At 43.7% G+C, this 576,716-nt stretch overlaps 3 protein-coding genes across 4 annotated transcripts in view; all 3 read left to right on the top strand.

The window, feature by feature from the left end:
* The window catches only part of LOC309556293 (ATP-dependent translocase ABCB1-like), a 94,685-nt gene extending 86,026 nt beyond the window's left edge, over positions 1-8,659 (top strand). Inside the window, exons 20-24 of the mRNA XM_082258731.1 lie at positions 1-153; positions 1,186-1,383; positions 4,286-4,492; positions 6,172-6,318; positions 8,130-8,659. The exon at positions 1-153 is cut by the window's left edge and continues 4 nt beyond it. Of these exons, the coding sequence (XP_082114857.1) occupies positions 1-153; positions 1,186-1,383; positions 4,286-4,492; positions 6,172-6,318; positions 8,130-8,330 (906 nt within the window). The 3' untranslated portion in view covers positions 8,331-8,659. The remainder of the gene's footprint in view (positions 154-1,185; positions 1,384-4,285; positions 4,493-6,171; positions 6,319-8,129) is intronic.
* A 49,008-nt stretch (positions 8,660-57,667) lies between these two features.
* Positions 57,668-138,064, top strand: LOC309556300 (ATP-dependent translocase ABCB1-like). The gene is made up of 28 exons (XM_082258741.1): positions 57,668-57,747; positions 66,136-66,250; positions 68,264-68,333; positions 70,100-70,241; positions 73,305-73,365; positions 74,937-75,128; positions 78,217-78,388; positions 79,523-79,647; positions 80,000-80,171; positions 82,859-82,972; positions 86,975-87,085; positions 87,168-87,293; positions 89,561-89,764; positions 91,769-91,939; positions 102,200-102,361; positions 108,523-108,699; positions 111,898-112,044; positions 114,000-114,101; positions 115,393-115,470; positions 118,129-118,212; positions 121,334-121,537; positions 123,848-123,948; positions 124,838-124,978; positions 129,753-129,909; positions 134,040-134,237; positions 135,345-135,551; positions 136,586-136,732; positions 137,840-138,064. The coding sequence occupies exons 2-28, from the start codon at positions 66,147-66,149 to the stop codon at positions 138,038-138,040; spliced, it is 3,870 nt and encodes a 1,289-aa protein (XP_082114867.1). The 5' UTR covers positions 57,668-57,747; positions 66,136-66,146; the 3' UTR covers positions 138,041-138,064.
* A 72,459-nt stretch (positions 138,065-210,523) lies between these two features.
* RUNDC3B (RUN domain containing 3B) lies at positions 210,524-566,966 on the top strand. Of its 2 annotated transcripts, XM_082258734.1 has the most exons (11): positions 210,524-210,731; positions 379,301-379,416; positions 459,823-459,956; positions 470,725-470,810; positions 478,881-478,970; positions 482,206-482,286; positions 484,886-485,054; positions 499,651-499,808; positions 525,284-525,430; positions 560,700-560,818; positions 566,670-566,966. In XM_082258734.1, exons 1-11 carry the CDS (start codon positions 210,649-210,651, stop codon positions 566,813-566,815), a joined length of 1,329 nt encoding a protein of 442 aa, XP_082114860.1. In that variant the 5' UTR covers positions 210,524-210,648; the 3' UTR covers positions 566,816-566,966. The 2 variants fall into 2 exon arrangements, with proteins under 2 accessions (XP_082114860.1, XP_082114861.1); XM_082258735.1 differs by lacking the exon at positions 525,284-525,430.
* Positions 566,967-576,716: the final 9,750 nt, after the last annotated feature.

Below are 576,716 nucleotides of genomic sequence, written 5' to 3'. Positions count from 1 at the left end.
TTCTCTGCCATTGTGTTTGGAGCCATGGCTTTGGGTCAGACCAGTTCCTTCGCTCCAGACTATGCCAAAGCCAAGATATCAGCTGCTCATATATTCAGCATGGTGGAGAGACAGCCTCTCATAGACAGCTATAGTGATGCTGGACACGCTCCTGTATGTGGTATTTTTTTTTTTTTTTTTAGTTAACAGTTTAATTTTATAATTGTATTAAACATGAAAGCCATGGTGATTTATATCCTAAAGCTTGTAGGATGGCAATAAACCAGTAATCAATGTGTATTGTGCAATAGCAGTTGCATATTTTATCATTGTCCATTGAGGGACACAAGAATTCCGAAACTATTGGATTATACTGCTGTTTACAGCAGATTGGGACACTGGCTAACCGAAAAGTGAACTGAATGCATAACTGGATTAAATCAGAGTCTCTTATATATTCCTATAGTTCTAATTTACTGTCAGAAAGGTAAAGAACATTAAGAATAACAGAAATGGTGAACTACTTTTTCCAACATTATTGGTTGAGCCAGATGGACTTTACAACCTGACTAAAGCCTAGTACACACGCAACGAACTTCCGCCGACCGGTCGTCCATCTTTTGTTCAGAGTGGTGTTTTGTTGGTTGGAATGTGCTCTAGACTGCACACGAATTTTGTCGACCGACAGAATTCTACTTCAGAAGTGATGTCACGTGTTGGTTTGCTTTCTTTGTGTTCTTTCTTCTCTGAGCATGCCCAGTCTTGCTCATAGGATTTTTCCCTGTCGAAATCTGTACTGACTGCACGAAAATCGGACGTGTTTTGACGGAGGACAAAAATTTTATAGCCTGCACACCAGAATTTTTTCGGCCGAAAAGTCGGAGTCGGTTGTCGGAAGCATCATACTAACAAGCCGAAAATCGGCAGATCGGTCGTCGGACGAAAATTTCCGGCCGAATTTCGACGCGTGTGTACGGGGCTTAACTATGTAACATTGAACAATAGCAATGTTTAGAGAATTGTACATTATAGAAATAGGAAACTCTAGCAATCTATTGTGCTTGCTGTAGGATGCAGCTAGTGATAAATACCAGTGTTAAAAAGGAGATAGGAGTATCACTCATATCATTTGTATGCAATTACTTGCCCCATGTTATATACACAATTTGTTTTGTCTTTTTTCAAAAACATTATTTTTGATTACAGTCAGACTGTGATGGAAATATTACATTCCGGGGAGTCCAGTTCAATTATCCAACTCGACCAGACGTGCCCGTACTCCAAGGACTGGACGTCAATGTGACGAAAGGGCAAACCTTGGCACTAGTGGGCAGCAGTGGCTGTGGGAAGAGTACCACTGTCCAACTCTTGGAAAGATTCTACGATCCACTCGATGGAGATGTGGTAAATATATCTGTTAAGGAATAGATTACTTTAAGCATGTGATGTGTAGCCATAAATAGAAAATAAAGAGACATTAGAGAGCATATTGGATAATTTAAAATTGATACTTAGTACTTATAAGTCAGGGGTCTCCAAACTTTCTAAAAAAAATAAAATAAAAGGGGCAGTTTACTGTCCCTCATACTTTGGGGGGCCAAACTGTGGTCAGTGGGAGTAGAAAATGCCCTAGTATCAGTACGAATAGACAGTGGCGTACCAATAGGGGGGGCGGTCCGCCCCGGGTGCCACACATTAGGGGGGTGTCAGGGAAGATCAGGGTGACACCCGGGGTCGGCCGCCAGACTGCTTCCACCGCGGAGGAGGAGGAACTGTTTAAAGCAGAGAGGATGTGAGAGACTCACTGTCACTCCCGAGCCCTGAATACACAGCGATCGGCGCTGCCGCAGTTTACTGTGCTGGTTAATGAGAAGGTGATTGGTTGCTAGGACCGCCTATCAACCAATCACCTCACCTGCTCATTAACCAGCACAGTAACTTCTGCAGTTCCCGCCGAGGTGCCGATCGCTGTGTATTCAGGGCTCAGAGTGACAGTGAGTCTCTCTCACATCCTCTCTGCTTTAAACAGTTCCTCCTCCTCCACTCTCCTCCTAAAAAGGTAGGTGGGGGGGGGGCTTTGTATTGTAAAGGGGTTATTTTGAGGGGGCGGGGGGGCTTTGTATTGTAAAGGGGTTATTTTGAGGGGGCGGGGGGGGGGGGGCTTTGTATTGTAAAGGGGTTATTTTGAGGGGGGGTGACTTTGTATTGTAAAGGGGTTATTTTGAGGGGGGGTGACTTTGTATTGTAAAGGGGTTCTTTGGAGGGGGGGGTGACTTTGTATTGTAAAGGGGCTCTTTGGAGGGGGGGGGGTGACTTTGTATTGTAAAGGGGTTCTTTGGAGGGGGGGTGACTTTGTATTGTAAAGGGGTTCTTTGGAGGGGGGGGGTGACTTTGTATTGTAAAGGGGTTCTTTGGAGGGGGGGCTTTGTATTGTAAAGGGGTTCTTCTGGGGAGGGTGGCTTTGTATTGTAAAGGGGTTCTTTTTTTGGGGGGTGGCTTTGTATTGTATAGGGGTTCTATGGGGGGGGGCTTTGTATTGTATAGGGGTTCTATGGGGGGATTTATTGTAGAGGGGTTCTATTGGTGGGGGCTTTGTATTGTAAACGGGTTATATTGGGGGGCTGTGTAATGTAAAGGGTTGTATGGGGGATGGGGCTGTGTAATGTAAAGGGTTCCAATGGGGGGCTGTGTAATGTAAAGTGGTCCAGGGGTACGGGGGCTGTGTAATGTAAAGGGGTCCAGGGGTAAGGGGGCTGTGTAATGTAAAGGGGTCCAGGGGTACAGGGGCTGTGTAATGTAAAGGGGTCCAGGGGTACGGGGCTGTGTAATGTAAAGGGGTCCAGGGGTACGGGGGCTGTGTAATGTAAAGGGGTCCAGGGGTCCAGGGGCTGTGTAATGTAAAGGGGTCCAGGGGTAAGGGGGCTGTGTAATGTAAAAGGTGGTCTCCATACATTTTACACGTGACACGTCAATGTTCGTCGCCTGGGGGGGGGGGGTTGCCAGATATAGGATCCGCCCCGGGTGCCAAATGCTCTAGGTACGCCCCTGCGAATAGACACGTCTCAGTCCTGGTGGTCAGTGTGAGTAAAAACATTTTTGTAACGCCTGTGGTCAGTAGAATTGGGAATAGTGCCCCATTATTGGTATTAGTGGGGAGAATAGTGCCCCTTTGTTGGCATCAGTAGAAGGAATAGTGCTCTATTATTGGTGTCAGTGGGAGAAATAGAGCCCCATCGTTAATGTCAGTGGGAGAAATGGTGCCCCATCATTGGCATCAGTTGGAGGAATAGTGCCTCATTGTTGGGGTCAGTGGGAGGAATGACGCCTCATCGTTGGTGTCAGTGTTAGGAATGACGCCTCATCATTGGTGTCAGTAGGAGGAATAATGCCCCACTGTTGGCATTAGCGAAATAAATAATGTGCCATTATTTGTGTCAATGGCAAGAATAATGCCTCATATCATTGGGAATATTCCCCCGAGGGCAGAATAAAAGCAAGCAAAGGGTGGCATCTGACCTGCAGGCCACAGTTTGGAGACCACTGCCTTAAGCCAATAACTACTTATCTAATAGTTAGTGTACCTGTGGGTAACATTCCTAGTTTTCTACAAAATCTCTGAATTCATTGCATCCCCTTGCATCTAAAGGTTAATTACAAGTTTTTTACCCTAAATATCACCCTACTTACCTTTAAACATACAGTACATTTAAATTCCTTATACTGACCTTTTCACAAAATGTATAATTTTTCCTTGTGTTGTTTAACTTTTCTTTTTGTCATACCAGTATTATTTTGGTTATAGCATGCCCTTGATGATTATAGCTTTGTTGTATGTATATTGGCTCATCTTAAGCAAAAAATGTATGGGAGGTGAGGCTCACTTGACCTCAGTGAATTGGTCCCCTCTTCTTAAGTCACCGACAGGGATTCAAAGTAGAGAATGATAAACAGTTATCAGGGCTCCATAATACTCATTGTTTCGGGGTTGATTAGAATTGAGATCAGTTGGCACCAGATTAACGAAAAATTGACCAATAAGGTACCAAGACAATTGAATAATGATAATTGAGGCCTAAAGTTTGGCACCTCTTGTGTTAGTCTTGTGTTTTCGAATGTGCATTTACAAAGCAAAATGCAATAATAAGGATTTCTGTTGTGGAGATAAAAAGTCTCTTCAATCCTAATACTGTATTGCATGTATGTGATAGATATTTCAGCAGCATGAACTGTTTGAAATCTGAGAGATATCTTACATTGTAAAACCGTGATCCAGTGTGTAACAGCTATCATTGTGTGTCTCTTGCAGTGCATAGATGGTTCTGATGTGAAGGCTTTGAACATCCAGTGGCTGCGGGCACAGATGGGTATTGTATCCCAGGAGCCCATGCTGTTTGACTGCAGCATAGCAGAGAACATTGCATATGGTGACAACAGCCGAAATGTGACGCAAGAAGAGATTGAACAGGCGGCCAAGGAGGCCAATATCCAGAGTTTCATTGAGTCTCTCCCTGATGTAAGTCTCAGCTCTGTAGTGTCTTATTGTCTGATAATCATGACCACAATATTACATAACATTGTAAACTTTAAAAGGGAATGTAGTTTTTGTTAATTTTTTAATATTATCCAGTTCCTTTTTAGGCTACGTTCACATCTGTGTGAGTGGTTTCCGCTGTGGTCCGCACCTGTTTCCACAGCTACAACCACCCAGACAGAAAAATGTGCTGTAATCCTAATGGCACGCCGCATACACTGGAAATTGCATCCTTTTACCTGTATTTCAGGAGGCACGGCAGCCCGTTCAAATGAAATGGCTGCCACGCCAGTGCAAAGTGTGGCTCACAGAGCCGCATATGTATTGTATATGAATACAGGCAGGAGGTCAGGTTCTATGCAAGTTGAACCATAGAGAATAACGCACACATACACAAAAAAAAGTTGCTTTCAAATCTTGCAAGGCTAGCTCTTAATAAGTCAAAATGGGGATTTAGTCATACCATATGGTCATATTGTGCTTAAGCCCACCACTGTACTGTGTCAAAGTACTCCATTTTCAGTGGGTTCTACACTATTCATAGAAAATATAAATCCCACTTCTCAGAACCATGGGGCATACTCACTCTTTAATGGGAGACGTTTGCTAGCTGCAGATTCCTCTGCTAAAACTGCAATAAAAAGGGACCCCTCCTATAACTACTCACAGGTGGACAATGATAATGAGGTACTGCTGTGGGAGATTGGGGTGCTCCACCCAGAAGTCTGGTCAGGACTAAACATGTAGCAAACAAGATATTGGGGGGCACACCCTAAACACACATTTCTAAGGCCCCTTTCACACGAGCAATCCGATCAGATCCGCCTGTCAGTTTTTTAGGCGGATCTGATCGGATCCCCCATGCATCCCTATAGGGCAGCTGATGTCAGCGGAGACATGTCCGTTAACACCCGCTGCCATCCGCATCCGATCCTGTCCGTGAAATCCAGATGGATGGAAACCCTATTTTCCATCCGTCCAGGGGATCGGATCGGATGGGATCGGATGAGAGCGGACAGGCGGTCCACTCTCATCCGATTCCCCCATAGAGATGCATGTGGCTCTGACATCTCCCTCTCCTCACACAGAGCGGAGAGGGAGCTGTCACCTGCCTGCTCAGTGGGGGATCTGTGTTTACGATCCCCTGCTGAGCAGCACGGATCCGCCTATGGAGGCAGACTGTGTGAAAGAGCCCTTAGGCTGGTGCTGCTATAAAGACCAATATACAAATTGAACCATAGAGAATAGCGCACACATACACAAAAAAAGTTGCTTTCAAATCTTGCAAGGCTACTTAAAAACACCTGCTCTTAATAAGTAAATATGGGGAATTTTTAGGCAAGGTCTCTTTTTTTTTTTTTTTTTTTAGGTAGCTGCTGTGGCTAAAAATAGATTTGAATAAGTGAGAAAAGGGACACCCCCCTCCATAACCATAAATGGCAGCTCTTGATTTTCTGCCAGAAATCATAGCATTAGTACTGGGCTTTCTAATTTGAAAGCCTAGCATGATTTTCAGAGAGTCATGGATTCCTCCTATAATAAGAAATACATTGAAAAATAAAGATATTTTATGAAGTAGCAAAAGTGTGTGAATTCACATGTGTGTTTGTTATGTGCATCATTACAGTCTGCATCTCTAATAGTGTGTTGCCTTTCTACAGAAATACAATACTCGTGTTGGAGACAAGGGCACACAGCTATCTGGAGGTCAGAAGCAGAGGATCGCCATAGCACGAGCCCTTATTCGAAGACCTAAAATCCTGCTGCTGGATGAGGCCACATCTGCTCTGGACACTGAGAGCGAAAAGGTAAAGCAGTAGATTTGTGCAGTACTCTTGATTGGTCTCGAAAAATGTTGGTCAGTATTGATTGAAGAGCTACGAGGTTGATTTACTAAAACTGGAGAGTGCAAAATCTGGTGCAGCTGTATATGGTAGCCAATCAGCTTCTAACTTCAGCTTGTTCAATTAAGCTTTGACAAAAAAACCTAGAAAGTGATTGGTTTCTATGAGGAACTACACCAGATTTTGCACTACCCAGTTTAATAAATCACCCCCTATGTGTATAACTTAGTAGCACTTTAAAGATCAGTTTAACTTGGCATTCCATGCTTACACATTTTCAGTTACTGAAAAGGCTTCTTTGTACTCTGTAGCTACAATTATATTTCATGCTGAGCTAAAGGTCCACATGAAAAGATAACTGTGCAGCTATTCTCTAGAAGTCCACCTTCCCCTTATCAACTGTCCCCTCTCCTCCAATATATTTGTGTGTTTGACCCACTGGGAGCTGCACAGCTCGCTCTGCTTTCCCCTTCAGGATGACTTCAGGGACGGTCACCTGGGGTACTCATTCCTTTTGGGGATGTCATGTTGTGAGGGCTCCTACAACCTTGGTATATTTCTACAAGATTATTTGCCTGGCTAGGCAGCCCTTTCCTCATCACGGAACCTCTATCGCTGCATCTAGAGTTAAGAGTACAAGTCTTGGGCCTCTTATGCAGTCTCTATGATTAAGCCCTTTTGGGGTGAAACATGTCAGAATGAGGCTTGATCTAGTCCTGGAATAATAAAACAGCCAGCGAGCCCTGAGTGCATAACTGTCACACCCATGACAGCTACAGAACTCATCTAGGCCTTAAGAGCAGTTGCTATGCCACTGCCATACACTTTGGGAAAAAGTTGTGTTTTTGTTGACTTCTTTACCACTGCCCACCCTCCCAGTTTAAAGCAGCCCTAAATTTTGAGGGGTGCTTTAATTATTGTGCTAGCATTATAGGAGGAGGTGACAGAGAGCGACATACAATATATAAACTACACTAAAAAGAAGTGGCATACAAAATAAAATCTAGGTTGTTCTCTTCACCATGTCCCCTTTGTTTACATTTGCCCGTTAGCTGGGGAATCTTATGGTCAGCAGTTGACTGGGGTCAGGGATGAACCATTGGTTACTAGGATGTCAGCATCCTAGCAAACAGCAAGCCTTGAGTAGGAAGCTGTCACACCTCCCTGTGCAAATATGCATTTCTTGCTCTTTACTACATTGGAAGCCCGCACTGAGCACTGGCCTGTATCTGTACACCTGAATCTGTTGCACATGTCAGAACAAAATAATTGCAAACCTTTCATTAATTAGGCACAAGGGACCATAAAAGTGTTGCAAAGGCTCTATTGAATTGGCCCCAAAATTGTTCATGGCACCAGATTGTGGGCAGGGTTTTTAGCTGTTGTTTCCTTGTAAAGGGAGAAGGAAAAAGGGTTTATTGGATGCATTTAGCAATTTTAGCAACTCTTAATAATAACACTGACCTACTGTCAAATATAAAAACCAAGATTGTAGGTTTTTTGAACTTTCTTGACTGTACACTCCCCTTAGTGGTGAAGCTACAGGATGAAGATGCTGGTGGATAAGAATGGCAGGCCAGAGATTTGAACATTTTAAGTCCCCTGTGTTTTTTTTATTTAGTATTATGCATATGAAAGTTTAGTTTCCATCACAGATGGAACCATTACATGGAACCATCACAGATTTTAAACCAAAGCCTGCTTTCCCATTAGGGTATGGTTCTGTACTATGTGTCTTTTGCTGAGTACTCAGTGCATGTGCTCTTCTCCTCCAGGTGGTACAGGAAGCTCTGGATAAAGCTCGAGAGGGTCGCACCTGTATAGTGATCGCCCACCGACTCTCCACCATTCAGAACGCAGACAAAATCGCTGTTATCCAAAACGGGAAGGTCGTAGAACTAGGAACACATCAACAACTGCTGCAGATAAAAGGATTCTACCATTCTTTGGTCAGTATACAGCTGGGGTCCACATGAGTGGAGATAGCGTTACCCTGCCTGACATGTCAGGAATACTGTAGATCGAAGTTTACTGACTTGGATTGTATTACGAAGCCAAAGATCTCATGGGGACCAACTCTATGGACAATGTTCCTGCCAACCTACTGTACCAATTCAAAAACAGAGCTCTCTCTTTGCTGCTCCAACACTGAACACACCTGTTGTTGCGAACATTATTTTGAATTTTGACATTTATTAAAAGTGAATTCCGTTTCCAGAAAAAATGTATATCTATGCATACCTTGTAGCTTTTTTTGTATCTGCATTGAAATGTAAAAATCACTTCTTAGAAACTGTATAAATTTGCACTGGATAATACACAGATTCTCCACTGTAAAAATGTAATTTTCTGCAGTGGTTAGGAGACATGGACAATTCATTCTTAAGCCTCGTACACACGCACCGATTGTTGGCCGAACGATCGGCCGTCTTTTGTCCAGTGTTGTTGTGTTGGTTGAAATGTGCTCTAGACTGCACACGAATTTTGTCGGCCAACCACAACCAACTGCAGAAGTGATGTCATGTTCTGGTCTACTTTTCGCGTTTTTTCTTCTCTGAGCATGCCCAGTCTTGATCATCACATTTTTGTCTGCCGAAATCTGTACTGACTGAGGAACAATCGGCCGTTCTGCTGAAGGCCAACAAAAATTTTATAGCAATGCACACCAGATTTTGTTCGGCCGAAAAGTCGCAGTCGGTTGTCGGAAGCATCATACTAACAAGCCGACAATCGGCCGATCGGACGCTGGCCAAAAATTTACGGCCAACAATCGGTGTGTGTGTACGAGGCTTTACTCTTAAAGGATAAGTGCACATTAGCTTTTGTAATATATCAGGAGACACCTAGTAACTTATACAATTGCTTTTGACCTAATAGCTATCATCACAGACAGATCAGTAAAAAGGTTCTTTTGTTTACAGTCAGGTGTCTGCATTCTACACTGAAGTGGACTGCAGTCCACACAGCAACAGAAAAACAGCACTGAGAATTACAAATGAATATGTCATTTGCTTTTTACTACAATCATACACTTATCCATTAACAGTACACCTTGTCGCAGTGACTCACTGTGTTCATGCTTCATAGAAAGAAAGTAGCTGTCACTAAGGCTGCATTCACATGTCAGCGTAACATCGCGCAAAAAAAATCACGGGACGCAATACGCTCCAAAGAAGCTCTTGTACTTTTTTGGGCGTAATGCGTCCCGCGATTTTTTTTTTTTGCGCGATGTTACTGCGATTCAGCAGACGGAAATCGCGGCAACATCGCTCAGCGTTTGGGGGGCTATTGCAAATCACGGGCAACGCACAGGCGTCCCGCGATTTGCAATAACCTCCGGATCGCGGGCGGAATCGCGCCCGCGATCCATACGCTGGCATGTGAACGGAGCCTTAGAGGCTTCTGGAGTTGTTATGGGCAAAATAATGACATTACTTTCCTGCCAATGACAATACTTTGTTGCCAAACAGTGCAAACTAAAATGAAAACGGGTTATGGTTATTTATGCTGTATATTTATCATTGAGTGCTGTGGTTGTCTCAAGGTCTCCTTTAGCATTGCAGATTTGCTCATATAGTATATAGGCTGGAGAAAAGTTTCCCTAGAGATTAATAAATGAGAGATGTGTTCTGTATGACGATTTTCCACTCCTGATGGCAAAAATGTTTTGATAAAATTTTTGTTGTCTGTATTTTTTTCCTCTAACAAAAGGAATATGTTAACCCTGATACCATTTTTTGACAAAATATTTTGTACACTGAGAACATCATATACCTCTTATTTAATAAATGTTTTTGATTACTTGATAATTTGATTCCAGAAGAAAGATTATTTTGCTGCTACATCCTTTGTTTTTTATGTCATTTCAGTTCTGGAACTAAATTGTATTGATGGCAGTAAAATAAAGAAATATTTTTTCTTTCCTTGCATTAAAGACTGGTTTAATGTTTTAAGGGGTCACCAAGGCAGTGCACACAATCACTACCAGCCCCTCTGCTAGTATAACCTTTAGTATATTCTGCATGCCGTTTTTTTTTTTTTTTTTTTTAATTCATCTTCTAAATACCTTATTTATTCTCCCCGATCAGCAGTCATGTGACCGCCCTTCACTCTCTCCCTCCGATGTATACACTACAGAGGGAGGGGCCGAGAACTCCCTCTGACGTCTGCGGGGTGGTCACTCTACCTCCCTATGTAGTGTATACATCGGAGGGAGTGAGCAACGGGTGGTCACATGACCACTGATTGGGGTGAATAAATAAGGTATTTAGAAGATGAATTTAAAAAAACGGCATGCAGTATATACTACAGGTTATACTAGCAGAGGAGCTGGCAGTGGTTGTGAGCAGTAATGTTTGCACTGCTCAGGACGGTGCTACGAGGGGAGGGTGGCTCACACACAAAGCTGATAGGCAGGGAGGGGAGGCGGGAGAGGACTGGGCAGAGGAGGACAGAGGAGAGACAGGAGGGCTGCGGATGACGGAGGCACGTAAACTGACCAGGGTGTCAGGGCTCAGCAGCCATGATTAACCGTGGTCTTGTTTACAGAGGGGAGGGCAGAAACTGGCTGGATCAGCCAGGTTTTTTATATGATACAGTGAGCCAAATTACACAGCACAAGCACTGTGCTCTTATGGTTTAAGGGAAAAGGATCCTTTGTTACTCTAAAAAAAAAACAAAAAAAAAACGCATTAACTCCAACTATGTCTTTATACTGTGGCCTGGGAACACCTAATCCTGAGCCTCTGATTCTGCTGGCTAGGAATTCCCAGCTTCTTCATGCTACATTCACACGAGCCGTTTTCATTATTGTGTAGAGGCAAATTAAAGGGGGCAGCAAAAATGTGTTCTACATGATGCATTTTTGCTTATGGGTGTAAATATAGTGCTGTACAAATAAAGTGACCCAACATGGACATACAAGTCATTTAACTATTATTATTATTATACAGGATTTATATAGCGCCAACAGTTTGTGCAGCACTTTACAATATGAGGGAAGACAATACAGTTACAATACAATTCAATACAGGAGGAATTAGAGGGCCCTGGTCGTTAGAGCTTACAATCTAGAAGGGAGGGTCAAGTGAAACAAAAGGCAATGACTGTGGGGGATGAGCTGATGGAGAAAATGGAAGTACAGTTGTTAGGTGTGGGTAGCATAGGCTTCTCTGAAGAGGAGGGTTTTCAGGGATCATCTAAAAGCTAATAGAGTAGGAGATAATCAGACAGATTGGGGTAAGGAGTTCCATAGAATTGGAGAGGCTCTGGAAAAGTCCTGGAGGCGAGTATGGGAGGAGGTGACTACAGAGCTAGACAGCAGGAGATTTTGAGAGGAACAAAAAAAGCGATTAGGTTGGTATTCTGAGACTAGGCTAGTGATGTAGCTGGGGCCTAAATTGTGTATGGCTTTGTGAGATGTTGTTAGTATTTTGAATTTAATTCATTGGTTGGGCCGAAGCCAGTGGAGGGATTGACACATAGGAGTAGCGGACACTGAGCGATTGGTAAGATGGATGAGTCTGGCAGCAGCATTCATGATGGATTGAAGGGGGGATAGCCTATTTAGAGGTAAGCCAATGAGAAGGGAATTGCAGTAGTGGAGATAACCAGGGAGTGAACTAGGAGTTTTGTTGTGACATTGGTTAGAAAGGGGCATATTTTGAAGATGTTGCGGAGGTTGAGGTGGCATGATTTGGACAGTGATTGGATGTGGGCTTCAAGGAGAGTTCAGAGTCCAGGACTACACCTAGGACCTTGGCATGTGGGGAAGGGCTGATAGTTGTGCCATCGATTTTGACAGAGAGATCAGGGGAAGGGGCATGTGGTGGGGGAAAAATTTGTTCGGTTTTGGATAGATTGAGTTTGAGGAAGTGGTGTGACATCCAGACTGATATATCTGCTAGTAAATTAGTGATACGTGAGGAGACTGAGGGAGAGAGCTGAGGGGTGGATAAATAGATTTGGGTATCGTCAGCGTAGAGATGGTATTGGAAGCCATGGAAGGCTATCAGCTGACCCAGAGAGGAGGTGTAGATTGAAAATAGGAGAGGTCCAAGAACAGAACCTTGGGGGCCCCAACAAAGAAAGGAAGAGGAGAGGAGGAAGTAAAATTGTGAGTAATGCTAAAGGTGCGGTTGGATAAGTAGGAAGAGAACCAGTGAAGAGTACAGTCATGGAGACCAAAGGCGTGGAGTTTTTTGAGGAGGAGGGGGTGGTCAACCGTATCAGAGGCAGCAGAAAGGTCAAGGAGTAGGAGTACAGAATAGTATGGGGCTGACTAGTGCATGTTAGAGATTTGGGGAAGATGCCAGAAGAGAGGGAGAGATTGAAGATGTGGGTTAGAAAGTGTAGAATAGAGCCAGAGGGTGAACGTATCATTTGCGAGGGGACAGGATTCAGAAGGCAGGTGGTCAAGTGGACGTTAGCAAGTAGTTTAGCAACCTCGTCCTTAGTGGTCGGGTTGAATGAGGGAAGTAGTGATTGTATCTGTGGGCATGAAGTGTAAAGTGTGGAAGGTATCTGAACAAATTGTATCAATCTTCTGTTTGAAATGATTGGCGATCTCCTGGGCAGTGAGTGAGCTAGTGGGTGGAGGCAGTGGAGGACGAAGTAGAGAATTGAAGGTAGAGAAGGGTTGCTGGGGATGGGATGATAAGTTGTTAATGAGAGTGATAAAATAGGTCTGCTTGGCAGTGTGGAGACTGGAATTGTATTTTTGGTTTATATTGATTTATATTGGTTGAAATCTTTCTGAGATCTAGTCTTACGCCATAGGCGCTCAAGAGCACGGCTATACTTTTCAGACTTCCAGTGTTATCTGTTTGCCAAGGTTGAAGGGGTCGGCGCCTGATTTGAGGGGGGTATTAGTAGTGAGGGGGGCTAAAAATGAAGCTGTTGACAGAAGTGGCTAGGTTGGTGCAAGACAGGGGTGCGATTTTGTCATAGAGGTGGTCGGTAGCAAAGTAGAGAAGAGAAGGGATGACATGGCCTAAGTTTCTATGGGTAACTAAGACAGTTGGAGGTAGAGGAGGTGGAGGAGAGGGAGAGAGTGAAACTAATAAAGTAGTGATCAGAAAAGTCTTGGTCGGACAAACCATGAGCAGATGCTGCCAGACCTGCGGACAAAAATTCCTATGCATGAAGGGGCGCCCTCACCCGTATCTGGTGTGGGGGGACGTCTTCGCTGCTTTCTGGATCTGATCCAGGACAAGTGGGTCCACAAAGTCATTCGCTCCAGCTAAAAGATCGAGTTTCGATCATATCCTCCGGAGAGGTTCTACCCTTTCAACCTGCACTTATCCACAGATTTCTTAAATTATCTCTGTGGGGAGGTTCAAGATTTGTTACTTCAAGGGGTGATTGCTCTGGCTCCAAAGTCGGAAGGTTTTCAAGTTTTTTACTCAAACCTGTTTACAGTTCTCAGTTCTCAGGAGGGCAAGGTGTGACCGATACTGGAACTCAAGGCGCTAAACTGCTTTGTGCTGGTAGAGAAGTTCCGCATGGAGTCCATGTGCACGGTGGTGGCGTCCCTATATCAGAGGAATTTCCTCGCCTCCATCGACATCAAGGATGCCTACCTTCACATCCCAATATGGATTGCCCATCAGTATTTCCTCTGCTTTGCCTTTGGCGAAGAGCATTATCAATTCGTGGAATTACCCTTTGGTCTTGCTTCCACTCCTTGGGTCTTCACCAAAGTGTTGGCCCCAGTTTTAGCATCACTGCGTCAGCGGGGGATCACGGTACTGGGATACCTGGACAATCTGCTTTTACGAGAAGAGTTTTCGTCTGCCTTGTTGGACAACTTGTAGATTACTCTGCAAACGCTGAGGAAGTTCGATTTGATTCTGAATCTTCAGAAGTCTGCCCTGAAGGACACTAGGCAACAATGACTGCATGCGTCCTAGCAACCAATAAACTGCATTAACACTGTACACTTGTACAAAAGAAAACATTCAAACATTTCATGCATGCAGCATATAGAGAACTATTACTATTACATATAGAGACCCGGCAGACAAACTGATTAGCCTGAGTCTGTGGGAAGATTTGTAGAATTTGAAGATCTGCACATAACAGAAAGTGCCTAACAAAGACCTTATATGAGATTTCAGTAATTATGTGTAGATAAATAGACAGTGGAAAAAAGATAAATTCTATGCTATTGTGAAAATTTCCAAGTACAAACCATTGCATGGACAAAGCCATATAACCACTTTTTCTCAATGAGAGAGACAGCTGATAAATATTGACAGGTGCCAATATTGTCATCACTAGTGATAAGAAAATGTGCTTGGGTTCAATTCATGGAAAGATTTGCAAACTCACAGAAAAATTTTTAAAATTGGGAACTTTAATGCTGACCCCACTGACGTCAATGGAACACGAAGCTTGAAAATCAGTTCTGTCCATTCTTGAAGTTAATAGTCATGGGCTTGACAAACAAAGAGGATGGGGAGCTGAGCATTGACAGAGGGGACATATACCAATGCACACAAACAAAATTCGAAATACCATTTGGAAGGGAAAGGATCTCCATTTTGTACAACTTTTGTGGGTGGCATGGTAAAAACACCAATTCATAGTGCTTCAGAGATACCTTAAATTATATATGAGTTACAGGACAGTTCAGTAATGTTTTTATTTATTGGTCAAGAGATAGGAGCCTTGGGTGTCACATCATCTCAAGGCCATCTTGCTATTGAGCCAAGAGTTGGCATACTGAATGTGCTAGATATGTGCAATTGAGCAAGCATAGGCAGCAGTGCTCTATTTTGTAAGAGCAATATTCTTCTTTTATTAATTAAACATTTTAAATGAAGAATGTTAGATCTTGTGTGCTTCTCTTTTCTTCCCATATACATGGGGTGTTCCTGAGTGCCTGAGGACCTGTGTACCCTTCCTCTGGAAAAAGAGTAGTGAGGATCTGCCAAGAGTCTGTCAGAGCTATTATACCTTAGGAGAACATCGCTTACTTTGACCTTTGGATACACTGCACTCTCTGCAATCCACCACAAAGCAATTTACTGTAATGTATCAATGGCAATATACAAAACTGTATATAGCACTGTATGTAGTACACCAGCTCTGTACAGTAGCACTAACACAACTATCTATCTCTCTGAAATCACTTTAAGCTGTCCCTTACTGCTCCAACTCCAACACACACTAACAAAAGGCTTATGAGCGAGCTGACCGCTATGGGTAGGCATTTTTTTCAAGCCCCATTATTGGCCATACTCTGCCACCTGACCACAGTTCACCATTGATGCAATGAAATGTGGGGGATTTGCCCTCGGTGCTCAGATGAACAAAACCATAACTTTGCTGTTTGAGTTCTCCGCAAACCCAACCCAGCCCAACCCAACCCAATGATGAACCTGAACGTCATCCCTAGTCATCACATTCTAGCATCTATTTTATCTTGCCCTGTAGTTTGTGACAGTTTTGTCAGTTTAGTGACACATATTTACCTAAGAATGGCCTTAGATCTATATTGTGAGTTTATGTTCTGCATGTGGGTGGGTGCAGCGTGATGCAGAGACAGAAAACTTTTAGAGTCCCAGCACAGAGAAACAGGAATGTACTGTAACTGAAGTTTGGCAATACAGAACATGCCCGGCAGGAAGGCAACCCGAAAAGGAGCACTCGCAGCAGGTAACAGTGATGTGTCAGAAGTAGGACTCAGGTGTGCCAACAGCGTCAGTCTCGAGGGGGTCTGTGCCCAAGTGGGGAGGTTTCCAGGTAGGATGGCATGCACTGCGCTTTTTCTACTCCTCCGGAACCTCTCCCTGACTCTAAGCTCTTTCCCTGTCAGACAGGTCACCGATTCCCAGATAGCCAAGCCCTCACCCAAGATGGCACTGAAGTCACATGGGGTGACAGAATCCAATTGGATAGCTGCCTCCCTGTGACCTAGGAAACCATAGAGGTTCTGCATTACCGCTGCGGTCGAGCATCACCTACAGTGGAGAATATAGACTCTACTTTCCAACATGCAGCACAGTGCTAGTAGGAAGTGACTACGTTTGAACGATGGAAGCAGAATAACAAATAAATCTGTTCTTGAAACCCTACACAACTTTGCATTACCGTATGTCAAACATTAACACAGCTGCAGATATTTTTATTAACCCCCTTAGCGGTATCCCCGAGCGTGACTCGGGATGGATTTTCTATGCTAGGATCGCTATCCCCGAGTCACACTTGGGGTAGATGTGCAGAGCGTGCAGCACTGTCCCTTACCTTCTCCTGGCGATCCAGCGATGATCTCCCATTGCTGTGATCGCCAGCCGAGATCCCCGCCGCTCGTCCGACGGTCTGATGACTTCCTGGTTCCGTTCCCTGCAGCAGCAATGCTGCATGGGAGCGGAACTGGGAGGGAAATTCAAACGTTGCACAAAACACAAACACATAACATTTATATGATATATAATATATATATGTATATATGTATGCATGTATATATATATATATATATATATATATATATATATATACACATATGCATATATATATATACACACGTATATATATATATATATATATATATAATATAATGCATGAATTATAATCTAATCAATAATGTAATTTAATTATATAATATAATATATTATATTATATAATAAAATTATATTATTGATTAGATTATAATTCATGCGTTTGTGTTTCAAATTTATCACATCTGGGATGTTTACTAGAGTCTTGTTTTGGTCAGGTTTAAGTCAGTAATTACTATGAATTGTAGGCCTATAATACATAACGCTAAATTTCCATGCAAAAAATTGTACCGCTTTTGGTACATAATTCCTGACATAATCATACCAACCAGGGAGGTTAAATATATAAGAAATAAATCTACAGTAAAGGCAAATTCCAGAAAGTAGCTAAATACACAGTTTAAATACTGTAAATTGTTTTAATATACATGATATAAACAGTACATTATATACCGTGTTTCCCCGAAAATAAGACCGGCTCTTATATTACATTTTGCTACAAAAACACACTAGGGCTTATTTTCAGGGGATGTCTTATCTATGTCCCCTGTCTTCTCTCCCCTTCTCCGCCTGTTTGCTTAGGAGTCATCATGTTGACATCTTTAATCTCAAAAATAAACCTTACCCAAAAAAGTAATTGTAAGAATATGTAACATGTTTTGTAAAAAGATTATTTAATGTCCAGTGCCTCTCCTTTTGTAACTTTATTGTCGAAAATACCTTAGTGCTGCTGGTCCCTCATGTGATCCGCCGGAGCTCTTCTTCCCCACTCCGAGCACTGCCGATGGAAAGGCCGAGATCCCCGCTGACATCAGCCCTGCTCAGAGCACTCAGCCGGAAGGAAAAGAGAAGATCTCTGGGGGAACGGGGGGGGGGGGGGGGGTCACGTGAGTGCCCAGCGGTGCTGTAAATAAGGTATTTTCGACAATAAAGTTAGAAAAGGAGACACACTGGACATTATATAATCTTTTTACAAAATGGATTACATACATTTACAAGGACTTTAACAGGACTTAATTTCTGGGTAGGCCTTTTATTGCAGCCCTCCCCGAAAATCGTGCTAGGTCTTACTTTTGGGGTAGGGCTTATTTTCGTGGAGACAGGGTATTCGTTTACACTGTATTTATCTATATGTAATTTATGGCTTCAGCTGCTGATCAAAGAAAATGATCAACTTCTGTCTAGCCTCGACTGCCACGTGCTGATCAAAATTTGTCAGGTCCCTTCTGTTTGATCAGTTTATGGCCAGCTTTCTACTTGCGATCCTGTAAGTACTGGAAGTAACTTATAATGCAGCGCCATTCTTTGCAGCATTCAGGATCAGCCAGTTGACAGAGGAGGAATATGGCCTGTATTGTCACACGACCAAACCAAAGGCACAAGAAAAAAGGTATGTTTATAGATTTTTTGTTAGGAATGGGGTTGGAAAGGGGTACATGGCGGGACCTGGAGTTGGGCCTTTAGGCAGAATTACTTTGGAATCTGAAACATTATAGCATGCGTATATAACGCTTGTATCCGGTGTTTCGAATTTGCAGATAATGTGTGAAAATCCTTAACCACTTAAGCCCCGGAGGATTTGGCTGCTAAACGACCAGGGGGTATTTTGCGATTCGGCACTGCGTGACTTTAACGGACAATTGCGCGGTCGTGCGACGTTGTACCTAAACAAATTTGACGTCCTTTTTTTCCCACAAACAGAGCTTTCGGTGGTATTTGATCACCTGTGCGCTTTTTACTTTTTGCGCTATAAACAAAAAAAGAGTGTAAATTTTGCAAAAATAACAATATTTTTCACATTTTTTTATATGAAATTCCCCAAAAGAAATGTAAAAATCAAAATTTTTTAACATTTTCAGCCAATTTGTTTTCTGCTACATATGTTTGGTAAAAAAAATCGCAAAAAGCGTATTTTTAGTGGTTTGCGCAAAAGTTATCGCGTTTACTAACAAAGGGAAAGATTTTTGTCATTTTTGTTGTTTTTTTTTAACGCGTAATGGCGGCGATCTGCGATTTTTTTTGCGGTACTGCGACATTGCGGCGGACAGATCGGACCCTTGACTGACATTTTTGACACTTTTGGGGTTACCAGTGACATTTCTACAGTAATCAGTGCTATAAATATGCACTGTTACTGTAAAAATACACTGGTAGTGAAGGGGTTAACTTTATTTGAGAGGGAGGGGCTGTGTGTGTCCCTAGGGGCGTGATTCTTACTGTGATTGGCTGTGACTTGAGGTGTAAGGACACTGATCAACGGTTCTACACAATAGAACCGTGTGATCAGTGTTTTTACACCGAGGAGAATGACAGGCAGCTGGTTTACACAAGCTGCCTGACTTTCTCCCTCTCCCCCGACGATCGCCGAGTGACCGGCGGACATCGGGTCCGCCGGTCACACGCGCGGGGGAGTCCGTGACCGCGCGGGAGCGCGCCTACGGCGGCGCGCGCTCGCTCCCCAGACCCTCCCAGGCTAGTGACGTTAATTAACGTCACGTTGCCTGTGAGGGGCTGACCGCCGCAGTAAATTTACTTGCGGCGGTCGGCAATCGGTTAAAGCCCAAAGTTGTCCCATGCAGTGAGGCTGCGCTTGCACTACATGGGTTACCTGCTCATTTTTGTCTAGGGGATTGGGGAACAGATATATAATCCCCCAATCCTCCCCGCCCAAGACCGGTCTCTGTGGTTCCTTCTCTCCTGTGGGCTAGTGGTCTTTTGTGGTGGACTGTTCCTGATGTCTTTATCCATAGACCTGCTCCTGAACTTGAGGATGTCAGGAACAGTTCCCTGCTGGATCATGGGGGAGCGCTGTTTGCCAGTGGAGTGGAGGAACGGATTAAACAGCTTTCTCCTCTCCCCTGGACAAAACACGCAGTTGACCCATGCAGTGCAGGAACAGCCCCGCTGCATTGGAAAACTTTTTTTTGCCTGGAATTTTAATGTAAAGCCCAACTCCAGTCACAACAGGTCTAGAGTAAAGCTAGCCAACCACTAGAAAATTTTAATTTGATAACCTTAATTTCAGAAATGTACATTTGATAATCCAGCTGCAATAAAACCAATAATCGTTTCCTACCACAATGACAAGAAAATTTGAAGGCGCAAGATAGAAGAATTTCTGAAATTAACAAATTCATAACAATCTACAGTGGCAAGAATAGTTATTTGATCCCCTGCAGATTTTGTAAGTTTGCCCACTTACAGTACAAAGAAATGAAGGGTCTGTATTTTTATCATAGGTGTTTTTTAAATTATAGAGATAGAATATGAACCAAAAATCCAGAAGAAACACATGATATAAATGTGATAAATTGAGTTGCAGTTCAGTGAGTAAAATAAGTATGTGATCCCCTACCAACCAACAACAAATCTGCCTCCCAGAGACTGGCTTCAGTTTGTGCTCATGTGGTACACAGATTTGTCCTGTCAATTTGAGAAGGTGCTCCTAACAACAACTCATCATGTGTATAGAAGAAACCTGTCCTCAGAATCTCTTTCTTCCATTCACACCTCACCATCATGGGTAAGACCAAAGAGCTGTCAAAGGACGTCAGGGACAAGATTGTAGACCTGCACAAGGCTGGAATGGGCTACAAGACCATCCGCAAGAAGCTTGGTGAGAAGGGGACAACTGTTGGAGGGATTATTCGCAAATGGAGAAAATACAAAATAACCATCAATCGCCCTCGGTCTGGAGCTCCATGCATGATTTCGCCTCATAGGGTAAGGATGATCATGAGAACAGTGAGGGATCAGTGCAGATCTACACGGGTGTAGCTTGTGAATGATCTCAAGGCAGACCACGTTCACCAAACAAACCACTGGTAACACAATACGCTTCCATGGATTGAAATCCTGCAGTGCCCGCAAGGTCCTCCTCCTCAAGAAGGCACATGTACAGGTATGTCTAAAGTTTGCCAATGAATATCTAAACAATTCAGAGAAGGATTGGGAGAAAGTGCTGTAGTCAGATGAGACCAAAATTTAGCTCTTTGGCATTATCTCGACTCAATGTGTTTGGAGGAAGTAAAATTCTGACAAAGACCCTAAGAACACAATCTCTACAGTCAAGCATGGAGGTGGAAATATTATGCCTTGGGGCTGTTTCTCTGCTAAAGATACAGGCCGATTGAAGACCCAATGAACAGGGCCATGTATTGTAAGATCTTGGACAAGAACCTTCTTCCCTCAGCTAGAACATTGAAGATGGGCCTTGGATGGATCTTCCAGCATGACAATGACCCAAAACATACTGCCAAGGCAACAAAGTGGCTCATGAAGAAGCAAATTAAGGTCATGGAGTGGCCTAGCCAGTCTCCAGACCCTAATCGTATAGAAGATTTGGGGAGGGAGCTGAAATTTGAGTTGCCAAGGGACAGCCAACAAACCTTAAGGATTTAGAGAAGATCTGTAAAGAAGATTGGACCAAAATCCCTCCTGAGATGTATGCAAACCTGGTAACCAACTAAAGAAGCGTCTTACCTCTGTGCTTGCTAACAAGGTTTCTCCACCAAGTACTAAGTCCTGTTTTCTTTGGGTGTCAAATACTTATTTCACTCACTGAACTGCTACTCAATTTATAACACTTGTTTTTGGTTGATATCATTTAAAATACACCTATGACAAACATTATAGACCCTTCATTTCTTTGTAAGTGGGCAAACGTACAAAATCTGCGGAGGATCAAATAATTATTTTCACCACTGTATGTGGTTTTTGTTTGATAAATGACATTCATTCCAACATTGAATGTTAAAAGCAAACAACGTTTTAAAGTACTTTGATGGACTTTTGTCAAGTTTTTGGATGCACCGATCAGAATTTTCATACAAACGTTTGTTCATAAATCTACTGTATGTGTATGGCTAGTGTATGGCCACCTTAAGAGTAACAACAATGAACCATGTCTGTGCAATGTGTCTTGGCACGTAACAGGGTGACAGCACACAGCAGGGAGACAGTTGCCTGGCTGTAACAGGAAGTGCCTGAACAAGCACCTTTATGGCATGATCACCAAATATTATATTAATGAAGGTCGCAGATTAAAAAAAAATAAAAACAATGTAGGAATATTTCCAGGCATTGGGCCTGAGGTGGGTCTGCCATTGTTACCGGTGACACTTTCAACACATTTAAGTTGTGAACCCAGGTGTGAGAACTGAGACAATGACCATTCCGGCACCTTTGGTTTGTTTTGTTTATTGTATATTGGGGATGGGAGAAGGGAATGAGTGGGATACTCCTCTGGTTCAACTAGGTTTGACTGGGACACTATGCAGAAAAATGCCAGTTGGCGCTGTCTTGACGCCAGCTGAATGCTGACCAACGCTTCCTGGCGCTTAAAGATACTGTTGTACTGAACTTGTGCTAGAACTTCGACTTTAACTTTTTTGTTAACTCAGAAGATCCAGGACTGTAGAACACTTGACTTCTGACATTCGATTTTAGCTCAAAAGTCACTGAACAGCTCCCTTCAGCCCTTCACTGGCTGAGGTAGCTCCTTGTCACTGCTTGTGCTGTTGCAACGCTTAACTCTGTGCACTACACACTGTACACTGACTCTTCAGGGCCCAACTGCTGGCGCCCCCTTTAACACTTCAGGGACCTCTGACTAGGCACCCCCTCTGATACTTCAGGGTCCTCGAACTAGGCACCCCCTTTACCGCTAGCTGACGCCTGGATCCCTGGGACCTTCACCGGAGGGGTCCCCTCTACACTAGGCAGACCCCTTGGGGCCATTCACAGTACTCACGACCTTGGCAGGCTTTCCTGGAACTGAACCCCTCTTCCACCACTGGTCCTCGGCACACCGGATCCCCTCTGCAGCTCAGCTCACTCTGCAAATCTCAGGTAGCTACCCGAGACACCCGATCCTTCTGACTGGAGGAGAGACAGCCGTACTCTGCCTCCTGAGACACTGCTTCCTGCCAAAGACGCTGCGTCATCCATTCCTTTCAAACTTATACCCACTCCCAGAATCTTCTGCGGCAGAATCTGCCTTCTGGGGTAGATACAAGCCCGACTGGGCCACTGATTGGGTTTCCTCCACTGCCCAATGAGAATGCTCTCACAGAGCCAGTGGGGAGACTCCCCTCTCAGTAACCACACCTGAGAGACATGGCAGTCCAGCTGAAATCATGGCCCTGCTGTTAGGCAGCCAAGGCCCACTATACTTTTACCTAGCACCTACCTGTAGGGTGCTACAACAACATTTAAAATGCTATTATTATCATAGGCATGCACAGGGGGTGCCAGGTGTGGCTGGACACACCCTAATCACTCTGTACGGTGCCAATTTACCCATCTGCCTGGGCTTCCCACCGTGTTGCACCCCCCCCTCTGCGCGGCAGTGCTGCTGGCTTCCCTACTCTCCATTCCGCTGCTGCGGGGGATGTTTCAGGATGGAGAGTGGGGGAAGGGGCTACTCAGTATGTAATTTTCTGGCCCCTTCTTTTTCTAAATGAACACAGTGAACACACTCACTCACTGTGTTCAATCCTAACTGATGCATAATAAACTGTGCTTACTATGCTTCAGTTTGTGAATGAACATAAAGCAGATCAGCACAGAGCACTTCCCATGTGTGGCATGTGCTGCAAGGCATGTGTGTTTGAGCTTTGGGATGAGCATCCTAATGCAATAGGCTGCACACACCTATGTTTATTATATTAATGCTAACATTGATCTACTTAAAGTGACTGTAAAAAAAAATAACAAACATGTTCTACTAACCTGCTCTGTGGTATTGCACTTCCTCCTCTGGGGTTCCCCCCAGTGCTTTTGGCTTCCCCTCTTCTCCCTGCACCTCCATAGGACACCTGGCTTTAGAACTACTTTAACCAGCCGCCACAGTTATACGGCAGGAGGTCGGCAGGTTCTCGCAAATCGCCAAACCTGTACGGTGGTTTGCAGGAGACATCCTGTGGGCATGCTGCCGGGCACCCACGTTCGCTCCCCGTGAAGAGAGAATGGTGGTCTGCTGTTGTAAACACAGCAGACCGTTGTTCTCTCTGCTATCAATACAGAGCTCCCGTGTTCCTGCTATTTAGGGACACAGATCTCTATGTTGATATTACAAGCCCCCCCCCCCCCCCCCCACTGTTAGAAAACACTCCCCTAGGCTCACACTTAACCCTTTGATAGCCCCTGGGTTAACCCCTTCCCTGACAGTTTTATTATTATCACTGGTCCCCCAAAAGAGTCAAAAATGTCAGCAAGGGGTCCGATCTGTCCGCCGCAATGTCGCGCTAAAAATTCCTTATCCTCGCCATTACTAGTAAACATAAATAAATAAATAAATAAAAATGACATAAATCTTACTCCTAGTTTGTAGACGCAAACCAATCAAGATATGCTTATGGGGATTCTTTTTTACCAAAAATATGTAACAGAATACAAATTGGCCTAAAATGATGACAAAATTAGATGTTTTCTTTTTTTTCTTTTTGGGAATGTTATATAGCAGAAAGTGAAAAAATGCTGTTTTTTGGGGGCTTTTTTTCAGAATTGTCACAGTTTTTTTGTTTATAGCGCAAAAAATAGAAATTTAACAGGTGATCAAATACCACCAAAAGAAAGCTCTATTTGTGGTGGAAAAAGGACATCAATTTTATTTGGGTACGGCGTCGTAATTGTCCGTTTAACCACTTAAGCCCCGGAAGATTTTACCCCCATTCCGACCAGGGGGTATTTTGCGATTCGGCACTGCGTGACTTTAACGGAGAATTGCCCGGTCTTGCGACGCTGTACCTAAACTAATTTGGCGTCCTTTTTTTCCCACAAACAGAGCTTTCTTTTGGCAGTATTTGATCACCTGTGCGATTTTTTGATCACGCGCTATAAACAAAAAAAGAGAGTCCATTTTGCAAAAATAGCAATATTTTTCCCTTTTTTTTATATGAAATTCCCCCAAAAAAAAATGTAAAAATCAAAATTTTTTAAAATTTTCGGCCAATTTGTTTTATGCTACCTATGTTTGGTAAAAAAAATCGCAAAAAGCGTATTTTGATTGGTTTGCGCAAAAGTTATTGCGTTTACTAACTAAGGGAAAGATTTTTGTCATTTTTGTTGTTTTTTTTTTAACGCGTAATGGCGGCGATCTGCGATTTTTTTTGCGGTACTGCGACATTGCGGCGGACAGATCGGACCCTTGACTGACATTTTTGACACTTTTGGGGTTACCAGTGACATTTCTACAGTAATCAGTGCTATATATATGCACTGTTACTGTAAAAATACACTGGTAGTGAAGGGGTTAACTTTATTTGAGAGGGAGGGGCTGTGTGTGTCCCTAGGGGCGTGATTCTAACTGTGATTGGCTGGGGCTTCAGCTGTATGCAGAGTGATCAACGGATCTACATAGTAGATCCAGATGATCAGCTCTCATACAGCGAGGAGAATGACAGGCAGCTTGTTTACACAAGCTGCCTGACTTTCTCCCTCTCCCCCGCCGATCGCAGAGTGGCCGGCGGACATCGGGTCCGCCGGTCACATGCGCGGGGGGGTCCGTGACCACTCGGGAGCGGGAGCGCGCCTCCGGGGGCGCGCGCTCGCTCCCTAGACCCTCACAAGCTAGTGACGTAGCCCTACGTCACTTTGCCTGTGAGGGGCTGACCGCCGACGTAGATAGTCGTGCGGCGGTCGGCAAGTGGTTAAAATAAAGCAGTGTCGAATCGCAAAAAATGGCCTGGTCATTAACAGGGAAAATCTTTCCGGTCCAGAAGTGGTTAAATGGTACATGTACAGCAGATTTTCGTTATGGCAGGCTATTACTTAGAGAAAGTATGAGAATTTCCGGGACATTCTGTGTGTAGTTCCACGTAATTTCCTTCTTACTATAGAATTGCTTATAGCAGGGTTATTTAGGAGCTCTTATCTCTTATATTGAAGTCACCGGGTTCATTCAAGAAGGTAATAAAGTTAACAAAGTATGCCGTGTCATTTCTATGTCCCACACATTGCTTTGTCCTTTCATGGCTGACCATATCTGCAGATTTAAATAAAGCCGATCATGAGAGCAATACAGGGGCGGCCATCCTATCTTATGAAAATGCTAATTGCTTGGCTGTCATGATGACCCTTTTTGTTTTGAACTTTGAATCACTGGTGCCGAACAAATTTCTAAAAAACATCTTCTGACTGTATAATCTGAGTGAAGCATGAGGGTCAGCTTCACAGCACACAGACAACTAACATTTTCAGAGGGAAATCAGCAATGGCAGCTCTCAGATTTCTATCATAGCATATTTCCCCTAAAGTGGAATTCCAAGCTAAACCCTCACTATTCTTAAAAATGTCCCCCCCCCCTCCTAACACCTATTATGACTAACCTGTGCAAGAAAGATGTACAGTATATACTTACCTATTTTCAGGCCGCTCCAGTCCGGTCCGGTCACGTGATCTCCCCTGTGTCAGCCAGTGACCTCTGTAGGGGTGAAGAAAGAGCACTCGAAAATGGCTGAAATGCCTGGGAGTGAGCGGTGACATCACCCATAGGCTTCTATGGCCCATTCATTGTTGATGATCCCTCTTCTCCCCTACAGCTGCCGCTGGCTGATACAGAGGAGTTGGATCACGTGGCCGCAGCAGCCTGAAAATAGGTAAGTATACACATCTTTCTTACACAGGTTAGTCAGCCTTGGTGTTAGGAGGAAGAGAGGGGACATTTAAGATTAATCAGGCTTAACCTGTCTAGTACTATCCCCAAAGTGAGATTTCTCTGCACACCTGAAGACGACACACCTTGCTCACCTAGCACTTACCAACACACATTCAAAAGGTATTTCGAAGAATTTATTAGGCCAAGTGTAGCCTAAAAGGAGAAATGATAAGAAAGTGCACTTTTACAAACAATCATTAAGACAATAACATTAAGATAAGCTGAGATACCAGCAGTATTCTGACTAACAGTAAGTAACAGAACTAAACTGCATTTACCTAGCAACAGTATATAAAGACAGTCTTAACATATATAACAGTCCCCATTTTGTCACACTGGCCAGCCAATGATGGAAAAAAAAATGTTAGCCGGCATAGTTGGGGCCCTTGAAGAAAGCACAACAGTTCTCAGCAGACAACAGATTAACTTGTACAATGTTAGGCTAAATTCACAATGGGATTGAAAGCAGGTGTTTCAGGGACGTTAAAAACGTTCCTCAAACGCCTGTGCAAATTATACTATGGACAGCACACAGTGCTGTTCACATTATCAAAACCTGAAGCATTGGTGTCAAGTAGATTCACTTCAAAATTGAAGCCTCATGTTGAGTCTGTAGGATTTTAAAGCCTTTCAATGCCTCCCATTCAAGTCCATAGTAACAGTGTGCAAGCACACTGGCCGGCATTTGTGGCACGGTTGCGGCGTGTTAAAATGAGTTTTAAAAAAAAAATAATGCAGGACCAATATAATGTCCAAAAATGCCCTGTAAGTATTGAGAAGAGTATAGAGTGTCCTGGAGTCACTTCCTTCTATGCACTTCCTCTTTGTGCTGCTTGAAGAAGGCTGACATCAATGTGCCTCTGCTCAGCCAATTGCTCTTACATCCTCATCTTCTGCAGGAGGCCAAACATGAGATAAAACATAGTAAAGGAATTCATGCTGCTGCCTTCCCTGCTGCATAATCACCATGACATGTCACACCTCAAACTGTTTATTTCCTGTAATGTCACTTCCAAATAGGTGTTGTAATGCGCATCAAATGCGTCAAAACCACTTATAAGTTATACAAGCGGCATTGCAAAATGCCAGTCTAACGCCTATACTAAAGCGCATTAACGCGAGTCTAATGCCCATACCAAAGCACATTAACACAAGTCTAACTCCCATACTAAAGCGCATTAAAGGTATTGGAGCTTTTGTTAAGTGTTAGAAATTCAGACAAGTGTGAACAAGCCCTTTGTCTCTTACCAGATCCAGGGCTCCTTCATCTGGGTCTCCGGACATGTGTTCTGATTCAGTAAAAGTCAAGTGCAAGTCAGACAGGTATAGAAGTTGCTGTGATTTCTCTCTTTCAGTCCTGCTGCAACAGCCCTTCTTTTCCTTCCTTACAGATGGTGGGAGTGCTCTCAAGTAGAGTCTGATCACCCCAGGTTTCCAAACCACACCTCACACCCTCCCAGGGAGAAAGTTCCCAATCTCTGAGCAAGGTCCTGCGCAATCAGCAGTCTCTTTGCAGCAAATGGACTAGTTTCAATGGACAGCGAGCATGCATTGATAGTTCTGGAACCTGGCATCCCGTACGTAGGCACAGAGCTGTAAGTAGTGCCTACAGGAGCCTAAAATGGCACCCACAATGCACTGATTGCACTGATTAATACTGATCCATATTTCATGATGGGTGGGGTGATTTCCTCTTCACATGCTGTTCCAGAGACACAGCAGAAAGTTAGAGGAGGTCTTCTGCAGTGCAAAGAAATGCTGCTATAGGCAGCTGCCACTGAAATAGGTGCCCCCATTGGAAGGTTTCCACCTCCTGCTCCTCTGAAAACAGTACACCAGGACAAGGAGACAGGGAAATGTCCCCACAGACAGCAATTTCTTCAATTTTTAAGATTTTTCACCTGGTTGTCCAGCCGATAACACCCAGGACAGCTCTTCTGATATGGGCTACATCTTCACCCACCAATGTATAGAGAGGAGATCTTCTACAGTTTACAAAAGATAACTGGGAATGTAGCCCTGATGCATGAGATTGCAGTGTTTTGGTGAGGGTGAAAGGCACAGGTGCACCATCCAGCCTTACTACCGGCAGCCTGTCAAAGTCTACAACTGGCTTCTGCAGCTGGATGGGGCTAGATGGTTCACTAAGTAGTACTCGCATTTAGGACAGTAGGTGCCCAAAGCTGAATGCCCAGAACACAAGCAGTCTGCATTTTGAGCATTTGTCCCTGGGGGCATTTGGCTCTGAACACTAGTAACACTCTGTGCACTGCCCACAGTGCCCAGCCCTGTTTGGAAACAACATATTTTGGCCTCTCAGAGTGTTACAGTACACGTGTGCCTTCCACCCACACCAGAATACCAGGATCTCATGCTCCGGGACTAAACACCCAGTGGACATGAGACCTAAATTGTGAAATTCTGCAAAACATTAATGGAATCATTTCCAGTTCTTGGCATCACAGAACTGTGTAGAGCAAGTGCCAAACATGGGTCACTCGAGTTTCCAAGCCACTTATGTAAGGTAAAGGTGCCTGAGCCCATACAGAGAATTCACTTATTATTCCCACTTCTGTAATTATTACCATGAATACCGTGAGTGACAAAGGGAACACTGATGTTTGTAAACTCACATCACCTCGCTACCGCCGCACATAACTGACAATTTTTGCCAACTTTGACCTGTGCGGTGATAAGATATCATTTCCCAAGTTTATTGGCAATCTTTGTTCCACAAAAAAACATTCATTGACATTGAAGAGAAAGAGAATTGCCGTGTCTGTAATGGTTTCACCAGGTCAATAAATAAATAAAAGTTTGATAAATTACATGATAGTCTAGGTGTGCGTTGGTGTGGTTTTTGTTTTATTTCTTAACTCCTTTTTTATCATCTTAACTCCTTTTCTATCAGAGAAAGTTTTTATTTTTCACCCATGTTAAAAGCTGAATTTTTGCTAGAAAAATTACTTTAAAATCTCAAACAAATGTATATTTTGTGAAAGTAGAGACCCTGGAAAATAAAATGGTGGCAGTTGCAATTTTTTGGGCTGCACAATATTTGTGCACTTGTTTGTTAAATGCATATTTTCAGTAAAAAAAAATACAGTGCAATGAATTCTAGTGCACACAAACACAAAATACTACCCATTTTTTTGGTTTATTATAAAAGATGAGACTATGTCAAGTTGATAGATGCCATATATGTCAAGTCTTAAAATTGTGCACACCTGTGAAATGACAAAAAAATATGTTACTAAAAATTGTCCATAGGTGACACTGTAAAAGCCTGTACAGGTTATTAGTTTTGCATTAACCGTGAATTAAAGCTAGAAAATTTGCGTTGTTCGTGATGATACCTCACATATCTAGCACAATTAACATACATATACACTCTATATGCTTGTTTGCATTTGGACCTGTGTGCAAGACAACAGGGGTGCTTTTAGCCCCGGTTCACACTAGGGCGACCTGTGAGGCGACCTGGTCGCCTCACAGGTCGCCGCAGGTTACCTCCTATAGGAAAGCTGCGGACCCGTTCTAATAGGAGCGACACAAGTCGCTCCGACCTAGAAAAAGGGTCCGGAGCTTCTTTGGGGCGACCAGGAGACGACCGCCATAGACTTCAATGTTATGAAGTCCGTGGCGGCCGCTCCGAGGTCGCGGCGCGCTGCTCGCACCGCGATCTCGGAGGTCGCCCCTGCAAGTAGCGTCGCTCATATGTGAACCGGCGCTTAAACTTTTTTATTTATTTTATCATATTTAAATTTTAAAGCACTTTTTTTACATCAAAGAGTGCCTCCACTTTCATGAAAAAAAAAAAATCAAACAAAAAAAAATATATATATAGCCTATACACATGCTACAGAAGTCAGACTGTAATTTAATGTTATTAAAAATATTATTTATTATTCAATCTGCAGCCACTGTCATTTTCTGTAAAATTCAATGCAACCTGGCAACTGTTCCTGTATAAACCACCTCCAACAATGTAATTTCATGCTTGTGTGATTGGCTCATTGATTTTCCTAGAAGTCTGCACTAAGATACAAGCCAAGTTTTAGGCATCCCTTGCAATAGAAATTTTATTTTTTGGTGAGATGCTTGGAAAGGGATATATGCTTCTAAAAGGATGCCAGATGGAATATGGAATCACCCCTCATATATTTTGCAACGCATTGAGATTGGAAAAATATTCTGTATTTTTGGTAAAAATATTACCAAAATCACCAAGGTTATCGGTGAACACTGGTCCTGCATCGGCCAATGCCAACAGGACAATTGAGAATTTTTTTTTCATAACTGAAAAAATTGCAAGCCAGAGTTAGGGGTTTTTTCATTTTCACATGTTTACCACCCAGTTTTTTTCCCAGACTTCATCTGCAATATCCTCCCATAGGTCTTCTGTTGGTTCAAGCATTACTACTTTTTTGAAAAAATGAACGCTCCTAGGTATTGATTAGTATTAACCTGATGCTGTTATCTTATTGATAAATTCTCAATCACAGATGCAAACTAAAGTGAAAGCGCTGTATGCAGTTGTATAAACAATGTGATACCTTTACAGTCCTTAAGTGCCCGTTCACATTAGTGCGATCACAGAGATCGCATGTAATTCGGAGCGCACTGCTCCTAAAATTACATGCGATCTCTCTGCGGTGCAAATTTCAGCCATACAGTTTGTATGGCTAAATTCGCTCCGCAATCGCACTAAAACACGCACAAGACCCTTTTTTTCATCCGCAGCAGAATCGGATCGCATGGTGGTTCACACTAGTGCGATCCGATTCTGTGCGAACTTGCAGATTGCACTGGGATATGCAATCTCAACTGGGGGTGTCGTTAACTTTTAATTGACACCTCCTGCGTATCGCATATGGCAGTGTGAACTGCCAGGAGTGCGGATGTGATGCGGGAACACTGTATATTTGCAGCGTTCCCGCATCGCACAAATGCTAATATCGTAAACCACATTATATTAATACCATAATAAAGTGCTAAACAAATATTGTATCAACAAAGTGTTTCAACAAACATAACATGTAACCAAGTGTAACAAAAAAGTGCTATAGTGCTCCAAAGATTCCCACATGTAAAACAAATAAATCATTTGTGTTCACAGTCAAAATATATCATGAACATTCATATATAAACAATGTGCCAAAATTGGTGTATAAAAATCGACGTAAAAAAAAAATTGTGTGTTTCTCTTGTCTTCAAATGCCGTCACCACACCAAGTGAATTGTCCGCCATCACTCACCAGAATAAATGGCTGGTAATATTATAAACCAGCAAATGGGCGTTTTCCCTTTAGGGAGTAGTCATCTGCAAGTTTCTTGGTGGATCGTCAAAAACAATCTTCCCCCACTCCCAATCGATGTTTCAGGCAAGGGAAAAAATGATAAAGGAGAGAAACTCGGCATAGCATAAAATTAAAAAAAAAAAAATTGTTCCCACTTTATTTAAAAGATAATGCACTCACATTTAAAAGTGCTTCCACTGATACAAGTATAGCCGGCACGTTATCAAATGCAGGTTATCTCCGACTCCTCAGCTGCCGCAAGCTGACCCAACACAGTGTAATGGCGATACTTCCAACTCACAGGGAAAACGCCCTGTCGCTAGTTTAAAATATTGCCAGCCATTTAATCTGGTGAGTGGTTTTGAACATAAGTGGTGGCAGACAATTCACTTGGTGTGGTGACAGCATTTGAAGACAAGAAGAACATACAATTTTTTCACGTCAATTTTTATACACCAATTTTGGCACATTGTTTTTATATGAACGTTCATGATATATTGGACTTTGAACATGAACGATTTATTTCTTTTACATGTGAAAATCTTTGGAGCACTATTGCACTTTTTGTTACACTTTGCTACATGATATGTTTGTTGAAACACTTTGTTGATATACTATTTGTTTAGCACTTTATTATTACTACTATTTTGCAGATCTTTCCATATTACCATAAACTGTGATAATACCCAAATGTCATACAGGAAATAATAATGTAAACATGTAAAATTTTGACCTGTGGCCAAGTATCTACAAAAAAAAAGACAATATAAAGATGATGAGTGATGCACTCCTCGGCATGTGTATTTCCATGTGTGACTGTCTGAGTCTCAAAATCTTGGGTATAAAAATCAGGTAGTCCTACACTAATAATGACATCCTAGTGAAGTTAAGGAATTTCTCCTGATACCAATGTAGGTTTTCAAAGATCAGGGAGAAGTAGTCCCTGGGATAGCGTTAGATGTACCCAGTAAAAATAGCAGATGCTCCTCTCCTCTGCCTGAAACATTGATTGGGAGTGGGGGAAGATTGTTTTAGATCAGGCATGTCCAACCTGCGGCCCGGGGGCCACATGCGGCCCGAAACCCCAGGCAATGCGGCCCACTGCCCCCTGACAATTTTTTTTTTTGCTGGGGAGGAAGGAATTTGGGTCGGGGGCATGGCCACTCGGCTTCCACTTAACGGTAGGCAGAGGCTGCCTCGGAGGGGAGGGGAGGGGAGCATGTGCAGTGTTTCTGACTCCTACCATCAAATCACTGAAGTGGTCATGGTGGTTAGAGTGTTCCTTAAATATCTCTCAGAAGAAGTAAACCTCTGTATACTGATTCCATTTCATTTGATTATCCTCTAGTTGTGTTAAATTAGTGCAGGGGGTGCGGCGGTGCAGGAAGGGTGCAGCTGCATTTTGTTACTTATATACCTTAACTATAGTATATATTTTATATGCGGCCCGAGAAAATTTCTCTACACTCAATGTGGCCCAGAGAAGCCAAAAGGTTGGACACCCATGATTTAGATGATCCACCAAGAATCTTGCAGGTGCCTACTCCCTAAAGGGAAAACGCCCATTCGCTGGTTTATAATATTACCAGCCATTTAATCTGGTGAGTGATTTTTAACAGCAGTGATGGCGGACAATTCACTTGGTGTGGTGACAGCATTTGAAGACAAGAAAAACACACAATTTTTTTCATGTCGATTCTTATACCTCCTCATCAATTTTTCCAGAAGAACATGGTCAATGAACATTCCCCTGCTCATAAATGGAAGAAAATGGAAGATATAGACTCTAATATTTGGTAATACCAAAATACAGAGCAGGAAATAATGATGTAAACTTGTAAAACTTTGACCTGTGGCAAAGTACCTACAAAAAAAAAAAGACAATATAATGATGATGAGTTATGCACCCCTCTATGTGCCTCTATGTGTGACTGTCTGGGTCTCAAAATCTCAGGTATAAAAATGAGGTAGTCATACACTGACAATGACATCTTAAGGCCCGTACACACGTACTGATCGTCAGCCGAAAAGCGTCGGCCGACGACCGATCTGCCGATTGTAGGCTTGTTAGTATGATGCCTCCGACAGCCGTCAGCGCACGTTCTGCCGACAAGAATCTGTCATGCAAGCATTAAAATTTTAGTATGCTGACACCAGAGCGGCCGATTGTTCGCCAGTCAGTACAGATTTCGGCCGACAGACCGCAGATTTGCAATACTGGGCATGCTCAGAAAAGGAAAAACACAGGGAAAGTTAACCATTACATGACATCACTTCTGCAGTCGGCTGTAGTCGGCGGACAAAATTCTTGTGCTGTCTTTTGCACTTTTCAACAGACACCGACAGCCCTGGACAAAAGACGGCCGATCGTTCGCCGACGATCGGTACGTGTGTACGGGGCTTAAGTGAAGTTGAGGGATTTCACCTGATACTATGTAGGTTTTCAAAGATCAGGGAGAAATAGTCTCTGGGATAGCATTGGATGTACCCAGTAAAGATGGTGGATATTCCTCTCCTCTGTATCTCTTTTTCACCTCCTCATCAACATTTCCAGCAACAGAACATAGTCAACGAACATTCACCTGCTCATAATTGCAAGAAAATGGAAGATATAGACTCTTCCATTTCAAATATCTTCCATTTTCTTGCAATTATGAGCAGGAGAATATTATAGAGGCTTCAGACCTACACCACACCTCACTATTTGTAGTGACAATGCAGAGCCTCTTGGGTATGTGTTAGGAATGCTTCCTGAGCACACTGATGTGCTGTCATGATTCTGCAATGCAAAGGGTTAACCTAGAGCAGACTAATTGCAGTAATTGACAAACAGGCTGCCTTATTTAAACAGCTCAGAAGCACTGTGTCTTCGCTGTCTTGTCTGCAGCTCTTCCTGTGTTCCTGAAGCCTGCTTCCTGTTACCTGTTTGATATCCGTCTGACCTTTGGCTTGTTCCTGACCTTATTGACCTGCTGCCCGTCCTGACCCCCGGCTTGTTTGACCATTCTCTCGGATCTCCCTTGTCTGCTTATCTGCCTTCGGATCTTGACCGGTTTCTCCCTTGGTGGGGCGACCCTGAGGACTGCGACCTGGTATCCACACGCAGCAAAGTCCATCCTCACCACTAGAGGCCCTGGCGAAAACCGGTGGATACTTAGATTCCGCACCTCAGGTTAGCCTGTGTCACTTACCTTGGGGGGTCCCGTCTAAGCTCCGCCCTCCAGCAATGTTCCCTCTAATTTTTTACTGTGCTGAGCAAATAAAAAAAATTTCTGAGCGCAAACCTTTAGATTGAGCAATGGGGGGGGGGGGGGGGGGACGTCAATGCAGAGTGACCAGCTTGCCCCAATCAACTGCAGAGTGCCACAGCAATGCCCCCAATAAACTGCAGAGTGCCACAGCAATGCCCCCAATAAACTGCAGAGTGCCACAGCAATGCCCCCAATAAATTGCAGAGTGTCACAGCAATGCCCCCAATAAACTGCAGAGTGCCACAGCAATGCCCCCAATACATTGCAGAGTGCCACAGCAATGCCCCCAATACATTGCAGAGTGCCACAGCAATGCCCCCAATACATTGCAGAGTGCCACAGCATTGCCCCCAATAAACTGCAGAGTGCCACAGCAATGCCCCCAATAAATTGCAGAGTGTCACAGCAATGCCCCCAATAAACTGCAGAGTGCCACAGCATTGCCCCCAATAAACTGCAGAGTGCCACAGCATTGCCCCCAATAAATTGCAGAGTGCCACAGCAATGCCCCCAATAAAATGCAGAGTGCCACAGCATTGCCCCCAATAAAATGCAGAGTGCCACAGCAATGCCCCCAATAAAATGCAGAGTGCCACAGCATTGCCCCCAATAAAATGCAGAGTGCCACAGCATTGCCCCCAATAAACTGCAGAGTGCCACAGCATTGCCCCCAATAAACTGCAGAGTGCCACAGCAATGCCCCCAATAAACTGCAGAGTGCCACAGCAATGCCCCCAATAAACTGCAGAGTGCCGCAGCAATGCCCCCAATAAACTGCAGAGTGCCGCAGCAATGCCCCCAATAAACTGCAGAGTGCCACAGCAATGCCCCCAATAAAATGCAGAGTGCCACAGCAATGCCCCCAATAAACTGCAGAGTGCCACAGCAATGCCCCCAATAAACTGCAGAGTGCCACAGCAATGCCCCCAATAAACTGCAGAGTGCCACAGCAATGCCCCCAATAAACTGCAGAGTGCCACAGCAATGCCCCCAATAAACTGCAGAGTGCCGCAGCAATGCCCCCAATAAACTGCAGAGTGCCACAGCAATGCCCCCAATAAACTGCAGAGTGCCACAGCAATGCCCCCAATAAACTGCAGAGTGCCACAGCAATGCCCCCAATACATTGCAGAGTGCCACAGCAATGCCCCCAATACATTGCAGAGTGCCACAGCAATGCCCCCAATACATTGCAGAGTGCCACAGCAATGCCCCCAATACATTGCAGAGTGCCACAGCAATGCCCCCAATAAACTGCAGAGTGCCACAGCAATGCCCCCAATAAACTGCAGAGTGCCACAGCAATGCCACCAATAAAATGCAGAGTGCCACAGCAATGCCCCCAATAAAATGCAGAGTGCCACAGCAATGCCCCCAATAAAATGCAGAGTGCCACAGCAATGCCACCAATAAACTGCAGAGTGCCACAGCAATGCCCCCAATAAACTGCAGAGTGCCACAGCAATGCCCCCAATAAATTGCAGAGTGCCACAGCAATGCCCCCCCGCGACCCCGTGCACTTACCTCACGGACGGTCACGGCACTCTGTCTTCAGTCCCCGGCTTCCAGCTTCCCGCGTCTCCATCCTCCCGAGTCCCGGCGCCTCCTCCTCGGCCAATGGCATGAAGTTGGCCTTTCGGCCAATCAGGAAGCGGGAGGACCCGCTCCCTGATTGGCCAGGAGGAGGATCCGTATGACAATAGCGAATTTTCATTCGCTATTGTCACACGATGGGCGTGCTCTCGGGGGGTGCACGCTCTGCTCCCTGGCCGCTCTGTCTGCGGCTGCGCCGTCTAACTAGGTGCTTGCGCGGGACGTAATTTCCACTGCGCGTCCGCGCACGCGCGCACCTTAAAGGGAACACTGCCCTCCAGCACACGTGGGGCCTTCCTCTGCCATCAGGCTACCACTTGTATCCCTAACAGTATGTAACATGAATTCTGGGAGCTGATCTCCCAAAAAATGCAAAAATGCAGGCACATGTAAATGTGTGCAGAGCAAACAGATGGAAGAATATTTCTGAAAGAGTTCTGCTGGAAATCAACTGTGTTTTCATGTGTAGAACAGAATATTGTGTGTGTGCCCCAAAATGTATGAGATTATGTGCAGCAAATATGTGCTAAAATCTCTAAAAAAGATAATCTAATTTAATATTTATGCATGAAATCTGCCTGATCTCAACCTCTGAATTATTGACCTAACCAAAAAGGGTTAAAAACTGTGTTGAAATTCTGTAATGACAAAACTTTGTTATATCCATATACAATCTGCATGTTCTCTACCTTTGAAATTGCATCCTATTAAAAGAGATGAGATTAAGTGCAGCAAGTCTGTATAATTGTTTTAACGTGTCTCAATATAGTTTATTAAAATATTTATTGATAAAAATCTGTTAAAATATTTGTCTTTGTTTACTCAGAAAAAAGACAATAATTCATTTTTTTCCAGATGCAATGTGCTCACTCTCTCGCTCAGAAACTACAAAGACCTAACAGGTGGACTGCAAGTCTGTACAATACATATTGTTTTCAATTAAAAACAAAAAGGCACACTTTTTTTATTACCAGATACAATATGTCCCTCATAGATTGTGGTCTGTCCAAAAAGACTTAATAGCTGTGGTAAGCATGTGCGAAATCCCTGTTTTCAGTATCTATTTTTTAATTCCAACAGACAACAGTGATTCGCCTGGTGAACCGATTATTTTAACAGTTTAATCATAGACCAAATTGGCAAGCCAATGGATGCACATCTACAACCCTCACATACCAGTTGGGGGGTAGGAAAAGCCATCAACTGTTTGATTTAACCGCCCCCCCCCCCTCAACATCACATGAGAATGAGCCCCAATTTACTCAAGTACTCGATTTATTCAAACGGCTGAAGCTGCCTATTACTCAGAAGCAACATAGCTGCAGGTCCTAATTTGACGCAATCATTGTTTAACCACTTAACACCGACATAACGACAAAATGCAGGCATCACCCCAGTACTGTTTTTAGAGCCAACGGTCAGCTTTCTTGTGATAACAACTAATGCTGCCAACCAGTATCAAAAGCAATGAGAGGGGACGTCCCTCCCCCTTCCGCCACCTTCCCCCGCTCAGTCCGGATCTCCTGTCCCACAGGAGACCCGAGCTACCAGCCAGCATTGAATTTGATCAGGTCTCTGATCTAGTGACCCGGAAGAGATGTCATGACATCACTTCCAGTTACTGGAGCCTTAAAGGTGCCAGATTTTTAAAAAATGACATTATTCAAAACAGCCAAACTTGGCGTTTTGAATGCTTTTAAGTGCAAAGGAGGAATTTGGAGTCTTATATTCCCCAAATTCAGTGGCGGCTGTGCTCTATGGGCCAGGGTGGTGGGGCAGCATACGGATCACACCATACCCCCCCAGACCAAACCAGCCCGCCCACCATACCTCCCCCATCACCGGCTCATTTACCGTAAAGGGCAGGCAGGCAGAGGTGGCGGCAGCTTCTATTCAGTCTCCTTGAGTCCTCCCTCCTCCTCCTCCACCTTGGCCAATGGCATGGCTTCACCTTTCGGCCAATCGGGAAACGGGTCTCAGGACCCGCTTCCTGATTGGCCAGGAGGAGGATCCGTGTGACAATAGCGAATATTCATTCGCTTTTGTCACACAACTGGGTGGGCTCGGGGCACAGTGCTCTGCACCCCGAGCCCACCCTTTTTTGAAGCCTATTAGAGCCTCTGGCTCTAAACACGTGCTTAAAAAAAAAAAAACCCATTGGAATCCATGCGTCTAGCGCCCCGCATGTAGATTAGGTAGCCGGACTCATTAATAGGGGGGGGGGCGGCGCCCCTGTGCCCCTAATGCACCAGCTGCCACTGCCCAGATTCCTCCATAAAGAGTACCTGTCACTGCCTAATACTGTCACAAGGGATGTTAAAATTCCTTGTGACAGCAATAAAAGTGTATAAAGAAAAAAAAAATGAACGGTACAGTGTAAAAAAAAAAAAAAAGAACACAATAAAATAAAAAGACATTATTAATATCGTCCAGATTCAGCTGAAGAGAGGGAAGACAGCAGTGAAAGAAAGAACCAATGCAAGAAACCTCAAGGGCAAAACTCTCTAACCTCTGTAAACAAAAAAAGCATAGCACGTAGAAGAGAAGGGGTTAAAGATATATGTATGTCAATACTCCAGCATATTAGGTACACTATGTAGTAACAACCCATGATTTTGTACCTTTACAGTGCAGTCCCACAGAGTACAGATCAATAGACAGTGTCTTTTGAATACTCTTCTTAAGCATGATTGCCATCTAGTGGTAATTATTATTGTTGCAGGTATAGATGTTTTATATGTGGTATTGGACACAGTATGCCATTCATTTAGTTTATCTATCTTGCTATTTGACTGATCTCCAGACAAAATCTTTTGTATCATTTCAGAGGCAAGTGAGTTACCTTTACATGGAATTAGCGGATTTTTATTATTATATACATTAAAATGTCATTATCTTTTGTAAAACATCATGATAATGTCATAATATATCAATACAGTACTGATGCAATGTTTTCATCTCTACATGTTTCGCCAAACTGTGGCTTCTTTAGGAGACTTCATGAATACTGCATAACAGTTCACTAGAAATTCAAAAAACAATATGTTAGTATATGTATATTTGATAATAATAATAATAATAATAATAAGCAGGGCTTTTTTTCTCCGAGTATAGGTGCAGGAACTCCCCCTTCTAAGTTACTTTGTGTCTCCGCCCCCTACCCACCCCCGAGCACTAACCCTTGGTTCCACCCCTTCCAACCTCCAAGCACTGAACCTTGGTTCCACCCCCTACCCAGCTTCCAGTACAGCCTCTTTTAGAGAATATGAAACCAAGTATAATTTTGTATTAGAATGTATGCAATTAGGTTATGATAACAAGAAAAGCAATACAATAGATCCCCCACAGCCAACAGCAATAGACACCCCCCCAGCAGCAGCAAAAGATCTCCCAGCAGCCAGCATCAATAGACTCTCTAGCAGCCAGCTGTAGACCCCTCCCTTTAACAGTAGATCCCTTCTAGCAACAATTAACCCTCAGTATCAAAAGATTCTCCATCAGCAACAATAGATTGCCATGCAAAAATAGATCCCCTCCAGCAACAATAGATCTCCCAGCAGCCAGCATCAGTAGACCCTCCATCACCCATTGGAGGTGCCGGAACTGCGTTCCCCCGCGTTCCTGCTGAAAAAAAGCCCTGATAATAAGTGCAAAAATTTTTAGGCAATCTGGGGGACTCCCTCACCTTAATTTTAGCAAGGGAAATTCCCGCTAAATGTCCAGCATCAATAGAGTATAGCAAGAAAATATCAGTAACCACAGGGGAGAATATAAACCGCACAAATGAAACCACCCAAGGGGGAGATGAATTGTGAATGATTACTCAGTTAGAACAGATAATTACAGCCATGCATAACCAAGAAAGGGGGGCCATACCTAATACTGACAGCAAATCCTATAGATGGCTTATATAGGGTCAAAGAGATCCACAGTATCCACAATATCGAATCAATAATCAATCAATTCATTCAGCTACATAGCAACTGCATAGCATGAGCAACAGTCATTCTTCAGACAATGCTGAAATAACAAACAATTACAACTTAGATATAAATCCAATAATAATATGTGTCTATGCCAGCAAACACATTCCAAAACCAGACTGGATCTTACCATTGCACTTGCGGTCAGATGGAGTAAATAAACCTCTCTCAGGGCAGGAAGACACCGATAAGCCGCACTTCCTGTGGTGATTTTATCTCCCCCCCCCCCCCTCATCTTCTCAGCGTCCAAGGGAGGTGCGGACGCCCAGAGGGTGCTACCATGCACGCGCCTCCCCTGCCAGATGTGACATTGCACTCATGTGTGATTAGTGAATCAGCGCCATAATGGAAAAGAGCTAATGCCAGTGACGCAGCTTGACAGGTGAGAACCATCCCACCTAGCCACCCTAAGTGCCCACTAACCAGCAGGGGGACAGCTGAGGTTGGCTATAAGATGGAAGAGAACAAGGAGGACCAAAATATACTGCGATGGCGGCAAACAAAAACCCCACCAGGAAAGCCCCAGAGATATCAATCAACCCTGCTCCCCCTAGTTTCTATTTACATGGTAATAGACTGAGTCGCTAGGAATCTATTATTTTCTCTTTATATTATATCTAGCACAATACCAATCCATCCTGAGGAAGCGGACCAAGTTTGTGTTGGGAGCTGGAAAGATTTTCTACTATACATTACCATGGACAAAATATGAATTATGATGTAGATACATTACAAGGCAGTGTTACTTTATTTAAGATAATTTGCTTCCCACATCCATTGTGATTAGATGGATATATGTCTAGATGTATTATACTGTTGCATGATTTTAGGATTCTTGGTCCAATCTTTTTTTCAGTGATAATAATTAAATATATATCATTTAAACTACAAGGTCTCAAGGGGATACCTCTAAAGTCCTGTCAAAATGTTTGTGGTTGTGTTCCTGATAATCTCTTGGATGTGGTACTTTTTTGGTCCTATTTCTTAATTCTGTATCTACATGAAATGTGCCTGTTCTCTTACTCTGAAAAAGTGGACTTTCAAAAAGGCTTCACAAACTCTCCTGCAAATATGTAAATTTTTTTCAGTCTTCAGTCTCAGAAAAAAGGCCCTGTTATTTTTTGGTTCCAGATAAAGTCTTCCTGCTCTCTCTCACTGAAATTGCATCAAAGCAACAAAGGACTATATACTAGCAAATCAGTTCTTTTTTTCTGGATTTTGGTTCTGAAAAAGTACACTCTAATTTTTATTTCACGATAAAACCTGCCTAGAGTCTCCCTCTTCCATTGGGGCCTAGTAAGTGCGATTGCATGTTGTGCAGTGTGTTTGTGCAATATTTCTGTCTGTTGTCCTTGACATAATTACCTAACATGTTTTTCACAATAAAATATGTCTTACCTCTAGCTCTAAAATAGCAGGCAAGCATACAGTATCTCAAGAAAGTGAGTACACCCCTCACATTTTTGTGAATATTTTATTATACCTTTTCATGTGACAACACTGAAGAAATTAAACTTTGCTACAATGTAAAGTAGTGAGTGTACAGCTTGTATAATGGAGACAATTTTCTGTTCCCTCAAGATAACTCAACACACAGCCCCTAAGTGGAAATGTCCAAACTGGGCCCAAAGTGTCAATATTTTGTGTGGCCACCATTATTTTCCAGCACTGCCTTAACCCTCTTGGGCATGGAGTTACCCAGAGCTTCATGGGTTGCCACTGAAGTCCTCTTCCACTCCTCCATGATGACATCACGTAGCTGGTGAATGTTAGAGAGCTTGCGCTCCTCCACCTCCACTTTCCATTTGAGGATGCCCCAAAGATGCTCAATAGGGTTTAGGTCTGAAGTTCATCATCCTTACCCTCAGCTTCTTTAGCAAGGCACTGGTTGTCTTGGAGGTGTGTTTGGGGTCGTTATCATGTTGGAATACTGCCCTGCGGCCCAGTCTCCGAAGGGAGGGGATCATGCTCTGCTTCAGTATGTCACAGTACATGTTGGCATTCATGGTTCCCTCAATAAACTGTAGCACCCCAGTACCAGCAGCACTCGTGCAGCCCCATACCATGTAACTCCCACCACCATGCTTGACTGTAGGCAAGACACACTTGTCTTTGTACTCCTCACCTGGTTGCTGTTACACACGCTTGACACCATCTGAAGCAAAAAGGTTAATTTGGTTTCATCAGACCACAGGACATGGTTCCAGTAATCTATGTCCTTAGCCTGCTTGTCTTCAACAAACTGTTTGCAGACTTTCCTGTGCATCATCTTTAGAAGAGGCTTCCTTCTGGGATAACAGCCATGCAGACCAATTGGATGCAGTGTGCGGCGTATGGTCTTAGCATTGACAGGCTGATCCCCCCACCCCTACTCTGCAGCAATGCTGGCAGCACTCATACGTCTATTTCCCAAAGACAACCTCTGGATTTGAAGCTGAGCATGTGCACTTAACTTCTTTGGTCGACCATGGCGAGGCCTGTTCTGAGTGGAACCTGTCCTGTCAAACTGATATATGGTCTTGGCCACCGTGCTGCAGCTTAGTTTCAGGGTCTTGGCAATCTTCTTATAGCCTAGGCCATCTTGATGTACAGCAACAATTCTTTTTTTCAGATCCTCAGAGAGTTCTTTGCCATGAGGTGCCATGTTGAACTTTCAGTGACCAGTATGAGAGAATGAGAGCGATAACACCAAATTTAACACACCTGCTCCCCATTCACACCTGAGACCTTGTAACCCTAACGAGTCACATGACATAAAGGAGGGAAAATGGCTGATTGGGCCCAATTTGGACATTTTCACTTTGGTGTGTACTCACTTTTGTTGCCAGCAGTTTAGACATTAATGGCTGTGTGTTGAGTTATTTTGAGGGGACAGCAAATTTACACTGTTATACAAGCTGTACACTCACTACTTTACATTGTAGCAAAGTGTCATTTCTTCAGTGTTGTCACATGAAAAGATATAATAAAATATTTACAAAAATATGAGGGGCGTACTCACTTTTGTGAGATACTGTAAATGTTTACATATTGTACTGCTGTTCTATACAACGTTTCTGGCTGCTGTGTTCTGTCACAACAGTAGATCACATCTTATTTGTTGCTTGCAAACTCATGCAACTTATCGCAATCTATGCCCACTCAGCCTCTAATTGTAAACTGTTGCAGAGGTAGGTGAAAAAAGTCACACAGAGAAAATATGGGATATATTTAAATTAGTTGTAACACCAATCAGGAGAGAGAGGGAACAGAGCTGAATTGACATGGAGCTGCGGCTTGGCTCGGGTGCCACCATAGCAAGCTGCTTGCTGTGGGGTCACTCAACAGGAGGGAGGGGCCAGGAGCAGGAATGAGAAGAGGAGGACTAGGGCTGCCCTGTGCAAAACCAATTGCACAGAGCAGGTAAGTAACATGTTTGTTATTTTAATAGAGAAAAAACAAGACTGGAATTCCAGGAATTCAGCCACTTTGTAAAAAGTGCAGACACACTATGAGCTAAGTCCAAGGAGGTGCATGACATCTCTTGAACTTATCTCTAATATTTATATCTGAAGGGTTTATGGCTCTGCCATGGCATACACTGACACTCAGGGCTGTGAAAGAGGAGACAGAGGCATACACAGCAGCGATGTCTATCCCTCCCCTCTTCTGCCCATCCAGAGAAGCCTTTGCATTTTGTGAATGAGTTTGCATAATACAAAGACTTCTGTGATTGGGCAAGAGGAGGGGAGGGGTGGGCATAGCAGCTGCATTGCTGAAGATGCTTAAACCTGAAGAATCTAGTGTCAGGCTTCCGGAAATGCAGCAATAGCCATCTTTGTCTTCCAGGAGTGCAAAAAACTGTCAGATGTATATATTATGCATAAGCCCAGGAGATGTCATGCAGCTCTTTGGACTTAACTCATAGTTAGTCAGGTTGAAAAAAAGACACAAGTCCATCTAGTTCAACCTATAAAAGGAAACAAAATATACAATCCCATATACACAATCCCATACTCACAGCTGATCCAGAGGAAGGCAAAAATCCCACCAAAGCATGATCCAATTTGCTCCAGCAGAAACAATTCCTTCCTGATCCCCGAGATATTCCCTGGATCAACTTTACCTATAAATGTTAGCATCCACATGACCAGTGACGCAACGCGTAGGAGGAGCCAGAGACATCAGTCTTGTCTGTTTACACTACGATCCATGTTGGGCAACCGGAGAGCTGAAGCTGCACACGGCACACAGAGATTTGAATTCAATGCTGTTTTTTACCTATCAAAATGTGAGTGTTTTGGATGAAGTTTTTTTAAATAATAAATGCTCTTTAAAACATAGTACACTATGAAATCATTTTGTTTGCCTATATACAACCATGGAGCATTCCCATTCTGATTAGAGGAGGATTTAAGGGAAGCCGTTGGACTCCCCCCAGGTGGATTGGTTTACTTTATACTACACATTACCACTGTGCTGCAAGTGAGCGCGCATTGCACTCAAAGGTGGACAGCAGGTGGATGGATCTTTGACATTGAGCACTGAAGTTTTTCATTGAAGAAGCACTACATGTTTAAAGTGATTCATGGATTTACCTTTTATTATTGGAAGAACATTTCACAATATTTTGTTATTTATATCTTATGAGTTTATTAATTTACATTATTCTTGGATTTATTTAACGGTGCACGTTTGGCACTAATCTATTTGTTTATATTTGTATCACAATGTTATTTTTGGCTCTAGTTTTGATTTTTTATATTGATTACATTATGATCACTAATTTGATGGAATTTTATTGATAATAGTGCACCACCTTCATATTACTATTTACCAGTTATATTATGTGTATCTAGGAAAGAATCCAGGCCTTTTTTTTAAAGCAATCTATTGATCTTACTATGAAGAAACCTTTCTGTATTTGGAGATTAAATCTCTTCCTCCAGACGTAAAGAGTGCCCCCTTGTCCTCTGTGATGACCTTAAAGGGAATAACTTAACACCAAGTTCACTATTTGGACACATATATTTTTACATGTTGATCATATCCCCCCTTAATTTCCTCTTCTCAAGAGAGAATACATTCAGTTCCTCTAATCTTTCCTCATAGCTGAGCTCCTCTCTGCCTCTTATCAGTTTGGTTGCTCTTCTCTGCACCTTCTCTCATACACCTGTAACTCATAGTTTACCTTCACTTTTTACGAAGGGGCTGTATTCCTGGAATTCAGCTTTAATTCCAAAGATGGGTGAATGGTTGCATTTAAATTCTTTAGTATTCTGGAGTACAGTGCATTGTGTTCTTCCATGTCATCTGTAAGGTGTGTGATGAGCTCAGCAGCAAAATCTTCATTAACGCCATTTGTATGCAGTGTTACAGCTATGACATCATAGAGGTCATGTTAGCCCTTCCACATAGTGTGACCAGATAAAAAAAGGAAGAAATCTGTGTTTCATTTCTGTTTTCACTCCTCTGACTAAGGCCAAACTCACAACACAGGCATCATTTCCTCCTATAGGGAATTGACTCCTTCTAAAACCACAGATATTGTCACATGGCCTCTCCACTGTGGAGACATCTGTATCAGATTCAATCTTGGACAACAAAAACAATTAAAAGAAGTGTATTGAAATTGTACATTTTTTTCCTTAATTTATTATGGGTAGGACGAGTAAAAATATATTTTTTCTGACTTATCTTTGTCTGCCAACAGGGCCGCTGATAGGGGGGGACCACCAGCCCTCGTGTAGGGGGCCCGAGCACACAGGGGGGCCCACACAGGGAGGGAGATTAGTGATGGACAACAAATACAGAAATCTTCCTCCAGCACCTGAAAGCTGATCTCTGTCCCTCTCCCTGCTATCAGCTATTATCTGCTGAGAAAGAGACAGTTGTCCCTCACTAATCCCCCTCCCTGTGTGGGCCCCCCTCCCAGCACAAACTCTAATGTTTTCTCTGCTCAGGAGTTTATTTGTAACTTTGTTTCTCTCCTCTGTCTCTCTGATCCTGGAGCTCCAACTGCCCAGCCTGTATATTATTTTCATCTCATCTTCATTTTTATTTAGTAACATTGTTTTTTCTTTTAGATTTTGCAGGAATTATGTGAGTTATGTTATATTTGTGTCTGCTCATAGTGATTTTGTTGTAATTTTAGCTAAATATATCTTTAATATTTTCTTGGGGGGGCCCTGCCAGATAGTCTGTACGGGGCCCCGCGATTTCTAACAGCAGCCCTGTCTGCCAACACTCTAGCGCCGCCATTCTCAACTAGAGCTCCTTTGGGTGTAATAACCACTTGGTGTACTTATCATACTGTTACATTGTACCTGGTTATCATATGATGCTGTTATTTTAGGGCTAGCCACCCATTCTGTCTACATGTATGTATTGTCTATTATGTCTCTTACTTTTTTATTTTTTTGAATACAATTATATTTTTTACCTAAAAACTCTTTTTCATTGCTTAACAGCAGTGTACTAATTTTGGAAGACCTTCAAAGTTCCACAGGGGGGTGCTCTCCTATTTTTACAAAAACAATTAAAAGAAGAGTATTGAAATTGTACATTTTTTTCCTTAATTTATCATGGGTAGGATGAGTAAAAATATATTTTTTCTGACTTATCTTTGTCTGCCAACACTCTAGCGCCGACATTCTCAACTAGGAAAAAATATATATTGGACCTGCAATGCCATTTCATATTGGAGTACACCTCCATCCCAATTAAATGCATACAAAAGGAGAAAATGCCCAGCGGGACTTTATATGAGGTGGACCCAATAGTCATGACACTCAAGTTGAAATATATCTGGTTTATTGTGTAGAACCAATATACAAAGTAATACAACATGAATTTTTGACATACACAAAACAGAACATAGTCATAAAAATATATTAAAATGTCTCGTAACAATAACAATATGCACATAAATACATGTATCTTGGAAACTCGACGCACGTTTCGTGTGTCGTATTGCCCACTCGTCAGGAGTGTAAGTGTGCAGGCAGGTCTAGAAAGAAATTATTATTGTATTATAAACATGCAGGGTTGGTGGCTATTGGAGTATGAATACTCAAAAATAGAACTTATGTGGGGAGACAACATACTCACAAATATAGCCGCGTCATTGTGCTTAAAGCCAGTGCTTCCATACAGCGGCGGCCAAATAGTCCAACATGGGAGCTGATTGGGAAGCCATTCTCAACTTCCTTAAGGAGGTTAAGCAGCGGCTGATTGACCTCCCATGTGATGGTACTTGCACAATTCTGTGGTCAATGCCACTTGGCAGAGCCAGCTGTTTGAAGCCACAATTTTGTTAGCTGTCCGTAAAGCTGGCCATACATGTATAGAATTTCCGCCATGATCGAAAGTGATCCGTCAATAACAAAAATAACATATATAATTCCGGTATACCTATATTGCAAAGGCATGCGCAATACAAGACAGAGGATTTTTCGTTTGGAATATAACATACACATATACACTTTGGTTGAAACTGTAAAAGTTTTCGCTTCGGATCCATCAACATTAGCCAGGCCCACTGTCGAAATCGATGGTACAGTTGAGTCCTCTAACTGAATGAATGACAAATGATCTTTCTATCTTTCTAAAAACGACCAGTTTCGGCCGAAATTCTATACTTATGTGGCCACTTTAGGGTAGCAATCTGACCACCACTATAAGCAGGGCATTCTTCCCACCTGCCACTGCAAGAGGCATTTTTCTCACTGACCATCAATAAATTGGTTTTTGCAAGGGTTCCCTAAAACCTGAAAATTATTTCAAGGGTTTCTCTGGGGTAAAAGGGTTGAGAAAGACTGCTCTAGCGGGTGTTAGGAAAGTGCAGCATTGACTGAACTTCCTGAGCGTGCTCAAAAAGAGCAATTTTGAAGGAAAATTGTTTCTTTTTACTGCTCCTCTATTGGAGTTTAGCCCCCCTGCTGTCAGACGTGTCGAGTAAATTTACTTTGCTGGAAGTAGTTTGCCCAGGCCAACTTGTAGTGTTTTCACTTATGTCTCCACTAGATTCAGGGCTGCTGCTGTTTCCTGTTGCTGCCACTGGGTGTCACTGGCACTGAGGGCAATAGTAATGTGACAATCTTGGGTTATTGAGTATTTCCGTCCCATTTGGCAACCACTAGGAGGTTCATGGCCAGTGGTGCATGCTTGGGGAGGTGTGTGCTGTTTTGTGTGCTGCATAGTTGCCAACATTTGATAAAAATTTCCAGGGACACTTTGCAGCACAGCTAGCAATTACTTAGCACACCCACTTCCCTGAAGCCCTGCCCACTCCACATTATTAATCTCTGCCTACTTATCATCAGATTATAGGGTCTACTCAATATATAGAGAATTACAGGAAATTAAAAGGGAATTTCAAACTTAAGGCCACAGTAGCAGAGTTGGAATAATTCTCCCATTCAGCTGCACTACTTCTGCGTAACATTTACGGGCAGCCCGATTAACGGGCGCTTCCAGGGACAATGTAAATTACCTGGGACAGGCTCCTATTTGCTGGGACTGTCCCGGCAAAAACGGGACAGTTGGCAAGTATGGTGCTGGCTAGGCCAGAAACCTGTTTGGGCCTAGCACAGAATCCTCAAGCTGCCCTGCCTGGTCAAGTAGGGTACAGCACCCAAGGTGGAGAGCCAGGGGCAGGGAGTCCTGCTGGAGGGGAAATGGAGTCCTTCAAAGGATTCTGACTCACTTGAATGGAGGAGAATTCTGGCAGAATCTGCAATCCATGTTGCTGGAGACCCTAACCCTTTCTCCCTGTGAGCTGGAGCAATGACTGGCGCCCATCATTAATGTGATTCTCTTCACTGCAGCCATGAATCCACCCTGGGGTAATGTCAGCCGGCTCCCTGGGCTCAGGGTATTCTCTGGTTGTTCAACAGTGGACAAGAGGGCTCTTTGGAAAGTTATTAATATTGCTTCTGTCACTCAGGATGTCTCTTTATAGGACATGAACACTACAACAAAACTGCATACCTCTCAAATTTCTGACATGGCAATGAGGGACGCCTATTAGCAAAAGTATGTCGGCATAGAACACACCCCCTGCCACACCCCCTTAAAAGAAAATTGTACAAAAAAAATGGTTGGTTAAACCCACAAGTGATTTTTTTTTCACTGCTACTATTCCAATTTTTTTTTTTTTGGGCTTTTGAAATTTACAAATGCAGCAATTTAGAAATTAGATGAAAGGTTTAGCACTGGAAACACTTTTTGATAAGTAGTTCGTTTTATATACAACTATATAAAGGACAAATGAGGAGGAAAGAGGGAGGGACAGAGGGACCTTGTTCTGAATGAGGGACAGTCCCTCGAAATCCGGGACAGTTGGGAGCGATGTAACAAATACCGTACTGGTGACCCTAGCATAGGGAAAAAACTTTTCAGTGAAAGGGAATTTCAAAAGACACCCGGCCATACACTAAATTTAGAAGAGAAGTGGATTAAATTAGAAGAGCCCTAAACTGCGTAGAGGGTTCTTTATTGTCAGAGCAGTAAGGATGTGACATTCTCTTCCACAAGCAGTGGTATCCAGGGGAGGACTGGCAAGGGGGGCAGGGTGGCAATTGCCCCCCGGGCCACTCTGAAAAGTGGTAAAAACTAGTAAAAAGGCCACACTCAGGGCTGGATTAATGTAGGGGCCAGACACTGTATACAGCTGTCAGTCCAAAAACCAGGTGGGCATGGATGGTGAACTGATTCCATGGTTCAATGGGCCACTTGACTGAACTTGCCCCCCAGGCCTAAGGCTGCCAGCCCTCCCCTGGTGGTATCAGCAGGGAGAATCGATAGTTTAAAAAAAAAAAAACTGTTAGATGGGCACTTTATGAGACTTCCCTTCTTTTCACGACACATGGTGGATGTTATATTGCAACTATACCATCCTCTAGTATGGTCCTCCCATCCTCTAGAACTCCCTACCCCAATCTGCCTAAATATCTCCTAATTAAATTGTACTGTAAATGTATTGTCTGCCCTCATGTTGTAAAGCGCTGCACAAACTGTTGGTGCTATATAAATCCTGTATACTATTATTAATACTACTAATAATAATAATAATCATAATCATTTATTTTAAGCACTGCAGTTTTTAAATATTTAGATAATGTAGAGATGGATAGATAGATAGATAGATAGATAGATAGATAGATAGATAGATAGATAGATAGATAGATAGATAGATAGATAGATAGATAGATAGATAGATAGATAGATAGATAGATAGATAGATAGATAGATAGATAGATAGATAGATAGATAGATAGATAGATAGATAGATAGATAGATAGATAGATAGATAGATAGATAGATAGATAGATAGATAGATAGATAGATAGATAGATAGATAGATAGATAGATCTCTGAACATGTCCAGACACATCCAGTATTGCTTCACACAGAGGAACTATGACCTTGGATTGCTGCCATAACGTTTATAAAGGAAGCGGCAGAGTGCAGGGATGAGGTCACCCCAGTGATGTCATACAGTGTAATGTTATCTCTTCTCGTGCTTTACTATCAGAGGGGAGGGAAGGAGAGGGAACAGGCCTGGGTCGGACAGTCTGTAATGAATGAAACTTTCACATTACCGCATTCACATGCTGAAAACTGACATCCTTATCTACTGTAAATATTAACTGATTTCACACCCTCTCCTTGAGCAAGGAGACGCAGGTTACATTAATATTACATTAGGCTCTGCCACATTTTGTTAGCGGTTTTCAAACTGGAAACAAAACTCTGAAATTCATAAAGAATACACCAACTACCCGCCAAAATATCTTTTGTCATCTAGGAATATTTGTTTTGCACAGGGCAATGTTTGCAGCGTATCACAATGCACATTAAATAAGCTGGAGTACAAAAACATACCTCCCAAATTTTTCAGATGTGAATGAGGGACACCTATTAGCAAAAGCATGTAGGTATAGGACACACCCCCTTAAAGGAGATTAAGGAGATTTAGCCCCCTTTCCGGCGATTTTGACGCGACTTTGTTGCCGAGATTTTGACGCGATTTTGATGCAAGTTTGACTGGGCTTATAATGTCTTTTCCTCAAAACTCATCAAAATCATGCCAAAAGTAGTGCAGGGACTACTTTGAAGTCGGTGCGACTTCAAGTAGCACAGATGTGAATGGGGTTCATTGGAAATAATGGAGAACGACTTGTCATGCAATTTTGCAGTCCCAAATCGCATGACAAGTCGCACAAGTGTGAAAGGGGCCGAAAAACAAACAAACCAAATTGTATATGTATATACAGTATATACAGTATATATATATATATATATATATATATATACAGTATTATATATAATGTGTGTGTGTATATATATAGATCAGACCAACATGAGGAACAAATAAGGTGGAAAGAGGGACAGGGGGACTTTATTCCAAATCAGGGACAGTCTCTCAAAATAAGGGATAGTTGTGAGCTATGTCCCTGCTAATAATCCCCAGCACTGATGTCAGTGGCAGTAATACTAACTCCCAGCATTGGCGTAAGTGGCAGTAATACTAACCCCCAGCATTGGTGTCAGTGGCAGTAATAATAATCCCCCAGCATTGGCATAAGTGGCAGTAATACTAACCCCCCCAGCATTGGTGTCAGTGGCAGTAATACTAATCCCCCAGCATTGGTGTCAGTGGCAGTAATACTAATCCCCCAGTGTTGGTGTCAGTGGCAGTAATAATAATCCCCCAGCATTGGTGTCAGTGGCAGTAATACTAATCCCCCAATGTTGGTGTCAGTGGCAGTAATACTAATGCCCTGCATTGGTGTCAGTGGCAGTAATACTAATCCCCCAGCATTGGTGTCAGTGGCAGTAATACTAACCCCAGCATTGGTGTCAGTGGCAGTAATACTAATCCCCCAGTGTTGGTGTCAGTGGCAGTAATAATAACCCCCCAGCATTGGAATAAGTGGCAGTAATACCAACCCCCCAGCATTGGTGTCAGTGGCAGTAATACTAATCCCCCAATGTTGATGTCAGTGGCAGTAATACTAATGCCCTGCATTGGTGTCAGTGGCAGTAATACTAATCCCCCAGCATTGGTGTCAGTGGCAGTAATACTAACCCCCAGCATTGGTGTCAGTGGCAGTAATACTAACCCCCCAGCATTGGTGTCAGTGGCAGTAATACTAATCCCCCAGTGTTGGTGTCAGTGGCAGTAATAATAACCCCCCAGCATTGGAATAAGTGGCAGTAATACTAACCCCCAGCATTGGTGTCAGTGGCAGTAATACTAATCCCCCAATGTTGGTGTCAGTGGCAGAAATACTAATGCCCTGCATTGGTGTCAGTGGCAGTAATACTAATCCCCCAGCATTGGTGTCAGTGGCAGTAATACTAACCCCCAGCATTGGTGTCAGTGGCAGTAATACTAATCCCCCAGCATTGGTGTCAGTGGCAGTAATACTAACCCCCAGCATTGGTGTCAGTGGCAGTAATACTAACCCCCCAGCATTGGTGTCAGTGGCAGTAATACTAATCCCCCAGTGTTGGTGTCAGTTGCAGTAATAATAACCCCCCAGCATTGGAATAAGTGGCAGTAATACTAACCCCCCAGCATTGGCGTAAGTGGCAGTAATACTAACCCCCCAGCATTGTTGTCAGTGGCAGTAATACTAACCCCCAGCATTGGTGTCAGTGGCAGTAATACTAACCCCACCATACCTGAAATGGTAGCCAATGGCAGTGAAATGTAACCCCCATCCCCTCTGCAAGTGAACTTATCCTTTAAATCATTGGATTTTTTTTTTGCAAGCTCTAAATCAGGGGTCCTAAAACTACTGCTCCCAGGCTGGATAAAGCCTGCTATTTGTTGTTTACCAGACACTGAAATGAAAAGCTCTGCATGCCTTCTCATTGCACCCTGGAGTCACTGTATGCAGAGTAGCTGCCACTGTTGGGTAAAGATATCTCTTTCTTGATAGTGTCTGCATAGTTCTGGCTGTGAAGTCATCCAGCGAATAATGGAGCAACATAGAACTTGGAGCAAAAATACAGGTAAGTAACACTGAATACCAATTCTAGGGCCTTCCTAATACCACTGGCACCAATGATAGGGCACTATTCCCTACATTGACTTGTAACAGGAATTAATGTTACTGGACTATGCAGGACTCTTTTTCCTCCAGAAGATGGCAGCAGCAGGAATGCTTGTTGTGTTTGAATTGAGACTGCAGAATGCAGGGAAATGTAAGCATTCCATTGCTATGATATACACCATCTTTCCCACCAGACTGAAAAATTATTTCAAAAGTGGGGCCCATCCAACGTCTTGCCTAGTCGCAGAGGAGATCCCAAGGGGTGAGAGGGTCACAGACAAACAGTCAAGCTGGAACACTAACATTGTTCCCTTGCAAGGAATTTGTATTTTCACACTAATACACACAACTGCCCTAGCGTTCTAACAATTGGATTTTAACTGCTGAAATTGTACCATAAACATCCCCTAGACCTTTCAGTCCATCTTACTGGGTGCAGGAATATAACCATATACACCATAGACCTATATCATTCATGTGCGCCAATGTATTCAAGGGCCCCAACTCAGCCGGCAGAAGAATAACGCTCAGAATTGTATTCAGGTTACTTTATCTTCAGGGCAGTTATGCATTTGACCTTGACTGATTTTCAACAGGCCTAGGCTAAGTCTGCCATTGAGGGAGCCCATACATAAGTTTTGTTATTCTCTAGTGTCACTTGATGAAGCTCATCCTATGAGAAGAGCTATAGTTTAGGCAGTTGGAGTCACAATGTATACGTTGGTATTTGAAATCACTTCCATAAACTCGGTGTAGCTGATTGTGTTTCCCTTGCTATGCTCTACGTTGGTTGACTTTATCTTGCCAATACATTCTGCTACTCTTCAAAGAGTTGTGAGTCTAATTCTTGTGTGCTCGTTAAAGTGCACTTACTGGAGGTGTCACTGAGGTCAAGGCCTCAAACAGAGTTGAAGCAGGAGCAGAGGACCCAATTCAACCAGCAATTCCTGCGGGGTTAGCACTTCATGTAGGCAGGTTGGAAATGTGTGTATAGTTAGCTGTTCTGCTGCTAGCCCAGGTTGGGGAAAGGGTTAAGCATATTCAGCTCAGTTCCCAGGCTTTTGAGATTGAGGGAACAGGAGTACAGGACGTGGGTATAGGTGGATCGTAGGCTCTCCCGTGAGCGTAAGTATGATGCTGAAGAGACCAGTAATCATGGACAGCATCCAAGCCATGGACATTGCCTTTATGAAATCTCATGTCACGGAGGTATGCCAGGGCCACTACATTATCTTGGTTAGGATTAGGAAAAGGATGGTATTTGCTATTTACAGCAATACTGCATCTTAACAGTAAAGTTATATTAACCTATATGAGCCTATTTGGTACAAGTTGGTTCTAACATATTCCAAAAGAACCTGGGTCTGTGTTTGCACTATCAGGTATGAAGCAACACTAACAAAAGAGAGTTAACTCAGCAGGAGTGTATGGCCCAGGAAACCAAGTGAAGGAACAAGCAACAAGCAACCAGTCATTAGGTGTGGTACTGGTAAGGTGGCAAGTCCTCTGGTAGAGAGAGAGAGCTGATGTTCTGGCGCCCTCTCTAGCAGTTCATCTCCCATAGCAACAGGGAACAGACTAGCGTTACGGAGATCTATGGCCTCGCCATGAGGTACGGGAAGGAAAGAGTTAAGTGAGACCATGCATGAGGTGCTAGGTGCTCGGCAGGACTCCATTCTATTACTAGTAGTGAGGTGACAGAAATACGCTGAACTGGTGCAGTGGGTGCAAGCTCATTGCGTCCCTCCTTATGCCAACATACAAGTTACAGTGTGTAGTGACATGGGACAAGTCACTTTTCAGAGGAACTCTGCACTTTGTTACTACACACAGTGAAAGCTCATATCTAAGTTGAGGAACTTCCTTAATGTTTGATCCTTCACATGACCGCAGTCTCCGCCTGCTTCCGGCATTGATGAACTTGCTCTGTACAAAAGGTACCCCCACATGCAGAGTGAGTAGGCCCCCGCCCATATACAGACTACTGGGGCTTTTTTAACTGCCTTTTCCATAGGCATTGGAGCATTTTTTATATCCTACTGCCCACCAACCCCAGGGGATGTTTTTCTTTACTTTTACTGATGCCGGGCATTCTTTCTACAACTATCTGCTGATATTGGGGCTGCAATCTGCCTCCCTGGTGGACAGTAAACTGACCCTTTTTTTAACATCTTCCCACCCGACCTATAGTAAAAAAAATAGCCGGGCGTGAGCACATCTAATGACGTCCTCCCAGAATGCGCCTCTCGCATGGCCCCGGGGCTGCACAGCGGCGCAATCTGTCACTGGCTGTGTCTATGATGACACCAGTCCACTGCCAGTATCATGTGATTGCTGTGACCAATCACAGCAGATTACATGACAATTGTAAACAATGGATGGCTTCCTTTTATGTTATCCATTTTATACAATTGTTTTGCTAGCTGTGATTGGTCACTGTGATCACATGGTACAGACAGGGCAAATCACAGCCCATCTGTACCATGTGATTAGCTTTGACTAATCACAGCTAATCACATCAAAAGACACTGAATGAACCTGCTTCCTTCAGTAAAAAGAGTTGCTTATACCAATGAAATTCATGGATATAAGCAATCATAATGTGTAAAAAAAAAAAAAAGAAAAATCCTGATCACTTCCCCAGAGTAGTACAGTGTTACTATGTACTGCTCTGGTTACAGTGTGCTTGAAAAAAGAATCATAAAAAAAGAAAAAACAATTTAATAAAAAAAATAGGATTTTTTTTTTTCCGTACTGTCACCAGTCAGTGTCTCTGATCACCGCCACACCAGTTATATGATTATGCTGTACTGCACTGGTGACGGTATGTAAAATAAATTGTAAAAATGTGTTTTGTTTTTGAATTTCTTCATTTTCTGAATAATTGTGATAAAAATTACAACTTCAAAAATGCCTCTTATTTGGGGGTATTTATACTGTCCTGGCATTTTATGAAGAAAGATTATTTATTTGCAAAATTTTATACCAGAAATGAAAGTGGTATTCCACCAAAAAGTGAAAGCTCCTCTTATCTTCTTCCTCCTCCCCTCCTGTGCCACATTTGGCACCTTTCAGAGGGGAGGGGGGAATGGGTACCTGTTTTTGACAGATACCTGTCCCCACTCCTGTGAGACTCCACCGTGGCGAGGTCCCTCTGAAGTTCGGCCCCCCTCCTCCTTACTCCTATACCGGGCCACTTATAAAACTCAGCACGCTTTGCATATACACAGTAGGGAACCAGCTGTGAACCCGAAATGCTTCACTGCTGGTTTCTTTTACCACAAATGGGGGCGGCACCCGCAGCCGATCCAAGAATCGGCTGGGGTGCAGATATCGTGGGATCCCTAGACAGGTAAGTGTCCTAATATTAAAATTCAGCAGCTACAGTATTTGCAGCTGTTGACTTAACTTTTTTGATTCTTTTTTTTTTCTTTTTAATTTTCCGTCTTTTTTCGTTTATTTAGCAAAAAATAAAAACCCAGTGGTGGTTAAATACCACCAAAAGAAATCTTTATTTGTGTGACAAAAAATAACAATTTTTTTATAGGTACAAGTGTTGCATGACTGCAATTGTCATTCAAATTGTGAAGGCGCTGAAAGCTGAACATTGGTCTGGGCAGGAAAAGGGTAAAAGTGAATATTGAAGTGGTTAAAAAGTTTAGGGACGACTGAATAAACATCTGGAATTGAAAGAAATGAATTGCCGGGATGCCAAAAGATCAGATTGAATTGTTTGTGGGTCCCATTTGTCCTTTGACAACCTCCCCGTCTGTCTTATGTAAATGTTTTCTCAAGTTAATTTGCACACAAGTGGTGAGTATTTTGGAGTCATCAGCAGTACAGAATACAGAGGACATCGTGACGTAATCCATGGTTAATGTGCACTGGGAGTAAGGCGGGGTTGGCTCCTTTCATATATAGTATTAATATTAATCCATCCCTAGAAAGGGAGGAGCTGGATTCATGACTCCGTAGCCAAATCTGGAGTATATAAACCATGAGCCAATTCATTGTAGTACAGAAGGATTTGGAATCAAGCCTTTGTTGAAGAGCATTTTAGGTAGGATTGCACAATGTTCTGTGTGATGCTTTTATGTAACTGTTTATTCTAGTTCCAGTTTTCTGTGTAGCAGCAGAAGTTTTGTGTGTAACAGTTACGGCATATCTCCCAGCTTTGTGAGATTGGAAAGAAGGACACATTATAGAACAAGGAATATAGACGAATGACATGCCCCGGCCATGCCTCCAATACGTTCTATGAGAAACAAGCCAAAAAAATAAAAAATAATTAAAAGAGTGATTTAACTCTTTAAATTTAACTTTTTTTCAACACTGCTTTCCATGATTTTGGCTTTTCAAAACAACATATAGAATTTAAAGGTTAGATAAAAAGTTTAGTAAAGCAAAACACTTTTGATGGATAAACTATACATTTTTTTTTTTTTTAACCACTTTACCACCGGAGGATTTTGCTGTCTTACGTTTGAGCCACTTTTTGCGATTCGGCGCTGTGCGACTTTAACTGACAGTTGTGCGGTCGTGCTGTACCCAAACGAAATTTACGTCCTTTTTTTCCCACAAACAGAGCTTTCTTTTGGTGGTATTTGATCACCTGTGCGATTTTTACTTTTTGCGCTATAAACAAAAAAAGAGAGTTTATTTTGAAAAAATAACAATATTTTTAATGTTTTTTTTATATGAAATTCCCCCCCCCCCAAATAAATGTAAAAATCAAAATTTTTTTACATTTTTGGCCAATTTGTTTTCTTCTACCTATGTTTGGTAAAAAAAAATCACAATAAGCGTATTTTGATTGGTTTGCGCAAAAGTTATTGCGTTTACTAACGAAGGGAAAGATTTCTGTCATTTTGGGTGTTTTTTTTTTTTTATGCGTAATGGCGACGATCTGTGATTTTTTTTGCGACATTGTGGCGGACAGATCGGACTCTTGACTGACATTTTTGACACTTTTGGGGTTACCAGTGACATTACTACAGTAATCAGTGCTATAAATATGCACTGTTACTGTAAAAATGACACTGGCAGGGAAGGGGTTAATTTTATTGGAGAGGGAGGGGTTAATGTATGCCTGGTGCTTACTAACGTGTGTGGGGGGAGGTGACTGAGTGACACAGGGACAGATCGCATGTTCAGCTATGCTGAACCCTGCAATCTGTCACTCCTTGTCACTTAGGAGATCCGCCCGCTCTGTTTACACAAGCGGGCGGATCTCCAAACTCGATTCCCCGGCGATCGGGGAAGAGCAGCGGCGATCGACGCCGCTCCTCCCCTGGCCCGACTCCCGCTGTGACTGAAAACAAGGGGGAGGAGCCCAGCGCTGTAGGTCTACGTCGCTAGACGGAATCGAGCCACTTTGCCGCAGTACAGTCCCAGTGACTGGTCGGCAAGTGGTTAATAGAGGTCCTTACATCATCTTCAAGGAAGAACAGAGAGTTTGGTTCCAAAAGCAGGACAGTTCCTCCAAATTAGGGACAGTTGGGAGGTATGTGTACCGGTACCCAAGAGGGCAAAAAAAAAGTGTAATACAGAAACTGTTTTCACCACTTAAGGACCAGAAGGTTTTGCCCCCTTAATAAACAGGCTATTTTTTGCAATTCAGCACTGCGTTACTTTACCTGACAATTGCACAGTCATGCGACGCTGTACCCTAATAAAATTGATGTCCTTTTTTTTTCTCTTTTCTCTTTTTTTTTCTCTCACATATAGAGCTTTCTTTTGGTGGTATTTGACCACCTCTGCGATTTTGATTCATTGCACTATAAACAAAAAGAAGAGCGACAATTCTGAAAAAAAAAATATATATATATATATATATATATTTTTTTTTTTTTCACATTCTGCTATATAACATTCCCAAAAAAAAAAATTAAAAATCAAATTTTTTCATCCTTTTAGGCCAATTTATATTCTGCTACATATTTTTGGTAAAAAAAAATCCCAATAAGCATACTTTGATTGGTTTGTGCAAAAGTTATCGCGTCTACAAACTAAGGGAAAGACTAATGTCATTTTTATTTATTTTTTTACTAGTAATGGCGGCGATCTGTAAGATTTTTTGCGGGACTGTGACATTGCGGCGGACAGATCGGACCCCTAACAGACATTTTTGACACTTTTGGGGGGACCAGTGAAATTACTACAGTAATCAGTGCTATAAATATGCAAATATGCACTGTTACTGTACTAATAATACAAAGTATTTCGGATACTTTGACATTCGTTACTATTGTGAATTGGAGATTCGGACACATCCAATTCTCCGAATAACAAAAATTTTGTCCAAATTTTGAATCGTATCAAAATGAATTGCACATGTCTATCACACGCTGCATTTTGCATTTGAGTTCATGCAGCATTGATGTGAACAACTATCTACAAATGTTATATGAATAAAGCCGGCACACGAAAAGGCTTCTTCCACGTAAAATTCTTTATTCCAACATGGATAGCGGTGACAACATGACAAATCTGACGCGTTTCAGCTTTACGCCTTCCTCATAATGAGGAAGGCGTAAAGCCGAAACGCATCAGCATTTGTCATGTTGTCACCGCTATCCCTGTTGGAATAAAGAATTTTACGTGAAAGAAGCCTTTTCATGTGCCGGCTTTATTCATATAACATTTGAGCACCGACACTTAGCTCTTTATCTTCTCACAGTGCGGTGGAGCTAGGGTGAGTTATTGTTTAAACTATTTACAAAATCCCTTATTGTGTCTGCCTGCCTTTATGACCTCTACTGACCACAGCTACCGGGTTCCATCTGTCCCTTTTCTGTTGTGTATGTAAAAAGCATTGAATTGATTTGTTGATATTTGCAACATAGATGGTTGTTTTTCTTACATGCATTAAAGTGGAACTTGAAGCCAACTCCGGGCAAGTAAAAAATGATCCCTTGTAGTCAGGGCTGCTGATAGAAATCGCTGGGCCCTGTACAGACTACCTAACAGGGCCCCCCCAAGAAAATATTAAATATATATTTAGCTAAAATTACAATAAAACTATTGTTAGCAGACACATATACAACATAACTCACATAATTCTTGCTAAATCCAAAAGAAAAAAAAACAATTTCATAATTAAAAATGAAGATGAGATGAAAAAAATATATAGGCTGGGCAATTGGAGCTTTGTGATCAGAGAGACAGAGGTAGAGAAACAAAATTAGAGATAACAAACTCAGGAGCAGAGCTAACATTAGAGCCAGGGCTGGGAGGGGGGTTGGTGAGGGACAACTGTACCTTTCTCAGCAGATAAAATCTGGCAGCAGGGAGAGAGAGAGAGATCAGCTTTCAGCTGCTGGAGGAAGAGTTCTGTATTTGTTGTCCAATAATAATCCCCCTCTCTGTGTGGGCCCCTCTGTGTGCTCGGGCCCCCTACAAGAGGACCGGTGCCCCCCCCCCCCATCAGCGGCCCTGCTTGTAGTGGTTTATTGTTTGTTCTTGTCTAGGGGAACAAAAAAAAATGACTTACCTGATCCTCTACGCTTCCCTGCAGCTAGACCTTTCATTTAGGGGGCCCCTTCTCACACATCCGGTTAAGTGTATTCTTTGGATTCTAGTAGATGTCAGCTGCATCCAGGCATTTACCATACAGGTAAATGCTTTGTGTATGGCTACATGCAAACAGTGATACCCACTGTCAGCCTGTTATTAGCTTTGATAGTAAATTCATATATATAATATATATACAGCGCTTAAATATACCATTCCAAGATATACAGTGCCTTGAAAAAGTATTCATACCCCTTGACATTTTCCACATTTTGTCACGTTACAACCAAAACATATATGTATTTTATTGGGATTTTATGTGATAGACCAACACAAAGTGGCACATAACTGTGAAGTGGAAGGAAAATGATAAATGGGTTTCAAATTTTTTTTCAAGAAAAAAAAAAAGAAAGTGTGGTGTGCATTTGTATTCAGCCCCCTTTACTTTGATACCAGTAAAATCTAGTGGAACCAATTGCCTTCAGAAGTCACCTAATTAGTAAATAGAGTCCACCTGTGTGTCATGTAATCTCATTATAAATATAGCTGTTCTGTGAAGCTCTCAGAGGTTTGTTAGAGAACCTTAGTGAACAAACAGCACCATGAAGGCCAAGGAACACACCAGACCGGTCAGGGATAAAGTTGTGGAGAAGTTTAAAGCAGGGTTAGGTTATAAGAAATATCCAAAGCTTTGAACATCTCACGGAGCTCTGTTAAATCCATCATCCAAAAAGGAAAAGAGTATGGCACAACTGCAAACCTACCAAGACATGGCCATCCACCTTAACTGACAGGCCGTGCAAGGAAAGCATTAATCAGAGCATTAATCAGAGAAACAGCTAAGAGGTCCATAGTAACTCTGGAGGAGCTGCAGAGAGCCACAGGTGGGATAATCTGTCCACAGCACAACTATTAGTCGTGCGCTCCACAAATCTGGCCTTTATGGAAGAGTGGCAAGAAGAAAGCCATTGTTAAGAAAAAGCCATCAGAAGTCCCGTTTGCCGTTTGTGAGAAGCCATGTGGGGGACACAGCGAGCACGTGGAAGAAGGTGCTCTGGTCAGATGAGACCAAAATTGAACTTTTTGGCCTAAAAGCATACGCTATGTGTGGTGGAAAACTAACACTGCACATCACCCTGAACACACCATCCCCATGGTGAAACATGGTGGTGGCAGCATCATGTTGTGGGGATGCTTTTCTTCAGCAGGGACAGGGAAGCTGGTCAGAGTTGATGGGAGGATGGATGGAGCCAAATACAGGGCAATCTTAGAAGAAAACCCGTTAGAGTCTGCAAGGGACTTGAGACGGGGTGGAGGTTCACCTTTCAGCAGGACAACGACCACTAAACATACAGCCAGAGCTACAATAGAATGGTTCAGATCAAAGCATATTCATGTGTTAGAATGGCCCAGTCAAAGTCCAGATCTAAATCCAATTGAGAATCTGTGGCAAGACTTGAAAATTGCTGTTCACAGGCGCTCTCCATCCAATCCGACAGAGCTTGAGATATTTTGCAAAGAAGAATGGACAAAAATTTCACTCTCTAGATGTGCAAAGCTGGTAGAGACATCCCCAAAAAGACTTGCAGCTGTAATTGTAGCGTAAGGTGGTTCTACAAAGTATTGACTCAGGGGAGCTGAATACAAATGTGCGCCACACTTTTCACATATTTATTTGTAAAAAATGTTGAAAACCATTTATCATTTTCCTTCCACTTCACAATTATGTGCCATTTTGTGTTGGTCTATCACATAAAATCCCAATAAAATACATTTTACGTTTTTGGTTGTAACATGACAAAATGTGGGAAATTTCAAGGGGTATGAATACTTTTTCAAGGCACTGTACCTAAAACAATAAGTAGCAGTTTAATCTAGGTGCATGAATACCAAATTAATCAGATATATAAAGTGCCTAGTTAAGCCATATAGGGTGCTTCACAAAACATAAGTAGCAAAAAACTGTAAACTGCTTTAAAAAACTATAAAATGCATAGCAAAAAGATGTGCTCAATGCCTCAATAAAGTGCTCCATGTATCATATAGTATTTTGTCCACATTTAGCGGTTGATTTACTAAAGGCAAATAGACTTTGCACTTTGCAAAGTGCAGTTGTACACTGCAACTGCAGTTGCTCCAGAGCTTAGTAAATGATTTAAAGCTTCACTTTGCAAAGAATACCCAATCACATTCAAGGAAAATAAAAAAAAATCATTTTTGCTTGCACATGATTGGATGATGAAAGTCAGCAGAGTTCTGCTCATTTACTAAGCTCTGGAGCAACTGCACCTTGCAGAGTGCAACTGTACTTTTCAAAAGTGCACAGTGTATGTCTCTAGTAAAACCACCCCTAGGTGTCCAAACATGGTGTCCCCCTTCCCCCTTGAGTGTCAGTGAGTACTGAGTACATGAGTGTCAGTGAGTACTGAGTACCTGAGTGTCAGTGAGTACTGAGTACCTGAGTGTCAGTGAGTACTGAGTACCTGATTGTCAGTGAGTGCCTGAGTGTCAGTGAGTACTGAGTGCCTGAGTGTCAGTGAGTACTGAGTGCCTGAGTGTCAGTGAGTACTGAGTGCCTGAGTGTCAGTGAGTACTGAGTGCCTGAGTGTCAGTGAGTACTGAGTACATGAGTGTCAGTGAGTACTGAGTACATGAGTGTCAGTGAGTACTGAGTGCCTGAGTGTCAGTGAGTACTGAGTACATGAGTGTCAGTGAGTACTGAGTACATGAGTGTCAGTGAGTACTGAGTGCCTGAGTGTCAGTGAGTACTGAGTACATGAGTGTCAGTGAGTACTGAGTACATGAGTGTCAGTGAGTACTGAGTACCTGAGTGTCAGTGAGTACTGAGTACATGAGTGTCAGTGAGTACTGAGTACCTGAGTGTCAGTGAGTACTGAGTACATGAGTGTCAGTGAGTACTGAGTACCTGAGTGTCAAGGAGTACTGAGTACATGAGTGTCAGTGAGTACTGAGTACCTGAGTGTCAGTGAGTACTGAGTACATGAGTGTCAGTGAGTACTGAGTACCTGAGTGTCAAGGAGTACTGAGTACATGAGTGTCAGTGAGTACTGAGTACCTGAGTGTCAAGGAGTACTGAGTACCTGAGTGTCAGTGAGTACTGAGTACATGAGTGTCAGTGAGTACTGAGTACATGAGTGTCAGTAAGTACTGAGTACATGAGTGTCAGTGAGTACTGAGTACATGAGTGTCAGTGAGTACTGAGTACATGAGTGTCAGTGAGTACTGAGTACCTGAGTGTCAAGGAGTACTGAGTACCTGAGTGTCAGTGAGTACTGAGTACCTGAGTGTCAAGGAGTACTGAGTACCTGAGTGTCAGTGAGTACTGAGTACCTGAGTGTCAAGGAGTACTGAGTACCTGAGTGTCAGTGAGTACTAAGTACCTGATTGTCAGTGAGTGCCTGAGTGTCAGTGAGTACTGAGTGCCTGAGTGTCAGTGAATACTGAGTGCCTGAGTGTCAGTGAGTGCCTGAGTGTCAGTGAATAATGAGTGCCTGAGTGTCAGTGAATACTGAGTGCCTGAGTGTCAGTGAGTGCCTGAGTGTCAGTGAATAATGAGTGCCTGAGTGTCAGTGAATACTGAGTGCCTGAGTGTCAGTGAGTGCCTGAGTGTCAGTGAATACTGAGTGCCTGAGTGTCAGTGAATACTGAGTGCCTGATTGTCAGTGAGTGCCTGAGTGTCAGTGAATACTGAGTGCCTGAGTGTCAGTGAGTGCCTGAGTGTCAGTGAATACTGAGTGCCTGATTGTCAGTGAGTGCCTGAGTGTCAGTGAATAATGAGTGCCTGAGTGTCAGTGAATACTGAGTGCCTGAGTGTCAGTGAGTGCCTGAGTGTCAGTGAATACTGAGTGCCTGAGTGTCAGTGAATACTGAGTGCCTGATTGTCAGTGAGTGCCTGAGTGTCAGTGAATACTGAGTGCCTGAGTGTCAGTGAGTGCCTGAGTGTCAGTGAATACTGAGTGCCTGATTGTCAGTGAGTGCCTGAGTGTCAGTGGCATGCAATGCCAAGCCGCTGAAAGCAAAGCCAACAAAATACTGGCATGTATAAAAAAGGGGATTCACTTTAGAAATAAAGAGATTATTCTCCCACTTTATAAGACTCTGGTTCGGCCGCATCTGGAGTATTCCGTCCAGTTCTGGGCACTGATCCTCAGAAATTATGTGCTAGAACTGGAGAGAGTCCAGAGAAGGGCAACAAAGATAATTAGGGGAATGGAGGACATCAGCTATGAGGAAAGACTACATTCATTGAACTTATTCTCTCTGGAGAAGAGACGCTTGAGAGGGGATATGATATCAATGTACAAATACTGTACTGGTGATGACCCTAGCATAATGAGCAAACTTTTCAGAGTAAGGGAATACAATAAGACACGTGGCCACTCACTAAAACTAGAGGAAAAACGGTTTAACCTTAAAATACGTAAGGGGTTCTTTACTGTAAGAGCAGTAAAGATGTGGAATTCTCTTCCACAAGCAGTGGTATCAGCAGGGAGCATCGATAGTTTAAAAAACTATTAGAGGGTCACCTTAAAGACCACAACATAAAGGGGCATACAATGTACGGTTAACAGCAAACACACACACACATACATCATAGGTTGAACTGGATGGACTGGTGTCTTTTTTCAATGTCACAATCTATGTAACTATGTAACATAACCATCAATTATCTCCTCTCCACGTGAATTGCTTCCACTTTCACAGCTCACTCAAATCTTCTGACCCACCAATCCTGGGCTAGCTTTTGCTCAAAAAGCCAGAGGTTTCCAACAGTTACTTAGTCCATGATATGGGGTATGTAGGGCTGTTTCTTTACTTTTGGTGTCCTTCTTTAACATCTGAGAAATAAGTATGACTAAGGGAGGTTTTCTTTGTTTCTGCAGTTTTGCATGAATAAGATATTTGTACTTTGTAGGTGCTGAAGAGATGGCAGGTAAGCAGAGCACTGGAGAAAATGGCGTGAATGGGAAAAGTCAAGTCAACGGGCCAGAAGAAGAAACCATGACCATTGAAGATCCCAGTCCAAACAGGTGATTTATTTAGTCAGTAACCAGATTACTGTTTGCAGTTGCTTTGATATTTAACTTTGCCAAGCATACACGGATAGTAAGAGATACATTCACAATAATGTACATTTGTTTTTAACTATTTATTTTTATAATCTGTTTCAGAGAAAGTAACAGGGCCGTACAGGGCCTAATGTAAAACGTCTGACACAGAGTGATATTTGTATTACTGCGCAATAAGATTTGAACTGACCAGAGGAATGTCAGCTAAGCTAGAATCTGATTAGTTGCTAGGCTAAAAATGGTCTCAAATGCACAGCAACTCTGCCTGTGCGTAGAGTGTATTTTCCCGACCATGAACATGTCATGTGTGCATGCATGGGTAAATACCAATGCAATGAAATATCAGCATTTGTACGAGAACAGGGCCATACAGCTTTCTACTTCTAAGACAGGCTGCATGCTCCAACTGTGGCTCTTGGAACTTGAAAAAACAAAATGCTAGCCATATTTTATGCCTTTAATACCACAGTGTGCATGAACCATAAAGATTTAAGATTTTTACCCTTTTCGTAATTTCATGTTTTCCCTAACATGTCTGTAGCACTTTCCATGTGCAGGACCTACTTGGTAATTTAGGTTCTCTGTGCCTGACTCCAAGAACAACCTCAGCCCCTCTGTCACATCTGGTTGAATAAAAGTTACTGCAAGTAGCCATAAATAGACCTTTAAACCTTTAACTCGGCTGTGACTTAGCACCAGGAAATGGACACAAGACCCTTTTGTGGTAAATTAACTCAATGTATTGGTATGGGTTAGAATAAATGGTGATTTGATCATAAATGAACACACAGAAGGTAGGCTCAGACACAGTCCACTAGACAGTATAATCACTATGCCAAAGTAACTTAGAATACAGTTCTGTACCATTAGACTGGGATTAACTCATGAATCTGCAAAGTTAGCAATAAATAGTGCATATAAGCATTAATTGCAATGTGAATAATATTACTATAACTAATCTAGAATGTACTCTAGGAGAATGGCTAGGATATGGTGCAATGTCTTCTGAGAGGTAACACTTAGCATAAGCAATAGGTAACAGTCTCAGAATAGCAGCTGTAAAGAGACAGTCTTTAGAGCTAACTCTTTAGCCGGGTAGTGTTGGGGCCCAGTTGTACCATTGGTGCACATGAGAATAATCTCCCAGTTAAGCCTGCAGGCAGCAATAAAGCTACTAGATGGCTGTATGGTCAGTTTCTAAAGAGCCTAGTCTCTTACCAGCAGATAGTAAATCCCCACAGCATCTGTTCACTAGTCTCAGCGATGTTGCAGCTCACCATTCGGTCACACACATCAATTAGCCCACTCTCTACTCTGCACCCAGGTGACTCTGTCTGTTGGCACCCCTGAACTCAGCATTCCAGATCCTGCTCAGGCAGATGATATGCAGCAGTGGTGGTGCACACTGGACAGCAATGTGCACTCTCCAGTCTCCCTCATGGCAAGAGGAGGTTGGGGCCTGTAGAGAGAAAATGCAGGTGTTTCCCCTCCTCCTGGCGATTTCCCTCTGGGAAATGCAATTCAAAAGCTCTTAATTACAGAAGAGTCTCCCTCCTCTGGACTACAGTTCCCTCTTACTTTCCATTCTTAGCCAAACACTTGGCTACCAGTCCTTTCTCACACTGACTGCTACTAGAAGGTTTTTCCTTCTTTAACACCATTTGAGCAATCCCAGTAGCAAGAAAAGTATCCCATGAGCTGCACATTGCTGCAAGTCCACTGTAAAGGATATACGGCAGTCTCAGCCAGGGCTCCAACCAAGCCACCCCCTCAGCGCGTTTACAGCATCCCAGCTCCATTTTTAACATCTTAAAGATGTTACGAATGTACCAAGTAATTACACTGCAATAATTCTAGTCTAGTCCAAGCAATGTTTTGTAGAGTTTAGTTCCACTTTAATATAAATATATATATAACCAGAAAAAGGTACCTATTTAAGTTGGGTAACAAAAAAAATTCCTTTTTTTTTTGCAGAGAAAAGAAAAGCTTTTTCACCAAGTTCAAGAAAAAAGAAAAAGCCAAAATGGTGGGACCACTCACAATGGTAAGGATCAAAGGTATCAATATGGGTCTCAAGATTAAAAACATCCAGGGCACTGAGTTACTTACAAATGAAAAACAAAAAAATGAAGAACACTTTTGCTGCTCATAGCAACTGATCAGCTTCCAACTGTCAATTTTAGTGCTGAGTTGAAAATTAAGTATCCTGATTGGTTGCTATGGACAGAATTTTCATACAGCACCTAAAATAATAAAATTTAATTTACCAAGGTCCATAGAGATTTCACCAATAGAGTCCCACAGAGATATAAGAAACTGACAGCAGGTTTTACTCTCCAGAATCTAATAAAAAAACTAAAATATCAAATTTAGGTGGACTGACACTTAAATTATCTTTTTGCTACAAGAAAACAACAGCAATATGTTTCTATATTCATTAAAGTGGTTATAAAGCCTAATCATTTTTTACTTTAATGCATTCCTTGCATTAAAGTGATTGCAAAGTCTCGTTTTTTGTTTTTTTTAAATAGTAAACATGTTGTACTTATCTCCTCTGTGCAGTTGGTTTTGCCCAGATCCTCCTCTTCTTGGGTCCCACTTTGCTGCTGCTAGCCCCTCCCTTCAGTCGAGTGCCCCTACAGCAAGCAGCTTGCTATGGGGGCACCCGGGCCGGGCTGCAACTCTGTGGGTCCATTCAGACATGGAGCTGCCATTCCCCCCCTCTTCTGGTTGGCTGACTGACTTTGATTGAAAGCTGTGGGAGACAATGGCGCAGCTGTTGGTTTCAGCCAATCAGGAGGGAGATTCCTGAATGGCCGAGGGTCTCATGGACTTCGCTGGACAGAGAGGGGACTCAGGTAAGTATTGGGGGTGCTGGCGAGGCTGCTTCACACAGAATACTTTTTATCCTAATACCTAGAATGCATTAAGATAAAAAAAAAACCTTTTGCCTTTACAACTCCTTTAAGGTAAAAAATGTTTAGGTGTCAGCAATCCCCCTCACCGTCCCCCCCACCTTTTACTTACCTGAGCCCTCATTCGATCCAGCACTGTGCACATCTGCAGCTCTTCCCTCCCCTCACTTCCAGGTCTCGCTGGCTTTGCTGGGGCATTGGAAACCATTTCTCCCAGTGCTGTCAATCCAAGCCAGTGATGGGGGGGGCGGCAAAAAAAAGGAGGTTCACGGCTGCTCTGTGCAATCTCATTGCACAGAGCAGGTGAGTATAGACATGTTTGTTATTTTGTTATTTTGTTTTTCAAATATACCTTTACAATCACTTCAAGCTACAATTAGGCCATAATGCCCAGTAGTTTCAGCTCTCTTTGGCTCTCCTTGTTGAAAATAATGATTGTCATAGCAAAGAGCAGTCAATGGAACTTTATTCCCCTTTAACACATCTAGAGGCCCTTTATGAGTAAAGCTAACTATACACTAGTAGATTTTCAAAGGAACATTCGTGCAAAAATTCTTTGGACATTCGATGAGTGGAAGAATGTAAGTTAAAAGTGCTTCAAAAATTGTGTTTAACATTTATTTCGTAATTATTATAATTTTCCAAAACAAAAACCACATACATTCTTTGAAATTCATTCTTTAGAGAAAGGTTTTCCATCCTGATCCTTTGAATTCTCTTGTCACTGTGGTCTAAAATGAATTTTACCCCATTAACAATTTTACTCTCTAGTGTAGAGCCAGCTTGAAATGAATTTTGTTTAGATTTCTCCTGTCTGTTGCAAAGTGATATCTGTCTGCTGTGACTGCTTTCTCTCCTCTGTTAAATAAGTTGCTATGTTTTTTGTATTTCTCAGTTCCGGTACTCCGGGCCCCTGGATTGGCTGTTGATGCTCGTTGGGACGATCGCAGCAGTTGCCCACGGAGCTGCCCTCCCTCTCATGACAATTATATTTGGGGATATGACAAACAGTTTTGTTTCTGAAGGCAAAGATACAAGTAAGTGCCTTTGTCAGTTGAGATATGCTAAAAATGCATTTAAAGATGCACTCCAAGCAGATATAAAAGAGAAATATTGCAACTCTGCATTCAATAATACAACCCTACTGTTTTAAATGCAAGCAGTGTCAGTACACAATATTGTCAAAAGTATTGGGACGCCTGCCTTTACACACACATGAACTTTAACCACTTTAAGACCGGAAGGTTTTGCCCCTTTAATGACCAGGCCCTATTTTGCAATTTGGCACTGCGTTACTTTAACAGACAATTGCGTGGTCGTGCGATGCTGTACCCAAACAAAATTTATGTCCTTTTTTTCCCACAAATAGAGCTTTCTTCTGGGGGTATTTGATCACCTGTGCGATTTTTATTTTTTGCGCTATAAACAAAAAAAGAGCAACAATTCTGCAAAAAAAAATATATATATATATTTTTCACATTCTGCAATATAACATTCTCAAAAAAAAATTAAAAAATCAAAATTTTTTAACATTTTAGGCCAATTTGTTTTCTGCTACATATTTTTGGTACAAAAATCGCAATAAGTGTATTTTGATTGGTTTGCACAAAAGTTATCATGTCTACTAACTACGGGAAAGATTTATGTAATTTTTGTTGTTTTTTTTTTTTTTTTTTTTACTAGTAATGGTGGGGATCTGCGATTTTTTGCGGGACTGCGACATTGCGGCAGACAGATTGAACCCCTAACTGACATTTTTGACACTTTTGGGGGTACCAGTGACATTACTACATTATACAGTGCTAAAAATATGCAATGTTACTGTCAGGGAAGGGGTTAACCCTGTTGGTGATCAAGGGGTTAAATGTAAGCCTAGGGGGGGTGAGTCTAACTGTGGGGGGGTGGGCTTGTGAAATGATCACAGAGACATGTGATCCTATATAGAAGGATCACATGAGCTCTGTGATCATCCCAGTGAGAAGGACGGTCGGCTCGCCCCCTAGCTGCCTTCAGGTGAGTGACGTAGATCTACGTCATTTTGCCTGTAGGAGCCAGCCTGCCGCAGTAAATACACAGAAGACGGTCGGCAAGTGGTTAATGGCATCCCAGTCTTAGTCTGTAGGGTTTAATATTGAGTTGGCCCACCCTTTGCAGCTATAACAGCTTCAACTCTTCTGGGAAGGCTGTCCACCAGGTTTAGGAGTGTGTCTATGGGAGTGTTTGAGAACAGGAGGAGACAGCAGCGCCAATCTGAGTGTAGCATATGAGATTTATTTAAAAGGTAATGCACTCACAATATAGGAGGTGAACGACAGCATGTAACAGACAGTGCAATGCTTTATATTCATCCCGGAAGGCTGTATAGGTGTGCCAGTAACCAGATGCAGCTGCGCTAGTGGTGTCCAGAGCTCCAAGGCTGCCGGGCAGGCACGGGACTGAGAGCTGTGACATAACCGGATCAGGACCGCAGAGGACGTAGCGGCATGCATTCGGAGCATGTGTGTACCTTCTTCAGGCCACCCAGCGGCCATGTGTACTGAGGCTTTTGTACTGATCCAAATCATTTGGTGGAGGGGGGATTATGGTGTGGGGTTGTTTTTCAGGGGTTGGCCTTGGCCCCTTAGTTCCAGTGAAGGGAACTCTTACGGCATCAGCATACCAAGACATTTTGAACAATTTCATGCTCCCAACTTTGTGGGAACAGTTTGGGGATGGCCCCTTCCTGTTCCAACATGACTGCGCACCAGTGCACAAACCATGGTCCATAAAGACATGAAGGAGTTTCTACTTTCTTCTCAAATCAGCCTGAACACACCATCCCCACCGTGAAAAATGGTGGTGGCAGCATCATGTGGTGGGGATGCTTTTCTTCAGCAGGGACAGGGAAGCTGGTCAGAGTTGATGGGAAGATGGATGGAGCCAAATACAGGGCAATCTTGGAAGAAAACCTGTTAGAGTCTGCAAAAGACTTGAGACTGGGGCGGAGGTTCACCTTCCAGCAGGACAACGATCCTAAACATACAGCCAGAGCTACAATGGAATGGTTTAGATCAAAGCATATTTATGTGTTAAAATGGCCCAGTCAAAGTCCAGACCTAAATCCAATTGAGAATCTGTTGCAAGACTTGAAAATTGCTGATCACAGACGCTCTCCATCCAATCTGAAAGAGCTTGTGCTATTTTGAAAAGAAGAATGGGCAAAAATGTTACTCTAGATGTGCAAAGCTGGTAGAGACATCCCCAAAAAGACTTGCAGATGTAAGTGCAGTGAAAGATGGTTATACAAAGTATTGACTCAGGGGGGCAGAATACAAATGCACGCCACACTTTTCACATATTTATTTGTAAAAAAATTTAAAAAACATTTATCATTTTCCTTTGACTTCACAATTATGTGCCACTTTGTGTTGGTCTATCACAAAAAAATCCCAATTTATGTTTTTGGTTGTAACATGACAAAATGTGGAAAATTTCAAGAGGTATGAATACTTTTTCAAGGCACTGTATATCTTGGAAACCAAAATTACTCTTATTAGGACTTTGAAGGCAACTTCTAATATAGAGATAGGATTAAAATATCCACATTTTATTTCCTCAATTTTAAAATGTTAAAACCACATATATTTACATTAAGTATAGTATAAAAATGTTTTACAGTAATGAGTTACAACATCAGTGAATGTGGTCCAGATGGTATCCCCCGCAGCTGATGATTAACTTGCAGCCATTAGGTTTACTGATTGACCCCCTCAACTTGGGGACTTCAACGCGTTTCGAAAAGTATTTAACAATTATCTTCCTCAGGGATAAGATACCATTCTGAAACATAAATTATATTTTACTATCAGAGATATTACACTTTACACATACAGTAGCAATTTGACCAACATAGTACATTCAAAAAGCTTGCATAATTGTGTTGTACTAATCTTGTATGGAAAAGGATGTCCAGCTCCATATAAGGAAACTCTCAAGTTGCCAGGACCCTCAAGTATGTATGCAAAGACCACCATTCATTGTATTGCCAGCTGCTGAAGCCTATAACCGTTAATAAAAATAATAATAATGATCGTGCCAGTAATTATTTCATTCATCTTTAGAAAATATGTCAACAGAAGCTGAGGGGAATATAACAGAATCACTGCAAGAACAAATGACCACGTAAGTGATATTTCCTGATTGCATTATACACAAGTTTTAATACATCATAAAAAGTGTTAGATCTGTTGAGCCACTCCACATGGACAGGCCACTATGAACTTGTGGGTGGGTGCAGCATGGTGTGGTGATAATAACTCACACTCAGTCCAGGTGCAATCAGCAGAACTTGTATTGCAGTAAAGACAAAACAGCTAACAACAAGTGGGAGAGGGCTCAACCGGGAGCACTAATGCATGTAGTGGAGCAGGTATCAGCCGAACTGACAGCATCGGCCTGGAAGGGCAGAATGTGGCCTGGCTGTTTCATGCCCTAATGGGAAGATGTCCAAGGAAATTGTGAGCCCTACACTTTCCCTTCTCGTCTGGAAAATTTCCCCGCAGCTAATACTGTGCCTGACAGACGGGAGACCTGTCCCTACACTACCCACTTGTGAATGGGTGCCAAAAACTGGGGAGCAGGGACTTAATACCTTGGAGCTGGCAGGTGGCAGCCCCTTAAGGGGTTTTACATGCCGGGAGGCAGGGTGGGTCTAAGGTCATGTGACCGCCGTGATTGGCTGTCACAGCAGTCACATGATTGAAAATCTTGGCCCAGGTGCCGAGAGGCCGCATTTTTGCATACAACCGGCACCAAGGAGTTAAAAAGAGTCTGCTGGCCCAAGATTGCCACCAAGGGTCACCTGGATGCAGCGCAGCCAACTGGAATGCTGCCCCAGGGAAAACCACAGAGAAACAGAATTTCCCCTGACTTCCTCTCTAAGCTGTGATGCCGCTCTGGTCGGGCGCCACCTACAGAGGAGGATGCAGACTGCACCTGCCTACAAACTACTTGGAGTGTATCCAAACCAAGAAACAGAAATGTAATTTTTAGATGTAGTGGCTGTAATTTCTTTTTTTCTTCAGAATTTTTTTTCCCCTTATTTTCATCTGGTGATCCTGGGAATAACCTGTCCTAGGATGGCTAAGCTTATTCCTGTGGTGTATCTATGGCTGCCACTAGTAACGAGCTTGGGTTTGGTCCGAAATCCTGAAGTAAGCCATCATTGATGGGTAAAAGACATGTGATCAGAACATTTCCTGCCCCATAGCTGTGCCTATACAAAGAGGTGGGGATGCTTGTGATATCATTGACCTAATATGGCAATGTTGCTATATTAGGTCAGTGATGTCACTTTGTTGACATGTAGCTGAGGAACGGGGAATGTTCTGACCTCAGCTGGTTGGCCCATCAATGACAGCTTACTTAGTAGTTTGGCTAAACCCAAGCTCACCGCAATTTGCCACCCAGGTTGGACTTCGAACATGTCTGCCTTTGTTCATCTTCATTACATGTTGAACACATAGTGTTCAAAAATAATTGGGACTTTATATGAGATGTGGCCAGTTTACAAATGATGATGTAAATAATAATTCATATACACATGCTGGTTAGCACAAAACAAGTATATAATTGATTAACATCACGTATTTATTAGTATATCCATGACAGTTAACATCACAGTACATATACAATGCAACAGAAATGTTGGCTCTGTATAAAGTCATAAATTAATGTTTATGTCCCCTTGCCAGGTTTGCCTATTACTACACCGGTCTAGGAGGAGGGGCTCTGATTGCTGCCTACTTTCAGATCTCATGCTGGACACTGGCTGCTGGACGGCAAAGTAAGAAGATCAGACAGAACTTTTTCCATGCTGTGCTGAGGCAGGATATCAGCTGGTTCGATGTCAGCGACGCCGGACAACTAAACTCCAGAATAAGCGAGTGAGAACACAGTTTATTTGACTGAGGGTATATCTTGTAAAGCCTAGCTCCAGGAATACTATCACTTTAAATAGTCTGTTTGGACCAAGCTTGCCAAAATACATTATTTAAAGTGATAGTATTCCTGGAATTAGGGTTTAAAGCAAAAGCATATTTTTTTTTTTAAATCAGTCACCTGACTTATAGATTTGAATTATAAGAAGTAGCAGTAAAGCTCAGCCATCATGTAAGTGTGCATATACAGTAGAGGCTGCACATGTACGCAAATGTGACTGCCCCTATTTATAGTTTTATAATGGGATCTACAGTGTTCAACATTTTCAACCCTACATTTTGGAAGCCCGAATTGGTGGTAATTGCTAAGCCAGGGAAGAACACCACAGTATGTTGTAAGTACAGGACAATTTTCCAAACCAATATTAACATTAGGATTTACACCAAAAATACTATTAAGTGGGCTTCACCACAGGCCAAGATTTCTGCCTGTGCCTAAAAGGCTGGTGCCTTATGTAGCAAACTCTCATATAATTCAGGCAAGAGTCAAACACAAATGATGGCCCTGTATCATAATCCCACAGCCAGGATCCGAGCAAATGGCCTGCTCTCTGATCCCATTGGTATTAACAATGGGACTCAGCAAGGCTGTCCCTTATCCCCACTGCTCTATGTCTTATGCCTGGTACACAAAATCAGAAAATCCGATGGCAAAAATCGCTTTCGGAGTGATCAACAATAATCTGATCGTTAGTACGTAGCTTTTGGAGCCGATCACAACAATTTATCTAACAATATCCAAAGGGATAAGCACAAAAAATGTTCTCAGACAATACTAGAATGAGCGATTTTTTCAGTACAGTATTCGTCCGAAAAAAATCAGAAGACCAAGACTACCCAAATGAAAGAATACATTACAATACAACACATTGCATCACTTCCGAAGTTGTATTCTGTCATAGGAGAATTTTCGTAACTTTAGTAACCTCTTTATTTTTGATAAGAGACTAACATACAACAAAAAACAGTAGATCATTCATCCAATATTCTCATAGTGTGTATGAGGCTTTAGTTACAGGGTATTTAATTATCTGTTTATGGAACAATCCAGAGGTACGTGGCCTTGAGGCTGGTGGCTGACAATAGAAGATGTCTATAAAGTATATGCTGAAGATCATCTGCTATACGTTACCTTTCTTACCGCATCTATATACAGTCAGTGTACAGCAGGTTTTGTTGAAATTATGAGTAAGCTGTGTAAAAGTAAAAATATGAGCAATACCACATTGAAAATAAAGCCCCGTACACACGTACCGAATGTCGGCCGAACGATCGGCCGTCTTTTGTCCGGTGCTGTCCTGTCGGTTGAAAAGTGCTAAAGACTGCACACGAATTTTGTCGGCCAACAACAGCCGACTGCAGAAGTGATGTCATGTGATGGTTAACTTTCGGTGTGTTTTTTCTTCTCTGAGCATGCCCAGTCTTGCTCATCTGCTGTTTGTCGGCCGAATTCTGTACTGACTGGCGAACAATCGGCCGTTCTGGTGGCGGCCAACAAAAATTTTAGAGCCTGCACACCTGATTCTGTTCGGCCGAAAAGTTGCAGTCGATTGTCGGAAGCATCATACTAACAAGCCGACAATAGGCCGATCGTTCGGCGGCCGAATATTTACGGCCGACAATCGCTACGTTTGTACGGGCCTTAACTCTACTAGTCAGCTTATCAGACCAGGAGCGTTTAGAGCAGACAAACCTGAACAAAGAGTCCATCAAAAAATGGAGTGTGGCGCATTCAAACTAGTCAAAGAACCGTATGGGTTAAGAGAAGACTTTCTGAGAAAATTCAAAGTCAGTTATGATCAAACCAAAGCATTTACCATTTGTCTGTCCACACAATTCTAATCCCTTTTTGCAAGACACTTTTCTATTCAAAGGGCAAGTACCTTGGGTTTTATATTCCCAAAAATCTCTTTAGCTAAAATAAACTATCTACCTCTTCAACAAACTACTTTTTATTGTGTCTCCCCTCATACGCTTCTTCTCATATTTATAGTCAACATTGTTCAAATAGATATTTTACTAAAATTACTGTACCTTTTTAAAGCTGAACCAAACCCTTCTTCTTTGCATCCATACACAAATACTGACCAGACTTAAAGGGCAAGGGGGATTCGTTCTTCCAAATATATAAATCTGTACTTATTGCAGCTGTTCTTACCAGAATAGTTCACTGGTTTTATAATAGACGGGACTCGCTGCTCTCTGAATACACTGATCAGCGGCTACATTGGCAAAAGTTTTCTAGCATGTCCCTTTGACAGAAGTCTATCAAAAATTCAATTTTTGTCAAGCAGGAATGGCCACACACTGATCAAAATGCGTCCAGTCCCAGCTGAACCGGCTAAATTTCAATCTGTTAATGGCTAGATTTAGTAACTTGCAGTAAGAACAAGAACTGCACAGGCACCAGGATTTTCATAATTATATTATCTCTGAGCCAGCATCTAGGGCAGGCTATATATTATACAATTTGATTTCCTTCAACCATGGGTCCCCCAGTGCTATTGTGTCCTGCTGGTGGGGAGCCTTCCCACAGGCAGAATACAGTGATCACTGTTAGCCACTATAGCCGCCGGCAGTGATCAGGCAAAAAAACAGACCAACTGTTTGTACTGTTGTCAATCGGTGGATCGACTTCAGTGCAACCAGCCTGCCCATAGATGGATCGAAATTTGCTGAATTGGCTGAATTTTGATCCATCTATGGCCTCAGTTCAGAAAGTAGATTGTGATCCTTGATAATGGCTGAACAAAGATGACTCCATCCTTATGTAGTGAAATAGAAAAAGGCATTGCCAGGCGGAGTACTGTAGCCTTGGTGAGAGGTAACAAATACCTGAAAGTGTTATACATTTGTATTGCATAACATGTATGTGCTTAATATAAAAGCATACCTGATGCAATGCCCACTTTAGAATACATTAATTAGACTATTTGCATCAAGCTATTCTTTTTTTACCTATCTATAAAAAACCTTTAATAAGTCTACATTGTTATATGTTTAACTGTATGAAAACTTTATACTTTCTTTACAGTGATGTCTCAAAAATAAATGATGGTATTGGTGAGCAGCTTGCCATGCTGTTTCAGTACGCTGCTACTGTCCTGACAGGTTTTGTTATTGGGTTTGTGAAGGGATGGAAGCTAACACTGGTGGTTTTGGCAATCAGTCCACTTTTGGGTCTATCAGCAGGTCTGTGGTCAAAGGTAAGACATATCTGTCAATATAACCTGAGAGGTGACTAATTCTGATATCAAAATGCCAAAAAGGGAGCATTTTCTGCACCCGCTAAGTCCTCTTTCCCAACCACTAGGTTCCAAAAAGTGCACTGAGCCAGATGGTCCCCAGTGGGCCCCCAGGCAATCCAATCTTCGCAGGATAGGTAGAGTGGAGCATGTACAACATGATGACCATTTTTATCCAGCGTCTGTATGAACTAGCACTTACAGTTGCAGTGATGTGAGATTTTCAAGCAATGTAATTTATAGTGCACATTCACATTGTACACTGTGAAAAGTGTCCTAAAAAAATTAAAGGAGCATCCTATATCACATGAATAGTTGAGATCCAAAATATTGCAAGGTTCTGTTTACTGCTGCAGAGTTTGGCTAATGAATTCTGCCTCCAATGGTGAATTTAGCCGAGCAGAGCATACGCCACCATTGAAGATCCCACTTGCAGCCCACATAATAGCCTTGCACTCTAGTACACACACAGCTCACTATCTAGTATCTGCGTCACCACTAATATCTGAAATTAATGCAGCCATAGAAGCCTATGTGGCTGCTGTGGGTCCCCAAAGGCAGAGGCGAACAAGTACATGTTTGAAAGGGGTCTGTAAAATTGTTGGTTCGTGGCTTAAGAAGTAACAGGCTTTTCAGCACATTGATCCACTCACCAAAACCAGCTCAAGAGAGCCAGGGAAAAGTGACAGGTTCTCTTGCTATCTCACCCACTCATTCTTACCTTTACTATATTCAGAACCCTCCATTAAAGCCATGGTTCTAAACCCTGTGTAAGCTCCTTAATGACCAGTATCAGAACTGAATCTGTCCCCCACATAAAAAAAAAGTGTTTAGACCTGGCAATTGGCCAAAGGCCAACAGCCTGGCAATAGGTTAGCTAAGAAATGTATCAAAGAGGAAGCACAATGAAAGTATAGGTGGAAGGGAAGTGGATTATAGATAGAATGTATCACATTGTCCTCAAAGGACAAAGTGACAAATTCTCCTTAGCAACACAGACACATCTCATTTCCTACACTTTGTTAAATACTACTTCCTTTTGTAGAAGAAATAGTGATCACGTGTTATTCTTCGTGTAAAAATGTATATATTCAGATCCTGGCAGCATTTACCAATAAAGAGCTAGAAGCCTACGCCAAAGCTGGAGCGGTGGCAGAGGAAGTCTTGGCAGCAATCCGGACAGTCATAGCCTTTGGTGGACAAAATAGAGAAATTGAAAGGTAAAGATAAAGCTTCTTGTTTTCTATTTTTGCTGTATATAACGTTATACCCAGAACACTTCCCAAAAAGCCTCAATACAAATCTTTTTTTTCTAATACATTTTATAGGGGGGACTAGACCCAAATTCTTTTGTCAGTACGCTGAGATACCCTGAGGGCTTGAATCAGTAAACTGCTTATTTCTCTTGCTGACTCTGATAGTAAGATCCCCGCACTTGAGTTCTCAACTTTATCCAATGGATATGGGATTACTCTCTCTATTGGATTTCTCATAATGGACATTAAAGGAAAATCTACTATCATTGCATGATCGTGTTGGACTGTCTGATTAAATAATTTTCCATCTTTACAGGTATGAAAAGAATTTGGAAGATGCCAAGATCATCGGAATCAAAAAGGCAATCACAAGTAATGTGTCAATTGGATTTGCATACCTAACCATATACTCAGCATATGGGCTGGCATTTTGGTATGGGACCACCCTGGTTATCCATGAATCCTTCAGCACCGGAGATATATTAACGGTACGACGAAGGTTTTATCACACATCTTTGGTAATGTTAAAACGAATACCGCAATCTGCATGCTCCTACCAGAAAAGTCCTTTCTGTCTCTTGACAATCTCTTGGTCTCACTTTGTTACTAAGACCACAATCGTCCTAACTTTGGAATAGGCCCAGCCCCAAAGAAGCTAAGATTCATCCTTCTGCAATCCCCCTATCTATTCAGAGTTCTGTTATGTAAGTCACTGATGACTTCTAATTAGATAGGGAAACAATGAATGGATGGATCTTAGTTCCAAAAGCAGGGCTTAGGGTGAAAGAATTACTCATTAGGTTAAAGCGGAAGTAAACCCATAGATTTAACAGTTGAAAAAACAGTTACATTCCCTGTACGTGTGGAAAAGTAACTGTTGCATTGTGTAAAAGCAAGAAGGATTTATGGGACTTTAATTGAGGACAGTCGGACATAGAAATATTCTTTATTTAATACCATGGATAATATAATACAAAACAACATTGTAGCATTAATGGATACAGGGATCAGACACACAGTAAATACAGCAATATATAAGACATCCAAAGTAAATACAATTTTTTCTAGGACCAAAAATGGATCACTCAAGAAAACAATGGGTCAAATATGATACATGCTCTGTGTGCTCACGATATTTTAAATATATTACAGTTAGATGAAACATGAGTAATTGTACGCTCGACGCGTTTCATGGACCTCCGTCCATTCATCAGGAGCTTGAAAATTTATCTAAGAATGAGAATATAAATTATATTGATATAATAGTGTATGGGCTATAATGAGAAATATTCATGGATTGGACACTACCTTAAGTCGTGTCATATATCCAGGAGCCATCCAGTCTGAAACGGTAAGATCAAAGCCGGTCACAGGGAATGCCTGACCCGGGGCTGAGGCATGGATCACAACTGGCAACACAAGGGCGAACAAGGAGGAAAGGACCATGATGGAATATGAATAAACCAATAGAGAGGCTTCAAGGATATAAATCCAGGAAATGATGATAAAGGCACTTGGGGAGCATATACAGTCTGAAAAGATATTTATAAAAGTTTTTTGCATAAATCTTTAAAATGAATCTACTGAGAAGGAACTGTCTCAAAAATATATCTATAAATAAATAGAGTGTGTAGGGTCAGACGAATGAGCCCAAAGAGAAGTGCCTATAGATAATCATCATAAAGTCTTGAATCTAAAAAAGAAAAAGAAAAGGTTGTAAATGCATATGGTCAGAGCAATAGTCCAGAGAGGAATATCTAAAATTGGAACACCGAAAATGATGTGTGGAGGGAAAATAAATTGGGTGCATATTGGGAATGTACGTGAAAAAAATATCCGAAATGAGAAAGTGAAGTGCAATAGGACCCTCAGAGTTAATTCGAAGAATACAACAACCACCAAAAGAAAAAAAAACAAAAAAAAAACTGTAATATATTTAAAATATCGTGAGCACACAGAGCATGTATCATATTTGACCCATTGTTTTCTTGAGTGATCCATTTTTGGTCCTAGAAAAAATTGTATTTACTTTGGATGTCTTATATATTGCTGTATTTACTGTGTGTCTGATCCCTGTATCCATTAATGCTACAATGTTGTTTTATATTATATTATCCATGGTATTAAATAAAGAATATTTCTATGTCCAACTGTCCTCAATTAAAGTCCCATAAATCCTTCTTGCTTTTACACATTTACACTAAGGGATGGAGGCTTTTGGACAACTGTGGGAAAAACCATACAAACTACTTTCCTTGTATACATTGGGGTGGAAGACACCCGTTCTTTGGTTTGCCACAGTACTTTAATTAATTATCTTTTGAGGAACATATAATTATCATATCTTTTATATTATATATACTCTTTTAGTAACTAGTTTTGGTTTATAATTCAGATATGACATTTATATAAACCATTTTTGAGCCTTCCATATCCAGTCTGGATCTGTTGGATTAGAGCCTTTACAGGTTTCCTGACCGGGGCTGCGATGGGAGTTTTGGGACTTTAAATGAAGCACACAGCTATAAAGTGATGAAAAATCAATGTAAAATATGTTCATTTGTACACATACGCATATTGAGTTGTTTCAAAATACAATAAATAAATAGTATTGCTCATTAATAGCACATAGTACATATATATATATATACATACACTAAGACAGGAATGGACAAACTACGGCCCAGCGGACCTTTTAATTCAGCCCGTGGCGCGCGCAGTGTTCCCCAACCCCCGGGCCACGGACCGGTACCGTGGATCCAACAGTACCGGGCCACCCGAGGAACTTCGGCAGTGGCGGCCGGGTGCGCACAGAGCAGTGCGTCCCGAGCCCGCCCATTGTGTGACAATAGCGAATGAAAATTTGCTATTGTCACACGGATCCTCCTCCTGGCCAATCAGGAAGCGGGTCCTCCCGCTTCCTGATTGGCCGAAAGGCAAACCCCATGCCATTGGCCAAGGAGGAGGCGGGAGGACTGAGGACTCGAGGAGACGTCGGGGTCATGTGAAAGAAGAAGATAGGAGCACCCTACATTTCTGGCACATCAACAGTTATTTTTCAGTACCCACAGTGTATTTAAAGGGATACAACATGGGCAAATGTACATAATCTCCAGAGATGCATATTTTTATTTTTGCCTTGACATATAATAATTTTTATATTTTTTGATTTCAGGTGTTTTTTTCAGTAACATTTGCTGCCTTTAGCTTTGGTCATGCTGCCCCCAATATAGAAGCTTTTTCTACATCAAGAGGAGCAGCTTACAGTGTATTCAAAATTATTGATAATGTAAGTAAGGTCCCTGACAGTTCCTAATAAAAACTATTATTATTAATTTTAAGCTAGACTTACAGCTGTAATCGCAGCAAAAGGTGGCGCTACAAAGTATTAACTTAAGGGGGCTGAATAATTTTGCACGCCCAATTTTTCAGTTTTTTATTTGTTAACAAAGTTTGAAATATCCAATAAATTTCATTCCACTTCATGATTGTGTCCCACTTGTTGTTGATTCTTCACAAAAAATGACAGTTTTATATCTTTATGTTTGAAGCCTGAAATGTGGCAAAAGGTCGCAAAGTTCAAGGGGGCCGAATACTTTTGCAAGGCGCTGTACCTGCCCAAAGTCATGTATATTATGTTTTAAGTTGGCCATACATGGCTCCCGCTGAATTGGATGACATTTGAGTCATAGATAGCCCCTATCAGATGCAGTCGCTGTTTGGTGTTCAAGCAGCCAAGTTGTCATAACTGCTTAACTACAATAGCCAGCACTAGAGATTCCTCTATCCATGCTGTTTATTGTGGATGGAGGAGTCCAATGGATTTCTCTCGTTCAGCCTGCAGGTTGGACAAAAGAAATCAATGTGTTCATATCTAGCTTTACTGCCCCGCATCGAAGTACATACTGTATCTATGGCTTCCCTATTGCTTAGACCCAAGAGGATTTATTGATCTAGATTTAGGATATTCTCTTTTACAAAAGAATAGTATTGCAAAAAACAAAATTCTACAAATTCAACAATGCGATGGTTACATCAAATATAAACACTGGCTTGTCGTCTACTAGGACCCCCAGGTCCTTTTCCATCTTATATTCCCCCAGAGGTTCTCCCCCTAGTGAGTAACCTACGTTTCTATTTCTGGCACCCAAATGCATTACCTTACATTTTTCAACATTAAACCTCATTTGCCATGTAGATGCCCACCCCATTATTTTGTTCAGGTCTTCTTGTAAGGTTTACTTACACGTTGGATTTGTAGTTCTCTCCCAAGTGAGCCCCCATGTGTAGCACCACTCCCAAGGGAGCCGCTTGGTAATTTTAGGTTTTCTGTTCTGCACCATTGCACACCTGATTAAATAGATTCACTGCAAACACAAATGCAGAAGACACCAAAAGGAATAATAGAGATTGCAAGATAATGTTTTACTAGAGATTACTAAATCAACAAAAATGACAAAAATGTAAACTGTGGGTATTCCCTATATTGCAAGGTTTAGCATTAAACACAGATTATACAGATATTCAATTAGATAGCGGTGAGTGAGAGCCAACAGGCCTTAAGAGAGCCCATGACCCCAGGTACAAGATGGGGGTGAAAATATCTTTTGTGTCAGTCAGCTCCTTTTAAACCTTGATGCCAGAGGTGAAAACAAATAATAAAATACAATATCTGAGGCCTTGGTAAGAGTTCCCCTTTAAGACCAACCGGTGCTGCATGTTGAACAATTTTAACGGTAACAGATTCTGTAGGTTAATTCCTTTATGTGGAGGATTCCTTGATGTAAGGGTGTCCAAGTTCTTCAACTAGCTTTGAAGCAGCCCAAGGAAATTGCTGTACAATGGCGACCAGCAAAGATGGATAGAATTAACAAAGTGTTTCCCAGTGAAAGACCTCTGATGTAGAGAAATGGTGGGGAGAAAGGTGTCTGCATGCAGTGTCTCTGAATGTAATGTTAAAAGTGGGCTTCTGCCCTCTCACCAATCCTGGGGATACCAAGGCTCATTGTGATAGGATGCCCCAGAACAGGCTCTTAAAGGATCTGCAATCAGATGAAGGATTCCCGACTGGCAACCTGATGATCCAGGGATTCAGCGTTGTCTGCGTGGGTGTGCAAGGAGGTAGCCCCAAGGTGCCACACCACTGTTGAGGTGCTTATGGGGGTAGATCTGCTCCCAGTGATGGAGCTTGCTGTCAGGAAGGGCCACCACTCTGTCCAGGGTGTCGTGCCCGCACACAAACAGGCAAGAGGGATAACCTCATAGTCCTGTAGCTGGTGGATCCTGCATCTCCTCCACACAGTCCTCTCTCTCTCACCTCTGTCTTCTGTAGCCCCTGGCCCCATGGTCCTCTCTCTTCCTTCTCTGGGTCCCAGCCCCCTCCTTCTGGCCCAGCCTGCTGCTCACTCACATGGGATTTGTATTTCTCTCCCAGCTGGTCTGAATGGAAGGATCCTGCCTGCAGCATACAAGTCCAAGCATTCTTAGCATGGCTGTATAATATCTGTGTCCATTAAACATCAAAGCACTGCCATGTGGCCAAAAGGAGAAATTGCCTAGCTAATAATTTTACATTATAGTTTATGTGGTTTTTATCACATAGTTCAGGAACAGTGTGCCTGGTACACATATAACCACCAATGTTCCCTTTAAGCTGCGTGCATGCGCCGACGCGCAGTCTAATTGCAGGTCCCGCGCAGCACAAATTCAGACTGCGGAGCCGCAGACGACGCAAAGGTAACCGGGTCACGGTTTTATTGTGGCGGCCGGGCAGCAGAGCAGTGCGCCCCGAGCCTGCCCATTGTGTGACAATAGCGAATGAAAAAATTGCTATTGTCACACAGATCCTCCTCCTGGCCAATCAGGGAGCGGGTCCTCCGCTTCCTGATTGGCCGAAAGGAAAACCCCATGCCATTGGCCGAGGAGGAGGCAGGAGGACTGAGGAGACGCGGGGACGCTGGGACTGAAGAGAAGCTGCCGTGAGGTAAGTGCACGAGTCTCGCGGCCCGGGGGGGGGGGTCTCGCGGGGGGAATGCTGGCATCTCTGCATTGATTGGGGGCAATGCTGTGGGCACTCTGCAACAAATTACCTACCTGTTAATATGAAAAGTTATGCAGCTCCCACCCGCCGTCCAGTCATGCCGCGCCTCCTGCCCTCTGCTTGGTGTTGAAGGATTCTAAAGATTGGGGGAGCGCTGTAATCTGACGAGGATAATGATATTATGGAGGCATTCATGTAAAGTGGATCATGATAAAAGGAAAGGCGGGGGGGGGGGCTCTTATGAGAATTGAGAGCTATTATTTGAAGAGAACTGGAATGTAATATGGGGGACTGTGATGTGAAGGAGGGACCAAAGACACTGCTGTAAAGGGAAGATTCTGTATGTAAAAGGGGGGCTGTGATGTAAAGGGGGCTGAAGACACAGAAGGGGGGCTGTGATGCAAACAGGGGGTGCCTTGGTGTAAAGGGGGGAGGGGGAACTGCAATGTAAAAGGAGGTGTTGTGGTGTAAAGAGGGGGGGACTGCAATGTAAAAGAGGGCACTGTGGTGTAAGGGGAGGCTGTGATGTAAAGGGGGGGGGGGGACTGTGATGTAAAGGGGGCACTCTGCATTGATTGGGGGCAATGCTGTGGGCACTCTGCATTGATTGGGGGCAATGCTGTGGGCACTCTGCATTTTGTATGGACACTGTGGATGAAATTGCTCAGTCTAAAGGTTTGCGCTCAGAAATTTTTTTATTTGCTCAGCACAGTAAAAAATTTGAGGGAACATTGATAACCACTCCAGTTTTTTTGTAGGCACCAGACTTAGACATACACACCAACACTTCGGCCCGCCTTAAACTAAGCACAGCTACTTAAATGAAACCTTTCTGTAAGATGACCTTAGGTCCCACACCTTACTTGATGTGTAGATTTTTGATGATGCCCTGTATCCAGGCTCTCAGTCTTCTTATGCACAATATAATATGTACTGCCATTATCCCTGTCTGATATCATAAATGGGTCCTATACTGTTTTCTTATTTCTGCTCACCCCTGTAAATAGAGAGTGCAAGGTACTGCTACAATGAGGACCTAGCTAGGGGGCACTGTCAGGCAGGGTGCCAATCTGGAACTGTTTCTTGCAGTCAGGTCAGCAATGCATAGATAGTTATGTCACACCTGGCAGAACTGTCTGTGCCACAGTCTGTGTTGCAAGCTATGCAAAACTCTGAATACGTCATGGGTTCCCTGTATGGGAGGAATTTGCATTATCCTTCAGTGTTATCCAAAAATATTATCTCTTTCAGGAACCAAAGATCGACAGCTTTTCTACAGTAGGACATAAACCTGACAAGATAAAAGGAGATATTGAGTTCAGAAGTGTGAAATTTACGTATCCTTCCAGACCTAATGTCCAGGTCAGCAATTGTATTCAATTTATAAATGGTCACATGGCATAACTAAACCATTTAGCACTAATTTCAGCTCTGTTCCTGGCAGGTTTTGAAAGGGTTGAACTTGAAGATCCAAAGTGGCCAGTCTGTGGCCTTAGTTGGGAGTAGTGGTTGCGGTAAAAGTACCACTGTCCAGCTCATTCAGAGGTTCTACGATCCGGAGGAAGGCACGGTAAGTGCAGCTTTAAGTTTCCCTTTCCCATCATCTTTTAGGCCAATTCACATCTATAAAGAAAAATAATTGCATTGTTGCCAGAGATCCATATTGTCCTATGCACTCTGTTTATATATACTGTATGTAGCCTGTTAAAAAAAATTACATGGGTTCATTTTCTTCCCACTGCATACTAAGGCCCCTTTCACACATACGGTTCGTTCAGTTCATCAGTTCAGTCACATCAAAATGTATCAGTTTTTTCATCCGTTATTCATCCATTTTTTCATCCGTTTTTCATCAGTTGTGATCCGTTTTTCATCCATTGTCATCCGTTTTCATCCGTTTTTCATCCGTTGTCATCCGTTTTTCGCCTGATCCGTTTTTTTGACGGATGAAAAATAGGGCATTCATCCGTTCAAAAAAACGGACATTGATGGAAGCGAATGAAAACGGATGTTAACTGATGATCATCCGTTTTTACATAGAGATGCATTGATGTCCATTTTTCATCCATCAACGGATAGATGAAAAACGGACAAACGGACCGTATGTGTGAAAGGGGCCTATGGGGGAAATTTACTAAAACTTGCGCAGCTGTTCATAGTAACCAATCCGCTTCTTCCTTCAGCTTGTTCAATTTAGCTTTGACAATAAAACCTAGAAGCTGATTGTTTACTAAGCACAGCTGCACTAGATTCTGTGTGCACCAGTTTTAGTAAATCTCCCCCTAAATGTCATCCAGTTAGGGTTTAGAACTTCTTTAAAATTGGGTGTTGATGCAAAGGTGTCATTTGTGCCAGAAAATATACGTACACTGGCGATGGGCGATTAGACTGCGTTTGCTTTGCGTTGGCCTAACATATGCACACTTTGTCCTGGGACAGTTTAAAGAAAATTCAACCCAAATAAAAATACAAGTGCACAACTTCCTAGTATTTGAGCAGACATACTGTATTGAAAAAAATTAGTGTTTATTTGTTTCAAATTTTAAAAACTATCAGCTGTCCCCCACATTAAACTTCCACACACTGACTAAGGGCAACAGAGACAGCAGCCTTTTATAGCGTGTGGGCTTCAACTTTGTTAAAACCCATCAGTGGCCAAAGTCTTGGACCTGCAGGCCCAAGACATTGGCCAATGACAAGTATTTGCAAAGCATTATGGCACGTTCTCGCTGAACTTCCCTAAAATTTAATCCAAGCGTCCAAAGTTCAGTCCAAGGTTAAGTTCAGATGGAATTCTCAGCTCATCCGTAAAAGTGACTTAGTGTGCCCTAATGCAATTGTAGCGGACCCCTGAAACCCCCTAGGGCCTAGTGATGACCCTCAGAGGCAGAGAGGGCCTACATACCTCCTGTGGGTGTGGATTGTCAGGCATGGTGGGTTGTGATGCAGGTAAAAGAAACGATGGGCGCCAGTCACTTTTATGCTGAAGTAACAAAATAGTTTATTTCTTCTCAACAGGACAAGAATAAACTGGGGGAGAGAGGGGTAGGGCTCAGGACACCCTTGAAGGACAGTCAATTTGGCAGACTCCGATTACAAAAAGACAGGTACTCAGACAGCGGTACAGGATAACAGACCTTGAGATTCATTCAGTATCCATAAAGCTTCAGATTGATCTGGGAGGCAACTCCTCTCCACCAGATTCAATCTCTTTTGTGGTCTGTACTGGCTGGACAGCTGTCTTTCATATGAAACAGGCAGGTACCTCACACAGGTTACTGGATGTCTGTGGATGTTCTTTTCCATGTGGGTCGCTGGCTCTCCTCAGCAGAATCCCAGGCATGTGACCAGGCCCCAGGCTTCAGGCCTAGCCAGCAGCAGCACAGCAGCACACACCCTCCCCGAAGGGGGTCCGGGCGGGAAGAGAACGATTATTGGACCTCCCCTCAGTGAAATAGTGTCTCCCAGAATGCCACAGCAACACTGTAATTGGCTGAGAGAGACATGGATATTAACAGTTTGTTTAACTGTAATTCTCACTCTAGTGTCAGAGGCAACAGTGCCACCTACTGACGGAAGGGAGAAACGCAGTCAAACCAGATTAAGAGGAAGTCCAATTTACCACAGTATAAAAAAAATAGCCAAGCTAGTTACTGCCCAGCAAACTAAATTTCAATAGCAACCCTGCATTAAGACAAGGGTGCTACACAATGTAATACAAATGCCACCCCATAGTCATGTGAATGTACTCAAAGACTGAACATGATTCATAATTCTGTTAGGCAACAGTAATATTGCTAATTATTATAAATCTTTATAAACAAACATTTTTTGTAGATCTCAATTGATGGACAAGATATTCGCAACCTCAACACTAGGTATCTACGTGAACTAATTGGTGTGGTGAGCCAGGAACCAGTTCTCTTTGACACTACAATTGCAGAGAATATACGCTATGGCCGAGATGATGTCACAATGATAGAAATTGAACAGGCCACCAAAGAAGCCAATGCCTACAATTTCATCATGGAATTACCGGATGTAAGTAAAATCTGCTTCGTTATTTCTCTACCAAACTACAGCTGGAAGGCTGTTGAAAGAGAAATCATTTAAATACAGTATGTTAACATTGAGTGAACTGGCCACGTCTACCACATATACTGTAAATTAATAAAAAAAACTGTACCTGCATTTGTCTTCAAATCAGTTTCTCTGGGCCTGAGAAGGACCTAGGGTCAGGCTGTATGCAGGGCTTCAAATACTCACAATTTTTTTTTTTAATAGTGTAAAATATGTTTGAATCCTATGTAAAGTTGTTTTTTTAATGCGTGTCCTGTTTGGATGTTTTACACTTACCTCTTTTCAGAGACACAACAGAAAGTGAGAAGAAATCTCTCCAGATGAGGGGGAATTCTTTCTTAGAAAATTGTCAGGAAATAGATGTCTCCATTGGAAGATTTCCCCTCACTTCCTGCTTCGGTAACAGCATACTTGCCAACTGTCCCGTTTTTTCCCGGGACAGTCCTGGGAAATGGGAGCCTGCCCCGGGTAATTTACATTGTCCCGGCAATGTACTTATTTACACTTTGCACTTACTTAGCGCCGGTTCACATAGGAGCGACGCTACTTTCAGGGGCGACCTCCGAGATCGCGGTGCGAGCAGCGCGCCGCGACCTCGGAGCGGCCGCCACGGACTTCATAACATTGAAGTCTATGGCGGTCGCCTCCTGGTCGCCCCAAAGAAGCTCCGGACCCTTTTTCTAGGTCGGGGCGACTTGTGTCGCTCCTATTAGAACGGGTCCGCAGCTTTCCTATGGGAGGCGACCTGTGAGGCGACCAGGTCGCCCCAGTGTGAACCGGTGTACTTATTTACACTTTTCACTTTATTTATATTTACATATTCCATTTTTTGTATGGTCACACCTGAGCACATTTGACACTTTAGAATTGCAGGGAATTGTGATGAGAATTTTAAACTTTAGGCAGAAGTAGTGCAGCTGAATGGGAGAATTATTCCAGCTCTGCTACTTTGGCCTCAAGTTTGAAATTCCCTTTTCAATTTCCTATAATTCTCTCTTTATTGAGTAGACCCTATAATCTGATAAGTAGGCGGAGATTAATTATGTGGAGTGGGCGGAGCTTCAGGGAAGTGGGTGTGGTAAGTAATTGATAGCTGTGCTGCAAAGTGTCCCTGGAATTTTTTTTCAAATGTTGGCAACTATGTAACAACAGTATGATTTCAGACTTCCCATCACTTTCTGTCCCAAAAAGAAGAGTCACTAGGACCTATAGAGAGAGTGAGTCTCCCCATCAGGTACATGGACAGCAATATAAATTCTTCATCATTCGTGGTGCCCGCAGTGTGGGAGTAAGATAGGGATGGAGCACCCCATGGTTAGGGAGAGAGTAGAAGTAACATTACGGAGAGGAACCTATCGAGAAGGGAAAGCATAGGCTTCCTTTTACAGGGCGCACCCTCTGTCAGATTCCTGGAACAATTTCAGTAGTGTATGACCTGCAACGTATTTGGTGCCATTGCTGTAAATTCACAATACAGACAAAGTTTAAAGAGGAGCTCCAGTCTGCAAAAAAATAATTAAAAGTCTACAGCTACAAATACTGTCAGCGTGGGGAAGGAGGAGGTGCTGGAAATGCTTGGAGTTCCCTATGGTGATTTTACCCAGAAGTGGGAAGGGGTACCTGTCAAAACCAGACACCTACTCCCCCCTACCCTTTAAAAAGTGCCAAATGTGGCAGTGGAGGGGGGTAGGGTGTGAACAAGCAGAGTTTCCCCCTTTGGATGGAGCTCCGCTTTAAGCATCCACATTGGTTTACTCAATTTGTGGGTACACTCATTAGGCCCCTTCTTACATGCCTACCCTTATACAGTAAACTCCAGCCAGAACCTAGAACTCACTGGAGTTTAAATGGGCCCCTAACTACCAGGGGCCCTAATCTGGACTAATGGTATGTCCCTGCCGGTTTGTTACAGGGTCCTTTTTCACTTCAGGGGACCACTTAACTACTTACTGTGTTTATTTCTAGAAATTTGACACTTTTGTGGGGGAGAGAGGAACACAACTGAGCGGAGGTCAGAAGCAGAGGATTGCCATTGCACGGGCGCTGGTCCGCAACCCTAAAATTCTTCTTCTAGATGAGGCCACCTCCGCTCTGGACACAGAGAGTGAAGCCATCGTCCAGGCAGCCCTGGATAAGGTAACTATGTGTCCCTATAAATATGGAATTAGACACATATGTCAGTTGTCCATGACAAATCTCATTACGACTGAGATGGAAAAAAAAAATTACCATAGATACAAATATCTAAAATAATTAGATATAATATTACTATAGATGCAAATATCTAACAAATATTTAACTTTGTAAAAAATGTTAATGCCTCATCTTGTTTTCACTGATACAGACTCTTAACCACTTAAGCCCCGGAAGATTTTACCCCCTTCCTGACCAGGGCCTATTTTGCGATTCGGCACTGCGTGACTTTAACGGACAATTGCGCGGTCGTGTGACGCTATACCTAAACTAATTTGACGTCCTTTTTTTCCCACAAACAGAGCTTTTCTATTTGATCACCTGTGCGATTTTTTGATCATGCGCTATAAACAAAAAAAGAGTGTCAATTTTGCAAAAATAACAATATTTTTCACATTTTTTTATATGAAATTCCCCCCCCCCCAAAAATGTAAAAATCTAAATTTTTTAACATTTTGGGCCAATATTTTTTTTTTACCATATGTTTGGTAACAAAAATAGCAAAAAGCATATTTTGATTGGTTTGTGCAAAAGTTATTGCGTTTACTAACAAAGGGAAAGATATTTGTCATTTTTTTTTTTTGAACGCATAATGGCGGCGGTCTGCGATTTTTTTGCGGGACTGCGACATTGCGGCGGACAGATCGGACCCTTGACTGACATTTTTGACACTTTTGGGGTTACCAGTGACATTACTACAGTAATTAGTGCTATACATATGCACTGTTACTGTAAAAATGACACTGGCAGTGAAGGAGTTAACTTTATTGGAGAGGGAGGGGTTAAGTGTGTCCCTAGGGGCGTGTTTATAACTGTGATTGGCTGTGGCTACTGGTGTAAGAACAGAGATCAAAGGTCCTACATAGTAGAACCGTATGATCTCCATTCTTACACAGGGGAGAATGACAGGCGGCTTTGTTTATATAAGCCGCCTGCCTTTCTTCCGGTGTAACGGAAGATCGCGAGTGCCCGGCGGACATCGGGTCCGCCGGGCACACGCACGGGGGGGTCTGTGACTGCGCGGGAGTGGGAGCGCGCCTCCGGCGGCGCGCGCTCGCTCCCTAGAGCCTCACAGGCTAGCGATGTAGCCCTACGTCGCTTTGCCTGTGAGGGGCTGACTGCCGACGTAAATAGTCGTGCGGCGGTCGGCAAGCGGTTAAAGCAGAGCTAAACCTTCTGGGTGGGGGCGTTGCTGGAGACTGCTACCCCCTATTTAGTTGGAGGATGGGAACAAGATACCCCTGACATTAGCCATGTAGGTTGGAACCTGGAGAGAAGAGGGCCTTGTGGGCCCAGACCCACAGAAACTCCATGTTAGGACCCACTGTAGGGGAACTCACAAAAAAGAGTATGGGAAGATGGCTTGAGTTGGTGGCACTTATGTGTTTTGCACTACTAATCAGAAAATGTGAAGTTTGGAATCTGTTGTACCAAGTTTTTCACATGACGTTTCATGGTAAATTGCTGAAAGGCTACTTGGGTGGACATTCCTTTATTTGTGGTGGTGGGCTTAAGGCCTGGAGCATGCGAGTTACAATATAGGTTACAATATGGCTGTTCCCATACAGGTGAAGTGCTACCACCGAAGGAGCCACTGTAGATTAGACAGTTCCTTTCCCAAAACAGTGCAAGGAAGCAAGGGACACAGCAACAGTCCATGTGCTCTGGCTTTTTTAAACAGTCTAGGGGTTGTCTTATTTTTTTTTTTTTTTTTAATTTATAGCTTGTAGCGCTTGGGATGGAATCTGGGGTGACATGGGATACTCCTAAATTAAATCTAATGCTAGCAGAGGACACTTCTTACTTGACAGCAGTAGCATTGGTAAAGACAGACTTGAAAAGTCGACAGTTCACAGCTGGGGACCATGAAACAATATGAGCACAAATAAGGGTAGACTTGAGTAGCCCACAGCTCACGGTTGGGGATCATGAAATAATAGAAGCAAAGACAGAAGCTTTACTCACTGGATCCCTGGACCCAGACAGACCATAGGTGCAACTTCTTGCTGCAAAGTAGTCCAACCAGTAATCAGTCCAAAGGGCTCCAGGGCCAAGCACTCCCCCCCCCCCCCCCCACCCTCTCTCAGCTCATAGATCCATTCACTCAGAGGGGAAAAAGACAATATCCTCAGGGCTCCAGGCTATTTAACAAAAGCCCAGCCACAATCTGGGCACACCTCCCCAGCAGTGGCGGCTGGTGCTCAAAATTTTTGGGGGGGCGCAAAAAGAAAAATGTAATCGGTATTGCTTCGCGTCAAAAAACGCAGTAAAAAATTGCGTGACTTTGAAGTCATGGTACAGGCATGGCACAGGTGATGGTACAGGAGATGGTATAGGCATGTCACAGATATGGTATAAGCATGTCACAGGTCATGGTACAGGAGATGGTACATGCCCCCTTTCAATGCAGAGACCAGCGTACATGCCCCCTTTCAATGCAGAGACCAGCGTGCGTGCCCCCTTCAATGCAATGAACACTGTGCTATGCCCCCTTCAATGCAATAAACACTGTGCTGTGCCCCCACAATGCAGAGTTCAGCGTGCATGCCCCCTTCAATGCAACTGTGCTGTGCCCCCTTCAATGCAATGAACATTGTGCTGTGCCCCCTTCAATGCAATGAATACTGTGCTATGCCCCCTTCAATGCAATAAACACTGTGCTGTGCCCCCTTCAATGCAATAAACACTGTGCTGTGCCCCCTTCAATGCAATGAACACTGTGCTATGCCCCCTTCAATGCAATAAACACTGTGCTGTGCCCCCACAATGCAATGAACACTGTGCTGTGCCCCCTTCAATGCAATAAACACTGTGCTGTACCCACTTCAATGCAATAAACACTGTGCTGTGCCCCCTTCAATGCAATGAACAATGTGCTGTGCCCCCTTCAATGCAATAAACACTGTTCTGTGCCCCCTTCAATGCAATGAACACTGTGCTGTGCCCCAACAATGCAGAGTTCAGCGTGCATGCCCCCTTCAATGCAATAAACACTGTGCTGTGCCCCCTTCAATGCAATAAACACTGTGCTGGGCCCCCTTCAATGCAATAAACAATGTGCTGTGCCCCCTTCAATGCAATAAACATTGTTCTGTGCCCCCTTCAATGCAATGAACACTGTGCTGTGCCCCAACAATGCAGAGTTCAGCGTGCATGCCCCCTTCAATGCAATAAACACTGTGCTGTGCCCCCTTCAATGCAATAAACACTGTGCTGGGCCCCCTTCAATGCAATAAACACTGTGCTGTGCCCCCTTCAATGCAATAAACACTGTTCTGTGCCCCCTTCAATGCAATGAACACTGTGCTATGCCCCCTTCAATGCAATAAACACTGTGCTGTGCCCCCTTCAATGCAATAAACACTGTGCTGTGCCCCCTTCAATGCAATAAACACTGTGCTGTGCCCCCTTCAATGCAATAAACACTGTGCTGTGCCCCCTTCAATGCAATAAACACTGTGCTGTGCCCCCTTCAATGCAATGAACACTGTGCTATGCCCCCTTCAATGCAATGAACACTGTGCTGTGCCCCCTTCAATGCAATAAACACTGTGCTGTGCCCCCTTCAATGCAATTAATTCTGTGCTGTGCCCCAACAATGCAGAGTTCAGCGTGCATGCCCCCTTCAATGCAACTGTGCTGTGCTCCCACAATGCAATGAACAATGTGCTGTGCTCCCTTCAATGCAATGAACACTGTGCTATGCCCCCTTCAATGCAATAAACACTGTGCTGTGCCCCCTTCAATGCAATAAACACTGTGCTGTGCCCCCTTCAATGCAATAAACACTGTGCTGTGCCCCCTTCAATGCAATAAACACTGTGCTGTGCCCCCTTCAATGCAATGAACACTGTGCTATGCCCCCTTCAATGCAATAAACACTGTGCTGTGCCCCCTTCAATGCAATGAACACTGTGCTGTGCCCCCACAATGCAATGAACACTGTGCTGTGCCCCCTTCAATGCAATAAACACTGTGCTGTGCCCCCTTCAATGCAATAAACACTGTGCTGTGCCCCCTTCAATGCAATGAACACTGTGCTGTGCCCCCTTCAATGCAATGAACTCTGTGCTGTGCCCCAACAATGCAGAGTTCAGCGTGCATGCCCCCTTCAATGCAACTGTGCTGTGCCCCCTTCAATGCAATGAACACTGTGCTATGCCCCCTTCAATGCAATAAACACTGTGCTGTGCCCCCTTCAATGCAATGAACACTGTGCTGTGCCCCCACAATGCAATGAACACTGTGCTGTGCCCCCTTCAATGCAATAAACACTGTGCTGTGCCCCCTTCAATGCAATAAACACTGTGCTGTGCCCCCTTCAATGCAATGAACACTGTGCTGTGCCCCCACAATGCAGAGTTCAGCGTGCATGCCCCCTTCAATGCAACTGTGCTGTGCCCCCTTCAATGCAATGAACAATGTGCTGTGCCCCCTTCAATGCAATGAACACTGTGCTATGCCCCCTTCAATGCAATAAACACTGTGCTGTGCCCCCTTCAATGCAATAAACACTGTGCTGTGCCCCCTTCAATGCAATAAACACTGTGCTGTGCCCCCTTCAATGCAATGAACACTGTGCTATGCCCCCTTCAATGCAATAAACACTGTGCTGTGCCCCCTTCAATGCAATAAACACTGTGCTGTGCCCCCTTCAATGCAATAAACACTGTGCTGTGCCCCCTTCAATGCAATGAACACTGTGATATGCCCCCTTCAATGCAATAAACACTGTGCTGTGCCCCCTTCAATGCAATGAACACTGTGCTGTGCCCCCACAATGCAATGAACACTGTGCTGTGCCCCCTTCAATGCAATAAACACTGTGCTGTGCCCCCTTCAATGCAATAAACACTGTGCTGTGCCCCCTTCAATGCAACGAACACTGTGCCATGCCCCCTTCAATGCAATGAACTCTGTGCTGTGCCCCAACAATGCAGAGTTCAGCGTGCATGCCCCCTTCAATGCAACTGTGCTGTGCCCCCTTCAATGCAATGAACACTGTGCTGTGCCCCCACAATGCAGAGTTCAGCGTGCCTGCCCCCTTCAATGCAACTGTGCTGTGCCCCCTTCAATGCAATGAACAATGTGCTGTGCCCCCTTCAATGCAATAAACAATGTGCTGTGCCCCCTTCAATGCAGAGTTCAGCGTGCATGCCCCTTTCAATGCAGAGCGCCACAGCATTGTCCCCCAATAATTGCAGAGCGCCACAGCATTGTCCCCAATGATTGCAGAGTGCGCCACAGCATTGTACCCCAATGATTGCAGAGTGCGCCACAGCATTGTACCCCAATGATTGCAGAGTGCGCCACAGCATTGTACCCCAATGATTGCAAAGAGCCACAGCATTGTCCCCCAATCACTGCAGAGTGCCACAGCATTGTCCCCCAATGATTGCAGAGCGCCACAGCATTGTTCCCCAATGATTGCAGAGCGCCACAGCATTGTCCCCCAATAATTGCAGAGCGCCACAGCATTGTCCCCCAATGATTGCAGAGCGCCACAGCATTGTCCCCCAATGATTGCAGAGCGCCACAGCATTGTCCCCCAATAATTGCAGAGCGCCACAGCATTGTCCCCCAATAATTGCAAAGCGCCACAGCATTGTCCCCCAATAATTGCAGAGCGCCACAGGATTGTCCCCCAATGATTGCAGAGCGCCCACAGCGTTGTACCCCAATGGTTGCAGAGCGCCACAGCATTGTACCCCAATGATTGCAGAGCGCCACAGCATTGTACCCCAATCACTGCAGAGTGCCACAGCATTGTCCCCCAATGATTGCAGAGCGCCACAGCATTGTCCCCCAATAATTGCAGAGCGCCACAGCATTGTCCCCCAATGATTGCAGAGCGCCACAGCATTGTCCCCCAATGATTGCAGAGCGCCACAGCATTGTCCCCCAATGATTGCAGAGCGCCACAGCATTGTCCCCCAATGATTGCAGAGCGCCACAGCATTGTACCCCAATGATTGCAGAGCGCCACAGCATTGTACCCCAATGATTGCAGAGCGCCACAGCATTGTCCCCCAATGATTGCAGAGCGCCACAGCATTGTCCCCCAATGATTGCAGAGCGCCACAGCATTGTACCCCAATCACTGCAGAGTGCCACAGCATTGTACCCCAATGATTGCAGAGCGCCACAGCATTGTCCCCCAATAATTGCAGAGCGCCACAGCATTGTCCCCCAATGATTGCAGAGCGCCACAGCATTGTCCCCCAATGATTGCAGAGCGCCACAGCATTGTACCCCAATGATTGCAGAGCGCCACAGCATTGTCCCCCAATGATTGCAGAGCGCCACAGCATTGTCCCCCAATGATTGCAGAGCGCCCACAGCGTTGTACCCCAATGATTGCAGAGCGCCACAGCATTGCCCCCCAATAACTGCAGAGCGCCACAGCATTGTCCTCCAATTATTGCAGAGTGCCCACAGCATTGTACCCCAATTATTGCAGAGTGCCAGCATTGTACCCCAATTATTGCAGAGCGCCACAGCATTGTCCCCCAATGATTGCAGAGTGCCAGCATTGTACCCCAATTATTGCAGAGCGCCACAGCATTGTCCCCCAATGATTGCAGAGTGCCAGCATTGTCCCCCAATGATTGCAGAGTGCCAGCATTGTACCCCAATGATTGCAGAGTGCCACAGCATTGTCCCCCAATGATTGCAGAGTGCCAGCAGTGTACCCCAATCGATGCAGAGTGCAGTGTGCGTGCTCCCTTCAAACTTACCTGGCGGCGGCGCGGCTCAGCTTCTTCCTCCTCTTCTGCGGCGGGTCCTTCTCCCTCGTCTCGCGGCGGGAACCGGCGGGCGGCCTCTCCTCTTCTCTGAGCGGCGGTGACGGTGAGTGATTGACGCACGCACCGGCACCGCCCCCATTCGACGTCAGCGATATCCTGGATGATGATTGGTCCAGGCTGGAGACTGGACCAATCACAGCCAGGATATCACGAAGGTGGGGGTGGCCAAGCGCTGTTTCCTGCGCCCAGGTTACGCCCCCAGAAGGCAGCCAATCGGCGCCTCTTCTGGGTCGTAACCCCCACCCCCCCTTTAGCCACCACATTGGCCGGCGAACCGATTTTTTTTTTTTCCGAACTTTATTGTTCTTTTTGTCTTTTTTTTTTTTTTTTTCTTCTTTTTTTTTAGGGGGGGCGGCACCCTGGCGCCCCCTATGCACGGGCCGCCACTGCTCCCCAGGGATTGGCTAGTACCTGCTTAATATTCAGGCTTGTCATTTGAATTCTCCCTCCCTACATTCCAGAAACCTCTTCTAGAGGCAGTGGGAAGCAATCAGTCTCTTAGCCTGTGAAGCTCTGAACAGACCAGACCAAACTATCACTGCACCTATGTTTACAGCAGAAGCCAAAAACTAAGTTTGCCTAGCAGCCTAACTAATGCTTCATTTCCGCTGAGTGGTACGGTATGGTTCGGAACGGTACACCTTGCGTTTCCACTGCCAATAGTACCCTTTCATGATAGGCGTGGTGTAGCAGGAAAGCTGTGATAGACGATTCTCTGTCAACCAATCAAAGTTCTGCAGAGTGTAGCTCCACCCTGTTGGTACGGCACTAATGTGCTTGGTACCCCAACGAAAGGGTCCCAAAAAAGTGGTACAGTACGGTTCGGAATTAGGGTACCATTCACAATGGAAACGGCATAAATAGCCTACCGTACCGAACCGAACCGTACCAGAAAGCTCAGTGGAAACGAGCCATTAGAGGGTGCTACACAGATGTGTGCGTTCTCTAGCTCTATTCTTGAGCATAAAGTATAGGGTAGGGGAGGCATCCTTGTGCCAGCTTGGTGGGAGCTGACAGTGAATCTGGACTGCCAACAAGCTACCATCTTAAACATATTACACGAGTGTCTCTATTTCCAAGCCGGTTTACACATCTCAAGTTCCTGTACACCTCATAAGTATAAATTTGAAGAGAGCTGAAGTCTGGTAACAATCCTTCACAATACTTTATTTGGTAAAAGATAAGCGAACATTCAAATAAACCCAGCAAACTCTAATGCTTTTCAGTCGAAGCTTTTAGGCTTCGGCTGAAATGCATTAGCATTCTATTGGGTTTATTTGGATGCCCCAGATCGCTTTTATTTTACCCAAATAAAGTGTTGTGAAGTATTTTTATCGGACTGCAGCTGTCTCTTCAAATTTAAAGTATAACAAAACTTTTTTTTTCAGTTTTGGATAGAATGCAGAGAGATTAAAACTTGTCAGGTTTTATTGCTGTCTGTGCCCCCGTTAGGAAGATTCACCCTCTCTATTTGTCCTGTTTTCTGTTATCTTTGAAAGTGAAATTAAAAGAAAATCCCAAATTTTGGGTTGTCCCCAGAAAAGTAATAGAGGGGAAATCTTCCAATGGGGACACTATTTCTGGTAACCTGGGAGTCCCCAAGGAATTCCCTAATCTAAAGGGATTTCCTCTCACTTCCTGTTTGGTTATGGGACAGGAAGTGAAGGGAAATCTCCACAATGGGACAGAGATGGGGAAAAAAAAATCTCACAGTAGTTATTACCCTCCCTTGCTCTATCCAAAATGAAAAAAAAAAAAACTATTTTACCTATGGTTCTATTTTAAGCTGTCATCTTAGCCTAGGTTTGATGTGCAGTTGCCAAGATGCTGCAAAAGTGATCAATTATGACATCAGCCAGATTGGAAAATTTACAAAAATCTATTTTGTTAAAGTGATTGTAATGTCTCGTTTTTTTTTCTATAAAAATAACAAACATGTTATACTTACCTCCTATGTGCAGTTGGTTCTGCACAGAGCAGCCCCGATCCTCCTATTCTCGGGTCCCTCTTTGCTGCTCCTGTCGGGTGCCCCCACAGCAAGCAGCTTACTATGGGGGCACCCGAGCCGAGCTGCAGCTCTGTGTGTCCATTCATACATGGAGCTGCCACTCTGCCCCGCCCCCTCTCTTTCCTGATTGGCTAACTGACTTTGATTGACAGCAAAGGGAGCTAATGGCACTGCTGCTGTGTCTTAGCCAATCAGGAGGGAGAGTCCTGGATGGCTGAGGGACTCGTGGACATTGCTGGATAGAGATGGGGCTCATTTAAGTATTAGGTTGTGCCTTTACAACTCTTTTAAGACAGTCTGGGAAAGCAGCAGAGGTTATCCCATGATACATGAGGGGCATTCCTCACTAGGACCCCATTCTTTATGCACTTGCCGCCGATCACCTGTGCCTGTAAGTTAAGGACACAGACTGCCACCAAACTCTTCTCATCCTCTCACTCTGGCAGTTTTGTTTAGCTGAATATACTGAAATGCATGCATAACTGGAGTCAGCAACTGGAGATAAGAACTGATGAAGTTAATTGAATAGGGCACATAACAGTGATAATACTGCCATGTCAGGTTTCAGGCTACAGTACTTAAAGGGTAACTCCACTTTTGTGAAAAAAAAAATATATATATAATAAAGTGTATACAAGTACGACTCAAGTCAGATTGTGATTGAATTTTATTAGAAATTGCCTTTTCTTTTCAATCTGCAGCTCTGTAAATCTCTGCAAAATGCAATGCAATATGGCAACCTGGAGGTGTTCTGTACACAGAATGTATACTGACCACACCCCAGAAACATCATTTCCTGCTTGTGCGATTGGCTCACCAATTTTCCCAGAAGTCTGCCTAAGATACAAGTCAGATTTCAGGAATCCCCTGCAACAAAAATGTCATTTTTGGTGAGATACTCCCAATAGGAAATCACATTTAAAGGCATGCAGACCCTGCGATTTTCCTGATTAGAGCCCGGCAGGTGCAGCAGCTGATTGATCATTCTGAAACCACTCCCATTAGATTTACTAATCACATGGACACAGACAAACACACAGGGATTTCTTCAGAATAGCAAAAGGTAGGAATCTGCAACAAAGTTTGTTAAAATCCTTGTAATGTACAGAGATCACCCAGAGGGGAATGTTTTTTTCTCAGCAAAAGTGGAGTTGCGCTTTTATCATTACGCCCTGTAGCATTAATCTTCCCAGTTCATATTTCTAGTCGCTGACACCATATCTGCTTAGAGAGGAACTCAGCATTGTGATGATGTTTGCACAAATTCCAGTGAGCAGGTAGGTGACACCAGAAGCTTGAAAGCTACAACAGGAAATAGTATTCACCTTTTTTAATAGACCCCACCTCTATACAGATCACATTGTATCATTTCTATATTTCTCTATACAGGCCAGAACAGGCAGGACTACTATTATTATCGCACATCGCTTATCAACAATCAGAAATGCAGACAGTATTGCTGGATTCAACAATGGTGTCATCACAGAGCAGGGAAGTCACAGCGAGCTCATGAAAAGAGAAGGAATCTACCAGAAACTTGTCAGCATGCAGGTAAATATAGGTTTAAAGCGGTTGTATGCCCATTATTGTGACTTTCAATTAAATTATTTATCCCAGAGTCTGTTATCTGTGTTCATTTTCATTTTTTCTCTTACCCGCTTCCTTTCCAAAATATCGATTGTTTTTTTTTTTTTTTATTACGTCTCCCGCGCATGCACTTTAACCACTTGTTGACCGTATACTGTATATAGATACGTCGGCAAGCTGGCTCTCCCAGGCAAAACCACGTATTGGTACGTCATTTGCCTGGGAGGAGCTAGGGGGCGAGCGCACGCCGGCGGCGCCGTGCTCCCGCCCCCCAATCCTCAGCGGGGAAGCTGGCGCATGTGTCAGGTGGCTCCGATTGCTGCCTGACACTCTCGATCTCTCCCCGCTGACAGAGACGGACGGTCGGCTGATGTAAACACAGCCGTCTGTCCTTCTCCCTCGGATGATCACAGAGCCCATGTGATCCTGCTATATAGGAACACATGTCTCTGTGTTCATCTCAAAAGCCCAATCCCCCCCCCCCCACAGTTAGAATCACTCCCCTAGGCTTACATTTAACCCCTTCCCTGCCAGTGTCATTATTACACTAACAGTGCATATTTTTAGCACTGATTACTGTAGTAATGTCACTGGTCCCCCCAAAAGTGTCAAAAATGTCAGTTAGGGGTCCGATCTGTCTGCTGCAATGTCGCAGTCCCGCAAAAAAATCTCCTAAACCTTGTGGACAGCCTTCCCAGAAGAGTTAAAGCTGTTATAGCTACAAAGGGTGAGCCAACTCAATATTGAACCCTACGGACTAAGACTGGAATGCCATTAAAGTTCATGTGCGTGTAAAGGCAGGTGTCCCAATACTTTTGGTAATACACTGTATCTACAACGTCCAGAGATCTGCAAGACAAAGATATTTTAGGCCTGGTTCACACCTATGCAGGTTGCTGTTGTAGCACCCTCCTAGGTAGGTGCTAGATAGAGAAAGTATAGTTTTGGATCCTGTCTGCTCACCAGAAGGATTGCAGGTAAATCTGTATTGTTCTCTAAATACCAGAGAGCAGGATCTAGTGAGGTCTGCTCGATGTGCTCAGGTGCAACTCAGTTTGTCTGCAGCGTTTCACACTGGTCCAATAGGGAGGCATGTTGGACAGTGGGAGGAAACCTGACAAATGAGTGCACAGGCATTTAGTACAGCCCTGGTGATTGGCAGACAAAAGTACCTATGTGCATGCTGGGATACTGTATAAAAGCCAGGAGCATATGTGCTCAGGGTCTTTCAGCTGGATAGCCAAGACCTGGAGGGAGGGGACAGCTGCCTCCTCCTCTGTAGAAGTTGACATGCAGCCTCAGGTAGTCAACCTGAGGGCCTAAAGAGTCAGAGAGAAACTGAACCCAGAGGTCCTGTAAAGCTGACTGGAAGGGAGACACTGAAGGATCTAATTCTGCATGCAGTGAGTACAGATCTCTGTCAAGGGGCCTGACCTGTGGGGGGTCAGTGGACGGGTGTCAGTAAAGGAGATGCTAAAGAGTATCCTGAAGATAATGTAGATTCACAAAGTCTATTACTGGAGAGAGAGCAAGGAGACTTAACCCTTTCCATACACATGGCATTATGGTCAAGCAGTGTGACTGCTTCCACAAGCAACCTGGTGAGGCCAAGTGAGAGTTGTCCTTATCCAATGTACATGGTTCCAGTTGGAGTATCCCACTATTTACTTCTCCCATCCAAGTTCCACAATAAATACAAAAAAAAAACAATACCCCTGGACTGTTTATTGAGCATTGAGCCATTGGGAGTAAGGATGGATGTGTGAAATGTCCCTAACTGACTGTCTGCAGACAATCAGAGGAGGCCCAACAAGTCATCATACAGCAAGCCCTACGGGGACAGTGCTATACAGTTAGAGCATTTTCCCAATGTGTTTTTAATTTATTTCACATGCATTTTTACTGCTTTTTTAATACATTTTTTTATATGTTTTGCATTTTTGGGAGGTGTCTGTTATCTTGTTGGAGAAACCAGCAAAAATTGAACAGAAACTCATCAAAAACAGACATTGAGCAGGCGCTGTGGGGAGAGTGTAAATGCAAGGTTCACTTCATGACAGTAAAGTTATTCTTTAACCATTCATACCATAAATAATCCCTTTCTAAACTGAGGGTAAATTGTTTTTTCGTCTCTGCTCAGCTGATATCCCCTTGCTCCTTAGCTTGGGATAAAAGGTGTATTTTCATCCAACACTTTGTTACAGTTTTGCATAGATTGGGGAAAGCTGACTGTCACATTCAGGTCAGAATTGCTGCAGCGGATGCCGTGAACGTTGTGTAATTCCATTAAATCACATGGTGGCAGCTGCTGCTTGTGTGTGCAAATGGATAACTGCAACATTAACTGACCTCAGTAATGATCATCCTCTCTTCACTGGTGTTTAGATTGCTGTTCTGTGAGCTGGATAATCTCTCCACAATGTGAGATTGAAAGTACAGTTAAAGCGGAGTTCCGGGCACAGAATCATTTTTTTTTTTTAATGTCCCCCAAACAGTGACCCTTAGACCTCTATACATCTGCTAATCCTGTTTCATACATTGAAATAATCTGTTTGCAAGCATAAAATCTTACTTTATAACATTTCTGCTGAGCGCCGCCATCTTTGTCCTGGATCGCCGAGTCCGTTGTAGGGAAATGTCTTCCCTTCTTCCTGGTTGTAGAGCTGTTGTAGGTTGTAAGAGCTCCCAGGACGCATTGCGGGACAGGAAGTGACGGCGCGGGCCGCGGCCGAGGAAGGAGGAAGTGGATGGTAAGGTGAGTATATTATCCTCTCTAAAAAGGTAAGGAAAAAAAAAAAAGGCCGGGAATATCCAATTCGGGCACAGGAAAGGATAAGGAAGCGGATGCCTTGAAATCTACAGGCACGATTCTGTGCCCGGAACTCCACTTAACACATGCAGGTTAAAGCAACAAACAGCAAATATAAGATATAAGTATAGTAAAGGGAGGATGACCAGCGCTATGGATTAAAGATATATGAGGGGACAAATAGATAAAAAAATATATATAGAAGGTGTGAGCTGCCACCAATCAACCCTTAAGTGCAAGGGTGAAAGTGAAATATATTATGTGGCGATTGGTATCGGCGCTACCTTACAGTATAAAACGTGACTTCCCCAAAGTGTAGGTGAAAAAATATATGGGTGTCAACAGAAAATGTTTTTTGTGAGTAAATTAAATGAAATAAAACAATCCGTGTGTTTATTGAATTTCAAATAAAAAACAAATATAGTGATACATGTGCAATATACATATCGAAATGGTGTAAAAAAGAAAATTATGGGGGGGGGGGGGAAGGGGGTGTCATGTGGTCATACTACTGTGTGTATAGGGATGCTGATTACACGATCAGGGCTGCCTCTATACGGCTAAGTGGCTGCCACTTCTCAGGGCACCAGACCACCGGCTCAGAAGTGCTCCCCCAAATACGAAGAAAAGACCCCCCATACAGCTGTACAGGTCGTATTGCAGACGCCACCTAGTGGACACTCTGGACTCTGCACAGCAGCTTTTGCTTATTTCTAGCACATGTGTGGCACATATATCAGTGAAAGTCCTGATATAACACTTGTGGTTGTGGTCATTTCGAACTCTGCACAGTAGCACCTGTTTATTTTCAATACTTGTGTGGCACAAATATATCAGAAAAAGTATATACCTGATATAACACTTGTGGTTGTGGGAACACCCCCTTCCCCCCCCCCCCCCATAATTTTCTTTTTTACACCATTTCGATATGTATATTGCACATGTATCACTATATTTGTTTTTTATTTGAAATTCAATAAACACACGGATTGTTTTATTTCATTTAATTTACTCACAAAAAACATTTTCTGTTGACACCCATATATTTTTTCACCTACACTTTGGGGAAGTCACGTTTTATACTGTAAGGTAGCGCCGATACCAATCGCCACATAATATATTTCATAAGATATAAGTGAACAGAATAACAGAAATCCTAAATTTAAAACTACCTATATAGAATATATACAGAAGGGGAACACAGGAAAACTTGTAGAACTTGAGATTCAGGGAATATATAGGAAGGGGAAACCAAAACTGGGATCAGGAAGAAGAGGAAATAGGAAAAAGGCAACAGGGTTCATGGTAAAAGTGCAAGGCAAAGTGCACGGTCAAAGACAGTGTTCATTTCGTCAACAAAAGTATTTTTTGTCATAGTTTTCATCAGCTGCATGTTTTCAGTGACGAAAACTAAATAAAAATAATATTCAGTTTCAAATCAGATGACTAAAATACAACTGAAACTAAAATGGCATTTTAGTCAAAAGACTATGACTAAAACTAAATCTAATATTGACATCAAAATTAAGTTTACGAAACTTGGTTTGAGGATGTTACTTGATATTTGTTTTCAATATTAAAAGAGAAATATGGGGGTTTGTTTTTTTTCCCCCATAAATACTTATCTAGGTGGATGCAGCATCGGCCCAATGCTGCATCTGTCCCCCAGGTCCGCTACACTAAGTTAGAACTGAGCGATCAAACACCGCCGATCGCTTGGTTTTGACAGCTCTCTGCTGTGCTCCTTCCTCGCTCACTGGAGCGTTGGGCTGTGGAGGGGCGGGAGCAGCTGGCTCAGTGGCTCACGACTCCATGGTCACTATGGGGCGGTGCCTGGACCAACTTCTGTGACTTCGTCCATTCTCTGCTAAAAACGGGTCACAGGAGTGCAGAACAAACTGCACTCCTGTGATCCATAGGAGATGTACAGCTAAATGAGCTTTGGCTATACATCTCCTTTAACAGAGAACTGGTAAAGTTTTTTTTATTCTGGTAATATGTGCAATGGCATTACAGCCAAAAGAGTTTACAGTTTTTTGTTTTTTTTATATTTTTAAGTTGCACTTCTGTTTGTTAAAAAGCAACATTTTAGTTTGCTTATGATAATGGAGATTTTAATTGACTAAAACTAAAACAATTAAGATGACTAAAATACAACTAAAACTAAAATTACATTTCACTTAAAGACTATGGGGTTGATTTACTAAAGGTAAATAGTCTGTGCACTGCAAATGCAGTTGCTCTAGATCTAAAAGGAACATGCAAGGAAAATAAAAAAATGCATTTTTGCTTGCACATGATTGGATGATAGAATGCAGCACAGTTTCCCCTAATTTCAGAGCTTCCCCTCAGATCTAGAGTAACTGCACTTGCAGTGCACTTCCAGTGCACAGTAATGTATATTTGCCTTTAGTAAATCAACCTCCCTGACTAAAACTAAATTGAAATTTGACCTCAAAATTAACACTGGTCAAAGAGCAGGAACAAGATAAAGGCTAGCAGTATCCGAGAACATTCAAAACTCTGGAGCAAGGTTTGACAGCAGAAGAGAGAATAAATGCCCTCCCAGCAGCCAGCACCAGGTGGAGTTTTTTTCTTGGATCAGCTGGCTGCTGCAAGACACCTGTGGGTAGACACTGGAACTACAGACTTCCCCTCTGAGAAGCACAATGCCACCCTGCAAGTACAGAAAAATACCCATTGATATGACAAATATGCCGTCAGCTCCTGAGTCCCATTGTGGGCTGACAATACACAAGCATTTTGGTGGACTAAGTGGTGTCAGCCTTGTCCAGTGGCTTTTGGAAAGGTACTCTACCACTCTTGCTCTCAGAAATCTACAACTGCTTTGCTTGTATCTTTTAGGTTACTTTGCGGTAAAGCAAGGAACCCCTGTAGTATTTAATGTGCTTACCAAACAAGAATGCTGTATATACAAACGATTTACCATTGTGGGAAAACAATATACGATATATAGAATACCACAAATATGCATACAACACACACATGCACACACTATCTAACTTTCCGAGATAGGAATTTAATAAAAAGTTACTTTGTTTGGGTTATAGTTTACAATTTCTATAACAAACAGGACTCCAGGCTACTCTACAATTGCAGGAAACAAAACAAAATGATTACAATGTTATAACCGACCAAAAAGGAGCAAATAAAAAGTTCATTATTAGGGTTTACATATGCTTTTATTGTGATGAATCTAAAAAGTTTTTTTTCCCATTCCAGAACATTGTTAAGGACAGGCACAAGCGATGCATACAAGATAATCCTGTTTTCTAAAGCTCTGTTTGTTTTTTAGGCTGTAGAAGCAGCAGAGGATGACGATAATGAAAACAGAAATGATTTGGTACAAGAAGATACCCCAGACTTAAATCACTCAGGGGACAAACTGGTCAGGAGATTGTCTAGCAGGAAAAGCGTGGGTAGAACCTCAGAAAAACAAGAAACACAACAGGAAAAGAAGGATAAAGACATGGTGAGTAACGGCAGCTGGATGATTGTGTACTATACAGTTTAAGGCTCCTTTCACACGGGCGTTGTGCCTGACGGAGTCCATTCTGCTCAGCAAGGGATCGATCCGCCGATTCCCACTGAGCAGGCGGATGACAGCTCCGTCTCCGCTCTGTGTGCAGAGATGGAGCTGTCAGATTTCCGCTCTCCTCTATGGGGAGATCGGATGAGAGCGGACCGCCTGTCCGTTCTCATCTGATCCTATCCGATCAGATCCTCCAGACGGATGGAAAATAGGGTTTCCATCTGTCCGGATTTCACAGACAGGATCGGATCAGATAGCAACAGGTGTCAGCGGAGATGTCTTTGCTGACTTTCGCCGCTCCATAGGGCTGCATGGAGCATCCGATCCGGTCCACCTGGAAAACTGACCGGCAGATCGGATCGGAAAGCCATGTGAAAGGGGCCTATATCTTATTCATCCAGGTCACGGTATAGCCAGTAGTAATTAGTCACAATCAAGTAGACTCGTTGAAGGTGTTTATTTCCTCATCCAAGTAGCTTATTTAGTTCCAATGAGTGTCAGGAACATACCCCAGCATTTATACCTATATGGGCAACTGTTCCACTTTAATGATGGACTCAAGGCAAACCTCTACATACAGAGATGAAATAACTTACCTGAAACAAGGATTTGTTTGTCTCGCCATTTAGTTCTGAGAATTACACAGGTCTAGGACAGCACACAGTTCTGTCTGGCAGTTTGGTAATACAGGTCACGTTCCTCCCCCAGCCTGTGACTGGACAGTGATAGGAGAAGTAGTAGACTATGGACCTCATCTCTCTGTCACTCTGCTCTCTCCTCCTGTGGGCACTGCAGCACAACTGATTGGCCCCTTGTGGTGCATTTACAGGCTGAAAAAAACACCACAAGTACATTTTTGAGAGGAGCTTTTAGGCGCGTTTGCATTTATAAGCGTTTTTCCCAAAATACTAGAAAAATTTCACTTAAAAATGCTTGATGCCCCTAAACGTGGCATGTAGGCATGTCAAGTGTTTTTTATTGTTTTTGGAAAAATCCTTATAAACATAAATGTGCTTAAACACATGTATAATATGCTCCATAGGAGCATTTTTATGCTTTTTTTTCTGCCAGCAGTTCTGGCATCCTTTCTGCGGTCTAGTGTTGCACTGACCCTTAATCTGAGAGCTCCTGTATGGGGGACTGCCAGGGTTTAACACCAAGTCAAATTTAGGTACTTACACTGCTCGCATTAACCAAAAAAATAAAAAAAATGTAAAAATGATCACTGAGCTACATTACTTTTTGTCTTTTATGTATGTCATTTCGTTTAGCAATGTGTCAAGACAGATATTAATTGTCTAAGCACAGGAGGACAGAAGGTTTCAAAGTTTCTGAATTCATCCTAGTTCTAATTACATCATCCAGTCCCCACAGTGCCAAGAAGTTTGGGGCAGCTAGTATTAGTCACTACTGTCTAAAATATTACCTGGATAAATGAGAACATTCACATGTCTGGGACGTGTGCTAATAGTTTGAGTTGTGTGGCCAATTGTGTGAAATGTTGTCAATTCATCAGGATAAAAATGTAAAAGTGGCATTATATGTGCCCCTTTTCCCATCTTCCTCTGGTACCCTAAACTGGTTGTAAAGGCGGAAGTTTTTTTTAATCTTAATCTATTCTATGCATTCAAATAAAAAGCCTTCTGTGTGTAGCAGCCCTACTCAGCCCCCCCTGATACTTACCTGAAATCCATCTGGATCCAGCGATGTGCACGAGAGACTCGTCTGCCTTGGACTCCCCTCCTTATTGGCTAAGACAGCAGTACCATTGGCTCCCGCTGCTGCCAATCAAAGTCAGTGAGCCAATGAGGAGAGAAAGGGGGCAGAGCCAGGACGTGGCTCCATGTCTGAAAGGACACAGAGAGCTGTGGCTCGGCTCGGGTGCCCCCATAGCAAGCTGCACTGAACAGAAGGGAGAGGCCAGGAGAGCCGAATAGGGACCCAAGAAGAGAAGGTTATGAGCTGCTCTGTGCAAAACCACTGCACAGAGCAGGGAAGCATGGGCTTTTTTTAAAAGCATGCAAAGTGCTGGGGGTGCAAGAACACATAGCAGATTACTTCACCTTTCTAGAGTCTAAATACTCTAGATGCCAAGTATTACTGATCATATGTGGTCTCTGTGTAGTATTATTAAACACCCAGATATTTAGATATTATTGAAACGACCTGTTTCATAAGTGCAAAAAATACCTGCTGATCCTGCCAGAAATCTACTGAGCTGATAATTTCCTGTGCTGCATTGTTAGTAGTTGGCATTGTTCCATGCTCTTTATGTAGACTGCAGAACTCCCCCTGTTTTATGAGGAAGAGAAGAGGAGGAGGTGTTTTGTAATCCTGATATACATCCTGTCCTAAGGTAACAATGCTGCTCCTCTATAAATTCAAAACAAGGAGTCAATATTGTCCGCCTACGACAGGACGTATGTTACTGGTAGGTTCCCTAGTTAGAAATAAACACACCAAAGCCTGAAAAAAGAAAACTATTGCAGCCACCAAACCACCACCTCTAAGGACTTGTAAACTGCAATATATTACATTTTTGTTTTTGAATTTAGATATGATTTAAAGGTATAAACAGGATATGTTGACCATGAAGAAGTACAGGCAGTCCCCGAGTTACGAACACCCGAGTTACGAACGACTCCTACTTACGAATGGATGTAAATTTCAGTCACTTGTGCTCCACGCTGGTCACAGTTACCGCTGAGCAGCCATCTTGCACCGCCAGACACATTACACACTGCAGTAGTGTATGTATTGCATGGCCACAAGAGCCCCAGATAACATGACTGCACGCCCAGAAGCACCCGAAACATCCCAGATCCCTGCACAGGCTGAAGTTGCACTTAAAAATGCACTGTTTCAACATACAAACAAATTCGACTTAAGAACAAACCTAAAGTCCCTATTGTGTTTGTAACCCAGGGACCGACGATTGTTTGAATTTTTTTCCTTGAACAACAGCGTTTGGTCATGTTACTGTATATTATTGGATCCCAGAGTCATGCTTTCTGCTTAACAGGCAATAATGACTTTTTTTAACCACTTTTTGCACTAGGAACAAGAAGGTTAGGATCAATAACAATAATGATAATATAATAAAATCATAATATAATTGGTGTCTTTTATGTTTCACAGAGTGATGAGCCTCCACCAGTCTCATTTTTCAAGATCCTGAAGCTAAATAAACCGGAGTGGCCGTATTTTGTGGTGGGAGTCATCTGTGCCGTAATCAATGGTGGTACACAGCCTGCTTTTGCCATTATATTCTCCAGGATTATTGGGGTATGGTGGATATATAATATTTTTATTTTCCTCTGTCTATTTTTCAGTTACTAGTTATTAACCGCTTGCCGACCGCCGCACGACTATTTACGTCGGCAGTCAGCCCCTCACAGGCAGAGCGACCTAGGGCTACGTCGCTAGCCTGTGAGGGTCTAGGGAGCGTGCGCGCGGTCACGGACCCCCCGGCGCGTGTGACAGGCGGACCCGATGTCCGCTGGTCACTCGCGATCGTCCGTTAGAGCGGGAGAAAGGCAGGCGGCTAATGTAAACAAAGCCGCCTGTCATTCTCCCCTGTATATGAATGGTGATCATACGGTTCTACTATGTAGGACCGTTGATCACTGTTCATACACCTCAAGCCACAGCCAATCACAGCTAGAATCACGCCCCTAGGGACACACATAACCCCTCCCTCTCAAAAATAGTTAACCCCTTTACTGCCAGTGTCATTTTACAGTAACAGTGCATATGTATAGCACTGATTACTGCAGTAATGTCACTGGTAACCCCAAAAGTGTCAAAAATGTCAGTCAAGGGTCCGATCTGTCCGCCGCAATGTCGCAGTACCGCAAAAAAAAAATCGCAGATCGCCGCCATTACGCTTTAAAAAAAAACAACAAAAATGACAAAAATCTTTCCCTTAGTTAGTAAACGCAATAACTTTTGCGCAAACAAATCAGAATACATTTTTTGCTATTTTCTTTACCAAACATATGTAGCAGAAAACAAATTGGCCTAAAATGTTAAAAAATTTAGATTTTTACATTTTTTTTTTTTGGGAATTTCATATAAAAAAATGTGAAAAATATTGTTATTTTTGCAAAATTGACGCTCTTTTTTTGTTTATAGCACAAAAAGTAAAAATCGCACAGGTGATCAACAACCACCAAAAGAAATCTCTGTTTGTGGGAAAAAAGGACGTCAAATTCGTTTGGGTACAGCGTCGCACGACCGTGCAATTGTCCGTTAAATTCATGCAGTGCCAAATCGCAAAATTGGCCCTGGTCAGGAAGGGGGTAAAATCTTCCGGTGCCTAAGTGGTTAATGGGGTGACAGTGAGTGTTACCAGATTTGAATAGCAAGTGTAAGGGAGCAAACCCAGCTTTTCAGACGCAGGGACTGCATGCAAATTTCCACACCCATAAATAATTTCCTTTAGAAATCCAAGGTGGATCTCCCCCCAGGAGAAAAAAATATTTATGGCCTTGATCAGACAGCAAGAACTCAAATAGAATATATTTTCTTCTTGATATAAATCTGCAGCTGTTTTCCTATTCTTCAATTATATAATTTATAACCACAAATTTAACCTTTAAAGAGCTAGTTCACCCAATACTGATATTTTTCTTATGTATGAAGACTGGTAGACCAAGTTAGCCGATGGCTGTTTTTTGTCTTGGACACTCCAATAATGAGTCAACATTTTTTATTCTGATCCTGGGAGTTTTGAGAGTCCCCTCACACATTTGTGTGCTCCAGCTACACCTCCTAAATCATTCATAATATAAAATAAATATATAATATATCCAGCAGGGATGTTGGAACCTCTTACTATGGCCATGGTAGGTGTGCAATCCCAGGAACTGAGAGCAGAAATCTTTAATATTCCCCAAAGGTATAAGGTTTAATGATCCAGCAAAGAATAATCTATTTTCGGTGGACTGACTCTATAACAATCTGCACAGCTGAGTTTTTTCATATGTTGGCCATAAAGTGGATTTTATTTCTAAGTTTTGGCTAGAGTGTTGTAGTGTAGCAAGTTTTGTTCTTTCGATATTGTTTTTTGTTTTCCCACAATGGAGATTTCCCCTCACTTCTGTCCTGATGACACTATTGAAGGTAAAACCTTCTGGCCACAGTAGGCAGTAAAACCTGACAGTGGTCCTAACCCTCTCACTGTTCTTGCCGCAATGGAAAAATCATTTTTCTGCCATGTAATATCATTTATTTTTCAGGTATTTGCAGGCCAGGCAGATGAGATTAGATCAAGAAGCAACTTTTTCTCGCTGATGTTTGTGGCCCTTGGAGGAATCTCTTTTGTGACCTTTTTCCTACAGGCAAGTATTTGGTGTTATTTAACCAGTGTTATTACTTTGTGCCGTTTGCTTTTTCTGACAGTCTCTTTCTCGCATATGTTATATACAGAACCAGAAGTCACATTCAGACAACTTCATGGCAGTAAATCCTAAAACCCAGTTTAAGTTTGACAGCCCTGTACTGCTGTATATTATGTTTTTTGTGTGAAATTTTTTTAGGAAAACCTTTTCTTCCTGCCATCACACCGCAGTGCTCTGTGCTGACAGAGCTGAGTAACAGCCACACCCCTTATCTCAGACGTGTATTGCAGAAGGGGTGTGTCTGACAAGATCTGATACATTGTTGAGTGCACATAATGTTAAGCTTGCCTTACACAGCTCAGAATGCTGATTTCTACTGAATCAGTCACAATTTGATCTGTGGGTGGCCCCGTCAGCTCAACAAGAGTAAATTATTTAATTTACTTTATTTTTTACAGCGCTGGGGAGAATATAGTCCAGTCAGATACACTCATGGTTCAGATATTGTGAGAGCCATGGGTACCAGTCATCAGAATACAATAATCCGCATGGGAGATTCCTCCTTCTATGCTAAAGAGATTTCTCTCTTTTGACCCTTGGACTGGTATAGGTAGAGAAATCAGTATTGGCACTTTTCCACTGCAAGTACCGGCTCGGCTCCACTCGGCACTGCTTGGCCCAGCTCGGCTCAATTTGCTTTTCCACTGCGTGGTACGGGTCGGCACCTTTCAGCACTGTATAGGCTCTACTCGACTCGGTTCGCTTTTCCACCACAGTAGTATGTTGGTGGGATTACAACGATTCTCTGACCAATCAGTGGCTAGTAGTGACAAACAATCAAGGCTACATGCAAAGAATTGTGGGATATGGTATAGGTACGGCCCTCTTGGAACCCCAACCGAGGTGGTACTGTTTAAGCGAGCCGTACCGAGCCGTACCATGTAGTGGAAAAGTGCCGCTGTACCAAACTGTACTGAACCCTTCTAACACGTACCATGCGGTACCATGCAGTGGTAAAAGCGCCAAACCGAGCCGTACCATGTAGTGGAAAAGCACCGCTGTACCAAACCGTTCTAACACGTACCATGCGGTACCATGCAGTGGAGAAGCGCCTTATGTATATCTAGCTTTACTTTGGTGTCTATTGACCTGCACAGCCATATTTAGACACAACAGGAACAGGAAATAAGAATATATACAATGCCTCCATATGTTTCATTTACCGTTATTATTATATTGTATATTCTCTGCATATGTAGGTATATTCTCTAACATTTTATTTTTCATTTAGGGATTTACATTTGGGAAAGCAGGGGAGATCCTTACAAAGAGGCTGAGACTTCTGACATTCAAAGCAATGCTGAGACAGGTTAGCCACTCTAATGTATATATGTACAGCTCTGATCTGTCTTTGATATGTCTGAAAATGTAACTACAACCTTTCTCTATTGATGCACAGTAAACTGATCTATCAAATTGGACAATATAGCATTAAACAGAGGCCTCAGACAATAGGGAACAATGCAGACCAAGATCCAGACAACCCATAGGGGAGGTTCTGGGAGGTCACCAATAGACTTGGAGCCTGCTTTAGAGTAGAGCAGAAGAATCTTTAAATTGTATGAAACTCATAAAAAAATGTCCCTTTTGGTCTGTTTAATATACCATTGAAATGTTTTTGAATTCCAAGGTGTCAGAATTTAAATAAGAGTACCTACATCCTAGCATACCCATTATGCCTCCAATCCTTTTTTGATTGAAATTGTTTTGGTATATATGTTTGATAAAGGCCCATTATTCCTGCTAGAAATCTTCAGAGCCGATAACTTTCCGTGTACTCTACCTGTGCTGATTGTTATCAGTCCAAGTTATTTTCATCTCTCTCTGTTGACTACAAAACACCTACTCCCTATATTATTGAGAAGCAGAGAGGGGTAGGGGAGTCTTCTTTAGTCCTATAAGACTTCGTGTTCTAGAGCCACTATGCTGCTAATCCTTAGACACAGGGAGTGGTTGGTATCATAGGACAGCAAATGTGTTCCTGAGGGGATCCCAGGTGAAAAGAAAGAGAAAAGAGCCTTAAAAATGAAAACTAAGGCAACCACCACATAAAAGAACTGGTAATCTGCAAATTATTAAAACGTTGTTCCCGTGTTTATGTTAATGTTTAATTGCACATTTTAAACACATTAACTCTATTATTTTAACCAGGTGAATAGAGTATAAAAAATATAATCATTACACATTTCTGCTGCTCTGAGAACTGTTATCAGTATATTTAATCCCACTACATACTCTGTAACCTCGTAAATCCGATCAGACCAGATCTGCCCTAAGAGGTCATGTTTTGACCCTAGTCATCCCCTCTAAAGCCTCTAGCATTGCCTTTCCTTACAAGAACGTTTATTCAAGTTCTTCTTAAATCAGACCCCCCTGTGCTCCCCAGGCACCCTAACTCTGTTCTTCCTGCCCTGCATAAACTACCCTTTCAACCAGTGGTGACATTCCCTGAGAATCCCTGGCAAACGTGGTAGCTTTTTTCTGATAATTACAACCATTTGAGGTATCTCAGAACTGGTGGCTCTTTCCTGCAAAAGCCCTCCCTCATAATTCACAATGACAACATTGTTCTACTTTCTTTGTGCCCTGCTACCTAGAATCCTAAGTAACACTCTCTACATTGCCTGCCTCTTCAAATCTTTTTTAAGTTTGCTTTAAACATAAGAATGATCTGATAGGGAACTACATCAAAAAATAACTTCTTGCAGCCCATTGGATGGAAATGGATCTTAGAGTTTGCATACAGTTGGCTGACTGAAGTCACAAAGGATAGGCACGCCTAAATGTAGCTGGGAAGGCCGGTTTCTTTGGATCATTGGTTGTTGCCAGGTCGACGTATTTCTTGTTGTTGTGATGGGGGTATGTTATGATCAGGACTTGGCCAATGGGAAAGGCATTAGAGACAGCTGTCTTGGGCACTTCAGCAGAGTTGGGGGAGGGGTTCAAAATGGACAGTAAACCTATGCTACTAAAGTAGTTCATAGAAAAATAAACGAGGAACAAGGGTTGTGGGACTTTGAGTGAGGTCAGTCATTAGTAGATATCAAATTGATGTGAGATGTGGAATAATAGATAGTTTATTAAATATTTCATAAAGAGTACAAAAAATAGACATACACAAATCAAAGACTAAACATGAAGTATATAAATTCATATAAATATTTCCATAGTAATAAGTCAATAAATAACTAAATTCATCAATACATAGTATATATAAACATGTGATCAGTCTTCAAGTAGTCTATCTTCATATCTTATAAGCTCGACGCGTTTCGTGGCTCTGCGTCCACTCATCAGGAGCTAATTAAAACTTGAATCTGTAAATATCATAAAAATACAGCGATTTTCAGATATCTGTAGGAAATATAACAACTTGCTCCAATATAAATTAAAAAGATTTTAGCTACTTACTGTAGTAGCCCAAAAACTTTGGGAGGAAAAGAAGCCACCCCAATAGCAACTGTCTCACCCGGGGCTGAGGCGGGTATATTGGCCAAGGTCAGAACAGGGGCGGGAAGAGAAGGAGGGGTAGCTGAAATGGTCCCACGGAGTGGGCAGGCAGGGACATCGCACAAAAAGGCAGTAATTGTGGGAGCACATCGTGACCAAAATATTCTGAAACAAGATTATTTGAAAAATAATAATTTTGACTATATATTTATCATATTTCATATGTGATTATATTATTTTTTTAAAGTAGTTCATAGCTCATGGGGAAGGGTGCAAACTTTGACCTTTTTGCCTTGGGTGTTAAATGATCTTGTTCTGGCACTGGTTGAGGTGAAGGGTTAGTTTGTACTGACTTTCAGGTGCAGTAATTTACGTTTTGTTTGAAAGTGTACTTCTTCTTTAATTAAGGATTGGGCTAGCATGAGAGATGAGGCAGATGATACAGCAAAATTCTAAATCTGTGCTTTAGGTCATTGAAATCTGGCTAATGCTCGTCTTTTTCACTTTTTCAATAAAGGAAATTGGATGGTTTGATGACTCCAAAAACAGCACTGGCTCCTTGACCACAAGACTGGCTTCTGACGCTTCAAAGGTTCAAGGAGTAAGTAACTAATACCTTTTTTTCTTGGTTCCTGTTTTGTCCTATGAACAATTCAGATGATTTTAATCAATCATCCATGAAAAGACAATTGTAAGAATCAGAATTTCCCTATAGGTGTGAATGTTGTATAAATGTCAGCCAAATGTGAGGCTGTAAGGCCCCCATAAAGGGTAACATTTGTCCAGACTTACACCGTTAAGGCTGCTGGAGAAAATTAAAACGTCCACTCAAAAAGCTATTGAATTTTCCATATAAATCATCAGTAATGAGCGGACACCTCATCAAAATGCTGATAATTTGAGATATGACCAGAAGACATAAAGTACAGGTCTTTGTTCTTAAAGTCCGCAGGTGTTTCAGAACAAAAAAGAGATTGGGGCAAGGCACAAATTCTCAATGAATACATCTTGTAAGGAGTGTAGTATGATCTTTGAATGAAATAACATTGTAAGTGAAGGTTCTGTGTATTAACGGTTGTGAAACAAAAAAAAAAAATCTTCCATTTCCTTAAAGTCCTCTTTTGTTAGGGGTGGCATGTCACCACACCACTGAAGCCAGGCCTCGTGGAAGGGAGCAAGGGTCTGTGTTTGGAGCCAACCATGAATATTTGTAACCTGCTTGGGAACAGTTGATACATTTTCGAGAGTAGAGGATTGCATATAGACGGAGTCTTTGACCTGAACTATGTTTGAACAGCATGTCAGAAAGTAAGGGACCTGTAGAAGTGGTAATTATTATACTCAAAGTTAATTTTAAGATACTCAAAGGTAACAATCTTACCATTTTCAAATACATGGCAAATCACATCTACATAGTCATAAAGAACGGAACGAACCACAGAGATGCATTGGTTTTATGCCAAAGTATACCCTATGGTATATCATATGTGACACGTTCACATCTATGCTTATTTCAGCCGCTGAGTTTTTGGAAAAGGTCAGGAACTTTTTCAAACGCAATACGGTGTGTTTTTAGTTCAATAGACTTTAATGGAGAAGCTGCAGAAAAGCATGTAGTGCATTTTTGGTGCATTCAATTTTTTTCATTTGCCCAACAAATATTTGGCTAAAAATAGCATAAAAAAATTAAAATGCATCAAAAAACACATCAAAAATACTTGTGCAAAAACAGAAAATGCACCGCAAAAAGCACCGCAGAAAGGGATCAAAAACTAACTGCATAGGTGTGAACCAGGCCTTATAGAGGTCAGATTCTGTCCAAAGTTTTTGTTCAAAGGGTATTGAATTACAATCCCTACGTATTTTAAATTTGTCTGCCTACTGAAATGAGGAGTCTTACGGAGAGAGTTTTGGAAGTGCTAGTTCTTGCTTTTTTTGTAGATTTCATGTTGGGATGTGGCACAAGTAGAGGCAACCCTTTTTCTGCTCTGTGAAATTGTTTTTTGCACAGAACAGCCACACTCCTCCTCTTCTCAGGGTCCTTCTTCGGTGCTCCTGGTCCCTCCCTCCTGTCAAGTACCCTCCCAGCAAGCAGCTTGCTATGGGAGCACCCGAGCTGAACCACAACTTCGTGCGTCCATTCAGACATGGAGCCGTGGCTCAGCCCCCCCCCCCACCTGATTGGCTAGCTGACTTTGATTGACAGCAGCGGGAGCCAATGGCGCCGCTGCTGTGTCTCAGTCAATCAGGAAGGAGAGGCTGAGGCACTCGTGCACATCGCTGGATAGAGATGGACTCAGGTAGGTATTAGGGGAGCTGAGGGGAGCTGCTGCACACAGAAGGTTTTTTTTATCCTATTGCATAGAAAGCATTAGGATAAAATACCTGCTGCCTTTACAATCACTTTAAGGGTGTTTCTATCAATGTACCAAAATCATCAACTACCCTTAGAACTGATTGTGTGACTGTGCTGTATCTTTTACATATGTTAAGGTGTCGCCTGAGCAAAGAAAAATCTTTTCCTTAAAGCGGAACCTTACCCATAAAAACTTGATACAAAATAGTGTTCTTTAACAAGGAACATACATTCCACATTAATAATTATCCTACCAAAATTAGTTTGTGCTGTAAATTGCCTCCAGCATTGCTACTGTTTCTTCATGCTGGAGGCTGCCTTTCTGTTGAAGCCCAGATCCCCTGAGCGGCAATAAATCTTTAGGCTGTCAGCAGATCAGCCTCTGCAAATTTGGAAGAGTGCCGAATAATAGAGAGCAACTGAGCATGTGCAGAGCAGGGTGAGGCACTGTATTACTTGATTTTAATCAGCACGGCACTTATTTTTTATGTATTACATAGCTATACCTGCAAAAGGGGCCACCCTGGAGTGATTTAGCAGGACCTAATTTTCTGACTATAGTTCGATTTTGAATTGTGTAAGCACCTTAAAGTAATTTTGGTTATGGGGCACACAAGAACGCTCCTTGCTCCTCTCCCACAACTCAGAACTTGGCGCCTGAGCATTCTGTCACCAGGTTTCAGCACTGGCAAGGACTGTAGGTAGAGTGTCCAGTCCTGTGCAAGAGATACATTTTTGAAAGTGGATACTTACAGAGGAATTTTGGGGGTAGAAAGGTGTAGTAACAATAACGGCAGGTAACTTAGGGTCTCTGCTTTGCAACATACCGTTTACTGTCCTTATTCTGGTCAAAGTACACTGCAATCCATACTTCCATACTTTTTCTGCTACTTCTTTTCCTATAATTCAGTATCAGCAAATTAAAAAAATCTTGGTTCAGTCACTGGGAAAATAATGACTGGACATGTACATATACTTGAAAATCAAGGACTTCTAAGTCCTACCACATCGTGGCACATATGAGGGCTTGAACAAAGAACGGGGATTTTAATGGTACTTAATAAAAGGTTAACCACCAATCATTAAAAAGAAAAAATACAAACTTTATTTCAATTTCTTACTTTATACAAATGTGCATAAAAAAGACAAAAATACACAGACATCACATATATTGAATTAAAAACCAAAAGCTCTTTCTATAAAATTGACCTCAAGTGATCAGCCAAAATGGCTAAATCCAACGGACATTGCCCGACATGTTTTACTATCGCTTCTTCAGGGGCATGTAGCTGTAATGAGATGATTTATGTGCATATATTGGTGACACTATTTCTTTGGCCACTATTATCTATGTTATGTCTTATAGGCTACAGGAGCCAGACTGGCATCACTCTCCAAGAACATTGCAAACATGGGTACCGCCATTATCATATCTTGCATTTATGGGTGGCAGCTGACTCTTCTTCTATTGGCCATTATACCAATCCTGGCCATTTCTTCTGTCATCAGGATGAAGATGTTCACTGGACATGCTATAAAAGACAAAGCAGATTTAGAAATAGCAGGAAAAGTGAGTAAAATGTTTTGTGGTTCCATGTTGTCGCTACAGAATAGTAAATGTATGGATGTGTCTAACTACTTTCACATAACATTGCTGCACAAGTTTACCTTATCTTCCTAATTGTAGCCTGCATGTAGCCTGTATGTAAACACTAATAATCAACTTCTCTTACTTGATTCCTTTTGTACTGTTAAAGTGGCATCAAATGGCCCACTAGGTGGTCAATGCCATAATGTGCAAGTATGCACCGCATATTAGCACATTATGGCAGACTTACCTGACAACCAGCCCTCCAGCATTGTGCTGTCACCGCTCCAGTTGATCCTGGTCACTTCCATTATCGTCCGGTCTTCCTATCAGATGACTCTCTCTAATTTGAATGGCCATGCCGTGATGATGTCACTCCTGCTCGTGCGCACACAGTGCGAGCTTCGCATGCATGTTTCAGATTACATTACTCCTGACAGGCAAGGAGAGGCATCTATGACATAAGAAATCACTAGGGTCTCATCTGCCTGTCAGCATTTTTTCAAATTAATACTTTAATACCCCTCTGAATATACCATTGAAAGAATTTTGTTATATTTGTTTGATAAGTGCAAAAAAAATACCTGTAAGAAAATTTGTAAGCTGATAACTTTCTTTGATCTCTGTATGTGGTAAGTGTTGTCTGTTACATTGTTTACAGGTCTGTCTGTGGGCTACAATACCCTCCTCTATGTTATGAAGAAGAGGAGAGGGGCCTGATTTTTATTCCCAAGGCTACGTTCACACAGCAGTTTAACCATGGATAGTTTGCTGCGTTCAGAGGTTGGCTGCCTCTGGACACAGCCACAGTCCATGCTATGACTGCATACAAACCCTGCAGAAACACTAAACCTGGAAGCACACTGGCTGCATCCAGGGTAGGTTGGAGGCTCTATTTGCATGTAACCATTTGGTGAGCAGTCAGGTAAACAACAGTTGGGCCTGCTATTGATTTGTATAAATCTGACAGCTGCAGCTGTTCACACACAGAGTTGTGCAAGCAGCATTTCAAATCTGCAGCAAGAATCTACTGATTTCCAATCCCTTTCTCTGCAGCCTCAGCTGCACTGCACATGGATGAACAAAATGTGCTCTCTACAGAGGCTCTTGTTCATTCACAAACTGAAGCAAATTAAACACATTATATGCTTCAGATATGAATGAACACTGTAAATTATCAGTACCGATCACTCACTGTGCTCATCCAGAAAAGCAAGGGGCCTGTAAATTACATATTTACTGGCCCCTTTCCATGCTCTCCATTCTGAACTATTCCCCTGTTTGCCAAGAGAGGCTGGCAGGAGGGAGAGGAGGGAAGCCAACAGCAATGCGGGGAAAGCGATACAAGGGGGGCCTGGGCAGCAGGGGGAAGGGAACAGTTGACAGAAATGGTGATCAGACCAGCGGATGGGAGAGGGATACTGGAACTGGCGGGGGGGGGGCACACAATGGGGTAGGGCAGCAGGGGGGATTCAGTAGCGGACAGGAGGGCGTGATCTGTGCAGTGGAGGGGGGGGGCAATTACTGGAACTGATTCCCTATATGACTCTCCCTGCTGCAGATGAAAGTTGGTAGGAGCAGGAGGAGGGGAAAATGGCTTTTAGCTGTGGCAGGGAGAGCCATACAAGGGATCAGTTCTGGTAATCCCACCTCCCGACCGCACCCATCACCCCTTCCTGTCCATGATCTGTTTTTTCCTGCTGTCCAGGCTCCCCTGCTGTACCCTCACATCGTGGCCAATACACTAACAGGTGTGTTATGCCTTGGTGCCATTCATTTAGAATGCAATATCAGTGCAAGAGTACACTAAGTGCCAAAAGACCCAGCTAAAGTGCACAATGCACAGTCTGTACATTGTGGTTGCAGGTCCAGTTTTTTGTTTATTGAGGTGCAAGCCAATGAAGTAAAAAAGCTACCTTAAATCAGGTTTTTATTACTGTCTGTGTCCCCACTGGGAAGATTCACCAACTTTACTTGTCCTTTTCACCATTATCTCCGGTACAGAAAAAGATGGCAAATGGTCACAATTTTACAAATGTCAATGGAACCAGGTAAACCAATAGGAAAAACTAAGGCAGGATTTTCCCTCACTTAGAACAAATTTCATATCACTTCATATGTTCAGAAGACAAAGTGAAGTAAATTTTCCCCAATAAATCAATCAATCAATCACATTGACAGGTGTTATAACCCTTTCATTCTCCATTGTAATGAAAATGTGTTGGCTTTAAATATATCAGAATGAAGAAAACCAAGGAATTAAACTATATACTACATTTCTTTGCATCTAAGGTTGCCCTTGATGCTATTGAAAACATTCGGACAGTTGTATCTTTAACCCGAGAGCAGAAATTTGAAGCCCTGTTTGAAGAAAAGCTGGAAGGTCCATATAGGTAAGAAAATAAGCATTAACATTTTTTCAGTATGTTTGGCAATATGCCTCACTGTATACAACTTTCTGAAGCCCATCATTTTTTAGTAAATCCATGTATTTATTTTCTCCGGAGATCCTGCTCTCCTCTGGTAGGCTAACAGTGCTAAGCCTCTGCTCTGCAATTAGCGGCAGCATTTTCCAGCTTGCTATGTGAACTTTTCCAGCTTGCTATAGAGTTGCCTATCAGGTCTATCACAGAGGGAGCCAATGGTCAACTAAAGGCCCGTACACACGATAAGAAATTTGGAAGGGAAATTTCATCCAATGACCGATCTGCCTATTTTTGGATTGTTAGTATGGTGCTTTCGACAGCCGACTCCGACTTTTCGGCTGACAAAATCCTGAAGTGCAGGCATTAAAATTTTTGTCCTCCATCAACACACCTCCGATTTTCATCTCATTAGTACAGATTTCAACGGGGAAAAATCTTATGAGCAAGACTAGGCATGCTCAGAGATGAAAGAACACATACTGTAGAAAGCAATCCAACACATGACATCACTTCTGAAGTAGAATTCTCGTACGGGAAAATTCGTATGAAAATAAACTCTTCACTTTCCACATCAGACTAGCATGCCACAAAAAACGGACAACAGATCGTTCGATAATCTGATCGTGTGTACGGGGCTTTAGGGAGTGTACATGGCAGAATAACAATACTGCACCCACTTGCAGTGGAGGTCATTTTAGAAGGCCTGTGAGAGAAGGACCCCCCTTTACTTGCCTGAGTGACAAGAGGCTCCACTTGTCCCACCAAAACATCTGGGGGTACCATTATTAAGAGACTATACAGGCTATCTGCTGTAAACATAAAATTGTGAAGTATTTACACAGAACTTCTGTTACAGGAATTCCATCAAGAACGCCCATATGCAAGGGTTCTCCTATGGACTATCCCAGGCTATCATGTTCTTTGCATATGCTGCCAGTTTTAGGTTTGGTGCCTTTTTAGTGGTGAAAGGATACATGACCTTTGAGAATGTTTTTCTGTAAGTATTTGATTGATTTCCCTTAATATAAATGTATCTACTGCAATCCCGGAAAATGTTAATCTCTAAAACAGTTTACAGATAAACAGTAATTTGCTATATATCCATACAATTCTCTAGATAATCTCCAAGCACCATCAGATAAGAGATAAGATAAGAGAAGAAAAAGTCTTTCTATGACTATATTAATAGAAATAAAAAGTGAGTAAAATAAATTACAGTACATATTACAAGTGCTGCCCCAGCATTACAGAGGGAATTATAGAGGGAATTGGCCACCACACCCCAAAACTTAGTGTGCTTTGTATGTCCCATCAGCCTAATGATATCACTTGTATGTGTTTCCTCATGGACTTTCTCAGGAACAGCCAAACGTACAGGGACGTCAGACAGATCCGATAGTCTTTTTAACTTTTTCCCTTGCTACCCAGGCTGCATAGTACAATTTACCATATAACACTAAACAAGCCAGTATATTGCATAAAGCCAAAAAATGGGCACCACCTACCCATCCTTATACTATGTTCTATGATTAAACAGCACTATTACACATTTGCATATGTAAAAACATTACATAAGATTCATCAATATAAAAAGTCTATTATAAAAAAATGTGTACTGTATATATATATATATATATATACATACACACAAGACCTATAAAACATATATAAAATATTAAAAAAAAAACTTTTTGCAATGCCTAGATAAACTATGCTTCTTAAAGCCTTTCTGTTAATTTTTCATATATTCGCCTATGTTTAGATAATTCTTGTGGTATGGCCCACATATTTGAGGCCATAATGCCTCTGGTCTATATATATATATATATATATATATATATATATATATATATATATAGTGGAATAGGGTCATTATCCTCGAAAATGGGGTGATATGTGGATGTGTATCTCCAACCCTTTGTGAGTACCACCCAATTATACATTAAAGAAAATAACCCCCCTTTACCCCAGAGAAATAAAATGGTAGAGGGGTTTAATATATATAAAATGTATTTAAAAATATGGATTTGAACAGCTACAAAAATAGCTCAGGTTGTCATCATCCAAATTGGACTGATAATATTTGAAATGGGCAACTTATGAGAATTAGGAGGAACATGGAATTAAGAGTACCTCAGGGAACACTGTGACTTTTTAAATCAAGAGTTTTATACACAAGTGATATAAAAAAATCTGGTCTGATTACATTTGTCAGCAAATACAGTCCATAGATAGAGGTGTGATTCTTACTGGCACAAAATCCTTATTATAATTTTGTCTTTATTACAGACTATAATAATCAGTATAGTACATTTGAGAAAATAGTGAAAAGCCATTGGCCTATCTTTCTGAAGGATAAAGCATTAGATTCCTTATTGCCTAAAATCCCAAGATTTATTTACAGATGGGCTTTCTCCCTGGGCCTTGAATGGGACGCATAATTTAGTAGATCCGTCTCCATAGGAAAGTGACTTTCTTTGAGGGTTGAGGGACTTTTTATTTGCAGGAGGTATGTCCTTATGTAAGTTGATAAGTAATGAACCTAGATGAACAATCCATTTTGTATCTACTTGCTTTCCACCCTATGCCTATATCCTATATCATCCTTAATTTTTCCTTGAATTAAAGTGCCTTCCTGTTTTCCTCTTATATGACCATTCCAGCGTACTCTCATGCCCAAGCCTACACTAATAGTAAAGTCTGACAATAACTATTCTTAAAAATGTCCCCTCCCCTCTCCTCCTACCTATCCTGCATCCCCTGCATTAAAACATCTGTATACCTAACCTTATTTTTAATCTGCTCTGGTCTAGTCATGTGATCCTGCAGCTCTGGCTCCCCTGTGTAGGGGAGCACTCAAAAGCGGCTGTGAATTCCAGGAGCAGTGAGGTCACCCACAGGTTGCTAGCTTGTAGTATGCAGATTGGGAAGGGAAAGAAGGAGTTAAATAAACGTTTAAATTGTGATGTTTCTGTGCATCTGGCCACAGTAAAGTGACTGGGCACAAGCACACCAGTGTTCATGGTCTGGTGCGTGGCTCCTTCCATTATTAAGGTTACAATCCTGTAGCGCTGGGGTAGCACTTGTAACATGTAAGTTTTCCTTTAAAAAGATTATGTGCTGCTACAGGTATCACCCTTCTCTCCAGTCCCACCATTCCCCTAAAAAATAAAGGAAATAGCCATACTCTATCCAGGACTGAAACGCATTAGATTGGTTGTGCAAGGTTGACTTGTCTATGCATCAGTCTGTTTTAATAGACCTAACCTTGGCTTTTTATGATGAGGACTATTTCCCTTTTTTTGGGAGGGCTGTTGTGCTGGATGTGAGTTTTTATATATCTGTAGCACAATTCCCAGCCATTTTGCTGGATATGGGTCTACCTGGGTTACCTCTAGCAACAACAGCACATTTAAGCATGTTTCTCCAAGTGTGAGCACTGAGGCAGTGACCAGTCCAGTATCTTTGGGTTTTTGAATTTATTTTGTAACTTGGATAGGAGAAGGGATGAGTGGGGAACTATGCACAATTTGGCGGGGACACTTGAAAAACGCTATTTGGCGCTGACTTGGCGCTGACTAAATGCCTATCAACGCTGGCTTGACGCTGGTTAACGCTGGCCGGATGCCTGTTAACGCTGAACTGACTTGTGACTGCTTTCTGACTAAAGAAGTCCTCTTTGAGCTCCCTTAAGCACTATTGCTGAGGTAGCTACTTGTATACTGCTGCACTGCTGAACACTTCAGGGCCCGCACCAGCGCCCTCTTTCTCTCAATTATCTTCAGGGCTTAGACACCGGCACCATCTTTCGTAAGCCTCCTCTACTGGTTAGCTGGCTCCCGGATCCCTTTGACCTTCTGGAGTGGCCCCCTCTCCTAGGCAGACCCCTGGGCAGTTTCGGGTACTCACAAAACTGTTTTTCCTGGAAACTTCTGCCCAGCAGCTCCACTCAGTCAGCAACACTCTGGATCCTTTCCTGCAGCCCAGCTCAACATCCGGTCCTCCAGGCCGACTGCCCAGGACACCCTCACTTGCTCTGACAGGAGGAGAGACAGCCGTCAGCCTCCTCCTGGGACTCTGCTTACTGCAAAAGATGCTCTGTCACATGCTCCCCTCAGACTTATATCCGATCTCAGGGTGCATTGCGGCACACTCTGCCCACTGAGACAGCTATAAGCCCTGGTGTGCTATTGGCCAGGTTTCCTCCACTGTCCAAGAAGAACCCTCATTGGATACAGTGGGGAGACTCCCCAGACTCAACAGACCACACCTGGAAACATATGACAGCCTAACTGAATGATCAGGCCCCCCTGATAAACAGACAAGGCCAATATATACTTTTCCTAGCGCCTACCTAGGAGGGTGCTACATATCCTTTAATAAAGTTATGTTTAGGCTATGAAAGACTGTCTCTTCTGTTTCATATTTGATGGTGCTTGGAGTATATCCGAAGAGTGTTAGAAAGAATATCTACCTGGCCTGTGTTGTACTACCTGAGGCTATCATTTGAACAAAATGTTTATTGGTGTCTGTCCTGTCTAAAGTTTTTCAATTACTCTGTATGTAGTCAGTACGATATATAGCTATATTTTGCTCTGTAAAATAAATATACTTTTACGTTGATTTTAATTTTTTTTTTTCTATTTAAAGCTGACTTTGGTGTATTTGACTTGAAAAGCTACATGTGGTGTGTCCGTTTTAAAATGTGGCCTAAATTCAATTGCAAAAATGCTGTCCTGTTTCCTGTTATATATATTCTATATAACATAACTATAACTTCTATACTATCTACCTTTTAAAAGGAAGATGCATATATTTATCTATTCTCAGAGCGCTGTGGTCTGGCAATGTGATCTCCTCAGGGGAGAGGAGAAAATGCCCACAATGGATGGAATGCCTGGATGGTGACCCCACCCATAGGCTTACTATAGGGCATTCATTGTAGGCTGGTCCCTCTCTGACCATTTGGGAGGGGATTACCTGACCAGACTGGAGTAACTTGAGAATAGGTAAGTATAAGCATCTTCCTTCTACAGGGTAGTTAGTATAGGTGATAGAAGGGAGGTGGGAGCTGTTTTAAGCTTAGATATTTCTAGCCTGCAATTCTACTTTAAATGTGCATTTTTTCGATGAAAGGCTGCAATCAAGATGTGTGCTGAATAAGGAGTCTGTACAATATTTTTGGCCTTTGTCTCTAATTTTAATTACTTGATAAAAACGACCTAATTTCTCCCTTTTACGGTACGGCCTAGTAAATTTGCTTAATTGATGTGCAGTGCGTCTGTGCAATATTCCTTGTTCTTGTCTCTGACATAATACCCTGTGAATTGTATTTTTTCATAAAAACTGCCTCCTCTCTCCCTCTTACATTGCAGCCTAATAAAGCTGCATAGTTGATGTGCAGTGTGTCTGTGCAATATTAGGCTAATATTAGGCTGTTGTCTCTGACATAATACACTAATTTATATTTCAAAATAAAAACTGCCTCTTCTCTCCCTTTTACATTTTGACCAAGTAAAACAGCTTACATAATGTGCAGCAAGTCTGTACAATATTTTTAGCAGGTATTGTGAAAATAATACACTCTATTTTTTATCTCTGGATAAAAATGAATCTCTCCCTCCCATATATGTATTTCATCCACGTATTTAGCTGTTTATCTTGATCTCAATTTTAAAGGGGATCATGTACTTTCAACAATGATTTAGTGTTGCAAGTATTGACTAAATGAATGGTTGATATTCTATTAAGCTGTTGTTGATGTTTTTCAGGGTATTTGCAGCCATTGTTTTTGGGGCCATGGCTTTGGGTCAGGCCAGCTCCTTTGCTCCAGACTACGCTAAAGCTAAAGTGTCAGCAGCTTATATATTCAGCCTCCTGGAGAGACAGCCTCTCATAGACAGCTACAGCAATGCTGGAAACACACCTGTGAGTACATTGATTTCTTGGGTTTGGGTGGATGGCAACTGCATCAGTCACAGAGTGCTTTCCTAATGATCTTTGGGATCCAAGAGATACTGGTTTATTGCACATTGTTTGAACAGTCTTGGCTTCGTAATAAAAATAACAATTTTGGCTAAGTGTCTAACACTCAGGTCACAGACTACTGATGTCGGGTACTTACCAAATGAACCTGTCTATGCTCCAATAGATTCACCTGTCAAACAATCGGATCGGACCATAATGACTTCACTCTTACAAACAGCTTTTTTGCACCAAACCCTACATGTCACGGAGCCCATCCTGGAGACCCACAACGTGTTTCACTCCAACTGGCTTAGTCTCTTCAACTAAGCCCGCTTGGCTTGAATCACGGTAGTAAGAGTAGTCCCTAGGTGGGACTCTGTGGCATGCCATGTACAGTTTGCTGCAATTAAGCTTTTTTAAAAGGGAAAACATCATCATTGTCTGATCATGGATGATCAGATGTGGTTGACACATAGATCTATCGGAGCTTAGACAAGCTCCTTTAATCCGCACCCGACAAGCCCTGAGGTGGAGAGAGCCTTGGAGTAGTGGGATCTATGTGGACATTTCAATCTTGGCTTAGAATTGAAAATTAAAGTTAAAGTTAAAAATATTTTTCAATCTTTTTAAAATGATACCATTCATTAAATAATACCTAGTGACCCTGCTATGAGGCAGCTGTGGCAGTCATCACAATGTAGGCATGTTCTGCCATTGTCACTATCAGGAAGCTGGTCCAGAGAATTTATTTGCAGCCAATGCTGAAGAGAGTGCATATAAACAGAAAGTGTATCAAAGGAGTTGGACCAGTGCAGAGTTTTCAAAAAAGGCGAAAAAAAAATTAAAACAGTGTTTATATAATAAAAAAGAAAACATGGCTGTTGTTTAGCATACACAGAACTTTAGCCAACTAAATGTCATCTAGCCAACTAAATGACGCTTGAAAAAGGAGCCGAGTGCGCATGCTCCGAAACGCGTTGCGTCATTTCCGGGAGCTTGCGTTTCACCGCGGCTTCCGATGTAACCAACCCTCCGGACCAGCTTCCTGTGACGTCACTTCCGGGCCGGTGGACGGCCGGATCGTGCGGCTGGACTCGCTGAGATACGGATTAAAGCTTACCACAGTGTAAGATACTATGTTATTCGTTGTGCAATAAATTTTATGGCTTATTACATGGCGCCTGTTTCTCTTTTCAAACTAAATGTCATCCAGTCATGGTATACACATGCTGTGAAGTGCTTCTCCAGTTAAATTTTTTTTTTTTTTGGTAAATTAGGAAACCGCTAGAACCACTAGTGCAGCAAATGGGGAGGGGGTCCCATATCTCAGAGATGTAAATAAAACATTAATAGAGACTCTAGCTCTCCCCCAGTCAACCAATACGGTGTTTTAATTGCCGTTCAATGGCCCTTTTAGAGAAATTTCTCTTTACTACATCTCCCAGTGCCAACATTTCCATAGGAATTAGGGAAAAGGTCCCTGAATGGGGCCACAAATGTAAAAATAAAATCTAAAGAACTTTTTGTCTTAGAAAAAAACACACCATAATGTTAGCTATACACGTGTATATTGCTCTCATTCTGCCAACCAGGCTGAGCAAGAGAAATCAATTGAGGAATCCCCACTACCAGCTGTTGTATTCAAGCATCTGAAGCACCTAGAATTTTCTGCACAGTGCAGCTAATTATTATGTTAAATCTTTTAAAAAATTATTTTTTTTTTAAGAATTTTTACAATTTAAAAATAGACAAATGTACATAGCAAAGGAAAAATACTGTATGCCCAGTCATATTCAAAGCAGGGTTCAACAACATGTTTCATCTTTTGCATTGAAGGGTACATTAAGAGTATCACCGAGAATCAGACAAGGAATTAGTTAATATACGGTGGTTTGAACTGGTATGCAACCCATTGAAGGAAGTGTAGATCAGACTGGAAAAAGCTCCAAAACAAAATATAAGAAAAAGAAAAACATTTTTTGGGATGGAGCAGTAAGAAAATGGGGGGGGGGGGGAATGTGAAAAGAAGGCAAAGTTGTAGAAGGGGGATAAGTTGAGTAGAATGGTGGGGTAAGGAGAACAGGGAATGGGAAGCTAAGGTAATTTTTTTTAACTGACTTTTGTAAAGCCTGGTGTTGCTGACGGGGCCAACCATGGCTCGGATAACAGCCAATTCAGCACACATTGGCCAAAATTGGAGCCATGTATGACTAGCTAAAGTCTGTCCACCTACTGTAGGGGGGGGATTATCTCAAAACACAAGAGTTTTTGCAGTGATTTTATATATGAAGTATAATCTCCTTGTGTATTATATTGCTGAACCATAGGAAATGTGCCCCTCGCAGTCTGTTAGCAGGGTTATGGGGAGGAGTACAGATGCTTCCTTGTGCTCCTAGGGTCGGACAGAGTAAATACATGTAAACGCTTGAGGTGCATTAGGGCAGCCCCTGCCCAGTGGTCTGGTCCATACCTTGGTTATTTAGTGGAAGTCCAATAACTAACAAAATATCCAATTCCTGGAACCCCGATCAGGTTCCCACTGAGGGGCCAAAGAAGAACAAAGTCCAATCACATAGCAGTGCAAGTTCTCCTGACTTTTTCCATAAATGGACCAACTGACCAACCACAAGGTTCACCTCCCCTGGTATTTTCTGTATGTCCTCCATGAACACCAGAGAGCAGGATGGCAGCCACTTAACCCTTCCCTAACCAGAAGACGCTATACCTATGTAGCACCCTACAAGGTAGGTTCTAAGTAAAGTGTAGTAGGCCTTGTCTGCTTATCAGCAGGGCCATGATTTTCAGCTAGGTTGTTATGGTTCCCAGGTGTGGCTGTTGAGACTGGGAAGTCTCCCCACTGTGCTCAGTGAGGGCTCTCATTGGGCAGTGGAGGAAACCCGGCCAATGGCACACCCAGGCTTGTATCTACCCAAGAAATGCAGATTCTGCCACACAGCATTCTGGGAGTGGGTATAAGTTTGAGGGGAGCACATGACGCAGCGTCTTTGGTGGGAAGCAGAGTCCCAGGAGGGAGGTAACGGCTGTCTCCCCTCCTGTCAAGAGGAATCGGGTGTCTCAGGTGGCTTGCCTGAGGGGACAGAGGGCTGAGCTGAGCTGCAGAGAGGATCCGGTGTGCTGAGGATGAGCAGAGCTGAGAGGGGTCAAGTTTCAGGAAAGCATTTCCAGTCGTGAGTACTGCAAACTGCCCCTGGGGGTCTGCCTAGTGAGAGGGGACCACTCCGGAGAAGGTCAGAGGGATCCGGGAGCTAGCTAGCCAGTGCAGGAGCAAAGGAAAGGGTGTGCCAGTGTTGACCCTGAAGAGTAAAGGGGTCCCAGTGGTTGGGCCCTGAAGTATTCAGTGTACAGTGGAAGTGTACAGCGTGCAGTGTACAATGTTGAGAGTTGCAGCAGCAGCAGTGTTATTAAAGGCTAACTCAGTCAGGAAGGACTGGAGGGAGCAGTGTTGAAGACTTTTGAGCTAACCAGAGCGTCAGAAGTCAGTTTTCAATACAGTACAGCAAGTCAGTGATTTCAAGCGCCAGCAAGCGTTGGTCGGCATCCAGCCGGCGTCAAGTCAGCGTTGAAAGGCATTTTTCTCAAGTGTCCCAATTTGTACCTAGTTGAGCCAGAGGAGTATCCCACTCATTCCCTTCTCCCATCCCTATATCAAATAAACAAAACAAACCAAAGATGTCGGACTGTTCTTTGACTCAGATCTCACACTTGGAAAATCAGTTTAAATGTGCTGTTGGTGTTACCGGTGACCATGGCAGGCCCACGTCAGGCCCAATTCCTTAAAAATAATGCTACACCTAATACAATTACAATGCAGCCAAGTGTAAACACATTGCAAGCAAAATAACAAAGTTAAGTGAGGTAGACCATTTAGTAGGCACCTGTCTATAAGTCAGATCAGAATTCAGCAGTAACAGCCCAGCCTGTCTGATTACTGCCTTATTAGCAGCACTGTGGAGATTATCTAAAAGTATAGAGAGCGGACATGTGATAAATCAAAAATGGATGAAAGAAAGGTCATCCAATAATCTGGCTGTGGCTTGCCTTAATATTGCTTTTGTATCTATTTATTGCAGCCACAATGCAATGGAAGTATCACCCTTAATGGAATTCACTTTACCTATCCAACCAGACCGGAAGTTGAAGTGCTGCAGGGTTTTGACATCACTGTGGAGAAAGGTGAAACTCTGGCATTAGTGGGTAGCAGTGGATGTGGGAAAAGTACATCCATTCAGCTCCTGGAAAGATTCTACGACCCGCAGCGTGGAGATGTGGTAATGCATTTCACGATTTGGATCCAGTACCAATGTCTTTATAAAGCAGCTTCATTACTATATGTGTAACATGTCCTCTATGTAAAAGATCCATGATTCAGGTTATTACATCAGTAAATCATAAAACATTAAATGCACTGTCTGCCCTCTCCAGACCTCATAAAATTGATAAATAATGACATCTATTTAAAGATTAGGTAATTTACTCCCACCTTGGAGGATTGGTACATTGTCCTGCACACGTAGCTTTGTGTTATACCTGCAGAGCCAAGGGTGATATGAGGTCCAGGCTTGAGTTAAAGGGGCCATAAGTAAATTCTCTGTAAATACATGAGCCTAGTCCTGACTAGGACCTTCCAGAGCAACTTGTGCTTTTTAGTACAGCTGCTGTACTCAACTATTTTCACAGCTCTTACAATATAGAACCCTTTCCATATGCAAAGTTGCACCTCCTCTGAGGACCTTCATGCCCCTTATTCTTTTATTTGTCCTTTCCACTTTCCACTCTTTCCAGTGATTTGACATCATTTTTGTGAATTGGTCCCCAAAACTGAACTTCATATTGTAGATGAGATGTTATTACTACTTTGTAAAAGGACACAATTATGTATCTCTCATAAGGCTATGCCTCTTTCTAGCTTTAGAAGCTGAAGATTATAAAAAATGACAAGGACACCCAGATCCTTCTCCATGATTTCACCTATTTTTACTCCCTCCAAGATTGCATTTTCCATTTATCTGCAGTAACTACCAGTCAGCCAGGTTGTTGGGGTCAGCTAGCAAATTGAAGAAAACTTGCAAGGACTGTCTTTTACTACTTGGTCAGGGGTTTAGGCAGACATGCCACCTGAGCCATTCTACCAGCTGGGGCATGCCAAATAAATTATTAGGCCAATGGAGAATTAGAGGCAGGGGTGAAGTTTAACAAAGTGTCCATCAATAATCATAAACTCTATATAAACTTGCTTAACATATACTGCATATAAGATAGAACCCGAAGAGTCAGTGGCACTAATAAAAATGTTAGCATGGCGACTATATCACCTCTAGTTATGTTGTATGTTTGTTGGTTATTGTCTAATAGTTATTATTGTGTGTCTCTTGCAGTGCATAGATGGTTTTGATGTGAAGGGTCTGAACATCCAGTGGCTGCGGGCACAAATGGGCACCGTATCCCAAGAGCCAATGCTGTTTGACTGCAGCATAGCAGAGAATATTGCATATGGAGACAACAGCCGAAAGGTGAAGCAAGAGGAGATTGAACAGGCAGCCAAGGAGGCCAATATCCAGAGCTTCATAGAGTCTCTACCTGATGTAAGTCTACAATACCTACATTGTGCAGTCACGTTCAATTTAAAGAGTATCTAAACCCCAAAACAAAAATGTATAGTATTGAGACTTATCGGTCTGTAGATGTGGTGGCTGCATTTGTTTTTTTTCACACAGTTTTTTCCTTTATTTTGACCTGGTAATCCTTCCATTACAAACCTCCTGTCCTAGGTTGACAACCATACTGGGCAGCATTGTCACCCAAGGACAAAGTGTGTACTAGGACTACATAGCACTCATATTTGCCAACAACTAGGGCAAGAGGGCACAGTACAGGGGGTATGAGGAAAACAAAGTGCAGGGGGTCAGCATGGCACAGTACTGGGGGTCAGGAATGAAAAGTAAAAGGGCACAGTTCTGTGGGGTCTGGAAGGCAAAGTACAAGGGGGCAGCAGAGCACAGTACTCAGGGGGGGGGGGTCAGGAGGGCAAAGTACAGGTGGGCAGCAGGGGACAGTACTGGGGGAGTCAGGAGGGCAAAGTACAGGGAGGCAGCAGTCTATGGTACAGAAGCAGTTTCCTCCACATGCTGAGTGGCACAGGAAAGTTGCTTTGACATATCTGCATGTTCTAAAGCATATGCCCATGGAGGGCCACGTTTACCCACATGGGGTTGCATAGGGGTTCTGTGCTTCCCTCTGCAGGCAGTCTCATTGATGTCAATTGGAATGCAGCTGCTGCTCCAAATCTGACATCTGTGTGGTTGCAAGTGCATGGCCCCATAAAACGGATGTCAAATTGGGAGTAGCGGTTGCGTTTTAAATGACATCAATGGTACTTGCTGCACAGGGATGCATGGAACACCTGTGCATCCTCGTGTAGATAAATGGGGCCTCACACTGGCGTACACCGTTCATGTAAACAAGGCTTTATTATGTTTTTTTTTTACAATTTATATTATTTTTTACAATTTTATTTTGTTTTTACAGTCCTTTTGGGGACATTCACAGTGTTTTAGAAAAAATAACTATTCTTATTATTCATTAACTCCATGATAACTACATCTCTCCATTATGACAGAAATACAACACCCGTGTTGGAGATAAGGGAACCCAACTGTCTGGAGGTCAGAAGCAGAGGATCGCCATAGCCCGAGCCCTTATTCGGCGACCGAAAATTCTGCTGCTGGATGAAGCTACATCCGCCTTGGACACAGAGAGTGAAAAGGTAAATAGAAATTAAAGTGACTGTCCAGACATGGACTAATTATTTGATAGGTATAAAAAAGTCATATAGTAGATGTAGAATGGCCAACTCCTAGCAAATTGGTCACAGTCATGTAAATAATAAAAAAAAAAGAGAAAAATCCTTTCTATTCGAACAAATTAAATGTCTTATTAATTCTTGAGGAAGTACCTGTCATTAACAAAAATGTCCACTAGTTTACTTATGGCAAGCCCAAAAGTGGCCAATGGATCTGTAATGTAATGGACCAGCCATGCAAATAAGTGCAGTGTACCTAATGTACTCACCTTCTACCAAACTCCATAGTTGTCTACATTGTCCAGTAAATTGGTTAAAGTAATTTGGACAGATTTATATAACTTTCAATGCCCCTTCTTTATATAATTTGCTATAATTAAGTTTCTTTTGGTTTTGAGACTTGGGAATTCTTAGATGTCTGCACAAGAATGTGTAGAATCAGTGCTGCTCCGTTTAGTGCCTGATAAGGTAAACATCATTTTATGGAATGTACAGTATATAGAATTAGAGTTTAGGTTTAGGGAATGGTAAAGGTTTAGCTTTCAGGAATCAGCTTCCAAGTTTTTTGTTAAAGCTAAATTGAAAAAGTTAGAAACTGGTTGGCTACCATGCAGAGCTGTACCCGATTATACACTCTCCAGTTTTAGTAAATCAAGCCGTCTGTCCTCTAAATCTTCAAAATCCTTGTTCACGGTGGTCCCACTGTATGTGAGAAGCTCTATTGTGTGCTCACAAGACGGACTAAACACTATGAGATTTGTAGTGTGTCTAGAGTATTGCACATGATCATAACTAATGTGCACCACTCACTCCAAACAAATGGAAGTGTGGGAGAAAAGGACAGGTTTTGGAAATCAGAGGATGTTACAAGGAGGCAGAAAAACACAGTAAGAAATGATTTAATGAAAAACTGATTACAAATCCATTAAGCAGTAGATAGGTATGGATTAATTTTGGATAATAGTATCTCAGATCTGCAAAGCACTTCTTTATATTAGGGGTTCTCTTGCCTGGGTTTTAACTTCACCGCTGTTTCTAGTACAGTTAAGAACTCTTTCTCTTTCCTTCCAGGTTGTACAGGAAGCTCTGGATAAAGCTCGAGAGGGTCGCACCTGTATAGTAATCGCCCACCGACTCTCCACCATTCAGAATGCAGACAAAATAGCCGTCATCCAGAACGGGAAGGTTGTAGAACTGGGAACACATCAACAGCTACTGCAACTTAAAGGTGCCTATTACTCGCTGGTTACTATACAACTGAGTCCAACATGAGTGGAGACAAAGCCAGCCAACATCATACAGTAGATCACCAGAAGAAGGAAATCATGGGACTGATACAGTTTATAAAAAAACCAAGATACCGATGAAGGTCAACTAGAATTGGAGCAGTCAAACAGCCAAATGTTAGTAAAGAAGCCTCATAAAACAAACAGTATTATAACAAAGCAGCATTACATCAGTGCAGACTCAACTTAAAGTGTAAGTTCAGCCAAAACTAATGAACTCTAAAGCCTCGTACACACGCAACGAATTTCCGCCAACCGGTCGTTCGTCTTTTGTCCAGAGTGGTGTCTGTTGGTTGGAATGTGCCTAGACTGCACACGAATTTTGTCGTCCGACAGAATTATACTTCAGAAGTGATGTCATGTGCTGGATTGCTTTGTATGTGTTCTTTCTTCTCTGAGCATGCCCAGTCTTGCTCATAAGATTTTTCCCTGTCGAAATCTGTACTGACTGCACGAAAATCGGACGTGTTTTGACGGTGGACAAAAATTTTATAGCCTGCACACCAGAATTTCTTCGGCCGAAAAGTCAGAGTCGGTTGTCAAGAGCACCATACTAACAAGCCGAAAATCGGCAGATTGGTCGTCGGACGAAAATTCCCAGCCGAATTTCAGCTCATGTGTACGGGCCTTAAATCTACTCATAGCCACATTCTAAGACTAATCTATTTAGCCCTGTAAAGCAAAAATCGCTATGCATACCATATTCTGAAGCCGATCCGGTCCGGTCTCCAGCGACCAAAGCGGTGTGCAGGAGACAGCCGACAACGGCTTTGAAATGCCTGGGAAGTAACATCACCCATAGACTTACTATGGGGCTTCAGTTGTCGGCTGCCTCTCCTGCACCCGCCTACACAGAGAAGCCGTCGCTGACAGCTCAGCGTTGGACTGGACTGGATCGGCTGCAGAGAAGGTATGCATAGCGATTTTTTTGCTTTACAGGGTTAGATAGATTAGTCTTAGAATGTGGCTGCTGGTAGATTCAGAGTTAGTTTTTGGCTGAACTTCCACATTAAGCCAGATTTTTGTTAAACACTTTTTGAGGTAGGCCACAATTTTACCTTTCTGAAATGAAGCAAAACACAAAAGTGTCAATTCACTGAAGTAGCTGTACGCACTATTTATACTGTGTTGTTATTTTTGTAATTATTTAAAGTGTATGTCTGGATAGAATAAAAAAAAAAAAAACATATTTATTACGTTTCCGCAGTAAATGCATATTTCCCAATGTTTTGCCTCTTTAAGTACAAAAAAAACCTGTTGCTCCTGTCAGAAATCTAAAGAGCTCCTAGCTTCCTGTGCACACTACCTGTGATGCACTGAAACCTTACTTAGTGTTAATGCTACCAAGTTTAATTCTGCTGACTATAGAACACTTCTACCATACAGTGTGTTATGGAGGTGAGGGAAGGTGTTCAGTAGTCCACTTCCTGTTCCAGGGTAGCAATGCTGCTTCTCTATGAATAAAATACAGTGAGTGAGTGTTGCCACCCTAGCACAGGAAGTGCCAGCAGGATTGCTAAGTGAAAATAAAGAGAAGAAAGAGCCTGAAAAAAGAAAATTAATGCAGTCACCACATCTAAGAATTGGTAAGATGCAATATATGAAACTTTTGTTCTTGAGTTTAGATACACTTTAAATATAGCAAGTCTCAATAGACCTCGATAATAGTTTTTCCGTAGGGTATGATTTGTTTGTGTGCTCTTCTTCACACATATATCATACATTTACATTAGTTCCCAGTCTTCAAGAAGTTTACAATCTAAGGTCCCTACCTCACATATATACAGTATCTCACAAAAGTGAGTACACTCCTAACATTTTTGTAAATATTTTAGTATACCTTTTCATATGACAACACTGAAGAAATGAAACTTTGCCACAATGTAAAGTAGTGAGTGTACAGCTTATATAACAGTATATATTTGCTGCCCCCTCAAAATAACTCAACACACAGCCATTAATGTCTAAGCCGCTGGCAGCAAAAGTGAGTAAACCCCTGAGTGAAAATGTGCAAATTGGGCCCAATTAGCCATTTTTCCTCTCCCGTGTCGTGTGACTTATTAGTGTTACAAGGTCTCAGGTGTGAATGGGGAGCAGGTGTGTGAAATTTGGGGTTATCGCTCTCACTCTCTCATACTGGTCGCTGGAAGTTCAGCATGGCACCTCATGGCAAAGAACTCGCTGAAGATCTGAAAAAAGTATTGTTGCTCTACAAAAAGATGGCCTAGGCTATAAGAAGATTGCCAAACCCCTGAAACTGAGCTGCAGCACGGTGTCCAAGACCATACAGCGGTTTAACAGGACAGGTTCCACTCGCCATGGTCGACCAAAGAAGTTGAGTGGACGTGCTCAGCCTCATATCCAGAGGTTGTCTTTGGGAAATAGAAGTATGAGTGCTGCCAGCATTGCTGCAGAGGTTGAAGGGGTGGGGGGTCAGCCTGTCAGTGCTCAGACCATACACTGCACACTGCATCAAACTAGTCTGCATGGCTTTCGTCCCAGAAGGAAGCCTCTTCTAAAGATGATGCACATGAAAGCCCGCAAACAGTTTGCTGAAGACAAGCAGACTAAGGACATGGATTACTGGAACCATGTCCTGTGGTCTGATGAGACCAAGATAAACTTATTTGGTTTAGATGGTGTGAAGCGTGTGTGGTGGCAACCAGGTGAGGAGTACAAAGACAAGTGTGCCTTGCCTACAGTCAAGCATGGTGGTGGGAGTGTCATGGTCTGGGGCTGCATGAGTGCTGCCAGCACTGGGGAGCTACAGTTCATTGTGGGAATGATGAATGCCAACGTGTACAGTGACATACTGAACCAGAGCATGATCCCCTCCCTTTGGAGACTGGGCCGCAGGGCAGAATTCCAACATGACAACTACCCCAAACACACCTCCAAAGCAACCACTGCCTTGCTAAAGAAGCTGAGGGTAAAGGCGATGGACTGGCCAAGCATGTTTCCAGATCTAAACCTTATTGAGCATCTGTGGGGCATCCTCAAACGAAAGGTGGAAAAACGCAAGGTCTCTAACATCCACCAGCTCCGTGATGTCGTCATGTAGAAGTGAATGAGCACTCCAGTGGCAATCTATGAAGCTCTGGTGAACTCCAAGCCCAAGAGGGTTAAGGCAGCGCTGGAAAATAATGGTGGCCACACAAAATATTGACACTTTGGGCCCAATTTGGACATTTTCACTTAGGGGTGTACTCACTTTTGTTGCCAGCAGTTTACACATTAATGGCTGTGTGTTGAGTTATTTTGAGGGGACAGCAAATTTACACTGTTATACAAGCTGTACACTCACTACTTTACATTGTAGCAAAGTGTCATTTCTTCAGTGTTGTCACATGAAAAGATATAATAAAATATTTACAAAAATGTTAGGGGTGTACTCACTTTTGTGAGATGCTGTATATATAAACACATACTAAGGCCAAAAATAAAGGAGCCAAGGAAACTACGAATGTGTCTTTAGAATGTGGGAAGAAATCCACACAAGCAAGCAATATGCAAACTCAGGCAGTAGTAGTGTCATGATTGGAAATCACCCCAATGACCCTAGTGATGAAAACCCCCACTAGGAATGAGCTCAGATGTGTTTTGATCTTAAAGTGATTGCAAATGATCACCTTGTAATACACCCATTCAGTGTAAAATAGAAATGAAATGGAAAACATTTTTGGATATATTTAAAAAAATATTATAAATACCCTTTCCCCTTTTTTTATATGAGTGATCACATTCCCTCTGTTCTCAGCTTCATAAGAGATAGGGGAAGGAGAAGTAGCAGTACACTGAGCTTCCCAGTGAATGACTGTGTCAGGACAAGCCTGATCATTGGAGGAGAGCAGACTAAGTTCCCAGCATAGGTAGGGACTGCCAGGAATCAAGTGATTTCAAAGGAAGCAATACAAAGAGATCACTATACTTTCTCATACAAGTACATGGCACAGCAGGCACATATCAGGAATATGAACTGTTGGGGTAACAAACACTTTAAGTATGTGTAGCACTGCCCCCTAAAGATTTTTGTTAGATCCTGTCACTTAGTACCCAGTGTTAGTGGCCTTCATCCCGGTAGATAGATACAATAAAAGGTACTCCCGATGGTTTGGGACTTTATATGCCACTAAAACACTGAAGAAAGACAAAGGAGTATATAAATTTCAATTTTATTACATAAAGAACCAAAAAATAATAACTACATACACATAATTGTATTTAATCCAGCAAACAACTAGATATACATAGAATTAAAACTTGTATGCAAGGACAGACCAGTATCCGTACAGAAGACTCCTAGGCACCATTGGTGGAGAGAACCGGACAGGACCCTACCGTTTCGGATATAAAAACCCTTCCTCAGGGGTCAACCAGAGTTCAATGCACTAACTGTACCTATATAAATATAAATTGCATTTAATATGCTATAGGTAAAAAACATATTCAAACACACCGTTTTCTTTCTCAGTAAACTATGTTAAAGTGAGACCAGACACTTCTTTTTCGGTTAACACCGTTTTAATTGACAGCCCAGTTACCCTTACAAAAGGACTCCCTTTGGTAGGTACCTGCATTATAAGATGATGATATTTCGTATAATATGGAACTCCCTTTTGAATATGTTTTTTACCTACAGCATATTAAATGCAATTTATATTTATATAGGTACAGTTAGTGCATTGAACTCTGGTTGACCCCTGAGGAAGGGTTTTTATACCCGAAACGCGTAGGGTCCTGTCCGGTTCTCTCCACCAATGGTGCCTAGGAGTCTTCTGTACGGATACTGGTCTGTCCTTGCATGCAAGTTTTAATTCTATGTATATCTAGTTGTTTGCTGGATTTATACAATTATGTGTATGTAGTTATTATTTTTTGGTTCTTTATGTAATAAAATTGAAATTTATATACTCCTTTGTCTTTCTTCAGTGTTTTAGTGGCAAATAAAGTCCCAAACCATCGGGGGTACCTTTTTTGTATCACTGCCCCCTAAAGGACTGCTGGTTATAACACTTTCTGGATTCCCCTGGGTTACCCGTAGCATCTGGTTGCAGAAGCGTATCGCTTTAAGTTCTTGGCTCAGTCAATAATCAGTCCAGGGGATGTTGTTTTGTAGTTTTAATGAGAACTTGGATAGGAGAAGGGATGAGTGGGATACTCTAACTAATAACTATTCACAGTATTGAGGACAACTGACTTTAAGATGCGGCAGGGCCGCTGCTTCACTCTGCCACTGAAGTGAAGATATTTTAAGAGTTCCTGCTTGCAATTCTCTTCAGGGTTCTAAACTTGGCACCACCTTTCTCTTTCAATGTGTGTGCTGACACCCGTCCACTGACTCTATCCTTAGGAGTGGTCCCCTTCCTGGACAGACCCCCGGGAAAGTACCTCTGTACTCAGGGACACTGTTTTTCCAGAGTCACCGTTGCCTCCAACTCCACCAGTCAGCTTTCCTGGACCTCTGGATTTAGCCCCACACTCTGGTTCACCAGGCTGACTCCCTGTGAACACCTTCCTCAGCTACAGAAGGAGAGACAGCCATCACCCTCCTTCCAGGACCTGGCTTCCAACCCAAAGACCTCCTGCCTCATGTGCTCCTGGCTTTTATACCATATCCCATGATGCACCACTCTCTGTGCCAAACCCATGGGACGGTATCAAAGCCTGTGTGTCATTGGTTGGGTTTCCTCCACTGTCCAATGTACATTTTCATTGGATACAGTGGGGACACTCCCTCAGCCCACATGAATCACACATGGAACACATGGAACAGGCCTAACTATTAGATCCAGCTCCCTGATAAGAAGAGAGCTCCTATGCTTTACCTACTGCTTTCCTGTTAAGCAGAGAAAGCCAAAAACTATCCCTACTATCTAGCACCAAAATAGGAGGGTGCTACATATGAAACCACGTAAGTGAGCCTGCCAGGAAGCAGTCACCTATACCAGGCCAATCATCTCACATAAACAAGGGGTATACACCAGATGCAGATGGTTGGCCTGGTACAATGACAGCTTCCTGGCATACTTGCTCACATGGGTTCAGACTAGGATCCGAACAGACCCAAGGTCATCCCTATCCAGGATTTTTAATACATTAATATACAGTATTTATTCATACAATTATTTACATAAATCTGATCTATTTTACATATTTACCCCCAAAAAATTGAAAAGACAACACATTTATGTTAAAGGAAAGTTGCAGCAAGAAAAGTATGGGGTCTGCCCATGCTGACCTCCTCAAAATGCTAGCTGTCTGCCTCTGCCTTTAGTGCATTTAAAGTCACCGATTTGGAAAAAGCATGTAGATTGAAAAGGTTAAAATCTTAATCTAAGTCAGGATATCAGAAAGTATTAAAGCCCATGGATGAATATGACAACCAGGCAATTCATATTTTCAAAAGCAGCAATAGCAGCCTTCATATTTTATTAAGCTGGATACACACTATACAATTTTCTTTAGAATTTTTTCTTTAGATTCACCAAAACAATATAATATGAGGTCAAACCTAAACACTTTAAATTTGTATGCAATCAGGCAGGCCCTGGCACTACATAGTTGAAGGTAAATTTAAAGGTGTTTAGGTTTGACCTCATATTATATGGTTTTGGTAAGTCTAAAGGAAAAAGTCTTCAGAAAATCTTATAGTGTGTATGGCCCTTTAGTCCAGGCTTCCTTTACAACCTATTTTCACCTCCCGTGTGTTGTTTAGCCTAGTTCCACCAGCTGTTGTCTATTGGCAAGCAAAATGAAATTCTGATCGTGTCCTGTGGCCACGACTCCAGCATCTCCATCTTCGGATCATTTTTCAGTCTAACAGCAATGATAGGTTAACACTCGATATTTGCTCCCGCCTCAGGGAGGCATTAAAGTGGATCAGACACATTGTAATGTTTTGTTTTGTTGTGGGATATAAAGCAGCACAGAAAACCTGTGATCAATAAGGCTGGCACCAGATCAGGACTTGCCCTCTGTGCTATGAGAGCAACATCCATATGGTCATTTTTCTGACCCCTTCAACCCGTGTTTGCAATACATATCGAAAATGGTACACATGATACAATGGGAGAGGGGGTGGAAAAATAACACTGTGGCTTCTCTAAATGGACTAGGGTTTCCAGATCTGCACTTACATTATAAAGTAATGGTACTGCCCTAAATTGCACAATATTTTTAACCACTTTACCACCGGAGGATTTTGCTGTCTTACGTCCAGGCCACTTTTTGCGATTCGGCACTGTGCGAATTTAACTTACAATTGTGCGGTCGTGCGACGCCGTACCCAAACAAAATTTACGTCCTTTTTTCCCCACAAACAGAGCTTTCTTTTGGTGGTATTTGATCACCTGTGTGATTTTTACTTTTTGCGCTATAAACAAAAAAAAGAGCATTTATTTTGAAAAAATAACAATATTTTTCACATTTTTTTAGATGAAATTCCCCCCCAAAAAAATGTAAAAATCAAAATTTTTTTAAATTTTTGGCCAATTTGTTTTCTGCTACCTATGTTTGGTAAAAAAAAATCACAATAAGCGTATTTTGATTGGTTTGCGCAAAAGTTATTGCGTTTACTAACTAAGGGAAAGATTTCTGTCATTTTTGGTGTTTTTTTTTAACGAGTAATGGCGGCGATCTGCGATTTTTTTTTGCGGGACTGCGACATTGCGGCGGACAGATTGGACCCTTGACTGACATTTTTGACACTTTTGGGGGTACCAGTGACATTACTACAGTAATCAGTGCTATAAATATGCACTGTTACTGTAAAAATGACACTGGCAGGGAAGGGGTTAATTTTATTGGAGAGGGAGGGGTTAATGTATGCCTGGTGCTTACTAACTCGATTCCCCGACGATCGGGAAAGAGCAGCAGTGATCGCCGCTGCTCCTCCCCTGGCCCAACTTCCGCTGTGAATGAATACAGCGGGAGCGAGCCTGCGGCGGCGCCCGAGCGCCGCCCACAAGGGGAGGAGTCCAGCGACGTAGGTCTACGTCGCTGGAGGATAACGAGCCACATTGCTGCAGTAGAGGCACAGTGACTGGTCGTAAAGTGGTTAAAGATAAACTATGGGTTGCTTTAGAAATGTTTTTAGCAGAACACAACCTGGCTAATTCACCTTGGCTACAGTCACCCAGATGGTACTGTCCTTTGATGTCTCCCTTCTGTCTACTGTTTGTGGACAGGTCAGGGTGACAAGGTGGTTCTCAGCCTCCCTGCTTCCCTCCTTGTTGGGCACCAAGCAAGGGTCACATGAGAGGCGTACCCCAGGGTGGGTTCTTCTGGGCAACACTAGGCACCTGTAACAGGATCATCTTAGTACACATGGGATACCTTTAATTTTGTACCATTTTCAAAAGTGCCCTGGGACAAGGCTGAGGCTGCTGTGGGGGAATCCTTGACCTTATGTCGGGTCTCTGGTTTTAGAGATGAACGTACACCGCGTACACTTGCACCACAACTTTCCTTCAGTTAGCTCTCAGTTCCCTGTGACAATGTACACATTCTCTGTAGGTTGGATTTGGAAGTGACAATGTCCACATCCACCTGTCCAATGTATCACTACTGCCTCACATCCAGGAGCGGTATGGGATCCTGCTGTGCACATAGCATTGACTCCATGCATGCACTTCACTTCACTCTTCTGTACCTGTGTACAGGCTGGGGACCTCTGCGGTGTGAGTCCGCTCCTGTTGCTATAGGAGACAGACCACTCACAGAGAGTGTGCTGACAACAACTTCCTCCTGCAAGAGGCTATCCCACTTATCTCGGAGACAAGACTTAATGACAGACTGCTTGGTAGACTTCTCTTACTATGGGTAACCACTTGTGTCTGCACACTGTCTTCATACCCCAAAGTACTTAATTGACCTGTACTGTGGAATAGTACCTGTTACTTGCATTACACCTCTTGAGTAACTATAGACCAGGAGGGAACAAGGTTTCAAAGCTTTCCTTAGCAGTGCAAGAACATCACAAATTTAAACATGCAAGAACAAAATTTTTCCTACATCCCTACTCATAACTCAGGCTATGTGCTGCACTGGCATACCTGTAAGGGTAAAGTCCATGTATGATGAATATGATCAATTAGTGGCATTTCCCAGTGTTGGGATCTTTGGGGATGAACCCCAGGTCTTGGTGACCTTTTACATAACAGCAATCAACATTCCTTTGCTTTACCTGGATACGGCACTCATTCTTCTCCACACCACTCCAAGCCACCGGCTCCAGACAACTGTCCCTCTTTTATAACGCAGGAGCAGTGCGTTGGACCTGCCAAAACCAAAGGACCAGGAAAGTCATTAACCTTTACCCTCCCAACCAGGACAGCCCCTAACTGGCATATTTTCAACCTGTTTACATGTTGCCTTACAAATCTGGGACAGGCTCAACAGTCATGAAAACCTAGCAACCCCTATCTCGCCATTACCCCCACCATAGTTTACTCCAAGGGAACAGGACTACTTTTTTTATAAAAATAGGGAATAGGTGTACATTTTAGGTATTAGTTTGCACTCAGGCACAATATTCCCAACGCACATGTTCCTGAATATGGTTGTAGATATAAATGGTTGCAGAGACCACTGGCTGAGAACTGAAGAGATTCAGAGAGAGAAGAATGTCACAAGCACACCAAGAATCTTCAGAACAGTTCAAAAGCTTTATTTAGCTAACATATCATAGTTACAATACCAAGGTTTCAGAGCCACACAGCACCCCTTCATCTCGCATGAAGGTCATACTGGCATACCTGCAAAGGTAAGATCCATGTATGATGAATATGATCCATATGGTGTGTAGTCATGTTGGAACAGGAAGGTACCATCCCCAAATTTCTCACAAAGTTGGAAGCATGAAATTGTCCAAATTGTCTTGGTATGCTGATGCCTTAAGAATTTCCTTCCCTGGAACCAAGGGGCCAAGCCCAACCCCTAAAAAACAACCCCACACCATAACCCCCCCTCCACCAAATGATTTGGACCAGTGCACAAAGCAAGGTCCATAAAGACATGGATGAGCCTGACCTCAACCTGATAGAACATCTTTGGGGTGAATTAAAGGGGAGACTGCGAGCCAGGTTTTCTCGTCCAACATCAGTGCCTGACCTCACAAATGCGCGCTTCTGGAAGAATGGTCATACATTCCCATAGACACGCTCCTAAACCTTGTGGACAGACTTCCCAGAAGAGTTGAAGCTGTTATGGCTGCAAAGGGTGGACCAACTCAATATTGAACCCTGCGGACTAAGACTGGGATGCCATTAAAGTTCATGTGCGTGTAAAGGCAGGTGTCCCAATACTTTTGGCAATATAGTGTATGTCACATACTGCAGATACCTTTGTAGTTATTGCATTCTATCAGTGTGTTGTTTGTGTGTGTTGATGGCACAAGAAAAGGATATGAGATTTTTTGTTTTCCTTAGAAATTATTGACTGATATCATATAATTATCTAAAATCATTGCTACTGTTTCAGAAATCCTTTTAATAAACCACTCAGTTCAGCGGACTTCAATCTCTTTGGTCTCTTTCCAATGCTGTACCTTTTATTGACCAGAAGATGGCAGTGTACTACTTGTAAAATAAAATGGTTTACTGCTTGTGTTCACTTTTATATGCAAAAATGTATCTAAGCCCCATTACACAGGTGCATCTAAAAAAATTAGAACATCATCAAAAAGTTAATTTATTTCAGTAATTAACTTCAAAAAGTGAATCTCAAATGTTTTATATAGTTCATTGTATATGTTCATTACACACCAAGGGATATATTTCGAGCATTTCTTTCTTTTAATTTTGATGAATTTTGGCTACATTTAGTGAAAACCCAAAATTCAGTATCTCAGAAAATCAGAATTTTACAAAAGACCAATAAAAAAAAACGATTTTTAACACAGAAATGTTGGCTTGCTGAAAAGTATGTCCATCAGTGGTGGCCCATCCATTAATGGCGCAGGGGCGCCGCCCCCCCTATCTATGCATGGATTCCAATGGGAATTTTTTTTTAACCACGTAATTAGAGCCTCAAGGGTGGGCTCAGGGCACTGTGCTTCAAAAAAAATCCCCCATTGGAATCCATGCATCCGGTGCCCTGCATGTAGATTAGGGGGCCGGACGCATGGATGGGGGGGGGCGGCGCCCCTGCGCCCCTAATGGATGGGCCGCCACTGATAACCATACTTTTCATCAAGCCAACAGTTGTGTGACAATAGCGGATCAATATTCGCTATTGTCACACGGATCCTCCTCCCAGCCAATCAGGAAGCGGGTCCTGAGACCTGTTTCCCGATTGGCCGAAAGGAGAAGACATCCTGTTGGCCAAGAAGGAGGGAGGAGACGGCTGCCGAGAGGGAACATGGAGGAGACTGAGGGGGAAGCCGCTGCTGCCTGTCTGTCCCGCGGAGCAAGGTAAACAAAACTGGCATGGGGTGCGGGCTGGAGTGATTTGGGGGAGTCCGTCTGCCGCCGGCTGCCCCCCACTGATAGAGTACCAGCCGATGTCTATGTACAGTATAGTAAGCACTCAATACTTGGTCGGGGCTCCTTCTGCATGAATTACTGCATCAATGCCGAGTGGCATGGAGGTGATCAGCCTGGGAACTGCTAAGGTGTTATGGAAGCCCAGGTTGCTTTGATAGCAGCCTTCAGCTCATCTGCATTTTTGGGTCTGGTGTCTCTCATCTTCCTCTTAAAAAATACCCCACAGATTCTCAATGGGGTTTAGGTCAGGTGAGTTTGCTGGCCAATCATAAACAGTGATAATCATGGACAGTGGAAACTTCACCCTGGACCTCATGCAACTTGGATTCTGTGCCTCTCCACTCTTCCTCCAGACTCTGAGACCTTGATTTCCAAATGAAATGCAAAACGTACTTTCTTCCTGAAAAGAAGACTTCGGACCACTCAGTAGTATTCCAGTTCTTTTCCCCTTAGCCCAGGTAAGATGCTTCTGATATTGTCTTTGGTTTAGCAGTGACTTGACACAAGGAATGTGACAGTTGTAGCCCATGTCCTGGATAAGTCTGTGTGTGGTGGCTCTTGAAGCACTGACATCAGCCATAGTTCACTCCTTGTACATCTTCCCCAGATTCTTGAATGGCCTTTGCTTATAATCCTCTGAAGGCTGCGGTTATCCCTGTTGCGTGTGCTCCTTTTTCTACCACACTTTATCTTTCCACTCAACTTTCCATTAATATGCTTGGATACAGCACTCTGTGAACAGCCAGCTTCTTTAGCAATTATTGTGACTTACCCTCCTTGTAGAGGGTATCAATGACTGTCTTCTGGACAACTGTCAGTCAGCAGTCTTCCCCATGATTGTGTAACCTACTGAACCATTTAGAGACCATTTAAAGACTCAGGAAACCTTTACATGTGTTATGAGTTAATTAGCTGATTATAGTGTGACACCATGAGTCCAAAATATTGAATGTTTTTACAATATTCTAATTTTCTGAGATACTCAATTTTGGGTTTTCACTAGCTGTAAGCCATAATCATCAACATTTAACCACTTAAGCCCCGGAGGATTTGGCTGCTCAAAGACCAGGGCCTATTTTGCGATTCGGCACTCTGTGATTTTAACAGACAATTACGACACTGCACCCAAATTAAATTGAGGTCCTTTTTTTCCCACAGAGCTTTCTTTTGGTGGTATTTGATCACATGTGTGATTATTACTTTTTGCGCTATAAACAAAAAAAGAGCGACAATTTTGAAAAAATAACAATATTTTTCACATTTTTTTTTTTAATTCTCAAAAAAAATAATGTAAAAATCAATTTTATTAACATTTTAGGCCAATTTGTTTTCTGCTACATATTTTTGGTAAAAAAAATCACAATAAGCGGATTTTGATTGGTTTGCGCAAAAGTTATCGCGTTTACTAACTACAGAAAAGATTTATGTCATTTTTATTGTTTTTTTTTAACTAGTAAAGGCGGCGATCTGCGATTTTTTTTTGTGGGACTGCGACATTGCAGCGGACAGATTGGACCCCTAACTGACATTTTTTACACTTATGGGGGTACCAGTGACATTACTACAGTAATCAGTGCTATAAATATGCACTGTTACTGTAATAATGACACTGGCAGGGAAGGGGTTAACTTTATTAGTGATCAAGGGGTTAAGTGTGTCCCCAGGGGCGTGATTCTAACTTGCAAGGGACGTGCCTTGTGATGTAACCACAGAGACATACGATCCTACATAGCAGGATCGTGTAGTCTCTGCAGTTACATCATGGAGAATGACAGGCGGCTTTGTTTACTTTAGCTGCCTGCCTTTCCTGTCTCCAGCGGGAGATCGCGAGTGACCGGCGGACATCGGAGCCGCTGGTCATTCGCACGGGGATGTCAGGAAACGAGTGGGGGCGGGAGCGCGCCTCCAGCTGCGCGCGCTTGCCCCCAGCGGCGCGCGCTCGCCCCCTAGAGGCTCATGGGCGAGCGACGTACCGGTACGTCACTTTGCCCAGGAGCGCCAGGCTGCCGCAGTATATAGTCGTGCGGCGGTCGGCAAGTGGTTAAAGAAAAAAATGCTTGAAATATATCACTCTGTGTGTTATGAATCTTTATATTTTATGAGTTTCACTTTTTGAATTGAACTACTGGTCTAATTCATTAGCTGCAAGTACTCCATTGCAAGTACAACATTTTAAGTACAGTGAATGAGATATTGCAGGAGATAGTCAGGAGGTAGGCTGGAAGGTGGAAAAAAAGAAAAAAAAAAAAAAAAAAAGGTAAGATTTGTTTGACTTAAATTTACAAATTTTCTTATTTTTTTTTCTCTCCTCTTTAAAATGGCAGACTTGGTTCAGTGCAGGAATTGTTGTGCATTTATTTCATGTTCCACTCTTTGGAGATTCGGATGCTGTCAGATCTGTAGACAATTCTCCTTACTGCAGCAGGAAATTGCATTTTTGAAATCAGAGATATTTAAATTATCTGTTAAACAAACTCCAGCTGGGACTGCTGCAATGCCACTGCCACAGAGGACCCCCAGAAATGGCAGATGGGTTACTGTAGGTTCAGGAAGACTTAGAGTGGTGGATAGAAGACATGTCCCACAGTCGGTGGTTCTCCAAAATTCATTTGCAGCACTCTCAGAATGTAAGGACAACATGGATATGGACTCAAGCACAGAGGGTGAGAAACCATCGACTCCTATGTCTAATGTATGCAAGACTGCAGCCAAGGACAAAAAAGATAAAGTGAAGTCTCAAAGGAAGCAGCTGCTGCTGGGTGATTCAATCATAAGAAGTGTGGAGCTTAAAGAAAATGGTTTTGTGAGATGTCTCCCTGGTGCTACTGCTAGACGAGATAGAAGACGTATTATTAATATTGTTAAGCAAGCAAAGCAGGAAGGGGACGTGGATGTTCTTGTCCATCTAGGGACAAATGACCTGGCTTGCAATGAAGTGTCAGAGGTGAAAAAATCTTTAATCACACTTGGAAATGACGTACAGGATTTTGCATCCACCATTTCATTTTCTGAAGTTCTGCCTGTGCATAATGTTCAGAATGATAGGCAGAGGCGCATAAAGGAGCTCAACATATGGCTTAGTAAATGGTGTCAAGAGCAAGGATTTGGCTTTGTTTCTCATGATAGCTCTACTTGGAATAGAAAGGAACTGTACAAAAAAGATGGTTTGCATCTTTCTCTCAAAGGAACAAATGTACTTAGTGAACAACTCCAAGAATTTGCGAAAGAGTATTTAAACTAGGAAGGGGGGGCAAAAGAGTGGAATTACAAGAGTCCAATTGCCCCCCGAAACAATGCCAGAACAGGTCAGAAGCACAGAGGTTAAGAAATGATAAGCTCAGAGTCCTGTCTACAAATGCTCGCAGTGTAGGTAAAAAAATCAATGAACTTGGGTCAATTATGGCATCTGAGAATGTAGATTTAGTGGCTGTTACGGAGACATGGTTTAATGAAAGAAATGACTGGGACATAACCATACCAGGGTACTCTTTATACAGAAGAGACAGAGAAGGCAAGAAAGGAGGAGGAGTGGCCCTGTATGTGAAAGAAAGCATTAAATCTAACCTAATACAAGTTGGTGAGGCCAACATAGAGTCAGTTTGGGTTACGTTGCAGTTTGCTAATCATGCAGTAACTCGTGTAGGTGTGATATATAGACCACCTGGTCAAGTCAAAGAACTAGATGATCTACTAGTTGAAGAAATAGCTAAAATGACAATGAAAGGAGAAGTTATCATTATGGGAGATTTCAATCTTCCAGATATAAACTGGAAAACCAAAATAGCAAGTTCTACCAGGAGTACAGATATTCTAAATTCCCTACTGGGGTTGTCTCTGCAACAAGTGGTTGAGGAGCCAACCCGGAGGGAGGCCATTTTGGATCTGGTATTCACAAATGGGGATTCGGTATATGATGTCATTGTAGGCGAAACCTTGGGATCCAGTGTGGTTTAATATAAGAACTGTGAAAGAGTCACACCACACAAAAACAAAAGTTTTAGATTTTAGAAAAACAGACTTTTCAAAAATGAAATTAGTCATAAATGAGTCCTTAACAGACTGGAACGGATTACATGGAGTCCAGGAGAAGTGGGACTACTTAAAAGGTGCATTATTGAAGGCAACAGAAAATTGCATTACACTTGTCAGTAAAAGCAAAAAAAGGAAGAGACCACTGTGGTACTCAGCAGAAGTGGCCCAAATCATTAAAAATAAAAAGCTAGCATTTTGTAATTATAAAAAAACCCAGAGCAATGAAGATAAGGAAATCTACAAGATTAGGCAGAAAGACGCCAAGCAAGTTATAAGAACTTCTAAAGAGCAGGCAGAAGAAAAACTAGCTCAGTCTATGAAAAAGGGGGATAAGACATTCTTCAGATATATAAATGAAAAAAGGAAATTAAAACAAGGAATAACTAAATTAAAAACAAAGGACGGAAGGTATGTAGAAGAGAATAAAGGGCTAGCCGACTGCCTTAATGAATACTTCTGTTCAGTTTTTACAGAAGAAAAAGGAGAAGGACCTCCACTTGAAAGGATGACTAATGAATCGTTTGATGCATGTGTCTTTACAGAGGAAGACGTTCTAAGATTGCTGTCTAAAGTGAAGACAAATAAGTCACAGGGTCCTGATGAGATACACCCAAAATTATTAAAAGAGCTTAGTGGTGAGCTGGCAAAACCATTAACAGATTTATTTAACCAATCATTAGTAACAGGAGTCGTCCCGGAAGATTGGAAATTGGCAAATGTCGTGCCCATTCACAAGAAAGGTAGTAGGGAGGAATCGAGCAACTATAGACCAGTGAGTCTGATATCAATAGTAGGCAAATTAATGGAAACCCTATTAAAGGATAGGATTGTGGAACATCTTAAATCCCATGGATTGCAAGATGAAAAACAACATGGGTTTACTTCAGGGAGATCATGTCAAACAAATCTTATAGATTTTTTTGACTGGGTGACTAAAATAATAGACGGTGGAGGTGCAGTAGACATTGCATATCTAGATTTTAGTAAGGCTTTTGACACTGTCCCACATAGAAGACTTATCAATAAACTGCAGTCATTGAGCATGGACTCCCATATTGTTGAGTGGATTAGGCAGTTTCTGAGTGACAGACAACAGAGGGTTGTAGTCAATGGAGAACATTCAGAACAAGGTCATGTTACCAGTGGGGTACCTCAGGGATCTGTACTGGGACCAATTTTGTTTAATATCTTCATAAGTGATATTGCAAAAGGCCTCGATGGTAAGGTTTGTCTTTTTGCTGATGACACAAAGATATGTAACAGGGTTGATGTTCCTGGAGGGAAATGCCAAATGGAAAAGGATTTAGGAAAACTAGAAGAATGGTCAGAACTCTGGCAACTGAAATTGAATGTGGATAAGTGCAAGATAATGCACCTGGGACGTAAAAACCCAAGGGCAGAATATAGAATATTTGACACAGTCCTGACCTCAGTATCTGAGGAAAGGGATTTAGGAGTAATTATTTCAGAAGACTTAAAGGTGGGAGGACAATGTAATAGAGCAGCACGAAATGCCAGCAGAATGCTTGGATGTATAGGGAGAGGTATAAGCAGTAGAAAGAGAGAAGTGCTTATGCCGCTGTACAGAACACTGGTGAGACCTCACTTGGAGTATTGTGCGCAGTACTGGAGGCCATATCTCCAGAAGGATATAGATACTCTAGAGAGAGTTCAGAGAAGAGCTACTAAACTAGTACATGGATTGCAGGAAAAAACTTACCAGGAAAGGTTAAAGGACCTTAACATGTATAGCTTGGAAGAAAGAAGAGACAGAGGGGATATGATAGAAACTTTTAAATACATAAAGGGAATCAACTCGGTAAAGGAGGAGAGCATATTTAAAAGAAGAAAAACTACCACAAGAGGACACAGTTTTAAACTAGAGGGGCAAAGGTTTAAAAGTAATATGAGGAAGTATTACTTTACTGAGAGAGTAGTGGATGCATGGAATAACCTTCCTGCAGAAGTGGTAGCTGCAAATACAGTGAAGGAGTTTAAGCATGCATGGAATAGGCATAAGGCTATCCTTCATATAAGATAGGGCCAGGGACTATTCATAGGATTCAGATATATTGGGCAGACTAGATGGGCCAAATGGTTCTTATCTGCCGACACATTCTATGTTTCTATGTTTCTACTGAAATAAATAAATTTTTTGATATTCCATTTTTTTTAGATGCACCTGTGTATATATAAATATGTGTAGCATGAGCTTTTTTTTCTTGCTTTTTTCCCTTTATCTTCACCTGGTAATCCTGCCAGCAACACACTCCCTGTCCTAGTGTGACAACACTCACTCACTGTACTGTATCTATGGAGGAATGGTATTGTCGCTCTAGGACATGAAATTTTGTTAGGACTGCAAAATTCCCCTCTCCATAACATAAGGGAAGGTGTCTTGTAGTCCACATTCTAGGATATAGGCTAGAGGGGGCGTGACACAGCCTGTGACTGGCAGAACTCCACCTATACCGTGTTATTGCCAAAAAATAATAAAGATTGGATTTCAAATATATATTTGTTTGTCGAATTTAAAACAGTTTATTGATATTTAGTATTTATTTTTACTCTGTATTCCAGAGGCTGTTTTTTTTTTTTGAACATGTGACCAGCAGCAGAGGACTAGAGGCTCCTCCTGCTTATGTTTCCCTGCAGACAGGCTGGGAGAGAGCTGGATCATGTAACAGCTGTATATCAATTAGGAAAAAGGTATTTTGAAGTTTTTTTTTTTTTTTAATTAAAATAATTACAGTGCCAAATTAAACAGTGTGTTTAGCATCACTTTAGGCATACGCCCACAAGAGGGCTGTGTTTTCATAGGTGTTCTCTGCATTTCCGTGCAGGCAGTCCATGCAGCGAATGCACGGACACAGCTGCTGCTCCCAATTTGATATCCATGTGGGTGCATTGGCGGGAGTCCCAAGAAGAATAGGATTGGCTGCTCTGTGCAAAACCATTACACAGAGCAGGAAAGTATGACATGCTTGTTTTTTAAAGCTGAATCTTTAAAGTGATTGTAAAGACACAAGGTTTTTTAGAATGCATGAGGGTAAAAAACCTTCTATGTTTAGCAGTCAATCCCCCCCCCCCCAAACTTTCCTAAGCCCCCTTCTCGATCCAGCAATGTTCAGGAGAGTCTTGGCTCTCTGGGGATTCAAACTCCTGATTGGCTTTTGGCAGTAGCAGGAGCCAATCAGGAGATGGAGGGGGCGGGGCTAAGCCATAGCTCTATGTGTGAATGGACACACAGAGCAGTGGCTCAGGAGCGCGTCTGCTTGGGTGCCCCCAGAGCAAGCTGCTTGCTCTGGGGGGCACTCTGCAGGTAGAAGGGGCCAGGAGTGCCGGCAGGGGACCAGAGAAGAGGAGGATTGGGACTGTTCTGTGCGAAACCAACTGCACTGAGCAGGTAAGTATAACATGTTTGTTATTTTAGAAACAAAAAAAAACAAACCTTTAGTATTACTGTAATACCACTTTAAAGCACAAATAAACTTTCCTAATCAACATTAGTTAATTTTTATTCCTCATGCTGCTAGCCTTAGTTAGGAAGGTATATTATATTTTCATGTTTTCATTTTTTTCAGTTACTTCCTTGTTTCTGGCCTAAGCCAAAATGATGCCTTATACCCCAGTTGTCTTCATGGAGATTTGTTTAGAAATTCTGTCTCTATCCCCACAGAACAGGAAGTTCACAGTCCACATGTGTTTATCTGCTGCTTAACTGCAAACAGGAAACAGGAATTTTATTATACAGAAAAAAGACATAGGGTGGAGTATACTAAAACTAGAGTGCAAATGATGGTGCAGCTCTGCATAGAAACCAAGTGGCTTCCACGTTTTATTGTCATAGATTAATTGAACAACCTTAGGTTCGTAGCTGATTGGCTAGCATGAGCAGCTGTGACAGATTCTGAATGCTCCAGTTTTAGTAAATCTCCCCCATAAAGTTTAACCATAGATGCAGCTAAAAACTTATAAACACTGCTATCTATGGCTGAAGAATATATCTGTAGCTGATGTACAAAAATACATGAACAATGTATTGAAACGGGGGGGGGGGGGCTTTCTTAGATAAGCACACCCTCCTGCCTGAGCTAAGGACAGATGGATTCCAAGAAGTAAATACCACATGAACCATCTGCCCTTGCTCTAGCCATGGCCAGAACTGCTAGTGGCTGTTTTATCTGAACAGGATGTTACAGTTGAGTTCCACTTTAAATGCGTGTTTTGTTGTGTTTTAGCACAATGCACAACAATGCACTATTTGCAGTGCACATTGAATGCCACCCAGTGCAGAGCTACAGTAGTACGCAGCACAGCACAACACACATGCCATGCATTATGAAGCACTGCATAAAAATTGGTCATGTCTGTATTGACGTATATGTTAGGGGTAAGCTTCCAGCTTATATCAATGTGCTATCTTAATGCATGATAATGCTATGTATTTACGCAACACAGCGTCTGAATGGGTCCTTACGTATTTTTTTTACTCCATATATAGCTACCTTTAACTGGTGCTTTGTTACATCAGCCCCGGAGCTCAGCTTTAGAGGGATGTTCCAATGGAGCATATGTGAGAGTTACTTTGCGGCAGACACTTACTCAAAGATGGAGTTATATATAGAAGCTGTGAAATGTAGATATACTCTGTTCACAGGAAACGTGCGTTGAGTCATTCTGTGACAAATTAAATTTAGCCCTACAAATGGAATTAAATCTTTCAAGTTACAATACCACGTGCCTCCTGGCAAAGCTTGGCATAATCTATGGAATTACCAACACATAGCACTGCTCTATCCTTCGAATGTATCACATCTCAGGACCACCATTAAGGGAAAGCAATATGTTTCTGGCTGAACGCAAAAAAAGCTAACCGCGTATCAGGGGGCCAGGCTCAGAAATCAATGGCTATAGCAGTAGAGAGGCTGCCACCGGCCAGTTAGATATACAAGCAGGTCACCCTGGCAGATGCTGAAGGCTAATCCAGGATGCGGGGTCTAAGCACCAACCGGTATTCACCAAAGCTCCTAATGGGGTAGATGGGTTTTGCTGTATCCTCAGGATCACCCCACAAGGAGGTGAGCATGCTGGGGCCAAGTAACAGATACGTTTAGCAGGTAGGGATCAAACAGAAGAGTAGTCAGTAAATAAGCCAAAGGTCAGTAACAAGAGGTTGCAGGTTGGGATTAAGTGTAAGTGTAGTCGAGGAACAAGCCAAAGGTCGATAATGAATGGTAGTGAAGATAAGCACAGCTGCAGGTATGCAAAGGAGCAAGATATCAGCTGGAGAGAGCACAATAATCTGGCAAACAGGAAGTGCAAAGGCAGGCCTTAAAGGAGTTTTTAAAGGCAGAAGGTTTTTATCTTAATGCATTCTATGCATTAAGATAAAAATCCTTCTGTGTGTAGCAGCTGTCCCAGCACCCCCTAATACTTACCTGAGCCCCATCTCTATCCAGTGATGTCCACAAGTCCCTCGACCATCCGGGACTCTCCCTCCTGATTGGCTGAGACACAGCAGCAGTGCCATTGGCTCCTGCTGCTGTCAATCAAAGTCAGTTGACCAATCAGGAGAGAAAGGGGGTGGGGTCAAACAGCAGCTCCACAGAGCTGCAGCTCGGTTTGGGTGCCCCCATTGTAAGCTGCTTGCTGTGAGGGCACACAACAGGAGAGAGGGGCCAGGAGCTCCAGCCAGGGACCCGAGAAGAGAAGGATCTGAGCTGCTCTGTGCAAAATCAACTGCACAGAGGAGGTAAGTATAACATGTCTGTTTTTTTAATAGGGAAAAAAAAAAAAAAACGAGACTTTACAATCACTTTAAATAGGAAGTTCATGGGAGGAGCAAGGAGTTCAAGGTTCACAAGAAACAAGGTACAAGGTAAGATTATCCAAGGGTTGAAACAGAATGGGCAGCTTTATGAAGTACATACACTATATTGTATATAGTATTGGGACACCTGCCTTTACACGCACATGAATTTTAATGGTATCTCTTAGTCCGAAGGGTTCAATATTGGGCTGGCTCACCCTTTGCAGCTATAACAGCTTCAACTCCTCTGGGATGGCGGTCCACAAGGTTTAGGAGTGTGTCTATGGGAATGTATAACCATTCATTCAGGAGCACATTTGTGAGGTCATGCACTGATGTTGGAAGAGAAGGCCTGGCTCGCAGTCTCTGCTCTAATTCTTTCCAAAGGTGTTCTAACGAGTTGAGGTCAGGACTATGTGCAGGCCAGTCAAGTTCCTCTACCCCAAACTCGCTCATCCATGTCTTTATGGACCTTGCTTTGTGCACTGGTGCGCAGTCATAATGGAACAAGAAGTGGCCATCCCCAAACTGTTACCACAAAGTTGGGAGCAAGAAATTGTCCAAAATGTCTAGGTATGCTGACGCCTTAAAATTTACCTTCACTGGAACTAAGAGCCAAGCCCAACCCCTGAAAAACAACCCCACACCAAAATCCCCCTTCCACCAAAGGATTTGGACTAGAACTAGAAGACGCAAACACTGTCCCTTGAACTAGAACATGCAAACACCGTCCCTGGAACTAGAAGATGCAAACACCATCCATGGAACTAGAACATGCAAACACTGTCCCTGGAACTAGAAGATGCAAACACCATCCATGGAACTAGAACATGCAAACACCATCCATGGAAATAGAACATGCAAACACCATCCATGGAACTAGAAGATGCAAACACTGTCCCTGGAACTAGAACATGCAAACACTGTCCCTGGAACTAAAAGATGCAAACAACGTCCCTGGAACTAGAAAATGAAAAAACTGTCCCTGGAACTAGAAGATGCAAACACCATCAGTGGAACTAGAAGATGCAAACACCATCCATGGAACTAGAAGATGCAAACACCATCCGTGGAACTAGAACATGCAAACACCGTCCCTGGAACTAGAACATGCAAACACCATCCATGGAACTAGAACATGCAAACACTGTCCCTGGAACTAGAACATGCAAACACCGTCCATGGAACTAGAACATGCAAACACCGTCCATGGAACTAGAACATGCAAACACTGTCCCTGGAACTAGAAGATGCAAACACCTTCCCTGGAACTAGAAGATGCAAACACCATCCATGGAACTAGAAGATGCAAACAACATCAGTGGAACTAGAAGATGCAAACACCGTCCATGGAACTAGAAGATGCAAACACCGTCCATGGAACTAGAAGATGCAAACACCATCCATGGAACTAGAACATGCAAACACCATCCATGGAACTAGAACATGCAAACACCGTCCCTGGAACTAGAACATGCAAACACCGTCCCTGGAACTAGAACATGCAAACACTGTCCCTGGAACTAGAACATGCAAACACCATCCATGGAACTAGAACATGCAAACACCATCCATGGAACTAGAACATGCAAACACCGTCCATGGAACTAGAACATGCAAACACCGTCCCTGGAACTAGAACATGCAAACACCGTCCCTGGAACTAGAACATGCAAACACCGTCCATGGAACTAGAACATGCAAACACCGTCCCTGGAACTAGAAGATGCAAACACCATCCATGGAACTAGAACATGCAAACACTGTCCCTGGAACTAAAAGATGCAAACAACGTCCCTGGAACTAGAAGATGCAAACACCTTCCCTGGAACTAGAAGATGCAAACAACATCAGTGGAACTAGAAGATGCAAACACCGTCCATGGAACCAGAAGATGCAAACACCGTCCCTGGAACTAGAACATGCAAACACTGTCCCTGGAACTAGAAGATGCAAACAACATCCATGGAACTAGAAGATGCAAACACCATCCATGGAACTAGAAGATGCAAACACCGTCCCTGGAACTAGAAGATGCAAACACCGTCCCTGGAACTAGAAGATGCAAACACCATCCATGGAACTAGAACATGCAAACACTGTCCCTGGAACTAAAAGATGCAAACAACGTCCCTGGAACTAGAAGATGCAAACACCTTCCCTGGAACTAGAAGATGCAAACACCATCCATGGAACTAGAAGATGCAAACAACATCAGTGGAACTAGAAGATGCAAACACCGTCCATGGAACTAGAAGATGCAAACACCATCCATGGAACTAGAAGATGCAAACACCGTCCATGGAACTAGAAGATGCAATCACCATCCATGGAACTAGAAGATGCAAACACCATCCATGGAAATAGAACATGCAAACACTGTCCCTGGAACTAGAACATGCAAACACTGTCCCTGGAACTAGAACATGCAAACACTGTCCCTGGAACTAAAAGATGCAAACAACGTCCCTGGAACTAGAAGATGAAAAAACTGTCCCTGGAACTAGAAGATGCAAACACCTTCCCTGGAACTAGAAGATGCAAACACCATCAGTGGAACTAGAAGATGCAAACACCATCCATGGAACTAGAAGATGCAAACACCATCCGTGGAACTAGAACATGCAAACACCGTCCCTGGAACTAGAACATGCAAACACCGTCCATGGAACTAGAACATGCAAACACTGTCCCTGGAACTAAAAGATGCAAACACCTTCCCTGGAACTAGAAGATCATGCAAACAACATCAGTGGAACTAGAAGATGCAAACACCGTCCATGGAACTAGAAGATGCAAACACCGTCCCTGGAACTAGAACATGCAAACACTGTCCCTGGAACTAGAAGATGCAAACAACATCCATGGAACTAGAAGATGCAAACACCATCCATGGAACTAGAAGATGCAAACACCGTCCCTGGAACTAGAAGATGCAAACACCGTCCCTGGAACTAGAAGATGCAAACACCATCCATGGAACTAGAACATGCAAACACTGTCCCTGGAACTAAAAGATGCAAACAACGTCCCTGGAACTAGAAGATGCAAACACCTTCCCTGGAACTAGAAGATGCAAACACCATCCATGGAACTAGAAGATGCAAACAACATCAGTGGAACTAGAAGATGCAAACACCGTCCATGGAACTAGAAGATGCAAACACCATCAGTGGAACTAGAAGATGCAAACACCGTCCATGGAACTAGAAGATGCAAACACCATCAGTGGAACTAGAAGATGCAAACACCATCCATGGAACTAGAAGATGCAAACACCATCCATGGAACTAGAAGATGCAAACACCATCAGTGGAACTAGAAGATGCAAACACTGTCCATGGAACTAGAAGATGCAAACACCATCAGTGGAACTAGAAGATGCAAACACCATCCATGGAACTAGAAGATGCAAACACCATCCATTGAACTAGAAGATGCAAACACCGTCCCTGGAACTAGAAGATGCAAACACTGTCCCTGGAACTAGAAGATGCAAACACCGTCCCTGGAACTAGAAGATGCAAACACCGTCCATGGAACTAGAACATGCAAACACCGTCCCTGGAACTAGAACATGCAAACACCGTCCCTGGAACTAGAACATGCAAACACTGTCCCTGGAACTAGAACATGCAAACACCATCCATGGAACTAGAACATGCAAACACCATCCATGGAACTAGAACATGCAAACACCGTCCATGGAACTAGAACATGCAAACACCGTCCCTGGAACTAGAACATGCAAACACCGTCCCTGGAACTAGAACATGCAAACACTGTCCCTGGAACTAGAACATGCAAACACCATCCATGGAACTAGAACATGCAAACACCGTCCCTGGAACTAGAAGATGCAAACACCGTCCATGGAACTAGAAGATGCAAACACCATCCATGGAACTAGAAGATGCAAACACCGTCCCTGGAACTAGAAGATGCAAACACCGTCCCTGGAACTAGAAGATGCAAACACCATCCATGGAACTAGAACATGCAAACACTGTCCCTGGAACTAAAAGATGCAAACAACGTCCCTGGAACTAGAAGATGCAAACACCATCCATGGAACTAGAAGATGCAAACAACATCAGTGGAACTAGAAGATGCAAACACCGTCCATGGAACTAGAAGATGCAAACACCATCCATGGAACTAGAAGATGCAAACACCATCCATGGAACTAGAAGATGCAAACACCGTCCCTGGAACTAGAAGATGCAAACACCATCAGTGGAACTAGAAGATGCAAACACCGTCCATGGAACTAGTAGATGCAAACACCATCCATGGAACTAGAAGATGCAAACACCATCCATTTAACTAGAAGATGCAAACACCGTCCCTGGAACTAGAAGATGCAAACACTGTCCCTGGAACTAGAAGATGCAAACACCGTCCCTGGGTTTAGGAAAAACCTCATGAACACAGATAATGTAAACAATCTGAGCTCAGGATGACTGTAACCTAGCAGCAAACATTACATTTAAGCCTTGTACACACGCACCGATTGTTGGCCGACCAATCGGCCGTCTTTTGTCCAGTGTTGTTGTGTTGGTTGGAATGTGCTCTAGACTGCACACGAATTTTGTCGGCCAACAACAACCAACTTCAGAAGTGATGTCATGTTCTGGTTTACTTTCCGTGTTTTTTTCTTCTCTGAGCATGCCCAGTCTTGCTCATCACATTTTTGTCTGCCGAAATCTGTACTGACTGAGGAACAATCGGCCGTTCTGTTGACGGCCAACAAAAATTTTATAGCATGCACACTAGATTTTGTTCGGCCGAAAAGTCGCAGTCGGTTGTCGGAAGCATCATACTAACAAGCCGACAATCGGCCGATGGGGCGTTGGCCGAAAATTCACGGCTAACAATTGGTGCGTGTGTACGAAGCTTTAAGGCCTGTACACACGTACCGATCGTCAGCGAACGATCGGCCGTCTTTTGTCCCTGGGCTGTCGGTGTCTGTTGAAAAGTGCAAAGACAGCACAAGAATTTTGTCCGCCGACTACAGCCGACTGCAGAAGTGATGTCATGTAATGGTTAACTTTCCCTGTGTTTTTTCTTTTCTGAGCATGCCCAGTCTTGCAAATCTGCGGTCTGTCGTCCGAATTCTGTACTGACTGGCGAACAATCGGCCGCTCTGGTGTCGGCATACAAAAATTTTAATGCTTGCAAGACAGACTCTTGTCGGCAGAATGTGCGCTGGCAGCTGTCGGAGGCACCATACCAACAAGCGTACAATCGGCAGATCTTTCGTCCGCCGACGTTTGTATGCCGACGATCGGTACGTGTGTACGAGGCTTTAGACTAGGGAGTCACGACACACCGGTGTAAAGCAGGGCTTACCATTCCAATTCAAAACCATGGACATTAATATGATGTTAGCCTTCCCTTTATGGCTATAACAGCCTGCACTTTGGATCTGATTCTGGAGTGTGTCTGGGGAAAATTGTGCTCAGCACTCCCTTCTTCTTCCCTTTTCCAAACTTGTCCTGGAAATGTAACTGTTCGTGCAAAAAAAATACTATCAAGACAGTATATAATTATGTTGTTGACAGTAACCATTCATTTGGATAGGTGTCCATATACTTTTTGCCATATACTGTGGTGTATGCGTAACCTAAGTCTACATCTTCACTAAACCTGCAATATTTGGGTTATGAGCTTGAATAGAATTTTTTTTTTTTTTCAAATATTTTATTGAAATGCTGTAACATACGCATCAGTGACAAGTCAAAACAGGGACAATCAAAACTCTGCACAGGGAGAGATAGAGTGCATCACAAATCACAAGGGATTGCTACGTACTATTTGATCAGCCTCATAGCAAGTTGACAAGAAACAGTAAGGCTATAGCGTATGGATCACGGGCAGAACCGCCGCGGTTCCGCCCGCGATCAGGAGATTATTGCAAATCGCGGGACGCCTGTGCATTGCCCGTTGATTTGCAATAGACCCCCAAACGCTGAGCGATGTTGCCGCGATTTCCGCCTGCCGAATCGCGGTAAAATCGCGCAAAAAAAATCGCGGGACGCAATACGATCCAAAGAAGCTCTTGTACTTTTTTGGTTGTATTGCGTCCCGCGATTTTTTTTTTGCGCGATGTTACCGCGATTCGGCAGGCGGAAATCGCAGCAACATCGCTCAGCGTTTGGGGGTCTTTTGCAAATCAACGGGCAACGCACATGCGTCCCGCGATTTGCAATAATCTCCCGATCGCGGGCGGAACCGCGGCGGTTCTGCCCGTGATCCATATGCTATAATGTGAACGGAGCCTAAGCCCCGGTTCACACTTGTGCGTGTGCGGGGTTCGCATGTAATGTCGGAGCGCACTGCTCCGACATTACATGCGATCGGCTGTGCGGTGCGAGTTTAGCCATACAAACTGTATGGCTAAATTCGCATCGCACCCGCAGCAAACACGCACAGGAGGCATTTTTGCAGCCGCATCTGTGCGAACTGCACGATCGCACTGCGATATGCGATCAAACTGGGGGTGTCGTTAAGATTACATTGACACCCCCAGCGGATCGCATATGGCAGTGTGAACTGCCGGGGGTGCGTGTGCGATGCGGGAACAGGCTGCGAGTTCGCAGCCTTCCCGCATCGCATCAGTGTGAACCGGACCTAAAGCTTTTGTATGGGAAAATTCTACATGATCAATTCTGAAGGGCGCAAATTTCTCATTACATTATCCACTTCCGGACCGCCCACCATGTATTTACGTTGGTACTTTGATGTTAAATACAGGTGTTATTACAGCACATAGCTGCCAAAACCCTGGTATTTTTCTACAGGGCTGGCGGTCCTCTTTAACTGCGGATTTGCAGAGGGATCAATTTTATGGGCGGCGGGTGAGGTACCCACCCCCTCTCGCCACTTCCCGGTCCTTTTCCCCGGCTTACCGGAGCTGTCAGTAGCAGGGAAAAGGATCCAGTCCATTCCAGTCCCAGACAGGAAGTCCACTGAGGGCAAGATGGCCCAACTCGACTCTATTGCCTTGGAGGAGCAGAGCGACATCATTCGTAAAGTATAAAGTATAATAATAAAATTAATAAAAGTGATCAAAAAAATTTTTTTAAAGGGAAAGTGTAAAAATGTAAAATAAAAGGTAAAATAAATAAGAAAAAAAAAATTTAAAGTGCCCCGTCCCTCCGAGTTTACGCGCAGAAGCGAACGCATAAGCAAGTCACGGCCACAGACTTGTATAAAGTATTCAAAATTTCTACTTGAGTAAAAGTACAAGTGCTCGATCAAAAAGTGACTTGAGTAGAAGTGGAAGTGCTCGCAGAAAAAGTTACTTAAGTAGAAGTACTAAAGTATTCAACATTTTTTTTACTTAAGTATTGCAAGTAGTTTTTTCAAAAAATTTGCTACTTAAGTACTAAAAGTAAAAAGTACCAGTAGTTTTGAAAAAAAATTTCTACTCAAGTACTGAAAGTAGAAGTACAAGTACTGTGTTATGTAGTTATTAAAGAAAGAAGTCAAAAGTTTGAACATCATATTGTTTTTTATTATTTCAAATGATTTATTCAAATGATTAACCTAAAGGACAATCACAATTCCTTAGGCTGTAACTTTTTGTAAACAAAAAACAGATAAAGTATGTCCCTCCCTTCCCCTTTTAAAGCATCCACCTTTTAAAGCCAGGGGTGGTCTCCTTCCTGAGCTTCCTCACTCTCACAGCCAGGCAGATCACTTGAAGTTGAAGGGCCAGGGGTGGAAGGTGGTGTTTTTGGTTCGTCCATCTTTTCAGCTGATCAAAAGGCAGAACAGGAGCATGCGCAGTCTTCTTAATCACGGTTTGATTTGATTTGCTCAATCGATGATGATGTGCCAGGCCAGCTTCATCAAACCTACAACGCTTAAAGTGAAAAATGGATCAAAAACTACTAACAAAGTGGCTGTGCTAAAAATGCTAATAAAGTGCCTGCAATTTTATATATATATATATTCTTCTTGTATTCAAAATCATCGCCCACAGTATCAAAAATAAAGTGACATGTCTGTGCTAAATGCAGTGCAAATTATTCCCACAATGTAAATTTAATTCATATAAAATATATATGACAATACCACAATAAAATAAGTTGTGATTGTGAATAAGATAGGTGCAAGTTTAAGTGTGTAAACTAAAACTGAATTCCAGTGTGCAATCTAAGAAGTGCTTGTCACTTGCTGTCAGATGCTTCCACCTTTCTGCTGTGATCTGCTCAAGTAAAGTGGTGGACTGGATAGCCTCTCTCTCTGCCTCTCACCGTAGTAGCACTGGCACTGCACTGGTTCAAAAAGCTGTCTATATTATTTTCATTATAAGAACTTGTCAGAACATGCTTCCACCACCTGTCCTTCACACTAGTAGTGCTCATTTGCTTTGCTCAAGTCAAGTGCCACTGCCAGTGGCCACTGCAGTGCGGGCACAGCCGCACAGGCGGGTGTCCCCGTCATCCTGCCAGGGCCGCCAAGAAGTTCATCACCTAATCTTAAGTTATTAATATCTTATGAGGAGAGGACCTATGAGATTGAGAATTGAAATAATTAAATATATATGGCTTTTTGAACCAGTGCAGTCAGTGCCAGTGCCACCCAGACGCTATCCACCAGTGCCACCACCATTAAGTGTGTTGGTCGGTCACTCGAGCACTGAAGGAGGTGAAAGCATCTGACAAGTGAAGTGACACTTTAGATTTGCATACTGGAATTAATTTATGGACTTTTCGTTATAGATAGGTTTACACACTTCAACTTGTTGCACGCACCTGACCTAACTTATTTCATAACTTATTTTATTGTGCTTTATTGTCATATTTTATATGAATTGAATTTACTGTTACATTGTGGGAATAATTATTTTCACTGCATTTAGGCTTTAGCACATTCATGTCACTTTATTTTTGATACTGTGTGGAGTGTGGGCAGAGCACTGGGGGCAACGATGATATATCGATTGCACAGGCACTTTATTCGCACAGCCAAGTTGTGTTTGTTAGTAGTTTCTTGATGCACTTTAAGCGCTGTAGCACAATTTATTTGTTTGTTTCATATTTTCTTTTTATTGGAAAGATTTGGTATAGCAGCTTTTATTATACACAGCCTTTATTTTCGTATGCGCTGATTTACAAATGACATTATTCCCCTTTTTTTGAGCTTTATGTAACCTGCCATCTACTGTTCTGGCAGTGGTAATTTTTTTAAAAGTAACGAGTAACTATGCAGCACAAAAAAAAAAATACTTGAGTAGAAGTATCGAAATCATCGAAAAAATGTAGTGAAGTAAAAGTAGAAGTAGGAGAAAAAAATTCTACTCTAGGAAAGTACAGATACCGCATTTCGGTACTTAAGTACAGTACTTAAGTAGTTCTACTTCGTTACTATACATCTCTGCACGGCCACATATGTAAACGGTGTTTAAACCACACATGTGAGGTATCACCGCGATCGTTAGAGCGAGAGCAATAATTCTAGCCACAGACTTCCTCTGTAATTTTGAAGCATGACATGTTAGGTATTAATTTACTCATAGTAACATTCTCTTTCACATTTTAGAAAAAAATTTAAAAAAACTTTACTGTTTTCTTACTTTTCTAATTAAAAAAGTGTATTGTTTCCAAAAAAAATTGCGTTTGTAAGACCGCTGTACAAATACAGTGTGACATAAAGTATTGCAACGATCTCCATTTATTCTCTAGGGTCTCTTCTAAAAAAATATATATATATATAATGTTTGGGGGCTCTAAGTAATTTTCTAGCAAAAAATACTGATTTTAACTTGTAAACAACAAGTTTCAGAAATAGGCCTGGTCCTTAAAACATTCAACATGTGCAGCTTCCTAACTGGTGTATGCTGCACCGCCGCTCATTTCACCCAGGGTCGGGTGCGTTCCACCAGTCTGAAGCAGTAAGGGGGTGGCTCCAGCAATAGCGTGTCAGGCGCATGTTTCTCGAAACCCTGCTATAGTCTGTTTGGCTGCCGTTGTGACTTGGAGTTTAATCTGAGATTTGGTCAAATTTGGTGCTTCAGCAGAGCAACCTGAGGGTCAGGATGCAAAGTTGTATCGAATAGACAGCTAAGGATATGGAAGATCTATAACCAGAAAGAGTGTGTGGGTGGGTACAGCGTGGTACAGAAGCAGTAACCACTCAGAGTCCAGTTGCAAGAAGCAGAACTTTATTGAAGTTAAAGTTTGGTAATGCACAACCAGCCCAGTGGGAAGGAACCCAACTGGGAACACTCATAGGATACAACAGCGATGATGTCAGGGAAACGGCCATGCTGCAACTGGCAACTCCGCCAGTACTTCCAATGGCCGCAATGGAATCAGGCCATAGACTCATTGTCAGTGAAATGGCTGTGCTGCAACTGGCAACTTTGCCAGTACTTCCCATGGCCGCAATGGACTCAGGCCATAGACTAATTCACTGGCCTATAAAAGGACTCTGCTCAGCCCATCAGATTGCTGGATTGTCTTCAGCTCTTCCTGTTTCCTGAGCATTGCTACTTCCTGGATTCCAGTTTGACCCGGTGTTCTAAAATTTTCTCGGACCCGTGAAAAAATCGGACCTCGTCACTTCCGGTGATAGGAGTCTCAAGTGCGCATGCGCATAAGACATTATCTTGGTTTGGTAAACTTATAACACATAGCGGGCAGCTGAATAGAGGAGGCGGGGCTGAGGTGGGACGGAGGTGCGGCCGTGTAATATATGCAGGACTTTAGCGACTCCTTGTTTTATTATCTTTAGCAATTATCGTATTATTCATCCTTAGGATTTCATTACATTTACTATTTATATAATACAAAATAAGAAATACTAAATGTAATGAAATCCTAAGGATAAATAATACGATAATTGCTAAAGATAATAAAACAAGGAGTCGCTAAAGTCCTGCATTTATTACACGGCCGCACCTCCGTCCCGCCTCCTCCACCAGCTCTGCATATGTGTCCTCCGTCCTCCGTCGCACCTCAGCCCCGCCTCCTCTCAATCAGCTGTCCGCTCTCTGTTATAATTTTGCCAAACCTCGAAAAATGTCTTCTGCGCATGCGCACGGACGACTCCCATCCGCTGTTTTGTGAAGCTCAATCACCGGAAGTGACGAGGTCCGATTTTTTCACGGGTCCGACAAAATTTTACAACACCGGCTTGTTCCTGACCTGTCTGCTCTCTCTCATGGCTTTGACCCCCTGCTTCGTCTGACCATCCGATCCTGCTCCAGTGTTTGACCCTCGGCTTGTGTGACCATCCCTGCTCTTTTGCCCTCTGCCTGACTTCTAGTGTACCGATCCCAGCTTGCTCAACGGACTTGCTTCTGCTCAAATCCCCTTGTCTTGGCTCCTGTTTGGACTGATACCTGTGTATGACCCTCTGCCTGGCTTTTACCTGCACATTGCTTGATTCCCTGGAGGCCCTGAAAGTTGTTCTGGATACCCTTGTGAACCTTTACCTGCACTCCACAAGCATCCAGTGCTCCTTGGGACGTGTCACCTCCTGTCCCACTTCCAGGGGTGATTCGCACCGAGCTGCAAGGGAAGCCCTCTCAGCATTTCGGCCTCTACCAAGAAGTGATCTGAGCAGCAGCAGGAGTCTCAGGTGTACTGACAGTGTCTGTCAGCAGGGATGGACTGCGGCCTGGCCAGTCCAGGAGTCTACCAAGAAGGATGGCGTGTCACTGCACTTTCCATACTCTTCTGGAATCTTTCGCTATGCTATTTTTCTGTCCCTACTCTGCCCACATGCAAAAGGCGAGCCAAGCTCTGTGAAGCCAGGGTTTTAGATAGACTCTGCCTGACCCAGGATTACCGCCAGAGTAAGATGTGTCCCCAGCATCTAATCGAATAGCTGCCCCAGTGACCCAGGAAACCATGTTCCTCTTGAATTCCTCTGCAATGCCATTGTGGCAGAGCACCATCTGCAGTGGAGAAAGCAGACTGTACCTACCTACAAGCATACCAGGGGGCAGTTGCACCAGATGTGCAAATGTGCTCCCAAATCCCCACAGCCTCTTAAGCAAAGATTAGAATAGCCAGGAAATATTTAGCTATTCTCGAAGGGACAAGATACCATCTTGCTTTTTATTTTTTTAACTATTTTAGTTCAGGACATGTAAAAGGAGAGTTCATAACAGGAATAAAAGATAGGGTGTTGGCGCTGCCTATTTAAAAAACAATAAAAACGTACAAACTGTAAATACTATAAAGTGACAGTGACAAATAATTTAGCGTAAATATTGCATGCTAAAACATAACTCAATACAAATGAGTGCTAATCAAAATAAAGGTGCTTAGCAGATAAAGTGCTTATCAAATAAAGTGTTGTAGTGCACGTGCAAAGAATTCCCAACTGTATCATACAGTATATGGAAAGTGCTGTAAAGAGCTGGGGAAAGAACTAGTATGCAAAGGATAAATATACAAATACAAGAAAAATGTAATAAAATGAAAACACAATCAGAATAGTGTTGGTGTACAAATAGAATATACTAAAAGGAAACACAATCCAAATAGTGCTGGTGTGCAACCAATCTGTGAATAGTCCCAACACAATCCAAATAGTGCTGGTGTGCAACCAATCTGTGAATAGTCCCAATGATGGAATTTCTGTAGTCCAGTGACTGAGTATATTGTGCAGGAAAAAAATATATATATGAGTGGTAGGTGACAATCACTGTATTCAAAAGGGTGACCCCGTGCCGTGTGGTAGGGTGCTGCGTGGTCCTTTCTGGTGAAAAGGCTCACTTACCAGAAGCACCCACCCCACACAGGGGTATAAGGCGGGTGTATAAGAATCAAGGGTCTCGGTGTCTCCCCTCCTCCTGGGTCGATGGGTCCCTGAAGTGGTCCCTGAGGTCCTAACTGGAGGTATCCCTGGGGTATTAGTGGATCCTACTATTCTCCTATAGGCTGGGGATGATCCGAGAGGTCCGCCAGATATAGCTCATAGCCGTATACCAAGGGATGATAGATAGACAAGGCACATAGCGTAATACTGTCTAGGAGGTTTATTCAATATAAAACAGAGAGGTACTCACAATCAGAAATAAGTAAACAAGCACAGGTACGAGTGTGGAGCGCGATGTGGTCCAAACCTCGTTCTCTATGTGCGGGAACCGGAAGTGACGCGACACGCCGTACGCGTTTCGTAATCAATACGTCCTCAGCAGCGTTGGGACTGGTTGAGGCTGCTGAGGAAGTATTGATTACGAAACGCGTACGGCGTGTCACGTCACTTCCGGTTCCCGCACATAGAGAACGAGGCTTGGACCACATCGCGCTCCACACTCGTACCTGTGCTTGTTTACTTATTTCTGATTGTGAGTACCTCTCTGTTTTATATTGAATAAACCTCCTAGACAGTATTACGCTATGTGCCTTGTCTATCTATCATCCCTTGGTATACGGCTATGAGCTATATCTGGCGGACCTCTCGGATCATCCCCAGCCTATAGGAGAATAGTAGGATCCACTAATACCCCAGGGATACCTCCAGTTAGGACCTCAGGGACCACTTCAGGGACCCATCGACCCAGGAGGAGGGGAGACACCGAGACCCTTGATTCTTATACACCCGCCTTATACCCCTGTGTGGGGTGGGTGCTTCTGGTAAGTGAGCCTTTTCACCAGAAAGGACCACGCAGCACCCTACCACACGGCACGGGGTCACCCTTTTGAATACAGTGATTGTCACCTACCACTCATATATATATTTTTTTCCTGCACAATATACTCAGTCACTGGACTATAGAAATTCCATCATTGGGACTATTCACAGATTGGTTGCACACCAGCACTATTTGGATTGTGTTGGGACTATTCACAGATTGGTTGCACACCAGCACTATTTGGATTGTGTTTCCTTTTAGTATATTCTATTTGTACACCAACACTATTCTGATTGTGTTTTCATTTTATTACATTTTTCTTGTATTTGTATATTTATCCTTTGCATACTAGTTCTTTCCCCAGCTCTTTACAGCACTTTCCATATACTGTATGATACAGTTGGGAATTCTTTGCACGTGCACTACAACACTTTATTTGATAAGCACTTTATCTGCTAAGCACCTTTATTTTGATTAGCACTCATTTGTATTGAGTTATGTTTTAGCATGCAATATTTACGCTAAATTATTTGTCACTGTCACTTTATAGTATTTACAGTTTGTACGTTTTTATTGTTTTTTAAATAGGCAGCGCCAACACCCTATCTTTTATTCATTTTATATTTAGTCCCCGGACTAATATTCAGGGAGGCTGCAGCCTACACTCACACACACTATCTATATATTATATTTACTCCACACACTTGTCACTGGGATATATTTTCTTTGCACAATTTTTTGGGCATATCCTATTAGAGTCCTCTTGCGCGGAGTTTATACATCTCAGAGTTCATAACAGGTCCATTCTTGCATGCACATGTTTGCTAAGGGCAAAATGTTTAGTTTTAGTTTTGGATGAAGTGGAAAGGGATTAGAAACCCAGTTTTATATTACTGCCTGTGCCCTGTTATCACTAAGGGTGAAAGTTAAAGAAAATCCAAAAATTTGGGTTGTCACAGAACAAGAACAGAGTGTTAATCTTCCAATGGCGACACTAGTTCTTGTGACAACCAGTGATTCCCCCACTTTGGAAGGGTTTCCTCTCACTTGCCTTTTTGGATATGGGACGGGGAGGAAAAGGAAATCTACCGAATGGGACACAAATGGCAACAGCTGCAGAGCCTGTGTGACGGTGAGGCTTACTATGGGCGACCATTGACTTACTATGGGGCATCCGTCGTAGGCTGTCCCTCCTATACACTGAAGCCAGCACTGGGAACTAACTGATCATGTGACTAGACTGGAAAGCTCTCAGCATAGGAAAATATGGACATTTTCCTTTTTTAAAGTGTTTGTAAACGCCCCTCTCTAACTTGTACTTATAGGTAAGCCTATAATAAGGCTGACCTATAGATACTGTAAATATCTCCTAAACTTGCACTGTTAAGGAGATATTTACTTTGCATGCAGCCAGTGACATCACTGGCGCATGCGCTCTGAAGGAACGGCCGCCCTAGCCGGGAGTGACGTCATCATGGCTCTGGCCAATCAGATGGCCGGAGGACTAAAACCAGGAAGTATAACAGCTGAACATGTCGGCCGTATCACCGGTGAGCGGGCAGCACTGCGGGGGCTTCGTTCTAAGGTAAGTATTTCATAATGAGCTAGTATGCGATGGTTTTATCCATGATTCTGTGCAGCATATGGTGACCCCTAGTGTATGCCCCATAGGAATATTTAAAAAAACACAAGGATTCAGGTAGAACCAGAAGCTACACTTTTGATCTGGCCAAATCCCTAGCCATGATCTGGAAAGTTTGGAAACAATCAAAAGATCATAGGAGCCTCAGAAAACAGGGAAGTCAAGTCTATGAACCAGAATGTTCCCTGCCTTGCTCTACAGAAAACCGATTAATTAGTCTTGTGTGCAGTCTAGTAATCAGTTTCCTTTATAGTGTTTGATTTGATAAGATAGTTTTCGGTATTCCAAACACGTTTCTTTATCAGTAGTTTATTTATTCTTACAAGTAAATTATTTTGCATTTTCTTAGATGTCAATTCCATTTAGAATATAGAAGCGTTTTTCCATTTTCCATTAAGGCCTCCATATATTTATTCACTCGCCAGCGTAGCGGACATGTAGTAATCTGTACACATTCGTACTTAAGTCAGAATTACTTTTCTTCATAATCTGCTCTCACATTTCCTGGGAAGCAAACAACATTATCGTGAGAAAGAAAACTGAAACAAATGTTGAAAAGAATAAGAAAAAAAAGTAAACTGTAAAAATTAACATTTCTTATTTGCTTCCATTTGGTCTGTTAAATGTACTATTAAAATTGTAATATTGGTTCAATATTGGCAAAAAATACCTATTGATCCTGCCAGAAATCCAGTGAGCTGATAAATGTATGGGCAATGTGCCTCTGCTGCATTGAAATCTCCAGCAGTGTTACCAGCCCTGCCCAGTTCATCTTTGTGAACTACAATATACCCCCCCCTCCTTGTTATTGGGGTAAAAGAGAGGGGAGGGTGTGACGAACTTGGTATCAGACCCCAGCCACTTTCACCAACATGTTACAAATGGCTGTTCAAACTCACATTGCAAGGGCACTCTCAGCAATCCCCTGCACAAAGATTTTCTAACTCATAGGACCACAATCTAGGTGCCAACAGACTGACAGCAATCGACATTGGGTTTAGTTAACTACGCAGGTAACTGGGCCGCATGTGTATGAGCCAGATGTGCCAAAGGGGTCTGCCAGGACTCGAAAAAACTGCCGTACCATGCGATTTGGTGCCTGCAAATGCACTGCATTTGCAATCTGCGTTTGGGTGCCAAAACACGCCAAAACAATGCATTGGCACCCACAGCAGATTGCAAAGGCAGTGAATTTTTAACCGCACCTTTCCCAAAACTATGTTCTGATGTGAACCGGCCCTGAGAGTGAGCAAGAGAGGGTGGCTACCATCCTATATACAGTGAGACCATGGAGAAGGAACATTTCCAACTTGTAACAGAAAGTTGGATCAAAGCAGACAAAACAAAGAATTTGGAGGAGGCTGAGAGCAATAGGAGGGCCTTTTTTGAACTAGGATTATAGACTTGAATAGAATTTTTTTAAAACCAGAATTTAGAGTCACTTTAACCACTTCAATTCAAGACACTTTCCCTCCCCTTCCGGTCCAGGTCAATTTTCAGCTTTCAGTGCTGTCGCACTTTTGCATGGTCATACAACACTGTACCCAAATACATTTTTATCATTTTCTTCACACAAACAGAGCTTTCTTTTGGTAGTATTTAGTTAGCGCTGGGTTTTTTATTTTTTGCTGGAAAAGAAAAAAAAAACGAAAAAAGACCAAAAATTTGGAAAAAATTTAAAGTTTTTCTTAGTTTCTGTGAGAAAATGTTGTAAAAAAAGTAATTTTTCTCCTTCACTAATGTGTGCTGATGAGGTGGCACTGAAGGACACTGATGGGGTGACATTGATGAGGAGACACTAATATGCAGCACTGATGGGCACTGATAGGGGGCACTGATGAGCACTAATAGGCGGCACTGATAGGCGGCACTTATAGGCAATGACAAGTGGCACTGGGATTGGATTATTTTGTGGTAAGTGCAATATCAGTAGAGGATATGATTATATGTTTTTTTGATTCAATTACACTTGTTGGTTGGTGACCTTATACAAGCAATACAGGCACGTTTTTTTTCTTTTTTTTCAATTTGTATATTGTTATACATATTTATATACTAATTTCATTAGCTGCAAGTACACCATTGCAAGTACAAGATTTTAAGTACAGTGAAGAGATATTGCAGGAAACTGAAGAGATTGAAGAGATACTGAAAGAGATTGGCTTGGAGTTTGCAACTGACTCATCTGTGTGTTTTGCTGACCATTGCTTGGGAAGGGGAAAGGAATTTGGTCAGGTGTTTGCTATTTGCATTTGCTAATGAGACTAGCCCATTAAGGTGTTACAATTGTTGCTGGGGGAGGAGCTGTGAAGGAGTGTGTATATATATAGAGAAATACTAATTAGCTGGCCTAATTTCATTAGCTGCAAGTACTCCATTGCAAGTACAACATTTTAAGTACAGTGAAGAGATATTGCAGGAGATAGTCAGGAGGTAGGCTGGAAGGTGGAAAAAGAAAAAAAAAGGTAAGATTTGTTTGACTTAAATTTACAAATTGTTTTCTTTTTCTTTTTTTTTCTCTCCTCTTTAAAATGGCAGACTTGGTTCAGTGCAGGAATTGTTGTGCATTTATTTCATGTTCCACTCTTTGGAGATTCGGATGCTGTCAGATCTGTAGGCAATTCTCCTTACTGCAGCAGGAAATTGCATTTTTGAAATCAGAGATATTTAAATTATCTGTTAAACAAACTCCAGCTGGGACTGCTGCAATGCCACTGCCACAGAGGACCCCCAGAAATGGCAGATGGGTTACTGTAGGTTCTGGAAGACTTAGAGTGGTGGATAGAAGACATGTCCCACAGTCGGTGGTTCTCCATAATTCATTTGCAGCACTCTTAGAATGTAAGGACAACATGGATATGGACTCAAGCACAGAGGGTGAGAAACCATCGACTCCTATGTCTAATGTATGCAAGACTGCAGCCAAGGACAAAAAAGATAAAGTGAAGTCTCAAAGGAAGCAGCTGCTGCTGGGTGATTCAATCATAAGAAGTGTGGAGCTTAAAGAAAATGGTTTTGTGAGATGTCTTCCTGGTGCTACTGCTAGGCGAGATAGAAGACGTATTATTAATATTGTTAAGCAAGCAAAGCAGGAAGGGGACGTGGATGTTCTTGTCCATCTAGGGACAAATGACCTGGCTTGCAATGAAGTGTCAGAGGTGAAAAAATCTTTTATCACACTTGGAAATGGCATACAGGATTTTGCATCCACCATTTCATTTTCTGAAGTTCTGCCTGTGCATAATGTTCAGAATGATAGGCAGAGGCGCATAAAGTAGTTCAACATATGGCTTAGTAAATGGTGTCAAGGATTTGGCTTTGTTTCTCATGATAGCTCTACTTGGAATAGAAAGGAACTGTACAAAAAAGATGGTTTGCATCTTTCTCTCAAAGGAACAAATATACTTAGTGAACAACTCCAAGAATTTGCGAAAGAGTTTTTAAACTAGGGAGGGGGGGCAAAAGAGTGAAAATACAAGAGTCCAATTGCCCCCAGAAACAATGCCAGAACAGGTCAGAAGCACAGAGGTTAAGAAATGATAAGCTCAGAGTCCTGTCTACAAATGCTCGCAGTTTAGGTAAAAAAATCAATGAACTTGGGTCAATAATGGCATCTGAGAATGTAGATTTAGTGGCTGTTACGGAGACATGGTTTAATGAAAGAAATGACTGGGACATAACCATACCAGGATACTCTTTATACAGAAGAGACAGAGAAGGCAAGAAAGGAGGAGGAGTGGCCCTGTATGTGAAAGATAGCATTAAATATAACCTAATACAAGTTGGTGAGGCCAACATAGAGTCAGTTTGGGTTACGTTGCAGTTTGCTAATCATGCAGTAACTCGTGTAGGTGTGATATATAGACCACCTGGTCAGGTTAAAGAACTAGATGATCTACTAGTTGAAGAAATAGCTAAAATGACAATGAAAGGAGAAGTTATCATTATGGGAGATTTCAATCTTCCAGATATAAACTGGAAAACCAAAATAGCAAGTTCTACCAGGAGTACAGATATTCTAAATTCCCTACTGGGGTTGTCTCTGCAACAAGTGGTTGAGGAGTCAACCCGGAGGGAGGCCATTTTAGATTTGGTATTCACAAATGGGGATTCGGTATATGATGTCATTGTAGGCGAAACCTTGGGATCTAGTGATCACCAGTCAGTGTGGTTTAATATAAGAACTGTGAAAGAATCACACCACACAAAAACAAAAGTTTTAGATTTTAGAAAAACAGACTTTTCAAAAATGAAATTAGTCATAAATGAGTCCTTATCAGACTGGAACGGATTACATGGAGTCCAGGAGAAATGGGACTACTTAAAAGGTGCACTATTGAAGGCAACAGAAAATTGCATTAGACTTGTTAGTAAAAGCAAAAAAAGGAAGAGACCACTGTGGTACTCAGCAGAAGTGGCCCAAATCATTAAAAATAAAAAGCTAGCATTTTGTAATTATAAAAAAACCCAGAGCAATGAAGATAAGGAAATCTACAAGATTAGGCAGAAAAAGGCCAAGCAAGTTATAAGAACTTCTAAAGAGCAGGCAGAAGAAAAACTAGCTCAGTCTATGAAAAAGGGGGATAAGACATTCTTCAGATATATAAATGAAAAAAGGAAATTTAAACAAGGAATAACTAAATTAAAAACAAAGGACGGAAGGTATGTAGAAGAGAATAAAGGGTTAGCCGACTGCCTTATTGAATACTTCTGTTCAGCTTTTACAAAAGAAAAAGAAGAAGGACCTCCACTTGAAAGGATGACTAATGAATCGTTTGATGCATGTGTCTTTACAGAGGAAGACGTTCTAAGATTGCTGTCTAAAGTGAAGACAAATAAGTCACAGGGTCCTGATGAGATACACCCAAAATTATTAAAAGAGCTTAGTGGTGAGCTGGCAAAACCATTAACAGATTTATTTAACCAATCATTAGTAACAGGAGTCGTCCCGGAAGATTGGAAATTGGCAAATGTCGTGCCCATTCACAAAAAAGGTAGTAGGGGTAGTAGGGAGGAATCAAGCAACTATAGACCAGTGAGTCTGACATCAATAGTAGGCAAATTAATGGAAACCCTATTAAAGGATAGAATTGTGGAACATCTTAAATCCCATGGATTGCAAGATGAAAAACAACATGGGTTTACTTCAGGGAGATCATGTCAAACAAATCTTATAGATTTTTTTGACTGGGTGACTAAAATAATAGACGGTGGAGGTGCAGTAGACATTGCATATCTAGATTTTAGTAAGGCTTTTGACACTGTCCCACATAGAAGACTTATCAATAAACTACAGTCATTGAGCATGGACTCCCATATTGTTGAGTGGATTAGGCAGTGGCTGAGTGACAGACAACAGAGGGTTGTAGTCAATGGAGAACATTCAGAACAAGGTCATGTTACCAGTGGGGTACCTCAGGGATCTGTACTGGGACCAATTTTGTTTAATATCTTCATAAGTGATATTGCAAAAGGCCTCGATGGTAAGGTTTGTCTTTTTGCTGATGACACAAAGATATGTAACAGGGTTGATGTTCCTGGAGGGAAATGCCAAATGGAAAAGGATTTAGGAAAACTAGAAGAATGGTCAGAACTCTGGCAACTGAAATTTAATGTGGATAAGTGCAAGATAATGCACCTGGGGCATAAAAACCCAAGGGCAGAATATAGAATATTTGACACAGTCCTGACCTCAGTATCTGAGGAAAGGGATTTAGGAGTAATTATTTCAGAAGACTTAAAGGTGGGAGGACAATGTAATAGAGCAGCACGAAATGCCAGCAGAATGCTTGGATGTATAGGGAGAGGTATAAGCAGTAGAAAGAGAGAAGTGCTTATGCCGCTGTACAGAACACTGGTGAGACCTCACTTGGAGTATTGTGCGCAGTACTGGAGGCCATATCTCCAGAAGGATATAGATACTCTAGAGAGAGTTCAGAGAAGAGCTACTAAACTAGTACATGGATTGCAGGAAAAAACTTACCAGGAAAGGTTAAAGGACCTTAACATGTATAGCTTGGAAGAAAGAAGAGACAGAGGGGATATGATAGAAACTTTTAAATACATAAAGGGAATCAACTCGGTAAAGGAGGAGAGCATATTTAAAAGAAGAAAAACTACCACAAGAGGACACAGTTTTAAATTAGAGGGGCAAAGGTTTAAAAGTAATATGAGGAAGTATTACTTTACTGAGAGAGTAGTGGATGCATGGAATAACCTTCCTGCAGAAGTGGTAGCTGCAAATACAGTGAAGGAGTTTAAGCATGCATGGGATAGGCATAAGGCTATCCTTCATATAAGATAGGGCCAGGGACTATTCATAGGATTCAGATATATTGGGCAGACTAGATGGGCCAAATGGTTCTTATCTGCCGACACATTCTATGTTTCTATGTTTCTATTTTACTTCTATGTAGCTAATTTTGTGGTTTTCACTGGGATGTTTTCATCCTTTTTTTTATCTTTTATACCATTTAGTTATATTCACCAGATTCCTATTTTAGTGTCGACATTTACATTTACATCTTCAGCGTCCAGACTCAAGATCACATTTAAATTTAGACCTGTTATCCCTCTACCCTATTAAGACTCATAATAATAGGATGTTCTTTGCATTTATGGTTTGTGGATGGCTTGTGGAGGTAAGCCTTTTGGTTTTACATCTGGCTTTTTCCATCTCCCCTCCTCTTCCCTTCCTCCTTTGCCTTCTGCTCCCCCCCAATTTGCTGACCCAACGTGGTCCCTTACATTCCCTCTCCCATTCCCTTTTCCCATTCCCTTCTCCCTTCCATTTTTATTTTATTATTTTTTTATTATTATTTATTTATTTTTGGCTCAGTTTCTTCCTCTTTCTCCCTTGTTTTTGATATATGCAATATATAATTAATGTATGTTCGCCTAGTATATGCAATATTTTTCATTTCATTTTTATTTGTATACATTGTATATTCATTATGAAATGTTTATCTAATATAAGGTTCACACAAAATAGAGGTCGGATCCTGAAGAAGCCCGTAATGTTGGCGTAACGCGTAGATACGTACCTCTTTCGGGGCTCATCCAATATCTTTACATGAGGATTGTATTTATACATGCAGGAATTTGAATGTATCATATTTTTGTGTATCTTTTTGTATTACCAATGAAATAAAATTTATTGTTTTTAGCTATTGTAAGATCTTTTTTTGTCTTGGGCACACTCAAATCCCCCATTTCCAGTGTCTATTCCTTCCTTTGAGACCTGCAGCATACTCTGTACTTTTTACTTTTTTTGGGGATGGTGCCAGTATTTTTATATACAGGAATTTCCCTCCAGCCAACACTTCTCCTAATGCTAGCCATAGCTTGAACTTCAGACGATGATATTCAAGCTGTAGTAGCCCTGCAAGAACCTGACTCTGAGTAAGTTGATTTAAAAATTGACTGAGCCGAGTGGGAAATTATCTGTTGAGCAGTGACTGTATCCTATTACATACAGTCACAGCTTGGGTATTCAGGCAGCCGTTAACGCCATGGCTACTTTAATTAAATAGCTCTGCAGCTTACGCATGTATTTGCAAATGTGATCAAACTAAACCAATGTTTTTAACGCAAACTGCTAGACAGGATAATTTGGTTGGTTGCAGGCTGGTTGGTCAGTTGAGCTGGGAATTTTCTTTGGTCTAGTTTGACATGCGTCACCCTTCCATGTGCTCTTTGCTGTGAAGGCCAGTTATAGGTGGGGGCAGGGGCCATTTGTTTGTGTTTGAATTAAACAGCCAGCACTGGAGATTCCTCCATCTATGCTATGTTCGGTTCAGAACCATTCAGTCATAGCTGATTAGTTCTGACTAATGGATGAACCTCCTGCGCCTGTGTAATATAAACACAGGCACAGAAAATTATGCAATCTCCCCTCCTGAAGCCCTTTTAGGTTCCAGCAGGCAAGGAGAGAGCATCACAGTGAGTACACAAGCACTACACTGACACCAGTGCACATTTTTAACCCCCTGATAACACCCATGTTAACCCTTTCCCTCCCTGTCACAGTGTCACTATATACAGTGTACAGATAATTTACTGATCACTGTATTGGTGTCACTGGTGACGCCAGTTAGCGTCAGCTTAAGTTAATGGTAGTCAGCGTCAGTCCCAGATAAGTTTAGGGTACCCGTCATATATTCCCTAATAAAGGTTTAACCCCTTGATCACCACCAGTTAACCCTTTCACTCCCTGTCACAATTTCATTAGCACAGTCTAGAAATTTTTTTTCTGATCACTGTCATGGGTGACGCTAGTTAGCTGGTTAGCGTCAGTGTCAGTCTTAGTATAGCATCAGGGTTCCACCACATATTCTCTAAAAAAGTTTTAACCTCCTGATCGCCCCCCAGTTAACCCTTTTACTCCCTGTCAAAGTGACATTAGTAAAGTGTACAGATCTTTTTTTCTTATCACTGTATTAGTGTCACGGGTGACACCAGTTAGCGTCAGCATCGGCATCAGTTAGGGTCAATCCCAGACAGCGTTAGATTTTAACTCTTTGATTGCCAGTAACACTAACACACTCACTATATACCTCCATTACTGCTTTAGTGTCTGAACAAATCAATATCTTTGACCTGATCAGAACTATACTAGCATCCCCAATAGTTTAGTGTTCCCAAAAACGCGACGTTAGCAGGATCAGCCCTGACACCTGCCAGCACCTGCTTTAGCCCCTCCACCCAGCCAATACAAACAATTACAGTATTACTAGATCATTGTCTCTTCCAATACACAGCACACAAAACCGCAATGTTAGCAGAGTCAGGCCTGATCTCTGCTAGCACTAGCAGTTAATTTTTTTGTAGCGGTTCAAACAGTCTTCGACAACCAGGTGCTTTTTTACCTGTGAATCATACTAGGTACCTGTAAATTTAGTAGCCAAAGTGTCAGACGAAAGGAACACTAGTGAAGAGGCCTACAGGACACTGAGCATGATAGATGAGAGCAATGGGAAATCCTCATGGTCAGAATCAGGCTCAGTATACAAACCTGTAGAGAGCAGCGGCACCCTAACAGATTGCCCTGACGACAGAGTAGAGATCCCTGCTAAGGTCAGGCATACCCGACCCGGTTCTTCTGTGGCTGAGGTGCAATAACCGCATGATTCTCGTATGCAGCAGAGTGGTGACACTTGGTGACGTGGCAAGTCCCATAAGTGCAGTTCAAGCTGGTGCAGTGGCTAGCACAAGTAGTAGCCTGCAGCCACCAAGAATTCAAATGCAGACACGTAGAGCCCATAGTGCCCCTCCTGATGCGCTTGAAAATCCTGATTGGCAGCTCACAGATTCTGCAGCGAACGCACTTCCCCCATTCACTGGCCAACCCAGAATTCAGGTGAAAACTGACGATTTTATCCCTTGATTTTTTTTAGCTGTTTTTCACGGAAGATCTGTACAGATCTATTGTGGACAAAAGCAATTTCTACGCCCATCAATTTATTGCCGCAAAAACCAATAACAGTTCTGGAATTTAGACCTTTCTGGCCCTATCCCTCATCATGGGAATTATTAAAAAAAGAGTGAGTTGCAGTCATATTGGTCCACTGACTCAATTCATCATATGCCCATGTTCTCTGCTGCCATGGCCAGGGCTAGATGCAAGCAAATATTGCGGTTCATGCATTTCAATGACAATGAACTCTGTCATCCTCGGGGTGACGCTGGATATGACCGGCTCCACAAAATTCGGCCCCTCGTAAACCACTTTAACCAAAATTTTGCAGTCTTGTTTATCCCCCAACAAGATGTCTGTGTTGATAAGTCCTTGATTAAGTTTTCTGGCCGCCTTACTTTCAAACAGTTTCTCCCAAGCAAGCGTGTCAGATCTGGGGTCAAGATGTATAAGCTCTGAGACAAGGCAACAGGCTATACATGTAGTTTCCTGGTTTGAGAGGGAAAAGATAACAGCATGGAGCCCCCCAACTGTCCAGACTACATGGGAAGCAGCAAGTGATGCAATGCTTATGGGGGGGGGCGGAGCCTACTATCCAACGCTACTTCGCTGTCAGCTGCCATATGTGTTATGCCTGTCCAGCCCGCACAGCTTATTGTGCTTTTTCACGTCCATCTAATTTCTTTTGTTGCCAATAAAAGTGTTTATACTGAGAGCACTAGTTCTTGTCCTTATCTCCCTTATATCCTTATTGGAAATCACCTGGAGTATACAGTAATACAAAGGATCGGCACCATCTCGAACCCTATCGGCCTATTGGTATTAGGATTTTATCCCTGGAAGGGAACAGGGGTCAGAACTTGAGGTGAGCGGCCATCCGTCCATAGGTTAAGGAGAGCACAGACACGGTATTAATTGAAAGAGCACGGGCACTTTGTTTTGCATTTGCACGAGATTTGCGTATTTGCACATGTCCAGTTTGCACATTTGTGGGACTTTTATATTGTAATTTTAAATTTCTGCTTACACATTTGTATGATATCACTATTTATTTATATTCACCACTATCTCAATATGCACACTTGTATTTAGATTTGATTAACAGTTTATTTAAGTGGCGCAGCACTATTTCGTTATTACATGGATAATCTTGGCCCCACCATTTCTGGGTGTATGCATTCCCGTGCAGTCCTTGGGGGCTAGAAGCCATTCTGCTGATCTAATGTATTTACCATCTCTATACAAAAAGTAATCTGGGTTTGACATATTTTCAATTTTAAAACCACATTGTATACCTTTTGTCTATGCCAAGCAAGGGGATGTTTCCAAATGTCTTTTATTATATTTAGCATAAGGTGTATGTTCAAAATAGTAAAACATTTGTGGCATTTCTAGACACACTGGTATTTGGACAGCCTCGTATTGTTTAAAATCAGAGTGAAGGTAAATTGGTTTAACATCTGGGGCATAATCAAGGCCAATTTTTGGCCTGGCCCATAAAGATACAGTTATCCAGGTGGTTGAAATTAATGGGAATGGGTATCAGGTGTATACCTTTTGAACTGCCTGGTTTATGTGAACAGATCTAGCAATTACTAAAGTTACCCCTTATGCCCGCCAACATGTGCAATTTGTACAGATGGTTTTCTTCTATAGCTTTGACTACTAGATTCAAACAAAGGCATAATAGCAATTTACTCATCTTTTAAGGATGGCTGTACTTTCTTGCAATGGCTGGCATGTATCCACATCTGTTTTCCTTCCAACTTTACAGCTGTGGCAGTTGTCAGGAGCACTTGGTAGGGTCCCTCAAACTTTGGTCCCAAGCATACTTTCACATGTTCTTTCACTAGAACCCAATCACCTGGCTGTAAGTCATGTGTTCCAGTTACTTAATCTCGATCTGGAATAGAATTAAAATCAAGCTTTTGAGTCGTAGTTAGTTGCTTGTGCAAGGCAATTACATAAGCAGCAAGATCATTATACATTACACCAGTCTTATGTGGAAAATACAATCCTGTCGCAGGTGGGCCCCCAAACAAAATCTCATAAGGGCTCAAATTCTCTGTCTTATAGGTAGGGGTAGTCCTGATGCCGTAAAGAACCAGAGGCAATAGTTTTACCACTGTTTCTTCACTGACCCTTCCTCTCTTTCCTGCATTAGTTTAGTTAGCCTGTTCTTAATAATCCCATTGTATTTTTCTACCTTTCCTGAACTCTGAGAATGATAAGGGGTATGAAAGGCAGGCTCAATTCCCAAGTCTTTGCATATAATTTGCATGATCTGTCCAGTGAAATGTCTTCCACAGTCACTCTCTACGGTTTCAGGGACTCCAAAACGGCACATTACTTCAGAAAGGAGCTTCTTTGTATTTTTTTTTTCTTTCTTTTTTTTTTTTCAAAACTTTGTGACAAAAAGCGAGATCTGAAAAATACTCAGCATGCCTCTCAGCAAATAGCTTGGGGTGTCTAATTTCTGAAAATGAGTAATTTGTTTTTTTTTTGCTATCTTGGCATTTCTTGACCTCCAAAACTGTGATAGGTAGTGAGGAGTGAAATCAACAATTTACACTCTTAGAAAGGCTGAAGGTGGTGATTGGTTTTCGAGGTCCTATATGCGGCTAGACTGCCAAAAAGTCTCACACATGTGGTATCCACACACTCAGGAGAGGCTGCAGAATGTATTTTGGGGTGTAATTTCACATATACCCATGGCATGTGTGAGAACTATATCATTTAAGTGACAACTTTGTTTAAAAAAAAAAATTGTTGCAAAACATAAAATATTCCATGGACTCAACATGAATGCTTTTCCAGAATTGGTCTGGCTTTTTTAGATGTTTTTTGGCAGACTAATCTGGCTTTTACATAGTTACATAGTAGTTGAGGTTGAATAAAGACAATAGTCCATCCAGTTCAACCTGTGTAGGTGTGCGTGGCCATAATCATCTCTCATACCCCTTAATGTTCTGATCCTTGAGATGTATAGTCTAAGAGGCTTTTGAAAGTAGATATACTTCCCACAGAAACCACCTCTTGTGGTAGAGAATTCCACAATCTTGTTGTCCTAACAGTAAAGAACCCCCGCGTTGCCTGAGGTTAAAACGCTTCTCCTCTAATCGCATTGTATGTCCTCGTGTCCTCATGCAATCCTTGGGACTGAATAGCTTTTTTCTTTATCAAAAATAACCGCGCTAGACACACTGAAGGAAATAAAAACAACAAACAATACTAAACCTGTGCTAAAACAGTGAAAAAATATTGAGTGTAATAAAGCTGCAGCTGTAGTGGGAATACACCAAATAACAAATATAAAGAATAGAGCTGCGCTAAATTGAAATAAATGTAATCATAACATATGCATGGAAGTGGATTGGAAATAAAATGCAACAGTGAATAGTCTGATTCAAATTGCAATAACACAACGTCCATATAAAAATATCATAGTGTTCATAATAGTTCAAAAATCATCAAAAAGAGAAAGATACAGTCCAAAAAAGATGTGCAGGGTGCGGAAAATAGAAATCATCCACTGCAATAATGTGACTTCCTCTTCAATCAGTGACAAATGCCAAAGCCACGCTATGCACTTACCAGAAGGCAGATGCAATAAAGCCCTTCAGTGCATTCAAATGGTGTGACTCCAGTCTGTTCCAATGGGCAACACTCTGACCCCTCTGGCCAATCCAACCTAGCGGCAAACCCCGATCAGGAACAGCACCGCAATACGGACCACCTGAGTCCAACATTCTCCAACATGAACCATAAAAAGATGGAGGCCACAAATGGTGAAGTAAGTAGGCATAAAATGTATTATAAAAGGTAAATAACTCACATGTAAAACAAGATAAAAGCGCTAATAACAGCAGGATCCGAGGATGCAGCCGCCCAACTTCCAGGTATTACGTGGTGATGTCAGCACGCCTTCCAGACGCGTTTCGCCATAGATGGCGTCTTCCTGGGGAAGGAGTGAAATCAACAATTTACACTTTTAGAAAGCTTGAAGGTGGTGATTGGTTTTTGAGGTCCTGTATGCGGCTAGACTGCCAAAAAGTCTCACACATGTGTTATCCACACACTCAGGAGAGGCAGCAGAATGTACTTTGGGGTGTAATTTCACATATACCCATGGCATGTGTGAGAACTATATCATTTAAGTGACAACTTTGTGTAAAAAACAAAAAATTTGTTGCAAAACATAAAATATTCCATGGACTCAACATGAATGCTTTTCCAGAACTGGTCTGGCTTTTTTAGATGTTTTTTGGCAGTCTAATCTGGCTTTTACATAGTTACATAGTAGCTGAGGTTGAATAAAGACAATAGTCCATCCAGTTCAACCTGTGTAGGTGTGTGTGGCTGTAATCATAGCCCTTAATGTTCTGATCCTTGAGATGTACGTCCAAGAGTCTTTTGAAAGTAGACATACTTCCCGCAGAAACTACCTCTTGTGGTAGAGAATTCCACAATCTTGTTGCCCTAACAGTAAAGAACCCCCCACGTTGCCTGGGGTTAAAACGCTTCTCCTTTAATCGCATTGTATGTCCTTGAGTCCTCATGCAATCCTTGCGACTGAATAGCTTTTTTTCTATGCTGAGATCACTTTTCTATTCTTCAGGCTTATGAATGGTTTGCACCTTGTGGTGAACCCTCTGTATTTGCACTTGTGAAGTCTTCTCTTGATTGTAGACTGACAATGATACGCCCACCTCTTGGAGAGTGTCCTTCACTTGTCTGGATGTTGTAAATGGGTTAATTTACCATACAGAGGATCCTGCGATCATCCACCACTGTTGTATTCCGTGGACGTCCAGGTCTTTTTATGTTGCTGAGCTCGCCAGTACGTTCTTCTTTCCTCAGAATGTACCAAACTGTTAATTTAGCCACTCCTAATGTTGCTGCTATCTCTCTAAAGGATTTGTTTAGTTTTGAAGCCTTACAATGGCCTGTTTCACTTGCATAGACCGCTCCTTTAAATGCATGATGTATGTTTACAGCAATAGATTCAAAATGCAAATCGCACACTTAGAATCAACTCCAGACATTTTACCTGCTTAATTGATGAAGAAATAATGGAGTAGCCCACACGTGGCCTTGAAACAGCTTTTGATTCAATTGTCCAATTACTTTTGGTCCCTTGAAAACGGGGGGCGATGGCTATTCTCAAGAACTGTAATTTCTAAATCCTTCCTTTGATTTGGATGTACATACCCTCAAATTATATAACTATAGCTTGAATATGTTTTGGTAAATACCTGAAGAATCTAAAATTGTGCCTGTGTCCAAATATACAGTGCATCTGCAAAGTATTCACAACGCTTCACTTTTTTAACATTTTATGTACAGCCTTATTACAAATTGGATTAAATTCATTATTTTCTCCAAAATTCTACAAACAATACCTTATAATGACCCTATAATGACAACGTCAAAGAAGTTTGTTTGAAATCTTTGCAAATTTATTAAAAATAAAAAACAATAAAAATCACCTGTACATAAGTATTCACAGGCTTTCGCTCAGTACTTTGTTGAAACACCTTTGTCACCAATTACAGCCTCAAGTCTTTAGGAGTATGATGCTACAAGCTTGGCACACCTATTTATGGGCAGTTTCTCCCATTCTTCTTTGCAAGACCTTTCAAGCTTTATCAGGTTGGATGGGGAGATCGGTGCACAGCCATTTTCAGATCTCTCCAGAGATATTGAATCGGGTTCAAGTCTGGGCTCTGGCTTGGCCACTCAAGGACATTTACAGAGTTGTCCCATAGCCACTCCTTTATTAACTTAGCTGTGTGCTTACGGTCGTTGTCCTGTTGGAAGAGGAACCTTTGTCCCAGTCTGAGGTCCAGAGCACTCTGGAGCAGGTTTTCATCAAGGATGTCTCTGCACATTGCTGCATTCATCTTTCCCTCAATCCTGACTAGTCTCCCTGTTCCTGCCGCTGAAAAACATCCCCACAACATAATGTGGCCACTACCATGCCTCACTGTAGGGATGGTATTGGCCAGGTGATGAGCGGTGCCTGGTTTCCTTCAGACATTACACTTGCCAATCAGGCCTTAGAGTGGCTTCCGTCTTGCCACACTACCATACAGTGGTGGAGTGCTGCAGAGATGATTGTTCTTCTAGAAGGTTCTCCTTTCATCCACAGAGAAATGCTGGAGCTCTTTCAGAGTGATCATCGGGTTCTTGGTCACATTCTTATTCTTTATTCTTAATAAATTTGCAAAGATTTCAAACAAACTTCTATCACATTGTCATTATAGGGCACAGGTGTCAAACACAAGGCCCGCGGGCCGAATCAGGCCCTCAAGACTATTTCATGTGGCCCTTGCACCTCTCCTGCAGCTGCAGGAGAGCTCCAGCCCTCTTCTGGTCCTCCTCCAGACCCTGTAATTTTTGCTTTTCAGCAATGCCTACAGCTTCTTCTTAACAGCAGCACAAGATAAGGGGGTGCACAGTGATGTAAGGGAGGGTGGGGGACTCAATTTTTGATGGTGGGGAGGCTCTTGACATCTTATGTAAGAGTAGGGGATGCTCTGGACATCTAGCCTTACCGGCCCTTTTGAGGACAATAATAATGCTGATGCGGCCCACGATTAAATTGAGGTTGACACCCCTGTTATAGGGTATTGTTTGTAGAATTTTGAGGAAAATAATAAATGTAATCTATTTTGGAATAAGGCTGTAACATAACAAAATGTGGGAAAAGTGAATTTGCTTTAAATACTTTCTGGATGCACTGTATTTGGACCTAACTGTATATGCAGCTGCAAGAAAAAGTATGTGAACCCTTTGGAATGATATGGATTTCTGCACAAATTGGTCATAAAATGTGATCTGATCATCATCTAAGTCACAACAATAGACAATCACAGTCTGCTTAAACTAATAACACACAAAGAATGAAATGCTGCCATGTTTTTATTTAACACACCATGTAAACATTCACAGTGCAGGTGGAAAAAGTATGTGAACCCTTGGATTTAATAACTGGTTGAACCTCCTTTGGCAGCAATAACTTCAACCAAACGTTTCCTGTAGTTGCAGATCAGACGTGCACAACGGTCAGGAGTAATTCTTGACCATTCCTCTTTACAGGACTGTTTCAGTTCAGCAATATTCTTGGGATGTCTGGTGTGAATCGTTTTCTTGAGGTCATGCCACAGCATCTCAATCGGGTTGAGGTCAGGACTCTGACTGGGCCACTTCAGAAGGCGTATTTTCTTCTGTTCGTCTTCTAGACTAATGACATCTCCAAGAGCTAATTGGAGTGAGATGTCAGCCAACTGGAGTCCAATAAATGAGATGAGATTGGAGGTGTTGGTTACAGCTGCCCTGCCCTATAAAAAACACACCAGTTCTGGGTTTGCTTTTCACAAGAAGCATTGCCTGATATGAATGATGCCTCGCAAAAAAGAGCTCTCAGAAGACCTACGATTAACCACTTAAGCCCCGGAAGATTTTACCCCCATTCCGACCAGGGGGTATTTTGCGATTCGGCACTGCGTGAATTTAACGCACAATTGCGCGGTCGTGCGACGCTGTACCTAAACGAATTTGACGTCCTTTTTTTCCCACAAACAGAGCTTTCTTTTGGTGGTATTTGATCACCTGTGCGATTTTTTGATCACGCGCTATAAATAAAAAAAGAGCGTCAATTTTGCAAAAATAGCAATATTTTTCACATTTTTTTATATGAAATTCCCCCCAAAAAAAATGTAAAAATCTAAATTTTTAAAAATTTTCGGCCAATTTATTTTATGCTACCTATGTTTGGTAAAAAAAATCGCAAAAAGCGTATTTTGATTGGTTTGCGCAAAAGTTATCGCGTTTACTAACAAAGGGAAAGATTTTTGTCATTTTTGTTGTTTTTTTTTTTAACGCGTAATGGCGGCGATCTGCGATTTTTTTTGCGGTACTGCGACATTGCGGCGGACAGATCGGACCCTTGACTGACATTTTTGACACTTTTGGGGTTACCAGTGACATTTCTACAGTAATCAGTGCTATACATATGCACTGTTACTGTAAAAATACACTGGTAGTGAAGGGGTTAACTTTATTTGGAAGGGAGGGGCTGTGTGTGTCCCTAGGGGCGTGGTTTCTACTGTGATTGGCTGTGGCTCTAGCTGTAAGGACACTGATCAACGGATCTACATACCAGATCCGTTTTATCAGTGTCTTTGCAGCGAGGAGAATGACAGGCAGTTTGTTTACACAAGCTGCCTGACATTCTCCCTCTCCCCCGCCGATCGCCGAGTGACCGGCGGACATCGGGTCCGCTGGTCACACGCGCGGGGGGGTCCGTGACCACGCGGGAGCGGGAGCGTGCCCCGGGGGGCGCGCGCTCGCTCCCTAGACCCTCACAAGCAAGCAACGTAGCCCTACGTTAGTTTGCCTGTGAGGGGCTGACCGCCGACGTAGATAGTCGTGCGGCGGTCGGCAAGTGGTTAAGAATTGTTGACTTTCATAAAGCAGGAAAGGGTATGAAAAGTATCTCCAAAAGCCTTGCTGTTCATCAGTCCACAGTAAGACAAATTGTCTATAAATGGAGAAAGTTCAGCACTGCTGCTACTCTCCCTAGGAGTGGCCGTCCTGTAAAGATGACTGCAAGAGCACAGCGCAGACTGCTCAATGAGGTGAAGAAGAATCCTAGAGTGTCAGCTAAAGACTTACAAAAGTCACTGGCCAATGCTAACATCCCTGTTAGCGAATCTACAATACGTAAAACACTAAAAAAGAATGTATTTCATGGGAGGATACCACAGAGGAAGCCACTGCTGTCCAAACAAAACATTGCTGCATGTTTACAGTTTGCACATGAGTACCTGGATGTTCCACAGCAGTACTGGCAAAATATTCTGTGAACAGATGAAACCAAAGTTGAGTTGTTTGGAAGAAACACACAACACTATGGCGAAATGGAGGCACAGCACACCAACATCAAAACCTCATCCCAACTGTGAAGTATGGTGGTGGGGGCATCATGGTTTGGGGCTGCTTTGCTGCGTCAGGGCCTGGACGGATTGCTATCATCGAAGGAAAAATGAATTCCCAAGTTTATCAAGACATTTTGCAGGAGAACTTAAGGCCATCTGTCTACCAGCTGAAGCTCAACAGAAGATGGGTGTTGCAACAGGACAATGACCCAAAGCATAGAAGTAAATAAACAACAGAATGGCTTAAACAGAAGAAAATACGCCTTCTGAAGTGGCCCAGTCCAGTCAGAGTCCTGACCTCAACCCGATTGAGATGCTGTGGCATGACCTCAAGAAAGCGATTCACACAAGACATCCCAAGAATATTGCTGAACTGAAACAGTTCTGTAAAGAGGAATGGTCAAGAATTACTCCTGACCGTTGTGCACGTCTGATCTGCAACTACAGGAAATGTTTGGTTGAAGTTTTTGCTGCCAAAGGAGGTTCAACCAGTTATTAAATCCAAGGGTTCACATACTTTTTCCACCTGCACTGTGAATGTTTACATGGTGTGTTCAATAAAAACATGGCAACATTTCATTCTTTGTGTGTTATTAGTTTAAGCAGACTGTGATTTTCTATTGTTGTGACTTAGATGATGATGATCAGATCACATTTTATGACCAATTTGTGCAGAAATCCATATCATTCCAAAGAGTTCACATCATTTTTCTTGCAGCTGTATATATATATATATATATATATATATATATATATACATACAGTATCTACCAAAAGTGAGTACACCCCTCACATTTTTGTAAATATTTCATTATATATTTTCATGTGACAACACTGAAGAAATGACACTTTGCTACAATGTAAAGTAGTGAGTGTACAGCTTGTATAACAGTGTAAATTTTCTGTTCCCTCAAAATAACTCAACACACAGCCATTAATGTCTAAACTGCTGGCAACAAAAGTGAGTACACCCCTAAGTGAATGTGTCCGAATTGGGCCCAAAGTGTCAATATTTTGTGTGGCCACCATTATTTTCCAGCACTGCCTTAACCCTCTTGGGCATGGAGTTCACCAGAGCTTCACAGGTTGCCACTGGAGTCCTCTTCGACTCCTCCATGATGACATCGCGGAGCTGGTGGATGTTAGAGACCTTGCACTCCACCTTCCATTTGAGGATGCCCCACAGATGCTCAACATGGTTTAGGTCTGGAAGAGTGCTTGGCCAGTCCATCACCTTTACCCTCAGCTTCTTTACCAAGGCTGTGGTCGTCTTGGAGGTGTGTTTGGGGTTGTTATCATGTTGGAATACTGCCCTGCGGCTCAGTCTCCAAAGGGAGGGGATCATGCTCTGCTTCAGTATGTCACAGTACATGTTGGCATTCATGGATCCCTCAATGAACTGTAGCTCCCCAGTGCCTGCAGCATTCATGCAGCCCCAGGCCATGACATTCCCACCACCATACTTGACTTTAAACAAGGTACACTTGTCTTTGTACACCTCCCCTGGTTGCCTCCCCACACGCTTGACACTATCTGAACTTTGCGGGCTTTCTTGTGCATCATCCTTAGAAGAGGCTTCCTTCTAGGACGACAACCATGCAGACCAATTTGATGCAGTGTGCGGTGTATGGTCTGAGCACTGACAGGCTGATCCCCCACCCATTCAACCTCTGCAGCAATGCTGGCAGCACTCATACGTCTATTTCCCAAAGACAACCTCTGGATATGATGCTGAGCACGTGCACTCAACCTCTTTGGTCGACCATGGCTAGGCCTGTTCTGAGTGGAACCTGTCCTGTTAAATCGTTGTATGGTCTTAGGCAACGTGCTGCAGCTCAGTTTCAGGGTCTTGGCAATCTTCCTATAGCCTAAGCCATCTTTATGTAGAGCAACAATTGTTTTTTACAGATCCTCAGTGAGTTCTTTGCCATGTGCTGCTATGTTGAACTTCCAGTGTCCACTATGAGAGAGTGAGCACGATAACACCAAATTTATCACACCTGCTCCCCATTCACACCTGAGACCTTGTAACACTAATGAGTTACATGACACCGGGGAGGGAAAATGGATAATTGGGCCCAATTTGGACTTTTTCACTTAGGGGTGTACTCACTTTTGTTGCCAGCAGTTTAGACGTTAATGGCTGTGTGTTGAGTTTTTTTGAGGGGACAGCAAATTTACACTGTTATACAAGCTGTGCACTCACTACTTTACATTGTAGCAAAGTGTCATTTCTTCTAGTATATACATATTATACATAGTATATTTTAGGTATATTTACATTTAAAAATCTGCTTTGCAGGGAACAAACATCCATGTTCTTGTGTGAACATTTCTCAGACAAATGCTATTGGAACACTGTTTGCACATGCAAACAATAGGAAAATAGATAATATTGTTGTATATTGGACCAAATGTAAACAGTTAGGTGGGTAATGTACACATTTTAACAGCACACTGCACCCAGGCTACATCAATATAAGTCAACAATAGCTTAACCTTTAGACATATTTGACCTATGGCATGTGTCACCTAGAGATTGAGCAAGAAAATGCTTCTCTCATAGAAACTAATGTAGAAAAGAAGAGGTAAGGTGATACGCCCATATGGGAATGGCTACCTAGACTTTCCAAATAAAAGGCCAGCAGCATAAGCTAATAGGGAGGGCTCCATAAGACCAAAGAAGATTCTGTCAGAGAGGACTTCACCTAAATATACACTATGAGGGAACCTATTTTCATGCAATCACTTGAGTAGCCTGGAATGCAGGTTGCCTACAGAGATTTTGAAGCCTCTATACCCCAAGCTAAGTAACCTTTTAGTGTATCCCTATAGCATACAGTCAATGCAATGCACATTTGCTAGGAAAGTTAGATAGCACGTGCATGTGTGTTGTATGAATATTTGTAGTACTTTTATATGTCTTGTTTTGTTTTCCTACAGTTGTGAATAGTTTTTACATGTGTGCCATTCTTGTTTTATAAAAGCAATTATCATACTACAGGGTTTATTGTTTCCTTGCTTTACCACAAAGTAACTTTTTGTCACTTTTCTATGATTCTAAAAACAAAACAAAAAAAAAAGGGTAAATACAATGAACTACTCTGTCTTTTTTCTGCCTTCACTAAAAAGATACAAGCAAAACAATCAGGGGCTCATGGCCAGGATTTAAACTAAAGTTCAATTGAAACAGACCTGTTTTACCCTTGGCTTAAATACCTCCAACACTGTGAGTCTTGAAGAGTGCAGATCGGGGCAGTGGGCTCTTTGACCAATCTCTTGGGCTTTTTTCTCTCCCCCCCCCCCCCTCTTGTTTTCTTTCTTCTCTTTCTCTTTACTAATTTAGACCTCTAATTTTTCTATTTGGTATGGAGTTTTTGGAAGCATTAGTGACCCACGTCGGCTGGCCGGTGGGTTATAGAAAGAGACTGAGCTGTTTTGTTTTTTCAAGTCCCCTGCATGGGCTTTCCAAATGCCCTGATAGGATGGTTCATCTTTGTCTGACAGACAAGTTTGCGTGTTTAGCTATTGATAGTAGTTGATATGACGATATGTTATTTTGCTGATAATGCCTGCCATTGATATACTGAAATCACCCACCTGCGTTGTAGGACTTTATCTTATCTCTATCTTGATATTATTGTTTGGATAGGAGTTGTATAAGTTTTCTTATTTTCATACAACCTTAATAAAAACATTGAAATAGAAACAGACCTGTTTTTTTTGTCGGTATTGTTTTCCTTTGCTTGTGCTAAGAAAAATGCTGCATAAACTGTTCAGGAAAAGCAAGGCTGCAGAGGATTCTGATGTCCATGAGGGGGCGTGAAACCTGCCTGCTTGGACTAGAGACAGACAATTGATGCCTTATGTTAAGGAATTGGCTAAAGGCCCGTACACACAATACCAAAATCGGAAGGAAAATTTCGCCCGACTAACGATCTGCCAATTTTCGGATTGTTAGTATAGTGCTTTCGACAACCGATTACGAATTTTTGGACGACTAAAACTGGATGTGCAGACTATAACATTGTTATCCTACGTCAACACAACGTCCTATTTTAGTTTAATTAGTACAGTTTTCATCTGAAAAAAATCGTAAGAGCAAGACTAGGCATGCTCAGAAATGAAAGGACACATACAAAACAATTCAACGCATGACATCACTTCTGAAGTTGAATTCTGTCGTATGAGAATTTTCGTATGAAAGTAACCTCTTCACTTTCGACATGAGATTAGCATGCATCAAAAAACAGATGACAGATCGTTCGATAATCTGATCGTGTGTACGAGGCTTAAGTATGCTATAGGACTTAGGGTGATAACATCATTTCAGATCATTTTGTAAATTTTAGCCTTGGGGGTTGTGATTTAAGTAAAGCAGAGAAGAAAGATGTGTCCCTAGTTAGCTACATCCCTCATGCTCTCTATACTAAACACAAAGGAGGGAGAAAGCAGAGACAGATATTAATGTTCAGGCTGGGTTCACATACACTATATTGTCAAATGTATTGGGACACCTGCCTTTTTCACGCACATGTTATGAACCTAAATGGCATCCCATTAGGGTTCAATATTGAGTTGGCACACACTTTGCAGCTTTAACTCTTCTGGGAAGGCTGTCCGTAAGGTTTAGGAGTGTGTCTATGTCTTGGAAATTAATATACGCTTGATGCACAAATAACTCTGTTGCACAATTAAGTGCACTTTTGGATATACTGTATATACAGTCAGGTTCATAAATATTGGGACATCGCCACAATTCTAATCTTTTTGGCTCTATACACAACCACAATGGATTTGAAATGAAATAAACAAGATGTGCTTTAACTGCAGACTTTCAGCTTTAATTTGAGGGTATTTACATCCAAATCAGGTGAACAGTGTAGGAATTACAATAGTTTGTATATGTGCCTCCAACTTTTTAAGGGATCAAAAGTAATGGGACAGAATAAGAATCATAAATCAAACTTTCACTTTTTAATACTTGGTTGCAAATCCTTTGCAGTCAATTACAGCCTGAAGTCTGGAATGCATAGACATCACCAGACGCTGGGTTTCATCCCTGGTGATGCTCTGCCAGGCCTCTACCGCAACTGTCTTCAGTTCCTGCTTGTTCTTGGGGCATTTTCCCTTCAGTTTTGTCTTCAGCAAGTGAAATGCATGCTCAATCGGATTCAGGTCAGGTAATTGACTTGGCCATTGCATAACATTCCACTTCTTTCCCTTAAAAAACTCTTTGGTTGCTTTCGCAGTATGCTTCGGGTCATTGTCCTTTTGCATTGTGAATCGCCGTCCAATGAGTTCTGAAGCATTTGGCTGAATATGAGCAGATAATATTCCCGAAACACTTCAGAATTCATCCTGCTGCTTTTGTCAGCAGTCACATCATCAATAAATACAAGAGAACCAGTTCCATTGGCAGCCATACATGCCCGCGCCATGACACTACCACCACCATGCTTCACTGATGAGGTGGTATGCTTTGGATCATGAGCAGTTCCTTTGTGTAGGTGTGTGATTCCTAAAGAACTTTTTAGTTGGGTTTAGCCATCATCCCGGGTAAAATTTTGCATATGGTGTTGGTGCCTCAGTTCAAAATTGGGACTTTATGGGCTTAATATGTGAATTCATAGAAAATATTCATTTTTAACTTAAAAGATAATAATTTATTATATGTTAGCCATATAATATAACAATATTCAATAGAGTATTCAGAGAATTCATATATATTATATATACTGTGTGGGTTACAGACCCATAGGTGATTGTGAGTAGGAAAGAAAGATAAGAAGTAGTGACAATGTGCTTAGGGTGACAATCACTAGCTCTCTATTGTTCCACGCTTGGGTGAAGCGTCGGATCCATAGGGAGGGTGTTTCAAAGTCCTACGCGTTTCGGCCGTTAGGCCTTTATCAAGGGAGGTGTGTCACCACATCTGGAATATAGTAAATGGAATATTTGAGTATGTATTATTTGAGCCAATCGGAATATTTTTCCTTTGGTCATATAATAAAAAAGACGTACGTGCACCCTCGTATGCCAATTTATACCTGGGTGACTGGGAACACGAATTCCTAACGTCAGAGGAAAACATAATGTATACCCAGAATATTATGCTATGGCAGAGATACCTGGACGATGTCTTCATGATATGGAATGGACCAGAAAATCAAATCAAAAAATGCCTAGATCGAATGAACAGGAACAGCCACAACATGTATTTCACCATGACACAGGATAAAAACAAAATCGCATTCCTCGATACATATATTTATAAAGATGACAGAGGAAACATAATGACCACACTATACAGGAAAGAAACCGCCGGCAACACCATACTCCACGCCAGCAGCTTTCACCCAGAACCACTAAAAAACTCCATCCCATTCAGCCAATTTCTTCGATTAAAAAGGAATTGTACAATAGAATTGGAATTCCAACAAGAAGCAAACAAACTAAACCAAAGACTACGAGATCGAGGCTATACCAAAACCTGCCTGAGAAAAGCTTTTAATAAAGTTAAAAAAATGGATAGACAAGAGATCCTGTACAAAAAAGATTCCCCGAAAGCTGACACCACCACCCAACCAACGAGAATAATCATGAGATATTCAAACGAACATCAATCCATCAGAAAAATCTTGCAAAAAAATTGGTCGATCCTTACCGAGGATCCTACCATAAAAGACCTAATCTCAGAAAACCCCATGATCACCTACAGAAAAACTCAGTCGCTACAACAATCCTTGGTACACAGCGAACTAAAGAACAGAAGAGACCCATGCAAAACTAAGGGTACTTACCCATGTGGATCATGCGCACAGTGTAGCGTTATAAAAAAATCCACACATAAAATATTACCTAATGGTGAACTCTTCAATCCCAAACATTACGCCAATTGCAAAACCAAAGGCGTAGTGTACCTTATGGAGTGCGAATGCGGCAGCTTTTATGTCGGCAAAACGCGACAAGAATTTGGCCTCAGGGTGAACCAACACATGCATAGCATGCAAATAAGTAATTTTTACCTCCCATTAGGCCGTCATGTGGCTAATATCCACAAAAATAGGATGCCAAAGGTGACTTTTTCTACATTAGATAGAATACATATTCCAATAAGAGGGGGGGACTGGAATAAGACCCTCCTCCAGATGGAATTAAGATGGATTAAAAAATTGAACGCCGCTCAACCACCAGGATTAAACGAAAATACAAGCTATCGCCCATTCCTGGAAGGATTCTCATCGGGCAAAACAGATTAAAAAGAAAAAGAAAAAAACTCCACGAAACCACTCCCCTCAATCTAATAATTATATAAAAAATCACAAAAAATCTGACTACCTCCCACCCTAAAATTGGACCCCCATGGACGCACACAATACCCAACCAAAATCTGGGCCCCACATAGATGCCATACCAGGCCCCCCTAATTGATCCAATACTGACCTGTCTTAAATATCTAATTGCTGTGTAAAAAACAAATATATGTACTACTGTTAAGACAATCCTCGGATTTGTCCAAAAAAAAGTTGTAAAAATTGTTTATTATTTATTTATATATTTAAGATACCATATTGCACTTATCAAAATATTGTATCACGCCCTTGTTTAGAAAATTTAGATACTCTGAAAATCTCCGACTCCTTATCGATCACATCCGGCACAGGTAACCCCGATATTGCTAATAATCGGGGCTACAAGAGGCTAGCAGTATACTCCATCCAACTGCCAAATCCCTCTCCAGGGTTTAGCCTTCTCTCCTGTGTCGGCGGCCGCTCTGAGATCAGACCCGCAAATCTTGTGACAGGATGCGCGCGCACCCGCGCCGCGTCATACAAGTGAAACCCGGAAGCAACGTCATTGCGCCTATCTGCGCATGCGCACAGCGGGACATAAATAGGCCGGGAATCGAATAGGGCGCCACTTCCCTCGGACCAGAGGGAGAGTGAGGACGCCCGGACCTGCTGCTCTAGGAAAACCCCCCTTGGAAAACACTGCAAGAAAATGTAAGTAACCACAATGCTATCTTAAGCATTGATGGTTCTTAAAATACATACAAGTATATTTATACTTTCCCCCTTCTATCTATACAGATAGAATAGGAGGGGACCTTCTAAACATCATAGTGCCACCTAGTGATTCTTTTTGGAAATACAAGTAAGTAAAACCAAAGATACAAAATGCCAAAATAATTATATTACCAAAATATTAAACATATTCACATTTTAATCCAGATTGGATCAGAACAAGGACATTATTATATGCTCCCTGGCTAAAAGAAGTATATGAATTAACCAAGTGAGTACCTAAACAGATTAAAATTTATTAAAATTTATTAAAACATATATCTTGAAAATAAACTTACACTCTTCAAATTATACTCTAGCAGCAGTGACTACACGATTCATATGTGATAAGATAAGGACCTGAGACAGAAACCAGAGGCAGAATCCTTTTTCCTAACAAAGTACGTCTTTTTTATTATATGACCAAAGGAAAAATATTCCGATTGGCTCAAATAATACATACTCAAATATTCCATTTACTATATTCCAGATGTGGTGACACACCTCCCTTGATAAAGGCCTAACGGCCGAAACGCGTAGGACTTTGAAACACCCTCCCTATGGATCCGACGCTTCACCCAAGCGTGGAACAATAGAGAGCTAGTGATTGTCACCCTAAGCACATTGTCACTACTTCTTATCTTTCTTTCCTACTCACAATCACCTATGGGTCTGTAACCCACACAGTATATATAATATATATGAATTCTCTGAATACTCTATTGAATATTGTTATATTATATGGCTAACATATAATAAATTATTATCTTTTAAGTTAAAAATGAATATTTTCTATGAATTCACATATTAAGCCCATAAAGTCCCAATTTTGAACTGAGGCACCAACCCCATATGCATGAGCAGTTCCTTTCCTTCTCCATACTCTTCTCTTCCCATCACTCTGGTACAAGTTGATCTTGGTCTCATCTGTCCATAGGATGTTGTTCCAGAACTGTGAAGGCTTTTTTAGATGTTGTTTGGCAAACTCTAATCTGGCCTTCCTGTTTTTGAGCCTCACCAATGGTTTACATCTTGTGATGAACCCTCTGTATTCACTCTGGTGAAGTCTTCTCTTGATTGTTGACTTTGACACACATACACCTACCTCCTGGAGAGTGATCTTGATCTGGCCAACTGTTGTGAAGGGTGTTTTCTTCACCAGGGAAAGAATTATTCGATCACCCACAGTTGTTTTCCGTGGTCTCCCGGGTCTTTTGGTGTTGCTGAGCTCACCGGTGCATTCTTTCTTTTTAAGGATGTTCCAAACAGTTGATTTGGCCACACCTAATGTTTTTGCTATCTCTCTGATGGGTTTGTTTTGTGTTTTCAGCCTAATGATGGCTTGCTTCACTGATAGTGACAGCTCTTTGGATCTCATATTGAGAGTTGACAGCAACAGATTCCAAATGCAAATAGCACACTTGAAATGAACTCTGGACCTTTTATCTGCTCCTTGTAAATGGGATAATGAGGGAATAACACACACCTGGCCATGGAACAGCTGAGCAGCCAATTGTCCCATTACTTTTGGTCCCTTAAAAAGTGGGAGGTACATATACAAACTGTTGTAATTCCTTCACCTTTCACCTGATTTGGATGTAAATACCCTCAAATTAAAGCTGAAAGTCTTCAGTTAAAACACATCTTGTTTGTTTCATTTCAAATCCATTGTGGTTGTGTATAGAGCCAAAAAGATTAGAATTGTGTTGATGTCCCAATATTTATGGACCTGACTGTATATGCCAAGCTCAATCAATCCCGTTGTGCTAAAAAGCACAGTTCTATTGTAAAAGGTAATTGAGCGCGCTCAGCAGTAGCCAGTAATACAGACACAAAGGCTGCTATCACATTGGATGCTCACAAGAAAGTCCTGCCTAAGGCAGGGAGCTCAGTTTATTTACGAGCCAACAAAAGGGACAATCAGCAGGAAGTGATGGCTATACAACATCAGCCAATCAGTTCCAAATGTACAGTCACATGACACAAGTTACTCCCATATAATCAGCTAATGAAACACTTGTATACATTCAAATATACACTAGAAAGGGGGAGTATACAATTGTGAATAAGCAGAACAGTGTGCACGGCTTCCTGCCTAACGCTACACAATGAAACCAGCGTGTAGAACCATGAACGCTGCTCTGCTCAAACTCGTGCATGCATTCCCGCCTCTACTACTGTCCTGAATCCCATTCAGCAAAGCTCAGAGGACAATGACTAATAGGATTATACTACTGTTCCCATAGACATGAGGCTATCTGCTGGAAAGAGCCATGCAGTTTCTACTATGGTGATTAGGCACAGTAGAAAGACATGAGTGTGTATTCCTTCATCAAGACAGATAGATATCAAAACAATATAGACTCCGCACCGCAATACACATAGATCTATACCAGCAAACAGACCCACGCACGGACTGTTCGCCGGCAGAGATGTCTAATGTAGAGCGAATGCGTCTACACATCTAAGGGAAGGTTTTCACAGCCAGTAGTCTTTCCTCAATGCCGGTTTGTCCGTACATGCTGTATGAGCGCATTGCATGCAAACCGACAACAGGAGCCATTGTGACAATCTAAATAAAACACATCCTTAAAAATGTCCACACTAGTTCTAAAAAAAATTCCACAGTCTATGGGAATGTTTGACCATTCTTCCAGAAGCGCATTTGTGAGGTCAGGCACTGATGTTGGACGAGAAGGCCTGGCTCGCAGTCTCTGCTATAATTCATCCCAAAGGTGTTCTATTGGGTTGAGGTCAGGACTCTGTGCAGGCCAGTCAAGTTTCTCCACCCCAAACTTGCTCATCCATGCCTTTATGGACCTTGAATTGTGCACTGGTGCGCAGTCATGTTGCAACATGAAGGGGTCATCCCCAATCTGTTCCCAGAAAGTTGGGAGCATGAAATTGTTCAAAATGTCTTATTATGCTGAAGCCTTAAGAGTTCCCTTCACTGGAACACAGTGAGTGAGTGTGTTCTCCATGTTCATTTACAAAAGGAAGGCGCTGGTAAATGACATATTTACTAGCCCCTTCCCCCACTCTCCATCCTGAAATATCCCGCGCAGCAGCTGGGGGGAGAGGAGAAGAGGGAAGCCAGCAGCACTGCAGGGCGGGTAGGGGGCCAACACAGGGGAAGCCTAAGGAGTAGGGGGAATTGACACTGCACATAGCGAATAGGATGTACCCAGGCACACCTGGAACACCCTCTGCGCATACCTATGAGTACACAAAAGTGATAAGACTACAGTGCCTTGCGAAAGTATTCGGCCCCCTTGAACTTTGCGACCTTTTGCCACATTTCAGGCTTCAAACTTAAAGATATAAAACTGTAATTTTTTGTGAAGAATCAACAAGTGGGACACAATCATGAAGTGGAACGAAATTTATTGGATATTTCAAACTTTTTTAACAAATAATACACTGAAAAATTGGGCGTGCAAAATTATTCAGCCCCCTTAAGTTAATACTTTGTAGCGCCACCTTTTGCTGCAATTACAGCTGTAAGTTGCTTGGGGTATGTCTCTATCAGTTTTGCACATCAAGAGACTGAAATTTTTGCCCATTCCTCCTTGCAAAACAGCTCGAGCTCAGTGAGGTTGGATGAAGAGCGTTTGTGAACAGCAGTTTTCAGTTCTTTCCACAGATTCTCGATTGGATTCAGGTCTGGACGTTGACTTGGCCATTCTAACACCTGGATATTTTTATTTGTGAAACATTCCATTGTAGATGTTGCTTTATGTTTTGGATCATTGTCTTGTTGGAAGACAAATCTCTGTCCCAGTCTCAGGTCTTTTGCAGACTCCATCAGGTTTTCTTCCAGAATGGTCCTGTATTTGGCTCCATCCATCTTCCCATCAATTTTAACCATCTTCCCTGTCCCTGCTGAAGAAAAGCAGGCCCAAACCATGATGCTGCCACCACCATGTTTGACAGTGGGGATGGTGTGTTCAGGGTGATGAGCTGTGTTGCTTTTACGCCAAACATAACGTTTTGCATTGTTGCCAAAAAGTTTGATTTTGGTTTCATCTGACCAGAGCACCTTCTTCCACATGTTTGGTGTGTCTCCCAGGTGGCTTGTGGAAAACTTTAAACGACACTTTTTATGGATATCTTTAAGAAATGGCTTTCTTCTTGCCACTCTTCCATAAAGGCCAGATTTGTGCAGTATACGACTGATTGTTGTCCTATGGACAGAGTCTCCCACCTCAGCTGTAGATCTCTGCAGTTCATCCAGAGTGATCATGGGCCTCTTGGCTGCATCTCTGATCAGTCTTCTCCTTGTATGAGCTGAAAGTTTAGAGGGACGGCCAGGTCTTCGTAGATTTGCAGTGGTCTGATACTCCTTCCATTTCAATATTATCGCTTGCACAGTGCTCCTTGGGATGTTTAAAGCTTGGGAAATCTTTTTGTATCCAAATCCGGCTTTAAACCTCTCCACAACAGTATCTCGGCACTGCCTGGTGTGTTCCTTGTTCTTCATGATGCTCTCTGCGCTTTAAACGGACCTCTGAGACTATCACAGTGCAGGTGCATTTATACAGAGACTTGATTACACACAGGTGGATTCTATTTATCATCATTAGTCATTTAGGTCAACATTGGATCATTCAGAGATCCTCACTGAACTTCTGGAGAGAGTTTGCTGCACTGAAAGTAAAGGGGCTGAATAATTTTGCACGCCCAATTTTTCAGTTTTTTATTTGTTAACAAAGTTTGAAATATCCAATAAATTTAGTTCCACTTCATGATTGTGTACCACTTGTTGTTGATTCTTCACAAAAAATTACAGTTTTAGATCTTTATGTTTGAAGACTGAAATGTGGCAAAAGGTCGCAAAGTTCAAGGGGGCCGAATACTTTCGCAAGGCACTGTATGTAGTGCACCCCCTTAAGGGCCGCAAGCAACTGGAATCCCCCACCCTGCACAGCCAGGCACACCATGTTCACAGGCACTTCAGAGACAGAGAACAGTCAGATACTTTGGTTTTATTTTTTGTTTTATTGAGGGGCAGTGGTGGCCCATCCATTAGGGGCGCAGGGGTGCCGCCCCCCTATCCATGCGTCCGGCCCTCTAATCTAAATGCAGGGCGTTGGATGCATGGATTCCAATGGGGGATTTTTTTTTTTTTTTGAAGCACGTGATTAGAGCCAGAGGGCTTTATATATATTATTCTGTCACTAATATGGTTTTCTCTTTACAATTTCATTTGGAAATATGTAGATTTAGCACCGCTCCATACAAATATTTACCACTATAAACACTATACATATATTTACCACTATAAACACCAGTGACATTTCCTGTTCTCTTCCTTAGAGCCTTGGCTCTCACACTTCTATTACAAGGATAAGAGAGAGCTTCTATATAATACAATGCAGGCTGGTAAGTTCAGCAGGAGAGTGCTGGACAGCTCCTTTACCTCCATCCACAGCACCCCCTCCCCCTCCTGGGTCCCTCTCCTCTCCTTCACTGGGCTACAGACTGCATCTGGGTTACATTGGGTGAGAAATACAAAGAAACTCAGAAAAATCTGTTTTTTTTTTTTTAGTGGATGGGATTGAAGCTAGGCGGGTGTAAACGGACACATACTGGTGAATGGAAGGGCCGCCCAAAAACAGACAGGTGGACCTGATGGGACCACTGATGTTCTGGGATGCTTGGCAGCCCAGGATCTAGGCTTGCTGACCCGCCATCCCGGTCACATCAGAGGGATACACAGGGCACCGTTTGGGCACCCGTGACCTACAGCATAGGGAGGACACCATGTGTTATATCCTCCTATATGGGTGATGGAGTACCAATAGGATGCCGTATACTCCCAGTATACATCGCTCTGCTACTGCTCCATTACTACTCCATTACTACTACTCCTCCATTAGTACTACTACTACTACTCCATTACTACTCCATTACTACCACTCCTCCATTAGTACTACTACTACTACTCCATTACTACTCCATTACTACTACTACTACTCCATTACTACTACTACTACTCCATTACTACTACTCCTCCATTAGTACTACTACTCCTCCATTACTACTACTACTACTCCATTACTACTACTACTACTACTCCATTACTACTACTACTCCATTACTACTACTACTACTACTCCATTACTACTACTCCTCCATTACTACTACTACTACTCCATTACTACTCCATTACTACTACTACTACTCCATTACTACTACTACTACTACTACTCCATTACTACTACTCCTCCATTAGTACTACTACTACTCCATTACTACTACTACTACTCCATTACTACTACTACTACTACTCCATTACTACTACTACTACTACTCCATTACTACTACTACTCCATTACTACTACTACTACTACTACTCCATTACTACTACTCCTCCATTACTACTACTACTACTCCATTACTACTACTACTACTCCATTACTACTACTACTACTACTCCATTACTACTACTACTACTCCATTACTACTACTACTACTACTCCATTACTACTACTACTCCATTACTACTACTACTACTACTCCATTACTACTACTACTCCATTACTACTACTACTACTCCATTACTACTACTCCTCCATTACTACTACTACTACTCCATTACTACTACTACTACTACTCCATTACTACTACTACTCCATTACTACTACTACTACTCCATTACTACTACTACTACTCCATTACTACTACTACCACTCCATTACTACTACTACTACTCCATTACTACTACATTACTACTACTACTACTACTACTCCATTACTACTACTACTCCTCCATTAGTACTACTACTACTCCATTACTACTACTACTACTCCTCCATTACAACTACTACTCCATTACTACTACTACTCCATTACTACTACTACTACTCCATTACTACTACTACTCCATTACTACTACTCCATTACTACTACTACTACTACTCCATTACTACTACTACTACTACTCCATTACTACTACTCCATTACTACTACTACTACTCCATTACTACTACTACTACTCCATTACTACTACTCCATTACTATTACTACTCCATTACTACTCCATTACTACTACTACTACTCCATTACTACTACTACTACTCCATTACTACTACTACTACTCCATTACTACTCCATTACTACCACTACTACTCCATTACTACTACTCCTCCATTACTACTACTACTCCTCCATTAGTACTACTACTACTCCATTACTACTACTACTCCATTACTACTACTACTCCTCCATTACTACTACTACTACTCCATTACTACTACTCCATTACTACTACTCCATTACTACTGCTACTACTCCATTACTACTACTACATTACTACTACTCCTCCATTACTACTACTACTCCATTACTACCACTACTACTACTACTCCATTACTACTACTACCCCATTACTACTACTACTCCATTACTACTACTACTCCATTACTACTACTATATTACTAGTACTACATTACTACTACTCCTCCATTACTACTACTACTACCCCATTACTACTACTACTCCATTACTGCTACTACTACTCCACTACCTGTCATTAGGGGATATTTACACCTTCCACCATACACCTCCTCTTCTGAACAGCATGCTGACTGCACAGCAGATGATGGTGTACTGTGTACATCCTCCAGGTGGATGTCTCTCTCTCTATGTACACCCTCCAGGTGGATGTCTCTCTCTCTCTATGTACACCCTGCAGGTGGATCTCTCTCTATGTACACCCTGCAGGTGGATGTCTCTCTCTCTCTCGCTGCATCCTCCAGGTGGATGTCTCTCTGTACATCCTCCAGGTGGATGTCTCTCTGTACATCCTCCAGGTGGATGTCTCACTCTCTCTGTGCATCCTCCAGGTGGATGTCTCTCTATGTACACCCTCCAGGTGGATGTCCCTCTCTACACATCCTCCAGGTGGATGTCTCTCTCTCCCCACCCTCCAGGTGGATGTCTCTCTCTCTATGTACACCCTCCAGGTGGATGTCTCTCTCTCTATGTACACCCTCCAGGTGGATGTCTCTTTGTGCATCCTCCAGGTGGATGTCTCTCTCTCTATGCACCCTCCAGGTGGATGTCTCTCTCTCTCTCTGCATCCTCCAGGTGGATTTCTCTCTCTCTCTCTGCATCCTACAGGTGGATGTCTATGTACACCCTCCAGGTGGATGTCTCTCTCTATGTACAACCTCCAGGTGGATGTCTCTCTCTCTATATGTACACCCTCCAGTGGATGTCTCTCACTCTCTCTGCATCCCCCAGATGGATGTCTATCTCTCTGTACACCCTCCAGGTGGATGTCTCACTTTGTACATCCTCCAGGTGGATGTCTCTCTCTCTGCATCCTCCAGGTGGATGTCTCTCTATGTACATCCTCCAGGTAGATCTCTCTCTATGTACACCCTCCAGGTGGATGTCTCTCTCTATGTACACCCTCCAGGTGGATGTCTCTCTCTATGTACATCCTCCAGGTGGATGTCTCTCTCTATGTACACCCTCCAGGTGGATGTCTCTCTCTATGTACATCCTCCAGGTGGATGTCTCTCTCTCTTTCTGCATCCTCCAGGTGGATGTCTCTCTCTATGTACACCCTCCAGGTGGATGTCTCTCTCTATGTACACCCTCCAGGTGGATGTCTCTCTCTCTTTCTGCATCCTCCAGGTGGATGTCTCTGTCTCTATGCACCCTCCAGGTGGATGTCTCTCTCTCTATACATCCTCCAGGTGGATGTCTCTCTCTATGTACATCCTCCAGGTGGATGTCTCTCTCTCTTTCTGCATCCTCCAGGTGGATGTCTCTCTCTCTATGCACCCTCCAGGTGGATGTCTCTCTCTCTATACATCCTCCAGGTGGATGTCTCTCTCTATGTACATCCTCCAGGTGGATGTCTCTCTCTCTTTCTGCATCCTCCAGGTGGATGTCTCTGTCTCTATGCACCCTCCAGGTGGATGTCTCTCTCTCTATACATCCTCCAGGTGGATGTCTCTCTCTATGTACATCCTCCAGGTGGATGTCTCTCTCTCTTTCTGCATCCTCCAGGTGGATGTCTCTCTCTCTATACATCCTCCAGGTGGATGTCTCTCTCTATGTACATCCTCCAGGTGGATGTCTCTCTCTCTTTCTGCATCCTCCAGGTGGATGTCTCTCTCTCTATGCACCCTCCAGGTGGATGTCTCTCTCTCTATGCACCCTCCAGGTGGATGTCTCTCTCTATGTACATCCTCCAGGTGGATGTCTCTCTCTCTTTCTGCATCCTCCAGGTGGATGTCTCTCTCTCTATACATCCTCCAGGTGGATGTGTCAGTCAGCTGACAGTGTGCCCCCAGCACAGGCCGGACACTGCTAGCGGAGGCAGTCGCTCTCACTTCCGCTCAGTCACATGAGATCAGTCCGCTCTCCTCCATCCCTCTGCCGCACCGACCGAACTCATCACCGCCCGTCCCCGGTCCCCCTTCCCCCGGATCAGTGTGTCCCCGGTGGCGGCTCTGTACACCCGGCGGTGGGGGATGATCCGCCGGGGACCGGAGTGAGATCAGACAGGAGGGGGGAGGCGCTGAATGGAGATCTGATCATCAGCCCGGACTGTCATCACTTCTCCGGAGACAAAGGAGGAGATGGCAGCGCTCAGCCTGTCCAGGAAGAAGAACTCCTCCAGGAATGCCGGGGTGGAGAGGAAGAACCTCATCACTGTGTGCAGGTGAGACCGACCAATCACATGCCGCCTCTCAGCGGCTCAGCTCAGCCAGGGCAGTGGTAGCTGCTTACTGATTGGTTGCTGCCAGCTACCTGGCTTTGTTATGGTTGCTGGAAAGGAAGGTGTCACCTGTGTGATAAGGCTGTGATGGATGCTGCCATATCCTTACTCTAAGCCTGCAACTGAGCATTTCTCTGGGGTTTAGAAATGGCTGCTTCTATCAGAGCCTTTTCACACAGGTGTATTGCTGGGTGACGGTCCCTTGAAGAAAGGGGACATGCGACTTTGTACAGGCTGAGCTCCATTTCATTGTGGGGGATGGGAGGGGGCTGTGTGTGCGACAACTAAGTTCCAGCATTCAGAAGTCTACAAAGGTGACACTGGAGGGTTATTTCATTGGTCCTGTGAAATCAATGTAAACCGGGGCAAGGTGTATGGTGGTCACCCTACATGGCAAGGTGTATGGTGGTCACCCTACATGGCAAGGTGTATGGTGGTCACCCTACATGGCAAGGAGTATGGTGGTCACCCTACATGGCAAGGAGTATGGTGGTCACCCTACATGGCAAGGAGTATGGTGGTCACCCTACATGGCAAGGTGTATGGTGGTCACCCTACATGGCAAGGAGTATGGTGGTCACCCTACATGGCAAGGAGTATGGTGGTCACCCTACATGGCAAGGTGTATGGTGGTCACCCTACATGGCAAGGTGTATGGTGGTCACCCTACATGGCAAGGAGTATGGTGGTCACCCTACATGGCAAGGAGTATGGTGGTCACCCTACATCGCAAGGTGTATGGTGGTCAGTCTACATGGCAAGGTGTATGGTGGTCACCCTACATGACAAGGAGTATGGTGGTCAGTCTACATGGCAAGGTGTATGGTGGTCAGTCTACATGGCAAGGTGTATGGTGGTCACCCTACATGGCAAGGAGTATGGTGGTCACCCTACATGGCAAGGAGTATGGTGGTCAGTCTATTACATGGCAAGGTGTATGGTGGTCAGTCTATTACATGGCAAGGTGTATGGAGGTCAGTCTACATGGCAAGGTGTATGGTGGTCAGCCTACATGGCAAGGTGTATGGTGGTCACCCTACATGGCAAGGTGTATGGTGGTCAGTCTATTACATGGCAAGGTGTATGGAGGTCAGTCTACATGGCAAGGTGTATGGTGGTCACCCTACATGGCAAGGAGTATGGAGGTCACCCTACATGGCAAGGTGTATGGTGGTCACCCTACATGGCAAGGAGTATGGTGGTCAACCTACATGGCAAGGTGTATGGAGGTCACCCTACATGGCAAGGTGTATGGTGGTCACCCTACATGGCAAGGAGTATGGAGGTCACCCTACATGGCAAGGTGTATGGTGGTCACCCTACATGGCAAGGAGTATGGTGGTCAACCTACATGGCAAGGTGTATGGAGGTCACCCTACATGGCAAGGTGTATGGTGGTCACCCTACATGGCAAGGTGTATGGTGGTCACCCTACATGGCAAGGAGTATGGAGGTCACCCTACATGGCAAGGAGTATGGTGGTCACCCTACATGGCAAGGAGTATGGTGGTCACCCTACATGGCAAGGAGTATGGAGGTCACCCTACATGGCAAGGAGTATGGTGGTCACCCTACATGGCAAGGAGTATGGTGGTCAGTCTACATGGCAAGGTGTATGGAGGTCACCCTACATGGCAAGGTGTATGGAGGTCACCCTACATGGCAAGGTGTATGGTGGTCACCCTACATGGCAAGGTGTATGGAGGTCACCCTACATGGCAAGGTGTATGGAGGTCACCCTACATGGCAATGAATTGGATGTTTACAATGTGCTGAGACTGCTGGCTCTGAAATCTATATTAGACCGGCTGCAGTGCATTCTGTAGGAAGAGTTGTGTTACTATGAGAAGATCTACAAGACGTTGCATAGAGCTTACATCTATATCTTACCTGTTCTCAGCAGCTGGAAGTATGTGGGATAAAGGCGTGGGATATAGACCTAGGATTGGTGGCAATGGGTTTCTGCACTGTTACATTGCATTTGTCTTATTCTTTTAGTATCATCATAGCTGTGCTCTTTCTTCAGGATCGGAGCTAAATATATACATAGGGTGTTTGTGCTGGCCTCCTGAAAATGCCTCTTCTCTGGCTGTCACTGACTAAAATACTTTGAGCTGTTGATCCGTGTAGTAAAAGTTTGAAAAAGTTCACCTAGTGCTTGTTCCAGATCTGGTATATGATGTATGGAAGCCTGAAGATTGGAAGGACAGGCAGTTTCAGGATAGGTTTCCATTAATGCCGGAAATACACAGGGCAAACTTTAATCAACCTGAAAAAGAAGTATTTTAATTGGGAAAATGACCAACCCAATAAAGACAGCCATCAATTATCTCTGTGTTAGTGAATATAAATTTGATATAACCGTTTTCTGGATGCAGTGGGCCTGTATAGAAGATCATTTTAGGTCCCTTTCTCTAGATCAGGGGTTCTCAACCAGGGTTCCTCCTGAGGTTGCTGGGGGTTCCTTGATAAATGGGCAATTCCTGCCTCTCAGATAAGTTCCCAATGACCCCATTGTTCCTTTTAGCTATCTGTAAGGGGGGTAATTCTTCCCAATAATGACAAGAATAAGGAGAATTCTTCCCACTGACTGTCACACTAAGGTATCAGGAGTTGTAGATTTTTAATATTTAGCAGGGGTTCCCCGAGACCAGAAATTTATCTCAAGGGTTCCTCTGTGTGGAAAAGGTTGAGAAAGGCTGCTCTAGACTCTACACTGTGCCCTCTATGCTATGGGCACATACACACCATTTGCTTAAAATATAACTAAAGATAAAACTTTTCTTGTTTGTTTTGAATAGAGTGGAGAGGGATTGGAACCCGTATTACATTTTTATTGGTGTCTGTGTCCCCAATACAGAGATTCCCCCTCTCGATTTGTCCTGTTTACCATTATCATTGAAAGGTGAAGGTAAAATAAAATCCCACAATTTGGGTTGTCCCCAGAAAAGTAATAGAGGGGAAATCTTCCAATAGGGACACTAGTTCTTGTGACCTGGGGGTCCTCGAGTAATTCCCTTAACCACTTAAGCCCCGGAGGATTTGGCTGCTCAAAGACCAGGGCCTATTTTGCAATTTGGCACTGCGTGACTTTAACAGACAATTGCGCGGTCGTGCAACACTGTACCCAAATGAAATTTATGTCTTTTTTTCCCCATAAACAGAGCTTTCTTTTGGTGGTATTTGATCACCTGTGTGATTTTTACTTTTGGCGCTATAAACAAAAAAAGAGCGACAATTTTGAGAAAATAACAATATTTTTCACATTTTTTTTTACAAAAAAATGTAAAAATCTAAATTTTTTAACATTTTAGGCCAATTTGTTTTCTGCTACACATGTTTTATGTTTTACATGTTTTATGGTAAAAAAAATCGCAATAAGCGTATTTTGATTGGTTTGCGCAAAAGTTATTGCGTCTACTAACTACGGGAAAGATTTGTCATTTTTATTGTTTTTTTTTTTTTTTACTCGCGGCGATCTGCGATTTTTTTAAATTTTTTTTTATTTTTTTTGCGGGACTGCGACATTGCGGTGGACAGATTAGACCCTTGACTGACATTTTTGACACTTTTGGGGGTCGCCGGTCACTCGCACGGGGATGTTAGTGAACGAGCCCCCTAGAGGCTCGTGGGCGAGCGACGTAGCCCTACGTCGTTTTGCCTGTAGGGGGCTGACTGCCGCAGTAAATAGTCGTGCGGCGGTCGGCAAGTGGTTAATATGCAGGGATCTCCTCTCACTTCCTGTTTATCTATGGGACAGGAAGTGAAGAGAAATCTCCTCAATGGGACACTGGCAAAAAAAAATTTGACGACGTTATAACCCTCCCTTGCTCTATCCAAAATAAAAAAAAATAAAAAAACCCTTAGTTCTGCTTTAACAGCCTCCAGGATGTATTTGGCCAATGATCATGACCCTGAAGGCAAACCATGGGTGTCCAGGCTCGGTCACAGGCGCAGGTCCCATATACCTGCAGTCAGCACCAGTGACGGCCATTGATTTGTACCCCTATTCCCTCTGTTTTTTAGCCCCCGTTCACAGTGAATGCAGCTTTTCGTGCAACTTCACTTGAAGCCGCACAATTTCAAAGCCGCAGGTCACTGTGACTTCAGGTGCGACTTGGCTGACCTCTGTGCTACTTCATGCACAAATGTCTATGAAAGTCGCACCTGAAGTCTCCAAGAATAGTGCAGGAACTTTTTTCGGTTCTGTACTACAATGTTGGTCGTCACACCGATTTGAACAGTTCCTTTGCCGACGATAGGGTGCGACCTGTCAAATCACATGACAAGTTTCATTGGTGTAAACGGAGGCTAAGGGCTTATTTACATGGGTCCATCGTAAAAAATGGGTGTATCTCTGCACCCAGTAGTAACATAAAAAGTGTGCGCACACACCGGCCTGTGCAAATCAATGACAGGATGCCGTAGTACGCTGGTAACGCCGCAGATCTGGGTGTAATTGTTAAGTTAAGGGTGCTTTCACATTGGTCTGCCCCCCCCCCCCCCTCCATCTCCTCCCCCCCCCCCCCCAACATTCCCATAGACACACTCCTAAACCTTGTGGACAGCCTTCCCAGAAGAGTTGAAGCTGTTATAGCTGCAAATGGTGGGCCAACTCCATATTGATCCCTACGGACTAAGACTGGGATGCCACTAACCTCCCTGGCAGTAATCCCGAGTGTGGATTGGGGTTCATTTTCAGCACCCAAAGTGGTAACCCCCGAGCCACACTCGGGGTTGCCCTATAGTGAAACTTACCTTGTCCCTATGATCCCCTGATTCCCCCCCCCCCCCCCCCCCCACTGTGTCCTCTGGTCGATCCCAGCATCCGTCTTCCAAGTTCCCTTCCCTGTGAGCACTGCGACACAGGGGGGGGGGGAGGGGTGCAGAACCGGGCGGGAAATTCAAAGAAAGTACACAAAACATGACATGATACATTGTAATCTGTTAGGATTTCATTACTGTATCAAATCATTTCACCTCCGTTTTGTCCCTAGTGCTTTGTCCAGTGCCCTGCCTGCACTTTTACTGTTTTATTCCTTTTATTTTTCATTAATAATTTATTCATTTATTAATCATTTTTATTCACTTTTACTGGTTTATTCCTAAAAAGCCTACAATAAAAAACAGATTTCCATGCAAAGCAATGTACCGCTTTGACATTCAAAAATACCGATGTAATCTGACCGCCAGGGAGGTTAAAGTACTTTTGTGGATGTGTGTCCTGGGTGGGCCAAAATTGTATTTTTGAGGTTTTTACCTGCTTCGGTAGAACTTTATTTTTCTACTTTTTATTTATATCGCATAGAGGACAAAAAAGTCCCCTGTGTGTTGTTATAATTTGAAAACCGATTCTCTTAAATTAGGGTCCTTTCACATGGCCTGCATCTGCCAACGGAATCCGTTCTGCTCAGCGGGAATCGATCCGCCGATCCCCGCTGAGCAGGCGCATGACAGCTCCGTCTCCACTGTGTGTGCTGAGACGGAGCTCTCAGATCCCCGCTGTCCCCTATGGGGGAATCAGATGAGAACGGACCGCATGTCCATTCTCATCCGATCCGCTGGACGGATGGAAAATAGGGTTTCCATCCGTCCAGATTTCACGGACAGGATCGGATGCGGATGGCAGTGGGTGTCAGTGGACATGTCTCCGCTGACATCCGCTGCCCCATAGGGATGCATGGAGGATTAGATCAGGTCCGCCTGAAAAACTGACAGGTGTATCTGATCAGATCGTTCGTGTGAAAGGCCTCTTTCACACGGCGTTCCGTATGTCCGTATATCACCCCATCCGTTTGCGGTTGATATACGGACATAATGCATGTCAATGGGATTGCGGATGTCAGTGGATGACCATCCGCTGACATCCGATTTGCGTCCTTTCAGTTCTGTTCCGTTTTTTTGGAACAGAACAGAACCCTATTTTTCTTCCGTTTAAAAAACGGAAAGGACGCAAAATCGGATGTCAGCGGTGTCATCCGCTGACATCCGCAATCCCATAGACATACATTATGTCCGTATATCATCCGCAAATGGATGGGATGATATGCGGACATACGGACCGGATGACACAAATGCCATCCGTGTCAGTAAAAAAAAAAAAGTGCCGTAGCGGGTCGCAATGCGGTCTGCTCCGTGTGAAAGAGGCCTTAGACTTGTCTCACCTGGCTTCCATTGAAGCTAATGAACCGCAGGCTTGCAAGTTTAAAGCAAGCTCAGTGACCCCACTGGGGTCCCAGACAGCTTCATTCCCACCAGTACAAGAAAGGAGAGTTCCCCTATTGATGGGACTTTAAAGGCACTTAAAAAAAACATCATCCAAAAGAATTGATTTACATAGAAAAATTAGTTTATTGAATATACATAAATGTTAAAAATAGGGCAAGCCATATACAATACATGACAAGGATTTGCAGATGGTAACCACAGGAAACAAGGGTGAATACCCAACGCGTTTCTAAGTTAATTGTAACTTCTTCTTCAGGGGTAAACTTTGAGTGGTTTTCTGTTGGTGATCAAGTATAAGTAATTTGTACATTAATTACAACATATATACTTTTAAGAACAGACATAGGTGTTATAAAAAGTTTTGGTATATTCATTGCAACATATATACACCGAAAAAAAAAAAATAATACATGTGGATATTGAAAAGAAAATACACTTACATCATCTGCTTGTTTGTAAGAATTGTAAGCTTGCCAATAATAAAAACTTTATTTTACTTATACTTGATCACCAACAGAAAACAACTCAAAGGTTACCCCTGAAGAAGTTACAATTAACTACGAAACGCGTTGGGTATTCACCCTTGTTTTCTGTAGTTACCATCTGCCAATCCTTGTCATGTATTGTATATGGCTTGCCTTATTTTTAACATTTATGTATATTCAATAAACTAATTTTTCTATGTAAATCAATTCTTTTGGATGATCTTTAAAGTCCCATCAATAGGGGAACTCCCCTTTCTAATTACTCAGGGATGTGGCACTCAATAAGGAGGTCTGACAAGAGCACACTTTCTCATTTCCACCAGTGAACCATGCGATTCGATGTGTCTCTGTCGTGATTTTGAAAATGGTGCATGCACTTTTGTTTGTGCGTCTCTCACGCCAATGGAAACTAATGGGCTGCCCTAAAAGCAATGAATGGAAATGTGCAGCTCCTGGAGTGAATGGAGCTTAAAGCTGGATATACACTATACAATCTTTAGATTTTTTTTCCTTTAGATTTACCAAAACCGTATAATATGAGGTCAGACCTAAACACTTTCAATTTGTATGCAATCAGGCCGGCCCTTGCACTACATAGCTGAAGGTAAATCTAAAGGAAATCAAACAACAAAAGTTGTATAGTGTGTATCCAGCTTTAGAGTATGGAACAAACCATTGCTAAGACAGAGATTTGCTGTAAACATTGAATAAACAGGAACAAAATATCAAAAACAGGAACCTTGAGGCAGACATACATTGTTCATAGCTTCTAAATCAGAACTATACAACATATGACTAATCACAAGGCTGAAAGAGTCATCCGTTTTTTTTTTTCTTTCATTGCTTATAAAGCATAAAGCTGTATTAAGCCCCAAAGCAAACATTATTATTATTTTGCAGTTTACCAACTTATGGATTATTTTTTTTTCCTTCTATTTCATCTGGTCATCTGCATAGCAAGTCTGTCGTTTATCACAAGAACAAGCTATCTTCCAGATATTGCAGTTAGAGGGTTGAAATCAACCATTTACCATTGACAGGGGTGATTACAATGAGACCCACGTTCACACTGGGGCGACGCTACTTGCCGGGGCGAACTCACAGGTCGCGGTGCGCAGCTCGCACTGCGACCTCGGAGCGGCCGGCATGGACTTCATAACATTGAAGTCAATGCAGGTCGCTCCGGGTCGCCCCAAAGAAGCTCCGGACCCTTTTTCTAAGTCGGAGCGACTTGTGTCGCTCCTGTCCGCAGCTTCTCTATGGCAGGCGACCTGTCAGGCGACCAGGTCGCCTGACAGGTCGCCCCAGTGTGAACGGGGTCTGATCAGCTTTTATTTAATTTTTTTATTTATTTATGCAAAATCTTTATCCCCCAAAAAGCTGCTTGCTGTAACCACTTACAAGTATTAGCTGAAGTTTGGCTTCAGTTTGTTAGTGTATTTAAATCTATTAGTACATCTAACACTCCCCTCCCCCCCAGACTGACAATGCGGGGCACTCTAATACAGGAGTGTGTTACTGGCCAGATCATTAAGTGAAAATAAAGGGGGAAAAAAGCCTAAAAAAAGAAAATGAATGCAGCCATCACATCTAATGATTGGTAAGCTGCAATATACTATATTTTTGCCTTTTAAAAATAGTACACTTATGTAATTTCCCATGGCCATATGATTGTCATGCATTCTCACATTCTGTCATGCATACTAAATAACAAAATAATAATAATAAAAAAAATTACACTGACAGTGGGAGGGTGTTAAAGGGACATTATGAAATACCAGAAGGGCATTATCACAGAGTTCAGGAGTGGGCAGCGTACAGGGTGCAGCCTTCAGGAGTGGGCAGCGTACAGGGTGCAGCCTTCAGGAGTGGGCAGCGTACAGGGTGCAGCCTTCAGGAGTGGGCAGCGTACAGGGTGCAGCCTTCAGGAGTGGGCAGCGTACAGGGTGCAGCCTTCAGGAGTGGGCAGCGTACAGGGTGCAGCCTTCAGGAGTGGGCAGCGTACAGGGTGCAGCCTTCAGGAGTGGGCAGCATACATGGTGCAGCCTTCAGGAGTGGGCAGCGTATGGGGTGCAGCCTTCAGGAGTGCGCTGTGTATGGGGTGCAGCCTTCAGGAATGCACTGCGTACGGGGTGCAGCCTTCAGAAGTGTGCTGCATACGGGTTGCTGCGTTCAGGGTGCAGCGCTCAGGAGTTTGCTGCCTACTGGGTGCAGCGCTCAGGAGTGCGCCGCCTACTGGGTGCAGCGCTCAGGAGTGCGCTGCCTATAGAGCACAGACTTCTCACAACCAATTCTCAAAAACAGAGCCCCCCCCCGCAAACCCAGTACAGAGCCCTCGTCCCACCCCCAAATCTCCCTCCTTGAGAGTACCAGAGAGAACTGCTGCTGCACAAGAGCAGCTACAACTTAAACTCGGGAAGAGATTGCGTACAAGGTTCAGCGTTCAGGAGTGGGTAGCGTACGGGGTGCAGCCCTCAGGAGTGCGCTGCGTACTGGGTGCAGCCTTCAGGAGTGCCCTGCGTACGGGGTGCAGCCTTCAGGAGTGCGCTGCGTACAGGGTGCAGCCTTCAGAAGTGTGCTGCGTACAGGTTGCTGCGTTCAGGGTGCAGCGCTCAGGAGTTTGCTGCCTACTGGGTGCAGCACTCAGGAGTGCGCTGCCTACTGGGTGCAGCACTCAGGAGTGCGCTGCCTATAGAGCGCAGACTTCTCACAACCAATTCTCAAAAACAGAACCCCCCCCCCCCCGCAAACCCAGTACAGAGCCCTCTTCCCACCCCCAAGTCTCCCTCCTTCAGAGTACCAGAGAGAACTGCTGCAGCACAAGAGCAGCTACAACCTAACCTCGGGAGGAGAGTGCAGGGTGGGCACAGGCTTTGGTAGGAGCTGCTGTTGCCAGACTAACATGGCTGCGTACATCCCCCATCCCCCTCCTCTGCATTCATTGGGATGTGCAGGGCAGGAGGGTTCTGTGCGAGCCGCTGGGAGAGCTGTGCCTCTTTGTAAATACAGGAGCTCGGCTTCTGTGTTTATAAATGACAGTAGTTAGCAGCAAGCACAGGGCTAGCGGCAGAGGAGGTATCAGAACTCCTTTCCACCATGTTCTGGCTGAAAAAAAGCCAGCAAGAATGCACCCTCCATCGGGGTTCTGCTGTTTATTGACATTACGAGGTGCAAGACTCACCATCCTGGCCGTGTCTTTATATTGGTGCCCCAAATAGCAGAACCGTGGCCATCAGATCATGGTAAGCATGCATCTGGGGAGGGGGAGAGTGGGTATGGTTGGGGAAGGTAAAGGATAAATGTATTCTATTTTAAAGTTCACTTATCCGTTAATGACCTATTCAGAACACTTAAAAGTGAAGGAGTACAGAGCCAGGTCCAAACAAATCGCAGAACTGCGACTGTTAGTCAAGATAAATGTGCATCTGTAGAGGAGGAGGAGGGTGCGTTATGTCAGGTCAGGGGAAAGGGACAAAAAGGATAAATGCACTTTGTTTTTGAAGTGCACTTAGGCTTCATTCACATGGGCACTGAGGCCCGTACAGCATGAATGAGTCATCTGTTTATACGGCTGGAGCCCTCTGGTGCTGCGTACAGGCAGCTTATATCACTGAATGGAGACACATCAGCTTTACGGACACAGCCGCATGTTCTAATTTGACAGGCATGCAGGGCCAGGTGTGCACCCCCCAAACGCACACTGTTTACAAAATTTGCTGTTTGGAGAGTGCTTTTTATGGGGGGGGGGGGGTGGATTTGAATTAAAATAAACCAATTAAATCAACTCGATTTCAATCCAAATTTTTAAAGGGCAACTGTCATCTCTGCCCTGCAGCGGCTCTTCCTCTGACCTGCTGTTGACTCACCGACAGTCCCATTCACTTTAATAGGACGGCTGGTAAAGCGTCAGTGTCACAACAAGGTGAGGGACGTGGCGGCAGCAGGTGAGTGGATGCCCGCTAACGGGCGCTACCATGATGGATCTGAAATGACAGGTGCTCTTTAAATGTAAAGACGTATTCATGCTGGTAGTAAGAATCTTTGATATTTGCAAACAAAATGAAGGTTTCCTATTTAGAATAATAAGCTGTCAGGTTAGTAAAACAGCGATATCAGAACCGATTCAATCATACAGTTTGTAGTGTACATAGATTTACAAAAAAAATTGGATAAAGGAAAATTCCTGAACTTTGTTTTATCTCATAGTTACTTTGAAATTGTGCGAATGCATCAATGCAGTGCATGTTATCTCAGCTTGCAGAGCTTGGATTCATTGAATGAGTTTACCAAAAATGTAAATATTGCAGAATATACTGCCTCATGCTACATAACTAAGCTCCATTTCATGCTGAATAAACTAAATTATTAGTGTATCTTAAAGAGAAAACTATCTTTAGATCTTTAGCATTTTATCACAATGCAGCGCGGTGCAATTCACCGCAACATGTCACAATATGCTAGCGCACATAGAGTTGATTAAAGTGTCAGTTTAAAGTGGTTGTAAACTCTTACATATACCCAATTGATTTGTTCAGGTGATACAAGGATGAAAAATCCTTCTACATAAGTTGTACCTGTTTATCTGTATTGTATTCTCTACAGCCATTCAAAGTCCAGAATTTATAAAGTTTTTCTTAGCTTCCTGGAAAAAAGGGCGGAGAGCTAAAGTTACACTCTGCAGAGCTCAGTGAGGAGAGCTCTGAGAGCTAATTGGAGGGAAGAGACATTACACCCACCACACAACACACAGGAACAGAGCTGAGGCTGTCAAATCACAAGCTGTGTGCTGGTGCTCCCTCCCATGTCCCCTTTTTTCTCCTGGAACAAAAATAGAGAGATGGTCTGGTTCTACCAGTGATGCACATCCATCCCTAATAGTCATACAAATAAAAATGGAAATTTGCCCTGGGACTTTAAATGTGGTGTACCACTGAATACAAAATAAATTAAACACGATTGATAAATTTATTGAAAAGTAAATACTATAATCATCATATTTAACATCAAATACAGATGCAAAAATTCCAAGCCTATAAAAAAGTTTCAGATATAATTACATGATTGAAAAAAGACATCCTATATACTCGACGCGTTTCACAAGCCACTGCTTGCTTCCTCAGGAGTGGATGCACATTAAAACATGTCTATAAAGTAAAAACATTGATTTTAGAGTATGTACTATAGTTATAGTAGATATCTTTTAGATCATAGGGGACACTATTTAAGGGGACCCCATACTTACAATCGGCTAGATTTTAATGGCCATGACAGCAGGGGATTGGAGGACCTTAACTATGAGGAGCGATTACAAGCGCTTAATTTATTCTCCTTGGAGAGGAGACGCCTGAGAGGGGACATGATGGCGATTTATAAATACCTCAATGGCGATCCTAGCATAGGTAGGAAACTATTTAGTCCCAAGGAGTGCAAGAAGACACAAGGCCACACAATGAAATTAGAGGAGAGGCAGTTTAACCTTAAGCTGTGTAAGGGGTTCTTCACTGTAAGGGCGGTGAGAATGTGGAACTCTCTTCCACAATTGGTGGTAGCTGCGTTGAGTATGGCTACTTTTATAAGACTCTTGGACGTGCATCTCACATTCAGGGTTATGGGAATTGATCAGGCCACTGACACACACACACACACCTGTGCAGGATGAACTAGATGGATTGATGTCTTTAATCAACCTTGACTACTATGTAACTATGTAGCATTCCTAGCTGTGGCGGTTGGCCATGTCTGGCCTGGGAGCTGTAGGGGGCAAGGCCATGGCGAACCCCAAGGGGAAACAAAAGGGCGGTGATGGCGGCATATGTGAACTAAAATTTGTGTCCATCCATAAATGTCATCCGAAGTGATTGCTATAAAGAAATATGTAAAAAAAGGTTGAGAAAGATGTCTAGTAATACGTTGTGGCAAAGTACAGAGGTGACAAAATATGAAGGAAGATTTCTTGGTGTGAAGAAATCTTGTCAGAATTGATTTATTCTGATAGCAGAGGAAGGAAGCAGCAGACAGAAGTGACTCTTAGTGCTTTTAATTGAGACAAGTACACACTATAGAGAGACATGCTTTGTTCATATTTCATGTCTGAGGTGTACAAGCACTTTAAATAAAGTTAAAAAACAGCAGTGCAACCGTTCCAGAGTCTTCTGCCTGGTTTAGAATCATGGAAGCTTCCTCAGCCATGGCGGGTGGTGGGTTCCTCCTGGACTGGGCACTGCTCCGTTCTCTAGTAAAGTAAACACCACCTGCATGATGATGTACCTCCAGGGGGTGTGACAACGGCAGATTGGGCTCACAGGAAGTGGGCAGAATGATGTGCCTGTCACCATTTTGGGTCCTGACATGAGAAAATTGATAGTTGGAGTTTCTACAAGCAACACAGAAAATGCACTGCCTCTCTCCATATAAAGGATGTTGGTGTAATCACTGTTATTGCACGTTTTATAGTAATAATTGTAAAGGTTCTCCTTGAACCAATGCTGATCAGAATGTTTTATTTTATTCATCTCCCAGAATTCGTGGCAAACTGTTGCTTAGCAAATTCATTTTTTTGGGTCAGCAAATCTCTGGAGTTTAGTAACCTGCAGTAATCTAGCATTATGAATTCATATATTAATATCAAGTGCTGTGGATTGCATTTTTACTGCTTTAAAGTTCAAAGTTGGTTATTTGCATGGTGGATGAAAGTATGGGGGCCACGCTGACTTGTTAAGAAAGGCGCAGGCTCCCCGCACTGACTTGTTTAGAGGGGTGCAGGCTCCCCGCACTGACTTGTTTAGAAAGGTGCAGGCTCCCCACACTGACTTGTTTAGAAAGGCGCAGGCTCCCCATGCTGACTTGTTTAGAGTGGTGCAGGCTCCCCACACTGACTTGTTAGGAAAGGTGCAGGCTCCCCGCGCTGTTTAGAAAGGCGCAGGCTCCCCGCGCTGACTTGTTTAGAAAGGCGCAGGCTCCCCGCGCTGACTTGTTTAGAAAGGCGCAGGCTCCCCGCGCTGACTTGTTTAGAAAGGCGCAGGCTCCCCGCGCTGACTTGTTTAGAAAGGCGCAGGCTCCCCGCGCTGACTTGTTTAGAAAGGCGCAGGCTCCCCGCGCTGACTGATTTATAAAGCTGCAGGCTCCCAGCACTGACTTGTTTAGAAAGACACAGACTCCCTTCGCTGACTTGTTTAGAAAGACACAGGTTCCCCACCCTGACTTGTTTAGAAAGGCGCAGGTTCCCCACCCTGACTTGTTTAGAAAGGCGCAGGCTCCCTGCCTGACTTGTTTAGAAAGGCGCAGGCTCCCTGCCTGACTTGTTTAGAAAGGCGCAGGCTCCCTGCCTGACTTGTTTAGAAAGGCGCAGGCTCCCTGCCTGACTTGTTTAGAAAGGCGCAGGCTCCCTGCCTGACTTGTTTAGAAAGGCGCAGGCTCCCCGCCCTGACTTGTTTAGAAAGGCGCAGGTTCCACGCGCTGACTGGTTTATAAAGGCGCAGGCTCCCTGCCTGACTTGTTTAGAAAGGCGCAGGCTCCCTGCCTGACTTGTTTAGAAAGGCGCAGGCTCCCTGCCTGACTTGTTTAGAAAGGCGCAGGCTCCCTGCCCTGACTTGTTTAGAAAGGCGCAGGCTCCCCGCGCTGACTGGCTTATAAAGGTGCAGGCTCCCTGCCCTGACTTGTTTAGAAAGGCGCAGGCTCCCTGCCCTGACTTGTTTTAGAAAGGTGCAGGCTCCCCGCACTGACTTGTTTAGAAAGACACAGACTCCCTTCGCTGACTTGTTTAGAAAGACGCAGGTTCCCCGCCCTGACTTGTTTAGAAAGGCGCAGGTTCCCCACCCTGACTTGTTTAGAAAGGCGCAGGCTCCCTGCCTGACTTGTTTAGAAAGGCGCAGGCTCCCTGCCTGACTTGTTTAGAAAGGCGCAGGCTCCCTGCCTGACTTGTTTAGAAAGGCGCAGGCTCCCTGCCTGACTTGTTTAGAAAGGCGCAGGCTCCCTGCCTGACTTGTTTAGAAAGGCGCAGGCTCCCTGCCTGACTTGTTTAGAAAGGCGCAGGCTCCCTGCCTGACTTGTTTAGAAAGGCGCAGGCTCCCTGCCTGACTTGTTTAGAAAGGCGCAGGCTCCCCGCCCTGACTTGTTTAGAAAGGCGCAGGTTCCACGCGCTGACTGGTTTATAAAGGCGCAGGCTCCCTGCCTGACTTGTTTAGAAAGGCGCAGGCTCCCTGCCTGACTTGTTTAGAAAGGCGCAGGCTCCCTGCCTGACTTGTTTAGAAAGGCGCAGGCTCCCTGCCTGACTTGTTTAGAAAGGCGCAGGCTCCCTGCCTGACTTGTTTAGAAAGGCGCAGGCTCCCTGCCTGACTTGTTTAGAAAGGCGCAGGCTCCCCGCCCTGACTTGTTTAGAAAGGCGCAGGTTCCACGCGCTGACTGGTTTATAAAGGCGCAGGCTCCCTGCCTGACTTGTTTAGAAAGGCGCAGGCTCCCTGCCTGACTTGTTTAGAAAGGCGCAGGCTCCCTGCCTGACTTGTTTAGAAAGGCGCAGGCTCCCTGCCCTGACTTGTTTAGAAAGGCGCAGGCTCCCCGCGCTGACTGGCTTATAAAGGTGCAGGCTCCCTGCCCTGACTTGTTTAGAAAGGCGCAGGCTCCCTGCCCTGACTTGTTTTAGAAAGGTGCAGGCTCCCCGCACTGACTTGTTTAGAAAGACACAGACTCCCTTCGCTGACTTGTTTAGAAAGACGCAGGTTCCCCGCCCTGACTTGTTTAGAAAGGCGCAGGTTCCCCACCCTGACTTGTTTAGAAAGGCGCAGGCTCCCTGCCTGACTTGTTTAGAAAGGCGCAGGCTCCCTGCCTGACTTGTTTAGAAAGGCGCAGGCTCCCTGCCTGACTTGTTTAGAAAGGCGCAGGCTCCCTGCCTGACTTGTTTAGAAAGGCGCAGGCTCCCTGCCTGACTTGTTTAGAAAGGCGCAGGCTCCCTGCCTGACTTGTTTAGAAAGGCGCAGGCTCCCTGCCTGACTTGTTTAGAAAGGCGCAGGCTCCCTGCCTGACTTGTTTAGAAAGGCGCAGGCTCCCCGCCCTGACTTGTTTAGAAAGGCGCAGGTTCCACGCGCTGACTGGTTTATAAAGGCGCAGGCTCCCTGCCTGACTTGTTTAGAAAGGCGCAGGCTCCCTGCCTGACTTGTTTAGAAAGGCGCTGGCTCCCTGCCTGACTTGTTTAGAAAGGCGCAGGCTCCCTGCCCTGACTTGTTTAGAAAGGCGCAGGCTCCCCGCGCTGACTGGCTTATAAAGGTGCAGGCTCCCTGCCCTGACTTGTTTAGAAAGGCGCAGGCTCCCTGCCCTGACTTGTTTAGAAAGGCGCAGGCTCCCTGCCCTGACTTGTTTTAGAGTGGTGCAGGCTCCCTGCCCTGACTTGTTTAGAAAGGCGCAGGCTCCCTGCCCTGACTTGTTTTAGAAAGGTGCAGGCTCCCCGCACTGACTTGTTTAGAGTGGTGCAGGCTCCCCGCACTGACTTGTTTAGAGTGGTGCAGGCTCCCCGCACTGACTAGTTTAGAGTGGTGCAGGCTCCCCGCACTGACTAGTTTAGAGTGGTGCAGGCTCCCCGCACTGACTAGTTTAGAGTGGTGCAGGCTCCCCGCACTGACTTGTTTAGAGGGGTGCAGGCTCCCCGCACTGACTTGTTTAGAGTGGTGCAGGCTCCCCGCACTGACTTGTTTAGAGTGGTGCAGGCTCCCCGCACTGACTTGTTTAGAGTGGTGCAGGCTCCCCGCACTGACTTGTTTAGAGTGGTGCAGGCTCCCCGCACTGACTAGTTTAGAGTGGTGCAGGCTCCCCGCACTGACTTGTTTAGAATGGTGCAGGCTCCCCGCACTGACTTGTTTAGAGTGGTGCAGGCTCCCCGCACCGACTTGTTTAGAGTGGTGCAGGCTCCCCGCACTGACTTGTTTAGAATGGCGCAGGCTCCCCACACTGACTTGCATATAAAGGCGCAGGCTCCCCACACTGACTTGCATATAAAGGCGCAGGCTCCCCACACTGACTTGTTTATAAAGGGGCAATGTGCCTAATTAAACGGACAGGGGGTTTCGACGAGGATAATGCTCTTTCCTATGATGCTGCAGACAAGCAACAGGACAGGAGTGGTGGTCCTACAACTATCAGTAGAAGTTTTTCAGCCAGGCTTTGGGTGGACACAAAAGGCCTACAGGTTTCGGTATTATGAAGTATATGAAAACCATCAACTTGTAAAACAACTCATTCAGTTTAAAATAGTAATGAAAGGCAAAAATGTTTTGTATAGATCTAAAAGAACATTATAAATACCTTTTTTTTTCCTCTTTTTTTTTTTTTTTATGTGATCACATTCCCTCTTCTCAGCTGCATAAGAGCTGGGGGGAGGAGAAGCAGCAGTACACTGAGCTTCTCAATGAATAGCTGTGCAGCGGGGGCATGTCAGGACAAGTCTGATCATTGGAGGAGAGTAAACTGATTTCCCAGCATAGCTAGAGAACTGACCACACTGTGCTCTCCTGCTTAGCGTGGTCAGTTTTTAATAAGAAACTGTCAGGAACACCAGGGATTTCACACATAGGAAGCAATACAAAGAGAACAGGATACTTTATCATACAAGTTCATGGTACAGCAGGCACATATCAGGAATATGAAGTGTTATGGTAACAAACGCATTTAACCCTGTAAATGCTGCAGGGGCAGTTGCGGCGAGGCCCCATAGACTTGAATGGATTTTGTTCGGTGGCGGTAAGGATATGCGGTTTCCTTTTTGGTGTGGCATGTGTACATCCCGCAGTTGACTACATCAGCCTTTCTTAACCAGTGTGCCACCAGAGATCCTGCGGCACACCTGAGGACATTGGGAGAGAAGGGCTGTCAGATGAGCCCGATCTCCCGATCCCCTGTCGAACTGTACAACGGCACTGTGAGGCAGCTCTGTTAGCCTTAGCAAAGTGAAAGTAAAGGGAGGGGGAGTGTGCTGTGCTCTCTGCTTCCCCCTACAGTGCAGTACCGAGCTAAATGAGGAAAGGTACTGTGCTAAAACGTACCGCTTGTTTTAACTTTTAACTACAGGTAAGCCTATAATAAGGCTATAATAAGGCTTACCTGTAGGTACAATTAATATCTCCTAAACCGTGCCGGTTTAGGAGATATTTGCAGTGCATGCAGCCGCTCACGCGAGCGGCGCGTGCGCTCTGAAGGTCCGGCGGACCTTCAGCTTCCCTTGCCGGGAGCTTGCCGGAAAATGCGCGCGGGAGTGATGTAATCGCGGCTCCGGCCAATCACAGCGCCGGAGCCGCCGAACCCGGAAGAGACGCCGTGGGATCATGTCAGCGCCCGCAGCGGTGTCCGGGGGTCCGTGTCGGGACTTCGTTCTAAGATAAGTAATTCATAAGTAATTCATAATGAGCTAGTATGCGATGCATACTAGCTCATTATGCCTTTGTCTTGCAGTTTTTTTTTTTATTTTTTTTTTATTTTAGGTTTACACCCACTTTAAGAGGGCTTTTACGTGTGTGTGTACACGTGTCTCTGTGTATGTGTCTGTATTTGTGTACTTTGTGTGTGTACATGTGTCTGTATGTGTTTTACCACCCCTCACCTGACATGTGAACAAGCCCTTGGTTCACATCTGTGTGGCTGTGTGTAGGTCAGCCCATTCATTTCAATGATCTTCCAGAAATGCAGAGAAAGAAGTCTCTGACCCTTTTTTTTTTTTTTAAATTGTGATGCACCAAAAGCACCCCAGGTTTGCCAATGTGTGGGGTACCATTAAGAATTAATGGAACCCTTAAAGAGCATTTGTCTGTGTGTCAGGAACGAGCGCCGTTTTGTGCTTGTTCCGCAACATACAGTAACATGAACCAAGCCTTGGACAGGGGTGCCTCAAGACTACAAATACTTTTTAAACGCGTCCCGACTATAAAAAGGTTGGGAGACCCTGGACTACATGTTAGTGCTCAGGTGGGGGATTGCACAATTGTCTCAAACCACCTGGTTTTACTGCCCTTTAGCAAGGCTATCAAAGGATTCCTTTTAATAAAAGGATCCACGCTGTGTTCTTCCAGGTCTGCGTAGTGTTGAGAATACAGGTGCTCTTTAATTTTTAATGACACACATGAGAAGATTTCAATTCGGGGGTTTTGGCAACACCGTCTTGTGAGATAATTTTAGATGACAGATGAACAAGGCTTTACTGAGTCCCCAGCGATATGCGGCGCTGACTCATGAATACGAAGAGGATGGAGGATCCCTGGCAGGAGTGGGTGTGCGGTTATTATGGAGCCCATGTTAGTCTTGTACAGGCTTTAAACAAACGGACCTCCGCTTCCCGCATAAGGTGCAGGATCGCAGCACAAAAACTGGTGCTGTACGAGCTGAGCCGTCAGTGTGCTCTGCAAACCATGTAATCTAGTCCGAGCGCAGAGGAGCTGTACGGGGAATATACATACATTTCCATCTTTGACAACTTGCTGGGGAAAAGTACAGCAAGGTGCTCAGCAAAACACTATAGCACAGCATTGAATAATCATATGCTGGAACGCTTGTTTTACCTTGTGATTGCTTCTTTGCCTTCTCATCCTCTGTACAAAATGGCCAACCATTAGCCAAATCAGATTTGCAGTGCTTTTCCTAAAGGTACACTAAACTTTGGTTTAAAAAAAAAAGAGAAGTTTTTTTCTTTTTTTATTAAAGTATATATTCTTAACTCAAAAAAATTCCCTTCTATGGCTCTCGGCCTTCTCCAATTCTCTAAATTGATTTTTTTTTCTGCTGTGAGCTGACTTTCTGTTAGAGGGTGGCTATGTTTGTTCTCCATGGTCCCACAGTATGTAGGAACATAGCCACACTCTATTGCTCACTCCTGAGTCAGACTATGCTCCATGGGATTTGTAGTGTGCAAACAGTTCAGGATTAAACTCTGTGGAGGCTCCTAGGCAGTCAAAATTTTGGGGCCCACTTCTCCGGTTTCTGGAGTTTTCTCTTCTGTGTACTCAAGTGGGATGACATGGAACTTAACAGAGTGCACGTTGGCCATGTACTATTATTAAGTAATCCGGGTGTGTGAGAAGGGATGGAGGGGTTTACAGAGTCATGGCAGAACAAAGAACCTATCATACCAGGTGGCGCCTGTAGGGGTAAGCTCTAAAAGTGGGGGCTTGTCCGGGATGCCTCTGTTTTCAAGCAACGAGCAGGAAACGGCTTATATGGACTCCGCGCTGCTGTGACCCAGTGGTGTGAGGAGCAAAATGATCACCAGGAGTTGGGTGGGGTGATCAAAAACTCCAGAGATACCTGTACAGAAGATTGTGCCGGATTAAACTCTGTAGAGGCCCCTAGGCAGTTGAAACCTTGGGGCCCACTTCTCAAGTTTCTGGAGCTTTTTTTCCTGTGCACTCAAGTGGGATGACATTAAACTTAGCGGAGTGCACATCAGCCATGTACTATTATTGAGTGGTAGCATACTAACATTTACAGTATCTCACAAAAGTGAGTAAACCCCTCACATTTTTGTAAATATTTTATTATATTTTTTCATGTGACAACACTGAAGAAATTACACTTTGCTGCAATGTAAAGTAATGTGTATAGCTGATATAACAGTGTAAATGTGCTGTCCCCTCAAAATAACTCGGCACACAGTCATTAATGTCTAAACCGCTGGCAACAAAAGTGAGTACAAGTCCAAGTTGGGCCCAATTAGCTAATTTCCCTCCCTTGTGTCATGTGACTTGTTAGTGTTACAAGGTCTCAGGTTTAAATGGGGAGCAGGTGTGTTAAATTTGATGTTATTGTCTTACGTCATATCCAGAGGTTGTCTTTGGGAAATAGACGTATGAGTGCTGCCAGCATTGCTGCAGAAGTTGAAGGGGTGGGTGGTCAGCCTGTCAGTGCTAAGACCATACGCCGCACACTGCATCAAATTGGTCTGCATGGCTGTCGTTCCAGAAGGAAGCCTCTTCTATAGAGGATGCACAAGAAAGTCTGCAAACAGTTTGCTGAAGACAAGCAGACTAAGGACACGAATTAATGGAACCATGTCCTGTGGTCTGATGAGACCAGGATAAACTTATTTGGTTCAGATGGTGTCAAGCGTGTGTGGCGGCAGCCAGGTGAGGAGTACAAAGACAAGTGTGTCTTTCCTACAGTCAAAATGGCAGTGGGAGAGTAATGGTCTGGGGCTGCATAAGATCTGCCGGCACTGGGGAGCTACAGTTCATGGAGGGAACCATGAATGCCAACATGTACTGTGAATACTGAAGAAGAGCATGATCCCCCTCCCTTCAGAGACTGGGCCACGGGGCAGTATTCCAACATAATGACCCCATACACACCTCCAAGATGACCACTGCCTTGCTAAAGAAGCTGAGGGTACAGGCAATGGACTGGCCAAGCATGTCTGCAGACCTAAACCATATTGAGCATCTGTGCGGCATCCTCAAATGGAAGTTGGAGGAGTGCAAGTTCTCTAACATCCACCAGCTCCATGATATCGTCATGGAGGAGTTGAAGAGATCTCCAGTGGCAACTTGTGAAGCTCTGGTGAACTCCATACCCAAGAGGGTTAAGGCAGTGATGGAAAATAATGGTGGCCACACAAAATATTGACACTTTGGGCCCAATTTGGACATTTTCACTTAGGGGTGTACTCACTATTGTTGCCAGCGGTTTAGACATTAATGGCTGTGTGTTGAGTTATTTTGAGGGGACAGAAAATTTACACTGTTAAACAAGCTGTACACTCACTACTTTACATTATAGCAAAGTGTAATTTCTTCAGTGTTGTCACATGAAAAGCAATAATAAAATACTTACAAAAATGTGAAGGGTGTACTCACTTTTGTGAGATACTGTAAGTCATCCAGGTATGTCAGACGGGATGGAGCAGTTTACAGAGTCTTGACAGAACAAAGAACCTATCATACCAAGTGGCGCTTGTAGGGGTAAGCTCTAAAAGTGGGGGCTTGTCCGGGATGCCACTGTTCTTCAAGCAAATGACCAAGACAATGAGAAAGAAACAGCCTATATGGACCCCGTTGCTGAAACCCAGTGGTGTGAGGAGCAAACTGACCACCAGGAGTCGAGTGTGGTGATCAAAAATACCTGTACAGACGACTGTGCCGGATTAAACTCTGTGGAGGCACCTAGGTAGTTGAAACCTTGGGGTTCCCTTGTTGGTTTCTGGAGGTTTCCTGTGTGCGCACTCTAGTGGGATAACAATAAACGTAGTAGTATGCATGTCGGTTGCTAAATGGAGATGACCATCGCTACTAAACATTACATGTACCCCCCTCACTCACAGTATGTCTGTGCACGTACTGACCTGCTGCTACCCCTTGCGTATTTCCTCACAGTTCTCTGCCAGGCTATGGGCTCTGAAGAAACCCATGGCAGTTACCGCATGCGTTAGAGGGAGCAGCAAGCTAACACAGTTGCATACATGTTGGGAGGCTCTACTAGGTGTCATAGACTGACAGAGAACTGCAGTGGCATGGGGGGGGGAATCTCAGTTTAAAATGGCAGTGCAGGAGATGAGTGGCACAGGGAGGGCTCTGGCTGCCGTAAGAAAACATTGGACTCCATGGACTAGTAAGCATGCTGTTTTTTTAAAAATTTTCCTACAGAGTAAGAAACTGAATTTTTGGTAGAGTGAAGTTCCTCTTTAGTGCCCATTCACTTCAAAACAGTGTTGGAAATCTGCGTTCTTTGTGCGTTTTCTGCACTACTTTCAAAATGCACAACAGTTGCGATTTGCAGCGGCTGTCAATGTTAAATGCATGCATCAGGTACAATTGCGCCCAGTGCCGGGACAAGGTCATCTAGAGTCCAGGGTATACATGCCAAATTGGGCCCCACCCCCAAGATGTATGAGCATTATGTGTCAGCAAAAATCCCCTCCTCCCCAAAATTGAGCACTAATTTGCATGCTTATCCCTAAGCATAAATTCCCCCTCCTCCCAGTACAAAAGTGGCCCCCTGTTGAAATTCTCCCTCCCAGCACAAATATCTTCCACCCCCCCTCAAATTCTTCCAGTCCTTTCTAGCACAAATCCTCTACCTCTCAAATTTCCCCTTCGAGCACAAATCCTCCTCCTCCCCCCACTCCAAATCCCTTCTCCCAGCACAAACTCCCCAATCCTCCATCCTAGCATAAATCCCCCCCCCCTCCAGATTTGCCCTCCCAGCACAAATCATGCCCCCTAAACATCCCTTCTAGCACAAATCCCCCTTCCCTCTACAACATTACCTTTTCTAGCACAAATCCTCTTCCCTATTCCTCCTCGCAACATTGATCACATCTCCTATTACACCTCCCCAAATTTCCCCTCCTAAAACAATGCTTACCTCCTGAGGCCCCCCCCCCCCCATCTCTTTGTGGTGCCCCTGTACCTCACATGACACCACTCAGAGTAGCCGCATCCTTCTTGCCCACCCCTTGTCCTGGCCCTGATTGTGCCACACTTATTACACCTGCTGAGAATAATAATTTTAGGGCCAACATTCACTGTGAACTGTAAACTGATAACCTGCAAAGACATGTTTGGGTATTGTAGTTTTTGTTCATTTAAAAGCCTGGGTGACATTTTGAGGCTTAACATATTTGGTATCTATTTACTGGATATTACCTGATCTTTTATATTTTACCCCAAAAACTGGTATATATTGTTTGTGTGCACTAAAATTCAGTTTATTGTTTGCTGCAAATATAGTTTGATAAATAGTAGCATGAACATCATGTAAGACAAAGACAGAAAAGATTGGCGAAAAATCAGGGGAAATGGGATGGGTTTAAAGTCACAATGGGTTAAATGTCCATAAATAAAGAAGTCCATGTGAGGCCCCGTTCACATACGGGCGACGCTACTTCGCACCGCGACCTCCGAGGTCGCGGTGCGAGCAGCGCGCCGCGACCTCGGAGCGGCCGCCACGGACTTCATAACATTGAAGTCTATGGCGGTCGCCTCCTGGTCGCCCCAAAGAAGCTCCGGACCCTTTTTCTAAGTCGGAGCGACTTGTGTCGCTCCTATTAGAACGGGTCCGCAGCTTCCCTATGGGAGGCGACCTGCGGCGACCAGGTCGCCCTAGTGTGAACCGGGACTGAAGAAATACTCACTGGTGTAGCAGCTCAGTCCTGGGAGCAAGAAGCAGCTCCGTAAGACCCCTTTTACACGATCGGAGCGATCTGGTCTGCCTGTCCATTTTTCATGCAAACCCGATCTGCCCACCCATTCTCCTCTATAGGGAGGCAGATGTCAGAGGATAGGTGTCCGCTGACACCCGTCTGGCATCCAATCTGACAAGATCCGCTGAAAACAGACGTATGGCGATACGCTCAGCATCCGTCCAGCGGGTCTCCCCATAGAGGAGATCGGGACTCTGACAGGTTCGTCTTTGCACAGTAGGTGGAGACAGACCTGTCATCTGTCTGCTCAGCGGGGAACAACAGAGCGATCTTCCGGCAAAGGCTATGTACAGCCCCCTGCTGATGTCACTTTTACTTTTGCAAGTTAATATCTAGGTTTGCAAAGGCATTTGGTGCTCACAAGGTAGATTTATATTCTTTGTGGATTGTGGGAAATATATTTAAATGAAAGTTTTCATGCCTGCAGTTCAGCTTTACGTTCGGTTTTTTTTTTTTTCCCCTTTAATTGTAATATATTGCAGCTTAACAATCATTAGCTGTTGGCTGCATTCGTTTTTTTTTTTAGGCTTTTTTCCCTCCGTGTTCACCAAGTGATCTGGCCAGTAACACACCCCCAGTGTTAAAGTGCCTCCAATCTGGATAAAGGAGCACAGGGGGCACAACAGACAGCAACATGGTCAGTCTAGGGGGAAGGTCGTGGTAAATGTATTGGCAGATTTAAATATGCTAACAAGTTGAAGCCAAACTCCAGCTCACACTTTATAATCAGTTACAGCAAACAGGTTTTTTTTCCATTTGGGATAAAAGTTTTAAATATAAAAGCTGACCATTGTAAGCACCACTGTAAATGGTTTGTTCTATCCCTTGTAAACTAATACATCTGGAAGAGAGCTTGGTTATATGATAAAACAGACTTACTGGCTGGATCACCATGTGAAAATAGAAGAAAACAAGCTTAAAAAAGAAAACAAATGTAGACGTCAGATCTAAAAATGAGTAAGCTGCAATAAATGTTTGCTCATGGGCTTTATTTATACTGCTTTAAAGCATTTATTACCCCAACTCTTCATATTCCTGATATGTGGCTGCTGTACCATGTACTTGTATATGAAAGTATCCTGTTCCCTTTGCATTGCTTCCTTTATGTGAAATCCCAGGTGTTCCTTCTAGTCCCTCTGCTTTCCTATGAAAAACTGACCACACTAAGCAGGAGGGCACACTGAGATCAGTTCTCTAGGTATGCTGTGAACTCAGTGTACTCTCCTCCAATGATCAGACTTTTCCTGACACGCCCCCTGCTGCACAGACATTCACTGGGAAGCTCAGTGTACTGCTGCTTCTCCTCCCCCCAGCTCTTATGCAGCTGAGAACAGAGGGAATGTGATCACATTATAAAACCTTTTTTCCCTTTTTTTATATCTATACAAAAATGTTTTGCCTTTCATTTCCATTTTAAATGGAATGGGTTGTTTTACAAGGTGATTGTTTACACTTTTAGCCCCGGTTCACATTTGTGCGATTGCGGAGATGGCATGTAATTTGGAGCGCACTGCTCCTAAATTACATGCAATCTCATGTGCGGTGCGAATTTCAGCCATGTATGGCTGAATTCGCACCGCATCCGCAATAAACTCGCACATGAGGCTTTTTTTTTATCCGCAGCAGAATCGGATTGCATAGTGGTTCACACTTGTGCGATCCGATTCTGTGCGAACTTGCAGATTGCACTGCGATATGCGATCGCAACTGGGGGTGTCGTTAACATTTAATTGACACCCCCTGTGTATCGCATATGGCAGTGTGAACTGCCAGAGGTGCGGATGCGATGCGGGAACATATATATATATATACAATATCCGCAGCATTCCTGCATCGCACAAATGTGAACCGGCACTAAATGTTCATATCTGTCTTAATCATAACTGCAATATAGTAAATTGATATCTTTTCGGTTACTTTGTATGCCATCATTACATATGGCACATCCATTGCAGTCCTATTTGAACATGAGGCAGTATCCGGACGCGTCTTGCTGCCTTGTGTTTGGCGCACGCTCAGGAACTCCCGTAGGTGCGCGCCCTCTGAAGTCCAGTGGTTCTGCCGATGTACACAGAGCTTGCTTTGTTTTATGTCCCTACAATATATGACGTCTAGTAGATTGTCTAAAATAATTATGGAATCATTCCTAGGGCATGAGACTGCATACAAATAGTTGATTTTGGGGTTGTCATAAAAGACCATTTCTGCCTTAGTTCTAGGATATTTTCCCATTGATTTTCGAAATTAAATGTCTGCCCTTCTTTTTTTTTTTTCTTTTTTTCTTCTTGTCCCGATATTGAAGGAAAAATGAACAATGCCGACATGGAACGCTGTAATACAAGAATAGCGAGGGAATTTTTAGCAACCTTCGTTCTAGAATAATTACTGCAGGATTCCGTGTAATGTCTTTCCTCGGGAGAAGTGTAATCGGAATTTATAGACGCTGCAATGTTTTTTTTTTTTTTTATTAATAAGTTGTCGTTCTCTATGAGCCATAGTTCTAAAAAATTAGTCTATGCACGTTTGTTATAGGGCTTTTTAGCCGTGGGTGGAGAGGGCCTAGTGCAGCATACACATACACTATATTGTCAAAAGTATTGGGACGCCTGCCTTTACATGCACATAAACTTTAATGGCATTCCAGTCTTAGTCCGTAGGGTTCAATATTGAGTTGGCCCACCCTTTGCAGCTATAACAGCTTCAACTCTTCTGGGAAGGCTGTCCACAAGGTTTAGGAGTGTGTCTATGGGAATGTTTACCATTCTTCCAGAAGCGTATTTGTGAGGTCAGGCACTGATGTTGGACGAGAAGGCCTGGCTTGCAGTCTCTGCTCTAATTCATCCCAAAAGTGTTCTATCAACTGCAGGCTGCAATTTGTCTCCTGCTGTCCAGCAGATGGCCATCCCTCTGGACTTGCATGCGTGTGCTGGGCCTTATGGTGTCTACCTTCGAGGCGGTTCCGTTTGCACAGTTCCATACGAGGTCCCTGCAAAGGGTGATTCTGGTCAAATGGGACAAGACTCAGCAGTCTCTGGACAATCAGATCCGGCTGAGCCAGGGAACAAAAGAGTGCCTGATTTGGTCGCTTCTTTATCTGATGCTTTGGCTGGGCAAATCCTTCCTCCCCTTGTTTTGGACAGTGGTCACCACGGATGCCAGTCTGTCCAGCTGGGGAGGCGTCCTCGGCAAAAATTCTGCTCAGGGGATCTGGACACTGGAAGAGTCTAGACTACCGATTAATGTCTTGGAACTCCGAGCGATCAGACTGTGCCTGGAAGATTGGATTGGTCATCTTTGGGGATGTCCAGTGCGCTTTTAATCGGACAATGCCACGGCCGTGGCTTATGTCAATCACCAGGGGGCACAAGAAGTGTCCTGGCGGCTCTGGAGGTAGCCAGCATTCTGAGGTTGGGAGAACGGTTCATTCCAGCCCTCTCCGTTGTACACATTCCCAGGGTGGAAAACTGGCAGGCAGATTACCTCAGTCAGCAAGCGTTGGACAAAGGGAAGTGGTACCTTCATCCAGAGGTGTTTCATCAGTTGTGTCTCCTGTGGGGCATTCCTGAGGTGGATCTGTTGGCATCCCGGGTTAACAGAAAGGTGCAGAGGTTTTTGGCTCAGTCACAGGATCCTCCTGCGGACACCACAGGCGCGCTGGTGGCCCTGTGGGGTCAGTATCATCTGATTTATGCCTTTCCTCCTCTCAAGCTTCTGCCAAGACTTCTACGCAGGATCGATGCAGAAGGGATTCCGGTCATCTTAGTGGCCCCAGACTGGCCTCGCCGGTCTTGGTACGCCGATCTCGTGCGGCTGGTCGCCGACGTTTCTTGGAAGCTCCCTCTCAGGGAGGATCTGCTGCACCAAGGACCAATCTTCCATTCTGCTTTACAGTCGCTGGCTTTGACAGCTTGGCTGTTGAACGCTAGGTGCTGATGGATAGAGGTTTGTCTGTTGGTGATTCCAATACTGTTAAAAGCTAGGAAATCTACTTCCAGGAAGATCTACCATCATATGTGGAAGACGTACATTGTGTGGTGTGAGCCTCTTGGGGTTCATCCTCGTTCTTTTTTCGGTGGCTCGGATCTTGACCTTCCTTCAACAGAGGGTTGAGCAGAAACTGGCCTTCAACATCACTTGGCCACACACTCCCTGGTGCGTACTTTTCTTCAGGGAGTTTGGCACTTGGCTCCTCCAGTGCTGTCTCTTTTACCTCCTTGGGACTTCAATTTGGTGCTCTCAGTCCTCCAAAAGCCTCCCTTTCACAATTTTTGGGAGATTCCCCTGCTCACGCTGTCCCAGAAGGGGGCCTTTTTTGGTGGCTATCACCTCTGCACACAGGGTGTCGGAATTGGCGGCGTTATCCTGTCGTTCACCTTACTTGGTGGTTCACAGAGTTAAGGTGGTTCTTTGCCCCTTTCCGTCGTTCCCTCGAAAGGTTGTCTCTGATTTTCATTTGAATGAAGACATTGTGTTGCCTTCCCTGTGTCCCAGACCAAAACATCCGAAGGAAATTGCTTTGCATGCCTTAGATGTGTTCTGGGCGATTTAGGGTGTACCTTGCAGCTACGGAGTCTTTTAGGAAATCAGACTCACTATTTGTGCTTACGGATGGGCCTCGGAATCCATTTCTAGATCGATCAGACAGACAGTGATTCAGGCCTATTTAATCAAGGGTCAGGTTCCTCCTTTCCCTGTCAAGACGCATTCTACTCGGGCGCTCTGTGCCTCCTGGGCCTTCATCAGGCGTCAGTGACGCAGGTTTCAAGGCGGCCACCTGGTCGTCAGTGCACACTTTAACAAAGTTCTATAAAGTGGATGTGTTGGCATCTGCGGATGCTTCCTTTTGGCCACAAGGGTTTGCAGGCTGCTGTTTAGAGGACCTGGTCCTTTTTGAGGGTGTATTATTTTCAGGTCAGCTCCAGTTATTTTGGTTAAGCTCCTGTTTACCTGGTTGGCTATAGTTTAGCCTTGGAAATTTTTATTTCGCTGTTCCCACCCCTCATGTTTAACACTGCTTTGTGACGTCCCAGTGGTTAAGAAGATCAGGAGCTGTGTCCGTCAATAAACGAAAGAGAAAATGGAATTTTTGACTTACTGTAAAATTAATTTCTCTGATGTTCATTGACGGACACAGCACCCACCCTCTGTGAAGTTGTAATTCTTCAGATACTGCTTGTAACAAAACGGAGTACCTATAGCAGAGAGAGGGAGTATACCCCCTGGGACTGCCCCATATACAGTGAGTATAAAAAGTCTACACACCCCTGTTCAAATGTCGGGATTCTTTGATGTAAAAAAACGAGACAAAGATAAATAATTTCAGAGCTTTTTCCACCTTTTAATGTGACCTATAAACTGGGTATGAGTCTATCAGCATGGCACATCTTGGCTTGGCAATATTTGTTCACTCATCTTTGCAAAAACACTCCAAATCTGTCCGATTGTGAGGGCATCTCCTGTGCACAGCCCTCTTCAGATCACCCCATAGATTTTCAATCGCATTCAGCTCTGGGTCTGGCTGGGCAATTCCAAAACTTCTGGTGAAGCCATTTCTTTGTTGATTTGGATGTATGCTTTGGGTCATTGTCATGCTAAAAAAGAAGTTCCTCTTCATGTTCAGCTTTCTAGCAGAAGCCTGAAGGTTTTGTGCCAATATTGACTGGTATTTGGAACTGTTCATAATTCCCTCTACCTTGACTAATGCCCCTGTTCCAGCTGAAGAAAAACATCCCCAAAGCGGGATGCTGCCACCACCATGCTTCACTGTGGGTATTGTGTTCTATTGGTGATGTGCAATGTTGTTTTTGCGCTAAACATATATCTTTTGGAATTATGGCCAAAAAGTCCAACCTTGGTTTCATCAGACCAGAACACATTTTTTTTGTTTCTGCAAAACTTAGCGGGCTTGGATGTTTTTTTCTTTGTAAGAAAAGGCTTCCGTCTTGCCATTCTACCCCATAGCCCAGACATATGAAGAATACGGGATATTGTCACATGTACCACACAGCCAGTAATTGCCAGATATTCCTGCAGCTCCTTTAATGTTGCTGTAGGCCTCTTGGCAGCCTCCCTGACCAGTTTTCTTCTCCTCAATTTTGGGGTGACGTCCAGTTCTTGGTAATGTCACTGTTGTGCCATAGTTTCTCCACTTGATGATGACTGTTTTCACTGTGTTCCATGGTATATCTAATGCCTTGGAAATTCTTTTGTACCCTTCTCCTGACTGATACCTTTTAACAATCAGATCCCTCTGATGCTTTGGAAGCTCTCTGAGGACCATGGCTTTTGCAGTAGGATGCGACTAAGAAAATGTCAGGAAAGTCCTACTAGAACAGCTGAACTTTATTTGGGATTAATCAGAGGCACTTTAAACTGGCTGAACACTTAACTTTAGCATTTGTACCTATAGGTCAAATCGCATGTCAAATCTGCTCGATGTGAACGGGGGCTTAATGTTCCATGAACGACACTCCAAAACAGATTGCAAAATGCAGTGAGCTTGACAAAATCGCATTGCATGGGTCTTTAAATCCATACGATGCGATTTTGAGGCGCAAAAACAAGGGTCCACATTTGCACCAAAGTGTTGTAGGACCCTCTTTTCCCTGCACCTAAATCTTATCACATGGGTGTGCACACCAATGCGATGCAATTCTGGCAAGCATTGCATTATGGGAGAGTCGGAGTTACTAGATAGCAGAGAGGTGATTTTTAGCTAAAAATGCCAAAAAGCGCTAACGCTGAAAAACGCCAATGCAAAAAAGCTAAAAAACGCTAAAAAACTCACTACAAAGCTACTGGCAGTTTATAACATCCAGTGTGCATGAGGCCTGAATGTGATTGCTTAAAGCAGTGTTCCAGCCTTCCCCCTCCCCCTCCAAAAATTAAAAGTCAGCAGCTAAACATACTGTAGCTGCTAACTTTTAATATTGGGACACTTACCTGTCCTGAAGTCCAGTGATGTCGGCACTGCAGCTGATGTTTCCATTGGCTGTCGGGTGCTGCCACCACCATTGCTGGTGAGGGAACCCGGTAGTGAAGCCTTGCGGCATCACGGGTGGGTCCCTAATGTGCATTCGGATTTGCTTGGTGGCGGGTGAAGGAGGAGGGGGACAAACTTCCGAGGGACAGCGCCGCGGTGCCGTCTCCCGGAGGTGGGGAAGGGTACCTGTATAAAACAGGTACCCCTTCATTCCTCCCCCCTGAAAGGTGCCAAATGTGGCACCGGAGGGGGGGAGGAAGCAAATGAGTGGAAGTTCCACTTTTCCACTTTAATTCTGAAAACAGCTACACCCGCAGTTATAAGAGGGTGTGCACACTTGTGCAACCACATTATTTTAGTTTTTTTATTTCTACCTCCCCTAAATGATGTCAGTTTGTTTTTCAATTGAGTTTTACAGTTTATGGGTCACATTAAAGGTGGAAAAAGTTCTGAAATGATTTATCTTCGTCTCATTTTTTAACATCACAGAAACCTGACATTTTAACAGCGGTGTGTAGATTTTTTATATTCACTGTAAGTAAAAATGTGAAAGCCTTTTATCCGAACATAAATTTAGCATTAAAGTTACATTATTAGTTCAAAATGTGTACTTTCGGAATTTAATCCTTTTTCTATAAAGTAAATCTTAGCAGTTGGGAATGTGTGTTTGTATAGGGGAGATGTATTCTATCAGTGCACCAGATACCTGGGAAATGACATAATATCAGGAATTACAATACAGCTCACAAACGCAGTATCAAAGTGACAAGCCTGCGTGGTGAAGCTAGCCAAGCTGCGCATTCTGAGAGCCTTTCAAGTGTCAGTATAACAATGCTGTGAGCAGGCAGACTCCCGCCTCATTATATATCAATACTAGCAACATGGTGTCAACAGCTTATGATGTTTCACTGTAAATCTCGGTCTACGAGTGTGTGAGATGCATCATAAACAGCCTTTTTCTTGCCTTTATGTTTCTATCTCTTTTCTGTTCTGGAGTCGCAAAGCAGAACTCTATACAAGTATTAAAGACACAAGTTAATGCAGCTCTGTATATATCAGTACATTATATCAGGGCTCAAAATTTAAAGTCCTGAGCTACTAGCCAGGCCTTAAGGGTTACTCGCCACCAGTTGCCCCACCCAACCCCCTACCCTGCCCCGCCCCAAATTCCCCCCCCCTAAACACGCCCTCATAAATTATCTCAAAATTACACTGTTAAATGTTTTTGCATTAATGCAGAATTTACAGGTGGGCTGAAGAGCACTGGGGGGGCTGGAGGGGGGGCTTAAGAGCACTGGGGGGGCTGGAGGGGGGCTTAAGAGCACTGGGGGGGCTGAAGGGGGGGCTTAAGAGCACTAGGGGGGCAAGGGGGGGGGGCTGAAGAGCACTGGGAGGGCTGAAGAGCATTGGGGGGGCTGGAGGGGGGGGGGGCTGAAGAGCACTGGGAGGGCTGAAGAGGGGGGGGGGGCTGTACAGCACTGGGGGCCCAGCAAAAGAAAAAAAGAAGTTGGATAGGAGGAGCGGTGGGGCGGCTGCATATAGAGGAATATAGAGGAATTGATCTTTCCATATTCCTCCTGCAGCTGCTCAATGCCTGCAGAGAGGAGAATCGGGCATCCAGCTGGAAAGATCAATTCCTCTATATGCAGCCGCCCCACCGCTCCTCCTATCCAGTCACACAGGAATGCTGCTAAATCCTTGGACACTCACCTTCTTCCAGCACCCGTGAGCAGCGCAGCACAGACTGAGGGAGCAGCTGCCTTCACATGAGATGATCGGCGCGAGTACCAGCTTGACACCCCCCATTGGTATGCCACTGCTGGCCGGATAATGTCAGAGTGGCGGATAATCCCGCTGTAACAGCTTCAATTGTAATTGCCGGGCGCTCGCCGACGCGCACAGTCCCGCCTCCTAGCCCGGCTCCTTTGGTTGGCCAGGTGTTCTGTCTATCAAAGAAGCCGGGCTAGGAGGCGGGACTGTGCATGTCGGCGAGTGCCCGGCAATTACAATTGAAGCTGTTACAGCGGGATGATCCGCCGCTCTGACATTATCCGGCTTTCCTCTCCTCTCTTCCCCTGAGCGGCTCCCAGAGCTCGCCCTACATAATTTTCCACTCCCAAAATGCGAGCAGGCGAGTGGAAAATTTGAGGACTGCATTATATGATGTTACATAGGTTGAAAATAGACACAAGCTCATCTAGTTCAACCAACAGAAATAAAATAAATAAATAGAATAGCTGGAAAATCCCCAAATACAAAATACTTTGACCACAGTTTGAAGGAAAAAAAAAAAACCCTATATAAAGCATGGTCCAATTTGCTCCAGTGAGGAAAAAAGGCCATGAAATATGTGAAAACATTTGGGGCAGTAGGCAGGATTTCCTTAACCTTATCTTAAACTATTAAATAAGACACCTTCAGACTTAATTTTGGAATAAAAGAGGCCGCGGCCGTTTATTATTTCACACATTAAAGATCGATAAATCTTTTTAAACTTGAATAAAACAGCAGTATAGAAAACAACCCGGTCCCAACGACCCAGGTTGCCATTAACAAATAAATACATCAAAACATCCAACTCAAATACAACAAAAACGTCCCCCTTCGCTGTGACCGAAGGTGACCCTAAAATAACAAACTGACCGCGACAAACAAAAAAGGGGGGGGGGGGGTGGGAGGGGAACCGATGGGCTGACTTCTTTCTTCTCCTCTTGACCAGCGAAGTGACGACTCATCTGTGAGGGGACCCTTAAATAGGACCTCTTGAACTCCTTTGGCCAATCATCTTCAAACCTTTCAGGCGGGAGAAACCGGCTCAAACAGGTGAGGGGCTTATTCTCCCTGGATACTCGGGTAAACTAGCTATCACCCCATAGCCAATCAGCTTAAGTGACATCTGACAGGCTCTAAACTGCCTGACAACTAACTCTGCCTATTCCTTACTCTAAGCTATCCTCACCTGCCACTTCCCCATAAATAAAAGAAGCCATTCGTCCCCTTTTCTTTTTATTCTACACTAAATATTAGATCTTGTGACTTCTGCTATCCAAAAATCATGAGTAAACACCAGAAACTCAGATTAAAGAAGAATCCCAGAATGGACCAACTGCACATAGCACTTGGTCCTGTTGAGATCCATTCTGTGGTTAGGAAAATGAAGGCTGTAGCTCCACCCCAGGCTGAAGCCCAAATTATGAATGTTCCTATACTGAATTTGTAACTGGCTCTGAAGTTATGCAATCTCTCTGAGTCTTACTTTGTGTACATCAAATGGAATGTATGTAAAGTGGATTTCTGTCCATTCATATCTCCACAAGCGCCAGCTTCTCCTTTAATATTATAAGTGCGCCAGACAGATCATTGCACTTACATTCTAAAGCCATCACATACAGTGAGGAAAAACAAATCTAAGCACTTACTAGCTGAAGTGACCTGCGAGAAATGATTAACAAGGAGGAAAGACAAAAAATATGCAAATTAGCTTTTTCTGCCAGTTCAGCTTAGTTATCTGTTAGAAGAAGTCAGCGCCTAATGATTGCTGATCACTGTAATCGTGGGGAATGAGCACACCACCCAGGTGAGTCCACCTTACCAACGCCAGGAACACCACTCAAAAAATTCCCCCTTTCTATGCCAGGAGCACAATACTCAGCAAGTCCCTCAGAAAGGCCCCCAAATACCAGGATTTGTCAGCTCACCTGATTATCACTGTCATTTTTAAACACAGAAGCTGGCAGTAAATGTCCTTTCACACGGGCTTTCTGCCCAGCGGACCCATGTTTTGCTCAGAAGGGATCGATCCCTCGATCACCGATGAGCAGGTGGATGACAGCTCCGTCTCCGCTTACTTTGCAGAGACGGAGCTGTCAGAGCCCGGCTCTCCTCTATGGGAGATCGGATGAAAACGGACCGCCTGTCCGTCTTTATCCAATCCGATCCTGCAGACGGATGGAAAATAGGGTTTCCACTAGTCTGGATTTCACAGGCCACATCGGATCGGATCAGATAGAAGCGGATGTCAGTGGACATATCACCGCTGACACCCGCTGCTCCATAGAGGTGCATAGAGCATCCCATCAGGTCCGCCTGTTAGTTTTTTAGACCGGAAAGACCATGTGGAAGGGGTCTTAGTCTTCCACTACTCCCTTCCTCTACAGCTCTAGCTGATTACATCATCTAAGGCCCCTTTCACATTAGCAGACCTATCAGGATTTCAGGTGGACCCGAATGGACCCTCCAGTCTTCTTTATGGAGCGGCGGGTGTCAATGGACATGTGTCCCACCACCACCCTGCTCAGCTGCAATACCATCTAGAAAGAAATAGAGCTGCACGATTAATCGTTAAAAAATCACGATCTCGATTCACCCCCCTTCCCCCCTCACAATCTGCATGTACTCGATTAATAGAGCGGTTCTCTGCTCACTCACAGCTGTCAAAAAAAAAGAGTCTCCAGCAAATGTTTATCAACATTGCTAAGATCCCGTTCACATAGGGGCGACCCGACTTGCTGGGGCGACCTGTGCACCGCGACCTCGGCGCGACATGCACGGACTTCATATAATTGAAGTCAATGCAGGTCGCCCCAAAGTAGTACAGGACCCTTTTTCTAAGTCGGAGCGACTTGTGTCGCTCCTATTAGAACGGGTTCTGTGCTAATCTATGGCAGGCGACCCACGGCGACTTGTCAGGCAACCAAGTCGCCTGACAAGTCGCGCTAGTGTGAATGGGGACTTAGGCTGCTGGATAACTATAAACACAATGCTTTACATTGTATAATTTCCTTAGATCAAAGGGATGAACTTCCGTCTGTAAGTGCCGGTTCACATTTCTGCGATGACAGAGATCGCATGTAATTTGGAGCCCACTGCTCCTAAAATTACATGCGATCTCTGTGCAGTGCAAATTTCAGCCATACAGTTTGTATGGCTGAATTCGCACCGCAATCGCACTAAAACTCGCACCGGACCCTTTTTTTTGTCCACAGCAGAATCAGATCGCATGTTGGTTCACACCAGTCCGATCCGATTCTGTGCGAACTTGTAGATCGCACTGCGATATGCGATCTGATCTGGGGGTGTCATTTTCTTTTAATTGACACCCTCAGCGTATCACATATGTGTGACCTGCCAAGGGTGGGAATGCGATGCGGGAACACGCTGTATATTCGCAGCGTTCCCGCATCGTAGAAATGTAAACTGGGACTAAAGGAGGGCAGTTTAACCTCTTAAAGACCCAGCCCTTTTCTGACTTTTGTAGCTTACAAGTTAAAGCGGAGTTCCACCCTGGAATACTTTTTTTTTATAAAAATACCCCTGGGACAGTCAGGGCTAGTACATTCCACAATGGCTAGCCTCTGATCTGTCCCGGGTTGCACTTACCTTTTAGGAGAAATACTTACCTTGAAAAAGTATTGTCCAGCGCTGCCATCTCAGGTGTGGGCAGCTTGAAGCCAGCACGATCCTCTTCTGTGTCCTCTTCTGTCTTCTCCGGTCCCACGATGCACTGCACCGGCCCCGCCGTCACTTCCGGCGCGCGCGCGTCATCTCTGCACAGTTTCTGGGCATGCCCAGAAGCTGTTTAGAAGGGAATGACGCGACGCGCGCGCCCCGGAACTGACGTCGGGGCCGGTGCAGGCGCAATGATTCCTGGGAGCGATGACGTTCAGCTCCCAGGAATCATTGCAAAGCCAGGAAGTGTCGACGGGCTGTGGCCGCCGAGGGGAGGAAGAAGGAAGTAATAAGTGAGTATATTTTCTTCTCTACGAGGTAAGTATAAATTTAGGGTGGAACTCCACTTTAAATTCAGTATTTTTTTGCTAGAAAATTACTTAGAACCCCCAAACATTTTATATATATATATATATTTTAGCAGAGACCCCTAGAGAATAAAATGGCGATTGTTGCAATCTTTTATGTCACTGTGTATTTGCACAGAAGTCTTTCAAATGCAATTTTTGGGGAAAAAATACACTTTAATGAGTTAAAAAAAACGAAACCGTAAAGTTATCCCAATTTTTTTGTATAATGTAAAAGATGCTACGCTGAGAATCGTGATCTTTATTCTAAGCGAAAAAATTGTGATTCTCATTTTATCCAGAATCTTGCAGCTCTAGAAAGAAGGGACAAAATGTTATGTGTGCTTTGTCTTCTGAAGAAAGCGTTAACCCTTTCCTGGCTGCGCAATGCATATACGCGGAGGTAGGGAAGATGGGCTTTAATGCTCCATCATGCGTCCACGGTGGTCTAAGGTCGTGTGCCTAATCAATAAAGCTTAAAATAAATACAGTTTCAAGCAAAAGTCCAAGTTTTAAAGTGAAACCAACAACTTTCAATTCTTGTTCATTGTTATATTCCAGCCAATTAATATGCTGCACTCGACACTTTTGTGATTCCTTCACCCGTATGAAAAGACATTGAGCAAAAGGGAACGATAATAAGTTATAAAAGGTCAATTGCGCTCTTTGCTCCAAATGTCTTGAATAATTATTGTAGATAATACTTCTAATATCATAGAAGACATGACCCGGTGTACTCTGCGGTGTAGCCCAATATGATGTCTTGTCTGTGTATAATGCCTCCAGTATTACACAGGATATTCTGACCTGATCTAATGCAAGAACACAAGAACTAATAATATAATACTGCTTTATGAAAAACTAGTTGGTTTCATTTTCAAATGCAGACTTTTGCTTAAGGTTTTTTTAACCACTTGCCGACCGCCGCCCGACTATATACGGCGGCGGTCAGCCCATCCCAGGCAAAGTGACGTACCGGTTCGTCACTAGCCTGGGAGCGAATAGGGGGCGAGCGCGCGCCGCCGGAGTCGCGCTCCCGCCCCCGCTCGTACCCGAAGAAGCCGGTGCGTGTGACCAGTGGACCCGATGTCCGCCGGTCACTCGCGATCGGCGGGTAGAGAGGGAGAAAGGCAGGCGACTAATGTAAACAAAGCCGCCTGTCAGTCTCCCCTGTGTAAAAGCACAGATCACTCGGTCCTGCTATGTAGGACCGTTGATCTGTGCTGTTACACACAAAGCCACATCCAATGACAGTAAGAAACCCGCCCCTAGGGACACACTTAACCCCTCCCTCTCCAATAAAGTTAACCCCTTCCCTCCCAGTGTAATTTTTACAGTAGCAGTGCATATGTATAGCACTGATTACTGTAGTAATGTCACTGGTAACCCCAAAAGTGTAAAAAATGTCAGTCAAGGGTCCGATCTGTCCGCCGCAATGTCGCAGTCCCGCAAAAAAAAATCGCAGATCGCCGCCATTACTCGTTAAAAAAACAAACAATAAAAATGACAAAAATCTTTCCCTTAGTAAACGCAATAACTTTTGCGCAAACCAATCAAAATACGCTTTTTGCGATTTTTTTTTTTTTTTTTTTTTTTTTTTTTTTTTTTTACCAAACATATGTAGCAGAAAACAAATTGGCCTAAGATGTTAAAAAATTTTGATTTTTACATTTTTTGGGGGGGGGGGGGAAATATTGTTATTTTTGCAAAATTGTCGCTCTTTTTTTGTTTATAGCGCATGATCAAAAAATCGCACAGGTGATCAAATACCACCAAAAGAAAGCTCTGATTGTGAGAAAAAAAGGACGTCAATTTCATTTGGGTACAGCGTCGCACGACCGTGCAATTGTCCGTTAAAGTCACGCAGTGCCGAATCGCAAAATACCCCCTGGTCAGGAAGGGGGTAAAATCTTCCGGGGCTTAAGTGGTTAAGATTTATCGGCTAATAATCCTTGCGCACAGTACAGATGTATGAACGCCGTACTTCCTTGTAAAATGTTTCTGTGCAAAAAAATGTAAGTATGGTCCATATGGTTCAGGTATACATGTGTATATGATGAACTATTAAAGCGATAATAAACACATTTTGTAAAATTGCTGACAGGCTGGGTTTTTATGGCAGAAGAGACCCCATCGGTCCTCTGTTATCCCCCTGCCTGTCAGCGTTAGTGTACACTGAGCTACGCATGCACAGCTCAGCATACATTAACCACTTCTGGACCGGAAGGATTTGCCACCTTAATGACCAGGCCATTTTGTGCGATTCGGCATTGCTTTACTTTAACGGTAAATTGCGTGGTCGTGCGACACTGTACCAAAATAATTGATGTCCTTTTTCCCCCCACAAATAGAGCTTTCTTTTGGTGGTATTTGTTCACCTGTGCGATTTTTATTATTATAAAAAAAAAAAAAGAGCCACAATTCTGAAAAAAAAAAAAAAACAATATTTTTCACATTCTGCTATATAACACCCCCCCCCCCCCAAATGTAAAAATCTAAGTTTTTCATCCTTTTAGGCCAATTTGTATTCTGCTACATATTTTGGGTAAAAAAAAATCGCAATAAGCGTCTTGATTGGTTTGCGCAAAAGTTATCGCATCTACAAACTAGAGGAAAGATTTACGTCATTTTTATTTTATTTATTTTTTACTAGTAATGGCGGCGATCTGCGATTTTTAGCGGGACTGCGACATTGCAGCGGATAGATTGGACCCCTAACTGACATTTTTTACTATTTTGGGGGAACCAGTGACATTACTACAGTAATCAGTGCTATACATATGCACTGTTACTGTAATAATGACACTGGCAGGGAAGGGGTTACCCCAGGGGCGATCTAAGGGTTAAGTGTGAGCCTAGGGGGTCTTTTCTAACCGTGTGGGGGAGGGACTTGTGGAATCAACACAGAGACGTGTGTTCCTAAATCGGAGGCTCACAGGCGCTCCGTTTTCACTTCAGAGAGAACAACGGTCAGCTGTGTTTACAACGGCCGACTGTCCTTCTCTCTCAGAGGGGAGCGATCGTGGGTGCCTGGTGGCATCCCTGCTGCCTAGTGGGGGCAGGAACACACTCACCCCCCAGAACCAAGCGCGCGACCGACGTAGGGCTACTACTGTTCAAGCACAGCGATTACACATGGATGGAAATTCGGCCGATCCCTGCTTAACCAGCTAATTTTCAATCCCTGTATGGCCGACTTAACACATCTCTGTTTTCACCATGCATTCTTAGGACGCTGTGTAAAATCTACCTAAAAAACAGAATGCAGTGATTAGCAAATCTCATAAACCCATATTTTATTCCCTATAGAAAATAGTAGAGGTGCACTAAATGGAATTTTTAGTGCTGAAAATGTGGGATGCACACCACCCCTTTGAAATGCATTATAAATGCAGCAAGAATGCATAAATGACGCACCTGTGTTACGGTTTTGATGCGGTTTTTGAGTCCCATTACCTATGAAAAACACACCATAATCACATTAAAATCGTGCCAAAATCATGTGCGTTTTCGGCGCCATTATCGGCACCTTTTTCTTTATCGGCAAAATGCCAGAAACAGAACTTTCGGCCGATATGTTTCAGCAGCCGAAATTTCGCTGCATGTCTAGAGAATAGAAAACATCAAATGTTTAAACTGAGAAAAAAAAATAGGGTAATTATGAAATTGATGGCAGCAACACCTCTCAAAAAAGTTGGGACAGGGCAGGAAAAAGCTGGCAGAGTAATGCCTCGTACACACGCAATGATTATCGGCCGACCGATCGGCCGTCTTTTGTCCAGTGTTGTTTTGTTAATTGAAATGTGCTCTAGACTGCACATGAATTTTCTCGGCCAACAAAAACCATCTTCAGAAGTGATGTCATGTGATGGTTTACTTTCCGTGTGTTTTTTCTACTCTGAGCATGCCCAGTCTTGCTCATCAGATTTTTGTCTGCCGAAATCTGTACTGACTGACGGAAAATCGGCCGTTCTGTTGACAGCCAACAAAAATTTTATAGCCTGCACACCAGATTTTGTTCGGCGGAAAAGTCGGAGTCGGTTGTCGAAAGCCTCATACTAACAAGCCGAAAATCGGCCGATCGGACGTTGGCCGAAAATTCACGGCCAACTATCGATGCGCGTGTACGAGGCATTAGTGATACTTACAAGGAAGAGCTAGAAGAACATTTTGCATAATAGGTTAATTGGCATCAGGTCAGTAACATGATTGGGTAGAAGAAGAGCATCTTAGAGAGTCTGATCGTCCCAGAAATAAACAGGTTCACCAATCTGTGAAAAGCTGCATCTAAAAAATCATTGAACAATTTCCAAATAATGGCCCTCAACATCAAATTGCAAAGACCTTAAACGGTAACTCCACTTTCGTGGGGAAAAGAAATAGCAAATAAAGAAAAAACAATATAGCGTATACAATTGCAACACAAATCATATTGTAATTGAGTGTTATCAAAAATTACCTTTCCTTTTCAATCTGCAGCTGTTGTCATTTTTTTGAAAATGCAATGCAATATGGTCGCTTGGAGGTGTTCTGTACACAGAATGTATACTGACCACACCCCAGAAACATCATTTCCTGCTTGTGTGATTGGCTCACCAATTTTCCCAGAAGTCTGCACTAAGATACAAGTCAGATTTTTGGCATCCCCTGCAACAAAAATGTAATTTTTGGTGAGATTCTCCCAATAGGAAGACGTCTAAAGGGATGCAGACCCAGCAGAATTCCTCATTAGAGCTCTGCAGCTGCCACAGCTGACAGATAATTATGAAACCACTCCCATTAGACCCACTCAGCACAGAGGAACAAACAATTATTTCTTCAGAATAACAATAGGTAGGAATCTGCAACAAAGTTTGTTATAATCTTTGTAATGTACAGAGATCACCCACAAGGGAATGTTTTTTTCTCAACAAAAGTGGAGTTAGGCTTTAAATATATCAACATATACGGTACAGTATACAAAACAGGTGCACTCTTTAAAAGTTTTAATTGTGAAAAAACTCCTCATGAGTCCACTAGCGGCGCTCAAGGTGCATAATCTACATACACCAATAGTAAATGTAAATATAATCATTGGTGAACCACTGTATGATTCTAAATGTGATCCAAATGAAAACAGTCCAAATGATAGTCCGTTGAAGTGCAGCACAACCACATGCAGGCAACAGGATTCTAAACCTCCACCTCACCACAGTGCCGGCCCAGATGGAAATGCACTTACGGGGTCCTCAAAACCGGAGTCAGTGTGGTATCTCCTCTAACAGAAACCTGGACTGCTTGACCACTCACCAAGACGTACATGCAAAAATGAATGTCACAAGCACATAGCGTAACCCCGTTTTTCCTTTATTTCAAAGTTAAAAACAAAACATAAAACCCCTAGGAATTACACTCACATGCTCAAGTAAAATGACAAACGTTGTGACAAGTGTATTCAGAAGTTACCGCACTGTCAATCGTCCAACACCGTTTGTATGTTGCAAACCGCCGGGTACCATAGGCGGATGGCTTCTGGGTGTGACGTCTGACGTATGTCGGTAACCAAGGTAACCGCCTGCTCACGCCCTAACGCGTTTCGTCATCACGGACTTCAACTGAGGGTGTCTGAGGGGTACAGTACATACTGTTATCAAAAGATTCAGAGAAACTGGAGAAATCTCTGTGTATAAGGGACAAGGGCGAAACGCAATAATGGATGTTTGTGATTTTCGGGCCCTCAGATGGCACTGCAGTAAAAACAGGCATGGTTCTGTCATGGACATCACTGCATGGGCTCGAGATACTTCTGAAAATCACAGTTCCCCCGTGCCATCCAAAAATGCAAGGTAAAGCTCGATCAGGCAAAGAAGAAGCCATATCTAAACATGAGAAAAGATAGTCCGCAACTCCTTGCTTACTCTTTAAAATCTTCAGAAATGATTGATTCCAGGTACCGCACCCAGGTAGCTTTGAAAACATTTTTTAATCTTATTGGATAGTAGCGCCCTACCTCTACTTTTTTTTTTATATCTGAAGATGATCCAGAAAAATCGCCATCTTCTCTGTGCCATAGCTAACTTAAATTGGTCTGTTGCAAAGTGGGGGAAATATTTCTGTGGTCAGATGAATCTAAATTCAGCATTCTTTTGACAACCATGGGCACTGCATCCTCTGGACTGAAGACAAGAGGGACCTTCCGGCTTGTTATCAGCGCTCAGTTCATAAACCTGTATCTCTGATTGGATAGAATGGGTAGCTTGAACATCTGGAAAGGCACCATCAACTCTGAAAGATTAAAAGAAAAACAGAGGAGCGCCTCTAAGAGCCCATTCACACTGCCGCGACTTGTCAGGCGACTTGTCAGCCTGACAAGTCGCGGTCAGTCGCGGTCCATTGAGTAGTACAGGACCCGTTCTAATAGGAGCGACACAAGTCGCTCCGACTTTGAAAAATGGTCCTGTACTACTTTGGGGCGACCTCGGAGCGACTTGCATAGACTTCCATTATGTGAAGTCCCTGCAAGTCGCGCCGAAGTCGCGGTGCACAGCGGTGCACGCGACTTCACAGGTCGCCCCCCGAAGTCGTGTCGCCTCAGTGTGAACCGGCTCTAATTGTACTATTTATTGTACAATTAAAGCGAACAGCCAAGTTAAGACTGCACTTAATTGTACTTTAGCTTTACGCTTTAATTGTACAATAAACATTACAACTCTTCTGTTTTTCTTTTATGTCGTATTCCAGAGTCGGCTTCACTCGAGAGAAGAGCTTTGCCCTTAGTGACTGTTTGCAATCCATTGCCTGTTCCTGTTTAACAGGTAGCTGATGTACAATCAGTGGACATTGTCATGGACTTTTTGGACTTCCTCCTTTTTTACTTTTTATCTTGTGCACTAGCATTTTACCCTTTAATTCTGAAAGATTAGAGTATTGTTAACAGTTTCCGGACCGCCCGCCGCACATTTTTACGGCGGCAGGCTGGCCCTCCTGTGCGAACCGACGTGGCCCACTAGGCAGCGGGGATGCCGATACATGGGACCGGTGGCCGCGATTGCTGCTGGGCACCCGCGAACGCTACCCGCTGAGAGAGAAGGACGGTCAGCTGTTGTAAACACAGCTGACCGTTCTTCTCTCTGAAATGATCACAGAGTGCCTGTGATCCTTCTATATAGGATCACAGGTCTCTATGGTCTTTTTACAAGCCCCTCCCCCCACAGTTAGTAAACACTTCCCTAGGCTCACATTTAACCCTTTGATCACCCACAGTGTTAACCCCTTCCATGCCATTATTACAGTAACAGTGCATATGTATAGCATTGATTACTGTAGTAATGTCACTGGTACCCCCAAAAGTGTCAAAAATGTCAGTTAGGGGTCCGATCTGTCCGCCGCAATGTCGCAGTCCCACTAAAAATCGCCGCCATTACTAGTAAAAAAATAAATAAAATAAAAAATGACTTTCCCCTAGTTTGTAGACGCGATAACTTTTGCGCAAACCAATCAAAATTCGCTTATTGCGATTTTTTAACAAAAATATGTAGCAAAATACAAATTGGCCTAAAAGGATGAAAATTTTTGATTTTTAAAATGTTTTTTTTGGGGGAATGTTATATAGCAGAATGTGAAAAATATATTTTTTATTTTCAGAGTAGTCGCTCTCTTTTTTTTGTTTATAGCGCAAAAAATAAAAATCGCACAGGTGATCAAATACCACCAAAAGGAAGCTCTATTTGTTGGGAAAAAAGGCATTAATTTTATTTGAGTACATGGTCGCACAAATGCACAATTTTCCATTAAAATTACGCAATGACGAATCTCAAAAAATGGCCTGGTCATTAAAGTGGAGTTCCAGCCTATTCACTCACCTGTCCAACGGTCCAGCGATGCGGCCGCCCGAAGCCTCGATCCTCTTCCCTCTGGTCTCGGCGGCGCCGGCATCACTGCTGTGGGCACCTGGCTGTGACAGTTTGCGGCTTCACAGCCGGGTACCCACTGCGCATGCGTGAGTCGCGCTTCGCGTCTTGATTGGCCGGCAATCTTCTGGGACCTCTGACATGCCCCAGAAGATTGCAGGGAGGGAGGGGGAGAGGAGAACTTCCGTTCAGGGCGCTGCGGCGCTCCGAGCGGAAGTGGGAGTGGGTACCTGTCAAAACTAGGTACCCGCTCCCCCCCCAAAAAAAATGCCAAATGTGGCATGTCAGGGGGTTAGAATACCTAAAGCGGAAGTTCCACTTTTGGGTGGAACTCCGCTTTAAGGGGGCAAATCCTTCCGGTCCAGAAGTGGTTATAAAAGAAGAGGGAATGCTACACCATGGTAATCATGGCCCTGTCTCAAAATGTTTTGAGACGTGTTGCTGCCATCATTTTCAAAATGACCTTATTATTTTTTATATGATACATTTTCTCAATTTAACCACTTCTGGACCGCCTGCCACAGTTTTACGTTGGTACTTTGATATTAAATACCGGTGTTATGGCAGCAGATAGCTGCCAAAACCCTGGTAGTTTCTTACAGGGCGGGCGGTCCTCTTTCACATAAAAGTGGTCCCAGCAGCGGATTTACCATGGGATCACTTTTATGGGTGGCGGGAGAGGTGCCCCGCGATCATTAGAGCGAGAGCAATAATTCTAACCCTAGACCTCCTCTGTAACTCCAAATTTGTAACCTGTAGAAATTTTTAAAGTGTCGTCTATGGAAATTTTTAAGTATCAACGTTTGTCGCCATTCCACGAGCGTGTGCAGTTTTGAAGCATGACATGTTGGGTATCTATTTACTTGGCATAACATTATCTTTTACACTATAGAAAAAATTGGACTAGCTACTGTTTTCTTATTTTTTTCATTCAAAAAAGTGTATTTCTTCCAAAAAAATTGTATTTGTAAGACTGCTGTACAAATACGGTGTGACATAAAGTATTGCAACGATCTCCATTTTATTCTCTAGGGTCTCTGCTAAAAATATATATATAATGTTTGGGGGTTCTATGTAATTTTCTAGCAAAATTACTGATTTTAACTTGTAAACAACAAGTGTCAGAAATGGGCCTGGTCCTTAAGTGATTAAACATTTGATTTGTTCCCTTTTTTCTATATTTGATTTGTTCCCTTTTTGCTATTGTGAATAAAATATGGGTTTATTGCAATGTGTTTTTATGTAGATTTTGTACCAAGTCCCTACTTTTTTGCTATTGGGGTTGTACGAAAAAATTAATGATCAGAGCATTTTAGTTCTGCCAATCGATGCAAAACGATTGGTAATTTTCCATCCTGGCTGATCACCTCCGTTTGATCAAATCCAATGTAAACTGAGTGCAAATCAATGGGAAGGGAAGTTATTATGTCCGTGTGCTGAGTTGATCGTTTTGATACAATCACACATAGATCGGATAATAAAATAGAAGTTTGTATGGCTACAATTAAAGTGGTTGCAAACCCTTACATATACCCAGTGAAGTGACTGGCCTCGGGTGATACCCAGAGATTAAACAAATCCTCCTACGTAAGTTGTACCTGTTTATCTCTTCTCTACATCCATTCAAAGTGCAGAATTTATAAAGCTTGTCTGAGCTGTCAAAAAAGGGGGCTGAGAGCTGAAATTACAAATTTGCAGAGCTCAGTGAGGAGAGTTCGGAGAGCTGATTGGAGGGAAGGGATGGGAAGGGACACCCCCCCACCCCCCCCCAACTCCACACAGCATACAGGAACAGAGCTGAGGCTTTCAATCAGCTGGAGTTCCCTCCCTTGTCACCTTTTTTCTTTTGGTGTCAGGAAAACTTGTCAGGAGTGATTCATGCTGATAGCAGAGGAATGAAGCAGCAGACATAAATTACATTTAGTGCTCTGAGATGACACACTATAGAGGGATATGCTTTGTTACATATCATGTCTGAGGTTTGCAGCCACCTTAAGCTTGCATTTGCACCCGAGCAGAGTGTTTTCTTGGTGATTTTGAAGTATTTATTTTCAGGTGTATTACAGGCATTTTATGGGCATTTTTGCACATGTATCAACTTCAGGAGTTTGTTTTGTAGGACAAGGGGAGGAGAGGAATTCGTCAGGCATAAAAATGGGCCGATGCACGTTCTCATGTCTATGAGATTACAAACACCTGAATATAAACATTTTTGAGCTTAGGGCGTAGAGTATAGGACAGGCATCAGTAAATGGCGGACCGCGGTCCAGAGCCCCGGCAGAGTCATTGTTTCATTCAGACTGAGGGGTCAAAAAAGACTACTGGGAGGGGGTGATGTAAAGGAGCCGGGCACGCTACTGTGTGTGGCGCGATGTGCAGGGGGCAGAAAGGAGTACCTGGGGGGTGAAGTAAAGGGGCAGAGATCTCTACTGAGGGAAGGGGTGATGTAAAGAGGCAGAGAGCCCTACTGTGGGGGGCGGTGTAAAGGGACAGAGAGCCCTACTAGGGGGGGGGGTGATGTAAAGGGGCAGAGAACAATGCTCTATGGTGGCAGTGCTGATGAGAGGGTAATGTAAAGGGGGGAGTGATGTGAAGGAGCAGAGGACACCACTGAGGAGGGCAGAAGGCGCTACTGTGGGGGGTGTTGTTAGAGGGGCAAAGGACACTGCTGTAAGGGGGGGAGGGGAGAAGGCGATGTGAGGCGGGCAGAGGACACTGCTGTGAGGGGGGATGAGGTGATGTGAGGGGGGCAGAGGACACTGCTGTGAGGGGGGCAGAGGACACTGCTGTGGGAGTGGGTGAGGTGATGGGAGGCGGACAGAGGACACTGCTGTGAGGGGGGGTGAGGTGATGTGAGGGGGGGCAGAGGACACTGCTGTGAGGGGGGGTGAGGTGATGTGAGGGGGGGCAGAGGACACTGCTGTGAGGGGGGATGAGGTGATGTGAGGGGGGCAGAGGACACTGCTGTGAGGGGGGATGAGGTGATGTGAGGGGGACAGAGGACACTGCTGTGGGAGGGGGTGAGGTGATGGGAGGGGGACAGAGGACACTGCTGTGGGAGGGGGTGAGGTGATGGGAGGGGGACAGAGGACACTGCTGTGAGGGGGGGTGAGGTGATGTGAGGGGGGGCAGAGGACACTGCTGTGAGGGGGGATGAGGTGATGTGAGGGGGGCAGAGGACACTGCTGTGAGGGGGGATGAGGTGATGTGAGGGGGACAGAGGACACTGCTGTGAGGGGGGGTGAGGTGATGTGAGGGGGGCAGAGGACACTGCTGTGAGGGGGGGTGAGGTGATGTGAGGGGGGCAGAGGACACTGCTGTGAGAGGGGGTGAGGTGATGGGAGGGGGACAGAGGACACTGCTGTGGGAGGGGGTGAGGTGATGGGAGGGGGACAGAGGACACTGCTGTGGGAGGGGGTGAGGTGATGGGAGGGGGACAGAGGACACTGCTGTGAGGGGGGGTGAGGTGATGTGAGGGGGGGCAGAGGACACTGCTGTGAGGGGGGATGAGGTGATGTGAGGGGGGCAGAGGACACTGCTGTGAGGGGGGATGAGGTGATGTGAGGGGGACAGAGGACACTGCTGTGAGGGGGGGTGAGGTGATGTGAGGGGGGCAGAGGACACTGCTGTGAGGGGGGGTGAGGTGATGTGAGGGGGGCAGAGGACACTGCTGTGAGAGGGGGTGAGGTGATGGGAGGGGGACAGAGGACACTGCTGTGAGGGGGGATGAGGTGATGTGAGGGGGGCAGAGGACACTGCTGTGGGAGGGGGTGAGGTGATGTGAGGGGGGCAGAGGACACTGCTGTGAGGGGGGCAGAGGACACTGCTGTGAGGGGGGCAGAGGACACTGCTGTGGGAGGGGGTGAGGTGATGGGAGGGGGACAGAGGATACTGCTGTGAGGGGGGATGAGGTGATGTGAGGGGGGCAGAGGACACTGCTGTGAGGGGGGCAGAGGACACTGCTGTGAGGGGGGCAGAGGACACTGCTGTGAGAGGGGTTGAGGTGATGCGAGGGGGGCAGAGGACACTGCTGTGGGAGGGGGTGAGGTGATGGGAGGGGGACAGAGGACACTGCTGTGAGGGGGGGTGAGGTGATGTGAGGGGGGGCAGAGGACACTGCTGTGAGGGGGGATGAGGTGATGTGAGGGGGGCAGAGGACACTGCTGTGAGGGGGGATGAGGTGATGTGAGGGGGACAGAGGACACTGCTGTGGGAGGGGGTGAGGTGATGCGAGGGGGGCAGAGGACACTGCTGTGGGAGGGGGTGAGGTGATGGGAGGGGGACAGAGGACACTGCTGTGAGGGGGGGTGAGGTGATGTGAGGGGGGGCAGAGGACACTGCTGTGAGGGGGGATGAGGTGATGTGAGGGGGGCAGAGGACACTGCTGTGAGGGGGGATGAGGTGATGTGAGGGGGACAGAGGACACTGCTGTGGGAGGGGGTGAGGTGATGGGAGGGGGACAGAGGACACTGCTGTGAGGGGGGTGAGGTGATGTGAGGGGGGCAGAGGACACTGCTGTGAGGGGGGGTTAGGTGATGTGAGGGGGGCAGAGGACACTGCTGTGAGGGGGGATGAGGTGATGTGAGGGGGGCAGAGGACACTGCTGTGAGGGGGGCAGAGGACACTGCTGTGGGAGTGGGTGAGGTGATGGGAGGCGGACAGAGGACACTGCTGTGAGGGGGGGTGAGGTGATGTGAGGGGGGGCAGAGGACACTGCTGTGAGGGGGGGTGAGGTGATGTGAGGGGGGGCAGAGGACACTGCTGTGAGGGGGGATGAGGTGATGTGAGGGGGGCAGAGGACACTGCTGTGAGGGGGGATGAGGTGATGTGAGGGGGACAGAGGACACTGCTGTGGGAGGGGGTGAGGTGATGGGAGGGGGACAGAGGACACTGCTGTGAGGGGGGGTGAGGTGATGTGAGGGGGGGCAGAGGACACTGCTGTGAGGGGGGATGAGGTGATGTGAGGGGGGCAGAGGACACTGCTGTGAGGGGGGATGAGGTGATGTGAGGGGGACAGAGGACACTGCTGTGAGGGGGGGGTGAGGTGATGTGAGGGGGGCAGAGGACACTGCTGTGAGGGGGGGTGAGGTGATGTGAGGGGGGCAGAGGACACTGCTGTGAGAGGGGGTGAGGTGATGGGAGGGGGACAGAGGACACTGCTGTGGGAGGGGGTGAGGTGATGGGAGGGGGACAGAGGACACTGCTGTGGGAGGGGGTGAGGTGATGGGAGGGGGACAGAGGACACTGCTGTGAGGGGGGGTGAGGTGATGTGAGGGGGGGCAGAGGACACTGCTGTGAGGGGGGATGAGGTGATGTGAGGGGGGCAGAGGACACTGCTGTGAGGGGGGATGAGGTGATGTGAGGGGGACAGAGGACACTGCTGTGAGGGGGGGTGAGGTGATGTGAGGGGGGCAGAGGACACTGCTGTGAGGGGGGGTGAGGTGATGTGAGGGGGGCAGAGGACACTGCTGTGAGAGGGGGTGAGGTGATGGGAGGGGGACAGAGGACACTGCTGTGAGGGGGGATGAGGTGATGTGAGGGGGGCAGAGGACACTGCTGTGGGAGGGGGTGAGGTGATGTGAGGGGGGCAGAGGACACTGCTGTGAGGGGGGCAGAGGACACTGCTGTGAGGGGGGCAGAGGACACTGCTGTGGGAGGGGGTGAGGTGATGGGAGGGGGACAGAGGATACTGCTGTGAGGGGGGATGAGGTGATGTGAGGGGGGCAGAGGACACTGCTGTGAGGGGGGCAGAGGACACTGCTGTGAGGGGGGCAGAGGACACTGCTGTGAGAGGGGTTGAGGTGATGCGAGGGGGGCAGAGGACACTGCTGTGGGAGGGGGTGAGGTGATGGGAGGGGGACAGAGGACACTGCTGTGAGGGGGGGTGAGGTGATGTGAGGGGGGGCAGAGGACACTGCTGTGAGGGGGGATGAGGTGATGTGAGGGGGGCAGAGGACACTGCTGTGAGGGGGGATGAGGTGATGTGAGGGGGACAGAGGACACTGCTGTGGGAGGGGGTGAGGTGATGCGAGGGGGGCAGAGGACACTGCTGTGGGAGGGGGTGAGGTGATGGGAGGGGGACAGAGGACACTGCTGTGAGGGAGGGTGAGGTGATGTGAGGGGGGGCAGAGGACACTGCTGTGAGGGGGGATGAGGTGATGTGAGGGGGGCAGAGGACACTGCTGTGAGGGGGGATGAGGTGATGTGAGGGGGACAGAGGACACTGCTGTGGGAGGGGGTGAGGTGATGGGAGGGGGACAGAGGACACTGCTGTGAGGGGGGTGAGGTGATGTGAGGGGGGCAGAGGACACTGCTGTGAGGGGGGGTTAGGTGATGTGAGGGGGGCAGAGGACACTGCTGTGAGGGGGGATGAGGTGATGTGAGGGGGGCAGAGGACACTGCTGTGAGGGGGGCAGAGGACACTGCTGTGGGAGTGGGTGAGGTGATGGGAGGCGGACAGAGGACACTGCTGTGAGGGGGGGTGAGGTGATGTGAGGGGGGGCAGAGGACACTGCTGTGAGGGGGGGTGAGGTGATGTGAGGGGGGGCAGAGGACACTGCTGTGAGGGGGGATGAGGTGATGTGAGGGGGGCAGAGGACACTGCTGTGAGGGGGGATGAGGTGATGTGAGGGGGACAGAGGACACTGCTGTGGGAGGGGGTGAGGTGATGGGAGGGGGACAGAGGACACTGCTGTGAGGGGGGGTGAGGTGATGTGAGGGGGGGCAGAGGACACTGCTGTGAGGGGGGATGAGGTGATGTGAGGGGGGCAGAGGACACTGCTGTGAGGGGGGATGAGGTGATGTGAGGGGGACAGAGGACACTGCTGTGAGGGGGGGGTGAGGTGATGTGAGGGGGGCAGAGGACACTGCTGTGAGGGGGGGTGAGGTGATGTGAGGGGGGCAGAGGACACTGCTGTGAGAGGGGGTGAGGTGATGGGAGGGGGACAGAGGACACTGCTGTGAGGGGGGATGAGGTGATGTGAGGGGGGCAGAGGACACTGCTGTGGGAGGGGGTGAGGTGATGTGAGGGGGGCAGAGGACACTGCTGTTAGGGGGGCAGAGGACACTGCTGTGAGGGGGGCAGAGGACACTGCTGTGGGAGGGGGTGAGGTGATGGGAGGGGGACAGAGGATACTGCTGTGAGGGGGGATGAGGTGATGTGAGGGGGGCAGAGGACACTGCTGTGAGGGGGGCAGAGGACACTGCTGTGAGAGGGGTTGAGGTGATGCGAGGGGGGCAGAGGACACTGCTGTGGGAGGGGGTGAGGTGATGGGAGGGGGACAGAGGACACTGCTGTGAGGGGGGGTGAGGTGATGTGAGGGGGGGCAGAGGACACTGCTGTGAGGGGGGATGAGGTGATGTGAGGGGGACAGAGGACACTGCTGTGGGAGGGGGTGAGGTGATGGGAGGGGGACAGAGGACACTGCTGTGAGGGGGGGTGAGGTGATGTGAGGGGGGCAGAGGACACTGCTGTGAGGGGGGATGAGGTGATGTGAGGGGGGCAGAGGACACTGCTGTGGGAGGGGGTGAGGTGATGTGAGGGGGACAGAGGACACTGCTGTGGGAGGGAGTGAGTTGATGTGAGGGGGGCAGAGGACACTGCTGTGAGGGGGGCAGAGGACACTGCTGTGAGGGGGGCAGAGGACACTGCTGTGGGAGGGGGTGAGGTGATGTGAGGGGGGCAGAGGACACTGCTGTGAGGGGGGATGAGGTGATGTGAGGGGGACAGAGGACACTGCTGTGGGAGGGGGTGAGGTGATGGGAGGGGGACAGAGGACACTGCTGTGAGGGGGGGTGAGGTGATGTGAGGGGGGGCAGAGGACACTGCTGTGAGGGGGGATGAGGTGATGTGAGGGGGGCAGAGGACACTGCTGTGAGGGGGGATGAGGTGATGTGAGGGGGACAGAGGACACTGCTGTGAGGGGGGGTGAGTTGATGTGAGGGGGGCAGAGGACACTGCTGTGAGGGGGGGTGAGGTGATGTGAGGGGGGCAGAGGACACTGCTGTGAGAGGGGGTGAGGTGATGGGAGGGGGACAGAGGACACTGCTGTGAGGGGGGATGAGGTGATGTGAGGGGGGCAGAGGACACTGCTGTGGGAGGGGGTGAGGTGATGTGAGGGGGGCAGAGGACACTGCTGTGAGGGGGGCAGAGGACACTGCTGTGAGGGGGGCAGAGGACACTGCTGTGGGAGGGGGTGAGGTGATGGGAGGGGGACAGAGGATACTGCTGTGAGGGGGGATGAGGTGATGTGAGGGGGGCAGAGGACACTGCTGTGAGGGGGGCAGAGGACACTGCTGTGAGGGGGGCAGAGGACACTGCTGTGAGAGGGGTTGAGGTGATGCGAGGGGGGCAGAGGACACTGCTGTGGGAGGGGGTGAGGTGATGGGAGGGGGACAGAGGACACTGCTGTGAGGGGGGGTGAGGTGATGTGAGGGGGGGCAGAGGACACTGCTGTGAGGGGGGATGAGGTGATGTGAGGGGGGCAGAGGACACTGCTGTGAGGGGGGATGAGGTGATGTGAGGGGGACAGAGGACACTGCTGTGGGAGGGGGTGAGGTGATGGGAGGGGGACAGAGGACACTGCTGTGAGGGGGGTGAGGTGATGTGAGGGGGGCAGAGGACACTGCTGTGAGGGGGGATGAGGTGATGTGAGGGGGGCAGAGGACACTGCTGTGGGAGGGGGTGAGGTGATGTGAGGGGGACAGAGGACACTGCTGTGGGAGGGAGTGAGGTGATGTGAGGGGGGCAGAGGACACTGCTGTGAGGGGGGCAGAGGACACTGCTGTGAGGGGGGTTGAGGTGATGTGAGGGGGGCAGAGGACACTGCTGTGAGGGGGGCAGAGGACACTGCTGTGGGAGGGGGTGAGGTGATGTGAGGGGGGCAGAGGACACTGCTGTGAGGGGGGCAGAGGACACTGCTGTGAGGGGGGTTGAGGTGATGTGAGGGGGGCAGAGGACACTGCTGTGAGGGGGGCAGAGGACACTGCTGTGGGAGGGGGTGAGGTGATGGGAGGGGGACAGAGGATACTGCTGTGAGGGGGGAAGAGGACACTGCTGTGAGGGGGGCAGAGGACACTGCTGTGAGGGGGCCTGAGGACACTGCTGTGAGGGGGCCAGAGGACACTGCTGTGAGGGGGGCAGAGGACACTGCTGTGGGAGGGGGTGAGGTGATGTGAGGGGGGCAGAGGACACTGCTGTGAGGGGGGATGAGGTGATGTGAGGGGGACAGAGGACACTGCTGTGGGAGGGGGTGAGGTGATGTGAGGGGGGCAGAGGACACTGCTGTGGGAGGGGGTGAGGTGATGTGAGGGGGGCAGAGGACACTGCTGTGAGGGGGGCAGAGGACACTGCTGTGAGGGGGGTTGAGGTGATGTGAGGGGGGCAGAGGACACTGCTGTGAGGGGGGCAGAGGACACTGCTGTGGGAGGGGGTGAGGTGATGGGAGGGGGACAGAGGATACTGCTGTGAGGGGGGCAGAGGACACTGCTGTGAGGGGGGCAGAGGACACTGCTGTGAGAGGGGCAGAGGACACTGCTGTGAGAGGGGGTGAGGTGATGTGAGGGGGGCAGAGGACACTGCTGTGAGGGGGGTTGAGGTGATGTGAGGGGGCAGAGAACACTGCTGTGAGGGGGGGTGAGGTGATGTGAGAGGGGCAGAGAACACTGCTGTGAGGGGAGTTGAGGTGATGTGAGGGGGGCAGAGGACACTGCTGTGAGGGGAGTTTAGTTGAGGTGATGTGAGGGGGGCAGAGGACACTGCTCTGAGGGGAGTTGAGGTGATGTGAGGGGGGCAGAGGACACTGCTCTATGGGGGCAGTGCTGTGGCGGGGGGATGTGAAGGGCTTACAGAACACTACAGAGGACACTGATGTAAGCACGGGATTGTGATATAAGGGGAGGGGGGCTGTGATGAGAAGGACCGGAGTCATTGGACAAACATGCGATTCGGACCTCTGCTGAAAGGAAAATGTTACTGATCGGACCTCCATGAATGGCCCTGGTATAGGGTAACTCAGTGTAGATATGTGAACAGGGACAGTTAGAAGGAATGGGATTCTGCGTAATCAGGCATAGGGAAATGAGCAGACAAACACTCAAGTGTGAGTGGGGCTAAAAATGGCCGCTTTCAGAACCATATTTTTATGTGACAGCTGATATTAGGATCCAGAAAGTCTTAGACTCCGTAATGCATAAAAGTTCTATCCTTTAGAACTTCTTCAGTCTACTTTCCAGTCCATTAGTCTGTGGATGATCTGTACACATTAGTGCACTCATTACTATACTAAGTTTATAAACGTTTCTCGTTGAGAGGGACCTCAGCTTTGCAAAGTAAAAAATTCAATGGGCTTTTTCATCAGAAACGGCAAAAAAAATCCTTTTTTCATTCTATACCAATAATAGTGTCTGGTCACGTCTGTGGTGTTCAGTTTACAGCTGACGACTTCCATGGATGATGGGCTCGGCAGACTCAATAGGACCTGATTCAGAATGTTCGGCTCACTTATTCAGCCTAGCTAGATGCAAGTAATATTTCATTGTTCAGAGCAGAAATTACCGCTGGTGGGCTCTGCCAGATAATATCAGGATGTGTGCAGCTGCTATGGAAATAATGGAGAATGCACCGAGGTCCAAATCTGAAAATTGTATGGAGAACGTTTTAAAGTGTACCTGTTACCCATGGAGTCATTTTGCAGTGCAGGGCTGATACTCCAGACAACTCACCTAGGCAACTTAGGAATTGGTTTGGCTCAAAAGTTGACATCCATTTCACTATGAACGGAGGTCTTAGACCCGCGCGGTTATAAAAGTAGTTTAATGTGGAGTGATTGAAGAGAGCTAGAGAGTGAGGATAGGGAGAATGAGAAGAAAGGGGAATAGACAGGTAGAGGGGAAAAGGAAGAGGGGGGGAATGTGCTACGGGGGCTTTTTTTTTTTTTTTTTCCCCAGTAACTCCACTACTGCGGGTATTTTTTCCCTTCCAGTGACACCACTGATGCGGGGAAACTTTTTCCTTCCAGTGACCCCACGACACAGGGGCATTTTTTCCTTCCTGTGACACCACCAACGCAGGGGCATTATATTCTTTCCAGTGACACCACCAACACATGGGCATTCTATTCCTTCTAGTGACGCCACCAACGCAGGGGCATTTTATTCCTTCCAGTGACACCACCAACGCAGGGGCATTATATTCTTTCCAGTGACACCACCAACACATGGGCATTCTATTCCTTCCAGTGACACCACCAACGCAGGGGCATTCTATTCCTTCCTGTGACACCACCAACGCAGGGGCATTTTATTACTTCCAGTGACACCACCAACGCAGGGGGATTCTATTCCTTCCAGTGACACCACCAATGCTGGGGCATTCTTTTTTCCAGTGATACTGCCGATACGGTTGCCATGGGGGAATTTTTTACTTCCAAGTAGCGTAATTGCTTCCAGAGCGCCCGCCGCACATTTGCTGCGGCAGGCTGGCCCTTCTGCGTGAACCGAAGTAGCCCTACGTTGGTTGCGCGCTTGCTCCTGGGGGGCGCAGGGATGCAGATGCACAGGGCCAGTGGCGGCGATTGCCGACGGGCACCCATGATTGCTCCCCGATGAGAGAGAAGGACGGGCAGCTGACTGTTCTTCTCTCTGAAATGATCAGAGCGCCTGTGATCCTTCTATATAGGAACACAGGTCTCTATGGTCATTTCACAAGCCCCTCCCCCCACAGTTAGTTTACACTCCCCTAGGCTCACATTTAACCCTTTGATCACCCACTAGGTTATTCCCTTGCCTGCCAATGTCATTATTAAAGTAACAGTGCCAATGTCACTATGTCAAAAATGTCAGTTAGGGATCAGTCAATGTCAATGTCGCAGTCCTGTTAAAAATCGCAGATCGCCGCCATTACTTATAATATAAATAAAAAATAATAATAAATAAAATAATATTAAAATAAATAAATAAAAATGACATGAATCTTTCCTCTAGTTTGTAGACACGATAACTTTTGTGCAAACCAATAAAAATACGCTTATTGTGATTTTTTTTTTTTTTTTTTACCAAAAACAAGCAGCAGAATACAAAGTGGCCTAAAATAATGAAAATGTTTTTGTTTGGAAATGTTGTATAGCAGAATGTGAAAAATAGTTTTTTTTTTTTTTTTCAGAATTGTCGCTCTTTGTTTGTTTATAGCGCAGAAAAAAAATAAAAATCGCACAGGTCATCAAATACCACCAAAAGAAAGCTCTATTTGTGGGGAAAAACGGACATCAATTTTATTTCAGTACAGCGTCGCACAACCGCGCAATTGTCCGTTAAAATAATTCAATGCCAAATCGCAAAAAATGGCCTGGTCATTAAGGGGGCAAATCCTTCCGGTCCAGAAGTGTGTAAGGGCATTTTTTCTTTACCCCAATCTTGGGGAATTTTTTCCCTCTGTAGTCTGACAACAAAAATAATCATTAAGGCCCCTTTCACACTATCCGTCCGTTGGACGGACTCCGCTTTTCTCAGCGGGGGATCGAGTCGCCGATCCCCCGCTGAGCAGCAGGAGGACAGCTGTGTCTCCGCGCTGTGTGTGGAGACACAGCTGTCAGTTCCCCATACATCTCTATGGGGGAAATCGGATGGGAACGGACCGTCAGTCATGTCTCCGCTGCCATCCGATGCCCCATAGGAATGCATAGGGGGACCGTTCAGATCCGCCAAAAAAACGGACAGGCGGATCTGAACGGTCCGCCTGTGTGAAAGGGACCTTAAAAATAACAAAACTTATCAACATGGACAATGTTCTCAAATAAAGGCTTGGCCAGACTGGCGCCAATCAGCTCATGCCTATAGATATGTTCTCAGACATATGCAACTCTGGAATCCATGACAAGTTGTGTCCTAGGAAGTGCTGGATTTCATCAACATTACATGGAATAATTTCCCCCAATACAATCCCCAATCCCTTAAATGATTACCATATTTCCCATCTCTCCTCTACCGTGCCACAAGCCCTACTTTTGCCTATAGCTCTCCTTTCTATATTCATAACCATTTCTCTGAATTTTGTCTTTGTTCTCTCTGAAGGTTGGCATGACAAAAACTGAATTACAAACCAGGGTTCATTATACCGTCTTTTATACAGAACTGCCAACTCTGCGTTTTATATGCAGGCTTTCTGTTCTTCCATGATGTCTTTGAATATATACAGGCTTTTTCCATAAGGCAGTACAAAGTGTAGTAAGCCCTGGCAGATTGCAGTAGTCACTTCATAGATTTTTTCTGATTTGATTCCTGTAGTTTATTGCGGCATATAAATAGAAATTGCTCTTGGCATTCTCTTGTAGAATAAGGCACGGCTCTAGGTTGGACCCCCTTCTCCTGTGTCCCTAGAGCCACTGTTTCATTGCAACTGATAGGGAAAGGGTCCTCGAGTTGCTTCTTTAGTTACTGACATGAATGAATTGATCACTTTCCATGGCAAAGTCTTATCCAAGAGTGCATTTGGAAGGCCAAAAAGTGTAAAGTAGCATTGTTATTGTTCGGTTTCCATGTTGTATGCAGGGTTAGGGCCAGCCTTTGGTTAGTATTGCTTCTCCTTCAGAGTGCTAAAACTGCCAGAGAAATTCTGCAGAGATAACATGGGTGCTGGATGCCATTCTGCAATACTTTATCATTATGCCTTTTTATATACCTATTACCAGTACAGTTCTATGATAGTAGGTTGTGTTTAGTTTCTCATTCTGATAATTCCTGTTTCTCTTACGTCCTCCGACAGTCGCCGCCTCTTCATATTCGTCACAATGGGGTATTAGACTTTGCTCCGAAGGAGTAGCTAGGCAACAGAATATGTTAACATTAAAGCTTTTAACATATCCCACCCTCAAGGGGTGGTCCCCTCAGTCAATACCCTCCTACTTCCTGCAACCATATCTCAGTTTCAATGTCTAGCTTGTCAGGAGTAGCTGGTTCTCTCTGTGCTGGGGCTTTTTGCCCCAGCCTTTTTCTTCTTTTTTGATTTTTTGTTTGAGTTTTTTCTCTCTCTTTACTTAGTTGTTCTTTTTGTCAGCATTAGTTAGTTCTTCTGATGAAGAGGATTATGCGGGCTGGGTCTCGGGCTGATCCCCCTGGTCGCAGGTCGTGGGTCAGTGGCTTCCCAGCCTGCCATCGAGTGTTCAGCCAGGTAACGCTCCTGGCGCAGTGAACGACCCATCCCTGTTCGGTGCAGGGATGATTGGTGAGGTGGCTACCTCACTGGACGCTGTGCGGTTTCTTAACCCCCATTTTGTGTGTCCTGAATGCGACTCTCCCTGCCTCATGTGCAGCGGCTTGTTCGCCTGTGCGGGTCCCCCACGCCATTGAGAGGTAAGTGTATCTATGTGGGGACCTGTCTGTCGGGGGGGTGTCAGTCTGGGACTGTGTAACCTGCCTCTGTTCACACTGTTTGTCTCCCTATCACTCTGCTGCATGCTGTGGGCTGCAAGGGGGGGGGAGCTGTGTGACACTGTCTGTGTCAGCCTGTTGTTCAGTGTGAAGAGCTGTGTGCTGTGGGGCATGTTTTTTGGCATGTTGGGGCACGATACAGCGATCGCTGCGGCGATCTGCCATGTTTTTTTGCATGGATAGTGTTATCTGCATAACTGTATTGTAGGAGCGGCGGTTTCGGCGCCAAACAGCGCCATTTTGCCTGCGCTCGCTCCGGCCGCATGTTCTCCAACCAAGGTGCTTGCACCGGTTCTGGCCTTGTTGAGAGCCCAGGGTATCTCTGTCCTGGGGTATCTGGACGACATTCTGGTTCGGTCTGCGTCCAGCCAGGGTCTGGAAAAGGACCTGTCTGTCGCGATGCAAACTCTGCAGGAGTCTGGTTGGACGATAAATTTTCCAAAGTCGACGCTGGGTCCGTCGGTTCGTCTTCCCTACCTGGGAATGATCCTGGACTCGGTCCAGGCGAAGGTCTTCCTGCCGGAAGACAAACTCAGGACTCTTCAGGAGGAAGTCAGGTCCCTCAGGGACGTTCCGCACTCGTCTCTGCGGACGTGCATGAGATGTCTGGGATTGATGGTCTCGGCCTTCGAGGCGATTCCCTTTGCCCAGTTTCACACGCGGGGTCTCCAAGCGGAGATCCTGTCCAGGTGGGACGGGCGACCTCAATCTCTGGATCTTCAAATCTCGTTGAGCCATTGCACCAGAAGGGATCTTCTGTGGTGGCTCCAGTCCCCAATGGTATCGGGGGGCAAGTCTTTTCGTCCTATCTCGTGGACGGTGATCACCACGGATGCCAGCCTGTCGGGCTGGGGTGGTGTTCTGGGCGTTCTGTCCGCCCAGGGAACTTGGTCGGAGGGGGAGTCCTCCCTTCCGATCAACATTCTGGAATTGCGTGCGATAAATCTCTGCCTTCATCGTTGGACGGACCGGCTGCAGGGCTGTCCGGTTCGGGTGCTGACGAACAATGCCACGGCGGTGGCCTACATCAACCACCAAGGGGGCACCAGGAGTGCCCGAGCGGCTCGGGAAGTGGCCGACATTCTGTCTTGGGCCGAGACTCATGTCCCGGCGATAACGGCGGTTCACATTCCGGTGGTGGAGAACTGGCAGGCGGACTATCTGAGTCGCCAGACCCTGGATCAGGGGGAATGGTCTCTCCACCCGGCTGTCTTCCGGATGTTGTGCGCGAAGTGGGGTCTTCCAGATGTGGACCTGTTCGCGTCTCGTCTCAACATCAAGGTGAGAAGGTTCGTGGCAAGGACGCGCGACCCTCGGGCAGACGCATCGGACACGTTAGTGGCCCCGTGGCATCAGTACAAGCTGATGTATGCGTTTCCACCGATTCAGTTGCTGTCCAGGTTCCTTCGCAGGTTACACTCGGAACGCAGCACAGTGATTCTTGTGGCGCCGGATTGGTCTCGCCGGTCCTGGTGCGCAGACCTTGTGAATCTGGCGGTCGACGCCCCGTGGCGTCTACCTCTTCGAGACGATCTCCTGTTTCAAGGGCCGATATACCATCCTGCTTTACAGTCGCTGGCTTTGACGGCCTGGCTGTTGAGACCGAGGTCCTGAAGGAGAGGGGTCTCTCCCCTGAGGTCGTTCATACCTTGGTCAACGCGAGGAAGTCTTCCTCGGGGAAGGTTTACTACCGTACTTGGAAGGCCTATTTTGCCTGGTTTTCACCCCGCAAGTACTCGGTTTCCCGAGTGTTGTCCTTCCTTCAAACAGGTGTCGATCAGCGTTTGGCGCTGGCTACGATCAAGGGTCAGGTGTCTGCGCTGGCCGTTCTTTTCCAACGTCCCGTGGCTTCCAACTCTTTGGTTGGCACTTTTGTTCAGGGAGTGCGGCATCTGGTACCTCCTAGGAGGGATCCTCTGCCCCCTTGGGACTTGAATCTCGTTCTATCTGTGTTACAACGTGCTCCTTTTGAACAGATCAGGGAGATCTCGTTGTCTATGTTGTCCAAAAAGGTCGCCTTTTTGGTTGCGATCACTTCGGCTCGCAGAGTGTCGGAGCTGGCGGCTTTGTCCTGCAAGTCTCCGTATCTGGTTATTCACTTGGATAAGGTGGTCTTGCGACCCAATCCTTCTTTTCTTCCGAAGCGAGTTTCGGAATTCCATCTCAATGAGGATATTGTCTTGCCTTCGCTGTGCGCGAAGCCTAAACATCCGAAAGAGGTGAGGTTGCATTCTTTGGATGTTGTTCGGGCAAATAGGGTTTACCTTAAATCGACTGAGTCCTTTCGAAAGACGGATTCTTTGTTTGTTCTTCCAGAGGGTCCTCGGAAGGGCATGGCGGCGTCGGCCTCTACCATCGCCAAATGGATCAGGCAGACCATTGAACAAGCATATGCCTTGCAGGGGAAAGTTCCCCCTATGCCTGTGAAGGCGCACTCTACTAGATCTCTGAGTACGTCTTGGGCCTGTCGTCATGGGGCTTCTGTGGCCCAGGTGTGTAAGGCGGCGACCTGGTCGACCGTGCACACTTTCACAAAATTCTACAAGGTAGATGTTCAGGCATCGGCGGATGCTTCCTTTGGCCGCAAGGTTCTTGGTGCGGCAGTTCCCTAGGGTTCCTTGTTGGGACCCCTGGCTGTTGGGATACGTTTTTATCCCCTGGTTCTTTGTTTTTCCTGGGTTGTTGCTCCTGTTGAGCAAGTTTTTTTCCTGTTGCCCAGCTGGTTTCCTTCCTTTGGTAAGGTTCCTTTCTTTGATGTGGAGACTGCGTTTCCTTACGGCGCGGATGCGTTTCCCACCCCTCATGTTTGCACTGCTTTGGGACGTCCCCATTGTGACGAATATGAAGAGGCGGCGACTGTCGGAGGACGTAAGAGAAAACGGAATTTTTGTAAAATCTTACCTGTAAAATTCCTTTCTCTGAGTCCTCCGACAGTCGCCGCCCCCGCCCCTCTTTTGGGGTTTGGTTGTATACTCTACTGCTATTCCACTAAAACTGAGATATGGTTGCAGGAAGTAGGAGGGTATTGACTGAGGGGACCACCCCTTGAGGGTGGGATATGTTAAAAGCTTTAATGTTAACATATTCTGTTGCCTAGCTACTCCTTCGGAGCAAAGTCTAATACCCCATATGTGACGAATATGAAGAGGCGGCGACTGTCGGAGGACTCAGAAAGGAATTTTACAGGTAAGATTTTACAAAAATTCCGTTTTTTGTTGCTGCTGCCCCAAAAATGCACTTGCGCTCTTTATGAGATATGTTTATTGCACTGGAGGCTTTTCAAGGTATGTGCAGGGACCTTATGATGCCTGTTTTTTAGGGATGCACTGATCTATCGGCCTCCGAAACTTACTATCCGAAATTAGGGTTATTGGCGTTTTGCCAATAGAAAAGAAAAAAAGTGCAGATAATTGCATGCTGTGTACTATTAACTTCAATACAAAAACTCCACCCATTGACTTCAATGCAGAAACGCCCCCCCCCCCATTGGCTTCAATGCAGGTACACCCCCAATTGACTTTAATGCAGAAACGCACCCCCACTGACTTCAATGCAGAACCACCCCCCCCCCCCACACTGACTTTAATGCAGAAACACCTGACCCCCCCCCCCCATTGTTATCAATGCAGAAACGTCCCCTATTGAGTTTAATGCAGAAACGCCCCCCCATTGACTTTAATGCAGAAACTCCCCCCCCCCCATTGACTTTAATGCCAAAAAGCACCCCCATTGACTTTAATGCAGAAATGACCCCTATTGACTTCAATGCAGAAACGCCCCCCCATTGACTTCAATGCAGAAACGCCCCCCATTGACTTCAATGCAGAAACGCCCCCCCCCCCCAATTGACTTCAATGCAGAAACGCCCCCCCCCATTGACTTCAATGCAGAAACGCCCCCCCCATTGACTTCAATGCAGAAACGCCCCCCCCATTGACTTCAATGCAGAAACGCCCGCCCCCCATTGACTTCAATGCAGAAACGCCCCCCCACCATTGACTTCAATGCAGAAATGCCCCCACCATTGACTTCAATGCAGAAATGCCCCCACCATTGACTTCAATGCAGAAACGCGCCCCCCATTTACTTCATTGCAGAAACGCCCCCCCATTGACTTCAATGTAGAAATGCCCCCCTTTGACTTTAAGGCAGAAACGCCTTGATGACTTAAATGCAGAAACACCCCCTATTGACTTTAATGCAGAAACTCCCCGCCCCCCCATTGACTTAAAATCCGAAAAGCCCCCCCCATTGACTTTAATGCAGAAACGCCCCTCCCCCATTGACTTCAATGCAGAAATGCCCCCCTCTTGACTTCAATGCAGAAACACCCCCCTATTGACTTCAATGCAGAAACGCCCCCCTATTGACTTCAATGCAGAAACGCCCCCCATTTACTTAATTGCAGAAACGCCCCCCATTGACTTCAAGGCAGAAAAGCCCCCTATTAACTTAAATGCAGAAACGCCCCCTATTGACTTTAATGCAGAAATGGCCCCCTCCCCATTGACTTCCATGCAAAAAAGCTCCCCGTTGACTTCAATGTAGAAATGCCCCACCTTTAACTTTAATACAGAAACGCCCCCCAATGACTTTAATGCAGAAATGCCCCCCACCCATTGACTTCATTGCAGAACCCCCCCCCCCCATTGACCTTAATGCAGAAATGCCCCTATTGACCTCAATGCAAAAACACCCCTCCCATTGACTTCAATGCAAAAACACCAGCCACGTTAATTAAATTAAAAATAAAACGAAAAAACTATCAGTTTTGATTGTCGGCCAAATGCATCTTGAAGTTTTGGTCCAGAATTTTCATTTCAGTGCACCACTACTGTTTTTAGAGTCATCTTCAACCACTTGGGCTACCACTAGTTTTTAATACCCAGGAACAAATAGTTAAAAAGTAAACAGACAGTAGTAACCTTGAAGGGATGCAAAAGTAGGGATGCTCGAGTCTGATATGTCTAAAAATTGAAAATATACTTTATTGATAATGATAATAGACACAAATTACATCTAGTGCACTTCCCACCACTTGGGATAGTGACACCACTGAGAGACCAGACACAGATTCAAAACACAGACAGCATAAAACCAAGACAGAGACAGAGACACATGCGCCTCATGCCTCACCATACAATCAGGGAAACTCTAAGGCATAAAATTCAGCGAGCAGCAGTGTTTAGTCCAAACAGACCATATTCACTGCCATATTCACTAAATGCATGCCAGCATGCCAAAGTGACCAATAGTATCATACAGTAATGGTAATACTGGCAATGGCCAGTGTGTGGACATTCATGCCAGAACTCTTTATAGAGAATGATGGTACTGTAAATATGTATAATCATGTAGAGATTACCAGACATATACATCCTTCAGTTGTCAAGCAGAGTCATGGATAAGTCTCTAATTGGGAGATAGAGCACTTGTATTACTTTGTCATTTAGATAACGGAGCTACTTATCACATAGGTTCAATGTTATTCAGGAGGATATGTGTATGTATGGGTCCCTACAGGTAGTTTCATGGCAGGATTGATTTAGGCAAAGGAATCTCGGAGCAGCCTGTTGATTTTTGTGGGTCACAAAGGCTGATGAAGATAAGGGTGACGATTCCCCAATAGGCTCTAACAGGATGCCTAATAATCCAGAGCGAACGATGGGGGAGGGGAGACCCAGCGGGGAAGAGGACCTTTGCAGGAAACTGCACCCGGGAGTCCACAGTGCTGTAGCGGGGAGAGATGCTAGAGTATAGCAGCGGGGGCTCACACCAGGTAAGTCCCTATAAAAAAAAAGTCCAGGCACGGCCAGGTGGGTATGTCTTAGCATGTGAATTTTAGCAGATTGCTTACCGCTTCTCTGATGAGTTCCACCACCCACGAATGCCTATGGTCACGGCCTGTTCTCCATCCCCTGCACTGGCTCAGAGATTCCTCTCCCGGCAGTTTGATTTTTCCTTTTTGGGTCTGTTTTCCGGAAGAAAATTTGTCCGCTCCCGCGGTCTCCTAACTATCTCCCCATTGGTGCCGGGAATCCGGTTTGTCACTTCCGCCAGGAGAAGTTACGGCTGTGCCCAATCACTGCGGCCACACAGGCATGTATATGGTTCCCGATATAAGGCGGGCAGAGGCGCGTGACGTCAACGCGTTTCGCATGCGTGACGCACGCTTCTTCAGGACGTCATTGCATGGGCCGAGTTCTCTTTTTAAAGCATCATCTTAATTGTTAATCATTCACCGCTGGAGCGGGAATAGAGGTATCTCAGTCTACTTCTGACGGAGCGCCATCTTGTTGTTATTTTGTAGTATTAAAAACAAATTAGTATAGGTTGCATCCAATACATATAAGTAGCCAGAGATCAGTACATAAATAGATATTCTTTAGCACTTTAAAAAAAAAAAAAAAAAAAAAAGTGCATCCTTGCATGGATCTGGGCATTCCCACGACCATGTAAAGTGCTGGCGGGGATGCCAGGCCTTCGAGGCCATCTTGGATGGTGCCCTGACATTGCTCCCACATTGACCAGAATAGCTCTCACATTTTTCAATAATGGACATAAAGTAGCACTGAGCAAAGGGAAGTGTATGTTAGCTAAAAATAGAGGGATTTCATCTGCAGAGGGCCTGATTTTATCCTCCTGTTTACCTCTAATGAAACCTTCAACCTACCAAGATTGATGAATAGGAGCAAGCAGGGGTCAGTGGCTAAAGCAAATAATAATGGAGATAGGGCACAACACTAATGGGGTCTCTTTGAAGTGTGAAGGAGGAGAAATAAGAGTCATTGATTATGACACATGCTTCCAGTTTGACAAATCGCAATGGTACCCATTGTAGAAACCAAGGATCAAAAGCTTTGGGAACATCCAAAGCCAACAGGGCAATATTAGCTGTATTATTTGTGGTCTTGGTCAGCTTAATACCATTTTGGTCCGGGTGTATGATGCAAAAAATATAACTTCAACCAGCCTCATAGCTAGTACCTTAGCCATGATTGCTGAGAAGCATATGCGCGTATTAATCAGCTATTAACAAACCAACACCTTCCCCCCCCCCAAAAAAAATAAAAAAAAGACCCTAGACAGATTTAAGTTCAAATTAGATCAAGGCCACAGCTTTATTGAACTTACCAACTGTAAGAATACTACATAACCATGTCAGTCACAGTTCTACCATGAGCATCCATAACAAGACACAGATAGTCTAAGAGGTCTGTCTCCACCATCAGTGGGAGACAGGCATTAAACTGATACCCATATTTAAACTTCAAGGCATAGCTCATAAAGCAATATTCATAGCTGGCAAGGTAAAACCACCAATGAAGCTGTGATAAAACTCACAATGGGCGGGTGGGCAACTCGTACCTTAGTGGTCAATCCACACAACCTCCCTGTTTTAGATTAAAGCCCAAGTAACTGCCAAGCTTCCAGCAGTCAAGGCTCCCTTTCCCTTGGAGGGGGGGGGGGGGGGGGTTGTCAAGGGGCCCTCAGTATTTTAACATCAGAGTTAAATAATGAAATGTGACTTTAGTAACCTACAAGGAGCATGTAGGCAAGTCGACTTTAACACTGCCCCGGTTGGGAAGGGTATGGTTAATCATGTTTCCGGGTTTCCTTTTGATGGGCTTTGCCCGAGGCCAGGGGATCGGAGCTAGAGGGCTCTCCTGACGAAGTCGTGTGTAAATGTAACCTCAATAAAGCAATTTTCAGACATACTTCACTATGTGGGGTCCCCATATCTTATGAGCTTGTTTGCAGAGTGCAAGGGGATACTAACCGGAATGCCTAACCGCACGTCCATTTTTCCTAATGTGATTGTCATTTAAGACGACCAGACCACAACATCGAGACGCATTGGTGATATCATTGAAGTGGATGTTGGATTGATGCGCAGTAGGGAAAGTGCACTTGACCTGAGTTTTCAGGTCCAAAATTTGAGGTGAGCACATGTATATATTGGTGGTGGGGGGAGTCTTAAAAAGAGAAGAATATCAAGATATGAGTCTTCATGTGGTGCAAGAAATTGATTCAAGATACTTATAATTGATCCACTTATAGGCCATCATTAGTTGTCTATGTATATTTATTTGATGGAATATTGTTTTTGGAGAGCACTGTATATTTCGTTTTTTTTCTGCGGTTGGTGCAGCATACTAATGTATGTGCGATTTATATACATACGTTGATTTCATTTACTTAGTGGCATTTGTGGGAACACAATTTATGTTTGCAGCCACTGTATATTTACTTTAATTACTAACAATAGGGTACTTGTACATATTTTAGTGGTAAGCGGGGGATTGTTACAATATTTTAATTAGGAGCTAGAGAGATGTGCGGCTTGTCGCTATTGTCGCCAGTGTCATGCCGAGCTCGGAGTTTCCGCTACTAAGGCAAATTGGTGGGACTGCTGTCCTCCCTGAAGATACCATCCATGGACTCTGCCAAGAATGGACTAGCATGCAGGTATGCTGGGGTAGCCACAAACTTGAGTTAGGGACTAGGAATATTAGGAAAAAACTGCACTCTATGTTGGACTGTTGTCATACTAGATTTTTTTAAGTAAAGCTTCTGAAACTTTGCCTTTTCCTGGTTTGAAGTTATTAAAGGGGTATAATGCAAGTAACCGGCACACATAGTCTACAGCTTGGGTCTGTTAAAGCACATTGGGGTATGAAGATAACGGTACAAGAGGTAAGATAGTGTGAAGACACAGTGGTTAACAGGGGTAGGGAAGTTTCCTCTAGCAGCCTGTCATAAGCCTGTACATGTGACAAGTGGGACAGCTTTTAGCAGGATAAGGTTTTCGGCACTCTCTCCATGAGCGGTCTGTCTCCCATTAGCATCATAGAGGTCCTCAGCCTGCACACCGGTACTGAAGAGGAAGGGTTAATGAAGTGCACGTATATGGTCAGTGCTAGATGCACAGCGAGGCTCTATACCATTACTAGGAGTGAGGTAGTAGTTATACGCTAGACAAGTGGAGAGGGCATTGGCTCTACATGTCCCTCCTAGATGCCAAGGGACCATACTGGTGTATGATATATCAACATAAAGAGAGTTCATTAGAGCTCAGTTGTCTGGTCAAGTAAAGGTACCCCATCTATGAGGCAGCGACCTAATCCAAAGAACCTAGCGTAGCCCAGAAGAATTCACCCGGGGAAAAGCCTTACATGAGACCCTTGCTTGGTGCCCAACGAGAAGAGAAACATGGAGGACCTGACGACCACCACACGACCCCTACCCTGTCCCTACAAGTATCCTTTTTATCCTTTTTCAATAGAACCATAATGGTAGCCTTGCTTAAAGACGTTGGCAGTGCATCGCCACAAAGTGCCTCATTAAAATAAATAAGTAGGGAGGGTTTCCTACTTTTACTTCTTATACATTTCTGTCGAGAGGCCATCTATAACTGGAGCACAGTAATTGAATTTAAGAAAACTTGGGATAAACATAAGTCTGTCTCAAAACAAAAATGTGAAAAGAAATATTAAAGGGGCATATTCTTCTTCTTTTTTTTTTTTTTTTTGCCGACACTTTTGGTTTGCTTCATATGAGCAGGTGTGATTGTGATACAAGTGAATTTCCTTCAGCAGTTTTGTTGCTAACACCTGGCATAGTAAAAACATGGTGCCCCATGGCACTGTCAGTGTTGTCATTTTTTTAAAACGACGAGTAGATACAGATGGCACATCCATTATCAAGTCCTTCTGACGTGTCATTGATGAGTACTTGGCGTGCTTCCTATCTGGAGAGGATTCTCTGTGTGCGATGTAGCCAGCATTTGTGATTCATGTTTCAGAACAGATTATGGGTATAAAATAGTTTGACCGAGTCACCCTCTAAATTTTATGGATTAGTCATCCAGGCCAACTGACTTCGCACATGGGCAATTCAGTGGTCATACGGTGCCTGTTCACCCCAACGATGCCTGATGTATTATGCTGCCTTTTTGATGGAATTAAATTTATTTTTGTATTTGTTTTGCTTTTTATTTATATTCTTAAAATCGTCACTGACCCACAAAGTAAAGAAATTTCTCTAAAATAGACAAGCTAAAACCAGATATTGGTTGTGTTGTATCCAGTGTTAATTTTGGCAGCAAATTTCAATGTAGTTTAAGTGCCGGTTCACACTGGGGCGACCTGTGAGGCGACTTGGTCGCCTCACAGGTCGCCGCAGGTCGCCTCCCATAGGGAAGCTGCGGACCCGTTCTAATAGGAGCGACACAAGTCGCTCCGACCTAGAAAAAGGGTCCGGAGCTTCTTTGGGGCGACCAGGAGGCGACCGCCATAGACTTCAATGTTATGAAGTCCGTGGCGGCCGCTCCGAGGTCGCGGCGCGCTGCTCGCACCGCGATCTCGGAGGTCGCCCCTGCAAGTAGCGTCGCGGTAATGTGAACCGGCGCTTAGTCTTAGTCTTAGGACTAAAATGGCATTTTAGTTTTAGTCCCATTTTTGTCTTCTGCAAGTGTTTTAGTTTTAGTCGTATTTAGTCGACTAAAACTCCAGTACATTTTAGTCGACTAAAACTCCAGTACATTTTAGTCGACTAAAACCCCAGTACATTTTAGTCGACTAAAACTCCAGTACATTTTAGTCGACTAAAACTCATTTTAGTCATCTATAATCAAATGGGTGTAGTTCAATTGTAATTTGTGATGCATTATTTAAGCATTTCTCTACAATTTCCAAACTCATTATATACTATTGCTGGTCCTGGAGTGAAAAATCTAATATGTTATTATTTATGGTATTAAGCTTTGAGCATGCACCAGTGTTAATTTTGGCAGCAAATTTCGATTTAGTTTTAGTTATAGCCTTTTGACTAAAATGCCATTTTAGTCGTATTTTAGTCTTTAGACTAAAATGCCATTTTAGTTTTAGTCGTATTTTAGTCATCTGAATTGTTTTAGTTTTAGTCGTATTTTAGTCGACTAAAATTGTGTTAATTTAGTCGACGAAAACGTTTTAGTCGGTTTTAGTCGACGAAATTAACACTGGTTGTATCTTCACTTCCAGAAAGAATATTGTTCTTTTACTTGTGTGCAATGTTCTTGGGGAAATTCCCCTTCCTGTCACAGCGCCACCGTCCACAGAACAGGAAAGGGGGCCAAATCTCTGCCATGGAGGCACAGCAAAAGGACCTGGCACAAATTCTAACCCTTTCTCACTCCACCAAGGAGAGCAAAACAAAAGTTTCACTTAACCACTTAAGCCCCGGAAGATATTACCCCCTTCCTGACCAGGGTTTTTTTTGCGATTCGGCACTGCGTGACTTTAACGGACAATTGCGCGGTCGTGCGATGCTGTACCTAAACAAATTTGACGTCCTTTTTTTCCCACAAATGTAGCTTTCTTTTGGTGGTATTTGATCACCTGTGCGATTTTTTGATCATGCGCTATAATCAAAAAAAAGAGCGACAATTTTGCAAAAATAACAACATTTCCAAAATTCCCCCCCCCCCCCCAAAAAAAATGTAAAAATCTAATTTTTTTTAACATTTTTGGCCAATTTGTTTTCTGCTACATATGCTTGGTAAAAAAAATCACAATAAGCGTATTTTGATTGGTTTGCGCAAAAGTTATTGCGTTTACTAACTAAGGGAAAGATTTTTGTCATTTTTGTTGTTTTTTTTTTTAACGAGTAATGGCGGCGATCTGTGATTTTTTTTTTTTTTTGCGGGACTGCGACATTGCGGCGGACAGATCGGACCCTTGACTGACATTTTTGACACTTTTGGGGGTACCAGTGACATTACTGCAGTAATCAGTGCTATAAATATGCACTGTTACTGTAAAATTACACTGGCAGGGAAGGGGTTAACTTTATTGGGGGAAGGAGGGGTTATGTCCCTAGGGGCGTGTTTCTAACTGTGATTGGATGTGGCTACTGGTGTAAGAACAGAGATCAACGGTCCTACATAGTAGAACCGGTGATCTCCATTTTTACACAGGGGAGAATGACAGGCGGCTTTGTTTACATTAGCCATTTGCCATTCTCCCTTCAGGGCGAACGATCGCGAGTGAAGTCAGACGCACTGACTTGCTAGGGAACGAGCCGGGGCGGGCGCGTGCCTCCGCAGGCACGTGCTCGCCCACTATTGGCTCACAAGCTAGTGACAGGCTAGTGACGTACCCATACGTCACTTTGCCTGGCCGGGGCTGACCGCCGCAGTATATGTACTTGCGGCGGTCGGCAACCGGTTAAAGCAGAACTCTAGTACAAGATAAAATAAACAAATGATAGCCCAATAAAGGTTAACAATAAAAAGCTATGGCTGCAATATTTACCTTCAATCAAATAATGTACCTTCCAAAAAGTTCTCTGAAGCATTAGATTGCACTCATTTATTGGGTTATATGACAGCCAAGGCTCAGCCCACATCCTGTGAACAATGGCTGCCATGGGTACACCCTCTTCTGATTGAATATAGTTTCCCCTTTAAATGAGGACTCTTTAAACTCTTTGTCAGCTGTCCAACATTTATTTCATGCACAATATGATCACCCTCAGAATCTCTGATCTTTTGGTGGCTTAATGTGTAGGAACATTCAATATAGCATAAGAATTCTATTCATATGAAGGCAGAGGGGAGGGAGCTGATGAGAGGCTCTGGCAGACATTGCTGGCACTGCTTATATTATAGGGACACAAAAGTGATCACCAGAGCATATTTACTTACCTGATCTGATCCTATGGACAGGGACTAGTTAGTCGGGTTGGTAAACATGAGATGGTCACCCAAACCACATGCAAACAGGTACTCTTTAAAACTGTATAATTGAGAAGGATAAACATTTCCTTATAAAGCTGCGGTATCTTCTGTAAGTTGTTTCCGTACTTTGTGGCCATGAGGGCAGCTGGACCGGCTAGTCCTAGCTTTAGTCCTAGCTATTTGATGGTAGAACTTGGAAGTTCTAATCTCCTGAAACGAATACCTATGTAAATCATGCCATACATTGTGTCGTTCGGTCTTCCCATCTCCTATGTAAGTAAGAAGTGAGAGCTTTCCAATAATATGGTCTGTCATGTACTGATTAAACTTACTCAGAAACCCATCACTGCCACATCACACTCATTCTTCATTCCCTACACTGACTTCCAGTTAAATGGAGGATATTATTCAAGATCGGCCTACTTACCTACTAAGCCCTAAATAGCGTGGGCCCACCCATATCTGACAAATCTTTTAGTTACCCACACTCCCTTGCACTCCTTTTGCCCCTCGGAGAAAAGGAAATTACATGTGCCCAGAATCATCTTAAAATGTTTTGGATCTCAAGCATTCTGCCAACCATCACCCACATTATGGAACTCATTGCCATCCATTGTCACAGACCACAACACCAATTTGAACAGCACTTTGAGTCCTCAGGAAGAAAATGCCTTAAGTCCCGTACACACAAGTAGAAATTCGGCTGGGAAATTTCGTCCGACAACCGATCTGCCGATTTTCGGCTTGTTAGTATGGTGCTTCCGACAACCGACTCTGACTTTTCGGGCGAAAAAATCCTGGTATACAGGCTATATCATTTTTGTCAACCGTCAAAACACGTCCGATTTTCGTCTCATTAGTACAGATTTCGATGGGGAAAAATCTTATGAGCAAGACTAGGCATGCTCAGAGATGAAAGAACACAAAGAAAGCAATCAACACATGACATCATTTCTCAAGTAGAATTCTGTCGTGCGGGAAAATTTTTGTGCAGTCTAGAGCACATTCCAACCAACAGACACCACTCTGGACAAAAGATGGACGACCGGTCGGCGGAAATTCGTTGGGTGTGTACGAGGCTTTAGAAATCGTATCAATAATGACGACTCCAGAAGAGCACCAACTGGGATGTGAACTCTTATTTTCATAAATGTTACCATTGCTGATGAGATTCTGAAGGACTGTTTTTTTTGATTTCCAGAACTGATAAGCCTAACTCCAGACTGACCCATACCCACCTACCTAACCCCACACACACCTAAAAATTTGCTTTATGCATTCCAGTATGCTGGCTGGTTACATGACACCACAGACTCTTCCTCTTTCCCTGCAGGAACGGTCATGAATGAATCCTCTAAACAGAGCAGTAATACTGGGAGCCCAGGTTGGCTTGAAGGCAAAAACGATGTCACCAGCATACCAAAAATCTTCAGAGTGGGTCCAAAGCTTTATTCAACTATGACATCATGGTAACAATAGCGATGTTTCGGAGCCACTTAAGTCCCCTTCATCATGTTACTAGGATCGCTGAACCTACTCTGGATATTCTTGGTGTGCAGATGACCTACTTTTTGCCTTGAATTTTTTCGGTTTCCAACCGGTTGGTCGCTCTAGCACCCATTTATGCTTAAAGCCAACTTCAGCAATGTGTGCATTGAGAATATTGTACTTGGTCATGTTGGTTTGATGATCCATCCAGGGGGTGTGGCTATGATGACTTGGGCTCCTGGAAAGTGGGTTGGGTGACACTGGCTGAGAAGGTGTCAGAGGAGTGGTGCTGGATCATAGGGCAGTGTGCAGGGATCAGTGTTGGAGAGGAGGTGAGTGTTGAGTTTTTTTTCTGTTGTTACCAGTGTCATACTTTTTTTTTTTTCTACAAAGTCGAAGATGGGCTCTAAGGCAGGTCTTTATTATGCTTCTGCTATTGTGGGTGGATAGACATGAAATGATGCATAGATAAAGTAAAAATAGCCTAATTATTGCTCTTGTTTCTCCAGAACATCTTTACAATAGCGACAGTGAGTGCCAAACCCAAGTTGATTTACATATAAATAGCAAAGTGCGTTGAATATAATATATATATATTTTTTTCTTCCTTAAAGCTGTTGAATTATACTTTCAGGTTTTCAGCGTCATGCTGTCAGCTCTGTGACTTTTTACTAAACCTTAATCTCAATGATAACCTTGAACGACAAAAACTTTTTAGCGAGGCTGCAGCGGCAGATCATTTTCTAGAGCTGCTCTGGTAAGAATTAATCAGCGCTATTGTCATGTGTGCAGTTCACCATTGTCCCGCTATCAGAGTAATCAGAAATTACACTGTGAGCTTCGTAAAGCAGCCTTGTAAACACATTAAAATAGGGGAATTCTGGGAATTGTCTTTGTTTGGTTTGTGTTATGAATGTGTTCACCATTATTCTTTTTCTGTTCTTATATAAATTAAATAGAATTACAGTAATATGACATAGTATTTTTCAGGCATTAGAGGTACTATAGAGGTACTTTTTTTTAGTTTGTTTCTTCCCTGCAAAGTAAATGCAAAATGCATTGCATACTAGCACATTATGTGACACCTCCAAACAAAGCCCTCGTCGTCCCCATTGGCGCCGCATCCATCTTCTGCCATCTTTCTTCCTGGTCTGCAGAATCCGGCTATGCTACTGGCCGGGAGCCGCATGACGGCACAGGGCTCTGAAGGAACGGCATGGGCGGCCGTTTCTTCAGAGCGCATGTGCCGATGACGTCATCGGCTGCATGAAATGTAAACGGTGCAAGTTTAGAAGATATTTACAATACCTATAGGTACCTATACCTATACCTACAGTATAAGAACTTTTACCTATAGGTAAGCCTTTTTAAAGAGGAAGTAAACCCTCCTTTGACACTTTTACCTATAGGTAAGCCTATATTAAGGCCTACCTATAGGTACTGTAAATATCTCCTAAACATGTACCGTTTAGGAGATATTTACCTTACATGCAGCCAGTGACGTCACTGGCGCATGCGCTCTGAAGGAACAGCCGCTGGTGCCGTTTCTTCAGAGCCCCATGCCGTGACCGTCGGCTCCCGCGCGCGTGCGCGGGAGTGACGTCACCGCGGCTCCGGCCAATCAGATGGCCGGATGCCGCGATCCCGGAAGACGGGCGACTGGACATGTCGCCCGTCATAGAGGTAAGCGGACGGCACGGCGGGGGCTCGTTCTTGGGTAAGTATTTCATTATATTATGGGTTGCTCTTTCAGGTGCCAGAAAATTTTTTTTTTTTTTCGAGGGTTTACAACCTCTTTAAAGGCTTACCTATAGGTAAAAGTTCTAAGGGTGGGTTTACTTTAAAGCAGAACTCCACACAAAATAAAAAGTAGTTCAAAGAGAAAATACTTTTTTAATTTAAAAAAACTATACTAACACAACAACTAAAGATAAAATAATTGCATGGGCAGCTGGTTGTGGGAGCGTTATGGCTAAAATATAAAGACATTTTTTCAGGGAAACCATTTTGAAAAGATTCACACATCCCAACGAAGTGAGCGATAGCTTAAAGGATTAGTTCACTTTTTGGGAAAAAAATAATAAATGCACAATTTTTGGCAGGTAAAAAAATGTGCATTTATTTATTTATTTTTGAGCCTGTAAAGTGTTGCACCAGCGATCAGCAGATGGTGGATATTATCTCCAGCAGATTTGCCAGTGTATCTTCATGCCCGTACATCCCGTAGGGGTAAGTAGATACAATCTGACAGGTAGCATGGTAGTTCATTGAAAACTACAAGCCGACAGCTGCAAAGGCACAGAGCTTGGAAAACTACACACACTATCAATCAGTGATGTGGTTTGGGTAGAAGAACCCAGCTAGCTTTCACAGTGGGGATCGTAACGGTGCGGGGGCTGGTCCATTGTAACGTGTTAAATGTTATACCCTAAATATGGGTGTAACATATTACGAAGAGAGTGCCTGGCGTTGCTCTAGTGGGAAGATATCCTTTTCTATTTGTATGTCCATGGAGCTGTATTGACCGGTATTAAAGGAATTTGAGGAACTTCTCAGGTGTATGTGAGATAGATTTCTCACATACAACTGAGAATTTGTACTAGTGATCAACCGATTATCGGCAAAGCCGATATATCGAGGGCCGATCTGCACTTTCCCTGATATATCAGAATCGACCACCAAGGTGACCGATATTGCCGATATTTCGGGAAAGTGCTTGTACTGGAGTGATGCCTGCAGCAATAGGCATCACCCCGGTACTAGCGTCCATAGCCGACGGGCAGCTGTCTTGCAATGACAACCAATGCGGCTGAGATGTGGACGTCCCCCCCACCCCCCTCTTCCGCCGCCTTCCGCGGCTCACCCGGGTCTCTCGTCCCACCGGAAGACCTGGGCAACCAGCCTGCATGGCCACCGAAGACCCGATCAAAGCCGCATTCGGCTCTGATCGAGTCTCCATGTAAAAACCTGGAAGTGATGTCATGACATCATCACTTCCGGGTACTCGGCGCCAGATTCAAAAAAATTACAGCATTCAAAACAGCCAAACTTGGCGTTTTTAATGCTTTTAAGTGCAAATGAGGGGTTTGGGGTCTTTTGGACCCCCAGATCCCTCCACAAGAGTACCTGTCAAGTGATAAAAAAATAAAATTTTTAAATGTACAAAAATATCGGCCGATATCGATATGCAATGGCCAAAATATCGGTATTGGTATCGGCAACAAAAAACTGATATCGGTCAATCACTAATTTGTACAGTAATATATCTGGATAAAAAACTGAAGAGCCGAGCAGTGTGCACGTAGTATTCATTCTCCATTCTGACTGTTTTAATAGTTCACACTTTTGCTTTCAACAGACCAGCCAGTTTTATAATGGGCAAAACTTTTTATTGCGTCTTCGTTGGGGAGGTTTACCCTCCTTATTTGACCCCAGTAACCATTCTCATCAAAAGTAAAAGAAAATCCCTAATTTTTGGTTGTTCCCTGAACCGTGTTTGAGGAAAAATCGTTCAATGTGGACATTAAATCTGGTGGCAACCAAGAATTCCATCACTTTGCAGAGATTTCTGATTTCTCTTCCTCTCCTGTTTTGGCTATGGATCAGGAAGTGAAAGTAAATCACCCCTAAAAAAAAACTATTATAACCCTCACTCTATCCAAAATAAAAAAAAACTAAAGATTTTGCCTTTAGTTCTACTTTAAGCCAAAAAATACAAAATAAAATGTTCTATCTGGAGGTCATTTTGTCCTGTTACTCAAATTATTTGTAACGCAGACAGGTGAACGAACTGTTAATACTCATCATCACAAGACATTTTGATGTAATGCTCCCTATTACCTGAAGTCATATAGGACATTCAAGCACAGAAGATGACAGGACCAAGTGAAAATCATATCTGACAATTTTCCACTCCAGAGTTTTATTTTCTTGTCTTTTGAAGACATCATTTTTTGACCTGTTTGAGAATCAGCTGGATGCCCGAGCCAAGCAAAACTTTTTTTAGGGGAGATTTTCCTTTATTTTTTTCCTGGCAATGGTTGTCACCAAAACGGGAAGGGAGAGGAGTTTTTAGGGACCCCCATACTGGCCTTTTATTAGTTTCAGGCCAAGGCAGAGAAAAAAGGATGCTCCCTTCCCGGGGTGCTGTGGGCTGGAGCCTTACGTGCTTTCAGAGCTCCGAAGGACACCACCCAGCAGATTACACCATTGTGGGGTTTTAGCTGTCAATTTTGGATCCCGACCCTCTTCTGTGTATCAGTTTTTCAGCCTCCATTCATTATTGAGTGCAAATCCAAGAATTTTCTTTGATCAACCAATAAAGCCAGCTCTAGCGTAGATTAAAAAAAAAAAAAAAAAAAAGTTTGGTTGAACCCCTTACTAATCCTTTAGTTAACCCTATTTTTTTTTTTTTTTAAATCAAGAAAAGCTTTATTGAGAAAAATTCACACCATTACATTCAATAAAAGAGACACTGTCGGATGGCAGCATCAAACCATAAACATTACATAGTCCACACCATGCCACAGTCCCCCCAAGTTTATCACACATAGGCACTGTTCGATCCACAGAAAAGAGAACATAGTATATGGAAATGCAAATGCAGGGAACTCCCCCACCCCAGACATTCGAACCAGAAATCAACACCCAAGGAATTACAATAACAAACGGTCCAGAACGAGATCATCAGGGGCCATGCCCGGACTGTTCAGCCATACTCCCCATACCTTTGAGAATTTCTGGGGCACCCCCCGATGTTGGTATATAACCTTCTCCATACGTAAAGTGGAACCCATCTGTTCCAGCCACATCCTGTACGTAGGTGTTGCCTGTGCCATCCAGTGTCTCAAGATGATTAAACGGGCCTGAAAGAGCGCCCGAGCGGCGGCCTCTCTCAGAAACCTATCCTCCACTATCGACTCCAGTATCCCAAGAATACAGTGTCTGGGATCCCTAGGGATGTTCACCCCCAGAGCCCCATTAATGGCAGATATCACCGTGGACCAGTACCTGTGCAACTTTGGACATCTCCACAACAAGTGAATCAAGTCCCCTTTCTCTCTCTGGCATCGTCCACAGAGGTCATCGTCGCAAAGATCCATAGCATGAAGCTTCAGGGGGGGTGTGATGCACTCTAAGTAGGATGTAAAGCTGCGACACCTGGTGGGAGACGTTGAGAGAGCAGCTATGAACTGCCTCCAAGGCCTCCTCCCACAGTTCTCCCGGGATCTCCCCCACGTCCTCGCTCCAACGGTCACAAGCCGGGCTCGGGTATTTTTCCAAATACGAACCCAGAAGAGAGGCGTAGCAGCCAGATATGAAGCCTTTGGTGTCCGTATATTGTTGCATAAGGAAGAAAACAGGAGTCGGGGACAGGAAGAGCTGTCCCCGGGCTGCCTGCACCCTCATCGCGTGTCGCAATTGAAAGTAATAAAACCGCATACTGTCCGGCAGCGAGAATCGCTCCTTAAGCTGCTCAAAAGTCAGGAGGGACCCCTCCCGCAAAACATGCGTAAGGTGAGTCACCCCGTATACTCGTCACCTATCTGCCTGGTCCAACTTACATAATTCAGGATAAGTCTTATTGTCCCAGATCGGACTGAAATTAGTGTAGCCCATGGCTCCCTGAAGTTTTTTAGTTTTGTCCCATATTTTTTGTAATAATCTATATGTCGGGAAACGCTTGTTGGGTTTAGTAAAAAGCTGCGCCTCAAGACCCTCCGGCACCCCTCGCGCGCCTGCAAACCACTGCATAACCCCCAGTGCCGCGCCAGTATGCGTCCCGGACACCGCCCCCACCAGATGTTGCAACTGGGAGGACAGATAGTACAACCACGGATTGGGAAGAGCGAGCCCCCCCCCCCCCTTCGCGAGGTTTCTGTAATTGCTCCAAACGTACTCTAGCTGCCTTACCCTTCCACAGAAGGGAGTTAACCCTATTTTAATTAACTCCTTACTCCCCTTCATTCTTTAGATCATATTTTGCTGTTTTTTGTAAACATTTCATTTTCGTATACTGTATTTTCTTTGTTTTGTAGCATAGAATTAAAAAAAAAAAAAGGCATCTATTTCATTGAATATAACTGTATGGTGCTTTGTATCAGAAACCTAATTTCATTGCTTTTTAAGAAAGGGACACATTTGCACTGTTGATGAGTTATAAGCTATATTAGTTCCCAGATGGAAGAACAAATTTTGGTTATTATAACAACAATAATAATGGAAACTTGGCTCTGTTTCTCTGTGCTCATTATGATTAAATTATACCAGTTTAACCAATTTGATTCCCACATTCTATCCCCAAATCTTAATCCCATTGGGTAAAAGGTGGCAAACCGAGGGCTAATGGCAGGGATTGTCATTTTCACCCTACATCGGCCTGACTACTTCATAGTTTGCTTCACTTTTTGGTGGAAGGGTTTCACTTTGGCGTATTTGACTAAAGTGGCAACAAATATGGATATCGGAGATAAACCATGGACACATTTGAGGTGTTCTAATTCGGATCCAGATCATGCTGCAGTGAGCATAGCCCTTTGACAGGGAAACAATTAGAAATGCAGAACTTGCATTGTGGATGGAGTGGGACATACAAGGCTTTGAGTACTATGCACTGTGATTGTTGCCTTATACCCATTGACCAAAGAGTAGGCAGACATTCAGTTTTTAAGGCGCTTACAGTACTAATAACCGCTTATGTGATTGTGGAGAACTTTGGGATTTGAGCTGGATACCCTGGGCAGAGTTTGAGGATGTTATCCCATCTGTGCATTGAGGTGGTTGTACAGCACACAAACGCAATACAAGTATACAGGCAGAAATCCATTGTGTAGATATAGTCTGAGCCCACCACCATGGATTTAAATTGTGGCAAGACACAAAATCAAATGTCCCTAATACCATTTTCCTCCAGTACGACAAGTTTACATTGTTTGATGAATTTCTGAATTCAGAGGACTGTTGCTGTTTTATATTGTGAATTTGCTGCTCTTATTATACTGGGGCATGAGGCAAACATCATCGTATGGCTACAGCTGTGTCTGCCTAGAGCAGCCATTCTTAACTAGGGTCATGAGGAACCCCTAGGGTTGTGCCAGGGGTAGCTAGGGGTTCCTTGAGCTTTGGCTTATTAATCGCTCTTTAATAAGAGAGTACAAAAGGCATGCAAAAATGCGTGTTATGTGCATTTTTTTAATGCATTCCCATAATGAAGGTCTATGGGCCAAAAAAAAAACACATTCCTGCCCTAAAGGTGCTTCTGTGTGACACTTTATGTGCAAAAACCAACATCAAAATTATTACCTACTAGTGATCGACCGATATCGGTTTTTCGTTGCTGATACCGATATTTTGGCCAATGCATATCGGGATTGGCCGATATTTTTTTTTTTTTTATTTGACAGGTACTCTTGTGGAGCGATCTGGGGGTCCAAAAGACCCCAAACCCCTCCTCTGCACTTAAAAGCATTCAAAACAGCAAGTTTGGCTGTTTTGAATGCTGTAATTTTTTATAATCTGTGGCGCCAGACAGTACCCGGAAGTGATGTCACTCATGACATCACTTCCGGGTTTTTTTACATGGAGACCTGATCAGAGCTGAAGTGGTCAATAAATTAAAAAAAACAAAACAAAATATATACCCCAATATTTTTTTTGTACATTATGAAAGATGTTGGTTGGTACAGCAAGTAAATAGATACCTAACATGTCATGCTTTAAATTGTGTGCGCTCGTGGAACAGCGCCAAACTACGGTACCTAAAAATCTCTATAGGCATTGCTTTAAAAATGCCTACAGGTTATCGGTTTAGAGTTACAGAGGAGGTCTAGGGCTAGAATAATTGCTCTCGCTCAGACATTCGTGGCAATTCCTCACATGTGTGGTGTAAACACCCTTACATATGTGGGCGTGATCTATGTGTGTGTTCACTACTGCACGCAGGGACGGGGGGACGCTTTAAAAATGTTTTACTTTTTTTTTATTTTATTGTTTTACATTTTTACACTTTCCCTTTATGGAGAGATCTGGGGTCTAAAAGGCCCCAAATTTCTCTTCTACCCTTAGACGAAAAAGATCAAACATTTTTTTTTATCTTTTACAAAAAAGAAAACATTAACATGGCTCAAGAACTAGAAGTGACATTGACGTCACTCTGGTCCTCCAAGGGCATAGAGATGAACGGTGGCTATCTTGCCATCACTACTTGTCTCTTTGCAAAAACCCTGCCCAATGCCGGATGGTTCCCGAGCTCAGGGATCAGTAACATTAGCCCGGGAATCAGCAGGGGGAATGGGACACTTCTCCCGCTGCTTTTAAAAGTGATCCCGCGGTGAATCCACCACTGTGATCACTTTTATCTGAAAACCAGTCACTTAAGGGAAAGCTTGATACCAGGGTTATGGCATCTAGCTGCACCCATAGCCCCAGTATTTAATGTCAGAATCATGACGTACATTCCCAGTTAGGTGCCGCACTGCCAGCCCTTTTAAAACGCTCACCATAATGACACCTTCATAGGCAAGGCATAGTAAAAAAAGAAGTGTGTTCCTTATAGATGGAATCTGAGTGATTACTCTGGGCAACTATTTTTATAACTAGTCTCCAGATTGTGTCTTTCCAATAAATTTAAAACATGACACCTCTGTTTTCCTCGACCTAATATTCAACCCGCTGCAACTGGAAAACCACTTATGTCCTTTTTTGAATGAACTTTATTGATTCTGCCGTGGAAAGGAAATCTGTTTCGCTCTAGCAAGAAGTAAACAGATGGATAAAGTTATCGCATCCATTAGATATAGTGCAGGGAAAAAACAAGGCACACCATTTTCCACTTCATTTACCACAATGGCGTGTTCTAATCCCCGACCGTAATGCAGAACCCCAGGCAGATGTTGGAGAACACCTTTTAGTACAGAGTCTATAGAAAACCAATGTCATGAATTTTTAAAATGTGATTGTCTAATTGCCCTAAATATATACAACCTGTAAGTACATAATTACCTACACATTGCTTGTACGTAGTAGGATCCCTTTTTGGGAAATCCTAAATTCTTAAAGTAGTAGTAAACCCTATTCTACCATTTGTACCTACAGGCAAGCCTATAGTAAGGCTAACCTGTAGGTACTGTGAATATCTTCTAAACGTGCACAGTTTAGGAGATATTCAGGGTGCATGCAGTCCGTGACGTTACTGGCGCATGTGCTCTGAAGGTCCGGCATACAGTGCCAGACCTTCAGAGCCCATGGCGTAAACGGCAACTCCCATGCGCATGCACAGGAGTGACGTCATCGAGCCCCCAGCCACTCATGTAGCCAGGGGACACAAACCTTAAAAAAAAAGACCGGGGAAAGATGACAGTCCTCTCAGCAGTGCTGCTGTTGTTGTAGCCACCTCTTCCACAAGGCCCAGGAGGTAGACACATGGGGAGGAGGGAACAACCACTCCAGAGATTAAATGGATGACCTGGAGGATAGCTTACCAAAGGAGTGAGATAACTGCTAGTATCGGCCCCTGGGTCACGCTCTGTAGGGAGAGAGGGGAAGCAGCCACTCAGGACACAAGGGATAGTGATGGGTAAGCCGAGGTCGGGGCAACAGGCAGACGAGGGCAACCAAGGGACAGGCCAAAGGTCAGGGTCACAGGCAAACAGGAGTGGTCAGAGACGAGCCAAAGTCGGTACACAGAAAGGTAGATGCACCACACGGCAGACATGAACTAACAAACACTGTTGAACAGCCAAGCAGACCTGCAGTGCGCTGGTTAATATAGACTTCCTGGAATGGCCTGGGGTGGAGCCAAACAGGGAAGAGAGATGATAAAAGCAGCTAGAAGGAAGAGTCTGGCCTCTAATGCAGACATGAGGAAAAGGTAAGCTACCAGACACTATGCATGTCCATGACAAAGAGGGTCTCATCAAAGCAGTTAATTTAAAATGCTCTAAGCGGGGGGGGGGGGGGGGGCACAGAAAAGAGGAGAGGAGCTAGTTAAGTTTGAGCAAAAATGATTTTAGGATCCATTGTTGGCAATTCCAAAATATATAGGTAAATTTGGGAAAAATCTTCATTTTGAAGAGATTGACTCGGTCTAGAAGTGATCATGGTAGATTCTTCCATGCCTTTGATCAAACTGTAATTTACATACAAAATGAATGTGTCAAAGCTGTGACTCCAACCTCTCTTTATGACTTTGTCTGAGAAAGAAAGAGTGTGGTTATGGAAACCGCTTCTATTGTGCTCTGGGAATCCTTTGTCATGTGTGTTCCCATATGTTTATTTGCAAATTAAAAATTGTATGTTTGTGTATTAGATTCATGTTTATGTAGACAAAACATTCACTTAGACACTCATACTTTAAAAAAAATATGAACTATTATGGTTGCTTTGAAATTGTATATATTGTATATCCAAAACCTTTTTTCAGTTTTAAAGTAGAACTGAAGGCTAAACTTTTTTTTCTCTGTCGTCCATCGACAGACGCAGCCTCATCTCCATGAGCTGAGTGGGTTATGCTGCCACCTGCAGGAGTAGTCTAGGCAGTACGTTAGTACAAAACTATTAACATGTACATGCCCACAGGGCTGTCCTTCAAGGCATAACCCCCCACTGCCACAGCCCAGCACATCAGTTTGTTTCTGCCTAGAGAAGGAGTAGGGCCTAGATTTCCTGCTGGGACTCCAGTCTCTTTTTTTTTTTTCTTTTCAGAATAATTATTTTTATTTCTCTTTACTCACTTGCTAGCTAGTGTTCAGGGAAGAATTTCCTGGTTATCTACAAGCAACGATGCCGGCTGGGGCTTCACACTGGAAAATCTAGATCCTTATGATCCCCCTAGTCTGGTCTACGAGCTTGAGCAGGTTATAGTCCCGACCTAGGCTTAGCCACGACGGTGCCCCTTTTCTTGGATGGGGAGGAGCCTCGCCGGGACGCGACGACCTGGAAAGCCCTGAGTCGCAGCGTACCCCTCGGCTGGCAGCACCCCCACTGCAGATGGGAGGCAGTCTGCCTGGAGCAGAGCCCACCCAGTTCATGGTATGGTGAGTAAATCTGTCCCCCTTGCCCCTGCTGGCCTTGGAGGGATGTGGGCCCTCTCCTGGGGATAATGGGATTTGTGCCTCCCAAGAGATGCCCCTGGCATGCCCGGTGCCCAGTCTGTGTGTCCTCCCTCCCCCCCTTCCCTCTCCCTGTGGTGGCTGTGTGTCTGGGGTACCTTGGGCTTGCTGGTCCCTGTTGTGGTTCCTGAGGCCTTCATGTGTCTGTTCCTGGCCGCATGGTTCACCGTGGGCGCTGCCATCTTAAGTGTGGGCAATGTGAATTTTTCCCCATAGACTTGTATGAACAATAACAAAGGAATATTCCCCTAGGTTTGGGATTTTTTAGGCACAAGTTTATAAATGATTCAAAGATCAATGCAGAAAATTATAACATTTATTAAAGTGATAAATAAAGTGGTGTAAACATTAAAAAGAAGAACATTACAGGCAATGTGTGATCATCAAGAATACAACCATATCCGTGAGATGACTCTAACCAGTACCCAATATATTTCGGGAAATTAGTTCCCTTCTTCAGGGGTGGTTTCAAAACGGAGCAGTGTTCTAATAAACAAAAACAACAGTATTATAATTATGCCATTGAACATAATAGAGGTATTCTATTAACATATACATCATTCATATACATATAATGTCTCGTAATCCACATATTATTAAAAAATCGGTTGCATAGTTGTTGATGTAGTTGGAAAAACAAACACTTACATGGTTAGTCTTGTGATAAAACATGAAGCCTGTAGGGTGATTAAAAACAAGCTGGTCTTCCACATATGTAAGTCCACCGTCCTAGATATTTGTGTATCCCATGGGTCAAAAAATGACCAGTATAATGGACTGTATCATGGAAAGGATCTTATTATAGGTCTTCTGTCTCCTAGTAGGTGTGGGAACCTGAAGTCCCAAAGCAAAAGGCCGAGACACCAAGAAGTAGACAATATGGACCAACTAAGGGGAGAAATATAGCATATAGGGAATATGTTAGTTAGTTTAGGAGTCACTAGAGATCTCCAAAGGATTTGCAGGGCATCTGGGTCATCGTAGATGAAATCCAGTGTGTCCTGTCATAATATATAAAAAAATAGCCAATTACCTGTATGGTCTTGGGCAGCAGGTAACACATATGAGGATCGACCAGCGTGGTCAGAAAGATGTGAGGATTGCAAGGGAGGTGTATGGATTTGAATATTACCTTAATTAGGTCCCATTGTCCACAGCTGGTGCTCTGCCTAACGGGGCTTCCTGGACAGCGGACGCCAGGAACAGCCCCGCCGCCGAGAATGCGCATAACATGCGTCATCGCGCCGGCGGAAACGGAAATGGCGTCCGCGTTCCACCGGCACGGGTCACGCAACCGGAAGTGGATAACCACATCCGGTTTACGAGTGGCCGGGCCCGCCCATGTCTGCAGAGAGCTGCAATGGGCAGGGCCGACCAGAGACAGCGAGCGCCAATACGGCGGTCTGTCTCACCCGTGCCAGGGTTACCATAGAAACCAGGAAGACAGAGAGAACGAGTATATTGAGTAATACATAAAAGTTATAAAGCTATTAAGGCATTATGGTGATTATCTCGCCAAATAAAGCCCAAATGATGTTAAAAGGAAAAGGATGATTATTTCGAATGGGAATTTATCATAGACTTGAAAATAAAATCTATGTAAAGATTATGTGCGGTGGACATTTAACATATAGGGGGACACAGCCTATGATTAATTACTCCTTTACAAATCTGTGTAAACAAGATGGTATAATAGTAGACATAATCGACATTGAATATTAGAGAGGAGGTACATATATATGGAAAGATATGCATCATATAAAATACAGACAGATGTATAATGCATCTATTTTTGTTTTTACTTTTCCATTCCACCTGAAGTGAAACCCTCCAGAAATGGCTTGAATGACAGGGTTCCATTCAAACCTGGGGGTTCAGTGGCTTTTAAGGAATGTATCCACCTCAACTCCAGCTGGAGGAGACTTTTGTTCCAGTCTCCTCCCCTGGGGCTAGGGTGGACACGATCCAATATTAGGAATTTAATCCTAGGGAATTTGCCTCCATGGACCAGACTCACGTGGCGTCCAAGAGGGAGTTCAGGGTCTGGCTTGCGCATGCTAAGAATGTGACGGTACGCGCGTCGCCAGAACTCCTGTTTTGTTTTTCCTATGTAGAAGCATCCGCATGTACATAGGAGTATATAAATGACACCGATCGTGCGACAATTTGCAAAGTGTCGCGCTTTAAAAATTTGACCATTCGGTAGATTGGGAAATTTTTGTGTCAACATAAAGCCACAATAGTGGCATGAACCACATATATAGGTACCCTTATATTTGCAACATGTCATATCACTACTGTTAAATTCACTCCGGACAAGCTTGTCACGGAGGGCCGGAGCTCTTTTGTAGGTAAAACCTGGTGTGTTGGAAAGGTATTGTCCTAGAATAGGATCGGAAGTTAATAAGTGCCAGTGTTTGGTCACTATTTTTTTGATCTTATTATGTTGGTACATATAAGGGGTGATTATCCTGATGTTATTAGTATCGTTGGTTTTCTTATCCTTGGAAGGATTAAGAAGTTCCCGTCTATCACTTAAGAGGGCCCTCTTATATGCCTTTTTGAGAGACATATTTGAGTACCCTCTTCGTGTCAATCTTTCACGTAGATCGTTTGCAGCGAGTTGGAAAGTTTGCAGGTCACTGCAATTACGCCTTAAGCGAAGATATTGGCTTGTTGGTATCGATCGGATTAGTGGCTCAGGGTGGAAGCTAGAGCCATGGAGGATGGTATTCCCTGCCGTGGGCTTACGATAGAGTCCACTGTGCAGGGTACCATCTTCTCCTCTAAAAATCTCAACGTCCAAAAACGTCACGCGGTTAGGGTCCAGATTCATTGTGAAGAGCAGGTTGAACTCGTTCCTGTTCATTCTTTCCAGGCAAGTATATAATAGTTCAAGGGGACCCTCCCAGATGAGGAACACGTCATCTATATAACGGGTCCACATAAGAATGTGGTCCGTATATATTGACATGGCCTCATCGTCTAGGAAGGAAGTCTCCCACTCCCCCAGGTACAGATTGGCGTAGGATGGGGCACAACAAGTGCCCATCGCTACGCCCTGCACCTGGAGGTAGTGGGAGCCATTGAACATAAAGATATTATGTGTAAGAATAAACCGTAAGAGGCTAAGTATAAATTCACTATAAGCATCACTCTGTACCTTCTGCGAAATAATGTGTTGGATAGCGGCCATACCTTTTGCATGGGGTATGGAGCTATATAAAGCTTCAACGTCAATGGTGACAAGTGTTGCCATGGAAGAAACAGGAAAGCCCTCAACCTTGCTCAAAAAATGAATCGTGTCCTTCGTGAAGGATGGTAAATCCTGTACGAAAGGTTGTAAATAATTATCCACCAAGCGACTGGCATTTTCAGATATAGACCCTCTCCCTGATATGATGGGTCTACCAGGGGGGTTAGTGGGGTTCTTATGGACTTTGGGAAGTCCATAGAACGTTGGTATTTTAGGGAATTTGGTACGAATAAAGTCCCACGTATGCTTGGTAATGATGTTATTTAAATAAGCTTGGTCTGTTAAGAGGTAGAACTCCTGATAGAATTTAGCCACAATGGTGGGGGTGATGCGTCTGTACCAGTTGATGTTATTGAGGATCTGGGTACACATCTGAACATACTGTGTATCATCCATTATGACAATATTGCCCCCCTTGTCAGCCTGTTTAATAACTATTTTTTTATTGTCAGAGAGTTTATTAATAGCTTCCCGATGTGAGGGGGAAATATTGGCATGGGGGGTGCAGTCAATTTTCATTTTCTCAATTTCACTAGTGACAATCTTCAGAAATGTATTAATGTTTTGGTTTTGGATGGGGGGATAAATATCTGATTTCTTTTTTAAACTTGTGGAACTTTTGTTGTCCTTTATTGTATCAGAAGTTACGCCTGACAATAATGAGTCAATATCGACACGGTCAATTAGGTTTTCATTTTCCTCTAGCAGGGAGATTAGAATATCTAGGGCAGGGTCTTTTGATGTATTTTTGGTGTTTTCTTTATGAAATAATAGTTTGAGATTTAATTTTCGTGCAAACAGATGTAGGTCTTTTATGACCTCAAATTTGTTTGTATTTGATGTGGGGCAGAAGCTGAGACCCATTTGAAGGATCTCTGTTTCTGCTTGAGTGAGGGTATGGTGAGATAAATTAATAATAGAAAAGTCCTGCACCAAGGAAGGGGTGTGATCTAAAGTGATGGTGTTGGATTTTGGGATGGGGGTGTGACATTCGTGGTGGGTGTAAGATGAAGTGCTCGCTGGTGAACCAGGTCTAAAAAAGCAAAATCCTGTAAATCAATATTAGTGGAAGTGTTGATTGGGGGAGGTGGGATAGTTGGATCCTGAGATTGCTGTAGTGTCGGAGGTAAGACTTCTCGTGATTTAGTGTGTGCAGGAAATAGGGAAATATTCTCTTTTTTATTGGAAGGTAAGTTTGACTTTTTTGTTTGCTGTTGAAAAGCTAGCTCGTCCTGATATGGACGCTTGGTGCGGTCACTTGTTTTGACCGTTTTGCTAGTAGATATGTCTTTTTGAGTAGGCATAGAGAAGTCATCCTTTTTGAAACTGAAATTTGTGTTTCTATTTTGTGCCCATAGATATGCTCTACCTTGTTGGGAAATGGTTTTGCTTCTGTTAAGAATTTTTTGTTTTTTCATTAAGATGTTTTTGTTAAAGGTATCTAGGTGATCCTTCAGTTTTTTCTCACGTTCGATGTAAGTTTTGTGAGTTTTAAATTTTTTTATTTTTTCACAGGTTTGAGCAATGTCCGTGTCCAATTTTTTGGCTCTTGATGAGTACTCCTCAATGAGGAGCCCCATTAGAGCTCCTGAACAGGTTTGTAGGGTGTCCTCCCACCTGGCCTTGAAAGCAGGCGTTATATCCTCTAACGAGGGGAACACCTGGATCCTTAGGCCAAATGGGCTGACACCCTCTATGATATGATCCTGAAAGGATTTACAATGCCAGAAAAATGTTGATTTTTTCTCAAGCAGTTTGGATAGTTGGAACAACAGAGAGGCTAGTTCAGTTTCAATGAACTCTTTGTGTTCATATTCGGCCAAGTAGCCGGCCATTAAGGTGTTCCAGTCATCCCCAATAAAACCAGACATTTCTAATATACTGCAACAGTGAAGAGAGTGTCGAATGTCTAGATTACACAAAAAGGTATGAGTATTAAATAATATTAGTATGTGCTAATTATTTATCCCCCCATCCAAAACCAAAACATTAATACATTTCTGAAGATTGTCACTAGTGAAATTGAGAAAATGAAAATTGACTGCACCCCCCATGCCAATATTTCCCCCTCACATCGGGAAGCTATTAATAAACTCTCTGACAATAAAAAAATAGTTATTAAACAGGCTGACAAGGGGGGCAATATTGTCATAATGGATGATACACAGTATGTTCAGATGTGTACCCAGATCCTCAATAACATCAACTGGTACAGACGCATCACCCCCACCATTGTGGCTAAATTCTATCAGGAGTTCTACCTCTTAACAGACCAAGCTTATTTAAATAACATCATTACCAAGCATACGTGGGACTTTATTCGTACCAAATTCCCTAAAATACCAACGTTCTATGGACTTCCCAAAGTCCATAAGAACCCCACTAACCCCCCTGGTAGACCCATCATATCAGGGAGAGGGTCTATATCTGAAAATGCCAGTCGCTTGGTGGATAATTATTTACAACCTTTCGTACAGGATTTACCATCCTTCACGAAGGACACGATTCATTTTTTGAGCAAGGTTGAGGGCTTTCCTGTTTCTTCCATGGCAACACTTGTCACCATTGACGTTGAAGCTTTATATAGCTCCATACCCCATGCAAAAGGTATGGCCGCTATCCAACACATTATTTCGCAGAAGGTACAGAGTGATGCTTATAGTGAATTTATACTTAGCCTCTTACGGTTTATTCTTACACATAATATCTTTATGTTCAATGGCTCCCACTACCTCCAGGTGCAGGGCGTAGCGATGGGCACTTGTTGTGCCCCATCCTACGCCAATCTGTACCTGGGGGAGTGGGAGACTTCCTTCCTAGACGATGAGGCCATGTCAATATATACGGACCACATTCTTATGTGGACCCGTTATATAGATGACGTGTTCCTCATCTGGGAGGGTCCCCTTGAACTATTATATACTTGCCTGGAAAGAATGAACAGGAACGAGTTCAACCTGCTCTTCACAATGAATCTGGACCCTAACCGCGTGACGTTTTTGGACGTTGAGATTTTTAGAGGAGAAGATGGTACCCTGCACAGTGGACTCTATCGTAAGCCCACGGCAGGGAATACCATCCTCCATGGCTCTAGCTTCCACCCTGAGCCACTAATCCGATCGATACCAACAAGCCAATATCTTCGCTTAAGGCGTAATTGCAGTGACCTGCAAACTTTCCAACTCGCTGCAAACGATCTACGTGAAAGATTGACACGAAGAGGGTACTCAAATATGTCTCTCAAAAAGGCATATAAGAGGGCCCTCTTAAGTGATAGACGGGAACTTCTTAATCCTTCCAAGGATAAGAAAACCAACGATACTAATAACATCAGGATAATCACCCCTTATATGTACCAACATAATAAGATCAAAAAAATAGTGACCAAACACTGGCACTTATTAACTTCCGATCCTATTCTAGGACAATACCTTTCCAACACACCAGGTTTTACCTACAAAAGAGCTCCGGCCCTCCGTGACAAGCTTGTCCGGAGTGAATTTAACAGTAGTGATATGACATGTTGCAAATATAAGGGTACCTATATATGTGGTTCATGCCACTATTGTGGCTTTATGTTGACACAAAAATTTCCCAATCTACCGAATGGTCAAATTTTTAAAGCGCGACACTTTGCAAATTGTCGCACGATCGGTGTCATTTATATACTCCTATGTACATGCGGATGCTTCTACATAGGAAAAACAAAACAGGAGTTCTGGCGACGCGCGTACCGTCACATTCTTAGCATGCGCAAGCCAGACCCTGAACTCCCTCTTGGACGCCACGTGAGTCTGGTCCATGGAGGCAAATTCCCTAGGATTAAATTCCTAATATTGGATCGTGTCCACCCTAGCCCCAGGGGAGGAGACTGGAACAAAAGTCTCCTCCAGCTGGAGTTGAGGTGGATACATTCCTTAAAAGCCACTGAACCCCCAGGTTTGAATGGAACCCTGTCATTCAAGCCATTTCTGGAGGGTTTCACTTCAGGTGGAATGGAAAAGTAAAAACAAAAATAGATGCATTATACATCTGTCTGTATTTTATATGATGCATATCTTTCCATATATATGTACCTCCTCTCTAATATTCAATGTCGATTATGTCTACTATTATACCATCTTGTTTACACAGATTTGTAAAGGAGTAATTAATCATAGGCTGTGTCCCCCTATATGTTAAATGTCCACCGCACATAATCTTTACATAGATTTTATTTTCAAGTCTATGATAAATTCCCATTCGAAATAATCATCCTTTTCCTTTTAACATCATTTGGGCTTTATTTGGCGAGATAATCACCATAATGCCTTAATAGCTTTATAACTTTTATGTATTACTCAATATACTCGTTCTCTCTGTCTTCCTGGTTTCTATGGTAACCCTGGCACGGGTGAGACAGACCGCCGTATTGGCGCTCGCTGTCTCTGGTCGGCCCTGCCCATTGCAGCTCTCTGCAGACATGGGCGGGCCCGGCCACTCGTAAACCGGATGTGGTTATCCACTTCCGGTTGCGTGACCCGTGCCGGTGGAACGCGGACGCCATTTCCGTTTCCGCCGGCGCGATGACGCATGTTATGCGCATTCTCGGCGGCGGGGCTGTTCCTGGCGTCCGCTGTCCAGGAAGCCCCGTTAGGCAGAGCACCAGCTGTGGACAATGGGACCTAATTAAGGTAATATTCAAATCCATACACCTCCCTTGCAATCCTCACATCTTTCTGACCACGCTGGTCGATCCTCATATGTGTTACCTGCTGCCCAAGACCATACAGGTAATTGGCTATTTTTTTATATATTATGACAGGACACACTGGATTTCATCTACGATGACCCAGATGCCCTGCAAATCCTTTGGAGATCTCTAGTGACTCCTAAACTAACTAACATATTCCCTATATGCTATATTTCTCCCCTTAGTTGGTCCATATTGTCTACTTCTTGGTGTCTCGGCCTTTTGCTTTGGGACTTCAGGTTCCCACACCTACTAGGAGACAGAAGACCTATAATAAGATCCTTTCCATGATACAGTCCATTATACTGGTCATTTTTTGACCCATGGGATACACAAATATCTAGGACGGTGGACTTACATATGTGGAAGACCAGCTTGTTTTTAATCACCCTACAGGCTTCATGTTTTATCACAAGACTAACCATGTAAGTGTTTGTTTTTCCAACTACATCAACAACTATGCAACCGATTTTTTAATAATATGTGGATTACGAGACATTATATGTATATGAATGATGTATATGTTAATAGAATACCTCTATTATGTTCAATGGCATAATTATAATACTGTTGTTTTTGTTTATTAGAACACTGCTCCGTTTTGAAACCACCCCTGAAGAAGGGAACTAATTTCCCGAAATATATTGGGTACTGGTTAGAGTCATCTCACGGATATGGTTGTATTCTTGATGATCACACATTGCCTGTAATGTTCTTCTTTTTAATGTTTACACCACTTTATTTATCACTTTAATAAATGTTATAATTTTCTGCATTGATCTTTGAATCATTTATAAACTTGTGCCTAAAAAATCCCAAACCTAGGGGAATATTCCTTTGTTATTGTATTTAGGGATGTGGCACACTTTTTTGGTCCACCTACCACGAGCAAACCTCTCTCATAGACTTGTATGGGGCATCCATTTACCCTGAAGCTTCATATTGATTTGTATGGGCATCCATCTTTGCGTAGCCCCTGTGCTGTGCTGAGCAGCGTGATCTTTCTCAGGCGACATCACTTCCTGTGCCTCGGTTTCCTGCTGCTACCTGAGGTCACTTCCTGTCTTTCTCTCCATGCTCCTGGAAGAATCAGGACGACAGTATGTCTGAGGTGGTACGGTACTTGGGGGTCCCTGTGGGCATATTCCTGCACATTCTGCTGTCAGTTTAGTTTGAGGAGGTTCCCTGCAGACCACTGCAATCGGTGGTGGGTGCCACGATCAGTAGTCTTAAGGTGACAGTACTCCGTTTTTTGCTACTTGGAAAATGGAGTCCCAAACTGTGCAGTCACCCTCAGACCCCCTCTGTGCGACTCCTGGACAGTCCGGATCGCAGTCGCTGGCCGTGATTTCAGCAGTCCTGGAAAGCCTGGTGACTAAAGTTCATTTATTCATGAAAAAGGTTGATGGCCAAAAACAGCCGCTGCCTTCTCTGTCTGTGGAGATGTCCTCTGAATCAGAGACTGATGTGGTCGACCCGGACTCTCCCCTACCTGAGGGGTCGCTGTCCTCGCAGTCAGTGGTGAAGAGGACATGTCCTCTTTGGCTGCAGCGTGGGAACCCGCTTTAGTGGAAGCTCTGATTATATCAGTACGGGATACTTTAAAATTGGCTTATGAGCCCACGCCGGCAGGGACGCGGGTGGCCTTTGGCTCCCAGAAGTCTCCAAAGATTGACAGGGTTTTCCCTTGTCCTGACACCTTTCATGATATTGTGAATGACCAATGGTGGCACATTAGGCACGTGTTAGTGGTGTCAAAACGCTTTAAACGCTGGTACCCTTTTGCTGAAAAGGTTTCCAACCGTTGGACGGTGCCGCCTAAGGCAGACCATCCTGTTTCCAGATTAAGCCAATCTACCCTTGTGCCTGTGGAGGATTCCCCGGTCTTTACGGATCCAATGGACAGGTGGGTGAAATCCCTTTCCCGCCATCTTCTCGTGCTGATGAGTTATATTTTGAAACCGGTGTTTTGTGTCTGTTTTATTCTCACAGATGATGATGGAATGGATTTGGGGTTTGCGGGAGTCTTTAGACCCCAAGACTGTTCCTCCAGTGGCCAGGGTTTCGGCCGTTGGCATTGTTTTAAGGCGCATGGTTTGGCTGAAGAGCTGGTCGGCTGACCAAGCTTCTAATAAAGCCCTAGCTGATCTCCCCTTTCTGGGAGAGCGTTTCTTTGGCGACCCATTGGATGAGTTGATCAAAGGCCTGACTGGCGGGAAGAGTAGTCTTGTTCCTCAATCCTCCAAGGGTAAGATGCCCTGTCCTAAGCAGGGTCCCTCTCTTTCTGCTCATAAGTGTTTTTTTCGTGTCTCCGGGGTGTAAGAAAAAGGTAAGCCATTCAGAGCTTCTGGAGGAGCGAAAAAGCATTGGGGCAAGCCCAAGGCCGGTCAGTCTGGTGCTGCTGACAAGTCCTCTTCAGCATGAAGGGGCGCCCCCACCCGTCTCAGGGGTGGGGGGACGTCTGCGCTTCTTTCAGGATCCCTGGACTTCCTTCATTCAGGAAGACTGGGATCGCGAACTGATTTGCTTCGGGTACAAGATAGAATTCTGGTCCCAGCCAGGGGACAGGTTCTTTCAGTCAAATCTTCACCTGTCTCCAGAGCGTTTGAAGGATCTGCAAGAAGCTGTACCAGTCTCCTGGCTCAAGGGGTGATTGTGCCGGTTCCTCTGCAGGAATGCTCTCAAGGTTTCTATTCAAACCAGTTCACGGTACCCTGAAAGGAGGGCAAGGTGTGTCCAATCCTGGACCTTAAGGCTCTGAACCGCTTTGTGCGGGTGCAGAAGTTTCAAATGGAGTCCATTTGATTAGTGGTGGCATCATTGAATCCGGGGGATTTCCTGGCCTCCATCGATCTCAAAGATGCGTATCTCCACTTACCCATTTTCGAGGGACATCAGTGTTACCTCTGCTCTGCAGGGGCAGAGGAACACTTTCAATTTGTGGCGTTTACCCTTCGGTTTCACCTCGGCTCCCAGAGTTTTTACCAAGGTCTTAGCCCCTGTGCTGGCCTTGTTACGTCGATGAGGTATCTCCGTTGTGGGATATCTGGATGATCTCCTGTTGCGAAGAGTCTCCCATTTGGATCTGCTGGACAACATCTCTATCACCATTCAGAATTTTAAAAAATCTGCCCTGACATCATCCGTATGGGTCACTTATCTGGGGCTGATCCTAAACTCTGCTTTGGCGAGGGTCTTCCTTCCCTTGGACAAGCTTCTGAAGTTGCAAAGAGCGGTCTGGTTGCTGATGGAGACTGATCAGTCCTCCTTGTGGGCCTGCATGAGGGCCCTGGGTCTAATGGTCTCAACCTTCAAAGCAGTCCCGTTTGCTTAGTCTCACACGAGACAGTTGCAGAACGAGATTCTGACATAATAGAACAGGGATCCTTGGTCATTGGACCTGAGGATTCGGTTGAGCCATTTCACAAATTTGGCTCTCTCTTAGTGTCTCCAGGCACATGTCCTGTACCAGGGCAAGTCCAAGGTGTTGGATCAAGGGGCGGGTCCCTTCATCTGGAGGTTTTTAGTCTCTTGTGTGCCCAGTCGGGAACTCCGGAGGTGGATCTTTTTGCGACTCGCCTCAACAGGAAGGTTCAGTGTTTTGTGGCCAGGTCTCGGGATCCTCTGGCCGATGCCACAGACGCTCTGGTGGCTCCTTGGAGTCAGCATCGCCTGATTTATGCCTTCCCTCTGCTCGTTCTCCTGCCTGGTTCTCCTTCACCGGGTGGCAACGGAAGGTGTTCCAGTCATTCTGGTGTCACCAGACTGGCCTCGGCGGTCCTGGTACGCAGAACTGGTAATAGAGGGACTTGTATCCCTTATTGAATGATCCCCCCCCCCCCATTCCTTGGGACAACCCAAAATTTTGGATTTTCCTTTACTTTCACTCTTGGTGATCATGGTAAACAGCAGGACTAATAGAGAGGGTGAATCTCCCTAATGGGGGCACATATGGCAAAAACCTGACAGGAGTTGTTATCCCTCTCCCCTCTATCTAAAACTAAGACAGAAAAAAAAAAATAAAGTTTTGCTTTTACTTACAGTGCCTTGAAAAAGTATTCATACCCCCTGAAATTTTCCACATTTTGTCATGTTACAACCAAAAACGTAAATGTTTTTTACATTTTTTTACAAATATCTGAAAAGTGTGGCATGTATTTGTATTCAGGCCAGGGAATACACCAGGCAGGTCAGGGATAAAGTTGTGGAGAAGTTTAAAGCAGGGTTAGGTTATAAAAAACATTTCCCAAATGAACATCTCACGGAGCACTGTTCAATCCATCATCAGAAAATGGAAGGAGTATGGCACAACTGCAAACCTACCAAGACATGGGCATCTACCTAAACTGACAGGCCGGGCAAGGAGAGCATTAATCAGAGAAGCAACCATGGTAACTCTGAAGGCGCTGCAGAGATCCACAGCTCAGGTGGAAGAATCTGTCCACAGGACAGCTATTAGTTGTGCACTCCACAAATCTGCCCTTTATGGAGGAGTGATAAGAAGAAAGTGATTGTTGAAAGAAAGTCATAAGAATTCCAGTTTGCGAGAAGCCATGTGTGGAGGGGAACGACACAGCAAACATGCGGAAGAAGGTGCGCTGGTCAGATGAGACCAAAATTGAACCCTATGACCTAAAAGCAAAAGGCTATGTGTGGCAGAAAACTAACACTGCACATCACCCTGAACACACCATCCCCACCGTGAAACATGGTGGTGGCGAAACATGTTGTGGGGAGGCTTTTCCTCATGGACAGGGAAGCTGGTCAGAGTTAATGGGAAGAGGGATGGACCCAAATATAGGGGAAATCTTAGAAGAAAACCTATTAGAGTCTGCAAAAGACTTAAGACTGGGGCGGCGGTTCACCTTCCAGCCGGACAACGACTCTAAACATACATGGCCCAGTCAAAGTCCAGACCTAAGTCCCAGACATGGGAGTAAGTCAAACGCGTGTAAGTAAGCAGTAAGTCTCAAGTCTTAACCTTCAAGTGTCAAGCAAGTCCCAAGTTACTGTGGCAAAAAGCAAGCGAGTCAAGTCGAGTCCTTGCTAGAAGTCAAGCAAGTCAAGTCATTTATTTTGGTCAGGTCACAAATCAAGTTAAAATACTGATCTACCCCAATTTTCACCTTTAAATCAGTTAAAAGTCAGTGGTCAGGAAAGGTTTTGTTTTATTTTCAACATTAACAAAACTGCTTTTTTCTTGGCATATTAAAGAAACACTTTGAATGGCCAAACAGCTCAAAATCCTTCGTCCGGTCATCAACACCACAGTCACTAAAAACATGTTCAGTATTTCCATTGTTAAACAGACAGTGTCCTAAAAATTAGGTGTTTTAAAGCGGAGTTCCACCCTGGATTTTTTTTTTTTTTTTTAATACCCCCGGGACAGTCAGGGCTAGTGCATTCCACAATGGCTAGCCTCTGATCTGTCCCGGGTTGCACTTACCTGTTAGGACAAATACTTACCTTGCAAACGTCTTGTCCAGCGCTGCCATCTCAGATGTGGGCAGCTTGAAGCCAGCGCGTCCTCTTCGGCGTCTTCTTCCGCCTTCTTTGGTCCCACGATACTCTGCGCCGGCCCCGACGTCACTTCCGGGTCGCGCGCGTCATCCCTCCACAGCTTCTGGGCATGCCCAGAAGCTGTTTAGAAGGGGATGACGCGCGCGACCCGGAACTGACGTCGGGGCCGGTGCAGGCGCAATGATTCCTGGGAGCTATGACGTCCAGCTCCCAGGAATCATTGCAGAGCCAGGAAGTGACGACGGGCCGCGGCCGAGGAAGGAGGAAGAAGGAAGTAAGGTAAGTATATTTTCTTCGCTACGAGGTAAGTAAAAAAAAAAAAAATATGCGATTATCCATTTCTTTTTCAGGTGACCCGGAGCGAGAAGATGGAGGTAAGTATAAAAATAGGGTGGAACTCCACTTTAAGTGACTGTGGTGTCAGAAACATAACAGGCACATTCATTTTGCTTTAACACATCTTGAGAAAATGCAAATATTTACTAACTTAAAAAAGTAAAGTCATTTTGAGTCATATGTCTCAAGTCATGAATACAAGTCAAAGTCAAGTCGAGTCTTTTATTAATTTTAGTCACGCAAGTCTCAAGTCCTCAAACTGGTGACTTAAGTCTGACTTAAGTCAAGTCTTGTGACTCGAGTCCCCCACCTCTACTAAAACCAATTGAGAATCTGTGGCAAAAATGTCACTCTAGGTGTGCAAAGCTGGTGGAGACATAAGCAAAAAACTTGTAACTGTAATTGCAGCCAAAGGTGGTTCTACAAAGTATTGATTTTTTGGGGGGGGGGGGGGGGGGGGCTGAATACAAATGCACATCACACTATTCAGGTATTTTTTTTGTACAACATTTTGAAAAACATTTATCATTTTCCTTCCACTTCACAATTATGTGGCACTTTGTGTTGGTCTATCACACAAAATCCCAATAAAATTAATTTACATTTTTGGTTGCTACATGACAAAATGTGGACATTTTCAGGGGGTATGAATACTTTTTCAAGGCACTGTATACTGTAAATAGTATCGGCGATGCGCATAACCTCTGTAGTTTTATTTATTTACTGTCTGTGTTTTATTTGGGATATTTTTCTTCACTTTCTGTCTGAAAAAGCCTCTTCAAAGTAAGGGGCATTCCATTTTTAAACTGTTGTCACCACAACGAGTGTCACCAATAAAATATTTACCCTTGCCTCCTGTTTTTTGACAATTTTGGATTTCCTATCAGACAGTGGTCTTGTCAGGATACATTCTTTTTTATTACAGGTACTTCTATAGCACCATCAATTGTACGCAGCGCTTTACATACATATATTGTACATTCACATTAATCCCTTCCCTCAAGGAGTTTACAATCAAAGGTCCCTAACTCAAATACATACATAGACGCAGGCACAGGGAGAACATGCAAACTCCAGGCAGGTAGTGCCGTGGTTGGGATCTGAACCAGCGACCCCAGTGCTAGCAGTGCTAATCACTTGGCTACTGTGCCGCCCCAGATATACAATGTATAGCTCCTCACCAGGGACACAGCAACAAAACAAAAACTGACAGGGGTTCTAACTCCACACTGTACAAAACTAAAAAAAAAAATTGAGTTTAGATATCATTTAAATAAAAGGGCAAGTGAAGTGCATAATTTCATCTATTCCAGATTACTTGATTTTAGTCTGGTTGCTGTACGTCACTGCAGGTTACACATTTCAGTGCGTTTACAGGATCTGCATTCTACAAATCATTACTGTGTCATCTATGTCCTGTTTGTGAAATTGGTTTTTGTTCTTTCGTTTTTCCTTTGCATATTAAATTTTGTTTTTTAATAAATCTCAGCATAATAGGTGAAGATAAGCATCTCAGATGCCTGCTTATTTTTGACACATAATTAACTGAAGAAAAAAAAGACTTGTTTCTTATCATCATTGTCTTCTGTTTTTTCTATTTTGTTTTTAAATTTCAAAGCCGTATTTAAAGCGGTTGTATCCTCAAAAAAAAACAAAAACACCCTGCATGACAAAGGCATAATGAGCTAGTTTGCATCGCGTACTAGCTCATTATGAAATACCTACCTTAAAACGAAGCCCCGACACAGTCGCCCGGACACCGCTGAGGCAGCTCACATCTTCCCTCGGCGTCTCTTCCGAGTTCGACGGCTCCAGCGCTGTGAGTGTCCTGGAGCTGCGATGATGTCACTCTCGGGCGGAAGCCAACATCGCTGCTGCTTTGAAAGACCATATACAAGATGGCCCGGCTTCAGACATGAAGGAAGAAAATAAGAAACAGCCAAAGGGATCACTAACTAGGCAGAATGTAATGAATAGCTTTATTATACTGGCTGCATTGAAAAAAGGCACTCAAAGGGCATTTTACTACCTCTTTAAAATCCTTTGAGCTAGTTTACGCTTTCAGCAAAAACCGCCACACCTCTGAAAATCGATCTGTGGTCAGATCGCTTTTCAAAGGCTTTCGACAGATGGTGAGTAGGCAATATATTGCTTTAACCCCCTAAATACCCACCACTGTGCTGCAAGCACGTGCATTTCACACCATTGTGGGGTGGTTGCACCGTGGTCTCGTTCATCATACGTGACGGGAGTATAATTTCTCAAGCTACAAAGCTAAGCATTGTAACTGCTGCATTTGCCAGCAAAAGAGTGCACTCGCAAACATCATATGCATAACAGCATGAAATGATCCAGAAGCGAACTGCAGCATTCCCAGTTAAAAAAAGCCAGCCAAAGAACGTGGTGACGTCACATCTGGTCCCACCCAACGCATTTTGTCAACGCATGACGTCAAACATATGATGAAATGCGTTGGGGTTGGACCAGACGTGACATCACCACGTTCTTTGGCCGGCTTTTTTTATTGGGAATGCTGCAGTTTGCTTTTGGATCGTTTCATGCTGTTATGCATATGATATTTGTAATAGTGGACTCTTTTATTAATATATCAGTGGTTTTATTGGATTACGCTATGATTCCTTGTTTTATTTATGTACACTGGAAATCCTATACTGTTTGGACATCCGCCTGAATGAATACTATTGATGTCTCTATATATCATGGACACTTACCTGATAAAGCGTTGTAAGCTTTTTCCATTTTTTGGAGGCTACCTGATTCTGGTAAGCGGCCCTTTGTCTAGTATTGGTGATTGCACCTATTAACCTCCCTGGCGGTATGATTATGTCCAGATTTCTGTGCTAAAAACGGTACAATGTTTTGCACGGAAATCTGTTGTTTTACATTTTAAAACTCACCTTCCCCTGCGATTCCCCCGCCATCCCCCCCCCGCTGTCCTCCCCCCGTCCTCCCCCACTGTCCTCCCCACCGTCCTCCCGCTGTCCTCCTGCTGTGTCCTCGGCCGATGCCGGCACCTGTTTTCTGGTTCCCTTCCCTGCGAGCGTTGCGACGCAGGGGGGGGGGGACCGGCGGCAATTTCAAAAGTGTAAATACACTAAATGACATGATACAAAGCTGTGATCCCAACAAATTACACTGTATCATGCCATTTCACCACAGGATTGCACCTGGTGACTTTTCCAGTGCCCTGCCTGTGCTTTTCCTGTTCTTTGTGCCTGGAAAATTGACAACGATGGCGTCCAAAAAGCGTTCTTTTTGAGCAAAAGTGCTTTTAGATGAACTGGAAAACAGTGACAGCAAAACTGAGTTACTTGGAGAACTGAGCGATAGCGATTCGTGGGAAAATTTGTTGGAAATTCTGAAGAATAATTTGATATACTTCCCAAATTCCACGAGCTATGTGCCAGAAAGAGACATCAGAATCGTCGATTTCGTCACTTTCCGTACCTGATGACGAATTTTCCCACGAATCGCTATCGCTCAGTTCTTCAAGTAACTCCGTTTTGCTGTCGCTGTTTTCCAGTTCATCTAAAAGCGCTTTTGCGCAAAAAAAAACGCTGTCTGGACGCCATGGTCATTTAAAATTATCCAGGCACAAAGCACTGGAAAAACACAGGCAGGGCACGAAAGTATCCAGGTGCAATCCTGTACGGAAATGCCATGATACAGTATGATCCTTTTAGGATCACAGCTTTTTATCATGTAATTTGCGTATTTACACTTTTGAATTTTCCGCTGGTTCCACCCCTCTGCGTCGCAACACTCGCAGGGAGAGAACCGGAATGCAAGTTCCGTCAATCTGCTGTGCACAGAGCGGGGAGAGAGTGTGAGGACGACAGCGGGGGATCGCAGGGAAGGTGAGTAACATTGCGGGGGAATCCAGAGTGTGGCTCGGGGTTACCGCTTTTGCTACTGAAAATTAACCCCAAGCCACACCTTGGGAATACCTCCAGGGAGGTTAAGGATTGGGGAAGATCATCCTTTTCACGCATGCTGGGATCTGTGGTGCTTCTCTTCACGGAGTCTGTTCAGTTTATCATCACATTCCATACATTTTGCACAATTTTTTATGGACAGTTCACTGAATTTTATACATGAATTTTGCACTTTATGATCATGGTTTATTGATTGTTTTTTATGGACACTTTATGAATTTTTTACATGAACTTTGCAATTTATGATCATGTTTTTTCAATTTACATCATTTGTTAGCACTGCACTTATTTTATATATTTATGTATAGGTTTTATCTATTGACCTGGGCTAGCTGCTATTTATTCTTATTCATTTTTTTATTGCCACCATTTACTGTGCGCAGGTTTTTTTGTTGTTTATTTTAAACAATAGAAGTTGATAAACAAATCCTCTTCAATATGTCTAACGAAATTGGCCTACGCATATCTTGTTTAAAAGTTAATCTCTTATAACCTTTTTTGAGCCTGTCGAACCGAGAAAAAACTGTTACAGGCTGGTAGATTATAAAATTTAAAGAAGAAAGAAATCACTGCTAAAGTCTTATTAATATGATTATATGAAAATTTTACTTGAAAGAGATAGCAAAGGAAAGCCAAAATGGATTGTTCTATAGGGGAATAACCAGACAGACCCATGTCTTCATTAAAACCCAGCCACCTTTTCCATGCGACGAATAATCAGTCCATGTTTTTGGGGCAATCATATTCTGAATAGCAGATATAACTGGAGTTACAGTAATCCCCCGCTACATCGCGGTTCAGTTTTTGCGGTCCCGGTAATTCGCGTTTTTTTTTGTAATATTATTTTACTATATAAATCATTAAAAATGAAAGATTTTTGTGTTTTTCATAGCTCTTGCTCTGTCTCTAAGTATCTTTTATGTGTTTAAATGAGTTTCTATTGTTTTAAAAGTGTGTTTAAAGACCTTAAAATGCTTCTACACGTACAGTGACAGTAAAAAAATCATGCCTACAATGCATTTTAATAGGGTTTTTCTATTTCGCGGAATTTCACTTTTCGCGGCTGGGTCCGGAACGTAACCCCCGCAATGGAGGGGGGTTTACTGTAAAGCAAATCCCATAGATGACTCGAGCAAGCATAGCCAACTAGATCCGCTTCTGGCAAAAGCTGATGACAATGTGCCATCTGGAAACAAGATGGTGCATCAGCTACCACATTATGCTTACCTGGTAAAAACTTTGCCTTAACCCAAAATAGACTTTGATGAAAGACAATTTATAGCAAAAAGCACACCCTTATTATCTGAATGAATTATGATCCTTTTATTAGCAAAAAATTCTCCCCATAACTCAAAAGCCACCATAATGGGAAAAAAGTTCCAATAAGATTATATCCTTGGTTGCTGTGTTTGCTACCCAAGAAGGAGACCAAGAACCGCAGCACCATTGGGTGTGCCAGATTGCTGCAAAACCACAAGATCCAGCAGAATCAGTGGACAATTCCATGTCTGCTGAGAAAACAAAATCCTCTTGGAAAAAATACCGACCTGTTATAATCAATAAAAAGTGTGACCAATCTAATAAATCCGCTTTGAGATCGGAAGTAAGATGGATATGCGAAAACGGGGATTTAAAACTGGACATAGCTAATGCCATCCTTCTGGAGAAAATCCTGCCAACAGGCATAATTCTTGATGCAAAAAGGAGTAAACCTAAAAAGGATTGAAGTTCCTTTAAGAATACTTTTTTCAGACGAAAAAAAAAAAAAAGATACAATTGCAACATTAGCGAACAAAGAGGAGAATCCAAAGGACCAATAAAAAGGAAATCATCCAAATAATGGATTATCCCTTCGCAAACCTGATTCTTACTCTACAACCCATTGTAAGAATGTTGCAAATGTCTCAGAATACTGACACGACAATGAACACCCCAAAGGAAGGCAGATGTCGTAGAAAAAAGAACCTTCGAAACAATATCCTAATGAATTAAAGGATTCCGGGGCAATGGGCAATAACGTAAAAGCAGATTGAATGTCTGATTTCGCTAGAAGAGCAACCCGACCAAATTTCTTAATGAGCTGGATAGCGTCATCAAATGTAGCATAAGTTACAGAAGACAATTTAATGAACTAACTTTTGGAAAAGAAAGATGATGTATAAGTATTAGGCTCTTTTTTGTGTACCAAGCCCAAATGAGAAATCCGAAAATTCTGGAAAGGAGGCAAGATAAACGGGCCTGCCACCCAACCAGCTGAAATCTCCTTTAACAACTTCTCCCTAACCTCTTGACTATGCAACTTACCTGATTTAAGGTTTTTAACCGTATTGCAACCGGAACCTGAAAACACAGGAAGTTTAAGACCTATAGAAAAAACATCAATTATAATTTTGGCCTTCTCCCTGTTTGGGTAAAGAAGCAGTCAATGATACATTCTTGAATTGTCCCTTGCATGCGGGTAGGTTCTTTTAAAACATTTTGATAAAGCATGAGTACCAAAACAGAAAAAACACTCATGCCTGTAACTGCGTGATTGACCATTTACATTGGGATTCATTATACGCGTAAAATACACCCTTCTTATGTACCGAGGAAATATTCAAATTCAGTACAGGTTGTTTTGAGAAGGTGATTTCTGGGAACTGATAAGATTTAACCATAAACCAACATCCTTCGTTCCCCATTTGAGATTCGGGTAAACAGCCATTTTTTGGCTGAATGATTCATCATAACTCAACCAACCAAATCCGACAAAGTTTTTATAGGCTTCAAGTATATGCTCCAGATGTTGGAATAAACCACTACATTTCTTAGGGAATTTCTCACCCATTACTGCTGACAAAATGCAGAAAGCCTGCAACCAGTTATGAAAAGACCTAGGAGCAGCTCTGCGCCTTTCTTTTGTATACTCAGATCTTTTTTGACTTTTATTAATAAATTCTTCTGAACCAGGTAATAGAGACAATAATTCAATAAACTCCCCTCTTCATATCTTTTCTTTTTTTGAGTTAGTCAAATGAAAACCCAAATGGGAAAATTTCACATGGCATTACCTCTTTATAACAAGTATTAGGTACAGAAGAAACATTTAAATGTATTATGTCCACTTCCTTTAAAAGGTTAATGCTAGGTAAGTGAGTGGCATTAGATAAATGAGCTACAGTAGAACTCTCAACAGGAGCTGACCAAACCCTAGCAGGAGAAAAAGTAGGCACAGCTTTTGACTGAGGAGTGGAAAAGGAATCAGTAAACTTAGATAAAGACGCAATTTACTGTGTAAGTAATTGTAGCTGTGACGATTCACCAGCCTGAGGGGTCTCAGCAGAAATAGGAACAACTGGGATATTTTCACCTTAAAGCCTCTATACTTGCAGCAGCTGTATTTAGCAGAGCTTCAAACAGCTGTGAAGCCATCCCAGTATCCAGCCTGGACAGCCTAGAAACCCGAGATGCCGTTGGCTCGGCAACCAAGGAAGCCTGCCCGTAGCCTTCAGACAAAAAAGGGGGGGGGGGCAAGCTCTGTCAGCCAGTGGGGACCGCTGTGCCCTCCCATGTCCCTCACGACTACAGGATGGGGATGACAAGACGGCCCTCCTCCTCCTTCCAAAGCCTCTGGCCCGAACGCTGGGTTGCCATGACGACACCCGCCTCCTCCTCCTGTGGGCGGGACTCCGCAGCCAATGCCTTCGGACGCTACGGCGGGAGGCTCCGCTGACTCCTGCTGGGCCTTGTGGGTTGAGGTAAGACCAACTTGGCATCCATTCCCGCATCTTGTGCTGTTGCCGCTTCTTCCTTCGCCTCTGCTTCCCGTGCCGGCTCCTCATCTGTTACCTCCAGGCATAGCTGCAGCCATTCTTCCCCACCTTCAGATGCCTCCTTCTCCAGGACTCTTCTTATTGACGTCTTCAAGACCTTTCCCGGCAGGTGAGCTCCTGATTTATAGCTCAAGTATTCTAGCCTTTGGAGCTCGCCAAGCTGTTCCAGGTCAGCTGCGGCGGGAGCCCTCATGCGACGCCTTATATAGCCCTCCTCCCACGTGAGGAGAAGCTTCTAGAACACTCGTGTCTCCAGCCTAAATCTATGTGACAAGCACGGAAAGGCTTTTTTTTTTACATTTTCTAAAACTTGTAATAATAAAACTGTGGCCGCCACAATCCCATGTAGTGGGCCCTAATTGTGTCCACTTCTCAGTGTCTTCCCAGCAACGCCAGCTCGCAATAGGGATGATTTTGGAAATGTTGCACTAACCAATGCTTTTTATTCCTATGGACATATGTCTTGATTGATTTTTATTGTGGATAAATAAAATTTATATAATTTTTAACAAAAACATGGTTGCATAGCTCCCAACTGTCCCTGATTTGGAAAAAAGTCCATCTTTCCTGCTCATTTGTCCATCATTTTGGTCTGATCTATATAGTTGTATATAAAATGCACTATTTATCTTTCAAAAAGTGTTTTCCCAGTGCTAAACCTTTCATCCAATTTCTAAATTGCTGCATTTGTAAACATCAAAAGCCAGTATAAAGGAAATATAGTGGTTAAAAAAAACACTATTGGATTTTAATCATTTTTTTTGTATAATTCACCTTTAAGGGGGCGTGACAGGGGTGTGTCTTATGGCTACATACTTTTGCAGATAGGTGTCCCTTGTTCTCATCTCAAAAAGTTGAGAGGTATGTGATTGTAATCCTTGGGTACCGACATTGTCCATTCAGCTCCTGAGCATATGAGGGATGCCCCTAAATCTTTTCTTGATAACTAATATTAGGATGATGGTGCCCCCTATACCTTTTTTATCTGTTTAAACCTCAGAGGCCTACACTTCATCTATCCTAACCATTAATTGCTAATAATTGTAGTAGGATAACAGAGCTAATAAAAATCTCACTCTTAGCTGTGGCCTAATGAGGTGACTGACAGCAGTTGTCTCCAAACTTTCCAAACAAAAGGGAAGTTTATTGTCCCTCAGACTTCTGGGGGGCCAGCATCAGTGAGGGTAAACCTCACCACATTTGGTATTGGTGGGAGGAATGGTGTCCCATCATTGGCATTACTGGGAGGAGTAGTGCCCTATTGTTGGCATCACTGGGAGGAATAGTGGCCCATTGTTGGTGTTAATGGAAGAAATGGTGCCCCATTGTTGGTGTCATTTGGAGAAATGGTGCCCCATTGTTGATGTCAGTGGGAGAAATGGTGCCCCATTGCTAGTGTCATTGGGAGAAATAGCACCCCATTGTTGTTAATGGGAGAAATGGTGCCCCATTGTTGGTGTCAGTGGGAAAAATAGTGCTCGATTGTTGGTGTCAGTGGGGGAAATGGTACCCTTTTGTTGGTGTCAATGTAAGAAATTGTGCCCCATTGTTGGTGTCAGTGGGAGAAATGGTGCTCAAGTGCTGGTGTCAGTGGGGGAAATGGTGCCTTATTGTTGGTGTCAGTGGGAGAAATAGTGCCCCATTGTTGGGGTCAGTGGGAGAAATGGTGCCCCATTGTTGGTGTCAGATAGCATTATACTGTCTCATATCAGGGAGGATAAGTGCCCCAAGGGCCAGATAAAAGCAAGAAAATGGCTGCATCTGGCCCAAGGGCCTCAGTTTGGAGACCACTGCTATAGAGGAATATGCTTTGCTCGAATTTCATGTCAGAGGTTTACAACCACTTTAAATCTCAAGAGCTATAGTTCATTCATGTAACTTACTCCCGGATGGAGTGTACCTAATATGCTACTTCAACCTACAGAGTAGTATACTGTTTGTATATATAGCTATATAAATAGATTTACATCATGCCACTAATTATAGGATAGTGTTTCATTATTTAAATTGAAGTGTTTTTGTGCTCTTTTACCTTCCAATGTTTTTAGGAACACTCCGATCATTTATTCGCTCATCCTTGCTTCGATTTGTGCCCCACATCATTTGTTTCAGTGGCTTTGCTAGGACAGGCAAGTTCTAATTAACTGGCGTAGGTTATATGCTTTAATTTGCTTTAACATTTGACTCGTAGGCCTTTTTTTTTTTCTCCCATTTAAATTAGAAAATTAAACACGTTATCCATTGCCGGCTGCCTTATTGAACACAGTCCTTCTGTGCTGCTTTATATCAGACTGCAAAACAAAACTTCGCAATGTGTCTCATCTGCGGTAATGCCTCCCCGAGGCGGGAGTGAATATCGAGTGTTAACGTATCTTTGCAGTTAGACGAAAAAATGAGCCGGAGATGGAGATGCTGAATTCATGGCCACAGGACACAATGATAATTTCATTTTGTTTGCCAATAGACAACAGCTGGTGGAATTAAGCAAAATAACACACGGGGGGTGAAAATGGGCTGCGTTTAAAGGAAACCTGGACTGAAAAAATATGAAGGCTGCTATTGCTTTATTCTTCTTCTAAACAGGCTAATTGACTGGTTGTCGTGCTGACCTTGTGGCTTTAAAGTGATTGTAAAGTCCAGTTTAAAAAAAATTAATAATAAACATGTTCTACTTACCTCCTCTGTGCAGTTGGTTTTACACAGAGTGACCCGGATCCTCCACTTCTCAGGTCCCTCTTCTCTGCTCCTGGCCCCTCCCTCCTGTTGAGTGTCCCCACAGCAAGCAGCTTGTCATGGGGGCACCCGAGCCAAGTCACAACTCCCTATCGTTACAGACTCTGGGCCTTTCTGCTCCTGTACAAGTTCTCCTTTATGGCCGTGGCACTGCTTTTTCTGTGCACCTATATCAGTTCTATGATCCTCTGGATGGTCCCTGGGCTCCCTGCGCTCCCTGTTCTCTTTCAAGTGCCTCAGTCACACAGGGCATTGTTAACCCTTCCTGCTCCAGAATTTTACACTTCACTACTATGGCGGATCATAAACTCGGTCCTGTGGGCTGGCCAGCTTGTGAACTGCCAACAGTACTGAGAGATCCTGCCCTCCAAAGGAGCAGATACTGGTCCTGCTGATGGGTTAAGGGTCTTCTACGGACCTGCCCAGCTCTCCTAGAGTAATTGCCTGTCTCCTGGAATCTTCTCCAGGCTCTTGAGACTCTGCTGGGAGACACAGCAAACCTTCTGGCGATGGCACGTATTGATGTGCCATCCTGGAGGAGTTGGACTGCCTGGGAAGCCTCTATAGAGTTCAGGTATCACCTCATGCTATCAGTAGTGACACTGACCCTAGCCAAATGAAAACCTAGTGAAAAACAGACCGAAAAAAATCCTGTTTTGGGGGTTGTGTCAATGTTGCCCATATAGTCCACCTGTTAATTTCATTAACTCCAAAGCAGCTGAAACTGATTAACAACTCCCTCTGCTACATAACTGACCAGGTCAATATCCCAGGATTTTTATTTACTTGATGCTATTTTTCTGATTAAAAAGTGTTTCTTTAATTTTTTTTGAGCAGTATATTTAGCCTAACCTGGAAAAGGTCTTTGCTCCTTCTAAGTGTTTTTGTCCAGCAATACACTATGGAGGAAGGGTTCCTAAAAAAAGTGGTCTTTTCCTGTTGTGGACCCAGCCATTCCCTGTCTTAACAAGACTCTGACTGTTCTTGTTGAGGAGATTCCCAGTTCTGAAGACTTGGTGAATAAAAGGCTATAAGTCCCTTCTAAGGCCTTATTTCCCCTTGCAGGTCTTGCCCGGCAACCTAACATTGCAACCATGTTTGTCTGCCAGGCCTTAGCTGTCTGGTCCAAAGTTATGACCCACAATCCTGAATCGCTCTTTCCTCCAGCTGGAAATCATGCCTGTGGTGACCCTGTGGTGTGTGGAGCATCTGTTCAAGAAATGCTCTAGCGTATGCCCTTTCATGGGGAAGGCTTTATTTATGAATCTCTAGTCAACCTAATTATGAAAAACACTGGGGGAAAGCTGTTTGCCCATGAAAAAGAAGGCAGAATCTCTATCTGGAAAACCTTCTACACCTTTAACAGTTCATTTCACTTCTTTCAGACCTCCAGGCCCAAGGCAAAGCCTGAAACTTGGTTTTGCTGTGAGTCCTGGACCCTGAAGTCCTCTAAGGTCACAAGCAAGTACGTTGTATCCAGGGGCTGCAAACTGTAATTTTGGTCTCTGCCGCCACCCTACTTCATGTTGTTCAGCTTGCTCCTTTAAAGATTGGCGGACCTTCCCGCTGCTCTAGCACAGCTCCTCTCTCAAGAGGTCATAGCAAATGGACAGAAGTAAAGTTTTCAAGATTTTTATTCAAACTTGCTCACCATCGCCTTTTTCCGAGTATAAAAGTTCTTTATGGAATCCGCCTAGTCTGTCATTGCTTTCCTCCATCTAGGAGATCTTCTGGTCTCTGTGGCTATCAAGGATGTCTGCTTGCATTTCTTGTATTTGCCTGTATTTTGAACCTAAGGTCTTTACCGAGGTGCTAGTACTATTCTCGCTCTTTCATTCTCAGGGCAACCCCATAGTGGGATATCTGAGTAACCTTTGTTTCTGATATTGGCTTGGGCAGAACTTAATGATCCAGCCCTAACCCAAGGCTCTGTCCTGGGACCAATTCTGTTTATTTTTAAATGATATAGAGAATGGTATAAGTCCCGGTTCACACTAGGGCGACCTGTGAGGCGACCTGGTCGTCTCACAGGTCGCCGCAGGTTGCCTCCCATAGGGAAGCTGCGGACCCGTTCTAATAGGAGCGACACAAGTCGCTCCGACCTAGAAAAAGGGTCCGGAGCTTCTTTGGGGCGACCAGGAGGCGACCGCCATAGACTTCAATGTTATGAAGTCCGTGGCGGCCGCTCCGATGTCGCGGCGCGCTGCTCGCATCGTGACCTCGGAGGTCGCGGTGCGAAGTAGCGTCGCCCCTATGTGAACGGGGCCTAAATAGCTCAATCTCTGTGCTCGCTGACAACAAAAATAAGTAGGGCAATAACATCACAGCAGGACATAGAAACTTTACAAGGATAGCTCAATAAATTAATGGGGTGGGCAACTACATGGTAAATTAAGTTTAATATTCAAAAAAAGTAAAGTAATGCGCTTGCGGGTTTAAAATATAAATGCAATTTACTCACTAGGGGGAGAACCTCTGGAGGAATCCAGGATGGAGAAAGACCGGGGGGTGCTAGTAGAAGACAGACTGAGCAATAGCATGCAATGTCAAGCTGCAGCAAACAAAGCCAGCAAACTATTAGCGTGCATAAAAATAACAATATTTTTTAACATTTTTTTTATATGAAATTCCCCCCCAAAAAATGTAAAAATCTAAATTTTTTTTAAATTTTTGGCCAATTTGTGTTCTGCTACCTATGTTTGGTAAAAAAAATCACAATAAGCGTATTTTGATTGGTTTGCGCAAAAGTTATTGCGTTTACTAACTAAGGGAAAGATTTGTGTCATTTTTGGTGGGTTTTTTTAACGCGTAATGGCGGCGATCTGCGATTTTTTTTTTTTTGCGGGACTGCGACATTGCGGCGGACAGATCGGACCCTTGACTGACATTTTTGACACTTTTGGGGGTACCAGTGACATTACTGCAGTAATCAGTGCTATATATATGCACTGTTCCTGTAAAAATGACACTGGCAGGGAAGGGGTTGATTTTATTGGAGAGGGAGGGGTTAATGTATGCCTGGTGCTTACTAACGTGTGTGGGGGGGGGGAGGTGACTGAGTGACACAGGGACAGATCGCATGTTCAGCTATGCTGAACCATGCTATCTGTCCCTGCCTGTCACTTAGGAGATCCGCCCGCTCTGTTTACACAAGCGGGCGGATCTCCAAACTAGATTCCCCGACGATCGGTGAAGAGCAGTGGCGATCGCTGCCACTCCTCCCCTGGCCCGACTCCCGCTGTGACTGAAAACAGCGGGAGCGAGCCTCCGGCGGAGTCCAGCGACGTAGGTCTACGCCGCTGGACGATAACTAGCCACATTGCTGCAGTAGCAGCAATGTAAGCAGAGTTAAAGTAGTTAATAAGGGGTCTGGAGGACCTCAATTACAAGGAATAACAACAAGCACTAAATTTATTCTCCCTGGAGAAGAGATGCTTGAGAGGAGATATTTTAGTGATATACAAATATCTCAAAGGTGATCCCAACAAAGGTAGGAAACTAGTCTCAGGGAGAAGACACGGGGCCACACAATGATATTGGTGGAGGAGCGTTTTAACCGCAGGGGGGTTTCACTGCCAGGGCAATAAGGATGTAGAACTCTCTTCTACAATCAGTGATGTCAGCAGGAAGTATTTATAGTTTTAAAAGACTCCTGGATGTGCATCTTAGCAAATACAACATACATATGGAAAATGATTATTGACACAGAGACACCCTCATAGGTTGAACTACATCCTAGCTATAAAACTGGAAGGCAGACTTCCTCTAAGGTACACAAATTCGCAAAATATGCTCTTCGCTAAAAAAAAAAAATCATACTTTCCCTTTAAAGTAGATCTCAAGAATTTTTATTATTTTTATATTTGCCCCCCACTTGTATAAAATAAAAACATTTCCAATTTTTGATTACCCTCACAACACTCCAGCGCTGTCTACTGGAAGGTATGTGCAAGGATTTAAAGAAAAGGTTCTGGGGGGAAAGGGGGTGGGATACAGGAGGCTGGGGAAGGCCGGTTAAGAAAGTACCCCAAGCATTCAGAAAAATATCCTGTGTATATATATATATATATATATATATATATATATATATATATATATATATATATATATATATATATATATATATATATAAGATGATTGCATATTGTTTTCCAATCTTTGCAGTATATAAATTTAAAACGGCATTCAAATGAAAATGTACCATTGGTTCTTGATTTAGATAAAGGTCATGCTTTGTATTTTGTTCCAAGCAATATCATGTTAGAATGTTGCTAAGCTCTGTGTTGCCAAGAGTATTTTATTTTCTTTCACATTTGGGAAAAGCATCTTGTTTCTTTATAGCATAGCAAGTTATAGTTTGGCTGCTGAGATTAAAGTGTGCTGATCTGGAGGTGCACCACATACCTCTTTCTTTTATATGTATTAAAAAAAAAGCCTTTCGCATTTTTAGAAAGGTTACGGAGCTTACGCCTACGATTACCCATTCAGCAGTGTTACGGTTGTCTACAACCTTTAGTAATCTCCCACCCACGGGCAGTATTCATACAGATACGGAGTCCTGGGATTTAAAGTCATTATTAGCTGCTGGATGCTAAGTATTTCTTTTATAGATTAGGTAATACACAGTTTTATTCATTGTAGCTTCTTATATTTAAAGATAAAGATTTTAAGATTCGCTTTCACACAGTGGATGTTGTTTTTGCCTTAGACTTTAGCAACGTCAGCAGTTTAAAGGGGTAGCTAAGTGAATATCACTCTTAGGCCCCTTTCACACATACGGTCCGTTTGTCCGTTTTTCATACATCCGTTGACGGATGAAAAACGGACATCAGTGCATCTCTATGTAAAAACGGATGACAACGAATGATCATCCATTAACATCCGTTTTCATCCGCTTCCGTCAATGTCTGTTTTTTGTAACGGATGAATGCCATCAAAAAAACGGATCGGACGAAAAACGGATGTAAACGGACAAACGGTCCGTTTTTCATCTGTTTTTGCATTGGTAGTGGATGTAAAAAAAAATGGATTAAAAACGGTTGAAAAAACGGATGAAAAACTGATACATTTTGACGGGACTTAACTGATGAACTGAACGGACCGTATGTGTGATAGGGTCCTTACGGTGTAGTGATGAAAGGTCATGGGTTTGACTCTCATCAGTGGCGCTCTCTGTGTGGTGTTTGCATGTTCTTCCCATGTCTGTGTGGGTTTCTAACTCATTATTATTTTTTTACTTCTACAGCCCAAAAACATAACCCATGATTAACCACTTGACCTCTAGAAGAATTACTGCACTGCGTTACTTTAACTGAAAATTGAGTGGTCGTGCTTCACTGTAACCAAACACAATTTATGTCAATTTTTTCCCCAAAAATAGAGCTTTCTTTTGGTGGTATTTGATCACCTCTGTGTTTTTCATTTTTTTGCGCTATAAACAAAAAAAGACCTACAATTTTGGTAATATATATATATATATATATATATATATATATTTTACTTTCTACTATAATACGTATACAATAAAAAATGAAAAAATCCAATTTCTTAAATTTAGGACTTTGTATTCTGCTACATATTTTCTTTTTTTTTTTTTAACAAAATCCCAAAAAGCGTATATTAATTGGTTTGCACAAGAATTATAGCACCTACAAAGTATTAGATATATATATATTATTTTTACAAGTAATGGTGGCAATCAGCGACTTATAGCGGGACTGCGATATTGCAGCAGACATTCTCACATTAACTGACACTTTAAAACCTTTTGGGGACCAGTGACACTAATACAGTGATCAGTGCTAAAAAATATGCTCTGTCACTGTACTAATGACACTGGCTGGGAGAGAGGTTAACATCAGGGGCGATCAAAGGGTTAACTGTGTGCCTAACTCGTGTTTTACTGCACTGTGGGAGGTGCTTTTACTAGGGGAAGAGATGGGATTTATTCCCTGCTTTGCAGAGACACACATTCCATCTCCCTTCCCTCTTGTCAGAACAGATATCTGCCTTGTTTACATAGCTTGATTGCCATTCTGCCTCTCTGCTCAACACTTAGGGGTGTACTCACTTTTGTTGGCAGCGGTTTAGACATTAATGGCTGTGTGTTGAGTTATTTTGAGGGGACACTGTTATACAAGCTGTACACTCACTACTTTACATTGTAGCAAAGTGTCATTTCTTCAGTGTTGTCACATGAAAAGATATAATAAAATATTTACAAAAATGTAAGGGGTGTACTCACTTTTGTGAGATACTGAATATATATATTTTTTTCAAGGGCCTTCTAGCTGGCCTGATGACATTATGGGTTCTGTGTCTTGTTGTGGTGGTGGTGGGTGTTTCTTACTACTGTGCACTTTATGTGTAATGAAGTGTGGATACCATTCAGGGCTGTAGTATTCTGAACCCAGGCTGTTGTGATGACGCATCAAAAGGTGTTTCCATGATGGCTCAAACTCATAGAAAATGGGTTGACTGGCATTGGCCCTCTCAGTAACATCTAGTGGAGGGAAAGGTCTTAGGACTTGTTCACACTTGTGTAATGTCATAACCCATCCTCGAGGGGCCTTCAGGTTTCCTCAGAGGTCTCTTGGCAAAATGTCTAAAAATTGCCCAAAAGATGTATAAAAGTCATTAGATTGATCAAGCCTCCCTGTTAGTTACACAAAGTCACAGGTTTTCATTGTGCACCATTACAGCCATCTTACTAACCAATGACGTCACTGGTTGATAAGGAGGCTATCAAATGTCAGCACAGCATCCTTGTTTGCCCGTCCTCTGCCCCTCTCCATCATGTATTAACCAATAGGTTGTCCCACACACCACGGGTGAGACGGTGAGGCCCAACCCCCATTTGAAACCCAGTGTGTTACTGGGTTTATCACCTTTGTACCCTCTCCATCAACTTCTCTTCAGGTTTTACCCGGTTGGAATGCAGAACAACTCCCTTTTATGTAATAGGGGTTAGGAAAGGGGAAGGTGGTCTGTTGTCCATAAGAATGGAATTCGGCTGACAACAGTAAAGCCCCGTACACACGCATCGAAAATTGGCAGGGAATTTTCGGCCAATGTCCGATCTGCTGATTTCCGGCTTGTTAGTATGATGCTTCCGACAACCAACTCCGACTTTTCGGCCGAAAAAAATCTGGTGTGCAGACTATAAAATTTTTGTTGGCCGTCAACATACCGGCCGATTTTCGTGCAGTCAGTACAGATTTCGACAGGGAAAAATCTGATGAGCAAGTCTGGGCATGCTCAGTGAAGAAAAAACACAAAGAAAACAAACCAACACATGACATCACTTCTGAAGTAGAATTTTGTTGGCCGAGAAAATTTGTGTGCAGTCTAGGCAAATTCCAACCAACAAAACACAACTTGGACAAAAGTCAAACGATCGGTCGGCCGATAATCGTTGCGTTTGTACGAGGCTTTAAATGGGATTTCCATGCACAAGAGGAGAGAGTTGTCTGCCTAAAACAGGAAATTAGGAGGTCGCTGGATTTCTGGCAGATCAACAGAAATTATTCTATAATTAGAGGGCTAACAAATGGGTATACTGTATGTATATGTATTGCAGGAATATATTGAATTTTCTTTCTTTTTTGTATTTTCTCCTGACATACACTTTAAGTTTGTGTTCTGCGATAGCCTATGTTTTTTAATATTGGTGCCTAGGTCAATTTTTATATCTTTGTGAAACCTTGGAACAATAAATATATATAATAAAAATATATATAAGTTTGATTTGAACTTTGATTCCCAAGACCAATGTGCAATTGCTCCTCACATTTGAATAATGGTTTATATAGTAAGGAAGTATTATTTTAATATTAATCCAATTTATTATATTCTGCAGATGCCTGACCACTTAATATTTCTACTTTGGAGAGGAGAAGATAGTCTGGCACTTTCATATGTCATGACCCAAAATATTACTACAAAATATGAGTCGTATTTATTTAATTTGCTCTGCTTTCTTTGCATATGAATTAGGCTGACGGCATGACGCCAGTCTCTCTAGGCGAAGAACATTTTTCTTTATATGTGAATGACATTATGCAGCACGTAATGAAGTTCACAGTGAAAGATGCAGGCTCTTTTCACAATTTTCTACATTTTATTAATTTATATGGCAATGACCATTTCCCTTAATATCAGGCTATGCTGCCAAAGTAGCCACATCCATGACGATATGCTTGGAGAATTTCTGGGTAAATGGCATGCACGTCTCCAAAGGTTTTTGTTTATCGAGGTCATGATTTAGCTGGTAATATTCTTATTTATTTACATGGTAATGTTGAAAACAGTGGCTTCCTCCATGGGTTACATGACTGAGGTATAGCCGATATTATGGCTGCTTTACCTTAAAAAACCCAACTTACATCTACCAACTGTAAACAAACGACACCATAAACTTCTTGGGTTAGAAAGGCCATAGCAGGCATTTTATTAAACCAAATACAGTTTTGTTACATAATAAATTGTTTTAATTTAACTGAACATTAATGACCCAAAATCAGTACAGTGAGTAACCTTGCCAACTAACCTCGTCAACGTTTAGGGTCTTGGAAGGCAACTTATATTAACCAACTGGCTGTATCTACCATTAAAATAGACTTTGAGGCCCGCAGCCGCAACTACACCGGCTCGAGGACTATTACTATTAAGATACCCTCGATACAGCCAAATGACTCTTAGCCATTACCGTCTTAAATTGTTACCAAGGTAGGTACACCCATACCTGAGATGGGCCCCACCCTTCCTTTTTCACCTTTTAAAACCATCACAGCCTTCTAAGACCCTTAGACCCCTGCCCACTGCTATGACAAAAACTCCCAAAGCCAACATTCCCAAACGATATATGCCCCCAGACCATCCCCATCCTGGGCGAGCCGTAGAACAACATTACCCGAAAAAAGGAGAGCACTACGAAAAACCCCAAAAACAATAGTAATCGCAAAAACGGGGGAGGGAGGGAATAGCTAATTCCACACTGTCCTGCCTCGACTGACTCCTAGGGCCCCAGCACCACCCTTTTCTCTCCCATTGACTCCACCCTGCCCCACCCTACCTGTCTCCAATCAAAACTGTCCCTATGTCTACACCAAATTTGTTTATTTAACCCCTGAAATTCTCCCATCCTTTACTGCTAACCTAGTCATATTCTGCCTTCCACCTACTGTTGCCATCCATCTCCATGCCTATTCTGGAGTATACTCTAGTATTTATAGAAACATGCATAATGCGGTCACCTTAAAGTAGACTTGTGACCAGGTTATGGACATTCTAATATTTACATATTGTGACAATGCTGCGCTTTTTCACATTGTCTGATAGGTTAAATGCCACCCTGGGTTCTCCGTGTTGCAGGTTTTTTCCCACAAATAGAGCTTTCGTTTGGTGGTATTTGATCACCTCTGCAGATTTTATTTTTGCGCTATAAACAAAAAAAGAGCAACAATTTTGAAAAAAAATAAATAAATATTTCTTTGTGCTATAAAGCACATCCAATACAATTTAAAAAAAAAATCATATTTTTTCATCAATTTAGGCCAATATGTATTCTGCTACATATTTTTGGTAAAAAATATCCCAATAAGCATATATGGATTAGTTTGCGCAAACGTTATATCGTCTACAAAGGATGCAATATTCTTATGGAAATTTTATTTATTTATTGTTTTACTAGTAATGGCGACAATCTGCGATTTTTAGTTGGACTGCGACATTGCGGCAGACAAATCGGACACCTAACTTACACTTTTGACACTTTTTGGAGACTAGTGACACTAATATGGTAATCATTGCTAAAAAAAATGCACTGTCAGTAAACTAATGACACTGGCAGAGAAGAGGTTAACATTAGGGGCGATCAAAGGAATATGTGTGTCCCTAGGGAGTGCTTACTAACCGTGGGGCAGGGGGAGGTTGCACTGATTGGGGGAAGACAGAGATCCTGGTTCCTGCTTAGCAGGAACACAAGATCTTCATCTTGTCCCCTTGCATAATGGCGATCTGCCTTGTTTACATAGGCAGATCGCCAATTTGCCTCTCCTGGGGATGATCACTGGTGGCTGGCAGACAATGTTAATTGACATCCCCGCTAGTCATTCACGGCGCGTTCGCGCCTCTGGCAGAGTGATGGCACCATCTAGTGGCTATTGAACGAAACGACGTACAGGTACTTCATTTTGCGCAATAGTGCCACTTTGCCACAGTATATATGCGATGGCCGGTTGGCAAGTGGTTAAGGCTCAATTGACATACAGTATATTCGAATTGGATGCGTTTTGAACCTCATCCAATTCGCATGACATGTGAACCGGCAGCCTTCTCTGTGGAGCCGGTTCACATATCTGTGGGCTGGCTGCGGTCTATTTTTAAAAAGAGTCCTGTGCCTTTTTCAGTCCAGTTCAGATTCAATTTCAAGCAAAATTTTGCAACTGAATCCCAAAACTGCACCGGACTCTATTTAAAAACCACACTGAAACCGCGAACAAGCCTAAATCATCTGATCTGCATGCTTGTTCCAAGTTTTAGAAAAAACACTGAATCTGTTGGATCGCAATGACTGCCAGGCAACGGCCATTTTTAAAATGAGGTCAGTGATGGCAGCCTCCATACTTCTCTCTACAGCTTTTCTTTTTATCTTTCTAGTTCTGATAAAAGCTCAGACATTTTAGGTACACAACACTGGATTTTATTTTTATTTTGCACGTATTGCAATGGTTGGTATCACAGACAGACATGCTGTACGTCTCCAGAGACTCTCTGTTCTGTCCGCTCACAGTCCTCAGTCTTTAAATAATGTTTCCCTGTGGACGTATCTTGAATACTGAGCAGTTAAGGCACATACAGAATTTTTTTTTCTGTTCATTTATGTTTAGATGGAATTGCTGTTTATTTCCAGTTCCAAAGAGAACTATTAATATGCTAAGTCGCTTATGTACACATCCCCTAGCAAATAATCTTTTTTTGACATTTTATTTATCATTTTAATAGTTTTTGTTGCAGATATGATTTTTTTAATATTTGTATTAAATATTGCAGTCATGAAATTAGTTTTTAAAAAAAATGGTGCATTAAAGAGTTTTAAAATATAGCTGCGGGACTTTTGGGGGTGAACTAGAGCCGGCACCACTAATGTTGGCCATGCACTATACGAAAAATAATTCCTACTCATTTTCAAAAATCGAACACTCAGTGAGAGCAGATGATCGTGCCATCATGTAATGATTGATAAATCGTTCAATGGACATAAATGAATATGTTTTTTTGTTCATTTTCACATATACCTAGTGCAGTTTAGACAAGAAACAAATTACCTTTCAATTTATCGTTCATTCGGCAGAAAATTTCCAAACTTGTCCTTTGTTTTTTTGGTTTAACCACTTGCCGACCGCTTACCGCGTATTTACTGTGGCAGTGTGGCTCTCCCAGGCAAACCGACGTAGGGCTACGTCGGTCGCTTGGTGGCAGCTAGGGGGGCGAGCGCACGCGGGGAAGCCGATGCAGCGGGCAGGCAGCTCTGATTGCCGCCTGACACCCGCGATCGTTCCCCGCTGAGAGGGAAGAACGGTCAGCTGTTGTAAACACAGCTGAACGTTCTTCTCCCTGGAATGATCATAGAGCCCCTGTGATCCTTCTATATAGGATTACAGGTCTCTATGGTCATTCCACAATCCACGCCCCCCCCCCCCCCAGTTAGAAACACTCTCCTAGGTACACTTTTAACCCCTTGATCACCCACACTGTTAACCCCTTCTCTGCCAGTGTCATTATTACAGTGACAGTGCATATTTTTTAGCACTGATTACTGTAGTTATGTCACTGGTCCCCCCAAAAGTGTCAGTCAGGGGTCCAATCTGTATGCCGCAATGTCGCAGTCCCGCTAAAAATCGCAGATCGCTGCCATTACTAGTAAGAAAAAAAAAACAATAAAAATGACATAAATCTTTCCCGTAGTTAGTAGACGCAATAACTTTTGCGCAAACCAATAAAAATACGCCTATTGCGATTTTTTTTTTTTTCTTTTTACCAAAAGTATGTAGCAGAAAACAAATTGGCCTAAACTGTTAAAAAAATTAGATTTTTAAATTTTTTGGAATGTCATATAGCACAATGTGAAAAATATTGTTTGTTTTTTTTTTCTCAGAATTGTCGCTTATTTTTTGTTTATAGCGCAAAAAAAAAAAAAATCGCACAGGTGATCAAATACCACCAAAAGAAAGCTCTATTTGTGGGGAAAAACCTGCAACAGGACGTAAATTGTTTGGGTACAGCATTGCATGACCACACAATTGTCAGTTAAGGTCGCGCAGTTAACTGTTAACAAGTTAAGTTGAAAAAAGTGGCCTGGTCATTAAGGGGGCAAATCCTTTCCAGTCTTAAAGTGATTAAAAACGTCACAACCGATTACCGATTTGTGCCCATTACCTGGTCGAAAAACAAACTGACCAAATGACCTGAAGTTAGGCCGATTTTTCGTATAGTGTATGACAGTGGTGCTCAACCCTGGCCTACAGGGCCCACTAACAGGCCAGATTTTAGGTATTACCTTGGGGAGATGCAGACTAGAGTACTGCAATTACTGAGTAGCAAATGATATCACCTGGGATGTATTTCAGTTATCTTGAAAATCTGGCCTGTTAGTGGGCCCTGTAGGCCAGGGTTGAGGACCACTGGTGTATGACATGTCATATTGGCTACCCAAAGCCTCCCTATAGGCTTAAAATGACCACCCATCTAACCTATCCAGGCTTTTTAATTTTCTTACCTGGTAAAGGTGCCCCAGAGGAAGGAGAAACAAGAGAGAGAAGGTACAATTTTGCATAAATAAAATGGGCATTTAAATTAGTTATGAGGGGTGGGAGGGATTTTGCTAATATCCCACAGATCTGCTCAACTGACTTCTGGAAGATTTGCCCAAAAAAAAAGGCAGATGGAGAGACATGACTAGTTACAAAAAGATTGGTGAGAGTAAAAGTGCTGAGTTCTGATCTAACCACTCTACTGACTCTATTGTGAACTTTTAAGATGAATTGCTCCAAAGTAACTGCAGCTAGAGAGACCAGTTAAAATCTGTGTTTCAGCTCAGCTGAAACACAAGATCTCTCTCTGCGACAGATCAGTGGTCTGCCTTGTTTACATAGGCAGACTGCTGTTTTGTCATTCCACAGAACGATCGTGGGTCCTGGGGGCTATCGCGGCCGCCAGCCCCGCTGATTGGCTCCTGCTGCGTCCAATCACAGCGATACGCGCGCCCCCGAAAACCCGTGCACAGGATCACGGACATGTATGTGATTTTGCGCAGCCGGGCCGCCCTGCCACAGTATATACAATTGTGCTCATAAGTTTACATACCCTGGCAGAATATATGATTTCTTGCCCATTTTTCAGAGAATATGAATAACACAAAAATGTTTCTTTCACTCATGGTTAGTGTTTTGGTTACGACTAAGCGGACGTTTATCCGTGAAACGCGTCAACTACTATGCGTTCATCTCTTGTCTCTGACTGTATTATGGATACACTTTGAATTGATTTTATCTTTTGGATACGAATAAAACAGATTTTATATTTTTCACCTTCAAGTTGGAGTGCGGCTGTTTCTCTCTATACATTATATTGTTTGGCTGAATCCATTTATTATCAGTCAACTGTGTTTACTCTTTTTAAATCATAATGACAACAGATATTACCCAAATGACCGTGATCAAAAGTTTACATACCCCAGTTCTTAATATTGTGTATTGCCCCCTTTAACATCAATGACAGCTTGAAGTCTTTTGTGGTATTTGTGGATGAGGCTCTTTATCTTCTCAGATGGTAAAGCTGCCCATTCTGTCAGGCAAAAAGCCTCCAGTTCCTGTAAATTCTTGGGCTGTCTTGCATGAACTGCATGTTTGAGATCTCCCCAGAGTGACTCAATGATAATGAGGTCAGGAGACTGAGATGGCCACTCCAGAACCTTCACTTTATTCTGCTGTAGCCAATGACAGGTCGACTTGGCCTTGTGTTTAGGATCATTGTCATGTTGGAAAGTCCAAGTACATCCCATGCGCAGCTTCTGGGCTGATGAATGCAAATTTTCCTCCAGTATTTTTTGATAACATACTGCATTCATCTTGCCATCAATTCTGACCAAATTTCCTGTGCCTTTGTAGGTCACACATCCCTAAAACATCAGCGATCCACCTCCGTGTTTCACAGTAGGGATGGTGTACTTTTCATCATAGGCCTTGTTGACTCCTCTCCAAATGTAGCGTTTATGGTTGTGGCCAAAAAAGCTCAATTTTGGTCTCATCCCTCCGAATGACTTTGTGGCAGAAGGTTTGTGGCTTGTCTCTGTGCTGTTTGGCGTATTGTAAGCCGGATACTTTGTGACATTTGCGTAGTAATGGCTTTTTTCTGGCGACTTGATCATGCAGCCCATATTTCTTCAAGTGCCTCCTTATTGTCCATCTTGAAACAGCCACACCACATGATTTCAGAGAGTCTTGTATTTCACCTGAAGTTATTTGTGGGTTTTTCTTTGCATCCCGAACCGTTTTTCCTGGCAGTTGTGGCTGAAATTTTAGTTGGTCTACCTGACCGTGGTTTGGTTTCAACAGAACCCCTCATTTTCACTTCTTGATTAGAGTTTGACCTACTGATTGGCATTCTCAATTCCTTGGATATCTTTTTATATCCCTTTCCTGTTTTATACAGTTCAGCTACCTTTTCCTGCAGATTCTTTGACAATTTTTTTGCTTTCCCCATGACTCAGAATCCAGAAACATCAGTGCAGCACTGGATGAAAGATGCAAGGGTCTGTCAGGAGTCCAGAAACTCATTGACCTTTTATACACACACACTAATTACAAGCAAACAGATCACAGGTGAGGATGGTTACCTTTTTAATAGCCATTCAAACCCCTTTGTGTCAACTTGTGTGCATGCTATCAGGCCAAAATCACCAGGGTATGTAAACTTTTGATCAGGGTCATTTGGGTAGTTTCTGTTGTCATGATTTAAAAAGAGTAAACACAGTTGATTGATAATAAATGGCTTCAGCCAAACACTAACCATGAGTGAAAGAAAAGTTTTTGTGTTATCATTCATATTCTCTGAAAAATGGCCAAGAAATCATAAACTCTGCCAGGGTATGTAAACTTACGAGCACAACTGTATGCGGTGGTCGGTCTGGAAGTGGTTCAGATACATTAATAATTTAGTTAATTCAGCGTGAAATGGAGCTTAGTTATGTAGCATGAGGCTGTATATTCTGCACTATTTACATTTTTGGTAAACTCATTCAATGAATCCATGATCTGCAAGCTGAGATAACATGCATTGCATTGATGCATTCACACAATTTCACAGTAACCATGAGATAAAACAAAGTTCAGGAATATTCCTTTTATCCAATTTTTTTGCAAATCTATGTACACTACAAACTGTATGATTGAATCAGTTCTGATATCGCTGTTTTACTAACCGAACGGCTTATAATTCTAGATAGGGAACCTTCATTTTGTTTGCAAACAATAAAGATTCTTACTACCAGCAAGAAGAAGTCCTTACATTAAAGAGCACCTGTCATTTCAGATCCATCATGGCAGCACCTGTTAGCGGGCATCCACTCACCCGCTGCCGCCACGTCCCTCACCTTGCTGTGTCACTGCCGCATCACCAGCCATCCCATTAAAGTGAATGGGACTGTCGTTGAGTCAACAGCGGGTCAGAGGAGGAGCCGCTGCAGGACAGAGATGACAGTTGCTCTTTAAAAATTATGATTTAAATCGAGTTGATTTAAATCAAATCCACCCTGGCCGGTGAACCACCCCAGTGTGAAAGCATTTATTGATTTTAATGGAAAGCATTTTTTGTGAGCTTTTCAAGCACTTTTTTTAACGCCAAAGCGCTTGAAAAACTCAGTGTGAAAGGGCTCCTATGATTCTAGTTACCGGTAAATTGTAAAACAAGAATATCTTTATTAGCGCATATTTGCACAAGTATTTTCACCCTCATTAAAAAGTTTGCGGACTCCTGGACTATTTAACCACTTGCCAATCAGCTGCCGCAGTTACACTGTGGCAGGTCACCAGGTTCAAGGGAGCGCTCCTGGGGGGCGAGTGTGCCCACTCGCCAGCGGGGAAGTCAATCCACGAAGCCGGTGGCGATTGCTCCCCGTGAAGAGAGAACGAAAGTCAGCTGTTGTAAACACAGCAGACTGTTGTTCTCTCTGGAATCAATACAGAGCTCCTGTGATCCTCCTATTTAGATTCCACAAGCCCACCCCCCCCCCACAGTTAGTAAACACTCCTTAAGCTCACATTTAACCCTTTGATTGCCCCTGGGTTAACCCCTTCCATACCAGTGTCATTAGTACAGTAACAGTGCATATTTTTAGCACTGATTACTGTAGTAATGTCACTGTTCCCCCCAAAAGTGTCAAAAATGTCAGTTAGGGGTCCGATCTGTCCGCCGCAATGTCGCAGTCCCGCTAAAAATCACTGATCGCCGCCATTACTAGTAAAAAAATAAATAAAAATGACACAAATCTTTCCCCTAGTTTGTAGACACGATAACTTTTGCGCAAACCAATCAAAATACGCTTATTGGGATTTTTTTTTACCAAAAATATGTAGCAGAATACAAATTGGTCTAAAATGATGAAAAAATGTGATTTTTTTATTGGGAATGTTATATAGCAGAAAATGAAAAGGGTTTTTTTTCTCTTACGTCCTCCGACAGTCGCCGCCTCTTCATATTCGTCACATATGGGGGTATTAGACTTTGCTCCGAAGGAGTAGCTAGGCAACAGAATATGTTAACAATAAAGCTTTAACATATCCCACCCTCAAGGGGTGGTCCCCTCAGTCAATACCCTCCTACTTCCTGCAACCATATCTCAGTTTTAATGTCTAGCTTGTCAGGAGTGGCTGGCTCTCTCTGTGCTGGGACTTTTTGTCCCAGACTCTTTCTTCTTTTTAATATTTTGTTTGAGTTTTTTCTCTACCTTTACTTAGCTGTTATTTTTGTCAGCATTAGTTAGTTCTTCGGACGAAGAGGATCATGCGGACTGGGTCTCGGGCTGATCCCCCTGATCGCAGGTCGTGGGTCAGTGGCTTCCCAGTCTGCCATCGAGCGTTCAGCCAGGTAACGCTCCTGGCACAGTGAACGACCCATCCCTGTTCGGTGCAGGGATGATTGGTGAGGTGGCTACCTCACCGGACGCTGTGCGGTTTCTTAACCGCCATTGTGTGCGTCTTGAATTGCGACTCTCCCTGCCTCATGTGCAGCGGCTTGTTCGCCTGTGCGGGTTCCCCACGCCATGTGAGGTAAGTGTATCTATGTGGGGACCTGTCTGTCTGGGGGGGGTCTCAGTCTGGGACTGTGTAACCTGCCTTTAATCACACTGCTTGTCTCCCTATCTCTCGGCTGCATGCTGTGGGCTGCAAGGGGGGGGGGGGAGCTGTATGACACTGAGTATGTCAGGCTGGGCAGTGTGAGGAGCTGTGTGCTGTGGGGCATGTTTTTAATGGCATGTTGGGGCATATACAGCGATCGCTGCGGCGATCTAACATGTATCCATATAATGGGTTAATATTGTGTGTGATTTTATGCACTGTGGAGCGGCGATTTCGGCGCCAAACGACGCCATTTTACCGGCGCCCGCTCCGGCCGCATGGTTTACATGCACGGCGGCCATTTTCTTGTAGCCTCCATAGGCTTACATAGAGCGCCCTGGCAGCATCACTTCCTCTCTCCTGGAAGCACCGATCGAGGCAGCAGCAGCAGCGGAGTCTCCTCAGGTTTTATCCTTCTATTCCTGTGTTCCATTGCCTGTATTCAGTCTGTATATTCCCTGTGGGGGTCTCATTGTGCCTGAGTGTGGTGCGGTGGGCTGCGCTTGCCGCGCTTGCTGTAAGGGGGCAGTTAACCCTTGGTTGTCTGGCATACAGGGGCAATGGATTCTCAGGAGGGCAAGTTTCCCACAGTATTGGTGGAAAGCCAGGGGACCGCTGTTTCCCCCCCAGGGGGGGATTTAGCCACTATTGTGGCTGGCCTTGCTGCACAGGTGCAAATGCTGGTGGCTGCTCAATCTACTAAACGGCCCAGAGTTGCTCTGTCCTCTGATTCTGAGGGTGAAGGTGATGGGGCTGTTCTGGCGGGGACCTCCCTATCGGGGTCCCGCTCCTCTCTTGATCTAGTGGGGTCTGAGGTAGAGGCTGAAGTTGAGGGGGTTGATAATTCTCCCCCTGGCTCGCCTGAAGAGCTTGCAATCATGGATGAGTTGATTGCTTCCATTAAGCAGACGCTACGTTTGCAGGACGAGGTGTGTCCCCCAGCTGCCTTGGCGGCTTATGGGACGCAGAGAAAACGCAGGACGCCGCAGGTTTTTCCCTGCAATGCTGATTTTCAGCGCGCTGTTAAGGACCAATGGCGCGATTTGCGCAAGCCTTTTGCGGTGCCAAGTAAATTTAAGCTGCGTTATCCTTTCTCGCCTGCCACTGATGAACGGTGGTGTGTGCCTCCGCCGGTGGATCATGCTATTGCGGTTTTGAACAAAGCCACTGCGATCCCTGCAGAGGGATCCCCTGTTTTCCGTGATGCCACGGATAGGAGACTGGAGTCTCTTGCCCGTCATACTTATTCTGTTACGGGTTCTATGCTTAAGGCTCTGTTTGCTTCTCTCATGGCGGCCCAGGCGATCGCAAGTTGGACGCAGATGCTTAGGCGCGTCCTAGTGGCCGATTCGGCCTCGGCGGCGACCCTGGATATGGTGGATCAGATCCACCAGGGTGTCATGTATCTGTGTGATGCGGACCTGGACCTGATTCCGTTGGCCGCGCGTGTGCACAGCGTGGCGGTGTTGTCTCGCCGCCTGGTTTGGTTGAAATGTTGGTCGGTGGACCAATCTTCACGTAAAACCTTAGCCAATCTGCCTTATGATGGGTCTCGCCTTTTTGGGGAGTCCCTGGATGTGTTGATTAAGGGGATTACCGGGGGTAAGAGCACTCTCTTGCCCCATTTCCCCAAGGCTAAGGGGGCTTCTGGGAAGAAGCATGCTCAGTTTCGGCCCCCTCAGGGGTCCTTTCGTGCCTTTCGGCCGCACTACAAGGGCAAACCGTTCAAGGGCCAAGGCTCTCAGAAGAAGCCCTGGTCTGGGAAACAGAAGTCCGGTCAATCCGGACCTGCGGCCCATAACAGTTCGGCCTGAAGGGGCGCCCTCACCCAGTTTTGGGGTGGGGGGACGCTTGCTCGGTTTTCTTCAGCCCTGGTTGGCCCGTGTGAGGGACAGATGGGTTCTGGAAATCGTTCGATCTGGTTACAAGATCGAGTTTCTCTCTCGGCCGGAGAGCAGATTTTTTCCCTCAAATCTTCAACTGTCTCCAGAGCGCCTGCGGGATCTGCACCTGGCGGTGCGGGACCTGAGGGCTCAGGGAGTGGTGGTTCCGGTGCCTCATCGGGACAGATTTCGGGGGTTTTATTCCAATCTGTTCACCGTGCCCAGAAAGGAGGGCAAGGTTCGTCCGATTCTGGACTTGAAAGCTCTGAACCGCTCTGTGCGAGTTCGCAAGTTCCGCATGGAATCCCTGCGCTCGGTGGTGGCTGCCCTGGTTCCGGGGGAATTCATGGCCTCCATCGATTTGAAGGATGCGTACCTTCACATCCCCATATTCGAGGGTCATCAGAAGTACCTTCGATTTGCCATTGCGGAGGATCACTACCAGTTTGTGGCGTTGCCCTTTGGGCTCGCCTCGGCTCCGCGGGTCTTCACCAAGGTGCTTGCACCGGTTCTGGCATTATTGAGAGCCCAGGGCATTTCTGTCCTGGGGTATCTGGACGACATTCTGGTTCGGTCTGCGACCAGACAGGGTCTGGAGAAGGACCTGTCTGTCACAATGCAAACTCTGCAGGAGTTCGGTTGGACGATAAATGTTCCAAAGTCGACACTGAGTCCGTCGGTTCGTCTCCCCTATCTGGGAATGATACTGGACTCGGTGCAGGCGAAGGTCTTCCTGCCGGAAGACAAACTCAGGACTCTTCAGGAGGAAGTCAGGTCCCTCAGGGACGTTCCACACTCGTCTCTGCGGACGGGTATGAGATGTCTGGGATTGATGGTCTCGGCCTTCGAGGCGATTCCTTTCGCGCAGTTTCACACGCGGGGTCTCCAAGCGGAGATCCTGTCCAGGTGGGACGGGCGACCTCAATCTCTGGATCTTCAGATCTCGTTGAGTCATCGCACCAGGGAAAACCTTCTGTGGTGGCTCCAGTCCCCGTTGGTGTCCGGGGGCAAGTCTTTTCGTCCGATCTCGTGGACGATAATCACCACGGATGCCAGCCTGTCGGGCTGGGGTGGTGTTCTGGGCGTTCTGTCCGCCCAGGGGACCTGGTCGGAGGGGGAGTCTTCCCTTCCGATCAACATTCTGGAATTGCGTGCGATAAGGCTCTGTCTTCATCGCTGGACGGACCGGCTGCAGGGCTGCCCGGTTCGGGTGCAGACGGACAATGCCACGGCGGTGGCCTACATCAACCACCAAGGGGGCACCAGGAGTGCCCGAGCGGCTCGAGAAGTGGCCGACATTCTGTCTTGGGCCGAGACTCATGTCCCGGCGATAACGGCGGTTCACATTCCGGGAGTGGAGAACTGGCAGGCGGACTATCTGAGTCGCCAGACCCTGGATCAGGGGGAATGGTCTCTCCACCCGGCTGTCTTCCAGATGTTGTGCGCGAAGTGGGGTCTTCCAGATGTGGACCTGTTCGCGTCTCGCCTCAACTACAAGGTGAAGAGGTTCGTGGCAAGGACGCGCGACCCTCGGGCAGACGCGTCGGACGCGTTAGTGGCCCCGTGGCATCAGTACAGGCTGATGTACGCGTTTCCACCGATTCAGTTGCTGTCCAGGTTCCTTCGCAGGTTGCACTCGGAACGCAGCACGGTGATTCTTGTGGCACCGGACTGGCCTCGCCGGTCCTGGTACGCAGACCTCGTGAATCTGGCGGTCGACGCTCCTTGGCGTCTGCCTCTTCGAGACGATCTACTGTCTCAAGGACCGATTTACCATCCTGCTTTACAGTCGCTGGCTTTGACGGCCTGGCTGTTGAGACCGAGGTCCTGAAGGAGAAGGGTCTCTCTCCAGAGGTCGTTCATACTTTGATCAACGCGAGGAAGTCTTCCTCGGGGAAGGTTTATTACCGTACTTGGAAGGCCTATTTTGCCTGGTGTGAGTCCAGGGGGTTTTCACCCCGCACGTACTCGGTTTCCCGTGTGCTGTCTTTCCTTCAGACGGGTGTCGATCAGCGTTTGGCGCTGGCTACGATTAAGGGTCAGGTGTCGGCGCTGGCCGTTCTATTTCAACGTCCCGTGGCTTCCAACTCCTTGGTTGGCACTTTTATTCAGGGTGTGCGGCATCTGGTTCCTCCTAGGAGGGATCCTTTGCCCCCTTGGGACTTGAATCTAGTTCTGTCTGTGTTACAACGTGCTCCTTTTGAACAGATCAGGGAGATCTCGTTGTCTATGTTGTCCAAAAAGGTCGCCTTTTTGGTGGCGATCACTTCGGCTCGCAGAGTGTCGGAACTGGCGGCTTTGTCCTGCAAGTCTCCGTACCTGGTTGTTCATTTGGATAAGGTGGTCTTGCGACCTAATCCTTCTTTTCTGCCGAAACGAGTTTCGGAATTCCATCTTAACGAGGATATTGTTTTGCCTTCGTTGTGCACGAAGCCTAAACATCCAAAGGAGGTGAGATTGCACTCTCTGGATGTTGTTCGGGCGATAAGGGTTTACCTTAAATCGACTGAGTCTTTTCGTAAGACTGACTCCTTGTTTGTTCTTCCAGAGGGTCCTCGGAAGGGCATGGCGGCTTCCGCCTCTACCATTGCCAAATGGATCAGGCAGACCATTGAACAGGCCTATGCCTTGCAGGGGAAGGTTCCCCCTGTGCCTGTGAAGGCGCACTCTACTAGATCACTGAGTACGTCTTGGGCCTGCCGTCATGGGGCTTCTGTAGCCCAGGTGTGTAAGGCGGCGACTTGGTCGACCGTACACACTTTCACAAAATTCTACAAAGTAGATGTTCAGGCATCGGCGGATGCTTCCTTTGGCCGCAAGGTTCTTAGTGCGGCTGTTCCATAGGGTCCCTTATTGGGGACTCCTGGCTGTTGGGATAGCTTTTTTGTATCCCCTGGTTTTTTTGTCTTTTCCTGGGTTGTTGCTCCTGTTGAGCACTTATTTTTGCTGTTGCCCAGCTGGTTTCCTTCCTTTGGTAAGGTTCCTTTCTTTGATGTGGAGACTGCGTTGCCTTTCGGCGCGGATGCGTTTCCCACCCCTCATGTTTGCACTGCTTTGGGACGTCCCCATATGTGACGAATATGAAGAGGCGGCGACTGTCGGAGGACGTAAGAGAAAACGGAATTTTTGTAAAATCTTACCTGTAAAATTCCTTTCTCTGAGTCCTCCGACAGTCGCCGCCCCCGCCCCTCTTTTGGGGTTTGAATGTATACTCTACTGCTATTCCACTAAAACTGAGATATGGTTGCAGGAAGTAGGAGGGTATTGACTGAGGGGACCACCCCTTGAGGGTGGGATATGTTAAAGCTTTATTGTTAACATATTCTGTTGCCTAGCTACTCCTTCGGAGCAAAGTCTAATACCCCCATATGTGACGAATATGAAGAGGCGGCGACTGTCGGAGGACTCAGAGAAAGGAATTTTACAGGTAAGATTTTACAAAAATTCCGTTTTTTTCAAAACTGTTGCTCTTTTTTTGCTCATAGCGCAAAAAAATAAAAATTGCACAAGTGATCAAATACCACCAAAATGAAGCTCTATTTGTGGGGAAAAAAAGGACATCAATTTTATTTGGATATAGCATCACACGCCGCACAATGGTCTGTTAAAGTAACGCAGTGCCAAACTGCAAAAAATGGCCTGGTCATTAAGGGGGAAAATCTTCCGGTCCAGAAGTGGTTAAACACAACTCTACATTCTATATACGGAAACCACAATCTTTAAGGTTATGTGTATTACCTGCTTCTATATACCGGTAATGAATATTGTGTTCAACTACCAAATAGCAATGTGCAAACATCCAAGTCCTCACAAAGGCAACAACAGTTATAGAGAATATACTCAACTGTTCAATGTACAGGATGGATCCATTTATTCACTGCATTATCCACCACAATTATATTCATGCGATTTGTACTCCAATCAGAAGAATGGCACACAGCAAGCTTTCCTTAGAATACCTCTTCATGACTCAGTGCCCGGTATGTGGGTGACATGTCATAGTTCATGTAATGGCGATCCAATTAAATAAATGCTCAACTGTTTCCTTCTGGCAGTTGCTCAATGCTCTTGTGGATATGAATTCCTAAACGTATTCACAAATGATGTTAAACAATATTTTTTTTGTTTTAAATAAAAAGATATTATACTTGCTCTGTGCTATGATATAACACAGAGATGTCCCTTGCCGCCTCCTGGCAGTCCCCTGCCGGCACTGTGCGCTCCTCCCAGCTCCGGGTGCCTCCTTAGCAAGCCTGGCTGTGTACATCCATAGACACACACAGCACCAGTATGTCTGTGTCCATAGGAGTTTGGCTGACAGCAGTAGGAGGACAGTGTCTCCTGTGAAAGCAGGAAGTGATGCTGATAAAGTTAGGGATTGGGGGGGGGGGGGGGGGAGTAGTCCAGGTAGTGGGGAGTTTTTTTTACCTTAATGCAGAGAGTGTATTAAGGTAAAAAAAAAAAAAAACCTTTAGACTTTAGAACTACTTTTAAGTGACATTAAAGACAGATATTTTTTTTGTTCAATAACAATCATGCCTTACTTGCCTGCTCTGTGCAGTGGTTTTGCACAGAGCTGCCCTAATCCTCCTTTTCTCAGGTGCCCTGCTGGCCCCTTTCTTCTGCCGAGTGCCTCCATAGCAAGCAGCTTGCTATGGGGCACCCTAGCAAGCTTGCTCCCCGAGCCACTGCTCTGTGTGTCCATTCACACACGGAGTGCTGCTCAGCCCTGCCCCCACTTTCTCATTGGCTCCCAGGCTGTGATTGACAGTAAAGGGAGCCAAAGTCTTGACTAATAAGGAGGAAGAGAACCAGGAGAGCTGCTGCTCCCATGCACATCGCTGAATTGAGGTGGGGCTCAGGTAAGTATTGGGGGCTGGGGGGGGGGGTGCTGAACACAGGATTTTTTACCTTCATGCATAGAAATTATGAAGCTAAAAAACCTTTAGCCTTTTTAACCACCTTAATGGTACATTAGATTTGCCTTATTTGAATATAATGGTTATCAATACCAGTATCAATATGAAATGGCACTTTAAATCCTGTTATATTGATCACTGTCCTGCACATCATAGTATACATTCTTAATAGGCTGTGTTTTTTTGTCCGCATCATTTTACGCGTAACAAGAGATTTGCATATAGTGGAAAAAAATTATTTGATCCCCTGTGTATTTTGTACGTTTGCCCACATAGAAAGAAATGAAGGGTCTATCATTTTTTATCATAGTTGTATTTTAAATGATAGAGATAGAATATCAACCAAAAATACAGAAAAAAACACACGATACAAATGTTATAAATTGATTTGCAGTTCAGTGAGTAAAATAAGTATTTGATCCCCTACCAACAAGCAATAATTCTGACGCCCACAGACTGACTGCAGTAAGTGCTCATGTGGTACACAGATTAGTCCTGTCAATTTAGGAAAGTGCTCCTAACGACAACCAGTGTTAATTTTGGCAGCAAATTTCAATTTAGTTTTAGTTATAGTCTTTTGACTAAAATGCCATTTTAGTTTTAGTCGCATTGTAGTCTTTTGTCTAAAATGCTATTTTAGTTTTAATCATATTTTAGTCATCTGAATTGTTTTTGTTTTAGTCATATTTTAGTCGACTAAAATCTCCAGTACATTTAAGTCGGCTAAAATCTCATACATTTTAGTCAACTATAAATCGAATGGGTTTAGGTAAACCGTAATGCATTATTTAAAAATTTTGCTAGGATTTCCAAACTAGTTATATACTCCTGGATTAAAAATCGAATATGTTATTATTTCTGGTATTAAGGTTTAAACACACACTACAGACACAGATTTAGCCATTGTGATATAACGTCTTTTTAAATAAAACCAAGTTTCCTAAACAAATATATTGCATTTTGACAAGCAGAAGTGCAACTTTAAAATACAAAAAAACACAAAAACTGTAAATTCTAATGGCTGTCATTGCACATATTACCTGAATATATTACCAACAATAAATATTAAGAAAAAAATATCAGAAAAGCCTTTTTCCTAATTTTTTTTCTCTTTCAGCAGTTTAGTAGGTGCCCCTTACTTATGCTTATACGGCAGTGCAATACATGTTGAAACTTTATCGTGCAATTATTACAGGCTCTGGATGGAATTGTGTTGCCAATTTAGAAATGGCCAGCAGAGTGAAAATTTTGATGTCAATTTAGTTTTAGTCATAGTCCTTTGACTGAAATATCATTTTAGTTTTAGTTGTATTTTAGTCCTTTGACAAAAATGCCATTTTAGTTTTAGTTGTATTTTAGTCGACTAAAATAGTGTTATTTTAGTTGACGAAATAAACACTGACGACAACTCGTTATGTTTATAAAAGACACCTATCCACAGATCTCTTTCCTCCATTCAAACCTCCCCATCATGGTAAAACAACCAAAGGGCTGGCAGAGGATTTCAGGGACAAGATTGTAGACCTGCACAAGGCTGGAATGGCCTACAAGACCATCAGCAAGAAGCTTGGTGAGAGGAAGACAACTGTTGGACCGAATATTCACAAATGGAAGAAATACAAAATAACCATCAATGGCCCTCGATCTGGAGCTCCATGCAGGATTCCACCTCATGGGATAGGAATGATCATGAGAAAAGTGAGGGATCAGCCTACAACTACACAGGAGGAGCTTGTGAATGATTTCAAGGCAGTTGGGACCACAGTCACCAAACAATCCATTGGTAAAACATTACGCCGCCATGGATTAAAATCCTAGTGTCTGCAAGGTCCCCCTCCTCAAGAAGGCACATATACAGGCTCATCTAAAGTTTGCCAGTGAACATCTAAATAATTTAGGTAAGGATTGGAAGAAAGTACTGTGGCCAGATTAAACCAAAATTTAGCTCTTTGGCATTAAAGCGGAGTTCCGGCCACAAAATCGACATAATCGATTTTGTGGCCATCCGCTTCCTATTTGTCACCTGAAAAAGAAATGGATAGTTACGATTTTTTACTTACCTTGTTATTGTAGAAAAATATACTCACCTTTCTTCTACTCCCTCCCTCGGCGGCCGCGGCCCGCGCCGTCACTTCCGGTTTGCAATGATTCCTGGGAGCTGAACGTCATCGCTCCCAGGAATCAATGCGCCTGCACCGTCCCCGCTCGTCACTTCCGGTGCGGCGCCGCGTTCCCTGCTAAACAGCTTCTGGTCATGCCCAGAAGCTGTGGAGGAATGCGGCACCACACCGGAAGTGACGAGCGGAGCCGGTGCAGGCGCATTCTGGTAAAGAGGACACGAAAGAGAACGCAGAAGAGGATCGCGCTGGCTTCAGCTGCCCACATCCGAGATGGCAACGCTGGAGAAGAAATTTTAAGGGTAAGTATTTCTTCTTGCAGGTAAGTGCGACTCGGGACAGTACAGAGGCTATCCATTGTTGAATGTACTAGCCCTGACTGTCCCGGGGGTATTTTTATGAAAACATTTTGTCATGGCCGGAACTCCGCTTTAACTTTACTCGCCGTGTTTGGAGGGAAAAAAATGCTGACTATGACCCTAAGAACACCATCCCTACAGTCAAGCATGGAGGTGGAAACATTATGCCCCGGGGCTGTTTCTCTGCTAAAGGCACAGGCTGACTTTGCCACATTGAGGGGCCAATGGACGGTGCCATGTATTGTAAAATCTTGGATGAGAACCTTCTTCTCTCAGCCAGAACACTGAAGACATGTCATGGATAGGTCTTCCAGCATGACAATGACCCAAAACATACCGCCAAGGCAACAAAGGAGTGGCTCAAGAAAAAACACATTAAGGTCATGGAGTGGCCTAGCCAGTCTCCAGACCCTAATCCTATAGAAAATGTATGTAGGACGCTGAAACTTTGAGTTGCCAAGCGACAGCCAAGAAACCTTAAGGATTTAGAGAAGATCTGTAAAGAAGAGTGGCCCAAAATCCCTCCTGAGATGTGTACAAACCTGGTCACCAACTTAAAAAAACATCTTACCTCTGTACTTGCCAACAAGGGTTTCTCCACCAAGTACGTAGTTGTGTTTTGCTTGGGGATCAAATACTTATTTTATTCACTGAACTGCAACTTCATTTATAACATTTGCATTGTGGTGTTTCTGGATTTTTGATGGATGAACAGTCACTACAATTTAAAATACACCTTTGATAAAAATATCTTACAAAATCTGCAGGGGATCAAATATTTTTTTTTGCCACTGTATGCATTGCCCTGAGTGCAGACTGCCCAGAGCATTCAAAATCAATGCAAGATGGCAGCAAATTTGTATAGGGCGAAGCATGAATCTCCAGGAGTCTACATTTGCAACCTGTATTTCGGTCCATTTAGTCTTGAGATTTACACAACTCACAAAGCACAGCCCTGTCTTGCAAGGTGGGAGACCTGATTTTTCTCTGCTGCAGGTAAGGAATACCTACAGGTCTGGTCTATCCCCTAGCTTGTGATTGGACAGTCAAAGGAGAAGCAGCAGACTGATGAGTTCATCTCCCTGTTATCTATTTAATGAATTCTTCATAATATCCTTCCCTGAGACTCCGAGAGAAAGAAAGACCTAAATGAAAGAAAAATGCTGTTTTAACAGGATGTTGTGTGTACACTTGGCTAATAAATAGAGGGAGAAGAGCTGTCATGGTTACCGCCACCTCTCTTTATTAGAGATGAGACATCATTTTGTGTTTGTGTCTCGACACAGTATAAATCTTTTTCTACATTGGTACTGATTATTATTATTCCATAGCTGAAATAAAAATCAAGTTATGGATAGCATAGGTCTGGTGGATAAAACAGGAGAGACCTCAATAACCTAATATGTATGATCCTAAAACCTTCAAATGCGCAAAGGGTGTGAATAAGGTTCTGGAGGGCAGTATTTCACTATGAACACAGGGATTTGACCTTAAACTTGCAGAAGGAAAGTTCAAAACTAACCTTTAGACCATAAATGTGAAATCAATGTTAAAACAGCGCTAACATAAAAACATAATTGAAATTTAAATTCAAAAGATTTTTTACAGCATTAAAAATGAATAAGTGATGTGCACAATGTGAAAAAAAACCATAAAATCACATAAATATCAGATATAATAAAAAAAGTCCATTCTTATAAAAGTGATCAATATAGTGCAAGGTGCTCCTGTGCCAACAGAAGATAAAGGTGCTCCAAGTGACGGTGACCCCTCCAGGTACCCCACTCACCAGAACAACGGATCAAAACAACCTGTAATCACTGGGATAATGCACCAGGACTTCTCCTATGAAATGCCAGGTTGTTCCAGGTAATTCTTAATTATGGATGGCCCGAGTTTCCTCCATTGCCCCCGTACCAGAAACAAGAGACCGTATATACTGAAGCATGTTCAATCAATTTATTAATTCACTCAAAGAAAACATACTCACAAACAATATGGATATAAAAGCAGTGTAGTGTCTACAAACTGCCGTGAACAACTGTTGGCGTGCGTTTCACGGCCGATCCAGGAAGCGTAACCGGAAGTGACGATTCCGCAAGTGCCGTACCGGAAGTGCTTCGACGCGTTTCGCCCACCCACTACTAGGCGTTATCAAAAAATAGTTTATATAACCTTTAGACCAGTGGATCTCAACCAGGGTTCCGTGGAACCCTAGGGTTCCTCCAGCAATGAGGGTTGCTAGGGGCTCCTTGAGCAATGAGCAATTCCTACCTCTCAGATAAGTTCCCCTGACACCATTGATCTTTTTAGCTATCTGGAAGAAGGTAATTCTTCCCAATGTCCACAAGTGTAAGGAGCATTCATCCCACTGACCATCACACTAATGTATCATGAGTTGTACATATAGTCATTTTTAGCAGGGGTTCCCTGAGACCTGAAAATTATTTCAAGGGTTCCTCCACATTGAAAAGGTTGCGAGAGGCTGCTTTAGACAGTATTATTTTACCATAATAGTAATTGATGCTTGAAACAAACCTACAACAAAGGTAGTGAGTCAGTCGACAGCAAGTGGATTCAAACATGCTTGGGACAAACATAGATCTATACTAAGAAACAAAGTTCAAAAGTAAAAAAAATAAATAAAATAAGGGAGACTCGATGGACCACTTGGTATTTTTCCTGCTATGACCCTTCTATGTTTCTAACTCTAGCCAAAAGCTTTTCCTCCTGGGATAAAATGACTAAGATCTTAGAATATTTGTCAGTTTTTTTTACTGGTGAATTTGTTCTGTAGACACAAGAGATCTCCCCATAGCTTTTTTGATAGCAGTCACCAGAAAAGGGGTTTCCTATATGAGATTTCCATCACATCTTCTACTGAGAGCCAGCCCAGGAAATAAAGCTGAATCTAATCAATTAGGACCCAAACAACAACAGTGCCTGAGGTTTTAGACCCTACCATAAATGTTTTAGAGTTCAATATTCAAATGTCCAAACATGCTGCAATAAGATTTTAAATTTACTAAGAATATGATGAATTGTACAGAAGTAGTGACGTGTCTAAGGACAATTGGAAGAAAGGATGGACATTTTTCAGTATAGACAAGTAGAATCTGACATGTCAGCTGATGATGAATATATGCTCACATGGTCAGTGAAAGAATCCTACAATGAAAAGGGAAAGACTGTTCATCTGAAAGAGAATTCAATTTCTTTTTCATTTTTTGAATGTAATACATTTGCATTCATCATTCTCTAGAGAATTAATTTCAAGGACTCCTTATTTAAATGTGGATTATTGTTTGATTTGGGACCCAATATCTTCCTTTATACAAATTCAGTCCAAGAAATGTCTTCTGAAGAGTTGAGTGGAATTTTGAAAATTAGACTTGCACAATGGCGAAGGATTCTTCAGTATAGACCTTGCGTTTATTATTTAATTATTTAATTTATTTAATTATCTGAAAAATGAAGGGGTCTGTAATGTTTTCATAGAACATTTACACAGGATTCACACATTATTCAATTTAACCAAATTATAAAATGTGTTTAAAGGGATTTTAAACTCATATTTTTTTATTTTTTTAAAAATAACAAACATGTCATACTTACATGCCCTATGCCAGCCTTTTTCAACCAGGGTGCCCAGGCACCTTGGGGTGCCTTGAGGTTCCCTCAGGGGTGCCTTGGCAAAATGCCTAAAAATTGCCCAAAATTGTATACAAGCCCGGTGTGTTGATGAAGGCTGCCTTTTTAGTTACACAGATTTTCATTGTGCACCATTACATCCTTCTTGCTGCCGACGTCCTAAGGACCGATGGCATCATCAGTTGAGGAAGAGGATGTCAGTCGTTTTCATAGCATCCTTGTTTGACCCTTCCCTTGCTTCTCTCTATCAGTGTTGGGGTCACATTAGCTAATTGATGGAGAAAAACTGAGGGAGAAGAGAAACATTGGAATACTAGTCAGTACCAGTTTACAAAAGTGTATTTGCTTTTAAAGAATAAATCACCTCTAAGGTTGGGTGTCTGACTTGGGCTTGTGGATGTTGCTGCATAAGGTAAACTATTAGAATAGTTTTTACATTTTTAGAATGGGGTGCCTCAAGACTGTCCATAATTTTTAAAGGGTGCCTTGAATGAAAAAAAGGTTGAGAAACACTGCCCTATGCAATGGTTTTGCACAGAGCAGCCCTGATCCTCCTCTTCTCTGGTCCCCTGCAGGCGCTCCCAGCCCCAACCCCCCCCCCCCCTCCAAGTGCCTCCATAGCAAGCCGCTTGCTATGGAGGCAGATGTGTGAGCTTGCTCCCGATCCACGCTTTGTGTGTCCATTGACACATACAGCACAGCTAGGCCCTGCTCCCTTCTCACTGGCTGTGATTTACACACATTGGTTTACACTGCTGTCTCTGAGCCAATGAGGAGGGAGGGAGCTGCTGCTCTCGTGCACAGCGCTGCATTGAGATTGGGTTCAGGTAAGTATAAGGGGGGCTGGACTCAGTAGGTGCACTTGCATATCAGGAAGGGTATTGCTATTTTTTGAGGAGGAATTCCAGACAAAAGGTATAATTTTTGTATTCCATATAACATCAGATCTTCAATTATTAGGTTTAGATCCACTTTAAGAAACATTGTAATATATAAGCTCATATGCCTATGGGTAATTTCACACAGCACTGATGTATGAAAGTGAAGCTCCACCCAAAAGAGGAAGTTCCGCTTTAAGCAATACCCCCCCCCCCACCTCCTCCTATGCCACATTTGGCATTTCATTTTTTTGGGGGGGCGGGCAGGTACCTAGTTTTGACAGGCACCCACCCCCACTTCTAGGGGATCTGAGCAGAAGTTCTCTCAGTTCTCTCTCCCCCTCCCTCATCACAGGTCCCAAAAGACTGCAGGACCATTCAGCAGGTGCAGCGCGACTTGCACCTAGCTGCGAAGCCGCAAACTGTCACAGCCTGGTGCCCACAGTTGAAATGCCAGGGAGAGGAGAGGGAGACCAGCGAAATTTCAGGTGACCACATCGCTGGATCCTGGGACAGGTGAGTGTTTATTAACCGGTTGCCGACCGCCGCACGACTATATACTGCGGCGGTCAGCCCCGGCCAGGCAGAGTGATGTACCGGTACGTCACTTGCCTGTCACTTCCTTGTGAGCCAATAGCGGGCGAGCACGCGCCCGCGGAGGCGCGCGCCCGCTGCGGCTCGTTCACAGGGAAGTTAGTGCGTGTGACCGGCGGACCCAATGTCCGCCGGTCACTCGCCGATCGTCGGTACAGAGGGAGAAAGTCAGGCGGCTGATGTAAACAAGCCGCCTGTCATTCTCCCCTGTGTAGAAACAGTGATCAGACGGTTCTACTATGTAGGACCGTTGATCACTGTTCCTACACTAGTAGCCACAGCCAATCACAGTAGAAAGCATGCCCCTAGGGACACACTTAACCCCTCCCTCCCCAATAAAGTTAACCCCTTCCCTGCCAGTGTCATTTTGCAGTAACAGTGCATATGTATAGCACTGATTACTGCAGTAATGTCACTGGTAACCCCAAAAGTGTAAAAAATGTCAGTCAAGGGTCCGATCTGTCCGCCGCAATGTCGCAGTACCGCAAAAAAAATTGCAGATCGCCGCCATTACGCGTTAAAAAAAACCCACCAAAAATGACAGAAATCTTTCCCTTAGTAAACGCAATAACTTTTGCGCAAACCAATCAAAATACGCTTTTTGTGATTTTTTTTTTTTTTTTACCAAACATATGTAGCAGAAAACAAATTGGTCAAAAATGTTAAAAAATTTAGATTTTTACATTTTTTTGGGGGGGGAATTTCATATAAAAAAATGTGAAACATATTGTTATTTTTGCAAAATTGACGCTCTTTTTTTGTTTATAGCGCAAAAAGTAAAAATCGCACAGGTGATCAAATACCCCCAAAAGAAAGCTCTGTTTGTGTGAAAAAAAGGACGTCAAATTCGTTTAGGTACAGTGTCGCACGACCACGCAATTGTCCGTTAAAATCACCCAGTAAAAAAATCGCAAAAAACCCCCTGGTGGGAATGGGGGTAAAATCTTCCGGGGCTTAAGTGGTTAAAAGTCAGAAGCTACAGCTACAAAAATGTCTGGAGCTCCGCTTGAACTGCTTCCTTGCAGAAGATACCTGCATAAAAACACAAGGATGGGCTGTATAGTAAATGCACAGTCACGTGTTTTTGCGTATATGCATGAACACAATGAAAATATTCACGAGAACATCATGGATCTTCAATAAAAAGCGTTTAGATTTATTGAAGAAAGAGCACATCACAAACAAGTTCAATGTTTCGGAGCCACGCGGGACCCCTTTATCAGACATAATAGGTGCATACAGCTGTGCAAAGTATCTAAATGAACATTTACCAATCAGAAACAGGAAAGCAAGAACCCCTCCCATCACTTGGCATCATATGATGTCACGAGTCCCGCCAAAACAGTCAAAAAAGCATAAACAATGATAAAGTTAATAAATGCTGCTGGTGTGGATGTGTGTGCTTGTTGTGGCATTACTGGGGGACCATGGCTATGAGGCAGTCATAAATCACTATTAAACTTTTAAAATTTATCAGGGATGTTCAGAGTCCCATTAGCTTTACTGGTTGCCTAGCAACCAATCCAATCCGCCAATCAGTACCGGGTTGCTGGCTGCGCATGCGCATGGTTCCCATAGATAGGTGTAAGAATGCACTCTTCATTGCAGTTTGTCTGTGGATCTGTGTAGCCACAGACCGGTTAGGGTGCCCATGCTGACCCACGTCTACAGCCAAAACACATCACATCTATATAAGCTTGATGGACATCCCATTCCAAAACTATTGACATTTAATATAGGGTTGTCTCCCAATTGCGTCTATCTCATTGTCCGCTCTTCTAAAAAGGCTTGCAGCGCAATTTTGGAGTATGTCTGTGGGAATTTGTACCTATTCAGCCAAAAGAGCATTTATGAATTCAGGTACTGATTGATGTTGGATGAGTGGAAACAAAAAGCTCATGCAACAAACACATATCTAGCTTCATCTCTTTAGATTCTGATAATATGATTGGCTACAGGCCACCTTTATATATGTTAGCCTTTACTTGTTTTTGGCACTTTTTATGCTTGGATAATTATCTGCTGCATTGTCTTTTAATTGCAGTTGGTTTTCCATCGATATTTAATCACATTAACCACGCTGTTACTGTCTGAGTCATCATGTATTGACAATCATTTCATTGTTCTGAGAAAACTACCCTCCAATACTGTTTATTGCATATTAATGTCACTTTTGTTCCTGCGGGCTTGTTTGACATTTATGTTATGTTGTATTAGTTTTCTATATTGAAGAATCGGCTGATTATATCATTAGAAAATATTTCCACTGCACAGCAATTAAATATTTCAGACATTAAAGCTGTGAAATGTTATTAATTTGTCATTTTTAGTTTGTTCAAAGAAGCGACTCTGGACTGTATTAACCACTTATGGTCCACGGTCTATATAATAACATTCATCGACTTAAAAGAGAAGTATGGGAATGCTTTTTTTTTTTTTCAAGAATCATACTTACCTAGATGAATTCTGCATCTGCCCCCCGCTGGCTCTAATGCCCCGTACACACATGCAGATTATCTGAAGACTTTTGTCTGCAGATTTACCTTTTCTATGTAGTGCAAGGGCCTGCTGGATTGCATACAAATTGAAAGTGTTTAGGTTTGACCTCATATTATATGGTTTTGGTAAGTCTGCAGACAAAAGTCTTCAGATAATCTGCACGTGTGTATGGGGCATAACACTGAAAACCAAGCAATCAAACACCACCGATCGCTCAGTTCTCAAAGCTCCCTGAGCAAAGAGCTGGTGACTGTCAGTCATCGGCTCTCTGCTCTGCCCCCTCCTCACTCCCTGGAGCACTGGGCTGTGGAGGGGGGCGGGAGCAGCCGTCTCAGTCTCTCAGCGGCTTGCTGAGAGATTAAGCTGGGTGCCAGTCCAGGCATGTGTGCGTATCCTGACTATATAGTCGCTATCTTTCCCGAGCCTGGACAGCCTCTGTGACGTCAGCCGATAGTGGGTTTCAGCCCGCTGTCAGCTGAAAACAGGTTAGAGAACAATCCACAGGAGAAGTACAGTCAAACAAGCTTTGGCTGTACTTCTCCTTTAATGCCCTGTGATGAAGATATGTTAATAAGCATTCTAACCTATGATAGCCAGGATCACATGTAGACTGGAGGATTAATTGACAAAAATAAAGCCTTCAGTCTGAAGATGAACACTGCCACCTTCTGGGTGCAGTATTGTCTTTTCTCTATCGCTCATTGACAGACGTAGTCCTCGGTGATACAACACCCTCGGGTTATGCTGCCCTCTGCAGGAGTAGGACTAGACAGGAAAGAAAATGCTCTGGCCACACCCTAGGGGCAGTCCCAGAGGGTATATCTTCTCACTTCCTGCCCTAGCACATCAGTTTTTTCTGTCTAGTTAGGAGTAAGGACCTAGATACCTTGCTGGGATCTTCGGTCCTGGCAGGAATTTTTTCTTAGAAAATATTTTTTAGACAGCTTTTTTTCTCCAGTGTTCCTGTGAGATCTTCAAGCAAGAAAGCTGAACTGGGCAACGGGCTGGATTTTGAGATCCAGGGGTCACCCCAGTTCAGCCTACGAGCGCGTGCAGGCCATAGCTCCGCGCTGGGTCGGCCGCGACATAGTCCCACTGGACGGGGACTGACCCTGCGAGTTAAACGTCTCACTGAAACGCCAAAGACCATGAGTCACGGCGTCCGTATTGGTCGACAGCCCTCCTACCTCGGTGGAGAGGGGTACTGTCAGGAGTTGGCGCCCTCCTGGTTCCGGTATGGTGAGTAGTATGTTCCCCCATTTCCCCTGACGGGTCCTGTGGTGAACGCGGGCCCCTCTCTGTAATGGTAAGGATGGGTTCCCCTCTATCCTATAACATGTCACAGATCCCCCTAATTGAGTGTGATTTTTGTGTACAAGAAGCCAGGAGTCTTGGTTTGGGAGCTGACAATATAATTGTAAAAGTGTGAAAATTATTGTAGTCAGTGGCAGTACTAGAACTTTACTGTGATAGTATAAGGTATCCTACCTGTCAGAAGCCACAGGTCGATGTCTATATATGTATACTGCATTCCAGATCATTCCTCCAGCTAAGCAGATGCCTCCCGACGGCCACGGACCGCATACGGCCCGCCAGGGTCCGGTACCGCCGACCACGCTGTCCATCATGAGGGTGAAGGGTTGTGAGGCCGAGATCCTTCTGCAGACATGCCGCTATTCTGTGCAGGCCGCCGCCATTGTCTGGTAGATCGCACGAGGCCGCCATTTTGGTGTAGCCTCATGTCTCCAGCATGGCCATGTTTGAGGTGACTCAAACACCTCATGGAGCCAGGGGGAGGCGCCGGTAGGCGTGTTAAGGGGCGGAGCCGCCTCCTTCACCCAGGAAACAGGGCCAAAGACTTCCTGTCTGTAACAGGACAGCACTGAGCAAGCTGATGAAAACTTCTGTGCATCAGGGATGAACCTTGGGGTCTCTCTCTCTCTCTGTGGGGTCCAAAGAAGCAGGTAACACTAAGGGGCGCTGTTGCGACTGGGGGATACAAAAAAAAAAAAAAAGTTTTTTACTTTGTCATTTTTTTGTCGCTGGCAAATGTCTTGTATAATCATTGACCCTGCCGCATAGGTATCCCCACCTGATCCCCTCAAGGTGGCCGCAGGACCCTCCAGTACCCCACTTGTTTTTAATGCATTATCGGCAGTTTTGGAGTCTTTGGTATCCCGGGTGGAGGTGGCCTGTCAGGGACGGGGGTCAAGAAGCGACCCCCGCCTACCCCCATTGTTTATCAGATACTTCAGATACGGATTCGGAGCTGGTCAATGCAGTTGCAGGTCCCTCTTAGGGGGCTGTTGTCTCAGGTTATATCTCCTCAGCAGCGAGGAACACTTTCTGCCTCCGCCATAGCACAAGAGTGGTGGATGCACTAGTTGTGTCCGTCCGGGAAACCTTTAGTCTTGAGGTTACACCGGCAGAGGTAGCTGAGACTGAGATTCCTTTTTGGTACTTGTTAGCCTACCAAAAGGGCGAAGGATTTTCCTTTACCCAAATGGGGTCGTTTGAAACGAACCCCTGTTATTTCCAAACGCATGGCTAGGTGCTATCCGTTTGAGGAATTCCTCTTTTATAGGATAGACGGTACCACCTGCTGTCTTGCCACAGACTGTTAGGATAAAAGGACCTCGTAACTAACGAGGACCTTCCTTTTCTGCTCATAAAGAGTTGTTCGTTCCGCGAGGGCGGGCGATAAGGCGAAACCCTCCAAAGCCCCTTTAGAGGGGTTTCAAAGGGCGCTGGTCGGCTAAACAAAAAGTCCGGCTCAGCTAAGCCTGAAGAATACAGCCTGATGCGCCCCTACCCATCTCTGGGGTGGGGGGGATGTCTTCACCGGTTTCTGGAGGACACAGGATCGAGTTTCGATCACTTCCACCGGTGCGATTCTTCCCTTCTAACATTGAACGGTTTCAGGGGTTCTATTCGAACCTGTTCACAATGCCCAGGAAAGAGGGCAAGGTGCGTCCAAATCTGGACTTGGGAAAAAATAGAGTCCATCCGTACAGTGGTGGCCTCCCTGCACCAGGGGGATTTCCTGGCGTCCATAGACATTTAGGAGGCCTATCTTTATATCCCCATCATCGCAGGACATCAGCGTTTTTCTTCGCTTTCCTTGCGGAGAAACTCCAGAAGGTTCAGTCAACGATTCGGATGTTGCTGTCCGTCAATTGGCTGGGACTGATGGTGGCCTTCTTAGAGGCAGTACCGTATACCCAGTCTCATACCCGTCTCCTGAAGGAGATTCTTTTTTAATGGAATCAGTATTCCGATTCCCTGGACAATCGGATCCGGTTGAGCGAGCGGACCAGGAAGTCTCTGATGCTCAACCAGGGGAGGTCATTTCTTCCGATAGCATCCAGATTACCAATAAGGGTATCGGAACTGAGAGCGATCAGATTTTGTCTGATTTACTGGATCAAGCAGCTCTAGAGCAGCCCGATTCGGATCCAATCGCATATGGCCTCTTAATCCAGAGGTTTTTTCACTAACTGTCCCTTCATTGGGACATCCCGGAGGTGGATCTGTTGGCACCTTGGCTCAACAGGAAGGTGCGGAGGTTTGTAGCTCGCACCGCGATCCTCTAGCGGACGCAGCAGAAACGCTGATCGCCCCGTGGGGGCAGTATCAGCTACGGCATGCTTTCCATCCTCTCAAGTTACTGCGAACTTCTTCACAGGATAGAGGTGGAGGGAATTCCAGTTATTCTGGAAATTCCGGACTGACCTCGTCGAGCCGGGTACGCCGACTTTGTGAGGCTAGTCGCGGACGCTCCTTGGAGACTTCCTCTCAGGGAGGATTTGCGGTCTCAGGGACCGATCTTCCATCTTGCTTTACAGTCGCTGGCTTAATGGCCTGGCCATTGAGACCCAGGTACCGAAGGACAAGGGAGTGTCAGCTTCAGTTATTCCTACCTCCAGTTAAAGCAAGGAAAGCGACTTCCAGCACATGGAAGTCTTGTATTGCGTGGTGTGAATCTCTTGGATTTCCCCCACATACCTATTCGGTGACCCGAATTTTGGTCTGTCTGCAACAAGGGGTTGAGCAGAAACTATCCTTGAGCACGATCAAGGGTCAGGTTTTCGGCGTTAGCAATCTTCTTCCTAGAAACCTTTGGCTAATCATTCCTTGGTGCGGAATTTCATCCAGGGGGTGCGACATCTGGCTCCGCCAGTGCGCGCACCCTTACCGCCTGGGATTTTAATTTAGTGTGGTCGGTTCTTCAGAAACTTCTCTTGAAGATATTAGGGAGATTCCCTTGCTTATATTATCCCAGAAGGTGGCCTTCTTGGTGGCCATTACTTCTGTACGCAGGGTGTCAGAACTGGCCGCATTATTCTGTCGTTCCCCAGATCTGGTGGTTCATAGGGATAAGGTGGTTCTTCTTCCGAATCCATCCTTCCTTCCTAAAGTGGTTTTCGTAAGACGGACTCACTTTTTGTGATCACGGATAGCCCTTGAAGGGGGTTGCCTGTGTCTGCCGCGACCATATCTACATGGATCAGTCAAACGGTGGTACAGGCTTATTCTATTAAAGGTCGGAATCCTCCGTTCCCTGTTAGGGCGCACTTCACTCGAGCGCTCAGTACTTCCTGGGCCTATCGCCATCAGGCGTCAGTGGTCCAGGTATGTAAGGCGGCCATCTGATCGTCGGTACATACCTTTACAATATTTTATAAGATTGATGTGATGGCATCGGCGGATGCCTCATTTGGCCGCAAGGTTTTGCAGGCCGCAATTTGAGGAGACCGGTGGTCTACCTCGGGGGTTTTTTTTCTGTTGAAAAATTTCTGTTGAGTCTCATCATTGAGGATGAGCATTGTAAACTTCTAGTTGGCACCGGTTGGGCCTTCTAGATTGGATTTGATTTCCATTTTCCCACCCCTCATTTGTGGTACTGCTTTGGGACGTCCCGAGGGTGTTGTATCACCGAGGACTACGTCTGTCAATGAGCGATAGAGAAAAATTGATTTTTGTAAAATCTTACCGTAAAATCCTTTTCTCTTAGCTCATTGACAGACATAGTACCCGCCCCTCTGTTTTTTGAGTTGGGTTGGGTTAAATTCTCTAAACACTGCTTTGTGACATAACTGATGTGCTAGGGCAGGAAGTGAGAAGATATACCCTCTGGGACTGCCCCTAGGGTGTGGCCAGAGCATTTTCTTTCCTGTCTAGTCCTACTCCTGCAGAGGGCAGCATAACCCGAGGGTGTTGTATCACCGAGGACTACGTCTGTCAATGAGCTAAGAGAAAAGGATTTTACGGTAAGATTTTACAAAAATCCATTTTTTAACACTGCCACTGTCAGGCACAGTTGCACTACTAAAAATAAAAATAAATGAATAAAACAAACAGAAGAAAGTTAGTTTTTTTTGTTTTTTAAAAGTTTCTGCATTTGTCAACTCATAATAAAAGCAAAACAGTTTTTTTTCTAACTAAAGTAGTGTACCAAATAAAAACCTTATACCCCTTTAAAATGTGTAATAAAAATTATAAGAATTATTAAGTTATCAGAGATGTGCTGGTAAAGCCTAGTTTGGCCTGTGCATCCAGGCTTTAATGTCCTTTTTTGCTGCCTCTGTCCCACCCCTAAGATCTCTCTTCACTCCTTGTCCTCAAAACACAACAGAGCTTGAAAGGTCACTGATTCAATAGCTCAGATCAAACCTCATTTCAGATTATTTATTTTAGTCCAATCATATCCACGATGTCAGCTCTGAAGAAGGGAGATTGGGAACAAATCAGCACCAATAAGGAACCCGCTCTAGGTGAGCACATTAGCCATCCATCCACAGCATAGCCAGGGTTTAGGTGAAGGTGCTAGCAAAGCTCATCTTCAGATACACAATGGAAAGAAATCTGGAATTCGCTGAAACATTTCACTTTTTTGATCCTTCATGTAAAAGACATCAGACAGTGTGGGGTACTGTAGAAGTTGACATCTTTCGTACTTAACCTCGAGATTATGAGTAAGCGCTAGCCACAGCACGAAACGTGTCAACCTTTTACTGTACCCTGCACTGCCTGTGATGTATTATGCTTTGAGGATCAATAAAGGTGAAGTGTTGCAGCAAATTCCGGATTTCTTTCCACTGTCCTGAAGAAGGAAGAGGTGTGTGTGCCCCCCCGAAACATGTTGTCTTTTCTTGATACATTATATCAGTAAAATTTTGGATTAAAATTCCTGAAGCGTCATAAACTTTTGTACTAGGTGACCCTTAACACTCCACCCAAACCAAAACACAACAGGGATTGAGTGGAAATCTCTCCAAAGTAAAGAAAACTATCTCTTAGGCCCCTTTTACACGTGTGCGACTTGTCCTGCGACTTGAGACTGCAAAGCCGCATGACAAGTCGTACTCCATGATTTCCAATGAGTACCATTCAGATCAGTGTGACCTCAAGTCACAATGACTTCAAAGTAGTCCCTGCACTACTTTAGTCCGACTTTGATGCGTTTTGAGGTCCATAGACCATAACAAAATAACAGAGTGGGCAACTACGTGGCAAATAAGATTTAATGTGGAGAAGTGTAAGGTATTGCACTTGGGGACTAAAAACATAAGCGCAAAATACGCTTTACGGGGGGAACCTCTGGGGGAGTCGAGAATAGAGAAAGATCTGGGAGTCTTCGTAAAAGATATACTAAGCAATAGCATGCAATGTCAAGCTGCAGCTGCCAAAGCTGGCAGAATATTAGCATGTATAAGGAAGGGGATATATTCCAGAGATAAAACTATAATCCTACAACTTTATAAAACTCTGGTCTGACCACATCCGGAGTATTCTGTCCAGTTCTGGTCGCCAATCCTCAGAAAGGATGTGCAGGAACTGGAAAGAGTCAAAAGAAGGGAAGCTAATTAGGGGATTGGAGGACCTAAATTATGAGGAGCGTTTAAAACACTCGATTTATTCTCCCTAGAGAAGAGATGCCTGAGAGAGGACATGATAGCAATTTACAAATACCTCAACGGTGATCTCAGCATAGAAAAAAAAACAATTCAGTTGCAAGGAATGTAAGAGTACACAAGGCCATACAATGCGATTAGAGGAGAAGTGATTTAACCTCCAGGCTACGCAGGGGGTTTGTTACAGTAAGGGCAATAAGATTGTGGAACTCTCTTCCACAAATGGTAGTAACTGCGGGGAGTATGGCTACTTTTAAAAGACTCTTGAACATACCTCTCCAAGATCAAAACATTCAGGGGTATGAGAAATGAATACGTCCACACACACCTACACAGGTTGAACTGGGTAGACTATTGTCTTTATTCAACCTCAACTGCTATGTAACTATGTATGTAAGATTACATAGGCATTGCTTCAAGTCCAGTCAAAATCGTGGCAAAATTGTGCGACTTTTAGGTCACACAAGTGTAAAAGGAGCCTTAAATGTTGCTGGAAAAAGTGTCCCATTGGAAGAGTTCCCCTCTGTTCCTGTTTCTGACGACAGCTGTATATGGGTGGAGGGGGTGACTGAATACCCCCAACAGTAACAGTGTAACAAGCTTAAAAAAAGTGATGGGTTATAAATTGTTCCCATAATATCTAAAAGTCATAAAAAAAGTTTTTTTCAACAGTTTTTTTCAAATTATTTATTACTTTTGGCTAGTTAGTGTAAAGCTGGGTACAGACTATAGGAAAATTGGGCGAACGATTGTCCGGTTTTTCTCGATGTTTCACAGCAAGTCGAACCCGAGGATGGTACTAATTGTATGATTTTCTTATAGTGTGTACCCAGCTTTAGTCTTTGGAGTGGTACAGTCTGAACATTCTATGGAATATTCGGGTGAGAATGAAGACATCTGAAGCTCAGCTAACCTAAAAGTGTATATTGAGTCACAACACAGAAGAGCCTGGCAGCTAAAGGGCACTTGGCAATGTCATAAATGCCGTCTAATTGTGCATTCCTAGTTCTCAGAGATCACTGTCAAACTGACATATAATGAAGTCTAAAAATCAGCACGCCACATCAAGATGTTCAAGTACAAAAAAAAAAAAAACATTTTATTCTAATTAAAAAACGAGTGCTGTGTTTCAGGGACCACGTGCCATCCCCTTCATCAGTGCTGTAACATTACATGATGTGAAAATATAAAATCATTAAAACATAATACATAAGAAAAAGTCTCTGTACTTTGTACATTTCTGAGCAAAACTATATGTCTATAACATACATTATATTACCAAAAGTATTGGGACGCCTGCCTTTACACGCACATGAACTTTAATGGCATCCCAGTCTTAGTCCGTAGGGTTCATTATTAAATTGGCCCACCCTTTGCAGCTTCAACTCTTCTGGGAAGGCTGTCCACAAGATTTAGGAGTGTGTCTATGGGAATGTTTGACTATTCTTCCAGAAGCGCATTTGTGAGGTCAGGCACTGAGGTTGGAGAGAAGGCCTGGCTTGCAGTCTCCACTCTAAATCATTCCAAAGGTCTTCTATCTGGTTGAGGTCAGGACTCTGTATAGGCCAGTTAAGTCCTCCACCCTAAACTCACTCATCCATGTCTTTATGGACCTTGCTTTGTGCACTGGTCCAAATCATTTGGTGGAAGGGGGATTATGGTGTTAGGGTTGTTGTTCATGGGTTGGTCTTGGCCCCTTAGTTCCAGTGAAGGGAACTTTTAAGGTGTCAGTGTACCAAGACACACACACACTGATAAAAAAAAAAAATTAAAGGAACACTTTCTAATCAGAGTATAGCATCAAGTCAATTAAACTCCTGGGATATTGATCTGTTCAGTTGAGTAGCAGAGGGGCTTTTTATTCAGTTTCAGCTGCTTTGGTGTTAATGAAATTAACAACAGGTACACTAGATGGGCAAAAATTAGACAACCTTCAAAACAGGAATGGTTTTACAGGTGGAAGCCACTGATTTGTTTTCCCTACTCATCTTTTCTGACTGTTTTTCACTAGTTTTGCATTTGGCTAGGGTCCGTGTCACTACTGGTAGCATGAGGCGATACCTGGACCCTATAGAGGTGTCACAGGCAGTCCAATTCCTGCAGGATGGCACATCATTAGGTTCTATTGCCAGAAGGTTTTCTGTGTCCCCCAGCACTGTCTCCAGAGCATGGAGGTGATTCCAGGAAACAGGTAGTTACTCTAGGAGAGAGCTGTTAAGGGCCATAGAAGGTCCTTAACCCATCAGCAGGACCAGTATCTGCTCTTTGGTGCAAGGAGGAACCGGAGGAGCACTGCCAGAGCCCTACAAAATGACCTCCAGCAGGCCACTGGTGGAAATTGTCTCTGACTAAACAATCAGAAACAGACTTTGTGAGGGTGGCCTGAGGGCTCGACGTCCTCTAGTTGGCCCTGTGCTCTCTGACCTGTACGGTGGAGCTCGATTAGCATTTGCCATTGAACACCTGAATTGGCAGGCACGCCGATGGCGCCCTGTGCATTTTCACAGATGACAGCAGTTCACCCCGAGCACATGTGACAGACGTGAAAGGGCATGGAGAAGCCTAGGACAGGGCTCGATAAACCCCGGGCGCCAGGTCGCATTGGCGACGAGAATTAGTGACCTGGCGCCTGGGGTGCACTGCAGGAGGTGTCCTGTCCCTTTTGTGACCTCCCACCCCTTCCCCGAGTGCGCGGACTACCGAGCCATCCGATAATTGAGGCCGTGGCTTTTCGGCCTTCTTCAGTGAGAGACACTTCCAACGGGGAACTGGCGCCCTCTTGTGGTGGCCGGGAGTTTGACAAGCAGTCACTAATGGCTCTGTTTCCCCTGCCTGTTCTCAATGCCTGCCGATCTCCTTCCCAAGAGGAGATGAGAAGGAGGTTTTTGCAGGCTTCATCTCATCTATTATTATTTTTTTTTTTTTTTTAATTATTTAAAAAAAAAATAATAATTATTTTTCTTTTTTTTTTAATTATTTAAAAAAATATATATTTTTCAACATCTCCCTGCCATGCCACAGCCACACAGCCGAAGGCCCCTTTCACACGGGCTGTCTGATCAGGTCCGCCTGTCAATTTTTCAGGCAGACCTGATCGGACCCTTCAGTCTCCTCTATGGAGCGGTAATCTGCCGCCATCTGATCCTGTCCGCCAAAAACAGAAGGATGGTGGTTCTATTTTCTATCCATCCCATGGATCGGATCAGATGGCATCGGATTGAAACAGACAGACGGTCTGTTTCCATCCGATTGCCCTATAGAGAGCGGGGTTCTAGTCGTCTTTATGTGTAAATTTAGTATCAGTTATTTTTTTTAAAATAAAGCTTGGTTGTTAGTAAAAAAAAAAAAAAAAAACTGGCTCCTAACTTTTTTAGCTGGCTCCTAGATTTCAGGCAAATTTGTCAAGCCCTGGCCTAGGAGAATGTTATGCTGCCTGTAACATCGTTCAGCATGACCTGTTTGGTGGTGGGTCAGTGATGGTCTGAGGAAGCATATCCATGGAGGGACGCACAGACCTCTACAGTCTAGACAATGGCACCCTGAGTGCCATTAGGAATCAGGATGAAATCATTGGACCCATTATCAGATCCTACCCTGGTGCAGTGGGTCCTGGGTTCCTCCTGGTGCATGACAATGCCCAGCCTCATGTGGCGACAGTATGCAGCCAGTTCTTGGAGGATGAAGGAGTTGATACCATTGAATGGCCCCACGCTCATCTGACCTAAATCCAATAGAACACCTCTGGGACATTATGTTTTGTTCCATCTGACACCACTAGGTTGCACCTCAGTCTGTTCAGGAGCTCAGTGATGCCCTGGTCCAGATCTGGGAGGAAATTCACCAGGACACCATCTGTCGTCTCATTAGAAGCATGTTCCAACGTTGTCTGGCATGTATACAAGCATGTGGGGGCCATACAAACTACTGAGTACCATTTTGAGTTGCTGCAATTAAATTTCAGCAAACTAGACTAGCCTGCTGCATAAATTTTCACTTTGATTTTCGGGGTGTCTTTGAACTCAGCCCGCTGTAGGTTGATAATTTTCATTTCCATCAAACGATGTGGCATCCTTTTGTTTCTTACACATTACCCAGTCCATATCAGTATAGATATCTAGCATGAGATTTTTCCCGGTTGAGATCTCATGTATTTTAAAGGTTTTCTTTTAATTTTTTTGAACGGTGTGCGTAAATATATACAGTATCTCACAAAAGTGAGTACACCCCTCACATTTTTGTAAATATTTTTTAAAGTCTTTTCACGTGACAACACTGAAGAAATGACACTTTGCTACAATGTAAAGTAGTGAGTGTACAGCTTGTATAACAGTGTAAATTTGCTGTCCCCCTCAAAATAACTTAGCACACAGCCAATAATGTCCTAACCGCTGGCAACAAAAGTGAGTACATCCCTAAGTGGAAATGTCCAAATTGAGCTCAAAGTGTCAATATTTTGTGTGGCCACCATTATTTTCCAGCACTTCCTTAACCCTCTTGGGCATGGAGTTCACCAGAGCTTCACAGGTTGCCACTGGAGTCCTCTTCCACTCCTCCATGATGAAATCACGGAGCTGGGGGATGTTAGAGACCTTGCGCTCCTCCACCTTCCATTTGAGGATGCCCCACAGATGCTAAATAGGGTTTAAGTCTGGAGACATGCTTGGCCAGTCCATCACCTTTATCCTCAGCTTGTTTAGCAAGGCAGTGGTCATTTTGGAAATGTGTGTTTGGGGTCGTTCTCATGTTGGAGTACTGCCCTGCGGCCCAGTCTCCGAAGGGAGGGGATCATGCTCTGCTTCAGTATGTCACAGTACATGTTGGCATTCATGGTTCCCTCAATGAACTGTAGCTTTCCAGTGTCGGCAGCACTCATGCAGCCCCAGACCATGACACTCCCACCTCCATGCTTGACTGTAGGCAAGACACACTTGTCTTTGTACTCCTTAACTGGTTGCCACCACACACGCTTGACACCATCTAAACCAAATACGTTTTATCTTGGTCTCACCAGACCACAGGGCATGGTTCCAGTAATCCATGTCCTTAGTCTGCTTGTCTTCAGCAAACTGTTTGCAGGCTTTCTGGATCATCTTTAGAAGAGCCATGCAGACCAATTCGATGCAGTGTATGGTCTGAGCATTAACAGGCTGACCCTCCACCTCCTTCAACCTCTGCAGCAATGCTGGCAGCACTCATATGTCTATTTCTCAAAGACAACCTCTGGATATGGTGCTGAGCACATGCACTCAACCCCTTTGATCAACCATGGCGAGGCCTGTTCTGAGTGGAACCGGTCCTGTTAAACCGCTGTATGGTCTTTGCCACCGTGTTGTAGCTCAGTTTTAGGGTCTTGGCAGTCTTCTTATAGCTTAGGCCCCATCTTTTTATAGAGCAAAATTTATTTTTTTCAGATCCTCAGAGAGTTTTTTGCCATGAGGTGCCATGTTGAACTTCCAGTGACCAGTATGAGAGAGTGAGAGCAATAACACCAAATTTAACACACCTGCTCCCCATTCACACCTGAGACCTTGTAAGACTCAGAAGTCACATGACACCGGGGAGGCAAAAAGGGCTAATTGGGCCCAATTTGGACATTTTCACTTAGGGGTAATGTCCACGTACGTCCCATGCGCAGCTTCCGGGTTGATGAATGCAATTTTTCCTCCAGTATTTTTTGATAACATACTGCATTCATCTTGCCATCAATTCTGACCAAATTTCCTGTGCCTTTGTAACTCACACATCCCCAAAACATCAGTGATCCACCTCCGTGTTTCACAGTAGGAATGGTGTACCTTTCATCATAGGCCTTGTTGACTCCTCTCGAAATGTAGCATTTGTGGTTGTGGCCAAAAAGCTCAATTGTGGTCTTATCACTCCAAATGACTTTGTGCCAGAAGGTTTGAGGCTTGTCTTGTAAGCAGGATACTTTGTGGCATTTGCATAGTAATGGCTTTCTTCTGGCGACTCGACCATGCAGCCATCTTTCTTCAAGTGACTCCTTATTGTGCATCTTGAAACAGCCACACCACATGTTTTCAGAGAGTCCTGTATTTCACCTGAAGTTATTTGTGGGTTTTTCTTTGCATCCCGAATAATTTTCCTGGCAGTTGTGGCTGAAATTTTAGTTGGTCTACCTGACCGAAGTTTGGTTTCAATAGAACCCCTCATTTTCCACTTCTTCATTAGAGTTTGAACACTGCTGATTGGCATTCTCAATTCCTTGGATATCTTTTTATATCTCTTTCCTGTTTTATACAGTTCAGCTACCTTTTCCCGCAGATCCTTTGACAATTCATTTGCTTTCCCCATGGCTCAGAATCCAGAAACATCAGTGCAGCACTGGATAAAAGATGCAAGGGTCTATCAGGAGTCCAGAAACTCATTGACCTTTAAGAGTCGGTTCACACTAGCGCGAGTTGTATGACGACTTGTCAGCCTGACAAGTCGCGCTCCCTCGCGATCCATTGACCGCTACAGGACCCGTTCTAATAGGAGCGACACAAGTCGCTCCGACTTAGAAAAAGGGTCCTGTACTACTTCGGGGCGACCTCGGAGCGACTTGCATAGACTTCCATTATGTGAAGTCCCTGCAAGTTGCTCCGAAGTCGTGGTGCATGGTAATGCACAAGTTGCCCCCGAAGTAGTAAGGAGTCGTGTCGCCTCAGTGTGAACCGGCTCTTATACACACACACTAATTACAAGCAAACAGATCACAGGTGAGGATGGTTACCTTTAATAGCCATTCAAACCCCTTTGTGTCAACTTGTGTGCATGTTATCTGGCCAAAATCACCAGGGTATGTAAACTTTTGATCAGGGTAATTTGGGTAGATTCTGATGCCATTATGATTTAAAAAGAGTAAACACAGTTGATTGATAATAAAAGGCTTCAGCCAAACACTAACCATGAGTGAAAGAAAAGTTTTTGTGTTCTCATTCATATTCTCTGAAAAATGGCCAAGAAATCATAAATTCTGCCAGGATATGTAAACTTATGAGCACAACTGTATATACTGTATATTTACACCTTTGTTAGATTTTATGGATTCATAAGTTACATTCAAGGTTATATTAATACGTCATTCTTTAAGCCCTGATAGGGGGCAACGTTAAAGCCCCCTTTGGTACAGGCTTTTTAATGCTGCAGATAAATATGCATCTGGATTACAATATCGAGGTGTGGCACTTCAATTCTAGATTAGTCTATTCCTGTCACAGCTCAAGGCAACCATGGATCTCCAAAAACTGCCAGCCCATCAACATCTTAGACATAAACCATCTAGTTAACAAAATAAAAAACAAAATCAATAATATCCCTGAAGTCTTCATATTTATTGCCAAGAACTCCTTTAATTTAGTGGTTTCTAAACTAACGGAAAACTATACGTGATTCATACCTACTGTTTTAACTTGTTCTCTTCTCTGCAACTTTCAATTATTTTTCATTTATTACACAAAAGATTGTGAGTATTTTTGCGTACTGCCAGGAAATGTCACCGCTGGAACTTTTCAGCATGATTTAACTTTCTATATATATATATATTTTTTTTTTTTTAACTCCCTGAATTATTTGCTCTTTTATTCTCATTATTGTATTTTGTTTATCTAGCTGCTGAAAAGTTTTTTATCTCCTTTTTTTACAATACATTTTCATTGCTGATTTTTTTTCTACTGTGTTTAAATAGATAAAAAATGTGTCTAAAAAAATGGATGCAAATTTAATGCATCTGGCCTTCAAAGGAGCACTATTGTGAAATATATTGTATAGTCAGGGCTCAAAATTTCAAGTCCTGACCTACTAGCCAGGCCTTAAAGAGGAAGTAAACCCTCCTCTGCAAGTTGTACCTATAGGTAAGCCTATGATAAGGCTTACCTATAGGTACTGTAAATATCTCCTAAACATGTACCGTTTAGGAGATATTTACCTTACATGCAGCCAGTGACGTCACTGGCGCATGCGCTCTGAAGGAATGGCCGCTGGTGCCGTTCCTTCAGAGCCCCGTGCCGTGACTGTCGGCTTCCGCGCGGGAGTGACGTCACCGCGGCTCTGGCCAATCAGATGGCCGGATGCCGCGATCCCGGAAGACGGGCGACTGAACATGTCGCCTGTCATAGAGGTAAGCGGGCTTCACGGCGGGTCTCGTTCTAAGGTAAGTATTTCATAATCAGCTAGTATGCGATGCATACTAGCTAAATATGTGTTTCTCTTTCAGGGTCAGAAAAAAAAATTGGGTTTACAACCTCTTTAAGAGGTACTCACCTCCAGTTGCCCCACCCAACTCCTACCCTGTCCCGCCCCTAGTTCTTCCTTGCCCCTAATTCTGGCCCTAAACACGTCCTTGTAAATTAGCTCATGAAATTACACTGTTAAATGTTTTATGCAAGTTACAAAAATAAATATTAACAACAATAACAACTTTATTAATATTAACATTAAGCATATTTCATTAATCTGACTGTGACAAATAAAATATGATCGGCTACTATAGACGCTGTACACATCATTACTGTCTTGTTAAGTAAACATTTTAATACTTTATTAAATATAGCATTAAAATAATTTTAAACCAATGAGTGACACTGTCACTGATTTAGGATGCAGAGAGACTTACATCAGAGCACAGCACTGGACAGGAGAGCGGGAGCTGCCAAAGTTAACTTTTCCTATCAACAAACTGGTGATTGGCTGCTAGGTGGTCCGGGCAACCAATCACCAGCTTGTTAACACGAAAAGTAAACTTTGGCAGCTCCCGCCTAACCCCCCTACCCAGCCTTGCCCCCACCTCATCTAGTTCTTTGCCCACTCCCGCTGTATAACAGAAAAAAAAAAAAAAAAAGTATAACAGGGGGGGGGGGGGGCGGAGGCTGGGCCGTGTCTGATAAGTAATACATGCCCTACTTTCCAAAAGGGGAGCATGCGTACTGTGGTGGAAATACTACAGAGGCTCTATGAAACTGCAGTTCGTTGCCACAAAGGAGGAGAAAGCCCAATAAATGGCAGGATCAACAGATCATTTCTTTTAGAGGTCAGTTTAACCACTTGCCGACCGGCCACCGCCTATATACGGGTGGCAGGTCGTCAGGTTCCCGCGAATCGCCCTACTTGTACGGTGGTCCGCGGGAGAGAACCTGGGGGTGCGAGCGCGCGCATATCCACCAGTGGGGAAGCCAATCCATGGGGCCGGCAGCCGCGACTGCCGCTGGGCACTCACGACCCCGTGAAGAGAGAACGGCAGTCTGCTGTTGTAAACACAGGAGACCGTTTTTCTCCCAGCAATCAGAGCTCCTATGTTCCTCCTAGTTAGGAACACAGGTCCCTGTGTTGATTTTACAAGCCCATCCCCCCCACAGTTAGAAAACACTCCCCTAGGCTCACACTTAACCCTTTTATTGCCCCTGGGTTAACCCCTTCCCTGCCAGTGTCATTATTACAGTAAGTGCATATTTTTAGCACTGATTACTGTAGTAATGTCACTGCCCCCCCCCCCCAAAAGTGTCTAAAATGTCAGTTAGGGGTCCGAACTGTGCGCTGCAATGTCGCAGTCGCGCTAAAAATCGCTGATCGCCGCCATTACTAGTAAATAATAAATAAATAAAAATGACATAAATCTTTCCCCTAGTTTGTAGACGCGATAACGTTTCCGCAAACCAATCAAAATACGCTTAATGGGATTTTTTTCTCAAAAATATGTAGCAGAATACAAATTGGCCTAAAATTATGAAAAAAAAAATATTTTTACATTTTTTTGGGGGGCATGTTATATAGCAGAATGTGAAAAATATTGTTTTGTGTTTTTTTTGGTTTTTTTTCAGAATTGTCGCTCTTTTTTTGTTTATAGCTCAAAAAATAAAAATTGCACAGGTGATCAAATACTACCAAAAGAAAGCTCTATTTGTCTGAAAAAAAAGAACATATATTTTATTAGGGTACAGCGTCGCACGACCGCGCATGTGTCTGTTAAAATAACGCAGTGCCGAATCGCAAAAAATGGCCTGGTCATTAAGGGGGAAAATCTTCCGGTCCAGAAGTGGTTAAAAGGCCTTTTTTTTGTCATACTTCTCTTGTGGGTCAGAGGAGTGCACTTACTTTTGTTCTGTGGCCCAGAGTCAGCTGACTGCGGACTGTTGCTCACTGTCAGCAATGTGGAAGAGCTGCTCCGGGGTCTGGAAGGATCCTGACAATATTTCCGGAATCTATCTGACTGCCTGACTCCACTTCTCAGCATGCAGCTGAGAGCCGGAACCAGCTACTCCTTCCCCCTACAGGGGTTGCAGTTGCAACCGGGCCCCATACTCCAGCGAGCCTGTGCGGCTCCCCTGTACACCTGGATAAGAGGGGTGTCGGGGGCAGCATGTGGAGAAATCACTGTCCTCCTTTTCCCTCCTGTAGCTGCAGGAGGAAAATGGAGGAGATTGGTTCCTCTTTTTGCTCCTCCTATCCAGTTCACTTGTGTTCTGCTGTCTCTGGGCCCCTGTGTGCTCCCCCGGTCCCCCCCCCCCACTGTGCTCCCTTCCCACTGTGCTCCCTCCCCTCTCCTCTCCTGCCAGCTGCTTCAGGGGATGTGTCACAATAAAGACCCAGGGGGGGCGTGGCCTGACCGTGATGGTGTGAGGACGCATCTCGTGTGAGCTCCTGCTTCCCTGAGCCTGCCGCTTGACCTGTAGCAACCACCGATCATCTACTTACCTTCTGGCGATGCCACCAAAGAAGCGACCGTCCTCCCAGCCCCCCGGTGGGCTCTCTACACGCTCCACGGACCTCCGCGATCTCTTCTCAGCAACCCCTCGGAGCCGCCGCGAGGCGGCCAAGATGGCGGCGCCCCGATCCTCTCCGGCCTCCACGCTGCTCCCGGGACCACCTTCCTCCTCTGGCATACAGCTATCCCAGGTACAGGGGCGCAGCCCCAACCCCTTCTTGCCGTATACTGCGGTGTCACCTCACTCCACAGACTCTGGGGACACGGAGGAGGACTGGGACTGGAAGGCCCACATTAAGGCCTTGCCGACCAGGACGGAGATTGTGCACCTGATCACCACTACGGTGGAGCAGTCGGTCACTCAGGCATTGGAGGGGCTGAGGGCGGACACTGAGGCTCTGGGACACAGGGTGGCTTCCCTGGAATCCGGCCAGGATGATATACTGCATTCCCTGTCCTCCTTTCGGGAGGCTGCTAGCACGCATGACACTGTCCTTAATACACTTATGGATCAGCTTGATGATTATGAGAACAGGGACAGACGCCAGAACATCCGCATTCGGGGGCTCCCTGAAGCCACCAGAGCTCCTGACCTGGTCCCCTCTGTTCAGGGTATTTTCCGCCAGATTTTGGGAAACAGAGCCCCTGATACCATTGACATTGACAGAGCGCACAGGGCCTTGCTTCCCCCACCAAAAGAGGGGGAGCCACCCCGGGATGTCATATGCAAACTTCATAAGTATGCTGTGAAAGAGGACATTATGAAGGCTGCACGGTCTATGGATGTGATCGACTTTGATGGCGCACAACTTTCTTTGTTCCCCGACCTGTCTAGGCGGACACTTATGCAACGGCGCTCCCTGCGCCCCCTACTGGATACCTTACGCTCTCACCAGGTGGTGTATCGCTGGGGATTCCCCTTCCGCCTCACTGCCTCCAGGAATGGCAAGTCGGCCGTTCTCCGCACCAAGGATGACTTGCAACGCTTCTGTACTGCCCTGGATGTCCCCTTGACAGACTTTCCTGACTGGAGACTGCAGAGTGCTCTCCCCTTGCCGCAACGCCCTGAGCGGTGGCAGCAGGTCGCCTCGCAAGGTGGGAAGCGTCGCAGAGGTTCGCGACGGGGCTCCGCCCGGGCCTCCCAGCACGACTGAACGTTGCTCGCTCTCGCTAGAGACTTGCCGGATGGTGGACTCAACTCAACTTCTGCTGCTAAGGGGGGCTTGTCTAGGTCCCCCTGTTGTTATGGTGGTATTTGCACTATGTTGTTAAATATGCTTGACTTATATATTGACGGGTTCAGGGTGGGTTTTTTCCCCCCTGCGGACTGGGGCTGACCCGGGGCCCTCAGGGGCCGTGGGTCCCCCCCAGCCTGGCTGCAGGTCATGTTTGCTTCATTGTTGATGTTCAATGGCTCGGAGATGCATTGCTCCTCTCACTGGTGGTTCAGTCACTACCCCGCAGTAGGTGGCCCCGTGGGTCTGGGTAATCCCGAGTCCTTGAGGGTTTTTTTCTCCCTTCTTTTTTTGGTTATGGTTAGTTGGAGCTGCCCCCTCTTTTTTGAGGTTGAGGGGGCGTGTCCCTTCGGGATGGCTCTCCATGCTGGGGATGGTTTTTGTCTCCTGCTCTCTCTTTTCTACTCATTGTTTCCACTGTCCTATTCTCTCTGTCTGTCTCCCCCCTGCCCTCTCCCCTCTTTTTCCCATCCCCTTCTCTCTTTTCCTTTTCTTGGGTGGTCTGGGGGGGGGCCTGAGGCCCACGGTGGAGGTGTGGAGCAATGCGTCTTGGAGTTCTTTTTGCTTCCCTTGCTGATCGGGGCTAGACCTTTGATCGCATGTTGTTTACCGGTTCTTGCCGACTGCCCATCGCTGTCTTATGGCTGATGTACTGCGAGTGACCTCGTACAATGTACGGGGGCTTTGCTCTCCCAATAAGAGGGGAAGGATGTGGCAGGAACTGCGTCACTTGCGCCCTGATATGCTTTACTTACAAGAGACGCACTTCACTGCCTCCTCCACTCCCCGCTTACCTACCCAGATGTTTTCCCAGTGGTATCATAGTGTATCCCCAATTGCCAAAGCCAGGGGAGTTGCCATAGCCATCCACAAACAATGTCCCTTTGTACTCATGGACTCCCTAACGGATCCTGAGGGGCGCTTCCTATTTCTGAAGGGCACGATCCATGGCCACACGTACACTCTTGCTAATGTGTATGCGCCTAACTCTAGAACAGTCTCCTTTTTGTCCTCAACCCTTGCCAAGCTCAAGGGGTTTCGGGAGGGCATTGTTCTCTTGGGGGGAGATTTTAATGTGGTACTTGATCCCTCCCTGGACTCCTCCTCGGGATGCTCTCCTCTCTCTTTTCGAGCTCAGAAGCACCTTCGGAGGCAGTTCAGGGCCCTGCATTTGGTAGATTGCTGGCGGATCCTCAATCCCGGGGTTAGGGACTACAGCTACTACTCCAAAGTTCATGACATGTACTCCAGACTGGATTTGTTCATGGTGGATCAGTACCACCTGGACTCTGTCCTTGCCGCTTCGATTGGGTCCATTACCCTCTCTGATCACTCCCCGGTCTCCCTGACGATCACGCCCCCCGGTGCTTACCGTGTGACCCGGACGTGGCGCCTCAATGAAAACCTCCTGGATGACCCCTCCATTTTGGATCAGGTTACTGGAGAGGTGCGCTCCTATTTTGAGCTTAACTCTTCGCCTGATGTCTCCCCGTCCGCTGTCTGGGAGGGCCATAAGGCTGTGATCAGGGGGGTCCTCATTTCGCATGGTGCACGATTGAAGCGGCAACGACAGCAGGAGATTTCTGACTTGCTGGATCGTATCCACGATTTGGAAATCAAACATAAGCGTGCCAGGGCTCCTGAGGATGCTTGTTCCCTAGAGGAGCTCAGGAACACCTTGTCTTCCTGCCTGGACAGACGGGCCCGGGATAAGCTGCGCTTCTGGGCACACCGTTTTTATGAGCATGGGAACAAGTGCGGTCGCTTGCTGGCCCGAATGCTACATAAAAGGTCGGAAGCCCGGCATGTCCACGCCTTGGAGACACCTGAGGGTAAAGTTGTCAGTTCCCCTCGCATAGCCACTTGCTTCCAACGCTTTTACGAGTCCCTGTACCATCTCCCTCGGGCTGGGGGGGGTCAGCCGTCCGACATTCAAGACTACTTGGCAGACTCCGGTCTCCCCAGGCTCCCGGATGGGGTCCTGGAGGAGTTGGAGGCTCCCATTACCGAGACGGAGGTGAGCAGGGTGGTATCTGGCTTGCCTGCAGGCAAGAGCCCGGGCCCGGATGGCTTCACAAACCACTATTATAAGTCCCTGCTCCCCGTTCTTGGCACCCATATGTGTACCTACTTTAACGCGGTGTCGGATGAACGGCCCCTCCCACCTGAGGCGCTGTTGGCCCACATTGTAGTACTTCCGAAACCGGGTAAGGACCCCCACCACTGTGCCAGCTATAGGCCCATCTCTCTCCTCAACGCTGACACCAAGATTTTGGCCAAAATTATGGCGCTTCGCCTCCAAGACCATATCGCGTCCTTGATCCACCCTGACCAGGCGGGATTCATGCCCCTCCGAGAAGCCCGGGACAATACTGTCCGGGCTCTCCATGTGCTCCACTGGGCTCAGCATGGACCGGACAGACTTCCCTGCCTGGCTCTATCCCTGGATGCGGAGAAGGCCTTCGACAGGGTGGCCTGGCCATACCTGTCGGGGGTTCTTCGATCTCTGGGGCTCGGGTCCCGTATGTTGGGGTAAATCTTGGCCCTATATCACGGCCCAAGTGCCAGGGTCAGGGTGAACGGGTTGCTGTCGGATCCCTTTCCCATTTATAATGGCACCCGACAGGGTTGTCCCCTGTCACCCCTTCTTTTCGCCCTGGCCCTGGAACCCTTTTTGAGGAGAGTGAGGGCACTGTCTGACATTGCTGGTGTTACGGTGGGTGGTACGGAACATAAGGTGTCGGCATATGCCGATGACCTGCTGTTCTATCTTGCCCGACCACAGCTCTCCCTCCCTGTACTGGTACGAGAGCTGGATCTGTTCGGGCGACTTTCCAATTTCAAGGTCAATTATGATAAATCTGAATTGCTACCTATTCATGTACCCCCCGACCTGGCTTCGACTCTACGGCGATCCTTTGGCTTTAGATGGCGGGAGGACTACCTCCCATACCTTGGCGTGAACATCTCCCCTGACTTGAAAACTCTATATGACAAGAACTTCGGCGACCTGCTGGCGCGTATCCATCTTGACCTGGAATCGTGGGCATCCCACTCGGTAACTTGGTTCGGCCGCATTAACGTGCTTAAAATGACCATCCTTCCCCGGCTGATTTATTTGTTCAACACGGTCCCCATGCATTTACCGGTATCCTTTTTTAAACGTCTGCGGCGGGCTTTTCTAAAATTCGTCTGGAGGGAGGGGAGCCCCCGCCTGGCCTACGCTGTCCTCAGGCGGACGAAAGCCGACGGTGGCGTCGGGCTTCCGGATGTTACTTTGTACTACAAAGCTATGGCATTAGTTCGTATGCTGAATTGGGCGCACGACGGTCAGACTAAACCTTGGGTCCCCTTGGAGAAAACGCTGGCGGGCCGGAATCTTGCGGGTGCCCCGTGGATTCCTTCGGGCGATCGTGGACTGTCGGCCTGGACGTCACCCCTGACTGTGGCCACACTCCGTATCTGGGATGGCCTTAATGCGTCTGGCGCCATGTCTTCCGGCGTGTCCCCTTTGGCTCCCCTGGGGGGATTTCCCTGGTTCCCCCCGGGGGAGGATGTACGCTTTTTTCGCTCGTGGAACGCTGATGGCAAATTGTACTGCGGGAAGTTTGCCCCGGCAGGCACTTTGCTGCCCCTTGCGACTTTGCGCGATCGCTTCGGCGATTTTCCGATGTCTGACTGGCGCTATAGGCAACTGACTGACTTTTTCGTCACACTCCCAACTGCTCCACGCCCGATAACTGGCCTCTCGGACTTCGAGAAGTGGTTTGTTGACCCTCCGGAGTCCCGCCACCTACTGTCGCACATGTATAAATTGTTGCTGAGCGGGGTATCCTCCTTGCCTCCCTATTTCATGAAGGAATGGGAGAGAGAGCTGGGGGTGGAATTTTCCCCTCCACAACTCTCTCGCATTCTGCGTTTGACCCATGTCTCCTCTATTAGCACCAGGATACAGGAGTCGGCCTATAAATTTGTGGCCCGTTGGTACAGGACCCCTGCCAAGTTGGCTCGGATATTTCCGGGCTCGGACCCCCATTGTTGGAGGGGCTGCGGTCAGGTGGGCACTTTCCTCCACATTTGGTGGGAGTGTCCCCTACTGCAGCCCTTCTGGGACGCTGTACATCTTTGGGTGTCCAAGCTGTCGCTCACCCCTCCTTCCCGTGCTCCCCTTCAATACCTGTTCCATGATACACACTCCTCGATCAAACGCTACAAACGTAGTATAGTTCCTTTCCTGCTGAACGCCGCCAAGTGCCTCATACCGAGGCATTGGCGGAGTTCCACCTGCCCCACGCTCTCTGAGTGGAAAAAGGAAGTCAACCTAGTGATGGAAGCCGAAAGACGTGTTCTCACGTCACAGGGTAGGGAGGAACGCTTTAAGGACACTTGGACGGGGTGGATGTATTACTCTGATGAGATCTCGGATGACCACACTCCTAATGTTAGCGGCTGAACTCTGGGACTCCTACCTGGTCTTCTCCAGCCTGGGGCCCGCGCCCCCTGCCCGGACCTCCCTTTCCCTACCTGTTTTATCCTTCATGTTTGTCTTTTCCCCTATACTATCTCTCCCCCCCCCTTTTCTTTTTTTTCTTCTCTTTTCTTGTCTCTCTGAGGCCAGTAGTCGATTCTGCGGCTGTATAAACTGTAACACGGACGCTAATGTGTACTGATGATGGAACTGTGTGTGGTGTCTGTCGGGCCCTCCGGCCTCCTCTGCGGGGATCCCCTTTTTTTGGGCGGCACTGACAGACACGGCGCATCCTGGGGGTCCATAATTGTATTTGCTGTTTGGCCGATGTTGGCACACGCTTTCACAATGCCTGATTAATTGACCCCTATGGACCTTTGTTTTTTTTGTTTCACTAATGATGTCCAGACTGAACATAATGCCGATTGTGCCTTTTCTGTGTTCTTTTTCTCCTACATGCACTTGTGCACTTCTTTGCTATTTTGTATTTCTGTATGTCGTTTTGAATTTGTTAAATAAAGATTATTTAAAAAAACAATAAAGACCCAGGAAGGGGGTCGGTAAAAATATAATTTACCAGCTCCTTCCTTTTCTGAATGCACAGAGTCATAGTCAGTGACATTGTAAAAAAAAAAAATAAATAAAATGATAAAAAATAATACAATTAAAATACCAAAAAATAAAAACTACTGACATCAGTGGGTGAACTTCCAGGATCGCAAAGGTCACACTTGTGCCCTGGCATTCCACCACCATGGGGAGACCCCAAGATGGCAGGAAGGGGACCCATTGCAGAACTTGAGAAAGGGTCCCGCTGCGGGACTGTAATAAAGGTCCCCGCAGTGATTGTAAAGGGCCCCAGGATCAGTGGGAAGAGCCCCAGACTTAAAGGGAAGGGTGCCAGCCAGTGGTCCCGGGGGCCCTTCATGGTTTCTTGCACCGGGGGCCCTAAAGGTTCTAGTTATGCATCTGATTAGAGGTGCAGAGCAAAGAGCAGTGACTGCTAGTCACTGCTCCCCACCCTGAGCAGATTTAGAACTGAGCGATCAACGCTCATGTGATCGCTCAGTTCTCAGCCTTAAAGCCAACATGTTGCAGCATTGAAGTGAGTATGGATGTTTGTTTTGTTTCATAACTCCAAATTCCCAAATTTCTCTGGTTAAAAAAAAAAAAACACCTGTAAGGCAATTGCATAATGTGCTAGTATGCATCGCATACTAGCACGTTATGAAATACTTACCTTGGAACAAAGCCTTTATCGGCGCGCTGAGGGCTGACATCGTCCCCTGGTCTTTCTTCTGGGTTCGCAGGCTTCGGCTGTGTAATTTCCTGGAGCCCCAATGGCGTCATTCCCATGCATGCGTGCAGAAGCCCTCGGACCTTCAGAGCACATGCGCCGGTGACGTCACCAGTGTCAGCAGCTGCACCTGGGGTGAATATCTCCTAAACAGTGCACGTTTAGGAGATATTCATTTTACCTACAGGTAAGCTTAATTATAGGCTTACCTGAAAAAACACGTAGCACGCTTTACTACAGCTTTAAAACGAAGGGCTCTTTCACACGGGCGGTCCGATCAGATCCGCCTGTCAGTTTTTCAGGCGGATCTGATCGGATCCTCCATGCAGCTCTATGGGGCAGCGGATGTCAGCGGAGACACCTCCGCTGACATCCGCTGCCATCCGTGTCCGATCCTGTCCGTGAAATCTGGACGGATGGAAACCCTATTTTTCTATCCGTTCAGTAATCGGATCAGAAAGGATGAGAGCGGACAGGCGGTCCGCTCTCATCCGATCCCCCATAGAGGGCAGCGGGGGCTGAGACACCTCCCTCTCCGCTCTGCAAGCGGAGACGAAGCTGTCATCCGCCGGCTCAACGGGGATCGCGGATCGATCCCCGCTGAGCAACACGGATCCGCCTACGGAGGCGGACCGTGTGAAAGAGGCCTAAGAACACAGAAAGTTAATAGAAGTTATGTTTTAAATGTTTTTTGGGGGGTTTATAACCCCTCTCAATTTTGCTGGTCAGCTTGCTCTGCCTGTATATGGGGAGAACAATACAAATAAAAGCATGTGTAATAACATAAAGGAATGAATATACAGAATACTTATTTTACAATTATTAACTGCACACAGGTAGAAAAAAAACTGATTTTTCATGATCACCTAAACTGAAGGAAATGTGTTGTTGCCTACAGGGCAGAAATAGTATTTAGGTTTATATTGATTTGTTATAGGGTGTGTAACTGGGATGTGCTCCCTGTGTTGCAGATTCTCTGTCAAGACCCTGATTGATCGATCGTGCTTTGAAACCATTGATGATTCTGCACCTGAATTTCTAAACTTTGCCTCTATATTGGAGCAGATCCTAAGCCATCGCCTGAAAGGTAACAAGTAATCCTCATCTCAAATCCTCTCCCGCTATTCAAAGACATGGTGCTCATTGAAAACTGAAATGACCTGATCCTATTAGTTGCAGCACAGTTGGCCGTTCAGCTTCCTATCAGATCTATCCTTAGGAAGGTTGTTGCTTCTGTTCCATTACAGTGTTGATTAGAAAGTGAGTTTATAATCAGCAATCAATGTTTTTGATTGATCATTTATATTCTGTGGCATGCAGCCTCTGTGTGTTAAATTGAGGTATTAAAAAGTCTCCTGCAGGATCTTTTTGCTCTATTTCTATCTGTTCTCTGTTTCTAGCAGCCAGCACTTATTCTAAAAAATTATTACAAACACCATCTATGGAAACAAGTGCAGCTTTTCAACCTATTTACTTTAATTACAAGTTTATTCATTTAAGTATATGGGCTTATCAGCTTTTCTTCCAATAAACATTAATATGTTTTTCATTCTTTGCACATGGTAAATGTGTAAGGATTAGATCGGAGAACTGCACTTCTTTCAAAAGATGCGTCAAGCCTCGGTTCAACCTATGAATCGCAAAGACAGCGCACCACATTCCTGTGCAATTCAAATGCGATTGAGTGCAGTGTGATTTGAGTATATTCATTTTCACAATCACACCAAAGTCGTGCATGCACCAATTTTGGAAATGCAATGCTAATTGATCACATGGTTGTTTTGCACCATGCAATCCAGTGCAGGCAAATGCACTACATTTGCAGCCTGCATTTGGGGCCCCATTAACATTGCACTGACATCCGCTGCAGATCCCAAAGACACTGCGATTCGATTGCAGTGCTGAAAAGGTGCATGGATTGTGGCTTTCATGCACCGCTTTCTAGTGTGAACTGGATTTAGCAGGGGTTCCCCGAGTCCTGGAAAGGATTCTTTTACAGTAAAAAGTTTGAGAAAGGCTGATTTAGCCTAAATCAGCCTTTCTCAAACTTTTTACTCTAGAGGAACCCTTTCCAGGACTCAGGGAACCCCTGCTTAAACCAGTTCATTGGGGGGTCAATGGGAAGAATGCCCTCTTACATTTTTTTTTTAAATATTGTTTTTAATTATTAACACCTGGAAGTTGGGTACAATAGTAGCAATAAAAGATCGTAGATAATAGCAACAACAAAAGCATCTTCCATCGTACAGGTATTGCAACAACAGTAATCAGCCTGTAAGTGTATGGGATGGAGGTAGACAAACTCCTCAGATATGTGTAATGAAAGATACCCAGTCCAGAGTGTTTCCTTTTTTGGTAAGAAATTAAGGAGATGAGAGGTGAAGTATAGATAATGAAGTACCAGAGAAAGGAAGGGAGAAGAGAGAAGAAGAGATAGAGGAAGGTGGGGAGAGGGGGAGAGAAAAAAAAGGGGGGAGGGAGAGGGAAAGAGGAAGGGCGGATGAGGGGCCATCTAGCCCCGGGCTGCTGATTACAGGGTTGCCCACCGACAATGTTGCCGGATCCACAGAATCCCAGATCTCTGGGTATGGAGCCCTCTTACATTATAGTTTCCCCTTTACAGAGAGCCCAAAAGATCATTGGTGTCATGCCATTGACATTACCAAGTGGCGTTGGTCCTGAAACTATGCAGCCACCATCAAATAGGAGGTCAGTCATCTACAGCTCAAGGAACCCGTAGCACCTTTGAAGGAAGCCTAGCTTTCCATGGAACCCAGTTGAGAATGCCTGCATTAAGTGTTTGAATTTTGAACTGTGACGGTGTGTTGCACATAGTCAATCGTTCATAGAATTTGCACTGTATGTGCCTACCCTAATGGCTTATACAATGTGGTGTTTGTTTAAATTAGGATGCTGGCAAGTCCCTGCTGCCAGAGACATTAAGGCGAGAGAAGATGGCTCTTCAGTGCATCTGTCGTATTCTTTGAGGATGCATTTCTCCACAGTGCCTACAACTATAGGGGTCTTGTTTTAAACTTTAAAAATATACTGTACATATATTAACCACTTGCCGACTGCCTAACGCCGATCTACATCGGCAGTCAGCCCCTCACAGGCAAAGCGACGTAGGTCTACGTCGCTAGCCTGTGAGGGTCTAGGGAGCGAGCGCGCGCCGCCGGAGGCGCGCTCCCGCGCGGTCACGCACCCCCCCCCCCCCGCGCGTGTGACCGGCGGACCCGATGTCCGCCGGTCACTCTGCGATCGTCGGGGGAGAGGGAGAAAGTCAGGCGGCTTGTGTAAACAAGCTGCCTGTCATTCTCCCGTGTGTATGAAGGATGATCATACGGTTCTACTATGTAGGACCGTTGATCACTGTTCATACATCTGAAGCCACAGCCAATCACAGTAGAAAGCACGCCCCTAGGGACACACATAGCCCCTCCCTTTCAAAAAAAGTTAACCCCTTCACTGCCAGTGTATTTTTACAGTAACAGTGCATATGTATAGCACTGATTACTGTAGAAATGTCACTGGTAACCCCAAAAGTGTCAAAAAAAGCCGTCAAGGGTCCAATCTGTCCGCCGCAATGTCGCAGTACCACAAAAAAAATCGCAGATCGCCGCCATTACGCGTTAAAAAAAAACAACAAAAATGACAAAAATCTTTCCCTTTGTTAGTAAACGCGATAACTTTTGCGCAAACCAATCAAAATACGCTTTTTGCAATTTTTTTTTTACCAAACATATGTAGCATAAAACAAATTGTCCGAAAATGTTAAAAAATTTTGATTTTTACATTTTTTTGGGGGGGAATTTCATATAAAAAAAATGTGAAAAATATTGCTATTTTTGCAAAATTTACGCACTTTTTTGTTTATAGCGCATGATCAAAAAATCGCACAGGTGATCAAATACCACCAAAAGAAAGCTCTGTTTGTGGGAAAAAAAGGACGCCAAATTTGTTTAGATACAGCATCGCACGACCGCGCAATTGTCCGTTAAAGTCACGCAGTGCCAAATCACAAAATACCCCCTGGTCAGGAAGGGGGTAAAATCTTCCGGGGCTTACGTGGTTAATGTCGAAAGTGTGGGTAGATGTGCATTAATTAATTTGTGACTGTCACTGCAGTAAAAAAAAAATAAAAAGCCCATTACCTTGTACTCTTACAAATAGCATTAAAATATAGAATGTTTCCTAATTCATGCCGCAGATGTTGCTAAGCAGAGTTTCTGTTCAATAATTTTTCCTAGCACACTGCTCACAAAGGCAATCCAGGAAACAGATCACAAAGCATCATGACTCATATCATCGGAATACACAGACGTGCAGCTTCATGGTCTTTGAATCCCTTCAGCTTTTGATAGTTGGAGCTGAAAAGGATGATTGGTTTAACTGTAGCAAAAATAGGCTACTTCTAACAACGGGATTGCTGTAGGGCGAATGTAGTCTTAAATTGTGAATTCTTGGTCTTTAATATCTTAAAATAAAAACCAAAAAGTGCAGCGCTGAAATCAGTATACAATTATATAGCTGAAAAGCTCATATAAAGAAAAAAAAAAAGGAGAGGGGATAGTGTCCAAATGAATAGTCCCAATATTAAGTGCAGAGATGTGAATCCACGTGCAAAATAACTTTCTTCCAGTGACACCAGGGAAAAGTGTAGGAAGGGGACACCCTTGTGCTCAGGTATAACAAGCAGCTTACCGAAATTCCGTGGCTGCTCAATTTAATGAGACAGCCTCTCCCAGCTAGTAATAAACCAGTAGGTCAACCGATATCAAGCTCAGGTGCTTCCAAAGACTCCAAAAGCCGAAAGCCGTTTCTGGTGTGTTGTTAAACCGATCACATTAGTATGTGGCACACTTGGAACTTCTCATATACTCCATTGAACGTAAAGCCATATGTAGAAAGAAACAGAGGCCCATAGCGTAATCCCGTAAACCAGTAGGTAAATTTATTAAAAAAAACTACTTACAATTTAAAAGACAAAAACAGGCATGTAGTATGTGCCGGTCATGGATCTAACCGCGGCGTCCCGCAAGTCTCCAGATCAGCATATGGATAAACAGCCGGCTTCGTTGGGGGGCGTGTGGACGTTTACGTCTGGGATCGCCAACGTTTCGTCATAAGAAAGACTTCTTCTGGGCGTTTTTATTGTATTTTTTGAATCACTGTTAGTTGATTTTGTACAGACAAGGAGTCACTGCTCAAGGTGGTGTAATTGCCTGATGACTCACACAGGTGCATGCCCCGGCTCGCCTCTGTGAAAACTTGATAAAAGAAAAGGAATTGGCAGCACTCCAGGTTGAGTCAAAATCCAGGTTTATTGACTGGACATCCAAATATGACAATCGTGACAAGGTAGACGCGTTTCACACACTGACTGTGTGCTTAATCATTATCACAATGATCACAATGATTAAGCACACAGTCAGTGTGTGAAACGCGTCTACCTTGTCACGATTGTCATATTTGGATGTCCAGTCAATAAACCTGGATTTTGACTCAACCTGGAGTGCTGCCAATTCCTTTTCTTTTATCTAGTTGATTTTGTGCCAGCTGCTCACTATTGTTCTCAATCATTTGGTTTTCTGTCACATCTAGCGCGGAAATTTCTCTTCTATTTATATTACATTGGTCTTTAATATCTTGCCTACTTTTTTTTTTCATCTAAACTAAATAACATAAATGTAATATATTTCAGCTTGCCATTCCCTAGATGTGGTAGCAACATTAATTCTCTGACATTTTCGCAAGTTTTGATCTCCTGGTCCCCCATTGCACTCAATGGTTCCTCCTGCTGTCCACTATGTCCCTACTGGATGCAGTGGTGACTTAAAGGTCAGTGGGAGGTACCACTGAGAGCAGTGAGGGATGGACACTCCAGAACTCAGTTTCTCAGTAGACTTTTCCTCAATGTGGCAACATTTGACAGCATGGGCATAGGGAGAGCCAATAATTTACATAGGTACAAATAGGGGTTGATCTACCAAAACTGGAGAGTGAATAATCTGGTGCAGCTCTGCATTAGAACCAATCAGCTTTGAGGTTTTTGTTAAAGCTTAATTGAAAAAGCAGAGGTTTCTCCAGTTTTAGTAAATCAACTCCATAGTGCTCTCTGCTGTTGCAAGGGAGACCTGGCCACAAGTCTTTCTGGCTGCAGCAGGCATTACTTGTCTCTGGACCTTGCCTGGTTCCGTCACGGTATACACTATGGGGTTTACTTACTAAAACTAGAGAGGGCAAAATTAGTCACAATTCTGCAGACAAACCAATCAGCTTCTAATCTCAGCGTGTTTAACCACTTGCCTACAGTGCACTTTCACCCCCTTCCTGCCCAGACTGATTTTCAGCTTTCAGCGCTCACACTTTGAATGACAATTACTCAGTCATGCAACACTGTACCCATAAAAAATTTGCGTCCTTTTTTTCACACAAATAGAGCTTTCTTTTGATGGTATTTAATCACTACTGGGTTTTTTATTTTTTGTGCTTTAAATAAAAAAAGACTGAAAATATTGTGAAAAAAACGCATTTTTCTTTGTTTCTGTCATAAAATTTAGCAAATGAGTAATTTTTCTTCACAAATTTTGTCCAAAATTTATACTGCTACTTATCTTTGGTAAAAATAACCCAAATAAGTGTATATTATTTGGTCTTTGTGAAAGTTATAGAGTCCACAAGTTATGGTGCTATTCATTCAAAATTGATCATACTTGACCACACCTGATGTACTGAAGGCCTATCTAATTTCTTGAGACAATAAAAAGTCAGGAAAGTACAAATACCCCCCAAATGACCCCTTTTTGGAAAGTAGACATTCCAAGGTATTTAATAAGGGGCATGGTGAGTTTTTTGAAGTTGTCATTTTTTCCCACAACTCTTTGCAAAATGAAGATTTTTTCTTTTTTTTTTTTTTACAAATTGACGGGTTATTTCTCTCACACAGCATATGTATACTTGCAACTACACCCCAAAACACATTCTACTACTCCTCCTGAGTATGGCGATACCACATGTGTGAGACTCTTTCACAGCCTGGCCACATACAGAGGCCTAACATCCAAGTAGTACCGTCCGGCATTCTAGGAGCACAAATTACACATATAATTTCCTGACAACCTATCGTACTTTTGAAGGCCCTGGAGCACCAGGACAATGGAAACCCCCATAAAATGACCCCATTTTGGAAAGCAAACAGCCCAACGTATAATTTTTGAGGCATAATGAGTCTTTTGAATATGTCATTTTTTTTCCACAAGTTTTTGGAAAATGTGGAAAGAAAATGAAAACACATTTTTTTTACACAAAGCTGTCCATTTATGCAATATTTGCAACACATAGCATGTACATAGCAAAAATTGCACCCCAAAATACATTCTGCTATTCCTCCTGAGTATGGCGATACCACATGTGTAACACTTTTTCACAGCCTGGCCACATACATAGGCCTAACATCCAAGTAGCACATTTCACAAAGTTGTCCATTTATCCACTTTAAGACTGGGCCTATTTTTGACACTTGGTGTTTACAAGCTAAAATCATTTTTTTTGCTAAAAAACTACTTGGAACCCCCAAACATTATATATTTTTTTTAGCAGAGACCCTAGAGAATAAAATGGAGATCGTTGCAATATTTTTTATCACACCATATTTGCGCAGCAGTCTTCCAAATGCGATTTTTTTGAAAAAAAATCATTTTTTTGAACTAAAAAATAAGAAAACAGTAAATTTAGCCCATTTTTTTCCATAATGTGAAAGATAATGTTACGCCGAGTAATTAGATACCCAACATGTCATGCTTTAAAATTGCGCATGCTCACAGAATGGCGCCAAACATTGGTACTTAAAAATCCCCATAGGCAACATTTAAAAAATTTCTGCAGGTTACTAGCTTAGAGTTACAGAGGAGGTCTAGGGCTCAAATTATTGCTCTCGCTCTAACGATCGCGGCGATACCTCACATGTATGGTTTGAACACCGTTTACATATGTGGGCGGGTCTTGCGTATGCGTTTGCTTCTGCGCGCGAGCTAACGGGGACAGGGCGCTTTAATTTTTTTTTTTTTTTTTTTCCTATTTATTTTATTTATTAGTTTTTTTTATTTTTACACAGTTTAAAAAAAAAAATGTTTTGATCATTTTTATTCCTATTACAAGGAATGTAAACATCCCTTGTAATAGAAATAGGCATGACAGGTCCTCTTTATTGTGAGACCTGGGGTCAAAAAGACCTCACACCTCACAACTACACTAAAAAAGAAAAAAAAAAAAATTGTTGAAAGAGGAAAAAAAAAAGAAAAGAAAAAAAAAAGCGGCCCTTTAAACCGGTTGCTAGGCAACGTCTTTTGACGTAGCTCCGGTCCTCCAAGACCATAGAGTCGAGTGAGGGCCATCTTGCCCTCACTCGACTTCCTGTCTCTGAGGATCTGGGACCGGATAGTTTTCCCTGCTGCCGGCGGGTCCGGTAAGCTGGGAAAACGTCTGGGACGCGGCAGGGTAAGGGTACCCTAAGGGTAACCGTAAGGGTAATTCCGCGGCGAATCCGCCACTGGGACCACCCTTATCTGAAAGCCGACCGCCCGCCGTTTCAAAAAATACTGGGGTTATGGGGGCTATCTGCTGCCATAACCCCAGTATTTAGCTTTTAATGGGCGACGCATATAGTCGTTAGGCGGTCAGTAAGTGATTGCATGTATATGGCAAACAGGTAATGATGACTGATGGGGTGACAGGTGACGATGACTGATGGGGTGACAGGTGACAATGACTGATGGGGTGACAGGTGACAATGACTGATGGGGTGACAGGTGACGATGACTGATGGGGTGACAGGTGACGATGACTGATGGGGTGACAGGTGACGATGACTGATGGGGTGACAGGTGACAATGACCGATGGGGTGACAGGTGACAATGATTGATGAGGTGACAGGTGATGATGATTGATGAGGTGACAGGTGACGATGATTGATGAGGTGACAAGTGACGATGATTGATGAGGTGACAAGTGACGATGATTGATGGGGTGACAGATGACAATCACTGACGGGGTGACATGTGACGATGATTGATGGGGTGACGATGATTGATGGGGTGACAGATGACGATGACTGATGGGGTGACAGGTGACGTTGATTGATGGGGTGACAGATGACGGGCGATGGTCACTGATGGGTGACAGGTGACGGGCGATGGTGCACGGCGGTACTGATGGCAGTCTCTGGTGACCGGTGAATTTTAGGCTATGTTCACATGTGAGCGTAGCGATCATGGGCAGAATCACTGCGATTCTGCCCGCGATCCAGAAATCATTGCAAATTGCGGGACGCCTGTGCGTTTCCCGTGATTTGCAATAGCACCCCAAACGCTGTGCGATGTTGCTGCGATTTCCGCCTGCCGAATCGAGGTAACATCACGCAAACAACGCATGACGCCCCAAAGAAGCTCTTGTACCTTTTTTGGGCGTCATGCGTTGTTTGCGCGATGTTACCGCAATTCAGCAGGCGGAAATGGCGGCAACATCGCACAGCGTTTGGGGTGTTATTGCAAAAAACGGGCAACGCACAGGCGTCCCGCAATTTGCAATGATTTCCGGATCGCGGCAGAATCGCTGTGATTCTGCCCGCGATCGATACGCTCACATGTGAACGTTATGGGTGTCAATTTCTGGGCACTGATGAGGTGACAGTTGGGTGACAGGTGACATTGGGGGGGGCTGAGGACTGTGTGGGGACCTTTATTAGTGTGATTTTACTTTTTACAGGTGTACAGAGCAGTAACTCACTGTTTCTAGCTCTGCTCTCCTCACACTGGAAACTGTATGAGGGGAGAAGAGCTAGTAACAGTGAGTTACTGCTCTGTGTTTACATTTTGTGATCGGCTGTGAATGGATTCACAGCCGATCACTTAGTAAACAGTCACTGTCAGTGACTGTTTACTACTGCCGGTGACAGCTGTGTTCCTACGGAACACAGTGCCACCGACATGACCGCGCTGCGCGCTCATCTTCCGGGCTCCGCTATTGTGATCGGCTGTGTCATTGGAACACAGCCGATCACGTGGGAAACAGCCATGCCTATTGGCTGTTTCCCCCCTGCCGGTGACCGGCTGTGTCCCGGGCACACGCCGACACCGGCAGTGCACGGCGGCGCGCCCGCGATCGCGCGCCTGCCCTGCATTTCCTGCGCCCAGGATAATAGCCGCACCGTCCCGCCGTCATATGACGGCGGGCGGGCGGTAAGTGGTTAATTAGGCTTTAGCAATAAAACCTGGAAGCTGATTGGTTTGTCTGTAGAATTGTGACTAATTTTGCCCTCTCTAACTTTAGTAAATAAACCCCTATGGGTCCTTGGACATCTTGCACATTTAATGGATGTTTTTTCAGATGGGGAAAATATTATACCTTAACATCAAAAGACAACCTTGTCACATTTGGCATGTGCAAAATGTGTCAAAGTTGCTTTATGATACCAACATATGATATGCTTCTGATTTAAATAAATGCCCTCTGATTATGCAGAACATCACCAAGGGAGTCTTGTTCCTACTTATATGTATTGGTGGAGTGCAGAACCCACTGAGAAGCTATTTAGGTGGACACAAAATACTATTTTTTAAATTACTAATTTGTATTATTATATTTCCTAATAGTAATACAGTAAAACCTTGGTTTGAGAGCGCTTTGCAAGACAAGCAAATTTTTTAAATAAATTTTGACTTGATATACATAGTTACATAGTTAGTGAGGTTGAAAAAAGACATCAGTCCATCCAGTTCAACCTATGATGTGTGTGTGTGTTTGCTTTAACCGTACATTGTATACCCCTGTATGTTGTGGTCTTTAAGGTGTCCATCTAATAGTTTTTTGAAACTATCAATGCTCCCTGCTGATAAGACTGCTTGTGGAAGAGAATTCCACATCCTTACCGCTCTTACAGTGAAGAACCCCTTACGCACTTTAAGGTTAAACCGCCTTTCCTCAAGTTTTAGTGAGTGGCCACGTGTCTTATTGTATCTCCTATCTCTGAATAGTTTGTTCCTTATGCTCGGGTCACCAGTACAGTATTTGTAGATTGATATCATATCCCCCCTCAATCGTCTTTTCTCCAGAGAGAAAAGGTTCAGTGCTTGTAGTCTTTCCTCATAGCTGATGTCCTCCATTCCCCTAATTATTTTTGTTGCCCTTCTCTGGACTTTCTCCAATTCCAGCACATCCTTCCTGAGGACCGGTGCCCAGAACTGGACAGCATACTCCAGATGTGGCCGGACCAGAGTCTTGTAGAGTGGGAGAATAATCTCTTTATTTCTGGAGTGAATCCCCTTTTTTATACATCCCAGTATTCTGTTGGCTTTGCTTGCGGCGGCTTGGCATTGCATGCCACTGCCAAGCTTGTTGTCTACCAGTACCCCTAAGTCCTTTTCCATCCTAGACTCACCCAGAGGTTCCCCCCCTAGTGAGTAGCTTGCTTTCTGGTTTCTGGCCCCCAAGTGCATTACTTTACATTTATCAACATTAAACCTCATCTGCCATGTAGTTGCCCACCCCGTTATTTTGTTCAGGTCTGCTTGCAAGGTTTCCACATCCTGCATAGAAGATATTGGCATGCCTAGTTTAGTATCATCTGCAAATACTGAGATTGTACTAGATATCCCCTCCTCTAGATCATTTATGAACAAATTAAACAGGATTGGTCCCAGGACAGAACCCTGGGGGACCCCACTTTCCACACCCACCCAATCCGAGTACTCCCCATTAATCACCACCCTCTGTACTCTCCCCTGGAGCCAGTTCTCTATCCAGGTACTCACCTTATGATCCATACCTACCTTCCTTAGTTTGTACAGTAATCGTTTGTGGGGAACGGTGTCAAAGGCCTTTGCAAAGTCCAGATACACCACATCCACAGGCTTACCTTTATCTAGGTGGCTGCTCACTTCATCGTAGAAGGTTAATAGATTGGTTTGGCAGGAACGATTTTTCATAAATCCATGCTGATTACTACTTATAATACCGTTTTCATTACTAAAGTCTTGTATGTGGTCCCTTAACATCCCCTCCAAAATTTTGCAGACTACAGATGTTAGGCTGACCGGCCTATAGTTACCTGGGATATATCTCGGCCCCTTCTTAAATATTGGTACCACGTTGGCTTTTTTCCAATCAGCTGGCACCATACCCGTCTGTAAACTATCCTTAAAGATCAAGAATAATGGTCTGGCAATCACCTGGCTGAGCTCATTAAGAACCCTCGGGTGCAAGCCATCCGGTCCCGGGGATTTATTTATGTTAAGTTTCTCTAGTTTAGCTCTAAGTCTATCCTCTGTTAGCCATGGCGGCACTTCCTGAGGTGTATTATTTAGTTCGGCCCTACAAGCTGGGTTTGTGTAGCCCCCCGATTCTTTTGTGAAGACTGAAGAGAAGAAATTATTTAACACTTCCGCCTTTTCTTTGTCCTCAGTGGCCATATTTCCTTTGTCATCTTTTATGGGGCCAATGTGTTCTGGCCTCGCTTTCCTACTGTTTATATACTTAAAGAACTTCTTGGGGTTCTTTTTACTCTCCTCCGCTATATGTCTCTCGTGTTCTATTTTAGCCGCCCTGATTTCGTCTTTACATTTCTTATTACACTCTTTGTAATGCTTAAATGCTGCCAATGACCCCTCAGTCTTGTATTTTTTGAAGGCCTTTTCTTTAGCACTAATATACATTTTTATGTTGGAGTTTAGCCATCCAGGGTTTATTTTTGCTCTTTTAAATTTATTTCCCTTTGGAATGCACTGGCCAATCCCCCTGTTTAGTATGCTCTTGAAGCGCTCCCATTTTTCCTCCGTGTTCTTTGTTCCCAGGGTTCTATCCCAATTGATATTTTCTAGCAGCGAGCGCAGTTTAGGGAAATTGGCTCTTTTGAAATTCAGTGTTCTTATATTACCCCTCTGCTTCCTATTACTGTAATTAATACTAAAACTTATTGACCTATGGTCACTGTTTCCTAAGTTGTCCCGTATTTCTATATCCGTGATCAGGTCTGTATTGTTGGTAATCAGTAGGTCAAGTACCGCATTGTTTCTTGTCGGTGCATTCACCATCTGACCCATAAAATTGTCCTGCAAAACATTTAGGAACTGCCTAGCCTTGGCTGAGTGTGCGGTTCCTTCTGCCCAGTCTATATCTGGATAATTAAAGTCCCCCATTATAATGATGTTTCCCATCCTTGCTGCCAATCCTATCTGTAAAAGGAGGTCCGCCTCACCCATACAAGTAGCGTCATGTATAAAAAAGAAAAGAGGCGCCTCTAAAGTGTAGCAAAATGGTTACATTTAATGAAGGTTCAATATTTAGCAACTCGCATGCTTGATGATTAAAACAGGCACATCTAAGTATGCAGGAATCTGGGGTAAAGCTGTCCACATAGACCATCCTCTGCATAGCCATCTTCATCATCCCTTCCCCGCTGCACTCCACGAGTGATTCAAAGCCTCACTTTCAGATCATTCTACTGCAGGCTATTCTTCCCGGTCATGATTGCAGACTGACAGTGGTGAGAGCCGGTGGTTCAGAAGATGGTCTATGTGGACAGCTTTACCCCGGATGCCTGCATACTTAGGTGTGCCTATTTTAATCATCAATCATGTGAGTTGCTAAATGTTGAACCTTCATTAAATGTAACTATATTGCTACACTTAGATGCGCCTCTCATCTCTCTTATATTCTGTAGCTCTGCTAGATTTTGCTCCTAATCCCCTTGGGAAGGCTGCATATTGTGGATTGACATTTTATGGTTACACAACCTATCACATTGCTATAATCTTTGTATATAGACTATGAACTGAAGGACTTGTGGAACGAATCATCTGAGTTTCCATTATTTCTTATGGGAACATTTGCTTTGATATTAGAGTGCTTTGGATTACAAGCATGTTTCCATAACGAATTATGCTCGCAATCCAAGGTTTTACTGTAAATCTTTTTAAATGTGCTTGATTTATTTGTATTTTTATATATGATGCATATTTCACATACAGAGATAGTTATGGCTTTTTAGATCATTCTATATATTCTATTAATACGCCATACTTTTCCAATGGGTTTTGTGTTTTGCTATTCTCCTATTTATATTTTGTTATTTTACACTTTAGCCCTAAAAAAGGGGGAGTTGTGCGCTCCAGAAACATGTAGACCAGGGTTGTCCAACCTGTGCATGCGGCCCATGATGGCTATGAATGCGGTATAGCACAAAATTGTTTTTTTTGGGGGGGGGGGGAGAATTTTTTTGCAAAAATGCATTTACACTTAGCGAACACACGTGATCGTAGAGGCATTTGACAGTGTCTTTTGACTAGACTTTTTTAAATGTTTTATCTACCCAAAAAAAAATTTCCCATTCTTTACAATCACGTCTTATTTGTGTCATCAGTTTTTAGCAGCACCTATATTTGTGCGCAACTATTTTCACTTTCAATAAATGTTTATTGAAAAAAAATGAATGTACAAAACATAGCGTAAAAGGACTTTTTGTAATTTCCAAGAAGATGTTAGACAGCTGGAGCGTAGCTGCCGAGAGTGTAAAAACCTTTGCAACTTTTTTCAAGGATGAAGCACACGAAGGGCAAAATTAGAACCAAATATCCGATGAGCACCTTGAGAATTCATTGAGAATTGCTAATACATCCATCGAAGCAGATATTGAAGCGTTAGTCTATCAAATAACGTGTCAAATATTGCACTCGTTTTATGTTGCCCTCTTTTACTTTTATAATAAAAAATATTTTAAAATTAAGTTTTATTAGATAGGTAAAATATCTATATCAGTGATCATTAACTTGATCTGCCCATTTTTCTGCTGATCATCTATCCTTATTGTTAATAAACGAGTGACAAAAATAGGGATTTTAAGGGTACCAAAAAACATCAGACAAAGTTAAAAAAAACAACAAAAAAACAAACATAAATTCCCAGCTCACTTACCAGCCAGCCTACAACATATTGAATTGATGCTAACAGTTCATGGTAAAACTAAGGGGTTTAGTTTGCACACATTTGGAAATATATGCTTAAGCTGAAGCGGACACATCACGGCACCCCAGTGTACTGCAGTCCTAACTCTTACATTTTGAGAGTCTGCTAAGTTGGAGCACATATATAATAATGGATAGATATGCCTGGAGGAAGCCCACCCCTCCTTAAATTACAAGGGCGCATTGGACTCCCAGCAAAGAACACAATGGCATTGAAGGTATCCAGTGCATCCTCCAACAGTAAAAACAAGTGGCAACCACCTCAACCCTGTAACTGGCCTTTGGAGCAAGGAGCACAAAGAAAGGCAATGCATGTAAAAGAATTAAACGTTCCTTATCATTTAAAAAAAAAACCACACACAAGAAACCCAGTGCACATAAAAGGATGACAATTAAATTCATAATAATGCATATGAAAAAAGTTGACATGTTTCAATTCTTCCCACAAATCTTCACCAGGGGAATGTATCAGTGGTTAAATCTACAATGTAAGCATATATGTCACATCTACAATGTATAAAATGTAGTAGTATACAACATATAGGACTATAATTGTCATGTTTCTTGAAACACCCCCCCCCCCCCAGAGAAAGAGGTTCAGGCTTCTGGAGCACAAAGGTTCCCATGGACTTTCCCACTTATAAATAAATTAAGAAAAATAAAGGGGGAGGGTTGTACCTAATGTTAATCCTAAAGCCAGATTGGGCTAGTATATAGTATGCTTATTGTTGGTGTATTTTATGTGTGGCCTTGGACAATTCCTTTTCTTCCAATGTGGCCCAGGAAGGTCAAAAGGTTGAACTCTTCTGTTGACTAAGACGCTTACGTACTGTACAAGCTGCTGTTGTACAAGCTGAAGTGTATGCATTCAAGGTTTATAATAAACATTATTAGGGGAATTCAGTAAAAAGTTGCACGCTGTCGAAAGACTGTTAAATGCTGGCTTCTCATAATAAAGAGGTCTCCTGTGAGTATAAAGTAAGCTAACTAAACCTTAAGAATTTAGGCTGTCTTTAGCAGAGAGGTGCAGTGGTTAGCAAGGCTCACTAACCTATAAGAAGACTTGTTGGTGGCAGTTCACACAGTAATAAGGCTGCCCTGTGTCTGCATCCCTGTAATCTGTGGCTTGTTTGTTAGGACCTCTTTACGAATTAGGGTCCTTTCACATGGAGCCACTTCGCTCCATTTAGCAGGAAATCTGTTGAGCAGATCCCTTGCTGAATCAGAGCTGAACGGGAAGGATGTCCATTTTTTGATGTCCGTTTCTGTTCAGTTTCATGTCTGCATTTACACAGCGGACACAAGTGGACCTATGATGGCTCTACGGCTGGCCAGATGTAAACAGACTTTTGTCTGTTTATGTCAGGCTACCTCCAATCCATCATGTTTAGGTCAAAAAACAGAAAAGGATGTGGCCCTTTTTCATGTTTTTTCAAGACCAGGATGGACACAAGTCTGTTTGCATCCATCTGTCTATAGAGCTGCATGGAGCTTCTGATCAAGTCTGTCTGAAAAACAAACAGGCAGATCCTATTGGAAAGACTGTGTGAAAGGGCCCTTACTGATATAAAGCTTAAGTTTAGGTATGGCAATTTTTACTGTTATCATGGTCCAGCTTGGACCTATATAGTTATGTACAAACCCAATTCCAAAAAAGTTGGGACCTTGTACAAATTGTGAGTAAAAAAGGAATGGAATAATTTACAAATCTCATAAACCTATATTTTATTCACAATATAATATAGATAACATATCAAATGTTGAAAGTGAGACATTTTGAAATGCCATGCCAAATATTGGCTCATTTTGAGAGCTACACATTCCAAAAAGGTTGGGACAGGTAGCAATAAGAGGCCAGAAAAGTTAAATGTACATATAAGGAACAGCTGGAGGACCAAAGAGCCTCTCAGAGTGGCAGTGTCTCTCAGAAGTCAAGATGGGCAGAGGATCACCAATTCCCCCAATGCTGCGGCGAAAAATAGTGGAGCAATATCCGGAAGGAGTTTCTCAGAGAAAAATTGCAAAGAGTTTGAAGTTATCATCATCTACAGTGCATAATATCATCCAAAGATTCAGAGAATCTGGAACAATCTCTGTGCGTAAGGGTCAAGGCCGGAAACTGGATTCCTGTGATCTTCGAGCCCTTAGACGGCACTGCATCACATACAGGAATGCTACTGTAATGGAAATCACAACATGGGCTCAGGAATACTTCCAGAAAACATTGTCGGTGAACACAATCCACCGTGCCATTCACCATTGCCAGCTAAAACTCTATAGGCCAAAAAAGAAGCCATATCTAAACATGATTAAGAAGCGCAGGCATTTTCTCTGGGCCAAGGCTCATTTAAAATGGGCTGTGTTAAAGTGGAAAACTGTTCTGTGGTCAGACTAATCAAAATTTGAAGTTCTTTTTGGAAAACTGGGATGCCATGTCATCCGGACAAGGACAACCCAAGTTGTTATAAGCACTCAGTTCAGAAGCCTGCATCTCTGATAGTATGGGGTTGCATGAGTGCGTGTGGCATGGGCAGCTTACACATCTGGAAAGGCACCATCAATGCTGAAAGGTATATCCAAGTTCTAGAACAACATATGCTCCCATCCAGACGTCATCTCTTTCAGGGAAGACCTTGCATTTTCCAACATGACAATGCCAGACCACATACTGCATCAATTACAACATCAAGGCTGCATAGAAGAAGCATCCAGGCACTGAAATGGCCAACCTGCAGTCCAGATCTTTCACCCATAGAAAACATTTGGCGCATCATAAAGAGGAAAATGCGACAAAGAAGACCTAAGACAGGTGAGTAAATAGAAGCCTGTATTAGACAAGAATGGGACAACATTCCTATTCTTAATCCTGAGCAACTTGTCTCCTCAGTCCCCAGATATTTGCAGACTGTTATAAAAAGAAGAGGGGAGGCCACACAGTGGTAAACATGGCCTTGTCCCAACTTCTTTTTAGATGTGTTGATGCCATGAAATTTAAAATCAACTTATTTTTACCTTAAAATTATACATTTTCTCAGTTTAAACATTTGATATGTCATCTATGTTGTATTCTGAATAAAATATTGAAATTTGAAAGTTCATTGCATTCTGTTTTTTTCACAATTTGTGTGTCCCAACTTTTTTGGAATCGGGTTTGTATGTGCTACCTGTGGGATCCCCATCAAGCCTGGAAATAGGCACTGCTACTACAGTGATTGCAGCTAGCCTTTGGGACCTGTGCCAGTGTTCTCCGATTGGATGAGGTGGAGGTCGAGATGTCACCACCATCAGAGAATGCTTTTCTTTCACTGAGAAGTTTTCCCATGCCCAGCAAGTGACCTCCTGTAGGGCAGCCACTTGCCATGTCATCTGGAAGCTAGTGGAGATCACTGTAGTAGAAGTAGTAGTAGTGCCCTTCCATGGGGATTCCATAGGTTTTTGTAGAAGATAACAATTAATTGATTAATTAATCAATTAATTAAAGGTGTTGGGACTTTAAATGAGGCATTGCCTATCTAGGACAAGATGGGACAACATTGTTAATAAAATTGCTTTTATATCATGCGAGACCTGCCTTATGTCATTTTAATATTTTACTTGTTTACGTACCAATCGTCTCTACACACTTTATGTAAAGTCCCAACTTCCCCCATATCCTCTTTTTTCCTTATGTAACAAATGGCTATTATAATATATTATCATATGTGGATCTTTATGGTTTTACCTGTGTTATACATGTGGCAGTTGTCAATATGTATTGTCCAATCCTCCAATCCTCTCTTATTCCCCTCCCCCCCCCCCTTACCAATTCCATAGGTTTGGCACATACAGTATCTCACAAAAGTGAGTACACCCCTCACATTTTTAAAAATATGTTATTAAATCTTTACATGTGATAACACTGAAGAAATTACACTTTTCTACAATGTAAAGTAGTGAGTGTACAGCTTGTATAACAGTGTAAATTTGCTGTCCCCATAAAATAACTCAACAGACAGCCATTAATGTCTAAACCACTGGCAACAAAGTGATTACACCCCTAAGTGAATATGTCCAAATTTGGCTCAAAGTGTCAAAATTTTGTATGGCCTCCACTTTTTTCCAGCACTGCCTTAACCCTCCTGGGCATGAAGTTCACCAGAGCTTCACAGGTTGCCACTGGAGTCCTTTTCCATTCCTCCATGATGACATCACAGATCTGGTGGAAGTTAAAGACCTTGTGCTCCTCCACCCTCTGTTTGAGGATGCCCCACAGATGCTCAATAGGGTTTAGGTCTGGAGACATGCTTGGCCAGTCCATCACCTTTACCCTCAGCTTCTTTATCAAGCCAGTGGTCGCATTGGATGTGTGTTTGGGGTCGTTATCATGTTGGAATATTGCTCTGCGGCCCAGTCTCCGAAGGGAGGGTATCATACTCTGCTTCAGTATGTCAGAGTACATGGTGGCATTCATAGTTCCTTCAATGAACTGTAGCTCCCCAGTGCTGGTAGCACTCAGGTAGCCCCAGACCATGAAACTCACACCACCATGCTTGACTGTAGTCAAGACACACTTGTTTTTGGTACTCCTCACCTGGTTGCCGCCACACACGCTTGACACCATCTGAACCAAATAAGTTTATCTTGGTCTCATCAGACCACAGGACGTGGTTCCAGTAATCCATGTCCTTACTATGCTTGTCTTTAGCAAACTGTTTGCGGGCTTTCTTGTGCATCATCTTTAGAAGTGGCTTCCTTCTGGGATGACAGTCATGCAGATCATTTTGATGCAGTGTGCGGCGTATGGGCATAGCACTGACAGGCTGACCACCCTTTCAACCTCTGCAGCAATGCTGGCAGCACTCATATGTCTATTTCTAAAAGACAACCTCTGGATATGACGCTGAGCATTCATCTTCTTTGGTCGACCATGGCGAGGCCTGTTCTAAGTGGAACCTGTCCTGTTAAACTGCTGTATGGTCTTGGCCACCGTGCTGCAGCTCAGTTTCAGGGTCTTGGCAATCTTCTTATAGCCTAGGCCATCTTTATGTAGAGCAAAAATTCCTTTTTTTTAGATCCTCAGAGTTTTTTTATGAGGTGCCATGATGAACTTCCAGTGACCAGTACGAGATAGTAAGAGCGATAACACCAAATTTAACATACCTTCTCCCCATTCACACGTGAGACCTTGGAAAACTAACAAGTCACATAACACTGGAGAGGGAAAATGACTTATTAGACCCAATTTGGACATTTTCATTTAGGGGTGTCCTCACTTTTGTTGCCAGCAGTTTAAACATTAATGGCTGTGTGTTGAGTTATCTTGAGGGGACAGCACATTTACACTGTTAGAGCTGGTTCACACTGCCGCGAATCAGTGTCCACCAGTGCCACGTATCAGTGCCACGAATCAGTGTCCATCAGTGCCACGTATCAGTGCCATGTATCAGTGCCACGAATCAGTGTCCACCAGTGCCACGTATCAGTGCCATGAATCTGTGTCTACCAGTGCCACTGCCCACCAGTGGCACGTATGTGTCCACCAGTGCCACTGCCCACCAGTGCCAGGAATCAGTGTCCACCAGTGCCACGTATCAGTGCCACGTATCAGTGTCCACCAGTGCCACGTATCAGTGCCACGAATCAGTGTCCACCAGTGCCACATATTAGTGCCACGTATCAGTGCCACGAATCAGTGTCCACCACTGCCACATATCAGTGCCACGTATCAGTGTCCACCAGTGCCACGAATCAGTGTCCACCAGTTCCACTGCCCACCAGTGCCACTTATCTGTGTCCACCAGTGCCACTCACACAGACCAGGCAGAGATAATGGTATATAGCAGGGGTCTTCAAACTATAGCCCTCCAGCTGTTCAGGAACTACGATTTCCATCATGCCTAGTCATGTCTGTGAATGTCAGAGTTTTACAATGCCTCATGGGATGTGTAACTATATGGGAACTGTAGGCATGGCTGCAATGTGGGGAATGCCTGGCTAATCTCTTTCTTCTTCCTGGAAAGTCTGATAAGCCGCTTCAAATAAGATAAGGATCCGACTTGGAGGCGACTCCCATTGAAGTCTATTGGTACAAGTCGGATACAAGTCGCCTCAAAGTAGTACAGGACCATTTCTGAAGTCGGAGCGACTTCAGTAATGCATATTAAGACGGCTCTCATTCATTAACATGGGATTTGTTATGTCAAGCGACTTGGGTCGACTTGAGGGCACACAAGTCGCCTCGCAAGTCGCGGCAGTGTGAATGGACTATTATACAAGCTGTACACTCACTACTTTACATTGTAGCAAAGTGTCATTTCTTCAGTGTTGTCACATGAAAAGATATAATAAAATTTTTACAAAAGTGTGAGGGGTGTACTCACTTTCGTGAGATACTGTATATACTTACATCAGTCCAAGCTGGATCGGTGTAACTGTATAAAAATTGCCATACCTAAACTTCAGCTTTAATACTGAATATGACTGCATAGATGAGTGACTCCCAGTCTCTTCCCCCCGCACTCCCAATAGGCCAGGTTTTATGAATTTCTATTAGGTAAAATAGCTGTCATAAATACCAAACCATTGACCTTGATTTTAAGCACCTCTGCAAGATGAAGGAAATATTGAAAACATTAAAGCGCTGCGCAAACTGTTGGCGCTATATAAATCCTGTATAATAATAATGACCTTTAAGGGGTACTTGAAGGCTGAGGTTGGAAGCCACTGGCACAGGTGACACTGAGCCTGCTTATTTTCTGCTCTGCGGAGAGGTCACCTCAAAGCTTTTCCCAAACGTGACATTCTTATATTCTTCAGATTAAATGCCAATATTTCTCTGCCCACTTCAAAATGTGAAATCGTTGTATCGACTTTAGAAATATCTTACTGATTTCAAAGAAGTCTTTTTAAAGTTTAAGAAAAGGTGTGCCAATTAGAAATTCAATAATCTTCCATCTCTTGTTAACAGGATCGATGGTTGCCATCAAGGAAGATATTGATTTTTGTTTTTCCCCTCTGGTTGGATGACTAAATGATTTCCTGATTATGTTTAAAGGGTCAGTCCGCCCAAACCTGATATTTCATCTTTGATATATGCTGGAGCATTAAAGCTGAACTCCAGGATGGCATAAAAACATAAGTTAAAGCGTAACTCCACTTTTGTTAAGAAAAAAACATTCCCTATGCGTGATGTCTGTACATTACAAGGATTTTAACAAACTTTGTTGCAGATTCGTACCTTTTGTTATTCTGAAGAAGTCATTTTTTCTCTGTGCCTCTGTGCTGGGTGGGTCTAATGGGAGTTGTTCTAAAGTGGTTTCATAACTATCTGTCAGCAGTGAAGCTGCAGGGCTCTAATGAGAAAAGCTGCTGGGCCTGCATTCCTTGTTAGACGTGTTCCTATTGGGAGTATCTCACCAAAAATGACATATTTGTTGCAGGGGATGCCAGAAATCTGACTTGTATCTTAGGCAGACTTCTGGGAAAATTGGTGAGCCAATCACACAAGCAGGAAATGTTTCTTGGGTGTGGTCAGTATACATTCTGTGTACAGAACACCTCCAGGTAGCCATATTGCACTGCATTTTCAGAAAATTACAACAGCTGCAGATTGAAAAGGAAAGGTCATTTTTAATAACATTCAATTACAATATGATTTGTGTCACAATTGTGTACTCTATATTATTTTTTCTTTGTTTGCTGATTTTTTTTTCCCTACGAAAGTGGAGTTGCCCTTTAATCACTTGCTCACTGGACACTTATACCCCCTTCCTGCCCAAGCCTATTTTTAGCTTTCAGCGCTCTCACACTTTGAATGACAATTGCGCGGTCATACAACGCTTACCCATATGACATTATTATCCTTTTTTTCACACAAGTAGAGCTTTTTTTTTTTGGTGGTTTCGCCACAGGGTATTTTATTTTTTGCTAAACAAACGAAAAACTGATGGGCACTTATAGGTGGCACTGATGGGCGCTGATAGGCACTGGTAGGCGGCACTGATAGGCAGCCCCCATAAGTGACACTGATGATAAGGCACTGATGGGCACTGATTGGCAGCACTGATGGACACTGATAGGTGGCACTGATTGGCGTCACTGATAAGCACTGATTAGCAGCACTTGAGGGCAATTATTAGCAGCACTGATTGGCACTAAGGGCAACAATGACCATCTAACAGAAACCAGTCAATGGCTTCCTTCGATTCTTCACGCTGACAGCGTGAGGAAAAAAAAAAAAATCAGATTACCGGCTTCTGTTTACTCCTGTGATCAGCTGTCATTGGCTGACAGCTGATTACGTGGTAAAAGGCCCACTGCGATTGGCCCTTTACCCCAATCTGTGGTGCGGGCGCCAAGTAGTTAAAGTATAACTAAACACATTTTTTTATTTTTTTTTAGTTTTAGACAGGGTGGAGAGGGATTAGAACACCTGTCAGTTTTTATTGCTGTCTGTGCCCCCGTTAAGGAGTTTCGCCCTCTCTATTTGTTTTGTTTACCATTATCACTGAAAATAAGAGAAAATCACACATTTTGGGTTGTCCCCAGAAAAGTAAAAAGGGGGAAATCTTGCAAGGGGGCACTAATTCTGATGATCTGGGGGTCCCCAAGGAATTCCTTTAATATGCAGGTATTTCCTCTCACTTCCTGTTTATCTATGGGACAGGAAGTAAAGGGAAATCTCTGGGTTGTTGTCTTCACAGCAGAAGCAGCCCAGCGGCAGCACGTCCCCTATAGGCTGAAGTGCTGAGTCACGTATATATACGTGATCCTGCGCAGGAGGGCCGCCCTGTAGCAGTATACAGTATATGCTATGGGGCGGTCCAGAACTGGTTAGGGCAGCTGTGAGAAGGTATCAAGGGGGTTTTAAAGGATCTTTGGAAGATGTGCCCACAAAAAGCTGGCAGAGGGCAAAGCACTGGTCGCCAGTATTGCCTGTGGCCTTTTTTTTTCCCCTATACCACAGTAAATCTTCATTATTAGAGTTCTGTTCCTTTTTATGTGGGCTCTGATGTTGATCCTCCTTCTGCTGTGAAGCATATAGTGCAGCATAGATTTATACATCACAGTGTTACCTGCAGTATTGTACAGAGCTTTAGGATTGAAATACAATTGTAGGTAATACAACTGTGAATTGGCTGGAGCTGTCCTTTAAATTATAACTGTCCCGGTGACCAGTATCTCCAAAAGTGAACGTAAAATAAATTTTTAAGTGGTCACCAGAACAAAAGTAGTAAAGAAATGTTTCCAATTGCAACACTAGTTCTGGTAATCCTCATGACTACCAAGGACATCCTTCAATTTGGAGGGATTTCCTCTCACTTCCTGTTTTGGCTATGGGATGGGAAGTAAAGGGACATCTCCCCAATGGGACACAGATGGGGAAAAAAAAACCCTGATGGGGGTTATTACCCTCCCATACTCTATCCAAAATGGAAAAGTTCTGCCTTCAGTTCTACTCTGAATCTCAGGAAACTGAAACTATTAAAATGTGTGGTGAACCCAGCTCTCCTTCCAAGGAACACCTAGTTCTTGTACCTGCTATTAAGCGGCACACACATTTTCAGTGTAATAGGAGCAGGAGAGATAAAAAGAGAAGCTGCTGGAGATCAGGAAGGTCCTCGCTATCTATCATAACATTTGTGCTCTGAAATCAGCAGTAGAAAGCTGTTTTTGATCTTGAAGGGAACACCAAATGTCTCTGCATTTGTCATCTTTTATCAGGGAATTTAATTACGCCGCTTAATGTTCCCTTTCATCGCAGATCATGTCAGATTAATGTTGCCATGACCTTCTACTTAATAAAATTCTTAATTGTTTGTTCTACAGGCACATATTGATAAAATGCCATTTTACTGGAGAAATTGTGATTGTTTAAGCTGGAAAGAGCCTTTCGGCCATGTCGGCTAGGCACATTTAGTGCAACAATGAAGTCACAGATTTTTTTTCCCCAGCAAATGCATTGCTTTGTAACTTTGTACAATAAATTCCATTGTTGCAGAATAACAAAACAAAGTGACAGTGTTTGGGGCAAACTCTAACACTGCCAAGGGTATTTAAATCCCAACTCTGGGAAACTTGAGAATTCTTCCTTGTAGTGGGGCTGGGTCTGCACTTCAATAGTTAACTGCTCGTTTCGTTCCAGGAGGCATGGAAAAACAGATTTACTTCCTTGATCCTCCACACTGCAAGACCAGGTCCTGCAGTTGTATGAGGTAGATGGCGCTGCCTATGAGATTGTATCTAATACAATTACATATACCAAAGTAATACACTGTACTAAGAACTCTAAGGGCTCTTTCACACGGGCGCTCCGCTTGTCCGCAAATCATCCTATTTTTTTGCGGATGATTTGCGGACATAATGTAAGTCAATGGCACTGCGGATGTCAGCGGAATACCATCCGCTGACATCCGATTTTCTTCCTTTCAGTTCTGTTCCGTTTTTTGGAACGGAACAGAACCCTATTTTTTCATCCGTTCAAAAAACGGAAAGGAAGGAAAATCGGATGTCAGCGGTGTCATCTGCTGACATCCGCAATGCCATAGACTACATTATGTCCGTATATCATCCGCAAACGGATGGGATGATATGCGGGCATACGGAGCAGTTGACACAAATGTCATCTGCTCAGTGAAAAAAAAAAAAAAAGTCCCGCAGCGGATTAGAAATCCGGAGCAGCCGTGTGAAAGAAGCCTAAGGGCTCTTTCACACGGTCCGCTCCGTAGGCGGATCCGTGTTGCTCAGCGGGGATCGATCCGCGATCCCCGCTGAGCCGGGGCGGATGACAGCTCCGTCTCCGCTTGCAGAGCGGAGAGGGAGGTGTCTCAGCACCCGCTGCCCTCTATGGGGGATCGGATGAGAGCGGACCGCTTGTCCGCTCTCATCAGATCCGCTCCGCTACGATTACTGAACGGATGGAAAAATAGGGTTTCCATCCGTCCAGATTTCACGCACAGGATCGGATGCGGATGGCAGCGGGTGTCAGCGGAGGTGTCTCCGCTGACACCCGCTGCCCCATAGAGCTGCATGGAGGATCCCATCAGATCCGCCTAAAAAACTGACAGGCGGATCTGATCGGATCGCCCGTGTGAAAGAGCCCTAAGACCATAAAAAGTAAAACAATTGCATATAATGTATATACAGTGGGTACGGAAAGTATTCAGACCCCCTTAAATTTTTCACTCTTTGTTATATTGCAGCCATTTGCTAAAATCATTTAAGTTCATTCTTCTTCCTCATGAATGTACACATAGCACCCCATACTGACAGAAAAACACAGAATTGTTGACATTGTTGCAGATTTATTAAAAAAGAAAAACTGAAATATCACATGGTCCTAAGTATTCAGACCCTTTGCTCAGTATTTAGTAGAAGCCCCCTTTTGATCTAATACAGCCAGGAGTCTTTTTGGGAAAGATGCAACAAGTCTTTCACACCTGGATTTGGGGATCCTCTGCCATTCCTCCTTGCAGATCCTCTCCAGTTCTGTCAGGTTGGATAGTAAACGTTGGTGGACAGCCATTTTTAGGTCTCTCCAGAGATGCTCAATTGGGTTTAAGTCAGGGCTCTGGCTGGGCCATTCAAGAACAGTCACGGAGTTGTTGTGAAGCCACTCCTTCGTTATTTTAGCTGTGTGCTTAGGGTCATTGTCTTGTTGGAAGGTAAACCTTCGGCCCAGTCTGAGGTTCAGAGCACTCTGGAGAAGGTTTTTGTCCAGGATATCCCTGTACTTGGCCGCATTCATCTTTCCCTCGATTGCAACCAGTCGTCCTGTCCCTGCAGCTGAAAAACACCCCCACAGCATGATGCTGCCACCACCATGCTTCACTGTTGGGACTGTATTGGACAGGTGATGAGCAGTGCCTGGTTTTCTCCACACATACCGCTTAGAATTAAGGCCAAAAAGTTCTATTTTGGTCTCATCAGACCAGAGAATCTTATTTCTCACCATCTTGGAGTCCTTCAGGTGTTTTTTAGCAAACTTCATGCAGGCTTTCATGTGTCTTACACTGAGGAGAGGCTTCCGTCGGGCCACTCTGCCATAAAGCCCCGACTGGTGGAGGGCTGCAGTGATGGTTGACTTTCTACAACTTTCTCCCATCTCCTGACTGCATCTCTGGAGCTCAGCCACAGTGATCTTTGGGTTCTTCTTTACCTCTCTCACCAAGGCTCTTCTCCCCCGATAGCTCAGTTTGGCCGGACGGCCAGCTCTAGGAAGGGTTCTGGTCGTCCCAAACGTCTTCCATTTGAGGATTATGGAGGCCACTGTGCTCTTAGGAACCTTAAGTGCAGCAGAAATCTTTTTTGTAACCTTGGCCAGATCTGTGCCTTGCCACAATTCTGTCTCTGAGCTCTTTTAGGCAGTTCCTTTGACCTCATGATTCTCATTTGGTCTGACATGCATTGTGATCTGGAAGGTCTTATATAGACAGGTGTGTGGCTTTCCTAATCAAGTCCAATCAGTATAATCAAACACAGCTGGACTCAAATGAAGGTGTAGAACCATCTCAAGGATGATCAGAAGAAATGGAAAGCACCTGAGTTAAATATATGAGTGTCACAGCAAAGGGTCTGAATACTTAGGACCATGTGATATTTTAGTTTTTCTTTTTTAATAAATCTGCAACAATGTCAACAATTCTGTGTTTTTCTGTCAGTATGGGGTGCTATGTGTACATTCATGAGGAAGAAGAATGAACCTAAATGATTTTAGCAAATGGCTGCAATATAACAAAGAGTGAAAAATTTAAGGGGGTCTGAATACTTTCCGTACCCACTGTATATATATGAACTTGAATAAAAAGTGCCAGAAAGTGCAATAAGTGCTACAGTGCAATAGTATATGATAAAGAATTTATATATAATACAGGAGTGCAAATCCCCAGAGAGGCAAGGCTCTTGTGGACAACACTGGATTGAGAGGGGGCTCAGTCACACAAACTCCGCACAGCTCAGAGTGGGGAACTTTAAGTCTGATCAGGCCACACAGACAGATGTCACAGAGGTTTGGGAAATGAAGGACCTGAGCCATTGTGACCAGGCCCCTACTTGATGGGAGTGTACCCCTGGTATATAAGACGCTTCTTACCCCTGTAGGGGTACATAGCTCCAGTGAGCGTGGGCATTATCGAGAGGGGAGCACTAGTTTCCTCATCTGCACATCCAGATTTGGATCACCTCAAGATTTCACTTATATTTCTGGGATTCTTTAACAGTAACCATCACATGAACTTTTATTTATAGATTTTGTATAATTTTTTTATAACACTAGAGTCACCTTCCATTTATATTCATTATCAATACCTTTATTGCATACCTGTTAATATCAGTATATACACGTGGTCACTTTGCACTTAGCACTTTGATTATTTACATAATCTCTTATTTTTATCACCTCATTATTGGTTTACGTTTATGGTTTTATGAACATTCTATATATATATATATATATATATATATATATATATATACAATTTATATATATATATATATATATATATATATATATATATATACCACAATTTTTATAGATATCAACTTCATCACCTCTTAATTTGCACATTGTGTTACTTTTGGCTTACAGTTTATTGATACTAATATCCCCGACTCTTAATTTGCACATTGTGTTACTTTTGGTTTACAATTTATTGATACTAATATCCCTGACTCTGTCGAGCGTGAGATCACCTCACCGTATTATATATAATTTCTTTATCATATACTATTGCACTTTCTGGCACTTTTTATTCAAGTTCATATATATATATACAATTGTTTTTCTTGATGTACATTTAATGGTCTTATGAGTTCTTAGTACAGTGTATTACTTTGGTATATGTGATTGTATTAGATACAACCTCATAGGCAGCGCCATCTACCTCATACAACCCCCCTTTTTCTTTCATATATAGCCCCCCAGGGCCATATTTTGGAGATAGGCAGCAGCCTAATTCCAGTCCTAAGCGTGGATTCCCCCACCCCCCCCCCTTTTTTTTTTCAGTTCCTGCAGTGTCTACACCCCGGTGCTCCAGAGGTTTAAGGTTTTGATGTCAATAATGCCAACGCAGGGTCCATACTCTACTTAGACTTGATGACACCGAGGGACAGTCCGTTGCCGGAGCATGGAGGAGCGTGATCTGCCAGGGCAGTGGAGGATAGGGCAAGGTAATGTCCTCTAGACCTAAAGAAGCAGTTAATCCTAGTTTGGGCACAGCCCCACTGGAAGGGGGAATTTTCAGATATCCCAGACTTGGGCTTTAAGCTGTTGTCTTACCATATATATATATATATATATATATATATATATATATATATATATATATATATATATATGTGTGTGTACACTGTATTGTCAAAAGTAGTGGGACGCCTGCCTTTACACGCACATGAACTTTAATGGCATCCCAGTCTTAGTCCCTAGGGTTCAATATTGAGTTGGCCCACCCTTTGCAGCTATAACAGCTTCAACTCTTCTGGGAAGGCTGTCCACAAGGTTTAGGAGTGTGTCTATGGGAATTTGTGAGGTCAGGCACTGCTGTTGGATGAGAAGGCCTGGCTCTTAGTCTGTTCGTTAATTCATCCCAAAGGTTTTATATTGGGTGCAGGTCAGTCAAGTTCTTCCACCTAAACCCACTTATCCATGTCTTTATGGACCTTGCTTTGTGCACTGACCATGTTGGAACAGGAAGAGGCCATCCCCAAACTGTTCCCACAAAGTTGGGAGCATGAAATTGTCCAAAATGTCTTGGTATGCTGACACCTTAAGATTTCCCTTCACTGGAACTAAGGGGCCAATCCCAACCCCTGAAAAACAACCCCACACCATAATCCCCCCTCCACCAAACTATTTGGACCAGTGTGCAAAGCAAGGTCAATAAAGACATGGATGAGCGAATTCGGTATAGTCATCATGATGAGCTTTTCACAGCTGGTTTTGCATTGTATGTGATGATAACAAAACCAGATGGAGAGCAGCTGTGGTGGACTGATCATCATAATTGGAACCTGCAAGGAGGAAGACCATGAATTAAGGTTAGTATTACTCTGCGTTAGCCCAGCCCATGAAATCTCGGGGGGATTGCGGATTTAAACTATTTTGAATATTTTAACAGTGCTTGGAGTTAGGCTTCAAAATTTAAAGTGATATTAAAGTCTTGCTTTTTTTTTCAATATCAAACATGTTATACCCACCTGCTGTGTGTAATGGTTTGGTATGATACTCCTCTTCTTGGGTCCCTCGCTTGCATTCCTAGTCCCTCCCTCCTGCCGAGTGACCCACAGCAAGCAGCCGCTGCTCTGTGTGTCAATTCAGATATGGAGCTGCAGCTCCACCCCGCCCCCTCTCTCTTCTCATTGGCTCACTGACTTTGATTGACAGCAGCGGGAGCCAATGGCACCCGCTGCTGTCTCCATCAATGAGTAGGAATGCATTAGGATAAAAAAAAAAAACTTTAAAGTGGTTCTAAAGGCACAACATTTGTTTACTCGAATACATTCCTTGCATTTAGGTAAAAAATGTCCCAGTTGTTGTCTCATCCCCTTATACATACCTGAGCTCTCTCTCAATACAGGGCTGTGCCCATCTGGGTCTGTTTCTCCCCTCTCACTGGTTCAGAGACAGCAGGGTGAGCCATTGGTTCCTGCTGCTGCCCATCAAATCCTGTGAGGAGGACTCCCGGCTTGGGAGTAAGCCTACAGGTGTGCCACCATAGAAAGTTATTTCTTTATGTGGCGCATGGAGAAAAGGGAGGAGCCTAGAGCGCATTAATAAATTAAGCCAAGGTAAGGTTGGAGTGAAGCTTCAAGTATATAGAAAATTGTATAATTTAGATTTAGCTCCTGCTGCTGACACATCTATCATAGCCAGTGAGCCAATCAGGAGATGGAGGGGCTGGGTGGAACCACGGCTCTGCGTGTGTATGGACACACAGAGCAGCGGCTCCGGTGCCCCCATAGCAAGCGTCTTGCTGTGGAAGCACCCAACAGGAGGGAAGAGCCAAGAGCGCCGGCATGGGACCTGAGAAGGAGAGGATCCTGACTGCTCTGTGCAAAACCACTACACAGAGCAGGTAAGTATAACATGTTTATTCTTTTAATGAGAAAAAAATTAAAGCTTTACAATCACTATAAGTGCATCTGTCCTAGGAGTTTGTACAGCTTTTGTCTGCCATTGGTTCTTAATCTGATGTGAATGTAATTATGGTAATTATTTGTCATAGCCGTTATCTATATATTACCCCCTCCACTGCACAGATTGACTGGAAAAATTAATAGAAATTTCACGCATGGCTGAGCCATTTCTTACATGTAATCCATACTTTACACATGTAAATGAAACTCATTATCACTTCACCCTTCTTGACAGTTCTCTGGCAGATGACCTGTTGCCACATTGAAGTTGTTAAAACAAAGTCCAAATCAAAAAGAGAATTTATTTCTCAAAGAAAATTAAAACATTTAAGCTGTAAAGGTAATATAGTGAGAAGACACTTTAGGGGAGCGTTACTAAAACTGGAGCAATCAGAATCTGGTGCAGCTGCGCCTGGTAGCCAATCAGCTTCTAACTTCAGCTTGTTCAGTTAAAGTGGTTGTAAACCTCTGATGTGAAATATGAACAAAGCATAGTGTGTACTTGTCTTTATCCAGAGCACTAAGTGTAATTTCTGTCTGCTGCTGCGTTCCTCTGCTATCTGCATGAATCACTTCTGACAAGATTTCCTGACACCAAGAATGAAATGGTGACAGGGGAGGCACCTCCAGGGGATTGACAGGCTTAGTTCTGTTCCTGTTTGCTGTGTGAAGGGGATGTGTCTCTTCCCTCCACTCATCTCTCAGCTTTCCTTTCTGAGCTCTGTAGAGTGTAACTTCAGCTATCTGCTCTCTCTTTTTTTTTTTTTTTTTAAAAGACAAGACGAGCTAATAAATTTAGCACCTTGAACAGACGTATAGAAGAGAAGCCTGCAGATAAAAAAGGTACAACATATATAGGAGTATTTGTTTAATCTCTGTGTATCACCTGTACATCAGGCTGTAAAAACTTGAATGGATCTTCCCTTCCAACAATACTTCCCACGGTACACAGACAATAAGGCTGGATATACATTATTCTTTTTTTTTCTTTTTTTTTTTGTTAAGCAGCCACAGAGCTGATCAAAAAAACAAATGTTTTCCCCCTCCACACAAGTAAGGTGGATGAAGGTATCCTCCCCACTTTATTGTATTCTCAGCGCTGCAGCCAATTGGCTGATCAAATTAAAACTAATGAAACATTTCTGTTTGACAGAAGTCGATTAATGGATCGGCTTCTGTTGAGTAAGAGCTGCCAAAAAGGGATTTCAATCAGGCTGGTCCCTGATTGGCTGAGATACAGCCGTGGCGCCATTGGCTCCCGTGGCTGTCAATCAAAGTCAGTGAGCCAATCAGGAGAGAGAGGGGGCGGGACCAAATGGCAGCTCTGTATCTGAATGGACACACGGAGCTGCAGCTCGGCTCAGGTGCCCCCATAGCAAGCTGTTTGCTGTGGTGGCACTATAGGAGGGAGCGGTCAGGAGCAGGAACGAGGGACCCTAGAAGAGGAGGATCCGGGCTGCAAAACCAACTGCACAGAGGAGGTAAGTATAACATGCTTGTTATTTTATTTTATACTTTTTTTAAACAAGACTTTACAATCACTTTAAGTCACAACATCAGATAAAATGTATATATTTTATGTAACGGATTTGTAAAGGCAGAAGGTTTTTTATCTTAATGCATTATTTGCATTAAGATAAAAATCCTTCTGTTTGTAGCAGCCGTCCCAGCACTTTCTAATGTGTACCTGACCCTCATCTCTATCCAGCGATGTCCACGAGTCCCTCGTTGTCCGGGACTCTCCCTCCTTATTGGCTGAGACACGGCAGTGGCGTCATTGGCACCTGCTGCTGTCAATCAAAGTCAGTCAGCCAATCAGGAGAGAGAGGGGGTGGGGCGGAACAGCAGTTCTGTGTCTGAATGAACACACTGAGCTGCAGCTCGGCTCAGGTGCCCCCATAGGAAACTGCTTGCTGTTGGGGCTTCCTGACAGGAGGGAGGGACCAGGAGCAGCTAAGAGGGACCCGAAAAGAGGAGTATCCAGGCTGCTCAGAGGAGGTACAGTAAGTATAACATGTTTTTTATTAAAAAAATAAAAAATGAGACTTAACATACACTTTATTCAATTCATATTAAAAGATAAAGGAATCAAAAAGATATTTGTGAAAACAAAAGACATTTAAGATTTGTTAAAAGCATTGGATGATTTCATTTTGGATATTTACAAACCTGATCTCTAATGGATGGTAATCGTGGAACAATATTTCTGACATGTTTCGCCGATTGCTAGGCTTTTTCAGGGGATATAAGTTACCACACCAAATTGTTATAGCTGTCTGTGTATCAATTCAAAAAACTGTCAGACATTCGAGTCCATAAATCCACATAAAAATTTAACAAGGGGGTAACACACCCAAAGAAGAGGGTGAGGTAACGGTAGGTTGGCTTCAAGAGGCGTAAATCAGGCCAGTAACAACTCTAGGGGTATATAGCCAAGCATATTAAAGATCAACTTCTCCAGTCCACCCAGGGGTGATTCCTAGCAAGCACTCCCTCCAAAGAAACTTGCTATTTGAGACAAACACACCGACCCTGAGCACACCACGGCTCCCCTTATCCTGCATGTAATCAGAGACCCCATCTCAGCCAGATGACAGCACATAATGGACAAAGTGCAATAGTTCTAATCGGAAAAAATAAGGCCGTCAGAATAAATCAGTGTCCACACTGTGATGACATATTCAATTTCCTGAGTTTAATGAACCTCCTATAGAGAGGACGCAGATGGGGAAGCTTAATCATTTCATTGAATCTATAGCTAGCATCCCGCCTTTATGTGGAATAAGATCTGATCCTCTTCATCTCATGTCCATCACCACTGAAAGATATAATCAATATTATGGTGTGGCTCAAAACTATTTTAACAGCTTAGCTAGAATGACCGTTCTTAATAATAATAATATTTTTTTTCTTAATTATTTTATTATTATTATTATTAATATTATTACAGGGTGTATATGTGTGGCAGTCTCTGAATGCTCTAAATCAAGCAGTCTTTCACCATTTGGCATGGACTGAATCAAGAAAAGCAGTTATTTTACTTGTGGACAATTCACCAAGTAGACCTAGGCCCTTGGAGGGGGCGGTACTCTTGTCCCCATCACTGCCTGTATATTTTTTGCAAGAAGAAAAAGGCACTTCACCAGCCATGGAGTCTGGGACTCGTGAATGGTTCCAAAGTCTTCTGGGAAATGTGACATGTCCCAGAGGGGAGGGGAGGGGGGGGGGGGGCCTTAGGAGTGTGGCATCACCTGGAAAGCCTTCTAGACTGGCAGATATATTAGCAAAACAAAATGATTAATTCTGTAGTACTACAGAGACAATGACAGTCAAGTTGCGCAGTTTAGACCCCCCATCTCTCCCTCTCTTTCTCTCTGTTCTCCTGTAACTAACGAGAATACAGATAAGTGTGAAGCCGGTAATGTTAATTGCCATAGATAAAATGTTACAGGGAACATCTGTATGAGAAGGATATGTATTTCTTGCCAAACTAGCTAGGAAAATATGTATCTGTGATGTAACTGCTGTTATATATGTGATGTACACGTTATTTAGGGACTTGGCAAATTGACTTGAGTCACCATTCTTTGGGACCCCAGAATTCCCGGCGGCTGTTAAGAGTACACGATTTGGCCCATGGAATAAGAAGGATCATTGTCGCGTGGCCCAATTATTACAAGCAGATCCTACATTTTTATTGAATGACCCCTCAACTCAAAAATTTCAAATCTCAAAAGATGACAACGTGGATGTGGAGACAACAAGTTCTTTCATACCTATGTACTTTTTCTTCCCTGGCAGATGTCAGAGGGGAACCATTGGAACTTGAGGGTATGCTTCTTCATACAGACCCTCCTAAGCATGTACTCTCTTCTTTATACGGATTACTGATTAAAGCCTTTAGCCCAGAATTCCCTTCCTACACTAGGGTGTGGGAACGGGAACTCGGGCATGCTTTATCCCCTTTGGACTGGCATAAGTGCTTTGTTCTAACCCATGGATTTTCTGTGGATATTAGGATTCAAGAAAAGGGGTTTAAACTACTAACCAGATGGTATCGATGTCCAGCTACTATCAAATCTATAGATTCTACAGCGTCCGAGGTATGTTGGAGATGTTCCTCAGATAGGGGCACAATGCTACATATATGGTGGCACTGCCCCCAAATCCTGAAGTTATGGGAAAATGTTTTTGTTTTGTACTGCAGGTTGACAGAGACCACAATGACTTCTTCCCCTGAGATAGCTCTGTTATCCTTGATACCAGGACCTCTCAGGTTGGTTAAATTAGATATCCTACGCCATTTTTTGGCTGCTATGAGAAATGTGATCTCTACATACTGGAGACAATCAGAAGTGCCCTCTCTGCCTTGGAACGTTTACTTGCGCAAGAACTTCATGATTTGGAACGTTTTGTGAATACTTGGTCCGTGTGGGCTGAGTTTCGGGATTCAGCCGAGTTTGTTAAGTGGGTCACTGATATATCATCATAGCGGAGTGCGTACTTTCTATGCATATTTTTAATTTTTTTTGTACTTTTTTGTGTTTATTTTTATTTATTTTATTTATTTATTTTTTTTTCCCCCTGTTCGGTTGAGAGTGTTTAAGATATTTTGATGTATTTGTAAATCAGGATTAAGTGATATATTCAGAGGAGCATTTAGTTATGGGATTATAATTTTGATAGGAGTTGGTTTTACTATAATATATTAAGGTTTTGTAAGATAATGTACTCTGTGTAGCTTAATGTTTGATGGATATTAAATGTTTTATATCTATATTTCTAACATTAACATGAAATACTTGGTATCATGTTGTATTTCATGTTAAAGTGGTATTAAGTAAGATGGTTCTGGAGACAATTTTTGTCTTCCCTTTTTCTTGTGTTTACTTGTATTTTCTAATAAAATAAGATTGAAAACAAATTGACTTGAGTCATTGCTAAGTCTTCTTGGCTAGCGAATAGAAAGGTTTGTTTTCCTGAAGTTCGTGTCCGAACTCCAATTCTGGTTTCCAAAAACTGTTTGCTGCTACATTTCTTTGTTCATTGGCTGGGAAACCAGGTGGAAAATCCGAGATGGGTGGCCATTCCACCACGACTCGTGGAGATTGGTAAGGAGCCAGCCTTTGGATCATGCCTACGTCTCAGGCGCCACTGGCCAAATAGTCTGGGAGACTATGCTACATCCTGGCCGCCAGGGGGCAAAATTGTCCCCTTTTTTAAGTACTATATGGTAGGCCCCCACCCATCATAAAAGACATCAATGGAGACTTATACCAGATAGGGTGGTGGTGAACCGTGAACTGTTGCAGATATTAGGGGAGAGTATGCATCCATAGGGAAATGGGTCCAGGAAAAACTCCCCATAATATTATATTCAGTCCATCCCTTTGTGCCAGGAGATACAGTATGGGTGAAACAGTGGAAGACAACCACCTTAGGGAAAAAATGGAGGGGTCCTCCTTATACTGTTCTACTTTCAACCCCCACAGCCATTAAGGTGGCCCAGGTGACCCCCTGAGTACACTACTCCAGGGTAAAGCAAGCTGCTGATCACACAGACTCCTGGCTGAGTACAGTAAACCCTCAGGACCCGTTAAAGCTAAAACTAACCGGAGAAATTAGAGGGAAGAACTCCAACCCTGCTCCTGACACACAGGTGTCAGGTCTGCACACGGCAGAAGATAGTTGGACTGCAGCCCTGCTCCCAACACATACCTGGAAGCTTTTGGGTCAGTGCACGGCGGAAGAAAAGGACATCTGATATCTGCTAGCTCTGCTCCAATCACACAAGCTGAATGGTCAACGCACCGCTGAAGCTGGGAATATTCACCGATATGATGATTGTTAGAAATGCTTTAATAAGTTTACTGGTAGCCATAGTAATAATATGGGCCATACCCGTAAGGGGGGAGAGCAAATCCTGTGACCCGTGTATTAAAACTACTAAAGTAGGCCCCAAAGAAACTAAGCTGCGTACCGGTATTTACCAGAATAGGTTTGCTTTAGACTACCTGCTAGCTGCAGATGGAGGGGTGTGTGGTAAGTGTAATCTGAGTAATTGCTGTCTGAAGGTTGATGTCCATGGGAAAGCTATCAAAGAGATTTTTGATAGGATAAGAAAGCTAGCTCACGACCCATACAGACCTAGGATGGGTTTAATGCTGACATTTGGTTTGGGGATTGGTTCCCAAATGCAGGTGGACTAAAAGCCATGTTAGGGGTAGCAATGGCAATACTGGCTGCCTGCATTTTCCTTCCTTGCCTAATTCCCCTTGTGACTAGGATGATCTGAGGTTTCATTGAGGCCCCTGTAGAGGGGAAGGCAGCAGCCCATGTAATGGCCATGTGGAAGTACCAACCATTAGCTCCCCAGGACGAACCAGAGTTGCTAAGTCTACTTCGCTAGCGAATAAAAAGGTTTGTTTTCCTGAAGTCCACATCCGGACTCCAAATCTGGTTTCCAAAAACTGTTTGCTGCTACAGGAGAACTGAACTTCTGTTTGGATCACTTAGGCAAACTGAGCAGGAGGGGAAGCGGGTACCTGTCAAAGCCAGGTATCCACTTCCCCAAACTCCCAGACAAAAAAAGGAGGAAGAGCAGAACTACCCCTTAAAGGTCCACTTTAAATCCATAATTTGTTGTTTATGCTAAAATCTCAGTGATGTTGGACATGAGATGGGATGTTAGCTATGGTTTCAATTAAATTATTAAACTTCCCTGTCTGTGTAAACACTTTAGGAGGTTCATTAAAGCAGAACTCCACCCAAAAGGGGAAGCTCAACTTGTCTGCCTCCTTCCGCCCTCTGCTGCCACATTTGGCACCTTATGGGAGGGAGGGGGGAGCGGGTACCTGGTTTTGACAGGTACCTCCTCCCACTTCTCGCTCAGTTCGCCCCCCCCTCCATCCCATAACAGCTGGCCCATGCACAAAGCGCAGTGCGATTCGCACATGCACACTAGGAAACCAGCTGTGAAGCCGCTAGGCTTCACTGCTGGTTTCCCTTAGCCAAGATGGCAGCACAAGAATCAGCTCGAGTGAGGACACCGCTGGATGCCCGGATAGGTAAGTGCCCCAGTAGTAAAAGTCAACAGATACAGTATTTTTAGCTGTTGACTTTTAATTTTTTTTTGAGGGGGGGCAACTCTTCTTTAAGCCCCTTTACATGGGGTAGACTCCACTAATCCGATTCCTTTAGCGTGGGATCTGTCTGCTGATCCCCGCTGAGCAGGCAGATGACTGGTCTGTGTCCGCTCCACTTATGCAGAGTGGACACAGAAACAGTCTGCTCTTCTCTGTGGATGGTTGGATGTAAACAGGCTGCCTGTCTGTTTACACCTGACTGCCATTCGATCCAATCTGCTAGATGGAAGGGGCAGATCCCCATATGTCTGTTTTTAGTGGGTCGAATTGAATGTAAGTGGGTGTAAAGAGACAAATGTCTGTTTACTTCAAGGAAAAAAGAGGGTCCGATCAGAGTCCTGAAGAACAGGCAGATGTACCTGATCAGACCCCAAATGTGAAAGGGGCCTTAGACTCAAGAGATTCATTATTTCATCACAGTGTGGATGCTTTGATATACAGGTGCATATCATAAAAGTAGAATATCATCAAAAAGTTAATTTACAGTCAGGTCCATAAATATTGGGACATCTACACAATTCTAATCTTTTTGGCTCTTTACATCACCACAATGGATTTGAAATGAAATAAACAAGATGTGCTTTAACTGCAGACTTGCAGCTTTAATTTGAGGGGATTTACATCCAAATCAGGGGAAAGGTGAAGGAATTACAAATGTTTTTATATGTGCCTCCCACTTTTTAAGGGACCAAAAGTAATGGGACAATTGGCTGCTCAGCTGTTCCATGGCCAGGTGTGTGTTATTCCCTCATTATCCCATTTACAAGGAGCAGATAAAAGGTCCAGAGTTAATTTCAAGTGTGCTATTTGTAATTGGAATCTGTTGCTGTCAACTCTCAATATGAGATCCAAAGATCTGTAACTTTCAGTGAAGCAAGCCATCATTAGGCTGAAAAAACAAAACAAACCCATCAGAGAGATAGCAAAAACATTAGATGTGGCCAAATCAACTGTTTGGAACATCCTTAAAAATAAAGAATGCATCGGTGAGCTCAGCAACACCAAAAGACCCGGAAGACCACAGAAAACAACTGTGGTGGATGACTGAAGAATTCTTTCCCTGGTGAAGAAAACACCCTTCACAACAGTTGGCCAGATCAAGAACGCTCTCCAGGAGGTAGGTGTATGTGTGTCAAAGTCAACAATCAAGAGAAGACTTCACCAGAGTGAATACAGAGGGTTCACCACAAGAAGTAAACCATTGATGAACCTCAAAAACAGGAAGGCCAGATTAGAGTTTGCCAAACAACATATAAAAAAGCCTTCACGGTTCTGGAAAAACATCCTATGGACAGATGAGACCAAGTTCAACTTGTACCAGAGTGATGGGAAGAGAAGAGTGTGGAGAAAGAAAAGAACTGCTCACCATCCAAAGCATACCACCTCATCAGTGAAGCATGGTGGTGGTAGTGTCATGGCGTGGGCATGTTTGGCTGCCAATGGAACTGGTTCTCTTGTATTTATTGATGATGTGACTGCTGACAAAAGCAGCAGGATGAATTCTGAAGTGTTTCAGGCAATATTATCTTCCCATATTCAGCCAAATGCTTCAGAACTCATTGGACGGTGCTTCACAATGCAGATGGACAATGACCCGAAGCATACTGCGAAAGCAACCAAAGAGTTTTTTAAGGGAAAGAAGTGGAATGTTATGCAATGGCCAAGTCAATCACCTGACCTGAATCCGATTGAGCATGCATTTCACTTGCTGAAGACAAAACTGAAGGGAAAATGCCCCAAGAACAAGCAGGAACTGAAGATAATTAAAGTAGAGGCCTGGTAGAGCATCAACAGGGATGAAACCAAGCATCTGGTGATGTCTATGCGTTCCAGACTTCAGGCTGTAATTGACTGCAAAGGATTTGCAACCAAGTATTAAAAAGTGAAAGTTTGATTTATGATTGGTAATCTGTCCCATTACTTTTGGTCCCTTAAAAATTGGGAGGCACATATACAAACTGTTGTAATTCCTACACCGTTCACCTGATTTAAATGTAAATACCCTCAAATTGTGGTGGTGTATAGAGCCAAAAAGATTAGAACTGTGTCGCTGTCCCAATATTTATGGACCTCACTTTATTTCAGTAATTCAATTCAAAAGGTGAAACATGTTATTTTTATATATTTTTTTATAATATAGATGCGTTACACACAGATTGATCTATTTCAGGCGTTTCTTTTCATTTTGATGATTATAACTTACAGCTAGTGAAAACCCAAAATTCGGTATCTCAGAAAATTTGAATATTACATAAGACCAATTAAAAAAAAAGGATTTTTAATACAGAAATATTGGCTTACTGAAAAGTACGGTATGTCCATGTACAGTATAGTATGCACTCAATACTTGGTTGGGGTTGATGAATTACTGCATAAATGCTGCATTGCATGGAGGCAATCCGCCTGAGGCACTGCTCAGGTGTTATGGAAGCCCAGTTTGCTTTGATAGCGGCCTTCAGTTTGTCTGCATTGTTGGGTCTGGTGTTTCTCATCTTTCTCTTGACAATACCCCACAGATTCTCTATGGGGTTTAAGTCAGGTGAGTTTGCTGGCCAATCAAGCACAGTGATACCATGATCATTAAACCAGTGGAAACTTAACAATGGACCTCATGTAACTTGGATTTTGTGCCTCTCCACTCTTCCTCCAGACTCTGGGACCTTTATTTCCAAATGAAATGCAAAATTTTCTACAATCCGTGATGATTTGGGGAGCCATGTCTTGTGTTGGTGTTGGTCCACTGTATTTTATCAAGTCCAAAGTCAGTGCAGCCCTCTACTATGAAATTCTAGAGCACTTCCTGCTTCCCTCTGCTGACCAGCTTTATGGAGATGCTGATTTTCAGCAGGACTTGCCACCTGCCCAAACTGCCAAAAACACCAATACCTGGTCACATGATCATGGTATCACTGTGCTTGATTGGCCAGAAAACTTACCTGACCTAAACACCATAGAGAATCTGTGGGGTATTGTCAGGAGGAAGATGAGAGACACCAGACTCACCAATGCAGATGAGCTGAAATGAGCCACGCCGCATTAATGCAGTAGTTCATGTGAAAGGAGCCCCCGACCAAGTGCATATTATACTGTACATGGACATACTTTTGAGTAAGCCAGCATTTCTGTATTAAAAATCCTTTTTTTTTTTATTGGTCTGATGTAATATTCTAATTTCCTGAGATACTGAATTTTGGATTTTAACTAGCTGTAAGCCATATTCATCAAAATTTAAAAGAACAAAATGTTTGAAACATATCACTCTGTGTGTAACGCATTTATATAAAATATATGAATTTCACTTTTTGAATTGAATTACTGAAACAAATTAACTTTTTGATGATATTCTAATCTTATGAGATGCACCTGTATTGTGACAACCTTATTTCTAAACTACAGGTATAGCCAACAATTTTTGAAGTGCTTTACATATTGTTCATTTATATCAGCCCCACCCCTGAAGGAGCTTACAATCAATTATGTGCTTGTCTAACATGCATACACACACATACAAGGGCCATATTAGACCAGAATCCATAAACCTACCAACATGTCTTTGGAGTATAGGAGGAAATCCAGGCAAGCATCAGGAGAACATGTAAACTCAATGCAGTTAGTGTTGTGTTCTAATTCAAACCAAGGACCCTGTGCTGAATGGAAGGAATGCTAACCTCTGAACCATTGTGCTTTCCTTATTGTACTTTGACAATTATGCCTTTATATCTGGCTGAGCAAGGGCCTAATTGACTGCATGCAGGAATGAGATGTAGTGTTAAGGACTGGAATAGTACCACTGGATAATAGGGCCAATGTGGTGCCTATTTTTAAAAAGGGATCAAAGTCTTTGCCAAGTAACTATAGACCTGTTAGTTTAACTTCTATAGTTGGGAAGATACTGGAGGGTTTAATAAAAGACCACATAGATGAGTTCTTGCTGGAAAAAAATATTTTAAGCAACAGACAGCATGGATTCATGAAAGACAGAATTTGTCAAGCAAACCTGATTTCTTTTTATGAGGAGGTAAGTAAAACCTTGGACAGAGGGGTGGCTGTGGACGTAGTATACTTGGATTTTGCAAAAGTGTTTGACACAGTTCCCCACACATGGCTTGTGTAAGGTAAAGTCTACAGGCTTGGGAAGATCAGTTTGTAGATGGATAGAAAATTGGCTAAAAGATAGAATTCAGAGAGTAGTGGTTAATGATTCTTACTCTGAATGGTCAAAATTTATCAGTGGTGTACCCCAAGGTTCAATGTTGGGAACCTTACTTTTAAATATCTTTATAAATGATATAGGGTCTGGGATTAAAAGTACAATTTCAGTCTTTGCAGATGACACCAAGCTTTGCAGTGGAATTATTTCCTTACAGGATGTCTCCAATTTACAAGCTGACCTCAATGCACTGTTTGATTGGGCAACTATGTTGCAAATTAGGTTTCATGTTGATAAATGTAAAGTTATGCACTTGGGGGCTAAGAATATGCATGCATCATACATACTAGGTGGAGTAGAACTGGGGGAATCCATAGCGGAGAAGGATCTGGGTGTTCTGGTAAAGCTTAATAATAGCATGCAATGCCAAGCTGCGGTTTCCAAAGCAAGCAAAGTCCTTTCTTGTATTAACACCGTAAGAGCTGTGAAAATGTGGAATAGACTCCCTCCAGAGGTGGATTTGGCTAGCTCACTAGATAGCTTTAAAAAAGGCCTGTATTCTTTCCTGGGTGTACATAATATAACTGGGTACTAATATTTATAGGTAAAGTTGATCTGGGGGATCAGGAAGGAATTTTTTCCCCTGCTGTAGCAAATTGGATCATGCTTTGCTGGGGTTTTTTCACCTTCCTCTGGATCAACTGCGGGTATAGGATTGTGTATATGGGACTGTATGGTTTGTTTTTCTTTTCAAAGGTGTTTGATAGGTTAACCCGCAAAATACTGACCCAGTGCGCTGCAACCATGTGCATTTTTACTAGAATGGGTTGCCTTCAGTGGTGGTACTTCCTGCCAATTGTGACATGGTATTTAATTTTTGACACATCCCCAGTGCTTTGGCATGGGTACAGCCCTAATAAGCTGCATACTCTTGCTAAGGTAGGCAGTCGGGGGGGAAACCACAAAACCATAGCTCAACCACCTGCTTTTAACTGCTTTTAATTGTAAAAATGTAAACTTGGCCTACCTTTAAAGTGGATAGTGCTAGTCAGTAGAGTAGTGGACAGTGTCAGTAGGGCAGTGGATGGTGTGTGGACAATTTCAGCAGGGCAGTGGACGGTGTGTGGACAATGTCAGCAGGGCAGTGGACGGTGTGTGGACTATGTCAGCAGAGCAGTGGACGGTGTGTGGACAATGTCAGCAGGGCAGTGGATGGTGTGTGGACAATGTCAGCAGGGCAGTGGATGGTGTGTGGGTGGTGTCAGTAGGGAAGTGGATGGTGTGTGTACCAGGGGCGGACTGACCATTCGGGCGTTCGGGCACTGCCCGAGGGCCCCGAGTCAGGGGGGGGCCCCATGAGAGGCTTAGTCCGCCCCTGGATGTGCCCACAGCTTATCATGCAGGATAGAGGAGGTTTATGCCCTGAGGAGGCAGCGAGCTTTGGCATCCCTGCCGGCAGTTGATGCAGCTGTATGAGAGGATCCAGTGCCTGCTGAGATCAGAGAGCGATAAGGATGATAGCAGTGACAGGCGCTTCGGCCACCTCTCCCCCTAAGGAATTCAGCAGAGGGGCGGGGCCACAATATACGTTCCTGCCGGGGGAGACAGACGATGAGAGAGCTGGAGGCTGCAGAGTGCACACGGAGTGAAGTCATCTCAGAGATAGCCATCTGACATGCATGGTGTGCAGCAGCAGCAGGTCAGTGTGTAATCACCGCAATTTAGTGGTATGTCTAAAATCACCAGCCAGGCTAAGTGTTTCTTCTTGCCCAATGCCCATCTACAGGTGCTATTTCCTAGTACACTGAGTGCACACTCATATCTGTACACTGAGACTGAGTGCTGCTCAGTGTATAGATATCAGTGTTATAAATAGGGAATAGCACTTAGTGCCGGTTCACACTTGTGCAGTTTGCGAGATCGCATGTAATTCGGAGCGCGCTGCTCCTTCATTACATGCGATCTCCTGTGCGGATGTATGGCTGAATTCGCAGTGCATTCACAGCAAACTCGCACAAGAGGCATTTTTTGAGCCGCATCAGAATCGGATCGCACAGTGGTTCACACTTGTGCGATCCGATCCTGTGCGAACTTGCAGATCGCACTGGGATATGCGATCGCAACTGGGGTTGTCGTTAACTTTTAATTGACACCCCCTGCGTATCGCATATGGCAGTGTGAACTGCCAGATGTGCGGATGCGATGCAGGAACACGCTGTATATTCGCAGCGTTCCCGCATCGCACTAATGTGAACCGGCACTTAATGAGTTATATTCCCTATATGTTACACTGATATCTGTATACTGAGTGTCGTTCCCTATATACATAACACTGACATCCATAGACTTCAGCAGGGAGAATACTCCTTACATTGGTGGTCAGTGAGAAGAATGTCCCTTACATTGGTGGTCAGTGAGAAGAATGCTCCTTACATTGGTGGTCAGTGAGAAGAATGCTCCTTACATTGGTGGTCAGTGGGAAGAATGTTCCTTACATTGGTGGTCAGTGAGAAGAATGCTCCTTACATTGGTGGTCAGTGGGAAGAATGCTCCTTACATTGGTGGTCAGTGAGAAGAATGCTCCTTACATTGGTGGTCAGTGAGAAGAATGCTCCTTACATTGGTGGTCAGTGAGAAGAATGTCCCTTACATTGGTGGTCAGTGAGAAGAATGCCCCTTACATTGGTGGTCAGTGGGAAGAATGTTCCTTACATTGGTGGTCAGTGGGAAGAATGTCCCTTACATTGGTGGTCAGTGAGAAGAATGCCCCTTACATTGGTGGTCAGTGGGAAGAATGTTCCTTACATTGGTGGTCAGTGGGAAGAATGTTCCTTACATTGGTGGTCAGTGGGAAGAATGTTCCTTACATTGGTGGTCAGTGGGAAGAATGACCCTTACATTGGTGGTCAGTGGGAAGAATGTCCCTTACATTGGTGGTCAGTGGGAAGAATGTCCCTTACATTGGTGGTCAGTGGGAAGAATGTCCCTTACATTGGTGGTCAGTGGAAAGAATGACCCTTACATTGGTGGTCAGTGGGAAGAATGTCCCTTACATTGGTGGTCAGTGGGAAGAATGTCCCTTACATTGGTGGTCAGTGGGAAGAATGTCCCTTACATTGGTGGTCAGTGGAAAGAATGACCCTTACATTGGTGGTCAGTGGGAAGAATGTCCCTTACATTGGTGGTCAGTGGGAAGAATGTCCCTTACATTGGTGGTCAGTGGGAAGAATGTCCCTTACATTGGTGGTCAGTGGGAAGAATGTTGATTACATTGGTGGTCAGTGGGAGTGGGAAGAATGCTCCTTACATGGTGGTTAGCAATAAGAATGCTCCTTACATTGGTGGCCTGTAGAAACACTTCCCCTTACAATGGTGGTCGATGGGAGGAATGCCCCTTACATTGGTGGTTAGTGAAAATTATATAAAAATGATTTACATACTATATATATATATATGTTATTAAAAGTGTAAAGCACACCCTCTATATAAAAAGCATTATGTAGGACGAGCACACATATGTAAACAATAGTAGCGCCATTTATGTATGGTATTGTCGGGAACGTCAGAGTGAAAGTAATTCTAGGTCCAAAATTTTGTAACATGCTGGTCAGAGCTTTGTATTTTTAATTTTTTGTATATTTTTTTATTAAACTGTTCAGCTAAGTAGACATTTGTTGCACCTGTTATATTGTGTTAATTTATGAAAACCTTAAAGTGGAGTTCCACCCCTACCTCAAAAAATTAAAGGTCAGCAGCTACACATACTGTAGCTGCTGACTTTTAATACTAGGACACTTACCTGTCCTGGAATCCAGCCGTGTTTCCATTGGCTGTCAGGTGCTGCCGCCACCATTGACTGTAAGGGGCTTCACAGCCGGTTCCCAACTGTGCATGCGCGAAGTGCGCTGCGCTCTTACTGGCCCGGCAGCAGGGGAAGGAGGAGGGGATGCAAATGCTGATGTATCTCACTACGGCAAGGTCTGACTGAAGTGGGGACAGGGTACCTGTCAAAAACAGGTACCCGCCCCCGATGGTGCCAAATGTGGCACCGGAAGGGGAGGGGGGAATCAGATAAGCATAGCTTCCACTTTTGAGTGGAACTTCACTTTAAGTTTGGAAATGTACCATTGTTGTACTTTCTTTAATGTAAGTTTATTTTTCTTTATTTTCTATAATAAACATTTATTTTAAACATAGTGTAGAGAAATTCTGTGACAAACGCATGTAGCGTAGGCAGTGTAATATGTAGGTGGGGCTTTGTGTGGGTGTGGCTTGGGTGTGGGTGAGGACACAAGGGGCCCCATGATCTCCTATTGCCCGGGGGCCCCATGAGTTGTCAGTCCGCCCCTGGTGTGTACAATGTCAGTAGGGCAGTGGACATTGTGTGGACAATGTCAGCAGGCCAGTGGATGGTGTCAGTGGGACAGTGGATGGTGTGTGTGTGGCCAATGTCAGTAGGGCAGTGGAGGGTGTGTAGACAATGTCAGCAGGGCAGTAGACGGTGTGGACAATGTCAGTAGGGCAGTGGACAGTGTCAGCAGGGCAGTGGACGGTGTGTGGACTATGTCAGCAGAGCAGTGGACGGTGTGTGGACAATGTCAGCAGGGCAGTGGATGGTGTGTGGTTGGTGTCAGTAGGGAAGTGGATGGTGTGTGTACAATGTCAGTAGGGCAGTGGACATTGTGTGGACAATGTCAGCAGGCCAGTGGATGGTGTCAGTGGGACAGTGGATGGTGTGTGTGTGGCCAATGTCAGTAGGGCAGTGGAGGGTGTGTAGACAATGTCAGTAGGGCAGTGGACGGTATGTGGACAATGTCAGCAAGGCAGTGTACGGTGTGTTGACAATGTCAGCAGGGCAGTGGACGGTGTCAGCAGAGCAGTGGATGGTGTGTGGACAGTGCCAGTAGGGCAGTGGACGGTGTCAGTCGTTTTTTTATTTTCATTCTTTTATTATTTACAATTCTTTGTTGACTTTGGTGAAATATCAGGGGTCCAAACAAACCCCTGATGTCTCACATTTGACACAGAGGAAGGGATTAGGGACAAAGATTCCCAAGTCCCTTTCTCTGCAGCCTCAGCTGCACTGGACAGCGAAAGAATGGGAAGTGCTCTGTGCTGAGCGGCTTCTTGTTCATTCATAAACCTAAAACACAATTGTACTCATTTTTAATATTTGAAGCAAGCTCCCCTATCTATCAATGTCTCCATGCTTTACTTTGTTGAGAAATCACTTTAAAAAACACCCCTTAGCATTTCTACCTGTGGCCATTATGAGTAATGGCAGATGATTCATGTAGCATTTACTTCCTGGAATCTATATACCCTTAGCACAGGCATGCAGGTAGGAGGGTGTGCTTAGCTGAGAAAGCCCCTTCTCCCCTACTGAAGACTCCTGGGATGTATGACATCATTTGACTAGCCCTGGAAACCAAGAATTATCTGAAGAAAGGAGGAGAGGAGGAAGCTGGCAGTTCTAGGGGGATGGGGAAAAGAGAAGCACACAGGGGGGCTGAGCCATAGAGGAATGATGAATCTGGAGAGGAGGGATGTGCATTCAGCTGCTGCAGTGAGGAAAATACAGCAATTGATTCTACTAAATGCCGCCCCCCCCCCTCTCCAGGTTCTGGGGTTGACATCCAAGGGATGCAATCTACCCGTCAAGTCCCTGCAATCGACGAGTTGCTTACACCCCCCCCCCCCATAGATTGTGTTCTGGACAGAATTTAAACCAGGGACTCCAGTACTGCAGTCTCCGTTCTAATTCATCCCAAAAGTGTTCTATCGGGTTGAGGTCAGGACTCTGTGCAGGCCAGTCAAGTACCTCCACCCCAAATTCGCGCATCCATGTCTTTATTGGCCTTGCTTTGTGCACTGGTCCAAATAATTTGGTGGAGGGGGATTATGGTGGGGGGTTGTTTTTCAGGGGTTGGGCTTGGCCCCTTAGTTCCAGTGAAGGAAACCCTTAAGGCGTGGATGAAGAGAGTCCTGACCTCAACCTAGTAGAACCCTTTTGGGATGAAATAGAGCTGAGACTGCGACCCAGGCCTTCTCGTCCAACATCAGTGCCTGACCTCACAAATGCGCCTCTGGAAGAATAGTCAAACATTCCCATAGACACACTCCTAAACCTGGTGGACAGCCTTACCTGAAGAGTTGAATCTGTTATAGCTGCAAAGGGTGGGCCAACTCAATATTTAACCCTACGGACTAAGACTGGGTGCCATTAAAGTTCACGTGGGTCTACAGGCAGGTGTCACAATACTTTTGACAATTAGTGTATCTATTTTTTTTTCAATTGTATCTTCACTTTTAGCCTGGAGTTCAACTTTAGTAAAATTCAGTTCAGATTTAGTGAAATGCTCTGTATGGTATTATTGTAAAAAAGAATATATTATGGAAATCATCCCTTTTCTCTCATTCTGACTTTGATTAAAGCTTCAAAGCCTCTCAGAAGAAGCAATTCTCCTGAAGACTTGGAACATATAGCTAAATACTGATCCCATGCATAAGTCAAATATAACTGAACTAGTGATAACATTTTTTTCTGGAAATCGCATGTTTCTTCTAAAAGTTTGTATCTGCAATGTTTCTGTATGTAGGGTTTTGCAAGACCTATAGGCAGTTTCTGTTGGGAAGGGGGGTCGAGGTAAGCCTGCAGATTAGTGCTGGATTTTTTTTTTCTGTTTGGAGGAGGGAAATAGGGAATTTTGCTGAACGGGTAAAATAAGGGGAAAGTGTTGCTTGCAGTAGGAATTTTGCATTCTTCTGACAACTACACTGCACAGTACACACTGCTGACTCTTGCACTCTTTTCATTTTTGTACTCCTAAACCTCCTATGATTCTCCTATGCCCTAACTATACCCTAACTAAGCATTACACATTCCTGTCCCCTGCATTCTGTGCAGTACTTATTCCTGATCCTGCTCTCTGTGTTATGTACTCCTAAACTTGGCACTGACTGCAGTGCTCTGTACGTTGCATACTCCTGACCCTTGCATTCTGTGTGATTCACAACCATGGACCCTGAACTCTGCCCTACAGACTCCTTCAGTATATTGTACATACACTTTAATGTACATTCCATACTTCTCACCAAAGTATTCATTTTTTTCAACATTAGGTGCTTGTTAGGCAGTCCCAGGCTCAGACAAAGTGTTAGCTGGTTGTCTATTTTCAGTGTGCACAAAATCTTACATGATATCAGTGTTTTATATATATATATATATATATATATATATATATATATATATATATATTGTGAGGGGACTAGCTCGGTGGCGGACGTGGATGAACCCTTGGGGGGGTTCGTTACACAGGGAGATAGCCGGGAAGTGGTTGCAAACAACAGTTTGGTTTATTCATGCAATTTTCTTCACACAAGTGCAAGCGTCAAAAACATCCAAAATAAAATAAAACACAAAATAAATCCTTGCCACTGTGGGCGGCTACCTTCTCACACACAGGAACCTATCTAAGGAGTCTGTCCCCAACCTACTGTTGGGCAGACTTTGCTGATCCTACAGCAGGCACTCAATAGTCCATGTTTTTTTCTCTTCACACAACAAATGTCCATTGAACATGTCCCTTTTCTCTTCACATTGAACATGTCCCTTTTCTCTTCACATAGAACACCTTCCTTTGTTTTTCTCTTCACCCAGCAAATGTCCCTTTTCTCTTCACATAGAAATAGTTCATTTATTTCTTTTCACATAGAAACAATCCCAGACCTCACCTTGAGTAGTCTTCAGTCTTAATTCATTTTCCCTTCACACAGGAAATGTCCATTGGTTTCTTTTCACATAGAAACAATCCAAGACCTCACCTTGAGTAGTCTTCACACTTTTTACCCTCCTCAGCGCACATCGCTTCAGGAGGCACACATCTGACTGTCCTCCTCTACTCACACAGCGCCAGGAGGCAGCAATCAATAGACTTCCTCTGGACAAATTATAGAGGCCTTAATTTCCTCATTCTGAACAGCTGAAGGTTTTTCAACTTCCTTAAGCCGTCCTGGCTACCTTTTCAGCCGACACCCTATAGTAATTGGTGAATTGTCTAAACCAAGCAGACATGTATCTCCTGTCTGTGACAACATCCACAGATTTACCTGACTTCCTGTCACAATATATATATATATATTGTGAGGGATTAGCTCGGTAGCGGGTGTGGATAACCCCTTTTGGGGGGGGTTCGTCACACAGGGAGATAGCCGAGGAGTGGTTGAAAACAACAGTTTATGGTTTATTCGTCCAATTTCTTCAAAACAGTGCATGCAGCAAAAACATCAAAATAAAACAAAACACAAAATAAATCCTGGCCACTGTGGGCGTCTACCTTCTCACACACCGGAACCTATCTAAGGAGTCTTCCCAACCTACTCTTTGGGCAGACCCTGCTGGTTCTACAGCAGACACTCAAATGTCCATTTGTGTTTTCTTTACACAGAAAAAAATTCAACACCTCACCTTTAGAAGTCTCTCATCTGACTGCTCTCCCCAGCTTACACAGCCTCAGGAGACAGCAATCAATAGACTCCCTTTGGACAAGTTATAGAGATCTTAATTGCCTCATTCTGAACAGCTGAAAGTGTTCTCAACTTCCGTACACCTTCCTGCCTACCTCTGCAGCCGACACCTGATAGCAATTAGTGAATTGTCTAAACCAAGCAGAAATATATCTCCCGTCAGTGACAACACCCATAGATTTTCCTGACTTCCTGTCACATACCCCCCCCTCTTGTTTCAACCCTAGGGTTGGGACACAGGTTGACAGGCACGCATGTGCACGGGACAAACCATCTGCATTCCCCATTTGAACACCGGGGCGATGCGTTACCACAAAACTAAATTCCTGAAGGGCCAGAAACCACCTATTTATTCTCCTATTGGTCTCCTTGTTCTGTGCCATCCACTTCAATGGGGCGTGATCCGTCACCAGTTCAAACTGTCTACCCAGGAGGTAGTATCAGAGAGAATCCAAGGCCCATTTCACCGCCAAACACTCTTTCTCAATGGTGGCATAATTCTCTTCATGGGCCTTCAACTTTCGGCTGAGGTACATAACAGGGTGTTCTTCCCCATTGATAATCTGGGACAGTACAGCTCCTAAACCCACATTTGATGCATCTGTCTGGACCACAAAGTCTCGTGAAAAATCAGGCGACTTTAAAACTGGCTGGCTACATAAGGCCTGTTTTAAAGCCTGAAAAGCTGTTTCTGCCTCGGGAGTCCATTTGATCATGACAGACTCCTTCCCTTTGGTCAGATTGGTCAGGGAAGCAGCCTGTGAGGCAAAATGGGGAATAAAACGGCGATAATAACCTGCAATCCCCAAAAATGCACGAACCTGTTTCTTGCTGGTGGGACGTGGCCAATCCTTAATAGCTTCAACTTTGTTTATTTGGGGCTTGATTAGACCTCTACCAATGGTATACCCCAGATACTTCGCCTCTTCTAGCCCAATGGTACATTTTTTTGGATTGGCTGTAAACCCAGCTTTCCAGATGGAATCCAACACAGCCTGAACTTTTGGTAAGTGTGAGTCCCAATCCTCACTGTGAATGACCACGTCATCGAGGTATGCAGCAGCATAGGCTAGATGAGGCCGAAGGGTCTTATCCATGGTGCGTTGGAATGTGGCAGGAGCATTCTGTAACCCAAAAGGCATCCTCCGATATTGGAAAGATCCGTCTGGAGTTACAAATGCTGTTTTTTCCCTGGCCGACCCCGAGAGAGGAATTTGCCAATAACCCTTGGTAAGGTCTAACGTGGTCATGTACCGGGCAGTGCCTAGGCGATCAATTAGTTCATCTATGCGGGGCATAGGATAGGTGTCAAACTTAGTGATTTTATTCAGGCGGCGAAAATCATTACAAAACCGCCAACTTCCATCTGGTTTGGGCACTAAGACAATGGGACTGGACCAATCACTATTTGACTCTTCTATCACCCCCAACTCAAGCATTTTTTTTACTTCCTGGCGAATGGCATCTCGCCGGGCTTCTGGAATTCTATAAGGCTTTAACTTGACCTTATCCCCTGGGGTGGTGATAATGTCATGTTTAACTCCCGAGACCCAACCTGGCAGGTCTGAAAACTTCTCCCTATTACGGAGCACAAATTCTTTAACCTCCTGTTTCTGAAGTTTGGACAGAGTCTCTGCTATCCCAACTTCAGGGACAGCCAGGTGAACTGGAGCAGAAACTCGGGTAGTCTCAGCGACCAAGGACTCTCTATCCTTCCATGGTTTTAACAAGTTCACGTGATAGAGCTGCTCAGGTTTTCGTCTTCCTGGTTGGCTAATTTTATAATTCACCATCCCTATTTTCTCCAATACTTCATAGGGCCCCTGCCATTTGGCTAGGAATTTACTTTCGACCGTGGGGACCAACACCAACACCCTATCACCAGGTGCAAAAGAACGGACCTGGGCCCCACGATTGTAAATCCTTTGTTGAGCCAACTGGGCTTGGGCTAAATGTGCCTTCACAATCGGCATCACTTGGGCAATTCTATCTTGCATTTGGGCAACATGCTCAATCACACTTCGATGAGGGGAACTCTCACTCTCCCATGTTTCCCTGGCAATGTCAAGTAGGCCCCGGGGGTGCCTCCCATACAGCAACTCAAACGGAGAGAACCCTGTGGATGATTGGGGAACCTCTCTTATGGCAAACATCAGATAAGGGAGCAGATAATCCCAATTCTTTCCGTCTTTATCCACCACCTTCCTCAACATTTGTTTTAACGTTTTATTAAACCTCTCCACTAACCCATCTGTTTGAGGGTGATATACTGAGGTACGTAACTGGGTCACTTTCAGGAGTTTACAAAGTTCTCTTGTCACCCTGGACATAAACGGGGTGCCCTGGTCAGTTAGGATTTCCTTAGGTAGACCCACCCGGGTGACAACTTGAAATAACTCCTTGGCTATGGTTTTAGCAGAGGTATTTCGGAGAGGAATCGCTTCTGGGTAACGGGTGGCATAATCCATTATCACCAAGATGTGCTGGTGCCCTCTTGTGGACTTCAGTAAGGGCCCAACCAAATCCATGGCGATCCTCTCAAAAGGAACCTCGATAATGGGCAGGGGTACCAAAGGACTACGGAAATGGGGCATGGGTGCATTAATCTGACACACTGGACAGGAAGAGCAGTACAATTCCACTTCCTTAGTGATCCCAGGCCAATAAAACCTCTGGGTGATTCTCTCCCGGGTTTTTTCTGCTCCCAAATGTCCCCCAAGAATGTGCCCATGGGCCAGTTCCAAAACCATCTTGCGGTACGGTTTAGGCACTACCAGTTGCTCAACAGTGTCCTCTATCCTCTGTGACACTCGATATAAGAGGTCCCTCTCAATAATGAAGTAAGGGAGGGCAATCCTCTCGTCAGGGTTAACTAGCTCCCCATCTATCTTCACTACATTCTCCCGGGCTCTTAGCAATGTGGGGTCCCTCAATTGCTCAGTGATAAAATTTTCTCGGTGCACTTTAAGGTCATCCAACCCTAACGGCCGCTGTTCCTCTTCTGAGGTAGCAGGCTCCTCCCTAGGGACTGGTGTTTCCCCGGCTAAGACTGAGCACGGAAACTCAGGATAATCCTCACAGTTAGAGGATTCTGGAGTAGATGGTTCAGGCTCAGAAGAACCACCTACTGGGGAATCTGGGCAATCCCAGAGTTCCCAGAATTTTGGGAAATCCCTTCCCACAATGGCGTCATGTGGCAGTTTGGGAACTAAACCCACTTGGTGACACAAGTTACCGAGGGAGGTTTCAAAGGAAACTGTAGTCACCGGATATTCTCGAGTGTCCCCATGTACACAAACTACCGCCATTTTCCTAGGATGTACGTTTTTTTTCACCACTAGATCACTTCTCACTAAGGTAACCAGGCTACCTGAATCCAACAATACCACAACATCTTTACCATCTAAACACATTCTATATAAAGGTTTCTCATTCCCCTTTACTGCAGTGTATGTGGTTGCAAAAAAGGACTGTCGTCTCTCTGTCAGAAAGTCACAATGCATGGGTTCATCATCCACTGGGCAAACCGCTGGGCAAACTGCTGCTACATGTCCCTCTTCCCGGCAACGGTAACAAATCAACCTTCCAGTCCTCTCCTGTGGGATGGGTCTTCCAGGTCGCTCTCGCCAAACATTAGTAGTAGTCCTACTAACACCTCGAGTTGCTCTTTGGATCCTCTCTCCACCCCCATCCCCTGACGCAGTCTTACTTATAGGTGGGGAGGGTCTGGTCTTGGGGTGAAAAGTCTGTGCATCTCTGGAGGTCAAATTCTCAGTTGTTAGGTACCTTTCGACCAGGTCTACTAATTTGTCTGCGGTTTCCGGACCACCATGGCTTACCCATTTCTGCAGGGTGTTAGGAAGAGACCTAAGAAATTTGTCCATGACTACTCGCTCCAAAATTTCTGGTCCGGACAGAATTTCTGGCTGCAGCCATTTCTTAGCCAAATGGATGAGGTCATACATCTGCGACCGGGGTGGTTTCTTCAGCTGATAACTCCAATTGTGGACCCGCTGAGCACGGACATCCAAGGTTACCCCAAAACGTGCCAATATTTCCACTTTTAATCGATCATAGTTTTTTGCATCTGCAAGTTCCAAGTCAAAATATGCCTTTTGGGCTTCTCCAGCTAATAGGGGGGCCACTAGTCCAGCCCACTGTTCTTTAGGCCAACTCTCTTTCTCCGCTGTTCTTTCAAACGTGGTCAGAAACATCTCAGGGTCCTCATCTGTAGTCATCTTTGGCAATAAGTGGTTTACCCGAAAAGTCGGTATGTTACTGGCCTGACTCCCAACCTCGGTCTGCTGTCTCTGAAGCTGTTTCACAATGGCCTCCATTTGCTGCTGGTGTCTCTGTTCCACGCCTTCAATGGCCTCTCGGTGAGCTTGTTGTTGAGCTGCAAAGCTCCGCTGAAAATCCGCATTTGCCTGCTGTTGAGCTGCATTTGCCTGCTGTTGGGCTGCATTCGATATAATCAGTTGTTTCAGTATTTCCTCCATTTTTTTGGGTTTACTTTAACTGCCCGCATCCTCCACCATATGTGAGGGATTAGCTCGGTAGCGGGTGTGGATAACCCCTTTTGGGGGGGGTTCGTCACACAGGGAGATAGCCGAGGAGTGGTTGAAAACAACAGTTTATGGTTTATTCGTCCAATTTCTTCAAAACAGTGCATGCAGCAAAAACATCAAAATAAAACAAAACACAAAATAAATCCTGGCCACTGTGGGCGTCTACCTTCTCACACACCGGAACCTATCTAAGGAGTCTTCCCAACCTACTCTTTGGGCAGACCCTGCTGGTTCTACAGCAGACACTCAAATGTCCATTTGTGTTTTCTTTACACAGAAAAAAATTCAACACCTCACCTTTAGAAGTCTCTCATCTGACTGCTCTCCCCAGCTTACACAGCCTCAGGAGACAGCAATCAATAGACTCCCTTTGGACAAGTTATAGAGATCTTAATTGCCTCATTCTGAACAGCTGAAAGTGTTCTCAACTTCCGTACACCTTCCTGCCTACCTCTGCAGCCGACACCTGATAGCAATTAGTGAATTGTCTAAACCAAGCAGAAATATATCTCCCGTCAGTGACAACACCCATAGATTTTCCTGACTTCCTGTCACATAATATATATATATATATATATATATAACATTTGTACTGAGGTTTATGTATGTCTGTGAGATCCTTGATTGTGCCACAGCAATCAAAACATATTTTATGGGCACAAGGAGGCCTGGATTTTGTTTAAACTGTGCCCTTAAGCACCCTACTAGTAACAGTGTGGTCAGTGTATTCTGTGTTGTTCTTGGGAAATTGCATCTTTTGGGCAGTTATTGCCATGCCAAACACAGGCAACTCTAAATTGTCTCCATGGCAGGGAACTGTTACACGCATAATCCCAAAATGTTAGTAATATTTGGCTGCGTGATAATGTGCTCTTAAGGGGCTGGAAGTGGTTGGATAATGCTGGCCATGATTTAACCCGAAAGAGTACCTAAATACTTAATTATTATTAACATCATACAGGATTTAAATAGTGCCAACAGTTTGAGCTGTGCTTTGCAACATCAGGGCAGACAGTACAGCTACAATGTAATTCAGTACAGGAGGAATAAGAGGGCTTGTTAGAGCTTACAATCTAAAGCGGCACGTCAAGTGATACAAAAGGTAATAGCTGTAGGGGATGAACTGATGGGGAAAATAAAAGTACAGTTGGGGGCTGAATAAGCTTCTCTGAAGAGAAGGGTTTTCAGAGATCGCCTACAAATGGACAGAAAGGGAAATAGTCGGATAGATTGGGGTAGGGAATTCCATAGGATGGGAGAGACTAGGTTACTGTATCCCCCAATTCTTTTGTGAAGACTGAGGAGAAGTTTTTATTTAGAACTTCTGCCTTCTCTCTGTCATTTATAGCCAGATTCCCTTCATCATCCTTTATGGGACCAATATGTTCTGGCCTCACTTTCTTACTACTTATATACTTAAAGAATTTCTTGGGGTTTTTCTTACTCCCTTCCACTATGTTCCTTTCGTGTTCTATCTTAGCTGCCTTGATTGCGCTCTTACATTTCTTATTGCATTCTTCGTAGTGGTGGAACGCCCCTCTGCTTTGTATTTCTTGAAGGCCTTTTCTTTTGTTTTTATATGCATTTTTACATTAGAGTTTAGCCACCCAGGGTTTATTTTAGCTCTTTTAAACCTATTCACTGTCATAATGCACTGGCCAATACCTTTATTTAGTATGTTCTTAAAGCACTCCCATTTTCCCCATGTTCTTTGTTCCAAGGATTCTATCCCATTTAATATAGTCTAGCACAGATACTCAATACTACTCAACAATAATCAGCTACTCAACAATACACAGGTATTCAACAATACACAGGTAATCAATACTACTCAACAATACTTGGTTACTCAACAATAATCAGTTTCTCAACAATACACAGGTACTCAACAATACACAGGTACTCAACAATACACAGTTACTCAACAATACACAGTTACTCAACAATACTCAGGTACTCAGCAATACTCAGATACTCAACAATACAAAGTTACTCAACAATACTCTGGTACTCACACTACCATCCAGACTGATATGTCAGTTAGTAAATTAGTGATGCATGAGGAGACTGATGGAATAAGCAGAGGGGTAGAGAGATACAACATATTACCAAAAGTATTGGGACACCTGCCTTTACACCCACATGAACTTTAATGGCACCCAGTCTTAGTCCGTAGGGTTCAATATTGAGTTGGCCCACCCTTTGCAGCTATAACAGCTTCAATTCTTCTGGGAAGGCTGTCCACAAGGTTTAGGAGTTTGTCTATGGGAATGTTTGACCATCCTTCCAGAAGCGCATTTGTGAGGTCAGGTACTGATGTGGACGGGAAGGCCTGGCTCGCAGTCTCTACCCAAATGTGTTTTATTAGGTTGAGGTCAGGACTCTGTGCAGGCCAGTCAAGTTCCTGCACCCCAAACTCGCTCACTCATGTCTTTATGGACCTTTCTTTGTGCACTGGTCCAAATTTTTTGGTGGAGGGTTGTTTTTCAGGGGATGTGGGAACAATTTGGAGATGGCCCCTTCCTGTTGCAACATGACTGTGCACCAGTGCTCAAACAAGGTCCATATAGACAGGGATGAGCAAACTTGGGGTGGAGGTACTTGGCTGGCCTGCATAGAGTTCTAACTTCAACCTGATAGAACACCTTTGGGATGAATTAGAGCGAAGATTGTAAACCAGGCTTTCTCCTCCACATCAGTGCCTGACCTCAGAAATACGCTTCTAGAAGAATGGTCAAACATTCCCATAGACACACTCCTAAACCTTGTGGACAGCCTTCCCAGAAGAGTTGAAGCTGTTATAGCTGCAAAGGGTGGGCCAACTCAATATTGAACCCTACGGACGAAGACTGGGATGCCATTAAAGTTCATGTGCGTATCCCACAACTTTTGGTAATATAGCGTAGATTTGAGAGTCATTAGTATAGAAATGGTATTGAAAGACATAGGAGGAGGTGTAGATGAAGAATAGGAGAAGTCCAAAAACAGACCCTTGGAGGACCCCAACAGAGAAAGGAAGAGGAGATGAGGAAGTAGAAATGTGATGCTGATAGAGTGATGGGATAGGTAGGATGAGAACCAGCGAAGAGTATAGTCATAAAGACCAAAGGAGTTTTTTTTAAAGGGGGGGGGGGGTCCACTGTGCAGCAGAGAGGTCCAGGCGTATAAGTATAGAATAGTGTCCATTGGTTTTAGCTAATAGTAAATCGTTTGTGAGTCTTCGGAGAACAGTTTCTGTGGAGTGTTGAGGGCGAAATCCAAACTGAAAGGGGTCAAGAAGATTATTCTTAGTGAGGTGGTTGCCTAGTCTATTGTAGACCAGACATTCAAAGAGTTTGGGGGTTGAATAAAGGAAGTAATGAGAGCTCTCAAACATGGAATGTTAAGTGGTTGGAGGTATCCGTACAATGGGGATCTTGTCACAAATTGTATCAGTCTTATTTTTAAGTGTTTTGTGATCCCTTGAGCAGTGATCGAGTCAGTGGGTGAAGGCAGTGGAGGACAAAGTAGAGAGTTAAAGGCAGAGAAGAGTTGATGGGGAACCCTAATGGCGTCCATGATGTAAGCCAGGGGCACTGATGGGACCCTCATGTAAGTAGGGGACTATGGTAAGAACCCTGATGTGAGAAGGGACTCTGATGGGGGCCATGATGCAATGGGTGGCTGGAATGGGGCCCTGAAATAGAGCCCTGATGTAAAGGTGGGGCTGGAATGGTGCCTTAAAATAAAGGAGAACTCTGATGGGGACCCTGATGTAAGTGGGGCATTCTGATGTAAGGGGGGAGTGGGTTCTCTTGTAGAAGAAAATCCAATGGTGAATCTTAATAAAGTGCTCTCTTTTGTTTTGAATTATACCTTGCTAATTACAAAAGGATCCTATTCATAGGGCAAAAATATTTTTTGTACTGTGAATATCTGTAAAATATATAATGTGGCCTTTGTACTGAAAATCTTGGAGACTCCTACCTTGAAGAAAGCTTAAACATTTTTCCCATGTGGTAGGGTCTCAAAAACGTATTCTCCTTTTCTTTGCAGTCCCTTTCTTGTGAAATATATCAGTAAAATAGAATATCCAGCTGTTACTTTCCTTAGGAACCCAACAGCTAGGTTAACCAAGACTTACTGGCCTTGTCACTCTTCATAAGATATTAGTTTTGACTGATTTTCCAACCTTGTCTTTCAGGTATTTTAAAAGCTAGTGTATTTCAATTACATGCAAATGTGAGCGTCTCCCCAAGTGCTTGTCTTTCAAGTCCAATCTTTGGCAGCCGGTCATATTTGATGACATTGGCATTTTAGATGCCGCAGAGGAAATGCAATTATGTATATATGCTTTAAAAGAGAGCAGAAACATTTTATGGCAGGTGAAGCTGACTTTATCACTTTGTCTCGACACATGTCTTATTGGTCTATCAAATCTGTTTGTTTCATCAGCGGAGATCAAGGCTAACTCAGCCTTCCCTCCAGGGGATCCTTTGCCCTCTATCAGAATTAGCTAAAAAGCTACATGTTTCAGGTACACTTTGCTTTTGCAGACTGTTCTTTTATCATAGAAGTGTTTTTTTTTTTACACTTTGCCCTGATTTATTACATTAATTGCACATATTAAAGTCTAACTCCAACTTTTGGAACATTTTACATGTCACACTCCTGTTTAGGGTGAGGTTTAGGCAAATTTAGATATCCCAATACAAAACCATAGTCCCCCCCCCTTTTCCTTTTATTTGGGGCAGTAACAGCCTTTACTCTTTTGGGAAGGTTTCCCAAAGTCATCCCATTCCAAAACTATAGGTATTAATATGGAATGATTTCAACACCCCCCCTCCCCCCACCCATTTCCCTATGCGTATGAAGACTATAACAGCCTTCACTCTTCTAAAAAAGGCTTCCCACAAGATTTTGGAGTGTGCTTTTGGAATTTTTGCTCACTGAGCCAAAAGAGCATTTGTGAGGTCAGGTATTCACATTGGATCAGAAGACCTAGCCTGCAGTTAGGTTTTGTATTCATCCCAAATGTGTCCAGTACAGCTGAGGTCAGGGCTGTGTGTAGGCAGTTTGAGGTTCTCCACACCAAACTCGTTAAATCATGTCTTTAGGGAGCTGACTTTGTGGATAGGGGCCCAGTCATGCTGGAACAGAAAATAACCTTCACTAAACTGTTGGAGTGGGAGCAACTCCATAATAACGCCTATGGTTTTGGAATGGGATGTCCATCAAGCTCATATAGGTTTCCACAACTTTTGGTGCATAGTGTATACAGTATGTAGAGAAAGAGACAAAACGAGGATATTAAAAATTTAACTTTGTTTTCATTCTATTGAGTCTTTAGACCAATTCCATTGAAGAGTACTGATGTAGCTCCAGGGATGTTATTGCTCTGAAAGCTGTTGGTTTTCTTCATTGAAAACTGACTATAGTTGAGGGATAGCTGAGCTTTATGTGAATATATTTTCCATTTAAAGGGAGAAAACCTCAAAGAGATTGCCTACAAGTGATTATCGCGTTGATACTTGACCCCCATTCGGTCACCAAATGTGTCCCCTCTATGTCCCCTTCGTGCTTCTGGGGATGCAGAAAGTCAGGCAACCTGTTTCATATCTGGTGGTCATGCCCAGAAGCCATATGTTTCTGGTCTTAGGTCTACTTGCTAATAAGATCAGTCTTGTAGGTACAGCTTGTATGTAACCCCTGGGAAGCCTTGCTGCATAAATCAATCCCATCTTTGACAAAGGCCCAGAGGATGCTTGTGTTTCTGGCAGCCCGGCAGACTTTGGCCAAGGCTTGGGGCCAACTGTTATGAAGCTAATAAACAATTTAGGGGACCATGGTTCACAAGAATATCACCTTAATCCTCTAAGATTCTCACGCTAAATTCCTGAGGATTTGGGACCCATGGTTACCCTACAATGACTACTTGAATCTTCATGGTCCCTTGCTTTCTTTGTGAACATAGGTACAGCCCATTTCTGCACTGCATAATGGGCTGGACCCCACAAGACTACCTCCCTGTCTCCTTTCCCAGTCAACTTCTTTCTCTTATCCTTTTCTCCTCTTTTGCTGCCTAATGAGGAGTTTGGGTGGCTCCTTTTTGTTCCTTTCACCTTTTCTTGCACAGGGGTGTTCTTTTGCAGGCCCCAGAATTTCGTCCTCCTTTTTTCCCCCTTTTTCTCTCCCCATGGTGTGGCAAGATTACGTTTAGATTGGTAGCCTTTATTACCACAGGGCTGTTTTTGTAACCATGCTGATGTGTGAGTAATGTACTAGTCAGCATCCTTGGCCAAAACCGTGACCTTTGTATTCTGCCGGTATATGTTTGATGGAGTACAATTACTTTTCTTCCCTCCGATGCTCTTTGTAGGCTGACTTCAAGTGTATTTATCAGTTTTACAGTACCTTTCTTACAAAACTAATAATCTAATAAAATACTTTGTAACATAAAAGTGGAAAACCACTAACTTTTAAATGTTTCAAAAAAATATTACTGGCTGTTAAAAAAAAAAACTGCATTAATATAGCATAAAGCAGTATTTACCAAGTCCTTTCTCCTTTTAGAGAGAAATATGTGTTAGCAAATACAGAAGTATTTATTTTCCTGTCAAAAAAAACTGTGAAAATAATAGAAATTTGTTTACAGCGGAGGCTTTGCGCTAATTTAGTTTTTCCAATTAAACAGGAAGAACGGTTCCTCCTCGGGACCCACGGCTGACATTTTTAATACTCTTCAGATCTTTTTAAATTGCAGGGGGAAAAAATTCCTCTTTTCTGCTGTGGAAATGGCAGGTAGCCAGTAAATGTTTTTTTTTTCCATCCTCATAAAAGAAAATGATTATTTCCTCAAGAGTTCCATTCAAAGAAGCCTAATTTTATTAAATGAGTGTTAGCGCTAATTACCTACAGAAAAATACATCTCCTAAGAAAAGACAAATCTGTAGGTAGATAATTAAGATTTACTGAACGAAGCTGGCTTCTGTTTGGATTGCTTTTTATTTGTGTATCACTTGTTTAGGTTCCTGTGAATTAATTGGGTTTTCATTCATTTGTTTTTTGGTCAATCCAATATATATAAATAGCCTGGTGTGCGAAAATGCAAAGTCTTTTTTACTGAACTATCCGTAACTTGGTATGTTTATTGTATGAAAGACTTTCCAAAATGACAAATCGTTTGCCAGGTAATACAAAAAGCATATAATTATTTCAGCCATGTATTTAGCTATGGGCCTGGAGTTCTACCTTAAAATGTATCTAAACCCAAGAATGTAACGTAAATATGACAGCTTACCAAACCTTTAAGCAGAACAAATTCCTTCACAGTTTCCCAAAATTGACAAATTTGCCATGAATGATAGTTGTCACAGTTGCTTGTACTTGCAACCGAACTGTCAAGCCATCAAATGGCTGGTGTTATAACTGATCACATGTGCAGCACCGTGGCAACTGCAGATCAAACAGAGGCTAAGATGGCATCTTCCTTGGTTAGAAAGGATAGAAGGATTTAGCTCCATTTTAAAGGCTCGTTCACACTATAAGGTGTGTTTTTTTTGCCTTTTGGCCAGCCCATTCATTTCAAAAATTAGTGCAGGTACAATTTCGAAAATTGCGCTACACCAAACCACATGGTGCTGTGTGACCATGTGGTTTGGTGGCCTGAAACGCATCCGCGTTTGCTATGTGTTTCCATACTGTGCAGGAAAATGTGTGCTATAGTCCATGTTTTCACACGGATACTGGTGTGAACAAGCCCTGCATTTATTTTCTTTCCTAAGAAATGTTTTTTTGATTTAGTTCCCTTCAATCTAATAAACTTATATAGAAAGTAAATGGACAAGTGCTCATTTGTCTTGTTCCATAGGTATTAAGTCTAACCACTTACACATGGTCCCTTTCATTGTCCGGCCGGGAGGCATTCGCCGTACTATCTGAGAAGGTTTGTTCCTTTCTAGGCACAGACGCATTTATATGTATTTTTTGAGTGAATTTATGCAATGTTTTCTAATTCCTGTCTTTGTTTTGTTTAAAGAATTATTCTGATACAAACTGGTCCTGAAGAAGCACGCTGCGAAACGCGTAGACCCGTTGATCAGACCTGACTCTGTAATGACTTGTTGATCAGACATGATTATGTAACAGTCAAGTATTCCCTTACAGCCCTAACCACTTGTCCTTTGAACATAGTGGTTTTAGAGACTGTTTGGGTTACTAATTTTAGAATTTGTTTTCTTTTTTTCTTGTCTTGTATGTAGGGCTGAAACAACTAATCGACTAAATCGATAATAATCGATAATTACAATCGTTGTCAACGATTGTCATTATCGATTAGTTGCTCCGTCGATTAGTTGTGCTGCATTCTTGACATTCCCCGACTGTCAGCGAGCTCCGTCTGCTCTGTGAAGCTGCAGTGTGCACTCACTGTCTCTCTCACAGCACGGCTTCCGTGACCTCCCCCCTCCCTCCTCCCCTCCTCTCTGCCTTCTTGCTGAGTCATTGAGGGAGTGAGTCATATCGAGCTGAGGGAGAAGCAGCAAACCGTGAGTGTGCCGAGCTTAGTACTAGTTACAGTGTCCATTCCATACAATGCAGCCCGCCAAAAAACAGAATAAAAGCTTATCCAGATAAACAAGTTAATATTCCTTATGAAGTGCAATATTATAATAGAAAAATAAGTGATTAAAAACGTCCATATAACACATATAGGGGGTCTTTCTATGCTCCCTATTTCATATCTATGGCTGACATGGACGTTTTTATTCATTTATTTTTCTATTATAATATTGCACTTTATAAGGAATATTAACTCTTTTATCTGGATAAGCATTTATTATATTATTTACAGTATATAGCAGCTTAATTAAAAAAAAAAAAAGTTTTGGTATAAGTGCCAGTTCACACTTGTGCGGTTTGCGAGATTACATGTAATTCGGAGCGCACTGCTCCTAAATTACATGCGATCTCAAGTGCGGATGCAAGTTCAGCCATACATGAGGCTTTTTTTGAGCCGCCTCAGAATCGGAGCGCACAGTGGTAAGTGGTTCACATTTGTGCGATCCGATTCTGTGCGAACTTGCAGATCGCACTGCAATATGCGATCGCAACTGGGGGTGTCGTTAACTTTTAATTTGCACCCCCTGCGTATCGCATATGGCAGTGTGAACTGCCAGATCTGCGGATGCGATGGCCTTAATGCCGGTTCACATTTGTGCGATGCGGGAACGCTGCGAATATGCAGCGTGTTCCCGCATCGCATCCGCACATCTGGCAGTTCACACTGCCATATGCGATACACAGGGGGTGCAAATTAAAAGTTAACGACACCCCCAGTTGCAATTGCAGTGCGATCTGCAAGTTTGCACAGAATCAGATTGCACAAGTGTGAACCACTGTGCGATCCGATTCTGAGGCGGCTCAAAAAAAGCCTCATGTGCGAGTTTGCTGTGGTTGCGCTGCGAATTCAGCCATACAAAGTATATGGCTGAACTCGCATCCGCACATGAGATCGCATGTAATTTAGGAGCAGTGCGCTCCGAATTACATGCGATTTCGCAAACCGCACAAGTGTGAACCGGCACTAACACTCTGTTTGTTCATTATTATTTTAAATAAATGAAAAAAAAGGCATATTGAGTTTTTTTATGATTTTATCCGATTAATCGATTAATCGAAAAAATAATCGGCAACTAATCGATTATTAAAATAATCGTTAGTTGCAGCCCTACTTGTATGTGTGTATTGAGTGAGGACTGTCCTTTTTTCCTCACATTTTTATACAAGGTTTGTGTAATAAAATGATATTTTTTATCAATTGTGAATTGCATTTGTCCATTCTACGAGGTGCCCCCGAAAGTCCATGTGTTCTGTGAAAGTATGGTTTAGGTCCTCCTAACCATATATTTCTAAATTTTTTCTCGATTAAATAAAATATGTTTAGAAAACGTCAATTGTGGAGGGGGAGATCATGACCCAAAATAATCAAAGGAGATATAGTGGCACCTTTCCCCATATAGTATAAATATAGAAGAGGGGGGCGTAAACCAAAAGGTTGGGCTACACCAAGGGGGATTTAAATGTGCCTCTTGAGATACCTGTGTATGCGTATATAACACCAGTTACAAAAAATCATTGCTTAAAAAATATCACAAAATTTTATTTAAATATAATGACATACAAATTACATATAATAGTAAAATCTACATTGTTTGATCACATCTGATCATTTCATTGGAAAAGTCCTATAACAGGTACATAATGATGCATAACCGTTGCTGGAACTACGCGTTTGCAAAGGGTGATTCCTCAGGGTCCAGCAAGAGTATTTATACATTCATATTTAGCATGTTAAAGTGATTTAAGGATATATAATACAATTGCTAAAATTTTCTAATATCAACTCTCAAAGTAAATGAAATAATACAGATTAAATGGATGTATTTTTGTAGTAGAGATCAGAACTAAAAAAACATTGTATATTTTGTGACAGTGCAGTCAGCTGTGAGGGTGTATGTCGCCCAGGATATCTCCAATCCTGGGACCAGGTGTTAGGAATAGCCAGCACACTGATTGTGCAGGTGGATCTGGGCATTTTAACACAGACAGGACCAGGGTTCTGGGCAGTCTGACAGAGCAGACGGAGGGCCAAAACCTGTGGGCCTGAGCAGCAAGGAAGCTGTAAAAGGAGAGTGTCAGGAAGGGTACAGAGTGTGTACCATACAAGGACACTGTTACAGGGTCAAGAGGACCAAGGTGAAAGCCTGAGGAGCAGTGCTGACCAGAGAGCCAGGTGGCTTGGTATTATTCGCTTATTATTTCTTTACTGCTGTGTAAAGTTGAAACCCCTGCGTGGGAAATCCTGGATGGACTGTTTTCCTTTTCTTTAATAAAAGTGGGCCAACAAGCCCTTGAAAGGCACAACTGGAGTGGACGCAGCTCACTGGTAAGCTCTACATTTAAGCTAAAATAACCCCCAAATGTTACAATTTGTATTGATGTATTTTTTCTTGCAATTCTAATTATTGTATTATATATCCTTAGATCACTTTAACATGCTAAATATGAATGTATAAATACTCTTGCTGGACCCTGAGGAAGCACCCTTTGCGAAACGCGTAGTTCCAGCAACGGTTATGCATCATTATGTACCTGTTATAGGACTTTTCCAATGAAATGATCAGATGTGATCAAACAATGTAGATTTTACTATTATATGTAATTTGTATGTCATTATATTTAAATAAAATTTTGTGATATTTTTTAAGTAATGATTTTTTGTAACTGGTGTTATATACGCATACACAGTTATCTCAAGAGGCACATTTAAATCCCCCTTGGTGTAGCCCAACCTTTTGGTTGATCTACCCCCCCCCCTCTTCTATATGTTTAGAAAACATAACTGTAAGCAAAGCTGGGAGAAAAAAATCTGTCTGTCTATCTAATCTATCTATTTATCTATCTATCTATTTATCTGTCTGTCTATCTATCTATCTATCTATCTATCTATCTATCTATCTATCTATCTATCTATCTATCTATCTATCTATCTATCTATCTATCTATCTATCTATCTATCTATCTATCTATCTATCTATCTATCTATCTATCTATCTATCTATCTATCTATCTATCTATCTATCTATCTATCTATCTATCTATCTATCTATCTATCTATCTATCTATCTATCTATCCATCCATCCATCCATCCATCCATCATCCTCTTCTTGTATGTTTGGTAAATTCTTCTCAAATCCATCTACTGGAGAGGAACCTTCGAGATGTAACATTAAGAATTGTTAGTAAAGAGCAAAGGAGAAATATGGAAAATCAATACCCATTTGCTGACCATCTGAGATGCCGATAGCTTAATGAGATTTCTAATGTACAATTTATATATAACTAAACAGAGTATGCAGAGGATCTTGAGACATACTGTATATTTAAAAGCAGAATGCAGCTGAGTAAGTTAAACACTGAATTTTATTTAGATGCTCCAATACATTATGTACATCCTGCAAAGATGTTGCCTGATTAGCACTGAATTTTGTCATGATGGTTGGGTCATTTAAACGGTTAGTCCCAAGTTCCTTACCCAGACATTCATTTTTAGTTAAAGATAGATCCCATTGGAGTAAGTGCCGGTTCACATATATGCGATGCGGGAACCCTGTGAATCCACTGCGAGTTCCCGGGTCGCATTCAAATCGCCGGCAGTTCACACTTCCATATGCGAATTGCTGGGGGTGTCAATACAAAGTTAACGACACCCTCAGATCAGTTCGTATATCGCAGTGGGGACTGTCAGTTCGGACATGAATTGGATAGGTGTGAACCACCATGCGATCTGATTCTGGTGCGGACCCAAAAAAGGGTCCTGTGCGTGTTGTGTCTGAATGCAATGCGAATTCAGCCATACAATCTGTATGGCTGACTTCACATCGCACAGAGATCGCATGTGATTTTCATTCAATGTCTGTCATCGCTCTAATGTGATTTGGAACTTGATCAGGGTTTTTAGCTCTCACTGTTGCATTCTCAATAACAGAAAATTAATACAGAATCCAACAGGGAGTGTGTAAACTCACACGATGGACACGGCAGGTGCTCAGACCCAGGAACTCGGCACTGAGATTCACCATAAGGGTCCTGGAGAGATATAAGAAATGATCTTTTATTACTGTCTGTATCTCACTAGGTAAATTAAAGTAAAAGTAGAACATTTTGGATAAAGTAAGGGAGGGTGGTAACCCCTGTAAGATTTTTTTGTCCCATTGCTGAGATTTCCAGTCACTTCCTGTCCCATAGCCAAAACAGGAAGTGAGAGGAAATCTCTGCAAATTAAGGGAATCCCTTGGGGACCCCCAGGTCATCAGAACTAGTGTCCCCATTGGGAGATACCCCCTCTACTATTATAAAAAAGTTTTTGCCTTTAGTTCTGCTTCAGTCATTCTTGGGTACGGGCAATCAATACATTTCCCCATCCACACTGGATGGAGGAATCTACATTGCTGACTGTTGTATGCAAGCAGTCACAGCACCCACAGCTCATTAAATGCCCAAACAGTGACTGCATCTGATTGGATGCAGTCCCTGTTAGGACCCATTCACACCAGAAACTGCATATAACGGTGTGTTTTTGACTGCATTCTTACATGCATCAGAAGCGCGCTAGACGCACAATTGACACACATTAGAAAGTGTTTTGTGCTGCATTTAGCACTGTGTTTCAGTGCATTTTTCTATAAGTTTTTGGGCTTGGTTTTTCTGGCCTAAAGGGGCACAGTTACATTTGATGTGAGTTTGTAGGGCGTTACCTGTATTTGCGGTGAGGAAAAATGCAGCATGTTCAACTTTTTTTAACTGCGCTGAACTGCACTGCAATGATGTGAACTGTGCATATGTCTATGCATTTGGAGTGCAGTTCAAAAGGGGCCCATTCACACCAGAAACTATACATGACTGCGCATTTTTGACTGCATGTTTACATGCATTTAAAGTGTGCTTGGCATGTGTTGATGCACCCTTGAATGCATTTTGCGCTGTGTTTAGTACTGCATTTGCAGGGCATTTTGCTTTATGTTTTTGGGCTTGGCTTTCTTGTCTTAAAAGGGTATTTGTAGCGCATTTGTATCGCAGTCCTTGCATTTGCGGTGCAGAAAAATTCTGCATACTCAACTTTTTTTTAACCACTTGCCGACCGCCGCACGACTATCTACGTCGGCGGTCAGCCCCTCACAGGCAAACTAACGTAGGGCTACGTTGCTTGCTTGTGAGGGTCTAGGGAGCGAGCGCGCGCCCCCCGGGGCGCGCTCCCGCTCCCGCGTGGTCACGGACCCCCCCGCGCGTGTGACCAGCGGACCCGATGTCCGCCGGTCACTCGGCGATCGGCGGGGGAGAGGGAGAATGTCAGGCAGCTTGTGTAAACAAACTGCCTGTCATTCTCCTCGCTGCAAAGACACTGATAAAACGGATCTGGTATGTAGATCCGTTGATCAGTGTCCTTACAGCTAGAGCCACAGCCAATCACAGTAGAAACCACGCCCCTAGGGACACACACAGCCCCTCCCTTCCAAATAAAGTTAACCCCTTCACTACCAGTGTATTTTTACAGTAACAGTGCATATGTATAGCACTGATTACTGTAGAAATGTCACTGGTAACCCCAAAAGTGTCAAAAATGTCAGTCAAGGGTCCGATCTGTCCGCCGCAATGTCGCAGTACCGCAAAAAAATCGCAGATCGCCGCCATTACGCGTTAAAAAAAAAAACAACAAAAATGACAAAAATCTTTCCCTTTGTTAGTAAACGCGATAACTTTTGCGCAAACCAATCAAAATACGCTTTTTGCGATTTTTTTTTACCAAACATAGGTAGCATAAAATAAATTGGCCGAAAATTTTTAAAAATTTTGATTTTGCGCTCAACTGCATAGCAATGATGTGAACTGTGCTTATAGGATTACCGTGATTTTGTGCTGTCTATGCAGTTGGAGTGCAGTTCAAAATGTAGCCAACTGCTGTCAACTGCATCCCACTGCGTTCGTTGTGAAAAGGCCCTTAGTCTACAATTCTCTAGCCGGCGTCTTTTAATTTCAAATAAGGTGCCGAAAGAGCCACCCACAATATAGTATGGCCACCGTAACCCTTTCTATTTTGTGCTGGTGACCATTGTCACTGAGAGAAAAAAAATATGGGAAAACCAAAATGTTCCAGTTGTCACAACGAGAGAAGACCCCTTTTCCAGTGACAAGTGTTGGAGGTTGTTTCCCCTCCATTTCATTTTCTGTTGTGTCCCCAGGACAGGAAGTGAAGGGGAAATCTCCCTAAAAGTCAGACACCAAAAAGTAATCTCACAGGAGTTTTATCCCCTTCCCTATATTGCCCAAAACTGCAAAGAAACGTTTTGGCTATAAATGCACTTTAACAACTTCTGGAATGAAAAGTTTTCCCCCCTTAGTGACAGGCCATTTTTTTGTGACACAGCACTGCGTTACTTTGAGTGATAATTGCACGGTCGTGCAATGCTGTACCCAAATAAAATGTATGTCCTTTTTTCCCACAAATAGTTTCTTTTGGTGGTATTTGATCACCTCTGCATTTTTTTTTTTTTTGCGCTATAAACAAAAAAGAAAGATAATTAAAAAAATAAACAAAACAATATTTTTTACTTTCTGCTATAAAACATGTCCAATAAAAAAAAATCAAATTTTTTCGTCAGTTTAGGCCAATATGTATTCTTCTACGTATTGTTGGTAAAAAAAAAATCCCAATACATGTATATTGATTGGTTTGCGCAAAAGTTATAGCCTCTACAAACGATGCAATATTTATGGAATTTTTATTCATTTTTTTTTTACTAGTAATGGCGGCGATCAGCGATTTTTAGCAGGACTGCGACATTGCGGTGGACAAATCTGACATCTAATTAACACTTTTGACATTTTACCAGTGACACTAATATAGTGATCAGTGCTAAAAGAAATGCTCTGTTACTGTACTTATGACTCTAGCAGGGAAGGGGTTAACATCAGGGGCGATCCAAGGGTAAGTGTGTCCCTAGGGCAGTGATGGAGAACCTTGGCACCCCAGATGTTTATCATGGGAAATGTAGTCCCAAAAACATCTGGGGTGCCAAGGTTCACCACCACTGCCCTAGGGGGTGCTCACTAACTGTGGGGGGTTGCATTGATTAGGAGAAGAAAGAGATCCTGGTTCCTGCTTAGCAGGAACACAAGATCTCCATCTTGCCCCCCATTGTTTGCTTTGTTTACATCGACAGATCGCCGTTCTGCCTCTCCTGGGGATAATCGTGGGTGGCCAGCAAACATTGGGTCTGCCAGAATGGTTGATTGAGATCCCTGCTAGGCAATCATGGCATGATTGCGCCTCCAGCTGTGCGATGGCGCCATCAAGCGGCTATTGAATGAAACAACGTACAGGTACATCGTTTCAAGCAATAGCGCCACTTTTCCGCACTAAATACATGGCAGCTGGTCTTTAAGTGGTTAAAGCCTCACTCTGGGCAACAGTAAGAAACCTGTCATGTATGCAGTAAGTTACCTCTGTATTAGGCCCACCGGGGCTATTTAATTTTTTTTTTCCAAATATTTTATTTTCCACCAGAGAAGGCAAATTTGGATCATAACAGGAAGGAGTAACACAGAAATACCGGTACACCAGTATGCATAGAATATACAAAACCAATTGATACATGAGATCTGGATGTGAAAAGGGAGCAGCGATTTTGCGGAGTGTCTCTATTGAAGACGTATTTGCCACACTCGCTCTGTGAACTTAAAAGCTCCCAAGAACTGGCCGCCGTCAGAATAAACAAGATTGCCCTACCCCATTTTTTTCTTATTTTTAGAATTACCAAGAAGAGAGAAGGAGAGTAAAGGAAAGTCGAGAGAAAAAGGCAAGGCAGTAGTGAAGAGAGTTAAGAAGGCGTAGAAGGGGGCAGGGAAAAAAAAGGGGGAGTGACCTCAAAGTATGTTTTAGCGGAAGGATACAGGAGCGACTCCCAATCAACTAACCAGTGTTCAAAAAGAGCCTTCCCCTCTTCACAGTAGAAAAACATGTTCCACAACATCCACGTTTTTTGTTTCACGTTTATGCAGCGCTGTGAGGATGAAATTCTCCATCTTGTTGATTTTTTCTACTTTATTAAACCAAAGACCGGTTGCTGTGGACGTTTCCAGTTAAGAGGAATGTATTATTTGGCGGCGTTTAAAAGGTTGCGCATAACTAAACGTTTGTACTGTATGTTTTAACCGGTATAGCCGAAACACGTAGTAGGAAAAAAGGCCAGACCCCTTAATCAGTGAATTTTTTTGAACAATCCTCCGGACTTCTTTCCAACACAGGGCTATTTCTAACATGTCTGTTTCTTTTTGTTTGTTTTTGTATTTGCAGTTTGAAGGTTATATCATGGAGTCCGTTGGCTGAAGTTATATTGCTGACTTGTTTTCCCGATGTAGTGTATTCATGTGGTGTAAGCAATCCCTAAGGCAGGAAGAATGACAAGGACTTGACCTTCATATTTACTCTGTCTATTATTTTGCTCCAAACGCGTTTTTTCTTTTATGTTTTTGTTGTCTTCTCTGAAGTAACGGTCTTCCTGTTAAAAATCTATGTGAAATGGCATTTGAAATGAAATGCAGGTACCTTCAGTTGAGCGGGGAGAGGGTCATTATTCAACTTGCCTTCCTGAAGTTGACATTTGTATATCAGATCTCCATTGGCTCTATGGATGCTCAGGAATAAAAGGTAAAAGCAGTCACATACGGCATATTGTAAATCGGCTTTTCTCAACCTTTTACCTTGGACGTACCCTTAAATTAAAATTATATCTTTAGCTCAGGGTGCATTAGAAGGATCAGTAATAAATTAGAGTTCAGAATGTTAAGTACCTAGAGCACATGTGTCAAACACAAGGCCCGTGAGCTGAATACAGCTCTCCAGGCCATTTAATGTGGCCCTCGCACCTCTCCTGCAGCTGCGGTACCCCCCTTATGCAGCCCTGGAGAGGCTCGTCTCTGCCCTCCTTTCTCTGCAGTTAGCAACAGAGAAGAGGACTGAACTCCTCTTACAGATCCTGTGCCTCTCTGTGCAGACGTAGCACCCCCTTGTCTCTGCCTCCCCTGGTCACAGCATTCAGCAGACTCAAGCTCTTCTATGGTCCTCCTCTAGACCCTGGACTTACTGCTTCCCAGCTCTTCCCCCAACTTCTTCCCAGCAGCAGAACAAGCTAAGAGGGGTGCACTGTGATGTAAGAGAGGGTCAGGACTCTGACTTCTGATAGTGGAGGGCTCCGGAATCTGATGTAAGAGGGGTGGGGTGCTCTGGACATCTAGTCTTACAGATGCAACCGGCCCTTTGAGGGCAACCAGAATGCTGGTGTATAAGAAAGAGGTAGGGGGTGGCGCTGTCTAATGGTCCAAGAAAGGGGGGTTATTTGTTAGTGCTATCACTAGTCACGTGTAACAGGTATAAACCCAATATATAAATGAGGTAGCTATTGTGTCAAAGTGCCAAGTATATGTAATTCACCCTTAAGGTGCCTAATGCTGTATATATAGAAAATGGATGGTAAAATATTGCACAAGTGTGATATAACCAATAAATAATCATAAACAATTATAACCGTGCATAAGTGATATATCTATATAAAGTGACAAGTGCTAAAGTGAATGCTGACAATAATAATACAGTATAAGTGTATAAAACTTAATACAACATAATACATATAGATCTATGTGCAATCGTGCTTGGAAAGTAACTCAAATAGTCCCCAATGATTAAAGTGACCTGTGCAAATTAAATAAAATAACGTGACTGGTAAATAGGGGGGAATAATTTAAATAGTGATAATAAAGTGACATGTGCTCAAGACACCCAACATGAGTATCCAATGTCCAAAAAATAGATGAGTCTCTATTTAGTGAAGCAGTGATGGGTGCTCATATTCTAGGAAGCTGTAACAGATTTCTTCGTGTGTCCTGTACACACCAATGGATAACCCCGTGGTGGGTAGTGAGGTGAACCGTGACCCCTATAGTAGGTAACACACTCACCAGAAATACCCACCCCACACAGGGGTATAAGGTGGGTATATGAGATGGATAAATCCTCCCTCCTACTCCAGGTCCTGGGGGGGACAGCTGGGAAGGTCCCTGGTGGTCCAAGGGTTAAAGGATATCGACTATGTACTGTATGGGTCTGGTGGAATTTCAAAGGTGTCCACTCCGGGGGTCCGCGGTGTGTATAAAGCAAGGGATCAAACGATAAAGAGGCACATAGTGTGAGACTGTAAATACAGTGCTTTATTCTGATAAGGCAGGGTAAAAGTACTCACAAACGTGGGTGATATATAGGCAGGGAAGTCGAGCGTCCGGAGCGCTATGCAATCCAAGCCTCGATGTGGGAACCGGAAGTGATGCGACTTGCTGATGTAGCCCGCAATGCAATTGACTTGGACACCCCTGACCTAGAGCATTTGATACCCAAGGTAGATCATTTTAACTCCCCTTGTTCTATATGATAACATAATATGCAGTAACAATCATAAAATTACTAGAAAAGAAACGCAGACAGACTTCCTTACACTAGTGGTCATTGGAGAAATGCAAAAAAGATTTTTTTGCATTTAGTTAATTACATGGGATGATACCCCAGGCTGTTACTTTTGGAGGTTATTCTTCTGATCCCTTACTTCTTCACAAGTATGATGTCATTGGAGAAATGCCTCCTTGATTGGTGCTCAGTTAAGTTTAAAGATCCTTTTACGTTGTGATCAGTGAAAGAGCTGTCCCCCTAACTGGAGGTCAGTGAAGTGACCCCTCATATAATGGTCATTGAGAGCAGTGTCTCTTTATATCTAGGTTCAATAAGAATATTGTCCCTTACATTGGTGAATAATGATAGAATGAATCATTTTGTTGAGGATCAGTGGGAAGAACACCCCTCATAGTGGTGGTCAATAGAAGATTGCAAACTTTATGGACAGCTAAAAAGATTGGTGTTGTTCTGCTGGCCCCAATAATATGCAGGCACCATTAGATGTGAAGCCCTAGCAGCTTCTGGAAGAAGCCTACGAATACATGGAACCTCAGTTGAGAATGTAGATGCCTAGAACTCCATTCATGATGATCCCAGTTCATTGCTTTACTGTTAGGGGTGCACAGGTCACACATGGGTAGGAGGCATTATTGCATTTCTCCACACCTAATATTAGAGAAACAGGGACACATAGATGAAAAGTGGGTGTGACTACATTGAAGGGATTGGGTTTGGTCCTAAAGAGGCTTAGGCTAGCCATAGATGGAGCAAATTTCTTTCATGCAACCTTTCATGGGTACATTCAGCCTGCCCATACATGGCTCGAATCTCTGCTGGTTCCTGCTGAACTGGCCGATATTTGAACCCTCTGTGGCCGGCTTTAGTTAAGTAACCATAGTTTAAAAATTTTGCAGCATCAGTGTGATGAAAACATTTCTTGGTGTCTGTAGTCAGTAAAAAGAAAAATTCCTCAGTATCATTGGACAGACATAACCCTTAGACAGCTTGGTCAGGTAGCCATTCATTTACTTCTATGGTAGACATATTGGTCCAGTGGGCCACCAATCTCTTCTATAGTAAACAGTTTAACTTGGTGACCTCCCATTTGCTTATGTGGTTGGTCATTTCCTTGACCCACTGGGACTGTTGGATTCTTCACACAAACTGAGACAATCCTACATATTCTAAAACAGTTGGGGGCATAATATTGCAGTTATTTAAAGATACAGTGCCTTGCAAAAGTATTCGGCCCCCTTGAACTTTGCGACCTTTTGCCACATTTCAGGCTTCAAACATAAAGATATAAAACTGTAATTTTTTGTGAAGAATCAACAACAAGTGGGACACAATCATGAAGTGGAACTAAATTTATTGGATATTTCAAACTTTGTTAACAAATAAAAAACTGAAAAATCGGGCGTGCAAAATGATTGAGCCCCTTTACTTTCAGTGCAGCAAACTCTCTCCAGAAGTTCAATGAGGATCTCTGAATGATCCAATGTCGACCTAAATGACTAATGATGATAAATAGAATCCACCTGTGTGTAATCAAGTCTCCGTATGAATGCACCTGCACTGTGATAGTCTCAGAGGTCCGTTTAAAGCGCAGAGATCATCATGAAGAACAAGGAACACACCAGGCAGGTCCGAGATACTGTTGTGGAGAAGTTTAAAGCCGGATTTGGATACAAAAAGATTTCCCAAGCTTTAAACATCCCAAGGAGCACTGTGCAAGCGATAATATTGAAATGGAAGGAGTATCAGACCACTGCAAATCTACGAAGACCTGGCCATCCCTCTAAACTTTCAGCTCATATAAGGAGAAGACTGATCAGAGATGCAGCCAAGAGGCCCATGATCACTCTGGATGAACTGCAGAGATCTACAGCTGAGGTGGGAGACTCTGTCCATAGGACAACAATCAGTCGTATACTGCACAAATCTGGGCTTTATGGAAGAGTGGCAAGAAGAAAGCCATTTCTTAAAGATATCCATAAAAAGTGTCGTTTAAAGTTTGCCACAAGCCACCTGGGAGACACACCAAACATGTGGAAGAAGGTGCTCTGGTCAGATGAAACCAAAATCAAACTTTTTGGCAACAATGCAAAACGTTATGTTTGGCGTAAACAGAGTTGTATAAAGTACTTGAAACCCATACTTGAGTAAAAGTACAAGTGCTTGATAAAAAAGTGTCTTGAGTAGAAGTGGAAGTGCTCAATCACAAAGTGACTTGAGTAGAAGTACTAAAGTATTCAACATTTTTTGTACTTAAGTATTGCAAGTAGTTTTTTTTTTAATTTTGCTACTCAAGTACTGAAAGTAAAAGTACCAGTAGTTTTGAAAAAAAATTGCTACTCAAGTACTGAAAGTAAAAGTACAAGTACTGTGTTATGTAGTTATTAAAGAAAGAAGTCAAAAGTTTGAACATTATATTGTTTTTTATTATTTCAAATGCAGCTTTTATTTATGCATACAGTAGCATTTATTTTCGTATGCGCTGATAATACACATCTTTTGAGCTTCATGAAACCTGCCATCTACTGTTCTGGCAGTGGTCATTTTTATAATAGTAACGAGTAACTATGCAGCACAAAAAAAAAATATCGGAGTAGAAGTATTGAAATCATCGAAAAAATGTAGTGAAGTAAAAGTGGAAGTAGGAGAAAAAAATTCTACTCTAGGAAAGTACAGATACCGCCTTTCAGTACTTAAGTACAGTAGTGAAGTAGTTCTACTTAGTTACTATACATCTCTGGGCGTAAAAGCAACACAGCTCATCACCCTGAACACACCATCCCCACTGTCAAACATGGTGGTGGCAGCATGATGGTTTGGGCCTGCTTTTTTTCAGCAGGGACAGGGAAGAAGGTTAAAATTGATGGGAAGATGGATGGAGCCAAATACAGGACCATTCTAGAAGAAAACCTGATGGAGTCTGCAAAAGACCTGAGACTGGGACGGAGATTTGTCTTCCAACAAGACAATGATCCAAAACATAAAGCAAAATCTACAATGGAATGGTTCACAAATAAACATATCCAGGTGTTAGAATGGCCAAGTCAAAGTCCAGACCTTAATCCAATCGAGAATCTGTGGAAAAAACTGAAAACTGCTGTTCACAAACGCTCTCCATCCAACCTCACTGAGCTCAAGCTGTTTTGCAAGGAGGAATGGGCAAAAATGTCAGTCTCTCGATGTGCAAAACTGATAGAGATATACCCCAAGCGACTTACAGCTGTAATCGCAGCAAAAGGTGGCGCTACAAAATATTAACTTAAGGGGGCTGAATAATTTTGCACGCCCAATTTTTCAGTTTTTTATTTGTTAAAAAAGTTTGAAATATCCAATAAATTTCGTTCCACTTCATGATTGTGTCCCACTTGTTGTTGATTCTTCACAAAAAATTACAGTTTTATATCTTTATGTTTGAAGCCTGAAATGTGGCAAAAGGTCACAAAGTTCAAGGGGGCCGAATACTTTCGCAATGCACTGCATACATTTCAATGAGTCTTATGTTAAAAAGGTGCATGGCCAACATAAAAGTGAACCTAAAACTGAGGTCGCTGTCATGAAGGCTAGACTGTAGCCATGCAGAAAATGCCATGCAATGCTGCTGGGATAATGTTTTTTTCCTGAAAATGTCATCCCCCTGTGTTAATCCTTCACATTTTACTGGATTCTGTTGATTACTGGCAAGCTGTCCACAACACATGCGTCTTTATGCGTTAAAGGCGTGTTGCATTAGGCAGCCCATTAAAAATTACTTGACATTAAGGCTGCATTCACATGTCAGCGTATGATCGCGGGCAGAACCGCCGCGGTTCCGCCCACGATTCGGAGATTTATTGCAAATCGCGGGACGCCTAGCGTTGCCCGTTGATTTGCAATAGCCCCCCAAACGCCGAGCGATGTTGCCGCGATTTATGACCGCCGAATCGCGGCAACATCGCGCAAACAAAATCGCGGGACGCAATACGCTCCAAAAAAGCTCTTGTACTTTTTTGGAGCGTATTGCGTCCCGCGATTTTGTTTGCGCGATGTTGCCGCGATTCGGCGGGCGTAAATCGCGGCAACATCGCTCGGCGTTTGGGGGGCTAATTGCAAATCAACGGGCAACGCTAGGCGTCCCGCGATTTGCAATAAATCTCCGAATCGCGGGCGGAACCGCGGCGGTTCTGCCCGCGATCATATGCTGACATGTGAATGCAGCCTAATATATTTATTTAAGTGTAACTTCTGGGCTTAGTGCTGTATTTTTGTCTTTTTTTCTTTTTTGTTTTTTTTTTTTGTATTTTTTTTTGCTATTTGTTTTAATTTAAATGTTTTTCTATTTTTAGATATTTTATTTTGTGTGACAGTGTGCCTCTGTTTCTCTGTACTTGTAAAGCAAAAATCTCTACATAAAATTTGATTTAAAAAAAAAACATGACTTGATTGTAATGTATTTCAATGCTCTAAAATGTAGTCATTTGTAGTTCATTGCAGAGCCCCCTCTAAATTATTTATATGGGAAATGCAGCAGTCATCTAGCAGCAGTCTGTTTGACATATAGAAAAAAAACAAAAAAATAATTGCCTGCAACTTTGTATATGAAATATAATTATTTTCCAATGTGGCATATAAAGCATATACAAATACGTATGAGTGTCACATCACAAACTACTTTCAGGCAATAATTACTTTGGGTATTTACAGGTACTAGAAAAATACAAATATTTTCCATTTAAGCAGCAGACAAGCCTTGGAAAATCAAGCTAAAAATTAAAATGCAAATATAATAAAACACAGCGGCAAGATGGCAATCTCAGAACCAATTATATCTCAGTGTTATCGCTCAATAAAGTACCGCTGCCTGCGTGCTTCGAGTGCGCACCATCAGTGAAATTTTTTCCTTTTCTAATTGAATCTGCAAAGACAAATAAAAAGGAAACCATTCCGTATAATAAACATTACGTCGGAGTGAATAAAACAATCTCTCTCTCAGGAATAAACTGGAAAAAATAGCATGTTTTTAATGTCTGCGGGGGATCGCGCAGAGGAGGAGGCGGGTATTGCAGTCTGTGTTTTTTTTTTGTTTTTTTTTTATTTTTGAAAGTATTTAGACATTAATCATTTAAATTTTTACTAGCTGATGAATTTACTTTAAGAGTCACTGTATAGAAAGAAAACTGATTTTTGCGATGAAGGGTGGTGTACGTCGCATGTGGCTCTTCCTATTGCTAAGATTTTAGAAGTGCCATGTTTAAAGCTAAAACTGAATATCTTGTTTAAAGCTAAAAGCTAAGCTGTGGACAGATATTATTCTTTTTTTTTAAATCAGTTAAAAAGTGGTTGTAAACCTCTCAAATGAAAAATGAACAGAGCATATACCTCTGTAGTGTGTACTTGCCACCAAAGCACCCAATGTGATTTCTGTCACACAGCATGTGATTGTCAGTATCAGCTGTGCATGTTTCCCTATGAGACTGTGTAGAGGGGTGTGTGTCCTTTCCCTCCACTCAGGTTTCAGATTACACTAAGCTATCTTCTCCATGCTGTGTAGTGTGTGACATTGGATCCCTGCTTCTTGCCCCCTGGAGCTGAGAAATAGCCTTTGATCTGTGTGTTTTAGAAGTTAGTTGATTTAATTAGTTGAATTTTACCTGCCTATGTTCTCTTGAGATTTTGTGTACAACATGGCAGAGGGAAGAGCTAATCGGTCTTCTGCTTTTACTTCACTGTTCAGTCACATTCTGAGGACAGGGAGGTGAACAAGCTGAGTTTAACTGCAGTGAACTGCAGTATAAAAAAGGGAGACCATTCCCAGGCGGAGCTGTGTAAATTTCAGAACTGCATGCCTGCACGGACAATAATGCAAACCCCTTTGCAGGTAATACAGAAACAAAGACCTGGAGGGGGAAGGAAGTATAAATCCAGCCTTGAACACCTAAAACCCACAGTACTACCCAGGGGAGGACTGGGCCAGGGTGAAGGGGGGGCAATTGCCTCCCTGGCCACTCTGATGCCCCATAAAAAGCCTTCACTGCTTCTGTCACAGACTTGCCTAAAGGATTCCTGGCGCAGAGAAGTAAAAAGTCCCCACCGCTGACCTACTGAGTGTGGGATAATGACAAAGACAGAGCGCTGGATGGTGTAAACTGTGTCTGAGCAAAGGCTGCTTCCATGCCCCACTGGGGACTCTCCTCCTCCGGCCAGCCTCAACTGAACTTTCCCAGCTCCCCCCAACTGCCCCTGCTGGCCAGGTCGGGAAACCAGGTTCGGCCGGCTAGTAGAGAGTACCTGCAGCGGAGCTTCAGCCTGGAATGGGGGTCAGGAGAAGGCCGGGAAGAGAGAGAGTGGGAGGGGGGCTGAGTCGCTGCACCATGGTTTGTACATGTTCCCTGGGCTCAAATTTGCCAGTCAGCCCCTGATGCTACCAGAGGCCTTAGTTCCATGCTAGGATTTTTGGTTCTATGACAACCAGAGAGCCAGTATGTTGTGATGTGGCTTTCTGGTTCCCATAGTTTCAGATAAACTATGGATCCAGAGACTGATGTGGTTTATTGAGTCTTCTAGGGGTTAATTTACTAAAGGCAAATAAGTTGTTCACTTAGTAAGACAAGTTGCCCTTTACAAGAGAAATTTCTGTTAGCTTAGTGAATGAGGTGCCTCGCTCTGTTAACATCAACTTCCATCATCCAATCACGTGCAAGCAAAAATAGTTTTTTTATTTTCCTTGCACATGATTCGGTATTTTTGCAAAGTGAAAGTCACCACATTCGCTAAGATCTGTGGAAAATTCCCCTGCAAAGTGCAACTTCCCTTGAAAAGTGGACAGCTTATTTGCCTTTTGTAAATTAACCCCATAGTATCATATTGCTGAATACAGGTTGCCTGCCTCTGCATTATTTTTCATGATACTGCTTGTAGGAATTTGAGTTCTTTGTGTTTTTCTTACAGGCCAGCTTACCTGGTTTGGATATGAAAGTCCTCGAAGCTTTTGGGATTACATACGGGTCGCATGTTCCAAAGTGCCCCATAGCTGTATTTGTAGTATTGAAAACATGGAAAACGTTAGCTCCTCGAGAGCCAAGGTAAGAACTTTTTTTTTAAGAACACTTCGATTTCTCTTTTGATTTTGTTTGTAATCAAAACTGGCAGTTTGCATATTCAAGATGATACTTGAAGCAAACCTGTGGGCTTGTTTATGCTTTTAATTTGACTGCAAGATGCTATAGTAGGAATGTATGTTTACTTTACTTCCAGTGTGTCTAGGAACCTCCAAAACCCTAAATAACTCTATTAAAAAGCAACCCTGTATGGCCAGAATAAGGTCCATGTTACTCAACTCTGTTTTGTCCATTAAGTGCTACAGGTTGCTTCATGCGTCACTATCAAGGTCTTACCTTGCCCTCCTGTTGGCAGCCATCTTGGACATGTGTAGACTGCCGCCTCTTATAAACTACGATTGCATCATCACTTGCCTTCTGCCTGGGTGTCACACAGTGATGATGCTGAACACCTGACTATATCTATCACCTAAATTGTTGCAGTCCTTGCGTTTGTGCTCCACGGTGCATCTCTACTAGCAGTCTTCTGTTCTCCCTGTTCCTCCGTGTATGACCTGGCTTGGCTGACGACTCTTCTGGCTCCCGACCCTGCATCGGCAGACAACACGGCATCGGTAGTCTACCCACTTCTGGGCTCAACCCCGGTTGCATGACTACCCGCTTCTGGACTCAACCCCAGCTTGGATGACTACCCGCTTCTGGACTTGTCCTGGCTTGTTCCTGCTCTCACTTTCTCACTCTTGCGGTGCATTTATTGTTGTTTGATCTAATAAACTTCTTTATTTTACCTGCATCCCCGTGTGGTCTGGTTTCCTTGCACCCTGACAGTACGCAAGGGCCATGAATCCTGACGATGCAGGTGCTCCTACGCTCCCAATGCTGGTTACAAGGCCCGATCAACAAGCTCACCTTTTGGGTCAATTGGCTCAGGCTTTGCAGACGTTGCTTGCACACACAGCTCACCTTGCTCCTGGTGCTGCTAGGCCGGTGGTTCCTCCTGTTGTTGCATCTGCTGCTGCTCCTGTTGCCGCTCCTGCAGTTGCAGCTGGAGTTGCTGTTACTAGAGGTATGACTGGTTCAGCCCCCCTTCTTCAGCACTATGGGGGTGAACCGAGTCAGTGTCGTGGCTTCCTAAACCAAGTGAGCATTTATTATGAGATGGTTCCTCAGGCGTTTCCTTCTGACAGGTCCAAGGTGGGCTTCCTAATCTCGTTGCTCTCGGACAAGGCCTTGGCCTGGACGAATCCCTTATGGGAGAATGATAATCCTATGATACTCGATTACCCGAATTTTGTTGCCTCCTTTTGTAGGGTATTCAATGTGCTTGCTCGCTCTGCCTCTGCTGCAAAACTGCTCATGTCCATTCAACAGGGTATACGAACCATTGCCAAGTGTACCATTAAATTTTGTACCCTGGCAGCAGAGGTTGAATGGAATAATGAAGCTCTGGTGGCTGTTTTCTCTCATGGTCTTTCCGATCCATTGAAGGGCGAGATTGCGGCCAAGAATCCCCCTGATGAGCTCCAGGCTCTCATTTCCTTCCTGATTTTGAGCAATATCAGGCTCACAGAGAGACCATTGTTTAAGGAGCGCCTGCGGAGGCCTCCTACCAGATTGGCTTCTGCGTTTTCTTTCCCACCCATTCCTTTCTTACCTCCCACGCCTCCTGGGGATGGTCCGTCTGGCTGTGAACCCATGCAGCTGGGGTTCATTCACCTTTCCAGGGCTGAGCGGGCCTTTAGGAGGAGGGAGGGCCGGTGCCTGTATTGCAGTTCTGGTGGGCATTTCCTGAAATCTTGTTCGAGCCGTCTGGGAAATGCTCGCACCTAAGGTCCTGTCGGTGGAAGTTCTTAGGTGGAATTTCCTCATCCCCGCTTTCCCTTAAAGATAAACTGCTAATCACAGCTGTCCTCTCCTGGGCAGTGGGTTCGGTGGTTACTCAGGCGTTGGTAGACTCCGGTGCTGGTGGTTTTTTTATTGACATTACGTTTGCTACTACGAATTCCATACCCTTGCAGCCTCAAGTTTCTCCACTAGTTATCGAGGCGATTGATGACAGACCCCTGCAACCGGCACAGGTTACCCACGGTACTGTTCTGGTTTATATGGCGATAGGGGCTGTTCACAGGGAGTCGACCTGTTTCCAGGTTATTTCGTCCCCACATTACTCTGTTGTTTTGGGGTACCCTTGGCTTCAGAAACACAATCCGACCTTTAATTGGCAGTCGGTCGAGATCCTTTCAGGGTCTCCACAGTGTGGCGCTGTTTGTATCCATGGGCCTGTTAAGTTACTTTGTACCTCCTCGGATTCAGTGTTGCCTCCTGAAGATCATGAGTATCAAGATGTATTTGACAAGGAGCACGCTGGTACTCTTCCTCCTCATCGTCCGTACAATTGTGCCATAGACTTGCAACCTGGTGCCATTCCCCCTCATGGCAGGGTTTATCCTCTCTCCGTTGCGGATAAAAAGGTCATGGAGTAGTACATTGCAGATGCGCTTGCCCAGGGGCACATTTGCAAGTCCACTTCCCCAGTGGGTGCCGTTTTTTTCTTTGTAAAAAAAAAGAGGGGGTGAGTTGAGACCTTGCATTGATTATAGGGACCTGAGTCGCATCACAAGAATCGTCAAGAATGCATATACGATTCTGTTGATTACTGAATTTTTTCGACTGCCTCAAGGGAGCAACAGTCTTTACCAAGCTTGACCTAAGGGCCGCGTATAACCTCATAAGGATCAAGGAGGGCGCCGAGTGGAAGACCACATTTAATACCAGAACCAGTCATTACGAATCTCTGGTGATACCCTTTGGCTTGTGCAATGTGCCCGCTGTCTTCCAGGAGTTCATCAGTAATGTCTTTCCTGATATGTTGCAACAATGTGTGGTAGTCTATTTGGACGACATCTTAAATTTACTCGGATTTCATTGAATCACACTACCTTGATGTCAGACCGGTGCTGCAACAGTTACTTGAGAATGGGCTTTTCTGTAAGCTTGAGAAATGTGAATTCCACATGTCTCAGGTTGCCTTCTTGGGCTACATAATTTCTGCTGAAGGGTTCTCCATGGACCCTCAGAAGGTTTTGGCTTTTCTACAATGGCCTCGCCCAAGTGGTCTCCGTTTCATTCAGTGTTTCCTTGAGTTTGCCAACTACTATCAGAAATTTATCAGGAACTTTTCCTCTTTGGCCAAACCTATCTCAGATCTGACCAAGAAGGGCAGCGATTCCCACAATTGGACGCCTGCTCCCATCCACGCTTTCAAGGCCCTCAAGTCTGCTTTCGCTTCAGCTCCCATTCTCTCTAAACCAAATCCTGGTTTGCCCTTTGTCCTAGAGGTGGATGAGTCTGAGACGGAAGTAGGCGCCCTCCTGTCTCAGCGTGGGACACCTGATGGATCCTTACTTTCTTGTGGGTTCACTCCAGCTGAATGCAATTATGAGATTGGAGACAGAGAGCTCTTGGCCATTATCCTGGATCTCAAAGAGTACAGACACTTGCTCAACAGTTCTGTGTTTCCAGTTTTTATTCTCACCAATACTAAGAATCTGACGTATCTCTCAGAGGCCAAGAGGCTTCCACCCTGTCAGGCCAGATGGGCCTTATTCTTATGTCGTTTTAACTATGTGGTCTCCTATTTGCCCAGCTCCAAGAATGTTAAGGCTGATGCCTTGTCTCGCTAGTATTCTGAGTCCAGGCAGGACTCCATGCCGACACCGGTCATACCTTTAGATCATATCCTGGCTGCCATCCGCAACAACTTAACCTCTGCTCTTGGGGAATAGTTGTTAGTTGTCCAACCTGATGCTCCCACAGAGAGATTGTACAAGACAAATGTTTTGTACCTGAGGGGTTGCGCATCAGACTGTTGTGCACGTACCACAATTCCAAGAACGCCGGTCATCCTGGTAAGAACCAGATGTCCTGGGCTATTTCCCATCAATTCTGGTAGCCATCTCTCCACACCAATGTTGCTGCTTATGTGTCTGCTTGTTTGGTCTGTGCCCAGAACAAATCTCCTCTGCACCTTCCCTTGGATCTACTGCATCCCAATGAGGAGCATCCCTGTTCTCAACGTGGCATGAATTTTATTATGGATCTTCCCACATCTTGATGTTACACGGTTATCCTCCTGGTTTTTGACCGGTTCTCCAAATTGTGCCACTGTGTTCCGTTTATGCGGCTGCCTACCGCTAAGGAGCTTGCCTCTGTGTTTGCAAGGGAGGTCTTTGGTTTACACAGATTGCCTAAGGAGATTGCCTCGGACCGTGGGAGCTAGTTTGTCTCCAGGTTCTGGTGCGCCTTTTGCTCCTAGTTGGGTATTCAACTCTCCTTCTCCTTGACCTACCATCCGCAGTCCAATGGTGCCGCTGAGCGTTCCAACCAAGCTCTGGAGCAGTTTATCCACTGCTATATCTCTGACCATCAGGACAATTGGGTTGATCTGCTACCCTGGGCGGAGTTTGCCAGGAACTCTGCCATTAACTCGTCTTCCGGAATGTCTCCATTCATGACCAATTATGGGTTCCAGCCCGCTGTGTTGCCTGAGTCGTTCTTGCCACAGGACATTCTGGCTGTGGGGGATCATCTCAGTGACCTCTTTTCCTCTTAGGTGCAGATTCAAGAGTCTTTACGGGTCTCTGTACAGCATCAGAAGCTAAAAGCAGACCAGAGACGTTTATCTGCTCCTTCATACCAGGTCAGGGAGAGGGTGTAGTTGTCGAGCCGTAATCTCAACCTCAGGGTGTCAACTCCAAAATTGACACCCCGTTTTGCTGGGCCTTTTTGCATCCTCCGTAAGGTGGACCCGGTGGCCTATGCCCTTGGTTTGCCCCCTGGCATGCATATGTCCAATGTCTTTCATGTGTCACTTTTGATGCCACCAGTTTGCAAACTCTATACTTCTTCACTTCCTCGCCCTCTTCCCATTCCTGGTGGCAAGCATGAGGAGTATGGGATCAGCAGCATCTTAGATTTTCGTCTGTTCCGAGGTCAGGTTCTTTACCTGGTGCACTGGAAGGATTATGGTCCTGAGGAGTGCTCCTGGGTTCCCTCTGATGATATTCATGCTCCCATCCTTCTCCGCGCTTTCCATGCTCGCTTTCCTTAGAAACTGTTTTTTGCTCTGCGGAGGAGGGGCCTTTGAGGGGAGGGTACTGTCCAGGTCATACCTTGCCCTCCTGTTGGCAGCCATCTTGGATCTGTGCAGACTGCTGCCTCTTATGAACTCTTAATTGCATCATCCTTTGCCTACTGCCGGGGTGTCGCACAGTGATGATGCTGCACACCTGACTATATCCATCACCTGATGGGGTGGAGTCCTTGCCCTTGCGTTTGTGCTTCAAGGTGCATCTCTGCTAGTAGTCTTCTGTTCTCTGTGTTCCTCTGTGTATGAGCTGGCTTGGGTGATGACTCTCCTGGCTCTCGACCCCCGCATCGGCGGATGACCCAGCATCGGTAGACTGCCCGCTCCTGGACTCGATCCCGGCTTGAATGACTACCCGCTTCTGGACTTGACCCGACTTGTTCCTGCTCTCGTTTCCTCACTCTTGCTGTGCTTTTTATTGTTGTTTGCTCCAATAAACTGCTTTATTTTACCTGCACCCCCTGTGTGGTCGGGTTTCCTGGCACCCTGACAGTCACTAGGTAGGCAGAGAAGGTTGACCACAGTAATACCATGCAAGGTCTAATTTCTATTTGCATAATTGAGTACCCTGAGCTTTGGGGGTGCTGGGACAGAAAGACATTGAGGAGGCAGGACCAAGTTGCTATTTGCATAATAGTGTTCCCTGAGATATGAGGCTTTAATAGCTACTTATCCTAGTCTAAGACCATATGATAAAATTATGTAGTTCAACTTTATTATATATTCAGTCAAATGCTAAGAAACCATAAAAAAGCAATTACTTTCAAATTCCGTACCAAACTGTAAGGTGGCTGTATTTTCAACGCATTTCACCATTTACTTCAGAAAATCTCCCCCAGAGATCAAGGCAATATTTAAAAAAACTGATCAAATCACAATGTGCAAAATAATGGAAAGCCTGCAAACATGACCTGTTGGTGGTACTTGAGGACTGGAGTTGAGAAACATTGATATAGACCAATGGGACTAAAGTGTGATGGCAAAGATGTTACCTATGTGGGGGCCATCATGGGGGAGAGAGAGCACTCAAACACGCCTCCAAGTCCTTTAATTATTTAAATTATCTAAAAATGCTCAAACAATAGCTTCCAGCTTTCAGCTGTCCTCATGTGGGAGAATGCATTTGTCACGTACCTGGAGGTGAAGCCTGACGTGGAGTGGAAGGCGTTCTCTTACACCTCCGGCCTGGTACCCCTGATAAAGAAAACAAGAGGCACAGAAGCCTGGAGTGGCACGAGTGCCTAGAAGTTCAGATTGCTGCAGATGAGATGTCTGTGCGTACTTTTGCAGGTGGCAGACAGCAGGTACTTGGCAGACTGGCTGGTCACAGGCAGGAGATGCTTAGCAGGGTGGCAGGTCACAGGAAGCAGGCACTTGGCAGGATGGCAGGTAGCAGACAACAGATATAAGGATAGCTGGACACAGAACAGAGCAGGGTCAAGCAAGCCGGGTCAGTAACTAGCAGGCACATCGGGAACCGCCAAGGGTCGGTTCAGGCAGAGTACAAGTGTGGTCAGATGGATCAGAATGACAACAGAGTTTAAACACCAGGAACAGGCAGCAGGTGACAGAAGGCATTATACAATATACCTGAGGCTTGATGTATCCAGTTACTCCCCCAATGTTGCGTTTCTTAAGGGTGCTAGAGGTAAAATCTTACTGGTAACCTACAGCAAGTGTCTCTTTCACCAAGGAGAGGGCTGGATAAATGCCCCCAGTGTAGCAGCAAAGGTCCTCTTTCAATACAGAGCCTATCCCCTTGCTTGAGTTCACTTGGTGCCTGAGAGCCATGTCTATGCCATCTGGTGAGTGTGATGCTTTGGTAGTATTGGGCATCATAATCTTCTATTTTTATTTTATCCACTTATTGCCTTAATCTCCCAAAAAATCAAATAGTGAAACATATTAGGGTTACAGCCACCTTTTATGCACATATTTGTGAAGTAGACTATGACCATGTGCAATATATAATTTTGAGCATATGGGTATGGTTTGCAGATACTGTATACCCACATTTGTGGATGGTAGAGAAGCAAGATGAGATAATGTCCTGCATTTTAAGGCCACTGTTAAATTAGGGTTTGGTATGGAATTGAAAAAAGTCGCCCTTTTTGTCTGAAAATGTAATAAAGTGCAATTGTATGATTTCATCATATGGTTTTAGGTTCATATTTAGCACCTTAAAAGTCCGACCCCAAGGGACTGGTTATGGAAACAATTGTTTAGGGATGTGGTGCTTTTGGTTACCTCTCACACCACAAAGATATTTCATTATCTTTAGATACCTATCAACCACTGGGGGCCATTTAATACTCTTAATTACATGGAAGGTTTACAGTTTACTGTATTTATAGGAAAGGCAAGGCTGCTTCTCAGTATAACTGCATCCTGAAGGTGGAAGTCATAACCCTTAAATACACAACAGGTCTACTTTAAAGCCTTGGCAATGTTTGCTAATGCTGATTTACCAGTGATGTTATCCTTAACCAAATTCATTTAGTAAAGACTTCTATTTTCTCTTATTGTCCCCGTCTTTTGGTCCTATCTTGGTTAATAGCTCAGGCCACTTTCTTTCCGCTTGAAGTATATGATAAGAGGATTTCTTCAAAACCTTATGTAATAATACACTACAGGAAATCTCTTATTCCTAATAGCCCCCACAGCAGCTTCCAAAAGAAATAAAGGTTGTGGGGGATCATGTAACTCCCTCTCCTTTCTCCCACCAGCTGGTTCTTGTCTGCTTAAGCACCGAGCTTGGAACAATGTAACTACAGTATCTCACAAAAGTGAGTACACCCCTCATGTTTTTGTAAATATTTTATTATATCTTTTCATGTGACAACACTAAAGAAATTACACATTGCTTCTATGTAAAGTAGTGAGTGTACAGCTTGTATAACAGTGTAAATTTGCTGTCCCCTCAAAATAACTCTAAATAATAACTCTAAATAATGTCTAAACTGCTGGCAACAAAAGTGAGTACACCTCTAAGTTATAATGTCCAAATTGGGCCCAAAGTGTCAATATTTTGTGAGGCCACCATTATTTTCCAGCACTGCCTTAACCCTCTTGGACATGGAGTTCACCAGAGCTTCACAGGTTGCCACTGGAGTCCTCTTCCACTCCTCCATGATGACATCACAGAGCTGGTGGATGTTAGAGACCTTATGCTCCTCCACCTTCTGTTTGAGGATGCCCCACAGATGCTCAATTGGGTTTAGGTCTGGAGACATGCTTGGCCAGTCCATCACCTTTACCCTCAGCTTCTTTACAAGGCTGTGGTCGTCTTGGAGGTGTGTTTGGGGTCATTATCATGTTGGAATACTGCCCTGCGGCCCTGAAGGGAGGAGATCATGCTCTACTTCAATATGTCACAGTACATGTTGGCATTCATGGTTCCCTCAATGAACTGTAGCTCCCCAGTGCCGGCAGCACTCATGCAGCCCCAGACCATGACACTCCCACCGCCATGCTTGACTGTAGGCAAGACACACTTGTCTTTGTACTCCTTACCTGGTTGTTGTGACACACGCTTGACACCATTCAAACCAAATAAGTTTATCTTGGTCTCATCAGACCACAGGACATGGTTCTAGTAATCCATGTCCTTAGTCTGCTTGTCTTCAGCAAACTGTTTGCAGGCTTTCTTGTTCATCATCTTTAGAAGAGGCTTCCTTCTGGGATGACAGCCATGCAGACCAATTTTATGCAGTGTGTGGCATATGGTCTGAGCACTGACAGACTGACCCCCCCACCCCTTCAACCTCTGCAGCAATGCTGCCAGCACTCATACGTCTATTTCCCAAAGACAGGCTCTGGTTATGACGCTGAGCAGGTGCACTCAACTTCTTTGGTCGACCATGGAAAGGCCTGTTCTGAGTGGAACCTGTCCTGTTAACCCACTGTAATCTTCTTATAGCCTAGGCCATCTTTATGTAGAGCAACAATTTTTTTTTTTCAGATGCCCAGAGAGTTCTTTGCCATGAGGTGCCATATTGCACTTCCAGTGACCAGTATGAAAGAGTGAGAGCGATAATACCAAATTTAAAACACCTGCTCCCTATTCACACCTGAGACCTTGTAACACTAACAAGTCACATGATATCGGGGAGGGAAAATGGCTAATTTGGCCCAATTTGGACATTTTCACTGAGGGGTGTACTCACTTTTGTTGCCAGCGTTTTGGACATTAATGGCTATGTGTGGGGTTATTTTGAGATGACAGCAGATTTACACTGTTATACAAGCTGTACACTCACTACTTTACATTGTAGCAAAGTGTCATTTCTTCAGTGTTGTCACATGAAAAGATATAAAATATTTACAAAAATGTGAGGGGTGTACTCACTTTTGTGATATACTTTATGTAAATACAATATGTGGCCAACGGCCCTGGAAGCTAGAAATTACTGTAGTAGGCACTGCACCTCCAGTGATCTCCACTTGCTTCTGGGTCCCATGCTGAGCTGCTGGCCTACTGCATTCTGAGCACAGAAACCATTCTCTGATTGGACAAGGCCTCTCCACCTCATCCTATCAGAGAGCAAAGCATTCTCTGAATGGCACCTGTGCTAATGCAGCCAACCTCCTGTGCTCAGAATGCATCAGGCCAGCCGCTTAGCACAGGACTCAGAAGGAAGTGGTGATCATTGGAGTAGCGGTGCCTACTTCAGTGATTTCCAGCTTCCAGGGGCATTGGCCAGGTATACTACAGTATATACATAATCACATGGGTCCAAGCTTGAATTCTTCTTTAATGCAACATTCTGGACAGAAAAAAATCACCCATGCAGTTGGCACCCCCACCTTGCAAGAGTTAAATATTTGTTAAGGGTCAGAGAGTAAGGGCTCTTTCACACGGGCGTTCAGTTTTTTTTTGCCCGATCAGGTCCTTTTTTTTTTTTTTTTGAAACGGACACGGATGACACTTGTGTCATCTGGTCCGTCTGTCCGTTTTTCATCCCATCCGTTTGCGGATGAAAAACGGACATAATGTATCTCTATGTAAATACGGATGTCAGCGGATGACACCACTGACATCCGTTTTTGCGTCCGTTCCGAAAATAGGTTTCTCTTCCGTTCCAAAAAACTGAACTGAGCGGAAAGGACGAAAAACGGATGTCAGTGGATGATCATCCGCTGACATCCGTATTTACATAGAGATACATTATGTCCGTTTTTCATCCGCAAATGGATGGGATGAAAAACGGACATACGGAACGCCAGTGTGAAAGAGCCCTAATTCCTATCTTATTCCCCTCTCAGGCTGGCTCCATCCAACTGTGTGACCGGTTCGGTAAAGCCTTTTCTGTAAGGTTCTCTGACCATCGGTTGCATCAAGTACAATTCAGGATCGATAGTCCTGCATTGTAAATAAGGACACCAAGAGCCCACTCACATCCATCTGCTTTTCTTGTCAGTTTTATTATGCAGATTTTTACAGGGAAAAAATATATCATTTTTATAATTGTTTGTGGGGCAGCATGCTAATATTTTGGAAAGAGCTACTTAAGTGGGGGCCGGCCTTGTATCAGATTCTGCTGAAAGCGGTTTCGACTTTGGGGAGATGCAGTTGTTATGGGAAACGCAAACACTTTTTTATTGTATATATTTGTTTTCTGCCTAATTTTGTGCATTTTGTTTCAGGGCAGGGCCTGGATCCGAGTTGCACTGATGGAAAAACGCTTATCAGAATACATTACAGCAGCGCTGAGGGACTATAAAACGACAAGGTCTTCTACATTTCATTCTACCATTTTTTTTGTATGGGAACGTGATAAATTAGCAGGGCCTTCTACATAACCTGTATCCAGATATTTTTATTTTATATTAATCCAATCACTCTTTCTAATTTTACTAGTTTAACCACTTAAGCCCCGGAAGATTTTACCCCCTTCCTGACCAGGGGGTATTTTGCGATTCGGCACTGCGTGACTTTAACGGACAATTGCGCAGTCGTGCGACGATGTACCTAAACGAATTTGACGTCCTTTTTTTCCCACAAACAGAGCTTTCTTTTGGTGGTATTTTCATCACCTGTGCGATTTTTTGATCATGCGCTATAAACAAAAAAAGTGCGACAATTTTGCAAAAATAAGAATATTTTCACATTTTTTTATATGAAATTCCCCCCCCAAAAAAATGTAAAAATCTAAATTTTTTAACATTTTCGGCCAATTTGTTTTATGCTACATATGTTTGGTAAAAAAAATCGCAAAAAGCGTATTTTGATTGGTTTGCGCAAAAGTTATCGCGTTTACTAACAAAGGGAAAGATTTTTGTCATTTTTGTTGTTTTTTTTTTTAACGCGTAATGGCTGCGATCTGCGTTTTTTTTTGCGGGACTGCGACATTGGGGCGGACATATCGGACCCTTGACTGACATTTTTGACACTTTTGGGGTTACCAGTGACATTTCTACAGTAATCAGTGCTATACATATGCACTGTTACTGCAAAATGACACTGGTAGTGAAGGGTTTAACTTTTTTTGAGAGGGAGGGGTGGTGTGTGTCCCTAGGGGCGTGATTCTAACTGTGATTGGCTGTGGCTTGAGCTGTAGGAACAGTGATCAACGGTCCTACATAGTAGAACCGTATGATCACTGTTTCTACACAGGGGAGAATGACAGGCGGCTTGTTTACACTAGCCGCCTGCCTTTCTCCCTCTCCACCGACGATCGCCGAGTGACCGGGGGACATCGGGTCCGCCGGTCACACGTGCGGGGGGGGGCCGTGACTGCGCGGGAGCGGGAGCGCGCCTCCGGCGGCGCGCGCTTGCTCCCCAGAGCCTCACAGGCTAGTGACGTACCCATATGTCACTTTGCCTGTGAGGGGCTGACCGCCGCAGTATATGTACTTGCGGCGGTTGGCAAGTGGTTAAGTATCTCCAAAGCCAAAACTTTGTCATAGGTGGTAGTTTTTTTTGTTGTTTTTTTTTTGTCTGTGACCCATGGAGGATATGTTCCCTCATATCCTAGCCTGGAAACACCATGGCAAGCAAGAGGAGATTCATGGCCTTTTCTTTGGATCTCACCTAGATCAATGGGGAAGCCTTCATGGTATTGACAGACCAATGTAGCTGAAGGGATAATGTGTTCCGTTGCATTCAGCTATTTGTAGAAACTCCTTATTGAACTGTCAGCGCTGAAGTGTTCCTTAGGAAAGATTTTGTAATTTATTTATGTTTTTCTTTCAAACCTCAGTATGAAATTTCGGACTTCCTGGCAGGCATTTTAAAGTTTAAAGTCCATCTGCGAGCAAATGTCAAGTGTAACTATGATATACTGTATATCTGAAGTCTGTCACTAGCAGAACTAGTAGAACTAAAGACATTTTTTTTTCTCATTTTGTATAGAGGGTTATAACACCTTATGGGGTTTTTGCCATCTGCGTCCCATTGGCGAGATTTCCCTTCACATAGCCAAAATATACTATAATAGAGAGGGGGAATCTTCCCAATGGGTCACCTATAACAATAAAGAACTGACTGGGGTTCTTATCCCCCTCCATTCTATGAAAAAAAGTTTTGACTTTAGTTATACTATAATACAGTAGTTTTTTGTTTTTCTGAGTCCCTCTGTAGTATATTTAATTTACTGTTGACCCTGCCTGTAAATCCTTTGATTTTCTCTTACGTTCATTGACGGATCTCTGGCCCTGGCATTTTTTTCTTTTTACATGGCATTTTTTCTCCTGTTTTTTTCCTGTGAGATCTACAATCAACTGCTGGACTGGGCGATGAGCTGGATATCTAGATCCAGTGATTCCCCCAGCCTAGCCAGCGAGCACGCTCAGACCAGAGCTCTGCACTGGGTTGGCTGCGACAAAGCCCCACTAAACGGGGGCTGGCCTGCAAGTTAAACACCATGTAAGGTTGCATACGACCGGGTCCTTCTTTTTCCCTGGTGTTGACTCCCGGGTTTTCTTCTCCCTTGGATGACACACATGGATTCTGAGCTATCTCTGGTGCAGACCAGTGCTACTCTGTTGGGGTAGTGAGTCTGGTGGGGTCCCTCCCTCTCTCTGCTGCAGGTTGTGGGTGCTCTTCTTACTGATGCCCGGTGGTGTTACCAGTGAAGTGGGGGTGTCCCATCATGATGCAAGACACTATTTGTGGTGGGTTCCCCCTTTTACTTTATGGAGTCTCAGGAGCATGTTTCCCCACCTGATCCCTACTTGGAGGCAGCAGGTCCTTTAGGGTCCCAGCCACCCATTGATGCACTGTCCTGGAGTCTTTTGTTTCCCAGGTGGAGGTGGCCTTTGGGCGGCAGGCTAGCAAAAAGTGTCCCCCACCCTCCCCTGCCTCATCTGTCTCTGAATCTGACTCTGGCGCCACAGACGTGGCCCACCTGTCGGGGTTTGTAGCTACGCTCCCTGATTTAACAGATAGTGAGGATGATTCCTCCATACCTGTAGCTGCGCATGAGAAGCCGCTAGTTGACGCACTGATTACATCTGTGTGGGAGACTTTAAAAATGGTGGATGCAGCTGAGACTGTGGCAGAGGTGCCTGTCCCCTTTGGCACCCACAAGCCGTCTTGAACGGTGAAAGGGTTTCCTTATCCCTCCTATTTATTAATTTTTTAAATTCTTTATTTAAAGGTATGCATGAAATGGAGACAATAACAATACATGGCATCATTGTCCTGAGGTCAGTTAACTGTGGTACATAATAAACATAATGTAATGATAACTGCACACTAGACATTCTTGCTAGATGGTTTGTGCATACCGAGTGGGTATTTTAACATATTTTTAGAAAGAAAAGAAGACACTGTCAGTGTCATAAAAAAGGAGAGAGAGGAGAACAGAAAAAACAGAGGGGGGTCAGAAAGAAAAAATGGGGGGCTTAAAGTGGGGGTTGTCAAGGTTCTCTTTATGTATCCGCTCGGCTATTCATGAGTATGATAAGTAGTCATCCGAGAAGTGAAACAAGTCCCAGTGAAGCCAATGTATATTGTGCTCTTCTGTCTTGTCTCTCTCAGGATCGCCGTGAGGTGTTCCATTTGCTGTATATCATTCTCTCTGGCAAACCAATGAGAGATAAGGGGAGGTACTTGTTGTTGCCACATACTGGGACTGCATGCCCTAGCGACGTTCAGAAGGTGCTTCAATAAGGACTTATGGTACCTCTTGCTTGACATCAGCGTCAAGTTAAGAAGTATAGCAGCTGGGTTGTCAAACAGAGAGTAATCATTAAGTTTATGCACAATTAGCCAGACTTGCTGTCAAAAAGGGCAAATCTTGTGACATTCCCAGAAAATGTGGATAAGTGTGTCATTTTGGGTACCACAACGCCAACAAAGAGGGTTGTGACCTGGAAAAATGGATGCTAGTATTGTCGGAGTATGATACCAACGCTTTAAAATTTTATAACAGGTCTCTTGATATTTACTGCAAAGGGAAGATTTGTTTTGGCTGAGCAATTCACCCTAAGGTTCTACATGCTGGTTACCCCTGTAGGGGTGCCGCTCTCTGGTAAATGTGGGAAGTATTGAGAGGGGAGCACCGATTTCCTCACCCAGCACCCACGTTTTGGAGCCACTTCTGGGATTCACCCTTTTTCTTTAAGAAGAATTTTTTTCACCTATAGATTTTATTTAATTTTTATAATAATCTCACTTATGGACTTTTTTTGGAAATTAATTGTTTAATATGGACTTTTTTACTGGATCACTCATATTGATTTAGTTATACACATATATAATTTTTGATTTACTATAAATCACCTAATTTATTGATATAGTTTATCTGGTTTTTAGATCACGTTATCACAATTTTTGAGAGTCACTTCATACACCTCTGGTAGCACTAATTTCACTTATTTCTTCATTCTAATTTTTATGTATATTTAATTAGCACTAGCCACTTTGATCTGCACCATACCACTTACAAATCTATTTATATTATTGCTATTTATATTATTGTGTTTTTTACTTATTTATTGGTTTAGTGCAATTGCCCATATTTATTTGGTGTTTTACAGCAACACACTTTGTCTATTGACCGATCTACAATTTTTGGCAGCGCCGATTTACCCTACTTTTTTATAACACTTGAATATAGCTTTTACACTATATTTTTGGGGTAGGCTGCAGCCAACCTTTCAGCTTCATCCACTTGCGCGGAATCTTTTACATATCAAGAGTATCCCATTCTTTTGATCTTCTGAGAATGTGGTATTTTGGTCTCTTTCCCATTTGAGCAGATATGTTTATTCTTGGTGAGCAGCAGCAGTGAGTAAAATGACATTGGAAACTGAGAGGGATTTACAAATCGGTACTTCTCCCGCACAGAGGTCCTCAAATGACCCAGCCAGATTGGCTAAGAAAAGAAGAAGCCCTGACAACATTCCCATCAGCCTGAAGTTGAAAGGCTCTGACAGAGAGTTCTGGAGCAAAGTCTGGGTGGCTGATGATAGGTGTCAGTGGGGAGGGGAAGCTGGCAGCTATCTCTGCTATCCTAAAGTATCTAGATAAATCAGTCAGGGTAGCTTCAGTTAGGGAGTGGGGGGGGGGGGACCAGCCAAGGGGCTACTACCGATTCCTGTTCCAACGAAACCTATAGCTTATGAGGGGCATGTCTGCACCAGTCAATCACTCTGGTCATATGTACCGCTGTGCAGTATAATGTAGGGTCAGGAAGACCAACGCCACCTCCATGTTTGGGTCATTGCAAGAATGATTGCTTAAGACGAGAAGCTATCCCTTGCCAGACATACCTGATAAAAGCTGTCCAAAGTTTGCAAAAGAACTCTCATGGGAGTTTACCTGGTAAAGCAGGTAAAGAAGATGGGGCATCACATTAATTTTTTAAAAGTTACATCTTCCAAACCAAGAAACCGCCAAAGTTTTCCATGTCTCTAGGTCAGCTGAAAGGGTAGTCAATAATGGTTGAAAGTTATATTGAAAAAAAAAAAGATTTGACGGTATTCTAGTCCCTAAGTACTGAATAGTCTGAGGCGCTCATGGGAATGGGAAATTCGCACTAAGTTGGGCAGTCGCTCGAGAGGAAAGATTAACAATCCGATTTTTGTAAGTTGACTTTAAAGTCTGCTAAGCTCCCATATGTCTGGAATTCAGACATAAGAACTGGTAGGGAGATAGGAGGATTCGATAGGTAGAACAACAGATTTTTGCACAGGATCGAGGCTGAAAGGGTTCCAGTCATCCTAGTGGCCCCAGACTGGCCATGCCCATCCCAGTATGCCAACCTGGTACAAATGGTCACCGATATCCCTTGGAGACTGCCTCTCAGTGAGGTTCTGCTGTCCCAAGGGCTGATCTTCCATCCTGCTTTACAGTCGCTGGCTTTGATGGCCTGGCTGTTGAAAGCCAGGTGCTGAAGGATAGAGGTTTGCCTGCATCGGTGATTCTGATGCTGCTGAATGCTAGGAAGTCTACCTATAGGAAGATCTACCATCTTATGCAGAAAGCGTATATTTTGTGGTGTGAGTCGCTCGGTGTTCACCTTCGCTCTTTTTCGGTGGCTCTGATTTTTACCTTCCTTCAACGAGGTGTTGAGCAGAAATTGACCTTGAGTACCATCAAGAGCCAGCTGTTAGCCTTGGCGGTCTTCTTTCACTGACCCCTGGCCACGCACACCCTGGTGCGTACTTTTATTCAAGGGGTTCAACATCTGATTCTTCTTGGTGGTCCACAAAGATAAGGTGGTTCTTCGCACATGTCCGTCGTTCCTTCTTAAGGTAGTCTCTGATTTCCATTTGAATGAAGACATTGTGTCTCCTTCCCTGTGTCCCAGGCCCAAACATCCTACAGAATTTGCTTTGCATGCCCTGGATGTGTTTCAGGTGTATTTGGCAGCCAGTGAGTCTTTACAGAGGTCAGACTCACTCAAGAAAAGGGGTGTCTGCTTCTTCTGTGACCATTTCCAGATGGATCAGACAGACTGTGACTCAGGCCTATTCTATCAAGGGTCAGGTTATTCCTTTCCCTGTAAAGGTGCACTCTACTCGGGCGCTTAGTGCTTCTTTGGCCTTCCGTCATCAGGCGTCAGTTGTGCAGGTTTGCAAGGAGGCCACTTGGTCGTCGGTGCACACTTTCACTAAATTCTACAAAGTGGCAAATGTGTTGGCATCTGTGGATGCTTCCTTTGGCCGCAAGGTTTTGCAGGCTGCTGTTTAGAGGGTCTGTTCCCTCTTTGGGGGTCTATTGTTCAGATTGAACTCCAGTTGTTTTTTGTTAAGCTCCTGTTTACCTGGTTAGCTATTGTGTTTAGCCTTGGGATTTTTTGTTGTCCCACCCCTCATGTTTGGCGCTGCTTTTGGATGTCTCTGTGTTTCTGAATATGGAGGGCTGTGTCCATCAATAAAGGAAAGAGAAAATGGGATTTTTGTACTTATCGTAAAATCCATTTCTCTGAGTTCATTGACAGACACATCACCCACCCCTTTATGGAGTTTTTGATACTTCTGATACCGCTTGTTACTTAACTGAAGGCCTATAGCAGAGAGGGGGCTGTATACCAGCTAGGACTGCCCATAGGCATAGTCAAGTTTTTTTTTCTGCCTAGTGTCCTACTCCTGTAGGGGGCAATATAACCTTGTGGTTCTGAATATGGAGAGCTGTGTCCGTCAATTAACTCAGAGAAAAAGATTTTACGGTAACTACAAAAATCCCATTTTTTCTTCATATGGCTTTAACCCTTTTTTTCCAAAAGAAAAAAAAGTTGCTTTTTTGTTTAGGAAGTGTTAGCTTAAGTTGGGCATTAACTTGTCTAAGTGGTTGTAAACATCTGATATGAAAAATGAACACTGCATTTTCTTCTATAGTGGTAAATTGTCTCAATCAATAGTTTCTAATGTGCTTTCTTTCCACAGTCATTTCTGACATGTTGTGCCTCAAAGTAATTGGGTAGGGGAGCAGCACAAAGCTTGTGATTGACAGGGTCATCTGTGCCTGTTTCCCTATGAGATTGTGTAAAGGGGATGTGTCCATTCCCTTCACTCAGGTCTCAGATTACACTCAGCATTCCTCTCTGTTCTGTGTGTGACATCAGATCTCCATCCCCTGCCTCCAGAAGCTCAAAAATGCTGTGTAAATTCTGGACTTTAAGCAGTTCTAGAGAAGAAAGGGTTCGCAGATAAACAGGTACAACTTATATAGGATGCATTTGTTTCATATCTTTGTACCATTTGAGACCAGTTACCTAGGTGGTTATATGTAAGGGTTTACAAAAACATTTAGGGCTTGTTCACACTGGATCATGGGAGGGGGGGTTGGGTTGGGTAAAACCCTATAGTTAAGCCACGCTTTTACCATCCACCAGCTTCTACCCCTTCAACTGCAGGGGCAGCGGCCAGTGGTGTACACATGCCGCAGCCATAACACTTTGTTTCGTGGCTGGAGCAGAAACTTTACCCTCTGTGGTTATCACCAAAAAACAATTATTCAAAACGGGTGCTCACTGAAAATGCACTGTACTTTCCCTTTTAAAAACATAACTCCATTTGTGCAACAAATCAAGTGATCCCAGTTTAGAGTAAATGCCTTATCTAAATTTTGTAGCTGATTCTCAGAAATTACGGACATATCCTCTATAGTGTATTCAGCGCTCCAATACAATTTGTGCTTCATGGCCTGTCATGTAAATATAAACTCCCTCAGTGCACACTATACACAGAAAGTATTAATCACAGTGCATGTTTCTACGAAGATGTTAAAAATTCAGTAGCAGGCCCAGCTGGAGTGGCCACATGTGTTTATGTCCTGGTAATGCATTGCAGGCCTACTGCTTTATTGATATTAAGATTGCTGAAGCGAAAGCTGTTTTCTGCCCCCACAGGAGATTTTACGACGATGGAGCGATAGTGCTGGGTGAAGAAGCCAATATGCTCGCCGGTATGCTGCTTGGACTCAATGCCATTGATTTCAGGTATTTGACCCACTTGCTGCCTCCACTGCAAAAGTGTTATAGGGTCCTACTGGAATGAAAAGAGTACTGAATTCAGTTGTACTTGTCAGGAGGGTCATAAGTCATCTGTTTCCTGGCAAACTACTGAATAGGCAGATGAAATACATATGTTGTAGTGGCCAAAGTATTTTTATTTCTGTTCTACCAGTCCTTAGATTTAAACAGCCCTGTGACTTAGCACAGCTAGGTAGACAACACCATTTTCTAATAAAGTGATTTTAAAGAGCACCACTTTACAGATCCAATCCTCTGACTTGGAGCAGCTGGTAGCATAGGAGTAACTTCCTTAAGGCTCATACACACTATAAGAAAATCGGGCAAACTTTCTACAGCTGATTCCAACTTTCTGAGTGAAAATTTCCAAAGGGACAAGCTCCAAAATTCTTCAGGAACAGAACAAACAATTTCTGGAAGTGGTTAAGATTGGTTGGGTCCAGTGGGGCTTTTTAAGTATGGGGCTGACTAGTGCATGTTTTAGAGAGTTGGGGAAGATGCCAGAAGAGAGGGAGAGATTGAAGATGTGGGTTAGAGAGTGAAGAATAGAGCCAGAGGGTGAACGTAGCATTTGCGAGGGAACAGGATCTAGAGGGCAGGTGGTTAGCTGGACGTTAGCAAGTAGTTTAGCAACCTTGTCTATGGTGGTGGGGTTGAGTGAGGGAAGTAGTGATTGTACCTGTGGCCATAAAGTGTAAAGCGTGGAAGGTATCTGAACAGCAGAGATCTCCTCACAAAATTGTATCAATCTTCTGTTTCAAGTGATTGGCGATCTCCTGGGCAGTGAGAAAGTTAGTGAGTGGAGGACAATGTAGAGAGTTGAAGGTAGAGAAGAGTTTCCGGGGACGGGATAAAAAGTTGTTAATAAGAGTGATAAAATAGGTCTGCTTGGCAGTGTGGAGACTGGAATTGTATTTTTGGAGGGCAGATTTATGTTGGTTGAAATCTTTCTGAGACCTAGTCTTACGCCATAGGAGCTCAAGAGCACTGCTATAATTTTTCAGACTTCTGGTGTTATCTGTTTGCCAAGGTTGAAGGGGTCGGGGCCTGATTTGATGTGTAGTGAGGGGGGCCAGTGTGTTCAGGGAGGCTAAAAGTGAAGCGTCGTTGACAGAAGTGGCTAGGTTGGTGCAGGACAGGGGTGCGATTTTGTCATAGAGGTGGTCGGTAGCAGAGTCAAGAAAAGAAGGGTGGAGATGGTGTAGGTTTCTACGGGTAACTATAAGGCAGTTGGAGGTGGAGGAGAGGGAGAAAGTGAAACTAATAAGGCAGTGATCAGAGAGAGGTAAAGGATAGTTGGAGAGGTTGCATGGAGTGCATAGTTGGGAGAAAACAAGGTCAAGGATATTGCCTTCAGAGTGAGTAGAAGCATGTATCCATTGCTTCAGGTCAAAGGAGGAGGTTAGACAGAAGTTTGGAAGGGGTAGGAGTGTTAGTATTAATAGGGATGTTGAAGTTGCCGTGAATGATTGTGGGGATTTCAGAAGAGAGAAAGTAGGGTAGCCAGGCAGAGAAGTCGTCAAGAAAGGTTGATACTAGTCCAGGGGAGTGGTAGATCACAGCTATTCTTAGAGAAACTGGAGAGAAAAGACGAATGCAGTGTGCCTCAAATGAGAGTGACAGAGAGGGAGGTGGGTGAAGTACCTGAAAAGTGCTATGTGGGGCTAGAAGGATCCTGAAACCCCCTCCCTTGCGTCCACTGGGTCTGGGGGAGTGAGTCCAGAGAAGACCACCTTGGGATAGGGCAGCAGAAGACGCAGTGTTGGATTCATGAAGCCAGGTTTCGGTAATGGTGAGTAGATTAAATGAGTTAGCGATAAAGAAGTCATAGAGAGAGTTGAGTTTAATACAGACAGAGCGGGCATTCCAAAGGGCGCAAGAGAAAGGGAGTCTGGTCTTTGGAAAAAGAGAAAAGGGAACTAAATTGTGCTGATTGCGGCGGCAGCAAGGTAATAGGTGTGTTGAGTACAGGTAAATGATGGAGGCCCAGGGTTTGGGGATACGTCTCCAGAGGTTAGGTGAAGCAGAAAGGGGAGGGAGGTAATATGAGAGTGTGATTTATATGAAGGGATATGTCCCAGTGTCCTGGAGATTTTGTGTGCGTGTGGATTTAGAAATAGCAGGAGAATGGTGAGTACAGTAATAAGGAGATGACAGAAGTGAGAATGATATATATAAGCTGTGGGATGGAGAAGAGGGGTGAACATCTATCGATCGACTTCAAAACAACCAGTGGCTACAGCTGCCAGCAGTGATCACTGCATTCTGACGGCTGGGAAACCTCCCACTGTCAGAATACAATACTCAACAGGAAGGATTCCCCCATCAACACTGTGTGTGTTGATGGAAGAATCAAGCAATTTTCTTTCCTTCAGTCTGTGGTTGATGGAAAGAAAATTGCATAGTGCATGTCCAGCCTAAGCACCCCGCAATTCCGGTGGGGGGGGGGGTGCAGTTTGAGGGTGGAGTGCTGCAGAATGGCACCATGTTTTATGTTACACCTTAAATATGGGTGTATCTTGAAACAATGGAAGAAAAGTGGAATTGGTTATTAAAATATAAATTCTTTATGAGAGCTTATAGCTACAGCTCTGAAATTTTCCATGTCACCTGCTGGCGAAATGGTGTATTGCAAAGTAACCTTACAGCTGCAGTATGTGCCTGCAACTTGAAGAAAGCCTATCCATCAGAAGATTACAGACTCCATTGGTGACTGTATTCCATTTTAACATATGTTATTTCTCTAATGCAAGTGATGCATCTTTTTATTATTCTTCTCTCTTCCCAAATGGGTCCATTATTCAGGGCTCTGTTCTTATACTGATGCAGGGTTTGCTATTATGACCATTTATTTTTGTACACTTTTATATGTGTGCTCAGCGAGTTTTATTGTATTTGTTTTATTGGTTAAACTGGAACACAGACCAATTAATGACTAGACGGTGGTGCTGGAAATATGTCATAAAATTATACTGCAACAGAAATTATCTACATATAGATTTCTTTTATGTGATCCCAATACAAGGACCTCTTTAAAATGTTCACAAGTAATAAAGGTGATGAAGCCCCCTATAAAGCTGATGATAAAATTGTCAAGCTGGTCTGTGATAAGTAGACAGCTTGTGACCTCAGTCAAGATTATTAGTACAAAGTTTTGTGGTCTGTATTGATTCAGTGCTAACTGTGTGCTCCTCTCTTCTAGCTTTTGCCTTAAAGGAGAGGGCCTTGATGGGAGCTTTCCAGCAGTCATAGACTACACGCCTTATCTCAAGTTTACACAAAGGTGAGATGAGTTGGTCGTTGTGTTGGGGCTTAAAGCCTAACTGCAGGCAACATTTTATTATGACTTGAAAATAGTCCCCAGCAGCAATTAAAAAACAAAAAAGCATCTCTGGCTACAATACTCACCTTCTATCAGAAGCTGTCCCCACAGTAATTCCTTTCCTGCCCTAGATGTCACCAGTCTTCTGGGATGAATGACACCCAGGAGTACTGAGGTCATCACTCTCTGCAATTCCAAGGACCATCCGCCGCTGGAGAAGATCCAAATAGGAAGAATGCCCTCCGCTGTAGGAGATCCATAGAGGACCATGTGTGTCATGTAACTGGACTAAAAACATCTTAAAAAGGTGTGTAGAAGAAAATTAAATCTAAAATACTTCCGGGGACCTTCAGGGGGGGAGGGGAAGAGCCTGGAGCCTAGTGTTGGCCTTTAGGCTGGGCATACACATTAGTCTTCTTGTGCAATTAGGATAGTGTGTACTTACAGTCAAGTCCATTAATATTGGGACATCGACACAATTCTAATCTTTTTGGCTCTATATACCACCACAATGGATTTGAAATAGTTAGTGAGGTTGAAAAAAGACATCAGTCCATCCAGTTCAACCTATGATGTGTGTGTGTGTGTGTTTGCTGTTAATCGTACATTGTATACCCCTGTATGTTGTGGTCTCTAAGGTGCCCATCTAATAGTTTTTTGAAACTATCAATGCTTCCTGCTGATACGACTGCTTGTGGAAGAGAATTCCACATCCTTACCGCTCTTACAGTGAAGAACTCCTTACGCATTTTAAGGTTAAACCGCCTTTCCTCTAGTTTTAGTGAGTGGCCACGTGTCTTATTGTATTCCCTTACTCTGAATAGTTTGTTCCTTATGCTAGGGGCACCAGTACAGTATTTGTACATTGATATCATATCCCCCCTCAATCGTCTCTTCTCCAGAGAGAATAAGTTCAATGCTTGTAGCCTTTCCTCATAGCTGATGTCCTCCATTCCCCTTATTATTTTTGTTGCCCTTCTCTGGACTCTTTCCAATTCCAGCACATCCTTGAAATGAAACAAAGAAGATGTGCTTTAACTGCAGAGTTTCAGCTTTAATTTGAGGGTATTTACATCCAAATCAGGTGAACAGTGTAGGAATTACACTGTACACTGGCTGCATGGGGCCCCATGATTTCTAGTGGCAGCCCTGTTCCCTTCCACCTTTTGATAGGTGCTCCGTAGGGTTTAGTCCGAGCTTAACCATATTAGGTCAGTGTCACATGACCAAATTAGGTAAATGTCATTGATGTAATGTGGCTATATTAGCCAATGATGTCACAAGCATCCATGTCCCAGTGTGTGAGTGCAGCTGCAGGGTGGTGAATGCTATCCCAGATAGCAGGGATGACTTGCCACAAATTTGTGGCAGTGTTGAATTGTAAGTCTGTTAACTTGCTGCACGTTTTCACTGGCTAGTTGTACACTTGCAGAGCACTTGAAGCACAAGTTCTGGTTGACACTTTTCCAATTTGTAGCAAATTTGCGTGGCAAGTCTCTAGCAAGAGCAGAGTTGCAGTGGTGAGTCTTCAGCAAGAGCTCTGCATGTCTACAGCGTGATAATTCAGCCACAGTGACCCCTGTGGTGGGATGAATATTGCACAACATAACTGAACAAGAACTTGCAGCAGATTTGCAGAATGTTTGCAAAGAAAGTTGATCTGGACTCATGCGATGCGGACTTCCTGCAATTGTGCAACAAATTTGTGAAGCCTGGCAAGTCTAGGAATAGCTTAGCAAGTCATTTTCAAACTTGCAGCACAATTGCTTGCTATCTCGGATATTTGCAGTTGATTGAGCAGCATTGGGCAGGAGTGACTGCTTCCTTCCGGGTTTGGTCCAAGCTCAAGTTTCACCAAACCCTATCTCATCCCTAATGCTCAGTGCATGTAATTATGAACACTTGCTACATAATGCACCTTCCCATACACAAGAAACCACACAAGGGCAGTCGAAAATATTTTACTTAATTAAAAGATTCTACACCACAGAAGGTGACCATCCAAGAAGCCAGATCTCCTATTGTGCTGCACTTATGGGAACTGCGCCATGGAGAATAAAATAATTTCCATTGTTGTGCAGTGCAGCATGACAGCAACATAGGAAATAAAAACACACAAGTGTAAAAGTGGGCTTATGACTAATCCTTTGTCCTCTGCCTGCTTTTTGTGGGCATGATTCTCTGATAATGTCCTCACTGTGGTCTCTCCTCTTATCAGCAAGCTCCAATGTTAAAATTACAGCACCGTGCAATACTAGCTCTCGCTCAGTCTGATTCCAGATATACAGGGTAATGCAGGGAGCTAATTAAAAACCATACTCTGGTCCTTATGTTACCTGCACTTAAACCTACTGTATATTTAATTAATTTTGTTGGAGAACATAAATGGACTCATTGGTGTTTTTAGCATCTGCCTGGAGTTTAGCTTTAACCACCACTAATTAAAATCTATTTAGATGCTTTTCAAAATGTTGCAATAATTCATTAAGAGATCTGAAACTTAGACAACTGTTAATTAGGTTTTTAATCATGAGTTGATTATTCTCTTCTTGTTTCTCAGCTCTGAGAGTATCAGTAGCGATGAGGAAGAGCTGCGGACACTGGGGAGCAGCGGCAGTGAGAGCAGTACCCCTGAAAATATTGGTCCTCCATTTATCATGGATGAAAATAGTTGGTACAACAAGTGCAAAAGGGTGGAGCAGAAGTATCGGCTGGCGTTGGAGCAAAAGGTACAATCATGTGCTAAAAAAATTACTATCAATATAAGAAAAGGGGGGTTTTATTTTATTGTTTGTCTTAAGTCAGAACTTTATCCATAACAGTTTCATAACAAATAATGTTATTTTACAAAAGAATATATTCCACAATATGCTACCAAAATTAGTGTGTGCTGTAAATAGCCTCCAGCATTGTTCCTGTTTCTTCTTGCTTGAGGCCGCCAGCAGTCACTTCCTTTTTGGAAACTTTTTTTGGTGTCCCCCCCCCCTCTTCGGTTTTAAGAACTATATGCCACTTTTGTAATTAAAATATGTGCATTTCCAGCCTTCAGTGTATGCCTTGGCTCACCTATAGAGGAAGGCTGACAGAAACTTTATAGTGCTGAAGTTCACAGGCTGCTGCTGCCTAGATTAAAAGGAGAGAATATCAGGGAGATAAGATAGGTCACTATCCTTGTAAGTTTAACTCTTTTGTTTCTCCCTGGCAGCAGAGTTTGTCCTGTCACTAACCAATTATGAACTTTTCTGCATTTTCAGTCCCAGAGAGAGTAGCCATCAGGACAAATGTGGTTAATCTTGCCAGCAGGGACAGAGACAACAATCAAAACCTGGCATGTGTAGTATTGCAAACAAGTTCAAAATGGTGTGGGGAGGGTTACCCAGGCAGCATAAGTAATAGGTAATTTTTTAAAGAAAAAGTCACAAGAATGGAGGGAAGTATGAGTGTATAAATCATTTTACTGCTTTAGCCTGACTTGATAGGGATTCCTTGAGCTGTGGCCAATTAACTTTACATTTGATGGTGCCACCATAATCCCAGGGCCTGTACCACTCGGCAGAGCCAGCTGCATGATAGGGATGATCTTTTTAGTTGTCTGTAAGGGGGAGTGCATTCCTCCCAAAGACCAATAACGTAAAGAGCATTCTTCTCATTGACCACCAGTGTAAGGGCATGCTTCCCACTGACCACCAATGTATGGAGCATTCTTCCCACTGACCACCAATATAAAAATCATTCTTCCTACTGACCACCAATGTAAGGAACATTCTTCCCACTGGCCACCAGTGAAGGGGCACCAATGTAAAGATCATTCTTCCCACTGGCCACCAGTGTAACGGCACCATCGTAAGGAGCATTCTTCTCATTGACCACCAGTGTAAGGGCATGCTTCCCACTGACCACCAATGTAAGGAACATTCTTCCCACTGGCCACCAGTGAAGGGCACCAATGTAAAGGGCATTCTTCCCACTGACCACCAATGTATGGAGCATTCTTCCCAATTATCTCCAATGTAAGAGGCATTATTCCCAATGGCCACTAATCTAAGCAGTGTTCTTTGCAATTACCACCAATGAACAGGGCATTTTTCCCAATAACTACCAATGTAAGGGGCATTTTTTCCACTGACCAGCAATAAATTGGTTTTAGGAGGGGTACCCCGTGACCTAAAAAATGATTTCAAGTGCTCCACTGTGATGAAAAGGTTGGGAAAGGCTTTTCTATACTGTAGTAGAGAAAACAATATTTTTCCCCGTGTTAAAGTCTGATTCTCCACATGAGGATATTCTTGCATGTGGACAATAAGAATGATTTTGGGAAAAGGTCTTCATGCATCCTGTAATACTTTTATGTAGAAAATCCTCTTAAAAGAATCTCTTTTACCCATGTTCAGCTTAATGATTTTAGAATCTGTAAGTGGAAGCATTGAAGTGAGTCTATGAATTTGGTGATAAGCGGTACAGAAATGACTATAATAGGATTGTGTGACTGCTGAGGCCTTAGCACATGCTCTGCCAGTTTTATGATAATCGTCTGGCTGTTGTGAATATATTCAGAATCCTGAGCTGTAGGAGCTGTGTGTACAGAAGTGTATTGTTAACATCCCCGGCAGTAGAGAATGTGAAATGAGACAGAAGGAGAGCTCTCCTCTATGAAGACTGTGTGTTTTCTGCATAAGAATTCGATCTTGAATGAGATCTGATAAGTCAATTCTTTTCCTCTGTTCTGTATAAATCCATTCCTATAATATTTTGTCCTATAATCTTTTTCAAGCTGAACTCCAGTTATGTTTTTTTTTGCATAGGTACATTAGTCCCGTCTGGACCAATATATACGTATTCCATATCTTTGAGACCGTTGTGGAAGTGGAGATCGCTGCTATCTCCCGGGTCCCGTGCTGAGTGGCTGCCTTTCTGCATAGTGAACAGAGGGTGTTCCTGGCTTGGCACCGATGTCATTCATAGAACGCCTTGTATTTTTTTCAATGGTTACAAGGTGTTCTCTGACTGGACAAGGTTGCATTTGTGACATCACCACCCCTCACCTCCATCACACCTATGCTACCAAGGCTTTGTATTCACAAAAAAAAAAATACAAGGTGTTCTGTGAATGGCATCCATGCTGAGCAAGCCTCTATGTTCACTATGCAGAAGCGCCTCATCACAGGACGCAGAAGATGGCAGCGATCACTGTACCAGTGCCAACTACTACAGGGATTCTGTGCTTTCACAGTGGTCCCACAGGTAAAAAAAATACTTATAAAAATTAACTTTTCTGCATTTAAGTTGGGTGAATAATAATTTAGATGAAAAAAACAAAAGGTGACCGACTTCCTTGCTAGCTTCAGCAGTATAAATAAAGCCTTGTGCCAGTCTGGTGTACTCCGAGGACGGGCAGACGCTGATCAGAGGATCCTCCGTCTTCCGGTTACCACACTTGAAAAAAGAGCACGCATGCCCACTGCGAGCCTTGCGCGAGCTCTGAAACGCCTCGTGTCACCACTATCTCCGGTGACGTCACGCAGCGCACGCCGCGTTCCAGCTTGGTCCCTGGCGCCTAGCCGAACCCAGAAGATGGAGGATCCTTTGGTAAGCGTCTACCCGTCCTCGGAGTACACCAGACCGGCACAAGGCTTTCTACTCTCCAGGACCCCTGGACTTACATCTTTCATCTGATGCACCACCGGAGTCTGTTCAAGCCCATTATGTCTTCTACCATGTGAGTTGTTATATCAATGTGTTCACGCTCATTCAATAAATACTGCACTTAGAGGCGCTCTGTTGTTTCCTATTGTATATACCCAGTATAGTGACTGACTTCAGGTGATACACAAAGATGAAACAAATCCTCCTACATAAGTTGTACCTATTTATCTACAGTCATATGTCCAGTACAGCCCTTCGAAGTGCAGAATTTATAAACCTTGTCTGAGCTTCCAGAAAGCAGGGGGCGGAGAGCTCAGTGATGTGCGCTCTGAGAGCTGATTGGATTGAAGGGAACCCCCTTCACACATCACACAGAAACAGATTTGAGGCTGTCAATCAACGGTTGTGTGTTGGAGCTCCCTTCACTGTCCCCTTTTACCTTTTGGTGTCAGGAAAAATTGTCAGAAGCAATTCATGCAGATATCAGAGGAATTAAGCAGCAGGCAGAAATTACACTTAGTGCCCTGAATAGAGATAAGTACACACTATAGAGGGATATTGTCAAGGTGTTACCTTGCCCTCCTGTTGGCAGCCATCTTGGACATGTACAGACTGCTGCCTCTTATAAACTCTGATTGCATCATCACTTGCCTGCTGCCTGGGTGTCGCTCAGTAATGATGCTGCACACCTAACTATATCTATCACCTGATGGGTTGCAGTCCTTGCCCTTGTGTTTGTGCAAAGTGCATCTCTGTTCTCTGTGTATGACCTGGCTTGGCTGACGGCTCTCCTGGTTCTCACTGGCAGATGACCCTGCTTTGGTAGAATATCCGTTTCTGGACTCGACCCCAGCTTGGATGACTACCTGCTTCTGGAGAAGGCAGGGCCGATGCCTGCATTGCGGTCTTGGTGGGCATTTCCTGAAATCTTGTGCGAGCCGTCCGGGAAACGCTCGTACCTAAGGTGCTGTCGGTGGAAGATCTTAGGTGGAACTTCCTCGTCCCCAGTTTCCCGTAAAGATAAATCGCTAATCACAGTTGTCCTCTCTTGGGCAGCGAGCGGGTTCGGTTGGTATTCAGGCGTTGGTAGACTCCGGTGCTGGCGGTTATTTTATTGACAGTATGTTTGCTACTGCGAATTCCATACCCTTACAGCCTCGTGTTTCTCCACTAGTTATCAAAATGATTGTTTGCCAGGAACACTGCCATCAACTCGTCTTCTTGAATGTCCCCATTCATTGCCAATTATGGGTTCCAATCCGATGTGTTGCCCGAGTCGTTCTCGCCACAGGACATCCCAGCTGTGGAGGATCATCTTCCTGCCCTCCATTCCTCTTGGCTGAACATTCATGAGTCTTTACAGGTCTCTGCACAGCGTCAGAAGCTCCAGGCAGACCGGAGTAGTTTATCTGCTCTTTCGTACCAGGTCGGAGAGAGGGTGTGGTTGTCGACCCATAATCTCAACCTCAGGGTGCCCACTCCAAAACTGGCACCCCATTTTGTTGGGCCTTTTACATCCTCCGCAAGGTGAACCCGGTGGTCTATGTCCTTGGACTTCCCCCTGGCATACGTATCTTCATTGTCTTTCGTGTGTCACTTTTGAAGCCACTGGTTTGCAATCACTATATTTCTTCACTTCCTTGCCCTCATCCCATTCCTGTGGGCAATCATGAGGAGTATGAGGTTAGCAGCATCTTGGATTCTCGTCTGTTCCAAGGTCAGGTTCAGTACCTGGTGCACTGGAAGGATTATGGTCCTGAGAAGCTCTCCTGGGTCCCCTCCGCTGATGTTTATGCCCCCTGCCCTTCTCTCCCTGCTTTCCTCAGAAACCGTTTTTTGCTCCGCGGAGAAGGGGCCGTTGAGGGGTGACGGTACTGTCAAGGTCTTACCTTGCCCTCCTGTTGGCAGCCATCTTGGACATGTGCAGACTGCTGCCTCTTATAAACCCTGATTGCATCATCACTTGCCTGCTGCCTGGGTGTCGCACAGTGATGATGCTGCAAACCTGACTATATCACCTGATGGGTTGCAATCCTTGCCCTTGCGTTTGTGCTCCAAGGTGCATCTCTGCTGGCAGTGTTCTGTTCTCCGTGTTTGACCTGGCTTGGCTGATGACTCTCCTGGCTGTCGACCCCGGCTTGGATGACTACCCGCTTCTGGACTTGACTCCAGCTTGTTCCTGCTCTCACTTTCTCACTCTTGCTGTGTGTTTATTGTTGTCTGCTCCAATAAACTGCTTTCTTTTACCTGCATCCCTGTGTGGTCTTGTTCCCTGGTACCCTGACAGATATCCTTTGTTCATATTTCATGCTTGAGGTTTACAACCACTTTAAATACATAAAGCGAAACAAACTCCAAGAAGAGACTCGATTCACAACTCTAGGTGTGCATCAGTGACATCACAAAGCAGAACCAGATGCTAATGCATTTAGAGGGGTATACCCTTCAGGAGAATAAGGTATACCTCTCAAAATGTGTTCGCATCTGGTTCTGCTTTCTGATGTTGCTGATGCACACCTAATGTTGTTGTTCGAGTCTCTTGTTGGAGTTTGTTTTGCTTATCTAAGCTCAATAGTCAACTGGGTTTGTGGTTATATGATATTTTTTAAAAATTCAAATAAATGGTGCCTTAGGTCAGTCTTTTTCAATCAGGGTGCCTTGAGGTTTCTTCAGGGGTGCCTTGGCAAAGTGCCTAAAAATTGCCCCGAAATTGGATACAAGCCAGTGGGTGAATGAAACCTGCCATTTTAGTTACACAAAGCCACAGGTTTTCATTGTACACCATTACAACCTACTAGCTGCCGGCATCCTAACAAACAATTACATCAGTTGATAAGGAGAACGTCAGTTGCCTGCATATCATCCTTGTTTGACCCTTCCTTGCCTCTCTCCCATCAGCTTTGGGGTCTCATTAGCTAAGTGATGGAGAAAAACTAAGGGAGAAGGGAAACATTGGAATGCTAGTCGGTATCAGTTTGCAAAAGAGTATTTGCTTTGGAAGAATAACTCACCTCTAACATTGGGTGTCCTACGTGTATTAATGTTGCTGCATTATGTAAAACTATTAGAATAGTTTGTACGTTTTAGAATAGGGCATTTCAAGACTGTCCAAAATTTCGGAGGGTGCTTCGAGACTGTCCATAATTTTAAAGGATGCCTTGACTGAAAAAAGGTTGAGAAACACTGCCTTGGATAATACACAAGGCTAATGCGCCCTTCTTATGTTCCTTTATAAAATAAATATACTTCCATTGGTCCAAACTAGACTAATGTAAGTATGCAATAAGAACCATCCCGGGAGTTCAGCTTTAAGTGATGTGTAGTGTCTAATATATATTTTCCTTAATGTCTGAATTCGGGGATCTAACATCGTTTTTAGGCTCGGTTACATCTATGCAGCGTGGTAACACACAGTACAGTGGGTGTCAATAAAGCTATACTGCAGTGCTCTACTATTCATGTTCTGTACATTGTGGTGCACTGCAGATGTGTTAAAAAAAAAAAAAAAAAAAGGAACAACGTGGGCCAGTTTTTATTCCATTGGTTTGCGTTGCCATACAAAATTTATAGGCTGGCCTAAAGCAACGCACAGCAACTCTTGAAATATTGCAGTAAGGATAAGGATGTTTTTGTTGCTATTCCAGAACTTGTGTGTGAAAGGGAACAAATTAAGTCACCCAGGTGCTAGTAGCAACAATAACATAATCTAAATGAAACACATACTAGCACAAAATTAAAAATCGATTAATAATAATTAGCAACAATTTGTTCAGTGTGAACAGCACTTGCACATAAAAGGCAGCAGACTATTTAGTGAGATTGCTGTATAGGCTAGGTTCACATCATTTTTTTTATTTTCTATTTTTTTTGTGGTGCCTTTTTGATGTATTTTTTTTTTTTGTGTTTTCATAATTCTGCATTTTTTTTTGTGTAGGTGGAGACTGGTTGTTAACCACTTAAGCCCCGGAAGATTTTACCCCCTTCCTGACCAGGGGGTATTTTGCAATTCGGCACTGCGTGACTTTAACGGACAATTGCGCAGTCGTGCGACGCCGTACCTAAACGAATTTGACGTCCTTTTTTTCCCACAGGGAAGGAGCCTCGTCACAGATGGAGGTCCTCCTTCGCAGCACATAGAAAATTATTTTGTGCTTTTGGGATGGAGAATAAGGGAAATAGATCTTTCAAATCTTCCCTGGGAGTTTCCAAGCATTCTTGGTCTTGTAAGCTTAGAGCTAGCTTCTCCGGACCCGGAGACAAGACCCCTTCAGCATGAAGATCTGCCCTCACCCATTATTGGGGTGGGGGGACATCTTCTCTGGTTTCTGGCCTCGTGGACCTCCTTTATGAGCGTCAAGGGGAACCACGAAATGATTCTTTTGGGGGTATCCAGAAAGGGGGACAAAGCTTGTCCTTTTCAGGTCTTTTAAGTCCTGAGTCTGCTTGTGTGGATTTAATTCCTGCAAAGGTTTAGGTGATGTCCGATTCACCTAAGGTCCTCCCTATCCCTGTCCAGAGAATTGATTTACCTAGGTCTGATTCCAATTCCGGCCAGGGTGGTCCTTCCTCTAGACAAACTTCAGAAATCACAGGCCGTGATTCACCGGCTGCTGTCACACAGTTCTCTCTCCCATTCTGCATGCAGGTTCTGAGTCTGGTGGTATCCACCTTCAAGACAGTTCTCTTTGCACGGTCCTACATGCAGCTCCTTTAGCAGGTTCGGCTCCACACGAGGATACCGAGGTTCGTGGGAGAGATCATGGGTTCCTCTTGCAGATGTTGCAGGCGTCCAAGGGCCACGGTAAGGCCAGAAATGTTCCTTGGGCACTTCCTTTCAGAGAAGACCAGTTGTCCCAAGGGCTGATCTACCATCCTGCTTTAGTCGCTGGTTTTAATGACTTAACTATTGAAAGCCAGGTACTGAGGGATAGAGGTCTGTCTGGATCAGTGGTCCCTACTATGGTGAAGGCGAGGAAGTTGTCTTCCAGCAAGATATACCATCATACGTGGAAAGCGTTCATTTCTTGGTGTGAGTCGATTGGTGCTCATCCTCGATCCTTTTCTGTGCCTTGGATCTTAACCTTTCTTCAACAGGGCGTTGATTAGAAGTTGGCCTTGAGTACCATCAAGGGCCAGGTGTCTGCCTTGGCAAGCTTCTTTCAGCCAAGCACTCTTTAGTTCGTACCTTCATTCAGGGGGTTTGACATGTGGCTCCACCTGTGCGGTCTCTTTTGCCGCCATGGGATTTAAATTTAGTACTTTCGGTTCTCCAGGAACCTCCATTTGAGAATATTCGGGAGGTTCCCCTGCCCCGGTTATCCCAGAAAGTGACATTCTTGGTGGCTATTACCTCGGCCCACAGGGTATCAGATTTGGCGGCATTATCCTGTTCCTGCCCAGAGTTGTCTCTGACTTCCATTAGAATGAGGACATTGTGTTGCCTTCCTTGTGTCCCAAGCAGACTCGTCCCAAGGAATTTGCTTTACATACTTTGGATGTGGTTTGTGCGATTCGGGTGTATCTAGCAGCTACTGAGTACTTTCAGAGGTCAGACTTGCTTTTTGTGGTTATGGTCAGACCAAGAAAAGGGCTTGCCGCTTCTTCACCTACCATCTCCAGATAGATCAGACAGACGCTGACTCAGGCCTGTTCCATTAAAGGTTAGGTTCCACCTTTCCCTGTCACGGCGCATTCTACTTGGGCACTGAGTGCTTCTTGGGTCTTCTGTCATCAGGCATCAATATTGCAAGTTTGCAAGGCGGCCACTTGGTTGTCAGTGCATACCTTCACAAAATTCTATAAGGTAGATATTTTGGCATCTGCCGATGCTTCTTTTGGCTGCAAAGTTTTGCATGCTGCTGTTTAAGGGGCTGTTCCCTCTTGAGGGCTGTTTTTCTTTAAACTTTTATTTTTCAGATGGGGCTCCTGTGACCCAGTTAAGGCTCATGTGTCCTGGTTAAGGGCTCATATGTTTAGCCTTGGGTTATTTTCCCCATCCCTCATTTTACTTCTGGCACTGCTTTTGGACATCCCAGTAGTTATAAATTAATGGAGCGTTGTGTCTGTCGATGAACAAAACAGAAAATGTGATTTTTGTACTTAACGTAAAATCCATTTCTCTAAGTTCATTGATGGACACAGCACCCACCCCTCTATGGAGTTCTGATACTTCTAATACTACTTGCTATTAAACTGATTAGCTAGAGCAGAGAGTGGGGTTATATACCAAGCTGAAGACAGCCCATGGGCGTAGCCAGGTGTTTTTTGTTCTGTCTAGTCCTACTCCTGGAGGAGGCAATAAAACCCAGTAGTTATGATTTATGGTTATAGAGCGTTGTGTCCGTCGATGAATTCAGAGAAATGGATTTTACGGTAAGTACAAAAATCTTTTGGCTTGTGCACTAGATCTAATTGGATTTCTGTGATGTTTCTAGAAATTACTTAGAGAGTGTTATCCTGTTAATTGCACTGCCTGCGATCTTATTCCCTTCGCTCCAGATGAGCTCCCTCTGTTTATTTTCATTTTAATTCTGTGAAACCCTCAGATAATGCAGACACTTTATAGCTAGTTATAGAGAGTGTTTCAGTGAGGACACATTAAGTTCAATTCACAGAGCACCACAACTTATTTTGCATGCCTTTCTTATTGTGTCTCTGGACAGTTTTCTCTACAACCAAATGTTCAATTCACAAAAATGAATACCGCTTTGGATTGTAGTCATCGTTTAAAATGAAATGAACATTAAATTATATTAAAATTATTTAAAGTTAAACTGCAACATTACACAGCATTGCTAACTCTGTTTTCACTTCACACTGTGAGCTTCTCACAGTGTGCAATAGAAGCAGCAGCAAGTCAGATATAAAAAAGGAACATCAGAGGGTGCAAATCTAAGCGTAGCAAAAAATCACATTCATCATAGTCTTAGAGAAAGACACCTCACAAAATAAAAGATTTAAACTTGTCGTAACTCCTATGAGCCAGCACCAATGTCATCTCCAGAGTCATTGTCAATACAAGCCAGAAAGCATTAAACACTGCCGCAGACTGGGTGCGTAAGACTACCAGGAAGGCTGCTGGGCCTTTTTCTCAAAAAAAAAAGGTAATTTTGAAATTGATGGCAGCAACATGTCTCAAAAAAAAGTTGGGACAGGGAAACATAAAACTGGCAAAGTACAACCCCAATTCCAAAAAAGTTGGGACAGGGCCATGATTACCCATGGTGTAGCATCCCCTTTTCTTTTACCAACACTGTAAATGTCTGGGAACTGAGGAGACTAGTTGCTGGAATTCTGCGAGAGGAATGTTGTCCCATTCTTGCCTGATAAAGGATTCTAACTGCTCAAATGCCCTGGTCTACTTTGTCGTATTTTTAGTTTCTAAATGCACCAAATATTTTCAGTTGGTGTAAGGTCTGGACGGCAGGCAGGCTAGTGAAGCCCCAGTAACAAAAAAATAGCCCCTGCTCCCACTTATAACTGGCCTTAACAGCAAGGAGCAAATGGAAGGGCAATGCATGCAAAACAAAACCTAAGAAAATTCCCAGCTCAACTCACCAACTAGTCTGCTACCAACCGAATTATCCTGTCTAATAGGCTCACTTGCCCTCTATCTATGTGCTTCTACTATGGAGGCTCTCAAAAATTTACAAGAGTTTGGACTGCAGATATATTGGGGTGCATTGGAGCGGTTCTGCAGCTTACCCATGTATTTGCAAATGTGTGCAAACCAAACCCCTGTTTTTAACGTAAAGTGTTAGACAGGATAATTCTGTTGGTAGCAGGCTGGTTTAAGAGTTGAGCTGGGAATTTTCTTTGTTTTTTTTTTTTTTGCAGTTAAACACCAGGACTCTTCTACTACCAATTCATGCTATTGTCATAGATATAATATGCAGTTTAGAATTGTCCTGTTAAATTTTCAAAGCCTTCCCTAAAAAAGATGTCATCTGGATAGGAGCATGTGATGCTCTAAAACGGGGATATGCAAACTGTGGCCCTCCAGCTGTTGCAGAACTACAAGTCCTATGAGGCATAGCAAGACTCTGACAGCCACAAGCATAACACCCAGAGGCAGAGGCATGATGGGACTCATAGTTTTGCAACAGCTGTAGGGCCACAGTTTTCATATCCCTGCTCTAAAACCTAGATATATCATTTAGTATTGATGGTGTCTTTCCAGATGTGTAAGCTGTCCATTCCGTACACACTAATACACCCCCATACCAGAAGAGATGCTGGCTTGTCAACGGAGCCCTGATAGCAAGCCGGAAGGTCCCTCTCCTCTTTAGTCTATGGTTTCCAAAAAGAATATCAAATTTTAAATTGTCTGACCACAACAGTTTTCCACTTTGCAGCAGACCAATTTAAATGAGCTTTGGCCCAGAGAAGACAGCCGGGTTTCTGGATCGTGTTCAGATATGGCTTCTTTTTTGCATGATAGAGCTTTACCTTTTGGATGGCTCAGGGAACTGTGTTCGTAGACAGTGATTTTTGGAAGTATTCCTGAGCCCATGCAGTGATGTCAATCACAGAATCATGCCTCTATTTAACGTATTGCCGTCTGAGGGCCCGAAGATAACGGGCATCCAATATTACGTTCCTGCCTTGTCCATGTGTACAGAAATTTGTCCAGATTCCCGTAATCATTTGATGATATTATGTACTGTAGATAATGATATATTCAAAGTCTTCGCAATTTTATCCATGTGTACAGAGATTTGTCCAGATTCCCGTAATCATTTGATGATATTATGTACTATAGATGATGATCTATTCAAAGCCTTTGCAATTTTATGTTGAGGAATATTATTCTAAAATGGTTCGACAATTTTTAGACACAGCTGTTGACAGATTGGTGAACCTCTGCCCATCTTTACTTCTGAGACATCTTACCTATCTAAGATGCTCTTTTTATACCCAATAATGTTACTGACTTGTTGCCAATTAACATAATTAGTTGCACAATATTCTTGCAGTTCTTCCTTGTTACTTAGCAGGCTTTTTGTTGCCCTGCCCCATCTTTTTTGAGACATGTTGCTTCCATCAATTTTAAAATGACCTTATTTTTTCTTCAAATGGTAAATTTTCTCAGTTTAAACATTTGATATGTTATCCATTTTCTGTTGTTAATAAAATATGGGTTTATGAGATTTCCAAATCATTGGTTTCTATTTTTTTTGTAGATTTTACATAATGTCTCAACTTGTTTGGCATTGGGGTTGTATCTGTAAATCAAATCTCAAAATAAGCTCAAGATTGTATTGTAATTTCAAACATAATTTTTAATTATTTTTAAACTGCAGCTGTGTATTAAGACAATACCTGGTAATGTTGCAATGACTTGTACAGGTACTTCTGTTTTAGGGTGACAATGTTCTTTTCTTGCCTCCTAACTGAGCTTCTGCATGGTCAACTTGCCTAAGGGCTTTAGATGAAGTTTACAAGTGGCACACATGACACAGGCATGGTCTACTGTGGTCACCATCTGGAAATGCCATGCAGTGCTCTCAAAATTGCATGTAAACAGAAGATATCTGCAAAGAAGCTGCAGGAGTTCAGCAGCCATGAGATGCAACAAAGGATTCAAAAAGTTGATAGAAGTATTTTATTAGAAAACAAAAAAAGTCAGTTGTTTATGATCCACAGTATTCTAGGAATTTGAGGCTAATGTAACACATGCAACTCACATATGGCAGATACTTACAATTCTGTATGAACCCTGTGCACATAGCTATAAACCCTTACTAGCAAACTTTAAAAAAAAAAAAAAACATACATTCCAATACATGTTTAAAGAGGTTGTAAACTCAAATATTTTTTTTTTTTTTTCTTTTTCACCCTGAAAGAGAAAAGCATAATGGGCTAGTATGCATCCCATACTAGCTCATTATGCAATACTTACCTTAGAACGAACCCCCGCCGTGCCGACCGCTCACCTCTATGACGGACGACATGTTCAGTCGCCCGTCTTCCGGGATCGCGGCATCCGGCCATCTGATTGGCCGGAGCCGTGGTGACGTCACTCCCGCGCACGTACGCGGGAGCAGACGGTCACGGCACGGGACTCTGAAGGAACGGCACCAGCGGCCGTTGCTTCAGAGCGCATGCGCCAGTGACGTCACTGGCTGCATGTAAGGTAAATATCTCCTAAACAGTACATGTTTAGGAGATATTTACAGTACCTATAGGTAAGCCTTATCATAGGCTTACCTATAGGTAAAAGTGTCAGAGGAGGGTTTACTTCCTCTTTAAGCTAGCCAACTGCATCAAAGTAAACCCTCTATGGCCAGTCCCTACTTTACTCTACAAAATGTAAATGCTACAGAGTATGTAGTGCCAATATGGGGGAGATATACACAAGTTGTAGGAGACCTACAGGTTCAGCTCTGGCCACTTATCTGCAATGCAATAGACGTAAGATATACCTGTGCGGAAATCCCACATGGCAGAGTCACATTATTGCCTTTCACTTATCTCTGTGAAATCTTGCTGGCCATAAACACTGTGGGGCAATAAAAAAAGCAATATATCCAATGGCCCGGCTAGCAAGGAAGTGATTCCATAGACACTTGGATACAGTCTCTTAGCAATCATGACACTGAAGAATTATCACCGGATGTTACATGTCCCTAAATGTATTCCAGCTAAGGGTTTATCTACATTAATACGTTTTGTAATCTTCTATATCTTATGAATCAGTATTTTATTTCTTGAGTCATTGGTTATTCGGTATCTTAAATGTTTTTTTTTCTGGCTCTCCTCATTAGACACTTTATAGAAATTCAATGTTTATAGCAGCAGCCAGAATGGACTTTTAAAGTGGTTGTAAGCCTCAGACATGAAATATGAATAAAGCATATCCCTCTATAGTGTATATTTGTCTCAATCCAGAGCACTAAGTGTCATTTCTATCCGCTGCCTCATTCCTCTGCTATAAGCATGAGTCACCTCAGATGAGTTTTTCTGACACCAAGAAAAAAATGGTAACAGGGAAGGGCCTAGCCTGTGACTGACAGCCTCAGCTCTGTTCCTGTGTGCTGTGTGAAGGAAATGTGTCCCTTCCCTCCAATCAGCTCTCAGAGATCTCCTCACTGATGTAACTTCAGCTCCCGACCCGCTCCTTTTCAGAGCTGAGAGATCCTGTGTAAAGTTTGCATGTGTTTGGTATTTTTAAAAATGATAATATTTTTTAGTCATTATTTCAACATTTATCAGTAACTTTTTATGCGACTTTCACACCAGAGAAGTTTGAAAGTAAAACTGCCATTCCGGAAGGCCATGTAAAGTGACATGAAATTCTAGTACCCTTAGGTGAAATGGTTTCCAACCCATTCACCAAAATGGCTTTAAATATACCTTAAGGAGCAAATTTCAGTTTGAGAAAGATGGCTTGCCAGGCCTTCAGCTCTCTATAGGATGTTGAGGCAACCTACAGTATCACATTAATGAACCAAAAGGCAGCTTTGGGTGGCAAAAGGGTTAGGTCAGCCCTTCACTTTTTCTCAGAATTTAAGATTTGTACATTCAGTGACGAAAGGTTTGCGCAGTCACCTGAAAATGGATACACCTCGGTATAGCCATTGCAATAGTAAAGTGTAGGATGAACCTATGTTGGAGGACTTCTGATCAACAAGATGCAATCCTGAACACCGAGGTGATTAATCTGTACTGTTCTCTTTTCAGGGTTATCTTGAAGAATTGGTCCGCCTTCGGGAAGTTCAACTATCGGACTCAGTATCTCAAAACAAGTTAATACTACAGAGGATTAAGGACCTTGAAGTGAACCACAAGCTGGAGAAAGAACAGCTAGAATACATAATTGTAGAACTCCAGGACCAGCTGTGAGTATGAGAAAAAAAATGTTCTTTAACTCTAGTAACCATACACTATAATTAGGTCAACCTGTCTATGGTATGATATCCGCATCTTAGCGGTGGGAGACATCACTCAGGTTCTAGGTCAGTTTAAGGGTCTCCAGCAGCAAGATCACCATAATCCCAGATTCTCAATGTAATCGTTTGGAAGATAGTGTCAGTGCTGTTTGCCTTGTGTAGTAGTGGCGTAGTGGGTGTGCCTGCCTGTTTGTTATTACTATTCTCCTAATATTCACAGGGCAGCAGTTTTCCACAGCACAAAAAGCAGCACATACTGTATGGGACAATATGACTGGTACAATTTAGTACAACAATACAATTACCAGGAAATATATAAATATAGGGACCTGTGTTAATATATTGGGCTCATGTTGATGGCATTGATTTGACACACATTTGAGACCCTTCTTAGATTATTCAGAATATATTGACAGGTGCATTTGACCTGCGGATGACCTTGTTCTGGCCTGCATTTGATCTTCTTCCAGCTGAGTTTGCATTACCATGCAAAACCCACTTGCAAAAAGGTCCCAGTCCAAGCTATTGGCTTTACATGCACATGCTCATGAGCGTATTTTTGTTTAGTTTAAGTGCCTCTAAACCCAAAAACAAAATTATAATATATTGCAGCACATCCTTTAATTTGGTCGCTAAATTCGTTTTTTATGCTTTAGGCCCCTTTCACACAGGCGGACCGTTCAGATCCGCCTGTCCGTTTTTTTGACGGATCTGAACGGTCCCCCCATGCATGTCTATGGGGCATCGGATGTCAGTGGAGACATGTCCGCTGACATCCGATCCGATCCTGTCCATCAAATCTGGACGGATGGAAACCCTAGAGGTGTGAGCTATACCCACATGTTGGAGAATAGACTTCTATGTCCTCCAGTGAACTAATGGACAAAATGACTTTACAGTGAGTACAAAAATATGTGTGACGCCTATTGGAAGCTGAATTATCTCATGAGTTGAGTAGCTATAATGCCATATCATATGCTAGTGTGAAGAAGTACATTTTGAGAGACTGTGTAAAGAATTGGAGCTTATGGAAATGTCTACTGGTACGAGGGAAGGTGTTTCACAGTAGGAGAGCAGTCTGGGAGAAGTCTTGGATTTGTGTGTGAAAGGAGGGCAATTAGAATAAAAGGAAGGAGCTCTTCTAGGCATGCCAATACTTTAGGGAGTAGTATGTAGAAATAGGAGAACCAATGTAGTTGGTCATACATGAAAGGATTCCTCATGCTAAGCAGAGTGGACAGATGAATCTTCTGTTGCTGGCTATTGTATTCTGGCAGCCAGCACCCTTAATTGGCTGCAATCACTATTTGACTTTTTTTTTTTTACACTTTTTTCGGCCTGGCTCCTTCAATGTTTTAGTCGAAGTTTGTCAAGCTGGGTCACCGACCACTGGAATTTTTGTCAATTATCAGGAATTGTCCAAAGTGTATTTAGTATTTGACCCGATTAAAGTACTGCATTTTTAAAGCTTAGCAAGTTAAAGCTGTGTTCACACCTATGCAGGTGCGACGGTGCATGCATTTTTGTGCAATTTGGGGCCTTAGCTTTTTTTTTTTTCTTTTTTCTTCATTCCAACTCCACATGCTGTTTATATGTACTTTTAATGACGATTGTCGAGCCTAACAAGACACAAACCACAGCACCAATAAATCAATGTTAGCTAAATAATAACCTGCTTTATATTCTATATTTTAGTCCACAAAATATAATAAATATAACAATTATAAAATATATAACAAAATATAGGATTGCACAAAAACTGTTAGCAAACTTAAAACAAATGTACTCCTTAACAAAAACCTCTGAGCCTTCTTGCCTAGCTGGGTCGTAGACAGTAGCTTGCAGGCCTAAATAATCGTTTCTAGAGTTCAGCTCTTCTTGAATAAAAGAAAAATCCCAAATATTGGAAGACAAGGCAGACAGTATGCATTTTAGTTGTATAAGAGAGTATTTATAGATACTCTTTGTATGTTCCTTTTCAATGCTCCTCAATGAGATTGTGTGCATATGGGGGAATGCCGAGGTTGCCTTTTTTATTACAACTCTATGTATACAGCCATTCTTTGCTTGAAGATGTGCATAGGTCTGTATTAGCCACCAGGCAAGAAATTTAAATTTACCGAACTATAGAGGTTTCCAGTAGATCTGTCAGGGGACAGCAGATGAAGTATATTTACAAACTTGCTTGATTTGTGTGGATATATGTCAGGCATGTACCATCTTTTTTACTAATGCTTGCACTACTATTTCAAAAATATATAGATTACTTGTTGCAATGCCTAAACTATAGATACAGTTGTTTTTAGTTAGAAAAAGACAGCAAATGAGAGGGAATCACAGAGCCAAATAAAAAATCGAGACTGTAACCAAGACATTCTCAACCAGGGGTCCATGGACCCCCTAGCATTCCTCCAGAGGTTGGTAAGTCTTCTTTGAGCTGTGGCTGATTGACCTCCCACCTCATGGTGCCTGCATAGTTCTGGGGGTCAACACCATTTAGCAGAGCCATCAACAAGACACCGATTTTTAGCTGTCTGTAACTGTAGTAATCTGTAATAGGAGCATTCTTCCCAATGAATTGGTTTTAGCAGGGGTTTCTCAAGACCTGAAGACTATTTCAGGGCTTCTTCTGGGACAAAAAGAATGAGAAAGGTTGCTTTAACCCATCCCCAATCTAGTCAGAATGAAATAACAAATTGTTGCAGGCGTTCGATTTTAATCGTAATAAAACCGCTGTATATAGATGGTGGAACTGTAATTATTTACATTTTTTTTAAAAAACATTAAATTTTTCCCTATTCGAAATACAGCTGTCCTATAACTCACCTCTTTCCCAGCCTGTCTGCAGGGAAACAGTAGCAGGAGGAGCTTCTAGTCCTCTGCTGCTAGTCACATGTTCAAAAAAAAAAAAAAACAGCCTTTGGAATGCAGAGGAAAAATAATTAATATCAATAAACTGTTTTAAATTGTCATACAAATATATATTTGAAATCAAATCTTTATTATTTTTTGGCAATAACATGGTGTGGGCAGATTTCTGCCAGTCACAGGCTGTGTTATGCCCCTCCAGCCTGTGTCTTAGAATAACAGGGAGGTGAAGCCACCATTAATCAAGATGTAATCCATCCTATTGTATTTAGCTGTTTAAGGGATATGGAGTAGTTGGGAGGGAGTGGGCTGTCATTTACCACTGTGTATACACTCAAATGTTTGACTCTATAGTCACATTGGCTACTCAGATGTGATAGGAAGGAAATGCTCAGGGAAGAAAACTCACTGAAAACTGTTCATGTGCAGAGCTGCCAACAGTGCTCTGCAAAATCCCCAACAGCAGTGGAGACATGGACGGGAGGGGGAGACAGAGAACAGCAGGATCAACCAAGTTTTTTTTGCAGAATACAGAAAACAAATCCCAAGTGAGTATGAACAGCATGTTATACACCATTTGTTGATAGTTTTTAATATTATGGGGTTTAGCCACTTCCTGACTTTCCTATAGCTGAATGCCGGCTACAGCGCAATTGTCTAGTTCTGGGAGGGGGTGTATTGACGCCCTCCCAGAACCGCACCCACTGCAGGTTGCACCAGGCGCGCTCTGTGATCAATGTGTCTTTTGGACAGAGCTTATCACAGATCAGGGTAAAGGGCCAATTATAGCAGCCCTTTACCACGTGATCAGCTGTGTCCAATCACACAAGCTGGTTATCGGCGAGACCGTAACTGGCTTGTGTGAAAGGGACATCTACACTGATAATCAGGGCACTGATTATCAGTGTCCTGACTATCAGTGCTGCCAATCTGTGCCATATCCGTGCCTCCTCATCAGCGTCACCTATCTGTGCCCATCAGTGCCACCAACCAGTGCCCATCAGTGCTGCCTATCAGTACCTCCTCAGCAATGCCCACCAGTGCCTCCTCATGAGTGCCCATCAGTGCAGCCTCATCAGAGTACATTAGTGAAGGAGAATAATTACCGGTTTGCATCTTTTTTTTTTCATAATTTTCATTTATTTAGCAAAAAATATAAAACCCAGTGGTGAGTAAATCCCACCCAAAGAAAGCGCTATTTGTGTGAAAAAAATGATGACAATTTCATTTGGATTCAGTGTTGCATTCAAAGTGCAACAGCACTAATAGCTGAAAATTTGCCTGTGCAGGAAGGGGTAAAACTGCCCAGTAGGCAAGCGGTTAATGATACTTTAAGCGTAAACTGGTAAAAAGTCAGTATTTGCATGAAATATACCAGAGTTCCACTAAAACAAATAAAATGTGCATTCAAGCTGCTATTACATAATGATAGCGCATTTATTAGCTTCAGAAGAGAAGTTCTTTTTTTTAGGATATCCTTTTTTCCAGCTAATTCCTCCTCATAAAAGCTAGGAAAAATAAAACAAAGGAAAATTTGTGCCAGAGAATCAGATTGAACCGGGCCCTTTTGATGCTCTGGGGGATAATTCCAATTGGTGTATTGCTGAGAGGAGAAATGAGACCTCTTATTACCGCTGAAGATTTGTGTTGCTAGGGTGTGAGTGCTGAACTCGCATCACCTCTGTAAATTCAAAGCAAGGACTGTCACTGAGAAGTACAGAGAGCGTCTGAGTGGAGGAGTCTCTGTAGGAGATGGGGGATCGCGCTGCGGTGGGAGGTGGAAAGTCGGAGAACGGCGATCCTGACAACTTTACCGCAAGTCTGGAGATGAATGGAAAATGCAAATTACTGCCGTCTCCAAAGCCATTAGCATTATGTCTATACAGATCAAAGAAAAGAGCGATGGGTTCCTCTTGTTAAAATATTGATCAGAACACATTTTCTACTGTGCCTAATAACTGCATAATATGGTTTAAAAGTACAGCACTGCCTTTATAAAGTAGGAAATATTATTATGTCGCTGTGCGCTAAAGGGTCAGCTTGACATTCTCAAAGAGGAACTTCACTTGCCCCTTTTTTTTTTCCTACTTATATGCAGCGTTGTCCTCATTTCAGATACTTACCTGCTATAAAGTTTCCAGCTTTGCCTTACAGTGATCCGCTGATCGGGTGCAGCAGCCTGGGTCCTCATCATCCTCATAGTCCTCCTCAGTCATCGGAAGCCATCTGCCTATTCTGGGTTCAGGTAGCTAGTCTCTGATGACCCCCTACTCCTGCATCCTCATGGGATATGTCATATATGCTATCCCAGGAGGCTGAGGGATCAGGCACATGTCATTCTTGCCTAAGTGAGAATGGCAGTGGAGGGGGTAGTGGAAGGGTCGGGCAAAAAGAGTAAAAAAAAAAAGTACAATTTAAAAAACTGCAAATTATGCAGATAGACAAGTTTGGGGGGGGGGGGGGGGGGGGGAGGAACTTGACTGGCCTGCACAGAGTCCTGACCTCAACCCCATAGAAGACCTTTGGGATGAATTAGAGCGGAAACTGCGAGCCAGGCCTACCCCACAAATGTGATTCTGGAAGAATGGTCGAACATTCCCATAGACACACTCCTAAACATTGTGGACAGCCTTCCCAGAAGAGTTGAAGCTGTTATAGATGCAAAGGGTGGGCCAACTCAATATTGAACCCTACGGACTAAGACTGGGATGCCATTAAAGTTCATGTGCGTGGAAAGGCAGGCGTACCAATAATTTTGGTAATGTAGTGAATATATATATATTTGTTTATTAATTTAGTACAGAGTCAGTATTGCTTCTTTTTGTTTCAGAGGATGATTATTCTTTCTTCTGTGATGTCATCCTATTCTTTTGTTTTTTTAATCTGTTATCAGGAATTGCAGTGTATATTGTGTGGACTTAAAGACTAAGTTCACCTTTCTGCAAAAAGTAATAAATGCACATATTGTTGCTGGCAAAAAATGTGCGTTTATTATTTCATGCACAGGAGCCTGCAAAGCATTGCACTTGTGATCGGTGAATCGTGGGTGCAGTATCAGTCTCCTGCAGATAAGACCTACAGCTTTCACCTACCTCCATACAGGCTGTCCCTTTAAAAGCTGCAGGACTGGATGAATGAACTATGAAGGTGCTCATCAGTGCCTTGCACTTCATTGAGAACTACAAGCTGTCTGCCTTAGTGAAGGTGGGACTTTCTCATTCACAGTTTCCTATGAATGACTGACGTGGCTGTACAAATGGAGCCCTGCAACAGCTGCGCCATTTTCAAATGTGGCAGCTAATGTGGGGAGAGAGAGGAACCTCTGCCCACTGTCTCGGGAAGAGGGGGATCAGGGAGGTGCGGGGACTGGTGCTGGGGCATGTTGCACGTTATACCCTAAATATGCATGTAACATGTAACATGCTCCAAAAGGTGAACTTAGATTTAAGCTGGCCATCCCTCCTGGGATAGGCAATTGAAGTAACTCACTTTCCCTAAGTGGACAAATCTGCAGTTTTGGCTATTGTATTCTGACAGCTGGTACCAATGGCTAAAGAGTACCTGCATGTGACTAGAAGCAGGCACTCTTCAGCCAAGAATTTTACACCTGGCTCCTTCAACAAAAGTCACTTGGATCGACTTTTGTCAAGCTGGCTGGCACTGACAGGGCCACCCATTGAACAAATGTTAGCATATTTAGAAGAAATCAAAAAAATTAAATCCATGTATAGCCAATTATCTGCCAATACCTTGGGCCCTTGGTGTACCTTATCAATTGTGTCTTTTGTAAACTCCAGTGTTTTTGTAACATCCTGAGGCTTTCCCATAGTGGCTTTCTGATAGTGGCTTAGTCCCAGGTTCCAGGCTGCTACTGGCACCCTGCTTAGCCAGCAAGAATTTGAGACTTCCTAAAGTCCTTCTATTCTTCTGTTTCAATAGTTTTTATTTGGTTTTAACAAGTAGTTAACATGCAAAAGTTAATCCACGCAGGGGCTAGCATTGACTATTGTAACAGAAGTTTGCTCCCAAGGAAGGCAAAAATTAGGCAATAAACAAAAAGGAACAATGAGAGCGAAGGCAACAACAGTAAATAGACTTGTTCATGAAGCCATAAGGACCAAGGGATCCTGAAGAGGTTCCCCACAACAACGGGGCATCCCCTGGGCTGGTCAATATCCATACGGTGGTGCAATATACAGCCTATACAGATCTAATAAGGAAAAAAGGAGCGGAAACCAGACTGAAGTTAGGCAGGATGGTGAAGCTAAAGGAAAGGAGCTTGTGCACCTACTGAGTAGGGAGCCAGAGAAAGGATAGGGTAGTCTAGGGGAGAAGGGAGGGCCAGAAGGTTAGAGGCCAAGAGAAGGGAAGAAGGTAAGGGCTTGGGAGCATTGGAACTGTCCGTCACAGGTGGCCCAAGCTAGCTGGTGGGAGGGTAGAAAAGACATATGACAGCCATGGCGCTCAGATTTTGAGGAACTTGGCATTAGAGTTAGTGTGAATGCTTAACATCTGTTCGTTAAGCATCAACGTGGTCATGCAATCTCTCACCCCCTGAAAGGAGACAGATGTTTTTTTCCAGGCTTGGGCACAATTCTTCTTTTGGCTGACAAAAATAGATAGGAAGTGAGCTTCCGCTGATAGGAGAAGAGGCCCGGAATTGGAAAATGTAATAAGGCAAACTTGGCTTCTTTTTCTATGGGCAGATAGAACAACATGCATTGGAGGCCAAATACATTGGACCAGGAGCCAATTAGTCCAGGGCACTTCCACCATATGTGTACGACATCACCCTGATGGCCACTACCCCAGAAACAACGATCACTGTAGGATGGATTGGCATGGGCAATGCAGTCAGGGACCCAATACCAACGTAGAAGCACATGAGCATTTGGCCACAGAAAGCCAGGCCCCACTCCAGTCCGCTAAGTCTTATCTCAGTTGCCAAGTCTCATTCTCACTGAACTGCATAGGTCCTTCTATTCTTCAATAATTTCTAATACCAGTATTGCAAAAAAAAAAAAAAAAAAAGTTGGAAAGAGTAAGGAATAGTAAAACACATCTGAGTTTTTCTGCTGTGTCCCATTATGGAGGATTTCCTTTGCTTTCTGTTCTATAGGAACAGTATGACGTGAAAGAGCTTCTCTGAAGGAAATCCCCTCTTAGATAAGTGGTCACTGGAATATGTGTCCCAGTTTAAAGATTTCCCCTCCATTTGTGTTCTGGTGTTTTGGATTTTCATAGTCCCAGGACAAGTAGAGCAAATCTCCTTAAAGATGGCCATACATTAACCTTTTGAATGGTCTTGTAGAAGACCAAAATACTGCACTTGCTGAGAATAACTGGTGGATAGCAGTTTCTATACCACTCTTTGTATGGTGTCAGTCAAACATGGTGTATCAAATAACTTATAAATATAAATGAATATAAAATCATCAAACCTCTCAATGACAAATTATTGTGCAAAATAGTGCATAGTGAATAAATATATAAAGCAAATTCCAATCAATAGGAGAAAAATAAAAAATTTAAAATATTAATGTATAGTCCAGAATAAGTAGTGACTTCAGTGCTCAAAAGAATGGTAAAGTCCTTAGTGAAAGTGTATCTTCAAATTCGAAGGTGCAAGTGCTCTGGCATGATTGGCCGTGACATCAATTCCTTTGCAGTGTAAGTAAGTAGATTGGATCACTTACCAGATCAAGTGGGTCCTACATGCCATACGGCATTAGAACCTTTCGCGCTTAGAAAGCCCCCTGGGCTTAATGGGTTCCCTCTTTAGTGGTCCTATGGGCTGCTGATGGCTCCTTTAGGCTCCGGGGTAATCGGCCAGTTGTGGTATAAAAGGAGAAAGAAAGCTCCAAATAGTGTAATAATGTTAAGAAAGTAGTTTATTTCCCATATACCGGGTAAGAATCAGCATAAAAAGGGTTAAAACATCACTGGTGGTCTAGCAGTGTTGGCTGTTCGTCCTCCTCGCAAAGTGGCGGGCTGGCTTCTGGCTTGCACTCCACCTCAACGTGATGTGATGACGCTATGCGGTCCAAACTGACGCGTTTCGTCACTTCCAGTGACGTCCTCAGAGTTTGGAAGGCATAGCGAGGTATGGGCTGATATAGTGAAGGTTCCGCCCCTATCTCCGCCCGCAATTACGCAACCGGAAGGAGCCGAGAAACCGGAGGTGTCCCCATATTACTGATTTGGCCAAATCTCCCTCGAATGTATCCCTAAATTTGATTTTGTATTGGGTAATAGGGTGGATTGGCAGCCGCACAATACATATATTAAATTATTAGAAATATGTATATAATAAACAGTGGATGATCGTAATATTAAAACATGGTAAAATATTTTTTTTGAAAATGATATATTTATGTATAAAAAACCTATTAATAAAATTGCCCTGGATAAATATTAAACTCTGTCATAAATATCACCAGGTAAATAATGGTTAAAAATTCATCAGATTAATAGCCAAAGATTAAATAATTATAAGCATATGAAATATCAATATATAAATTAACAATGTGATTAAGTGGATAAATGACAATCTCTATGATCTCATATAAATGAATGGACGTGCCTTAATAATAAATAAATATGTTTAAGTGATTATTAAAAAATTAATTAATTATAAATAATAATAATAGTTATGAACAGTGTTGTAAACATCTAAATATTTATTGTGAATATAAAGTTAATTAGGGAATGGCTGTTAATATATAATCAAATTACAGGACGGTATTTTAAAAAATATATATATAGATTCACATAATGTTAATATTGAAAAAATATTCCTGAAATAAAGGGAACCTAATTGACTATTTCCCCATGCATGTTTGGCTACCTGAGCGGGTTAATTATTTTTGTGTGTTTTTTATATATATTTTTATGGATTTGATATGAAACAGTTTATATCCATATCAATATTAATTCCTTTGGGATGTAACGTGGATAATTGGTAGATCCATTTGGATTCGTTACATGAAACTGCAATCCTCATATTTTTCCCCCTCCAGTGAGGTTCAATGATGTCTATTCCACAGAATGTGAGTAGAGTGGGGTCTCTGTTGTGTTTTATCTGGAAATGGTTGGAAACACTATGGTATCTGAAGCCTTTTCTTATGTTGTCTATGTGTTCCCCAATGCGTGTTTTCAGATTCCTCGTGGTGCGTCCCACGTATTGTAACTTGCAGGGGCAAGTCAGCAAATACGTGACGTGTGTGCTTTGGCAGGTTATAAAACTCTTAATTTTGTAGGTTTTGTTGGTAGTGTTTGATGTAAATTCAAATGTTCTTTTTTTCCTATTTTTAACTGTTTTGCAGGGTTTGCATCTCCCGCAGGTATAGAATCCCTTTAGGTCAAAGAAAGTGTACAGTTTTTTTGGGGGGTTTGGGACATTCTTGGCTAGTTTATCTCTCAGATTTGGACCTCTCCTATAGATAAATTTTGGCCATTCCGGAAGAATTTATTTTAGTTGTTCGTGTCTTAGAAGTAGATGCCAGTGTTTTTGTATAATTTGTTCAATTTCCTTGTGTCGGACATTATAATTTGTGATGAAAGCAAGTCCATAGTCCTTATTCTGTTTTACTTTATCTTCCAATAATGTTCCTCTATCCATTTGGTCAACCTCTCTTTTCACCTTTTCTAATTTGTCTTGTTTGTATCCCTTTTCCTTGAATCTTGTCATAAGGGTCTGGATTTGTTCTTCCAGTATTGATTGGACTCAACGGTTTCTTTTTAATCTCATCATTTGTCCTTTAGGTATACCCTTTATCCAGTTCCGATGATGACAGCTGTGGGTGTCATTAACCTTTTTTGCTTTTCTTTCAACCAGCAGGTTGAAGGGGAAAAAAAAGTGAACCAATTCCCCCATCCACACATTAGTAGCTGGTGGCTGTGATCGTTTGGGAAAAACCAGACACGGTACAACCAGCCTGCCAATACATGGATTGAAATTTGGCCTGTCCCTACTGAACCAGCTGAATTTCGATCCATGTACAGCTACAAACCCCTGAAAAGGGTTCTGACCCTTCAAAGGTTCAACCCTTTACGTAAAAGTAAAAATGAAAAAGTTTTTGCATTGGATACACTTTCAGGACTGCTCTGACACTTCACCCCCTACCTTTCCAACACTTCCCTGTCCTTCCAATTAGCCACTGAGAGAAGAGACATTGTACGCAGTAAATGAAAATGTCTCTGGAAAATACTGTTAAGTGTTGGTAATTATGTGAAGGTGATTTATCAGATGATTGCAGTCATGTAAGCAAAGCGTGGGAGCCTGCGGCAGTCGATATCATTTAACATGAAATTGCATTTATGCTAGATTAATTGGACAGTTTCAGAGAACGCTTACCCTGGACAGCCACTGCCGTCCCTACAGCACTGCAGAGACCGCTTTATCACACAACGCTAAGCACACTTTGTACATCCAATCCAAATATACCAACCTGTTTACATTCTAATATTAAGGTTTGAGGGCTGGTTCACACCAAAAAAACACACTGCAGATCCGTTCTGGATGCATTTCTGAATGCGCGTATTTAACGCGTTCTAGTGCGTTTTTGATGCTTTTCCGGATGCATTCCAGATGCTTTTGTTCTTCTTTTTTCCTGTTTTTTTTTTTTCACTGTACTGGGTTCTGGTGCGTTTTTGATGCGTTCCAGTGCATTCCGGTGCATTTTTAACCACTTCCCACCCAAGGACGTACCCGTACGTCCTTGGGTTTCAGTGGTTACACCGGGATAATACCTGCCCCTACAGGTATCATCCCAGTACCATTATTTTCAGCCTGCAAGTCAGTAGAAGGCAGACGTAATCTAATTAGCCACTCGATCACTTCTGCAGGTAGCAGAAGGGGATCCCACCCCCCTCCCACTGCACTTGGGCTCTCCAATCCCATTGCGGAGGCCGGGAGCGATGCGGCTGGCGGCGATGGCTGCCTGGGACAGAGAGAGAGGAACTGACGTCATTCCCCTCTCTCTGCAACCCTGGAAACCGGGTGCAACGAGTATTCGTCACTTCCGGTTCCACCCCTTTGTTTACCTGGCCACCAGCGGCCAAAGAAGCAGCCGATCGGACCGATCTCGGTCAGATCGGCTGCAAGGAGGGCCAGAGGAGAGATTTGGGGCCTAATAGACCCCAAATCTCTCCATAAAGAGGACCTGTCACGGCCCATGCTGTCACAAGAGATGTTGTTCATCCCTTGTGATAGCAATAAAGTTTAAACAAAAAAAATGTTTTGTATAAAATAAATAAAATAAAAAGAAAAAATTGAAAGTCCCTCCATGCTTACACGCAAATGCGAACGCATATGTTACTCCCGCACGCATTTGTAAATGGTGATCGCACTACACGTGAGGTATTGTCATCAGAGCGAAAGCAATAATTCTAGAACCAGTCCTCCTGTGCCACTCTAAACTGGTAACCTGTAAAGGCGTTTAAAGCGTCGCCTATGGAGAATTTTAAGCACCGTAGTTTGCCGCCATTCCACGGGCAGATGCAATTTTAACGTGTGACATGTTAGGTAACTATTTACTAGATGTAACATCATCTTTCACATTATCCAAAAAAAATTGGGCTAACTTTACTGCTTTTTTTTTTTTTTATTCATAAATGTGTTTTTTTTTGCCAAAAAAACTATGTTTAAAAATCCGCTGCAACACACACCATTTTATTCTACAGGGTCTCTGCTAAAATATATATATATATATATATATAATGTTTGGGGTTTCTAAGTAAAGTAAATTTTTACATGTAGGAGTGAAGTGGTCGAATAGGCTTTGGAAGGAGGTGGTTAATGTGCTTTACCACATTCCAATACAGTCCAGTTCAGAAAAAATGCAGCATGTTCTACTTTTTTTTCTGGAACTGAACGCACTGGGGTAAAGTATGCCATTGGCAACCATGTAACTTACTTTCCATGCATTTTTGATGCAGAAAAAAATGCAATGGACTGCATGTGGTATGAACTGGCCCTGAAAGCCAAATCATTTTGATTTTGTTGGCGGTAATAGATGCATGGTTTTCTTACATTGTAACTGTACCTTCAAATACGGTTTAAAGCAGTATTAAACTCTGCTACATTTTTTGTGGGCCCCAGGTGGTTGGTGCCATAATGCGCTATATGCACTACATATTAGTATCCTATGGCAGAATTACCTGTCACCGCTCAAGCAGGTCCCAGGCGCTTCCATCTTCACCTGATCCTTCTTCCGGGTTCGCTCTCTCCGACCACTTGAATGTCACTTCCATACATGTGCATGGGAGTCCCTTCACTGCGGAACAGAGCAGGTCCCATTAATTTAGTCTGAGCCGCGCATACAGGGGTTCATATTACATTACCGTTGAAAGGCCAGGAGAGGCTTTTATGACCAGAGAGACCACTAGGGCCTCTTCTGTTATAAAAATCCTACCTGTCAGCGGTTTTTGAAAACTTTTTCACTTTAAGACAAGGGACAAGGCCTTTTTGTGACATTTGTTGTTTTCAAGTAAAAATCTGTATTTTGTTCTAGAAAATGACTTCAAATCCCCAAACATTAGCAGAGACCCTAGAGCATAAAATGGAGATTGTTGCAATATTTTATGTCACACTGTATTTGCGCAGCGGTCTTTCAAACGCAGTTTGTTTGGAAAAAATACACTGATGAATTAAAAAAAAAAAAAAAAAAAAAGTTAGCCCAAAATATTTTGTATAATGTGAAAGAGTTAGTAAAAAGATACCGAACATGTAATGCTTTAAAATTGCGGACCGTGGAATGGCGACACACTATGGTACTTAAAAATCTCAATAAGCGATGTTTTAATAATTTTTTACAGGCTACCTGTTTAGAGTTACAGAGGAGGTCTATCACTAGAATTATTGCTCTAACAATTGTGGCGATATCTCATGTGTGGTTTGAACACAGTTTACAAGTGCGGGAGCGACTTACGTATGTGTGGGCTTCTGCCCGCAAGGGCTAGGGTGCTTTTAAATTTTTTTTTTTCCCTCTTTTATTATTTATTTAACTTTTTTTTTTTTTTTTTTTTAGGTTCCTTTCACACGGCCGCTCCGTGTGTCCGCAAATCATCCCATCCGTTTGCGGATGATTTGCGGACATAATGTAAGTGAATGGCATTGCGAATGTCAGTGGAATACCATCCGCTGACATCCGATTTTCCTCCTTTCAGTTCTGTTCCGTTTTTACGAATGGAACAGAACCCCATTTTTTCTTCCGTGTAAAAAACGGAAAGGAAGGAAAATCGGATGTCAGCGGTGTCATCCGCTGACATCCGCAGTGCCATATACTTACATTATGTCCGTATATCATCCGCAAACTGATGGGATGATATGCGGGCACACGGAGCGGATGACAGAAATGTCATCCGCTCCGTGGAAAAAAAAAAAAAAAAGTCCCGCAGCGGACCTTTCACACGGAGCGGCCGTGTGAAAGAAGCCTAACACTTTTATTCCTATTACAAGGAATGTAAACATCCTCTTTATTGAGGATAAGTGGTCCTCTTTATTAAGAGATCTGGGCTCAAAAAGACCCCAGATCTCTCATTTACCTTTAATAGCAAAAGAAAAGAAAAAACAGGAAATCTCTCCAAAGTAAAAAAAAATCCCTCATCACCAGGGTCAACAGAACTAGTGTTCACTGTTGGCTATAAAGATAAATAGAACAAATACAGAGAGTGACTCTCCCTAAAGTGGGCACAGACTGCAATAAATAACCGCCAGGTGTTCTATTCCCTCTATATTCTATTGGAAAATAAAAAAGTTTTGCTGCTAGTTATACTTTACATTTTTTAAAGGGAAGTTTTTTAGAATTGCACAGTTGTGGTCGCAAACCGCCTTTTCTCGGGTCCCCCACCAGTGCTCCTCCTCTCCTGCGAGTACCCCCATAGAAAGCCACTTTCTATAAGGGGTCCTCGAATGGGCTCATACCCGACCCTATCAATGGCTTTGATTGATAGCTGCTGCTTTAACAAAGCCTGTAAGACCCGGAAGTGAGGGGAGAAAAGAACTGCAGACGGGCACAGCACTGGATTAAATGAGAGCTCAGGTAGGTATAAGGAGAGGTGACTAATCATCTAAACATGTTTTTTTTTTTTTTAACAAATAGATTTTTCTTTTATTAAACATATAAACAGAACAAGTAATTACAACTACATTACATTACTCTGCACAAGAAGAAAACAAAACAAAACAACAACAACAACAAAAAAAAAAAAAAAAAAATATTTTTAATAAGTTCCTACTTCTGTCATTATGGAACAGGTGAGATTGGCACGCCTACAGCATCAATCCAAGCTGACCACACTTTATCAAATTTTTTTGGGCAATTCCTACTACCGTATGTGAAACGGTAGAATGGAAGTGTCTTAGTAACGGCAGCTATCCAGGTTGATCGGGTGGGAGGTTCGGGTAGCTTCCATCGCAAAAGGATTTCTCTCCTGGCGTAAAACAAGGTATACATAATGCACATTTTATCGTATCTATCCCCTCCCACTTGTGTAAGGTTACTCAGTAGAGTTACCTTTGGGTCCAAGGGAATCGTAATGTCAAAAATTTCCCCAATAGTATCTGTCACGGCCTTCCAAAAGGTTGCCAGCTCCGGACATGACCAAACTACATGTATAAAAGTACCAATTCCATGCCCACATCTGGCACAGGAGGGATCTTTCATAGGATATATCCTAGCAAGACGTTGTGGCGTATAGTATGCTCTGTGTAAAAATTTAAGTTGTATAAATCTATCCCTAGCCGCTATCATTGAGGGGATATAATTATTAACCGAGTCCTCCCAATCTTCAACCGTCAGGTCAGGGATATCGTCCTTCCATTTATTATAGATTTTCTCAAGAGACCGACTATGATCTGTTGAAAGGATAGAGTATATAGCAGAGAGAGTTTTCCCTATTACCTTGAACGTTAACCCTTTCTCCAAAGGGTCTGATTCCAAGATAACAGGGCCTTGAAACTGAGCCCGCATAGCATGACTAAGCTGGTGGTAACGAAAAACCATAGTGGGAGGCAATGAGTAGGTATACTGGAGTGCGTCAAACCCTAGAAGTCTTCCATCTTTAATAACATGTTTCATAGTGACAATCCCTCTGGCAGCCCATACCTGGGGTTCAGGAAGTTGGTACAAATGTAATAGATTAGGATTACCCCACAACGGAGTGTGGGGGGATATATGTAGAGGTGTATTATATATCACCCGCGCCCGCGTCCATATCCGCAGCACCGTCTTCATCAGACTGGTTATTTGAGGATGTGCCCGTTCCCCCCCGGAAAACCAGATTACTAAGGGCCGCATAGGAACCCAGCAATGCTGCTTCTAGTGTAACTGCGGAGTTAGTTTTGGGTTGGGAAAACCACCACCGGACCGTCACCAGTACAGCCGCCCAAAAGTACAGCTTAAAGTTAGGAAGCGCTAAGCCCCCTTTTGCAAGTGGAAGATATAACGTACGTTTTGCGACTCGTGGAATACGCCCGGCCCATACAAAGGTTGTTACCAAACTGTCTAATCTCGAAAAAAAGTTTTTAGTCATATCGATAGGGGAGTTACGAAAAAAATACAAAAATTTTGGAAGATAACTCATTTTTAATAAATTGATTCTACCAACCGGGGATAGGGGAAGCATACGCCATGACGCACACCTTTTATTTAATTGTAAAACTAAAGGGTCGATGTTATTTTGTTGGTACACATCCAATGTTGGACCCACTTTGATACCCAGATACACCATGTCCTGTACCCATTTCAACGGTGTCTGAGTATCAATTAAAGGTACCGATGGATGAAGTGGAAAGAGGACAGACTTAGACCAATTAATACGTATACCTGAAAAACGACCAAAAATGTCGAATAATTGTAGGGCCCTATGTAATGAAGTGGAAGCATCAGCCAAATAGATCAGAGTATCGTCTGCATACAAGGACAACTTCTCTTCGATGACCCCGACTTTAATGCCTCGGCATCTAAACATGTTTTACCTTAAAGGGTAACTCCACTTTCGTGGGGGGAAAAAATAGCAAATAAAGAAAAAAATAATATAGCGTATACAATTGCGACAAAAATCATATTGTAATTGAATGTTATTAAAAATCACCTTTCCTTTTCAATCTGCAGCCGCTGTCATTTTCTGAAAATGCAGTGCAATATGGCTACCTGGAGATGTTCTGTATACAGAATGTATACTGACCACACCCCAGAAACATAATTTCCTGCTTGTTTGATTGGCTCACCAATTTTCCCAGAAGTCTGCACTAAGATACAAGCCAGATTTCTGGCATCCCCTGCAACAAAAATTTCATTTTTGGTGAGATACTCCCAATAGGAACACGTCTAAAGGGAAGCAGGCCCAGCAGATTTCCTCATTAGTGCCCAGCAGCTGCACAGCTGATAATTATAAAACCTCTCCCATTAGACCCACTCAGCACAGAGGAACAAACAAATTGATTCCTTCAGAATAACAAAAGGTAGGAATCTGCAACAAAGGTTGTTAAAATCCTTGTTATGTACAGAGATCACCCAGAGGGGAATGTTTTATTCTCAACAAAAGTGGAGTTGCGCTTTAATGCAAAGGATGCATTAAGGTACCTCTTTGCCACATACAATATCTCACAAAAGTGAGTACACCCCTCATATTTTTGTAAATATTTTATTATACCTTCTCATGTGACAACACTGAAGAAATGACACTTTGCCACAATGTAAAGTAGTGAGTGTACAGCTTGTATAACAGTATAAGTGAAAAAGTCCAAATTGGGCCCAAAGTGTCAATATTTTGTGTGGCCACCATTATTTTAGAGGCGCTACATTAACTACATGGGCATGGAGTTCACCAGAGCTTCACAGGTTGCCACTGGAATCCTCCTCCACTCCTCCATGACGACATCACAGAGTTGATGGATGTTAGAGACCTTGCGCTTCTCCACCTTCCATTTGAGGGTGCCCCACAGATGCCTAATAGGGTTTAGGTCTGGAGACATGCTTGGCCAATCCATCACCTTTACCCTCAGCTTCTTTAGCAAGGCAGTGATCATCTTGGAGGTGGGTTTGGGGTCATTATCATGTTGGAATACTGCCCTGCGCCCCACTCCCTGAAGGAAGGGGATCATGCTCTGCTTCAGTATGTCACAGTAAATGTTGGCATTCATGGTTCCCTCAATAAACTGTAGCACCCCAGTGCTGGCAGCACTCATGCAGTCCCAGACCATGACACTCCCACCACCATGCTTGACTGTAGGCAAGACACATTTGTCTTTGTACTCCTCACCTAGTTGCCGCCACACACGCTTGACACCATCTGAACCAAATAAGTTTATCTTGGTCTCATCAGATCACAGGGCATTGTCCCAGTAATCTATGTCCTTAATGTGCTTGTCTTTAGCAAACTGTTTGCGAGCTTTCTTGTGCATCATCTTTAGAAGAGGCTTTCTTCTAGGACGACAGCCGTGCAGACCAATTTGATGCAGTTTACGGCATATGGTCTGAGCACTGACAGGCTGACCCCCCAACCCCTCAACCTCTGCAGCAATGCTGGCAGCACTCATACATCTATTTCCCAAAGACAACCCCTGGATAAGATGCTGAGCACGTGCACTCAACTTCTTTGGTCGATCATGGTGAGGTCTGTTCTGAGCGGAACCTGTCCTGTTAAACCGCTGTATAGTCTTGGCTACCGCGCTGCAGCTCAGTTTCAGGGTTTTGGCAATCTTCTTATAGCCTAGGCCATCTTTATTTACAGCAACAATTCCATGTTGAACTTCCAGTGACCAGTATGAGAAAGTAAGAGTGATAACACCAAATTTAACACACCTGCTCCCCATTCACACCTGAGACCTTGTAACACTAACAAGTCACATGACACCGAGGAGGGAAAATGGCTAATTGGGCCCAGTTTGGGCTTTTGTTGCCAGCATTAATGGCTGTGTGTTAAGTTATTTTGAGGGTACAGCAAATTTATACAAGCTGTACACTCACTACTTTACATTGTAGCAAAGTGTCATTTCTTCAGTGTTGTCACATGAAAAGATATAATAAATTATTTACAAAAATGTGAGGGGTGTACTCACTTTTGTGAGATACTGTATATGAGTTTTGTCTGTGACTCCACTGGGTAGGATTTCCTTACTGACACAATGACGCCTGACACAACAAATTGGGGCTGCAGTTGTTAAAACACTAGAGAGCCATAGCCCGCGATAACATTTTCCAAAGTTTTAACCCCTAACTATTAAGATTTTGTTTAGGTTTGTGTCCTTGGGTAGATTTCCCACCACTTTCTATCCTGGTAGTAAATGAGGGGAAATTTCCCAAACAAGACCACTGACAGCAATAAAAACCTGACAGATGTTCTACCCCTTCCCCACTCTATCCAAAACTAAATGAAACATTTTGTCTGGAGTTATGCTTTGCTGTCACCGAGAACTTTCATTGGCCCAAAGGACCAGTTGCTGGAGCGGTGTACTTTGGTTCTAATGACAGATGGCTATAATCTAAGAGTAAAGTAAAGGATGAAGTCAAAAGCAGAAACTCCCATTAAATTGTTTGCTAATAGCCTCAGTAGGAAGGTTCAGTATTATAAGTTCTTCTACTGACCTCTTTCCCTGCCAATATATGCAGATGTTGACTGTCTGCCATAGTAACTCTAATGAACAATCATCCACAAATGTGAGTGCTATCACAGTCTGCACAGGGGTACAAAGAACGACACCAAAAAAAAGCCCTGGAAACCATTTATTAACCACTTGCCGACCGCCGCAAGTACATATACTGCGGCGGTCAGCCCCTCACAGGCAAAGTGACGTATGGGTACGTCACTAGCCTGTGAGGCTCTGGGGAGCGAGCGCGCACCGCCGGAGGTGCGCTCCCGCTCGGTCACGGACCCCCCTGCGCGTGTGCCCAGCGGACCCGATGTCCGCCAGGCAGTCGCGATCGTCCGTGACAGCGGAAGAAAGGCAGGCGGATGATGTAAACAAAGCCGCCTGTCAGTCTCCCCTGTGTAAGAACAGTGATCATACGGTTCTGCTATGCAGGACCGTTGATCACTGTTCCTACACCTCAAGCCACAGCCAATCACAGTAAGAATCACGCCCCTAGGGACACACACCACCCCTACCTCTCAAAACCCCTTCACTACCAGTGTCATTTTACAGTAACAGTGCATACTGTAGTAATGTCACTGGTAACCCCAAAAGTGTCAAAAATGTCAGTCAAGGGTCCGATCTGTCCGCCGCAATGTCGCAGTCCCGCAAAAAAAATGGCAGATCGCCGCCATTACGCGTTAAAAAAAAAAACAACAAAAATGACAAAAATCTTTCCCTTAGTTAGTAAACGCAATAACTTTTGCGCAAACCAATCAAAATACGCTTTTTGCAATTTTTTTTACCAAAAATATGTAGCATAAAACAAATTGGCCTAAAATGTTAAAAAATTTTGATTTTTAAATTTTTTTTGGGGAATTTCATATAAAAAAAATTTAAAAATATTGTTATTTTTGCAAAATTGACGCTCTTTTTTTGTTTATAGTGCATGATCAAAAAATTGCACAGGTGATCAAATACCACCAAAAGAAAGCTCTGTTTGTGGGAAATAAAGGACGTCAAACTTGTTTGGGTACAGCGTCGCACAACCGCGCAATTGTCCGTTAAAGTCAAATCGCAAAATACCCCCTGGTCAGAAAGGGGGTAAAATCTTTTCCGGGGCTTAAGTGGTTAAATCCACAAATACATGGACAAATCCATTGGCTAAAAAGATCCTTCATAACTGCATTCCACTTAGTAAGGACGATACTCGTAAGTATGTGTAATCCTGACCCAGTGAAACGCATGGGGGCGGGGGGTGTATTCCGGATGCATTAATATGCATATTGTAAGATTTATTAAACTATTCCAAGGCTTTTATATGGTGAACAGTCTCCCTGTCCTTCCTTGGAGCATTTAATGGACTGTGACCGATGGCTAAAGGAACCTGCTTTGAGTGTACCCTACTATACATCACTCTGAGACATTGCAGAAAGGATGGGTAAGAGAGAGGAAACCAGTAAGAGGGACCTACAGGCTTATTTTGAGTTTTCCTGTGCTCCCCGAGACTGTATGGGTTTCCTCCGATTACTACAGTTTCCTCCCACGCTCCAAAGACATATGCTGGTAGGTTAATTGGCTCCTGTCTAAATTCTCCCTAGTATGTGTATGGATGAATGTGAATGAGGGACCTTAGATTGTGAGCTCCTTGAGGGAAGGGACTGATGTAAATGTACAATATACATTCACCAGCCACTTTAGTAGGTACACCTTGCTAGTACCAGGTTGGACCCCCTTTTGCCTTCAGAACTGCCTTAATTCTTCATGGCATAGATTCAACAAGGTGTTGGAAACATTCCTCAAAGATTTTGGTTCATATTGACATAAAAGCGTCACACAGTTGCTGCAGATTTGTCGGCTGCACATCCATGATGCAAATCTCCGGTTTCACCACATCCCAGAAGTGCTCTATTGGAATAAGATCTGGTGAATTTGGAGGCCATTGGAGTTCAGTGACCTCATTGTCATGTTCAAGAAACCAGTGGTGAGATGATTTGAGCTTTGAGACATGGTGCGTTATCCTGCTGGAAGGAGCCATCAGAAGATGGGTACACTGTAGACCAGAGGTTCTTAACTCCGGTCCTCAGGACCCACTAACAGGTCAGGTTTGCAAGATAACTGAAATACATAACAGGTGATATAATTTGCTGCTCAGTGATTGCAGTACTCTAGTCTGCATCTCCCTAAGGTAATACTTAAAATCTGTCCTGTTAGTGGGTCCTGAGGACTGGAGTTGAGAACCACTGCTGTAGACATAAAGGGATGGATATGGTCAGCAACAATACTCAGGTAGGCCTTGGTGTTTAAACAAACCAAAGTGTGCCAAGAAAATATCCCCCACACCATTACACCACCAGCCTGAACCATTGATACAAGGCAGGGTGGATCCATGCTTTCATGTTGTTTATGCCAAATTCTGACCCTACCATCTGAATGTTGCAGCTGTATTCGAGACTCCTCCGAGCAGGCAACGTTTTTCCAATCTTCTATTGTCCATCTTTGGTGAACCTGTGCCAATTGTAGTCTCAGTTTTGTGTTAGTAGCTGACAGGAGTGGCACCCGGTGTGTTGTGCGCTCAGAGATGATATTCTGCATACCTTGGTTGTAACGAGTTATTTGAGTTATTGTTGCCTTTCTATCATCTCAAATGAGTCTGCCCATTCTCCTCTGTCTTCTGACATCTACAAGGCATTTTTGTCCACACAAATGCCGCGCACTGAATATTTTCTCCTTTTTGGACAATTCTCTGTAAACCCTAGAGATGGTTGTGCGTGAAAATCCATAACCATGCCATGTTCAAAGTCACTTAAATCCCCTTTCATACCCATTCTGATGCTCTGTTTGAACTTTAGCAAGTCATCTTCACCACATCTACAGTACAGACCAAAAAATTAGACACACCTTCTCATTCAAAGAGTTTTCTTTATTTTCATGACTATGAAAATTGTAGAGTCACACTTCAAGAGGTAGTCACCTGAAATGGTCTTCCAACAGTCTTGAAGGAGTTCCCAGAGTTCCTTAGCACTTGTTGGCCCTTTTGCCTTCACTCTGCGGTCCAGCTCACCCCAAACCATCTGGATTGGGTTCAGGTCCGGTGACTGTGGAGGCCAGGTCATCTGGCGCAGCACCCATCACTCTCCTTCTTGGTCAAATAGCCCTTACACAGCCTGGAGATGTGTTTGGGGTCATTGTCCTGTTGAAAAATAAATGATGGTTCAACTAAACGCAAACCGGATGGAATAGCATGCCGCTGCAAGATGCTGTGGTAGCCGTGCTGGTTCAGTATGCTTTCAATTTTGAATAAATCCCCAACAGTGTCACCAGCAAAGCACCCCCACACCATCACACCTCCTCCTCCATGCTTCACGGTGGGAACCAGGCATGTAGAGTCCATCCGTTCACCTTTTCTGCGTCGCACAAAGACACGGTGGTTGGAACCAAAGATCTCAAATTTGGACTCATCAGACCAAATCACAGATTTCCACTGGTCTAATGTCCATTCCTTGTGTTCTTTAGCCCAAACAAGTCTCTTCTGCTTGTTGCCTTTCTTTATAGCAGTGGTTTCCTAGCAGATATTCTACCATAAAGGCCGGATTCACACAGTCTCCACTAACAGTTGTTCTAGAGATGTGTCTGCTGCTAGAACTCCGTGTGCCATTGACCTGGTCTCTAATCTGAGCTGCTGTTAACCTGCGATTTCTGAGGCTGGTGACTCGGATGAACTTATCCTCCGCAGCAGAGGTGACTCTTGGTCTTCCTTTCCTGGGGCGGTCCGCATGTGAGCCAGTTTCTTTGTAGCGCTTGATGGTTTTTGGGACTGCACTTGGGGACACTTTCAAAGTTTTCCCAGTTTTTCGGACTGACTGACCATTTCTTAAAGTAATGGTGGCCACTCGTTTTCCTGCACTTAGCTGCTTTTTTCCTGCCATAATACAAATTCTAACAGTCTATTCAGTAGGACTATCAGCTGTGTATCCACCTGACTTCTGCACAACACAACTGATGGTCCCAACCCCATTTATAAGGCAAGAAATCACACTTATTAAACCTGACAGGGCACACCTGTGAAGTGAAAACCATTACAGGTGACTACCTCTTGAAGTGTGACTCTATAATTTTCATAGTCATGAAAATAAAGAAAACTCTTTGAATGAGAAGGTGTGTCCAAACTTTTGGTCTGTACTGTAGATGCCTAAATGCATTGAGTTTCAGCCATGTGATTGGCTTATTAGCAATTTGTGTTACCAAGCAATTGAACAGGTGTGCCTAATAAAGTGGTGAGTTTAAATTGCCGGTGCTATAGAAGTATCTGTAATAAATAATAAATGACTTGTATATAACAGATGATTGAGAGAGTAGGTCATACCAATTTTTTTTCTGTGTGAGTTAGGCAGGCATCGTGAACGCCACAGGTTAGTGGCATTTAAATGAGCCTACTAGCTTGTAGGTCTCTTTTATGGATTTCCTCTGGTGATCTCCTATCCTCTCCTGCCCATTCATCTGCAACTTATCACATAACAAAGAAAATACACAAGGGCTGTACCAAAAGTAATGCAAACTTAGGCATAACTGTTTTTATTAATTTTGGTTGTTCAAATTTAACATGTTGGTAGGATAACTCTTCCTCTATAGTAACTCTTCTCCTTCTCTATAATTGCAGGTGGTAAATGAATTCCAAGCAGAAGCAACGTGCCATCACTGAGTACTTGACGAAGGAGGGGTGCAGGCTTTCCGGCTGGGTACAGAATATTTACTGAGATGACACCATTGATGAGTCACCAATGAAAAACATTGCTCTTGCCAATGGTCTCATCTCCATAAACATTCTGTAGCCTTCTATGGATGTCAGACATCAAAACACAATGACCGCATGTTTCTTAAGCTTGGAATCCATTATTTACCTGCAATGAAAAAGAAGAGAGGAAGAGTTCTCTAGAGGAAGAGTTACTCTACCAACATGTGAAATTTGAACAACCTATGTAAGTTCATACAATGCTATGCCCACTTTTAGATTACTTTCAGTACAGCCCTTGTATTAATTTTTCTAAGAACAGGAAGGTAGTTTAAAAATAACACCTACATCTATAATTCGATGTATTGAGTGGATACTCAGAGGTTGATACAACGGCCATCAGCCTATTCAGCTCAGAGATTTCAGTCACCATGGTCAGTGGGGGTAATTCTGGGTTTAACTCACTGCCTTGGTGCTGAATCTGGCCATACATGGATCAAAATGCAGCTGTTCAGCATGGACCGGCCAAATTTCGATCCATGTATGGGCAGGCTGATTGTACCCAAGTTGATCCATGGATTGTCTTGGCTACAACCAGCCTGTCAGATTTTCTACATGTGATTACTGCCGGCAGCTATAGCTGCTAGCAGTGATCATTGCATTCTGCTTTCCAGGGATGCTTTCCCCGCTGGCAAAATACAACACTTCTGTGGGAGGCATTCCCCTATTAACACTGACTGTGTTGATGGGGGAATCAAGCAATTTTCTTTCCTTCCACCCATGGAGGAAGCAAAGACATTTGATTCATCTATGGCTTGCCTTAGCCTATTATTCACAATTGCAGTCATACCTTATTTCATCATCATTTTTTCAAGCCTTTTGATTAGCAACCAAAAAAGAACATTATGTTTCCTAACTACTCATGTCCATGTGTCTGGAAAATGGTAATGATGTGCCTGAGACAAAGTCCTTGGACAAGACACAGAACCATCATGATTAAAAATGTTGAAACATTTTTCATGACCAGTTTTAAAATTTATAAAGTTTAATTTCATGCTGGTTACAGACAACTCGTGGGCATGAAGTGCCAGCATACCAGCATTATTTCTTTTGGGTGGATTAACCCTTTAAATATCCCTGTCCTTCATCACTTCCATCCATTTCCTTGAGTCTCTGTTGTGCCTCCATTCATTATCAAGCCTTTATTTTGGGAGAAAATAAAGGAGTTCCCTATCTATATCTTCACAGGACTATTCTAAAGAATAATGACTTAAGATCAAGACAGGAGCTTACCACACACCTCACCAACCAGTGGCCTTCCCCAGGAGCTCCGGATGTTAAAGCTGTGGCCCTGGATACACTGATCTACCAAAAGCACAATGAACATTGGCATGAGTAAGTTTAATATGTCATTCTTGTCCGACCAACTGCTACAGGGATCCCAGTGTAGACATTCCCCCATGGATCGTAGCTGCTGATTAATGGCGGCTTCCTAAAGCATGTCTGCCCATGAATCTGCACACTAATGAACACTATAAAATCTTTACAAGTACTAATATTCCAGACTATTGCTTTATCATGTACTTGCTTAAAGGATAGTGCAGTTTATATCAATTTGCTCATTTAGTGTGTCCATGCAAATGCAACAGGTTTGTAAATATAACCATTCCCCCTTGGTTTCCTCTTTTTTTATGAGCTGTCCCTAAAATCCAGCCAGTTTAGAAGCCTTTCTGTTTACTTTAAGCCACCTTCAAAATATGAGCACCATTTGATGCACCATCTAGGCACATCAGTGTGCTGAGTTGCACATAATTCTAAAAGCCTAGTCACGTGGGCAATCCTAGGGAAAGGTGGGGATGCCTGCTTTCTTGGGGTTCTGTTCGTTGTGTTTTTGCTTTTGAATGCATGCTTTTTTTTAATATATATATATATATACACACACAGTGCCTTGCGAAAGTATTCGGCCCCCTTGAACTTTTCGACCTTTTGCCACATTTCAGGCTTCAAACATAAAGATATAAAACTGTAATTTTTTGTGAAGAATCAACAACAAGTGGGACACAATCATGAAGTGGAACGAAATTTATTGGATATTTCAAACTTTGTTAACAAATAAAAAACTGAAAAATTGGGTGTGCAAAATTGTTCAGCTCCCTTAAGTTAATACTTTGTAGCGCCACCTTTTGCTGCAATTACAGCTATAAGTCGCTTGGGGTATGTCTCTATCAGAGAAACAGCTCGAGCTCAGTGAGGTTGGATGGAGAGCGTTTGTGAACAGCAGTTTTCAGTTCTTTCCACAGATTCTCGATTGGATTCAGGTCTGGACTTTGACTTGGCCATTCTAACACCTGGATATGTTTATTTGTGAACCATTCCATTGTAGATTTTGCTTTATGTTTTGGATCATTGTCTTGTTGGAAGACAAATCTTCGTCCCAGTCTCAGGTCTTTTGCAGACTCCATCAGGTTTTCTTCCAGAATGGTCCTGTATTTGGCTCCATCCATCTTCCCATCAATTTTAACCATCTTCCCTGTCCCTGCTGAAGAAAAGCAGGCCCAAACCATGATGCTGCCACCACCATGTTTGACAGTGGAGATGGTGTGTTCAGGGTGATGAGCTGTGTTGCTTTTACGCCAAACATAACGTTTTGCATTGTTGCCAAAAAGTTTGATTTTGGTTTCATCTGACCAGAGCACCTTCTTCCACATGTTTGGTGTGTCTCCCAGGTGGCTTGTGGCAAACTTTAAATGACACTTTTTATGGATATCTTTAGGAAATGGCTTTCTTCTTGCCACTCTTCCATAAAGGCCAGATTTGTGCAGTATACGACTGATTGTTGTCCTATGGACAGAGTCTCCCACCTCAGCTGTAGATCTCTGCAGTTCATCCAGAGTGATCATGGGCCTCTTGGCTGCATCTCTGATCAGTCTTCTCCTTGTATGAGCTGAAAGTTTAGAGGGACGGCCAGGTCTTCGTAGATTTGCAGTGGTCTGATACTCCTTCCATTTCAATATTATCGCTTGTACAGTGCTCCTTGGGATGTTTAAAGCTTGAGAAATCTTTTTGTATCCAAATCCGGCTTTAAACCTCTCCACAGCAATATCTCGGACCTGCCTGGTGTGTTCCTTGTTCTTCATGATGCTCTTTGCGCTTTAAACGGAACTCTGAGACTATCACAGTGCAGGTGCATTTATACAGAGACTTGATTACACGCAGGTGGATTCTAAATAGCATCATTAGTCATTTAGGTCAACATTGGATCATTCAGAGATCCTCACTGAACTTCTGGAGAGAGTTTGCTGCACTGAAAGTAAAGGGGCTGAATAATTTTGCACGCCCAATTTTTCAGTTTTTTATTTGTTAACAAAGTTTGAAATATCCAATAAATTTCGTTCCACTTCATGATTGTGTCCCTCTTGTTGTTGATTCTTCATATAAAATTACAGTTTTATATCTTTATGTTTGAAGCCTGAAATGTGGCAAAAGGTCGCAAAGTTCAAGGGGGCCGAATACTTTCGCAAGGCACTGTGTATGTATGTATGTATGTGTATATATATATATAGTGAAAAAACTATCAGCGCAAAAATGTGATGAATAAATGATTAGGTAAATCAATATATAGTGAAAATACTTAGTGAAAATAATATTAGTGATCCTTCAATAATAATTGCTATCCGGCTGCACACACCAAACTGTGTTCACTCCTCACAATCCAAAACTTAGTATATATAAACATAAATCATAAAAATCATAATAATAAAAATCATAATACATAAATCACCATTCCTTCCATATAGTGCTAAAAAAAGTCCATGAATAGTGCAAATTATTTTATGTACAGATAAAGGTGACAGAAGCAGTCCATTATATAAATCCCATAAAGCAACTTGTGATATAACACCTCAGTGGTCGTGTGAACACCCCCACCACCAACTAGAGTGGTCTCTCACCTCACTTTTTGACCCAAGAATCACCCCAGGTCTTACACGGCTGTCCCCACACTGGGGTATGCAAATACAGATGGTGATTCCCAAAGGAAAGTGCTTTCAGGTTCCAGGCTCCACTCTCATAATGTCAGGAGTACATATGAAGATAAACAGAACAAATCTAGTGCTCTCCGCTTAGAAATACAAGAAATGTATTCATAGAGCTGCACTTACATCAGAAGACATCCCTTCCCGAGCATTACGGAACTGTACTGCATGCACACACTGCTGAGTGCCTTCTGATGTAAGTGCAGCTCTATGAATACATTTCTTGTATTACTAAGCGGAGAGCTCTAGATTTGTTCTGTTTATCTTCATATGTACCCCTGACGTTATGAGAGTGGAGCCTGGAACCTGAAAGCACTTTCCTTTGGGAACCACCATCTGTATTTGCATACCCCAGTGTGGGGACAGCCGTGGAGGACCCGGGGTGATTCTTGGGTCAAAAAGTGAGGTGAGAGGCAACTCTAGCTAGTGGTGGGGGTTTCCACACGACCACGGAGGTGTTATATCACAAGTTGCTTTATGGGATTTATATAATGGACTGCTTCTGTCACCTTTATCTGCACATTATATAATTTGCACCATTCATGGACTTTTTTTAGCACTATATGGAAGGAATGGTGATTTATGTATTTATGGTTTTTATGATTTATGTTTATATATATCATTTTATCTGGCACAGCACTGTTTGAGTATAATATATATATATATATATATATATATATATATATATATATATATAACTAGAGAATATATATATATTCTCAAGTTTTTTTTTTTAATTTTTAGGTCTCTTTCACACGGAGCGGACCGTATTTCGATCCGCTCCGGGACTTTTTTTTTTTTATGAACACGGATGACACTTGTGTCATCCGGTCCATATGTTCGCATATCATCCCATCCATTTGCGGATGATATACGGACATAAGGTATGTCTATGGGGATTGCGGATGTCAGCGGATGACACCGCTGACATCCGATTTTGCTTCCTTTCCGTTTTTTAAACGGAAGAAAAATAGGGTTCTGTTCAGTTCCAAAAAACGGAACAGAACTGAAAGGACGCAAATCGGATGTCAGCGGATGGTCATCCGCTGACATCCGCAATCCCATTGACATGCATTATGTCCGTATATCACCCGCAAACGGATGGGGTGATATACGGACATACAGAACGCCCGTGTGAAAGAGGCCTTATACAGAACAAGAGGAAAATTATCAGGAAAACAATTGCAGTCATACATAAGAAACAAACAGTGTGCCGCGTGGTTGGTACATAGACATTGACAGAATAAACAATGTGTAGCAAAAGCTACATCATGCTTCAAAACAATTATCAGCTTAGTATAAAAGGCACACACCATCAGAGGAGCTTACTACCCAAAGTATGTAAGAGTACGGCAAAAAGAGGGTCGGGGGGTGAAGAATGAAAACATTTCTTACTTAAAAGATAACCAGGGATTAAAAAAAATATAATAGGTGGGGGTAAACACAATGCCAAAGATAGGTAGAAAAGTTACAAACGCATTCTTTTTTTGTTTCAATATTTTTATTGAAGATTTTCACAGAGAGTAGAACAAACATTACGCAATTTCCACAACATGAAATACATATATATGGTAACAACAAAACAAAAAAAAATTGCATTATAATCAAAGGAAGAACAGAAGGAATATAAACCCAAGCCCCACAGTAGCTAAAGACTGCTTCCTCTAGATTGGCTATCGTTATCACATCCGAAATACATAACTGCGGGCTTATGATCTATTCTTAGCCATATACAGTCTAGCCATTATAGCTTATGAAAAGACTGTAGAACCTGGTAATCTCAATATGTCTTTCTATTGCCATGAAAACTATTGGGTTCAATGGAGTTGCGGGTACGCCCTCTCAGTCAGAAGTACATGAAGAGTGGCCTTTTCACCTTCCACAGCTGTAAATTACGTAATCTGAATATTTCAATCATGCAAATAAAGGAAAGAAAGGAAATGTGAGAATGATAAAATGGGGGGGAGACTCTGCGCTCTGGCACACGCCACCAGAAGACATTTTAGTCTGGTATAGTCTGGGGATCATTTGTCAAGTATCTGATCCATGGGCCCCAGACCTTTTCAAACCTTCATCTTGTCATGTAGGATTGCAGATAACTGTTCATGTATAATTAGCTAGAAAAGCATTACTTTGAGCTGGTCAAATGGTAGCCGAATGCATGCTTTTTTAAACAGTGCCTAAAGGCATGTGCTTATTAGAAATTATCGGCTTTTCCATAATGAGTGTAGGTTAATTTTATTCTAATCATTTTCTATATTTAAAGTTAATATGTTTTAAAATGTTTTATACCTATTCCATTCTCCTTTAACAATGATTTTTATATATTCCGTTTACCAAACCTTAGACAAGGTGGCTACAATAGTTTCTTTTCTTTATATATTTTTTTATTTATTTTCACCTGGTAATCCTCCTGTAGCACTGTCCCCGTAGGGCATGGTTGTCCAACCTTTTGGCTTCTCTGGGCCACATTGAGTGTAGAGAAATTTTCTCGGGCCACATATAATATATATACTATTGTTAAGGTATAAGTAAAAAAAATGCCGCCGCGCCCTTCCCACGCCACCATGGCCCCGCACTAATTTAACACAACTAGAGGATGATCAAATGAAATTGAATCAGTATACAGAGGTTTACTTTTTCTAAATTATAATTAAGGAACACTCTAACCACCATGACCACCTCAGTGATTTCAAGTGGTCATGGTGGTAGGAGTCAAAAACACTGCACATGCTTCCCCCTCCCCCCTCCTCTGAGGCAGCCTCTGCCTACCGTTAGTTGGAAGCTGCTGTGGTCGTGCCCCCGACCTGACTTCCTTCCTCCCCAGCAAAAATTGTCAGGGGGCAGTGGGCCGCATTGCCTGAGTTTCCGGGCCGCATGCGGCCCTCGGGCCACAGGTGGGACATGCCTGCCGTAGGGCTTGCTGTGTGATGACTTGTTGGGCCTCCTTAGGGTACAGTTCACACATTCATCCTTACTCCCAATGGCTCATTGCTCAATAAACAGTCCAGGGGTATTGGTTGTTAGTATTTATTGTGGAACTTGGATGGGAGAAGGGAATAGTGGGATACTCCAACTGGAACAATGTACATTGGATAAGGAAAACTCTCACTTGGCCTCACCAGGTTGCTTGTGGAAGCAGTCACACTGCTTAAACCATACTGCCACTTGTATGGAAAGGGTTAAGTCTCCTTGCTCTCTCTCCAGCAATAGACTTGGTGAGCTACATTCTCTTCAGGACACTCTCTAGCATCCCTTTTACTGACACAGGTCCACTGACTCTTGTAGCTGCAGGGGTGGCCCCCCTCAGGTCAGGCTCCTTGGCACAGATCTGTACTCACTGTACTGCAGAATGAGATCATTCAGTGTCTCCCCTTACAGTCAGCTTTACAAGACCTCCGGGTTCAGTTCCTCTCTACCTCTTTAGGCCCTCAGGTCCACTACCTGAGGCCACATGGCACCCCTACAGAGGAGGAGGCAGCTGCCCCCTCCCTCTGGGACTTCAGACGAAAGACCCTGAGCACGTGCCCCGGGCATTTATACAGTATCCCAGCATGCAACGAGGCACTTTCCTCTGCCAGATCACCAGGGCTGTATTAAACGCCTGTGCACTCATTTGTCAGGTTTCCTCCTACTGTCCAATATGCCTCCATTGGACCAGTATGAAACACTCTGCAGACAGACTTAGTTGCACCTGAGCACATTGAGCAGACCTTACTAACAGATCCTGCTCTCTGCTAGGCAAAGAACAGTATAGACTTACCTGCAATCCCTCTGGTAAGCAGACAGGATTCAAAAACTATACTCTCTCTGTAGCACCTACCTAGGAGGGTGCTACACTCCAAATAAAGCACTTGCTGTTACTAAGTAGCTACAGTCATTGCCCCACTGAATCTATGGAGGAAGCCATATTTGTTTTACAGGCTGAAGCCAAACTCGGAAACACCATCGCAAAAGCGCTGATAGTGTAGTAGGTAAAATTTTATTAAGTTTACAGAATATACACAAAAATGGGAGGTGGCAGGAGGCTATACAATGGATCTGCATTCCCACAAAGCAGAGACCTTTGAAGATGGTACAGTCCAGGAATAGATGTAAAGGATGCTGGTGCAGATCTGGATAGAGATAGAATGCTGTAGCCACAAGAGGAACAGGAATATTGCTTCCCGCTGCAAACTCGGACCCACCTACAGTAATGACATAAGATGATCAGTCAATGTCAGTGCAAGGATGCATTTCAGTGAGGTCCTCCCATTCTTCGTGGCTGAAGTCCTCTTTCTTCCTGATCGTGTCTCTCTCACTGCAGTTTAATCTTAATGGTGCATGAGTTTTATCCACAGAGATTGGTTTACAGGCAGTGAATGTTTGGTAAATGTCGCACTCACTGTGTAACTATGAGCCTAAGTCCCGGTTCACACTACCGCGACTTGTCAGGCAACTTGGCCGTCTGACAAGTCACGGTCCATTCAGTGCAATTGGAACCGTTCTAATAGGAGCCACTCAAGTCGCTCCGACTTAGAAAATAGTTCCTGCACTACTTTTGACCAAAGTCGGAGCGACTCGCATTGACTTCCATTATGTGAAGTCCGTGCAAGACTTCACTAGATGAGCTACAGATGAGCACAGTGCTGGATCCAAAGAGGGCTCAGGTAAGTAAAAGGGGGGGGGGTTGAGGGGGTACACTAATGCCTAAACATTTTTGTACCTCATTGCAAGGAATGCATTAGGCTCCATGTACACGGGACGTTAGAAAAAACGTGCTGCAAAGCTAGTTCTGATGCCGGGAAAAAGCAGCTGTTAAACGTGCTTTCAGTAGCTTTTTCCATTGGCGTTATTGCACGTTTGGCCCCGTTGCTTTTGGCAGCGTTTTTTCTGCCTCCATTCAAAATCAATGGGAGCCTATTGATTTGAATGGAAGTCGCACCGCAAGTCGGATCAGGGTGATCCGACTTGCGGCGCGACTTGCGCTGTGAGAATCTTGAGGGGGAACTCCATGCCAAAAATGGGAAAAAAACTGCGTGGGGGTCCCCCCCCCCAGGTTCCAAACCAGGCCCTTCGGGTCTGGTATGGAATTTGAGGGTAGCCCCACGCCGAAAAAACGGCGTGGGGTCCCCCCCAAAATCCATACCAGACCCTTATCCGAGCACGCAGCCCAGTAGGGCAGGAAGGGGGCAGGGAACAAGCGAGTGGCCCCACCCCCCCTGGACCATACCAGGCCACATGCCCTCAACATGGGGGGGTGTTGGTGCTTTGGGGCAGGGGGAGCTCTACACCCCCCACCCCAAAGCACCTTGCCCCCATGTTGATGAGGACAAGGGCCTCATCCCCACAACCCTGGCCGGTGGTTGTGGGGGTCTGCGGGCAGGGGGCTCATCGGAATCTGGAAGCCCCCTTTAACAAGGGGGCCCCCCAGATCCCGGACCCCCTCCCTATGTGAATGGGAATGGGGTACACTGTACCCCTACCCATTCAGCCCATAAAAGGCAGTGTATGTAAATAACGACAGGAGACGTTTTGGAAAGTTTATTAAAAATCTTCATCTGTTCTTCTCTGCTCTGGTCTTCTCCCTCTCTTGGTCTTCTGGTCTTCTGCTCCTTTGCTGTCCCCTCTTCTGCTCTTTTGCTGTCCGCTCTTTTGCCCTCGGCTCTTCTCTTTTCCTTCCTCCGGTCCTCCTCCGACGATGTCTCCGGTGATTATGCCGGTCTCTGCAGCTTGTTATATAGCCACTGTGGTCGTGGCCCCCGATTAAGTCATCGGGGCTACGCCCACAATGGCTATATAACAAGCTGCAGAGACCGGCATAATCACCGGAGACATCGTCGGAGGAGGACTGGAGGAAGAAGAAGGGAAGAGCCGAGGGCAGAAGAGCAGAAGAGCGGACAGCAAAAGAGCAGAAGACCAGGAGAGGAAGAAGACCAGAGCAGAGAAGAACAGATGAAGATTTTTAATAAACTTTCCAAAACGTCTCCTGTCGTTATTTACATACACTGCCTTTTATGGCTGCCTTCACATAGGAAGGGGGTCCGGGATCTGGGGGGCTTCCAGATTTCGATGAGCCCCCTGCCCGCTCCCCCTCCCCCAAAGCACCAACACCCCCCCCCATGTTGAGGGCATGTGGCCTGGTATGGTCCAGGGGGGGTGGGGCCACTCGCTCGTCCCCTCCCCCTTCCTGCCCTACCGGGCTGCGTGCTCGGATAAGGGTCTGGTATGGATTTTGGGGGGGACCCCACGCCGTTTTTTCGGCGTGGGGCTACCCTCAAATTCCATACCAGACCTGAAGGGCCTGGGGGGGACCCCCACGCAGTTTTTTCCCATTTTTGGCGTGGAGTTCCCCCTCAAGATTCTCACAGTGCAAGTCGCGCCGCAAGTCGGATCATCCTGATCCGACTTGCGGTGCAACTTCCATTCAAATCAATAGGCTCCCATAGGTTACCATTGATTTTGAATGGAAGAAAAAAAACTTATAACGTGGCTGAACGCACGTTCATCACGTTCGGTCACGTTTGGTCACGTTCGGCCGCGTTTCTGCGCTTGAAACGCCGGGAAACACACGTTCGAACGCAAATAAATGCGTTCCAAAAAATGTCCCTGAACTCAACTGCCTGCAAATGACTGTAAACGACCCTGTGTACATGGAACAGATAAGATAAAATGTAGATGGGTTCAGGGGCTTCTGAAAAAAAAACGCCCAACTGCTCCTAAACGGCCATTTACAACGTCCCGTGTACATGGAGCCTTAAGGTAAAAAACATGTTTAGGCTTTATAACCATTTTAATCTCTTCTGACTTGCTGCTACATGCTATGTGTGTAGCTTACACCATAGGGAGCCCTTTGTCTGATCTGTGTAGTGACTAATCACTATTCCGAGGAAGTTTAGTAGCATGATTGAGCTACTTTGTACTTAGAAACTGCCCGTGTTCTAGTTATCCCCTCTAGATACCCGACTCCCACCCAGCGTTTCATGGAGAGTTCTCGCCAGGTAATTGCTACTTCTTAGCTGTATTTATACATCTCTAAATGCCTAAATAAACTCGAAGCATCACTCTCACAACTAAGAGGTTTGTGATAATAAGAAGGAGATATGTAATTTTCCCAAACATCCTAATGGCTAAAATGACGAGTTCCACCAAGGAGAGTGGCAGAAATGCTGAAATTAGAGCTTTCTAACCGCGTCCAGTGCCCACACACTGACAGCTTGTGTTCCGTTTGTCAGTGGGATTACTCAGCCTACGGTACTGTCAACCGCAAATTTCATGACTAATGTCAAAAATATATGGAATTAAAAATAAATCCTTATCATTAACAGACAGCTTCAGACAAAATGCACAGCTGAAACACGCAAGGAAATGATTTGTAAAATAACACTCCTATAGCGGGCATTTGCCATGTGCACACGGGGTGACCTGACCTTTATTTACTGCAGTTAAGCAACACGGCTTGGTCACATTCCTGCTCCCAGACTGCATGGTATTGGAAAGTGGAGTAGAAGCAACAAGCTAATGAGGTTATCTCTCTGCTCTCTTCTACGGTCAGCATGTTGTCATCCTTGTCAGCACATGTGCATGCAGGACACTTGATTGGCCCCTCTCTCTGTCAGTGCAGGTCTACAGCGGAGTGGCTGAGATCAAGTCAGATTCAAGTAATATACACTGGTAATTTAAACCAGTTCTTTTTGTCGTTCTGGGTGGACATCATATGACGTCCGCCGGACACAGCTGATGACAGATCACTGTATCGGGCCGCTGCTGGTACCATGTGATTGCTGTGACCAATCACAGAAGAATACATGACAATTGTAAACAATAGATGGCTGCCTTTCATGCCCATTCATTGTGTACAATTGTGTTGCTAGCTGTGATTGGTCAAATTGATCACATGGCCAGTCACAGCCCATCTGTACCAATCAGGGTCAATCACAACAATACACACTGAATCAATTTCTATCAGTACAAATGGTTGCTTATAACGGTAAAATTCACTGGGATAAGTAATCATAATGTGTTAAAAAAATAATAAATCTGATTACTTCCCTAGCGTATTACAGTGTTACTTTGATAACACTGTATTGCTCTGGTCACAGTGTGGTAAAAAAAATCTTGAAAAAAAAAAAATGTAATAAAAAAGGAAAAATGCTATACATATTAAAAAAGGATTAGGATTAGGATTGATCCATATTCAGATTTACAGTATATACCATAGTTTGTGGACCCTATAACTTCCTATAGACTTAATAATATACACTGATTTGGTTTATTTTTACATAAGAAGCATAGCAGTATACAGTTTGGCCTAAATTTATGAAGAAATAATATTTTTTTACAAAATTTTATAACAGGAATGAAGAAAAACCCGTTTTTCTTTTCAAGTTTTTTTGGTCTTTTTTTAATTTGTTTAGCAAAAAATAAAATAATCAGTGGTGATTAAATAACACCAAAAGAAAGTTCTATTTATGTAAAAAAAAAAATGATAAAAATGTTTATATGGGTACAGTGATGCATGACTGCGCAATTGTCATTCAAAGTGCAACAACACTGAAATTTGGCCTGGGCAGTCAGAGGGTAAAAGTTTCTGGTATTGAAGTAATTAAAATACATTATATGAGTTTTAAATTGTATCTAAAGTAAAAACTTGCTGCTTTTAGTTTTGAAGGCAGTGGTACCTCTGCTAGGTTTTTGATGATGTCCGTGTTCCCCTGGGAAAATTCTCTTTCTTCATTTCTCCTGTCCTGGAATTTAAAATGGTAGAAACATCCAAAATGTTAAGATGTCACTGGAACAGGAATAGAGAGACAATCCTCCAATTGGTGGCGCTTGTTCAGTTGGCAGATATTTAAAAGGGGATTTTACTCACATTGAAGAGAATTCTTCACTTTTTTTGTGTCTAAAGGAAGTGAAGGTAAATCTCCCCAATAGGGCACAGGCAGCAAAAAATTACAGGGGTTTTATCCCCTCACCACTCCATTCTACGACGGGTATAGAAAAGAATCACCCCCCCTTTAAAATATTCATATTTTGTTGCTTTGCAGCCTGAAATGAAGAGACACAGTTTTTGTTGCATCCAGCTGTATTTACTCAGTGAAAATTATAGCATCCAAGTAAAAGATTTAACACCATCATATCAGAAAAAAAAAATCAAAAGAGAATCACTGAGTTGGAAAAAGGATCCCCCTTCTTGTAAAAATTACCCTCCTCCATGGCACACAAAGCCATTTTGCTTTCAGTTGTGATGCCCTGTGGTCATTTTAATTATCTCAGCATGAAAAGAGCTTTCTTGGAGCATTTCAGTCCCTGATAGTGCAACTGAAGCAAACAATCAACTATGGATGGCAAGGCACTGGGATCTTTAGGATAAAGTTATGGACAGGCACAAGTCAGGAGATGAATACAAACAAAATTCAAAGGCTTTATCAATGCCTAGAAGCACAGTGAAGTCTATTATTAAGAAGTGGAAGGTATTTGGTACAACACAGACCCTCCCTAGATCAGGACGTCGCTCCAAACTGGATGAAAGTGCCAGGGGGAAACTGTTCAGAGAGGCTACAACAATCAGTGGCTAAGCTAGACATTCTTTCACTCGGGGCAAAGACTCAGTTTGGTGCCTGCCCCCACCCCCACCCCAGAGAGACGTTCTTCATCCATACACTCCCAGCCCCCTGTCCAGAGAGAGAAGTGTAATAAATATGTAGATAAGTCATAGGATAGTAATAATAATAAAAGTTTTGGTAATAGTGATTTCAAGCCTCACTTCTGTAGCAGATTAGGACGGACGCCGCCAGGAAAGAAGAAGTGAGCAAAAGAAGCGAGTCTTTATTAAGTTCTACTTCTGTGTGCTCTTCTTCTTCTGTGGGGGTGAGGCTTGAAATCTCCATATAAAGTGCTGCTGCCTTCTTCTGGAGTGGCACCTAGGGTTGCCAACTTTTTTTCAAGCCAGTCCCAAACACTTAGCGGATGGTTTCAGTAGATCATTGGATGGTGTCAATTGAGCAGTGGGCGGTGTCATAAGGGCAGAGGTTGGTGTCAATAGAGCAGTGGATGATGTCAGTAAGGAAGAGTTTGGTGTCAGTAGGGGAGAGGTTGGTGTCGGCAGTGGACGGTGTCAGTAGGGCAGAGGCTGCTGTCAGTAAGGAAGTGGATTGTGTCAGTCACTAGAGCAGTCGATGATGTCAGTAGAGTAGCAGATGGTGTCAGTAGTTTTTTATTTTATATTATTTTTTACAATTATTTTATACAATTTTTTTTACATAATTATTTTTTTTTTTGGAGCCTGTTGGGGGGATTTGGTGAAATATCTGGGTTCTAAACAGAGCCCTTATGTCTCGCTTTTAAGATAGAGAAAAGACTTGAGGACACAGGTTCTTCAATTCCTTTCTCTGCAGCCTCAGCTGCATTGGAGAGTGAATGAATGGGATGTGCTCTGTGCTGAGCGTCTTCCTGTTCATTCACAAACTGAACCATAGTAAACAACACAGTTTACTATGCTTCCATTATTAAACAGTGAGTGAGCATTTCAGATCACTTACACTGGAAATTTAGAAGAGGAAGGGGCCAGTAAATCACATATTTACCGCCCCTTCCCCATCACTGACACATACCACAGCAGTCCATTGGAGAGGTGAGGGGGGGGGGGGCTGCAGAGGCGAGGGAAAGGACAGGGGAAAGGACAGGGGAAAGGACAGGGGGGACCCAGGCAGCAGAAGGAGAGGAGGGGGTGGAGGAGCGGCATTACTAGAACTGATCGCCATGGGCTGTACTTTGATTCTGCAGCCACTGAATCTGGCTTTCAGCAGCTGCAGGACGGAGAATACAGGTGATCGGTTCTAGCAAATGCTGTTCCCGCCGCCCCTCCTGTCCAGGTTTGATTTAAAGGCAGCAAGGAAGCAGGCTGAATCCTCTGGGTTCAGATTCTGCAATCAGCGGGATAGATATATTAGAGAGCAGCCAGTGGTGTGAATGCAGCTTAGCGGCTCAGCTAGGTCAGTCCAGCCCGACCCAACCTCCCAAACCCCAGCTAGTGTCAGCACTGCAGACAATTTGGCACCCCCCCCCCCAAGTTAGCACCCAGGGCATGTGACCCTGGAACAAATGTGAGATCACCAGTAATGCGACCACAGGCAGGAGCACCTTCGGACTTGTGCATATTTGCCTGCTCTCTGAACATCAATTTGCATTATCTGTATCGCCTTTTCACCACCTGCTTTAACCCCTTGATCCCCGCACTAGAGCGTGTCAACTGCGTGAATTTCATTTGGTTGCGGGGCGTTTGCAGAACTGCCCCATTCAATTAAAGCAACAGGGATTAATATTCTTGCCAAGGAATGTGTACACCCCCCGCCTCTGCAGCTAAAAAGGGAGCGGTTGAGGGGGTGGTAAAAACGCAGCTCTGCCACAGGGTTTTTACATCCCTCAACCTCACATGTGGATGAGTCCCTAAAGAGGAGGCTGTGGTGGCCAGTTGCACCGTTGGAGGGGCCCTTCTGGGGCGTAGAACAAGGTAAGTACTTATTTTTCTGGCACCTGCTTGTAGTACGGGGAGGGGGGGGGTAGAGGTCACTGCAAGGGTGGGTTTTTTTTCCTAATTCCTGCAGATGGGCTTCAATATGGGTATATATTATGTATGTTGATCTTAAAATTAACAAGACGTTAACTCTTTCCCTACCACTACAGATATTTCTGATGGGCACTCCCCCTACCAGACCTCTTTTAGGCTCCTTCACATCTAGGAGATTCAGTCTGCGATCCTGAATCACGGCAAACCATGGGACGCCTGTGTGATCTCCGTCACTTCCAATGGCCCCCTGATGGCGGCGCCATTGTCACCTGACAAATCGTGGTAAAATCGTGCAAACAGAATCGCGGGACGCCTGTTGCCAAACTTCTTTTGGGCGACAGGTGTCCCGTAATTCTGTTTGCACGGTTTTACTGCGATTCGTCAGGTGACAATCACGGCAAAATCACACTGCAGATGGAGGGGCCATTGGAAGTGGCAGGTATCGCACGAGCTTCCCTTGATTTGCCGTGATTCTGCCCATGACCTGGGATGCCTGAGTTTTAACGCAGCCTTAGGGAAAAAATAGCAGTTAGCGAGAAAAATATTTTTTTGCAGGAGTCGCATAGGTCCCCATAGTCGCTGCAGCGAAATCAGCCAGATCAAGCAACAGGCTCTTCCTCTCTACCTGCCAAGATGGTTAATCCTGTGTTGCCTTGACACATTGGTAAATGGCACCTTCTTTATGTATTACAATTCTAAATGGAGAGAAGATAATGTTGCCTTGCATGTGATTAAAGTGCACACAATGGAGCAGATCGTCATTTTTGTGTGCTGCTGGTTAAAATTCTATTACATAGAAAAGTGTCTGACCCGCGGTGTCACGTTGATGCCTTTTATCAGAGGCGGGGAGCTGCTTCTGCCTATTCATATGGAAATCGCAGTGTTCCGATGTTCTGTGCAGACAGCGCTACATGACACTCCAAATGAAAATCAGTTAACTCGTTGGAAGCTTTATCAAAGCTTTAGCACCAGCTAGTATTTGGGCAAAAAATGGGTGAAGAGAAATAAAATTGGTTACTGTATGTAAAAGATGTGCTATGTATATTTAAATCTGAACTCCAGAGCACAGATGAAATTACATGTAAGCTGGCAAAGGATTTTTACTTATGTCCATCCAGTCCTAAAATGTACACAGCTCTGCCACAGAGTACAGCCCTATGTCCAGGGCAGAAGACAGTTTTTCTCTGATATATCTGAATAACATATGCAGGCCTCTCCCAGCTTGTGACCGAATAATGAAAGAAGCAGCCAACCTTTCTCAGTCACTCTGCTCTCTACTCTTATCAGTATGCACATCTAAGTAACATTTACAGGCCTTCTCCCTTCCCCAGCCTGTGACTGAAAAATGATAGAAGCAGCCGACATCTCTCGGTCACTCTTCTCTCTACTCCTATCAGCATGCGACTTGGACTGCAGAATAACAGACTGACTCAGTGTACTGCTTCTCCCTCCCCCAAGCTAAGCTCTGCTGTATGAGGACTGTCCTTTCACACAGCCCGCATCCGCCGACGGAGCAGTTCTGTTCAGCGGGGGATCGATCCGCCGATCCCCGCTGAGCAGGCGGATGACAGCTCTGTCTCCGCACACAGAGCTGTCAGATCCCCGCTGTCCTCTATGGGGGAATCGGATGAGAACGGACCGCCTGTCCGTTCTCATCCGATTCCCATCCGATCCGATCCGCTGAACGGATGGAAAATAGGGTTTCCATCCGTCCGGATTTCACGGATAGGATCAGAAGCGGATAGCAGCGGGTGTCAGCAGACATGTCTCCGCTGACATCCACTGCCCCATAGGGATGCATGGAGGATCCGATCAGATCCACCTGAAAAACTGATAGGCGGATCTGATCGGATCGTCCGTGTGAAAGGACCCTAAGAGGCTGATACCAGGTCAGATTCAGGTACTGCTTGTATTTTAAAATATACATTTAATAATGTATTTATGAATACAGAGTGGTGTATTGTGTATTTGTGTATTTTATATCTGCCTGGAGTTCAGCTTTAAAAGTAGATTATAGTTCCTCTTAAGGGTCGTACACACTATAAGAAAATAAGGCGAACATTTTCGTCCAAAGAATTTTTGTGCGATTTTTGTATAGTGTGTATACAAATTTCGACAACCGATTCTGAATTTTTCGTACGAAGATTCTCGAAGGGACAAACTCCAAAATTTTTCTCTTACGGAAAAAAACGAACAATTTTCATTTAATGTGTACCGCTTTCGTACAATTTTTGTACAAGAAAAATCCGAAAAGAAAGACTGCGCATGATCAGAAACCACAAACAACAAAAAAAAGCCTTTGTCCTATGAGAATTTTCGTACATCGGTTCCGATTTGCTGTTAAACAACAAAGAAAATCGGATAATCCTTCGCCCGATTTTCCTATAGTGTGTACCCCACTTAAAACTGCTTCTTGCCAGATGGCAAGCCGTGCTCCCCTCCCCGCGTGCATGCTCCAGATGAGTGGCTGACATTCAGCAACCATGGCTTTACTAATATTATTATTAATCTATTATACAGGATTTATATAGCACCAACAGTTACCGCAGCGCTTTACAATATAAAGGGGGACAGTACACCTACAAAACAGTTCAATACAGAAGGAATAGGAGGGCCCTGCTCATGGAGCTTACCATCTAAAGGGAGGGGGAGGTGGTACAAAAGGTAATAGCTGCATGGGATGATCTGATGGAGGGGACACGGGTATAGTTCCTAGGTGGAGGTGGGGTGGGCTTCCCTGAATAAATTAGTTTTTAAGGATCGCCTAAAAGCGGACAGGATAGGAGCTGACTGGACATCCTGGGGCAGGGAGTTCCAGAGAATGGGAGAGGCTCTGGAGAAGCGTGGGGAGAGGTGACATGATAGCTAGAAAGAGAAATGTCTTGGGAGGAGTGGAGAGGACGGTTTGGGGATATCTGGAGATGATGTAGCTGGGTGCGTTGTTGTAGATGGCTTTGTACGTTGTGTTTGGTATTTTCAGTTTTTCTTTTACATTGAGCTACTGGAAGACAGTGAAGGGATTGGCAGAGAGGGGCAGCAGCCATAGATCGGTTAGTAAGGTGTATTAGTCTAGCAGCAGCATTAATAATAAACTGAAGGGGTAAAGCCTGTGTAAAGGTAGGCCAGCGAGGAGGGAGTTGCAGTAGTGAAGGTTGGAGATAGCCAGGCAGTGAGTTGTTTTGTGGTGTCATTAGTTAGGCAAGGTTCACAATATTGCCGGTGGTTGTGGGAATTGCAGCAGTTTGCACACTTGCGGTCAAAATGCACTGCGCTTTTAGAGACGCATGGGGGTGCCATTTATTCTTAACCTAAAGAAAGGATACCAATGCGCTACCAAATGAAAAACAAACAAAAATAAAAAATAATATAAAGCTGGATAAAGTAGCCAGTCCCTGTGTTGTCACCACATACACTGATAATAATTATAATGCGGTATATATCAGTGCTATATCTATTTAAAAGAAAACAGTGAGATAACAACTATGACAAATATATATATATATATATATATATATATATATATATATATATATATATATATATATATATGAATGTATGTATGTGTATATATATATATATATATATACATATATATATATATATATATGGAAAAAAAATATATATATATATATATGTAGCACCCTACAGGTAGGTGCTAGGTAAAGGTATAGTGGGCCTTGTCTGCCTAACAGCAGGGCCGTGATTTATTAGGTATAGTGTCATGGTTTCCAGATCTGCCTGCTGAAGGGAGAAGTATCCCCATTGGCTCCTGTGAGAGGCTTCTCATAGGGCAGTGTGGGAAGCCCAATCAGGGGACACATCCAAACTTGTAACTACCCCAGAAGGCAGATTTTGCTGCAAAGGATTCTGGGAGTGGGTATAAGTTTGGGGGAAGTGCGTGGCACGGTGTCTTTGGCGGGAGCAGAGTCTGAGGAAGGAGAGTGTGGCTGTCTCTTCACCTGTCTGAGGAAGTGGATGTCTCGGGGTGTCGCCTGAGAATCCAGAGAGTGCTGAGTTGAGCTGAGGGGATCCGGTGTGCCGAGAGCCTGCGGAGAGAGAGAGGGGTCCAGTCCCAAGAAAGCCTACACAGGTTGTGAGTACTGCGGATTGCCCCTGGGGGTCTGCCTGAAGTTAGATGGGACCACTCCGGAGGAGGTTCTGGGATCCAGTTATCAGCTAGCTGTAAAGGGGGTACCTAGGTTGAGGACCCTGAAGTTACAGAGGGGGGTACATAGTCAGTGGACCCTGAAGAGTTCAAGGTTAAAGGGGGCACCGTCAGTTGGGTCCTGAATTGTACAGAGTGTGTCAGTTAAAGTTGCACCTATACAGAATACTACATCATACTATCTCAAGCCAGGCAAGGCGGGGGAAAGTATTCAGTGACTTTTGCAGTACCACAGTGCCAGAGGTTCTACAGTTCTCAGTCCTGGATCTTCTGGACTACAAGTCGATGATTCAGCACTTCCATTGTTCTACAGAGTGTTCTCAGTGTCAGTGAGCGTTGGCTGGTGCCGGCTGGCGTCAAGGAAGCGCCAACGGGCATTTTTCAGAAGCAAAGTCCCAATTGGAATTAGTCGGAGCCTAAATGAGTATCCCACTCATTCCCTTCTCCCATCCCTTTAAATTCAATAAAAACCACAAACAAAGATGCCGGAGTTGTCGCTGCTTCCTTTTTCTCACCCAGGGTCACAGCTCACAAGGGTTGGAGAGGTTACCGGTACTAATGGCAGACCCACATCAGGCCACAGGCCTGGAAAACTTGCTATATATATATATATATATATATATATATATATGAGTATGCACTCGTGCTTCCAACAAATATAGATGCAATGGTGATAAATGACCAACAAAAAAGGTATAATAATCCGTGAATGTTGTGATTCAAAAAAATGGTGTACATTGCATTTGGACACTTTATGTTTATTTCTTTGAATTTTTTTGGGACTTGGATTTATCATTCACTTGCTGCATGGTGTGCATTATTAATTTGTGTATATATTTTTTTGCACATTCACTTCAAACTTTTATAGTTTTATAGTCTTAAAAAAAATTTTCTCACATGCATCTATATTTGTTGAAGCATGAGTATTTGTTATCTCACTGTTTTCTATTTAATAGATATAGCGCCGCTCCATACCACTTTATCATTTATTCCTAATGGCATCCCTATGCATCTAAAATCGCAGGGAAATGCTTCTGCACCATGCAACTTCCCTGCGGCTGCGTTTTCAAAATACTGAATACTGGTTTGCCGTGCCCATGCAAACCTGAGCCGCAAACTCGCAACAGTTTGAACCTAGCCTTAAATTTTACGGAGTTTAAAGCGTTTGTTATCCTAGAAAAAAAAAAACAGATCATGTTCCCTTAAAGTATGTTATGCAGCACAGTGCTTGTGCTGTGTCATTTGGCCCCCCTGTATCACCTAAAAGACCTGACTGATCCTGCCAGTTTCTAACCTCCCCTCTGTAAACTGACTACAGTATATCATGGCTGCTGGGCCCTGACACCGTGGTCAGTGTACGTACCTCCATCATCCGCAGCCCTGCTCTATCCTCTCTGTCCTCCTCTCCCTGCCTGTCAGTGCCCGAACCCTCCCCTCCTGCTGCTCTCATATTTAATATCTAAATCTTGCCACCTTAAAGTGATTGGTAAGCCACTTATATAAAATCATACCATCCCCTCTTTAATATAACAATAAGTGTCCCTGTGCCTGTGTTGTAGAAAAATATGCGATTGGTACCTATTTTACAGCGGCTCCTGGCGCTCAGCTGACTCCTCGGCTCTCTCCCCTGCCCGGCTGACAGCTCCAGCGGGTGGGGCCGAGCACTGCCGCTGACGTTGGGAGGAGGTGGCAAGATTTAGCCAGTGATTGGAAGTGAGGGCTGAAGGAGAGATCAGAGTCTAGGATTACACCCAGCGCCCTGGCATGTGTGGAGGGACCAATGATTGTGCTATTGATCTCAATGGTAAAGTCATGAGGGGGGGGGGGTGATCAGGGAGGAGGAAATATTACAAGCTCAGTTTCAGACAGATTGAGTTTGAGGAAGTGGGGTGACATCCACGCTGTCACATTGTGCTCCGACGTGGCATGTGAACAAGTGATCGGCTACACAGGCGCAGTGCACCATCCATGCCAACCATGGTCAGCCAGAGCAAGGAGGTAGAGAACGGGCGCAGGGGAGTACGTCTATTCTACATCAGTGGCAAGGTCCACCTATTAACATCACTCCCCACTCTAAAAGTACCAGACGGGTGGGAATAGATAAAACTTCCCTTTCCTCAATTTCTTCCCACAGCGCCTATGTGAGAGTGACATCATCCTGCATTCCCACCAGATCTTGACAAATGTCGAATAGCCCAACTCTTTCAAGAACATGATCCAGCACTGTGCTGCAGGGTCTTCTCCTAAAATTTGGGCTACTCAGCATTCCCCGGGATCCTGTTGGGAGGGTGATATTGCCTCCTGCACTATAACACACAGTGAAAGGTATGTATATTATCCAGGACTTTTTTTCTCAGAGAATAAGTGCAGGTCCTCCCCCCTTTCAAGCCACCCCTTGTCTCTATCCCTTTCTGTCTCTGAGCACTGTCCCTTAGTCCCACCCCCTACTAACTTCCTGCCGCCCCTTTTAGAGAATGGAGAACCAAGTATCATATTGTGGTGTTAAGTAAATTGGATGAAATGTGTTATTGATGACAAGAAAAGCAGTAGAATAGATCCCCTGCAGCCAGCAATAATAGATCCTTTGAGCAACAATAGATCCACCCTGCAACAAAATACTCCCCTCCCAGCAACAATATAAACAGTGCCTGACCTCACAAATGCCCTTTTGGAAGAATGGTCAAACATTCCCAAAAACACACTCCTAAACCTTGTGGACAGCCTTCCCAGAAGAATTGAGACTGTTATAGCTGCAAAGGGTGGGCCAACTCCATATTGAACCCTATGGACTAAGACTGGGATGCCATTAAAGTTCATGTGTGTGTAAAGGCAGGCGTCCCAATAGTTTCGACAATTTAGTGTATTTCCATCCCAGGCCAGCACGCCCACCCCCCACCCCTCCCCATGCCAAAAATAGGTCTCCCAGCAACCAGCATTAATGGACCCCTCCTACAACAGTAGATCCATCCCAGCAAAATTAGATCTCCCACCCGCAACAATAGATCCCCAGCAGCCAGCATCAGTAGACCCTACAGCATACCCCACCATTACATATTTTCAATGCCGGAGGTGCGTTCCTGTTAAAATAAAAAAAGCCTTGATATTATCTAAACCCTCCATCCCCCCATCCCCTACAAGTACTTGTAAACAGTGTTTTAGGAAGAGGAAAGGGGAGAGGCTTGCCAAGTGAAAGTTCTGCTTTAAAATATGAGTATTCCTTATATCTCAGTTATTTGTGCCTTTCATATAAGGATAAGTGCACCCACATTTAAAGCACTTGCACATCCTTTGGTACACAGACTCACACCAGCAGTAGGTGCGCATCTGGTTTGCATTGTGCATACGCTGCCATGCACTGGGATGTGTTGTGCAAATGCTTATATTTAATTCTATGAATGGCAGCACATTGCAATGTATTACAGTGTGTTGGAGCACGCTGCAAAAACATGTACAATCCTTTTTTTTTTTTTTTTTTTTTCAGCGCACCCCAATGCAGTCCAATTGGACATAAAGCAAATTGCCTTGTCAGTGGAATGGTACTGTGTTGAGAAATGCTGCCCAATAGGGTTGGTGTGAATGAGCCCTAGTTGCCCAGTAAACAAGGTGGAGGTGGAGATGTAAAACAAGTGAATTGCCTGCCTGACTGTGCAGTGTGGCAGTGGTGTGTAAAACTCAAGAAACACAAGGGGTTGGTTTACTAAAGGCAAAAAGACTGTCCTTTGTCCAAGTGCAGTTGCTCCAGAGCTTAGTAAATAAGGTGACATTTCACTTTACAAAGAATACCCAATCACATGCAAGGAAAATAAAGAAAACTTTTTGCTTGCAACTTATTGGATGATGGAAGTCAGCAGAGCTTCCCTTAATTTACTAAGCTCTGGAGAAACTGCACTTGCAGAGTCTTTTTACCTTTAGTAAATCTACCCCCTATGTGTAGCTATTGCCTGGAGTTCGGTTTTAATTTAGTTCTCCCTTCCAGGGATTCTTAGCGATGGAGCATGACAGAATTTTCTATGTGAAGTGCAGAAATTGTAGAAAAGGTTATCCGCATAATAGGCAGCCAAGCACAGAAAGCGTTGTGGCATTTCGGCAGGCTTTAAATATCAGCCTAATGGTAATTTATTAGCGCAAATGTTAGCAGAGCCAATGAACAATCGCCACAGAGTCATGAATACAAATTTCATGGAAAATATATTCCGAATGTAAGAACTGCCATTATACTTTTTATATTTTGTAAGGTCATTGTAACCTTTATTGTTGTAAAACAATTTTAGATTGACACCTCACAATCAGTATGTCAAGGGATAGAAATACTATTGGATACTTGAAGTGGAACTTTAGCCAAAACATGAGCGTTTTACTTATGGCTGACATGCGTTTTGTCCAGCCAAAACCAAAAAGCAAAGTGTTGGCCGGAGTACCATTCTAAAGCCTATTTGATGCGCAAATGCGTTACTATTGCTACTCTTTATTTACTTCTTTATTATGTCTATTGATAGTCTCCTATTGGGGCTTATTGTGTTTCCTGATGGTCCTCTCCAGTGGGCTGATCTTGTAATGAAGCTCCCCCTATTGGTAGAGGAGGGGCTTGGTAATTATTCTTGTTACTAATAATACTTAAATGGATTGTAAAGGCAGAAGTTTTTTTTTATCTTAATACATTCTATGCATAAAAGTGGAACTTCCCCTCTTTTGCTTTCTCCCCCCTCCGGTGCCACATTTGGCACCTTTCAGGGGGGAGGGGGTAACGGGTACCTGTTTTTGACAGATACCCTTCCCCACTTCCGGGATATGGCGCAGCGGCGCCGTCCCTCGGAAGTTTGGCCCACTCCTCCTTTCCCTGCCGCTAAGCCAATAGGAATGCGCAGCACGCTTCGCGCATGCGCAGTAGGGACCCGCCCGTGAAGCCACAAGGCTTCACTGCCAGGTTCCCTTACCAGCAATGGCGGCGGCAGCGCCCGACAGCCAATGGAAACATCAGCTGCGGTGCCGACATCGCTGGACTCCAGGACAGGTAAGTGTCCTAATATTAAAAGTATGTGTACAGTATGTGTAGCTGCTGACTTTTAATTTTGGCAGGGGAAGGCGGAACTCCGCTTTAACCTCCCTTGCGGTAATCCCGAGTGTGGCTCGGGGTTAATTTTCAGTACCAAAAGCGGTAACTCCCGAGCCACACCTGGGGTCACCCTGTAGTGAAACGTATCTTGTCCCTACGATCCCCCCCCCCCCCGGGGTTCTATCAGAATACCGCTACCTATCAGTTTCTGCAACCGGAAGTGACGTTCGGCCGAGAAAACGTACTCCGCATGCGCCATGCGTTCCACCATGGGCACTATGCGTTCCAATAGCTTTCCTAATGTGACAGAACACAAAGCAGCAGCAGACATGTTCTTACACCCAACCAACTCTTGAATTTCGGACTGATTTTTGCAGTAAACTCACCTTTTATACTGAAATAGACTATTTCACAGCGACCGAGTCAAATAGACTATTTCACTATATAATCAGTTTGTTGGTAACCAGTGAGGGGTGTACCAAGATGGCCGTCGCCACCTTCTACCTGCAGGTTACTTGCTGTATTTACTATATTACAATAATATTAGAAATGTAATACTGTTTTTCAGTCATTTTACTGGTAAAATAAATCTAAAATTCAAGAGTTGTGTGGGTGTAAGATGTCCGCAGCTGCTTCGTGTTCTGTCACATTAGGAAAGCTATTAGAACGCATAGTTGGCACCATAATGGAACACATGGCGCATGCGCAGTAAGTTTTTCTTTCGGAATGTCGCTTCCAGTTGCAGAATCTGATAAGTCGCAGTATTCTGATAGAACGCCGGCATCCATCTGCTGGGTTCCCTTCCCTGCAAGCGCCGTGACGCAGGGGTGCGGAACCGGGCGGAAAATTTAATAAAAAAAAGTACACAGAATATGACATGATACATTGTAATCTGTTAGGATTACATTACTGTATCAAACCATTTCACCTCAGCTTTGTCCCTAGTGCTTTTTCCAGTGCCCTGCCTGCACTTTTACTGTTTTATTTCTTTTATTTTTATTAATTATTTTTTAATCATAATTTTTTTATTTAGTTTATAAATTTATTAATAATTTTTATTCACTTTTACTGTTTTATTCCTAAGAATTACAGGCCTACAATATAAAACAACAGATTTCCATGCAAAACCATTTACCGCTTTGACATTCAAAAATACTGACATAATCAGACCGCCAGGGAGGTTAAGATAAAAAAAAAACTTCTGTGTTCAGAAGCACCCTCAGCCCCCCTAATACTTACCTGAGCCTGTCTTCATCCAGCGATGTTGCAGGAGTGTCTCAGCTGCCTGGGACGCCCCTCCTCATTGGCTGACAGCAGTGCGGCGTGATTGGCTCCTGTTGCTGTCAATCAAAATCATTCAGCCAATCAGGAGAGAGGGGGCGGGGCCGGGTCACGGCTCCGTCTGTGAATGGACACAGGGAACTGTGACTCGGCTCAGGTGCCCCCATAGCAAGCTGCTTGTTGTGGGGGCACTCAACAGGAGGGAGGGGCCAGGAAACCCGAGGAAGAGGAGGAGCCGGGCTACTCTGTGGAAAACCAACTGCATAGAGCAGGTAAGTATAACATGTTTGCTATTTAAAAAAAAAAAAAACAAGACTTTACAATCGCTTTAAAGCAGAACTTCACTCTCTCAATCAACGTTGACTATTTTTAATCCTCATGTTTTTAGCATTAGTAAATACATAGGAACGTATATTTTATTTACTTGATTTAAAGTCACTGTAAAGGTTCATTTTTTTTTAAATTAAAATAACAAACGTTTTATACTTACCTGCTGTGTGCAATGGTTTTGCACAGAGCAGCTCTGATCCTCCTCTTTTCAGATGCCCCCCCCCCCCTCCTCCCTTGCTAAATATCTTTTTTTTTTTTTTTTTTTACATTCCTTAAGTTACATCCTTGTTCCTAGGCCAAAAATGACATCATACAACCCAGGAGTCTTCAGGAAGTAAGGAGGGGCTTTCTCAGATAGGCACACCCTCCTGCCTGCATGCCTGAGCTAACGGCAGATGGATTCCAGTAAGCAAATGCTACATGAACGATTTGCCCTTACTCAAGATGGCAGTGGCCAGAAATGCCAGGGAGATGTTTTTCAAAGTGATTTCTCAACAAAATAAAGCACATGGATTGATGGAGGAGTTTGTTCTTAATATTATTAGTGTTTTTGGCTTGTGGTGCTCAGATACAGTATAGTTCCACTTAGAGCTGCACAGTTCTGGATGAGAATCACAATTTTTGTGTTTAGAATAAAGCGCGATTCTCTCAGGATTCTGAAGAACTTTTTTATTTTAAAGATTTACAACCCCTGAATATTAGGTTATCAAACAAGATAGCAATAATATAAGACTTTGCTTTAATCAAACAAGATGGCTGAAAATATAAAAAATGTATTAGTTAGCACACACAAAGGTGAATATACAATCTCTAATAGACCATATACTAAACACATTTGGTGCAGTGCTTTAAATAAATGAAAAAAAAAAATTCCTATGTGTAACCAACTGCTGTGAACTAATGATCCTTTCTTGATTCAAAAGCCCACTGTGACAGTGCGATGTGTCAAAACACTTACTGAAGAGTGAATAATGTCCAGCATTCAATTATAAACACTCTCGTCCAAAGTGTCGCACAGTGCTCCTTATCCTTGATAATCCTCCACCATTCTATACACTCACCAGACGGTAAGCCAATACAAGCCTTGAGCCATTGCCATAGAACCTGGTGACATCATATCCAGAACTGTAGGGGGATAAGAGGACTTCATGAGGAACCAGCGACAGATGGCTGCCGCTCCTATCACAAGTTCTGGATATGATGTGTCACCAGGTTCTATGGCAATGGCTTACCATCTGGTGAGTGTATAGAATAATGGAGGGTTTTTAGGGATAAGGAGCACTGTGCGACATGTCCAAACACTCACTGGAGAGCGAATAATGTCCAGCATTCAATTTTAAACACTTGTGCCCAAAGTGTTGCACAGTGCTCCTTATCCGTAATAACCCTCCACTATTCTATACACTCACCAGACGGTAAGCCATTACAAGCCTTGAGCCATTGCCAAAGAACCTGGTGACATCATACCCAGACATGTAGTGGGATAAGAGGACTTCACGAGGAATCAGCGACAGATGGCCGCGGTTCTTACTACAAGGTCCCGGCAGCAATGACGTCAGCGTGTCCTTTTAAACCCCCACACTTCTGGATATGATGTCACCAGGTTCTATGGCAATGGCTTACCGTCTGGTGAGGGTATTGAATAATGGAGGGTTCTTACGGGTAAGGAGCACTGTGCAACACTTTGGGCACAAGTGTTTACAATTGAATGCTGGATAATCTTCGCTTTCTGGTGAGTGTTTTGATCCATCTCACTGTCACAATGGGCTTTTGAATCAAGAAAGAATCGTCAGTTCATGGCAGTTGGTTACACATAGGACTTTGTTTATTGATCCAAAACATGGACTTTTTTTCATTTATGTAAAGCGCTGCACCAAATTATAATTGTCTGAATCGTAGAAATGCTGGATTAAGATTGTGTGGGGGTCCAATTGAGATCACAATCTTTTAACGATCAATTGTGCAGCTCTAGTTCTACTTTAAAAGCAAGTTGATTAGAAAGCAAGTTAACTCTAAAGGAAGAGAATGTTTCCTTCAAAATGCACCAACTGCTTGGTTGTTGTGCTTGTCTTGCCGCACTGGGGCACTGACTTCAGTTCCTATCAGGTATATTCTCCCATTGTTTGCCCGAGTTTTGTGATTGTGAGCCTCCTAAGGACTGCTGAGAATAGATCTATGTACTCTGTGAAGCAGAATAGAAGATGTCAGCATAATATAAATGAGTGTAGAGAACTGGCATCAGCTGGGCAGGTAGTGACCTGAAGTCTCATCATGTAATAGAGGCAGAGGTGTAAATACAATTGCAGCACCACAAGGGAAAATCTGTTTGCTGGGCACAAGGGAAACCATTAGTTGGTAGGAATGTCTAACATTAACCACTTACCACCGGAGGATTTTGCTGTCTTACGTCCAGGCCACTTTTTGCGATTCGGCGCTGTGCGACTTTAACTGACAATTGCGCGGTCGTGCGACGCCGTACCCAAACAAAATTTACGTCCTTTTTTTCCCCACAAACAGAGCTTTCTTTTTGTGGTATTTGATCACCTGTGCGATTTTTACTTTTTGCGCTATAAACAAAAAAATAGCGTTTATTTTGAAAAAATAACAATATTTTTAACATTTTTTTATATGAAATTCCCCCCCAAAAAAATGTAAAAATCAAAATGTTTTTTACATTTTTGGCCAATTTGTTTTCTGCTACCTATGTTTGGTAAAAAAAATCACAATAAGCGTATTTTGATTGGTTTGCGCAAAAGTTAGTGTAAGGGAAAGTAAGGGAAAGATTTCTGTCATTTTTGGTGGGTTTTTTTTAACGCGTAATGGCGGCGATCTGCGATTTTTTTTTTTTGCGGGACTGCGACATTTCGGCGGACAGATCAGACCCCTAACTGACATTTTTGACACTTTTGGGGGTACCAGTGACATTACTACAGTAATCAGTGCTATATACAGTGGGTACGGAAAGTATTCAGACCCCCTTAAATTTTTCACTCTTTGTTATATTGCAGCCATTTGCTAAAATCATTTAAGTTCATTCTTCTTCCTCATGAATGTACACATAGCACCCCATACTGACAGAAAAACACAGAATTGTTGACATTGTTGCAGATTTATTAAAAAAGAAAAACTGAAATATCACATGGTCCTAAGTATTCAGACCCTTTGCTGTGACACTCATATATTTAACTCAGGTGCTTTCCATTTCTTCTGATCATCCTTGAGATGGTTCTACACCTTCATTTGAGTCCAGCTGTGTTTGATTATACTGATTGGACTTGATTAGGAAAGCCACACACCTGTCTATAAAAGACCTTCCAGATCACAATGCATGTCAGAGCAAATGAGAATCATGAGGTCAAAGGAACTGCCTGAAGAGCTCAGAGACAGAATTGTGGCAAGGCACAGATCTGGCCAAGGTTACAAAAAGATTTCTGCTGCACTTAAGGTTCCTAAGAGCACAGTGGCCTCCATAATCCTCAAATGGAAGACGTTTGGGACGACCAGAATCCTTCCTAGAGCTGGCCGTCCGGCCAAACTGAGCTATCGGGGGAGAAGAGCCTTGGTGAGAGAGGTAAAGAAGAACCCAAAGATCACTGTGGCTGAGCTCCAGAGATGCAGTCAGGAGATGGGAGAAAGTTGTAGAAAGTCAACCATCACTGCAGCCCTCCACCAGTCGGGGCTTTATGGCAGAGTGGCCCGACGGAAGCCTCTCCTCAGTGTAAGACACATGAAAGCCCGCATGGAGTTTGCTAAAAAACACCTGAAGGACTCCAAGATGGTGAGAAATAAGATTCTCTGGTCTGATGAGACCAAAATAGAACTTTTTGGCCTTAATTCTAAGCGGTATGTGTGGAGAAAACCAGGCACTGCTCATCACCTGTCCAATACAGTCCCAACAGTGAAGCATGGTGGTGGCAGCATCATGCTGTGGGAGTGTTTTTCAGCTGCAGGGACAGGACGACTGGTTGCAATCGAGGGAAAGATGAATGCGGCCAAGTACAGGGATATCCTGGACAAAAACCTTCTCCAGAGTGCTCTGGACTTCAGACTGGGCCGAAGGTTTACCTTCCAACAAGACAATGACCCTAAGCACACAGCTAAAATAACGAAGGAGTGGCTTCACAACAACTCCATGACTGTTCTTGAATGGCCCAGCCAGAGCCCTGACTTAAACCCAATTGAGCATCTCTGGAGAGACCTAAAAATGGCTGTCCACCAACGTTTACCATCCAACCTGACAGAACTGGAGAGGATCTGCAAGGAGGAATGGCAGAGGATCCCCAAATCCAGGTGTGAAAGACTTGTTGCATCTTTCCCAAAAAGACTCCTGGCTGTATTAGATCAAAAGGGGGCTTCTACTAAATACTGAGCAAAGGGTCTGAATACTTAGGACCATGTGATATTTCAGTTTTTCTTTTTTAATAAATCTACAACAATGTCAACAATTCTGTGTTTTTCTGTCAGTATGGGGTGCTATGTGTACATTCATGAGGAAGAAGAATGAACTTAAATGATTTCAGCAAATGGCTGCAATATAACAAAGAGTGAAAAATTTAAGGGGGTCTGAACACTTTCCGTACCCACTGTATATGCACTGTTACTGTAAAAATGACACTGGCAGGGAAGGGGTTAATTTTATTGGAGAGGGAGGGGTTAATGTATGCCTGGTGCTTACTAACGTGTGGGGGGGGGAGGTGACTGAGTGAGTCAGGGACAGATCGGATGTTCAGCTATGCTGAACACTCCGATCTGTCACTCCCTGTCACTTAGGAGATCCGCCCGCTCTGTTTACACAAGCGGGCGGATCTCCAAACTAGATTCCCCGACGATCGGGGAAGAGCGGCGGCGATCGCCGCCGCTCCTCCCCTGGCCCGACTCCCGCTGTGACTGAACACAGTGGGAGCGAGCCTCCGGCGGCGCGCGCGTGCCGCCCACGAGGGGCGGAGTCCAGCAACGTAGGTCTACGTCGCTGGACGATAACGAGCCACATTGCTGCAGTAGCAGCAATGTGAGCGGAGCTTAAGTGGTTAAAGTGTACATCCAAATAAAACGTTTCTTTGTTTTAGATAGAGTGTCTTAGGGTTGGAACCCCTGACATGTTTTTGTTAATATCCAGGGCCCCAATAAAAGGATTTTCCCTCTTTTCGTGTCCTGCAGACAGGAAGGAAGGGAAAATATGCAACAAAATCCCATACAGAAATACAAATGCTTTTTTTTAGTAGAGTAGGGGATGGGGTCTAGAACCCCTGTCAGGTTTTTTCCTATTTGTGCCTGTGTTGCAGATTTTCCCTCACTTCCTGTTGTCAGCAGAACAGGAAGTGAGGGTAAATCTCATCAACAGAACCACAGATAGCAGTAAAAATCAGGCAGGAGTTCTAATCTTTCCTGACTCCAACCACAACTAGAAAAATGTTTTTGACTTGCTATACCATTTAGAGAGTCAAAAGGTTTAAAGTGATACTAAACCCAGGAGCCTGCCTTCACTATATCTGGTCTCCCACAGTACACAGAACATGGACATGCAATAGTTTTAGTAAATATAAACTGCTAAGTACTTTTTCTCATCAGCAGTATATAGCAGTATTGTGATTTCTATCAGTGTGTGGTTAATTCTCCTCTGACTGTCCTATGAGGCTGCATGACCCCTGACCCTCTGCCCGGACAGTGCTGATTGGCTTTGTGAAAATCACATGCACTCTCCCAAAAAATAAAAACTCTCTAGCAATGCACACCAAACTGAGCATGTGCAGAGTCCCCCCTAGGCTCTGTTCTATCAGGAGATGAATTGGGGACAGCAAAAGAAGGGGAGGATCAGAGAAGACAGCATCAAACAGCCTTTTTACACAATGCAGAGAATTAACCCCTTAGTGTCCATAGTGAGTATAACAAGCATGCTTTACTGCATATACAGACTGATTTTACTTTTGTGGGTTTAGTAACATGTTAAATGTATTTTTTAGGCATTTTGTTGTTTTTGGCTGTGTCCTATTGGTGAGATTTCCCTTTACTTCTTGTCCCAGTGAAACACCAGAAAGTAATAGGAAATCTCTCCAAAGTTAGGAAATCCCCTTTTAAACAGTTGTCACTGGAACAGTTGGGAAATTGTGTCTATTTATTTTACAGTGGAATAGAATGTGACTTCCCATCACTTTCTATTCCACTAACAATGGTCATAGGACCAACAGAGAAGGTGAATCTCCTCAGTGGGAACTCTTTCTTACTTTATCCAAAACTAGAAAGAAAACTTTTAGCGACAGATAAACTTTAAAAGGATAAGGTTACATGACCTAGAGCAGGCCTGCATTGTGAGCACCATTGCCAGCATTCACTTGGGCTGAAGATTGCTGACATCAGCTCCCCGGTGGACTGTAGCTTCAAGTCACATGATGCAAGAGCAGACTACAGGTTTATACGTTTATTATAGCATCACGTTTGGTTGTGCACTCTCCAGCAAGGGCTACTTTATATTGTTTGAAATGTTCACCCTCCAGCAGGTTGTTAAAGGTATGGCGTGGAATGATTTCTTTATTTCTACAGGTTTCTACAGGTGACTGGTGAACTCCTTTCCCTGCTGATATACTATCCCGGACGAGCCCCCAATTGTTTTACTTGTGTCTATTTAGGTTACTTTGCGGTGTAAGAAAAGGAAGTCTAAATCTCTGCGATATATTGATGTGCTTTTACTTAAACAAATGCTGTACATACAAAACTTTTACAATTCTAGGAATACAATACAAGACTGGAAGATATACCTCTAACATGAAAAATGCTACCTACTTTCTAGCAAATAAGCAGAATTATTGTTTGTAAACAGTAGAAATACAGTTAAGGCCCCTTTCACACGTGTGCGCATCAAAGTCGGACAAAAGTATTGCAGGGACTATTTTGAAGTTTCTGCGACTCCAAGTCGCACAGATATGAACAATATTTATTGGAAATCATAGGGTACGACTTGTCATGCAACTTTGTAGTCCCAAGTCGCAGAACAAGTCACACAAGTGTGAAATGGGCCCAAAAGTTACTTAACTCAGGGTACACTGGCTGCACTATCTCCTTAGGTAACGAGGATCCCAGGCTTAATCTATAAGCAGTTGCTGGAGATCAAGTGAAAGCTTCTTCAGGTATAGCTTCTTTTGGCAGTACAGACCTTCCTTGGTGTTAGGTCATTATGGAGTCCTCTTGTCAGCTTATGCCGTTGTCCTTTTATTTGGAAAATTTACCATCCCCACAAGGGTGCGGCCCCTTTTGCAATACTGTTTTATTGGGAGAAGAATGCTCCAGTTTGCCCTCTAGATGGCACTTTTGTATCATACATGCCATAGGACACATATGTCAGAAGGTCAAGCCATTGTTTGACCACAGTTACAGAACATGAGATTGATCCAACTGTCAACTGAAATACAACAATGGTATCCATGTTACCATTGTATCCAGTGGCATTTGTTTGAGAAGTCCACTCAAACATTCAAAAGTAACCTGATTTCTGTTTCTAAGACAAACTATTAAACAGATTCCTCCATGTACAGTAAAGTCTGAGTATAAAATCATAAAACAGATATATATATATATATATATATATATATATATATATATATATCAAACGCAATATACAATACCCAATGCCTGCCTCATTTATTAAAGAATTTAACATCTATTAGGGTAGAATCGCGTGGTGCAATTAATTTTTAATAGAACCCCAACACACATAGACAACATAGCATTGATGTACATAGTTTCAGTGCCCCACAATGTACAGTAATGCACTAACATGCATTGCGGTGGCCTACCTGAACAAAAAATGCTACATGTCTACTTTTATGTCTATTTTAGTGGGTTGGCACCCCATTCATTTGAATAGTTTGCCATAATGCAACACAAGACACATCACATGTGTGCCAACGCAATGCACGCAAAACAGCAAAATGTGATTAAGCCAAGCGGTACATAAATACATTTAAAAAATATATATAAAATATACATTATATAATCTATTCTGCCATCTGATGGGGAAATATAAAATAATTTGGCATTTATAAGAAATATCTTGTACTGAAGGGCTTAACAAATTTGCTTTAAATCTAGAAGCCAGCTGAAAAATTTAGGAGCCAGTTTTTTTTTTTTTTTACCTACTAAAGCTTTATTTTTAACCATAAAACCTGCTCTCTTATGTTGCAGAAAGGCCGGCTTCTGTTAAAGGGGCATGACTGAAAATGGTCTGCTGACTGGCATCCGATAAGCACTCTAAGCCAGTGGCTAAGAGCGCTGACTGGTGTGTTCTGGTGGGGGACACAATCCCCCTGTCAGAACACAATAGAACTAACATTGAATAGTTGAAGTAAAACCAAATATTTATTTAAGTATTCATTTAAAAAAAAGTATGTATAGTTCATACTCATAGATCACACGGATAAAAAGATTTTTTACAAAATCTGAACACATGTATATATATTACATGTATATACATCTCTAAGCATATGGGTGCCTAATACCACTCAATGTTCCAAGAAGGTAAATCTGTAACTTTCCTTCATAAATTCCACCGGCAAGTGTAGGTGGTTTTTCAGAAGAGCGAGTTCAAGAGTAGAGGTCTATTGTTCATGGATGCGTCCCCACCTTCAGTGTTCTTTGATGGTTCAATTGAGTGGCCCTCCTTCTGTGCTCATTGATAGGCCCCTGAGAAAGCGTGAACGTGCGAAACATGCCGAGCCTGAACTTTAAAACAGATGTCAAGCATTGGAACTGCCTTACCACCATTTTCTACTACTCTTGAACTCGCTCTTCTGAAAAGCCACCTTTGGAATTTATGAAGGAAAGTTACAGATTTACCTTCTTGGAACATTGAGTGGTATTAGGCACCCATATGCTTAGAGATGCATATAAATGTAATATAGAAACACATGTGTGTTCACATTTTGTAAAAAATTATTTTATCCGTGTGATCTATGAGTATGAACTATACATACTTTTTTAATGAATACTTTGGTTTTACTTCAATGGCTTACCTGTGTTTATGTGCCTGTAAAGTCCATATTATTTAGCCCTTTCCTTGTGTACATATATCAGGACGTGGCACTGTTATATCCATTCATGTCCATGGTGACCGCCCCATAAGGACATTCTGTTCAACATTAACATCGAATAGTTAGTACAGCGAGCTCCTTGCGGGCTCCTCGTTTTTTTTTTGTTGTTGAACGAAAATAAACTGCTAGTGTGTATAGGCTTGAGCCTCCAATTGCTCCACAGCCTTTTATTTTTGGGTATACACTGTGTATAAAATTGGTACCCCAGATTTCATGTGCCGTGTATAAAGTTTAGAAAAAGCGGAGAAATCTCAGGTGCCCAGGCATGGTTAGGGGAAGGCACAGGTGGAGCTGCCCCCTATGCACAGAACATCAGACAAAAAAGGTGCAAGCACCTGTCAGTCACCTCCTTACCCCCCAGATGGTATGAATCAGGTAGTAGCACATCTCACCCCCAATCAGATCTTACCTGGGAGATAACCCCCCTTCCTTCACATCAGCAGCCACATTGATCTCCTAATCCTCCCCCGATATCAAAGCTCAGGTACTAATCTCCTCTCTACAGCAGAGGACAGATGGTGGTTGTGGCAATGAGCTCTCCCCCACTCGGGCCCCTGGCTCTGGATGGCATGGACAGCGGTTCTGCTCCCAGCATCTGCTCTTCTTCCCTTTCCATTCGCCGACCTCCACCACCCTACTGGAGCATGGCACTCTGTGCCGTGAAAGCACCGACTCCGGGCCCCCACATCCCTGAGCCGGGCCGCTGCTTCCCTGGGCCTACTCTAGCAACACCCTGGGGGGTGGCAACAGCAGCAGCGCGGATGATGGCCTGCCAGGAATCCACTAGCTCCAGCTCAGCCTGCTCTAGCAAAACCCTTGGGAAGGGCGGCAGCAGCAGCATGGATAATGGGCTGCCGGTGATCCCAAGCTGGACTTCACTCTGCTGGATGCACGCTTCTCCCGCCCTGTCTCTTCATACTTAATCCCCGGGTTGTCTTCATCCCTGCTGCCACCGCTAATCACATTCCCTATGAGGATGGTGGTGCCCCGCAGCCTGCCCTGTAATGGCAGCTGAAATACCTGTCACTGACAATAGCCCAGGCGCCAGGACATGATTTCTAGTCGCCATGGCGACCTTGAACCTGACATTTGTCGAGCCCTGTTGTACTGTATATAATTGTGGGTCTTTCAGTAAACTGTTCATTACACCCTCATGACTTTTTTGTTTTTCAGAAAAAGTTTCCAGAGCTTGGGGCATTTATCCGCAGACGCCAGCCTCTCGCAGATTTCATTTGACCCTGGACAGTCGCAAGATGAAAATGGAAAACATGACAGCTCCCATTTAAGTGAAGGTATGCTGGGCATCCCATCAGATACATACCATGATATTTATCAATAAAAGGAACAACCAAGCCACAAAAGGGTAAATTCTGCTTCAAAAGGATTTGTTATCACAGGCTTGTGATTTCCAACCTCCTGTAGATTTTCTGCAGTTGATCAGTTTCTTTATACTTCAAATTCTTTGACAAGATCAGTGTCTGTCAGCAGCCATATTACTGGAAGACTACTACCCATTTATAGCCATAAAAAAGCATTTCTGGGAGTGTCAGATGCCTATGACTTTCCCTATATGCCATCTTGTGAAAGGAGATGCAGCAGAAAGGTGAGCTCATCTATCTCCGATGAACTCTTTACTCTGAGCATGCTCCTTGCACTACGGCACACCTGTACTTACAACAACCTGGTTGGCTTCTTGTATTGTTTTTCACTCCCTCAGTCTAAGCTCTGTTATATAGGGAATGAAATAGGCTGATATCAGTTCAGGTACTTACACTGCTTTCATTTAAATATATATACACTACTGTGCAAAAGTCTTTGGCAGGTATGAAAAAATGCTGCCTCAGATCCTTCTGTCCCTTCATGTAATCCCAGACAGACTCCATGATGTTGAGATCAGAGCTCCGTGGGGGCCAAACGATTACTTCCAGGGCTCCTTGTTCTTCTTTACACTGAAGATAGTTTTTAATGACATTGGCTGTATGATTGGGGTCGTTGCCCTGCTGCGGAATACATTTGGGGCCAATTATACGCCTCCCTGATGGTATGGCATGATGGAAATGTATCTGCCTGTGTTCCTCAGTATTGAGGACACCATTGATCCTGACCAAATCTCCAACTCCATTTGCATAAATGAAACCCCAAGCTTGCAAGGAACCTCCATCATGCTTCACTGTTGCCTGCAGACACTCATTATTGCAGAAAAATCACCTACAGACCAACAAAAGGTGGAAAATGTAAAGTGAACCTATGCGCTCAGGAGTATAGTGTGGATTAAAGTGTAGCTAAAACTTAATGCTGCTACTTATAATGAGTAAATATAAAGCATGAAATATCATAGAAATTTTACAGTAAAGAACATGGTACAAAATTCCAGTAGCGCAGACTATAATAATGTCATAAGATCGCAGTACACCTCAACAGAGAACTGCACTAAAGTATTGTTGTGCAAACAAACCAAATAGCTCATTTACAATTGAATCCTAAAATCCTTCATTAAAAGTCTTTAAAAAGTCCATAAACAGCATCCAATAGAGAGGTGCTTGTGTATTTATGGGATGACCAACACACTCCACCACCACCGTGTCAGAAACACACCGGACAAATGAGAGACTCACCAAATAGATTTGCCTACCCACTCACATGGATGAGGCAAATTAGCGTGTGATTTAATCATAAGATCCTCTCAGAACGCCAGCTGCTCCTCTGAATAGATGCCTCTTCATACATTTACATGTAAGGATATAAACCGAAGCTTCCACTAGCGTGATACCGTTTTAAATTAAGTTTATTAAATAAAATCAACAATCCTTGCACTCACTTGTAGGTATAGTACAACTCGCATAGACTGCCAAAACTGCTGAGACGTTGCCACCATGGGTCCTCCCACCAGCTCCACGCTGGTAAAAGTGACTGCTGGAGACACTTGCGGCTCTGGAACAGACAGGATGTGGACGTCGTATGGTCACGTCCGACGCGTTTTGTCATATCCGACTTCACCATTAATTTGTGTGTTCCTGACACGGTGGTGGCGGAGTGTGTTGGTGATCCCATAAATACACAAGCACCTCTCTATTGGATGCTGTTTATGGACTTTTTATGGACTTTTGCACAACAATCATTAAGTGCATCTCTGTTGAGGTGTACTGCGATCTTATGACATTATTATAGCCTGCCCTACTGGAATTTTGTACTATGTTCTTTACTGTAACATTTCTATGAGATTTCATGCTTTATAGACACTCATTATTGTACCGCTCTCCAGCCCTTTGACAAACAAACTGCCTCCTGCTACAGCCAAATGTTTCACATTTTGACTCATCAGTGGCATCTGTCGCCATTTTTCTGCACCCCAGTTCCTATGTTTTCATGCATAGTTGAGTCAGTTGTGTATTGTGGTTTTGTGCTGCCCTAGGCAAGACTAAAATCAGGTGCCCCTCTCTAAATTTGTACCATTCTTCTCTCAGGGTCGGATAAGGAAGCTGCAGCCATTCTCAGTGAACAGCTGCAGCTTCCTTATCAAACCCTGAGACACAATTCGTCCAGGTGCCACATATGTGCTCAATGGGGCAGAGGATGCGGACAGCAGGATATAGGACAGGGTCAGCAGGGCAGAGAATGGGGTCAGCAGGGCACAGGATGGGGTCAGCGGGCAGAGGACAAGGTCAGTAGGAGATGTGAAGGAATCTCTGCATGGACTAAAAACAAAACAGAGCATCACTCTAAGTACAGCATTAAAACTAAACAACCAGTTTATTAGACAAATGTCAGCTTACATGTAAAGAAAAGGATGGTGCTTGTCAGACCCACCTGGAGTCAGGAGGATCACAGCATGGAAAGATCTTTAGAGTCCAGAACATATTCTTAGTCAGGAGAAGGACTGCCAGAACGGCATACACCGGTGGCCAGAGATGGCCTCAGTGCTTGAGACAGGAACCGGGTGTGGCTAACGTGTTTTGGAGCCGCCCACGGCTCCTTTGTCAAAACACTACGGGAGGCTCCCCAGAACACAGTGATCTGTCTGGCGGGCCTTTTCCTGACAGTCTTCCATGAAGACTACTACAGCTTCTCCGGACAGTAGATGGGTGTACCTTGGTCTCACTGGTTTCCTCTGCTTTCATCTGCTGCATTGTTTCCTTGGCCGACCACTGCGTCTACAGTCGCCAACTTTGCCCATTTCTTTGTGCTTCTTCAAAAGAGCTTGAACAGCACATCTTGAAACCCCAGTCTGCTTTGAAATCTTTGCCTGGGAGAGACCTTCCTGATGCAGTGTAACTACCTTGTGTCTTGTTGCTGTGTTCAGTTTTGCCATGAAGTATGACCTGTGACATGAAATGGTCTTCCACAGCCTCACCTTAGTAGCAGAGTTTGGCTGTTCCTCACACAGTTTTAAGCCTCCTACACAACTGTTTCTGTTTCACCTAATGGCTGTGTTTTAACCTACGTAGGAAATTGATGATCATTAGCACCTGCTTGGTATAATCGGTTAATCATACACCTGACTCTTATCCACAAAATCCCTGACTTTGTGCAAGTGCACAAAGTGTGTAAAATATGATGCTGGCTTGAAGCCAAAGGGCAGTCACACCAAATATTGATTTGAGTTAGATTTCTCTTCTGTTCACTCACTTTGCATTTTTCAAATTGATAAAAATAAATGATTAAAATAATTATTTTGGAAAGCATTCTTACTTTACAGCATTTCTTCACACCTGCCTAAAAGTTTTGCACAGAACTGTACATTTAGTCCCGGTTCACACTAAGGCGACCTGTGAGGCGACCTGGTGGCCTCACAGGTCGCCGTAGGTCGCCTCCCATAGGGAAGCTGCGGACCCGTTCTAATAGGAGCGACACAAGTCGCTCCGACTTAGAAAAAGGGTCCGGAGCTTCTTTGGGGCGACCAGGAGGCGACCGCCATAGACTTCAATGTTATGAAGTCCGTGGCGGCCGCTCCGAGGTCGCGGTGCGAAGTAGCGTCGCCCCCTATGTGAACGGGGCCTTAAGTATTTATTAATAAATACAATACAATAATTTGTGTCTTTTATATTAGCCTGGAGTTTGGTTTTGTAAACACTTCAATCAGTTATTACACAGAAGTGCTGCCATCTTGTGGACATGTTACTTACTGTTTGCTGCAGTGAAGAATATGATTAGCAAAACCAACACAGAAAAGTAAGACCAGGTAAATCCAATTCGGAAGATTCAAGATTGTGAACAGGAAGATTTACTTCTGAACCTCCAAGTCATTTCTAAATACCACAACCACGCACCAACAATTCCAAGTTTTAAAGTGAACCTCCCCAGCTGCATGGCAGCAGTAGCACAGGCTTTGTTTTGTGAATAGAAATGTCTTCAAAGGGAAAATACACATCAGGGGAAAAGGCACAACTAGAGCTCCAAGCTTTGTAATGATAGAAGAAAAGAATGAGAAAGAAAAACACAGTACTGCAGTGGTGCCTGGAGTTGATTTTTCAAACTGTGTATTCAATTTCTAATATGAGTACATTCATGACTGGTTCACCTTAAAGTGTTACTAAACCCACAACAGTAAAATCAGTCTATATATAAAGTAAAGCATGCTTGTAATACTCACTGTGGAACGGGTAATCCTTTGACTGAGAAAGGTTGTTTGATCCTATCTTATCTTCCCCATTTCCATTGTCCCCAATCCATCCCGTGATAGAACAGAGCCTTTGGAGTCACTCGGCACATGCTCAATTTGGTGTGCATTGCTAGAGAGCTATTTTTATTCTTGGGAGGGTGCATGTGATTAGCACAGGGCCAATCAACACTGTCCAGACAGAGAGTCAGGGGTCATGCAGCCTCATAGGACAATCAGGGGAGAATGAAAACTCCTCCTCCAAGCTTTAACCAGACACTGATAGAAGTCACAAGACTGCTATATACTGCTGATGAGAAAAGGTATTTAGCACTTTATAGTTATTAAAAGTGATGCATTTCCATGTTCTGTGGGAGACCAGATATAGTGAATGCATGCTCCCGAGTTTAGGAACACTTTAAAGCTGAACTCCAGCCCTCTCTTTTTTTCCCACTTGTAGCTAGTCCTCCCCTGTGCTGAAACTGATTATTCAATGCCAGACAAACTTGCTGCTCCACAATATAACTTTCTGGAGCCTGCCTTAATTTCCTGTCTGAACAACCTTGGTCATCATCAATCCCCACTTAACCTGATCTATACTGTTGTTGGCTCACCCCTCACAGCTATTAGTTTTCTTTGTCATCAGCTTTGGGGGAGCTCAACACCTTTAAAGTCCCGGTTTTTCTCTTCATACATTTTTTTTTCTCTGTCATCAGTTACTTTTGCTCTTTGTCATGTGTGGGTGGGATCTGTAGGGTTTGCATCGATCACTGTACTGCTGTTCCCTAGCATTATATGAAAGACTTTAGTTGTGCAATTTGCTCATCAGTTGCTTGATTACAATCACATCCTTTTAGACATGCATTCCTTTAGCTGTGCAATCTGCTGATCAGTTGCTTGATTACAATCTAATAGAGCGAAATTAAGCAACCGATCGACAGATTGAAGAGCTGCATGGGTGCGCAACTTGTGGCCCTCCAGCTGCTGTGAAACTCCAAGTCCCATCATGCCTCTGCCTTTGAGAGTCATGCTTGTACCTATTAGCCTTGCAATGCCTCATCGGACTTGTAGTTCTGCAACTGCTGGAGAATAACAGATTGAACGCCCATGAGCTATAGTGTAATCGACCTGCATAATGCACAACTAAAGTCTGCAGCACCAAATGTCCAGTAGGGATGCACACCCAAAGTGATTTCGGTAATGTGTTCTTTGATATAACATTCGACGCAGGGTTTATAGGAGCATGCCAGCCCCTTCTACCAATTTTGATCTTACTATAGAGCAAAAACCAGCAGACAAACCCAATGATGGCCATTAATGGCCATTAAATTAGATATATTTTGATAATTAAACTATTTGATTAAAATTTTTTCATTGTAGTTTAATCAGGTGGCAAGCAAGGACAAGGGAAAGTATTTTATGTGTACAATACATGTCCTCTTTAAATAAATGTATGGGTTTAACAGCTCCTTCATTCATGAAAACTTCAGTTTCCTTGTATGCTCATTGTTTGATTGCTCTTCTCTGTTCCCTTTTTCTACTGTCAGGTAAAGAAGAGACGCCATCATTATTAGGCCTGTGTGGCTCCCTCACATCAGTTGCCAGTTACAAATCCCTCGCAAGTCTGAAATCCAGTGAATGTCTCGCCAGCCCCACCACAGAGATGACAAGCCCAGGCCTAACTCCATCATGAAGAAGCCATTATTTAAGGACAAGCTTATATTGTGTCATATGCAACTACATTCCGTGTTTGAATGGCTGTGAAAGAAAGCTTTATTTATTAACATCGGGCCTTGTGTATCAAAAAATGTCTGGGAATTACTAAGGTTCTCCTAATGGTTATGATTCAAACATGGCAAACAGTAGTCTCGTGGGTTTCCCAACTCAACCTTAACTTTTTCTGTCCCGTAAAAAAAATGTGGACTAGAAGCATTTTTACAAACAAATCTCCATAATGCACCAGACCGCCTACAGTGACATATGGTAATTGTTTGGCATTGGGTGGTTTATTATTAATATGAAACTGTTATTTTTGGGAGGAACAATGGTTGGCCAGGATAGAATCATACTAAAGACGAATTCATGCTCATTCAATAAATGGTACGAGGTCAAAGTGCAGTAATCCTACAGTCACTGATCACAATTCATTGAACAAAACACAGAGGGGTTGATTTATTAAAACTGGAGAATGTACAATCCGGTGCAGCTCTGCATAGTAGCCAATCATCTTCTAACTTCAGCTTGTTCAATTAAAAAAAACTGGAATCTGATTGGTTTCTGTGCAGAGCTGCACCAGATTTTGATCTCTCCAGTTTTCGTAAATCAACCCTCAGTGTTAAAGTGCAACTTAAGTCAAATTATTTCATTTTGAATAGAGAAGGGGAAGGTTGGAAGCCCTGGTCAGGGGATTGTTGCTGTCTGAGGTCCCATTGGAAAGATTACCCTCGCTTTTTGTCCTGGTGACAACATTGTCACCAAACAGGAAATGAGAAAAACCTGCAATGGTGAAATAGCAAAAAAGGAAATTCTAGCCTTCTGCACTCTATTGTTGTTGTTGTTTTTTTTTTTTTGTGCGGTCTGTTGGAGATCTACCCAATATGCCTTGGACAGCAGTAAAATCCTGATTGTGAGCCTCACCATTCCACATTACATTCAAAACTTTAAGCACAGCTCAAGCTTTGATTTTTTCCCCCTACTGTGTGTATTGCAAAAATAAAATACAATACAATGCACCCCATAGCTGCATTCTTGGGCCTTGTTCATATGGGTATAGTTAGGAGTACATCCATGCAAGGGCCGTGTTTACCTGCAAGGGGATGCACAGCTATTTTATACATCCCCATGCAGGCAGTCCAATTCATGTCTACAGACTGTGTGCCTTTGGGGCCCTGCACCTGCACAGATGTCCAATTGGGAACAACGGCTGTGTCCCAATAGGCATAAAAGGGACTGTCTGCATGGAGATGCACAAAACACCTCTGCATCCCCTCGCAGGTAAACACGGCTCTCGCACGGGTGTAAACTGAAGTACACCCATGTGAATGAGACCTTATTCCTCCTCTTATACTGTTGGCTGTCCCATATTCAGGTTGAATCTCCCTATCCTGAAACCCTGTGTCATGGACACACCCCTGTGTCAGCATTATTAGGCAGCTTGGGTTGACAGTGACATCACAAGGTCCCCTTTTGCTAATGGTGAACTCTAGACAAAAATAGGAAACCTCTGCCTTTAACCCAGTTCAGGTTACCAACCCAAGGCAACAAGTGTCCCTTTAAAGTTCTTCATTTGCCCATCATCACTACTAGGGCAAAGAGAACAATGGAGGGCACATTCAAAGATTCAAATCACAAAGATAGATTTTTTTTATTTAAAGTGATAATTATTTAAGTCATTAGGATTTTAAAAATACAGCCACATGGCTGAAAATTAAGATTCTTATTCTTGTGTTAAATGTCATGAATTGAGCCTCAATCGTATCCCTATGTGAGCCTGCTCTGCCTAACCCCACTGAAGGCAGCAATCTATAACTATGGACTGTATGAAGGGGACACAGTGTCTTTTCACATCATCGAGCAGTAGGGTCCTGGATAGCTGGGTACGTCACCTGATATCTGGGCATGAACTGTTCAGCCCCATAGACTTTTATGGTGCAGGTAGATGAGTAGGAACCAATCTTCCTCCCAGCACCATAGAAGCACATTTGGAAGGGGGGAGGTCTACATCTGCTTAGGGTAGTATTGGGAAAAGGGTAAGAAGGCTTTGTTTAAATGTTTCTCCACCCTTTAAAACAAGGGTCTCCAAACTATCTAAGCAAAAGGCCAATTTGCTGTTCTTCAGACTTTAGTAGGGCCAGATTATGGCCAGTGGGAGTAGAAAATGTCTCAGACTTGGTGGTCAGTGGGGGGGTGAAATAATTATATAATACCTGTGGGCAGTAGAAGGTATTAGTATTAGTGGGAAGAATAATCTGCATCATTGGTGTCAGTAGGAGGAATAGTGTCACATCGTTGGTTTCAGTGGAAGGAAAAGTGCCCCATCATTGGTGTCCATGGGAGGAATGGTACCCCATCATTGATATATGTGGGGGGAGGGATAGTGTCCTAACATTGGAGTCAATGGGAGGAACGTGCCCCAACAGAGTCAATGGGAAGAATAGTGCCCCATAATTGGAGTCAGTTGGGGGGGGATTTGCCCCCTCTTTGATATCAGTGGGGGGGGGGGGGAATAGTGTCCCATCATTGGAGTCAATGAGGAGAATAGTGCCCCATGATTGGAGTCAATGGGAAGAATAGTGCTCCATTAATTGGAGTCAATGGGAAGAATAGTGCCCCATCATTGGAGTCAGTGGGACGAATGGTACCCCATCATTGATACCAGTGGGGGGGATAGTGTCCTATCATTGGAGTCAATAGGAAGAATAGTGCCCCCTCTTTAGAGGAAGGTAAAATAATTACATATTACCTGTGGGCAGTAGGAGGTATTAGTATTAGTGGGAAGAATAATCTCCATCATTGGTGTCAGTAGGAGGAATTGTGTGGCATCGTTGGTATCAGTAGGAGGAATAGTGCCCTATTGTTGGTGTCAGTTGAAAGAATAGTGCCTGTCATTGGTATTAGTAGGCAGAATAGTGCCCCATCATTGGTATTAGTAGGAGAAAAAGTGTGGCATCATTGGGGTCATTAGGAAGAATAGTGCTCCATCATTGGAGTCAATGGGTAGTATAGTGCCCCATCATTTGAGTCAGTGGGGCGAATGGTACCCCATCATCGATATCAGTGGGGGGATAGTGTCCCATGATTGGAGTCAATGGGAAGAATTGTGCCCCATGATTGGAGTCAATGGGAAGAATAGTGCCCCCTCTTCAGTGAGAGGAAACATAATTACATATTACAGGTGGGCAGTAGGAGGTATTAGTATTAGTGGGAAGAATAATCTCCATCATTGGTGTCAGTAGGAGGAATTGTGTGGCATCGTTGGTATCAGTAGGAGGAATAGTGCCCTATTGTTGGTGTCAGTTGAAAGAATAGTGCCCCGTCATTGGTATTAGTAGGAGGAAAAGTGTCCCATCATTGGTGTCAGTGGGAGGAATACTGACCTATCTAGGGTGTCAGTGGAAGGAACCGTGACCCATTGTTGGTGGCAGTGAGAAGAATAGTCCCCTAAGAGCCAGATAAAGACAAGCAAAGAGCCACATCTTAGCCCACTGGCCACAATATGGAGACCATTGCTTTTTATCCATGTGACTGTAATTTTAAAACCTCCTTTGAATTAGATGAAAATAACTACCTCTTTTTTTAAAATAAGGATCCTTATCCTGGCGTGTCTACTTTGTGACTTGAACCAAACACCTTATTCACACAGGCATACTGACCTGTACACCCATGCCAAAGGCCATCTTCATCCACCTGGGGTGTACAGGTGTTCAGTTCAAGCATCCTGTTCAAATCAATGACAGACGGCCAGCCTAATGGATCGCCAAGCTGATCCCCAACTTGACATCCATGTGGGTCCAACGCTTAGATCAGAACCCAGACACACTGATCCGTGTATCAGACCCACACACATGTAAGCTCTAGGATGTGCTTGGAGATACGTGCAACTAGACGCCTATCACTGATCTGAACAAACTGCCTGCACAGTGCTGCACAGAACACCTTTGGATCCCATATGCGTGAAGAAGGCCATTCAGATGGTGTACGGATCGGCACACCCGTTTGAATGAGGCCTAATATCTGTTTACAATACATAATATTTCTACCAGGAGGTCTTTATTTAAATGGAAGTTATGATTGATTCCTATGGGAATCCTGGATGCTTTTTCTGTTTTGATACACAAGACTGATGGTACACATAAGTGGCATGTAGTAACCGTCCGCAACCAATCAGAAATCAGCCTTCATCAGCTTGGCATAGGCAGAACAGTGAAAACTGATTGATTGTTTTCTGGAGGTTACTACACATCATTGATATGTCTGCCATGTTACTAAAAAAGCCAAAAAATGTTGATTACACACCATTTGACTTTCCTGCTGTTTTCACATACTGCTGCCTCTCCGGAACTACAGCCCGCCTTGCTTTTCAAAGTGTTTGAAGAGAGAACTTTGTTTCCCTCATAGCAACCAATCAGATTGTGTTGTTCATTTTCCTGTGCAGTATGGAAAGGTAAAAACAAGAATCGGATTGGTTATTGGCTACATGATCAGTTCTACCTTCAGACAGGTTTATAGATGGGGCTTGCTGTTTACTGACAATGATGATTCTGGATGTACCCATCCAAACTTGCTTTTGTTATAGGGGGCAGGTATTGGAACTAGAGCTCTGCTAAAAAAAAAAAAAAAAAAAAAAAAAAGGGATTTCCAAGAAAATAGAAAATCCTGTTTTATAGTAGTCCTTACAGCCCTTTTCTTGAACCCCAGTCCTGCTGGTATTTGCAGTGTCTGGCAGACAAAAGTCTGTTCTGCTATGCCAAATTTAACCAACAGGTGGCCCTGTGAGTGAAATCTGTAATTGCAGATTAGCCGCCAACCTAAAGATTGCTAATGGGACATGGCCCTAACCGGGTTAAGGGGAACCAAAAGGATATAAAAATGTACAGTTTTCCTGGAAATCCTCCTATTTAAAAATTTTGAATGTAAAACTCCTAAGAACAGACGCCAGAAAGTGCCCACATTATTTAGAAAGCCCTCCTTGTGCACCACTCTGAAATAGTTTCACTGTACTACGAAGGGCTTGACTTTCCAGTCTACAGGGCTTAACCTTACCCTGTGAAAGTGCCTTCATGACCAGAAAGGGCACTCTCATTGGATGGAGGATGATGGGTGGGGCTTAGCTCCAAAGTTATAGAAGTCAACCCCTTAGTAATAAAGTGAAATTGTTTTCAGAGGGGTAATATGGGGCGTCTTCCCCCAAAGCCCACTTCAACATTCTGTTTAAATTAACTAAATACATTTCAGGTATAACAAAAGCTGTTTAAAGTGTTACAGTTTGTTTTCTTTAGGAAGCAGACTGTCTAGGCCAGGGTTTCTCAACCAGGGTTCCTCCTGAGGTTCCTGGGGGTTCCTTAAGAGATGGGCAATTTCTGCCCCTCAGATAAGTTCCCAATGACACCATTGTTCCTTTTAGCTATCTGTAATGGGGTAATTCTTCCCAATGATGACAAGAGTAAGGGGCATTCTTCCCACTGACTGTCACACTAATGTGTCAAGAGTTGTAGATTTTTAATCTTTAGCAGGGGTTCCCCGAGACCAGAAATTTATTTCAAGGGTTCCTCTGTGTTGAAAGGGTTGAGAAAGGCTGGTCTAGGCTGCAGAAAAGCCTGTCCTCTGCCAGCATCCTGCAGAGAAGGACCTTTGATCTCTGTGAAAAAATGGTGGAAACACGCTCAGTCAGACCTTTAGCTTTGCAATCAGTAAATCTCATGCTCCCTGCTGATTGGAGAGCTTTGGCTCTGACCCAGTAGAGGGCATGTCAGATCTCTACAGAGGGGCTGCTGCTTACTGGATATGGGTTCAGGCGTGTTTGGGATCCTAGTCCCAACCCACCTGCCTGATTCCGCCACGAAGCCGACATTCCCCCCCGCTAATCACAGGCAGTGAGACATTTCCCGATCCGCACCTCCACAGACCGGGAAATATCTCAATGTCTTTGATTAGCGGTGTGGAGTGTCGGCTTCCTGGCGGGATCGGACAGGTGGGATGGGACTAGGATCCCAAACACGCCAGAGTCCATCTCTACTGCTTACACAAATAAAGCAAGGGCCTATCTCTACAACTTTTGAGATTTGATGCTCCCGCAATGTATTTATAGACACTCAAAAGACAATACTCCTACACAAATGTCCGCTAAATGATAAATATCCTTTATTACAAATTACAATCGCTATGTATAGAGATCTCAAAATCGCATCGCCTAACTAAAACCACAGTGCAAAAAACATTCTAAACCCCACATAACACATCACCAAAATTTCAGCGGACAGCAAGCTCATGTTGAGCCTGGAGTTGAACCAACCGGGGTCAATCAATAGCTATTGTTAAAGAGGACCTTTACCCCCCAAACAAAAAAATATCCATGGTGCATGCAACACTGGATGCCTGTCCATAAATGTCTTAAGTTATTTGGAAAGCCAGCCATACATGGATCGAAATTAAGCTGGTTCAGCAGGGACCAGCCAAGATGCGATCCATGTATGGGCAGGCTAATTGTACCCAAGTCCATCCATCAAGAACACAAAAGTGCTGTGGGAGGGATTCCCCCTAAATCTGACTGTGCTGATTGGGGAATCAAGCAAGTTTCTTCCCTTCCACCGGAATGAAAAAATTGAATATTCTTTGGGCTGCTTTAAAGTCAGCAGTTTTTGGTGAACTTATTTTATTTTCTACTTCCGGGTTCCCCAGAGGCATTGGTGTGCCCTAGGAAGGCTACGTGACCAGTGCCGTCCAGGGAAATATCACCTGATCTCACAGATGCTTCTCCCATACCGCGCATGCAGGACATCGCGAGCGACATTATCTGTGGATCAATCGGCACAGAACAAGTGAGATGACTGAAAATGGTGGCGCAAGATGCCAGGAGCAGTACATTATAGTGAGGCCATTCAATTAAGAAGGAATAAAGTTATCTTTAAATGTATTTGTATGCATAGATTAGGAGTGATGACAACGCTTGGGTGGAACAGAACAAGTAAGAAGTGTGAAAATAGAGGCACGGGATGTGGGGAGGAGGAAAAGCGGCATGTTAGAGTGAGGCCACTCAGTAAAGGACAAAAACAGTTACCTTTAAATTTATTTATATACTTTAGGAGCAACGCCATCTGTGGGCTAGTTTAAACAGGATCTTTCAGGCTCTGTTTTCACTTTGCGATTGAGAATGGCAGGCAGAATCTCAGTGATTCTGCATGTGATTCTATATCAAGTGGCAAGCACAGCACAATGCGCGTGCACATTTGGGTACCATTATCCTTCAATGACACCCCAAATGTGATGTAATTCTGCCGTGTTTGCCGTTCGGCAATCATGGCAAACTGTGCCTTCAAAAATGAACGCCTGAAAAGAAGCAGGAGCTTCTTTTTGGGAGACAATTACGCATTTGGCAGCCCATTTAAGGCTGGCCCTATGCGACTATGCGCAGAATCAAGTGAAAATCACGCTGTCAAAATCGTGTATCGGAAATGCTTGTTCCCACAGCGTGATAATGTGAATGGGGCCTTTACAGTGCAGTAATATAGGTATTATCAGATTAGGGGGGGGGTCCACTTTAATACATTCCATATGCACTTCAGTACATTTGTAATACATTCAATGCATTCCAGGGTCCTGTATTCACTATATGCTGAAATGTACGTGTGACGAAACTAGAGAGGTGGTGCATCTTGGATCGGTCCATGGTGCTAAGAAGTCAAAACTGGAATTGGTACCAGAACGCTCTACATGTGTCACTGTGATGGCCGTTTCATCAGGGGCAATTGTGCTTTAATATATATTGGGGTGTATTAGGAGCAGCTATTGACTGACCCTGGCTGGTTTAACTCAGGGCTCTCCATGAGCTCCATGTCAATTGAAACCTTCCATTACGGACTGGTAGTATGTTATTTAGGGTTTAGGTTGTGTGATGTGACTCTCTATATAGTAATTGTTATTGTAATAAAGGATTTTTTCATGAAATATACATTTTTTGGTAGTGTGGATACTTTATAGCGGGGTGGTCTTTTGCATGTTCAGTGCTTTTATGGAACCTTGTCTGCACACAGCGTGGTGCTGCTTTGCCTAAAGTGGTTGTAAAGGGTTTTTTACCTTCATGCATTTTATGCTTAAAGGTAAAAAACCTTCATTGTGCAGCTCTCCCCTCAGCCCCCCCCCCAATACTTAAGCCCGATATCGATCCAGCGATAAGCACGAGACCCAAGTCTCTCCCTCGTGACTGGCTGAGATGTAGGAGCCATTGGCTCCCACTGCTGTCAATCACGGCCAATGAGGTGGGAGCGGCGGACCGGGACTGAGCTGGGCTCTCTGTGTCTTACGAATGCAGAGAGCCGGCTCGGGAGCAAGCACGCACCTGTGCCCCCATAGCAATCACTTTAATGGAATTAATTATTTATCTATTACAGGCCATGAATGTACACAGCACTCTACAGACTGTACATTCACATCAGTCCCTGCCCTCGAAGAACTTACAGTCTCAGGTCCCTATCTCTATCATGCATACTAGGGCGAGTTTAGGCAGCATCCACCTATCCCAACAACATGTGTTTGGAGCCTAGGAGGAAGCACAGGGAAAAAATACAAACTCCATGTAAATAGTGTCTTGATTGGGATTCAGACCAAGGGCCGCGGTGCTGTAAGGCAGAAGTGCTAACCACTAACCTGCTTCCCATATGATTTACCCTGAAAGTTTCATTGGGCTTTAAAGCTGTAGTAAAGTCTTTTACATAAGTGAAAAAAATGTTCCCCCCCGTGCAGGTTTAGCTCATAATGAGCTACTGTGCACTGAATTCCAGTCCATTATGACAGACTTACCTACAGCCTCTGGTCCATGACGCTTCCATCTTCACCGGGCCTAGTTTCCAGATTTCGGATCCTCCTTGCTTGAATGGCCGTGCAGAGGTGACGTCGCGCATGCGCACAGTAGTCACATCTGCGCCACACAGGGCAGCCCATAAATGAGGTCTGAGCTGCGCATGTGCAGCTCACATCATATTACCCACTGACAGGCAGGGGGACATTTATGATAGAAAAGACCTCTAGGATCTCTTCTGTTATATAAACCCTGCCTGTAAGTGGAATTTGTAGTTACCCATTTTACTGCCACTTCGGAGGATACAAAAATGCAATATATTGCAACTTACAGTCCTTATATGTTGTGATTGCATTTGTTTTCTTTTTTTTCAAACTAATGCCTCGCACACACGCAACGATTATCGGCCGACCGATCGGCCGACTTTTGTCCAGTGTTGTGTTGGTTGAAATGTGCTCTAGACTGCACACAAATTTTCTCGGCCAACAAAAACCAACTTCAGAAGTGATGTCATGTGCTGGTTAACTTTCCCTGTGTTTTTTCTTCTCTGAGCATGCCCAGTCTTGCTCATCAGATTTTTGTCTGCCGAAATCTGTACTGACTGACGGAAAATTGGCCGTTGTGTTGACAGCCAACAAAAATTTTATAGCATGCACACCAGATTTTTTTTGGCCGGAGTCGGAGTCCGTTGTCAAAAGCATCATACTAACAAGCCAAAATCGGCCGATCGGACGTTGGCCGAAAATTCACGGCCAACTATCGATGCGTGTTTAAGGCATAAGAACTATGAAAATTTTCAGCAAATATAGAACATGAAACAAACAAAGATAAAATTCCCAGTTCAATTTGCCAACCAGTCTGCTTACCAACCAAATTGGCCTGTCTAACAGTTTGCGTCAATACAGGGGTTTAGTTAGCACACATTTGCAAACGCATGTGAAAGCTGCAGGGCCACGTCAAGGCTCCCTGTTACCTGCAGTCCTAACTCTAATGAATTTTAAAGAGTCTCCACAGTGGGAGCACATGCAAGCTAATGGATAGATAGGGGGCAGGTGAGCCTGGAGGTAGCCCATCCCTCCTG

This window comes from Pelophylax lessonae (assembly GCF_965119305.1).
Source record: "Pelophylax lessonae genome assembly, chromosome: 5".
In the NCBI taxonomy this organism is placed as follows: Eukaryota; Metazoa; Chordata; class Amphibia; order Anura; family Ranidae; genus Pelophylax; species Pelophylax lessonae.
The sequence above is the reverse complement of the archived record's forward strand: the minus strand, read 5'-3'. Positions and strand labels throughout refer to the sequence as shown.

Excerpts from the sequence above, each read along its gene's own strand:
- LOC309556300 (XM_082258741.1), top strand. The coding sequence starts at position 66,147 with ATGGCAGGTAAGCAGAGCACTGGAGAAAATGGCGTGAATGGGAAAAGT. Across the intron at positions 87,086-87,167 it reads CTTCCAGACCTAATGTCCAG|GTTTTGAAAGGGTTGAACTT; the intron begins GTCAGCAATTGT and ends TGTTCCTGGCAG. Across the intron at positions 121,538-123,847 it reads ATTTAGAAATAGCAGGAAAA|GTTGCCCTTGATGCTATTGA; the intron begins GTGAGTAAAATG and ends TTTGCATCTAAG.
- RUNDC3B (XM_082258734.1), top strand. The coding sequence starts at position 210,649 with ATGGCAGCGCTCAGCCTGTCCAGGAAGAAGAACTCCTCCAGGAATGCC. Across the intron at positions 379,417-459,822 it reads CCTAAGCCATCGCCTGAAAG|GCCAGCTTACCTGGTTTGGA; the intron begins GTAACAAGTAAT and ends TTTTTCTTACAG. Across the intron at positions 470,811-478,880 it reads AGGGACTATAAAACGACAAG|GAGATTTTACGACGATGGAG; the intron begins GTCTTCTACATT and ends CTGCCCCCACAG.